General features: G+C 41.6%; 3 protein-coding genes across 14 annotated transcripts; 2 read left to right on the top strand and 1 right to left on the bottom strand.

Annotated features, from left to right (window-relative positions):
• The first annotated feature begins 44,172 nt into the window (after positions 1-44,172).
• On the top strand, positions 44,173-136,885 carry ciita (class II, major histocompatibility complex, transactivator). Its single transcript, XM_041206212.1, has 24 exons — positions 44,173-44,183; positions 44,297-44,472; positions 47,598-47,909; positions 100,561-100,704; positions 101,851-101,934; positions 102,074-102,139; positions 102,791-102,856; positions 106,533-106,625; positions 109,146-109,238; positions 111,587-111,718; positions 112,445-112,603; positions 114,150-114,218; positions 115,451-115,666; positions 116,490-116,564; positions 117,571-119,299; positions 120,608-120,787; positions 123,608-123,679; positions 124,248-124,328; positions 125,799-125,912; positions 127,871-127,954; positions 129,044-129,127; positions 131,395-131,478; positions 132,940-133,033; positions 134,173-136,885. The coding sequence occupies exons 1-23, from the start codon at positions 44,173-44,175 to the stop codon at positions 133,013-133,015; spliced, it is 4,200 nt and encodes a 1,399-aa protein (XP_041062146.1). The 3' UTR covers positions 133,016-133,033; positions 134,173-136,885.
• Positions 136,886-144,576: 7,691 nt separating this feature from the next.
• On the bottom strand, positions 144,577-151,633 carry dexi (Dexi homolog (mouse)). Of its 2 annotated transcripts, XM_041207289.1 has the most exons (3): positions 150,699-151,633; positions 147,991-148,151; positions 144,577-145,374 (listed from the first exon to the last, which is right to left on the bottom strand). In XM_041207289.1, exon 1 carries the CDS (start codon positions 151,315-151,317, stop codon positions 151,054-151,056), a length of 264 nt encoding a protein of 87 aa, XP_041063223.1. In that variant the 5' UTR covers positions 151,318-151,633; the 3' UTR covers positions 144,577-145,374; positions 147,991-148,151; positions 150,699-151,053. The 2 variants fall into 2 exon arrangements, with proteins under 2 accessions (XP_041063223.1, XP_041063222.1); XM_041207288.1 differs by lacking the exon at positions 147,991-148,151.
• A 752-nt stretch (positions 151,634-152,385) lies between these two features.
• On the top strand, positions 152,386-442,946 carry clec16a (C-type lectin domain containing 16A). 11 transcript variants are annotated; one of them, XM_041207281.1, is made up of 26 exons: positions 152,386-152,900; positions 159,390-159,518; positions 163,622-163,755; positions 165,240-165,388; positions 171,075-171,180; positions 173,160-173,165; positions 175,741-175,864; positions 177,539-177,713; positions 186,408-186,461; positions 197,175-197,288; positions 198,800-198,841; positions 231,882-232,110; positions 246,862-246,988; positions 249,037-249,137; positions 249,764-249,886; positions 258,868-258,977; positions 287,543-287,587; positions 307,755-307,805; positions 315,408-315,536; positions 317,947-318,067; positions 361,399-361,550; positions 362,583-362,787; positions 380,314-380,481; positions 417,079-417,234; positions 426,518-426,629; positions 438,237-438,368. In XM_041207281.1, exons 1-25 carry the CDS (start codon positions 152,758-152,760, stop codon positions 426,592-426,594), a joined length of 2,970 nt encoding a protein of 989 aa, XP_041063215.1. In that variant the 5' UTR covers positions 152,386-152,757; the 3' UTR covers positions 426,595-426,629; positions 438,237-438,368. The 11 variants fall into 11 exon arrangements, with proteins under 11 accessions (XP_041063215.1, XP_041063216.1, XP_041063220.1 ...); XM_041207282.1 differs by lacking the exon at positions 438,237-438,368 and adding an exon at positions 437,703-437,951; XM_041207286.1 differs by lacking the exon at positions 417,079-417,234 and having other exon boundaries at positions 438,237-438,478.
• The last annotated feature ends 79,548 nt before the right edge of the window (positions 442,947-522,494 follow it).

Raw genomic sequence — 522,494 nt, 5'->3', positions numbered from 1 at the left:
GGTATCTTACAGGGAATCACTACCCTTTTTAAAGATTTTAGGGTATTATCATCTCCAAATCTAAAACTGATGGAACCCTCAAATTCTTTAACCTTATTCCAGTCCTTGTCATTTAAGGAGTCCAGGTTAGCATTTTAACCGGTCTATTCCACAGACTGTAGACATGCATCTGCTATCTAGCACCACACAGTTGAAGAACTCTGCAACCAGCACATTCATCACTGGGCTGAAATTTCTTGTAACCAATACAATGCTCTCTCTTTGGTTAATATCTCCATCTTCTTCTTCCAAGTCTTCTGTCTCATGTTTAATTTTGAACACTTTATATCATTTAGGACAGTCCATTGCATAATGGTATTTTGAATCACATCTAAAACACTGATTGACCACACCCTGGGCATTTCTGGGGTTCATCCTTTTGTTGTAAATCCCTAATTCTTTTCTCCTGCCATAACTCCAAGGTGTTTCTGTCCTCATTGTTTCTAGCTACAAATTTCCTTTTATACTGAAGCCTGTTTGGATGTCCAGCATCCGCAGTTTTTTTGTTTTTATCCCTGCATCAGTACTAATGATCTCACTATACCGTTAACATTGTATCCTCCATTTTCTGTCTTATCGCCGAATGGCTCATTTGTGCCATGAATGCTACTGGAACGGAATGTTTCCCAAGGAATTTTTTTAAAAAGAGCTACTGACATCGTTCCAAAAGTGTGTGTGCCTTTCTGCAAATTTAACTCCCATCAGAACTAGAAGCCTGTCCATATTTAATACTCTGGCACAGTCTAGTAATTTAAATGCCAGCATGATTGGGGAATTTCCAGACAGAACTTTTGCAATCTTGCATATAGTCTACTGAATTCCATGATGTAATCTTCTATGGCACTATCCTCCAACTTTCTACATTTGTCAAAACCTGACCTTGCTTCATAAGCACTTAATAAATCATCTTTCAGAAAATACTTTGCATCTTATTTTGCTTTTGTATGGTAACAAAAGTGCCAAGGCCATTCTCTGTTCTTTCTTTGGAAAGGATTTAACCAGTGTCCACATGGTTATTTCATTCTTCCATTGATTATAGGGTTCACTCTCAGAAAACATCGGTGGGTAATCATACCCGAAACTCTACATTTTGATTCAGCCATTTTTGAGTGATTCCAAACCAATCTGCTCTTAAGGTTAACTCCAAATACAGTCTTTTGTCCAAAGAAAGCTTAGGTTTCAATCCTTTTACTTGCAAACAGCAACCATTCTCTGTTACCACTGTTAAGCTTCAATAGTTGTTTGGAATTGAAAACGAAAACCAAGACAGGGTTTTATTACTGGTCGTAAAACTTTCCACAGAGAGAACTTGTCTCACCTTGACTACAGGTCCTCACACCCCGCTTCCTGTAAGGACTCCATCCCATTTTCTCAGTTCCTTCGCCTCCGTCGCATCTGTTCTGATGATGCTACCTTCAAAAACAGTTCCTCTGACATGTCTTCCTTCTTCCTTAACCGAGGTTTGCCACCCACGGTTGTTGACAGGGCCCTCAACCGTGTCCAGCCCATCTCCCGCGCATCCGCCCTCACGCCTTCTCCTCCCTCCCAGAAACATGATAGGGTCCCCCTTGTCCTCACTTATCACCCCACCAGCCTCCACATTCAAAGGATCATCCTCCGCCATTTCCGCCAACTCCAGCATGATGCCACTCTCAAACACATCTTCCCTTCACCCCCTTGGCGGCATTCCGTAGGGATCGTTCCCTCCGGGACACCCTGGTCCACTCCTCCATCACCCCCTACTCCTCAACCCCCACCTATGGCACCACCCCATGCCCACGCAAAAGATGTAACACCTGCCTCTTCACTTCCTCTCTCCTCACCGTCCAAGGGCCCAAACACTCCTTTCAAGTGAAGCAACATTTCACTTGCATTTCCCCCAACTTAGTCTACTGCATTCATTGCTCCCAATGCAGTCTCCTCTACATTGGAGAGACCAAACGTAAACTGGGCGACCGCTTTGCAGAACACCTGCAGTCTGTCCGCAAGAATGACCCAAACCTCCCTGTCGCTTGCCATTTCAACACTCCACCCTGCTCTCTTGCCCACATGTCTGTCCTTGGCTTGCTGCATTGTTCCACTGAAGCTCAACGCAAACTGGAGGAACAACACTTCATCTTCCGACTAGGCACTTTACAGCCTTCCGGACTGAATATTGAATTCAACAACTTTAGATCTTGACCTCCCTCCTCCATCCCCACCCCCTTTCTGTTTCTTCCCCCTTCCTTTTGTTTTTTTCCAATAAATTATATAGATTTTTCTTTTCCCCATCTATTTCCATTATTTTTAAATATTTTTAAATCTTTTATGCTCCCCCTACCCCCACTAGAGCTATACCTTGAGTGCCCTACCATCCATTCTTAACTAGCACATTCGTTTAGATATATATCACCAACTTCAACACCTCTGTGTTCTTTTGTTCTTTTGTCTGTGACATCTTTTGATGATCTGCTTCTATCACTGCTTGCTTGTCCCTACAACCACCCCCCCCACTTCTCTCCCCCCACCCAACCCCCCTCCCCACCCCCCACCTTAAACCAGCTTATATTTCACCCCTTCCTTGGATTCACTTAGTTCTGTCGAAGGGTGATGAGGACTCGAAACGTCAACTCTTTTCTTCTCTGCCGATGCTGCCAGACCTGCTGAGTTTTTTCAGGTAATTCTGTTTTTGTTTTGAGAACTTGTCTCACCTGTTATCCCTTTTATATAACCAAAGTGGTACTTAGGTTGTTAACTAATAATTAGCATTTGAACTCCTTTAATTGTTTCCTTCCTCAACAAAGCTCCATTAGAATTTTATACATTTCAATGAGATCCCTTCTCATTCTTCTAAACTCCAGTGAACACAGGCCTTGTTGGCCAATCTCTCCTCATACGACGATCCAGCCATGCCATGAATCAATTTGGTGAACTTTCGCTGCACACCCTCTATGACAAGTTTATCCTTTCTTAGGTAAGGAGACTCCACAATACTCCAGGTGTGGTCTCACCAAGGCCCTGTACAGCTGCAATAAGATGTTCTTACTCTGTACTCAAATCCTCTTACAATGAAGGCCAACATGCCATTGCCTTCCTAACTGCTTGCTGCACCTGCATGCTCGCTTTCAGTGACTGATGTACAAGGGCACCCAGGTCCGTTTGTACACCAACATTTCCCAATCTATCACCATTTAAAAAATTCTCTGTTTTTCCTACCAAAATGGATAACTTCACACTTACCCACGTTATACTGTATCTGTCATGTATTTGCCCAAGCATTCAACTTGTCGAAATCGCCTTGAAGCCTGTTAACACCCTTCTCATCACTCACATTCCCACCTAGTTTTCTGTCTTGACGAGATTAAATCCAGACTGTGTGACCACCTCACAGAACACCTTTGCACAGCCTGCAAGCATGACTTGTATGACTTGTCACTTGCCATTTCAACACGCCATCTTGCTCTCATGCCCACATGTCAGTCCTTGGCCTGCTGCAATGTTCCAGTGAAGCCCAATGCAAACTGGAGGAACAGCACCTCATCTTCCAATTAAGCACTTTAGAGCCTTTCAGATTTAACATTGAATTCAGCAACTTCAGACCGTGAACTCTCTCCTTTATCTTTAACCCTTTTTTAATCCAATTTTTATTTCAATTTTAATTCTAGCTTATTTTCATTTTTATTATTTATTTATTTATCTATTTATTTTTATTCTTTTTCCTCAAACCCAACCCCCCTACCCACAGGGCCATCTGTCTCTGGTTTCTATATTGTGCTTTCACAGACCACTGACCCTTGTTCTGCTATTAACACATTCTGCTACTATCAGCATCTTCTTTAGTCTTTACCACTACCATTAACATTCCCTTTATCTTGTGTCCATGACATCATTGTCAATCTCTCCTTAGCTCCCACCTATCCCTGACTTTCTATCTAGCTTCACCTGCTCCAACCTCCCTTTAACAGTGTAAAATCCATCACAGCTCTGCTTTACTTTAGCTCTGAAATATAGTCATAAGGACTCGAAACGTTAACTCTGTTTCTCTCTTCACAGATGCTGCCAGACTTGAGTTTTTCCAGCATTTAATCTTTTTATTTCAGGTTTCCAGTATCTGCAGTATCTTGCTTTCATGTTTTTATTATTATTGGAAATATTACATTTGGTTCCCTCATCCAAATCATTGATATATATTATGAATAGATGGGGCCCAAGTACTGATCCCTGTGGTACCCCAGTAGTCACCACCTGCCACTCTGAAAAAGACCCCGCTTGTTCCTACTCTCTGTTTCCTGTCTGCTAACCAATTCTCAATCCATGCCAATATATTACCCCCAATCCCATGTGCTTTAATTGTACACACTAACCTCTTATGTGAGATTTTACCAAAAGATTTCTGAAAATCCAAATACACCACCTCCACTGGTTCTCCCTTATCCATTCTACTCAAAACAAGACGTCCCTTTCATAAGTCCATATTGACTTTATCTAATCCCGTTAATACTTCCTAAGTGTCCTATTATCACATCCTTTATAATAGACTCTAGCATTTTCCCTACTAATAATGTTAGGCCAACTGGTCTGTAATTCCGTTTTCTCCCTTCCTCATTTTTTAAATAGTTACATTTGCCACTCTCCAATCTCCCTGGACAATTCCAGAATCTATAGAATTTTGCAAGATGACAACCAATGCATCCACTATTTCCATGGCCACTTCCTTTAGTACCCTGGGATGTAGATTATCAGGCCCTGGGGTGATGATGGATAGGCAATGGCTAATACTTAAGGAACGAATGCAGGCACTGCAGCAGTTATACATTCCTTTCTGGCACAAAAACAGAACAGGAAAAGCAGCCCGACCAGTAAACTTATAAATTTATAATGGAGAACAAGAAAATGGCAGAGCAATTAAACAACTTCTTTTCTGTCCTCACGGAAAAAGACGCAAATAATTTCCACTTTTATATCCCTTGCAAGTTTACTCTCCTACTCCATTTCTCCCCTCTTGATCAACCTCCTTTGCTGAATTCTAAACAGCTCCCAATCCTCAGGCTTGCTACTTTTTCTAGCAACTTTATATGACCCCTCCTTGGATGTAATACAATCCTTAATTTCTTTTGTTAGCCATGGTCGGGCTGCTTTTCCTGTTCTGTTTTTGTGCCAGAAAGGAATGTATAACTGCTGCAATGCCTGCATTCGTTCCTTAAATATTAGCCATTGCCTATCCATCATCATGCCTCTTAATGAAGTTCCCTAATCTATTGTAGCCAACTCACCCCTCATACCTTTATAGTTTCCTTTGTTTAGATTTAGGATGCTAGTTTCTGATTCAACTACTTCACTTTCTGTCCCATTGAAGAATTCTATCATGTTATGGTTACTCTTCCCTAAAGGACCCCACACAAAACCCTTCTCATTGCACAATACCAAATCTAGGATAGTCTGTTCCCTAGTTGGTTCATCAACATACTAGTCTAAAAACCATCTCATACCTACTCCAGGAATTCATGTGTATTATTGTTAATTTGGTTTTGCCCAGTCTAATTGTAGAATAAAGTCACCCATGATTAATGTAACACCCTTGTTACATGCATCTCTCTTTTCCTGTTTAATGCCATCCCTGAGCTTACCAAGACAGTTTGGAGGCCTATAGACAATTCCCACTAATGTTTGCTGCCCCTGTTGCTTCTTAGCTCCACTCAGACTGATCCTACATCTTCATTTTCGGAGCCAATATCCTTTCTCACTATTGCACTGAAGTGATCCTTTACGAGCATTGCTTTTCTTTCTAAATATTGAATATCCTTGGACATTCAGTTCCCATCCTTGGTCACCCTGCAGCCATGTCTCCGTAATCTCGATCATATTGTACCCATTTAAATCTAATAGCACTTTTAATTTTCCTATCTTATTGCAAATGCACCATGCATTCAGATACAGTACCTTTAGGCTTGTCTTCTTAACATTTATACACTTTTTTTCTATAATGACCCTATTTGCTTCTAGCCCTTGTTTCCTCTGCCTTTCACTTTTGCTTTTTACTTTTCTATCTTTCATTTCTTTCTTTGTTTCCCTCTCTTGTGTCTTCCTGCTCAGGTTCCCATCCCCCTGCCACTCTAGTTTAAACCCTACCCCACAGTACTGGTGCTGCTGCTGAAGCCCTCATCCATGCCTTTGTCACCTCTAGACTTGACTTGCAATTCTCTTCTGGCCTGCCTCCCCACCTCCACCCAGTATAAATTTCAGCTCATCCAAAATTCTGCTGCCATCCCAATTATCCTATCCCACAATAGATCCCACTCACCCAGCACCCTTATGCTTGCTGACTTACATGGGTTCCCAGGCCTTTAATGCCTCAAATTTAAAATTTGAGATCCCAATTCTAAACTTAATTTATGTAAATACAAGGAATCCGTCTGCCCTGAAGATGTCACAGTTACCAACACTGAGTAACCTTCTGTTCTTTCATGATGATCAGCCTTACTAAGAATTATTTAAAATGTTCAGATTTCCATCTATTCTTAGATTACTTTGTCTCACGTTTTAAGTTATTTATATGGATGAAAATCAGGGTGTGTACAATAAGACAATTATTCTGCTTCCTGTACCTTTCCTTATTTTATATTTCTGCCGGTTGATGCTTTCGTACATCTCAAGGGTGTGAACTGAGAAAAGGAGAGAGCAGGTTAAAAACAGACAGTAATTTAATTCAAAACAAAAACAGAATTACCTGGAAAAACTCAGCAGGTCTGGCAGCATCGGCGGAGAAGAAAAGAATTGACGTTTCGAGTCCTCATGACCCTTCGACAGAACTTGAGTTCGAGTCCAAGAAAGAGTTGAAATATAAGCTGGTTTAAGGTGTGTGTATGGGGGGCAGAGAGATAGAGAGAGAGAGGTGGGGGGGGGGGGGGTGTGGTTGTAGGGACAAACAAGCAGTGATAGAAGCAGATCATCAAAAGATGTCAACAACAATAGTACAATAGAACACATAGGTGTTAAAGTTAAAGTTGGTGATATTATCTAAACGAATGTGCTAATTAAGAATGGATGGTAGGGCACTCAAGGTATAGCTCTAGTGGGGTTTATTTTTATATTATGGAAATAGGTGGGAAAAGGAAAATCTTTATAATTTATTGGAAAAAAAAGGAAGGGGGAAACAGAAAGGGGGTAGGGATGGGGGAGGGAGCTCACGACCTAAAGTTGTTGAATTCAATATTCAGTCCGGAAGGCTGTAAAGTCCCTAGTCGGAAGATGAGGTGTTGTTCCTCCAGTTTACGTTGGGCTTCACTGGAACAATGCAGCAAGCCAAGGACAGACATGTGGGCAAGAGAGCAGGGTGGAGTGTTAAAATGGCAAGCGACAGGGAGGTTTGGGTCATTCTTGCGGACAGACCGCAGTTGTTCTGCAAAGCGGTCACCCAGTTTACGTTTGGTCTCTCCAATGTAGAGGAGACCACATTGGGAGCAACGAATGCAGTAGACTAAGTTGGGGGAAATGCAAGTGAAATGCTGCCCAACGTAAACTGGAGGAACAACACCTCATCTTCCGACTAGGGACTTTACAGCCTTCCGGACTGAATATTGAATTCAACAACTTTAGGTCATGAGCTCCCTCCCCCATCCCCGCCCCCTTTCTGTTTCCCCCTTCCTTTTTTTTCCAATAAATTATGAAGATTTTCCTTTTCCCACCTATTTCCATTATATAAAAAAACCCCCCCACTAGAGCTATACCTTGAGTGCCCTACCATCCATTCTTAATTAGCACATTCATTTAGATAATATCACCAACTTTAACACCTATGTGTTCTATTGTACTATTGTCGTTGACATCTTTTGATGATCTGCTTCTATCACTGCTTGTTTGTCCCTACAACCACACCCCCCCACCTCTCTCTCTCTGCCCCCCACACACACACCTTAAACCAGCTTATATTTCAACTCTTTCTTGGACTCGAACTCAAGTTCTGTCGAAGGGTCATGAGGACTCGAAACGTCAACTCTTTTCTTCTCCGCCGATGCTGCCAGACCTGCTGAGTTTTTCCAGGTAATTCTGTTTTTGTTTTGGATTTCCAGCATCCGCAGTTTTTTTGTTTTTATCTCAGTAATTTAATTCATGTCAGTATTCACCCTGCAGATAAAACTTCCGAAGTAACGAGTAAAGTTACGCATTTCTTTCATTCATGTGTCTTCTGGAATGGCTTACTAGGGCAAACCATTGGAGCAGACAACACAGATGAGTTGACGAGACAGTTGAAATTTTTTTAAAAATTAATTTTAGTGAATAACAACAACTTGCATTTATAAAGTGCCTTTAATGTAGTAACATCCCAAGGCTCTTCACAAGAGCATAATCAGATCAAAGTTCTTAAGGTAGACGGAAGAGAGGTGCAGAGGCTTAAGGAGGGGATTCCAGGATTCAATGTTTGGATGGCCAAAGGCACTGCTGCCACTGGTGGGGTGATGGATGTGGGGGATGCACAAGAAACCAAAGCTAGAGAAATGCAGATCCCAGAGGGTTGTAGGATCTTGGAGGGTTTTGAATGCAAGAATGAAAAGTGTGAAGTCCAGGCATTTGTGGGCCAGGAGCCAATGTAGGTCTATGATCACAGGGCTGATGAATGAACAATAGTCACAGGCATACACTACTTCATAGTCACATTTAATATTTCCTGAAAATTAACAAAGACAAATGTATTTTTGGAAATAAACTTGAGAGAGAATAGGGTAGGTCAATGGTGATATTAAGCCAAATTCCTATTTTATGTTCCCAAAAAATATTGTATTCGTATTGATATAACAATTTAACTCGTTGTTTCAGTATGTTCTGTGACATACTGCACAGTTTCAAGATACACTACTTGATTCTGCTTTGAATGTTGGCAGTCAACATTAGTAATTTCAGGTTTCTTTTCCCATAACATTGCTATTTGAAGATCATCAATAAGTGAACAGGAAAATTACATGGAAATTATGGGTATCAGGAATTCCTCTCTGAATTCGCCTTTGTGGCACAAATTCTAGAATGAACATGAAATCTGTAACAAAAATTCTTTGTTAGTTTGTTACTATATCTTTGAAAAACATTTCAGTCATCCTTCCACGTGGAAGGCTCTGGTCCTTAAAATGATTTTGTCAAACTGTCCAACTCCACTCATCCCTCGACCCATGAGAACCCCACACATTTGTTTAACCTATGATAGCCAGTTGGTGAAGGAGGAAACCAGAACTAGTCTTTACTTGGAATAGATTTATTCACAGAGTGAAACATTACAGGTATATATCTCCTGACTCCACTCTACTCTATGTCAGTAAGTGTCTCATAGGAACATAGGACTTAGGGGCAGAAGTAGGCCATTCAGCACTTTGAGCCTGCTCCACTATTCAATAAGATCATGGCTGATCTGATTGTGGTCTCAACTCCACTTTCCCATCTTCCCCCATAATTCTTGACTCCCTTATCTATCAAAAATCTATCCGGCTCTGCCTTAAATATGTTTGATGACCCAACCTTCACTGCCCTCTGGGGAAGAAAATTCCACAGACTAATGGCCCTCAAGAGAAAAAAATTCTCCTTATCTCCGTCTTAAGAGGTAGACCTCTTTTTCTTAAACTTTTTCCCCTAGTTCTAGTCTCTCCCAGAAGTGGGAACATCCACCCGGTATCTATCCTATCAAATCCTCTCAGGATCTTATGTTTCAATAGGATCACCTCTCATTCTTCTAAACTCCAATGGATATAAGCCCAACCTTGCTTCATAAGATAAGCCCCTTGTTATGACACAGCAGTTGGAAAGACTGAATTGCTTAAATCCCAGAGTGAAACTTGAAATTACTGTCATAACCTATATTTTCAATTGGTATGTTTGAGGTGCAGCCCTGAATTCAGGAATAAGATCAGTGAACCTCAAGAGGTTTATTATATAAAACTAAATTAAACATTTATTAATTTACAAAAATTTAACACATACACATGTCTACAAATTGCTATCATAATAACTTTTAAACAAATCCTCAAATTAATCACTCCCAGGTAAATCTCCACCAAGGCAACAGTAACCCATAGACTTTAAACAGTCACTAGGCAAAGCACATTTGACCTTACGAATTCAAAAGTAGGTTCCTTGCAATTTGATTCCTTTGCAGACACAGTTGTAGTATAGGCTTACAGGCTGGATGGATCTTAAATGCCTCTGCCTTACACACACAAAATCTTTTCTGTTTATACCTAGCTTTTCTTTTGAATGTAAATTTTTTTGTATCACCAGGTTTTTAACATTACATCTCCTAACAATAATATCCTTTCAGTCCACCAATTTTATTAGTAAGCTGAAAAAAAATAAACACGTTGCTTGGCGTCTTCTAGCTAGGTGTAAGATTTTACTCCCACTCTTGAATGCTTTATTCAACAAATGCAAATTTACACTTTACCTTCTATCCTCCTTACATTTACCTAATTAACAGCTCAAAACTACAATACATCAAAGCACCCAGACTAGCTGGCTTTAACCCAATTAAGACACACACAGTTAAACACATAGACACAGATCCCACTACAATTCTATTTTCAAAATAAATTTCAGTAACATTATAGACATCAATATCTCATGACACCCTCATCCCAGGAATGAGTTGAGTAAACCTTCTCTGAACTGCTTCTCATGCAATTCTATCTTTTTTCAAATAAGGAGACTAAAACTGTACATAATACTCCAGATGTGGTCTCACCAAGGCCCTGTACCATTGCAGTAAAACTCACCTACTTTTATATTCCATTTCCCTTTCATAAATGCCAACGTTTCATTTGCCTTCCTAATCTCTTGCCGTAGCTGCATACTAACCTTTTGTGATTCATGTACCAGAACACCCAGATCCCTCTGTACCACTGAGTTTTGCAATCTCTCTCCATTTAAATACTATACTGCTTTTGTATTCTTCCTGCCAAAGTGGAAGAGTTTACATTTTTCCACATTATTCTCCAACTGCCAAATTTTTGCCCAGTTAACCTGTCTACATCCCTTTACAGACTCTCTACCTCCTCTTGATAACTTACTTTCCTATCTATAGTGGTGTCATCGGCAAATTTAGCTGCCATACATTCTGTCTGTTCATCCAAATTCTTAACATAGATAATAAATAGTTGAGGCCCCAGCACTGAGCCCTGTGGCACTCTACAGCTTTCCAACCCAAAAATGACCCATTTATCCCTACTCTCTGCTTCCTGTTAACTAACCAATTCTTTATCCACATATATAACATGCTGCTTCCTAAAATTTTAAAACCTAGGCAAAGACTTTATAAAGACTGAAGCTATGTCTGCCTGTAACCCTGAATCAAAGGTACTTTCTGGCAATATCCGAGGAACTGACACCTAATTATCTCTGAAGAGATGCTAACGACCCCTTTGAGCTGCAGAAATCAAATTCAAAGGGAATTATGCAAAGGCCACCTACATTTCCTAAGTCAAGCCTGGCCAACAGAGGCAACAGGTCTGTAGGGCAAGGGACCCTGCAATCTCCTTTGAAATTCTTAACCATCTCAAGAACCCAGACAAAGAAATACACAATCCTTTGTCAAAGCCAAAGTAGACAGGTGGGTTGACTCCCTAGCTGGAGCAATCTGTAACACTTTCTTGCTGTACTGCCAATCAGTCTTCCACTTTTCATCTAGCAAGCAGCAGCTCAGAAAAAGGGCTCGGTCCAGGTTTGAATACATGCCAACCCCATCTACATTGTTTCTACTGGAACTTCTGTAACAGCACTTACAAGACTAATTCATCTCTATCCCACATGGAAGACATCTCTACTTGAAAAGTGTATTATCCAGCATCAGTCTTCACCCTGCCGATTTCTGTGAAAGAATACACCATTGGATTTTGATTCTGGACTCTGAACTCATGTGAAACAATAAATCTTTGCTCTGTGGTCTTTGCCTGTAATACTTTCTTTCTCTAGCCCTCTTTTATTGTATGGATGCACCGGAGTCTATGTAGCTATGTTTGGCTAACTGGTCTGTAGTTTCCTGCTTTCTGTCTCTCTTCTTGAGTTATTTTCCAATCCACTGGGACCCTCCCAGAATTTAAGGAATTTTGGAAGATTATAAGCAATGCATCTACTATCTCTGCAGCCACTTCTTTTAAGACAATGAGATGTGGGCCATCTGGTCCTGGGGATTTGTCAGCCTTTAGATCTGATAGTTTTTCCAGCATCTTTTCCTTGGTGATGGTGAATGTTTTACATTCCTCCTGCCTATTCACCTTATGACTTTCAAGTATCTTTGGGAAGTTTTCTAAGCCTTCTACAGTGAAGACAGGCACAAAACATCTGTCTAACACCCCATCCAATTGCTTCTTTTCCATTATCAATTCACCAGACTCTAGAGGACCAACATCACCTTTAGTTCTTTTCCTATTTAAGTGCTTGTGAGAACTCTTACTATCTGCTTTTATTTGCTAACTAGCGCTTTATACATAACTTGAGGAACCATCCAAACCATGCTCTCCACCAGCATGTACTTAAACTCAATTGATACAATTAACAACATTAGTTTTTATTGTCTGAATCTTTCTATCTGTATCTTGTAATGATTATGTTTGGTTCCTCCACTTTAACTGTCAGTGATGTGATTTTATCATGCCCATAAGATTTAGAGGTTTTTTTTCAAAAGAAAAGGCCAGAATAGACTTTACTAATTATGCTTTTTTTTTGCTTGTTTGTACAATCTCTTTATAAAAAAAAAAGACTTGCATTTATATAGTACCTTTCATGATCCCAGGACATCCCAAAGTGCTCTACACCCAATAAAGTACTTTTGTAGTATGTTGTAATGTAGGAAATGGGAATAAACTAGCCAGGAATATAAAAGCAGATTGTAAGAGCTTTTATAAGTACCTTTGAAATGTAGTCATTGTTGTAATGTAGGAATTGCAGCAGCCAATTTGTGCACAGCAAGCTCCCAGAAACAGCAATGAGATGATGACCAGATAATCTGTTTTAGTGATGTTGATTGAGGGATATATATTGATCAAGACACTAGGGATAAATTCACTGCTTTTCTTCAAAATAGCGCCATGGGATGTTTTACATCCATTGAAAGGCTAAATGGTCCCTTGGTTTAACAACTCAGCCAAAAGAGGTACCTATAGCTCATTTCTGATGTTTTCATGTCCTTTTCTAATTGCTCTGTGAACATATTGAACTAGATTTTCTTGCAGATTCACAATTATTGGGCAGAAAATCCAGTTTGTTTCTTCTCTCTGGTGTAACATTAATTTTCTACCTACAAAGTCCTGTACACCAGGTAACTCATTGATTTTCCTTTCAACCTGAAACACTCTGCAGTTCTTTAAGGCCAGCGTGTTTACAGCCAAAATAAATTGTACCATAAATGGCAAGCCATGGATCTCGCCAGGCTTCCCACATGGTGAATTCACAAAATGATGTTTCACACCACAAAATTTCTGACCAAAAGCTAGACCTTTTCCCAAAGTCAGGAAGTTTTCTTTAGTATTAATGTTGCGTACATTAATGGTGCTTTAACATGATAAGGAAGGTATGTATGATAGAAAAACAAAGAGAACAGTTGAACCAAGGTAGATGCTCCATAACCAATCATTGGCCAGGATTTTATGGCCTTGTCTCAGTGTATCTCCCCCACTGGCAGATGCGGCGAGCCATTTAAATCTCTACTCAGTTCGGCGGGACCGTAATACCCCGCTGGGTAGGCCATAAAACCCGGGCCAGAGGGTTGCTTCTATTCAATGATCAAGGCTGAATAGGCAATTAGAGGTTCAATTCCCTTGCATATTCATTGTGTATGTCCTAGAGTTCACCAAGAATGAACTTGGATGTGGCATGTCCCTCCTCTTGGTTAGGAAAGCTGTTGCTATGGGAACCTCATTGTAACTTTTATTTGTGTTTACCAATAAGAATTTCCAATAAAACATCATGTGGCCTCTTTCGTGCTGGGTACAGATTTAGTATCTCGATCACAAACAAAAATATCAACATTTTTAATATATAATTATGGACATTTTTCTTATTCCACACCCCTTTCAAGCCTGATTATTAAATGGAAGCAGTGCCTCTATTTGAGGCAAAGGAGGCATTAAAGGTTATGCAGCATCTACTTTGGTTCAACCATTCTCTTTGTCTTTCTATCGTATGTACCTTCCTTCCTTAACATTTTAAAACTCCATTAATGTATGTCACATTGAAACTGAAGGAAACTACTCGGTGATGGAACAATATTGACTGATAAGACTTGATGAAATTTCAGCATACCTACTAATTCCATTTCAGAACGTATGCCAGATTTTCTGTGGCGTGAGCAGACAATTTTTTGTAATGTGTTCGTGGGATGTGGGCATTGCTGGCTAGGCAAATGTTTATTGTCTATCCCAAATTGCCAGTGTTCAGAGGGCATTTAAGAGTCAAACACATTGCTGTGGGTCTGGAGTCACATGTTGGCCAGACCAGGTAAGGACATCAGATTTCCCTCCCTAAAGGACATTAGTGAACCAGATGTGTTTTTACAACAATCATTTCATGGTCATCATTAGACTTTTAATTCCAGATTTTTATAGAACTCAAATTCTGCAATTCACCATGGCAGGATTCGAACCCAGATCCCCGGAGCATTACCCTGCGTCTCTGGATTACTAGTCCGGCAACAATAGTGCTGTGTCATTGCCTCCCCTTATGGCGTGATTGGTTTCATGATGGGTGTGAAACCAGTTCATGATTGCCCATTCAGCCCTCCAACGGCGGGTTGTGTTTCCCACCATTGGATGTCAGGAACCTCATTATAATTCATCTGCATATCATTATTAGACCAGGCTGCCGGAATCGATCCCCCCTCCCTCAACCCAGATCAACCGTCCACATTGGTGGGAAAGTATGCCAACGTGTTTCACAACAGCATATAAAAAGCATGCACTTGGCAGGTTGCAGTTTCAGGGGAACTCGAAGGTGGGTACACAGTAAAGATGTGCAGCGCTTGCCAGGATTACCTGTTGGACTTCAAACTTAAGGAGCACTGCGGGGGATGGTGGTTGAAGGGCAGCCCAGCAGTTGAGGCAACTTGTGGGGGTCGGGGGCTGCCCTGCTGTTGGGGCAACTTGTGGGGAGCGGGCAAGGGCAGCCCTGTGTTGAACATAGTGAACAAGCATTTGGGGTGGGAGGTAGGGTGGGCGAGGGAAGCGCCAACGCATTATGGACACCTTGTATAAGGTGACCATTCCTCTGCAGCTGAGACAGTTCAGGTGCAGCCACATTGATATGGGTGGAGTCGGGCTTCTAGCTTATCTATGCACTCCAGCAATGCAGAGGCATCAAAGTGCCACCAAGTGCTCCAGAGGTTTTTACCCCTCAGGCACAGACTAAAAAGTCATGAGCATTTTGGTGGACGGCAGAACAGTTGGATGACTGCATACATTGTACAATCTCCTTGTGAACGCTGGCCATGGAGCAGTCACTGCTGGAGGTGCTCACAGCCCCTTGCAAATGTCAACATCCCGGTTTGGACTAGTCTCCCCCATGGTTCAAGCTAACAGTGCAGCCTTGCAGTGCGGGTTAGGAGAATGCCTGCGTCTGAGCTTAGGGCACAGCATGCAGGCCAGTGGGCAAAGCTGCTGCCAGTCGGTCAGATGGAGTGGGGGGGAGGTGGTGGGGTTTTGGGCAGCCACTAATCTCTGGCCATCCAAGTGGTGGCCAGCATTCTCCGGGAAGCATTAAGAGGCCTTCAGACTTAATCAGGACAGGTTCTTAGCACAAAAACAAAAATGCTGGAAAAACTCAGCAGGTCTGACAGCATCTGTGGAGAGAAAGACAGAGTTAAAGTTTCAAGTCCATATGACTCTTCTTCTGATATTTCCATCATCTGCAGTATTTTGCCTTTAGCCAGGTTCTTAGTACATCCATGCTAACCACATGTCTCTCTCTTTCCTTCTTCCTGCAGGAGGGATGAGGTGGAGGCAGTGGCATAGTGCTACTGTCACTGGATTCCAGAGATCCAGGGTAATGCTCCGGAGTTCGAATCCTGATGGTGAAACTTGAATTCAATAATAATCTGGAATTAAGAAGACCAATGAAACCATTGCCAATCCCACTTTAAGGAAGGAAATCAGCTGTCCTGCTCCCAGGTGAAATGCCATCCTTACCTGGTCTGGCCTACATGTGACTCCAAACCCACAATGATGTGGTTGACTCTTAAATGCCCTCTGAACAGGGACAATTAGGGATGGGCAATAAATGCTGGCTTGGCCAGTGACGCCTGCATCCCATGGCTGAATTAAACATCAGGATCATGGAAGCTGATGAACTAGCTGTAAGCCTGATGGCCTACAGATAGCAAAGCCAATGTCTAGGGAAGTGGTTGGTCACATCTGTCAGCTACTGCAGGATTTGCTGCCACAGGGACATGGCTGTGAGAGTGATCGCAGCCTCAATTTCTACACCAGTGGCTCTTTTCAGGATCTCACAAGCCTCCATCCACAAATACATTCCTGAGGTCACGGATGCAATCTTTATCAGGGCACACAACTTTGTGCATTTTGCACGGGACCAGGACAGCCAGGGTGCAAGAGCGATTGGACTTGCTCAGATCTCGGGTTTCCCACACTCATGTGGCACTCAGATCTCCGTCGCAATATGCGGTAAACTGTATCAGCTGCAGAGGGTTCCATTCGCTGAATGTTCAGCTGATGTGCAACCACCAGAAGCGCACCCTGCAGGTCTGCACACGGTTTCCAGGGAAAGTGCACAACTCCTACACCCTCAGTTGGCCACAGATCCCTGGAGTCTTCCAGGGTTCACAGAAGCTGCAGGGTTGGCTCCTTGGGGACAAGGGCTACCCACAGAGGCCGTGGCTGATGACACCGGTGCAGCAGCCTCAGACTGCAGCAGAGCGACGCTATAATGAGGCTCATGCTGCAGCTCACAACTTGGTGGAGCAGCCCATTGGGATGCTGAAGATGAGGTTCCGGTGTCTGGACTGGTTCTGGTGGAGCCCTGCAACATAGTCTGCAGATTGTCTTCTGCAAACTTTATAACCTGGCGCTGCAACGGGGAGAGGAGCTGGCTGCAGAGGAGATGGAGGAACGGCACATCTCCCCCGGTGAGGAAGACGCTGATGGGGATGAGGGTGAGGAGGTTCTCGAAGGCAACAATGACAGGGGTGAGGCCCTCGCACTGGCCAGACGAGGCAGGCATGCTTGGGAGGCCCTCATAGCTGTAAGTTTTGTGCAGGATGATGACAACATGCAGTGAGGTGACCCCATAGATCCTCACATCGCATTTGTGAACATTTGACTCCAGTCTGGCTTAAGGCAGCGCAAACACCCTCTGTGAGAATGCTCCTGTCATGGAGATGCAGCGGAGGCCCTGATATTCATTCGATTGCAGGAGGATGATCACGACAGGCAGTGAGGAGACTCCATAACTCTTCACATAGCCTCTGAGAACGTCTGACTCCAGTCTGGCCGAGGGCAGCTCGCTTGCGCTCTGTGATCAGGGTCATATCATTGAGATGCAGCCATGAAACTTTCGAAGCATCTGATCCTCTGTCAGCCTTCAGCATCTGACCCCTTCTGGAGCACAGCGTCACTGGTCACAGATGCTGACAAGATGGAGACCAGCCCCACCTTGAAGGTGCTGAGAGCACACAGAGAGAATGATGGAACTCCGCGGTGCCTGCCCACTACATTCTGGCAATAATGACCAGCACCACCGAGGTGCAGGCATCAGTAATGTTTCCAGGGACTGTGAGGTTGGACCATCACTTTGGTCTGAAGGCTGCACAGAGAACAGGGAAGAGGCCCTGGACTGAGACACCTGCCTTTATCTTGTGCAGAAAAGGTTTCACATCTGAGTGACAAGAACACTGCTCATCAGAACAAGGAGCCATAGTCAGGGAGACATTCCTGGGAGTTTATTGACAATAGTGAACAATAAAAATAAGCGGTTAACACCCATGCCCAGGCTGTGCAACTATATCTTCTTAACTTGCCCGACACTGCCGCTACCTCTTGTTGCTCCCCCAACATCCACAGCGGAGGTGGAGGCAGCCTGCTAACAGCAACGTCCTGTCTGTGATGATCTTCATGAGTGTCCTCTGGAGGGCCCTGGCCTTCTTTCAGGGTCCTGCTGTGTGGCAGTGACAGCCTCCTCGGCCTGTGGAGCTGGAGTTGCTGGCATCACAGGAAGAGGGGATTCGGATGGGCCGGTCACTCCCGGGGTCACCTGGGTGGATGGCCCCGGGGTGTGCACTTGCTGATCCTCTTCCCTATGGGTGCCCGAGGACCCCTGGATAACTCCTTCAGAGTGAGATCAAGCTGCCCGGCACCCCTCTCATGTACACTATCTTGGAGACCAAATATGGCATCAGTGATGGAGTTGAGCCCGTGCAGTGCAACGTCTCCATGGCGGCCGCCATCCTGCCAGTGTTGACCTCAGTGCGTTGGCATGCTGGCGCTATCACCTCAGCTTGAAGGCGGACAGACTCCTCCATTGTGCTTGCAATCTGAGGAGTCCAGCAGACATTCCTTCCTGATGTTCCCGAGCTTGCCTTTGCAGCTCCACCAACTGTGACATGACTGAGTCCAGAGGTTCCTCATCTGACTTGGACTCAGCAAATTTATGGCCTCCAGCTGTCCTCTGAGAGCCCAACAGCTGGGAAGTCCCTGCTGCTGCCGGCTGTGGATCAGACAGTGTGATGTTCTCACCAGATTGATCCCGAGGCTATTTTAAAGCTTAGTCCCACTGAGGTGTGTGTCCCTGCACTGGTGGATGGTGTGGGTGAGCGCTGTGATGGGACTTCAAGGAGGGTGCCTCCAGATTCCTCTTCAGAGGTTTCTTCAGGACTTTATTGGAAACTCTGGGTCAGGGACTTCATTTTCAAAGTCCATGAGGACCTTGATTTCAGGCATTCCTCCTTCGGTCTGTGATCTCTCTCTCTTGTGTGCCAGCTTGTTCTTGCATGAACAGAGATGGAGAGAGTGTAAGCAGGATGCTTGCCAGGCCAGATGATAAGTATGCCTGGCACGTGTGGGTGGTGTGTGGTCCCATGGACGGGATGAAGACAATGAAGGTGAGTGTGAGAGAGTGAATGGTGATGTCCCTTGAACCGGCAGTGAGTGAGAGCCCTGTGGATGTGTTTATGAGTTTATGAGTGTGTGAGTTGAGAGTAATGAGAAGAGTGACTTACCCTGGTGGAAAGCAGAAGATCATTCATCCTCTTGCGGCACTGGGTGGCTCTCCTCTTTTGAAGGACATTGGCGCTGACCACTGCTGCCACCACCTCTCAAACCTGGTTGGTGATGCCGCTGCCCATCCTGTGGCCGGAGTGGACGTAGAGGACATCCTGGCAGGACTCCACGGGCATCCAAAAGGCTTCCCAGTGACTTGTCACTAAACCTGGAGGCTGCAGTCTTTTTGCCTTTTGTGGACATCTTCTCTGCAGCAATCATGGGCTGGAAGCACCGAGACGTGTGCATGTGGCTGGACTTTAAATATGGCGCCCGGCGTGATGAAGTGGCGAGGTGCTGGCATAGCGGGTGAATGAAAGCCATGGAAACGGCATTTTTCCCGGGAGTGCATAACAATTTGGCGGGTTTGGAACGATATAGCATGAAAACCCGCCATCGGGGCCGGCAGGTAAAATATAGTTTTACCTGCCCACTACCGCACTTAGTGCAAATCTGGGACGATTGTGCCCGTAGTATTAGAAAAATGAAAACAAAGAGAAACAAAACCACAACATTTTCCATTAACTAGAGATAAGAAGGTTTATTTGCTTTTGTCACGTGCTTTGCACGTTGTTTGCTTATACAAAACTACAATCGAATGTGTGTCAGCTGCTTTAAAATAACATGTCTTTTTATTCATTTCAGAGTGTCACAAATTTACTTGGACTTCTGGGTTATAATCCATTAAAGCAGATATTTGCCACTAAGTAGCATAGCTATTTTGATGGAGTTAAGTAGGATAACAGGATGCATGGAACCATACTCTCCCAAGGAGTTCATGCTTTCAGGAATGGTAGAGAACGGGGAGAAACTGCTGGAGTAAAAGAAAAACTGCAAACAGCCATCAAATAAATAGAAATATAGCAACTGTCATTTTCAAAATGCAAATAAAACTTTTCCTATTACCCAACCAGGGTGTATATGCGTATAGATCATTGAAAGGGAGGTTAGCTTGGGAGAACAGTTAATAAAGCATATTGTATCCTGGGCTTTATCAATAGGGGCATAGAGTACAAAAGCAATAAAGTTACATTAAACCTATGCAAAATACTGATTAGCCTCAGCTGGATTATGTCCAGTTCTGGGCACCACACTTTAGGAAGGATGTGAAGGCATTAGAGACGGTGCAGAAGAGATACACAAGAATGGTTCCAGGGATGAGAAACTTCAGTTATGTAGAAAGATTGGAGAAATTGGGACTGTTCTTCTTGGAGAAGAGAAGGTTGAGAGGAGATTTGATTGAGGTATTTGAAATTATGAGGGGTCTGGACAGAGTAGATAGGAGAAATTGTTCCTATTGGTGGAAGGATCAGAAACTTGAGGGCACAGGTTTAAGAGAATTGGCAAAAGAAGCAATGGCAATATGAGGAAAAGCTTTCTCATGCAGTGAGCCATTAGGATCTGGAATGCGCTGCCTGAGAGTGTGATGGAGGCATTCAAAAGGGAATCAGATAATTATCTGAAAAGGAAAATTTTGCAGGGGTACAGGGAAAAAACAGGGGAGTGGCATTAGGAGAATAGCTCCTGCAGTGGGTCAGCACAGACACAATGGGCTGAATGACCTCCTTCTATGATTCTATGATTCAGTACCATTTTATGATGTCTGCCACTTCAATTGATTTTGATGATATAATTAAGGGACAGAGGGTAAGGGAAGCAGTTTTCAAAGTGAAAAACAAGCTCATTCAAAGTTGCCACAAGTTTATCTGATGTACAATTATGATGTTTCAAGGCAAAGAAACTTCCAAGATTGTTTATTCCTGTTCTGAGTTAGCTGATTTGAGCCAAATTGGCAGGATCTGTGTTACAGTTGTTTAGCAGTCTTGACAAGGGAGGGGGATGTCAGCCTATTTTTCTTGGCCTGATTGCTATGTAGCAGCCACTTCCTGAAGTATATGTGTCTGGAAATCTGCTCAGAACAGAGCAGATTCACCTATGATCCACCCTGCAATTAAACACTATGCCAATACAAAATTGCCATGTGTCACATATGAATAATAGCCACCTTGATAAAGGTCAGGAGGGCAATGAGACACATAAAACCATACCCTGCCAAGAGGTTCATGTCTTCAGGAATGGGAGGGAACAGGAGGAAATTAAAGGAAGGTAAAGACTTAAAAAATTAAATTGTTTTGTCATTTTATAAACGTTAGCACAACAATTAATTAAATATATTTCTTATTTCAAAATAATACATGTTGCTTCTTGTCATGTGTTGTAATGTGGGCTGACAGGCAAGGCATCTCGGTTGCTTTGTTAACTTTGAATTTTGAAGAAATTTTCTTGATTCAACAACTAATAGTATTGTGCTTGATATTATTGATGCTGTTATGGTAAAATAAACAAATGCCACACTTAACTTTGTAATCTTTCCATCCTAAAATGCTTCTTGTGTTCATCATCAACCATTCATTCAGTGTCAGTCACTCCTGGAATTTATTCTCCAGCTTGCCACTTAAATTCCTTTCAAGTTTCTGTTTCCATCTGACACCAGAGATAATGCAATAACTATTAACAATTAGAAATGATCTATTTTTGAAAAATATTAGTAAAGAAATAAGCTCGGTACATTTCTATTTGGTCATTTGGTACCTGCAGGGGGAGGAGGAATTTGTTTTGGTTTGCTTGTAAAGGTATGCACTCACCAATAGCCTTCAACCTTTCCCAGCACTGATACTTTGTGCTGTTTCCCATGTTATTGTAATTCGAATTTGCAAAATCCTGCTTGCTGCCTAAATGTTGGACTTGCCCAGTTTTTATTATAATAATGGCTGACCGTTGATACAGAATTTACTAAAACAGTGCCAGACCTGGACGGCGAATTTTCTTTTTGTGCATAGTCAATTCCTTCACCCTTGCCTTATTTTGTGTAGGCCACAGCTAAGACAGTCATCAAGGCCCTTACATCCAGAGTCTGTCAGTGCCACTTTGCAATGATATTAGAAATTGCTCAAGAGCAGCCTCTCGCATGGCTGTAAACATACCATTTGGTGGAAGTGAGTATTGCAACGTCAAAGGATGCCTATGTCAACACCCATTGAAGCCATGATACACCCCTGTATGTTGACTGAGTAATTCGTCAATCAATAGACACTGTTCCATTAGGAAGATATAATAGTGCAGATTTTGCTGGAGTGGGGTGTATCCCATTATTTAGTCATTGGCTCTCACCCTTCAGCATAATTTTTTTTCTCTGCAAGTTAATGGCATTATGCAATCAATGGCATTACCATCATTGAATTCCCCACCATCAACATCCCTCGTGGTTACTGTTGACCAGAAACTGAACTGGACCAGCCATATAAACGCTGTGGCTGCAAGGGCAGGTCAAAGGCAGGGAATTCGTCTGGGAGTAACTCACCTCCTGACTCCCCAAAGCGTGTCCGCCATCCACAAGGCACAAGTCAGGAGTGTGGTGGAATACTCTCCACTTGCCTGGATGAGTGCAGCTCCATCAACACTCAAGAAACTTGACACCATCCAGGACAAAGCAGCCTACTTGATTGGCACCCCATCCGGCACCTTCAACATTCATTCCCTCCACCACTGACGCACAGTAACAGCTGTGTGTACCATCTACAAGATGCACTGCAGCAACTCCTTTGACAGCATCTTCCAATCTCATGATCTCTACCAGCTTGAAGGACAAGGGCAGCAGATACATTGGACACCACCACCTGGAATTTCCCCTCCAAGTCACTCACTATCCTGACTTGAAAATATATCGCCGTTCCTTCACTGTCACTGGGTCAAAATCCTGGAACTCCCTCCCTAACAGCACCGTGGCTGGACCTACACCACATGGACTGCAGCGGTTCAAGAGGGCAGCTCACCACCATCTTCTCAATGGTGAAAAGAGTGTGAGAGAAGTTGGGAGTTGAAAAGGAGAACGAGAGAAGCTAGGAGTTCAAAAAGAGCGCGAGAGGAGCAGGAGTTTAAGAAGAGCACATGGAGAGCGGACCTGCGTGAAAAGGGCAGTGGTGGCAGGAGATAAAAACTGGTTACTGAGCCCATTCAACATGTTTTTACCTGTTAGAACTAAAGTGTGATGTTGTAGAAAAACAAGTAGGTGATTGGTGGGTATCACTTGCGTGTCTCTTTTGATTGGCCAAGTGGTTTAAACCAGGAGATATTATTGAAGCTGAAGAATACAGTTAAGAAATTCATTTTTAAAATATTTAACATCCAAATTAATTAATTAAATACAATGGAGATGGCTGGACAGGCGATATATTGCAGTTGTAGTATGTTGGAGCTACTTCCTTTAATATCCTAGGATGTAACCCATCAGATCCAGGGGATTTATCAGCCTTTAGCCCCATTAGTTTCCCTAATACTTTTTCTCTGGTGATAGTTATTGTATATATTTCCTCCCCCGTCTTTTTCCCCTTGCTTATTTAGTATTTTTGAAATGATATTAGTGTCTTCTACTGTGAAGACTGATGCAAAGTATTTATTCAACTCCTCTGCCATTTCCTGGCTCCCCATTATTATTTTCCCAGCCTCATTCTCTAAGGGGCCTATGTTCACTTTGGCCTCTCTCTTCCTTTTTATATATTTAAAGAAGCTCTTACTGTCCGTTTTTATATTACTTGTCAGTTTATTTTCTCCCTCTTTATTATGCTTGCGATCATCTTTTGTCAGTTTTTAAAACTTTCCCAATCCTCTGGTTTACCACTTATGTTTTTTCTTTCAATTTGATACTATCCTTAACTTCCTTGGTTAATCATGGTTGGTTTATCCCCTTCCTAGATTCCTTCTTCCTCACTGGGATATATCTTTGTTGATAGTCATTAACTATTTTCTTAAATGTCTGCCATTGTGCGTCAACCATCTTTTCTGCTAAATTCCATTCCCAGTCCGCTCCAGCCAACTCTGCCCTCGTTGCTTTGTAATTACCCTTATTTAAGTTTAGCACAGTTGTTTCTGACCCAAGTTTCTCACTCTCAAGCTGAATGCTAATTTCTACCATGTTTTGGTCACTGTTTCATAGGGAATCTTTTACTTTGAGATCGCTTATTAATCCTGCCTCATTACACATTACCAGATACAAAATAGCATGATCCCTGGTTGGATCCACAACATACTGTTCTAGGAAACTGTCCCAAATTCACTCTATGAATTCTTGCTCGTGGCTACCTCTGCCAATTTGATTTTCCCAATCTACAAGAACATTAAAGTCCCCCATTAACCAAGAAGAGAGAGAGTGTCGGGATTAATGAGTCGTTTTCAGATTAGAAAGACGTAAATAACAGATTGCCACAAGGATCAGTCCTAGGGCCTCAATTATTTACTATCTATATTAATGACTTGGAGGAAGGGGCAGAGTGTAATGTATCCAAATTTGCTGATGATACAGAAATAGGTGGGAGGGCATATGGAATCTGCAAGGGGATATAAATAGGTTGACCGAGTGGGTATTTAATGTAGGAAAGTGTGAGGTCATGCACTTTGGTAGGAAGAATCAAAAGGCAGACTATTATTTAAATGGAAAGACTCTCCAAAAAGTGCAGCACAGAGGGATCTAGGTGCTCTTGTGCATGAAACACAAAAAGTTAGTTTGCTGGTGCAGCAAGTGATTAAGAAGGCAAATGGAATTTTGGCCTGTATTGTTAGGGGGTTGGAGTTTAAAAATAGAGAAGTTTTGTTACAACCGTACAGGGTGTTGGTGAGGTCGCACCTAGAGTACTGTTTTAGTCCACGTATTTAAGAAAGGATATACTGGCATTGGAGTCTGTTCAAGAGAGATTCACTAGGCTGATTCCTGGGATGAAGGGGCTGACTTATCAAGAATGGCTAAACAGGTTAGGCCTTTATTCATTGGAGTTTAGAAGAATGAGGGGTGATCTGAATCATACAAGATTCTAACGGGGCTTGATAGGGTAGATGGTGAGATGATGTTTCCACCAGTGGGGCAATCTCAAACTAGGGGACATAGTTACAGAATAAGGGGGCACTCATTTAAAACTGAGATGTGAAGGAATTTCTTCTCTCAGAGGGTAGTCTGGCACTCTATCCCAGAGAGTTGTGGAGGCTAGATCATTGAAAGTATTTAAAGAGGAGGTAGATAGATTTTTGAAACATCAGGGAGTTGAGAGCTATGAGGAGCTGGCTCAAAAGAGGAGTTGAGGCCTGGGGCAGGTCAGCCATGATCTTATTGAATGGCAGGGCAGGCTTGAGGGGCTGAATGGCCTACTCCTGCTCCTATTTCTAATGTTCTTAATTAGGGATGGGCAATAATGCTGACCTAGCCAAGGACACCCACATCCCCTGAAAGAATTAAAAAGGTGCTGAAATTGCAAGCTGGTAATACATGTGGGATCTTGAAGGAATGACTAACAGTCTATCTCCTTAACCAATGAGATTTCTGGATGCGGAAAGATTGGGAGGAATGACAAAAGGAAATAGGATGAATTATAGTCAAAGCAGGTACAGAAAGATAAATAGAGGAGAAGAAAGACTTGGTTAAGATTGAGAGAAAAAGACAGAAAGGAAGAAAGAGTGAGAATTTATTTTTTAATTTAAATTTTAAATATCCCTAAGAATAATTTACTACCTGCAGGATTGAGATGCCACAATTTTAATTGCTCCCTGTCCAGGGCAAAGTTGAATGGCATTGCAACAATGCAAATCTTCTCAGTAATAAAAGGTATATAGACGCTGTTACGCAGCAGTCCGAATTTTCTATGGTAACTTCCATTTAAATAAAGGCCCAGGTGTACCCTAAGAATTTCATTAAACTCATGGGGTCGGCGAGCTGTCGTGTTCCCAAAACTCGGCAAATTATTCACCAATTTGCAACTCGCGGTGTTTCTCCCAGGTCATAACTTGTTGGACGGTTGACAAATTCAAAACGGCGGGCTTTGCCCCAAATTGACCTTGTTTGGCGGGGGGGTGGGAGGTGGGGAGGTGCGGGTAAACCGTGCGGTATCTCGGGGGAAATACATATGCGACAGTTAACAATAGCCAAATAACGTTTAAAAAAACACCAGAGTCCATTGATAAAAGTCAAAACAGCCTTCTGATTTGGTACTGGTCACCAGAATGTTCTTGCAAAAAGGTCACTGAAGAGATTGAAATGACTGATATTCGCACATGTGTGCAACGGGGTTTTATTTTTACTGGTCTGAGGTATTTACGGGAAACTAAATATAACATGAATGTCTATTAAAGAAAATCCGATTGGGCATCCCTTCCTGAACTGGCAGCCAGGTGGATAATTTGGGGATTTCCTTCAACGGCTATGGGGAGGCCTATGTAGAAATAGGGGAATTCTTGTCGAATAAAGGTTACAGAATATTTCTGGTCCAATAAGAATGGAACAATAGTCGAGGAGGTGGGACTTAAGGAAAGTTGGCTGTTGCCGGAATTATCAAACGACTGACTAAGAGTTAACACAACAATCACTTTAGGCTGGAACATGAACTCTGAGCTCTAACTCTGCCGTTATCAGAAAAGGAAAGTAAGTTTTTTTAAAAAATTTTTGGAATGACTAAGTGTATATATACACTCAGAAAAAAACAATGAAAACGCCTGAGACCGTTTATAAATTCGATGTCAGTGTAGAGATAAGGTCAATTACAACATAAAACGTGTTTGCAACTAAATCGGGGGGGGGGGGGGGGGGGGGAGTGCACTCCTGACTTAAATTAGCTTGGTTCAAGAAGTTTTGGAAAGGCTGAAGTGTGTAGAAATGGGCCAGTTAACAACGAGAGCATGCAAAAAGCCGGGGTGAGGAGCAAGCGGTCCAAAGGGGTCCTTGCAAAGAGAGATGAGGGGGGTAGTGCCGGTCAGGGGAAGTCCAGTTCATTGTGTGAAAAGTTGAGATCTCGTTTCAATCGCATCCTTCCTTTATCCATCCAAGTTTATATAGAGAGCAGTGATCTGAACGATTTGTAATAGTGAGCAAGTTCCTGCTTGGGAATATAATGGAGATATATATATATACTGACCCTGCAACACTGCTCCTTCTCTCCCCCACTCCCACCAAGTAACTTCGGCTGCGGCAGCTTTAATTTGGAAGGCTTCCCCTGACCTTCCTGTGAATCGCCCACCTTTTTAAAAGTCGCATCCCACCGAAAGTGAACATGACCTCGTTCCACGCCAGCCAGCACAGACGGTGTTACCGAGATTTCAGTCGATCCCTCAAAGCGAGTTAAAAACAAAAAAAAAACTGCGGATGCTGGAAATCCAAAACAAAAGCGGAATTACCTGGAAAAACTCAGCAGGTCTGGCAGCATCGGCGGAGAAGAAAAGAGTTGACGTTTCGAGTCCTCATGACCATTCCACAGAACTTCAGTGTCATGAGGACTCGAAACGTCAACTCTTTTCTTCTCCGCCGATGCTGCCAGACAGACCTGCTGAGTTTTTCCAGGTAATTCTGTTTTTGTTTTCCCTCAAAGCGAGTGTTGTATTCCTCTCGGTGCATTTAAGCTTCAATTTGTTTTAAACGTTGCATTGTTTCCAGGTGGTCAGAACGCTTTAAAATACAATTCTATTAACTTCTATCACCTTTTTGTAAAGAAAAAACCGCGCGTCACTTAATGGTTAAGAGATACGGTTAGTTTTAGAAAAGATGAAAGTTGTTTTGTATCCGGCGACATGTTGCCATATCTCTTACTAATTGACTGCAACGTGAGCTGGAAGAATTTAATTCTATTGATTTTGAACGCGCTGGAAAGTGGGATTTCAATTATTAACACACCATGTGCAGTTAGACTGATACAGAATTGATTCGGTTGTATGAATGAATGAAGAGCTTGTTTATTCACAAGATCTTGGAACTTGTTTGTGGTCCCTGCTCACAGTCGCAGTTTGAACAGCTCTGGCCAAATAGGTTAGATTTCACTCCAGTATGACCTACCTAAGTGAGGATTAGGCATCCCTTAACGTATTAAAGATTTGAACGCGCAAATGTAAAGCAATTTTGCTGAGCAATTGACAAACATCTTCGTCATAAACCTCTTAAAATCCGAATAAACCCACGGTAAATCACCATAAACATTAATACATCCATCAACATCGTTTCTGAAACAATCGACCAAACAAACCATGACAATCCCATCAAAAACCATCTTAGAATCACCTGGCGTAACTTCAAAGAACATAAATCATGGGCAAAATTCTGAGGAGGAAGTCGGGCCGCACTTCAAGGATTAATGAAAGTCTGAACCTCAACTGACTTTTCAGATGAAGTTGGATTAAAAAAATGAACCTATATCTTGTCTTTTAACAACTTGTAAGTCCATCGATCTTATTTCCTTTCTTGAACAGTGGGGAAAGATGTATAACTAAATATGTTTAAGAAGTTCAGAGAAGTATTTTATCAGAAATCTTATTACGATTACAGGGGAGGTGATGGCGTGGTGGTACTGGACTAGTAACTCAGAGACTTCTTGTAAAAACCCAGCTGGTTCACTAATGTCCTCCAGCAGACGGAAATCTGCTGTCTTTACCTGGTCTGGCCTACATGTGACTGACTCCAGACCCACAGCAATGTGGTTGATTCTTACATGCCCTCTGAATTAGGGGCGGCCAATAAATGCCAGCCTAGCCAGTGATGCCCACACTTCATGAACGAATAAAAAAAAGTGAATAAGGGGACACTGTTAAATGTTATTTTGTCTTTTTTTTTTGCTTTTCTCTGTACGTAGTGAATGTAAATACACATTTACAGGGCATCATTTTTCATTTTGGGCAACAAACCTCATTTCTACTGAAAAAAAACTCAAGCAGGTCTGACAGCATCTGTGGAGAGAAAGACAGAGTTAACGTTTCAAGTCCATGTTTTTGTTTCAGATTTCCAGCATCCACAGTATTTTGCCTTTATCTCATTTCTACAACATTATACATGTGTAATTTTCTGAAAGGGTGGTGGAGGCAGGTTCGATCAAGGTATTCAAAATGGAGTTGGATTGCTACCTGCAAAGAGAGGATGTGTAAGGTTACGGGGATATGGCAGGGGAGTGGGACTAGTTGGAATGCTCTTTTAGCGAGCCAGTGCAGAGTCAATGGGCCGAATGGCCTTCCTCTACACTGTAAAGATTCTGTGATTTCTTCAGATAACTAACTTCATTTACATCTGCATGTCTGTTTAATCTCAGTCCGAATCTTTTGGGATCAAGCGTTCACACTACCCAAATATCCGGCCCCACTGAAAGATGGGACTGTAAAGGGAATTGCACAATGATGTTTTAATAGTTTAAACATTTCACAGTAGGGGAGGGGATGGAGCTTCAATAGCAGGGGTAGGTTATCTCTAACCTGCTTGCGCACCCACCCAATTTTAATTTGGTGTAAAGGAATGAGTTTTGAGTTAGTTAAAATCGGGCTCAGTGTAAATGCATGATTCTGCGATGAGGTTCTAATTTTTAACATCAACCTATCTGACTTGTTTGGCTCTCTTGCCTGATGCTTAAAGGCTAATCATCTAAACTTTTGTCACAGCTTTAGAAACAAACTTGTCAGGCCCTTTAGCATAGAATTTCCATTTTTTTAATAGAATATAAATAGTGGATCAAGCAAAAAAGAATGTTTTTGGCTGAGGTTCCTATTGTTTATTGCAGTGTGAAGAGCAGAAAACCTTTTATAGATTAAATGGGCTAAATGGCCGATTGGTGTGCTATAAAATTCTCTCATTCAATGCAATTTAATTGGGAGATGGGCAGAACTAGGCTCAACCTATCAAATATTAAAAACCAAGTTCTACTTTCTATTTTTGGTAACAAAATGATTCTTGTCAATTTTAGTTAGTCGGAAAATGAAATTTATGCCAGTTAATTTTTAGAAAATGTCCACTTTTTAAAAATCTATTCTCTCTGCTCCTTTTCTGACTTCCCTTATGTTATGATAAGATTGCCTTTTCCAGCTGTGTAATCATTTGGAGAGAATTACACGAGAGAAGTGAGTTGTCTAATTTTCATTGCCTCTTCTACAGGAAACATCCCAGTGTCAACCAGTTAGTATAAAGTGCTTATTTAGTATTGAGGATTTGGGGGAATCCTTCCTGAGCTACATATTTTCATATTTTCTGATAACTAGATCAGACTAGCATTAGTGGAAAACTAGAAGCAATGGTCAAGCCTTCCTTTGGCCTATAACCAATATTTCAGAAAAGAAGCATTTGCTCAATTGCAGCCCCTGAGAAATGATAGTATGCACCCCCCACCCCCACCCCACCCCCCCTCCCCCAAACAGTGGCATTTCTGAGTGTTGCTGGCGCTAATAATAAGTCATGCTCACCTCAGTGTCACTTTTCATTGGTGCTGTGAGTGGGCAGGATTCCTGGCTTGCTCCTTATAGATGGGAGCTTTCATGAACAGGAATTCCCACTCACAGGGACAGGAATTCTTTCCAGTATTAACAGCATTGGGTGAACAGCATTCAAGGGAGACGTCTGTCCCCATCCATGAATGACAGCAGCGCATGCGCCTGATCAAGAGCGAGTTGAAGGAAGAAAAGTGGATGACAATGAAAGGGAGAGATGCAAACAGGGCAGGCACTGGATAGGAATGAGAGGTGAGGGATGGAATGGATGACAGAGGGGCCAATGGGGAGAGAAAGTTGCGTGTTACTTTAGAAGGATGAGAGGAGAAGGTGGGCATGGCATTTTGGGGTTTGGGAGGAGGCAAGTATTAGTACAAAGTGAGATGTACTGGAAAAGTTTAGTACCAATATTGACTGGGGTGGGAGGCAGGAGGAAAGAGTGGAGCAATTGGTGGGAAATAAGAGTGACTTTGAGCTGGGGGCATGTGGCGGTGGGGGGTTGCCAATGGAAGAGGATTGCTAGCTTGGACTTGGGTTGGATGAGAGAAAAGTGTCTGTTTGAATTGAGGAGGAAGAGCGAGAAGAGTGCTAGTAGAAGGTTTGCATGAGGAGAGAGTGTCCTCACTCTGCAATGAGCAACCATCCCTTCAGCTGCCATGGCTCTTAAGTCTTGGAATTCCCTCCATAAACCTCTCTGCCTCATTTTCCTCTTTTTAAGATGCTGTTTAAAACTTACATCTTTGACCAAGCTTTTGGTCACCTGCTCTAATTTCTCCTTATGTGGATTGGTGTCAATTTGTCTTATTTCCTATGAGGTGCCTTGGGACACTTTATTAAAGGCAATTATATAAGGCTGAAAATGTTTTTATTGAAAGGTGAGAAATTTAGACAGGGAATATGACTCTTGAGCAGGGAATGAGGTTGAATTTGGGGAAAATGCCTGATGTAATTTTTGGGGAAGTGATATTTTGACTGGCTAGTTTAAAATCCATGTTATTATGTTTTTCCTTTGGTTAGATTAAAAATATTTATCAATTACCAAATATTAACATTTACCCAAAAGCATCATTTAAATTGTAAAAGATTCTAAGTTTTCCAAGAGGCATGCCTCTGGATCTCTTCGAAATTGACCACCAATTTTATGCCTTTGATGCCTCAATTTTTTTTCTGAGGCTTCATTTAGCTACATTTTTCCAAATGCAGAAAATGCTGGGTAAACCTACAGTTGTCATAAAACCCAAAAATTTGTCCCACATGCCAGACACTTATCAGGACCATTCTTGCATTGCCTGGTTTTTGGAAACTGTCAGAGATTTTTGTGGCTGCTGCTTTTCTACTTTGCTATATATGGTTCTCAAAGGGAGACTGAAGTCACAGAGGCTATTCAATTGGTGACTTTGTACTTAAAACTTGGCCCTCTGGGCTCAAATGGCCTTAGATTCTATTCACTCCTTTGCATAGCAGCTTTCTCTCTGGCTTGTAAACAGCAAAGCATTTTGTACTTTAATCCTACAGTTGCTGCTGAAGGATGTAATACATTCTAATGTACCAAACAAAGTGTCAACTATTCCCAAATCTCAGGAGTTATACAGTATACCTGCAAAATTGCCCCAATACCACTTGCACTATTTGTGTGTGGCTTAGGGAGACTGATGTACACAAATAGGGAGACAAAACTAAATTTATAAAATGAAAGAGACAGAAGAAATATTGTAAAATAAATTTTGGAATATTTCACCAAAAAATGTAAGTATGTATGTGAAATATTACATAAAATGTGGTTTTATAAGTGATGCGTCATATTTCATGGAAAAAACCCTTTCCTCTTTTTTTTGACAAGTTAGCAACTAGTCTTTCAAAATAGAGAACTTTGGTATGGTGCATTGGTTAAGTATCAGTGATTAAACAAAATCAATCTGATCTAGACATGAGAACAGGAGATGAAGTCAGAATAAAGGAACAAAACAATTTTAGGCTTCTGTATCCTGTTTAAACTTGCAAAAGCAGAAGAAGCAAGTTCAATCTTTATTTTGCTGTCTTTTTCATAACTCAAGTACACCCAACATTTTCTCCGACTTATCAAGATATATAGGGATGATGATGATGTAATAGTAATGGCCTAGTAACCCAGAGGCTCAGGTTAATGCTCTGTGGATAAAAGCAAAATGCTGTGCATGCTGGAAATCTGAAATAAAAACAGAAAATGCTGGAAAAACTCAGCAGGTCTGGCAGCATCTGTGGAGAGAGAAACAGTTAACGTTTCAAGTCCGTATGATTTCTTCAGAGCTAAAGAGAAGTAGAAGTATGATGGATTTTATACTTTTTAGAGGTGATGGAGCAAAATAGGAGGTCAGGGTTAGGTGGGAGCTAAGGAGTGATTGATAAAGATGTCATGGACATAAGACAAAGGGAGTGTAAATGGTGGTGTTAAAGACTAAAGAAGGTGCTGATAGTAGCATAAAATGGCATAAAGGTAAGATAGCAGAATGTGTTAATCGCAGAACAAGGGTTAGTATTCTGAAAGCACAACACAGAAACAAGTGACAAATGGCCTTGTGGGTGAGGGGGCAGTTGTGGGGGAAAGAGGTTAAAAAAAAGATTTTTTTAAAATGTAAATTTAAAAAACCCCAAAAATATTGGATTAAAAAAGGTGTAAAGATGGAGGAGAGAGTTCATGGTCTGAAGTTGTTGACTCAATATTAAGTCCAAAAGGCTGTAAAAGTGCCTAATCGGAACATGAGGTGATGTTCCTCCTGTTTGCATTGGGCTTCACTCTTCACCCAACCAGTCTCTGCATTCAAAGGATTGTCTTCTGCCGTTTCCGGCAACTCCAGCATGATGCCACCACTAAACACATCATCTTCCCCCCGCCCCTGTCAGCGTTCCATAAGGATCATTCCCTCCATGACATCCCGGTCCACTCCTCCATCACCCCAACTCCTCATCTCCTTCCCACAGCACCTACCCATGCAATCGCAGAAGGTGCAACACCTGCCCTTTTACCTCCTCCCCCCTCATCATCCTAGGCCCCAAATAAGACTACTTTCAGGTAAAGCAGTGCCTCTTTCAATTTGGACTACTGTATTCACTGCTCCCAATGCAAACTCCTCTACACTGCGGAGGCTAAATGCAGACTGGGTGACTGCTTTGCGGAACGTCTTCAGTCTGCAAGCATGACTCAGACCTTCCTATCAACTGCCATTTCAATACATCGTCCTGGCTCTCATGCCCACATGTCTGTCCTTGGCCTGCTGCAGTGTTCCAGTGAAGCCCAACGCAAACTGGAAGAACAGCACCATATCTTCCGATTAGGCACTTTATAGGCACTTTACAGCCTTCTGGACTTAACATTTGAGTTTAACAACTTCAGACCATGAACTCTCTCCTCCATCTTTATGCCATTTTTAATCCAACATTTTTGTTTGGTTTTAAAAAATATATTTTTAACTTTTTTTTTTGACCCTTTTTTATCTTTTTGCCCCACCCACACCAAACCCCGCACAGAGCCACCTGCCACTTGTTTCTGTGTAGTTCTTTCACGGAGCGCTGACCCTTGTTTTGCTATTAACACATTCTGCTATCTTACCTTTACGCCACTATCAGTACCTTCTTTAGTCTTTAACACTACCATTTATACTCCCTTTGTCTTCTGTCCATGACATCTTTGTCAATCTCTCTTTAGCTCCCAACTATCCCTGACCATCTATTTTGCTCCACCTGCTCCACTCCCTCTTAAACAGTATAAAATCCATTTTTGCTTCCCTTTATTTCTGAAGAAGAGTCATATGGCCTCACGACATTAACTCTGTTTCTCTGTCCACAGGCACAGCCAGACCTGCTGATTATTTCCAGCATTTTTAGTTCATATTAATAATTCTCTAAGGGCACGGGTTCAAATCCCACCAAGGCAGCTGGTGGAATTTGAATTAAAGTAATAAAATCTGGAGTATAAAGCTAGTGTCCATAATGGCGACCATGGCAACTATCATCAATTGTTGTAAAAATGCATCTGATTCACTAACGTCCTGTGTGGGGTTTGGTGTGGGTGGGGAAAAAAGATAAAAAAAAGGGTTTTAAAAAAAATGTAAATCTTTACCCAGTTTGGCCTACATGTGATTACATACCCATAGCAGTATGGTTGACTCTTAACTGCCCTCTGAAATGGCCTAGCAAGTTACTCATTTCAAGGGCATTTGGGAATGGGTGACAAATGTTGGCACTACCAGCGATGCCCACATCCCATGAAAGATTTCAACCTGTTCAACTGCATCCCCTCCTGCTGCAACATACACATCTTCCTTATAGTTTCCAGATAACACTTCCCAGATTGTACAACCTTTGTCCTTTTAGCAATAATCAGTTATCCAAATTTTCTTTTACTTGCCAAGTACATCTTATCAGCCAATCTCTGCAAGTCCATTTTCTCATCTCTGAAGGCAAGTTTCATTGCTGTTTCCAGTTCTAGATTAAGTAAATCTTACAACAGTATGCATCCTTGTCTCAGAACTGCTATTTATCTAAACCATTCTGCTAGTTAGCTATTTATTCTAACAACATTCAGGGACTGAGGAAACGTCTATTACATGAGTCTGACAAATTTCTCAGGAATACTGTAGATCATCAATTGCCCTCCATTTGACTGAAATTGTTTATCCAAAACCGATTCACTATTGTACAGATAGATATACATGGTATAGATCTTCAAAATATTCTTTTTGCAATTTGTTCTTCACTTGTTCATCTTCAATTACATTACCATTTTGGTCTTTCACTGTACCGATTTTAAGCTAGTAAGATTCACTTAGTGTTCTCACCTGCCAATACAGCTCCTGTGTTTTTCTTTTGGCATTTAGCTTTATTCTCAGGTTAATCTGTTGTACCTGGTCTTCATATTAGGATAAGCTTTTATGCTCACCTTAGCTTCACTTGTTGCTCAACTCAAAGGCTTCTTCCACTATCCATCAATCTTCCTTAATGTTGTTTTCAAGACCCAATAATTGTTCTGCAGTTCTTTCCATTTTGAGCTTATGACCCTGAATCCTCTCTACCAACATGGCAGCCAACTTTCACCTCTGTAACATTGCCAATCTCTGCCCCTGTCTCAATTCATCTGCTGCAAAAACCCTCATCCATGTCTTTTTATCCCCTTGATTAGACTGATTTTGCTGGCCTTCCACCTTGCACCTTCCATAATGCTCCACTCATCCAAACCTCTGCTGCCTGCACCTTAAATTACACCAATCACCCTTGTGCTTTTGTGCTTGCTGATCTACATTGATCCCTGGTCCGGAAAGACCTCAGTTTCAACATTCTCATCCTTCTTTCCAGCTCCCTCCATGGCCTCACCCCCGCCTATACCTGTAGGCTCTTCCAGCCAGATCTGAGCTTTTCCAATTCTGGCCTCTTGCACAAATCCAACTTTCTTCTCCCTCCACCTTCACCTATCTAGGCCTTAACGTTTGGAATGCCTTCCCAAAACCCCTTCATGGGCAAGAAATTGGGCTCTAGTAATCTGTGGCTTGGGCGTGAAGGGCACCAAAGGGATCAAAGTGGCATCTAGTGCACACTTCTGTTGCGGATCTCATTGGATGCCATATTGATAAAGCCATTAGCATATGCACAGTTAATTTCTGCTGGAAGTAAGCAGAGCAGCGTTGGAATTCTGAAGAAACGTCTTTACCCGGAGTGGTGAGAATGTGGAACTCACTACCATGAGGAATAGTTGAAGTGGATATTATAGATGCAGTCAAGGGAGTTTCATTTTAAGGTATACAAGGGCAGTTTGGACCAGTACCAGTCTTTTTCCAAGCTTTACTGGTTTTTCCTTCTGGGAAATGAGGGAGAAGGGAATAGAGGTTTAGGATGATAGATTTAGATGTGGAAAGATGGGACGAGGCTGGGGTGGGCTATAAACATTGGCATGGACTGGTTGGTATATCTGATACAAGCAGGAAGATCACGATCCAAATCCGTGTGCAATGCTGAATTGACGCCAATGCTGCCTTTAGGAGCTGCTGCCCTCTCTCTTAATCTTGCACAACAGAACATGTCTTAAGCAGGTGGAAGGACCTTCCCCCACTGCTCCAAACCACCCCCCCCCACCCCCCCCAAACCCTGCCAACGGCTGAATGCTTTCCATTGTTGTTTCAAGTAGCGAAACAATATAGGAAATGGTGTGATGTGCTGAAGGTCATTTTGCTAACTTCAAGGCTTTTGCACAAAACCAGTTGCTCCCAGACACGGACGTCCTACTAGGGTTCCCTCTTGGCATCGAGTATGGCTGGGAGAATGAGCAGAGGCCACGCGTAGCTGCAGAAGCTGCTAAAATTTGCAGGTGACACAAAACACGGAAACGTAGCAACCATGAGGACGAGAACAATAGACTTCAGGAGGACATAACATGGTGCAAGCTGTGGGTGTATCGCAGATAAAATTTAATGCATTGTTGTCTGAACCGTATTATCTTGGTAGGAAGAGTGAGCAGGTGCAAAATAGATTAAATGGCACATTTTTAAAAGGGGAAACAGGAACAGGTGGGCTTATGAAAGTCTTTGCAGCTGGGCCGACAGGTTGAGGAAGCAGTTAGAAAGGCATACAGTACCCTTAGCTTAAAGTCAAAGAGTACAAAAGCAAGGAAGTTATGCTAAATTTCTATAACCCACTGGTTAAGCCTCAGCTGGAGTATTGTGGCCAATTCTGGACACCAAACTTTAAGAAGAATGTCAAGGCTTTGGAACAGGGTGTAGAGGAGATTTACTAGGATGATACCAGGGTTGAAAGACTCCAGTTTCCTGGAGAGACTAGAGAAACTATGATTGTTCTCCTGAGACCAGAGAAGGCTATGGGAAGATTTGATAAAGGTTTTGATAGAGTAAATTAAAGAAAAGCTCTCCAATTGGAGAAGAATCAGTAACCAGAGGGCACAGATTTAAGGTAGTTGACTAAAGGACCAGAGGTAACAAGGGACACAAATTTACATGAGTAATGATCTGGACTGCACTGCCTGAATGGGTGGTGGAAGCAGATTTAATAACTTTCAAAAGAGAATTAAATAAATGATTGAAGGGGAAAAATTGCAAGGCCATGGGGTAAGAGCATGATTATATGACTTATCAGATAGCTCCTTCAAACAGCTGGCCCAGGCATGATGGACTAAATAGCCTCCTTGTGTATCATCTATGTTTGATGGTATTTCCCATCTCTTCTACATAGACTTTCATCAGTTATTGCAGGTACCATGTATTTCTCTACAGTGCCTTCATATTTTTTCTGATGTCATATTCTTTCATTTTCTCCTGATCCCAGATTTTGGTTTTAAAATGCTTTTTCAGAAGCATTCACTCTCAGCCTTACTTACGTCAAAACTAAGGTCAGGGATGATCAACAAGACTGAATCCAGAAATGATGGAAATCAATGTAGGACCAGGAGGTGACAACCGGGCCCACTTTGTTTTTGTGCAGCGGCCCTCTAGGATAGGAAAGTATGTTCATCACCATCAAACTGTTTCTTAGCCAGAAGGCGAGTAGCTGTTATCCCCTTTCATTATCCTCGCCAGTTCCAAACTTTTGCACAGCCCCACCCATGTCCTCCATTAGCAGTAACATTTCTTGTCTTGGAACTGCTTCTGAAGGTTTTATAAATCATCTGTCTCTTCATCATCAGTCACTAATATTGTTGCTGCACGATGGTGATTGCTCCAACTTTTGTCCTGACTCTAGCTTTTAACATCATCCTGTGCGAGCACTTGCACAAGGCTGTTATAATTTATTTGCTTTTTGTGTGTGTAAATGGGTATTAAGCATAATCAATTTCCAAACATGGAAAGGGAAGTCAGAAACATTAATTCCTTGCTTTGAATTCTTAGTGTTTTTCACCTTGCTTAGATCTGCCTGTTTGCCATGCTAGGAGCATTGGGAGTTTGTTTTTCTCAGTGTATCAATAGTTCCTCATACCAACATTTAGTATATTAAGCATAACACTTATTATCAAGTAATATAGAAACTAACTAAGCAATTCAGCATTAACACTTCTTGTTATGAAATTTGGTGATAATAAATAGGGTTTTTTGTCTCTCTCTCTCTCTCTCTCTAAGCTTAAACACAGTATTGTGAGGGCTGGGTGAATTAAACAGAATGGCAATGGGAATGTGTTAAGGGTGGGAAAACATTGCAGAGACGGAAGGAAGTGTCAAATCATTCAAAGGGATAAAGAGGAACTATATGGATAACCAATCAAATCTAAGGGAATAAAATTGAAATCAACTAAAAGCATACCCACATTAAAAACACTGAATTGCATTAAATAAAAAATTGATAAGCATAAGCAATAAGTGTATGGAGAGACCAAACTATATGTAATGGCCAGAATTTTCCCGTTGGCGATTTGTGGGCCGGGCCCGCTCACTGACAAGAAAATGACGCAGGATGATGTCAGGAGGAACCCCCAACGTCATCCCGGTCCATTTAAATCTTTAGAAAGGCGGGCGGACAGCGAAATCAGCTGTTCACCCACCGACCTGTCAGTGGGCAATTGAGGCCATTGACAGGATCATTAAGCTCATTGGAAGACCTGCCCATCCACCTTAAGGCTGGCAGGCAGGCCAGGAGCCCCAGTGGGCTTCTGAAAAAAGATAAAGCTTCATCCACTGGCGGGATGAGGTTTCATCTCAGTTTTTAAAAAGTTTATTAAAGTTTCACTCATTTATTAACATGTCCCATCTCGTGTGACAGTGTCACATGAGGGGGACATGTTAATAATGTTTTTCTTTCTCTGTTTTTTAAAGTTTTTTTTAAACATTCAGTGCTCTCCCTGAGACAGCGCTTTGCCTCCAGAAGCAGTGTGCTCTTTCACACACATGCGCAACAAAAGAGTGCACTTTGACAGATGGGGAGTCCCTCCATCCCCCGCACAGGAAGTGCATAGCGCTTCCTGTTGGGCAGGCCGCTGGGTGGGCTTTGATTGGCCCGCTCATGTAAAATGGTTGCCGGCCCTGTTTCAGCGGCGGAGTTCGGTTGTGGGGCCCGCCCGCTCATCAAGGTCAAAATTCTGGCCAATACATACAAGGTGATGCCCTTTAGTCTGCCGAACCTTGGGAGTCTTCCAGTTCAAAGAGCAATCGGCAACGAGTGTCACAGGCTGCACATTCTAAGACCCAGGACTATGTGCTGAGGGACACACTTAAGCTTGGGGGCAGCTGCCGCAAAAGCTCAATGGGGAAAGGCCATAGTCTAAGGCCCTTCTGTCATAGCGCACTAAGTGACTGGTACCTGCATAAGACCTGTTAGGCTGTAGGCACCAGAGAATTTGTAGTTATAATTTTAAGGGGCACCTCAGTGCCATGCAGAAAAAAAATTGAGCTTTACCATACAGTTCAAATTTAACATTACATAATGTGTTTTTACAACTTTTGTGGATAAGGTATTTTTTTTGGGGGGGGGGAGAAATGTGTGTACATATATTAAATATAAGAGGCACATACAAGCTAAGATTTTTCAGCAAAGTGATAGGACAGCCTGCAATTTCTGTTCCATGTGGGGACTCCAGGATGCTTCAGGTATCTTGGATAGCCACGTGTGTAGGAAGTGCCTCCAGCTGTTCAAACACAAACTCCGGATTAGGTCCAATGTTTTGGGCTACTGTAATACTTTGGGCTACCCTAAGTGCATTTGTTGGAGGTGTTCCTGCAATTATTCTGTGAACGTATCTGCTCTCACCTTGCCTTGTGGAGCAGACAAGCTTACAGCTATCTGTATTTTGAGAAGACTATTTTGCTTCCTGTAATGACATGAAAACAAGTGTACCCTGTAGGTTTGGAGGTTGTCCCTCTTAGAATCATGAGAATTAGTGGTAGAATGAACCAATTTCATCTGGCCTATGTTAAGAACCTGCTTTTTTAAGGTCCTGTTCATACTGTTGCCATTCTGACTGAATGTGGGTTACAGGGGATGCAGAATATTGAGTTAATGCCCTGCATTTCCTGTCCAGTAAACTCTGTAACTTGACCTGATGCTTTGAACCTTCTCCGCCATTCAATACAATTATGGCTTATCTGATTGTGGCATTAACCCCACTTTCCTGACCCCAAACCCGCCCCCCCCCCCCCACAACCCTTGACTCCCTTGTAGATCAAAAATGTTTCCAGTGGCAGAATTCAGTAAACAGACACCGGATTATTGGCAGGAATTTTGCAGCCAATGGCATTAGCAGTTCATTACACTGATATGCCCCACAGACCTTCTGAGTGGGATTTTCCAGCCCCACCGACCGCCAGGATTGTCCAATCCCACCGAAAGTCAATGGACCTCTGTGGCTGGGCTGCTGAGTCTCCTGCGGCAGGCCCCACCATGACAGGGCTGGAAGATCCCGGCCTCTATGGGCTTATGCACTGAATATTTCAATGATAACCAATCCAATGCAGCATGCTGGGACCGGTGTCCAGATATCTCCTTAACCAATCAGAGTGAAGAATCCTTAGGAGACACAGCGAGGGTAATTTTAACCCACAGAAACGGGTTCATTTGGATCCCAAATGCTCATAAGAGCATAAAAAATCTAAAACAGGAACCTAACCTGCCTCTAACTTGCCCACTTCCAGTTTTAATGGAGAGGACAAGGGGAGGGTAACCAATTCACTCTCAGGAGGCTGGTTAGTCATTGAAGCAGCTGAAGGAGGATGTGTGCCTTCCTTTAGTAAGATGTTTAGTTCAGCCCATATTGGTTGAGTTTTCCATGCCTCATGAAGCAGGTAAAAAGAGGCAAGAAGGGTTGGATCTATCAGTTAAGTACATTTTACAACACTGTTTGTGGGTCTGGAGGGGCAAGAGTATTTCCTTAGGCCCAGTAAGTTTACGCTGTAAACACATGCCTCTCCCAACATCACAATCTCCCCCATCGCTGACCTACCACTCCCACCCCTACACTAAATGATCATCAACCACTAAATCCACCTATGTCTGACGTCACTCTCTCTTTTCTGGAATCTTCCTAACCTGACAGGCAGCCATGCCTGTCAATCAGATTGGCTTCTGGGTAGAGTACCTGTTCTTAAAAAAAAAATGCACGGGTGGGGGTTTCCCAATCCTACCTCATCCCCCTGCTACTGCAAAACCCTGCCCCAGTAAATATCTGGCCACAGAGTTCAAAGAGCGGGAGACAGTGGCATAGTGGTATTGACACTGGACTAGTACCCCAGACACCCAGGGTAATGCTCTGTGGACCTGGGTTTGAATCCCATCGCAGCAGATGGTGAAATTTGAATTCAATAAAAATCTAATGGCGACCATGAAACCATTGCTGATTGCCGTAAAAACTCATCTGGTTCACTGACGTCCTTTACGGAAGGAAATCTGCAGTCCTTATCTGGTCTGGCCTACATAATTCTGCTGTTGATGGCCCACAGAGCCTCATGGTTTCTTAGACACAATTATCCTCAGCCTTTCTTCCATCGTAAGGTCAGAGGTGGGGATGTTCGCTGACGATTGTACAATGTTCACCATTCGTGACTCCTCAGGTACTGAAGTAGTCCATGTCTAAATGCAGCATGATCAGGACAATATCTAGGCTTGGACTGACAAATGGCAAGTAACATGTGCACCACACAATTGCCAAGCAATGGCCGTCTCTAACAAGAGAGAATCTAACCAACTCCCTATGACATTCAATGGCGTTAACACCACTGAATCTCCCACTATCAACATCTTGGGGGTTACCACTGACCAGAAACTGAACTGGACTAGCCATATAAATACTGTGGCTACAAGAGCAGGTCAGAGACTAGGAATCCTGCAGCGAGTAACTCACCTCCTGACTCCCCAAAGCCTGTCCACCATCTACAAGGCATAAATCAGAAGTGTGATGGAATACTCTCCACTTTGCCTGGATGAGTGCAGCTCCCACAACACTCAAGAAGCTCGACACCGTCTAGGACAAAGCAGCCCACTTGACTGGCACCCCATCCACCACCAAAGACATTCATTCCCTCCACCACTGATGCACAGTGGCAGCAGACATGTATAGGATGCACTGCAGCAACTCACCAAGGCTCCTTTGACAGCACCTTCCAAAGCCATGATATCTACGCCTTAGAAGGACAAGGGCAGAAGACACATGGGAACACCACCACCTGGAAGTTCTCCTCCAAGCCATTCACCATCCTGACTTGGAACTATATTGCTGTTCCTTCACTGTCGCTGGATCAAAATCTTGGAACTCCCTCTCTAACAGCACTGTGGATGCACCTCCACCACAGGGACTGCAGTGATTCAGAAGGCAGCTCATCACCACCTTCTCAAGGGCAACTAGGAATGGATAATAAATGCTGGACTAACCAGCGACGCCCACATCCCATGAATGAATAAAAAAAAATACTGAGTGTGAGTTCACTGCCAAATCATGTACAGTGAAATAAAGAAAGATGGGTTAAAGAGACAGAAGAGAAAATTAATAAAATTATTTTTAAAAAAGTCTTCACAATAAGTAAGATCTGACGGAATGAGTCTCCATTTATAAGGTTAATTTAAGGAAGTAAGACTAGCATTTATATAGTGCCTTTCATTGGCCACCAGATATCTAAAAAGTGCTTTACAGCTTTTTAAGTGTAGTCACTGTTGTAATATATAGAAAATAAAGCAGCCAATGTTCGCATAATCTGTTCTTGTGATGCTGATTGAGGGGTAAATATTGGCCAGGGCACTGGGGATAGATCACCTGTTCATCTTAGAAATTGTTTTGTTTTATTCTCTTGTGGGATGTGACCATCGCTGACAGGATCTTCGTGTCCACATGAGGGCAGCCAGGGTCTCAGTTTAATATCATATCCAAAAATGGCACCTCCAAACTGCAGCATTCCCTCAGCACTGCACTGTTGTCCTTGATTTTGCACTCGAGTCCTGGGCCTGAATTTTACAGTCAGTGTGTGGGGCCAGGCCCGACACGTGAAATGATGCACAATGACACTGGGCGTGCGTGCCGGTGTCATTGCGCTGTCTCGCAATGTTTCTTTCGGCGGGCACGCGCCGGAGTCAGCTGCGCACCCACCTATAACCGATAGGCCTGTGAAGGCCATTAACTAATTCATTAATGTAATTGTTTACGCTGCCCGTCCAGCCTCACGGTTGGCGAGCGGGCGAAAAGGCCAAGTGGCCGTCACGTTTTTTAGGAAACCTCATCCACCAGCGGGATGAGGTTTCCTAAAGCTCTTATTAATTAAATATAACATTTCTCTGAAATATAAAAACATGTCCCATCCCCCATATGTGACAATCACATGAGGGGACATGTTTAATTAAATTTTTTATCCATTTAATTCATTTGTTCAACAATCGCTTCAATCTCCCTGAGGCAGCTCCGTGCCGCAGGGAGATTGAAACGCTCTTTCGCGCGTATGTCTGAAAGAGCGCTGGCCCCGACTCTCCCTCCTCCTCCACCCCACCCCACCCCACCCGCACAGGTAGCGCTGAGCACTATGGCGTGCGTCTTACGCTGGGTGGGCCTTAATTGGCCTGCCCGCGTAAAATGGCGGCATGGAGCCCGTCGCTGTTGGCTCTGCGACCTCTCCCACCGAGGCCACCCACCGACTGAAGAATTCAGGCCCTGGAGTGGGACTTGAGCCTGTAACCTTTTGACTCAGAGGGTGAGGTGTGTTAAAACTGAGCCATGGTCGACTGGTAAGTTAATTTTCGGTGACGGTTTTAATTAAGGTTTATCTCGCTTTTTTCAAAATTTGCTGACCCTTACACTAAATTTTTCTGACATGTTTGGTGGGTATCTTTTGGAAAAGCGCAGCAGCTTCATGCCATTGTATCCATTTCAAGGTCGAGCCTCTCGGGTGGTTCACTGGTAGGGTGAAGCTTCTGGAGCAGCAAGACGTCTCCGACAACAACTTCCTGATTTCTATGTTTAGCCGGACATGTGCTGGACGCTGGAAGCCGCTGTCTGATTTGATCTTCAATGATGGTTAGCCTCGTCATTTAATTTTTGTTGCAAAATCTGGACTCTTGTAATTGGCAAAAAGAGCCAAAGGCAAGAGGAGGGAAAGAAAAATGATGTTGCAAGTTATTGTTTAGGATGCACTTCCTGAAAGGGCAGTGGAAGCAGATTCAGTCACAACTGTGGGAATGAAATTCAATCAATACGCTTGGATGTAGAAAAAATTACAGGGCTTTGAGGAAAGGGTAGGGAAGGGGACTATTTGGATAGCTTCTTGTTAGAGCTGACACAGGCATAATGGGCCTAATTGGCTTCCTTTTATGTATCATTCTGTGACTCCCATCAGAGGAATAATCCAAACACCCTTTTAATAGCACATTGACATGCAAGTCTTTTTCACACACAAAATTGGCGTCTGAGTAGTTCATTGCAGGCCCGAGGAATCATTTTAAGATATAATTTGATACCGTGACACAGTGATTGTAAGATATACCTGGAAGGATGAGCTTAGATGGGTTGAACAGTCTTCCTCATCAGTGTCTGCCTTGTGAAAGAAACTTTATTGACGTCAACGAGGCCGGAATTTTCCAACCCTTCACGCTGCGGGGGAACCCGCTGCAGGGCCGGCGAGAGCGGTGGTGATGCTGGAAAATTCCGGCCAAAGAATTTGTGTGGGAATTATGCATGTGTGTTTTCCGATTTTTCACTTGCAGGGTATAGTTTGATTAAACTGTAGAAAAGTTTAGTTGGCAAACAGGTTCCCAAATCATTTGTTGATATTAATTATCCCTCGTTAAAATTACAACAGTTTATATTTTGCTTTCTCACCTTTTCATTGCATACGTGCATTCCAATGTCCTATCATTTATGGAATGTAATTGAAAACATTTTGGATGGAAATTGTTTCCTCATATTTTAGATTTCTCAGTACCACACCCAGCAGAGAGACAATCTTTCTGTTTCTCCTGATTTCACTTTCAAATGATACGAGCGCTTGGTGAGCCAGCAGTGCAACCTGTGTTCTGCATTTCTCTGTCCCCCTTCAAGTGGAACTGCTTTAGAAGTGCACCAACATTGAAAAGATGCAATCAGAGCACTTTTGGAATTTTCATTTTAGATTTCACCATACAACTACCAGAATTACCTGTCCTGTTAGGGTGCTTTCCAGTGTTGGGAGGTTCTGAACTGGTTCGGTGATGACTATGTGGCATATAAGATACACAGGATTCAGTAACAGCATGATTGAAAGGACGCTGATACTGTATAGTGCAAGATCTATTGCCAGCCTTGGAGACAGAACGCATGTCATGAAAAGATCATGACACCATCGAGTATTGTATTGTCAGTTACATCTTAGATTTTCAATGTCTAAATATTAAGAATACATAATTACATTTCTTGAGTTCCTCCTGTAATGTTCTTAACATTGAGGCAGTGGGTCTACATTTGTATCATGCATTGGTTCAACGAAAAACCCAAACTTTGTTCTGTTCTGAATTTGGACTATTTGCATTGGCAGAGAAGCTCTCTGTCTAGCTAGTGTTTGTAGGTGGGAGAGTGTGAAGGGGGATGGGCAGTAAGTGCAGTTGTGGAATTGATGACATTTACAGCAGTGAAGGAGATCCTATGGCTCATTGCCCTGAATTTCACTACCAGGATTAGGACCTCGATATCAGGGTGAAAAGTAGATCCTGTGGGCTTGCTGCCCAATTCAGGATGGTGGTGCGGTGGGCTCCTTGATGCTGCCAGCCCAGTCAAAGGACCAACAGCTCCACAGCCTCAGCAGTGCCACCAACTCTCCCATGTCTTATTGACCTCGAGGCAATTTTCAGGCATTCAGGGAAGAAGCCTTTAACCTTTGGCATCTGCCACTGAGGGACCTAACGCTCATTTTTATGACCAATTGGGGGAAGTTGGGCTCCCTTGACTGGCAGCAAGCATTGGCCTGCTTCGCTGTAATTTTCCTGGAAGTGGCCACCACCAGAAAAGGAAGTCCACTTTTTTAAAAGATCGCATGTGGAGCTGCGAGGAGCTGAAGTGGGCCTCTCTCTTCAACAGTACGTGTGACATTCCCCCCCCAACCACTGCCCTTCACCATGACTCCCACACACAGCCCTTGGTGGAGGGCTGCAAGGAAAGCATATGACCTGATAATATTAGTTGTCTGAAATGAATGTCTTGCCTGTGGAGGTGCGGTGGGCGCTGGCAGCTCACCCACTTAATTTAGATGAGGCCTGAGATTCCATTTTGGGCAGGCCTTGGACCTCCCAGATCATATGAATTAGGGGCTTTGCAGATAGGCACAAATGGCATTTCTACCCCTAATAGTCAGCTTTGAACTACAGGAGTGGGCCTTGAAACCACAACCTCCTGTCTCAGTGTCTAGAGTGCTAACACTGACCCAACGGACAACTATTCATTTTTAAAATGCATTTTTATACTTTGCATTGTTTTATTTAAAAAAAATACATTCACAGGAACTGGGTGTCACTGGCAAAAGCAGAAATTATTTACGACCTTAATTGCCCTCGCGTATGGGGCCACTGCAGAGGGCAGTTAAGGGTCAAGCACATTGCTGTGGGTCTGGAGTCATCTATAGGCCAGACCTAGTAAGAACAGCAGATTTTCTTCCCTAAAGGACTTGAGTAAATCAGATGGGTTTTTATGAAAACCCAATAGTTACCTGGTCACCATTACTGATACTAACTTTCCATTACCAACTGCTGTGATGAGATTTGAATGTGTGTCTCCAGACAATTAGTCCAGGCCTTTGGATTACTAGTTAAGTGACATTACCATCATGATGTTCTCCACGGATGCTACCAGACGTGCTGAGTTTTTCCAGCACTTTGTTTTTGTTTCAGATATCCAGCATCCGCATGTTTTGCTTCCATTAAAATAACCACCATGCTACTGTTCCCAATAGATCATTTAATGTTTATTACAATGTTACAATTGCAAATAGGGAGATTCTGGCTTTGATGTTCCTACAAAACAGCATCCTGATGTCAAATAATTGACATTTGATTCATACATTTGGTATCCACTCCAGCTGCAATCACAAGCATTATTTCTCAAGAACTGATACTTGCAACTAGAGAACAAACCAAAATGTTTTTGTGATCAGTAATTATCTCCATTCATTTCTCCAGGTATGATTCACTCCAGAAAATCCCTACTCAGCCTGATTAATGTACTATCAAAAGCACCGCCCTTGAAATTCCAAGTCTTGTTGAGTGACTTACTGGAAAAGGGCCTTTTAACAAAGGATGGCTATCGACATTATAAACAATGCGAGCCTGAGGACTTGCCACGTACCATCCTGGTATCTGTTCTTGGCAAAGAGGACAGTTACTGTCAAGCATTTCTCTCCCTCCTCAGCACCCATTTTCCATGGATTTGTGAGGCGTTTCAACAAGCCTCCAACGACAAAGATCAAACATACAGAAATGGGCAAGCAGGAAGTAAGTAATTTAATCTTTTTAAATCCAGCTCCAAATAAAGTGCTGCTAAAAGAAAAGCATGTGAAGGTGTATAGGTGACCTCCTATAGGCCCTCCAGTTTTGGGAGCCCGTCTGCCATCCTTAATTGGATGGTGACCACTAATTGTCTAAACAAGGCAAAATAGCTGCTGTCTGACTGCTCCCAATGCAGTGCGGGATTTGGACTCACATTTGACCCTGACATCCATGTTGTGTATTGCACTAAGTAAGACTAACACCTGTTCTATTGCAGGCAGCCATTATTGAACTAACTTTATTTACACCTCCCTGTAAGTTGAGCAACCTGCTATAGACTGTGGGGTTATTCTGTAAAGAGAACTGAAAATTTGTCTAGTCTGTGTCGAAAAGGAACAGGGAAGTCACTTCCAAGCTTGCCACCTAGCAAATACTTCTACATAATCTGTACGCTTCTTTCTGCAGCACTGTTCGATGCTGGGTGATATGACGGTTATTGGTGTGTTGACTCCATTCTTACTGAGAAGTATTTCAAACTCTTCTGATGTAAACTGTGAACCATTACTTGACAATAACACCTCTGGCAACCCCTAAATTGCAAGCCAAATTCTCAGAACCTCATACTTGTGCTTTGTGCTAATCTCAACATTTATCAACTTACTGTAGCAATTGATCAAAACAAGGTACTCTTCCCCTTCCACTTCAAAGAAAGCAACATTTACGCATTCGCTTGGTTTTCTTATATTTGACCATGAATTGAAAGGAACCTTGGTTGGATTATTTCTCATTCTGAGACACTTCACAACTGTTCACCTTAATTGGCCCTGTTCTTTCTAATCTATAAAGTTCTTCACTTACTGCTTCTAACTATGCATTAGGCGCTGGCTTAGTCTTGAAAAATTGGGTAGACATTGTCCTTTTATCTTGACTTCGGCCTTGTGATGCCTAATTTTATCATTTGGTTCACCCTTGCTCAAGACCACTTTGTGCTCTCGTAGCACTTTTCTAATGTTAGACATACTCCTACTGATCCCTCCTGTAAGTACCTTGGCTCAGTTTAACCGCATTTTCTTCAGTCAATTCCTTCCCAATAGGGAGACTTTGTTCTCTCCTACTACTAATGCCAAGTAATAGGATGCATCATCATATTCTACTCCAACACCAACTTCACCAAACACTGGAAAACTGTTATTGAAATACCTCGTCAGTTTCATATCAGTTTTGCATAAGGGAATGTGACTTGGGGATTTGTTGTATTCTCCTTCTGAGGTAACACACTGCTGCAGCTGCACTGATGTTGAAAGTAAGTTGTGAATCTCCAACTTTCATTCCTCCTGTGGGTGCTGAAATTTTATCTTCAATCCTATTACCCTAATTTTCCATGTGCTGTTCTCTCTGACTGAGTATAACCCTTGACCTTCTTGCTCGATAACATCAACTTATGACTCCCTATCCATCATATATGCATTGGAAAATTTCCAGGTTCCTGAAACAGCTTCAGATCTACTTCACCTACCAAGATCTAGAGTTTTACTGTTTCCTCTATTCTTGCATACCATCTGGATATGACCAACTTACCCACAGGCACAGCACTTTGACTGGAAATGGGGGTTATTGAAATGGATAATGGCTACCATCGCAATGGTAGCATCTAATTTTTTGTCTCCAAGACTGTGAACCTGGCTTGCATGGCATGGAGCTCATTGAAATCTGCAGGACCACCCCTTCCATTTCGGGAAAAGAACTCCCTTGCAATTTGCAACTATTTCTTTCTGCCATTTCCATGGCTGTGGCATCATCGCCAGCCTCCTTCCACATCAGCTTATTGTCTTTACTCAAATGTTTGTCCTGGATTTTGTTGTTCTTTAGACCTCTTATGAATGTGTCTAAGGTCGACTTTCTAAGTTCGCACCATACCCACTGTGATGAGAGAGTTTCTTTAATTCGAGAATGTATGTCTCATTTGGCAACTTCTCCCTTTCACAGAATCCAACTCAGCGCAATCTCATTCTCAGTCATGCCATGAGTCCAGGATCTCATTAAACTCAGAATAGTCCTTAATACTGGGGTCTGTCAGGCAACATTGGTTAATCACCACTTCAAAAGCAGCTAGCCCCATCATGAGGAAAACACTCCTCATCTTCTATTTTATTCGCTTTCAGCCAAAGACTTTCATTTGTAATTCCACCACTCTTTTTTTGGGGTTAAATTCCACCATTATCGCCAAACATGTCTTCAGTGCCATTGTTTCTTAATTACATACCATGCTGACTCACTGTTTATCTGAACAAGATGCGCACATGGAGCAAAGTTTCAAACTTCCACAAAATCAATTTTAGAAGTTTCAAGAAGTGTGCCACATTGTCCTTTAGTCCTTAATTTCTCAAATGAAATGTAAAAAAATTCCATCCTATCCTCATCACCATCTTTCTGAGTATTGTGCTGAGTAAGCCTAACATATGCTCAACTGTGTGCAACCACTATCAAACAACTTTATACCCAACCCCCCCCCCCCCCCAACAGAGAGGGCAGTATAAGATAATGCTTGGCCATTACAATCTGGTAATGACCCCAGAGTGCAAAATCCTGCCACTTATTTCTATCAATAGAATCACAAAATGTACCTTGTTAAAAACTATATTTTCTTTTAATATATGGAAGGGCACTACATTATCTGGTTTCTTGGAAGCTGACCTGGATTTTTCTAAAAGGGTCATAAGTTCACCTCTGGGCTGGAGCAAGCATACCTTTTCCAAGAAATTATCTGACTAGCATGGTACTTGAGGGGCAAGAGCTGTTTGCTTGTTTGCATGGCAATTATTTTAATGACTGGGGGGAAAAAAACTTGTTTAAAGTTAAAGGCTAGTGATTTACTAGAAATCTCATGACAGGGATGAGCTTACCTATTTATTTTTAATTAATTGGGACTGAACTGAGAAACTGATAAGCTGCCCAGCTCACATTCTCTTTGCCTTGACTGAAATCGTGCGATTGTCAATATTCAGCTAAGAACCCTCATCTCAGTGAAACCCGAGAGGCTGAGACAAGAAGGATTGGTCTGGCTATATTCTCCTCCAGGCTGAACCTCTGTTGGTGAGAACCTCCAGATATCTACTAGGACCAGCAGCCCATCTTCACACGTGGGAACTCCAGATCGACAGCATCAAAACCCTGTGAAATTTATCCTTCTTCTTTGATAATGTCTATTCTCCAAGGCCCATCCATACAAAGACTCTATCTGTTTGTCCTTTGTTTGCTTGTGTGTGTATGTGCACGCTGGGGATTTTTAAAATGGATAGATAGTTATACGTCCAGATTATAATAGTGTATTAACCAGTCCTTGCAATTTGTTTTAAAAAAGAGGTTGTTTTGTAATAACTTCAGAATGAGTGATTTATTGAAAGAAGCCTAAGTCTCTTTTATTCTGGGTCTAACAGTAGCCAAGGTAAAAATTGGCCATTTTGGTGAGTGAATTAAACTTTTAAACTAATAATGTGGCCTCCAGAATAGTGGGGCTACATAAACTGCGCAATCCTCCCATCCTGGTTGCAACATGGTTTGGGGCTCTTGCAGGATTTTGAAATGTGGACCACATAATAATACCTAGTAAAGGATAAAAGGACAGATACTGGGGGCAGAATTTTACATCCCACGGACGAATGCACGTCCGACCTGATCAGACATAAAATCGCACAAGACGACGTCGGGCGAGTCTCCTGATGTCATCGCACACTCGCGTGATATTGTGCGCGATATCTCACTCGGCAGGCACACACAAAAGTTGGAAGTGCGCCCGCCTACAATTAAGAGGATAATTAAGCCCATTAATGGTGCAATTACCTCCAATTATTCCTGGCCCATCCAACCTTACGGTTGGTGGAGGGGCTGGTCGGCTAGGCAGACTTTGCATTTTTCATCAAACCTCATCCAAGGGTGGGATGAAATTTCCATTTTAAATAAAAATAAAAATAAATGGGCAGTATTTTTATCAGCTCTGTTTTCAGGTGATTGATTGTGATGCATGGACATTTTTTCAGCTTTTAATACCTTCTGTTTGCTGCTTTTTCCGGTCTGCAGCTCCCCAAGGCAGCTATCTGCCTGCAGGGAGCTTTCACGCAGAGCTCACCTGCGCCGGGGGTGACATCATTGCCCGCTCTCTTCCTGCCCCCCACCCCAGCAGCTCTGGGCATTTCAACGCATGTTTCATGTTGGCTGGCTGTTAATTGGCCAGCCAACGTGAAATCACATTCGGGGGCTGATCGCAGTCGGCGGGCGGTCTGTTTCCTGACCGCTCCCAAACCCGCCGATCAGGTGTGCCCGCCAAAGGTGAAATTCAGGCCCAGGCTTCTTATACATTGGTAAACCAAAATACCTTTGGAAGTTGCTAAGACTTTTCTAGAGATGGAAGATCTAGCCCCAACTGGTTTACAAGAAGTAACCAAGGCTAAGCTAATAGAATTGGTGGATAAGTTGCAGTTAAAGTTAACCGTAGGGTTGAGGAAAGCAGACATAGTTGAGGTATTGAAATTAGAAGGGATACAAGAGAGACCATGGGGTGAGTCAATTGAGTTAGCTAGGATTCAGTTGCAAATGAAGCAGCTTAAACACCAAAAGGAAATGGAGAAAAGTTAAACTTGTAAAAGAAAAGGAACTGCAAAAACCTGAATTGGAGAGAGAAAGAGAGATGAGAAAACGTGAGTCAGAAGGAAAAGGGAAATGTGAGGAAAAAGAGAGCAGAGGAAAAGGGCATGAAAAAGCTTGAACTTGACCTCCAGAGGGAAGGAACAAGAAAGGGAATACCAACTTAAAAGGCTGGAATTAAAGAAAGAGGCCCCTGATGCTGAGGCAAGTTCTAATGAGGATAAAGCCATCCCCAACCCAGAGCCCATTGGGGAGGTGTTTAAGTTTGTACAAGTCCTTCCAAAGTTTGAGGAAAGGGATGCAGAGGCATCCTTTATTTCATTTGAGAAGGTAGCTAAGTAAATAAAAGTGGTCAAATGAAAACTGGACATTGCTCCCACAGTATAGGTTGGTGGGTAGAGCTCATGAGGTTTATGCATCACTTTCAGAAGAGCTTTCTGTGGATATGATGCAGTAAAAAAAAAAGGCTGAGTTAGTTCTTGAGGTGTATAGGTAGAAATTTTGAAACGTAAGGAAACAGCCTGGGCAGACTCATATTAAATTTGAGGGAAAATCAGTGCAATTTTGACCATTGGACATGGGCTTTAAAGGTAAATACAATGTATGAACCTCTTAGGAAAATAAATCTCCTGGAAGAATTTAAAAATTTACTTCCTCTCGTAGTTAGAACCCATGATGAAGACTTGAGGGTTGCAACATCTGGACAGGCAGTGGAGATGGCTGTTGATTATGAGCTGGCCCATAAATCCAAACCCTTTTTCCGTCACCCCCACAAATCCTTTTTCCGTCACGCCCACAAACCCTTTTTCTGTCACCCCAACAAACCCAAGGGGGATAGAATGTGGGAAGGTGAAAGGAAGGCAAGTAGCTGGGGAAGAGAAGGGACGGCTGGGAATGCCCTGGGAATTCCTTATACCAGAAAGGAAGGCACTGAGGGTGGAAGTGATATTCAAAGGCCTAAGTGCTTCAATTGTAACAAGATGGGACACGTTCATGCAGATTGCTGGAAGTTGCATAGGAAATTCCATGGACTTAAGTTAATTTCTAGTAATTCATTGCCACACCAGAAAGAGCTGTGGAGCTGAATCTTGGTGATTTTTTTTTTAAAGGGAAGTGGGTAAATACTAGTTTCCAGTTCCAAGACAGCAGTGCTCTCTCATTGTCTGTCTCAGTGAGAGTCTTTATTGAACAGATTGTAAAATGGCAACTTAAAGAGCTTCTATCATGGCAGAGGCCACATGACTACAGCAAGCTGGGTAGGACATGTAGGGCTGTTGCATTTCAAAACCCAAACATTCCCCTTTTCGTAATGAACAAAACATCCAAACACTTCCAAAATATAGATTAAGAGTATGGAGAATGGTCAGGGGATTGGGATGAAGTATATAGTCCTTAGAGAGCAGAAGCAATGGGATTTTTTTATTCATGAGTTGTGCATGTTGTATTGCCCTTGAAAGTGATAGTGAACCACCATCTTGAACTGCTATAGTCTTTGGTGTAGGTACACCCACAGTGCTGTTAGGCAGGAAGTTCCAAGACTTGAACCCAGCAGTGATGAAGGAATGGTGATATATTTCAGTCAGGATTAGAGGGATTTTCAGGTGGCAACGTTCCCATGCCTGCCACTCATATTCTTCTAGGGAGTAGATGTTGGGGTTTAGAAGGTGCTGCTGAAGGAACCTTGAGTTGCTGCAGCGCATCTTATTTATGGTACACACTACCGCTACTGTGTGCTGGTGGTGGAGCAAGTGAATGTTTAAGGTGATGGATAGGGAGCCAATCAAGTGGGCTGCTTTGTCCTGGATGATGTTGAACTTCTTGAGTGTTGTTATATCTGCACTGATCCTGGCAAGTGGAGAGTATTCCATCACACTCCTGACTTGTGCTTTATTATTTAATTAGGTATTAGGTGGGTATGTTGTGAATTATCGAAAGACACTTGACACACAGTTAGCTATAAGTGAATCAAGCAGCAGTTTAGCAGTTTATTCAATACAAGGATGCATACAGGGGAATGTTTTCAGGATTCTCTAAGAGGTAATTCAAAGACACACAGTTTCCACCAGTAATTTATACCATCTTTGTGATACCCCACCATTACACCATTAACTCACAATGCTCTTATCTTGTACATCTAATTCGGTACATCTGCCGTTACAGGTGAGTTTGCAAATAATCATAGAATGACCTGACCTTTAGCACAAGTGATGCCCACAGTTTATTCTAAAACACAAACTTTCCTGATCATTTACTGTTTTGCCCAGTCATCTACCTATCTTAGCCTGGTCCTGAAATCATTTTATTATAGTATAATGCATAATTCATTCAACTTATTCTACCCTGACCCAAAGGTCACATTCCTTAGTTTTTCATGGACTGGCCCATAGGCAAATCATCAGCTTCCTGGCCTGACCAAAAGGTCACATTCCCTATTACATCCACTCTAGTGTTTTTTTTTACTGCAAACACTTCTAAAACTTAAACCAGCAACTTGGTCAAACCTGTGTTATCCCATGATACATCACTTCAGGTATTCGCCAGAGACTTGATATTGTCTGTAGCCCAAATGCCAAAAGTCATATGATTTGTGGCAGCCATCTTAACAGCTTGTTTTTGTCCAAAATTTAAAATGTTGTCTGAAAGTTCACAATAGGATATGTCTGTACTGGGCAGTATATATCAGTACAATTCTAACCAGTAGATAGTTTATCCCCGACTCTCATTGATTTCAATTTTGCTAGGGCTCCTTGAAGCCATTCTTGGTCAAATGCTGCCTTTTGTGTTAAGGACAGTCACTCTGTCCTCATCTCGTGGACTTTAGCTCTTTTGTCCAATTTTGGACCAAGCAGGTAATGAGGTCAGAAACCTAGTGGCCCTGGTGGAACCCAAACTGAGCAGGTTATTTCTATGTAAGTGCCAATTGATAGCACTTTCAATGACACCTTCCATCACTTTTTACTTAATTAACTGAATTTAATTTCCCCAATTGCCATAATGGGATTTGAACTCATGTCTCCAGATCTTGGCCTCTGGATGACTAGTCCAGTAACTTTACCACCATGCTATATCTGTTTAATGAAGTGACTCCTTCTGGGCTGGATAATGTTTTTGTACATGACAAAGCAAGATTCTGAACAAGGAAAACAGCTAAAATAAAAGGCTTGAATTTCTGTAGTAACATTCACAACCTCGGGACACCCCAACATGCTGTACAGCCAGTGCACGGTACACAGTGTACTCAATTGTATTGTAATGTGGCAAACAATGCTGCGTACAAAATGGCTGCTTAAGGTCAAAAACGAAATTCCAGATAACCTGCTTGAATAATAAACATTGGCCAGAAAAACAGGGAGAATTCCCTTGCTCTTCTTTGCAAAGGTGCCATGGAAACGACTGTTTTGCAACTACCTGAGTGGATGTGGGTTTGGCTTAGCCCTTCATCCGAAAGACACCACTTCTTACAGTGCAGCACTCCCTCGATTGCGCACTGGAGTGTCAACACAGAATTTGTGCTGAAGTCTGTGTGGTGAAACTTGAAGCCACGAATGTCGAGAACCAAACTGAAAGTGCTATCAACTGATTTGCAGCTGGCAGCTAATGGAACATTCAAACTCTCCTCCAGTTCCTTTAAAAAAATGTTTAAAAACATGTTCTGTTTTTTGGTTTAATAAAGCCTGTGGGAGAAGACATTGTAGCCAATGCAGGTTCATTTTTCTTTTGCACAGATTAATATTTTCTCCCTCTACCTCCATATTGGCCTGGATTTTGCTGTGAGCCATGAAGGAAATGCTTTTGTCAGTCAGCTCCTGCATGGATTTCCAAACACTTTTAGTCGGCTTGACTGAGAATCTTTCCCCTGTTCTGACATCTAGCTATATTCAACACCCTCTTCAGGGATCTGTGGAATCTGTGAGCAAGTTAAGCAGAACTGATTAGAGTCCCCATGAACACATTCAGATATCAAAGCAGGAAGTAAAAACAAGATGTAGAAATTGCATTAAATCATTTTTCAGGTAGCAGAATAAAGATTGGATTGTGCACATGCAATTAAGCAGGAAATATTAAAATGAAAAAAAAACCTTTTATTTACATCTGCAGCATTCTTGAGGGAATAATGTTTCAGGACCAAAGAGGTTGTTTAGTATATGTCATTTAGTACAGTGTTAACTCAGTTACTCCTGATTCTATAAGCCCTAACTTTTCCATCTGTTTTTAAGGTGACAATAATGGGCAAGTTCATTATTAGCCCAAGTCAGTATCATAATATTGATTTATTTTTGTGCTGATTTCAATGGCAAAGACCACATAAGCACAGCCTGTGGGGGAGCAGAGGAACACTGACAGCAATGTCCAGATTTCCATGTTTAACTATGCATGTATGGATGGTTAGATGTTACAGTCAGTTTTACCCAGTAATAGCCATGAGGCTGACAACCTTGCCTTTATTAGCACAGTAAAATCCAGGCCAATCCCTTGGATGGAAATTGAGCAGGCAGCTTTTTTCCCCAGGCCTCTATCAATGCAGTTGCATATCCAGCTCTTAGGGAAAGCTATGGGAATGTGCCCAGTTATCTCTCCCTTCATATTTCTGTCTAGGTGGACCCACTGAGTATTTACACTGATGCATAGCTTTATGTCTAATGACGGTGTACCACTATCAGAAGGAATGAGGTCCTCTGAGGAATTGTGCTCATGCATATCCAGTACACTTGTACGCATGATGGAACAAGAAGATACAAGAAAAGGATATGAATTAGTTGTAGCATAATCACAACTTTTATCACCATTCTCGATCTTTATGTTTAGTTGTTGATGGAACAAAGTTAGCTCATGATTTTTAAAAAATTCATTCATGGGGTGTGGGCGTCACTGGTTAGGACAGCATTGATTGCCCAGCCCTAATTGCCCTTGAGAAGGTGGTGGTGAGTTGCCGCTTTGGACCATTGCAGTCCATGTGGTGTAGGTACATCCACAGTGCTGTTAGGGAGGGAGTTCCAGGATTTTGGCCCTCTGACAGTGAAGGAATGGTGATATATTTCCAAATCAGGATGTTGAGTGGCTCGGATGGGAACTTGCAGGTGGTGGTGTTCCCATGTGTCTGCTGTCCTTGTCCTTCGAGATAGTAATAGTCATGGGTATGGAAGATGCTGTTTAAGGAGGCTTGGTGATTCACAGTACATGGTACATACTGCTGCCACTGTGTGTTGGTGGTGGAGGGAGTGAGTGTTTGCAAATGGGGTGGCAATCAAGAGGGCTGCTTTGTCTAGGATGGTGTCAAGTTTCTTGAGTATTGTTGGAGTTGCACTCATCCAGGCAAGTGGAGAGTATTCCATCCTGCTCCTGACTTGTGCCTTATAGATGGTGGACAGGCTTTGGGGAGTCAGGAGGTGAGTTACTCTCGCAGAATTCCTAGTCTCTGACCTGCTTTTATAGCTACAGTATTTGTATGGCTGGTCCAGTTCAGGTTCTGGTCAATGGTAACCCCCAAGATGTTGATAGTGGGGATTCAGCGATGGTAATGCCACTGAACATCAAGGGGTGATGGTTAGATTCTCTCTTGTTGGAGATGGTCATTGCCTGGCACTAGTATGGCGTGAATGTTATTTGCCACTTGTCAGCCCAAGCCTGGATATTGTCCGGGTCTTGTTGCATTTAGACATGGGCTGCTTCAGTATCTGAGGAGTCATGAATGGTACTGAACATTGTACAATCATCAGCGAACATCCCCACTTCTGACCTTATGATCGAAGGAACGTCATTACTGAAGCAGTTGACGATGGTTGGGCCTAGGTGGGAAGTAATCATTGGTCAATTAAGTGGCTGCCCTCTTCCACTCAGTGGGCAACCATGTTGCTGACGTTCCTGCTGTTGAGAATATAATGTGGCGGTGGAAGATGTCGGGCTCCTCTGCTGTCACCTTCTGCTGCCATGTTACAGGTCTCCTGCCTTCCACCCATGTGCAGAGGGCTGGAAAATTCAGTCCATTAACTCTGTTTCACTGTCAAATTTGCTGAGTATCTCCCAGCATTTTCTGACGCCCACATCCTATCCTTATTGCGCATCTACAATGCCACTATTTGAGTACTTGCTGAAAAAAAAATCTTGTCAAAGCTTTTTGTCTTGCACTCATCAGGACAATCACAAGAACACCAATGTCAGGAGAAGTAACAACTTCCCCTGACATTGGGGGACACGAAGGCCAACTCCAGCAGGATGCTACCACCAAACACATCTTCCCCTCACATCCCCTGTCAGCATTCCAGAGGAACCGTTCCCTCCATGACATCCTGGTCCATGCCTCCATTGCGCATAACTCCTCATCCCTTCCCTATGGCACCTTCCCATGCAATCGTAGAAGGTGCAACACCTGCCTCTTTACCTCCTCCCTCCTCACCGTCCAAATCCTCAAACACTGCTTTCAGGTGAAGCAGTGCTTCACTTGCATCTCCTTCAATTTGGTCTACTGCATTCGCTACTCCTAATGTGGTCTTCTCTTCATTGGGAGATTAAACACAGACTGGGTGACTGATTTGCGGAAAACCTTCACTCAATCCGCAAGCATGATCCAGACCTTCCTGTCGATTGCCATTTCAACACACCATCTTGATTTCATGCATGTCTGTCCTTGTCCTGTTGCAATGTTCCAGTAAAGCCCAACACAAACTGGAGGAACAGCACCACATATTCCAATTAGGCACTTTACAGCCTTCTGGACTTAACATTGAGGTCAACCACTTCAGATCATGAACTTCTCCTCCACCCTTACCCCTTTTTTAATCCAATTATTTATTTTTTATTTTAATTTTCATAGAGTCATAGAGATCTACAGTACAGAAAAAGGCCCTTCGGCCCATCGAGTCTGCGCTGGTCAAACAAGTATCTAACTATTCTAATCCCATTTTCCAGCACTAGGCCCATAGCCTTGTATGCCATGGCATCGCAAGTGCACATCCAAATACTTCTTAGATGTTCTGAGGGTATTTGCCTCTACCAGCCTTTCAGGCAGTGACTTCCAGATTCCCACCACCCTCTAGGTGAAAAAAGTCTTCCTCACATCCCCTCTAAACCTCCTGCCCCTTACCTTAAATCTATGCTCCCTAATTATTGATCCCTCCACCAAGGGGAAAGGTTCCTTCCTGATGACCCTATCTATGCCCCCTCATAGTTTTAAACACCTCAATCATTTCCCCCCTCAATTTCCTCTGCTCCTGGGAAAATAACCCCAGTCCAACCAATCTCTCCTCATAACTAAAACTCTCCAGCCCAGGCAACATCCTAGTAAATCTCCTCTGCACTCTCTCTAGTGCAGTCACATCCTTACTATAATGCGGATTCTAGAACTGCACGCAATAGTCTAGCTGAGGCCTAACCAGCTTTTTATATGGTTCCAGCATAACCTCCCTGCTCTTATATTCTATGCCTCGGCTAATAAAGGTAAGTATCCCATATGCCTTCTTAACCACCTTATCTACCTATCCTGCTACCTTAAGGGATCGGTGGACATGCACACCAGGGTCCCTCTGATCCTGATTCATCATGTATTCCCATGCCTTGTTTGTCCTGCCCAAGTGCATCACCTCACATTTATCCGGATTAAATTCCATTTGCCACTGATCAGCCCATCTGACCAGCCCATCTATATCCTCCTGAAATCTAAGCTATCCTCCTCACTATTTACCACCCCACCAATTTTAGTGTCATCAGTGAACTTACTGATCAACCCTCCTACATTCAAGTTTAAATCGTTTATATATATCACAAACAGCAAAGGACCCAACACTGATCGCTGTGAAACCCCTCTGGACACAGGCATCCAGTCACAAAAACACCCCTTGACCATCATCCTCTGCTTCCTGCCACTCAGCCAATTCTGGATCCAATTTGCCAAATTGTCTTCGGTCCCCTTTGTTAACAGGCACCCATGTGGAACCTTATCAAAGCCTTGCTGAAGTCCAAGTAGACTATGTCAAATGCATTACCCTCATCTACACACCTGGTCACCTCTTCGAAAAATTCAATCAAATTGGTCAGACATGATCTTCCCTTAACAAGACCATGCTGACTGTACTTGATTAATCCCTGCCTCTCCAAGTGTAGATTAATTCTGTCCCTCAGAATTGCTTCCAATAGTTTCCCTACCACTGAGGTTAGACTGACTGGCCCGTAGTTCCAATTTACCCCTCCTCCTTTCTTGAATAACGGTACCACATTGGCTGTCCTCCAGTCCTCTGGCACCTCTCCTGTGGCCAGGGAGGTATTGAAAATTATTGCCAGTGCCCCTGCTGTCTCCTCCCTTGCCTCACTCAACAGCCTGGGACACATTTCATCCAGAACTGGAGATTTATCTACTTTTAAGCCTGCCAAACCACTTAGAACCTCCTCCCTTTCTATGCTAATTTCTTCAATTATATCACAGTCCTTCTGCCTGATTTCCATACCCATGTCATCCCTCTCACATGTGAACACCGACACAAAGTATTCATTTAGAACCCTATCCTACGTCTTCTAGCTTCACACACAAATTACCACTACAGTCCTTAATGGGCTCTACTCTTTCCCTAGTTATCCTCTTAATCTTAATGTACTTGTAAAATAAGTTTGGATTTTCCTTTACTTTATCTGCCAATGTGTTTTCATGCCCCTTTTTTGCTCTCCTAATTTCCTTTTTAAGTTCCCCCCTACACATTCTATACTCCTCTAGGGCTTCCACTGTTTTGAGCCCTCGGTATCTGCCATAAGCCTCCCTTTTTCTCTTCATCCAATCCTGTATATCCCTCGACATCCAGGGTTCCCTGGATTTGTTGGTCCCACCCTTTGTCTTTACTGGAATATGTTGGCCCTGTACTCTCCCTATTTCCTTCTTGAATGAGTCCCACTGGTCTGACGCAGATTTACCTAAAAGTAGCTGCTCCCAGTCCACTCTGGCCAAATCATATTTGATCTTATTAAAATCAGCCTTCCCACAATTTAGAACTCTGATTTCTGGCCTATCCTTGTCCTTTTCCATAACAACCTTGAATCTAACGAAGTTATGATCACTATCTGCAAAATGCTCCCCCACTGAAACCTCTACCACTTGCCTAGCTTCATTCCCTAAAATTAAGTCCAGGACCTTCTATGTACTGGCTTAAAAAGCTCTCCTGGACACATTTTAAGAATTCCACCCCCTCTAAACCTATCACACTATGACTAACCCAGTTAATGCTGGGGAAGTTGAAACCCCGCCACTTTTACTACCTTATTATTTTTACACTTCTCTGAAATTTGCCTACATATTTGCTCTTCTATTTCTCTGACCGTTTGGGGGCCTGTAGTACACTCCCAGCAATGTGATTGCTCCTTTTTTGTTTTTAAGTTCTAACCATATGGCTTCATTTGAGGAGCATTCTAAGATGTCATCCCTCCTTACTGCTGTAATTGATTCCTTGATCAATATTGCGATACCCCCTCCTCTTTTACCTCCTTCCCTGTCTCATCTGAAGACCCTATATCCTGGAATATTGAGCTGCCAATCCTGCCGCTCTCTCAACCATGTCTCTGTGACAGCAATGACATCATACTTCCATGTGTTAATTTGTGCCCTCAACTCATCTGCCTTATTTGTCAGATTCCTTACATTAAAATAAATACCATCCAACCTTGCCAAGCTCCCTTGTGCCTTAATTGACCCATAATTTCTATGCCTTCCAGACTCACTTGCTCTCTCTTCTAATTTTGGGTGTGCATGTCCCCCTGCTGAACCTCCTCTCAGGATCCCATCCCCCTGCCAAGTTAGTTTAAACCCTCCCCAACAGCACTAGCAAATCCCCCCGCGAGGATGTTGGTCCCATTCCGGTTCAGGTGCTACCCGTCCGCATTGTACAGGTCCCACCACCGCCAGAAATGGTCCCAATGTCCCAGAAATCTAAAGCCCTGCTTCCTACACCATCTCTCCAGCCATGCATTCATCTGGACTAACCTCCTATTTCTATACTCACTAGCGCCTGGCACCGGAAGTAACCCAGAGATTACTACCTTTTGAGGTCCTGTTTTTTAATCTGTTTCCTAGCTCCCTAAATTCTGCTTGCAGGACCTCATCCCTCTTTCTATCTATGTCATTGGTACCAATATGACCACGATCTCTGTCTGTTTGCCCTCCCCCTTTAGAATGCCCTGCTGCTGTTCAGTGACATCCTTGACCTTGGCACCAGGGGGGGGGCAACATACCATCCTGGAGTCACATGTAAGGCTGCAGAAACGCCTATTTGTTCCCCTTACTATTGAGTCTCCTATCACTATTGCTCTTCCCCTCTTTTTCCTCCCCCCACTGTGCAGCTGAGCTACTCACAGTGCCATGAGCATGGCTGCACTCCCCAGAGGAACCGTCATTCTCAGTTTTCCAACATTTTAAGAATTCCATCCCCTCTAAACCTATCACACTATGACTAACCCAGTTAATGCTTCTCAAGCGAGATGCACCCTGGGGGTAGCCTGACTACCTGCCTGACACCTTTCTTCTGACTGATGGACACCCATTCCCTCTCTTTCTGCACTTCCGTAAGCTGTGGGGTGACCACGTCTAAAAACGTGCTATCCACGAAACACTCAGCCTCACGGATGCACCTCAGCGTCTCCAGGTACCGCTCAAGCTCCGAAACCCGGAGCTCAAGTAGCTGCAGCTGGTGGCACTTCCTGCACGCATGGGTCAGTCAGAGTGCAAGGATCATCTAGGACTTCCCACATTTTGCAGGCGGTACATAACACGGGACTGAGTTGCCCTGCCATGCCTCTAGTTGAAAAAAAACCTTACTTTAAGTTAAATACGGTAAAAAGACATTAAATTATTTATGTACTTTAAATAAAAACTAGAACCTTTACCTTTCCTTAGCTTAATCTACTTTAAACTGGAGAAAAACACTTACCCACTACTCACCTATCAGTTCTCACCTTTATGCTGACATCACTTTTTGAAGCTTCCCCGCACTCGCGCTGGTTCTGATCTCTCCGCTGCTCTCTGACGCTGTCTTGTGATGTCACTCTTGTTATTTTCAACAAGAACTGACTGCAAGACACTCTTCCCGGACTGCTTCACCATGATGCTGACTGCAGGACACTTGCCAGGCTGCTTCACCGCAATGCTGACTGCAGGGCATTCTTCCCAGACTTTATTTATTTTTTATTTATTTATTCATTTTTTAAAAATTATTTTTCCCCAACTGCATCCACCCCCCACATGGTCACTTATCACTGGTTTGTGTGTAGTGCTTTCACACAGCGCTGATCCTTGTTCTGCTATTAACACATTCTGCTCTTACCTTTATGCCGCTATCAGCGCCTTTAGTCTTTACCACTACTGTTAACACTCCCTTTGTCTTGTGTCCATGACATCTTTGTCATTATCTCCTTAGCTCCCACCTATTCTGTCTTCTGACCTTCTATCTTGCTCCAACCCCTCTTAAACAGTATAAAATCCATCACATTTCTACTTCTGTTTAGCTCTGAAGAAGAATCAGACAGACTCAAAACGTTAACTCTGTTTCTCTCTCCACAGATGATGCCAGACCTGCTGAGTTTTTTTCTAGTATTTTTGCTTTTATTTCCCTTGACATTGGTATTCTTGCGATTGTCCTGATGAGTGCAAGATGAAAAGCTTTGGTAAAATGTCTTTTTTCAAAAATAGTCAAATTCTGTACAACCAAACAATGATTTAATTCCACTATTCTGCCGATCTCCATAACTTCAGTCCCTCCATCACTGATACCTGCATCGATGACCTCCAGATTTGATAGCTCCTTTGCTATCCATCCTGGCCTACCCATCCTTTTTGAACTCAGGGCTTCTTAAACTCCAGTGCCCATATTCTATCCCATAACAAGTGCTGCTTGGCATTTATCCCAGTCCACATTGACCTGCATTGGATCCCAGTACTCCAGTGTAAAATCCTCATTCCGTGCCCTTGTCCAATCCTATCGCTGGAATGTCCTCCAGTCCTGAATCACTCCCCCTCCCTCAAACTCTCATTTCTCCCGCACCGCTCTTCCCAGCCTTCAACCACATGGTCCTCTGGCTTGGAATTTCTTTGTTAAACTCCTCCACTATTCCTCCCCTCTTTGTATTCCTCGAGATTTCATGACGTCTTGACCCCTACGCTCCAGCCATTAGTTGGACAACACATTCAACCTTGTGATGCACTGCCTTCCTACGCCAATTGGAAAGCAAAATGACTCATTACCTAATTGGATGTTGCTTGACTCTCAGCCAAACAGCTCCCCTCCCCCCTTTTCAATATTTTTATATCTGGTAAAGAGGAAAGTTTAAAAAAAGACAAAACACCACCTTTTTTTTTAAATGACTCTATGATATTTCTCCAGGGTTGCAAACAGCAGTGCCCTGGAGATTGACCTTTGATCCCTTGAGACTCTGGGCCAATCATGGAGGGTTGGTAACCCTGCCTCTCTCTCTCTTCTCTCCAACACTGCCCCATCCTTGTGATGAAAGCAAAATACTGCGGATGCTGGAAATCTGAAACAAAAACTGGAAATGCTGGAAAAAAAAAACTCAGCAGGTCTGGCAGCATCTGTGGAGAGAGAAAAAACAGGGTTAACGTTGCCAGTCTGTAAGACCCGGGGACTCGAAACGTTAACTCTCGCTCCTCTCTCCACAGATGCTGCCAGAGCTGCTGAGTTTTTCCAGCATTTTCTGTTTTCGTTCCCGCTCCATCCTTCTCCTTTTGACCATGTTTTTCTTCACCCCCGACCCCACCCCCAAACAAATCTCCCATTTACCTCACCGTGTTATGCCTACATCTTGGGGGTGGGTGGGGTGAACCCTTGTGTTTTAGTTCAAGGGCTCTGCACCAAAGGGAAGCTTGGTGCCAGAAGGAAATAAGCACCAAAACCTGTTGTACAAACACACCTCGGGCCACGTGGGCTCAGGAAAAGTTGGAAGTGGGGGAAGGGGGGAAGAGAAACCATCCCTGCCAACTTTCGCTGGGCGCTGCTTGGAGTGCGAAGTGAAACCACCTACCCTCCCCCGCCACCCCGGTCCCACTTCGGCTCAAATGATAAAAACAAAACAAAAAACTGCGGACGCTGGAAATCCAAAACAAAAGCAGAATTACCTGGAAAAACTCAGCAGGTCCGGCAGCATCGGCGGAGAAGGAAAGAGTTGACGTTTCGAGTCCTCGTGACCCTTCGACAGAACTTGAGTGAATCGGCTCAACCTCGTCTTGTGCGCTCGGCTCTTTCGGGGAGGCGGAAGCCGCAGCTGAATGGGGTTTCCCCACCCCGCACTAACAGTTCCTTGTGCTTTGGGTGCTGATCTGAAGGTGACAAATCCACAAGGGGGTGACAATGGGCGCTTTCCCTCCCCTCCTCGCCAGCGAGAGGAGGCTAGTGCCGGGGGCGGGGGTGTGTGTGTGTGTGTGTGTGTGTGTGTTGCGCGTCAACCTATCAGACGCCCTTTCATCTCGCACTTCTTGTGCACTGGGAGTTTGAGGTGGTTGAACTTTTGGGGAGAAAGATGAGCGAAAGGCTGCCGTTTGCCATTTGTTAGCTGTCGCTTCCTCCTGCCCTCTGTGGCTGCGATTTGTTCAATCTCTCTGGAAAGGATCGGGAACATTGGGTAAGCGCTGCATTGAGTTATTTGCGCCCGTTTTCTTCTGTTATTGTTAGATGGAAATTTTTAAACTGTCGAAGGGGTCATGAGGACTCGAAACGTCAACTCTTTTCTTCTCCGCCGATGCTGCCAGACCTGCTGAGTTTTTCCAGGTAATTCTGCTTTTATTTTGCTGGTGTTTAGCGTTCGCTTGGAGGTCAGCCAGCATTTTCAACGGCGTTTATTCGGCTTGCAGGGGTTTACCGTGTCCTGCAGATAGCGAGGATGCGACAAATAGCTCAAAGTCCTCTTAAATAAGAGGTTTAGCCGTGACAACACCGTAAGTGAATGATGCGACTCGGAAAGGAGAGGTGCGTGGATTTAATGATTCACAGTAAAGCTTGAGTATCACTTTAGACCTCTTTAAAAGTCTGTTTAATACAATTGAATAGTTGCATTTATCTATATAATATAGATATATACCTTCAGCTCAGATAGAGCTTCAGTATCTATCCGCTTGTGTTTATATTACACACACACACACACACACACACACACACACACACAGTGGAGAAGATCCCGGAGTTCTCTCGGATGAATAACACTGACCAATGTCCTTAAACTTGGTCGGTGCAGAAAATAAGTAATGATGGCAAAGTGGTCAAACATCCCAAAGAGTGGGCAAGTTAGTGTATTTGAAAAAATAACGCTCTTTCAAATCTGCGTTGCTTGGCGGTTCAAGTCTTTTACTGTAAATTCAACGGTGAATTCCCGGAAACTGAAAGTAAATATCAGGGCTGGATATACAGTGGGCAAGCGCCGTAATTCGAAGACATGGTAATAACACCCATGGGCAGGGAACTTTGAAGGGTGTGTCGAAGATTTGGTTCTGTCGTTTCAAGTTGATTTTTGTGATGAATTCGCCTGCTTATTTTCCGCTCACATCAGATGGTTCGGAACAGCCGGGACGCATCTTCCCAATAATAATGCACCCGTGAAACCAAATTGCCTCCTTTGAATGGCTGAGGAAGGCTGAGGTGGATGGTCTCTAAATTATCTGAGTCACGGGCCGGAATTTTACGGCCCCATCCCGGCGTAAAATTCCACCCACTGTCTTTTTTTTAAAAAAAAACTTACATAGGATTGATTTTGTAAATTAAAAAGTTCATTAAAACCATACATATTATATTCTGGCACTGAGACTTATCTTTGTAAAAGCAGCAACGAGCACAAACCACTGAGCACAACCCTAAGGTAGGGGTTAAATTGCTACTGTTGTGTTACCACCAAGTTATTTCTGCTTTGTAGCAGCACGGGTAACTTATTCAAAACCCATCCACTTAGAAATAAAATCTGGTCCATGTGACTGATGCGTGGTTCCAAAATGACTGGATTACAGGAGGACGAGAACACCCTTCCTCCTTACTGTAACCACCATAGTTTTATTCATTCTGCCCAGCATTTGTGATCCAGCTGGAATTGCCCTTGACGAACGGCCTTTCAGAATGGCTGCAGTCCATGCGTGAAGGTTCTCCCCCAGTGCTGTCCATTGGGGCGTTGCAGGATTTTGACCCAGCCACAGTGTGGGAACTGTTCAAAGTCAGGATGGTGAGCAACTTGGTGGGGAACTTGCAGGTGGTGGTGTTCCCGTGCGTCTGCGGTCCTTGTCCTTCTAAGTGGTAGAGTGGTTTGGAAGGTGCCTTGTCGAAGGAACCTTGACAAGTTATCGCAGTGCATCTTGTAGGTAGTACAGGCTGCTGCCACTATCTGTCAGTGACCATAAGACCATAAGACATAGGAGCAGAAATTAGGCCATTCGTCCCATTGAGTCTGCTCCGCCATTCAATCATGGCTGATAAATTTCTCAACCCCATTCTCCTGCCTTCTCCCCATAACCTTTGATCCCTTTACCAATCAAGAACCTATCTATCTCCATCTTAAATACACTCAATGACCTGGTCTCCACAGCCTTCTGTGGCAATGAATTCCACACATTCACCATTCTCTGGCGAAAGAAGTTTCTCCTCATCTCTGTTCTAAAAGGTCTTCCCTTTACTCTGAGACTGTGCCCTCGGGTCCTAGTCTCTCCTACTAATGGAAACATCTTCCCCACGTCCACTCTATCCAGGCATTTCAGTATTCTGTAAGTTTCAATCAGATCCCCCCTCATCCTTCTAAACTCCATCAAGTATAGACCCAGAGTCCTCAAACGTTCCTCATATGTTAAGCCTTTCATTCCTGGGATCATTCTCGTGAACCTCCTCTGGACCCTCTCCAAGGCCAGAACATCCTTCCTGAGATACAGGGCCCAGAATTGCTCACAATATTCTAAATGTGGTCTGACCAGAGCCTTATAAAGCCTCAGCAGCACAACCTTGCTTTTATATTCTAGTCCTCTCGAAATAAATGCCAGCATTGCATTTGCCTTCCTAACTACCGGCTCAACCTGCAAGTTAACCTTAAGAGAATCCTGGACTAGGACTCCCAAGTCCCTTGGCACTCCATATTTTTGAATTCTCTCCCCATTTAGAAAATAGTCTATGCCTCTAAGCTTCCTACCAAAGTGCATGACCTCACACTTCCCCACGTTGTATCCCATCTGCCGCTTCTTTGCCCATTCTCCTAACCTGTCCAAATCCTTCTGCAGCCTCCCCGCCTCCTCAATAGCACCTGTCCCTCCACCTATCTTTGTATCATCTGCAAACTTAGCCAGGATGCCCTCAGTTCCTTCATCTAGATCATTAATGTACAATGATTGGCTGATTGAATAAAACAACATGGTTTAGTTGTTCAGTTGTTCATATGAGGCATTATACAGACCGTACACAACCAGCCCACACTTGCAAAACCCAAATTAAAATGTCCACTGGTAGATGAGATTCCATGATTGCACAGCACTTGGCTGAACAATCCTGAGTGTGCTAATAGCTTCACTAACAACCAATTTAAAAGAATCAGTCAAGCTTGTAATGTGACTCATTTACATTTGCTAGAAGTAATGGATATTTATAGGCAAGGATCCATTCTCGGCAAACAAAGGGAATATGTTCAAACCTTGTGCCTTTACTGATTTACTTGGAGGCTTGTGAACTCTATTGTTCCCTGCCGTTTTCTCCATGACAACACCTTGGTTAATTGGTTGACTTTCCAACTAATGAGGACCCTTTTTTTGCAGTGGTATAAATTGTTGTTAGCTTTTGACATTTTAAATTCTTGCATTTGTCCTGATGAGTGCAGGCGGGAAGTTTCGGCAACTTGCCTCTCTTTTCAGCAGTATTCACGTTCTATACCACAAGGGACTGATAATTTGAATGGTTTTCCAATCAGAAGCAGGTCACTGTGTAAGTATGCAAGTGCACAGCTTTCCGCAGAAGCAGGTGGAGAATTCAGCTTCACGTCAAAGCAAAGTAATCGGGCTCCTTTCAGCTGCAAATCTCACTCTGTATAACGCTCGGTCTCAGATCACATCGTGTAACCACAGCCTAAATTCAGAACCATCTTTCGAATTGTGTCACTGAGTTTTTAGGTGGAAGTTTTCTGTGCCTGTGTTCACCTTCCCAGGCATTACATTAGTCACGCCGTTTGCCTGAGTTACGCTCCCACGAAACACCTCGCAAACAGCAAAATCGCGAACGACGGGCATACTTTACAATGGGAGTCAATTAAATCGGTCCCAGCCATCCCAACGTAGAAAGGACCAAAGGCAAGAAAAGCTATGCTTTAATAAATCTAAAGTGAAATTTACCGGAGAAATTGTTTAATAAAACAGAAGTGCAAAATTTGTCACACTTAACAGTACCTGAGAGCGGAGGTGGTGTGATCAGGAGTAAAATCTCAGCAAGAACGAACACCCCACGTGCAAACAGGCAACACACGCGCAGGTTTGCTCTTTCTCCTGCAGAAAATATATCATGGTCACTTTCCTTTTTTAAAAAAACTTTATTTAGGGGTTTTTTTTCTTTTTCAACATTTTCGAAAGATGGCTTCTATATTTTATTTTTGAAACCGCAGATAAGTGAACATTGAGCCCGCAACGGGTGAACTGGTGTACGGAGACTTTTGCGCCGATAAGTGAATTTGCATAAGGCTAAGTCGTGAATGGCGAGACGTTACAGTGGTTCACATACCACGTTACCTTCTGGTATCTCATGATGGATTATCAGAGAATTGTGTTTGTTTTTTTTAAAAAAAATACTCAGGCACTAAGTTGTCAAAGCTTAGGGACAGCCTTGTGAGGAATGGAATGAAAGCCATCTCTTAGGTGTTACGTTGGCTGCATGATGATGCACTGGTGACTGAAAACTCCAACTCAAGTTAACCTCTTCTGATTCTCGAATCTCCCCGGTGCTCAGTTAATGACTCAGCAGTTCAATCATGTTGACTGCGATTATTTGCCAACACAGCAAGGATAACTACATTTCCAAAAAGCTGTGAAGATCTTAGGGGCCTCTGGAGGACTGGAAAAATTCTATATCAGTGCAGCTTATTTCTCTAGTTACAACATGATACTCTTCTTTCAGCAATGTGAACACCACCCCCCACCCCCCGGCTTTTTGTGGAATAATTAGTTTGAATGTGAACCATTCACAAAGTCACTTTGTGAATGAGTATGTTAATATCGAGATCTGCAAATAATTCAACTGTTTATGCTTTATATTAATTGCAAAGCATGTGAGCAACTAACTCCAGTGATGCACATGGTAGTTGAAGTGCATATCTTGAACCTTAGTAAAATATTTTGACTTAGTGATGATGCAAATACGTAGCACCTGTGACACCAGATAGGTTTGGAATAAAGCAGAAAATGCTGGAAAAACTCAGCAGGTCATGCATCATCTATGGAGAGAAGAACAGAGTTAACGTTTCAGGCCTGCAACCTTTCATCAGAACTCAGACCATCCAAAACACTACATGCTTTACGTAAAGATGCAGGCACACTCAGATGCTGCCAAACCTGCTGAGTATTTCCAGCATTCTCTGCTTTATTCCAAACCAAGGCTCACCTGGTTTTACTAAAGTTGTACCACATATTTTCCATCACCACCAATCAGAAATATTTTACCAAACTTCAATATATGCAATGCAATAAGTGAGTCATTGTATTCAGTGCAGTACAACTGCACTGGATCATTCACCCAGGTTGGCTGGAAAACACGCTGATGCAGAACTTGTCTTGACAACTTTGATGTGTGGAAATCGGGACTTACCACCAGGGCCTTGCTTAAATTGAGGAGCAGAAGATGCTGGAACTCCGCACCAATGGCACACTGGAAGAACGTCCATGACATGCTGGGTGGATTCTCATGGATATGGCTCTGCTGCAAAGCAGCTCACGGAAGTTGGAAAGTCACCGTTGATGCTCTCAATAGGTGATGGTCGAGGGGGTGGGAGTAGAAGGTCCAGGATCAGCTGGGAGAGGAAGAGTGTCACAACTCACTGGGGATAGTGCACTGCAGTATCAAACCCCGCTGCTCTCCGAGCCGTCACAAATGTGTAAATGTTTGATCAACCCACCTAATTGTTTAATTTAGGTTAACAGAATACGGGCATCAGGTTTGTAAAAATAAATAAATAACTGTTTATTGAACAAATTGTCTTTAACCAGGGGCAAAGGAAAGAAATATGAACTGCTAACTTCTAACTCTATAACCTAAACTCTACCCCTTCTTACATCCTTATATACACACACACACACACACACACACACACACACACACACTCACACACACAAGACACATAAAACACATAAAAACATGTTTTTTAAGGGTGGGATAAAACAGTTCAATAACACCAATTCCGGAGTACAAGATTCGATGGGTTGATTTTGATCGATGTCTTCCAAATTTCTTTCAGCTCTTTGATGATGACATGAGGTGGTCTTCCAGGACTTTCAGTATTTAGTTCACTGCTTAAGCACTTGCCTTTCAATGTCTCTAAGGGTGATTTTCCTCTTGATAGGGGTTTTCCTAGAGAGAGCATGTCATAGCGATATGAGGAGAAAAAGCCAGCTAGCTATTATTGTGGAATTACTGGAAACTTAGAACACACAGGAGCAAGGGGTCTTTTTCCTTTTAGGCTAGGAGCTATTGTACTGCACTGCTCTCACACAAACCCTGGTCACCTGTTTAGGAGTCAACTAAAACATTGTTGCCAGGCAGTTCCCCATTAGACTAGACTGCTCCTCTGCACCATCTTATCTTTCATGGTACACTGTTCCGGGACAGCAACATTGTATATATCCCTCACACTGTTCCAGTGGACGTGTCTTTCAAACTGCAACCATTGTAATTTTAATCCACAGTCCAAAAGAAATACAAAGATATGTTCCTTACATGCCTCTACCCTTAAACGAGATAAAACGCTATTTCAAAAATGTGTTTAATCACAAGGTATATGACACATGGACAACAAAACACGAGACTTACTTCCACTCATCCTTCTTCCCCCTTATACAATCTTCAGCATTTCTTATCCCTATAACTTATTTCAGTAGTTTACATCCGGGACAATGCATCCACGATCATATTATCTTTACTGGCAATGTGAACAATATTTACATTGAATGCTTAAAAGAATAGATTCCATCTAAACAGTCTCGCATTTCGAGTTTTAAACTTTTCAATGAACGCCAGCGGATTATGGTCAGTGTAGATTAGTGTTTCTTTGTTATTGCGTCAGACATAAACTTCAAAGTGTTGAGACAGCAACAATGCTGGAACTTTTTTTCTACTGTAGAGTACTACTTCCGATATTTATTTAGTTTCTAGGAAAAGTACCCCACTGGCTTCTCGATCTCTATCTACTAATTCCCTTATACTTCCTAAGTAACCTTATTAGATCTTCCCATGGTCCTTCCTCTAAATATGAGAACACGGTGTCTAACTGGCCAAGTATTGTTGCATTGGCTAGTTGAATTGTAGGAAGTTCACTGTCCACTATCTACTCATCCTCCTACCTTACCCTTACTGTCTCTGTCATCCTCCATTACTCCTACTGCCTGGCATACTTGCTCTTTCCCATCATCTTCCCTGCGATGATATTACTTCAATGTGTTTATGTGACATAACCATTTCTTCTTCCTGCGCTCAGGAGTATGTATCAGATAAGTGATTTTACTAATTCTCCTAACTACTTTGTAGGGACCACTGAACTTCGCTTTCAGGGATTCACCCTGAAAAGGCAGTAATACTAATACTTGGTCTCCTGCTTGGAATGTTCTAGTTGTAGCATGATTGTCTGCCCATTTTGTCATTTTTGCCTGGGAAATTTTTTAATGCTCTTGTGCTACTTTACATGCTCCTGTGGGTCTTTCTAGAAATATGGACACATAATCCAAGATTCATCTTTCTGCTTTAGGAACTTTTCCTTAATGACTTTTAATAGATCTCTTATTTTATGACCATAGATCAAATGGACTAAATCCAATGGATACATTTGGAGAATCCTGGTAGCAGATAGTAAGAAATCTAATCCTTTGGGTATTCATGGCAATAGGTCTTAATCATGGTTTTGAGAGTCTGATGGTATCTCTCTGAAGCTCCCTGTGTCTGTGGGTGATAGGCTGTAGATATTAGTTGTTTGATACTTACCCAAACTGTTGATTATGTCCTGGAAAATGTGAGACAAAAAGTTAGAACCTTGGTCAGCTGGTATTTCAACTGGTAGGCCATAACAAGTGAAAAACGGAGATAACTTTTCCACTAACACCTTAGCTGTAATTGTCCTTAAAGGAATAGCTTCTGGAAATCAGGTTGTCATATCCATGATTGTAAGGATATGCTGCTGTCCTGCTTTCATTTTGGGTAATGGTCCTACACAATCTACTAATACCCGACTGAATGGTTCTTCAAAAACTGGTATGGGTATTAAAGGTGCTGGTTTGATTACATGTTGAGGCTTACCTGCTACCTGACATGTATGATACATTTTACAAAATTGCACCATGTCCTTATGAAGTCCTGTCTAGGTAAAATGTCTTTATCGATGCTCGGGTTTTCTGTATTCCTATTGTCCTGCCATAGGGATTTCATGTGCTACTCATAGTATCTCCTTACGATATTTGGGCAGTACCACTACCTGATGAACATCCATCCATTCCTCATCCGCAGATCTGTAAGGGTGTCTCCGCTTCCTCATCAGAACTCTGTTTTTAATGTAATAGCACTCTGGAACTCCTTCCGCCTCAACTTCAGTGTGAGCTGACTGTGCTAACTTGTTTAACTCTGGATCTGCTTTCTGAGCCTCAATTAATGAAGACTTGCCAAAGACTTCCTTTGAATTATCGTCATCCTTAAAGAAAGTTTTGTCTACTCTAACGCCTGCTCGTGGTATTACCTTGACCTCTGGCAGTGGACTTTGTTTAGCTATTGTTCTGGTCACCACACACAATGGAAAAACACCAGGAACTTGTTCTGGTAACTGCTTCATCTCTTTAGCCTCTCTCAGACTTTCCATAATTATGGGTGAAGCTATGACCTTCACTCCAGCCAAATTATTCCCCAGGAGTAAATCAACTCTATCCAAAGGTAACTTCTTAACCATTCCTACAATTACTGATCCAGATAGCAAATCACTTGCCAATTGCACTTTGTACACTGGAACCAGGATATACTCTCCACTTATCCTGTTTACCAATACCTAAGCTTTCATTGAACTCACTGGAGGGAAAGCTAGATCCTTCTCCAGCAAGAGTAGCTCCTGTGTCACTTAATATAGTTATGGGTTTAGCTGTATCATTTGATGAGAAAGGAGTTACCTTTCCCTTAGACAAAAGCCCTTTATATCTCTCATCTACTTTATTCACTTCACCTGCATTCACAGCAGTGTTCACCTCCAGACCCTTATTTGTATGTAAAGCTACAATTTGATCTGTGGTATTTTCTTTTTGTGTTCCCTTTTTGGACTCTCTCTTACAACTCCAATAAGTCCCATGGGCTTCCCTTGCAACTTCCAGCATTCTGAATGAATGTGTCCTGCTTTATTACAATAGAAACACCTAGGCCTTTGAGTTTCGCCTCCACTCCCAGTACCTTCCTTCCTGATCTGGGGAGGAGATCTCAAGGTATTCCCGCTATCCATTTTTTACCCTGGCTACTTGTTTTCCTTTCACTCTTCCACTTTCTATCCTTTTCAAATTTATGGGGTGATGGACAAAAAGGCTTAGCTTTATGGATCAGCTCATAAGCATCAGCCATTACTGCTGCCTGTCCAGCAGTTGCAATCTTTTGGTCTTCAACATGGCTTCTTATTGTAGAATGTAGGGAGTTTTTAAATTCTTCCTTGAGAATGGTCTCTCTGAGAACTTCATAGGTAGTTTCAACTCCAAATGCTCATATCCACCTGACAAAACTACTTTGCTTAACCCTTTCAAATTCAATATAAGGTTGCCCAGGTTGTTTCCTTAAGTTTCAAAACTTTTGTCTGTATGCTTCAGGGACCAACTCATATGTGCTCAAAATGGTCGTTTTCACCACATCACAATCCCTAGAAACTTCCTCTGACAGTGAAGCATAAATTTCCTGTGCTCTACCTGTCAATTTGCTCTGCATGGGCAATGTCCAGTTTTCCTTTGGTCAATTCACCTGTTTAGCTATCTTCTGAAATGAAATAAAGAATGCTTCAACATCCCTTTCATCAAACTTTGGAAGAGCTTGTGCAAATTTAAACCTCTTACCACTGGGTTCTGATCTGGAAATAAGTCCTGCCTCACCTACTGGTGCTCATTTTTAACTGCCAGCATTCTAAGCTGGAATTCTCTATCTCTTTTTCTCTTTCCTCCTTTTCTAACTTCACAATTTCTAACTCCCTTTGAAATGCTATCTCTCTCTCTTTACTTTTCTTTCTCTGCCCTTTCTGCCTGTTCCCTTTGGAATGCCCCATCTCTTTCTTTCTCTTTTTCTTTCTCTGCCCTTTCTTTTTCTGCTGCCTCTAGTTCCAATTTTTTTATTTGCAACTGAATTTGAGCTCATTCCAATGAACCACCCCTAGGAGAACGCAGTTTCACGGGTGTTCCTTGCAATTTCAAATACTGTGCCATCTCTTCGATTATCTCTGCCTTCCTAGCTTTGGCAGGCAATCCTACTCTTAAGTTACTTGCCAATTCGATTAACCTGGCTTTTGGGATCCCTTGTAAAATTGTCAAGGACATCTCTTCCACTTGCAGGAAAGCTTTAGCAGTTTCCAGTGCCATCTTATTTTTGACAGTACAAACCTGATGTTTCCTTTTAGCTTTTATTATTTACTAAATCTACACTCAGATCATCATTGTCTTTTGTGCCAAAATGTCTTGGTTGTGCCCCCAAACTTTGTCACGAGTCACTGGGGATACTCACTGGCACTGTAATACCAAGCTCCACTGCTCCCTGAGCTGTGATAAATGGGAAAATGTTTGATCAGCCCACCTAATTGTTTAATTTAGATTAACAGAATATGAGCACCAGGTTTGTAAACTTATTAACTAAGTAACTGTTTATTGCACACATTGTCTTTAACCAGTGGCACAAGAAAGAAATATGAACTGCTAACTTCTGACTCTATAACCTAAACTCTACCTAAACTTACATCCCTATACACACACATACAAGACACACAAAAATATGGATTTTCAGGGTGGGATAGAACAGACTAATAGCACCAGTTCCGGAGTACAGGATTTGATGGGTTGATTTTGATTGATGTCTTCCAAATTCCTTTCAGCTCTTTGATGACACAAGGTGGTCTTCCAGCACTTTCAGTCTTTAGTTCACTGGTTGTGCACATGTCTCAAATGGTGATTTTCCCCTTTTCCTCTTGAGAGGGGTTTTCCAAGAGACAGCAGGTTATAGAGATATGAGGAGAAACATCCAGCTAGCTATTATTGTGGAATTACTGGAATCTTAGCACACACAGGAGCAAGAGGTTTTAGGTCTTTTTCCTTTCAGGCTAGGAGCTATTCTGCTGCACTGCTCTCACACAAACCCTGGTCACCCGTTTAGCTGTCAATTAAAATGTTGTTGACAGGCAGTTCCCCATTAGAACGGACTCCTCCTCTGCAGCATCCTGTCTTTCATGGCACACCCTGTTCCGGGACAACAGCACTGTATATATCCCTCACACTGTTCCAGTGGACATGTCTTTCAAACTGCAGCCATTGTAATTTTAATCCACAGTCCAACAGAGATAAAAAGGAATGTTCTTCACAACAGTCCAACAGAAGTAAATAATATGTTTCTTACAAGAGATGTCAGGAGTGGACGTTGGGGGGGAATGAAGGTGTCATGGGGTGAGATTGGGAAGAGGGGAATGAAGGTGTTAGTGGAGGTGAGGTTGGGAGGGAGGGAATTAAGGTGTTGGGGGGAGGTTGGGAGGGGTGGAGGGAGTACAGGGAGGAGGGGTAATGGGGGAGAAGATGGCAACTGAGGAGATAGGTGTAAGGGGGGTGGAAGGTGTAAAAGAAGGATTTTGGAGGGGGAAAGAGGGCAAGGAGTCCAGGGGCAGGAAGGAATACAGAGAGAGGAGGGAGTCCAGGGGAGGGGGAAGAGGAAGGAGTGTGGAGGAGAGTGGAGGGGGTTGGGGGGGTGGGGGGGGCGGAAGGTGTGTGGAGAAGGGAGGGACTCTGGAGGGAGGAAGGAGAGGGGAGGGAGTAAGGATGAAGGAAGAAGTAAGGGTGGAGTAAGGAGTTGGGAATGGGGAAGAAGTAAAGCTGGAGGAAGAAGTGAGGGTGTCTGAGGATGTCAGGAAGGCCTCTAAGATTCCTGAATGGATGAGCCATGAGTGTCCAGCTGCCACTCCTCGTCCCTTTCGGGTGCCCTGGCCTGACTCATTGAGGGGAAGGAGCACTGGAGGGACGTCGATGTGTCCCATTTCCCCTTTGTGTTGCCACTGCAGGAACTGACCCATGGTTTCCATGATGGAGTGCAGGTCTGCACACAGCTTCATGTTCTGCTGGACCAGGGTCTCCATGACGTCCGCCATCCTCCCCATGGAGACCTCCATACACACGCGGGCACCACTTTATCAGAGGACAGGCGGATGCACTCCTCTGACTTGCGTGCCACTCTGCTGAGGGGCTTCAACAGCTCTGTGCGATTTTCCCACACCTTCTGCTGATTCTCCAGGATGAGTTGGAAGGCCAAATCTAGAGGCTCGTCACCTGACTCGGACCTCACAGATGCCTGATCCCCAGCAGTCCTCCTTCGGCTGAACCTGCCTCCTCCTGCTGCGGACAAGTGTCTGTGCTGTGACCGCCAGATTGTGGACCTGAGCTCGCTCAAGATCTAGGTCCCACCGAGGTGCGTGTCTCTGCGCTGGTGGCGGGTGTGGGTAAGGGCTGCGATGGGTCTTCCAGGCTGCTTATTTCTAGCTCTTCAATGGAGGAGCTGTCCTCTTGGCTGGAGGTGAGGGCGTGGATGGAACTGAGGGACTGGCTGACTGAGGGTGTCAGTCACTTGGCAGAGCTCCCTGTGAACCAAAGTAGAGATAATTAGTGCATGGCAGCAGAGGCAAAAGCAGGAGAGAGAGCACTCACATTTACGCTGAGAGAGGGATGATGTGGCGCAGGACCCTCATGAGGATGTTCGCTGCCAGCCTCACTGTCACAGGCACAATCCATGTCCTCACCAGTCAGCATGATGGCTCACTCCTCAGTGAGTTTGAGGTATTAAATGAATACTTTGCATCCGTCTTTACTAAGAAGGTAGATGCTTCCTAGGCCATGGTGACACTAGAAGGGTTCAAAATTGATAAGGAGGAAGTGTTGAATTGACTGTTGGTACTTAAAGTTGATAAGGCACCGGGACTGGGTGAGATGCATCCAAGGATATTGAAGGAAGTGACAGTAGAAATTGCAGGGGCACTGGCCATAATTTTTCAATCTTCCCTGGACTCAGGGGAAGTGCCAGAGGACTGGAGAATTGCAAACATTACTCTCTTGTTCAAAAAAAAAGGCTGTAAGGATAAGCCAGCAATTACAGACCAGTCAGTTTAACTCCAGTGGTGGGCAAGATTCTAGAAACAATTATTCCGGATAGAATTAGAAGTCACATGGAAAAATATGGGTTGATAAGGAAGAGCCAGCATGTACCTAAAGGGGAAATCACACTTTACTCACTTGCTGGAGTTTTTACAAGAGGTGACAGGAAGGATCGATGAGGGTAATGCTGTTGATGTGGTGTACACGGACTTTCAAAAGACATTTGATATAGTGCCACACAACAGACTTGTGAGAAAAATTATTGCTCGTGGAATAAAAGGGACAGCAGCCACGTGGACAGAAAATTGGCTGAAAAATAGGAAGCAGAGAGTAATGGTCCATGGATATTTTTTGGGCTGGAGGAAGATTTGTAGTGAAGTTCCCCAGGGGTCGGTATTGGGACCCTTGCTTTTCCTGATAGATAGTAATGATCTAGATCTTAGTGTGCAGGGAACAACTTCAATGTTTGCGGATAATACGAAGCTTGGGAGTGTTGTAAACTGCGAGGAGGACAGTGTGGAACTTCAAAAGGACATAGACAGGTTGGTGGAGTGGGCAGATAGGTGGCAGATGAAGTTCAATGTGAGAAATGTGAGGTGATACGTTTTGGTAGGACGAACATGGACAGACAATATACAATAAAGGAAGAAATTTTGAAGGAGGTGCTGGAGCAGAAAGACCCGTTTGCATACCTGCATAGATCATTGAAGGTGGCAGGACAGGTGGAGAGAGCAGTTAATAAAGCATATAGTATCCTGGGCTTTATTAGTAGAGGCATAGAGTACAAAAGCAAGGAGGTTATGCTGAATTTATATAAGGCATTCATTAGACTTCAGCTGGAGTATTGTGTACAGTTCTGGGTGCCACATTATAGGAAAGATGTGAACTCATTGGAGAGAACGCAAAAGAGGTTTATGAGAATGGTTCCAGGGTTGAGAAACCTCAGTTACGAAGATAGAGTGGAGAGGTTGGGACTCTTCTCCTTGGAGAGAAGGCGGCTAAGAAAAGATTTGCTAGAGATGTTCAAAATCATGAGGGAGCTGGACAAAGTAGAGGGAGAAGCTGTACCCGATTGTAAAAGGATCAAGAATGAGAGGGCACAGATTTAAAATGATTTGCAAAAGGAGCAAATGTGATGATGTGAGAAAAAACTTTTTCACACAATGAACGGTTAGGGTTTGGAATGCGCTGCCTGGAAGGGTGGTGGAGGCAGGTTCAATCGAGGCATTCAGGAGGGCATTAGATAATTATTTGAATCGAAACAAAGTGCAGGGGTACGGGGAAAAGGCAGGGCAATGGCACTAGGTCATAATGCTAATTTGGCGAGCCAGTGCAGACATGATGGGCCGAATGGCCTCCTTTTGTGCCGTTAAAATTCTGTGATTCTGAGTGAGGGGGCCCTAATGTGGGCCACTCCACCTCTGGTCTGGGACCTCTCCCTGCTGATGTGAGCCAGCTTCTCCTGCACGCAAACAGATGGAGAGAGTGTGAGCAGGACACATGGCACTGTGTGGAATGTTTGTGTGGTGTGCAGAGCCCTGGACAGGATGAGGACGTGAGCTCCAGAGGATATGAGCCTGATGGAGATGCGAGGGTGTGTGTGTGAGAGTTAGTGGTGTTGTCTGTTGAGGTGTGAGATCCCTGTGGATGTGTGATGGGTTTGTGAGTGTGTGAGTTGAGAGTGTTAAGAAGAGTGAGTTACCTTGGTGGAACGGATGAGATCATTCACCCTGTAGTGGCACAGGGTGGCTGTCCTCTTTTGGAGGCCGTTGGCGCTGACCACCGCTACCACCTCCTCCAAAGCCGGATTGGTGATGCAGCTGCCCCCCCCCCACCCACCCCCCCCCCCGCGCCCAGAAAGGGGACAGAGGACATCATGGCGGGCCTCCACGGTGTCCAAAAGGCGTTTGAGAGATGTGTCACTAAACCCTGGGGACTGCAGTCCTTTTGTCTTCCGGGACCATCCTGTCTCCTGTGCAGTAGCCATGGGCTGGAAGCACGGAGAGTGTGCGCGCGGCTGCACTTTAAATGTGGCGTCTGGCGTGATGAAGTGGTGAGGTGATGGCATGGTGGGCGAAGGAGACCCCGCCCGCCACGGAAATGGCCTATTTCCCGGGACTGCATAATTAATGTGACGGGTTTGGGCCGATACAGTGCGAAAAGCCACCATTGCGACCAGCGATTAAAACATCATTTTACCTGCACGCTTAGTGCAAACCTGGGACCATTCTGCCCGTAGTTATACTACCTTAGCAACATAGTTATCAATGATGGAGCCCTCATACATTCTGGATCAAAAAGGGGACACCGGTGCTTGCATTGATATAGATCCTTTGACATAGGAAAATGTCCCAACGAAATCAGCAGCCAAACACCAGCTTAACCGTTTCTACAGAATTATCAAATAGATGACTAGTACTTTATTCAGCTCCACTTTCTCATCCAACACCAAGAGCAGCTACAGCATCCATTTTGTCTCCACTGCTGAATTCCTACACCCGCCACCCCCCCCCACCCCACACCCCACACCTACCAAAAGAAAACAATGCACTAATTGATAGGTCTCATGATGCTGGGCATTCCCTCAGCAAGTCCACTAATCAGAACAGGAGGACAGCAATAATATATGTGAAGCCCTGCCTGAAGGCTCTCTCCCATTAATCCCTTGTGTGTTGATATGGGACTAAATAATGTGTTGTGGTTAGGAACACAGTGCTTCTACAGTAGCAGTTTCAGCATTCACAAGAGATATTGCCACTGGGCTTAGGCTCTGTGTCTCTGCTACGGATGCTCTCGGAGTTACAAAGCAATCCAGTGGATTACTGTGCAGAGAACCTTTCCTTTGTGATGGCAAAGCTATAGCCAGTGCAACCTTCTATGACGCCGACAAATGCATTTCAAGGGAATGAGCACAAATTAAAGTGCAGGGTGAGGGTGATCCTTGTTAGTTCAATGTTTCTTCATATGCAGACCCTGTGAGGTCTGAAGCACAAGCTGCCACAGCTGAGGAAGAATTAGCCGAATGGATAGTAGGTTTCCTACTTCTAACAAGTTCTCGCATGTTACTTCCTCATGCTCAGTCTGCAGAGTATGAGGAACTGTTTTGTGCTTGTGAAACTTGGCAAGACTGACACAGGCTGTTGGTCTACTTGAGCAGACTCTTGTTCCAGGCTAATTAAAAACACCTATGTCATGTTACTGCGTCCAGGACACACGTCGTATGATAGGAGCAGAATGCTACTTGCCTGGCTTCCACTTCCTGAAGTCCCTGATGCTTTCATGTGAGACAAGGGCTTATCATCTCTGTGATGTCCTCCAGTTTAAGTTGTTTCCACTTATTAAATGCCAAGATGCTGTGACAATTCAGAAGTAACCTTGAGGTGCTCAAAGTTTAAGGAGCCCATAGAATGAGAGGCACATACTCTATCTAAAGCCCAACTTGTGTGTCAGTAACAGAACATGTAATCAGCAGTTAGGGAGGTGGTGGAAAGGCTTTTGTGGGTGAGCAGCAACAGGAGTTTCTACTCGACAGTTCACATATGGGCTGGAAGCCATTCTGCATCCATGTAATTCTAATTCATTGCATCAGAACTCAAATTGTCCAATAATTCCAATTAAACAAAATGCCATAGAAATTTAGTGCTTAAAAATGATCAAGTATAATTTGATTTTTAAAAAGGTTAGACTATAAAAGTCTTGGTGATGTAATGATGCACACAGGGTGGATGCAATCTTTGGATGAATCAAGGTTATAGGGCAAGAGGCGATGGAATGTGGGTGGATATTGGGGTTAGCCCTGTATTATTCATACATTCTGTCTACATTGTCATAGTTCCATTCCAAATTCCATTTATGCTGGAATGTTTGTATATACTTTTCATGCTGCATCCAATCTGTGCTGCCACCTGGGAGTTTCAGTATTTTGGAGGGTTTGTGATTGAAGGTATCCACGTTAACTTACAAAGTACGTTATTTTTGATACTATACAGAAGTACCACTGATATATGAACAGAAAATGAATCATTGTTTCCTAACAATATTACCCATGCGCTTTTAAAGTAGAATAGATTGTTAACAAATGCTTTTGTTAATTTTGTATTTCAGTGGTAAGGATAATTTAATATGCTCTTCGACCCTAAGAAGAATGAATATGTATTTTTTTCAATGTGGACCACTGTGCGTGTGACATATATTTTAATCCGCCTGGTAGAGTTTGAGAGCTCCCACAAGTCTTCCCAGAAAGCCTAGCCATTGTATTGAAAAATCCCCGACACTGTCACAAAATAATCCATTCACCAGGCTTTATGATTCACCAGTGCAGAGGTGTTTAACTTTACCATGGGTTAACTTTGTTTCGCAAGAACATCTGAGGAAATTTGAAAAAAGTTCTTCAATGTGGGTGTTGCAGCAAACCTGCATTTATTGACCACAGTGAGTTCCTTTCTTGAACCATTGCAGTCTTTGTGTTGAGATGCTGGCTATATGTAACAAACTTACTGTAACAAGTTACGAAATGTTAAAGATTGTTTCCTTGAAGATATTGTGCTGGATTTTTGCTCTTGAAATAGGTAGCTCGAGTCGGAAAATTTCCTGGCTTGGTGCACCTGCCTCTTGAGGAAAAGTGCCCTGAATGGTGTGATTCTCACTCCGGGGCAGAATATTCCCCCCATTAGGGGTGGAAGTTCAGGAGCCGGTGCGCCTCCGATCGGTGCCCCTGATTGGGGGCGCGCCGCCATTTTACGTGGGTGGGCCAACTAAGGCCTGCCCAGCGTGACGTCTGCAAGGAAACGCTACATGCTCCCTGTGCGGGTGGTGGGGGGAGGGGTGTGATTCCCTGAGCCGAGGGTGTGTTCTTTCGCGTATGCGGACGAGAGACCGCACTCATTTCCCTGAGGCTAAGTGCTGCCTCAGGGAGATCGGCTCCACGGTAAAAAAAACTTAAAAACTGAGAAAAAAAATTCCCCTGACATGTCCCTTCATGTGACACTGTCATGTGAGTTGGGATGTGTCCATCACTTTTAGATACACTTTAATTACACTTTTGAAAACCTACATGAAACCTCATCCCGCCCGTGGACGAGGTTTCATGCTTTTTCCAATGCCCACCAGGGATCCCAGCTTGGCCGCCAACTTTAAGGTTAGACGGGCAGGTCCACTAATTACTTTAATTACTTTGTCATTGACCTCAATAGGCCATTGACAGGTTGGCGGGCGCAGAGCTGATTCGGCAGAGCCCCCACCCACCTGAAAATTGAAATAGGGCAGGGTAATGTCGGGAGTTCCGCCCAATATCATCCCGCCTCATTTTACGCGTCAGTGAGCAGACCCCGCCCCCTGCTTGCCAACCTTGAAATCCTGGCCCAGGAGATTGTAGGTGTGGGTGCGGGATGGAGTCGGGTCTGCCACCCCCTGGATGCAGGTCAGAGGCGGCCACAGGGGTTGCCAAGTGCCAAGACAGGCCTGCGCTGGTTCTTTGGTACTTCATCCCAATTGTTTTCTTAAATATGAGGCCCTAAAGCCCTCACTCTCAAACCCCCTCCCCCATGTCTTTTTATGCCCCCCACAGCCCCACCCCCCTCATCCCCCATGGCCATAGCCTCCATGCCAACTTATGACTCCCCCCACCCACCACCCTTTGCCCTTGTACCCTCCTTGCCAATTCACCCACTATCCATCTTGGGCAGATCTCAGGAGCCATGTTGCAATGAAAAAGAATGTTCTAAGTATCTATTCCAGACTTCACTATCGTCTTAAATGGGAGACCCCAAGTTTTTAAATTGTGACCTCTGGTTCTAGGATCACCCACAAGGGGAAACATCCTCTCAGCATCCAGCCTGTCAAGCTACTTCAAGATCTTATATGTTTCACTCAGATCATCTCTCATTCTTCTAAATTCCATTGGGTATAGGCCCAGCCTGCTCAACCTTTCCTATAAGATATTCCCTTTATTCCAAGAATCTGTTGAGTGAGCCTTCTCTGAGCTGATTCTAAAGCAGTTGCATATTTTATTAAGTAAAGAGTACACTTTAGCATGACTTGCATTCCATTCCCCTTGCAATAGACAACAACATTCCATTTGCCTTTGTAACCAGTTGAATCACACAAAGCTGGTATGCAGCTGCAGCATGTACCAGGACACCCAGATCCCTCCATACTATAGAGTTCTGCAGTTTCTGTCTATTCAACTAGTATACGGCTTAAAGTGGGCAGGTTCACATTTTCACACATCATGCTCCCACTGTCAATTTTTTTGCCCACCCACTTAGTCTATGTAATTGGATCTATCGAAAATGGGGGCAGCACTCCTGTATCTGGGTCCTGCTCACCATCTTTAAAGGCGCCTGGAGTCTCCACACCTCCACAAGAGTGTTCCTAAGGGACTTTTGACCCAGAGACTTGCTCAACCTATGTTTAAAAAAATGTTCATTCAGCATTTAAAAAAGAAATGAAATAGCGTTTTATTTGAGTCTCCTCTTTTCTCCTTTCCATTTTGTGATATTGCTGACTGAATATTTGTAGCAGTCCCATTGGAGAGGAGATTTCCGAGTGGTTGATTCAGACTGGGAAATGTCCCTTCTAGCTGATTACTCTGCATCCTTTACAGGTAGCAAGCGCTCCCTGAGATTGCATGAATCCAGGTCACCCACCTGTTTCAATGGAGCTCCTTAGTATTAGACACTGAAATGAACCTATATGTAATGGGGATTATTTTGCATTCATTTTCTCCACGTGTTTTTTAATCAAGTATCCTTTATCCGAAATCCTCAGAGCCAATTGCATTTCAGATTTCAGATGATTTCGGTTTTTGGATACCGCACATTAACTTACAATAGCTTAAGCGTAGGCTAACTATAGTCTAAGGTAAATAAAATGGCTAGAAAAGTAAGATGTATCACTGATTAATAAATACAGGGTACCTGTGATAAGTTTCTTTTTGATATGTTCACCACAAAAATCACAAGGTAAGCAGCGCAGACAAACAACGAGACTTCTCGTGCTAAAGGTCAATAAGAGTCAAAAAAAGTGGGTGTTTTGAATATTTTCCTTTTTCGGATTTATGGGTAAAGCATACTCGACCTGTATAATGTTCCTGGGGATGAGTGACAAATTAGCTAGCTGGACTGAAAATTGTCTTAGCTGAAGATATTGATAAATGGAAACTCTGGTGCCTGGAGAGGCAACGATGAGTAGGGTTTTGCAGGACTTCATTCTGGATCTCTTTTATGTTCATCCTGCTTACAGGAATGATACCAGAACTTGCGAGGTTATACCTATCAGGAAAGAAATAACAGAACTAGGGCACTTTTCTCTAGAAAAGAGAAGGCTGAGGCCTTTAAGACTATGAAAGGGCTTAATAGATTGGACGTAGGGAAGGTATTTCCAGTTGCGGGGAAAATCAAAGCCAGGGGCCAAAAACATAAGATAGTCACTAATAAATTCAATAGGGAATTCAAGAGAAACGTCCTTAGGCAGACAGTGGTTAGAATGTGGAAGTCTGTACCATAAGGAGTAGTTAAAACAAATCACAGGCGTACCTAAGGGGAAGCCAGATAAACACATGAGGGAAAAAGGACTAGAATGATATGTTGATAGGGTTGGATAAAGAAGGGAGAGAAGGGTGAAGAGGTATGAAGGGAGCAGGAGGCTCTTGTGGAATTTGACTAGAATATGTCTGAAGATCAGGGTGAAATTTCACAGTTTCTCCTCTGGTCGCATTGGCTCTGTAATCAGCCAAACTGCACCCAGCCTACAGAAGGCACAGGTTTAATGAGCCGAATGACCTTCTTTCCACTACATTGTTTCTTATTGCCTGAAATCCATCAAAGGAAGTAATAACTCATTAAGATCTCAAATCCCAAGCTAAGAATGGACTTTGTTGGCTCTGTATTAAGTTGATGGAATTGTTTGTTCATAAAAGTACAAGACTTGAGAGCACAGGATGTACTCGAGCTAATACCGAGACTGCGGATATAGAGCATCACACCTTGGAAAGTTCACGTTTCGTGGACTTTAAGGGGAAATGTGATGTGAGAAAAAACTTTTTCACACAACGAGTGGTTTGAGTTTGGAATGCACTGCCTGGAAGTGTGGTGGAGGCAGGTTCAATTGAGGTATTCAAGAGGGCATTAGATAATTATTTGAATAGAAACAATGTACAAGGATAAAGGCAAAGCAATGGCACTAGGTCACAGTGCTCATTTGGAGAGCCAGTGCAGACATGATGGGCTGAATGGCCTCCTTCTGTGCCATTAAAATTCTGTGATTCTGAAATCACCTAATTCTATTTGGCTGGATTTTAAAATGAATTGTTTATTTTTATATGCATTAAGGTACATTTTGTTTGTCCGCAACCCCAAATATCTATAAAATAAAAATGCAGTAAATAATGTTTGTATGTTAGAAATTCAACATAAAACGGAAGTGCCATTATTAGAGTTCAGCTAGGAAAGTATCTAAAAATGAAGGGGGAAATGATAAAAGGCAGAACTGACGTTAATAAGCATGTGAGTTAGTGAAACTGATTGGAGGAATTTGATAGTCAGAAGCTATTTATTGCGTCCATAGATATTATGAAACTCAATAGCGGAGGAAATCCAAAACTTGAATTCACCTGCCATTGGTTAATAGGCAATCTCCTTTAAACATGTTGGGCGGAATTCTCCCATTCTCTTATGCTGGCAGGATCTTCTGGTCCCGCCGATGTGAATGGGGATATGAATGGCTCGCTGGTCTCGCCATAGGGAAACCCACCGCGGGGATGGGGGCAGGATGCTGGAATATTCGGCCCATTGATTCAGTTCTGCCTTTTCTAAAAGCTGGCTTGAACATTTTACATGCCACTCACTTTATTAATCTATCATGTATTATTGCGACATCTCCTCATGGCTAGTGTTGATATTGAACTGGCTTCACTGAGCTCTTAAAAAGCACATATGCTATCCTTCGTGAGGATGCACCTGGTTACAGCCGCAACTTGTTCGGGCATATATGCTTTTTCACCCATGACATTTGCTTTTCTGCATTTAATATGATCGGTGCTCCATTTGCAGTCTGTGGGTATACATCATGCAAATCAGTAGCATAAATCGGTAACAAAATAAGTGTGAATGCGTGTGATTAATCATTCCCCCGTGAGCGTGGTTCAGTTTAACTTCAGCTTAGCAGCACTGTAGGCCGCAGACCCTCTCAGTAGAGGAGGGTCCCGTTCGGCCCATTGTACCAGTGCCAGCACCATGAAAGAACTGTCCAGTTTAGTACCCCTTAACCTGTAAATTTGTTCTCTTCAAATACCCAGCCAATTGCCTTTTGAAATTTTCCATAGACTCTGATCCCATCGCCCTTTTAGGTAGTGCCCCGCAGGTCATAACATCTATTTTCCCCTCTATTTCGTTTTGCCAATTATTTTAAATCTATGACTTCTGGTTACTGACCCACTTACAGGAGGAAACAGATTCTCCCTGCTTGTTCCATCAAAAAAACCCTTAATTTTGAATACCTTCCTCAGGTCTCCCCTTAAACTTCTCTGCTCTGAGGAGAATGATCCCAGCTTCTCCAATTTCTCCACGTAACTGAAGTTCTTCATCTCTGGCATCATCTGATAAAGATGAAAGATGCTGGAAATAGCAGGTCAGGCAGCATCTCTGATGGTCGGGCATCGACCTCAAACATTTATTTCTCCACAGGCCTGCTGAGAATTTCCAGCATTTGCTGTTTTTTATTTCAAATTTCCATGATCTGCACTATTTTGCTTTTTGCGTTAGCCTGATAAACCTCCCCTGAACCATCTTCAAGGTCTAGCCACCGTTCGTAAAGTGTGGTGCCCGGAATTGTACACAGTACTCCAGCTGTGGCTGAGTCAGTGGTTTGTAAAACATCTTTTTGTAATTGGTGTCCCAATGGAGCATCAGTTTTCAGAATGTTTATTTCAGGTGCATGTGTCTCTCGGTGTACATCAAAACAGGAGGTTATGTCGCACATGGCACCATATTTTGTGGTTTGTCTCGTGGTCTAATCTATACTGGGGAGCTTTCCTTCTATTCACGAGTGACTTGGGTCCCACCCAAGTAGGTTTCTTCAAAATGACTTTATTTACACTATATACATGATAAGGTACTAGGTAAGTACATCTCTCTTGTGTGCAGACTATTCCATCTCCTCTACAGAGTCTCTGACACATGACTGTTGATGTCACTGTTACATCATGATACATATCACTATCTCATTATCATAACTATTAACCCATTATGCCACAGAACAACACTCAATTTCACCTTTCAAGGAACAGTCAAGTCTAGTGACCATTGCTCCATTGTGTTCACAGCTCCCATTATTTAGTGTAGCCAGTGTATTGACGAAAATGTATATATAGAAATCATCTTGTTATTGGTATGCCATGAACACGTTTCTCCACACAACTGGGTCAAAGTGTAAAACAAAAACAAAATTACCTGGAAAAACTCAGCAGATCTGACAGCATCTGCAGAGAGGAGCACAGTTAATGTTTCGAGTCCAAATGACTATTCAACAGAATTAAGTAAAAATAGAAGAGAGATGAAATATAAACTAGTTTGGGGGGGGGGGAACAAGTAGAACTGAATAGAGGGCCAGTGATAGGTGGAGATAACCGAAAGATGTCACAGACAAAAGGACAAAGAGGTGTTGAAGGTGGTGATATTATCTAAAGGAATGTGCTAATTAAGGGTAGAAAAGCAGGACAAGCAAGATACAGATAGCCCTAGTGGGGGTGGGGTGGGGGGAAGGAATCAAAAAAGGCTAAAAGGTAGAGATAAAACAATGGATGGAAATACATTTAAAAATAATGGAAGTAGGTGGGAACAGACTGGGTGACCTCTTTGCAGAACACCTTCAGTCTGTCCGCAAGCATTACCCAGACCTCCCTGTCGCTTGCCATTTCAACAAACTACCCTGCTGTCATGCCCACATGTCCGTCGTTGGCCTGCTGCATTGTTCCAGTGAAGCTCAACACAAACTGGAGGAACAACACCTCATCTTCCGACTAGGCACTTTACAGCCTTCCGGACTGAATATTGAGTTCAACAATGTTAGATCATGAACTCTTTCCCCCATCCCCACCCCCTTTCCAATTCCCCCCCCTCCTTTTTTTTCCAATAATTTATATAGATTTTTCTTTACCCATCTATTTCCATTATTTTTAAATGTATTTCCATCCATTGTTTTATCTCTACCTTTTAGCCTTTTTTGATTCCTTCCCCCCACCTCACCCCCACTAGGGCTATCTGTACCTTGCTTGTCCTGCTTTTCTACCCTTAATTAGCACATTCCTTTAGATAATATCACCACCTTCAACACCTCTTTGTCCTTTTGTCTGTGACATCTTTTGGTTATCTCCACTTATCACTGGCACTCTATCCAGCTCTTCTTGTCCCACCCCCACCCCCACCTTAAACTAGCTTATATTTCACCTCTCTTCTATTTTTACTTAGTTCTGTTGAAGGGTCATTCTGACTCGAAACATTAACTGTGCTCCTCTCCGCAGATGCTGCCAGACCTGGTGAATTTTTCCAGGTACTTTTTGTTTTTGTTTTGGATTTCCAGCATCTGCAGTTTTTTGCTTTTGTATTGGGGCAAAATGTATATGTGTTATTGAATCCTCCCACAGATATGCAGGATAAAAGTCATAGACATGTAGAGTATCTCTTATAAAAACGCACTATATTATCTTTTCTGTACTCAGATGCTGTTAGCCTTGTATATTTTCAGCATTTTATGTCTTTATGTCAGATTCCTTGCATTTACAGTATTTTTTTCCTCCTTATCACTATTACAGACATTTCTATCTCACTAAATTTAGGGCTTCCATACAGCCCATGATTTCCTGGCCAAGAGTTGCAAAACCTAAATCTACTTTGTTTCCTCTGTGTGGTAGTCTGTAAACAGTCGGTAGGATCTGGGGGCATGTGCAGTTAAAAAGTACAGATCGTGTCTGATTTTCCCTCTATGGAGAAGTAACTTCTTATTCGCTTTCTCTTAACAGCGCTATTGAGTACGATCCTTAGTATGAGAATCTCAGAGTGTAGTTTGTTAGGACAATAAACTCCCTGGATCAGAATGGTAGACCTGTTTGAAGGTTAGTTGAAGAGATGTAAAAGGATAGCATCAGAATCAGGAGTCAGATTATCTTGATTTCCATCTGTTTTAGATGGTAGCTCAAGTGTATCATGTAATGTTACGCTGACTCAATGCTAATTCAGCCATGAGACGAGTTACTGTGTTCGAACTTCAAGCAGAGTCATTCTGCACAACATCATTAGGTGAAGATTGTAAGGTGAGTAGGAGCAGGAATAGAGCACATAACTCCATAAACATTCACCCTCTCCACCACACAGTGGCAGCGGTGTATACCATCTACAAGATGCACAGCAGCATCTTGCCAGGGTGCCTTCGGCAGCACCTTCCAAACCCACGGCCTCTACCATCTAGAAGGACAAGAGCAGCAGATAGATTGGAACACCAGTTCCTGCAATTTCCCCTGCAAGTCACACCCCATCCTGACTTGGAAATATATCGCTGTTCCTTCACTGTTCGCTCGCTCAAAATCCTGGAACTCCCTCCCTAACAGGACTGCAGCGGTTTAAGAAGGTGATTCACCACCACCTTCTCAATGGCTGATAGGGACAGGCAATAAATGCTGGCCCTGTCAGCAACGCCGTGAACAAATAAAAAAACAACCTTTGTACCATATAACTTTTACTTTTTGGATAGCAAAAATCCGTCAATCTCAGTTTTGAAGTTAACAATTGATCTAGTGTCAGTTGCATGTCAGGAAGATATAATAATTCTCATAATGTTTGTGGAATTTATTGTAAAATAGTGGTATCTGTATGTGCCTGTGTGTGAGAGACTTAATTGCATTAAAGGCAGCTGGTCTGAAGGCTTTGATGTAAACATGGCGGAAGTTTAGGTGTAAAAGGACATGTGCATTTTTAAATAAACCAGACTAGAATGTTTTCAAAAGAGGGGGTGAAATGTGTCACCGAGCCAGGTGAAGTTTAGAAACAGTGGGCTGAATTTTCCTGTCACCACGCATCATTTAGATTGTCAGTTCGACGGGCGGGCAGCTACATCAGCTGCACACCTGGCCGAACTGTCAAAGGCCTATTAAGGCCATTATTAAGCTAATTAAAGTTGGTAAGAATGCTGCCCATCCAACCTTAAGGTTGGCCGGGGTGGGGTGGGGTGGGGGGGGTGGGATGGGGGCAGGCGAAGAGCCCAGACGGCCTTCACATTTTTCATGAAATCTCATCCATAGGCGGGGATGAGGTTTCATGAAAGGTTTGTTAATTAAGTAAAACATTTCAAAAAAAATAATGGACATGTCCCAGCTCATGTGACTGTTTCACACGAGGGGACATGTCCTTAAAATTTTTTTCCACCTTTATTAAACTTTCCACAACTTAAACTAATCCCTCTGAGGCATCTCCGTGCCTCATGGAGGTTTCTGCACTCTTTTACGCACATGCTCAAAATGGCAGCGCGCACCCGATCAGGGGCGCTGATCGGATTCACGTTCACTCCTGCCTGCTCCCACAAACCCGCCCCCCCCAGACGGAGAGAAAATTCTTCCCAGTGTGTTTTTTTTTCCAAAGATTACTGGTAAAACTTAGTACTATGAGAGATTTTTATTATCAGAAAGGTAAAGTTCAAAAACATAGTAAAACAATGGAAATTTGCATTCAAAGGGGAAAATATGTATAGAGGAGTAAAGGCTGTTTGTAAGAGTAGGTGTTTTTAAGATCTAACAAGTGTGAAAAGCCTTCAGCGTCTGCCTCAAACTGCTGTCTTCAAAGAACTGAAGTTAAGAAAACTCACTTTGAATTCAACTGGTTCAGGGTATTGTGTGTCACCTTGCCTGGGTCTTTTAAAATCTATGTGTCTTACTGTTGCCTTAACAAAAGTGTAACTTGGAGTCAGATTAATTGGGGGACTTGGAAGTTATTATAGTAATAATTTGTAGATCTATGTATGTGCTCTAAAATCATTTCTCTTGTTAATAAATGTTTAATCTAGTTTTGTAAAAACCTATAAGACTTGGTGGTCTTATTACTACTGAATCCAAAGCACTCATCTCAAAATTCATACAAATTGCAAGACAAGTTGTGGCAGTTATTTCAAGTTTCCCCCTGGGATTTGAACAACTCAGCATTTACCATTGGCTATGCCATAACATGCTATTTTACGAAAAGTGTTCCAAACTTCTACCACATTTGTGTGAAGAACTGTTTGGTAATTTTGCTCCTGGAAGGTGTAGCTCTAACTTTTAAGCTATACCGCCAGTCCTCGATTCGCCAATCAGTGGAAATAGGATAGATGGAGAGAAACTATTGTCATGACCAAGGATCCTATCCCCAAATTACTTACGGACATATTAAATTTTTAAGTAAGACGTGTTTTTAAAAAAGAACACGGAGCAAAAGCTGGCTGAGACTGTTAGGTAACCACTTGCTGGAAAATTCCTTTGTGGATTACGCTTGACCAGCTAGTTCAGAGAGAGTGGAATGTTGCACCTAAAAGGTGTGACACAGCCTTCTTCAGACAGAGGCCCTGCAAAGGAAAAGATACAATGCAAACTGAACTGTAATCTCCTGTGATTGTGGAGATAATGGGAAATGATTATCATCTCAGCCGAAACCACCACCTGTTGAGTTATATCCCAGACTGTGAACATGGACTGAGTTTATAAGAAAACAGACCTGGGTGAAAGACAAGTTTGTTTCTTCCTTTCCAGGAATACACAGGGAAAGGGGGTTAAAAAGCCAACTGCAACTCTAGTTCTGTGTGCTAGTCTGGTGGTCTGTTCTGGTGTGTGTGTGTGTGTGTGTGTGTATGTTGTAAAGGTCACAGCTGAACAATTAAGCATCCCTCTAGTTTGCAGGATAAAAAAAAATCTCTTGATTGCTGGATGGAAGTCACAAGTCATTTTTGGACTCAGTTTCTCACTTCTAATCTGTGTGTATGTATGTTGCGTTTTTATTATTTTTTTCTTGTGGTTAGTAACTAATAAACTCACTCTTAATTTAATTTAAGAAAGCCTGCTTAAATTGGCTTCTTTTAAGACATAAATACATCTGGATTGGGAAAAGATATACATGAGGGAAGGGATCCTTTTTAAATTAACCCTGTTGCGACCAACCAAGGGGGTTGAATAAAGAAAGGGAGCCAGTTCATCCCTTCTCACCAGGGGGCATAACAATTTGGGGTACCTCATCTGGGATCATAACAAATTGGGGGAACCTCACCCGGGGATCGGTTGTAACACTATCTGCTCTCCTTAATATCTTGGAAACTTCAATCAGATCACCCCTTAACCTTCTGAACTTTAGGGAATAGAACCTTAGTTTAAGTAATCGCTCCGTGTAATTTAACCCTTGGCATCCATGGTATTCTGGTAACCATGTGCCTGCTGCCACCGACCGGAAAGGCATCAGGAATGATTGTGCATGCTCGCTCAGCCAGCGCTGGGGCTGCTCGCTCAGCCTGCGCTGGGGCTGCTCGCTCAGCCTGCGCTGGGGCTGCTCGCTCAGCCTGCGCTGGGGCTGCTCGCTCAGCCTGCGCTGGGGCTGCTCGCTCAGCCTGCGCTGTGCCTGCTCGCTCAGCCTGCGCTGTGCCTGCTCGCTCAGCCTGCGCTGTGCCTGCTCGCTCAGCCTGCGCTGTGCCTGCTCGCTCAGCCTGCGCTGTGCCTGCTCGCTCAACCTGCGCTGTGCCTGCTCGCTCAGCCTGCGCTGTGCCCGCTCGCTCAGCCTGCGCTGTGCCCGCTCGCTCAGCCTGCGCTGTGCCCGCTCGCTCAGCCTGCACTGGGGCTGCTCGCTCAACCTGCACTGGGGCTGCTCGCTCAACCTGCGCTGCGCATGCTCGCTCAGCCTGCGCTGTGCCTGCTCGCTCAGCCTGCGCTGTGCCTGCTCGCTCAGCCTGCACTGGGGCTGCTCGCTCAGCCTGCACTGGGGCTGCTCGCTCAGCCTGCACTGGGGCTGCTCGCTCAGCCTGCACTGGGGCTGCTCGCTCAGCCTGCACTGGGGCTGCTCGCTCAGCCTGCGCTGTGCCTGCTCGCTCAGCCTGCGCTGTGCCTGCTCGCTCAGCCTGCACTGGGGCTGCTCGCTCAGCCTGCACTGGGGCTGCTCGCTCAGCCTGCACTGGGGCTGCTCGCTCAGCCTGCACTGGGGCTGCTCGCTCAGCCTGCACTGGGGCTGCTCGCTCAGCCTGCGCTGTGCCTGCTCGCTCAGCCTGCGCTGTGCCTGCTCGCTCAGCCTGCACTGGGGCTGCTCGCTCAGCCTGCACTGGGGCTGCTCGCTCAGCCTGCACTGTGCCTGCTCGCTCAGCCTGCACTGGGGCTGCTCGCTCAGCCTGCACTGGGGCTGCTCGCTCAGCTTGCACTGGGGCTGCTCGCTCAGCCTGCACTGTGCCTGCTCGCTCAGCCTGCACTGGGGCTGCTCGCTCAGCCTGCACTGGAGCTGCTCGCTCAGCCTGCACTGGGGCTGCTCGCTCAGCCTGCACTGGGGCTGCTCGCTCAGCCTGCACTGGGGCTGCTCGCTCAGCCTGCGCTGTGCCCGCTCGCTCAGCCTGCACTGGGGCTGCTCGCTCAGCCTGCACTGGGGCTGCTCGCTCAGCCTGCGCTGTGCCCGCTCGCTCAGCCTGCGCTGTGCCTGCTCGCTCAGCCTGCACTGGGGCTGCTCGCTCAGCCTGCACTGGGGCTGCTCGCTCAGCCTGCGCTGTGCCTGCTCGCTCAGCCTGCGCTGTGCCTGCTCGCTCAGCCTGCGCTGTGCCTGCTCGCTCAGCCTGCGCTGTGCCTGCTCGCTCAGCCTGCGCTGTGCCTGCTCGCTCAGCCTGCGCTGTGCCTGCTCGCTCAGCCTGCGCTGTGCCTGCTCGCTCAGCCTGCGCTGTGCATGCTCGCTCAGCCTGCGCTGTGCATGCTCGCTCAGCCTGCGCTGTGCCTGCTCGCTCAGCCTGCGCTGTGCCCGCTCGCTCAGCCTGCACTGTGCCTGCTCGCTCAGCCTGCGCTGGGGCTGCTCGCTCAACCTGCACTGGGGCTGTTCGCTCAGCCTGCGCTGTGCCTGCTCGCTCAGCCTGCGCTGTGCCCGCTCGCTCAGCCTGCGCTGTGCCCGCTCGCTCAGCCTGCACTGTGCCTGCTCGCTCAGCCTGCGCTGTGCCTGCTCGCTCAGCCTGCGCTGTGCCCGCTCGCTCAGCCTGCACTGTGCCCGCTCGCTCAGCCTGCGCTGTGCCTGCTCGCTCAACCTGCGCTGTGCATGCTCGCTCAGCCTGCACTGTGCATGCTGGTGCATGCGCAACTGTTCCGACACCTTCCCGCTCAGCAGCAGCAGCAGCATCGCTGAAGTTTTACAACATTGTTTTATAAGCGATGTAGCGCCTCAAAATGAAGACCAATACAGAGTGAGAACAGAAAATGTCAGTGAGAAAGTAGTGGCAGTGCCAGCAACAGCAGCTATGAATGTGTCAGCTACAACATTTCATAATGGAATAAGCCCATCTGCCAATGGACTGTGCCCTGAATACCTTGTCCATAAGCTCCTTGCTCAGACCAACAGGGGGCAAAAGTTTAAAATGTTTTGAGCTGTGGGTTGTGGAACTGGGACCCAAGTTGGAAAGGCTTTGGGGAGCAAGTTGCTGCTCAGCCTGGCTGGCTCAGTTAATAGTTAACGGGACTCTTAATCCCAGGGTCAAGATCTTAAGCCCCACATTGGGTGATAATTTTTCACTCAAGATGGTAATAAATTGTACTCAATTAATTGAGCAAGAAACTTTTGGACAAGGTTGTTTGAGGCACACTTTTCAGTGGAGCATGGGGTAGATGCAACACTAATTCCTAGATCACTGGAACTGCATCTGTGCACGTGCAGAAAGTGCACCCCCTAGTGTTGTGGCACAAATAAATGCAACCTCTTGGTGAACCCAAGCTGCCCTCCCTCCAAGGCTAATTTAACATTCCTGAGGTCTGGTGCCCAGAACTGCTCTCAATACTCCAGGTGCTGTCTAACTAGGGCTTTGCACAAGCAATTTTGACCAGATTTACTTTGCCACAGTGGACATTGGCAGGCTTTCACACTTCACTCGGGAAAACAGAATTGCAGTGACACTGGATGGAGTTATTGAAGTATAGTGTGCGATGCAGTGTCACAGAGGACAGAGTTACTCTGCATTTAATGTACTACTGATATCCCCTCATCAGCCCAGACCTATGGCTCAGACTCTGGGGAAGACGTACGATTGTGTTGGAAGTTAAAGCAAAACCTCAGCAGAATTGTCAACAAATGTGCTCAATTTCCTGTTGTAATGTCATGACAGAAGTGCATGTTTTATTGTTAAAGGTTACATGTTCTACAGTCAGTTGTTGCACTTAAAATTTGCATAGACCCTTTCTGACTATTATGACTAGCTCCAACAACTCATCGACACCAACACCCATCTAGGACCCTCCACCCCTGCCTGTCCCTCCGTCCCCACCCCATCTTCCAATCCCAGCCCCAGCCGTGTATTCACTATACCCCTTGACCTTCCCCTCTCCGACGCTGAACGTTCAGTGCTCAGCAAAGGACTTAGTTTCATACCCTTACGCCCTCTCTCAATGAATTTCGGGCTCGGCACAATGCTGAACTCTTCTTCCACCGCCTTCGTCTCCGGGCTCACTTCTTTGGGCAGGAGTCCTCTCCCCGTTCAACGGATCCTTTCACCCACCTCCAATATTCTCCCTCCACCTGGACCCCTCCCTCTGGATTCTTACCTTTCTTGATCTTGATCTTTTCATTGAGAACTGTCGGCGCGACATTAGTCGTCTCAATTTCTCTGCTTCTCTCACCCATTCTAATCTGTCTCTCTCTGAACTTACTGCACTCCGTTCTCTCAGGTCCAACCCTGACATTGTCATCAAACCCGCTGACAAGGGTGGTGCTGTTATTGTCTGGTGCACTGACCTCTACCTTGCGGAGGCTGAGCATCAACTCGCAGACACTTCCTTCTACCTCTCCCTGGACCATGACCCCACCACTGAACATCAAGCCATTGTTTCCAGGACTGTCACTGACCTCATCTCCTCTGGAGATCTTCCTCCCACAGCTTCCAACTGATAGTCGCCCAACCTCGGACGGCCCGCTTCTACCTCTTACCCAAAATCCACAAACAGAACTGTCCCGGTAGACCGATCGTGTCAGCCTGTTCCTGCCCCACAGAACTCATTTCTCGTTATCTTGTCTCCCTTCTCTCTCCCCTTGTCCAGTCCCTTCCCACCTACATTCGTGATTCCTCTGACACCTCACGTCACATCAACAATTTCCAGTTCCCCGGCCCCAACCGCTTCCTCTTCACTATGGACATCCAATCCCTCTACACCTCCATCCCCCACCAGGATGGTCTGAGGGCCCTTAGCTTCTTCCTCGAACAGAGGCCCGAATAATCCCCATCCATCACTACTCTCCTCCGTCTGGCTGAACTTGTTCTCACGCTGAACAATTTCTCCTTCAACTCCTCTCACTTCCTCCAAATAAAAAGTGTGGCTATGGGTACCCGCATGGGCCCCAGCTATGCCTGTCTCTTTATGGGGTATGTGGAACATTCCTTGTTCCAGTCCTACTCCGGCTCCCTTCCACAACTCTTTCTCCGGTACATCGATGATTACTTCGGTGCCGCTTCATGCTCTCGTCGGGACTTGGAAAAATTTATTAATTTTGCTTCCAATCTCCACTCCTCCATCATTTTCACATGATCCATCTCTGACACTTCCCTTCCCTTCCTTGACCTCTCTGTCTCAATTTCTGGTGATAGACTGTCCCCCAATATCCATTACAAGCCTACCGACTCCCATAGCTACCTCGACTACAGTTTCTCACACCCCACTTCCTGTAAGGACTCCATCCCATTCTCTCAGTTCCTTCGCCTCCGTCGCATCTGTTCCGATGATGCTACCTTCAAAAACAGTTCCTCTGACATGTCTTCCTTCTTCCTTAACTGAGGTTTTCCACCCGCAGTAGCTGACAGGGCCCTCAACCGTGTCCGGCCCATCTCCCACGCATCCGCCTTCTCCTCCCTCCCAGAACCATGATAGGGTCCCCCTTGTCCTCACTTATCACCCCACCAGCCTCCGCATTCAAAGGATCAACCTCCGCCATTTCCGCCAACTCCAGCATGATGCCACCACCAAACACATCTTCCCTTCACCCCTCCGACGGCATTCTGTAGGGATCGTTCCCTCCGGGGCACCCTGGTCTACTCTTCCATCACCCCCTACTCCTCAACCCCCACCTATGGCACCTCCCCACGCCCACGCAAAAGATGCAACACCTGCCCCTTCACTTCCTCTCTCCTCACCGTTCAAGGGCCCAAACACTCCTTTCAAGTGAAACAGCATTTCACTTGCATTTCCCCTAACTTAGTCTACTGTATTCGTTGCTCCCAATGTTGTCTCCTCTACATTGGAGAGACCAAACGTAAACTGGGCGACCGCTTTGCAGAACACCTGCGGTCTGTCCGCAAGAAAGACCCAAACCTCCCTGTCGCTTGCCATTTTAACACTCCACTCTGCTGTCTTGCCCACATGTCTGTCCTTGGCTTGCTGCATTGTTCCAGTGAAGCCCAATGCAAACTGGAGGAACAGCACCTCATCTTCCGACTAGGCACTTTACAGCCTTCCAGACTGAATATTGAATTCAGCAACTCTAGATCTTGAACTCCCTCCTCCATCCCCAACCCCTTTCCGTTTCTTCCCCTTTCCTTTTGTTTTTTCCAATAATTTATATAGATTTTTCTTTTCCCACTTATTTCCATTATTTTTAAATCAATACCTTTTATGCCCTGTTAGTCTTTCCACCCCACCCCCACTCGAGCTGTACCTTGAGTGTCCAGCCATCCATTCTTAATTAGCACATTCGTTTAGATAATATCACCACCCTCAACACCTCTTTGTTCTTTTGTTTGTGACATCTTTTGATTATCTGCTCCCATCACTGCTTGCTTGTCCCTACAACCCCCACCACTGCCCCCCCCTCCCCCACTTCTCTCTCCCCCTCCCCCCACTTTAAACCAGCTTATATTTCACCCCTCTCCTAACATTACTCAGTTCTGCTGAAGGGTCATGAGGACTCGAAACGTCAACTCTTTTCTTCTCCGCTGATGCTGCCAGACCTGCTGAGTTTTTCCAGGTAATTCTGTTTTTGTTTTCCTTTCTGACTATTGTTTGCATTAAGAAAAGCATGTTTTGACTTGACTTGGGCGAAGAGTGCTTTGCCTCCGATTAGTTTCAATTTCACTTTTGCAGAGGGTTTTGTGTTACAAGTAATTATTTAAATGTCCATTTTTTTTTAACCAAGTGCTCCTTTGTTAAAATTAGACGAGTTTCAGTTCAGTAAATCTGCTTTGTTCCACTGGTAAGCGTTTGGTCTCATGATGCCAATATTTTGTGCTGGGACCTTCAATTTCTGCACTGTTTTTTTTTTTTGCTTTTGTTGCCAGACATGAGAAACCAAAGCTGCACCATAGAGTTACCACCGTTGAAAGACTATAGCATCTTGGATTCATCACAGGAGGATCACTGCTCAGCACAGATGGCACTGCCCAGCACCTGCAGTCAGAATGGAGAAGCAACTTGTGGAACAGGTCTCTGTCAGGAAGTAAAAATATTCACACATATCATCAGCGAGATGCATCCGGTATCCTTCCTTTCCAAGTTTTACTGTTTTTTCCTCCTGGGCAGTTTCTTTAAAAAACACTTCTACGTAAGCAGAATCAGGTATATTTTGAGTGGTCAAATATAGAAAATAATTTGGGGAGTGACAACACCTCATCTTCCAGTTAGGCACTTTACAGCCTCGTGGATTCAACATTTGAGTTCAACAATTTCAGATCATGAACTCTGTCCCTCATTTTGATTCTGTATTTTTGCCACATGTCAGTCTTAATCTTGTTTCTCATGCTTTTGGACAGAGCTGTCCATCATTCTGCCATTCGCACTCCCTCTGGAAAAATGCCTTGTTTCTTTACTACAATCATTACCATTCCCTTTGCCTTTTGTTCCACAGCACAGTACAAGAACACACAAGAATTAGGAGCAGGAGGAGGCAATTTGGCTCCTCACACCTGCTTTACCATTCAGTAAGATCATGGCTGATCCTCTCTGCCCTCCATAACTCTTGATTCCCTTATCGATCAGAAATCTGTCTTAACTCCACCTTGAATATACTCAATAACCCAGCCTCCACTGTTCTCTGGGGAAAAGAATTCCACAGACTAACAATCGCCTGAGAGAAAAACATTCTCCTCATCTCCGTCTTAAATGGGAGATCTTTAATCTTTAAATGGACTCCCCCACAAGGGAAACATCCTCTCAGCATCCACTCTGTCAAGTCCCCTCAGGATCTTATATGTTTCAGTAACATCCCTTCTCATTCTTCTAAACTCCAATGGGTATCGGACATCTTTGGCAATTAATCTCTCCCACTTATCCCAGACCTTCTCTTTTGTTCTTCCAGCAGCCCCTCCCACACTCCGCCCCACACGCCCCCCCCCCCCCCACCCTCCCCCCAACCATTTCAATGGCATGAAACCCATCACATTTCAACCCTACTTCAATTCTGGAGAAGAGTCATGTTTGACTCAAAATGTCAACTTTGTGTCTCTTCCCACAGATGCTGCCACACCTGCTGAGTATTTCCAGCAGTTTCTGTTTTGATTTTATTTCAAGTTTCCAGCATCCACATTACTTTGTTCTTATCTTGATGTTTTTTCCCCCCATATGCATTGCAGGTCTTGATGTTGAACTGTACACAGAGATTTTAGAGGACTTCTGTGAACTGGATAGAAATTATGACCATTATGAAAACGGTATTGGTAAGTTTCAATATTTTGACTGATTCTCTCCTTAGCTTCTTTCACTCATTAGAAAGTTTGCTCTGAGCTTAGGAATAGGTGAAATAAACATGGTCCACAGTCTCCAATCTAACAAATGTGCCATCTCTTTATTGTACAGAAGGAATTTTAAAGTATTTACAGGATCCACGGCCACTAAACACAATAGCACTGGAGCAATATTTTGGTAAGTTTTTTTAACAGTTCTACGAACTTCTAACTTTTATTTCCAAGAACTTTTAAACACTGAGTATAATCTGTCTACTGTCGAATCCAGTGAAATCTTTCCCACAGGAAATAAGGGATAATTTGGAAGGGACCTAACCCCACCCTGCTGTCTCATGCCTCCCAGTATCAAACTGCAGAACCATAATGGTAGAGGCTTGGTGTGGAAAAGGAGTAGGGAGTGCAAGAGGGGTTTAAACATTCAAGTAACAAAAATGACCTTGATGAAAGTACTAAGTAATAAAATCAGTACTCATTCCCAGAACCTGCCAGATTTTCATTCCATTAATTTCAATGTCTTTTTACCAAATTCAGCTTGTCTTGAAAATCACAGCCTTGCAAATAAGCTCGGAAAGGATGCCAGAGCGTCTGCTGTGGTGTGCACTTTGTCAGCATGTGGCGTTGCATGTGGGTTTTCAAATGCAAGATATTGATAGTAATAGATGGCATCATCAGGTGAATTTCCTCGTAACTTCCACCGAAGTTATGACAATGCAGTGGGACAAGTCCTGAGGAAATTCACCCAAAGAGTGCCACCAGAATTCCTTTGTGGACTTCGTAGAGCTAAATGTAGATTTTTTTTTAAATGCCCCCTTTTTTGTGTCTTTCATAGGTGAAGAAATATTGCTTGAAACACAAGGAGTGACAGTCAGAAGCACTCCGTTAAGTAATGCTGTTTGTAAGTTTCTTCATGAATATTGGGTGTACATGGGCATTTGTTAATACATAGGCAAAAGATGGTCTGCTCAATGGCAGGACCAGCCTCTAAGCTGGAGCCCTTTGACCAATTTGACTAACCTCACTTTCATTCACCTCTGTACCTGCAGTTATGTTCTTGCAACTTGATGATAGATTGCGAGAGAAAGGAAAGGGGCTAGTTTCATCTGAAGGTGCAAAAAAGTTTAAGACCTGCAAAAACCCCAAGCACAAGAATAAAGACTGATACTCCATTCCAGTATTGTGGGAGTGCTGCACTGTCAGCGTCTTTTGGATGAGGCAATAAACTGAGGCCCAACTGCTTGCTCAGATGGATGTTAAAGATCCCAAGGCACTGTTTCGAAGAACAGGGGAGTTACCCCGGTTTCTTTATCCCTCGATTAACACCACCGGAAACAGATTATCTAGTCGTCATCACATTGCTGAATGCGAGAGCTTGATGTGTGCAGATTGGTTGCCGCAATTCCTATCTGACAATACTGACCATGCTTCAGAAGCACTTTGTTGGCAGTACAGCACTTTGAGACATCTGGCAGTCATGATTAGTGCTATATAAATGCAAGGGCAGAATATTTCCCTCGTTGTGAAATAGTGCATGATGACATTGGGCTAGTGTGAAATTGCAGTTGGGGCCCGATCACGGGCAGAAGGCCATTGCATGGTCACTTCCGGGCCCACCTGACAAGGTAAAAATTCTGCCCCAAGTCTTTCACTTTTTTTTCCTTTAATTTCTAATAAGATGCATTTTAGACATGTCATGCTATATGGATAATGATTAACAATTCCAGGTACAAACGCTGCTGGTTCTAGGAATGACATCGCTAGAGTGATTGTCAGCTGCTGCTGCTGCCTGTTTCTTACATGAAAAACAATCAGCAATTGAAAATTGGGGTTGGGGGGGGTGGTGGGTGGGGGGCACCTCCTGCCTAAAGCCCACCTAGTGTAATTTTCAAGTGGGTAAACAGCCCACTCACGAACCATGTTTTAGCCCAAGGCCGGAGGTTTAGCAGAGAATGAGAGATATGAATGTTGTGTTACCTTAGCAGCCCAACACTGCTCCCATGTCCAGGGAGTCATGTTCCTTGCATTGACATTAGTGACCACCGTTCTCAATTTCTCTGTGCTATTTTGCACAAGTTTATCACTGGGTAAGAGGATCTCCTTTCTGCTGCTAACCCTCTCGACAGCAACATCTAGAAACCTGGGCAGAGTAGCGGAGGGGGGCGGGGGTGTGGGGGCTGCAGTCTTCATTTACTCCCATCATGGGGAAGAAATATCGACTTCAAAAAGGTAGAGGTATCCCTCTAAAGGTGTCATCTTTAAGAGATGCAGGCTGCCTTTAAAAAGCAGTAGTTCTGCTTGAATTCCCATCCTGCTGTACAGCTGGAGTAGCCCTGGTAACTTTCAGTGCACAATAAAACGAAACCCAACCATGAAAATCATTCTGACTTTTCATCTACATCAAGTGGGTGTGGGGATCGTTTTATCCACCGCTTGTTTGCTAGACTCGAGATGTGAAAATCACCTCCGTTCAGCTTCCATTAGATAAGAGATAAGTGAGTGTGTACAAACAAAAAAAAAAGGCTATGAATTTATTTTAATTATTCACAGGGTGTATGGTAGGGATTTTCCAACCCCCCACCCCTCCCACCTTTGCCAGGAATGTTCAGTCCCGCCAAAAGTCAATGGGCCTTTGGCTGGGCTGCCGAATCTCCTGTGGTGTGTTCCACCGCGAGGGAACTGGAAAATCCCACCCTGTGTATCTTTCAAAGGAGATTTCAATTGATGGTTCCATCTGTGGGGAGCCCAAAACTAGAGGCCATAAATATAAGCTAGTCACTGATAAAACTAATGGGGTATTCAGTAGAAACTTCTTTACCCAGAGAGTTGTTTGAATCTGGAACTCACTGCCATAAGACCAACAAAACTCGTATTTATATAGTGCCTTCAATATATTGAAACAGCTTAAAATGTTTCACAGGTGTGTTACCAAACAAAAGTTGACATTGAGCCACATAAGGAGATATGGGTGAGTGAGCAAAGGCTTGCTCAAAAAACAGACTCTAAGCAGCGTCTTAAAGGAGGAGAGAGAGGAAGAGAGCTGGAACTGTATAAAACGCTGGTTAGGCCACAGCTAGAATATTGCGTGCAGTTCTAGAATCTGCATTATAGGAAGGATGTGATTGCACTAGAGAGAGTGCAGAGGAGATTTACCAGGTTGTAGCCTGGGCTGGAGAGTTTTAGTTATGAGGAGAGATTGGATAGACTGGGGTTATTTTCCCTGGAGCAGAGGAGATTGAGGGGGGACATGATTGAGGTGTATAAAATTATGAGGGGCATAGATTTAAGGAAAGGGGCAGGAGGTTGAGAGGGGATGTGAGGAAGAATTTTGTCACCCAGAGGGTGGTGGGAATCTGGAACTCACTGCCTGAAAGGGTGGTAGAGGCAGAAACCCTCATAGCATTTAAGAAGTATTTGGATGTGCACTTGCGATGCCATGGCATATAAGGCTATGGGCCTAGAGCTGGAAAATGGGATTAGAATAGTTAGGTGCTTGTTTGACTGGCACAGACTCGATGGGCCGAAGGGCCTTTTTCTGTGCGGTAGACCTCTATGAAGTTTAGGGTGGGTATTCCAGAGCTTGCAGCCTTGCCCGCTGAAAGCATGGCTGCAATGGCGGAGTGATTTTAAAACCGGCGATGCTCAGAAGGCCAGATTTAGAAACCTTGTTTAACATGAGCCAGTGTAGATCAATGGGCATAGGGGTGATGGGTATATGGGATTCAATGTGGTTAGGGCACCAGCGACAGAGCTTTGGATGACCTCCAGTGAATTGGGGGGGTGGAATGTGGAATACCAGCCAGGATCATAGACCATTTGTTCCAAATGGCCTGTTTCTGTGCTGAACATTCGATGTAAGTTTAATCGTTTGTCCAGGACACAATATGTTGTTATGCAAAACAAAAACAGAATTACCTGGAAAAACTCAGCAGGTCTGGCAGCATCGGTGGAGAAGAAAAGAGTTGACGTTTCGAGTCCTCATGACCCTTCAACAGAACTGTTCGTTTCGAGTCCTCATGACACTGAAGTTCTGTCGCAGGGTCATGAGGACTCGAAACGTCAACTCTTTTCTTCTCTGCCGATGCTGCCAGACCTGCTGAGTTTTTCCAGGTAATTCTGTTTTTGTTTTGGATTTCCAGCATCCGCAGTTTTTTCTTTTTAATCTCTAATGTTGTTATGCAAGCCTGTGCAACGTTAGGTTTTACCTCATTCACTCATCCATGCTGGGTGCTTATGCTCCACAAGAGCCTCCTCCCATCTTTATTTCATCTCAACCTATCAACATATCCTTCCACTACTTTCTCCCAGATGTACTTATCTAGATTCCCCTGAAATGCGTCTGTACCATTCACCAAGTATGCCGCATGATTGCGTGTTCTCTACTCTAACCACCCTTAGGGTCAAGCAGCTCCTGCTGAAATCCATATTTCTTTTGTTAGTGATTGCCTCCTGTTTGTAGCCACTGGTTTTGAACTCCCTCACAAGTTGTCTGCAGTGACATAAATTATAATCCAATGTGACAGAAATAGATAGGTTTTATCAGTTTTTTTTTAAAGCTGTGTTTCGTAACCTTTCAGCACCAGACTACAGTGCGTATTCTGCAGATAACGAAACAGCCTGTCAGAATTTCATTGCCCCATCTGAGACCAAAGCAAAAAGCAGAAAAAGAGGTGAGTGTTAACCATTTGGCACTGTCTGGCTTTAGTGATGTGAAATCCTACTGGTGATTGTGCAGGTCAGTTGCCAGGAGGAAGCATTTTGATCAATGGAGAGAGGGTAGTAAAGAGTGGGAGGACGTTGGGTCTCAAAATAATCTTTACTTGCGCTCAGTTCATGACTTAGAGGAAGGAAAGCTGACTGCTGTCATCAGAACCAAAATCATAACTTATGGTTTGTGCTCTTCCTCTTTTTATTATTATTTATTTCCAAGTTATTTTTCTCACCTTGTTTATTTTCATATTTTTTACACTCCATGGGGGCAATAAATGGATTAAAAGAAACCCACGCTGGGCCTCTGTCAGCGCGGTTCTGAATTGTGCCAGTTAGGGGAGAGCGTGAAGTTGCCAGATTTCTCTCACCCTCAAGCCCCCACTTTTATTGGCATTCTGCTCCAAATAAACAATCAACTTGTTGACAGAATTCAAATAAGACTCGAACGTGATTGGCCAAATGGATTCCTCCTGTGCTATTGTGACTCTAACTCTGTATTAAGGGAATTAAGCTTGCAGGGCTACAGGGAGAATGGGACTGACTGGATTGCTGTACAGAGAGCTCGCAGGCACTTGATGGGCCAAATGGCCTCCTCTACCAATATGACAATGAAAATGGCTTGGGCCTCTCACTGCTCCCATGGAAATGGTCATTTCAAAATTACCCTCTGTCTCCCTTGTTTTAGGTACTTTGGGCAACACAGGATACCCTGGTCAAGAGCATGTCACATCAGTCTGCTCCCCAGGTCGTGATTCAGTCAAATGAAATACCTAAGAAAAGTCAGAGCTGTCTCTCCCTCGAGCATTCCCTCCTTATTTTGTCCTAACTAAAGACTCCTTTTCAAAAACATGGCTGCAATGCAGACTTCAGACACAGACTTATTACCTGCCCTAGTCTGAATGTTCCACAGATACTGAAACTTTCCTTGTGCAGGTTGCTATATTCAACAGAAGGAAGCTCAGTGTACTCTGGAAGAAAATTGGATTACAAAATGATCTTTAACAAAACTAATTTTCAAAGGTCCAGGGTGGCTACCCAAGCATTCTTTATGTGTGAACTTAGACTGGTAGTGCCCACATGCCGTTCAACTACAAGAAGCATCACACTTGTGCCTGATTGTGCCCTCTCCCAGGTTCTGAAAGTTCAGCTAGAATTGCTGGATTGTAATCAGGAGAAATCCACTCCCTAACCCAGGATCCTTGTGGCTAATTGTCACATCCCTACTGTGACAAACAGTTTAGTAAATGTACCATAGACTAGTAATTGCACCAAGCTAGATAAACATGGTTTTTTTTTCAATCATTCAAGGGATGTGGACTTCGCTGGCTGGGCCAGCATTTATTGCCCTCCCTAACTGTGCTTAAGAAGATGGTGGTGAGCTGCCATCTTGAACCACTGCAGTCCACGCGGTGTAGGTACACCCACAGTGCTGTTAGGGAGGGAGTTCCAGGATTTTGACCCAGCGACATTGAAGGAACGGCAATATATTTCCAAGTTAGCTTGGAGGGGGTCTTCCAAGTGGTGGTATTCCCATGTATCTGCTACTCTTGTCCTTCTAGATGGTAGCGGTTGTGGTTTGGAAGACTCTAAGAAGCCCTGGTGAGTTGCTGCAGTGCATCTTGTAGATGGCACACACTGCTGCCACTGTGCATCGGTGGTGGAGGGAGTGAATGTTTGTGGATGTGGTGATAATCAAGCCGGCTGCTTTGTCCTGGATGGTGTCAAGCTTCTTGTGTTGTTGAAGCTGCGCTCATCCAGGCAAGTGGGGAGTATTCCATCACACTCCTGACTTGTGCTTTGTAGATGGTGGACAGGCTTTGGGGAGTCAGGAGGTGAGTGACTCATCACAGGATTCCTAGCTCTTGTAGCCACAGTATTTATGTGGCTAGTCCAGTTCAGTTTCTGGTCAGTGGTAACCCCCAGGATGTTGATAGTGGGGAATTCAGGAATGGTAATGCCATTAAATGTCAAGGGGTGATGGTTGGATTCTCCCTTGTTGGAGATGGTTATTGCCTGGCACTACTTGTGTGGCGCGAATGTTACTTGCCACTTGTCAGCCCAAGCCTGCATGTTGTGTCCAGTTCTTGCTGCATTTGGAAATGCACTGTTAAGGGGGAAAGGATGGGGGTTAATTAAAATGAACAGTTAATTGAAGGGTGGAGACATCTCGTATAGAGTGTAAACACTGGCATAGACCAGTTGGGCAGAATGACATGTTTCTGTGCTGTAAATTTGATGTGACTGTCCTCATCTACATGGTCAAGTTACTCATTCTAACCAACAGTGCCATTGGAGAAACTTGTTGCAGTTGGAGTTACACAGGAGCTACCACAAGAAGACGTCTAGAATCTCATCCTGTACACGAATTGTTGATGCCTAATAGGTCTTGGTTGTTGCTTTAAGGAGCTGCAGTTTAGCTGAATTTATCTTTTTCAGAAAAGCTAGTATTGACTCGAGCTATATTGTTTTCTCCTTTCCAGCTGCTGATGGGGATTATCCGGGGGGACAGGAAGTTTCTTCTCACGATTCTGCTCGTTTCATGGATGCAACGAAAGTGAAGTGTTTAAGAAGAGGTGAGGAACATGCATCACCACATCTTTAAAATCTCAATCTGAAACTGGCTCAGTTTTTAACTTAATCTCCATAAAAGCCAGCCTTTCTTGGGGAGGTGATGGTGTAGTGGTATTGTCACTAGACTAGTAGTCCAGAGACCCAGGGTAATGCTCTGGGGACCCAGGTTTGAATCCCACCAAGGCAGAAGGTGAAGTTTGAATTCAATAAAAAAAACCTGGAATTAGAAGTCTGATGATGACCATGAAATCATTGTCACAAGAACCCATCTGGTTTACTAATGTCTTTTAAGGAAGGAAATCTGCCATCCTTACCTGGTCTGGCCTACATGTGACTCTAGACCCCAGCAATGCCCTTGATCCTTACATGTCCTCTGAAATGGCCTAGCAAATCACTCAGTTCTCAAGGGCAATTAGGGATGGGCAATAAATGCTGGCCAGCAATGCCCACATCCCATGAACAAATTTTAAAAATGTATAAACGACAGATGTTATGGTGAGCTTCGTGATGCTGGAACGTAAAATAAATGTTGACAACATACTCCTTTAATGTTGGGGAATCTGTGTCACACAGAAAACCATTTATGATGGAAATCCTTAACCTAGTCATTGGATTTGGATGTAGTAGCTGCTTTTGGAACAGTTTTTCTGCTTTTTTTCCCCCTTTAACTGCCCCCATATCAAACACCTTTGCCAGTCACAGGTTCTGGAAGGTACACTAAGGCGATTTTAACTGACATAGCCCCTGAATATTTAATTCCTTCCACTTGGAAATCTATTCACAGCAGCTCATCCAACATCAGAGACCCATGCTTGAAGCCCATTTTAATTAGAAATGGTTCATACCCAACTCAGATTGATGTGATGGCCTTTATCTCTCTCTGTCTCTGTCTCTGACTCTGTGTGTCTGACCCTCTCTCTCTCTGACATTCCCAACACCCCGATAAAAGCAAAATACTGCGGATGCTGCAGATCTGAAACAAAAACAGAAAATGCTGGAAAAAACTCAGCAGGTCTAGCAGCATCCATAGAGAGAAAAACGTTGTTAACTTCGGGCCATATGGACTAGAAATGTTAACTCTGTTGCTCTCTACACAGACCTGCTGAGTTTTTCCAGCATTTTCAGTTTTTATTCCAAGCACCTCCCCTGTGACTTGGAGACTAACAGTTTGTTCACCGTCAGCACAGCTGCTCTTGTCATGGTTTACGGGTGTGAATATTGTGCACCTTCTTCCCAGTAAAACGACCTGGGCCCTATTTTAACCTTTAGCAACCAAGCCACCCAGGCTTGTTGTCAGCAGAATTCAGAACAGGTCACATGACCCCCTTCGTTCCTCTATTTTACCCTAAATTACAGAAACAGTCCCAAAACACAACAATCTTGCAAACTTCAAACCCGTAACAGGGGGTTAACCTGAAAGCAGTCATTTTCCACTGCTTGACACAGAAACACCTGTAGTTGGTTCTCTCTCCCCAACTACTTTGGTCTGACGGTCTCTGAGAGCCTCCAAGTCTACAGTTGTAAGGCCAGCTGCCTTTTCCTTTGTGTCCCGGTGTTATAGCTCGCTCCTGGCTTTAAGTAAGTTTTGACCTGGACCCCCTGTCCCCATGGCAACCAGGTCACATGGACTTATCGCTGTGCAAAGGTGAGTACAATTTCATACCATTCCCCATTCTGTCTTACCTTAAATTAAGAAACCATTGAAAACATAACCGTCTTAAAGGTTCATGAGGACTCGAAATGTCAACTCTTTTCTTCTCCGCCGATGCTGCCAGACCTGCTGAGTTTTTCCAGGTAATTCTGTTTTTGTTCTGTCTTATATAAAGTCTAGCGATTACAGCAGCTGGGACAGCAAGGCTTCCATCTCACAATTATATGCAGCCTTGAATGAACTCGTGGACATTATTTCAGGATTTTTGTCAGGGATAAAATAGGTAATAAGACTGGACCTGGATTACTGGAAAAAAAATAGAAAATGCTACCAGATCAGTACATTTCAGGGCAGCTAATCAATGGCTCTGATCTGTTGCTGTTTCAGAGAGAATCTCTGAGTCATTTCTGGAAATTTACAGGCTATGTGTTAATTATATAATAATTGTATTTAATTGTATGAAATGGCAGTCTGATTAATTGGGGTTTCCATTGAGCACATATAAAGAGATACTTACTGAAACAAACATTGTGTGATTGAGTGAGGGGGCATATGCTTGTGATGTTTGTCTCTGTAAATAAATGCAAGATGGAGCAAAGATTGGCTGCAGTATCATCCATCATCAACTGGCTTTTCAGAATGTAACGACGTATTGGCAAATATAGAAATATGTGGTAATCCACTTGATCATTGTTTTAGATGAAGAGAACCCACCTCCTTCTCCAGAACATTCCCCCAAGACATCGACAACCTACCCTTCAGGCATCAGCCACCTAAAGGAACTGAAAAACCACGTTGCACAGATTGGATCAGATGCTTACTCTAAGTCAGGTCTGTAAAACTGAAAATGGATTTTGGAATACGATCTGTCCTTGCTCCCAAATAGATTAGTATCTTTCCTGAATTCTCCCAAATTAAACCCAAGAGACTGACATTGTTGATATTTGCTTGCCTCTTGATGCCATTCTAAGATTCCGAGCCTTGGGTTGAATATAAACATTTCAGGTACTTAAGTCTAGCTGATTTAAAACTCAAAGTTCATTGAAAACTTAATGCTTAATTCTTTGACCCAAGCTATTGACCATATGTAGTTTGGCATCAAATTTTGTTTGATAATGCACCTGTGAAGTCCCTTGGGATGCTTTACTGCATTAAAGGTATTGTATAAGTTGTTGTTGATTGTTTGGGCAGTCTAGTGAAATACTATTCGGCATAACAACAACTTGTTGTGTTACGGAATGTGACGATGCAAGTTCATGCTTGTAATCAGCACAAAGTAAATTCCAGATATCAACTGGACCATCTTGCTGGGATGAACACTTCCCCTTTAGAAATGGAGGGAGGATGGGTGTTTGAGTCAGTTGCTCGTGTGTACCATCTAATGTCCATTGTCAGAACAGCACTAGCTGAGACAATGCAGCAAATTTCCTCTGCCAGGGAAATATGTAGTGTTTGGGGGCTTAAGGGGTTGGGGGAGGGGGGTGGGGGGAGAAAAATAGGAAAAATATACTAAAAAAACTTTTCAATAGGAGATAAGTTATAATTTCTGCATTTCAGATTTGCTGATTTCAGCCAACAGCAACGACTCGATTGTTAACGGCCCAGTTGTCAGTTCTGCCGGTATACAGTTTTTCCCGCCATATGCACTTCCGCAGCAAGTTATCAACATGCCTGTCAATGGAGCAGTTCAGCCAGGAGCCTCCACCTGCATTTTAGGTCTGTCTCGAAAAACTGTGCTTTTCTCATTCCTTGTGTAATGGAAGCAATCTGGAGGTGACAAACACTGTCTTGACAAGATGGGCCAAATGGCCTCCTGTGCTTTAACCATTCTACGGTTCTATGTATAGAAATCCTGGATTATTTTCAGGTCACCAGCACATACCAGGTCTTGCCTCTAGATACGTATGATAATTGTACCGTAATGTCAACACTCCCAATTCATGTGATTTGTGGAAGTATTTTAACATGCGTATTAAAGGAAACTCTCATCACAGGTATTGTGATCTTCACAGCACTATTTATATATAATGGATTGTCACTGTAAGGGACAGAAGATGATAGAAGTTGGCAATTAGATGTTCAATTGGATCTAACAGGCCAGAAGAATAGTATTTTTAGTTATTTTCCTCTGGTTTTCATGAGGCATCAATAGAGGGCAGATGGCAGCCTCTGGGTCTCTATTAGTGCCACCATATAACTGGTTGTTAGATGATGCGTAACTCTTTGTCAACCGAATATAACTGTTCGTGCCAGGCTGGAAATAGGTGGCAGCAGCTAGTCTGCTTCTTTTATACTTGCTTGATTTGCATCATTCTCCTTTTCCACTGGAGCCAGTTTTAAAATGGACAGTCGAACATGCTGATGTCTTTTTCTCACCAAGGAGGAATAGTTTAAAATTCCTCCACGGTGTCTGAAGAGTTACGTTAAAGAAGTAGAAGTAGATTGCTTCTGCTGGTTAGTGAGATGATAAGGAAAGGAGATTTAGGATAACCCAAAAAGATTGAAGACAAGATTTTTTAAAAAAAATCTTCACAGGCAGGCTGGTGAACACTTTGTTAGATACCATTGTTGAAGCAGAATCTATCAATACTTCTAAAAGTGATTTACATAATTATTTGAAAAAAGGTAATGTGAAAGGTTATTGGGAGCAACCAGGAGGTTAGAATGAAACCAGGTGGCCTGCTTCTGTATTGTAATATTTTAACGTTCTCAGTGTCACTGAGTATGCAGTGCCACATGCTGGTTTATTTGCTTCAGTTCAGACTAGTGGTAGATTTGCTGCCACCTCATGTCAGTGGGGTAGATTTACATCTGTACTGTCTGACTGGTAATCTAGCAGAACAGATTATCCCTCCCACCTCCTGTTGTAGAGCCTGCCAGATTTTTGTGCTACTGATTTCTACACAGGATGGGTGATCCTAACCCCTTTATCATTCTGCAAGCACCATATCATTGACATCCTGCACATGGCTTAGCAGAGAATTGCTAAGATTAATCTTACTTGAATGTAAAATGGCTGTGATTGTAGCTTCCGTGAACATCGTGGTGAGTGAGTTTTTATTCTTTCATGGGACTTGGGCGTCACTGGTTAAACCAGCATTTATTGCCCATCCCTAATTGCCCTTGAGAAGAGCAAGCGCAATCTGGAGAAAGATTTTTCTTAAGTAAAAAAAATATTAGGCTGTTCACAATATATAAAATTACTGTTTGCACAATAGATCGCATTTTTTTTTAAATGTGTAAAATCTATTTTGTTTTCCAGTTCTAAACAAGAGTTTAGCCACTCTTGAGATTGCAACACTGCTGCCGACATCACCTGTGCGTTCCCCAGGTGAGTAGCTTTCTGCCTTTATTAAATATACTGCACGGTTAAATAGAAAAAAAGCAGACGATGTTTGAATCTGCCTGTTCCCCACCATTATAGCTCAGCTAAACCTAAGGAGCTCATTTGATTCAAGTGGTGGCCTTTTTAAATAAAAAGACCAAAAAGTGCTGGAAGAACTCAGCAGGTCTGGCAGCATCTGTGGAGAGAGAAACAGAGTTGACATTTCGAAATGAATATGACTCTTCTTTGGAAGTTCGAACTGACCATATTAAGTTTTGCTAGGCTTTCCCTCTGATAAACTTAGGACTTCTTTGTATTAAGCAGAGAAAATAGTAACTTTGGTTGTGATTTAACCCAAATTTTGCTGCATATACCACAGGAGAAATAACAGGTTTGCTCAATCATCCTTTCAAAATGTAGCAATGCATGAGAAAGTTTAAAATTAGAACGAAAGAACTTGCATTTAAATTACGCCCAGGATATCCCAAAGCACTTTATAGCCAATGACGTGTTTTTGATGTGTAGTCACTGTTATAATTTAGGTATATGTGGAAGTCAGTTTATGCACAGCAAGAGCCCCCCCCCCCCACCCCCACACAGCAATGAGATTAATAACCAGACAGCCAGTTTGGTGCAGATGATTGAGGAAGGTTTTTTTTTGGCCTGGATATCAGGAAAATGCCCCAGCTCCTTTTCGAAAGGTGGCATGGGATTTTTACGTCTACTTGAGCTGGCAAGAGAGCGTGTTCCGTTTAATGTTTCATCCAAAAGACGGCACTTGTAGCAGTGCAGCACGCCAGCAGTAATGCACTGAAGCATTAGCTGAGATTATGAGTTTAAGTCACTGGAGTGGTGTCATATGTTTCTGCAACAACAAGACTTGCATGTGTAACAGTGGACTGTGTAAGCATGAGTAATGTACCTAAGAACTCATTATCTTCACCATAGTTTGTCTAAAATTGGGAATTCTGCATGCTTGAAGTAGGGGGCTACTTCTCTATTGCATAGTGCAGCCTGTATGCTACACCTTCATCCATATGTAATTTGAGCTGCAGAGGTCAGAAAAATATATCTCCTGGTGGCCTTTCTACATTCAAGTTTCTCTTGCTACTTTCTCACATCTGTTTCTCCCAAAAATTAATGAACCCCTTAGTTTTCAAAGTAAGTATTCAAACTGAAGTGTTAAGTGAGTCAAAAGCGATTGCTGCTCTCTTATCTCCTTGTACTTTGTTTTTCAGCTCATTCAACGCAAGAGGTTTCTCCCCAGAACATTTCAGTGACACCATGGAACACTTCGAGCACAGACTTTTCCGTCAGTCCTGTGGACAGTCCAACTACTCCAGACTTCTCCCGTCCTCAATCTATCAATAACCAGAGATCACCAGAGTCCAGGACCAAAGTTCAGCCTATGGATAGTCCAAATGCCCCCGTTTCTGAAGACAGTGAGGGGTCATGTATGTCATCCAAATATTTAACCTATTACAAATCAAGTTGGTATTAGCTTGAGTGATGCTTTAAGAGGTTAGGAGATTAATTTATAGGTAAGCTACATAGCACAATGCAAGACCAGTCCACAGCCTTGTGGACTGTAGGGATGCAGGTTTGAACATCTAGTTGAGCTATCAGATTGAACCACATGTAGTAACAACAGAAAGCCAAGGGGTGGGGGTGGGATGCAGCCTCAGTTATTCCTGCTTCTTAAATATTTATTCATTAGTCTGGATAGAGGCCTGGGAGTAGGTTGGGTGCCATCAAGTATTGCAGACTTATTTACATATTTGCCAGTTCCCCCTATCATGGCTGACTTTCACATATGTCTGAGGCTGGATTTATTTTCATTTAAATAATACTAAAGTTATAAAGATGTTGCGTTTAAATTTTGATGCCAATATGAGTGTGGTTCCTTTTATATTAAAAACATACACAATTCCTGCTGCCTTCTAACATTTTAATCTGTTCCACAATTGCAATGTGCTGTCCATCAGTTTTTCCCCCAAGCCCAGCAGAAGCCTACTTCAGTCTGCAGTGGAATTGTCCACATTATAACACCTGGAAAGCTGATGTGTTAATTAAACTAAAAAAAGGCTCTTTGGCGGCTCTTGGCTAAACATCAAGTGGAGTTAGCAGCGACTGTGGCCAAGTTTGAAGTCCATGAGGGTTTCACAGGAGCAGGCAGCCGTGTGAGAGGATGGAAGCTAGAGCAATGCAGGAGTAAGGGAAAGCATATGCCAGAAATGGCCGATCTGCAGAAGGTCTAATTATTCCTTTTAATACTAGATCCCGGAATAGAGTTGTCTGGTGAGGAATCATCGGAACCGTCGAGTCCAACGATCAAGATGTACACCCAAACAAGTAAATATTTAATTTCTCATATCAGTGGCTCTGTATGCAGTTCATTGTTGTCTTTAGCATTCAATGGACCAGGGCCTGACCTTTGTGGTCGTTGGTGGGCTCGGGAGCAGAGGGGAAACAGGCCCCCGAACACGATTGCCACCCCCCCCACCCCCTTCACCGTCACCGCAATTTCACGCTGGCTGGCCAATTAACGGCCAGCCAACGTGAAATGCGCCCTAAGTGAGGCTCAGCACTGCCAGTGGGGGCGGGAAGAGGGCGGGCGCCACTGTCACCGCGGGCGCTGGTGAGAGCTTCCACTGAGCTCCCTGAAGGCAGGGAGCTGGGGACCTCCAAATAATAAAAGAAGGCCCAAAAATGCTTCAAAAAATGTCTATGCAGCACAGTCAAGTGCCTGAAAGCATACCTCGTAAAAATGCTGTCTCCAGATATTTATTTTTATTTTATATCCTAATAGAGGTTTCAGACCGCCCTTGGATGAGGAAATGATTAAAGTGTGAACTCTACCACCCCCCCACCCGTTTTGCCTGTGCGACGAGCTGAAAGTCGTCCGGGCAACGTAAAATCGCGGTCAATAGGTTTTTGAATGACTGTAATTGGCCCTTCAATTGTCGGCAGGGCGCTGCTCCGACTCCCGCTTGCGCCCGCCGATCTCAAAATTGCAATCGTGCGCGATGATGTCGGGATGCATTCCTGACGTCTTTTTGCGCAAACTTATGTGCGTTCAGGACGAGCACACGCCTGACCTCAGAACGCAAGATTCAGACCCAGGCTAGTAAATGAATTCCAACATAGAATTAAAAACAGGATATCCTGTGCAGTTGGATGGTCAGCACCAAGCCTATTGTGCTTCCCTTCTTCTCACTTGGTTTGATTGGAAATGCAGCAATGAAATAAAGCTGCATTCAAAAGATCTTCTGGTCAATGCTTACTCTTAGAAAAGAGCATGAAGTGATACCACATTTGAGGTGACAGTGTAACATCATTTGCTCTTTTGTATCAACAGAAGCTGTAGAAGCTTGCACAGAAACCGTGAAGGAATATTTGAAAGACATGAGCCAACACTCTTACATTTGCCACGAGCATGATGAAATGCTTCTTGAAGACATTTATGTGGATGTCACCATGATCAAGGGTGAAGCTGAAAATAAGTCTGCAAAAAATGCCACCAGGTGCTTGGATAAAGAATGCAGGATCTATGATATAGCAGAACGAGAAAGAGGTGCTGTGACCATGAGCAATCTCTTTGACAACCCAGGAAGACGACAGAGAGAAACAAAAATAGTTGCATTACTGGGGAGAGCGGGCATTGGTAAAAGTGTGCTCGTCCAAAGAATCTGCCACGACTGGGTGAATGGGGGCTTCAGGCAGTTTGAGTTTGTTTTCTGGTTTAAGTGCCGGACGCTCAACTTTGCGAAGCAGTACACTTTAAAGGATTTACTTTTCCAGGCATTTCTTCCTTCATTAAAGAACACAGATGAAGTCTTTCAATATCTTTGCCACAGCCCACACAAGATTCTCCTCATTTTTGATGACTTTGAAGATTTCCAAGACCACGAGGGCCTCCTGCAGCCCACGGCTTGTGGTTCGACAGAGCAACCTCACACTGTCAAACAGCTGCTCGCGGGCCTTCTTCAGAAAAAGCTGCTTAAGGGATGCACTATGCTTATCACCGCAAGACCGAAAGAAACCTTCAACCAGTACCTTGGCAGAGTGGACAAGATTGTGGAAGTATTGGGCTTCAGCCCCTGTCATATACAGGAATTCCTGCACAAGTACTTTGACGATTCATCCTTAGCTGTTGAAGCAATGGCATGTCTTCAGGAGCACCGGTACCTGTTCAGCTTTTGCTACATCCCTTTATTATGCAGGTTTATCTGTTTTGTTCTCAAAGCCACTCATCGGACTGGCGACAGACGTTTGGTATTGCCGTCAACTCTCACTAATTTATTTCTGAACATATTTCAAATCCTCCTCCACCATAAACCCCCAACTTTCCTACAGACCCAAAATGTCATTGCCTTGCACAAGCAGAATATCCTGGAGTTGAGCAAACATGCCTTCACGGGAGTCCAGCGCCACCAATGTGCATGCGTGGACTCCAGGTCAGCAGAGATGTCAAACTTTGCCTTGAAGCATGGCCTTCTTAGGCCTTTCTTAATGACTGGAGAAGGAAAGGAGCAGGAATGTGGGAAAACCTTTTCGCATTCTTCCCTGCAGAACTTCCTGGGAGCATTGTATTTATTGTTTTCTGAAGATATCAAGTGCAAAGGGCTGACAAAAATCATTTCTCTGGAGCACAAAAAGCGGAAATCTCAAGAGGACTGGCTGGACATGGTTCGCAGGTTTGTGGCAGGTCTGGCCTTCCTGGAGGGAGGTGCACTTCTGAACTGTTTCTACCATAATTCAAAGGCGAACGTTAGAAGTAAGAAGCAAAAGAGCCTGCAGAAATACTTGGCAGAGCTCGAAGTCGGTACGCTCAGCATGAGTAAATTGTTGGAGTTCTGTCATTGTGTTTATGAAACACAGAGTACTGAGCTGACTGCACGAGTAGCTGCTAAACTAAGTAAGAAGTTGTCCTTCAGAGGTACACGGCTGACTCCGCCTGACATCTTCGTGCTGCTGCATGTGATGCAGAGGTCCCCAAATAACTTTGCTGTTGACCTGAGGGACACGAGCATTGACTTGCAAGGAATCAAGCAGTTCACTGAGTTGAAAAATGTGACCTCGTTTAGGTATGTACACAGATCTCCCATCTGTAAATTGAATACAGTGTCCTGTTTGGACTTTTGAATTTATCAATAAGCTAACATTGCAAGCTAATTCTGCTGAAATTCTTTTCTCACTGAGTTTGCCCTCCTGATAGAGTTCATCGGTCTCTTTTACCTTTTATGTATTTAAATTTCTGATGCACAGTATCTGTACAATTCTCATTATTTCTAAGCCCCTCACTTAACGCCAAGCATCATTCCTTGGACTACATAGTAGATAGTCAGCCCACTACCAGCCTATAGTGCCACTCTTGATTTAGTTTCTGCAGGGTGAATGAAAAAACAGCCAACCATAATCTGGCCTTTAATCATCCCTTCTTTCTTGTGAGAAAAGCACCTGGGCCTCTGTTTGTCATTGTCCTGCCCACAGTGTGGCCAAGGTACAGAGTTCACATTGCGTGCATAATTGCACTCAGAAGCCCTTCACACCAATGTCCGACATCAGCATCCGTCTCACTGAGAATCCCTGAGGCAATTTTTGCAAGCTTGAGTTGCAATTAAAGCCGACAGTAATTTGTTAATAATGTGACTTATTTTGGATTGAATGCTACAGAATTGTTGTCTGTTTTCTGAGAACACTGAGAACATTTAATGAATACTTTCCTCTTTCTAAAAAAGAGAAAACGAATGACTTTTACTAAACGAACATTAAAGTCCCACCATGATGATTCTAACTATATATTCCCTTGCTTTTAAGAAAACCGCATGATTGAACTGATGACCCTCCCCTTAGTTACTTAAAACTAAACCACAATAGCTGCTCAGCCTCCTGTTAATTTCTCTGTATGTTCTTTCTGGATCTGTGCAGAATCAGTGAAACCTAGGACATTAAATAATTCATAGAATATGTTAGCTACAAGCAATATCTTGTGATACCTTTACCTGTCAACTGCTCTATCTTCCTTTAAGATGCTCTTTATAACTTACCTCTTTTACTAAGTTGGCTATCTCTGTGAAATGTTGTTTGGTAATGCTTCGGTGAAGTGACTTGAGATGTTTTAAACAATGTTAAAGGAGCTAGATAAATGGGATTTGTTATGATGGTGATTTGTATGTTTGTCACTGAGAAAGGCATGGCAGCTGCAATATAAAATGTTTTTCAACTGTTTTGACTATTGTGTAAAATGTCCTGCAATATTCACAATGTTCACAGGGGCACAAATGGTGGGGATGTCCTCTTGACAAATCCCTTGCCCACATGGTGGGTTGATTGAATTTCTAAATGACTGACTTATTCTATTTCTCTTTCATCTGTTATTTATTCCTTTACAGAGTGTCGGTGTATGATGCAATAAAGCTTTGGGAACATTTGGAGCAAAGTGAATTACTTGAGCTGCTCTGTCTGTCTCTTCTTAAGTTTTCTGTCGATCCTTTTGAGATCAAGAGTTTGAAAGACATTGATGACCTTGATTTACTGGTACAAATTCATAAAGATCGAAGATTCCTTTCAAGGTGAGTTCATGGATCTCTCACTTTAATTCGATCTGTAACTGAGAGTTTCTGTCCCTCTCTATAGAATTGCTTTGCAAGGTAACACACTTGGTTGCCTTTTTGCAATTTGCCATGAACATATCAACCTATTGCCAGAATTTATCTGGAGCTAATGGTGCATTATACAAAGAATTACTATTAGTGATAATAACAGATGAATACTTAGTGCGGTCACATGACATTTCTCCATCACCAATTTTATCTCAGATGTCTGTGCTAAAATATTAGGCAGAGGAAGGGCATATTAATCCATTAAACAATTGTTTGCTAATATTACTAACATTAATTTCAACAACGATATGCATTTAATATGGAAAACATTCCAAGGAATAAGTAAAAAAAAATAAAAAAATAACAGATAAAAGTAAAAAAGGAGCCATAGCAGAAGATATTAGGGAGGGTGGCCAAAAGCTTAAAAAAATGGGGGTTTTAAAAAGGTTTTTAAAGGAAGAGATGGAGAATGAGGGAAGGAATTCTGGAGCGTGAACCTTGGTTGCTGAAGACAGTGTTACCAATGGTAAGGCAAAATATGGGACTGGGGAGATGGGATATCTAGGAGACGGGAGGAACAGAGAGTTCGTGGGACAGGCAATTTGTGACACAGGTATGGAAGGGTGAGGCCATGAAGGAATTGAACACAAAAATGAGAATTTCAAATTTGAACTTTTGGGGAATTGACGGAGGTGAATAAAGAAAGGAGTGATAACGCAATGAGATTTGGTGTGAGACAGAACACAAGCAGCAGAGTTTTGGATGAGCTCTTGTTTGCAGAGGGTACAGGGTGGACTGGAGAACATTAAAATAGAGGTGACAGCAGGACATGATGAAGCCAGAGAGTGTTATAGAAGTGGTAGTAAGTAGACTTTGATGGAAAGGAAGGGTTGGAAGCTTGGTTTGGGATGGGGTCAGAAGCTGGGTTTGGGGTCAGATGGGATGTTGAGGTTGTGAACACTCTGGTTCAATGAGGGAGATGGAGTTAGTGGATGGTGGGGGCCAAAGGTAATGGTTTTGGTGTTTCCAGAGTTAGCTAGCGAATATTGTGACTTATCTAAGACTAGACGCCAGAAGAGCAGTGGAGGAAATAGAAGTGTTAAGGGAGGCGGTGAAGGGGTAGAGCTGGATGTTGTTAGTGTACATGTGGAACTTGTCGCTAAGTGGCAACTTGGAAACTGCAAGAGGCTACTTAGACTCTTACGCTGTTCTGCCATTCAGTTTTTTTTCCTTTGTTCATTGGATGTGGGCACCACTGGCTAGGCCAGCATTTATTGCCCATCCTTTGTTCAGTCAACCACATTGTGGGTCTGGAGTCACATGTAGGCCAAAACAGGTAAGGATGGCAGATTTCCTTCCCTCATTACAGATCTGTATTTTAACTCTATCTGCCCAACTTGGTTCTGTACACCTTAATACCATTGCCTAACCAAAAACCTTTCAATCTCAGTTTAGAAATGTTCAAAAAACCTAGCTTCATCAGCTTTTTGGAGGAAGGAGTTCCAGATTTCCACAACCCTTTGTGCAAAGAAATCCTTTTAGAAATTACTGTTGAAATACCTCTGATTTTAAGGTTATATTCCCTTGTTCTGGACTCTCCATCAGATGAAAAGGTTTCCCTTTATCAACCCTATCAAATCCTTTTATTCATCTCAAACACCTCAATCACATCGCTCCTCAAACTTGTAGATGTGTAAGGGGAGGAGGCCAAGAGTGGATCCTTGGAATCTTTGGAATTCTCCTCCCCAGTGGGCTGCGGAGACTCAGTCATTGATTACATTCAAAGCAGAGGTTGATAGACTTCTAGGGATATGGGGATAGTGCGGGAAGGTGGGATAGAGGGAGAAGATCAGCCATGATCTAGTTAAATGGTGGAACAGGCTCAAGGGGCAGAATGGCCTCCTCCTGCTCCAGTGCTCCTTGGGGAAACCCTGAAGTGATGTTTTTTGGGAATAGTAAGAATAGCCTTTGGAAGAGATGGTCTGGCTACAATTGGATAGGTAAAAATTGAGGGCTGATCTAATTGAGGTATTTAAAGTGATAAAGGGACCTGATTGGGTCAATACAGAGAAGGCATCATCTCTGGTGGGGCAGAGGGAATTACCTTAAAGTTATGCAAGGCCATGCAGGAACAAAATTAGGAAGCATTATTTCACACAAAGAGTAGTGGAAATCTGGAACTAAACCCTTCAAAATACTATGGATAAATAAAAACAAAATACTGCGGATGCTGGAAATCGGAAATAAAAACAGAAAGTGCTGGGAAAACTCAGCAGATCTGGCAGCATCTGTGGAGAGAGAAATGGAGTTCATGTTTTGAGTCCAATATGACTCTTCAAAACTGTGGATGCTGGGTCAATTGGAACTTTCAAGACTGAAATGCCTAGGTCTTTATTTGGGTAGAGTTATGGATTGAATGTGGGTAAATGGAGATGATGTACAGATCAGCCATGATCTAACTGAATGGCAGAACAGGCTTGAGCGACTCCTGCTACTGAGGGCAGTTCCATCCAACTATCTAGGTTTATATATTTCTGTAATTTTTGTATGAAGCATCTGTTTTTGCTTAAATTGGTACAATGTCTAAATTGTAAATTGTATTTGAAGTTTGTCCAAAGCTTCGTTCAAGGAGGACTTTTCTTGGTAAGCTGGTTCTGCATTTATCAAGTGTCTGCAGTGTCAAAGGAATCAAGCTCATTCTTGTTTAAAAAGATATCCCTGCGTAATAGAGTAAGTACAAAGAAGAAATGTTTTCATCTTGTGTTTCTTTCTTATTTTTACATGGAACAGTACACACGACATATCTGGAGGTGAACTCTATGAGTTACCCGCTGTCAGGACACTACAAATGCTAGAGTTTGCGTAAGTAATGATTTGTAATTTTGTGCCTTGATCATTTCATGCTTTCTTGTCTTGAACATATTATCAGTGCCAAGATGGGTGTAAACTCAAGAAGTGCTCACAGAGACCTCTGATGCTCTGGAATTACAGTTCTTTCTAGGGCTTCGGGGATTGGATTTCCCTTTGGGATTAGAACGGTCCCCTTACTTACCACCCTGAGGGTCAGTAATGACCTTCCCCACCCTGGCCCCAGCCCTCACACCCCTCCACCCCACCCAAGGCCACAGGGTTCGATTCAACCCTTCCACGTGGGGCAAATTGGACCTGATTTTCTATGTGGGACTGGATGGCCACTCCACCCTACGTGTCGCTAAGTAAAAGTAACCCCCAACACTTCAGTTGAGGACTGAGAAGTGGTTTATAAAGGTTTAGCATTGCTTACATGTTTTTGTACTCTGCTTAATTTTAAAGCCAAGGATCCCACATATCCTGCCACTTTCAAAGGTTGTAAATGATTAATTCTCTTTGTTTAAGATAAGTGAATTTGGAAATGGGGTGGCGGACTAAGAAAGATATTTCAATCTTACAGCCTCGGCCCTGTGAACGGACCTCAGGGGTTTCGAAAACTAACTAAGATTCTACCAGCTCTGGCATTTTTGAAGTATCTAGAGTAAGTAAAAATTTGAGGTGGTTTATCAATGGCCTTTTAGACAGATCTTTCCAAGTCTTTACTTGTGTGCATTACAAGTTGATTTCGCTCCATTTGAAGTGTTAGAGTAAAATTTTAATCATATCAATCCTATTGCACAATTTTAAATGTCTAGTGTTTTCATAAAGACACCAGTTTACCGGTGACTGGAACGATGATGTAAACAAGAATCCAGCTTAATGTTTGACAACTAATAAAACTGTATTATCGCAGATCAGTAAATCAAGCCATTGTATCTGGTTAATTAATTGGAACATCTGAAAATGGGTTTCTTTATTGTGGTTTGAAGTGCATCTTCTTTTGGAACCTTAGTTTTTGTTATACATTCTTTCATGGAACGTGGACCTCGATGGCTGGGCCCGCATTTATTGCCCATCCCTACCTGCCCTTGGGAAGGTGATGATGAGTTAACATAGTATTTACATGTGGTGTGCACGTAAAAACAAATGGATAAAAGTTAATCTATAGGGAGAATTATTTACCCAAATAAAAATGTTTGATACAGGTTTTATTCCATGCCTGGTGTCTAAAATCCAAGCAGTTTAATATTATGTGGTGGCGTAGTAGTAACATCACTGGACTAGTAATCCAGAGGGCATGGGTTCAAATCCCACCACATCAGCTGGTGGAACTTGAATTCAGTTAATAAATCTGGAATATAAAATTAGTCTCAGATGGTGAGCATGAAACCTGCATTTGATTGTCATAAAAACCCATCTGGTTCACTAATGTCCTCTGGGGAAGGAAATCTACCATCCTTAGCCTGGTCTGGCCTACATGTGACACCAGACCCACAGCAATGTGGTTGACTCTGAAATGACTGTTCAAGGGCAGTTGGGGATGGGCAACAAGTGCCGTCTATTTGTTTCTGGCTTCATGGCAGCAGGAAGGTTGGCTATTTTGTAATCTAGCCTTTTTCACAGCTGTTTCCCCATAAATGCTGTTATTTTATAAGACAAATCTCTATTTAAAATATTACAGTGCAAGCCACAGTAATATTGTACACGGAATTGTTATGAAACAGCCTTTTGGTAAAGGTTCACCCCACTTCTTGAGTGCTCTATTCAAAAAATGCGAATGTACTCTACCACTCTTACATCTCACAACTAGTACACTTCAAAGCACCCAGACTAGCTGGCTTTAATCCAATTAAGACACAGGCTAAACCTCCATTTTAAAAGAAAAATATTTTCCAGTAATATTATATACATTAATAGCTTCATGACAGAATACATTACAGGCAGTAATAACTCCTGCTGGGGTGGTGCACTGCAGATTCACAGGCTAGATTTCACCACACTACGACAGGGCATGGTTTAGTTTGTAAATAAACCATTCCACTTAAAGACAGTTTTAAAATTTTGTCAAACTTCCTATTATATTACTGGAAAGGCACACTTTTAACTGAAATCTTCTGCTGCTTTCCTATAGTCTGGAAGGATCGAGCTCTCAGAAAGATAAAATGAGTGAAAATAAAATAGGCGATGAAGGAGCTGAGAGATTGGCGGAGGTGTTGTCGAATTTAACGTCACTGGAAAAGTTGACGTGAGTAAAATATTTATAATCCTGTGTCATTTTGGAATATACATCCATCAATATCAAACCATGCGTATGTTGTGTGATCACAATATTCCAGTGTTTTTTTAAAATTCATTTGTGGGAAGTGAGCATCGCTGGCAAGTCTAGTATTTATTGCCCATCCCTAATTTCCTGTAGATGAAGCTGTGGGAGTCACATTATTTGTCCCATTAAGAGCGGCGTTGCTTAATGAATATTATGCGATAGGCTTCTCCCCCGAACTCTATTGGTTTAGTCAATGTGACTGGACAAGCTCCTACTACAGGTTTCCTCTTCCTTGTTCCTCCCATGCTATAGTAAATATTCATTGGGCAGAATTTTACTTGTGGTGCGTGGGCACGTGCCCAACACACCTGAGTGTAATATGACACCGGTAATTGAATGGCCTATTAAGGCCATTAGCAAGCTCATTAAAATCAAATTTATGCTGCCCATCCAACCTTACGGTTGGCGGGCAGGTGAAAAGGTCGAAAGGCCATTTACGTTTTTTAGGAAACCTCATCCACGAGCAGGATGAGGTTTCCTAAAGCTAATACTAATTAAATAAAAACGTTTTCTTTTTGAATTAAAAACGTGTCCCAGCCCATGGGACAGAGTCGCAGGAGGAGATATGTTTTTATAAATTTTTACTGTCTTCAACGATCTTTTAAAAGTGCTTCAATCTCATTGAGGCAGCTCCGTGTCTCGGGGGGATTGAAGCGTTCTTTCAAGCACATATGCAAACTGTGCTCCAGGCCCAGCTCTCCCTCCTCCCCCGGCCCGCACAGGTAGCCCTCAGCGCTGCCACTCACGATCCACGCAGGGCGGGCCTGAATTGGCCCACCCGTGTGAAATCGGGGAGTGGAACCGATCACGGGCTTCCTGACTGCCCCCACCTGTTCCCACTGAGCCTGCCCGACAAGGGAAACGTTCTGGCCATTATCTGCTTCTTGAGATGCGTGCACCTCCTACCTTCCAACTGCAATACCCACTTTAAAAGTCAGGATTTTCCTGCTGCCTGTGAACCTCTAATCAACTGGAGGTGAGCTGTTCAGCAGTGTGACCATATTGATTACAAGATGGCCATTTTCAATGGAACATGATATATTCTGAGGCTCCACCACTTATCTGCACAAAGGATCTTCCCTCCCCCTCAGTCAACATTAGCAGTGGCAATTTGGGACACCTCCTGCCCCACTCATTAGATACACCAGTTGTGGCTTTATCCCCTGTCCCACTTGGCGATATACTGGAACTGCACAGCTACTCCCTCAAATGAACATTTGATGTTGTTTCCCTGTCCTTATGCTCCCATCCTCCTCTGTCCCTTCCCCCTTCCCCAACCCCCATCCTTCATCCCTGTACCTCTCCCCTCAGTCTTTTAACACAACCCTTTCCCGTCTTGCTCTCCCTCTCCCAATTTCCTCCTCGCTCTTCCTACCTTTCACCGCTCCTTCTTCCCCCTCCTTCTCTTCTCTCCTCCCCCTCTGCATCCTCTTTCTTTTTCTACCTTCACATTCCCTCACTCCCCCCTCCCCTCCCCCTCTGCCACCGCTGGCCCCCTCTCCTGACCCCTTCAGGTGACTAAGTGGAGGGAGGCGGGCAGTTGGAGGTGAGAAGTCATGCCTCGCAGAAAATATTCGGCCAGACTTGGCAATCCACTGAAAAGGACCATTTCCTCTGACTAACCATGGATAAGGCCGCAGCATATTCAGAAATTAATTATAATTATATATTGAGTGAACCTAACTAGTAGCACATTTTTCTGGCTTGCACTCGCATCCTGGATTGGCTCCAAGAGAAATCAAAAACGACAACTGTGGTACAAAAAAAACCCTGCAAAACCAAAGCACTATAAGTTTCATTTTGTATAGTCTTTTCATATTGATTGTAATATTAAATGCCCAATTTAATTTGAAGTAATCTGCTATTTTGTAATTTTACAGATTGGCGCGTAACCAGATAGCAGACCGAGGGGCACAGGAGCTGGCTAGATCTCTTCCCAAACTGAAGTTCTTAAAGACACTGAGGTAAGTTTTAAAGTAAAGACCTTTCGAGAGCTGATGTAGGGAAAATGACCCACAGAAGCTGCTACACCATAAATGTAGCCTAATTAATTTTAATTGAGAACAGCTGTAACATTTGCCCCTTGGAGTTTCTAGCAGCAAAATCCATCTTTTTCAGGAATCAATTTTGAAAATTAACTTAAGTTATTCCTGACATGTCCCAGATGCTGTCTGGAGGATTCTTTAACACAGATTGGAGTGAATACTGTTAAAATTTAAGTCATTTTTAATTGTGCCATACAGCTGCTTTAATTCCTTATGTCAATTTAAGGACGTTCATAAAATATTCCATTGTTGAATCTTCCTGTATGTTTTCCCACACCCAGAAGCAAATAACAGTTCAGATCAGAACTCATTTCCCAATTTTTTCTGGTGTTCTGTTTCAAGGTATATAAAACCAGTTCAGACCAGTATTCTTATTTCCTAGTATTTACTGTTTTTTTCATCCTGGGCTACATCTCCAATTTCAAGGTTCCCCCAAACTCCCAAATGTAGCTAGGAGGATAGACAGGCGACCCGTTCTCATACCTCTCGAACGCTGCTCCGTTGTCTTTGTTAAGGGGTAACCTGTGAATGAGTCTTTCTGGGGTCTCCCTTTAAGAAAAACACAGCCTAAAACCAGAAGCATGTAACACCAGAGTGCCGTGCTGAGGGACTCCTGCACCAGGTGCCGCTGTGTGATTAAAAAAAAATCCAATCGCCTTATTTGTAAAAGTAAGCCTGGGGATGCTGATTTTTAAGCTTTTTAATCTGCCATTAAGTATGTTGGACAGCAGCATTTCCAGACTGAAAGTAGATTTTAAGATTTCACTTACAAACAGCCTTACCTGAATCGTAAGCCTGTTTTGAGGACCTGTGAATTTTTTGCATTCAAATCTTTTTGTGTAATAAGTTTCTTTTAGGTTTAAGATTTGCATCAAGCTTCAAATGCAGTTAAAGTTGATTTTTAAAAAAATACATAACTCTAATTTTACCTGCGCGCGATGTCATTAAGCACAATAGAGCATCAACCAATTGCACCTTGCTTGATCCAACTGTAATCCTATTTTACAGTCTATATGACAATGTCATTGGTGATAGAGGGGCAGAGAAACTAGCAGAAATACTCCCAATAATGAAATCGCTGAAAGTTCTGGAGTAAGTATCACTGATATCAAGTTGACAATAAATACATAAAAATTGGGCTCGGGCTAATTATAATCGTTCTCTTCCTTTCCGCTTATTTTTTCCCTTCCCTTGTTGAGGTTAATGTAGAAATCGGTGTGCACAACGTATACAAGTATCTGGAGCCAAAGTCCTGTGCCCTAGCTGTGCCAGGGCATGGCTGTCGCCATATTGATCCTTGTTGTTTTAGACACCCCAGTGGCTGCCTTAAAGCAGCATAGGATCAATGTCAGTATGCAGAGAAGGGTCCTGTTCAAAACCCTTCTGCAAAATGCATGAACAGACAAAGCTCCTACTATTTTTACCAGTTCTGCTGTGGTTTATGCAGTTGCAGAAGAGGGAGCGCTTTGAGGCTGCTGAAAATAATGAGCGGGACAAGTTTTTGTTACGTCCCCTCCCGTGGAGCTGGGATGGGGGAAGTGTGTTCCTTGTGGCTGCACAGGGTCACTGCTGACCTGTTCTCAACTCACCCGATTTCCTCTGTGCCCCCCATTCCAGGACTTAACCTCAGAGCTACTGCTGGCAAGGCAAGTGAGCTGAATTTGATCCCCAGTCCCGGGTGAGTTGTATCTGGAGGCGTGACGAGCCCTATTGTTAAAATGTGGCCAAAGGCCCAGTTTCAGACGGGTCTCGGGCTCGTGGCACATGCTGGCAGAATGCTGCCTATTTTGGACTGGAAAACACACATAAATGAATTTCCACCGTTGGGCAGGATTTTCCCATTGGCGAGCGGGGGCGGGGCCCACTCGCCGACACGTGAAATGATGCCTGGTGACGTTGGGCGGAACTCCTGATGTCACCCCGCCCCATTTAAATTTCAGGAAGGTTGGGGCGGGGGAGGGGAGGCGCAGCAAAATCAGTTCCGGGCCCGCCGACCTGTCAAAGGCCAATTGAGGACATTGACAGGGTCAATTAAAGTAATTAGTGGACCTGCCCGTCCAACCTTAAGGTTATCGGGCAGGCCAGGAGCCCCGGCGGCTAATAGAGAAAACATGAAACCTCATCCACAGGCCGGATGAGGTTTCATGTAGGGTTTCAAAAATTTTAATAAAGTTTTTTTTGGAAATTATGAACATGTCCCAACTCGTGTGACATTGTCGCGTGAGGGGACTTGTAAGGGAATTTTTTCTTTTTCTATTTTCAATATTTTTGAACGTAGAGGCGATCTCCTTGAGGCAGCACTTAGCCTCAGGGAGATGAGAGCGCTCTTTCGTGTGCATGCGTGAAAGAGCACACTCTCGATTTTAGGCATCCCCCCCCTACCGCCTGCACAGGGAGTGCATAGCGCTTCCCTGTGGACGTCACGCTGGGTGGGCCTTAATTGGCCCGCCCACGTAAAATGGCGCCGCGCCTCCGATCGGGGGCACCGATCGGAAGTGCGCCTGAACGCGCCCGCCCATCAACTTTCCTCCCCCAACGGGTGGAAAATTCTGCCCATTGTGTTCATTTTCAGCCTGACTTTACCATATTAAAAAAAAATCAGTGGATACAAGAGTAGAAAGGTTATGCTTCAGTTATACTGGGCATTGGTGAGATCACATCTGGAGTACTGTGTACACAGTAGTGGTCTCCCCATTCAAGGAAAGATGTAAATGAGTTAGAAGCAGTTTGGAGAAGGTTTACGAGATGAGTACCTGGAGTGAGAAGGTTGTCTTATGAGGAAAGGTTGGACGGGTTCGGCTTGTATCCGCTGGAGTTTAGATGAGTAGGAGGCGACTTGATTGAAACATTTAAGATCCTGAGGGAACTTGACAGGGTGAATGTGGAAAGGATGTTTCCTCTTGTGGGAGAATCTAAAACTAGGGGCCATTGTTTAAAAATAAAGGGTCGCTCACTTAGCACAGAGATGAGGACATTTTTTTTCTCTGAGGGTTGTGAGATTTTGGAATTCTCTTCCTCAAACGGTGGTTGAGGCAGAGTCTTTGAATACCTTTTAGGCAGAAAGAGATAGATTTTTGATGAGCAAGGCGGGTGAAAGGTTATCGGGGGTAGGCAAGAATGTGAAGTTGAGGTTAAAATCAGATCAGCCACGATCTTATTGAATGGTGGAGCAGGCTTGAGGGGCCGAGTGGCCAACTCTTGTTCCGAATTTGTATGTTCATATGTTTGAAACGTATTTTAAAAAAATCTAGCGCACGTAACGCTTTTTATTTGTTCGAATTAGCCCGAAGGTGTTACGTGCTGATGGCTTTGTTTCTGAGCAGTAGAATTTACAGAGACCATTTTTTTTATCTCTGCAGTGTTAAATTCAATAAAATCACAGATGCTGGAGCCCAGAGATTGACCCAGAGCTTAAAGAATTGTCCCCATATTGAGACGATATGGTAAGTTTGACCAAGTTTCACTAACGACTAGCTTGCACTATCTTAGTGAGGACTGCTCTTTTAAAACCTCCTCTGTGTTTCAAACTGTACATTAAATAGGTACAGCATTACTCTCCAGTGTTTCGAACTTGTAGGAATGTTCCCTTTATTTAAACAAAACTAATTTGACCTGAGTAATTATTTAATTTTTTTTTTCTCCTTTTTAAAGACCTAAGTATACCCAGGGCTACTTACCGGACCCAAAGCTTAAGGCTTTGAGTACAAACTAAACAAATTATTTCCCAATTTTCATATCTTCTCTCAATTTTTGATGCACAACGGAAGTGGGACCGGAGGTGGGAGGGCTGGTAAATTGGCCTCTGAGAGTGGCATGCTGGTTTACCAGCATGTTTCTGTCTCCTGGGGCTGGGGGGGTGGATGGTGATGGTCACCCACATGCAGGTAGCAGCTATAGCCAATTAAAGTCTTTAATGGGCCTTTTAAGGGCACTGGGTAGATGCCGACTGGAATTTTCTAGTTGGGCATTGGGCTCACCTGCAGAGGCTGAATTCCAGTTAATGCATGGAGATGGTCTCTCAGCAGCAAACCAGGGTGGTGGTGACCAGCACTTCAAATAGCTTTTTTACCTTCCACACTGAGGCCACAACGTTTGGATGTGCACAGCTGATGCTGCAGGCAGCCACATGGAGAGGTGGTTTCTTCAAAGTAACAGCCTTCCAGCTCTGGCCAGTATAAATTGTACCTTTAATAGAATCTTCAGAGGAAGTCTCCATCTTGATGCACCCTCTCCTCTCTCTCACCTACATTAGAAGCTCCCGCCTCTTGACAACGGGGCTGCCAATCTCTCAGAGCTGGATGGTCTCCCATTGGCCCCCCCAGCTTCAAGAGCCCACCCGCAATCCTTAATTGTAAGGCAACGCCATTCAGAAACCGTGCCGGGCCTTGGCCACTGGCACAACAAGGGGTTAGGACCCGGAAATGGACCCCACCCCTCTGCCTGCTTTCTCTCGCTCTCATGCCAGCCTGCCATCTCCTACCCCTTTCATACACACCAGTGCACTTACAGATAATCCACCCACTAAACTGACACCAGGGATCATTGAACGTTGATCAAGAGAAGAAATGCGAGCTGATCTTTTTTCCCCTTTCCCAGCCCAGAGACACTGAGGACAGTTGTGTAGTGCATCAGCCCCTGAGGTCAGCCGACTATCTGACTGTAGTGAGCTCACGGACATCCTCACAAATGCCTTATCTGACACTGACATACATAATCCTCTAGCATTTAGGGTTGGGGTTCACAATGATGGCTGAAACCGATTGCAGCCATTCTGCCACCATCCCAGCTGAGATGAACCTTCCTTGACTACGTGCCTTAATGCTACATTGAGCATATTGTCTTTACCCATTAAGCAGTGAGGATGTTTGTGTTGTGTTTTACAGCTGTATGTTTTCACTTTACAGGCTGTGGAGCCCTACAATTACACACTGGATGTCTGAATACATTCAACAGATTGATGTCAGAATTAATTTACAGTAGGCAATTCCTTTTGCTCAGGTAAGGATTTAGTTAGGTGTGTCTTCTTTCTCTGCCCTTCTGTAATGCATAGTTGTTAGGTTTAGAGTTTTTGCATTTGAAGTCTTTTTGTTTTCAATGTCCTTCTTATTCAAGACATAGTTCATATTTGACAAGTAACATTTAGAAATGTGTCCCTTGTTGTTAGTTTTTAAGCTCTTCCCGCCTTCATCTCAAAACCTACCAGCAGATCTTCCCAATGCATGTTTCCAACTCCAGTCAGCTTGTGGAAGTCTTCTTGGCTACGGTTGGTGTTGTAAAGTCAAACTAGACTTTGTGGATGGAGCTCTCTGTTAATGCATTAAGTCGTATTTAGTAACTGGGCTAGTTTCAATTAAGAGTAAGGTTAAAACTTGCACCTAGTGGTGCTTAATTGACCTACATCTGGCACTAATGTGCTCTAGAGGTATTATACTTCCCCAGCAATGGGGTTCAGAAATAATAGAAACAAAAATCTATCTTTGTTAGGAAAATATGTATTTCAAGTGTCTGATTGTTATACTACTCCAAATACTTGTCTAAAATTCTGACACACTAACGGACTATCCAAAAGGCTGCTTATGGGATTACTGATGCTGATGCATCCCTATGAAAGCATCTTTCTTTCATTTTTATTTTTATTGTTGGTAAACCTTATACTTATCAAAATCACTACTGAACTTGAGATATTTTAACATTATATCCACTGCCAACATCCAAAACTCTCAGGCAAAGTATACACGTAACTGCAACTCTGTTCCAGTGAGGTGCATTAAGCCCCAATTTCTGAAGCATATTCCATGTAGAATCAGTGTGTCATTTCCATTGGCCACACCAACAGTCTTTACCCCGCTTTGTTCCCGGGTCCACCATCAAGTGCCAATTAGTGCCATCATGTATGCAGCTTTCTGCAGTGGGCATGCACTCGGGTGGAACTGGGTTAAGAGTGTTCAAACCCATTCAACTTGGAACCTTTACAACTGACAGGGAAACTCTGGGGCAAGTTTTGAAACCTGATCTCAGTGTGCTAACCAACACAGTCCTTCTTACTTTTTCTCTTTTCCCTTCCAGCGAGTCAAGCTATTTTTGCTTCAAGTAAAACACAGCTAATCAGAGTTCCTTGTTTTGTGCTTCGATTACAGTATTTTAAGAGAAGGCACAAATCAGTGGGATTTTGCAGGGGAAATCCATGCTCTTCACCTTTCTTCAGACTAAATTGAAAACCCACAAGCTTCCACATTGGTGTACTGGTTGTGAGGCGGTACCAGTGACATCATCAGACGTCTTATTCACAGATTGCTTTCATCACCATGAGCAACCAGGAATAGCAATGAAGATTTCACCATGTCTAGCAAAATAAGGAGTTCAGAAGAAACTTCTTTCCATAGAGAGCGTTTGGGATGTGGAACTTGCTACCACACAGACTAGTAGAGGTGAATATGCAATTAAGGGGAGGCTACACAAGTACATGGGAGAAATGAATCAAGAGATATAATGATACGCTGAAATCACATAAGGTGAGAGGAGGCTTGTGTGAAGCATAAACACCGACATAGAACTGTTTGGCCAAATGGCCAATTTCTGTGTGGTACATTTTATGTAAGACCACAACAGATTTTTCTCCCTTGCTTGTCAGTGGACCTTATACCAAGAGGTGAAAGTTGATCAGGGTGTTTTTATTTTGAGAACTTCACAGTCACTGTCAGGATGGACCTTGGAGAGAGCAACACAGTCCAACCTGTACCATCTCCCCTTTGGGAGTGGAGCCATATGCCAATCGTCCTACAGATTTATTGTTCCCAACATTAACAATTAATATAATGAATTGTGTTGTTGAGCATATTCTTTGGCATATGTGGAAAACAAATTAAGTCATTGAGCAAGATTTGCACTAAGTGAATTTTCTACTGCACTTGGTTACTTAGTTATAGGGCAGAATTTTACACTAATTGGGCGGGCGTGTGCCCAACCTGATTGGACGTGAAACCGCGCAAGTTGGCGTCGGGCAAGCGTCCCAATGCCATCCCGTGCTTGCGTGATATTTTGGTCGGTGAGTGCACACATAAGTCAGAAGCGCGCCCGCTGACAATTAAGAAGCCCATTAATGGTGCAATCGCCTGTCATTTTATGTAGCCTGTTCAACCTTACAGTTGGCAGACGGGCAAATCGGCCATGCAGCCTTTGCATCTTCAACAAACCTCATCCATGGACGGGATGAGATTTCCGTGATGACATAACATATCAATAAATCCCCGTGGATAGCATTTTCATAAACTAAATTTTCGGGTGACTGACTGTGATGCGTGGACACTTTTTTTTTCAAGTTTTGAAACCTTTATTTGTGCTGTTTCGGGTCTTCAGCTCCCCGAGGCAGCTCTCTGCCTTCAGGGAGCCATCTGTCAGTGCTGGCCTGCATCCTCATTGACGTCATGGCCTGCCCTCTTCCCAGCGGCGCTGAGTTTTTCAGTGCACGTTTCACGCTGGCTGGCTGTTAATTGGCCAGTCAGCATGAAATCGCGTCTGGGAGCCGATTGTGGTTGGCGATCCGTTTCCCAGCTGTTCCCGGGCCCACCGATTACACCTGCGCACCCCCCCACCACACCCACCCACCCCCCCGATCTAAAAATTCAGGCCATAGTATTGGTAGTTGGTTGCTGCTGTTTAACCTGTATTGAAAGAATCACTTTAGCACGCATTCTTTGACGGGAATATACCGCCTTTTATGTATAAAGCTTCCCAAAGCCGTTCACAGGGACATTATAAAATAAAATTTGACACCGAGCCAATTAAGGGCAGGTGAAAATGGGCAGATCAAAAGGAGCTTAATCAAACAAATAGATTTTAAGGAGTATTTTAAAGGGAGAGAAGTTGGGAAAGGAATTCCAGAGTTTAGCGCTGTGGCACTGGAAGGTATGGGTCACCAGTGGTGAAGTGATTAAAATCAGGCGTTCCCAAGAAACCAAAATTAGAGGAACGCAGGTATCTTGGAGGGTTATGGAGCTGCAGGAGATGACAGAGGTAGAGAGAAGTGAGAACATGGAGTAACTTGGAAAGAAGGATAAGAATTTTTAAATTCATGTATTGCTTAATCAGGGGCCAGTGTAGGTCTGTGACCACAGGGTGATGGATGAATGGGATGTGGTACAAGTTAGGTCACAGGCAGCCAAAAAAGGCAGCTGATTTGCTGAACGTTGTCATAAATACTGCTGCTTTAGTTAGAGGAAGTTTAAGACACGTTCAAGAAATAAATGCCCAAGACTGTATTGATTTAGTAATGTATTTTAATAATTGTTAATCAATTTGCCTAAGGACCAAGTTTCAAGTGGTGTTGATATGATATTATCCAGGTTTATTTGTGTAGCAGTTATTTATTGGATAAGGGGTAACATTACTCAAAACAGTTAAGGAGTCACGAGCAGTTTATTGAGAAGCGACAGTACAGATCCAACATATATCGGAATATACGTGAAAGGGTTAACCGTTCCTGGATCGGATGCACAGATTGATGAGGCAAGGCGGTTTGAACTCAATGGGCAGCATTTTCCCAGCAGGTTGTGGGAGGTGTGGGGGGAACCTGCTTGCCGATGCATAAAATGACACGTGGTGACGTTGGGCAGGTGTGTCGATGTCACACACGTCATGTAGATTTTCAGTTCGGCAGACACGCAGCTGACTCGGCTGCGCACCCACCGAACTGTCAAAGGCTCATTAAGGCCTGTTAAGAAGTAATTAAAGCATTTAAATGAGCTGCCCGTCCAACCTTAAGGTTGGCGGGGGGACAGGCAAAGAGCCCAGGCGGCCTTCGTTTGTTTCATGGAACCTCATCCACGGGCGGAATGAGGTTTCATGAAGTGTTTGGAAAAATCAGTAAAATTTTTTTCCAAAATTTCATTAACATGTCCCAGCTCATGTGACACTGTCACATGAGGGGACCTGTTTCAAAAGTTTAAAAATCCTTTAATTAAAGGTTTAACACTGAAACAAATCTCTGCGCTCTTTTGCGCACATGCACGATAGAGCGCAGGGAGCCACTCAGGGAATCCCCCCCACCCTTGTCCGCGCAGGGAGTGCTCAGTGCTTCCGGGAGCGCATCACGATGGGCAGACCTTAATTGGCTTACCCATATAAAATGGTGGCGTGGATCGGATTTGTGTTCAGCCCCGCACACCAAGACCTGTTTGAGCATTATGTTTTTGATTTCTAATCCTAATCCATTGTTCTGTGACAGGTGAAACAGCTGCTGCAGAGGTCTTAACCAGAGAGAGGGTTGATGGGTGGATGGGTGGGTGGAAAGTAACCTTATTTTAATAATGCTCACTTTTTTTGCATAATCTATAAGGCCATAAAACCAACATTTCTTACAGTGCCATTTCCAGCTAAGAGGGTATATGATTATTCTACCTTTTTGACATGTGCACTTTGCTCTGTCATTACAAAGAGTAGCCTATACGACCCTTCCTCCAATTTTACTCTCTTCCTTATCCTTGCTCCTACTGTGCCTAACCTATAATGGGGGCACAGTAAAATGTGGGAATGTACCACTTCTGATCGAGGGGACGAATAACCGAGGCCTTGTTTTCTCGGTGCTGTAGGTCTGAGAATATGATGGATTCTTGCCTTTAACTAATCAATAATACACACCTTTTCAGATTTTCAGCTCTGCATGTTTTCTTTCACGAATATTCCAACAAGGCATGAAATTAAACAATATATTCTAATTATAATGATGTTTGAGAATAATGCACAAAAATGATTTGGGTTCATTCTCCAGTATATGGAATGATGTATATGTGTTCAAATGTCACGACTGGTTTGTATAATTTGTCAATATGTAAAGTAGAAACATGTATTGTAAATATTTGTACAGAACTGATACTGTCTCAGAAGAATAAAGAAACAAAATTAACATAAAGTTTTTATTTTATAAAAAATGAAGCGGGTTTCAATTTAGCTGCAAAAAAAAGTTGCACTAAACCCTCATTTTAACCTTGCTGCTGTTTTAAATAAACTTAAGAAAAATCAACTTTAATGAGACGTAACGTGTTCTTTTCCTGTTGGTGTTCCTTTTGCTGTCGCAATGTGATTGACAAATCTGTGATTGGTCCCACAAAGACAGACCCTGCTGAGGAGGGAGTGGTTGAAGGATTATGGGTTAGATGAGTGATAGCAGAGCAAAGGTGTTCCCTGTTCCCCACCCCCCCACCCCAAGCGCCTTTCTACTTGCTTTCTACCAGAGGTTTGGTTTGTTATCAAATCAAATATGAGATCACTTTGTCTTCTGCTTTCATGGGCATTAGCTATTGGAGCCTCTGTCTCACTGGTGTTAGCAATTGCAGACACATAAGACTTGCTTCAAAATTCAGCTGGTATTTAGTTTTCAAAGATAAACATTGCACACTACTCTGATGAAAAACATGTTTGGATAAATATCAGCTGGGTTCTACAAGCGGCAGGCGACTATTCCACCATTTTCTGACAGACGATGAAGGTGGAAATTATCCCCCCCCCCCACCCCGCCGTTACCTTGTTTTCTCTCAGGTCCTTCTATCCAACCCCTCACCCCAACCTGGGTGAGCTTAAAATGGTTTCTGACATTTACAGAACACAAAGCAAAAGGTGTCTAATCAGTAAATGAACATTTTGTTCTTGTTTGTGTGCTCGGAGCGACACGTACACATAGCCTCTTCGGTCTAAAAAGAATATTTGGCAAGGAATTTTAACCTAAGCTGTCAGGTGGGCAACTGGCAAGACTAAATGAATTTACAGTTTTGCATCCTGCCCATGGAGAAATAAAGTGCAGTCGGGTGTGAAAGTGGGCGGCCAATCCCTTCCTGTGAATTTACCATCAGGCACATCCTGTTAAAGCAAAGTTTAAACTACCCGCTCAGTATAACTTCATCCAGATAAACACTTTGAGATTTGTGTTCAGGCCTTTTCAATGTAATTTTGAAAAATCATTTGGCGAAAATTGCTAGTAACTAAAGAAAAATATTTTTTCAGTAGGACAATAACCTATATTTATCTTGTGCCTTTAACATAATAAAATGCCTCAAGACACTTAACCTAGGCATTATAAAATGAGACACTGAGTCACTTAAGGAGATGCTATGTCAGATGATGAAAACTTAGTCAAAGAGGTAGGTTTTCATGAGTGTCTTAAAGGAGGAGAGCAAGGCAGAGAGATTTAGGGAGGGAATTCTGGAGCTTCAGGCCTTGGCAACTGAAGGCACAGTCCCCAGTGGTGGTCACCAATGGTAGAATAATTAAAATTGAATGCTCAAGAGGCCGGAATTAGACTGCAGATATCTTGGAAGGTTGTAGGACCAGAGGAGATTGCAGAGATGGGGAGGGGCCAAGCCAGGGAGGAATTTGAAAACAAGGGTGAGGATTTTAAAATTGAGGCATTGCTTAGCTGGGAGCCAGTGCAGGTCAGTGAGTACAGGGGTGATGCTGAACAGGATTTGCTGCAAGTTATTACATGAGCAACAGAGTTTTAGATCTTTCAAGCTTATCAAGGTAGACTGTAGGATATTGGCCAGGAGTGCATTATAATAGTCAAGTCTGGAGGTAACAAAGACATGGATAAGGGTTTGTAGCTAGAAGAGCTTGTGGTAGAGTTGGGCGTTGTTACAGAGGTGGAAATAGGTAGTCTTATTGATGGCGTGGACATGTGCTTGGAAGCTTAAATATGACGGCAAGAATGCAACAGTCTGCTTCACCCTCAGGCAGTTGTTAAGGAGAGGGATGGAATTGACGGGTGAGGGTGCAGAGTTTGTGGCAGGGCTGAAGAAATGGTTTCGTCTTCCCAAAATTTAATTGAGGAAATTTTTGCTGACCCAGTGCAGGATGCTGGACAATCAGTCTGACAATTTAGAGATTGTTGGAGGTGACAAGAGATGGTTGTGAGGTAAAGCTGATGGCTGTCAGTATACATGTGGAAACTGATGTGTTTTTGGATGATTTTGCCAACGGGACAGCACGCTGATGAGAAATAGGAAGAGGCCAAGGATAAATCCTTTTTGGGACTTCCGAGATATCAGCAGGAATGGAAATAGAAGCTACCAATGGCAATTCTCTGGTTACGATTAGATAGATAGGAATGGAACTCAGCGAGTGAATTCCCACCCAGCTGGATGACTGCGGAGAGTACAGTTAATGAGGTGGTTCTGATGTATTGTGGGAAATTAGATATGCTGCATTATCGGTGTCTAGCTCAGTGTCTCAGCTCTGGGTCTAATCCAAGCTCAAGGGTTTGAAAGAGACTGAGACCTTCAAGTATTAATAGACACACAAGACCATCAGTAGATAAATTTATGCATTGTGAAATATGACATTTCATTATTTTATTTTGAAATTTCCTAACTTGACTTATACAGGAGTTTTTAATGGAACACATGCTTCGTTTCCAAAACAAAACAGCCATAATGATTGCAGCAAACCACAAAAAAAATCATGGTAATTGCAATCTATTCTGTGAAACAGAAATGTTCAGTGACATAAAGGCATGACGATATAATGGAAACAATGGTGACTTTGTGCAATGACCTATTTTAATGTTATGAACTCTTCATTTAACCTGAGCTCAGGGGGTCATCAGCAGCAACTCCACTTATCTTTAATTTTCCATTTAATATATTAATTTTTTAATTCAATGATAATTTTAAAAATATTGTACTAAAATACTCTACAGCTAAAGTTAAAGGCAATGCACTGGTGTGGTAACTCAGCACCTGGACCTTTCACCTATGGGGGCTAGGTTTAAATTCAGTCCAAAAAGTAACGAGGTGATAGCTTCGCTACGAGTCATAAGAATCCTGGATGAAATGATTTGGGTGTTCTCAGTCTTATTCTGAAACCCCACAATGAAGAAAGATATGGGAAATTAAATTCATGCTGATGAACATATATTCCACTAAGGTCGGGGTTACGGACCTTTGCCAAGCTGAAATACAGGAAGTTTTACTCTAAGCCCAATTCCTGCTGCACCTGGCCTAGCTGAAAAATATCCCATTTGCCATTGCTAACGTAACTGACACTCATGAGCACAGAAATACACCCCAAAATACAAACTGAAACTATAAAAGCAGGAAATGTTGAAGTAATTGGCAATGATTCGTGTTTGAATAATTTTGGTTTAAGTTTTTTTCAAGTTGAAAGAAATTCACAGACTCAACAAACTCACCATAAAAACAATGAGCTGAAACTTCATAACTGGGTTTGAATCTGCCTAGACAGATGAATAAATATTTCTGGCTGCTATGACAGCTGAGGGATTTGAATTAGATTAAGTTACCAAGTTCCCAAAGGATGGGAGTTCATGGAGCATATCAGTCTACAACTTTACAGTAATTACTGTGCAATTTCACTCAAAGGTACATGGGCCGCCTGGTTCAATTGTGTTGAGGGGACATTTTCTTTTGTGATTGTTAGACCTTTGAAATGTTGCCATTGTTTTATGTTTATATAGAAAATAGTCTATAACGTTTATATACATATATAGTATATATTATTCTGGCTAGAACGGTTGTACTTCTTTTATTGAGTTATTTAAGTTCCTCTGTGGCCTCATCCTTCTCTATCTCCGTAACCTCCTCCCATCCTGCAGCCCCACCCACTACCCTTCTGAACTCCTGTTCTGAGTCTGCCCTTGTTCATATACATACCCTGCAATTCACCCCACCAGCAGCAGCTGTGTGCTCAGTCATCTAGGTACAACTCTCTGGCAGTCCCTCAGAAAACCTATTTCACTTGCCTACTATAGAAAGTTCTTTAAAGCCCAGTTTTTTGTGTAAGTTTTTGGTCAGCCTCTTAACTTTCCTTCATTGGCTAGGTGGTTTATTTCCCTCTCCACTGAAGTGCAGTGCCTTGATATTGCTTTATACATTAAAGACAAGTTGTGGTACATCTCCCATGAGACCATAAGATGTAGGAGTAGAAGTTGTCCATTCGGCCCATCGAGTCTGCTCCACCATTCAATGAGATCATGGCTGATCTGATAATCCTCAACTCTACTTTCCTGCCTTTTTCCTATAACCCTTGATTCCCTTACCGATTAAAGTGTTATCTCAGCCTTGAACAGACTTAACAACCCTCTACAGCCCTCTGTGGTAAAGAATTCTATAGATTGACTATTCACTCTTCATCTCTGTTTTAAGTGGGTGCCCCCTTACTATCAGGTTATACCCTCTGGTCCTAGACTCTCCCACAAGGGGAAACAACCTCTTAGCCTCTACCCTGTCAAGCCTGTTAGGAATCTTATATGTTTCAATAAGGTCGCCTCTCGTTTTTCTAAACTCCAATGAGTACAGGCCCAACCTACTCAACCTCTCCTCATAAGAAAATCCCTCCATACCTGGGGTCAACTTAGTGAACCTGGACAGTTTTAGATATGAGACGTTGGATAGACTGGGGTTACTTTCCCTGGAGCAGAGGAGATTGGGGGGGGGCGGGGGGGACATCAATGAGGCATATAAAATAATGGGGGGCATAGATAGAGTAGACAGAAAGGAACTTTACCCCTTGGTGGAGGGATCAATAACCAGGGGGCATAGATTTAAGGTAAGGGGCAGGAGATTTAAAGGGGATGTGAGGGAGATTTTTTTCACCCAGAGGATGGTGGGAATCTGGAACTCACTGCCTGAAAGGGTGGTAGAGGCAGAAACCCTCATAACATTTAAGAAGTAGTTCGATGTGCACTTGTGATGCCATGGCATACAAGGCTATGGGTCTAGTGCTGGAAAATGGGATTAAAATAGTTGGGTACCTGTTTGAACGGTGCAGACTCAATGGGCCTTTTTCTGTGCTGTAGACCTCTATGACTCTATGAACCTTTTCTGGACTGCCTCCTATGTCAGTATGGCTTTCCTTAGTTAAGGGGACCAATATTGTTCACAGTATTCTAGATGTGGTCTAACTAGTGCCTTGTATAGTTTTGGCAAGACTTCCCCATTTTCATGCTCCATTCCCTTTGAAATAAAGGCCAACATTCCATTTGCCTTCCCTATTACCTGCTGAACTTGTATGTTAGCTTTTTGGGATTCATGCAAAAGGACTCCTAAATCCCTCTATGCTCTGCTCATGGCTAGTTGGAGTAAATGGCACATATTTTAGCTGTGTATATTGTAACAGGCTGAAAAGTTAGATGCAAAAATAACAATTCTTTTTTTTACAGAAATAATCCCATCCCCTCTGGGATTGTGAGAATAGTAGATGTTATTGTTGCTGTTATAATTAATTTGAATGATTGGAATGGTATTCGTGTTACCCACTAATTTTAATGTGCCAAATTGGAAATTCTGGATGGTTTATTAAGTGGAATATTTTAATATCACAGTCATTTTTATTGTTGCAGGAATATTAAAGATACAAATTTGTATAATCTTTTCCTATTTTCAATTCTTGGACCTCATTAAAGATACGTGCTGTACTTCTAAGTTGCACATTTAGGCTTAGTGGCATCAAAATGTTAATTGGGGCAAGGAAAATTTTTACATTATTTTATGATGCAGAAAAGCAGATCAGCTTTTTACCTTTGGAGTACTCCAAGGTGCAAGGGCGCTCAGCGTATTGGCTACGTTACTGGTTTGGTTATTGATCACTGCACCTAGTGGGCCTTACCTTTCTTTACCAAGGTCACTCAGTATTCCAGGATCATCCTGGAAAGCAATTATAACGCTGCCTTTCTTTCTCCACAACTAACCTTTGCCTTAAGAGCTTCACGTGAACATCGCTTTTGTAGCAAAGAGGGTAGACCTGGTTTTGATAGCACTGGGGGATGTTCCTGAAGTTCGACAGTATTGATGTATGGCAGATTTGAGTCATTTGATCCAGCATCACTTGAGAGGTAACATGGAGGTTGGCAGAATTGTGGAAGGCAGAGATTGGCATATTGTCTGATAACATTGTGGCAGGCTGTAGGAAACGCCCATTTCCAGCAAATCTGGTTTGCAGGCTTCTGAGTTATCTACATATTGAATTCAGTTGATGTGTAATCAATTTCTGAACTTGAATATTTGTGGTGGTCTATATGTGTCTCTCAGCTTCAAAGTGTAAACACTAATTTTCAACAAAACACAAGCTGTAATTACAGCTTTCAAAATTTAACATTTACTTCTTATTTAGGAAAGAAAACAAAATGAGGGTACGCTCTTCCAGTTGTTAATTAGAACGGTTAAATTTTCTGGCTGTCAATCTAACTGATGACATAATTAGACTCTGTTCATTTCTAAATTCAACTCAAAATATGAACTTCATTACAAATGAGGAAAAACAATGCCCCTATCTCATTTTAAATAAACTTCCTGACTGTAGAACGCAAAAAAGCTGCAAAAAATGTAATTAGTACTCTGTCTTCTCTTTGTTTGTATACTCACACACTGCCAATGTGTCATTTAACTTTCCTGCAAATAACTTTGAAAAGCTTGAGTAGAAACTGCTAGAAGCTAAATAAAATTATTCCATTGGTGCAGATGATTCAACAATACAAGTACAGCCTGAGAAATTAGTCATTAAAGGACACAACTTAATGCATAAATTTAATCATGTTATGAAATTTTTAAACTTTTATTTTGTTTAAACTGCTATTTTGGACAATAGAAATTTCAGCTACTGAGGAAAAACGTTCGGAAGGAATTTTTAGTGACCTGTGGGAATCCATTGGCAGATTGTGCTCTCACAATAACATAGCAGCCATAATATGTGACACAAGCAGTGACAGGAAGTATAACAGTTATAACACTGAAATTATCTATCACCGCACAAGAGGTGTAACAGGTACTGCAAGTAATTAAATGGGTTAGCCTGTTGCATGCCCTGACATATCATATATAATACATAATAGATCAATATAACTGCAAAACCATACATCATTCACTAGAAAGGTTATAACCAAAAAATGGTAACTTTTAATTGAGTAAATTATATTAATATTACATAGCAGGATCAGGTAAAGTGATTCTTTAAAAAGAACCAATGTTAAATTAAACTACAATTCCAGCCACAAGAAATACATGACTGAAATATGAATAATGCAAATCCTTTATGTTGCATGCTCAGCTCAGTAACATTCAACAATTTGCATTTAAAGCCACATTATTGGAGTGTATGTAAGACATATGTTAATTCAGTGCTTAGTGCTATAGATACATTGGTGCAAAAAGTATAAATATTAATGTCTCTTTTCCCATCAAATTCATTTTCTACACAGAACTCTTGTATTGTATTGCTTCTTTCTATTACTATCCAATTCATATGGCAATCAAAGCCCTTTTGGGTCTTTTCCTCCAATGTGTGATTTAAAGTGACTCTTCTGAGGCAGAACATCTCCAAGTTCCAGTTCTTCTAGGCTGTTGTATGGGACAGAGAAGGAACAAAGGTTGGGAAATTGCATTAGATTCATTTACAGGTTTTTGCTACATCACTTCCAATCCCGAATTGTTTTTCCAACCCCTGAGACAGCTTCCTCTTAGTCTCTTATATCTCTATATTCAAGGGCCAAAAGCCACAGTCAATTTATTCCAGTGTTAATTTTATTTGACAGAGGTATGGTGAGTGCTTTTGTAAGCTTTGCAGAGTTAGATCTTAGAGGTGCGTAGCTCCAGTAATGGCCACAATAACAGTTTGTAACAGCACCAAGGAGAGAGATTGTTCAACGACCCCAATTGATTAAATACACCCTCCAAATATCTCTTCAGTAAAATACAGTAATCACTTTCTATTTACCCAATAGGACTTTTGAAACTTAGAACTTTGGAGGGATTAGACGTAGCCTTTCACCATCAGACCATACCAATTTTTTTTTTGCTTTCTACTTTTGTAGAAATCAAAATGCTGTTTATTTTAAAGATTTTTTTTGCAGCCTTGTGTATACTCAATTACCATCTTAGTACTTTGAGAAGGTACTAAGCAGAGTCCCGTTATTTTCCTATGAGACTAAAGCAGCTGAAGAAAAAAGGTCAATCCCAGTTTCTAGTATACTTGATGGTGGCTGGTTTTACAGTGGCAACGGTGGAAGCAGGGAGTGGGTTGTCTTTCAGCCAGAAGCGTTACAACTGAATACCCTAATAAAAGGGCCGGGCCAGAAAATACCTAGAAAGTACAAAGGCATTACTTATGACTCTCGACAGATTGCCTAACTGTTTTCTACTGGTACAAATGGACAACTTCTGTTTTGTAATTCCTATGCAACAACAAGCAATGTAACATGACAAGGCTGCTGGTGAGCACTCTACTGCAGTCATTAGCTGCTCTCTGAATGGAAAACATTGGTCACATTGGGAGGTCCTACACCACTGTTGTTTTGGTTGCAATCATTACACTACATAAAAAGCAAATGTACCTTTGTCTCATACAGATTACTGTCTGTCCACCAGTTCTTTGTATTTTGCAGTTGTTTTAGAAATCACCATTTCAGGCAATGGGCTACCCAATTATACAAAATTATTTCAGGCTCAGGTGTTACGCTGTGCACGCTGCAAGTTGATTTCATGCCAGATAAGGGTGGGAACTAGAAACTATAATGACCTAAAGCAAAAATTATAAACTTCCCATTGTTGAACAATATGACAACATTAAGGTGAATTGATTCTCTTTCTGCCCTCAGGGAAACCAAGCTAGAACTGCATGTTGGAATGCTAATGCATAATGCCAGTGGGAGGATACAGTCTTGATCCACCATTCTGCTCAGCTTCCAGTGTGCAATACATTAGGCAGAAGTAAAAAAGGGAGTTACTGGTTGTTTCTTGGTGACTAGCCAAATAAAGGGCACAGGTTGTCTATACTGGAAAAGGGTATACTACTTTGCTTCTAAATTACCAAGGCTAAGATTCCCCATTTTAGAAAAATCATATTTTCTCCATTTTATTTAATCCTGCCTTGTGGCACCACTTAGATGACAAAGAATGTACCCTGCTCCCCACGCCTGAAACTAGCCACCAGGGGCTCAGTGAACATGGCTCTTGGTAACAGACTCCTCTGCCATTCTATCCTTTGTTTTGTGGTGAAGCAGTCGGCTCACTGCCTCTAAAGGACAGTACAGATGAGACAGTACAGAGTTGCCTGTATGCGTACACATGAATGGTGTGCAAACATACTCTCGCACAGAGCACTGGGGTTGTAACCGCTTTAACTGTGAGTTTTAACTTGTGATTTATTTTCATATACTTCTGTCAGAAAATGTGCAACAAACTCCAATTTATTAGTACCCAGGAAATGGGTTGGGGACTGATGGACAAGTCACATGTGAGCACCTAGGGCAGATGGTGCCATAGTGGTATTGTTACTGGACTAGTAGTCCAGAGACCCCAGCTAATTCTCTGAGATCACGGATTCATATCCCACCATGGCAGCTGGTGGAAATTAAAATTCAGTGAATTAATAACATTCAATTATTTCAGGAATTAAAGCTAGTCTCAGTAATAGTGATCATGAAACCATCATTGTCATCAAAACCCATCTGGTTCACTAAATGCCCTTGAGGGAAGAAAATCTGTCTTCCTTACCTGGTCTGGCCAATGAATAATTCCAGACCCACAGCAATATGGTTAACTCTTAATTGCCCTCCAAGGCAATTAGGGACAGGCAACAAATGCTGGCCGTGCCAGCAATGCCCACATCCAATGAAGGAATAGAGTTTGTAAAAAAAACTGAGCATAAATAGCAAGGATAACAACACTTGAACAAGAGTTGGGAAAAAATTGTGGACTGAAGGCAGGCTGGCAGCTCGATTGTTAAGCAACTGTCTGATCAGCAATGAGTAGAAATAGCAAAGAAAATCAAATGGGAACAAACGGAGACATTAAAAATGACCAGGAATGAACATAAAAATCTAGGTCAATAAAAAGTTGTACTTTGCTTACTATGAGCATTGGGTGCTTTCCAATGATACTGGTTTATCTGCAATTAAGCAAACTGGGTAATTGTTATTTGCACCCAGGCCATGATAATATCACTCTTCAACCCACCATTAGGAACTAAGGAAAGCAGCTTGAGATGATCCACCCATCCTGTGAGTTTCTGCTGATCATTTTTTTTCTGATGGTACCAATCAAGACTGTGGATTTTCAGGGGGCTGGGGGAATAGTGGAGAGAGAAACTCAGGTCCTCTCGCACTAGTGCATATCACCTGGAACAAGAGTGTATTAGAAATATGAGGTTGTCAAAATAAGAATTCAATTATAATACAAAGATTGCATGCTGTGGCAACGGTTTCCATTTCTACAATCAACAATTCACAAAAGTGATTTAAACAGCCTACTAAGAACCTTCAGAACAAAAGCACAGCAAATACGGGATCCTTAAAATACTAGGCATTCTTCATGGAGTGACCTCAGTGGGCAATCATTTCAGGAAACAGTATTGGTGCGCAATGTCCTTCAACAGGTACCACCAATGGGTAATAACAATAATCTTGTTCAGTTCTTACTGACACCATTTGCACCATCCCTATTGATGCTCATGGATATTTAGTGAAAGAATTTCCTTTCCCATCTCACTCCCTCACAGTAAACTGAGCCCTACTGTACAGCTGAATAAACCTGCACTTCACAAAAGCTATCATAGAGCCTAAAGACAGTTGGCCCTTCAAAGCTAAAGTGACCTTGAGTGTTCCAACAATTTACTCAGCCTTTGGGTGTTGTACAATGCCAGTAACCTCTGGGTCAACAGATCACTGCTGTCAGTTGTAGAATACAGTACTGAAGGTTCTGCACTTTTCCAGAATTTTCATTTCTTAAAGCACTCTATTCTCTCAGCTAAATATTTGAATTAACTTAATTCCAAGCTGGGAAATTTGGAAGAATGAAGGATTTGGCAAGCAGCTTTCAAGAATCATTAACAACATGAACAATGAAATGAATCCTTCAGGGGAGTATTTTTTGCTTCAGTAGATACAATAAAGTTTTGCAGTTGCATTTTAGATCTAAGTCTATCTGCAGCCTATTGCTAAGCAGTTAATAAAAAATAATTTCATGGAAGAGAAATGAGGCCCTGTGAGGCATTCATTGACAGGACAGCTTTATCCCATTTACAGTACAGACTTAATAGCTGCAATGATGAATACATCATCCGTGACAAGTAGGAATTTCAGGCATCCTGCTGCATCAACTACTGCACTGCAAATCTAACTTCAGAAAAAAAATTAAACAAAGCATTTTGTTACATTTAATAGCTATGCAGCTCAAAGTTTTCTGTGCTGGACTAGTGAGCCTACTGCTCTGTTTAGTATTCACGAGAAAAGAATCATAGGCATTGGTAGCGGCAGGAATTTATAGTAAACCCAGAGGCTGAAACACCTCAACATTGCCTTCAGTATCTTCTTCCAGTGAGACACCTGCAACTTCATCACTTTAGAACCATAGAACACTACAGCACAGAAAACAGGCCATTCGGCCCTTCCAGTCTGTGAGGAAATATTATTCCACTAATCCCATTGACCTGCACCCAGTCCATAACCCTCCAGACCTCTCCCATCCATGTATATATCCAATTTATTCTTAAAACTTAATAGTGAGCCCGCATTTACCATGTCAGACGGTAGCTCGTTCCACATTCTCACCACTCTCTGAGTGAAGAAGTTCCCCCTAAACCTTTCCTCTTTCACCCTAAAGCCATGTCCTCTCGTTTTTATCTCTCCTAATCTAAGTGGAAAGAGCCTACTCGCATCTGTCTATAACCCTCATAATTTTGTAAACTTCTATCAAATCTCCCCTCATCCTTCTACAGTCCAAGGAAAAAAGGTCCTAAACTGTTTAATCTTTCCCTGTAACTCAACTCCTTAAGACCCGGCAACATCCTAGTAAAATTTCTTCTGTAATTTGTACATTTTTGTAAAAAGAGGTCAGAACAAATGAGAAATGTAGCCAAATACAAAAGTTACAAAATCAGGTGGTGGTCAGTATTCATTCCTTGACAGTATTAAAATGTTTAATTTTCTGCCTATTTGTGACTCCGACTGATAAACTACCGACGAAGGAGCAGATTGTAGCCATCTTTAAAAATTAGAGTGGTGTGCATTGTTGACAGTTAAGTTGCTTACTTGTCACTGTACCATCCAAGTAAATAACTTCTAACAACCAGTTCAATGTGCAGTATGCTTCCTAATACAAGAGCTGCAATTTAAAATGTGCACAGACTGGGTTCGTTGCAACTGCTTAGTCCCACCCACTTGCAGGTTGATTCGATTTCCCTGAAAAAAACACATTCACCATCACATTTGTTACTACTGAATTGGGGGGGAAAAAAAGATCTGGATTTGGTTGAATTAGTCAGGTGCAAAACCAACCATTATGAAATACAATTGTTTGTCACCTTAGACAGGCTGAAAGTAAATTCTAATGTTGGCTGGCTCCCCCTCAAGATCATCAATTTTGCTCCTTTCAAGCATAACCTCCACAAAGAATAACATTATTCACATACAAGTGACTTTACAAATAATTTTATGCTTTCAGGCTTATTCCATCAGAACAGTGCACTGGCTAGAGCCGACGTAAACACGAATAAAAAGCCTCTTTCACAACTTTCCTAAATAAATTACACGAAGAAAGTGCTTAAGGTAAATTGATAAAGTGACGACGGTGCGGCTCGCAAAGATGCGCAACATATTTATCTGCGATGCATTCAGGTGTATCTTGAACCTCGCGGGAGGCGAGATAGACCGTGGGCCAATACCTACTGTTCATTTAATCCCGCGGAGGAAGTTCGGTTTTGCCACGGTAACCACCACTATAAACAGATAAATGCTCTGGAATGCACAAGTCCACACTGTTTGCAATCTTGGCTCGTCCGGAAGGGGTCCGGAAACGTTTGAACAGACAACTGTCCTCTGCTCCAGCAAGGGCTCGGCTTGCAGAACAAGGTCTGTCATCCTGATCTGCTGTACAGTCGCTGCCCATGTCTGGGATCTGGGGTGGGTGGGTAGGTAGGAGGGGGGTGGGGTGAAGGGGAAGGGTTGGGAAACGAGAGGGTGGTGGTGGGGGAATGATCGGTTTCACAAGGCCTGGTATGTGTGTTTTTGTTTTTATTGCTCCTTAGTCAAAGTAGCCATCGAATACGTCCAGCTCGGCGTCGGTGTCGAAGGTAACCGATGCCGGGTCCGAGAGGACCCCGAGGTCGACGAGAGCCTGGTCGAAGTCGTCCGGCAGGAAGACGATTCCCACGTTGAGGAGGATGTACTCCATCAGGAAGGCATAGTAGAGGATCAGCACGTTCACAAAAAACAATCCCACGTAAAACATATAGGGCAGCTCATCGAAGAGCGACTCCACCGAATCGAGGTCAGCATAAATGGTCATAGGCTTCAAGGTGGCAGCGGGTGGCAGGTTAAAACTGCGGCACGGAGGAACTTGTCTGGCAGCCGCGCTGACATTTGCCTGTTTTGGTTTTTTTTCCCCCCCCCCCCTCAGTCTTTGTGATTTTAGTTTTTGAGGGGCTCGGGGAGCAGTGAGGAGGAGGAGGAGGAGGAGGAGGGGGGGTAATTAGGCCCTGTCTTGCCGACGCCGTTCGCTGCCGCCGCTCTCCCGCCTAAGCTGATCGAGGCACTAGGCCTTGCATCTCCACGCACGCCCCTCCCTCCTCCTCCTCCTCCTCCTCCTCGTCGTCCCGCCCCCCGCCACGCTCAGACTCCCGCCTCTTTTCGGCTTCTCATTGGCTTTCCCCCCTTCTCCGCCAAGGCTGCTGAGCTCCAGACAAAATCGCGATGACAGCTCCGCCCTCCCTCCTCCTCCTTCTTCTTCTTCCCTGGCCACGCGCTCACTGCCGGCCTGATGATTGGCTAAACGTGTCGTCAATCACATGACGATGCAGCTATTGTCCCGCCCAGTCCCCCCACACACACACACACACACACACACACATAGACCCCGCCTCCTCCGCGCGCACTTCCTGCTGCTGAATGGCTAAACTTGTCGTCAATCACGTGAGGACACAGCTATTGCCCCGTCCCATCCCACCCACCACCCCAACACATATACACACACACACACACACACACACACACCACCTCCTCCGCGTGCACTTCCTGCTGCTGAATGGCGAAACTTCCCGTCAATCAAGTGACGACACAGTTGTTGTCCCGCCCCCGTCCCACATCCTCTCAAACATAACCCATACAAGACCCCGCCTCCTTCGTGAAGGCATTGCCGGCGGGCTAGATAGTTAAACCTGTCCTCATTCACGACGACACAGCTATTGCTCCGCCCCTGCAATAAAATGCACAGACCCCGCCTCCTCTGCGCTCACACTGTCAGGCCGCTGATTGGTTAATCCTGTGGTCATTCACATGAGGACACTCACCCACACTCTCACGACGACATAGCCATTGCCCCGCCCCATTGCAAGCGCCCCTTTTAGCAAACCGGACAGCTTGTCCCGCGCCGGCATCTTTCACGGCGAATCTTCGCGTGCGGTAGACGTCATCGTCACCACTGCCCTGGACTTTATAAAATGTATTTAAAAAAAAAAACATCATTCACATCTTAACATTTTTGTTCATTGATAACGCTCTTCCCGGATTCGTCCAGCGACGGTAAAACCGAAACTGCGTGAAAAACATATTTAGTCGATTTGGGACGATCGCAAAGACCGCCGGGAGTTGTAGTTTCCTCTAAGCCGCACTTCCGTCTCTTTGTGTTCGCTGACCCGGAAAACGTACTCCAACTCCCAGAACCCCTCGCCCGCCAGAGCGTTTGCTGCGTCTGTCGCCTCTTCCGCCAGTATGTTGGTGATAGGTTTGAATGTCACTGGCATATTTTAGTGTATCGCAAATAGTATGTGCGAAAGAAGTGTCTAGAGAAGTGATGTTTGGCCGTTCGAGAAGCTGGGTTGGCGGGAGCGCTGGGAAGTCCCCTCGAAACATTCATTCGTTGGAGCATCTGAAGTGAGTGACGGTGTGAAAATTGTCGCCAGAGAAACCCCTGGAGCTGTTTTACTGACAGCGTAGAGTAGTATATCCGGGCTGGACGAGGCCTTCGGGTTCAGGCCTTTTGCCACAGGGACATGCTAAATGTTTTAATGACGTTTCTACTTGTGCCCACTTCTTAATTTCACATTTTGTGTAAAGCACTCTTTCCCGTCGCTTCTGAAGCAGCCATAGGTGCACCAGGGCAGCATGTTTTATTTAAATTGGTTTGCTGCATGAAAGTTTTTGGAAACGTGATTATGGACCTTATATGAAAGATAGGGAGCATAAAAAGGGCTGAAATGTTTTATTTTAAATACACTCTAATTACTAATCTATCGATTAGTAAACACTTGCTTTTTGCCATAGATTGACGAGTAAAAACCACTTGAATCCTATAATCTCCTGACGCTTGACGATAGGCTCTGTGTGATGGAAACTTGTGATTTTAAACACATGCCACAGTGGGAAGTAGGAATAAATAAACTGACCAAATCTTTGGGGAATAGTTGACTTTCAGTACTGTACTTAATCTTCATTGAAAGCATTCAAAGATTATTTTAGACCTTGCTTCATGTTGAATCAAGTATATGACAAAATATTAGTTCCAGTTTTACTGATGGAGTGTAAGTGACACTTTGGCTACTTGCATATGCAGAGCTCTTTTTAAAAAAAATCTAATCTTTGGTGCAGACATAATGGGCCAAATGGTCGTCTCCTGCACCGTAAGAGTTCTGTGGTTTCTGCTATGCTAATTATGTTAAAAGAATAAGCCACGCATTCAATTAGCAGAAAACAGCAGTGAAAAATATTAAATTAAAACTTGTCCTACACTTCACTGTTTTGTAATTCTACCCATTACTGGAGTCTCCCAGTCCCTCGTGCTATATAACTATAATTACTTGCAATTGTTGTCCAGGAGCTCGATGGCCATTTCTGATATTTACTATGATGGCGCATAACCTAAACACAGCTGTAGTTAAACCCATGAGTAACAATGTTTAAAAAAAAATACTTGCCCTACTGATGCTGAAAGATACAGCACCTTTGATATGTTTGGTCTATATTTTACCCTCCACTATAGAAAACCTGTTTAGGACATAAGTAATTTTGAAAACAGCAATGGTTTTCCTCCTTGTCCCTGCAAATTTAACTGAAGAATTTATCTTTGCGATCTTCTTTTTCCTCATCTATGTGCTGCCCCTTGGTAATGTCTGTAATTGTGGCTATCAAGTTCCACATGTAGGTTAATGACTCAATTTCACCACTGCCTATCAGGCCCTTCCACTGTGTTGAAAGACTGCTTTTCTGACATTGAGTCTGGGATGAGCTGCAACTTCCTAGTGTTAAACTTTGGAATAACCAAAAAGCCATTGCCTTTGGTCCTTGCCAAAACTTTGTGCCCTTGTCAACAATTCTATAATTCTCCCTGGCCATTCAATCATAAACTGAACTTCTTACTTAATATGTTCATCACAAAGACTGTCTACTTCCTGACATCACCTACCTCCTACAGGCTGTATCTCAGCCCATCTGTAGCTGAAGCCTTAATCTATGCCTCATCCCCAGAGCTCCATTGGCTGGTGTTTCATCAAATTTCAGCTTTCCTAAAACCTTGCTGCTGTATCCTATCCTGTGTCAACTGCTTGCTGTATCAGCCTATCCTTGCAGACATACAACAACTCCCAATTTAATTGCGTTACCCCTTCCCACCTCTGTAACGTCTTCCATGCTTATGGCCTTCTATGAGCTCTGCATTCCTATATCTTTGGCATCCACCCTCTACCTCTGCTGGCTGTATCCTCAACCACCAATACCCACATGCTAGAATTCCCTCCTTCAATTTTTCTGTCTCTCTATTTCCTACCTAGTTAAAGCACACCTCTGACCAAGCTTTTGATCACCCCACTTGTTTGGTTTGTGCCCTCTTTTTTGATTACATCTTTCTAAAGAACTTAGCTTCCTTAACTTTGTGATATCATTCTATTTTAGTGCAAGTTGTTATTTCTTGATGGTTGACTATTCCATCCTCCTCCATTGTCTCTCCTCCATGGCACTGCTTCATATAGCTTGATTCCTATTTGTCCCTTGACCATCTTCCGGATTACCGCTGCTAACTGTTAGCTCTATCTTTCTGTTATTGGTTTTGACTCTAGGATTGTAAATTTGCTGACTGATGGTGATCCAAAAATTTCTTCACGTTAACATTAATAAGACTAAAGTCCTGCTGTTTGGCTTAGAAACATAAATATACAGTGCAGAAGGAGGCCATTCAGCCCATTTGTCTGCACCTGCCAAAAAAAAGCTATCCAGCTTAATCGTGGTTTCCAGCTCTTGGTCTGTAGCCCTATAGGTTACATCACTTTAAGTGCATATTCTGGTATCTTTTACTAGCAGTGAGGATTTCGGCCTCTATCACCATTTCAGGCAGTGTGTTCCAGATTCCCACCGCCCTCTGATTGGGAAAAATTTCTCCTTGAACCCCCCTCTAATCCTTCTGTCAATTATTTTAAATTTTAGCTTCCTAGCTGTTGTCTGCTAAGGGAACAGGTCCTATCTATTCACTCTATCTAGGCCCCTGAATTTTATATATCTCAATTAAATCTCCCCTCAGCCTGCTCTGTTCCAAAAAAAAACAACACTGGCCTATCCAGTCTTTCTGCATAGCTAAAATTCTCCGTTCCTGACAATTTTTTTTCACAGAATTGTTACAGCACAGAAGGGGGCCATTCAGCCCATTGTGTCTGCAGCAGCTCTCCAGAAGAGCAATTCACCGAGTACCATTACCTCACTTTCTCCCTGTAGCGTTGCACATTCTTCCTTTTCAGATAAATCTAGTGCCCTTCTGAATGCCTCAATTGAACCTGCCTCCAGCACAGTCACAGTGCATTCCAGACCTTAAACACACTGCATGAAAAGGTTTTTCCTCATGTCACTTTTGCTTCTTTTGCCAATTACTTTCAATCTGTGCCCTCTGGTCCTCAATCCATTTACAAGTTTCTCCCTGTCCTGAAATGACCCCTTGGGATTTTGAATGCCACAATCAAATCTCCTCTCAGCCTTCTCTTCAAGGAAAACATTCCCAACTTGTCCAATCTATCTTCCTCACTGAAGTTCTTTATCCTTGGAACAATTCTCGTGAATCTTTTCTGCACTCTCTTCAATGTTTTCACATCCTTCCTAAAGTGCAGCGCCCAGAACTGGATGCAATACTTGAGCTGAGGCTGAACTAATGCCTTTTACGAGTTCAACATAACCTTCCTGCTCTTGCACTCTATGCCCCTATTAACAAATTTATTTATTCTTTCATGGGGTGTGGGCATCACTGGCAAGGCCAGCATTTGTTGTTCACCCCTAATTGTTGACCTTGAACTGAGTGGCTTGCTAGGCCATTTCAGAGGGCAGTTAAAAGTCAACTACAGTCACATGTTGGCCAGACAGGTTCAGAACGAGAGATTATTTGGTCATTATCTCATTGCTATTTGCTGGAGTTTGCTGTGCTCAAGTTGGCTAATGCGCTTTCTACATTACAGCAGTAACTACACTTCAAGAAGTATTTAATTGGCTGTAAAGAGCTTTTGAGAGGTCTAGTGATTGTGAAAAGCACTATATAAATGCAAGTTCTTTTTAAATATAAGATATATCTACTCTGTGAGAGGGCCATTTAACTCACTTGGCTAGATGGCTAGTGTGTGGTTCAGAATAACACCAACAGCGTGGGTTCGATTCCCATTCCAGCTGAGGTACACTTGGGACTTGCCTCCTTGCCCTGCCCCTGAGAGTGGAAGACAATGGAAACCAACACAGAAAGAAACTGCCAAGAAAACAGCTCAGGCTGAAGCATCAGCAGACAATGAGCTAAGAACCTTTGGGCAAACCATACGTGAATTGATGTACCCAATGTTGTTTTACAAAAGTGTATAATGTTTCTTTGAAAGGAAAGTCCTTGTCAAAAGGCAGCTTATTGGACATCAATTGTTTCTGACCTGGCTAGAAAATTTCCCCTGAATTACAGGTCTGTGACTGGCAGAGATAGAGAGAAGAGTCTTAAAAATGGCTTGAAGAAAAATAGCTGTACCTTTTTTAGTGTGTTAATGCAACTTAAGGAGCAACTGTTGCACAAGTTAATTTGTTTAATTTTTTTGCAGTTATACAAATTGCAAATTTTAAAACATTGCTTAGTAGTACATAATTGCCAGCGCAGAAAATAGAGTTTCCCAATGCTTTACTTCTGTAAATTATGTACCAACACAAGGCAGGACAGTATGTGGTGGTGGTGTTTCACTGTTGGCGATGCCATTTTTTAAAAAAGAAACTTTAGTGAAGTTAGTTTTGAGCACTGATAAAGCAGCATTTTTAAAGCAGTCTGCACACAGTTGTTTATTTAAGAAGAAAACGATTTCTGCTGTTTGTAAATATAACTCTATATCAGAAGCATTAAAGGATAACACGGCAGCTTTCATAATGGAAATGTTTTGCAATCTGTGATCAGAATGATTGTGCATCTAAATAAGCACTTGCACAATTGTATTTGAAGGAGTGAAATTTATTCTGTAATGGTACCTTCATCGGTGGAGTGCACGTCAGAGTAGTTTTCCATTCTGGCCCACAGCAGGTTTGTGAAATGAGTTGCACTTTGGCACAAAACTAAAAAGGCAGCATGATACCTAAACATGATTTTTCCCTTCCCTTCCATTGAAGGTCCTTTGGCCCTTGCAAATCTCCAAAGTAACTTTTCATGCATGACATTACATAATGAGTCAGCGATATAACTACAGATCAGAGTATAAAATGTAGTTATTTTCCTTCATTAAATTACATTCACTCCTTGTAATCTGAACTGCTGCAGTGGTGTGTTCATATTGCAACAAGACCTCCATATACATCATAACGCTAATTATCCTTTCTTCCCAATGTGGGAAATTAATATGCTTTTTTTTCTTCGTTATGTTTTCTGTGGGTGTGATCCAAATTAAGAAATTCAAGCTATCTTGCTTCTGCTTGAATAAATAAATGCAGTATACTGTGAACTGCTTGGTTTCCACCTAGTGGTGCTGGAGAATATCTATGGGTGAAAACGGAGCAACTTGTATTGACAGTCTTTGGAAATGCCTGTTACCCAGTAATTGGGATCTTTCATTCCTTTTCCACACATTGGCATTTTAGAACGTAAAATCTCAATGAGCAGCCATATCCCTGTGGAAGAACATACTTATAATAGACATGAAGGTTGGAAAATATACAAGCTATAGAAACCTTTTCAAGCTACAATTATCCTGATATATATTACAGTATATATCAGAAAATAAAGTTCCAGATTTTGCAGCAGAACTGTCAGCATTCTATTGAGCCGATGCTCCTTCAGAGGCTCAACTGTTGAGGTGCCCTTGGAGTTCAATCTAAGCAATCAGTAAATTGTCAAAAACTTCCACTTTTATGCCGTTAATCTCGCTGTAAAAAAAAATCATTGAAAAAGTTACAACTTCTTGAGTGAGTCATAACTGGGTTTTTAACCCAATACAAGCTTCACAATTACTGCTTAAAAAAAACCCATTGATCCTGAAAAAGTAATGTTATATTTGTGGAATGCCAGATTTCTCCATTATGATATATTCCAGATATTTGTCAAATAACTTTTAAAAGTTTGTTTATAACTTTTTTCTTTGACCTTAACTCAATTATAATCATTTATTTTGCTACCTTTAAAATTTAAATTAAAAGTGAAGAGATTTGGTGTTCTTAACTTGCCTGCTGTGTAGTCGGAGAATACTCCAATATGATTGGCTGCTTATCTTGCTGACATTACTACTGCTGCACGTCAAGACATCCCCTTGACTTGGCAGCAGATTTAAACTGCCATTGGGAAAGGGGGGTTCTGGGCCACACGGATCACTGGATCTTTGAGGAGCTTTCTTTAAGGTCACTGGCAAATGCTGTCACTTTGCCACTGAGCGTAAAGTCCAGATTGGATAATTAATTGTATGGCTTCCACTTTTGGCTCAACTGGCAAAAGACATAATGTAAAGGCCAGGTAATTTTCCTCAGGAGAGATGGGGGGGGAAAAAATGAGCAACCAAGACTTCAAACTATAATGCTCAGCAGATCAGTGTTGGGGCGGCAATAAAGTACACTCACTCATAACAACTACTGGATTTTCATGTTACTCTGCATGTGCAGACTCTAGAAGTGGAATAGTGAGGCGAATGCTGATGGTTTGCACTGTCATTTACCACTGCAAAATCTGGGCCTATATTTTTTAGTGTATACTGTAGTATATACAGTGTTGATTGTAGCTTGAAAAGACTGCTATGTATTTTCAACACTTCAATTTTATAATAGTTATGTTATTTCACAGGGATACAGAGATATCAATTAGGTCCCTAGTAATCTGGATATGATCAGATCTTTTGCAGTTTTGTATGTGATTTTGTAGTATAAATTAACATTTAAATATTGATGTTTCCTTAGGTACATGTACCATGTCTTAACAAAGAACACAACTGTGACGGACAGTAATCGTAACCTGCTGGTGGAGACCATTCGTTCTATCACAGAAATCCTTATTTGGGGAGATCAAAATGACAGCTCTGTTTTTGAGTAAGTCATGATTTATGTTCATGGTTTTTCATTTGGGTAGAACAATAATGAAGTAAGTTCTATATTAATCCATGGGCAAATATATTTTGTGTGGCTTCAGTGTGAGAATTCACTCGCAAATTATTGTTTAAATAGCAAAAGATTTGGAAACCTAGTTCAGGTGTGACTTGCTGACAAGTATCCAGGTAGGCAACTTGTTCACATGATTTTAATGCTGCCTGTATTGTAGTCTTCAAAAGCACAGCCCTATTTTTGATTTTCCTTATGAGTCCCTTAATGGCAAGACTAGAACTCCCCTGCTTGAGATTTGTGGGCACAAATCTGTGTCCTATCATGACATGAACCAGCATGTTTCACAATGCTGTGCTGCTACCCTGTGTTATACCTTGTGAACCATGCCCATAGAATATTGCATTGTTGATTAGTGTGGTTGACTTTCTGAAGGCAAGTGTCTTGTGGATTTTAATACCAGATAATCGTGCTTTCACCAGTAATTTAGCCTAGTTTTATTGAACAACATGGTAAAGTACTAAAATGTACAGTTGCTCAATACTGGGAAGAAAAGTACAGCGATTTCAGCACACTATCTTCCTGAGTTCCAACAACCAGCAGCTACTTTCATACCTGACTAGTCTTGCTTTACCCAGAACCATAAAGCCAACACAGCCAGAAATGTTGAGTGGATGATCTATCTTGGCCCCTTCCTGAGTTCTCCACCATCATAGAAGCTAGTCGTTGACCAATTCAATTCACTCCACATGATGTTAAGAAATGACTGAGCACATTGGATACAGCAAAGTTTATGGTCCCTGAAAATATCATGTGCTGAAGACTTGCCCACCAGAAATTGATACACCTCTTGCCAAGCTTTTCCAGTACAGCTACAACACTGGCATCTACTCAAAGTGGAAAATTGCACAGGTATGTCCTATTCGCAAAATACAACCGACCAATTACCATCCCTTAAGTCTACTCTCAGTCATCAGCAAAGCTATGGAAGGTATCACCAGCAGTGCAATCAAGTGGCATTTATTCAGCAATAACCTGTTGACCGATATTCAGCTAGAACTGCTTGGCTGCAGATGTCATTACAGCCTTGGTCCAAACGTGCATGAAAAAACTGAATTCCAGAAATTAGGTGAGAGTTGACTGTCTTTGATATCGAGGCAGCATTTGACTGAGAGTAACATCAAGGAGCTCTAGTAAAACTGGTCACTGGGAATCAGGTGGAAAAGTCTCCACTGCTTTTAATTATACCTAGCACAAAGGAAGATGGCTATGGTTGTTGGCGGTCAGTCATCTCTCCCAGGAGATTGCTGCAGGAGTTCCCCAGGGCAGTGTCCTAGGTCCAGCCATTTTCAGCTGCTTCATCAATCACCCTTGCTTCATCATTAGGTTAGAAATGAGGATGTTCGCTGTTGGTTGCAGAGTGTTCAGTTCCGTTCATAATTCTTCTTCGCTGAAGTATCATGCGATAAGACCTGGACAACCTTCAGGCCTAGGCCGATAAGTGGCAAGTAATGTTCACGCCTTACATCCAAATACAAAACAGTGACCAATGTCAACAAGACAAAGAATAACCATCTACCATTGACATTAAATAGCATTACCAACACCGAATACCCTACCATCATCATCCTGGGAGCCACTATTGATCAGAAACTCAACTAGACCAGTACATAAATACTGTGGCTATAAGAGCAAGTCAGAGGCTGGGTATTCTGTGGTGTGCAATTCTCCTTATGACTCCCTGAAACTGTACCAGCACCTACAAAGTGTAAGTCAGGAGTGTAATGGAATATTCTCCACTTGCCTGGATTGTAGTTCCAACAGCACTCAAAGCTTAACACCTTCCAGGACAAAACAGCCCTCTCAACTGGCACCCAGTCCGCCACCTTAAACATTCATTCCCTCCACCACCAATGCATAGTGGCAGCAGTGTGTACCATCTACAAGATATGCTGCAACAACTTGCTAAGGCTCCTTCAACAGCACATTCCAAATCTGTGACTTCTATAACCTAGAAGGACAAGGGCAGCAGATACCTGGGAACACCATAAACTGAAAGTTCCTCTCCAAGTCACATGCCATTCTGACTTGGAAATAGATTGCTGTTCCTTCACCATCGCTGGGTCAAAATCCTGGAACTCCTTCCATAACAGCAATTTTAGAAGATGGATCACTGTCACCTTTGCAAAAGCAGTGGCAAACCCACTCCACCCCCCCCCCCCCCCCACCTTACTTTCTACGCAACTGAAATAGACATTAATATATGCCTGCCTAATATGCTACATTGATAACAGTAACACTTCTACTGGTATAGGGACTTCAGATTTTTTTCCCCAAATGCCTAGCAACATAACATTGTCCAAGATAACAATTCTGTTGGCCTACGGTGGCTCCTATTCTTTCATCAACAAGATCAGCTTTCATTTATGTACAGTAGTGTTTTTAAAGGAGAGCAATGTCCTTACTTGGCTCATAGAGGCATAATCAGATTTAAATAGATGCCAAACCATAGAAGCTGATATTAGAGGGCCAAAGAGATGGATTTTAAAGGGCGGGGGTGGTGTGAAGGTTGAGAAGACGAGGAGTTTATGTATGGATTTCCAGAATATGATTCATTTGTCGGTGAAGGCATTACTGTCAAATGCGTTGCCAAGGAAGGGGGAGGGGGGATGACCAAAAAGGTCAATGTTGGAGGAATGAAGAGGTCTTATAGAATTGGAGAAAACTTTAGGCGTAGGACAGGATTTAAATAAGATTTGTAAAGAATTTGATGTGTTGAACCATTGTGGGTTGGTGGGACTTTCTGTTGGATTGCAGAGTGTTGGATGATCTGAACATTGTGAAGGGTAGAAGACTGGCAATGGGGTGCATTGGAATAGTTGCATGTGGAGGTGACAAGTGCATGGATGATATTTTCAGCATCAGGTGTGCCATGGTAGGGGTGGAATCAAGACAGTGTAACAGAAGTGGAAGTAGGCTGTCTTTGTGATGGAGAGGTTATGGGTTGAGAGCTCAGCTTGGGGATGAGTGATACGCAGAGATTGTGACCATCTGGTTCAGCCGGAAACTGGCTGGGAGAAGATGGAGTTGGAAGCTGTGGGAAGAAGTTTGTGTCAAAGGCAGTAATTTTAGTCGTCCTAATGTTTAACATCTCATCCATATATGTTTGATCAATCTGACATTGCAAATATTGTGGAGGAGTTGAGAGAGAAGTAGAGCTGTGTGTCTTCAGTTTACCTATAGAAAATGATCCACATGTCTTTGAATTATGTCATCAAAGGGCTGCATAATGATCAATAAGTGGAGTGGAGGGGGGGGTCAATGGTGGATCGTTGAGGAAGTCCTAAGGTAATGCTGCAGTGTTGGAAGAGAACCCATTGCTGGTGATATTCTGGATACGATCAAACAACCTGGCCTAATTTCTAACTATGCTGAACCATCAAGAGGGGCATTAGAGCATGGGCATTAGAGGAGGATTGTGTGGCCTTTCATTGAAAGACTGCAGAGAGGATAAGGAGGGATAGTGCACTGTGGGTCACAGTAATATCGGATCTTATTTGTGATTTTGGCTAGAACTGTTTGTGCTGTGTCAAGGATGTAAACCTAATTAGAGAGATTCAGGCATGGAGTTTTAGATAGGTAGGCATGGATTTGGGAAGTGACATGTTTAAAAACTTGCAAGAGGATAAGAGAAGTTGGTGATCGGGTGTCAGCTTGCAAGGGCAGCCTTTTGAGGAGTGGCGATAATGATTGTGCTTTTGAAAGAAAATTGAAGACAGCAGAGAAACTAGAAGGAGGTAGGGGTTCATGACCAGGTCAGGGAAATTTGATGATGTGGAAAGAATGGAAGCAGTAGAAGCAACTAGATGGATAGTCTCAGTTCTGGGGTAAGGAGTCCATGGACTTTGCATGTTGGAGGTCAGATGGAGGTGACGGGAGAGGAGAGGGCTTTAAGGGAGCTGGCTGGTTGTGGAGTAAATCTCTCGAGGATGGTCTTGGAGTAGTAGATGTGGATTTGCATTGACAACTTGCCAATGTGTGAAATAGCTGATTACATTCTGTTTGAATGCTAACAAAAGCACATCTTGTTTCAGCTTTTTCTTGGAGAAAAACATGTTTGTCTTCTTCTTAAATATCTTGCGCCAGAAATCCGGGCGCTATGTTTGTGTACAGCTGCTTCAGACCATCAATATCCTGTTTGAAAATATTAGCCATGAAACCTCTTTGTGTAAGTATATATTCTTTTGTAATTTTTATACATCAAATTTGTACTAGTTGTCTCTTTTCATCTCTGAAGCTGTGTGCATCTAGGATGAATACGGGAGATGTAAACTAAATTGTTATTGAGACTATTTTCCTCACAACATCAAGAAGTTTAAAAAAGGACTATTCATTTTGCTCCACTTATGAACCTTACCACCTTCTATTATATGACCACTAATCTTATTCTTGAAGGGACCGCTCTCTCACCAGGGACTCCTTATGTTTGGCATTGATCCTTTATAAATCACTACTTGATTTCTGTGAAGTTGCCTGTGGTAAATCAGAGAAAATGGTCTCTCACTTACCCATCTCTGACATCTTCATGTTGGTCTGTGTCTGGCTCTGCCCTCTTTTGCTTCTGTTTCTTTCTGTGCTCTGCTAATATTCTCTTTTTTGAGCAGTAAGTGAAGGTTGTTGTGGTAGAGGAAGAAGTCGCCAATGGTTAACGGTTGCTTTTGGAGTGGCTGTTATGGAGAAAATGTAGCTCTCAGAGGCTGTGTTCCCCTCACCCAATCACTTGTGCTTCTCCCACCCCCATGCTTCCAAATAATACCTTGCTCCTTCACCTTGCTACTGCATATTCCCCTTCCTACCAACCCCTCACCACTATAACTCCCCCTATCTCTTCCTTTCTGAATTACCCAGTCAACCCCTGTATCCTTCTCTTCCCTGGCTCATCTATCATTCGGCTCATCTGAACCCCTATCCACTCTCTTAACCCAGCTCTGCAAAGGAAGGATGTCAAAAAGCTAAGGCCCCCTCATTCTTCTCCCCCTCTCAGCTGTTTTCCACCAAAGATGGTGTTTGCTTTTAAAACTATACTTTTTAAATTAAAATAAATCAAAACAGAATGAAGAAATAAACAGCCTTTCTCTGTATTTTTCACCGTCTCCTCTCTTCGGTATCATAAGTGTTAGAATTTAGAATCTTTCTTGTGACATGATAAGCACTGGCCTCTCAACAAGTCATAGGTGAGATAATTAGTTGGCTTCAAAATTCATTTAAGTTGAAGGCACAGTAAATTAAGAAAGCACACATTTATTTTCAATAAATAAAAACAAAATGTGTGTATGCACTGCACGCACAAGGAGTGGCATGAAACAATTTTTATACAACCTTGTTAATTTTAACTTGAAGTTAAAATTGTGTTTCTGTTTGATTAACAAATGCCTTTTTAAAGAAAACTCCTGTATCCCTGCATCAATAGGAATGACTCGAGGTGTGATGGATTTAGCAGATTTTAATGCAGTCGCTTGTTTATATTTAAATCTTAATACTCAAAATTGCAAGCATAGGGTACTTTTTTTCCCAACTTGAGCATTAAATGCTTCATGGTCTGCGGCCATGGGAGATACTGATTGCTTGGACAGATATTCATGTTCTCAGAGTTTCCATTGACTGAAAAATCTAGTTTTTCAAACTTTTTACAGTGTTATCATTCTCTTACAGATTATCTGCTGTCTAATAACCATGTAAACTCTATCATTGTGCACAAGTTTGACTTCTCTGATGAGGAAATTATGGCATATTACATTTCCTTCTTGAAAACTCTTTCCCTTAAACTTAACAATCATACGGTGCATTTTTTCTACAATGAGGTAAGAGCCAACTGTCATGGACAGAATTTGTGTTCCTTTTTTTTTCTGCCCTTGCTCAGTATGTTTGTATGTAAGGGGTTTGTATTTCCTTCCCTCAGAGTGTGTGTCTCAATTGAATAATTCCAGCCACAAGCTTTTTGTGAGTTTTAAAATAAAGGAGGTTATTTATTATCACACTTATCCCAGATTTTTAAATATGATATCTCACTCACTCGTCTTACACACACTCTCAAACATGAAGATTGGATACAGTTGTAGGTAAAGCAATACATTACAACTTATAATTACCTCAGTCTCTTGCGTGGAAGGCTTATAGTCTTAGATGAAGGTGATGTTTTGTAGTTGAGGTAAAGTTCTTGTAAAGTGGAGGATTCTTAGAAAGCTGCCAGGGTTCCTGTAATCGAATTTCCAGGAGGTTGGTTCATTCTCAGATGTGCTCTAAGTTGGAACAGATGGGGTTGGGTGAAGAGTCCTTCTCATGGTTAGGATCTCCCACTTTCAAGGTATTGCTGTTTATTACCTTGGATGACTTGCTAGTTGAATGGATTTCGGTGGAACACTCCCTGTCTGCTAATTTAAAGGCAGACAGCCAAAATGGTTCCCTTATCATGTGACTTCCACAAGTTCAAAGACCTTTTTCCAAGAAGAGTGATCTATCTGTTGACTCCAATAATCCTGTGTTTGATACCTTGAGATTCATCCAGCCTAGTTTGGATGAGGGAAAATATCATAATATAATAGAAGATGATAAGATCCATTCATATTCATCTTACACACATTTGAGTTTCAGTGTTTCCTTTTGTCCATGGTGAAACAGAGAGAGAGGTTGGCTGGAATTCTATCATTCTTTTGTTGATATCCATCCTTAAACAAAGGCATGTGTGAATTCCCTGGATAGTTGTGAATGTCCAAATTTAATTAGGTATTTGCTTGAGACCTGGGATTGCCTGGAGTTCAAAAGGCCAAAGGTTGCATGATCTGCAGGGGCCATTTTAATAGTCTGAGTCCAGTTTTTAAAAGTATTGACTGAAAGTTTGTAATATACTGGAACATGATACAGCATGGAATTTTTATTTTAAAATGGTGATTTTAGTTTTTGTAAGCATACGTGGAAGTTAAAAGTGACTTTGAACAAATATGGATTTTACTTTTTAGTATTTGATATATATATTGCATGCTGGAAATATTGTAAATTACCATAAAAATTTATTCATTAGGGTTGTCCTTATTTAGTTTTTGTTCTGTTTCATGCAGAATTAATATTTAAAGTAAAAACACCATATAAGGATGAACGTTTAATTATATGCTATTTCCCAAATCTTCCTGATAACTGAAACGATAGTTAATGTTTAAACTTTTCTTCAGTTGTAACTCTGTTGTTAAGTGTTAAATAAGCAAGACTTTCATATTCTTCTACTTAATGACGATATGGTGAATAGTACCATATTTTGAAGAAGTATAAAGATAACTATCAATGATATAACTTTATAAAATAATTTTTGACTTTTATGGAATTCTCAGTGAGAGGTTCTAGCCATTTTAGTTAGCATTGAAAGATAATTCTGAAGTTTATAAACAAATCTTTCCCCTCTCTCTTTCACACACATCTCCCTCCCTTGACCAATGTGATAGATGTAGAATTTGTTCTGAGGAATCTGGCATTGCTTCTCACTGTCCGGCTAGTAGGACCATGGTTTGAGATTACCAATGTGCTTAATTCAAGAATTTTCCCTGCCTCCTTACTTGTGTGGAAGTGACCAGCTCTGCTTGTTATTCCTTAATGGCGTGGATTAAATTAGGAACTCCTGAGTTAGCAGTTGTGGGCAAGAGGTTGTGACATGTTACGGTATTATCTATGTGGCATTGGGAGCGTCTACTCCAGCAGTCCCAAACCCAGTTGCATTTTCTTTGTTTCGAGTTGCTGTCTAGCTAATATTCCAGTCAATTTTCAGGAAAAGAAGTACTAATGTGGAAAATATGTTAACATAAATCAGTCATTAGTTAACTAATAAAAACTCTTCCTATTCTTAGTACAAGTGATGGTGTGTGCTTTGAAGGTTGATTTGATTGGTATGGAGTAACTTATTCTATCCAGCAGAGGTCGTACTAACACTGGTGAAAGAAAGATGTAACCAGAATTATTTCCATGTACTACTAACATTGCTGCTCTAGTCTCCAAATGTGCAAGTTGCCAGTCAGAGCTCAGTGATCCACATGTAGGTTTTCGTTGTAAAATTAATTTCATCCTCACACACAACTTACCGATAGTTCTTTCGCTGATAATTTTTCATGGGTATTTTTTTGGTTTTGTAACATTTTCTTTCTTACCTTCCGCCCCTCACACTACCCTAATTCTCAAACCCTAAAGTGCTGTTTGATCACAGCAGAGAATTTGTGAGAACAGCTAGATGAATTCTTGAAATGTTGTTTCATTCCTCTTCACCCCCTTCCTTTGGAAAGCATTTAACTTCTGTTTGATACCCATCCTCTCCTGCTTGCCCCTACCTCATTGACCCACTGAACCTTGAGACAGGTTCACCCCTGGCTTCCATGTGTTCTGTGGCATCATATATCGATACACCAGTGTGCTGCCCTGTCGCATTTGAGTGTTATAATGAGATGGGCACTGTATTTACAGACTGCCTATAACCTCCAAAAGCCAGAAGCCTAGGCCCAGTGGCATGATATCTGAGATAAGTATTGGGATAAATTGCGGTCCAACCACCAATTTTCTTCCCCTTGCTCCCTTCATCTGAGGATGGTAATGATTCATGCTGAATTATGGTTCCACAATGCCTTGCAGTACTTCACCTAAGTAACTTTTTTTGCTTGTGAATCAAGACTATTTGACTTGATGGACAATTATTCATTCAGTGTATTTAAGTCAAAGCAAACCCTTGTCCAATTTTCATATGCTTCCCTTCTCCACCAGGGGTCAGTAGTTACCAGTCAGAAGCTGGATCTCTAGCATTTTTAACTTCTGAAGACCAATGATGTGGTGACTGTAAAATTAACCATTACCCTGGCTGAGATCAGTTATCCAGCATAGACCAAGGAGAGGACCTGATATTTTGGTCTCTGTGGCTCAGTGCCATAAATGTGGCCTATTTACCCATGAGATTATAGCAAAGTTGGACTCAAATTTACAAAATGTATCTTGTGCTTTGTAAAACCTCTTTTTCTGCTTTTCTCCCTGCACCGTGCTCTATTTAAGGATAGGGGATGAGTGATTTGTTACTAAAAACAAAAATAAGGCAAGAAATACTTAGGTCGGGCTGCATCTGGGGAAATCAACGTTTCAGATTCTAGACCATTCCTCCGGACTGGAAGATACTAGACATGAACCTTTAAAAAAAAGAACAGAACAAGAAAAGGAAGAATGAGATAAAACATGCCCAAGAAAAGAAGCGGGATGACTTGTATAGTGCTTGGGTGGAGAACAGGAGGCGTTTACTTATCGGAAATGATATGAAGAGACACAAAGGGGTGCATAGTGAGAGAAATAAAAGATGTACAGAACATACAGAAATCAAAGACAATCAAGTCCTGGGGATGGACCTTGGACTGGAAGCATTTATTTCTGTTTTCCCACAGATGTTACCTGACATGCTTAGGACCATTTTCAGCTTTGTCTTTATTTTTAGACTCCCATCCTATGCAGTATTATTTTTTGCCTGGTACTTGATGTGTTTCCTGATTTCTGTCAATGCTAATCCACCCAGTGACTGGAAGAACAAAGAGAATGGCTCTGGTTGATTTATGCCTTGGATTCTGTGCTTCCGACAAAACATTTTGCCTTTACTTGGCAGTTCTCCACAGTGTTGTTGCTAAATTAGGAACCTCAGCATTGTGGAGCACTACATATGCAAATTTACATTCCATCACAGTGATCCTTTCCTTGTTGGCATTGAACTCTTGTTTAAAAAAAAAATGCGTGTTGTTTTAAAAAACAATGTGTGTATGTAGGTGTATATATATTGTACTGGCCATGGGTACCGTTATGATATTTTTTGATAGCATCTCTCGTGCCTGTACTCTTAGCTTCTGTTCTGTTCTTGCTATTCAATCTTGCTATAGATTTCTTGCTAGCCATTCTCTTTGTTCTTCCAGTCACTGGGTGGATTAGCATTGACAGAAATCAGGAAACACATCAAGTACCAGGCAAAAAAATAATACTGCATAGGATGGGAGTCTAAAAATAAAGACAAAGCTGAAAATGGTCCTAAGCATGTCGGGTAGCATCTGTGGGAAAACAGAAATAAATGCTTGATTTCTTTCTGGATCTTTTTCTATCTGGGACCCATTCTATCATATGATTCAGAACTGATTGCCTATCCATTGCAACCTTTGTGCTTTAAAATGTTTTGTTGCTCTGCATTAGTCATTTTTGGTTATTTAGTGTGAATATAAAATGAAAAGAATTTATGGAATTTTACTTGGAAGTAAAGTATGGTGCATATGAACATTTGTGGTTTTAAAAATTCTTGAGTTGAAAGGATTTTTTTGTAATTAAGAAGTGAATGCTGAAACATTAAAACATGAGCCATTTTAAAAGTTTGTTTATTTAGTGCTCTCATTATATGTTCTTTTATTTCTCTCTTATTTGAGTTATTTATAACGTTGATCTACAAAATGCATCTGTGATAACTTCTTGGAAATTTGTCTTGGAGCTCCATTTAACCACCATTCTGAAAATATTTTCTCCTCGTGAGATGCTTACTTTAGTTAACTTCTCATCATATATCTTTGTAGGTTTGAGTTTATAACTTACTTTTCACCTAACTGGTCTCCCTGTACCATGCACCTTCAAGGATCTATTTCCAGATTGGTGTTAATGCTGAATTGTAAGCTGTTGCTAGGATGTGAGAGAGCGGTTGGATTATGCTGTTCTGTTTGTTACTTTGGGGGAAATGCTTGACCTACAATTAACACCTTTTGGAGGATATACCATCGGTGAAATCGAAAATCACGGCTACAACCCCACTGCATCTTGAGTCGTGTGTGTGTGGCTTTGATCTCCAGATTTAAGAAAGGATATACTTGCATTGGAGGCGGTACAGCGAAGGTTTGCTAAATTGGTCAGTAGGGTGAGGGGGTCGTCCTATGATGAGCGGGGGCGATCTCATTGAAACTTACAAAGTCTGAAGGGGCTTGATAGGGTGGGCGCTGAGAGATTGTTTCTGTTGGTCGGGGAATCTTAAACATGAGGGCACAGTCTTGGTAAGGGGACGATTGTTTAGTACTAAGATGAGAAATTGCTTCACTCGAAGGGTTGTGAATCTTTGGAGTTCTGTACCCCAGATGGTTGTGGATGCTTCATCATTGAGAATGCATTTAAGGCTGGGATAGGCAGATTTTTGATGTCTCAGGGAATTAAGAGATATGGGGAGCGGTTGGGGGAAATGGAGTTGAAGCCCAAGATCAACCATGATCGTATTGAATGGGTGGGGAATGGGATCGATGGGCCATGTGGCCTACTCCTGCTCCTATTTCTTCTGTTCTTATATTCATTGCAAGCCAAGCAATGTGTTAGAGCTCCATCATGCTGTATGTTTCTATGCCCCATGTTCCTAGCAGTTGAAAAGGGCATTACAAAACTTTAAAACTAGATAAAATAGGAGAAAAAAAATTATCCTTATAATTAATCCCTTACAAGTTCAATTTTTACTGTCTCCCATAATTCCAGCACACGAATGATTTTGCCCTGTACACGGAGGCCATTAAATTTTTCAACCACCCAGAGAGCATGGTCAGAATTGCTGTAAGGACAATCACCCTTAATGTATATAAAGGTGAGTACAACGCTGTATGATTATTTTTACGAATGCCATTAGTGAATGCTTGCAAAGTTCTGAAAGAAGGCATGCCAAAACAAATGAAGCATGCCTTTAGTGTTTTGGAATCTCATCTTCTGCGCTGGTCAAGATGTTTACTTCAAACCATCCTAAGCATTTATAAATTATGGCCTGCTAGTAGTCTGTCTTGTTTCTTAATGAAAGTTTTTATTTGCAAATAAAATTGATTGTATAAGTGTAATATTGAAAACTTTATCCCCTGTTTTTTTTCCCCTGGTAATTGCAGTTAAAATTAATTTAAAAACAAAACTTACCTCTAAGTCCTTTCCACTTTTCTCTCCATTGCACCCATTTCCTCTGCTACAAATCTATAAACTAACCCCAGTATAAATCTTACATGCCTGCTTAAGATGAGCTTAAGTCTGGAATTCATTCGCAGGAGTTACAATAGTTTTGCCTTTAATTTTCTATCTAGGTTAAGTTGCATGCAGAGCATAGAATTGAGAGGCAAGTGTATTGTACAATATATTTCTAGTTTTAAGAAATGTTGTGCATGCACAGCTTGTCAAATGTAAAAGAAGCTGTCCTTGGCAGCCTTGTGAAAGGGCTATAGCAAATTGACGTTAAATTAAAAGTTGCACCTGCAGCTCTCTTGACTGCTTTTGAGTCAGTTTCTTTTATTGAAAATAATTTTTTGTCTGCAACATAGCCTGATGCTATTGATGGGTGCTGGATTTTTTGTTCTATAGTTGGAGGTGTCAACTCGATGAATTGTAGTGCTGCGCAGTGGGAGTGATCACAATTTAAAAATATTTGCTCTCTTATGAGAACAATAATTGAACCTTGGAGAACATGCTTTAAACAAAAATCCGATCTTGTAGCAGAATGACACTAGGCCAAATCAGTGAGCCCTAATTCTTGAAGAATATAATTTGCCAAGTGCTTCGCATGATGCTGCATATGTTGTTCTCTGCAAATATTCGCCCCACCGCCACACCCCTGAGTACATAAACAGTTTTTCTTCGCTCAGTGTTAATCTGGGATTTCCTCAGTTGGAGAACCTGCTCATAGGGAACCTGTAGCCAAACAGGTTAGTTAAATTACCAAGCAACCTACTGTCAAGTCTTGTTTTTGCAGAAAAGTACATTTTGGATAATGTGTATGTAAAATACATACGCATTTACCAAGGGGTTTTATTGGTGCCCACAAAATAGCATTTAACTTTTCCTACACCTAATGGTGCGAGCCTTCCCAACAAAGACCACTTCAAAGTAATTATCAGTTTTTGAGAAACACATAATTGCTCCAAAGCAACTAGCAACTGAACAAATGTTGAATTATGTCTATGATGGGGGAGACATTTTTTTTTTCTATTCATGCACAGGTAGTGTGTGTGATATGCTGTCAGTCTTGTTGCACTTTCTTTTCTAAGAATTCAACGGGGTGAGAGACACACATAACCTGTGGATCTACTTTTAAACCCAATCTGGGCTGATATCATTTTCAACTGTGTTGTATGTCTGATTCCACAGTGCAAAAGCAGCTTATTCAGACAAGCCAATGTAATGGTAGTAAAATGCCTGGCTGGAGTTGTACATTCCATAAAGTGTGTGCTAAACTTGACTTGGAAATGAGTGATGCTGGATACAAAAAATGTTCTATTTACCAGTGCTCGTGTTACCCACTTAGATAAGCACAGCACCCCTTTCTTTCCTAACATAAAAATTGTGGAATGTTTTGTGCTTTGGATTAATTACAAGTATTGACTGTGCTGATATTCTGCACGTGGCAGCTTTTCCTGGAGTATTTTTATTGATCTGCTCTGGTGTAACTTATGATCTACTGTGGTTCCCAGTTTTGTGTGCTTCCTACTACAGATAGATCTTTTGGAGGATGCCATGCTCTCCAAGTACTTATTAATTGTTTTCTCATTTTTGTCCTTTCTTCAATGATGATTCCAATGTACCACGCTCCAGTGTCATGTAAGTTGATTAACCTTTTTATCTTTTAATGTTTTGGGGTTTGTTATCGGTGCTTCCTGGTATGTACATCAGAAATAAGCAAGGCTTCTTGTAATCATTAGATGTGTTGTGCTTAGCATCAGATATTATGCTATGTATCAGATATGTTATCTTATGTTCTTGAAAGATTACAGGGTAGTTAAAACTAGGGGTGAATTGAATTACAGTAAAGATTCACTATTCCTTTGAAGCTGAAGTACAAGTACTTTTATCAGACAGATTTTCCACAGAAACACAGCCACATTTATTTAGGAAAAAAAATTGTTGAAATATGGCTACTCAATGCCCTATAATTGAAGACCAGCGTATTGCTAAACATTCCTTTTTTTTAAAAAAGAGGGAGGGAAATTCTTTTCAGATTCGGAAATGGTTTCTAAATGTTCCAAATTTTATGGGTTGTAACCTTGCAGATATTCCTTGGTTGGTTTTTCTAGCTAATGAAAATGGATGTTATATAATGGCAAACAAGTCTCTAGATAATTCTCCCTTCACCCCATGTAACTTTAAGTCTTGCTGATAAAGTGGAATAAAACTGGTGATCACAACGGCCAGTTTCACCAGAACATAGTTTGAGTTTTTAAGTTGGGAGCGCACTTGATTTTAGTCTTTCAAAAACATCTTTTTTTGAACTTCAGAGGGCGCTATGTTACCTTGTTAAAAAGTTCAGACAAAAGTTTGCAAACAAAATATTTATATTCATATTATGAATAACTAATCAAATGATAATACAGAGGCTGTAAGCATTGACTACAGCAAAAAAAAAATTAAATAACGACAAGTTTATTTTAGCAGAATTCCCCTGTCACCAAATTTATATCTGTGCAACTCTGTCTCCACAAAAGCTTTTGTTTTGGGTTCAGAAATGTGCAGTTGTATTTAGTTCGTTGATGAATACCAGGTAAAATTATTCAAATAAATTGTGCGTTATTTATGAGAAGTTTGAACATTAGCTAATATCAGCTAACCCTCACCCAGCACAGACAGGGAATCAACTCTGTGATCATGTGGGCTGAAGCCTCCTCATTTTCAAGGTTAGAACTTAGGAAAGTTGCATATGTAAAGTTTTATTAATATGCATGAAGCCTGCAGATTATGTTGTAAGCTGGTTAATTCAAAACTTTGAAATGTATTTGAAATCTCATCTGAACTGGTGGAAGTAAATAAATATTAGTTGTAAATTATTTGCAATTGCGATATTAATTCCCATGTATTATCAGCCTACTGTGGTGGAACGATAACTCCATCATGCATGTAAGGATCTAATTATTCAACCAATATCATTTGCTAAATCAATCGCCATATCAGATGATCAATGCGCTGAAAAAGATTCAGCCATTCAATGGCAGCAACAGCAACATTATACAGCATCTTTAACATAATAAAAGTTCCAAGACACTTCACAAGAGCATTATAAACCAAAATTTGAGCCACATGAGAAATAGCCAGACAGCCAAAAACTTGGTCAGTGAGGTAGGTTTTAAGGAGCGTCTTAAAGAAGGAAAGAGGTGGAGAGGTTTAGGGGAAGGAATTCCATAGTTTTAGGGACTAGGCAGCAGAAGGCATGACTGCCAACTGTTGAGAACAGAGCATTTAAAATTAAGATGCACTGAGATACCTATGGTTTGTCAGCTGGAGGAGATTATAGAGATGGGGTTGGGCAAGACCATGAAGGGAATTGAAAAAGAGGATGGGAATTTTAAAATTCATATGTAGCTTGACTGGGAGCTAATATGGGTCTGTGAACACTGGGGTGGTGAGTGAACAAGACTTAGTGCATTTAAGGCCAAGGCAGACGTTTGGATGGCCTCAAGTTTATGGTGGGTAGAATGTGCGAGGCTGGGCAGGATTGCATTGGAATAGTTAAGTCTGCCAGTTTAGAGGTAATGAAGGTTTCAGCAGCAGATGAGCTGAGGCGCAGCGGACTTGGGTGATGTTATGGAGGTGGAAATAGACCATCTTAGTGATGGTGCAAATATGTGTTTAGAAGCTGATCTCAGGATTAAATATAACACCAAGGTTGTGAGCAGTCTGGTTCAGCCTCTGATGGTTGTCGTGGAGCGGGATGGAGTCGGAGCTAGGGAATGGAGTTTGTAGTGTAGACTGCAGACATTATTTAATTGGAGAAAATTTCTGCTCACCAGTACTAGATGTTAGATAAGCAATCTGATAATTTAGCAACAGTGGATTCATAAACAAATGGTGTATATGTGGTAAAATAAACTCAACAGATAACCAAAGATGTTAAAATAAAAGCCCCTTGTTTTGTGAACTAAAAAATGCCTGCTTAAAAACTCCAGTGCTATTTCAACAAGATTGAACAAGGCCAAGTACATTTGAAGGTAACAGAGACTGGACTTAACATAATGAGAGCATGAGATAGTAAAATGATCCCTTTAAAGTTATATAATAATGATAGTTATCTCAGAAATAACATTGTAGTTTGATACTCAAGGTGTTTTGACTGTAGTACTGAAATGTAGAGTTTCAGTTTTGCTTTCTTTAACCAGAAGCTGTGTGTTGCTTTTCATGTGGACAGTGGATAACCAGCTTATGTTGCACTACATCAGAGACAAAACAGCAGTTCCCTATTTCTCCAATTTGGTTTGGTTCATTGGAAGCCATGTGATTGAGTTGGACAACTGCGTGCAAACAGATGAAGAGTGAGTTTCAAAATGTTTTGTAATGCTTGGAGCAATTTGTGTGTGCTTTGCCATCTACATTGTCAAGGACTCAGTTAATCCACATTTTGTATGTTTGTAAGAAATGAAACTTTGGCTAATATATAACCTGCCAAATCATCAGTAGGCATTTGCATATCAGCACCATTTTTTTAAAAGCCAATGACAGGCCCCACTTGAGCTTCTGGCAATGCACATTAAAAGAAACTGATATTAAAACCCTCAAAGTCATTAATGAGTAGCACCTCTCAAAGTATTGTGCTGCTGACTTTTACTGTCTTTTACTCTTCTCTAAATTTTTAACAAATTTATTGAGTGGATGTATCAACAAGAAAGCTTTGTTATAGTATTAAATTAGGAATTTTTGGTGTTAACTCTTAAAAGTTGAAACAAAAGCCTGGTTTTGCAGTCGTGAAGCCATCAGCATTTGCTGCCTTTACTCCTCTGGAACTGACCGCACCTTCTGGAATCTACATGTGCAGTAAACCAGGCATAACTGTCAGTGATTCTACACCCCTCCGTATGGTGCGCTATTGAAGTTCCCCCAAAGTACAATTAATTAGAAATCACTGAACTGATGCCCTTTTACACTATTAGTCTCACCGTTAGAACTTTTGAAAAGTTGCACCTTTTGAATGAGATGTAACTGGTTTATTAATTGATAATTAAGTTCATAATTGCTTCTGCAAAACCTCCTTGATCCTGAAAAGTTGATTTTATATTTGTGGAATGTCAAAGTTCTCCACTACGGGGGGGAACAAATTCTACATTTTAATGTTCTTAAAGTTTATGAAATGTTATGTTCTTCCTCAATCCCATGTGTATGACCCAATCATTTTAAATTTAGCTTTCTGTAATATTTAATTAAATGTGCATTTTTCTTCCTGGTTTGCTGTCTGTGAGAATACTCCATTGTGATTGGCTGCTTACCCATCAACGTTGATGGATGCTGGAGATTTCCTTGACTTGCCACCAGATTCAAATTAACGTTGGAAAAGGGAGAAACCTATGCCACAGTGATTACCTAGATGCTTGTGGGCTGCTTTAATCAGGGCCAGAGTTGAATATCACCTTTTATACTCTCTTCAGATCTCTGATTTGATCATTGTTGCAGAGAAGTTTGTGTGCTTCAAATGGCGCTTTGCAGACTATTTCGATTCCCTTGAGGCAGGTAGCAGCTTTCTTCAATTATATCAATGAGAAACGCTGCCTGTGCTGCAACCTGCTCCCAGTGAATTGACGTCATCTCTGCAATGCCGCTTGAAAAGGAATTTTTCCCATGTCTTTTTTTTAAAATCTCGCTTTTGTTCATTGAATCCTTTTAGTTTCTCGATAATTCTTCAGCACTCCTTATTGAGACTTGCAGCACTCCGAACCTAGTGTATCCAGATTGTTTGTTTGTATGAAAAAGACATGAGTACGTGGAAAGTGATCTAGCTATTTCTTTCTCCATTGTTACGCATTTAAGGGATTCAGGCACTGGCACATAAAAAGTAGATTCCACAAGCATTATTGAGTTTATCTCACTTATTAGGACAATAAGAATTTTTTTCTTTGACATTCCAGATTGTTGAGGTTAGATGCTATAATGTATGAGTATCGCAGGCTGCAAAATTCCATGATGTCCTTGGTAATTTTTAACTCTTGTTATGGCAGGCATAGAAATAGAGCCAAACTGAGTGACCTGGTGGCTGAACATTTGGATCACCTACATTACCTGAATGATATCCTGATCATCAACTGTGAATTCCTGAACGATGTACTAACGGACCATCTATTAAACAGACTTTTCCTGCCATTGTATGTCTATTCGTTAGTGTCCCAAGAACAGGTAAAGGGTCAATATTTATAATTGTGTAATTTTATAATACCATGGCATAATCTTTGAGAACATGTTATTCTAAAACATTTGGATATCCATATTGCTCATGGTTGGTGTGACAGTGAAACCATATATATTAAAATAAAATTAAAATTGTGCCTTTTCAAAATAGCCTTGTGAAATTGGTTTAGAGCAACAGATATATAGAATCACATTAAACTGCTGAGCATTAAAAAGTATTTCTGTCGATTGGCAGACCAACAGCATTCTTTCAGTAAATAGACATTTTGTGGTGTAGACGATGCTATTGCAGATGTATGGAATGTAGCACGTGCATTCAAATGGAGTATAGTATGAGTAACCTTAATATATCAGCAGGCCTTCCTATTTGTGCTGTTTTGTAAGAAGACCATATAAGGTGCAATATACTTTGCTGCCAAAGTGCATCTGCGAGTAAATGCACAGTGCTGGAGTGTGTCTTTTTAATCTGAGTTGGAATTCCTTTGCTTTCTTAATCATTTTACATGATTGTTCTTATTGCTGTAGCTAATTAGACATCAGAATGGCTTGCTTTTTTTTAAGAAGGTGTAACTCTTGAGGTCACTTAGAAATGTGAGACAACCACACTGTTGGGCCAGTAACTTATTTTCTGTTACTGTCAGAAGGTTCTATTTTTGGTGGTGTTGTTTTCTAAGTGCAAACTGGAATTTGCACATACAGTAAAATCATTGCTATCTGGCTTGCTCGGGGAATTGCTGGTGCTGGTTAATCAAAAATGCCGATTAATGGGGAGTTACATTACACTGGATGCAGGACAAGATGCAGTATATCCTTGTTCAGGCACAGTAACCAAAGATAACCCAATAATTTAATAATTTCAATGTAGAGCCTAAGAACAAATTCTGCAGATTTATAATCTATTGTCAATTATTATTTTTTTTAATAATGTATTATCTGAACACGGAAAGTGGTTGGCTTTTTTGAAAAAAAAAATTGAAATGTTAGAAATTCCAGTTACTAGATAATTCTGGGTGGTAAAGTGCCAGATGGCACTATGGGTCTGAACTTCTGTGGAATAGATTGCCGCTCCGCTCCTAGTTTCCTACCTTGAAATCCAGGTGTTCCTTTCTCGCCTGACTTTTTTTTTGAAAAATATACTTTAGTCATAAAATATCTGGAAAAACATTTCTAAATCGCCATCACAAAAAGTGCAATCAGATTCAACTTTTACACATGGATCATAAGTTGCTTCAATACAATCAATGAATATTACAATTTCAATATGGTCATTACAGACAACTCCAATACCATTGCACTGTCAACATACATGATGTTACACTCTGAGGTGCTTCAGTGCAATTATAATACAATTAGTATTCAATGCATACATTCATTGTGAACCGTACAGCCGGAGGGGGGTCTATACCTTTCCCAGCCTCTCGCTGCACAATGGCAGAAAGGTCTTAGACAGCAACCTTTCCCCATTGTGCCTTTGCAGCGGCTGCCCCAAGCTTTAGTGCGTCCCTCAGCATGTGGTCCTGGACCATGGAATGTGCCAGTCTGCAACGCTCGGTCGGAGACAACTCTTTGCACTGGAAGACCAGCAAGTTTCGGCAGACCAAAGAGCGTCTTTCACCAAGGTGATGATCCTCCAGCTGCAGTTGATGTTTGTCTCGGTATGTGTCCCTTAGAGCACAGAGTCCTTTGTCACCGCGCTGCTCAGGATGAATCTTGACAGAAACCACTACATCTCTCTTCAGACCTTCTTTGCAAAGGCACATTCCACAAGGAGGTGAACAATGGTGTCGTCTCCACCGCAGCCACCTCGAGGGCAACATGCAGAGGGGTTGTGACTTCTGACATGTGGGAAGGCCTTTGCTGAGTCCATCAGGAAGGATCCGGGCATGAGGAGTGACGATCCCAGGCAGTGGAGGCATTCAGGTCAAAGCCTCCCTGTAAATGGACAATGTCGCCGCTTTCTATTCGGGTCAGCTGTCAGTGTGCAGACTGATCCACATCTGCGACCAGTTTGAACTGGCCTCAGGAGCCAAGGTAAACGTGGGAAGAGTGAGGCTGTGTTCTTTGGGAACTGGGCTGACCGATCCTTTGTCCTCTTCACCGTCAGGGCTGACGGCCTGAAGGTGCTGGGGATATGGTTCGGAGGGAGCGGTGCATGTGTTAGGAGCGAGTGGCTATGGTGAAAAGAAAACTGGGCATGTGGGAGCAATGCTCCCTCTCCACTGTGGGTAAGAACCTGGTCATCAGGTGTGAGGCGCTGTTGCTGTACATGGCACAGGCCTGACCCGTTCCACACTCCTGCGTGATGGAGATCACTCGAGCCATCTTTCGCTTTATCTGGAGGTCAAAAATGGATCGTGTCCTCAGGGACGCGATGTACAAGCCTCTAGATAGAGGGGGAAAAAACATGCCCAACATCGCCCTCGTCCTGATGACCACCTTTGTGTGCAGCTGCATCAAGTTGTGCGTAGACCCTCGGTACGCAAACACCAAGTGTCACTACGTGCTGCGGTTCTACCTGTCCTCAGTGTTGTGAAGGATGGGTCTGGCCACGCTGCCGCGGAACGCTCCAAGTAGTTGGACATCTATGCAGACAAACACCTTTGACCACAAGTCCGTCAGGTAGTGGTCGGCGTGTAACGTCTTAGAGGCCCTGTGGGAAAAGGAGATGGTGGATCCTATAGGATGGTTCCCCAAGCAGACTGTCAAATCCATCTGGCAAAATGCCTCATTGCCAGAACTTTTCAACGAGCACCAAGACGTAGCTTGACTGGTGGTGAGAAAGGCCTTTCTCGCCTGACCTTCTGACTCAGACTGGGCGAAACCGTGTAAGGCAGCACGCTCCTGAGGATTTCAGTTGGAGGTAAGGAAACCACGCCCCTTTTTTATGGCACTAGCTGCTGTAAAGCAGGTAAGTTTAAAGGTCCAACCACTTCCAGAAGCCATGGAAAAGGTAGGTTTGGAAGGTAAGTTGGTAGGATTGTGAGGTTGGGTGATCAGTGGGGAGGTGGGGGTTAGTCGGGGGGTGTTCGGGTCAGGTGGTAAGTGGGGGGTGGGGTCAGGGAGGCAGTCAAATAGGGGGTTGGGGAGGAGAGTCATGGTCAGGGTGGGTCCCACAAGGTGGGGGGGGGGGGGGTGGGCAGGTGCAGGGGGGGTGGGTGGGTGGGCAGGTGCAGGGGGAGTTAGTACTATAGTTACCCAGGAGTTAGAAGTGGCAGCTAAAGGCACAGCTACAAATGATGGAGCGATTGAAACATGGTACGCTCAAATCTAGTTATCTAGTAGGTTTGTGGGGCTCGTGCAGATCACAGAGGTAGGAAGGGGTGAAGCCATGGAGGGATTTGAAAACAATGGTTAGATTTTTAAATCATGCTTTGGCTTGGAGTAGTGATCTGCAGTTTATTGTATAATCGTTGAAGAAGCATTTAATTAAAGATTTGCATTTCTTTGTGTTTCCAATAATTTACAAGAATTGACAGGTGGAGTAATAAATAGATAAAAGCAAAAAAAACTGCGGATGCTGGAAATCCAAAACTAAAACAAAAACACCTGGAAAAACTCAGCAGGTCTGGCAGCATCTGTGGAGAGGAGCACAGTTAACGTTTCGAGTCGGATGAAGAGTCATGCGGACTCGAAACATTAACTGTGCTCCTCTCCACAGATGCTGCCAGACCTGCTGAGTTTTTCCAGGAGTAATAAATGGACCAGTTTGTGTTTTAACTGTTCCAGATTAATATTTTCCATGAGATGGTTGCTTTGGGCTAAAACCTGTCGCATAACTTGCTACAACTTTCCTGTCTTCTGTTGTTTGGAGCTCAAGTTAAATTGGATAAAATTTAAGAAACCAAAGGAAGGATTGTTTCCATTGTCATTGAAAGTGAATGCAGTTCTTGTCATGGTGTATGCATGCACTGTTAATGTGAGTTGACCTGAAACTTTAAAATATTGGTACCTCAAAGTTATATATTTGTAAAATATTCTTAGAAAGTAATTCTTGGGTCCAGGAGAAAATTGCTAAGTTTCGCCCTTCACTGTTTTTCTTCACTCTTCCCTCAAGGCATCGGCTCAAGAAGCTTTGTAACTTTTGTCGTCACCAGTTGCTTCTAGTGCTTCGCTTTAGTAGACTATCTTAGTTTTTGCCCAAATAAGAAGTGTTAGCAGGCTGGTTGACTGCTGAGGCAGATCTTGGCATTTGAGCCTGATCCCATCAACCTGATTTTCGTACCAAGACTTCTCTGAAGCAGTCACTGGATAATAACCAGTATCCAGGAGCAAGAACCCTTGTTAATTTCGCACTCCTGCCCACCCCTTCTCTCTCTCTCTCTCTCTCTCCCCCCACCCCCCCCCACCCTTCTTTAGGCACTTGCAACAATTGTTTACTCACTGCTGCCTCTGAGATCAGTTGATTGCATAGGTCAAGAAGTAAACATAGAATTTCCCTAGCCTGTATGGTTCAACATAACATTGCAGGAATAACATTAAGTGAATTATTAAGTTAATCAGTCTCTCAAGACAGTGTGCATGAGAGTGAAGACCAATTATAGTATTTGGGTGAAACCGGATTAGAGCATAATTGAACCAAGGCAAGCTGGCATAATTCAGTGCCTTTTTTTTGTTTTAAATCATACATTCTTTTATTTTTATTGGTCCATCATAAACCCTCACGTCCACATTTATAATATACATTTAGTAGCTGTGGCTGAGTTAGTAGCACTCTTGCCTCTCGATCAGAAAATCTCTGGCTCGAGCCCCACTTCAGCACAAAATCTAGGCTGGCACACCAATGCAGCACTCCCTCAGTAGAGGTTGCCATATTTTAGATGAGATGTTAAACAAAGGCCGTTTCAGGTGATCATAAAAGATCTATTGGCAATATTGTGTAGAGGAGCAAAGGAGTTCTCCCAGGTGTTGTGGTCTACATTTACCCTTTAACCAACACCTGAAATTAACTGGTCATTATCACTTCGCAGTTTGTGTGATCTTGCTGTGTGTAAATTGGTTGCTGTATTTTTTAATGTTACAGTTCAATATATATTTAATTAACTATAAAGTGTTTTGGCATGTCCAGAGTTAGTGAAAGTTGCTACATATTTGCAATTATTACCTCACAAAATTGTAGCTTTCTGCTAATGATGGTATTGTGCATCTTCAGTAGGGGGACAGTATGACAAGTATACATAGGCAACTTCTATTATAAATAGAATAGAAATTTAGAATGAAAAAAGTTGATGGGGAGACTACATTTGTAACATTTTTAAGAGATATAGTTGGTACACAGTCGCTTGATATTACAGAACTTTAGTATCGCTGTCAGGAGAAACATATGGCTGACGCTTTTTGGCTTGCACTCAAGGACAAACACAAGAATGCTAAATTTCAGATGATCACAATAAAGGGTTGCTGATTGGCTGAGGCATTGCTATGGAGAAAGCAATGGGGAACTATAGGCTTCCCAAGCTCCTGGGTAATTCAAAAACGTTGCAAGGCATGAACATATTCCTTTAGTTTGCAGAGAATAGGTCACTGTGTATGAATATATATCGCTTCTAACAAGCATCAATGAGCCACGTTACGAGCTTGACTGAGTATAAATTTCTCCTTTAGTATAAATTGTTGTGATTGTTTGAAATTTGGCATTCTTGTATTTGTCCTGATGAGTGCGTGATGAAATGCTTTGGCAACATGCCACTCTTTTCAGCAACATATAGATAGATTTATATTACCAGATATTGCTTGGTCTGCTAACTTGCAATGCCATTTTTCATTACACCTAATTTATTTACAACTCTCAAGGGCTCTGCCCCCATCTCTACCATTACCAGTCAACACCAGATTGGGAGAGAAGCCATAAAAATTGAGGCTGCGTTCATTTAAAAAAAAAACTTAATTTCAGAAGTGCTGCTCCTCTCAAAAACTACTAAATTTATTTGGCAAATTAAGTACAAGTTGGCGGGATGTTTTTACAAAAGATGCCTAAGGATATGGCCATTGTGTAACTGTATTCATGAAGATTGCGTTAGGTACATTGTGTTCCAGTTGTATTTTAACATTCCAAGCAGTCAATTTAAAATAAAAGACCTTGAAAGTAAGAAAGTGAAAATGAGAGTGAAAGTTAGTTCAAGAGCAGAAGCTGGAGATTAATCACATCCGAGAAAGAGAACAGAGACTGAACAAAATGAAGCATTGGATGTAGAGGAAAACTGGGAAAGGAGAGTGAACTGAAATAGAAAGTAACAGCAATGACAATTGAGAGATGTAAAAATAGAAAAATATGACAAACGCCAAGTAACATGTTTAGTCATCCTCTTAAAAAGAAAGGGTGTAATGTGTGCCAGGGCAATGGCAAGAAAATAGTAGTTATAGTATGGATAATATCTGTATGAGCCGCTTAACACCAAACTAGGAATTTGTAGTCTCTAGGCCAATTAATATTTTCTTACTGTGAGTCATAAAAAGGATTGGAATGAAGTACAACTTCTTGCAGTACAAGTGTTCAGCTCAGCATTTTCACCCTGAATTCCTGTACCTGCAAAGGAACCTACTAAATAGGAGGTTTTCATTTCATCAGTTTATAAAGTGGAAGCTGAAGTAAATACCCATGTGCATCAAAGTTGGTTGCACTGTGCGTAGTAATCCTTAATCCTTGATCAGTGGTTAATAGGTAAGGATATTGCAAAATATTCCCATTTGGAAGCTGAAAAATGTCCAGGGCAATCTGAATATTGTTATAACCGAAGGAAGAAACAAAAATCTACGTGTGCTGGAAATCCAAAACGAACAAGGAAAATACTGGAAACACTCAGCAAATCAGTCAGAAGAAATGCGTTCATATTTAAGATGTAGTAGGTCCTTCCTCTTAACGTAAGGAGTAGCCTGATTGATTCTCATGTGTAAATGGTCCCTCTGTGCAAGATCCCAATAAAACAGTTGGCAGCATAGTTGAGGTCATAGTGCTGGAATGGAGACAGACCAGAGAGCTGGAGTGGAATTTGTCAGTGAACCTGAATCACAGTTTAGCTCACACCCCAACATGGTTCTGCTGCCCAGATTTTGATTAACTGTATTATACAGGGCTGTAATACAGTGGAATATACATAAAGGCTAAATTGAGCGACAGCATTATGGCTGTACATGGCTGACCTATCATAAAATAAATTTGCCATTGACTGTTATCGTTAATCAGGAGTACAAAAAAAGAAGTTGACCGTTGTATGAATAAGTGCGGCTCCAACAATATCAATAAAGCTCAACACCATCTAGGGCAAAGCAGCCCACTTGATTGGCACCCCATCCACCGTTCTAAACATTTATTCCCTCCTCTACCAGCACACAGTGCCAGCAGTGCGTACCACATACAAGATGTACTGCAGCAGCTCGTCAAGCCTCCGTTGACAGCACCTTCCAAACCCACGACCTCTACCACCTAGATGGACAAGGGCAGCAGACGCATGGGAACACCACCACCTCCCAGTCTCACAGCTTTCCGACTTGGGACTCTATTGCCGTTCCCTCGTTGTTGCTGGATCAAAATCCTGGAACTGTCTTTCTGACAGCACTGTAGACTTAACTACATCAGATGGACTGCAGTGATTTAGGACGCCACCACCTCACGGGGATTAGGGATAAGCAACAAATGTTTGCCTTATCATCCCCTCAAAAGATTAAAAAATAGATGGCCGGAAGTACTTCCAATGTTTTGCACCAAGTTGTGATTTGTCCCCATTAATACTACAAATTCATTGATTGCAGGCTAAGCTCAACAATTGCAGGAAGTTATCACTTTCTTTAAAAAAAAATCTTATTTATGCCCACTTTGTCTCTCAAGCTGTAAATTGCAGCTGACTTGCTACATTTTGAGCTTTCTGACCAGTCCCTATGTTAAAATAAAGGGCCTACTAGATCTGAAATATTAATGCACCTCTTCTGACCGATCCACTGAGTGTTTTCAGTATCCAGTTGGTTTCAGTTTCTTGGCACGTTTTTTTTTTTGCTTTTTCCTTCAGTTATCATAATATTCAGATTGTGCTGAACATTTTGCAGCTCACATCTGGAAATATCTTTCCATATCCTTACCTGTAAACCTCTGGTCCAAGAATTACAATACACTGCAATAAAACATGACGCATACAGTAATTCACTTTAGCTCCCACTTTATAAACTGATGCTCTGAAATGAAAACCTACCGCTTCCAGTTTGCTTCACAGGTACAATAAAACTTAGGGTTTTGAGCTTTCTGGAAACCTTTGAGAGGTAATCAGGATATCAATAGTTTGGTTTCAAATGAAAAGTCAGTTTTCTACTTGAAGTCATAATTTCCAGTTGAAAAATCATGATTCTCCTGAATTAGAAGTGGAATAATCCATTATTGTCACTGTAGATACCACTGAAATAATATGATGAATAGTTGTAGTAAACATACTACAAGATTTATTTTAGCTGGTTAAAAATGGGAAATGATTGTATATGCCTGCAAAGCAGTTTCAGCATTAGGTCATAGAATTGAAATATAAGGTTAGGCGTTTTTGGATTAAGGACACATCTGATATTGAAATGGAAATTATATATTTTTAGGGTATAGGATTTATATCCCTATTTGTGGTAAATGTTTATTTTTAAATCAAACTTTTTATAAATTGATGATCTGTGGAACAAAGTGTTAACTTACAATGTTCTTTATTTCCTCAGTGTGGTGATCATCCAAAAATCAGCCGCCAGGCATCATTATATCTCCTTTCACAGGTATGCAAAATTTCAAGTAATAAGTTTTCATGGTTTATAACCTCCTTAAATCAACAATTTTGAAATTTTAATGGCCTGTTGATTTTGAAAAAAGGATTGTAAGTATTAAACATTTGTTACCAAACAAAACTACAAGAATTAGATTAACCAATAAATAATCAGATGAAAAATTAAAATAAATTATTGTGGTCTGTTAACTTTAAATTTATCAAATGAGATTGTTTGATAATGGAACGAAGCTGTAATTAAGCTGTATTTAATAATTGTTAATGTCCCTCTTTTATTTATGTAGTCTCCCTGTCCCCTCCCTACGCAAGACAACTGTTGCATTTATGCTTGAGTACAAGTTTTGAGAAATTGAGTACAATACCCAGATAAGTTTCCTCATTTGAATTTAATCAGTGCCATATTTAAAGGTGAAATTGTGATTAAAAAAAACCCCTTAATATTAATGAAAGATTGGTTTAATAGCTTTTATTTTGTGTCTCTTTTTCTGTTGCTTTCTCCCCATTTTTTCAAAAAAAAAATTAGTTCTATACCACAAACTTTTCCCCTGTCCAGAGGGTGAACCGTCTCCTTTTGTACTGCTCTGAACTCAGTTGCTGTCATGTGCTCAAGGCTGTCGTGACTTGGTTCATTCTCTAAATCTTCCTCTACTCTTTTTGAGAAGCACCTGAAATCCACCAAATTGGTTTTCCATGCTGATCATCTGAGATCGGGAGCTTACTATTTGGGCAATTTCACACCTTCCTCTTTTTTGTAGCTTGCTGTGAATCTTTGTTATCCAGCTCAGAGAAGCAGCTAATATCAAGATGCACAATGCATGTATTTAAAGTACAATCATTAACCAATAATGTGATTATTAACCACAGAGGAAGCCTGTTTATCCTTTTGAGAAAGATTTTGAAAATTTCATTAGTCAGAGGATAATTTGCATGTATCAGGGCATTGGAGGAATATAACCCAGACTGCACATGTACTTGTGCACCTGCCTGCTCACTCAGGTTTTGCTGTGATGGCTTCTCAATGCATCTGATAAAACATCTAGGAGCAGATGTCATAAGAGTGTGTTTCATCCTGCCTCAAATAGGGAAATTTTGTACTAAGATTTTTATGCAATTTTAGAAGTAGCCTTCAGATTAGTGGCATCTCAAAGCAAAACTTATAATTATATAGTTTCTTTTAATGCAATAAAAGATCCCAAGACACTTCACAAAGGCATTATTAAAAATAAATGACACCAATATTTGGGCAGATGATCAAAAACTTGGTCAAAGAGATGGGTTTTAAGGAATGTCTCAAAGGAGGGTAAAGATTTAGTGGGGGAACTTGAGAGTTTGGGGACTAGGAAGCTCAAAGCATGGCCATCAATGGTGGAGCAATTACAATTAGAAACGCTCAAGAGGCCAGAAATAGAAGAGTACAGATGCCTTGGGGTTGTGGGCTAGAGGAGATTATTGAGATAGGGAAGGGCTAGGCCATGGAGAGATTTAAAAACAAAAATGCAAATTTTAAAATCGAGGTGTTTGTTAAACTGGGAGCCGGTGTAGGCCAAGCAGCAGAGGGATGATGGATGAAATGGCATTTGATGTGAGCATGCAAAGACAGCAGAGTCTGGATGACCTAAAGTTTCACCAAAAGAGCTTCTTCACTCCTGGGGTCAACGAAATAGCCAACATATGAAAATTGTTCAGAGGTACATCCAGAACATCTGAAAACATTGGAGTTCCTTACCCAAACCCAAATTCATCCAACACATGAGAGATCCTGGCCAATAAACAGCAGGCACTGTCACACATGAGTCTCCCAGTTAGCCGCAAATGCATTTCCTGAGAGATAACTAGATAGTGAACAGAAACAGGGGTCTTGGTTGGTTTCCCATCTCACCTTGTGCTGGGACGTTTGTTAATTTTACTGACTGCAATGTCCATCCTCCTTTCCAACCAAGATATTGATTCAACAAGACAATTTGCATTCATGTATTGTCTTTAACTTAGTAAAACGTCCCAAGTCACTTCAACATAAAATGGGAATTGAACCTGAAACATTTCCTGCTTTGTTTGGATGAACTGCTCATAACAGATGCATAGACCCACAAAGCAATTGAGGAAGTTTGTTAACGTAATTTTTTTTGAATTATGTCTGATATTTTAAAACAGAAGCATTAGAATCTGAGGTTTTATATTACTGGAAATACAAGCAATTCTCTCAAACATCAGGGTGTCCAGGAACTTGTATAATATAATGCTGTATCCTGAAAAAAAATTCTCAGTTCCTATTTTTAGTCTCCACTTCTTAATCACTGTCCTCTTGTGCAGTTGCCTGGCTTAACATCTGAAGATAGTCTTAGTGGTTTAGCCACAGAGGGATTTTAGCATGCAATTGTAGAGGTCAGGCAATGTAATTGAGTGCAGCATTTCTTTAACAAATACAACTACCGATGGGGAACAGCTGACTAGACCATTTTAGCCTATTTGTTTTATTACAATCTAATATTAAATTCCTTTTACTTGTCCACTAGTGACTTGATTACCAGTGATGGAATGGACTCTACTGTACAAATTTAGTTACAGTTCTGACATTTTATTGTCCTTAAAATATATTCGGGCAGCCGGCTTTATTTAATTGAGAAGGCAAGGTGAAGGGCAATGGCTAAAGTTTAGGACACCAAAGTTGAAACTGGTACACTAGAGTGATAATTATGAACACATCACTGGATGGGAGTCTGTCTGCTGCATGTTAGAAATTTGGATACACGCTGTGTGTGACTTACAATAATTTGAAATTGGTAGTTGGAAAGCCACGTGAAACTTGTGGAGCTTAACAGTCTGCCTATTTTATGCCCTTCCCAACCGGTGATTTGTGGCAGAATGCCTGCTTTGCCCTTCAGCTTTCCTGTGGCATTCAAATGGAGTCCAAAACAAATTTGGCTCAGGCCTCAAGCCTGCACAGACCAACATCCACACTTAGTGGGCAGGACTCCTTTCGAGAAACAACTAAGTTACAATATTCCATGTTGGGTGAAACAGGAAGTGGTGACTAGGTGATAGTAGCCTTATGTTTTAAAAACCAAGAAAATAAAGGAGGAAGGAAAGAATGAGGAAGGTGAGAAGCTTCATGATTCTTGACTTCTTGGAAAAGAATAAATTGGAGGGATTGAGATTTTGAAGTGACAATTCATTGGAACACAGTGGGATTTAGGGAATTGGAAGTGTACGTAGGATGAAAGTACAAGTTTGGAAAGTTAAGCATAGCACTGACCACAGTAGTATGAGTAAAAGGTAGAAAGACAACATTGCAAGAAAGATTGTTGGAAATTAAAGGCTGGATAGCAAGGCCGTCTATCAGACGGCAAATATTTTCTTGCATCCCATCTGGAAGTATGTGTGGTTCTAAAGGAGCTTTTCCAGACATCAGAGCAATATTCAAACCTTGGATAGACTGGATATTTGTAGAGAGATCAAAACTAAGGAGGAAAAAATAAATTTTTTGGCATGAGAGGGGGATCCCAGCTTCTTGCAAGCTGCTTGGGCAGAGATCACTGTTTAGGTCACTTTTTTATTCATTCATTCATGGGATGTGGGCTTCACTGCCTGGGCCAGCATTTATTGTCCATCTCTACTTGTCCTTGAGAAGGTGGTGGTGAGCTGCCGCCTTGAACTGCTGCGGTCCAAGTGCTGTTAGGAAGGGAGCTCCAGGATTTTGACCCAGTGACAGTGAAGGAACGGCGATATATTTCCAAGTCAGAATGGTGAATGACTTGGAGGGGAACTTTCAAGTGGTGGTGTTCCCATCTATCTGCTGCCCTTGTCCTTCTAGATGGTAGTGGTCGTGGGTTTGGAAGGTGCTGTTGAAGGAGATTTGATGAATTTCTGCAGTGCATCTTGTGGATGGTACGCACTCCTGCTACTGTGCTTCAGTGGTGGAGGGAGTGATTGTTTGTGGATGTGATGCCAATCAAGTGGGCTGCTTTGTACTGGATGGTGTCAAGTTTCTGGAGCGTTGTGGGAGCTGCACTCATCCAGACAAGTGGAGAGTATTCCATCACACTCCTGACTTGTGCCTTGTGGATGGTGGACATCATTTTGGGAGTCAGGAGATGGGTTACTCGTTGCTTGATTCCTAGCCTCCGACCTGCTCTTGATGCCACAGCATTTATATGGCTAGCCCAATTCAGTTTCTGGTCAATGGTAACCTCCAGGATGTTGATAGTGGGGGATTCAGTGATGGTAATGCCATTGAACACCAAGGGGCGATGGTTGGATTCTCTCTTTTTGAGATGGTCATTGCCTGACATTTGTGTGGTGTGAATGTTCCTTGCCACTTGTCAGCCCAAGCCTGGATAATGTCCAGGTCCTGCTGCATTTGGACATGGACTGCTTCAGTATCTGAGGAGTCGCGAATGGTGCTGAACATTGTGCAATCATCAGCGAACAGCCCCACTTCCGACCTTATGATGGAAGGAAGGTCATTGATGAAGCAGCTGAAGATGATTGGGCTGAGGATACTACAGTGAGGAACTCCAGCGGTGATGTCCTGGAGCTGAGATGACTGACCTCCAACAACCACAACCATCTTCCTTTGTGCTAGGTATGACTCCAACCAGTGGAGAGTTTTTCCCATGATTCCCATTGACTCCAGTTTTGCTGGTGCTCCTTGATGCCACACTTGGTCAAATGCTGCCTTGATGTTGAGGGCAGTCACTCTCGCTTCACCTCAGGAATTCAGCTCTTTTGTCCATGTTTGAACCAAGGCTGTATTGAGGTATAATGAGGAGTGCCCTGTACAAGTGGGCAGAGCATGTGCAGCTTTTAAGCATCACCCGGTTGTGCCTGAACTTTGTTTTCAACCTACAAAAAGCACTGGCCCGTAATTGACACATGTAAGGAGCCTTGCTCCTGTTTCAGGTGGACTCCCTGTCGCCCAACCCAATGTGACGTCTGTGGGTGCTCCATTGAAATTGGGGACTTTAATGAGGCCAAGGATTTTTATGTACGATGAAAGACTAAGAATGGAGCCTGCCATCGTAAAGATGGTGGCTCGTAGTTTCACCAAAAAGCACAGTGTCAGTAAAGCTGGTCTGTGCTAGCCTGAAGCAGACATGCTCTGGACTTCATTCATTCAAGTGTCACCAGCAACTTATGGGTGAAAAATGGTGTACTACTGCTAATCATTGGTTGAAAAGCCCATAAAATGCGCTGACTGCTCAACTGACATGGCCAGTGAGGTTCTGTTGGATCTGCAGGGTTGGTAATACTGGGGTTTGGGGATGGCCTCAAAAGCACAGGCAGTGAACTATAATTGTTTTTGTGAACATTGGAGCTACAATCCTGCTTTTCCTGGGCTCACAAAAAGAAAAACTTAAATTTTGTTGGGCTTGTTTTTAGAGCAGCCTCTTTGAGGATCGCTGTTTAGGTTGCTCAATGCCCTGTGCAAGTGGGCAGAGCATGTGCAGCCTTTGAACTATACCCAGTTGTACCTAAATTTTGTTTTCAAGCTACAAAAAGCATTGGACCCTAATTGACACATGTGAGGAGCCTTGCTCCTGTTTCAGCTGGACTCCCTGTCACCCGAACCTGTGTAATTCGGTGTAATTCGCAGAGCAGATTGTACCATGCAGTTCAGAGGGCTAATGTTAGACCTACAGTGGAAAAACAGGTGGCTCTCAGTTGAATTTCTTAACTATTCTGATATTCAATCTTGGATGAGCCACAATTTCCTCCATTTAAACACTGGGACAGACAGGAGCAATCACCTTTGTCACCCTGACTTTTCTAACGTTTTCTTGGTGGCTTCCCATCCTCCACACTCTAAACTGTAGCTCTTTTAAACCCTCTCTACCCATAATTCTTTCTCCCACCTATCCTTCTTGCCTTCCTATTTCCCAGTCACTCAATGGGCAGGATTTAATATTCAAAGCTGGGTTTACGTCCACTGACTGCAAAACCGGAGGAAACCTCGTGTTGAACTTTTTTGGGAGCCCTAACACTATTTCAAGGACAATCTGGTGTTTACCTGGACAGTGTTGGGCCTCCTGTTGCATTAAGCTTGAGCAGAGTGGAAATCCTGTCCCAGGGAGCTGCCTGCCAATCGGTGGCTGGCAGCTTTCCAGTGCTAGCAGCGCCACCAGGAGTGGTGGCTGTTGCCAGTATTGCAATTAGGCATTTACCGTTTGATTGAGGCTGCATTCCTGGGAAGAGGTGAGTGGGGCAGGATGGGGTACCAGAGAGGGGGTGCCGTTGGGGGGAGGGGTGAAGAACAGGGAGGTGTCTTCCACGGGTCCCCCTTCCTGATTCCAGGTCCCCATACGGGCACAGCGTTACTGAATACGAGCGACCCCTCCACCCCTTTTTTTGAAAAATATACTTTATTCATAAAATATCTGGAAGAACATTCCAAATCAATTCAAAATCACCATCACATAAGTACAATCAGATTCAACTTTTACACGTATCACAAAGTATATCAATATAATCAATGAAAATTACAATCATTTCAATATGGTCAATGCAGACAATCAGACAATGGGATTGGAGTTATCAACATACATCATCTTGCACTCTGAGGTTTCTTTGAAACTTTTATAATACACTTAGTATTCACTGCATACATTCATTTTGAGCTGTACAGCCCGAGGGGCTCTCAACAATTCCCAGTCCCTCGGTGCACTGTGGCAGAAAGGTCTTAGACAGCGACCTTTCCCCATTGCACCTTTGTGGCAGCTGCCCCAAGATTTAATGCGTCCCTCAGCACGTAGTCCTGGACTGTGGAATGTGCCAGTCTGCAACCCTCGGTTGGGGACAACTCTTTGTGCTGGAAGACCAACAAGTTTCGGGCAGACCAAAGAGCGCCTTTCACCGAGTTGATGATCCTCCAGCTGCAGTTGATGTTTGTCTTGGTGTGTGTCCCTGGGAACAAACCATAGAGCACAGAGTCCTGTGTCACAGAACTGCTCGGGATGAACCTCGACAGAAACCATTGCATCTCTCTCCAGACCTTCTTTGCAAAGGCACAATCCACAAGGAGGTGAACAACGGTCTCGTCCCCACCACAGCCACCTCAAGGGCAACGTGCAGAGGGAGTGAGACTCCTGGTGTGTAGGAAGGATCTGACGGGAAGGGCCTTTCTCACAACCAGCCGAACTACATCCTGGTGATTTTTGGAAAGTTCTGGCGATGAGGCATTCTGCCAAATGACTTTGACAGTCTGCTCGGGGAACCATCCCACAGGATCCACCCTCTCCTTTTCACACAGGGCCGAGGGACAGACGCCCCACCCCGTGTAAGCCGCAGGCAGCTGGGTGGTCTTCCCGGATGGTGAGTTCCCTGCCTGCTGCTGGTGGAATACTGAATGCAGCACTCTTAAGTGGGGTCTCGCTAATGCCCTGTATAGTTGCAGCAGGACTTAACCACTTTTATATGGCATCTTCTGTCTCATGTTTAAAAGCCTGCAGGATCTTGCAATTCCCATCTCTGTACGCCCCTATAATCTTCAGCAAGCCCAAGTGCTGCACTCACCAGAATTCTTCACTGCTCTGATTTTGGGCTGTTTTGCATTTCATCTACCCTGCCTCACCATTGGCAGCTGTATCTTCAGCTATCTAGGCCTTTTGCTTTGTTATTTCTTCTGGCTCTAAGAAATTGGGACCTTTTAATAAACTGGCATTTTCTGCATAGTAAAAGAACGTTTGAGATTAGCTAAACAACATTGATTCTTTCTCTAGAAAGGCAATTTCTAAACACTCCCAACAGCGCCTGGAAACAGCGGGGTCACTTGGTTCAAGCTGTCATGTTGACATTCCCAAGTTGGTGTCTTGTGTAACCCCTTATCTATGCAAGTGTTTAGAAAAGGCCAGGAAAATCTCAGCAATATCTAAACTAAAAGGCTCACCTTGAGCAGGGTTGATGAACAGTGGAGGTGGTAACCACCCTAACATTTTGGGTAGCTGTCCTGTATCCATTGGTCAGAAGGGTTTGAATAGATGATTGACACTAGGTAAGCTACCAGCCCCCAGAAAAAGGGTATGTTAACAAGTGCTCAGGGACAGGGGCTGGGTTCTGCGGTGGTGGCAGTGCTTGTCAGGCAGCCGCTGCTTTCAAATGGGAGAGGAAGAAGAGGAGGAGGAAGACAGAGGGAAGAGTTCCCTAACACTTTGACGAGGGAGCAGAATGCTGTTATCACAAGCTACTGAGATCAACACGCACTCTGTGCTAGTTGTCTGTTCGTCTTCTGGGATCGGTAAATCGCTCTCAACTATCGCTTGTATACTTTTTCTGCCTAATTGGTTAATACATCATGCCTAAACTGTCGCTTTTTAATAAACCTAAAACTATCTTAAAATTGATTACAAATAGCCAACTGCCTATCTTGGGTATTTGTGGCCCTGGATCCAAAAATCTTACAGCATTCCACCACCCTCTTTAAAACCCACGAATTAAACCAAGCTTTCGGTCGCCTCTGCTAATATCTCCTTGGCTCTGTTTTTACTTTTGTCTGATTTAAGCTACTGTGCAGTGCCATGTGATGTTTTTCTGCATCTAAAATGCTCTTATCAATGCAAGCTTTGTAGTTTGTTGACAAATATGATGCAGTTAATTAACAGGAAAGGTTATGTATACCACACTGTAGAAAGTACATATATATCTATCCGGCATGAATTTTAATCCTGTCCCAAATAGTAACATGTTCTCCAAGCCTAAAATTGTTTCTCTTTCTCTGTTTGAAGTTACAGCAGCTTGGGGATAAAACAGGCTTGAAAAGTTTGTTTAATTTTGCACTCCTTTCAATCCAAAGAATTTGAACCTTTATTGGTCTATTGTTACAAATATCAGGATTATAAGATTGTTGTGTTTTGGGATTGTCTCTTTAACTTAGGGTAAAATGGATGAATGAAGGGGTTGTGTGACCTGTTCTGAATTCTGCTGACACAAAGCCTGGGTGGCTTGGTTGCTAAAAGTTAAAGGCAGTTTTACCAGGTTGCTTTCCTCTGAACAATGACCCAAGCAGCTGTGCTAACATTAGACTGTTGATCTCCAAGTCCCAGAGAGGAGTTAGGAATGTCAGATTTTATAAACAGTTATGCTATAAACCAGGGATCTCCAACCCTGCTCCCGGAGAGCCCCAGTCCAGCAGGTTTTATAGGTCATCATTAAATTACCAATTTAAGACTTGGATCAATTTCATTGTGATCAATTAAGCAGATGATTTGTTAAATTAAGTAATTTAAAGATCATTTGGGACCAAAATCTGATTGGGAACACCTGTAAGTTTAGCTGTCAAGGACAAGAGCTTTCTTAATTGAACAGATTACTTCATTGATCAATAACTGATAGGTGTTCCCAGTCTTGAGAAGCAGGTGACCTATAAGACTAACTGGATTGGGGCTCTCCAGGACCAGGGTTGGAGATCCCTGCTATAAACTGTCCATTTAATACCAAGATAGAATGAAGTTGGGTCTAGAGATAGGTAATTAGCATTCCTACCTGGATACAAGGCCCACGTGTTTCAAATTTCATGGAGTTGGGCTTTGGGAAGGGAAAAGTCCATAGGAAGCCGTTGTAGGGTTGGGTTGCAAGTTTTCCTAAAATATCAGTGAACCTCACAGACAGTCAGTTTGCAAGAATCCGAGAGGAAGAGAGGCAGCAAGTCTCTATTGTTCACCATGTAGGATGTGGGTGGGAGCTTGCTCTTGAATTGAAGAGACTGTGTTCATGAGGGTTTAAACAAAGCTGGAAGATTTGTTAACTTTGGCTAGAGGGAGGGATCTCCAATTTGTCTCTTGCCTTTAAAGTCAGTTCAGAGAATGGAAGTTATTTGGCTTGAAAAGGGAAAAGGGGGTGAGAATAGCTGGAGAATGAGTGTCCGCTTAAGGTGCAGAGTAAAGTATAATTATGGTGGGGGATTTTTGGTTGTTGTAAAAGTCAAATGGAGGATCTTTTCTGTAGTTCAGAGTATAAGTTGCCTATTGAAATAGTATTTAATTAATGTTGCTTTAAGGGTTTTTTTGTTGCAGTAAAAGCCTTAAAACTTGAAACCTTGTTCTGATCCATCCAGCCTTTCACTAGAAGTTTGAATTTCTTTCTTAGAAGTTATCAGTCTCTACAAGGATCATAACACCAATAGGATCTGTAGTTTAAACTGTGTTAACAAAATACAATCTTGTGATTAATTAAATATTTCTTGATTTGTTGAAAACATGATGTATTAAACTTGAAATAAACAAAAATGAATCAAATACTTTGTTTATAGATCTGTGTCAAATAATAGTTTTACGCCTGAATTTCAATTTTTTGGCTGATGTGGCAACAATATATGATCATATTGGTTAATGAGTGGGACTTTAATTGCAATTTGATGGATTTTTACCAGCAATACCTTTGGTTTTTGAAAAGTAATGCTCAACAGAAACAATGTACTTTAGCTTATTAAATAACCATATTTTTTGTACAGTTAAGAAATTAAAAATCCCATTATGCACAGCTTTACCTTCATGACAATAGAGTGTCTGCTGTTGATTTTTATTGCACTTTAAAAAGTGTTTGTGTATGTAATATGTGTGTAATATTACTTCTCAAAAGAAGAGCTAAATGGCAGCCCCAAGTATCAACCCTCATTAACACTTCCTTGTCCTCTGGTTAATAATTCTCTCAGGGTTTTCAATTGCATTATTTTAAAACATTGAAATAGCATTAATTTTAATTTTTTCCCTCTCAGGTGTTTTTAATTATACACTATAGGCCATTGGTGAACTCTTTGGCTGATGTGATCTTGAATGGGGATCTTTCAGTGTTTAGTCTTCATTCAGAGCAGGATGCTTTGAAGCACTCAGTAAGTACGTCTCTTTTCAGTTCGGTTGCAATGGATATTACTTGTAGGGTAGCTGGATAAATGTCAAATTCCCAGCTTGGAGATTTTTTTGTCCTTTGTAATGTTTAAGCTTTTCCAGTTTTTCTTTTCCAAATGCTTGACTTCTATGACTTTTGTTTTGGACTTTCAAATGGTAATCCTTATTTTGTTATATATTTATTGGTAATTAGATGTTTAAAAAGCTGATAAGCAATGTTAGTGATAACTAAAGATAATTGCACAAAGGAAAACATTGTACAGGAGCATGCATTGAGCAATACTTAGAAAAAGCAACAAATTCTGAGAACTAGATCAAAAACCTTGGCAGCACCTGAACTGCTCCAGACATGCATTCCAAGATGTTAGCAAATAAAACTTCAGCCAACAGAAGAGACTTCTCTTGATGTGATTTTTCTTTGAGTCCAATAAAAACCCACAGATGTTTTCATATTCCAGTTGCCAAATGCATATCTTTTCTGCTATTAATTATCATACAAATTCTATCTACTTTGATTATTCAAATGTACCCTATTCTTAGGAAATAGTACCTTTTAAATACATATATAATTACCTTTGGTAAGAGTACTGCATGTGTAACAATATTGCAATTATCTTTATAAATATTGAACTGCAGTACAAGACATCTTGTCTGCTACCCTTGAAAATGGGGTAAGCTATCTCTGAGTGCAACAAGTGGATTGCAGTGTTGGTTTTCCTGCAGTTTCTGCTGTTAATTCTCCACTATGCAGAATCTGGAATGTGTTTGTCCTGTTAATTTGTGTAAAGTGGAGGAAACAGCACAATATGCAGTCTTGTGAATTGTGAAATGTTCTGCTGTGCAGTTTATATATTTATTGTAGTTAAATCTCTAGCTAAGTACACAATATTCTTAAGTTTTAATTACTGTAAATTTAGAAAAAGGATTGTTTTTGGATTGGCATTGACGACATGGTGCAAAAAAGTCAAGCATACTTAACAGAATTTGGATATCAATAACAATTCGCAAATATTGAGTTTCAAAAATCCCAAATGGAGATGCATTAACCTACTCCTTTTAACCTAGTTTTTGAGTGATTTGCAATTGAGGGAAAGCAATTTAATTTACTGAAGGTGACATTTTATTTGAATAGGTCTTTTCAAATGCAATGTAGTGCCATAAAAGCAGAAAGATTTGTGTGAAACCGGATAATCAGTATCTTCAAGAGGTGCTGGCCTTTTTAATTCTTTGGAAGCTAACTTCTTGGATTTTAGGTTAATGATTAGTTATGAGAGCAGCAATAGAAGCCCTGAATAGACTTTATTGTGACACTCAATTTGGATTAGTGTGAGAAACATTCACTTACCCATCCTCTATTATGTACCTGTTCAGTTTTAGTGACCTGATAAAGCAGTTTGTTCATTTGTAAGTAATGTCTATCTTTCTTGTATTATCTCTAATCTGTTAATATTCTTCTGCTTCCTTGCTGCTTCTGATCCTTTGTGGCCTGTTGTAGATTTTTCCTACTCCACTGACTAGCTCTCCATCTATGCCAAAGGTTTGTATTATTAATTTTTTTGGACTTTTTTTTTCTGTGGTTAGTGTCTAGCAGCTTTTGGCTAATAAATTGAAGTATTTTTTAAAACCAAACTGATTCTGATTGTATACCTGTGGTTATTGGGTCACGTAGTCAGTGTCAGCTTCAAGTGTTACTTTTTTAAAAAAATGAAAGTTTTTTTTGCTTGCCCAGTTAGTAGAGCAATGCTTATATTTCATCAGCTGAACCCTAATGATGTATAATTGCAGAATGGGAGTACTGCCTATCTGTCTTTTATATTTGAAAAAAAAAACAGATTTAAAAATTTTGCTGGAAGGAAGTTAACAATTTTTTTGTAAAGTCCTGTAAATGTAATTCAAATGTTTTTTCAGTATTATTTGGAAGATATCCATCAGGTATTTTGAGTAACTGAACCAGAATTAATCCTTGCTTTGGCTGGATTTGCTGATCTCTGAGATGATGATAGAGGCACTACAATTGATTAGGATTCTTTTTCCTGATTTGCTGCTGGAAATAGGCTTTGGTCAAGGAAGAGTTATTATGCTCATTTTATGATGCCCTGAACTGTTGAAAACCCTGCCAACACTTGTTATCAGGGGTGATTCATAACGACTGGCTCAAGAAAGGCAGCAAAGGGAATTGGTGCCCAAAGAATGATCAGGAAGAATGAGAGGGGGCAATGTACCTTAGCCACATTAACAGAGGATGTCATTTCTGACTTTGACTCGGGTCATTTAATGTTGTGGTAGGGGCAGAAGCCTGATTGGAGATTTTCAAACATGGAGTTGAAAGAAGGATGGAAATGGATTTGGGAGGCAAGAACATGTTAAAGGACTTGAAGCTAAAGGAAAGGGAGCATAAAAATGGAATGATAGTTTGTAAAGGATGGTCAAAGGGGGATTTTTTTTTTTCAGCTCCTCATACTTGTTGCTGAGAGCAATGAGGACAAACATTTGGTGTTTAAGGAGAAATGAATCCAGGGGTTATTTTTGCATTCTTAGAAAGTTTGAGTGCACAGTTGTGCCAGAAGAGAACAGGATCGTATAGTGCTTGTTGTGGTCCTTTAGCGATGAATCGCTAAACCAGTTGTGCACCATAAAAGTTCAAGTTTCTGCCCCTTGAGCAAGCAAGTATAGGGGCCATAAGAGGGAATGCGGGGGAGAGAGTAAAAATTTTACTGAGGGAAGAAAGGCATCAAAGGCAGAGGTGAGCGGTTGATTGAACAGATTGACAGTGACAGTGAAAAAGCATTGTAGCCAAAGAATGGAAAGTAGGGAGTTTAAAAGTGCAACTGTGAGCATCTTGGGAGAGTATTTTTACCATGGGTGGAGACAGAGGGAGGTGTGGGATGGAAGGAGATGTGAACTATGGGCAAAAAAAGGAAAGATGAGGATTAAATCATTGAATTAAATCTTGATGACTCTCAACCACACTCACTTAGCAGCTCTTTTAATTCTATCTTGACAGTGTTCTTAGAATAAGAATTATTTTTATTGGGGTATTTCAGTCTAAATGGAATAATGCAATGTTGATTTATGGAGCTTTGAGTGTGAAACCTGTACAGTTTTCCTTTAAATCCATGGATGCTAGAAGTACATATTTAATTTCATACAGTGACTGTTTATTTGTACTGTATTGGTGCATTATAACCATAAACTATAGGGGGCAGTAAAAGCCCAGAGTACAATGTTCTTTGTGTTAAAGGGATAAAAGATACTTTTGTTATAGCTCATTTCTGCCCTTCTGAACATTTTAAGGTAACAAGCAATATTTTGTTTTCTGAAACTAACAGATGAATTAAAAAATATAGATAACACACCATTTTTAAAAAATCTTGATTGCATTTGAAGTACAGTGGACTACAACTTTCATCCTTTATTGCTCTAGAAATGTCTAGCCATAGAATATTTTTTATACAAGGATTTCATGTATAATACACTAGGAGCAGGCCCTGTAGCTCCTTGAATGCTGGAACAGGCTCAATGAGATAATGGCTGATCTGTGACCGAACTCCATTTAACTGCACTTGTCCCAGATTCCTTAATACCTTTGCTTAACAAAAACCTTTTATTCTCAGATTCAAAATTAACAATTAACCTAGCACCAGTTGCCATTTATGGAAGAGTTCCAAACTTTGACCATCCTTCTACCATTACTTTTCAACAGTAGTAAAGAAAAACGTTTTCTGTATAAGAGCAATGCATTTTTTTTTATTCATTCATTGGATGTGGGCTTTGCTGGCTGGGCCAGCATTTATTGCCCATCCGTAATTGCCCTTGAGAAGGTGGTGATGAGCTGCCGCCTTGAACCGCTGCAGTCCATGTGGTGTAGGTACACCCACAGTGCTGTTAGGGAGGGAGTTCCAGGATTTTGACTCAGTGACAGTGAAGGAACAGCCATATATTTCCATGTCAGGATGGTGAGTAACTTGGAGGGGGGAACTTCCAGGATGTGGATTTCCCACCTTTCTGCTCCCCTTGTCCTTCTAGATGGTAGTGGTTTTGGGTTTGGAAGGTGCTGTGCAAGGAGCCTTGGTGAATTCCTGCAGTGCATCTTGTAGATGGTAAACACGACTACTGTGCGTTGGTGGAGGGAGTGAATGTTTGTGGATGTGGTGTCAATCAAGCGGGCTGCTTTGTCCTGGATGGTGCCAAGCTCCTTGAGTGTTGTGGGAGTTGCATTATCCAGGCAAGTGGGGAGGATTCCATCACACCCCTGACTTGTGCTTTGTTTATGGGTGGGCAGTCTTTGGGAAGTCAGGAGATGAGTTACTCGCTGCAGGATTCGTAGCCATTGACCTGCTCTTGTAGCCACAGCATTGATATGGCTAGTCCAGTTAAATTTCTGGTCAATGGTAACCCTCAGGATGTTTATAATGGGGGATTCAGTGATGGTAGTGCCTGTGAATGTCAAGGGATGATGGTTGGATTCTCTCTTGTAAGGGATGGTCATTGCCTGGCACTTGTGTGCTGCGAATGTTACTTGCCACTGGATATTGTACAGGTCTTGCTGCATTTGTACATGGACTGCTTCAGTAGCTGAGGAGTCACGAATGGAGCTCAACATCATGCGAACATCCCTCTGATTTTATGATGGAAGGAAGATCATTCATGAAGCAGCTGAAGATGGTTGGCCTAGGACACTATTCTGAGGAACTCCTGCAGTGTTATCCTGGAACTGAGATGACTGACCTTCAACAACCACTTCCATCTTCCTTTGTTCTAGGCATGATTCTAACCAGTGGAGAGTTTTCCCCTGATTCCCATTGACTCCAGTTTTTCTAGGGCTCCTTGATGCTACCCTAGGTCAAATACAGCCTTGATGTCAAGGGCAGTCACTCTCACCTTGCCTTGGGAGTTCAGCTCTTTTGTCCATGTTTGAACCAAGGCTGTAATTAGGTCAGGAGCTGACTGGCCCTGGTGAAACCCAAACTGGGCGTCAGTGAGCAGGCTATTTCGAAACAAGTGCTGCTTGATAGCACTGTTAATGACCCCTTCCATTACTTTAATGATGATTGACAGTAGACTGATGGAGCAGTAATTTGCCACGTTGGATTTGTCCTGCTTTTTGTGTACAGGACATACCTGGTCAATTTTCCAAATAGCCGGGTAGATGCCAGTGTTGTAGCTGTACTGGAACAGCTTGGCTAGGGGTGTGGCAAGTTCTGGAGCACAAGTCATCTTTATTATTGCTGGAATATTGTCAGAGCCTATAGCCTTTGCACTATGTAGTGCCTTCAGCTGTTTCTTGATATCACGTGGAGTGAATTGAATTGACTGAAGACTGGCATCTGTGATTCTGGGGACCGCCAGAGGAGACTGTGATGGATCATCCACTTGTCATTTCTGGCTCAAGACTGTAGCAAATGCTTCAGCCTTATCTTTTGCACTGGTGTGCTGGGCTCCCCCAATCTTTGAAGATGGGGATATTTGTGGAGCCTCCTCCTCCAGTGAGTTGTTTAATTGTCCACCACCATTCATGACTGGATGTGGCAGACTGCAGAGCTTGGATCTGGTTCGTTGGTAGTGGGATCGCTTAGCTTTATCTATTACTTGCTCTTTTGCTGTTTGGCACACAAGTAGTCGTATGTTATAGCTTCACCAGGTTGACACCTCATTTTTAGGTATGCCCGGTGCTGTTCTTGGCATGCTCCCCTGCGCTCTTCATTGTGCTAATGGATGCTTATTCATATCCCCATGCAAGGACCCATGCAGTGAGAAGCATGCTCATTATTCACAATTTATTCTTAGGAGACCCTTCAGTTGTGTGTTGTGTGACATTCAAGCTTATTTTGTTGGTTGGATAGTGAAAAAGCATAGTGACTGTCCGAAGTTTGTGCTCCAACAGCAGCCAAGTTTTGTGTGTTACCATGTCTGCCTGTCCCTTATGATGCTGTTTCTGAATCCTCGTGACTGGTCAGTGAAATAGGTTGGAGAGAAAATAGGAAGAATACTTGCATCACTTGCATCTTTGAAAGCTATCCTCAAATATTTCATGAAAATTTATAGAGCATTATGATTAACTTTAAACTTTTTCCCGCTCCAGTCTATATATATTTTTTTGTTTTGAGTAGATAATGCTATTTTCAGTGGAGATACTAACTGAACATGATACATAGAAAGGCCTGATGTTGTATTTGTGATTAAGACAACAAATAGTTAATAATGCCTACTAAGTATTTGGATACCTTGCAGTGCCTGGTTTAATTGTTTTTTTTTACGCTTCTTTCTACATTTTAACTATTAGTTTTTGCTATTTATAAAAAATAGTTAGGAAAAACTCCGTTTGCTTCAAAATGTTCCTTGTTACTTGCGAAATGATTTTAATCATACATTTGTGCATCTTCAAATGCTAGCTTGCTGAACAGTGAGCCAATTTAGTAGTCATCAATTTCTGATGGCTATTAACAGAACTTAATGTTATGAAGAATTATGTGTGAAGGATCTTGTGTAGTTATGCTAGTCCTTTGATAAATAGCTGACATAATAGCAATTAGATTACGTCCTGGCATTGAAAGAGTGTTTGACATGTAGTACTTACTCTTTGTTCAACACCTTTTTTTAATTGAGTTGTAATCCATGATTTGCATACTGACAGTTTTTAATTGAGTTGTAATCCATGATTTGCATACTGAACAGAAATTATTGTCAAGGCACTTGGCTTCTTTGTAATGCAAATATTTCTGATTCTTTTCCTCTATTATTCATTGCCCCTTTTCCCCTCAAGTTCTGCCTTCAAGTTGCACACTAAACTTGGCAAATAATGTGAAAGATGAACAATGATAGGAGTGCTAATTGGATTAGAAAATAATGACTCAATTTAGATTGGATTGTCATTAAACTAGTGATAATGTGACTTGAGAGGTAACTAGTTATTTCACTTTAGCTTCAGTTGATGCATAATACTGTACAAGGAGATATGCAAGCTCAGTTCTGTCTCCGTGTCCAGTGTTTGCATTTTTGGGTTACTGACATTTCAGCAATAGTGCCACACAAAAAAAAATGACCCTTGTTAATGCAAGTTGTTATTAAAAATGGCAGGCTCCTGATTTTGCTAAGTGACATAAGTCAGAAGGAAAAACATCTGTTTTCTCACCCTTGCCCCAACCATTCATCTGTACTTTTAGTCAAGTTCAAAGCACCAATTATAGAGGCTAGTTTCCTTCTGGCTGCTGCTTTGATTAATGGATGGTAGTGGGAGGGGGATGTAGGGAGAAGGTGAAAAAGAGAAAGTTGCTATACATTTAAGGTTGAAGTCTTCCACAAACCTCAATTGCGACTTGTTTGGCTTTTAACTTAAACAAACAATGGAGTACACTCTTGGCAATTCTGGAGATCCTGAATGTACAAGAGATGGAGGCTCATTACTTCTTGACAGTTTTTCTGCTGGAAAGAGCAATGCCCCTCCAGCTCAGAACTGGAGGAATGTGGATACAAATACGTCCTGTTACATAACACCATTAAATTATGTAGCTGTGACTTATAGATTTGCGTAGAAGCACAGAAGTAGGCCATTCAGCCCAACTGGTCAAAACCAATGATTATGCTCCACATGACTCTCCTCCCCCACCCCACCTACCCGCATAAGGTATATCAGTCTGTTCCTTTCTTTCTCATGTACTTATCTAGTTTCTTTTAAAGGCACCTCTTACCACCTTACCTCCTGTTATTCACCTCACCTCAACTACACCATGTGGTAGCAAGTTCCACATTTGAATCACTGTCTAGATTATTGAGCCTGAATTTAAACCGTGTCAACTGCAACTAATATGGTGAATAAATTGAGTTTAATTGAAGTATAAGATGGATATAACATGCCAGTTATACAGTAAAAACATATGACTAACAAGTAGGGATTACCAATCCAGGTTGGGCAACCTTTTCCCTTTTCTCTTCTCTTGGCGCCTCACATCATCTTTTCAAACTATCCAAGTGTTTTAGACTGCAGTCACCCTTGAGCGCTCTTCTCTACTGCTAAACTACACCTGAGGCCTCCAAAAAATCTCTTTACATCCTTTCACAGGGGTGAACATGGATGTTATATTGATGGGACCTTTATTGCCTTATAAAGATTTCCTATATCACAAAATGTCCAATAGTATATTGAGTTCTTTGTCTAAACCCTGGGGTAAAAGCCTGCCCTTATGTTAGCCTCATGCCATGAGCTTCTAGAACGTTTGCATTTACACCTGCCCTTGATCAAGCAGGACTTTACATTATCATTCCTTATCTCAGCTCATGCTCCCTGATCAGTTTCATCCACCCAAAAAACGTTCCATCTCCAGTCTTGAAGCTAACTTTCAGAAGTTTCATTATTCATATCCAATTATCAATTTTTTTTACAAAAGCTAACTGCAAGATCTGTAATGAGCTGTTTATAATGGCTATTCAGCCCCATCATTCTTTATTTCTCATCGGGCTAATGCTTTCTTATTACACTATTGAACTGTAGTCATTCACTAAAGTAACGACCATTCTGTCCGTACTTACCAATTAACTTTTACGTTCCAGCAAGCACCCTCAATAAGCAAGGTTAAATGAAAAGCCTAACAAAGCTTTGTAGTATGGTTATCTATCTATGCATTAACCCAGCTATGGCCCATTTTTCAAGCTAACATGAATTGCCTAAGAATAATTCCACTAGCTTTTGCTTCCAGTGAAACAAAACTTTAAACTGTTTCCTTTTGCTGAACACAAGAAAAACAGTATCAAAATTTCAAAAATTAGCATTAAATTTACTGGTAACTTTGTATTTATTTTAAAGTATTCACACTTGTGAAGATGTATTTTGTTTATAGTCACCTTTTATTTTAATGTCCTGTTTTAGTCTAGACCATCTGTGGACACATTGTCACATCCTTTTCATTTAAAAAATCCGTGGTCACCCTTGACATTTGCTTCCATTTGGCCATTTTATTAACACAATTCTCTTTAAAACCAAAATAATTTTGAACTCATTCCTATGCACAAATACAGATTGTTCATTTCATGTAATCTGAAAAGGTTTGTGGGAGCAGTTTTAATCTGCTTTGATAAAAGCAAAATGCTGCGGATGCTGGGAATCTGAAAAAAAAACAGAACATGCTGGAAAAACTCAGCCAAACTCAGGAAAAACTTTGTTCTCTCCATGAAACATCAACTCTGTTTTTCTTGCTATCAGACCTGCTGAGTTTTTCCAGCACTTTGTTTTTCCTTAATCTGCTTTGTTTTGGGTGCATGCTTTTTTAAAAATAAAGCACCAGTGGATGCCAGGCTGCTGAGATTGAATTCTATGAATCTTAATTGAAGTATAGTTGAACAATATTTTAAATTGTAACAATATTTAACTTTATTTTTGAATGTTACTGGAGAATAGAATGACAGGTTTGGCCTGTAATTACTCAATATTGAGTCGAAAATTGCTTCAATGGAGAACCTAATGTGGAGTTGTATTTGCACCAAAGTTCATAGATGTACCATTCTATTTTAATTAAGATAAGCTTATACAAACCTGATGGAGATGTTGTTCAAGATACCTGAAGTCTGTACACCAGCTGCAAGTGGAAATAGAAAAATCTTGTCTGCAAGTCTATCAACCAAGCATTGCACTCACGCTACCCTTTTCAAGATGAAATCCCCTTCTTTTATTTTCTACCAACCCCTGATGTGATTGAGCATCAGGGTTCTAGTGTTTCTTTCAAGAGATTCAGACAGTCTAACTGCATGGTACAATGCAACGCGAGGGCATGGACATGCACTGTGATTTTCCATGTCAGGAGTTCCAAGTAACAATGAACTATTTAAGAACATAAGACATAGGAGCAGGAGTAGGCCACGCTGCCCCTTGAGCCTGCTCTGCCTCCTCATTAAGAACATGGCTGATCTGATATTGGCCTTGACCCCACTTTCCAGCCTGTTCCCTATAGCCCTTGCCCTGCCCTACAGTTTAAGAATCTGTCTTGCCCTTGAATATGTTCAATGACTCAACCTCCATTGCTCTCTTGAAGAGAATTCCAGAGATTCACAACCCTCCGGAAAAATCCTTCTCTATTTCTGTCTTATTGGGTGACCTCTTATTCTGAATCTGTGCTTCTTCGTTATAGATTCCACACAAGGGGAAACATTCTCTCAGCATCTTCCCTTTCGTATTCCTTCAGAATCTTGTATGTTTCAATAAGATCACCTCTCATTGTTCTCAATTGCAATGAATATGGGCCCAATTTGCTCAACCTTTTTCTCAAAGACAATCCCTTCATTCCAGGAATCAGCCTAGTGAACTTTCTCTGAACTGTCTCCAATGCAAGTATATCCCTTCTTTAAATAAGGGGACCAAAACTGTAAGCACTTGTAATTTCCTGTAAGGTTGTTGCAAACTTCCCCACTTATCTACTTCCATCCCCCTTGCAATAAAGGCCAACGTGTACCTGTTACACTTGCATGCTAACTTTTTGATTCATTATACAAGGCCACCCCGATCCCTTTGTACCAGTATTTTGTAGCTTCTCTTCATTTAGATAATATTTTACTTTTCTATTTATCCCACCAAAATGGATAATTTTGCATTTTCCACATTATATTTTATCTGTCAAACTTTTGCTCACACACTATATCTCTTTGCAGACTCTGTCTTCCTCACAACTTGCTTTCTAACCTATCTTTGTATCGCTAACAAATTTGGTTACAATGCAGCCTGTCCCTTCATGCAAGTCATTAATATAGATCATAAATAGTTGAGGCCCCTGCACTGATCTCTGTGGCACCCCACTAGTTTGCCAACCTGAACATAACATACTGGCAGAAGCCACTACCTCACTTGAGCAAACTGTAACACTTATTTAGTTATTGTGACTCCTCTGTTTTCTGTTAGTTACAATACTCTATCCATGTTCATATATGACCCCCAACATCGTGAGCTCTTGTTCAGTAACCTTTTATGGCATCTTTTCGAAAACCTTTTGGAAATTCAAAAATATTATGGGTGGAATCTTGTGGAGGAGATGGGGGTCTTGGCCACTGGCTGGAGAGCAGGTGAGAGCCCTGTGTCACTTATTTTTGGGAAGGCCTGCTGCATCTTGTGCCACTCGGGCACTTGACAGGCCAGTAGTGAACCTTTCCCCAAACAGAGGCCAGCAACTCTATTGAATGGCAGAGCCTCAGGTGAGGTGGTGGCTTCTGCCAGTATGACACCCACCCGAGGCCTAGAATTGTCACCTGTGGGGAAGGGAGGGTTGGGTTCAGCAGCAAAGATGGGGTTGACTATCAGTGAACCCCCAACCCCTTCCTGATGCTGGGTCCTTTGATCAGGCACTGAGTTTGCTTGTCATGCACCCTGCATGCCAAGCCCACTGATAGCGGGATAAGGCCATTAAATGGCCCATTCACAGGCCTTCCCATCAGCAACTCAAATGGCGTGGAGGTGGAAAGTTGGTGGGATGCTCCTCCCTAGGCAACAAGCTTGCTATCGCGGGAAGCACAAGATTCTCCCCAACTTCTCTTGGTTCCCTTGACCAAATAAATAACTCTAAAATATTATTTCTTTCTTAAAGCCATGTTGAGTCTGCTTGATTGTGTTTTGATTTCTCCCAAAGGAAATGCTGAATTTCAAAATGGACCTTTTTATACATCACAAATGGCCCTTGTGAAATTTGACCAAACTGTAACACTTTGGACATGAGAAGCACTGGATATTGCATAGTTTAAATTCTGCTTTGAGCAATGTTCTAATTCTGTGCTACTGAGACCTTAGAGAATTTAACTTTTGAATGGACTTTGATATTTTCATAGTGTTGAACTGCAGTGCAAATAGCAGTGTTTACTAAGAGTTTATTTTTAACTTGCACTCTGCAATAAAAACCTGGCTTTTCCTTCAAATGGTCACCTTGAAATAGGGATGGGAAAGAAATTACAATTTGTGTGAACACTAAAAAAAAATCACTTCAATAATTTAAGGTGATTTGTAACCAAATTTAAGTATAATGATGTTTCCTCCCATCTACTTCCTCCTAAGGGCTGTCTTCTATTCTCCCAGTTTTTCTTTCTCCATTGCATCTGTTCTGACAATGCCACGTTCCATACCAGTGCTTCCAATATGTCTTCCCTTTCCTCAATTGAGGATTCCCCCACCCCCCCCCCACCCTGATTGATGGGCCCCTCGGTCATTCCATTTCCCACACTTTTCTCTCACCGCTTCCCCTTCCCAGAACCACAAGATTCCAGTTATACTCACCTTCCACCCCACCAGCCTCCACATTTAACAAGTCATCATTCAACATTTCCATCAACTCCAGCGTTGATGCTACCATCAAACATGTATTCTCCTCTTTGTCTTGCACCATCATCCATTTTGTGATTTAATTTTTCTGCTTTCCACCCTATCACAGATGTTTCCTTTTATCATTTGCTCCTCATACACCCGAAGGATATTTAAAAACTGAGTTCTGTCATTACCTAATCATTACTTAAAAAACCATAACTTCCTTTATGTAGCACTTGTAACCTAGTAAAACAATCCCATGCTGCACAGGAACATTAAGCAAAATTTGGCAGTGTGCCATAGAAAGAGAAATTAGGGCGGATGACCAATGGCTTGGTCAAAGCAGTAGGTTTTAAGGAGTGTCTTAAGAGGAAAGGATTGTAGAGAGTCAGAGGGGTTTAGAGAGGGAATTCCAGAACTTTAGACCCTTGGCTTCTGAAGGCATGGCCACCAATGGTGGGTTGATTAAAATCAGGGATGCTCAAGAGGCCAGAATTGGAAGAGCACAGATGTACTGGAAGATTGTGGGACTGGAGGGATTAGAGAGGTAGCAAAGGATAAGACCATTGGGGGACTTGGAAACAAGGATGAGAATTTTAAAATTGAGCCAATGAGCAAAGTTGTGACTGGCAGTGTTCCCTCTAATTTCTGTTTGCTATGTCTAGCCTGTTTGTTGCATTGCGCAGTAAATTCAGGATTGCCGCACAGCCGCACTGACATGATCTGAGAGAACGTTGGTGATGAGTGGGACTTTGTCAGTAAGGCCATGGGCAGCAGAGTTTTGGATGATCTCAAGTTTACGGTGGGTGAGTGTGGATGGCCAGCCAAGTGCACGTTGGAATTGTCAAGTATCAGGGTAGCAAAGGCATGAATAAGAGTTTCAGCAGCAGATGAGCTGAGGCATTGGCAAAGCTGGGTGATGTTACAGAGGTGGATTTAAGTGGCCCTCGTGATGTGTGAAGATGTGGATTGAAAACTCATATCTCTAGGTCAAATATTGACACCAGGGTTGTGAACAATTTGTTTCAGCCTCAGTTAGTTGCCAGGGAGAAGGATGGAGGTGGTGGCTTTGAATTGGAGTTTGGAGCAGGGACTGAAACTGATAGTTTTGGTCTTCTCTGTATTTATTTACAGGAAATTTCTGCACATCTGGTACTGGATGTCAGCTGAGCAGTCTGACAAATCAGTTAGTGGAGGAGTTGTTGCAGGAAGTGATAAGGTAGAGCTGGATTTGTCTGCACACGTGGAAACTGATGCTGTATTTTTGTCCACCAATATTCATTACAAGCCTACCGACTCCCACAGCTACCTTGACTACAGCTCCTCACATCCCGCTTCCTGTAAGGACTCCATCCCATTCTCTCAGTTCCTTCGCCTCCGTCGCATCGGTTCTGATGATGCCACTTTCAAAAACAGTTCCTCTGACATGTCTTCCTTCTTCCTTAACCGAGGTTTTCCACCCATGGTGGTTGACAGGGCCCTCAACCATGTCCGGCCCATCTCCCGCGCATCTGCCCTCACACCTTCCTCTCCCTCCCAGAACCATGTTAGGGTCCCCCTTGTCCTCACTTATCACCCCACCAGCCTCCGCATTCAAAGGATCATCCTCCGCCATTTCCGCCAACTCCAGCATGATGCCACCACCAAACACATCTTCCCTTCACCCCCCTGGCAGCATTCCGCAGGGATCATTCCCTCCGGGACACCCTGGTCCACTCCTCCATCACCCTCTACACGTCAACCCCCTCCCATGGCACCTTCCCATGCAACCGCAGAAGGTGCAACACCTGCTCCTTTACTTCCCCTCTCCTCACCGTCCAAGGGACCAAACACTCCTTTCAAATGAAGCAGCATTTCACTTGCACTTTCCTGAATTTAGTCTACTACATTCATTGCTCCCAATGCAGTTTCCTCTACATTGGAGAGACCAAACACAGACTGGGTGACCGCTTTGCAGAACACCTTCGGTCTGTCCGCAAGCATGATCCAGACCTCCCTGTCACTTGCCATTTCAACACTCCCACCCTGCTCTCATGCCCACATGTCCGTCCTTGGCCTGCTGCATTGTTCCAGTGAAGCTCAACGCAAACTGGAGGAACAGCACTTCATCTTCCGACTAGGTGCTTTACAGCCTTCCGGACTGAATATTGAGTTTTAGATCATGAACTCTCTCCTCCATCCCCGCCCCCTTTTTGATCCCACCCTTTTTTTTCCAATAGTTTATATAGATTTTTCTTTTCTCATTATTCCATTATTTCCATTATTTTTAAATGTATTTCCTTCATTGTTTTATCTCCATCTTTTAGCCTATTTCGCTCCCTTCCCTTCATTCCACCCCCACTAGGGCTATCTGTACCTTGCTTGTCCTGCTTTCTACCCTTAATGTCACCTATTAGCACATTCCTTAGATAATATCACCACCTTCAACACCTCTTTGTCTTTTTTGTCTATGACATCTTTTTGCTACCTCCACCTATCACTGGCCCTCTATCCAGCTCTACCTCCCCCCCCCACTTAAACCAGCTTATATTTCACCTTTTTTCTATTTTTACTTAGTTCTGTTGAAGAGTCATACGGACTCGAAACGTTAACTGTGTTCCTCTCTGCAGATGCTGCCAGACCTGCTGAGTCTTTCCAGGTATTTTTATTTTTGTTCTGTATTTTTGGACGATGCTGCTGAGGGGTAGCATCTTGATAAGACAAAGATAAAGATTTCCCCCAATTTCTTTTAGTTTTTCAATTTCTTTAGTGATCTGCACTATGGTCTGTGACCTTTCACTTTGGTTTATCCGTTTAAAAATCTATGTATGAAAATAAGCATACTGGAAGCCATACTCTTTGCACAGCCTATCTAAGCTCCAATGTTTCTCATGCTAGAAATGCTACAGCATATCCAGTGGTGAAGTACAGGGAATTGAGTCATGGAATAATCCGATACCAGCTCGTGTTCTATCACCCTGCATTTTACAAGACTATTGAACTGCATAACTCTCTTCCCTGTTCTCCAAGGCTGTACTTTGCTTTATCTTTTTTAATACTCCACATCATTATGTCCAACACATTACTTATTAACCAGATATATTGAATTGGAAATCTGGACCTGTACAGTTGCAATTTTAATTTGTATATCAGCCGCCTTTGCCCCATCGAACCGAGTGAAAGCAACCCCTCATTCTGAAGGATTGCCTAAGAAGAAGGGAGATAGTGTGTGGGTCATTTTCCTTTGGTGCATGTGGCTGAAATGGTGTTACAGTATCCACACCTGCAGCTAGTCAACAATTTCTATTGGACATCACTGCTATACAGGGGATTTGTGGTAAATTTGAGGAATCATTTCCTTTTGAAATACTAGTTCAATTATATGGTTAACTGGACTTAGTGATATGTAAGATCAAGTGCTGGAACTAAATTCTTGATTAACTTAAGGGGCTTCTCATAAATTAGTTTAAAATGTATATTTTCCCTGTATTAGATATTTAAAAATGAAATGTGTCAATTTTGAGTTAAGATTTCAGTAAAAATGGTACTTTTTTTGGATTAATCTGTTATAAACCATTCATGCAATCTTAATGGACTATTAATGATTTTCTTATCTACTGTGCACATTCATTATGGGAAACTGGGTCCAATTTTCTCTGCAAAATCTTATGTTGTGATTATATTTTTAAAGCAAATGAACCAGAATTCTTCACATTGGGTTTTGTCTCTAAACCATGATAATAACATCTATTTTAGAGAGGCTGAGTGGCACCCTGTCCTCTTCAGTATTTGGCTGCTGCAGGTTTTACCTTCCTTCCTGTTTGGTGAGAAGTATCACCAGTTGTTTCCTGAATAATTGATGTGTGGTGCGATTATACCTGCATTGGGCTTGTCAGGCTTGTAACCTACTTTCTCTTTCCTGTAAAGAGCACCAGACTTGCCGGTATTGTTCTGTTTTACCAGTAAACTACACAAGATCAAACCAAGACTGATACAGATACACTTACTTACCGTACACAAAGTAGAATTGGTTACTGTACACCGAGTGCAAATTTAGACTAGCTATAATGGTCATTCTGCTGCATAAGATGAACAATTTTTTTGTGTGCTCCTTTTATCTACTTGATAAAAAATTATGCCTCACCTTTTTCTCTATTGATTCTTGAATAGTTTTGTTCAGATTGTGTTTAAGCTACAATACCAGTTAGCTGCAGAATTGATTTCAGCCAGTCGTTTCCTGATGTACTCTGCCTGGCTCCAAGTTTGGAGGGTCCTACACATTTGTGCATTTTGAGAGTTTGGGCTTACTGGGAAAAAGAGTTTAAACCATTTTATGTAAGCTGGCAATGTGCTTGAGGGGTGCAGGAGAGAAGAGGAGTCCAAACTTATTCTGATTCGGGTGCTGTCTGGATACATTTCACTCCTCAATGCAATATTCAGTTTTCATTAAACAAAGAAGCTCCTTTTTTTTGCAAGCCAAAATTAGACCTTGGCATTTGTGAATCTGAGCTTCTGGACAAGTGTTGAACTTTTTTTTTAAAACTATTGGGGTACACATTGGAACCAGTGTGAAACTCCTGATCTTTCTGATGGCTGGCTGAAAACAATAAATTTTATAAAGAATACTGCACTGAAGCATGAGCAACACTATATCAGATTTAGTTGGATTGCAACACTTCACCTAACTTACATGGAACTGTAGATTTCCTGATTGTGAATGCACCTTTTGCAGACATTTTGATTAGGAACGCTCACTTACAGTTGGATGGAGATCCGTTATGCTAGATTTTGAGCCATTTTCATGATTCTCCTGGTTTTAATGAGGTGTGGGAAGTTTCTGGGCAGATGCATATAAACTGGTGTGATGTTTCCAGGACTGTCACTGACCTCATCTACTCTGGGGATATTCCTCCCACAGCTTCCAACCTGATAGTCGCCCAACCTCGGACGGCCCGCTTCCATCTCCTACCCAAAATCCACAAACAGAACTGCCCCGGTAGACCGATCGTCTCAGCTTGCTTCTGCCCCACAGAACTCATTTCTCGTTATCTTGACTCCCTTCTCTCTCCCCTTGTCCAGTCCCTTCCCACCTACATCCGTGATTCCTCTGACACCTTACGTCACATCAACAATTTCCAGTTCCCTGGCCCCAACCACCTCCTCTTCACCATGGACATCCAATCCCTCTACACCTCCATCCCCCACCAGGATGGTCTGAGGGCCCTTAGCTTCTTCCTCGAACAGAGGCCCGAACAATCCCCCATCCACCACTACTCTCCTCTGTCTGGCTGAACTTGTTCTCACACTGAACAATTTCTCCTTCAACTCCTCTCACTTCCTCCAAATAAAAGGTGTGGCTATGGGTACCCGCATGGGCCCCAGCTATGCCTGTCTCTTTATGGGGTATGTGAAACATTTCTTGTTCCAGTCCTACTCCGGCCCCCTTCCACAACTCTTTCTCCGGTACATCGATGATTACTTCGGTGCTGCTTCATGGTCTTGTCGGGACTTGGAAAAATTTATTAATTTTGCTTCCAATCTCCACCCCTCCATCATTTTCACGTGGTCCATCTCTGACACTTCCCTTCCCTTCCTTGACCTCTCTGTCTCAATTTCTGGTGATAGACTGTCCACCAATATCCATTACAAACCCACCGACTCCCACAGCTACCTCGACTACAGCTACTCACACCCCGCTTCCTGTAGGGACTCCATCCCATTCTCTCAGTTCCTTCGCCTCCGTCGCATCTGTTCCAATGATGCTACCTTCAAAAACAGTTCCTCTGACATGTCCTCCTTCTTCCTTAACCGAGGTTTTCCACCCACGGTCGTTGACAGGGCCCTCAACCGTGTCCGGCCCATCTCCCACGCATCCGCCCTCACGCCTTCTCCTCCCTCCCAGAAACATGATAGGGTCCCCCTTGTCCTCACTTATCACCCCACCAGCCTCCGCATTCAAAGGATCATCCTCCACCATTTCCGCCAACTCCAGCATGATGCCACCACCAAACACATCTTCCCTTCACCCCCCCCGGTGGCATTCCGTAGGGATCGCTCCCTCCGGGACACCCTGGTCCACTCCTCCATCACCCCCTACTCCTCAACCCCCTCCTATGGCACCACCCCATGCCCACGCAAAAGATGCAACACCTGCCCCTTCACTTCCTCTCTCCTCACCGTCCAAGGGCCCAAACACTCCTTTCAAGTGAAGCAGCATTTCACTTGCATTTCCCCCAACTTAGTCTACTGCATTCGTTGCTCCCTATGTTGTCTCCTCTACATTGGAGAGACCAAACGTAATCTGGGCGACCGCTTTGCAGAACACCTGCGGTCTGTCTGCAAGAATGACCCAAACCTCCCTGTCGCTTGCCATTTTAACACTCCACCCTGCTCTCTTGCCCACATGTCTGTCCTTGGCTTGGTGCATTGTTCCAGTGAAGCCCAACGCAAACTGGAGGAACAACACCTCATCTTCCGACTAGGCACTTTACAGCCTTCCGGACTGAATATTGAATTCAACAACTTTAGGTCTTGAGCTCCCTCCCTCATCCCCACCCCCTTTCTGCTTCCCCCTTCCTTTTGTTTTTTTCCAATAAATTATATAGATTTTTCTTTTCCCACCTATTTCCATTTTTAAATATTTTAAAATCTTTTATGCTCTCCCCACCCCCACTAGAGCTATACCTTGAGTGCCCTACCATCCATTCTTAATTAGCACATTCGTTTAGATAATATCACCAACTTTAACTTTAACACCTATGTGTTCTTTTGTTCTATTGTTGGTGACATCTTTTGATGATCTGCTTCTATCACTGCTTGTTTGTCCCTACAACCACACCAACCCCCTCCACTTCTCTCTCTCTCTCTCTCTCTCTCTCTCCGCCCCCCCCTACACACCTTAAACCAGCTTATATTTCAACTCTTTCTTGGACTCGAACTCAAGTTCTGTCGGAGGGTCATGAGGACTCGAAATGTCAACTCTTTTCTTCTCTGCCGATGCTGCCAGACCTGCTGAGTTTTTCCAGGTAATTCTGTTTTTGTTTAGGCCTCTAATTAGGTCTGGTGCACTGGCCCCCAGTATGCTACTGGGAGGCTGCCTCCAGGCAGTTTAAATTATCCCCCACCACCTGGAGGCTGACTGGAAATTTTTTTTTGAAAAAATACTTTATTCATAGAATATCTGGAAGAACGTTACAAAACATTTCTAAATAGCCATCCCAAAAAGTGCAATCAGATTCAACTTTTACACATGGATCACGAGGTGTTTCAACATAATCAATGAATATTACAATCATTTCAAGTGGTCATTACAGACAATCAGACAGCGGTATTGGAGTTATCACCATACATGATATTACACTCTGAGGTGCTTCAGTACAATTATAATACAATTAGTATTCAATACATACATTCATTGTGAGCCATATAGCTTGAGGGGTCTATACAATTCCCAGCCCCTCGGTGCACTATGGCAGAAAGGTCTTAGACAGCGACCTTTCCCCATTGTGCCTTTGCGTCCCTCAGCACATAGTCCTGGACCATGGAATGTGCCAGTCTGCAACACTCAGTCGGAGACAACTCTTTGCACTGGAAGACCAACATGTTTTGGGCAGACCAAAGAGCGTCTTTCACCAAGTTGATGATCCTCCAGCTGCAATTGATGTTTGTCTCAGTGTGTGTCCCTGGGAACAGCCCGTAGAGCATGTCACATAACTGCTCAGGATCAACCTTGACAGAAACCATTGCATCTCTCTCCAGACCACTGTTGCAAAGGCACAATCCACAAGGTGAACAACGGTCTCACCCACACCACAGCCATCTCAAGGGCAACGTGCAGAGGGTGCAAGACTCCTGGCGTGTTGGAAGGACCTGACAGGGAGGGCCTTTCTCACCACCAGCCAAGCTATGTCTTGGTGCTTGTTGGAAAGTTCTGGCGATGAGGCATTCTGCCAAATGACTTTGACAGTCTGCTTGGGGAACCATCCAACAGGATCCACCATCTCCTTTTCCCTCAGGGCCTCTAGGACATTATGTGCCGCCCACTGCCTGATGGACTCATGGTCAAAGGTGTTTCTCTGCATAAATTTTTCCACAAGGGACAGGTGGTACGGCACGGTCCAACTACTTGGAGTGTTCCGTGGCAGCGTTGCTAGGCCCATCCTTCGTAACATCAGGGACACAGAGAACCTCAGCACGTAGTGATACTTGGTGTTTGCATACCGAGGGTCTACGCACAGCTTGATGCAGGCCTGGAAAATGTCTCCTTCAATTAGGCCGCTTCCTTCAGCCCTCAACTACCTGCCAAGTCCAGTTGGCCCTTCTGCCCCCACCATCCCATCCCAACTCTAGGGCAGAATGGAGTGGGGTAACTGGCATGTAGGCCACATGCAGGTGTTTTTAGCACCTGCCCCCTTCTGATCCTGGCACTGGCAGTAACTAAAAGTCAAGCCCTTTATCTCTAAGATTGAGACCATTTGAACAGTAACTTCTGCCACTGCTTCCCTTTCCCAGAATCCCATTTGCTGTATTTGCATAATTTTCACCTTCAATCAATGCAGTCTTAATTGGAGATAATTATTTTTAAAAAGGGTCTGCATGTAAAGTGGAACATCATACTCCTGACTCATTAGGGAGTGCTTTCTGCAGTTGGGTTAAATTGCATTGTTGGAAACTATGTATGAGAAATTATTACTAGTTACTGTGGATCTAAACTGGTGTCTGATTTGGCAATGTTTGGTGGTAATGTCATGTTAATAACAAGGCAGCACCTTGCATTTCAAGTTTTCATAGATCATATCTTGACTGCAAAATTCATGAAATAATTTGGAGTTTTTTTTTGTTTTAAAACTCACTTGTTCCACATCTAGTTGAATAGATTGTGGCAGGATGTGGTTTTGCATCTGTGATTATCCACACATGAAGTTCGTGATCTCAGTTCTGCTGTTGAGGGTAGATACTGAGCAGAGGCCAGGTGCTCCCCCACAGGAAAATGGGACGGTTAGTCACTTAGAGAGACTTCTGTGCTCTTCCAGTTATGAAACGATATTTGAATAGTCCTGGTAGCAATCTTTCTATCTGCCCCTTTGATATGTTGACACAATGCAGATGTAGGTGGAGCATATTTGTGAGAAGGCATCAGCACCCAGTCTGTGAAAGTAATTGCGTTGCGCTGGATAGATGAACATGTGTCTGCATATTTGGCTTCCAAAGAACCCTTTCCAGCAGATTTGCCACCCCAAGCCTCTGGATTTTGTCACCTATACGATGGACACTTACCTTCAGTGGGATAGATGATCCTATGCAGGACAGATGGAGACACACCAATATTACAATTGCCCAATTGTAATGGCAACTCCGAGGTTTAGTCCAGCTACTGATTTAAGCTAAAACAAAAACAAAAATACCTGGAAAAACTCAGCAGGTCTGGCAGCATCTGCAGATAGGAGCACAGTTAACGTTTCGAGTCCGAATGACCCTTCAACAGAACCAAGTAAAAATAGAAGAGAGGTGAAATATAAGCTGGGACAAGTAGAGCTGGATAAAGGGCCAGTGATAGGTGGAGATAACCAAAAGATGTCATAGACAAAAGGACAAAGAGGTGTTGAAGGTGGTGATATCTAAAGTAATGTGCTAATTAAGGGTAGAAAGCCTAATTTAAACTCCCAGGTGCTTAAACACATACATTCTGTGAGGCTGCCTTTCCTATACTGCCTTCTCTTCCCTTAACATGCTGAATGGCTGGCACGTGTAACTACTGGAACACATTGCTTCAGCTGATTAAACTGGACATGTATGACTAATAGTTGTGTACTGTATCCCTGGAAATTGTTGCTAAAATTTAAGCTGTAAGGAAATAGGTTAGTCTGCTTTGAAGTAAACAAATAAATGTTGGAATTTTCCCTTCTTGAAAGAGTTTGGCAAACTGTCATACGTTTCCTATCGGTCAGTAAAGTGTGGCAATCTGGCAGCTTTTGCCATTACAGTAACAAGTTTGATTTGGCTCTTTATCTTTCGGGGGGTTTTTATTTTGTAAAACTGGAAGTTAAAGCTTTACTGTAATCAGGATCTGATCTTCAATGAGTTACTGTAAGCATTAGTAACTCTGAGGAAGAGTGAAATTATTCTGGTCATTGAATTCATTGTGCTTGTGAATGTGATTGAAACACTAAAGGAAGGAGGTAATCAAATAGGATAAAAGCAAAAAACTGCGGATGCTAGAAATCCAAAACAAAAACAAAAATACCTGGAAAAACTCAGCAGGTCTGGCATCTGTGGAGAGGAAGACAGTTAACGTTTCGAGTCCACATGACTCTTCAACAGAATTAAGGAAAAATAGAAAAGGGGTGAAATATAAGCTGGTTTAAGGGGGGTGGGGGGGGGGGGGCCGTAGGGGGGACAAGAACAGCTGGATAGAGGACCAGTGAGAGGGAATCAAATAGTTTGGAGGACAAATTTTATAAGCAATTGGTAGGGTGATGTTTTCAAATTGCAAGTCATTGGGCAAAAGCCACAAAAGTGGTATGCAGCTAACTCATTAGAAGAGTAAGGCACTGCTGTTTTTTTTTCTCTCCTTTCCACAATTAGCTGACTTTAATGTATTGGGAGAAAAATATAGGCTACAGCTATAGAATAAAATCATGGCAAGTAACCTAACATTTTGTAAATGTGAGCAGTTTAAAAAGGAAGAGCTTGCTTATTAAAGGTCCCACAAATTGCAATAACCAGTTATTGTGTTTGATAGTTGAGTAGTGATCGCCAGAACACTGGGCAAAATGAGTGCTCTTACTTGAAATGTGATCTTTGTCCATCTGAAACACCAGAACAAGCAAACTAGGTTCCTTTTATCACCTCATTTGAACTACCGATGAAACTGCAGCGCTCCAAATGCCAACTTGTTTTACATGCTGAAGCCTTGAGCCCCCTAAATTCAAGTGACAGCAGTACCAACTGAGCAATGCTTCTATTTAATCGTTTATGCAGCTGATATTCAAGTAAAACAGAACTTGGACTTCTCAACAGAAATAACCGCCGCTATTATTTATGTAACAAAATTGATTCTCTTTCTGAGTTTAAAAAAAACCTGTCTATTTCAGCCTTGAATATACTTAACGAGCCAGCCTCTCTGTGGTAAAGAATTCCACAGATTCACTACCCTCTGAGAGAAGAAATTCCTCCTCATCTCTGTCTTAAATGGGCGACCCCTCACTCTGAGATTATGCCAGCTGGCCCTAGACTCTCCCACAAGGGAAAACTATCTCTCAGCATTTACGCTATCAAGCCACCTAAGAGTCTTATATATTTCAATAAGATTGCCTCTCAATCTTCTAAACTCCAATGAGAAAAGGCCCAACTTACTCAACCTCTTCTCGTAAGAAAATCCCTCCATACCTGGGATTAACCTGGTGATGTTCTTTGGACTGCGTCCAATGCCAGTATATCTTTCCTTGGATAAGGGGACCAAAACTGTTCACAGTATTCTAGGTGTGGTCTAACTAGTGCCTTGTATAGTTTTAGTAAAACTACCCTACTTTCACACTCCATTCCCTTTGAAATACAAACCAACATTCCATTTGCCTTCCCTATTACCTCTTGAACTTGTATGCTAACTTTTTGGGATTCATGCATGAGGACCTCCAAAACCTTCTGTGCTGCAGCTTTCTGCAGTCTTTCTCCATTTAAATAATATTCAGCTCTTTTCTGATCTTCCTACCAAAGTGCACATCCTCACATTTTCCCTCATATTCCATCTGCCAAGTTTTTTGCCCACTCACTTAACCTGTAGAGACTCTGTCAACTTCATCACTTGCCTTCCCACTTATTTTTGTGTCATCCGCAAACTTGGTGATAGTACTTTCATTCCTTCATTCCCTCATCCAAGTCATTAATATATATTGTAAATAATTGAGGCCCCAGCACTGATCACTGTGGAACTCTGCTGATTACAAGTGGTCATCCTGAAAATGCCCCCCTTATCCCAACTTTGTCTTCTGTTAGCTAGTCGATCCTCTATCCATGCTAATATACTATCCCCAATACCACAGGCTCTTACCTTATTAAGTAGCCTTATGTGTGATACCTTATTGAACGCCTTTTGGAAATCCAAATATATTACATATACTGGTTCCCTTTATCTATCCTGCTTGTTATCACCTCAAAGAATTCTAATAAATTTGTGGGGCATGATTTTCCCTTCGTGAAGCCATGCTGACTCTGCTTGATTATATTATGCATCTCTAAATGCTCTGATATTACATCCTTTGTAATAGACTCTAACATTTTCCTAATGATGGATGTTAAGCTAGCTGGCCTATAGCTACATGTTTTTCTGTCTCCCTCCCTTTTTGAATAAACGATATTACATTGGCAGTTTTCCAATCTTCTGGGACCTTTCCAGAATCTAAGGATTCTTGGAAGATTACTACCAGTGCATCCACTATCTGTGTAGCTACTTCCTTTAATATCCTAGGATGCAACCCATCAGGTCCAGGGGACGTATTGGTCTTTAGTGCCATTAGTTTTCCTAGTACATTTTCTTTAGTGATAGTTATTGTGTTTATTTCCTCTGCCCCTTTTGCCCCTTGATTATTTAATATTTTTCGAAAGCTATTAGTTTCTTCTATTGTGAAGACTGATGCAAAATATTTATTCAACTCCTCTGCCATTTCCTGGCTCCAGATTATTATCTCCCCAGCCTCATCCTCTAAGGGACTCATGTTCACTTTGACCTTCCCAATCCTCTGGCTTACCACTAATCTTTGCCACGTTGTATGTTTTTTCTTTCAATTTGACACATTCTTTAAGACCATAAGACATAGAAGCAGAAATTAGGTATTTCGGCCCATCGAGACTCTCCGCCATTCAATCATGGCTGATAAGTTTCTCAACCCCATTCCACCGCCTTCTCCCCATAACCTTTGATTCCCTTACCAATCAAGAACCTATCTATCTCGGTCTTAAATACACTCAATGACCTGGCCTCCACAGCCTTCTGTGGCAATGGATTCCATAGATTCACCACTCTCTGGCTAAAGAAGTTTCTCCTCAACTCTGTTCTAAAAGGTCTTCCCTTTACTCTGAGGCTGTGCCCTCAGGTCCTAGTCTCTCCTAATGGAAACATCTTCCCCACGTCCACTCTATCCAGGCATTTCAGTATTCTGTAAGTTTCAATCTGATCCCCCCCTCATCCTTCTAAACTCCATTGAGTATAGACCCAGAGTCCTGAAACGTTCCTCACATGTTAAGCCTTTCATTCCTGGGATTGTTCTCGTGAACCTCCTCTGGACCCTCTCCAAGGCCAGCACATCCTTCCTGAGATACGGGGCCCAAAATTGCGCTCAATATTCTAAATGTGGTCTGACCAGAGCCTTATAAAGCCTCAGCAGCACATCCCTGCTTTTATATTCTAGTCCCCTCAAAATAAATGCCAACATTGCATTTGCCTTCCTAACTACTGACTCAACCTGCAAGTTAACCTTAAGATAATCCTGGACTATGATTCCCAAGTCCCTTTGTACTCCAGATTTCTGAATTCTCTCCCCATTTAGAAAATAGTCCATGCCTCTTCTTCCTACCAAAGTGCATGCCCTCACCCTTCCCCACGTTGTATTCCATCTGCTACTTCTATGCCCTTTCTCCTAACCTGTCCAAATCCTTCTGCAGCCTCCCCGTCCCCTCAATACCACCTGTCCCTCCACCTATCTTTGTATCATCTGCAAACTTAGCCAGAATGCCCTCAGTTCCTTCATCTAGATGATTAATGTATAAAGTGAAAAGTTGTGGTCCCAACACTGACCCCTGCGGAACTCCACTAGTTACCGGCTGCCATCCTGAGAAGGACCCCCTTATCCCCACACTCTGCCTCCTGCCAGACAGCCAATCTTCTATCCATGCTAGTACCTTGCCTCTAACACCATGGACTGTTATCTTACTGAGCAGCCTCCTGTGCGGCACCTTGTCAAAGGCCTTCTGGAAATCCAGTAGATAACATCCATTGGCTCTCCTTTGTCTACTCGTTACCTCCTGAAAGAATTCTAACAGATTTGTCAGGCATGACCTCCCCTTGATGAAACCATGCTGACTTTGCCTTATTTTACCATGCACTTCCAAGTATTCTGAAATCTCATCCTTAATAATGGGCTCTAAAATCTTACCAATGACCGAGGTCAGGCTATTGGGCCTGTAATTTCCCGTCTTTTGCCTCACACCCTTCTTAAACAGGGGGGTTATATTAGTGATTTTCCAGTCCTCTAGCACCCTTCCTGACTCCAGTGATTCCTGAAAGATCACCGCTAACGCCTCCACTATCTCTTCAGCTTTCTCCTTCAGAACTCTGGGGTGTAATCCATCTGGTCCAGGTGATTTATCCACCTTCAGACCTTTCAGTTTTCCTAGCACCTTCTCCTTGGTAATGGCCACTATACTCACCTTTGCCCTCCCGACTCTCTTGAACATTGGGGATATTACTCTTGTCTTCCACCGTGAAGACTGATGCAAAGTACCTATTCAGTTCCTCTGTCATTTCTTTGTTCCCCACTACTACTTCTCCAGCGTCATTTTCCAGTGGCCCAATGTCCACTTTTGCCTCTCTCTTACCCTTTATATATCGAAAAAAAAAATTCTTGCAATCTTCTTTTATATTACTAGCTAGTTTACCCTCATATTTAATCTTCTCCCTCCTTATTTCTTTTTTAGTTGACCTCTGTTCGTCTTTGTAGCCTTCCCAATCCCCTGGTTTCCCACTGGTCTTAGCAGCATTGTATGCTTTCTCTTTAGCTTTTATACTGTTGCTGACTTCCCTTAGTTGCCTTGTCCTCCCTTTAGTATGCTTCTTCTTGCTAGGGATGAATTTTTGCTGTGTCTCCCAAACTACTCCCAGAAACTCCTGCCATTGCTGTTCCACTGTCTTTCCTGCTAGGCTCATCTCCCAGTCAATTCTGGCCAGCTCCTCCCTCATGCCTCTGTAGTTGCCTTTATTCAACGTAATACCGTTACATCTGATTCCAGCTTTTTCCTCTCAATTTGCAGGGTGAATTCTATCAGATTATGGTCACTTCCTCCTAAGGGTTCCTTCACCTTAAGCTCCCTTATCAAATCTGCCTCATTACACATCACTAAATCTAGAATTGCCTGTTCCCTAGCGGGCTCCACCACAAGCTGCTCCAAAAAGCCATCTCGTAGCTATTCCACAAATTCCTTTTCTTGTGATCCACTACCAACCTGATTTTTCCCAGTCTCCTTCATATTGAAATCCCCCATGATCACTGTAACCTTGCCTTTCTTACACGCCTTTTCTATCTCCTGGTGTATCTTGCGCCCCACATCCTGACTACTGTTCGGAGGCCTGTACATAACTTCCATTATGGTTTTTTCACCTTTGTGGTTCCTCAACTCTACCCACACAGATTCTACATCATCTGACCTTACGTCATTTCTTGCTATCGATTTAATTTCATTACTTACTAACAAAGCAACCCCGCCCCCTCTGCCAACCTGCCTATCTTTTCGATAGGATGTATATCCTTGGATATTTCGCTCCCAGTCCTGAGCCTCTTGCAGCCATGTCTCCGTAATGCCCACCACATCATACCTGCCAATTTCAATCTGAGCCACAAGCTCATTTACCTTATTTCGTATACTGCGTGCATTCAGATGCAACATCTTCAGTCCTGTATTTCCCGTTTCCCCCTTCTCATTGTTGTCTCTTTTATCTGATGTGCTTGAAGTTAAATTCTTAGCCCTTTCCAAACACTCTGTCCTATTTTGTGTTCTGGAGACTTTAATAGCCTCTCCTGGACTCTCCTTTTCAGTTTTTTCATAATTTTCCATGAAGTTGAATCCACCCACCCAGATGCTAACCTGCTGCTTTGTTTCTCATTAGTCATACTTCTTGGAGTTTTACCCTTCCCTTTCCCCCCACTTTCTAGTTTAAAGTCCTGTTGACCACCCTATTTACCCTTTTTGCTAGAACATTGGTCCCAGATTGGTTCAGGTGGAGACCGTCCCAACAGTACAGATCCCTCCTGTTCCAATACTGATGCCAGTGCCCCACGAAATGGAACCCCTGTTTCCTGCACCACTCCTTTAGCCACGTGTTTACTTCCCTTATTCTCGCGTCTCTATGCCAATTTGCACGTGGCTCGGGTAGTAATCCAGAGATTATAACCCTTGAGGACCTGTTCTTTAATTTAGTTCCTAGTTTCTGATAATCCCCAAACCCAGGTCCTATTTCCTAGTCTTACCTATGTGATTTGTCCCGATGTAGACCACAACAACTGGATCCTCTCCCTCCCTCTCCAATATCCTTTCAAGTCGGTCAGAGATGTCCCTCACCCTGGCACCGGGCAGGCAACATACCATTTGGGACTCTCGATCCTGCTTACAAAGGATGCTATCAATTCCCCTAATTATAGAATCCCCTACAACTACTACTTGTCTTTTTGCTCCCCCCCTCTTCATGGCACCGTGGCACAGGAGGCCATTCGTCAGCCGGCTCATCCTCCCTACAGCCCTGTTCCTTAGCCACACAGGGAGCAAGTACTTCATACCTGTTGGACAATGTCAAGAGCTGAGGCTCCTCTGTTCCTGAACACAGGATCCCTCTACCTGCCTCACTTGTAGTCACACCCTTCTGATCCTGACCACTGACCGAACTTGAGGCACTTGATCTACCGGGTGTGACCGCCTCCTGAAACAAAGTGTCCAGGTAACTCTCCCCCTCCCGGTTGTGCTACAGAGTCCGGAACTTGGACTCCAGCTCATCAATTCTGAGCCTGGGGTTCCTCCAGCAACCAACACTTGCTGCAGATATGGTCACTGTGGCTCGCAATGGGATCTGCCAGCTCCCATATCATACAGCTACAACACATCACCTGCCCAGCCACCTCTAATTAGTTAATTAATTTATTAATTAGCTTTGCAGTGTGTTTTTTTACAAATTTGGTGCAGATTTCCTGCCAACCATTCAGGTCACAGCTTTCCTGTGCCATCACTTTTTCAGTTTTGGCTTCAGTTACTCTGTGCCCTGAGGTCACCGCTCCGGTGCTCCTCCCTCTGAGTCTGCTCCCTGGAGACAACGCCGCGAATCCCTGAGGTAAGCTAGATTTATACTCACCGCTCCGGTGCTCCTCCCTCCAAGCCTGCTCCCAGAATTTACTCGCTAATCAGTTGCTTTTTTTTTAAAATCCACTTTCAGAAGAGTGTCTGTTGCAGGCCTGGGGCACTCCTGAAGGCACTGCCTCTTCATCTCTTTAGGTTTGAGGAGGGAGGGAAGGCTGGAAACACTACAGCAATGTAATGTTTGGGGCTATTCCGTTCTTTGACAGTGGGTCCTCCTCGATTCCCTCCTGAGTCGCGGTGACTTCTCCCAGAATGCTTCAGTCACTTCTCACCAGCGCCCTCTGTTGGATGCTGCTCTTCCTGTTGAGTGCAAGAGTCCTTCTCCTCGATTCCCTCCTGAGTCGCGGTGTCTGCGCTGACTTCTCCCAGAAGGCTTCAGTCACTTCTCACTAGTGCCCTTTGTTTAACTGCCTTGGTTAACCATGATTGGTTTATCCCCTTCCTAGAATTCTTCTTCCTCACTGAGATATATCTTCACCAAAATCTTGGTGAAAGAGATAGGCTTTAAGTTGTCATAAATGGGAAAAGAAGTAGTAAGGTGAGCAAGGTTAGGGAGGGAATTCCAGAGCTTGGGGGCCAGGCAGTTGAAAGCACAGCTGCCAATTGTTCAAATTGGAGGAGTGCAAATATTTTGGGGGTGCAAAGATGTTTCAAGGGAATTTGGAGAAGCTAAGTGAGGGAGAAAACTTGAGATGGGAAACAATGTGGAGAAATGTGAAGTTTTCCACTTCGCAAGGAAAAACAGAAATATGGAGTATTTTTTAATGTTGAGAGGCTAGGAGGTGTTGGAACTTCAAAGCGACTTGGATGTCCTTGTTCATGACTCACTGAAAGTTAACATGCAGGATTAAGAAGGGAAATAGTATGTTGGCCTGTATTAGAAGAGTATTTGAGTATAGGAGTAAAGATGTCTTATTACAATTATATAGAGCCTCTGTGAGACCACATCTGGAGCCTTGTGTGTGTAGTTTTGGCCTCCTTACCTAAGGGAGGATACACTTGCGGTAGAGGTAGTGCAATGTAGGTTCACTAAATTAATTCATGTGATGGAGGGATTGTTCAATGAGGAAAAATTAAATAGACTGGGCCTGTATCCTCTGGAGTTTAGAAGAATGAATGGTGATCTCATTGAAAGATACAAAATTCTTACAGGGTAGATGCAGGAAGGATGTTTCCCCTGGCTGGGGAGGTCGGGAAGCAGGGTACACAGTCTCAGAATAAGGGGCAGGCCATTTACAACTGAGATGAGGAGGAATTTCTTCACTCAGAGGGTGGTGAATCCTTGGAATTCTCTCCCCTGGAGGACTGTGGAGGCTTAATCATTGAGTATGTTCAAGACTACGATCAATAGATTTCTACATATTAAGAACAAGGGATATGGGGGTAGTGCAGGAAAATGGTGATGAAGTATAAGATGAGCCATGATCTTGGTGAATGGCAGAGCAATCTCGAAGGGCTGAATTGCTGACTCCTATTTCTTATGTTTATAGGGAGACCTTCTCTCCTCAAAGGCTACAGAAATGGGGAGGGGAGGAGTGTGGAGAGATTTAAAGCAAAGATAATCTTAAAATCAAGGTTTTTTTTAACCAGGAGCCTATGAACGTCAGTGACCACAGGGATGATGGCTAAATGGGACTTGGTGCGAGTCAGGGCATGACAGTTGAGACTTGGATAAGCTCAAGTTTATGGAAGGTGGAAGATGGGATGCTGATCTGGAATAGCCAAGTCTAAAGGCTATATAAGGGTTTCACCAGCAGATGAGCTCACACAGGTGGAGTTGGGTGATGCTGCGGAGGTGGAAATGAGCATTCCAAGTGAGTGCAGATGGTTCATCAGGGGTGAAATGTGACACCAAGGTTGTGACCAGTTTGGTTCAGCTTTGGACTGTTGCCTGGGGAACAATCTGTTGCTAGGGAATGGAGTTTGTGGTGGGGACAGAAGATCAGGACATTGGTCTTCTACATCCATAGGTTGAGAAAGTTTCTGCTTATTAAGTACTAGATGTTGGACAAGCAGCCTGATAACTTAGAAACTTTGAAAATATCAAAAGAGATGTTGGTGTGATTGAGCTGGTGTTGTCAGTATACATATGGAAACTGACATTGTTCTTGGATAAATAATTAAATAAATCATTCCATATGAGGTATTGTCAACTTATTGCTGGGTAAGAAGCTGAATTGGTGTTCTTTTTACTGGTCCTCGTCATCATAGAATTTTACCATGGGGCAGTTAGCCATTTGGCATACTATGCCTGTCCCTGTTCTTTGAGCGCTATCCACTTAGTCCCAATCCCTTGTCCTTTCATCATAGCTATTTTTCAAATTCTTATCTACTTTCGTTTAGTATGAATTTTGCTTTGGCCACTGGTTTGCTAGGACATTTCAAATCTCAATAACCTATATTTAACATGCTGGGGTACCACAAGGAACCAAATTAGGCCCTGTCATATTTTCAGCCATCGCTAAAATGTCTGTGGTGAGACCACCATGCCTATTCATCGCTATAAATATGTGGACGGCTAGACCCTCTTGGAGTATTGTAACCAAGGCGACACATCTTGCCTGCAAGGGGCAATCACTTTGTTGAGTGAATGTCAATAGTAAATCATATGAGATTGAACCCTCCAAAAGGGTACAATGCTATGGAATTGTGCTTCATATGCAAACCCCCAGCCCTTTCCCTGACCCTCCTCTTATCAACTTGGGTGATATTGTGATAGTTTAATGCACTTTGTTGCACAATTAGGAATCTGCATTCAAAAATGATCTCAAGTGGGATTACCAAGTGTGTAAAATGTTTTGAGAAGAAATGGAAGACTTCACATGCTACACCTTCTCAAGCATCACAACGTTTCTCAAACTGATTTGTTTACTGTGTTTGATAGTTATGTAAGACCCAATGCTGTACATAACAAAGAGTATGTGAACAAGCTTGAAAGCATTCAGTAACGAGTGCTGAAACTCATCCTAGGTAACGTGTACCAATCTAGTCTGATACAAACAACTGAATATGTTACCTTGCTGAAAGGCAGAAAAAACTCTTTCTGGACTTTGCTAGAAAACTCTTTAATGCCACTTCCGGTTACCACTATCTCTTGCCACAGCAACACAAAGGTAAATGTGATAGAATTAAGGTGAAAAGACACCAATCCACAAATAAGATATTGAATGAGTAGATTACAAGACAGCTTACTACCCTGCTTTATAAAACTTACATTTTGTAAATGACTGTAGATTCAGCAATCCAACCTGACCTCATGAACTATGGACGTAAATATAAAATCCAGAGTGTAGTAGATCTTTTATTTTTATTCCATAAGTTAAGGAGACCTGCATTTTGCAATGTATTGTAATCATTTCAGCGTGCAAATAATTATAATTGTGCTATTTGTTTATTATTTTATACATTTTTTATATTTAATTGTCTATAACTGTCATGAATTATGATTACTTGTTTCATTTGTATTGTCATCATAATTCAGCATTAAAGAGTTTTCTAGCAAAGTTGAGTTTTTTCTGCCTTTCAGCAAGGTAACATATTCAGTTGTTTGTGTCAGACTACATTGGTACAAGTTACCTAGGATGAGTTTCAACACTCATTACTGAATGCTTTCAAGCTTGTTCACATACTCTTTGTTATGTACAGCATTGGGTCTTACATAACTATCAAACACAGTAAACAAATCAGAGTAGTTTACTGTTTGAACCATTGTACAGTGGTATTTGCCTACTTCAAAAATGCTTGCCCAGACTTGAACAGAAGAAGCCATGCTGAAAGGCTTGTAATTGACATGCTGTCGTACATTAGGTATCTTCAACCATGACTGCCCACAAAGAAAACAATAGATCAGTTTGAGTAAAACAATTTGATTAACTGGACGCTTTCGAAATGGCGCACTGGTCAGGGACTGTACAGGTTGGGCATCCAAAATCCGTTTTGGTCCTGTGGTGCTGGTTTGTGGACATCATTAGATGTACCAAAAATACTTTTTACTTTAAGAATGAAAGGCCCTACTTAGACCAAGTAAAGTTTTTGTGCATTTTGACTGCATTTTGTAGAGTCTTAGTTGCAATGGTAGCATATGGTTTGATATGTGATGTTGCCAACCCTCTTTCATATTATGCAGCTTATGTGATAACACTTGTTTGTATATTACTTTAATTTTGTTAATTGAAATTCAAGTTTAGTCACTGAAATATTTGAAAATTGCTTTTTACATTGGATAGCTTGTTAAAGGTATCCTAGTTATTTTATTCGTTGGAGTAACATGCTTCACTTAACGCTGAGATGGCTTAGTGGCTTTCAAAGCTGATATCCACTCTACATTTCATAGCAACATTAGAAGCATCTTATGTGATCAGTTAAGTACTTGAGTGCATTTTTATGCTTGTAAAACCCTTGAGTAATCTGGATGTCTTTGTTTTTCAGCATTCCATATTGCATTCATCAAATACCCATTGAACAGCTGTGAATTAAAGATATTGATAACTATTCTGCACCTCTTAAATTTATGAATGAATTGGGTTATTGCACAATTTAACATGCTGTGCATATACTTTTTTCTCAAATGATGCAATCCACCAAGTGTGCCATCAGCAGTGCTAATCACATGCACAAGAACAATGTGCATTGGTGTGTGATGTTCTTGGATTATGCCCTGTATGGGTCACAATGCACATTAGTTCTTCTGACATTTGACATGTTTGCAGGATGACAGATACAGGCAGTTATAGAACAAACATGGAATATTGTCCATTGTTCTTCAAGGTGAGAAACCTTTTACCTAGCAGTTCCAAAGAAGTGCTAATAACAGTAAAGCCTAAAAATTACCAATGCTAATGGTTCACACTAAGTGCATTCATGTGACAATTTTAACTTTAATGCAGATTCCCCGACATTTATTTTAAATAGGTTGTCACCTTTGTTGAAAAAGTAAACAAAAGAATGCTGTACAATCTTGTTAACCACTCATCCCCTAAGACCACCAAAGTCATTTATAGGCTTAATTGTATTTTTGAATTTAAAAGCCATGTTATGCCAAAACATCAATTGACAGTGTTAATGGTATGGTAAAAGCTTCTCTTTCGCAATGTACAGTATTAAAAAAGCACGATTCTTGTGGGTGGCTATTGCTTTACCTGGCATTTGAGAATTTGCAGAATTTTTTGATTTTTATTTTACAAACCGGTTCAAAATTTCAATTTATTTTTGCTAGATGTCTGCAAGCATTCGATGTTTCACAAAACCTGTAGAAACGTTGGAGAGATCTCTTGAGATTAGTCGACACAAGGGGAAAAAGAAACTGCAGAAAAGGCCAAACTATAAAAATGTGGGTGAAGAAGATGAAGAGGAGAAGGGGATGGAAGAGAAAGATGACGACACAGAAAAGCTGAAAGGTACAGAGTCTAGTGCAAAGGGCATCAAGACAAGTGGGGAGACTGAAGGTGAGTGTAGCACTAACTAAAAGACTGGTACTTCCCCTCACTTTCCTACAGTCCAGTGATTGTTCAATATCTTTGCTTAAGTGTATTCAAATTTCCAAGGCCAAATTATTTTGAGAGTTTATAAAATTGAAGGAGGATAATCACTTCTTGATTAAACCTGAACTAAAAAAAGAAAATGCTGGAAATATCATGTAGGTCAGGCAGCATCAAGTTGTGACAGAGAAAGACAAATTCAGGAAGTATGCACAGTAATGATATGTATATATGATATATTTACTCCTGCCTTCAGTGATGTAAACTCTTTCAAATACTTTGGCTAAATTCCCCTTTAAAGTACAGCAGAAATCATCTTAGCAGATTGTTGAAAACTAAACTTGATCAGCTAATGTTGAGGTTTTGTGTGTACTTGACGAGTTAGCAGCAACATCATAAGTAAATTGATAAAAGTAATCAATGTCAAAATCTAACATGTACATTAGATTACGGGATATCTAACAAATTTTCTGCTGTGGTTCTTTTAAAGGGAGTAAATTTTATTATGTTATAAATGATGCTTCTCTCTTTTATTTGCAATGGCATTAATATGCACTAATGCTAGAACAGACTAATGCTGTGCTAATATAATCTTGCCCCAGTTGCTGCAATGATCTATTCAAAAGCGCACATGCCTGCAGAAAAATGGGTTAACAGAATCTAGCTGTAACCTGAAGAAAGCATGTTTGTTGGAACAGTATTGTACCTTTTTCAATAGGAAGTTCTGTCTAACACTCAAATATCTTTATTTTCAATTAAATTTCAAATGCATAGGGCGATCATGATTTGTTTGTAGAATTTTAAAGCATAGAAACAGATCATTTGGCCATGCGTCCTAGTGTTTTCAAGCTACATGAGCCGTCTAGTTCAATTTCCACGCCCCCCCCCGCACCTTTCTCTCTCCCTCCCTCCCTTCTCTCCCTGCCCCCCACCCCCCCCCCCCCCCCCCCCCCCCACCCCCTCTCTCTGTATACACTTCAATATTCTTATGAAACCCAGCTGTCATAGGACTTGAAGCCACAGCCTTTCAGTTGCCCCTACACAGTGAACTATAGATTAAAGCTCACTGAACCAAACTAAACTTAAAAATAGAGAGTGTAAACCATCCTAGAAACAGTGCTTTTACACATGAACAGATTTTGAAATGCACTTGTGTAAATTGCTTACATAGGTCATTTCACCTGCGCAGGGAAGAATTATTAACCTGCACTGAACTAAAAATGGTTTGTGTACATAGGAATAAAATGTTCTTAAAAACCTATCCATGGAGTTGCATGTACTTTCTCTCACTTCTCTGTTTAGGCCTCTTATTTCAATTTGGCCTTCTACAGTGAAGTCAGCAGGCAAACAATCTTGCAACTTCTCAGTAGATGAGTCTGCTTTTCCTTTCCCACCACCTGTTGATAAGACGGGGGAAATTACTTCTGTCATTTTATTTAGTTAATTTTGTGCAGAGCATCAATGTTGTCCTTTCAGAAGCAGGTTGATTCTCAAGACCTATTTCAGTTAAGGCCAAAAACAGCTAAGAGTTAAGTCTTATCTTGGGTGAATTTGAACCTTTTTTAAGAAGGCAGCTTTGCAGACATGATTGGAATAATAATTCTATTGTATAGTAAGGAAATGAGGTGCTTGACTGATGTAGGGTGAACCTTGTATAGCTATCCCTCGGGGGGGGGGGAAACATGTTATGAACCATTGTATACAGGACAAAACTTTTGCCATTATGAGCCATTGTATACAGAACTTTGTTTATTGATGGTTTTGAATGCCATGTAAATGTAGGACTGTATGGGGATTTTAAAGCAAGTACCTTAACTGTTGTTAGAAGTGGAGACCCTGAAAGACAAGGTAATAAAGAAACACACAACTTTGTTTTATGCTTCATTATTCTCTCCATTCTAAGTAACTGCAATCCAACTTACTCCACTTCCTCTGCCAACAGAAAAATAAAAGCCCTACACCATTAGCAGAGTGCGTTTTTCAGCAGTTCAAAAAATAGGATTATATAAACTGAACTAAAGTCATCTTTTTCTTAAATGTGATCTATCTCGTGATAGTTAGCATGCCTATTTTAAGTTGTAGTGTCAGCTTTGAAAAACCAACACCACTTATTTATGATTCTACAGTGGAACAAAATGGCAGCGTTGAAAAGCGGGATGGGTGGAACCTTGAAAAGAGATCTGACACTTCTTATAACACACATGTTGTTTGCTACTTGTTTTTAAGTGCCTTTGGAGTTAACAATATGGACACACAATCCAATAATTGATGGAAAAGCAAAAAACTGGGGATGCTGGAAATTAAAAATACCTGGAAAAACTCAGCAAGTCTGACAGCATCTGCGGAGAGGAACACAGTTAACATTTCGAGTCCGTATGATTCTTCAGCAGAACTAAGGAAAAATAGAAAAGAGGTGAAATATAAGCTGGTTTGGGGGGGGGAGAGGAGGGAGAGACGACAAGTAGAGCTGGATAGAGGGCCAGTGATAGGTGGAGATAACCAAAAGATGTCATAGAGAAAAAGGACAAAGAGTTGTTGAAGGTGGGTGATATTGTCTAAGGAATGTGCTAATAGGTGACATTAAGGGTAGAAAGCAGGACGAGCAAGGCACAGATAGCCCTAGTGGGGGTGGGGTGGGGGGAAGGGAATCGAAATAGACTAAAAGGTAGAGATAAAACAATGGATGGAAATACATTTAAAATTAAAGGAAATAGGTGGGAAAAGAAAAATCCATATAAATTATTGGGAAAAAGGGGGATCGGAAAGGGGGTGGGGATGGAGGAGAGAGTTCATGATCTAAAATTGTTGAACTCAATATTCAGTCTGGAAGGCTGTAAAGTGCCTAGTCGGAAGATGAGGTGCTGTTCCTCCAGTTTGCGTTGAGCTTCACTGGAACAATGTAGCAGGCCAAGGATGCACATGTGGGCGTGAGAGCAGGGTGGAGTGTTGAAATGGCAAGCGACAGAGATCTGCAAAGCGGTCACCCAGTCTGCATTTGGTCTCTCCAATGTAGAGCATGGGAGCAACGAATGCAGCAGACTAAATTGAGGGAAGTGCACGTGAAATGCTGCTTCACTTGAAAGGAGTATTTGGGCCCTTGGACGGTGAGGAGAGGGGAAGTAAAGGGGCAGGTGTTGCACCTTCTGCGGTTGCATGGGAAGGTGCCGTGGGAGGAGGTTGAGGTTTAGGGGGTGATGGAAAACCTCGGTTAAGGAAGAAGTGCCTTTTAAGGGTGGTTTTCCACCCATGGTGGTTGACAGGCCCTCAACCGTGTCCGGTCCATCTCCCGCGCATCCGCCCTCACACCTTCCTCTCCCTCCCAGAACCATGATAGGGTCTCCCTTGTCCTCACTTATCACCCTACTAGCCTCCGCATTCAAAGGATCATCCTCCGTCATTTCTGCCAACTCCAGCATGATGCCACCACCAAACACATCTTCTCTTCATCCCCCTCGGCGGCATTCCACAGTGATCGTTCCCTCCGGGACACCCTGGTCCACTCCTCCGTCACCACCTACACCTCAACCCCCTCCCACGGCACCTTCCCACATAACCGCTTTGCAGAACACCTTCAGTGTGTCCGCAAGCATGACCCAGACCTCCCTGTCGCTTGCCATTTCAACACTCCACCCTGCTCTCATGCCCACATGTCCATCCTTGATCTGCTGCATTATTCCAGTGAAGCTCAAGGCAAACTGGAGGAACAGCACCTCATCTTCCGACTAGGCACTTTACAGCCTTCCGGACTGAATATTGAGTTCAACAATTTTAGATCATGAACTCTCTCCGCCATTCCCAAACCCTTTTCCGATCCCCCTTTTTTCCAATAATTTATATAGATTTTTCTTTTCCCACCTATTTCCATTATTTTTAAATGTATTTCCATCCATTGTTTTATCTCTACCTTTTAGCCTATTTCGATCCCTTCCCCCCACACCCACCACCCCCACTAGGGCTAACTGTACCTTGCTTGTCCTGCTTTCTAACCTTAATGTCACCTATTAGCACATTCCTTAGATAATATCACCACCTTCAACACCTCTGTCCTTTTTGTCTATGACATCTTTTGGCTATGTCCACCTATCACTGGCCCTCTATCCAGCTCTACTTGTCCCACACGCCTTAAACCAGCTTATATTTCACCTCTTTTCTATTTTACCTTAGTTCTGTTGAAGAGTCATACGGATTCGACACGTTAACTGTGTTCCTCTCTGCAGATGCTGTCAGACCTGCTGAGTTTTTTCAATAATTGATGTGTTATCCAAAGAGCTAGTACCAAAGATAAGCTTTCAGGGTTTATTAATAAGGGTCTATCTTCAGTGATCATCTTCTAGAATTTTGCTCTTTCTAGTGTACGATTATTTAATTTGTAATCATGTGTAGTTGTGCAATTCTATTCCGTTCTGACAAACTGCAGGCTTGCAATTTCTTAGCATTTTAATAATCATCTATTCAAGTAATTTGCTTGAGCACTAACCAAAATTCTGCAATTGTACTTAAGTAATAGAGATATGAAATTGATTCTTACATTGATATGGTATAACCTGGTTTAGACCAATGGGCAAAATTACCATTGTAGTTTATTGAGCAAACTTTTATGGCTTAAAAATGGACATTGGGCTAAATAAAATGAGCTATAATCTTGATGGTTCTTATAATGTCTTTTCATGATAATTGATGAATGTTTTCTGTGTTCAGCAGCAGGTGGTCAGAATCCTACTTTCATATTTTTTTAATTGTAGATATAAAATTCATTCTTGAATGCATGGGCCTTGGGCAGAAAACAAACAAGATCAGTCAGCCTGACAAAATAGTAATTTCTCTAGATTTTTCAGCAGCCTAAAGGTTAAGATATAAAAGAACAAAAACAATTGACTCCAAATAAGAAATAAATCTAATTCAACATGAATGGTAGGATAAATAACCTGTTTGAGAAAGATGACCATTTCTAAACAAGTACTTGGCACATGTCCCTGAACATGTGGCACCAATGCACACAATCACTTAACTCATTCAGCAGTAGATTAAATTCTACCCAAAGAAATGCACTCAACTCTTCACAGCGTACACTTGAAACTTAGCAAGTTCCCCTAACTGACAGAATAGCACACGATGCCTCTAACATTAGACGATAGATCTATAGAAGCTTAGGACACAAAGGAAGATTATTTGATGCCTTGTGTCTTTGCAGTAGCAATTACAGGCGACCATACTTCCTAAATTTTTTTCCATGGTCCCTGGATCCCCCTTTGCATCCAACATTTATGCATTTTCTCCTAAAGAGGCACTGACTTTTGCTCAAATATTCACCATGCAAGTGTATTCCATACTGTAGCAGCCCTCTACATTAAGAAGCTCTCCTTGCTCAGTGACAGTTTTAAATTGATGACCTCTGGCCACACTCCTCCTCCTCCTCTCTCTCTCTCTCTCTCTCTCTCTTCCCCCCCACCCAAGCAGGGAAAATCAACTTTCCTATATATCATTACAAAATCTTTCATAATTCTAAAAAAATCTCAATTTCATTGGAAATAGGCTCATGAAAGGTCAAAATATATAATTTTCTTAAAAAAAACAACTTTCCCTTCCCTCACTTTTTACCTGATTAGGCCAAGTAGAAAATTCAAGTTCTATTCCACCACCCTAGCACAGAATATTATTGCATCACAGGGATGTCTCAGGTACTTGCAACATGACAATCTGTGTGACACTTGTTCAATGAGTAACTTTCTCAGTGTCTAACCGCTATAAATATATTTAAAGCAATAATTTAAAGCAATAGTTTAAAGCAAGCGAACATCTTTGTTTCTATCTAAGTAACCAGTCCAAATTTTTTGATATGTTTGATCTATATTTGAGACCTTTAAAGTACTATCTAATTATAGTCTATATTTGGTTTGGTTTGCAACCAGGTTTTACTATGACTCTTTCTTTGTGTTAATCACATTTTTCATTGATGTAGTTCACTAAGACTAACAATTGCAATTACACTACTACAATTCCTGGATTTTAAGGACAGTGAGGGAATTTCAGTCAAGATTTAGATGATGGGTTTGGAAAAAAAACTAACAGCTGGATCACTTTCATCTTCAGCCTCTTCTCTGAAATTTATTTCTGCCTCCCAGCTATTGTCAACGGTAACTAGGGTAAAAATGTTCTTTAACTTAATTTTTCTTGATTTATCATTTCATTTGATTCAAGGTGGTCAAGTGAATTTGAAGGTACTGTTGATTAATCTTCAGTTATTTATTGGGCTCATAACTATAGCAGCATTGTGCTTTAATTTTCAAATGAAAGGACGTTTTATTAGTGGTGGTGAATTTTTCATAGGGATATTTTCTGAGGCACCCATTCCCACTTTTTTTCTATGTGGTCTCCATAGTAGAAATTAATTGATAAAGAGATTGAGTTATTTCCATTAAGAGTCCCAATCTGCACAAAATCTGCTCTTACTCTATAACTGTCTACTTGGAGTTAAGCAAACAACAGTGAAAGTTTTCTGTTGATCTGCTTTTGCTTGCTACCCTGGAGAGGTGCTACTCCAAGAAGGTAGAACTGAGACTGGCAACTTACCACAAGTAATTGTGGCCATAACCCTGTGCATTCGGCCTCTTTGATATATTACAAGAGGCTTCTACTATTAAGCATGTGGCTATAGAACCTGTTATTATGGAATTAATATCACTATTACAATTGTTATAGAACCTGTGTAATATGACACCATGCACCCCACCCCCCTCCTCCCGGTTGTAGTAAAATGTAAACAATCACTTGATTTTATTTGGGATTTTCTTAGTAATTTAAGACATTTCTTTGAAGACAAACTTGCAAATCTGAGAATCCAGTCATTGATGTTCATTAAGTCACTTCCAGTTCAAATCTCGTGTTAACGTCACTAAAATTTTACCTGCTCTGTATTTCTGAAATTTGTCTCCAGCAAAAACCTGTGAACTTAGAAATTTAGAATTTTCCACCTTCAAGGTTGGATGTCCCACTGAACCTGAAATCTGAGATTATCATTGCTTATAACCATAAATTTGCCACTTGTAATCTAATAATTTTGAAAAGGAGCTGAACAATTTTTTAGTTTAGTTCTGTGTATACATGCTGCATGGGTTGTTGCTAAATCTTATGTAGGTTGCAATGTTGGGTTTTGCTTTTTTTTTGTTTAAATGGAACGTGGGTGGTATCCAGGTGGGAAGTTCACTCAAGCAAACCAGAATTTCCCATTAAGTATTTTGTTCTTTTAAAAATCCCTTTATTTGCATATTTAATGGAAATGGTGTGCTGCCTTATGGATATTCCAGCATGCTGTTGTACCTTTTTGGAACATCCTTGCAGCTCTGCTTCTGTTTTCCATCAAATTCTGCTTAATCTCCAGTGGTGCACAGACAAATAGTAGTATATGTTACTACTTTTTTTAAAAAAAAACTTTTTCCCACAAAGTTCAAAAGCTAATAGCCTGTATTACTTGAATGTATAAGTGTGCAGAGTTGAAGACTGTACTTCAGTTATGGAGTTAACGAACATAAATGGCTAGATGTTTTGCTGATTTTAGAATGCTTATGTAAGTCTAAATTAGCTTTGTAATTTCATATGTAGTATAATGTTTATTGTACAACATGGAACTAGCAGATCTTCTGTGGAATTGTTGTTAGCCAACCAGAGAATATGTTTTGTACTAGCGGGTTGTTGCACTGTATGCCACTCTAAATATTATCAGAGGCACTGATTTATGGTGACTGCGGATCAAATTGCATTTTTGTGGCATGGTTTTGAGTTTTTTAATTGGCTTTTATGGATTAAATTTCTGACTGGTAATTCTCATGAAAATAGAGTCAGGCACTTCACTCACAAAATATATAATAACCAAAGCACCTGCATGCATGTTCCTTTTCCCACGTATTTTTTACTTCCATTTAATGCCAGAGGTGCATGGCAGCATGGTATAGAATATGTATCTCATGTCACTGGCAGGCATCTGTAGGACTATTCCCTTAGTGCTGCCAAATTTTAGTACTGCCCTTGGCACTGTTAAACTATTTATTATGATACCCTCAGCACTGCTAAATACCAAGTTCCATACTTTAACCTGATACACCTTCCATACCATCCTCTCCTAAAAAGGAGATAAAAATAAAAATCTGTAACCTCGACCTGAAACATCCTCCATTCTACCACTACCATCAAGCCGGGGGATCAACCCTGGTTCAATGAAGAGTGCAGGAGGGCATGCCAGGAACAGCACCAGGCATACCTAAAAATGAGGTGTGAACCTGGTGAAGTTACAATACAGGACTACTTCCATGCCAAATAGCGGAAGCAGCATGCGATAGACAGAGACAAGCGAAATAGGGAATGCCTGTCATTAGGAAATTGTTGGAATCTATTATTAAGGAAGTAGTAATGAGGCATTTGGAAAGTTGAAATGCAATCCATCAGAGTCAGCATGGTTTTATGAAGAGTAAATCATGTTTGACTAATTTGCTAGAGTTCTTTGAAGATGTGACAAGCAAAGTGGATAATGGGGATCCTGTAGATGTGACATATCTGGACTTCCAGAAGGCCTTTGATAAGGTGCCGTACAAAAGATTAATACACAAGATAAAGTCACAAGGAGTTAGGAGTAATATATTAGCTTGAATAGAGGACTGGCTAACCAACAGAAAGCAGGGTCGGGATAAGTGGGTCTTTTTCTGGATGGCAAGCTGTAACTCATGGGGTGCCACAGGGTTTGGTCCTTGGGCCCCAACCATTTACAATATATATTAATGACTTGGATTCAGGGATAGAAGGTACGATATCTAAATTTGCAGATGACACCAAAATAAGTGGAGAAAGTAAGTTGCAATGAAGAAATAAGAAATTTACAAATGGATATGGACAGGTTAGCTGAATGGGCCAAAATTTGGCAGATGGAGTTTAACGTGGATAAGTGAGATTATCCATTTTGGTCGGAAGAATAAAAAGGCGACTTATTATTTAAATGGAGAGAAACTTCAGAATGCTTCAGTGCAGAGGGATCTTGGTGTCCTTATGCATGAATCGTTGAAAGCTAGTATGCAGGTACAGCAGGTAATAAGCAAGGCAAATGGAATTTTGGCATTTATTACTAAAGGAATAGAGTATAAAAAAAGTGTTATTGCAACTGTACAAGGCATTGGTGAGACTGCACCTGGAGTACGGTGCACAGTTTTGGTCCCCTTACTTGAGGAAGGATGTAGTTGCACTGGAGGTGGTTAAGAGGAGGTTCACTAGATTGATTCCAGAGATGCAGGGCTTGTCTTATGAGGAGAGATTGAGCAGTTGAGGCCAATACTCGCAAGAGTTTAGAAGGATGAGAGGAGATCTAATTGAGGTCTATAAAATGCTAAAGGGGATAGACAAAGTAGACATGGAACAGATGTTTCCCCTTGTGGGGCATCCTAGAACGAAAGGCCATAGTTTTAGGCTAAGGGGTGGTAGATTTAAATCATAGATGAGGAGGAATAACTTTTCTCAAAGCTTCGTGAATCTGTGGAATTCACTACCTCAGTCCAGTGGATGCTGGGACACTGAATAAATTTAAGGAGGAGATAGATTTTTAATTAGTAACAGGTTGAAAGGTTATGGGTAGAGGGCGGGAAATTGGAGTTGAGGCCAAAATGAGATCAGCTATGATTGTAATGAATGGTGGGGCAGGCTCGAGGGGCTGAATTGCCTACTGCTCCATGTTCTTATGTATCCCACAACCAATGGATCAGATCTAAGCTCTGCAGTCCTGCTACATCTAGTCATCAATGTTGGTGGACCATTTAAGCAGCTAACTGGAGGAGGAGGTGGCTTCACAAATATCCCCATCCTCGATGATGGGCGAGTCCAGCACATCAGTGCACAATCTTCAGCCAGAAGTGCAGAGTGGATGATCCATTTCGGCCTCCTGAGGTCCCAAGCATCACAGATGCCAGTCTTCAGCCAATTCAATTCATTCCATGTGATATCAAGAAAGGGTTGAAGGCACAGGATACTGCAAAGCCTGTGTGCCCTGATAATGTTTGGCAATAGTACTGAAGATTTGTACTCCAGAACTAGCTGTGCCCTGAACCGAGTTGTTCCAGTACAGCCACAATACTGGCATCTACCTGGCAATGTGGAAAATTGCCGAGGAATACTGTGTACACGCAGCAGGATAAATCCAACTTGGCCAAATACCACCCCATCAGTCTGCTCCCTAACATCACCAAAGTGTCGACAGTGCTGTGAAGTGGCACTGTCTCAGCAATAACCTTCTCACTGACATTCAGTTTGGGTTCTGCCAGGGCCACTCCGTTTTGCCCTCAATACAACCTTGAACCAATTATGCATAAAAGAACTGAACTCTAGATGAAGTGAGAGTGACTACCCTTGACATCAAGGCAGCATTTGACTGAGTGTGTCACCAAGGAACCCTAGCAAAATTAAGTTAATGGGAATCGGTAAGTGGGGGAGCTATCCAGTGGTTGGAGTCATTCCTAGCACAAAGAAAGATAGGTGTGGTTGTTGGAGGTCAATCACCTGAGCCCTGAGACATCACTGCAGGAGTTCCTCAGGGTAGTGTCCAAGGCCCAACCATCTTCAGCTGTTTCATCAATGACCTTCCCTCCATCATAAGGTCAGTAGTGGGGATGTTTGCAGAGGATTGTGCACTGTTTAGCACTATTTGCGACTTGGAAAATTGAAGTGGTCCATGTCCATACGCAGCAAGACCTTGACAATCTGCAGGCTTGGGCTGACAAGTGGCAAGTAACATTTGCACCACAGAAGTGCTAGGCAACGACCATCTCTAACAAGAGAGAATCTAACCGTTTCCCCTTGACATTTAATGGCATTACCATTGTTGAATCCTCCACTATCAAAATCCTGGGGGGTTTCCATTGACCAGAAGCTGAACTGGATCAGCTATATAATACTGTGGCTATAAGAGCAGGTCAGAGGCTTGGAATTCTGCAGAAAATAACTCACCTCCTGACTCCCCAAAGCCTGCCCATCATCTACAAGTCACAAGTTAGGAGTGTGATGGAGTATTCTCTACTTGCCTGGATGAGTGCAGCTCCAACAATACTTGAGAAGCTCGACACCATGCAGGACAAATCAGCCCCCTTGACTGGAACCCATCCATCGCCTTAAGCATTCACTCCCTCTGCCATCAACGCACAGTGGCAGCACTGTGTACCTTCTACAAGATGCATGGCAGCAACTCAACCAAGGCCCCTTCAACAGCACCTTCCAAACCCATAAACTGTACCACCCTGAAGGACAAAAGCAGCAGATGCATGTGAACACCACTACCTGCAAGTTGACTTGGAACAATATCGCCATTCCTTTTCTGTTGCCGGGTCAAAATCCTGGAACCTCCTTCCTAATAGCACTGGGTGTTCCTACAATGCATGGACTGCAGTGGTTCAAGAAAGCAGCACACGACCACCTTTTTGAGGGCAGTTAAGGATGACAAATGCTGACCTAGCCGGTGACACCCACATCCCACGAATGAATAAGAGAAAGATATTAAGAGTGGTAAGGAAAATTTAGGTTAAACTCGTCTGTTTTTAAGGGGAAAGCCTTAAATGAGGAGAGAGGGATCAAGAGGCAGGCAGCAGATGCAAAGGAAGGGAATTCAGGAGCTTAGACTTAAGCTGAAGGTGCGGCTGCAATTGTGAGGCAAAAGTGGTGGGGGAAACACAAGTATATGGTTGGAGAAACACAGTATTGTGGAGTTGCCGAAGGCTAAAGAGAATCTTAGAAGGGCTTTTATGCTTGAGGCATTTGGGACTGTGGGCCAGTGTGGGTCAGCAAGGATGGGTGACTGAGAGTTGGTACAGGATAGGATATGGACAGCAAAGTTTTCAGAGCTGAGTCTGGCTGGGGCTATTGGAATAATGAAGCCTAAATGTGACGACAGGCATAGATGAACGTTCAGCAGCAGGTGAGCTGGAGCACGGTGAAGGCTGGTAATATTAAGGAGTTGGGATTGTCAGTATTTGAGCAATTTGGGTTGGAAGCAAAACTCTGAGTTGAAAAGGACACATATTGTGAAATGCCTGAAAAGTAGTGGGGAGGGGGCTGAAATCGGTGTTGAGGGTATGGAGTTGTGACGGGGGCTGATGATGATAACTTCAGTCTTTCCAAAGTTTCACTGGGAAATTGCTGTTCAGTCTTTTTTTTTGGACAAGCAGTTTGACGACAGAGCCACAGTGGATGGATTGAGAGAAGTGTTGCACAAGTGCATGTTGTCACCTTCTATGTATTGCCAATGTAACAGTCTGAATAGAGATGCTCAGCAAATTGGTTACCTAATCTGTAGAGGGGACCAAACTGTGTTACAGGAAATGGATGTAAACTGTGTTTCACATGGTGTTTGGGACACTAAACAATGCTGCTGGAGGAGCTATGTAGACAGATGATTGCACAGGAAGATGGTCGGGAAGAAAGCCTCGAAGAGTGACTAAGGCGCAATCTTGTTGTAGATGGAAGATGATGAACTGGTGCATGTGGAGGCTCCAGGTGTGGGTATAGAAGATAAGAGAAGGGAGGCTAAGAACAAGACTTGGGAAATTGGAAAGGCATGATCAAGAGTCCTGTTGAATGGTGGGAATCCATCAGCTGGAGAAAAAGGAGGATGTTTCATCAGCTATTAGGAAGAATGGAGCCTTGAAAGCAAAAGGGTTGGAGGTTATAGAAACCTGGCAAGGGTGGCAGTTCTTTCAGGATGTAGGGGGAGGAACAAGATTATTCCAGGTTGTTTGAGGAGTTGGTGGCCTTTCAATAGATGAGCATGCAAAGCCTATTGCAGAGATAGAAAGCTCCCAACAGGAGGAAAGAAGATCCGACATGGTGCACATAAAGGATGACACTATGGTGAATCAAATTCTCATGGTCAAGGCAAAAGCATGAAGAAGGCTGGCTGGGGACTTGAGTTGGAATGAAATCAACTTGTTCCCCATGTTGTAAAAAAGGAACGGTCACGGCTAGAACCATTTGAATTCCCATTGGAACAACATTTAACTGGAGGAAGTAAATGGAGCTGAGAGAAGTTCTCACTTTGAACAATCAAGTTCAGTCAGGTTTGAAGAGCAGGTTTGGCCTGCTGGTGCAAGGATCCCAAGGAAAGATCATGGTTTAGGCCTGTACACCTATAGTGAAAAGGAGACAGCTGGGCCCTTGCACTGTAAAATTGTTAGTCCTGGTTAAAATTGGAGTCTTAGACGTAGGTGGGTAGGAACTGAATGGGTTGGGGGCAGTGGGGGGGTGGAAGGATCAATGTACAGATGAGAGGAAATTAGATGAGTAGGCTGAAATAACTTTATCAGGGTTGTCCTGCTTCAGAAGAAGGTAGAAACGGTGGATGACCCTTGATCAAGTTCTGCTGTGTGGGGCAAGGAGGTTTTAAAAGAAAAAAATGTACTGTGAGGAACAATGGAGCTCAATGGTTTTTATAAGGGTCGGAAGATTTCTGTTAGAAAAGGGGTTGGAAATCAGAGAGAAAAGTTCCTCGTGTGCGTAGTTCAAACTTCTGTTACTCCAAATCTTGATTCCTGCACAGCACCGTCCTGCCTTCTGGGCACTTGAGGTGCTGCCAACCTTTGTTCAGACTCTTGCCCATGATACCGTGCTGAAATTTTCTCGTGGCTGGTGCCACCGCTGGAAATGCAGCTTGCAGTTTTCAGCTTAATGGCTCAGCTTTGGTGCAAAGAAAGGAACCGGTTAAATGAAAGTCTTGTGAAAGAGAGACACCAGTGCAGATGAACTATAGTGTGTCTTGCGCTGACTTTTATTATCAAATCACCAAGTCTTCAGAACTGCTGAGTGCAGCAAGAAGCCAACTTCCGTACCAGTTTAAGAAGGAAGAAACTGGAAAAAGACTTCGAACTACAGGGGGGTCAACCTGTTCTAAGGTAAGTGCAATACATTTGCAAACTGCAGTAATCTAGAGAAAACCTACAGGAATATGCCCAACTAGAATTGGCGAACATAGCATAAGACAAACTCAGTCATGGCGTGGTAATTGACAGCTTGATGTTAGGTAGTTGAGTTGTCATCTGGAGGAAGTTGTGAAGTCACCAGACAATTGGTGTTCGGCATCAGTGAGGCCAAGGTTCTTCCATTGTGTGACAACAATGCCCTCTATCAGCAAATTTGATCATGTCAGAGTTGGAACTTTTATTTTTAAAAGTTATATTGCAAAGTTGAAGTTGCTTCATAGTGATGCAAAATGAGCCTTATACTTGGCCTATTGGAAAATTCTTAGAGCTTCTTCAAATAATTTATACAGAGATCTACATGGTTAATCAGCAAACTATCTATGGAACACACTCCTCGGTGCACATTGCTCACATAATTTCTGTACACTGAAACAATGTATTTGAAAAGCTCCCTGGAGACATGTAGTGGCAGATATTTAAAACCAAAAAAGTTCAAATAAAGCTATTTGCTCACAAACATTTCATTGTCAGGAATGCTTAATGAGCACTGAAGCTGAGCTTTCATGATTTAATTTACATTATCTCTGTTCCTTTCAGTGCATTGCTGTCAATTTTCAAATTGTATTCTTTATAAGCTGTACTTCAAAAATTAGGATCTTTCTCACCTTTAATATTGAAACTTGGAAAAATGTATTGGGATCAAATGAATTATGATTTGTTTGTAGCTGAAACTTTTGACACAGTATAAGGTTTAAAATAAGTTCTTTTTTTCTCTTGTTTTAAGAAATTGAGATGGTTATAATGGAACGATGCAAAATATCAGGCCCTCAGAGTGTAGGCTTGACTGAACAAAACACCACCGATGAAGAGAAAACAGCTGCTGCCTCAAGGGTAGACAATTCAAAAAGAAGGTAAGCTTAATTTTGCGGTTGTGCATTTTTCGTATGATATTAAAAGGGGGATAATGTCATCAAAGCGAGCCGTGACTAGGGGAGAAAGTCAAAAACATTGGGATGTGGACATTTTTAAGAGAAATGTGTATTTCCTTTGAGTCGCTCAATCCTATCAGAAGCGGTGTTTCTCTCTTCACTCAATAATCCCATATGCCCATTCAGGATATCTTAAAATACACTTTTAAAATTTCATATTATGAAGCAGTCCTGGTTATTAGCCCAGGCTACAATAACAGCCATCATTAACATAGTAAAGCACCCCAAGTACCCTATTAAACAATATTTAGCACAGAGTCACATTAGGGCAGGTGACTAAAAGCTTAGTTGAAGTGATGGGTTTTGAGAGTCTTAATGGAAGAAATAGGCATGTCGAATTTTTCTTTTGAGGAAATTCCAGAGCTTAGGATCTTGATAAATGAAAGCACAGGTGTCAATGATGGACGATTAAAATTGGGGGTGCTCAAGAGGCCAGAATTGGAGAAGCACGTATCTTGGGAGCTTTGCAGAGCTAGAGAAGATTACGGATTTAGCAAGGGATGATATCATGAAAGGATTTAAAAACAAAGATGCATGTTTTAAGATTGAGGCATTGCTTAACCAGGAGCTAGTGTGGCCAATGGGCACAAGGCTTGATGTGAATTAGACATGGCAGCAGAGATTTGGATGGCTTGAAGTTTAGAAAAGTAGAAAACAGGAAGCCGGCCACGAGTGCATTAGAATAGACAAGCCTAACAGTAACAAAGGCAGGAATGGGGGTTTTGGATGAGTTGAGGTAGGGTTGTATTCGGCCGATGTTACAGTGTTGGAAACGGGCAATGTTAGTAATGGTGAGGATTCGTGGATCGACAAATACCCCTTGTCCCTCTGGTCCATAAGCCAATATATATGTTTAACTGGAGCTCTTAGCTTGTAGGTGGTTTAAAGTTTTCAGGAGAATTTTTTAATATAACTTCCTGGTGCTGAGATGAAGAAATAAAGCCAGCTGGATCACTGTAAAATGGCTAACAGTACTGTGATTAGCAATCGTGTATCAATGCTCAACCACTGGTATGCTTGCTTAGACTATCACACATTGAAATTATTGAATGATACCCATTATATGATTATTCATTAACTTTTTGCTTGCAGCAGATCTAAGTTGTTTATGGATCTAATCTATAATTTAAATTTAAGCTGAACTCACAATATTTGTTTCAAATTTCAATATATACCCATTCATTCATCAGCTGTGTTTATAGCAATGGTGTTTTAATACTTTCTCATTAACATGAATAACATTGTTTGGCTTTCAATATTGAGAGGTTACTGAAGTAACCAGAATTACGAAGTATTTAACAATGAGGTATTCTTTGAATAAGCATAGTAATGAAAAGGAGAAACTTCAAGAGAAGGGAAGCCTAGGTGAACGTTTCTTGATCAAAGCTCCATTGTGATGAAAAATAAATGTTTTGCAAAACACATCAGTTTTTAAACCTACTGGATACTTTGTTCTCCTAGACAGTTGAAATAAAAAAACAGAAAACTCTAAATGTTGGAAATCTGAAACGAGCAGAAAATCTCGGAAGCATTTCATAGATCAGTTTGCATGTCTGTTCTCTCCATAGATGTTGTTTGGATCAAAACAAAATGCTGGATAAGTTTAGCTAGTCCATCAGTAGCATGGCTTCCCAAGATTAAGGTGGTCTGAATTGGTGACCCTTGTTATTCTAACATGAGTCTCCGTGGAGGGTTAAAAATTGATTGTTTTCTATTATATATCTTTTGTTTAGGCTTTAATCACAGGGAAATAATAATGTAAAATAAACTGATGTTTTAAAATATTCCTTTTAAAATTTACAAACCTACATGTGACATTATACTTTTAACATGACAGTATGCCCAAACCAACTAGCTGATTAGCAAACTATACAATAACACGCTTTTATATAATGCTGGGTAGATTGCCAGTCTTGATCATTGAAATTATGACGCATTTTACTCATTTTTCTCCATTTTCAATTCTGCAGACCATTTCTAGATATGGTGTACAATGCTCTGGAATGCCCTGAAGAGGATTATTATGCACTCTTCGTGTTATGTCTTCTTTTTGCAATGTCTCACAACAAAGGTTAGTCTTTGTTAACATTTGGTTTTGAGTTGATAAAACTTAATATTCTCTTCTGTGCTTGAGAATTTGGTGTATTCACTCTTTTTCTCCCTCCTTTTTCTAATGATGGGGCAGCTTCTTTCAACTAAGGCAGGTTCACTACATGCATCGTTTGACCCAAATGGTTGCTTTCTTGACTGGTACCAAAAGTCATTTACTTCAGATTCCCCAATTTTATTCAGAAAATGTAACGGGATATCTGCTATTATCTGTGGGTGGCTTTGACCGATGCGATTGGAAACTGTTGTGGAACTGTTTCCTCATTGCTAGAATTTCAAGGACATTTGCTGTTTTAAAGCATTGGGCGTGTGGAATGAGATCCAAAAATCTGGTTGTAGCTTTGCGCTTGTAAACCCAAGACATAGTATGGCATAGCTACTTGACAGTCAGTGACCCTACTGATAGTTAAATTGAGCCATGTAGTATCTGTTTTTCAGGTGCTGCGCTGTCCCCCCCCAAGGCCCAAAAGTGATGGCTAGGAAGCACACATACACTTCTGGCCAGAAATGTGCCACCTACCATGTTATTTAAGGACAATCAGGATCTGTGATGGTTCAAAGCACTTTTTGTAATTTAATCTCATTCAGGTATAGACACAGACCTATTGGAAAAGATTCAAGTTCCTCCAGAGCAAGCTGAGGAGAAGAGCTCATACAGCCATGTATTGGCAGAAAGGCTAATTAAGATAATGAACCAGGCAACACATGCTGGTGAGAAATATTCCTTAAAGTAACTACTCATTTTTGTACGGGTACCTGTTTTCAATAGAATTGCAACAAAATGCTTATATCACCGTTTCTTCATTGTTGCTGGGTCAAAAGCCTGGAGCTCTCTTCTTACAGCACTGTGGGTAAATTTGCATGGCTGGGGCCTCAACTACTGACAATCTATAACAGTTGACTTGGAGGATGGGACCGAATGTAGGTTTGCTAAGTTTCCTGTTGACACAAAGATAGGTAGGACAGTAAGTTGTGACGAGGACATGAGGAGCATGTAAAGGGATTTAGATAGGTTGAGTGGACAAAAATTTGGTAGATGCAGTATAATGTGGCAAAATGTGAATTTGTCCACTTTGGCAGGAAGAATAGGAAAGCAGCAAATTTCTTAAATGGAGAGAGATTGCAGAATTCTGCAGTACAGAGGGGTCTGGGTCTCCTGGTACACAAATCACAAAGTTAGAACTCGCGCAGCAAGTGATTAGGAGGACAAATGGAATATTGGCGTTTATTACAAGAGGAATAGAATATAAAAGTAGGGAAGTTTTGTTACAGTTGTACATGATGTACATAACCGTGCACAGTTTTGATCTCCTTATTTAAGAAAGAACATAATTACATGAGAGGCAATTCAGAGAAGGTTCGCTAAACTGATTCCTGGGATGAAGGGGTTGTTTTGTGATTGGGCAGGTTGGGCCTGTTTCCATTGGAGTTTAGAAGAATGAGAAGTAGTCATATTGAAATATATAAAATCCGGAGGCACTTGACTGGGTGAATGCTGAAAGATTGTTTTCCCTGATGAGAGAGTCTAGAACTAGTGGACGCAATTTAAAAATAAGGGGTCTCCCATTTAGGATGAAGATGAGAAATTTTTTCTCATCAGTGTTAGTTTGTCGAATTCTCTTCCCCAGAGAGCAGTGGGGGCTGAGTCATTGAATATTTTTAAGGCTGAGTTTTAAGGAAGTCAAAGGGTATGGGGGTAGACAGGAAGTAGAGGCCATAATCATATCAGCCATGATAGAGGGGCTGCATGGCTTATTCTTCCTAAGTTGTGTACACGTATGTAGATTACGGATGATTCCAGTCTCTCTTATTTTCCTTTGTGCGACGTTTTGATACCTCCATGAGTAAAGTAGCTCCATGAACAAAACGATGCAAATGGCCCGCTATGATGAAAACAAATGAACGATGCGTAGAATTGTCAATTTAAAAGAAAGGAAAGAACTTCACATTTTGAAGCATAGTGTCTGTTATATAAGCAAATGTTACAACCAAATTTGTACACTAAGGTCCCACAAACAACACATACGTGATTAATTTATTTTTGTTAGTCTTATTTGAGGTGAAATGTTGCCAGTTTGCACTCATTATTATTGTTTTCTCTCCTGATGTACAGATAGAATTGTTTTGCTCCTTACATTGACATCTCCAGCTGAGTAAAATTGATTTGAGGCTATAGCTTCATACTTCTGTCAATCTGGCTGAGATGTCCAAACTATGACATGAGCTCTAGTTATTTGGCCCTTAAAAGTTCTTGTGGTCAGCTTCAAAGACCTGGAGGTTTCTTGGCATGTGTCAAGGTCAAGAGAAAAAGACTGGTGAAGACAAATGTAGGTCCTTTACAGTCTGAAACAGGGGAATTTATAATGGGGAACAAAAAAAATGGCTGACCAACTAAATACATACTTTGGTTCTGCCTTCACAAAGGAGGACACAAATAACATACCAGAAATGTTGAGGAACACAGAGTTTAGTGAGACGGAGGAACTGAAAGAAATCAGTTTTACTAGGGAAATGGCATTGAAGAAATTGATGGGATTGAAGGCCGATAAATCCCCAGGGCCTGATAATTTACATCCCAGAGTACTAAAAGAAGTGGCCCTAGAAATAGTGGATATATTGGTGGTCATGTTCTGAGATTCTATAGACTCTGGAACAGTTCTTACAGATTGGAGGGTAGCTAATGTAATCTCACTATTTAAAAAGGGAGGTAGAGAGAAAACAGGGAATTATAGACCAGTCAGCCTGATGTTGAATATTGTGCTGGTAACCTCTTCTCACCAAGTGATGAAAGGCCATTTGTTCAAAGTAGATTGTGGTTGTTTGTATCAATGAATTGCTATTGCAGCGTCAAGTCACCAGTTTCAGGAAGCTGCACAAACCGACAAGAAGAAACTTGTTGTAGTTCACCTCAACAGACCACCAGGAGACTCAGTTACGGGCTACGATCGTTTATTAATTATTCAAGTGAATGCAGGGAGAGACGTCCTTGGGCAGTCCAAGACTGAACTCTTTAAAAAGTTACGTGTTTCCCCCTTTATATACACCTTGAATCACATACACACATTCTAATCTTGTTAACTTACAATCACATGCTTCTCCAGTCTCAAGTTATTTGTTTCCCATGAATACATATATCAAGCATTGTTCTTATCCATGCAAGACCACCGTATCTTGCTGATTGTGTGGGAGTCTGGGTCTCCCTGATCTCAACACCCACTCTCTGGCCTTGTTCTTTGTTTTGCTAGCTTGTCTGTCTCATCTCTAATCCTGTCTAGAACACATCTACTATTCTCCCATTCTGCTTTGTTGGACCATACCTTCTGCACTGTGTCCACTTTTGGTTAGATACATTTGAGCATTGAGACAGTGAAGAGCCATAGAACTGAACTCCACAATGAGAGGACGGAGTTATGAGGAAAAGCTGGAGAGACTTTGGTTTTGGAAAGAGGTGACTGAGAGATGATTTTACAGATTGCCTCTAAGTTACTAAATGATGTGGAGCAATAGGAGTGGAATCTGTTAAGAACTAATTGAATGCTGCACTTAGAGGAAAAATTATTTCCTTATGAATTCCGAAGGGTTGATTTATCTTCCCTGATGGTAGGTATGTTAACTTTTCTAGTCAGTTTTGATCAAATTACAAGTGGCAGAATGACCACTCCAGTGCTCCTGCCACAGCTAGGAATATAACATGATAACATTATAAAATCTTGGGTTGATGGTACAGAATTTCCTGATACTGATTGATGTTTTTTTTTGCAATGGAAAGAAAGAGCTTTCATATATATAGCCCCTTTTTATGGCCCTGTCATGTCCCAAAGCAATTAACAGAAAATTAGGTAATTTTGAAGTGTAGTTTCAGTTATGTTGATGGAAGAAACTCCCGAAGATTGCTTCAGCAAAATGTCACATCTACGTTTTTCAAATTTTTGTCCTAAACCTCTCCCCTGTCAGGCATTGCATGCTCGGGCAGAAACAGTGATGGAAGCAGATGTGGCCATAACCTTTGGGAAAATGTTCATTTAATGTAGTGAAGGCAAAAATCTTCAAGGCTAGTTGGATGCTGACTTACAAGGACTGTAGCTTTATCTTCCTAGATGAATGACCTGTAATAAGGTTAATGGCTTCCTAGCCTGCATTTATCCTGTGACTTGTCCATCAAAGCGGACTTCTCAAACCTGCTTTAAGGCATTGTGAAATATTCTAATGAGATTGCAGAGAGAGGTAATAATGATTCAGATACAATATGCAACTTAATGAGTATTTGGCTGCTGTGGATCACAGGGGAAATATTACCATTCGTGATGAATATTTTAAGTATTTCAGGTGAAATAAAGAGCCATAAATTACCATCAATTTGAGGAATTATTTGTTGGTGAGACTTTTTTGCTTTTGTTAATAACAGAAAAATGGATCCAATAACTACCACATTGGAAAAGAAAAATCAATGCAAATGATTATTTCATCATTAACCATATTATTTCCTAAATCAGTGAAATGTAATTGTGGTAATGCTTTATTTCCTGGCTATAGATCAATATATAGAATGCATTTGTTGCTTCGACTCCTCAACCTCTGTTCTGTTCCTCCTTCTCACGACTAATTGTGTAATCAGGAACTTGTCTCCACTTTTAGCAGTAGTTTTGCGAAGCTAGATAATTTTAAATGTTAGGGGAAGGTGATAGAATGTGGTTTTCGCAACAGACAGATGGATGCCACACTGCTACAACTGTAATTTCTTTGCAATGGTGGATGAGCCAGTATCTGCAAAAGTAGATACACTGGGCATTAACCTTGAAGGCTGATGTCATTAGTAACAGATAAAGTATGGCTAAATGATACCTAACAACAGCATGCAAGAAGTGATAAATGGTAGAATAGGGCGTGGTTAAGCAGAAACTGTATTCATAAATTAAGATATAGCAAGAAGGGAGGTTGTCTTGTTATCTCTAGTTCCCTGGCAGTGAACATACAAACATGGAGCAGGAGTAGGCCACTCAGCCCCTCGAACCTGCTCCACCCTTCAATAAGATCATGGCTGACCTGATTGTAACCTTAACCCCACATTCCTGCCAACCCCACATTCCTGCCTACTCTCGATAACCTTTCTCCCCCTAGTTAATCAAGAATCTAACTAGCCATGCCTTGAAAATATTCAAAGACTCTGCTTCCACTGTCTCAGATGAGGAGTATTTTTTTTCTGAGGGTTGAGAGTCTTTGGAACCCTTCCTCAAAAGGCACTGGAAGCAGAGTCTTTGAATATTTTTAAGACAGATAGGTTAGCAGCATTTGTGGAGTGAGAAGCAGAGTGGATGTTCCGGGTCAATGACTTTTCTTCAGAACTTGATGGTGTAGGGGCGGGTGCGAACCTGATTGGGGATGCGCCGCCATTTTACGTGGGCTTGGAAGCACTGTGTGCTCCTTGTATGGGGGGTGGGGGGGGGGGGGTGGGGGTGGACTTCCGAGTGGTTCCCTGTGCTCTTTTGCGCATGCATGCAAAAGAGAGCAGACATCTCCCTGAGGCACGGAGGTGACTCAGATCCATCTGACATGTAAGTTTAAATGAAGGATGGAAAAAAACTTTAAAAAAAAATTCCCCTCATGTGAAACTGCCACATGAGCTGGGACGTGTCAAAGAATTAATGTAAAACTTTTTTATTACATTTTTAAAACACTTCATGAAACCTCATCCCGTCCGTGGATGAGGTTTCATGAAAAATGCAAAGGCCGCCTAGGCTCTTCGCCTGCTCACCAGCTTTCAGGTTGGACGGGCAGCTCAGCTAATTGAGTTAATGACTATTTACTAAAATGGCCTTAATAGGCCTTTGACAGCTCGGAGGGCGCACTGCGCTCCCGCCGAGCTGACAATCTGAATGATGCACAGTGACGTCGGGATGCACGCCCAACGTCACCACGCGTCATTTTACACGTTGACGAGCGGGCCCAGCCCTTGCTTGCCGACTGGAGAATTCTGTCTTTGGAGTTTAATTCAGATTTCCAGCATCTACAGTATTCTGCTTTTGTATATATTCTTAAGAACTTTCCCCCGGCCTATAATAGACCATTTGGGCTTCAGTTACATAGAATAGTCTTCTCTGAATTCTTGAACAGAAACGTTACATCTGTTGCCTTCCAGTCCCTTGGCATCAGTTGCTTTTATTTCTTATTCTGGACAAAGCTTCTGTCGGCACCTCTGGTCATGGTGCGTGGCATTGAGTGCAGTGACGCAAATTCTACTAATGTTTGCCAGAATTGACTCCTTTTCAGTTATTGCTAAGATTGTCCTGCATCCTGCTCCTTTATGTTCTTATTTCGACTGTTATTTGTAAAAATTGGTAAAAAATATTTATTTAAATCTCTACCATGCTTTATCTTCCACAATTAAATGTCTCTCGTATATAAAAATAGCAAATTCTGGAAATGCTCAACAGGAAGCATCTGTGGAGAGAAACTGATTTAATGTTTCAGACCCTTCATCATAGCTGAGGAAAGAAAGAAATGTAATATGTTTTGAGCAAGTAAAAGGTGAGGGGGAGAGAACATAGGGGAAGCTGGGTGATGGGGTGGAAGGCAGGAGAGATTAAATGACAGAAGGCTTCATGGTGCAAAAACCCAAAGGGATGATAATGGGTAAAGAAACAAAAGGTATGTCCAGATCTCTAAATGCAAAATGAAGGAATTAAGAAAGAAATGAGAGAAAACCGAACCAGCAAAATAACACAAAATATATGGAGGCTGAGGTATAATCTAAAATTGTTGAACTCACTATTGAGTCTAGAAGACTGTGGAGTACAGAGTCGAAAGAAGAGATGCTGTTTCCCTTCATCCCTGACATCTCTGTCTTAAATGAGTGCTCCCTTATTTTTAAAGTGAACCCGAGTTCTAGCTTCTCCCACAAAAGGAAACATCCTCTCCACATCCACTCTGTCAAGAGCCCTCAGGATCTTGAAGTGATTATGCCTTTATCTCAATCTACAACTGGAGACCAAATTAGTGAGCATTTGGAGATAATTGAGGACAGTTAGCCTAGACTTAATGAAAACATTTCATGTTCAACAACATAAGTTTTTTTTTAAAACAAGTGACCAAGTGTCACAGATGTATTCTATCTGAATTTTTTCAGAATATCTAAGGTGTCTCACAGAAGGTTTAGTACAAAAATAAATTCAGCTTTATGAAATAGAAGGAAATATAGCAGCATGGATTGAAAGTTAAATACAAGCTGATGGGGGAAGTAATTTATCTTTATTGGTGGCACTTCAATATTATACCCAGTGAAACTGCTTCCCAAAGGAGGATTTCAGTAGCATCCAATGTCACTGACATGGAATGCTTACATTTCATGCATACCTCTAATGTAATGGGCTACACCAAGATAGGTAGGAAAGTAAATTGTGAAGAGGACATAAGGAGGCTGTTATAAGCTGAGAAAAGTCTTTACGCTGTCTTTTACATAATTTTCTACCTTTTATCATCTCATTTAGTTAATCTAATCTCTTTATTTTTTCATTCTCTTCACAGTTCTTTATTTTTTTCCAGTATTTGTACCCGTAGTTTAATCATATGCTTCTCTCTGAAGTTCCAGTTTAGTTTAATGTCTGTCTCTCTCTCTTTATCCATGGAATTCTATCCATTGCTTTCCCTTTCCACTTTCTGAGAATGTAACTACTTGGTACCCAATCAACTTTCAGTTGGAAATTTTCCACTGCTGATTCCTCATCCTGTTAAGTAACTTTTCTACCTGGTTAATTTGAACCAAATCCACATACTCATTGAACTTTGTCTTTTTCCAATCCAGCACTTTTTGGTTCTTAAGTCTCCCTGTTTTTATATTGTATCTTACTGTTGTGGTTTCTATTTCATACATATATTCATATGTTCATACATTTATTTGCCTAATTCTCATTTAATTTCTTAATTAAAATTTACTTCCTTGGTGGAGTTTGACTGGAATCCTACCTGTCTAGGAGGAAGTCTTGAATGTATTCTGCAAAGTATTCCCTGCCTTGATTTTTTTATTACATGACCTTTATCCTAGACGGTTTTGTGTAATTTTTAATGTTTCAATGATAACTGCTGAATGCCGTTTCTAGCTTAAGCTTGGCTGGGTGTATCAGAATATAATTACCAGGTTTTGAAAGTAATATCAAAACGCTGACACGGTCTATTCTTGGTCTTCCTTGAAAATGTGCTGTTTTCATTGCTTCTGTGTCTTTAACTGACTTGTCTTTGTTCTAAGACCATCTAAATTCACAGCTGACATTTTTCTTAACATTTTCAAAAGGCAAATAATCTATTTTTTTTCCATTTGACACTAATTGGAAAAACTAGTGCTTGCCCTCCTTTCCAAGAGCCTCAGACCCAGTTTTATATTTTTCATTGAAGCTTTAGTCATTTAAAATGTCGTGAAATTAATCACATTGAAATACTTCATTGTATCTCTTGTACTTGACATAATAGTGCAGAAAGTAACACCCTTCATTTTCTCCCAGAACACTTAATAAACACTTTTTTATGGGGTCTGCAGCTGTAGAATTCTGTTATGTTTTCACTCTGTAAATACCCTTGCCAATTTGAGTATTCTAACTTGGATAGTAAGAAGGTTCAGCAATGAAGTATGCAGCCTCTCATCAGCAAGATCATGCTTGCATGATTTGCACACAAGCGTTTTAACTTTGTGCATTGCAAATTTCCGTATTTAAAAAAAAAATAATAATAAATTGGGTTTTTCGTAAACAGAAGGGAAAATGATTGGTAAACAGCTATAGAATTTTGCCTAATCTGTATCTTATAATGAAAATAGAAATAATATTCTTGGCAAACGTTGACCTACAAGTCTGATGTTGAAGGAAAAAAAAAATCAAAATAGCTTAATGCACAAGTTAAAAATAATCCTGTGCATCATAATTTCAGCAACCTTTTGGAAGGCATAGTTTACATGTCTGGCATGGTGTGGTCTTATATAAAATACTCAATTTCTGTTTGTATTGCACTGTCGTTATGCTTTTCAATATTCTGACTGATGTCTAGCTTATGCACTTAAGCTTAAATTCCTGAAGAGGCCCGGGGGTGGGGGGGGGGGAAACAGAAGTAGGAGGCTGATTTGGGGCAGAGCTGGACTTCCACCAATTCAGTGATCTCCTCTTTGATTCCGTTGGTATGTCTGCTTATTGATTTTTTTTTTAATCTTGTGACCTGTCCAACTTTTGAGGTTCCATCTAAACAAAAGGATAACAAATGGACAAGAAATGTAGGCACACACATTACTTTTAGATTTCATAAGGTACATAATGATTGTACATCCGTTAGTTTGTGCAAAAATTCTGCCAATGTAACTAATTCATTTTTGTACTGGGCAGTTTCCATTCACCCATATTACTGTACAGGTGCTTCCAAATTGCCACAAATAAGCATAAAATCATTTCATTTTGAAGGCAGCAGATGTCTTGACTTGGAATGAAAACTGTCTTAACAACCTTTGAGCCTCTTTTCAAGGAAAACTTTCCCAAGTTAATGAGAAGTGGTAATGCTTAACTAGAAGGTGAGCGTTTTCTGGTTAAAAAGGCATGTGTAATAGTGGTGAGTCTGGATGCAGTTTAGCATGGTATCATGTTGAATATAGAAAATCTCTATTTGCCAAGGCAAATGTTGCTCGAGCTTCGTAAAGATTATTACTTTATTTCTCTTTACAGATGGGAAAATTCGTTTGGCTACATTGGAACTTGCCTGCCTCTTACTTAAACAACTTGTGCTATCAGGTGGCAACTGTATTATTAAAGATGTGCATCTTGCCTGTTATGAGGTAATGATTTTGGATTTTTAAAAATATTTGTCATGGAAGTGTGTGAAAAGACACTTGTTACATTATGCACAAAGATGTCAGATTCACTGATGAGAGTTTTTAATAAAGAGAGTTGTGGAGAGAACTTAATCCTGTAGAAAGAAACAAAGGGCTTCAACTATTACAAAACTAGTTGGCATCTATTTATAGGCACAGATGGTGTCTGTCTTCCTGTTAGATGGTTATACTTGCTTTGGGTTGAATATAATGTAGGTTTTTTATGCTTTGCAACCTTTTACATGTGTGACATGGATCAAAATGCTTACCTACTTCATGGCTCTGTGATAGCCATTCCATTACAGCTCTTGTGGACCATTCATTTATAACGTTGAAGTGAGTTTTGTTGAAGCAATTTCAACACTTCACTCTTGGGCACAAATTTCTTAAAACTGAGATTCAAGTAGCCTTTGGGGAAAAAAGGGACAGAGGAAACTATAGGTCTTAATTCAGAAGTTACAGCCTTCAAACAGGCACCATTCCTGTTGTTAGTCTTGTTGCTAATGTTTTTTTCTAAGAGCAAAGTTATTTCGATCTTCGTATGTTGGAACACTGGAAGAATTGTCCTCATCGTCCTCATTGTCCTCATGTGTTAAAACAACCGGTACATGCTCTGCCAACCCACCTGCTTTATACTTAAGATTTGAAAATATTTTCTAAGACTATTCAGATATCATTCAAATTAATGATTCATAATGTTGAGAAAATTACCCAACACAATATGCAGAAACACAGCCACAAGATAGTCTTGTTGACATCACTTGGACAAAGCCAGCATAATAAACAATGGGAAGATTATAGATATGACATTAATGGGTATGTGCACCTCATTAGGGGCATGAAAATCTGCAAAGCAGTGATTTTTGTATGTGTGTGTTTAAGGGGAAGGGAAAATAAAATTATTAGATGCCTGGATGTATAATCCTGAATAGTATTAGCACCACAAACTCTGTGTAGCATGTTAGTTCTCTTCAACAATTCTCCCATATATAATTGTCAGCTGAGCTGTGAAGGAGATGCAGCTGGACATCAACTAGTTCTCGTATCCTGAAATGATCTAAATATTGTGCAAGCTGATGAGAATGATAGAAATGGTTATTTATCTAGTGCCCTGCTGTTACCACTTGTTTACAAATCTAAACCCATTTTTTAAACTATAACTCATTGAGATGGTGAGTACTGATGGAGAAAATCTATTTTATCTGCTGTTTGTTTTAAAAGAGACTCAATACTTATATGAATCATATAAAAAGACTGAGCAAATCCCCATTGGCTGACCTTAGTTTATATTCCACAAAATGGATGACTGCAGGATTCAATGGAGATGTATGTAACTAAACATGTTTTTTAAAAAATCTTAAAATCAAAATGGTGGTGATTATCCATTGGTAAGTATGTCAGTGATAATTATTGAATTGGCTCAGAAAACATTTATTTGAAATAAGATTCCCAGAATAATTTTTGTGTAATAATGTAAAAAAAATGTTTTCATGTTAATATACCCGAGGCTTAGAAATGTTGAGGAAAAGGGATAACATTGGGATTTAGCAGCAATTGAGTAAGAGCCTGGCTCAGATTCTAATCTTTTACACTCAGTAACAGTAATCATATTAATATTGTAATCAGTCACTGTTCAAGCTCAACCCAAGGATTTTGGAAAGGCTGAGCCTTTCAAGCAAAAATATTAATGAAAGTACCCAAAAGGGAGATGAAACATTTTTATACTTATGTTCTTAAAACATTTATTTTCTGTTTCTTTTCCACTGGCCTTATTTTGGATGATGAATATTCCTGTTACTGAGAAATAGGCAATGGGTAAAGCATCTTTTTGAAAAAGTTTCAATTCAGTTGAAAAAGATTTACTTGTACCTTTCTTTTAGTCACGTGTACCCCTGACTGACCTTTGCAGGATTTCTTTTAGAAATTTTTTAGTAGCTTGGCATCCATAGTTTTCCAGTTACTTTTCATTTTGCTTTGTACTTTCCCTGCCTTTTGCTGTTCTGATTCATAAAACAGCAGCAAATCAAGAAAATGTAATGGTAAAGATGAGGCCTCTTGAGGCTCTGAATTGTGAAGCAGATTTTAAAAAATTTGTGCCTTATTTGCTACAATTCAATGCATATTGGGACTTTGTCTTTTCTTCTGCTTCTGCAATAACAAAGTGTCCATCATGTCTTCTCAATTTGACCCTGAAGGATTACTGTTATGACTGATGCAGTTGGTAAAGCTGAGTTGTTTAAAAAAATCCCAGAGGGAAACTTTAAACAACTGCCATAACCTATAATTTTAAGTGTTATGTTTGAGATGCGACTCTAAATTCAGGAATCAGACCACTAGTTCTCGAGGTTTTACTTTAAACTAATTGAAACATTTTACTAATTTGCACAGGTTGAAATTTACACACATGGTTACGAATTACTACTATCATAGCTTTTAACAAATTCCCAAACTAATCTCCATTAAGGCAACAGCAGCCTTAGGTTTAACCAAACACCAGGCAAAGCATTTTCACCTTACAAATTCAGAATGAGGTTCTTTCACTGTGGAGCCAGTTGGAGGCTTACAGCTGCCTTTTGATCTTACATTGCCTCTGCCTGCACACCCGAAAACTACTGAAGTTATACCTACCAGCCCCATTGAATGCTAATTCTCATTGTATCAACAACCTCTTTGAACTTCACCTTTTAACAATGAAATCCCTTTCATAGTACCAATTTTATTGGCGATATAAACATATTACTTGGTAGCTGTTAGAAAGGTGTCAAGTTTTCACCCCACAACTTGAACGCTCTTTTCAAAAACTGCAAATGCTTGCTATCTCCCTGTTTACATCTCAAACTAGTACATCACAGCACCCAGGCTAGCTGGCTTTAATCCAATTAAGACATACCCACAGACTAAATCTCTATTTTAAAAGAAAAATATTTTCCAAAATATTATATAGCTTCATGACAGTTACGTGCAGGCTGATACTGGCATTCAATCTTGACAAGATACTGTTGATGAAATCCATTGATCTTTTCTGTCCCTGGGTGCTAAATTAGCAGTCTGTGGGGATTGTAACATTATAGTATTTTCCAATGCTTGTAACATTGGTTCCTGCCTAGTAACAAGGGTGGGACCCTCTGGGAGTGTTTTGACAGGTAAGTGAACAGCTCTTCTTGAGGCAGTCAGTTTCGGAGAGTCTGCCAGCCAACAAGTACCACAGAGACAGGGACCGACACAGGCCCCAGTTAAATTGAGTTTAAAATGTTAGAAAAAGGGTTGTGGGGAGCAGTTTTGAAGTAAAGAGGACAGTTGGAGCAAAGGCAGCCCTTTAGTGCAGTGGTGTTCTGCTTGGCATGGCCGCAGATCTGAAAGTGTACAGTGAGCTAGTGTTTGAGTGTACTTGGGAATCCAGGGAGAAGGAATCTCGGAAGGCGAGATTGAAGCCCTGTGAGGTGGGCCATTGTTAAAGCCATCCGAGCAGGAGCAACTTTTGGAGAGAATCCCATGGAGAGATCTTCAAAGATCGAGATTGGAAACCTTTGTGAGAAAGACAAAGTCTTAGTGAGATTGATTGTCTCAGTGGGACTAACATCTGGGTGCTTTGTTGAGAAATCCATGGAATCTGTTTTGATTGCGTTTGTCATTTTACTGCAGTGTGGTGAGTCTGACCACAGTTCACTTGTTAATTTACATGTACCTCATACTTGACCTGAATGTTCGAGTACAAGATACATACTGTAAGTTGTTTTGTTTTATCTTTCTGAATTTGTTCAGTAAAGTCTTTTCTTTTTGTTCAAAACCTGTGGAATCTTGTGGCTTTATTACAAAATAGGATGTTTTGAATTTCAACCTTTTATCTACTTTAAACAAAACACTGTTGGTCCCTAACTGGTCTCTATACCCACCACCCCATGCCCCACATCCCTGGCTCGTAACAATACTGATATCAATTAACAATTATTCCATGTACCCACTAATGAATGCCTTTAGGATTGCCCCTTCAGGACACCTTAATATCATATTTGGCTCCACTTGCCCCCCTATCCCACTGTTGGATCATTGCTCAAGAAAATGAGTGAAGTGCATTGGATTCTGGATGAATCCATTGACATTACAACTGTGCAAAGAAGTGACAGACTTGTCAGAACAGAAATTCCACTTGGCTCCCCCTTCAGATATCTCAGCACCTTCCAAACCCATGACCTCTACCACCTAGAAGACCAAGGGCAGCAAATGCTTGGGAATATGACCACCTGCAAGTTTCCCGTCCAAGTCACACACCATCCTGACTTGGAAGCATATCGCCGTTCCTTCACTGTCGCTGGATCAAAATCCTGGAACTCATTTCCTAACAGCAATATGGGTATGGATTGCAGCGGTTCATAGTGGAAGCTCACCCCCCAATCTTCTCGAGGGCAGTTAGGGATGTGTAATAAATGCCGGCTGATCCAGCGATGCCCACGTCCTGTGAACAATTTTTAAAAAATTAACTTGACCAAAGCATCAAACAGAAGAGTTGACAGTGACCAACCTTGCCTTACTGACATGAATGCATGTTGTTGAATATGTTCAAGACAGAGCGATAGATTTCTGCATATTAAAAACATCAAAGGATACTGGGAAAGTGCAGGAAAGTGTTGTTGAAGTAGAAGATCAGCCATGATCTCATTGAATGGTGGAGCGGGCTTGCAGGGCTGAATAGCCTACTCCACTCCAATTTCTTATGTTCATCTTTTGAAACGGAGGTGCTGGTGGATCATACAGCAAGTCTTTGAGCTATTCCTGCATGCCACTTGGAACCGCGGCCCATATCCTGAATAAAGTCCTAGATCCCAGAAAACTATTCCTCACCTTAAAAGAAGATACTCCGAAAAAACCTTGTGGACTTGGCACAGTTTTCCTAGACCTTACCATACTCTTGTATTTTCTAGAACAGGATTGCTGCCATTGGGCACGCGTCAGAATAAAATAATGTTGATTGGCATAAACGATATTGTCTTCAATAAAGTTGGTTTGACCTGCAAAAGGCTTCATAGGCTGTGAGGAAACTTATCTGCTTTTTCTTTGACTACATAATTGCCAGACGGCTTTGTAAGAAATTGAGGCATATTCTGCTTATTTTGCGAAACTGAAGAGATTTATAACCACTGCAAAGCTATTTCTATCCAGAATGACTAGATAATTGAAACATTTTGTGATGCAATTTTGGCATATGTTAAAAAATTTATTTACTGTAAGTTTATGGGGTAAAATAATTGGTGAGTCATTATTCTCACATCCATCTTTCCGTGGAGAATCTCGAGATTCATCTTGAGAGAGATCTTGACTGTTCCAAATTATACTTTATTGAAAATTCAATTTTTTCTCAAAAATTAATAAACTTTGCTGTTAAAATATTGGAAGCAGTTGAACTATGATTTGGTGGTTGTTCCATTAATTTGCATGCCATGGATGCCTGAATCTCTCTAACTCTCTTAAGTTACTTCATAAAACCTATCTTGTTGACCAAGTTTTTGATTTCCTTAGGTAGCTGATAACACTTCTGTGAAGAGTCTTGGGATGTTTGACTACATTAAAGGAGCTGTTTAAATGCACATTGCTGCCCACTGATCCATATGTGCACAAGATCTTTGCATCAGACGAGATGTTTTAAGTGCATTGTATCATGAACTTGGATGCAAGGGAGGATCAAATCATACTGACTTCTGACAAAGCAGACATGCCATTGGTTAGCATGTATGATCCTGTATCTATCAAAAGTAATAGAATCCTGTATACAAGATTACAACTATCAGCCTAACTTCTCTAAAAGCCTTTATTAAAGTTGTTTGATTAAATAAACCAACTTCTGATTGCTCAGAAAGAGAAGATAGGTTTGAAAGAGGTGAGATGGAAAACACCGTATATAAAATATAGTAAACTGACATCAGGATTTTTGCACCATATTTTCTGTGGATCAGGATCTCCTGTCACTCTTCCAAGTGAGGTGTTTTTGTCCTCTATGATCTGGGTTATATCTTTTACTACCTGGTACCAATTAACTGATGACATTACCCAGGGATCATAACACAGAACATATAGTCTGAGTAAATGAGAGAAATATCAAGCTCCAACAACTCATCGACACCAACACCCATCCAGAACCCTCCACCCCTGCCTGTCCCTCTGTCCCCATCCCGTTTTCCAATCCCAACCCCGGCCGTGTATTCACCATACCCCCTGACCTTCCCCTCTCTGACGCTGAACGTTCATTGCTCATCAAAGGACTTAGTTTCATACCCTTACGCCCTCATCTCAATGAATTTCAGGCTCGGCACGATGCTGAACTCTTCTTCTGCCGCCTTCGTCTCCGTGCTCCCTTTTTTGGGCAGGAGTCCTCTCCCCGTTCAACGGATCCTTTTACCCACCGACAATATTCTCCCTCCACCTGGACTCCTCTGTCTGGATTCTCATCTTCTCTTGATCTTTTCATTGAGAACTGTCGGCATGACATTAGTCGTCTCAATTTCTCTGCTCCTCTCACCCACAGTAACCTGTCTCTCTCTGAACTTGCTGCACTCCGTTCTCTCAGGTCCAACCCTGACATTGTCATCAAACCCGCTGACAAGGGTGGTGCTGTTGTTGTCTGGCGCACTGACCTCTACCTCGCAGAGGATGAGCGTCAACTCCTACCTCCCCCGGACCATGAACCCATCACTGAACATCAAGCCATTGTTTCCAGGACTGTAACTGACCTCATCTCCTCTGGAGATCTTCCTCCCGCAGCTTCCAACCTGATAGTCGCCCAATCTTGGACGGCCCGCTTCTACCTCCTAGCCAAAATCTACAAACAGGACTGTCCCGGCAGACCGATCGTGTCAGCCTGTTCCTGCCCCACCGGAACTCATTTCTTGCTATCTTGACTCCCTTCTCTCTCCCCTTGTCCAGTCCCTTCCCACCTACATCCGTGATTCCTTTGACACCCTACATCATATCAACAATTTCCTGTTCCCTGGCCCCAACCACTTCCTCTTCACCATGGACGTCCAATCCCTCTACACCTCCATCCCCCACCAGGATGGTCTGATGGCTCTTCACTTCTTCCTTGAACAGAGGCCCGAACAATCCCCATCCACCACTACTCTCCACCGTCTGGCTGAACTTGTTCTCACACTGAACAATTTCTCCTTCAACTCCTCTCACTTCCTCCAAATAAAAGGTGTGGCTATGGGTACCCACATGAGCCCCAGCTATGCCTGTCTCTTTATGGGGTATGTGGAACATTCCTTGTTCCAGTCCTCCAGCCCCCTTCCACAACTCTTTCTTCGGTACATCAATGATTACTTCGGTGCTGCTTCATGCTCTCGTCTGGACCTGGAAAAATTTATTAATTTAGCTTCCAATTTCCACCCCTCCGTCATTTTCACGTGGTCCATCTCTGACACTTCCCTTCCCTTCCTTGACCTCTGTCTCAATTTCTGGTGATACTGTCCACCAATATCCATTACAAGCCTACCGACTCCCACAACTACCTCGACTACAGCTCCTCACACCCCACTTCCTGTAAGGACTCTATCCCATTTTCTTAGTTCCTTCGCCTCCATCGCATCTTTTTTGATGATGCCACTTTCAAAAACAGTTCCTCTGACATGTCTTCCTTCTTCCTTAACCGAGGTTTCCACCCACAGTGGTTGACAGGGCCCTCAACCGTGTCCGGCCCATCTCCCGTGCATCCGCCCTCACACCATCTTCTCCCTCCCAGAAATATGATAAGGTCCCCCTTGTCCTCACTTATCACCCCACCAGCCTCCGCATTCAAAGATCATCCTCCGCCATTTCCGCCAACTCCAGCATGATGCCACCACGAAACACATCTTCCCTTCACCCCCTCGGCGGCATTCTGCAAGGATCGTTCCCTTCAGGACACACTGGTCCACTCCTCCATCACCCCCTACACCTCAACCGTCTCCCACGGCACCTTCCCATGCAACCGCAGAAGGTGCAACACCTGCCCCTTTACTTCCCTTCTTCTCACCGTCCAAGGGCCCAAACACTCCTTTCAAGTGAAGCAGCGTTTCACTTGCACTTCCCTCAATTTAGTCTACTACATTCGTTGCTCCCAATGCAGTTTCCTCTACATTGGAGAGACCAAACGCAGACTGGGTGACTGCTTCGGTCTGTCCGCAAGCATTACCCAGACCTCCCTGTCGCTTGCCATTTCAACACTCCACCCTGCTTTTATGCCCACATGTCCGTCCTTGGCTTGCTGCATTGTTCCAGTGAAGCTCAACGCAAACTGGAGGAACAGCACCTCATCTTCCGACTAGGCACTTTTACAGCCTTCCGGACTGAATAATATTGAGTTCAACAATTCTAGATCATGAACTCCCTTCTCCATCTCCACCCCCTTTCCAATTTCCCCCCCCCCCCCCCACTTTTTTCCAATAATTTATATAGATCTTTTCCCACCTATTTCCATTATTTTTAAATGTATTTCCATCCATTGTTTTATCTCTACCTTTTAGCCTTTTTTGATTCCTTCACCCCACCCCACCCGCACAAGGGCTATCTGTACCTTGCTTTTCCTGCTTTCTACCCATAATTAGCACATTCCTTAGATAATATCATTACCTCCAACACCTCTTTGTCCTTTTGTCTGTGACATCTTTTGGTTATCTTCACCTGTCACTGGCCCTCTATCCAGCTCTACTTGTCGTCCCCGTCCCCCCCGTCGTGTGGCCACCCCCCCCCCCCCCCCCCCCCCCCACCCCGCCAAACCAGCTTATATTTCACCTCTCTTCTATTTTTACTTAGTTCTGTTGAAGGGTCATTCGGACTCTACGTTAACTGTGCTCCTCTCCGCAGATGCTGCCAGACCTGTTGCGTTTTTCCAGGTTTTTTTGTTTTTGTTTTAGAGAAATATCATCCTCATTTTCCTCACTTCATAGATTGAAAAGGCCTGTGGGATGCTGAGAGTTCACTTCAAGCCAACAAGCCAGTTTATTTGACATACAGAGCATGAATAAACAAAGATGTTTTCAGAGCAAGAATAGTCAATTTCCTATGAACTTCAGTTTCAGCAAAATAAGCAAGATATAGCCTTAAATTCCATTCTTGGAATGCATGACTGGCAATCCTGAGTTGCCCTTGAGAAGGGTCATTGCCTTGAATATTAACTTCCAATAGTCGTTTAGAAATGTAGACCAAAACCAAGACAGATTCCTTCAGACAGTTTTATTTGCTTGTCATTAAACTCTCATCAGACAGGACTAGTCTCAGCTGTTATCCCTTTTATACAACCAATGGGTACTTAGTTAAACAGCCTAATGAATAGCAATTGAACTTTTTTAACTGTTTCCTTCCCTCACAGATTCCCCTCTTAAATAGAAAGTAACCCTTAAGTTTATGTAATCTCAAAAAATGGTAATAGCAAACATCAGTATATTTTTCATTCAATAAATTGACCTTATTCCCCTGCTTTTAAAAAAAAACATGTATAGATATGTCCACTCGAAGTATTTTTTCTTTAAGAAAAAGATGACCCTTTTTGAGGATCGAGTAATTTCTTGCAGTTCGATTCTCTTTTAGTGAAGCAGTCAGATAATTGGTAGCTGCTATCAAACCATTTGATCTTGGCAATCTCCTTATTCTCGAGCATCTGTTTTAAGCTTGCAGTGTTAATTCGCAATCTCTTCTCGTTAATACACTTTGTAGAGTGAACGTTTTCCCAAAGTGGCTTCTTACCTGTAAAAAAAAAAAAATTCAATAAGTACCATTCCTGAGTACTCTTTTCCATTTGAAACTTCTGCCAGTATTTGTGATGATAAAGAATGCCATCTCTACTGCCTCAACAAAGGCGAGAGTCTCTGCTGCTAACGTACTTCTTACAACTCTTGATATCTTTATAGATTCCCATGCCAAAGGGCAGCATTTGACTTTCTACCCCCCCACCACGAGAAATATTATAAATCCTCCTGCACTCAAATCCATCACACAGATTTGCTTAAGATGCATCACTGAACACAATCGGTTTCATTTTTCTAACATTATCCAAAGGTGGGAATTTAAAAATACACTGTTCCATTTTTAATTTTGTCAATGTTTTGTTTGCCCGAATGATTTCTTCAACTTTGGGATCGTTCATTTTAGTGCTGCGGTATACAAAATAAGGTAAATGAGCTTGTGGCTCAGATTGAAATTGGCTGGTAAGATGTGGTGGGCATCACGGAGACATGGCTGCAAGGGGATCAGGACTGGGAGGTAAATATCCAAGGATATACATCCTATTGAAAAGATAGGCAGGTTGGCAGAGGGGGTGGAGTTGCTTTGTTAGTAAGAAATGAAATTAAATCAATACCAAGAAACAACGTAGGGTCAGATGACATAGAATCTGTGTGGGTAGAGTTGAGGAACCACAAAGGTGCGAAAACCATAATGGGCGTTATGTACAGGCCTGCGAACAGTAGTCAGGATGTGGGGCATAAGATACACCAGGAGATAGAAAAGGCGTGTAAGAAAGGCAAGGTTACAGTGATCATGGGGATTTCAAATTGCAGGTAGACTGGGAAGATCAGGTTGGTAGTAGATCCCAAGAAAAGGAATTTGTGGAAAGTCTACAAGATGGCTTTTTGGAGCAGTTTGTGGTGGAGCCCGCTAGGGAACAGGCAATTCTAGATTTAGTGATGTGTAATGAGGCAGATTTGATAAGGGAGCTTAAGGTGAAGGAACCCTTAGGAGGAAGTGACCATAATCTGATAGAATTCACCCTGCAAATTGAGAGGAAAAAGCTGGAATCAGATGTAACGGTATTACGTTGAATAAAGGCAACTACAGAGGCATGAGGGAGGAGCTGGCCAGAATTGACTGGGAGATGAGCCTAGCAGGAAAGACAGTGGAACAGCAATGGCAGGAGTTTCTGGGAGTAGTTTGGGGGAGACAGCAAAAATTCATCCCTAGGAAGAAGCAGCATACTAAAGGGAGGACGAGGCAACCATGGCTGACAAGGGAAGTCAGGGACAGCATAAAAGCTAAAGAGAAAGCATACAATGCGGCGAAGAGCAGTGGGAAACCAGGGCATTGGGAAGGCTACAAAGACGAACAGAGGACAACTAAAAAAGAAATAAGGAGGGAGAAGATTAAATATGAGGGTAAACAAGCCAGTAATATAAAAGAAGATTGCAAGAATTTTTTTCGATATATTAAGGGTAAGAGAGAGGCAAAAGTGGACATTGGGCCACTGGAAAATGACGCTGGAGAAGTAGTAGTGGGGAACAAAGAAATGACAGAGGAACTGAGGTACTTTGCATCAGTCTTCACGGTGGAAGATAAGAGTAACATCCCCAAAGTTTAAGAGAGTCAGGGGGCAGAGGTGAGTATAGTGGCCATTACCAAGGAGAAGGTGCTAGGAAAACTGAAAGGTCTGAAGGTGGATAAATCACCTGGACCAGATGGATTACACTCCAGAGTTCTGAAGGAGATTGCTAAAGAGATAGTGGAGGCGTTAGTGGTGATCTTTCAGGAATCACTGGAGTCAGGGAGGGTCCCAGAGGACTGGAAAATCGCTAATGTAACCCCCCTGTTTAAGAAGGGAGTGAGGCAAAAGACGGGAAATTACAGGCCGATTAGCCTTACCTTGTTGGTTGGTAAGATTTTAGAGTCCATTGTTAAGGATGAGATTTCAGAATACTTGGAAGTGCATGGTAAAATAAGGCAAAGTCAGCATGGTTTCATCAAGGGGAGGTCATGCCTGACAAATCTGTTAGAATTCTTTGAGGAGGTAACGATTAGGTTAGACAAAGGAGAGCCAATGGATGTTATCTACTTGGACTTCCAGGAGGCCTTTGACAAGGTGCCACACAGGAGGCTGCTCAGTAAGATAAGAGCCCATGGTGTTAGAGGCAAGGTACTAGCATGGATAGAAGATTGGCTGTCTCGTAGGAGGCAGAGAGTGGGGATAAGGGGGTCCTTCTCAGGATGGCGGCCGGTGACTAGTGGAGTTCCGCAGGGGTCATGTTGGGACCACAACTTTTCACTTTATACATTAATGATCTAGATGAAGGAACTGAGGGCATTCTGGCTAAGTTTGCAGATGATACAAAGATAGGTGGAGGGACAGGTGGTATTGAGGGGGTGGGGAGGCTGCAGAAGGATTTGGACAGGTTAGGAGAATGGGCAAAGAAGTGGCAGATGGAATACAATATGGGGAAGTGTGAGGGCATGCACTTTGGTAGGAAGAATAGAGGCATAGACTATTTTCTAAATGGGGAGATAATTCAGAAATCTGGAGTGCAAAGGGACTTGGGAGTCCTAGTCCAGGATTCTCTTAAGGTTAACTTGCAGGTTGAGTCAGTAGTTAGGAAGGCAAATGCAATGTTGGCATTTATTTTGAGAGGACTAGAATATAAAAGCAGGGATGTGCTGCTGAGGCTTTATAAGGCTCTGGTCAGACCACATTTAGAATATTGTGAGCAATTTTGGACCCCGTTTCTCAGGAAGGATGTGCTGGCCCTGGAGAGGGTCCAGAGGTGGTTCACGAGAATGATCCCAGGAATGAAAGGCTTAACATATGAGGACTCTGGGTCTACACTCGATGGAGTTTAAAAGGATGAGGGGAGATCTGATTGAAACTTAGAATACTGAAAGGCCTGGATAGAGTGGACGTGGGGAAGATGTTTCCATTAGTAGGAGAGACTAGGACCTGAGGGCACAGCCTCAGTAAAGAGAAGACCTTTTAGAACAGAGATGAGGAGAAACTTGTTTTGCCAGAGTGTGGTGAATCTCTGGAATTCATTGCCACAGAAGGCTGTGGAGGCCAGTTCATTGAGTGTATTTAAGACCGAGTTAGGTTCTTGATTGGTAAGGGGATCAAAGGTTAAGGGTAGAAGGCAGGAGAATGGGGTTGAGAAACTTATCAGCCATGATTGAATGGCAGAGCAGACTCGATGGGCCGAATGGTCTAATTTCTGTTCCTATGTCTTATGGTCAATTCCAAAATGTCAAAACTGATGCCTGACCTTGTTTGCATAGCCAATTGAGCTGCCCAACTAGACTTCGGACTTCCTCTTTTTCTGTTTGAGAAGCCACTGTATCTTTCTGGGAGGTACTACCACAGGTAATTGCAATGGGATTGTCATTCTCTAAATAGGATTGCTTATGTAAAAGGACGTGTGATCTGCTCTGTCTGATTTACTATCCAATGTACTTAAACAACTGTTTCAAATTCGCTACTACCACTTCACAAAAAAATCATCTACACGCATCATAAAGATGCCTGCAAGCTTCTCTCCATGGTGCCAATAAAACATTGCCAGGTCTGCTTCCAGCTGTAGACAGCCCAACTTTAACAAAACTGACCTCACTGAGAAATATCTCACTCTGGAGGCATGATTTAAACTGTGTGTACATTTATTTAGCTTCCAAAGAGTCCCTCCTGCATTTGGTGCCTCTTTTGGTGGATGGAGAAAAACTTCCCTTTGAAGTTGGTGTCCCTGCAAAAAAAAAGGCAGCTTTAAAAATGAACATGCATTCCCAAGCATTTGTAACTAATAGAGCTAAAAAAAAAGTCTTCCGCATAACTTTGCATGCCGTAGGTGAATCTGCCCTTATATCCTGGTCACCCAATTTTTCTTCAAACCCTTGGGCCACTAGCCTGACTTTGTCTTTATTAGTCCTATCAGGAAGCAACTTTTCCATGCTTATCCATCTGTGGGACAGAGCTGGTTGTCCCCTATCTGGGCACCTCTGTGTGCACTCCAAATCCTTTCCAACTATGTAATTCTTGCTGTTTGATGCTATTAAGATTTCTCGATCACATGGGCTTCTGCTCCTTGTAGCATTACCAGTCTGTGCCATATTCCTTGAGCTTGTTGAGTTACGCCCTCTATCCTGCCTTCTATCATGCTCCGGACTGTTACTGTTTGATCACCCTCTCCCATTTATAGATGTTCTTTCAACATTTCTCGATCTCTTCCTCGAGGCTTGTTCACTCCCAGACCCAAGGTCTGAACTGACACTGCATTTATGTGCCTTCCATTTTTGTACTTCATGTTCTCAATCTATAGGTCTAATCTCCTGACCTTTTGTCTCATTTATTTAACCAGTTTTTATATTTTTGCATGGCCTTCCCTGCTCTACCTACAATCATTGCATCCTGGCATTGACTGGCCCCTTCTGGCAAGTACATAACTTTGGTAAAAGCAAAATACCGCGGATGCTGGAAATCTAAAACAAAGCAGAAAATGCAGGAAAACCTCAGGCCTGACAGCATCTGTGGAGAGAGAAAAACAAAGTTAACTTTGAGACAGTATGACCTTTCTTCAGAGTAACTTTAGTGCCAGCTTTCAGTAGCTGTCCTGTGGAACAAATTGCTTCATCATTTTCACCCAAATTACTGTCCCCATCTTCAAATATCCTGTCAACTTCAGCTACCAGGTCCTCACAATCATGCAACATATGGATATGAAAAGTACGTGGTTCCTTGTCCCTTCCTACACTTTCCGAACCTGCAAATTTGTAACCTGCACCAACTAATCTCAGTGAGTGCACCCGAGTGGTCTGGTTCCCATGTTGTAAAATGACTGTTTTACCATCTTTATCTATAATCATTCCCAGGCCTTTCCACTCCTTAAGTCCTTCTCTCTTATAGTATACCATGTCTCCCTGATTGAAAATAGTTTCTGGTGGTGGTATGTTGTGTCCTGGAGCTCGCAGAATTATTTCTGAAACTTCAGCTTTAAGGAACACTCTTCTACTTGCGTATAGTGTGTTTAAATGCTCAGAAAAGGTACAGCTAATTGTAGTTCCCCCAGGATGGGGGATGATGACTCAGGACTGAAAGAATTTTTGGGTTTCTACCAAAAACCATCTGATATGGACTGTAGCCCCCAACCATCTATGGTGAATTCTTGGCATGGACAGCCCATACTAGAGCTGGTGTTAATTTACAGCTTGGTCTATCAGCCAATATTATACTAAGCATCTCATCTATAAACCCGTGATTCATTTCGCGCACTCCATATTAAAGGGGCTTTCAGCTGCAGTATTCATAACTATTATATTCATGAACTCGGAGGAAGCACATTTCCGCGCCCCCCCCCCCCCCCCAAACAATTATTTTCTTTACTGTATATGATTGTCAACTGGCTTAACCTTGTTGCAAATCTACAAAACGTAAAATAAAAATGTTCTTTTCTTTATCCCACACTTTTAAATTCATTGCCACAACTTCATTGAAATCCCTTGCTAAATGTATACTCACTATTGGCCATGACAGTGTCCTTCTGTATTTCTTGCATATATCACATCTATCGCTTATCTCCTCTTAGTTTAGCATACTCTCCATCTCTTATTCCTGCACCCCTTTGCAAAATTTTTAATTTTTGCAAAGAAGGGTGGGCAAACTGCCGATTCAATTTTAACATCATTTGCTTTTTGACTTCTAAATTCCTATCCCCTGGTGCTAATAACATTTCTTTAATCTCCTTAGCAGAAAAGTTAGGTTTCATTAAAGGATTATAGTGGTGTCCAGATTGCATAAATTGTAAACCCACAGGTTTTTTAAATATAATGGCCTTGTCATTTTCCATGTCCAGCTTCATTTGTGCTTTCTTCATCGATGGTCTGCTCAACAGTAACGGTATTTTGCTGGACACTACATCCATGTTGATGAAATGATTGACTCCAGCTATCTACCCTTTTTAAAGATTTTAGGGTATTATCATCTCCAAATCTAAAACTGATGGAACTCTCATTCTTTAACCTTGTTCCGGTCCTTGTCATTTAAGGAGTCCAGATAGCATTTTTAACCAGTCTATTCCACAGACTATAGACATGCATCCACTATCTCGCACTGCACAGTTGAAGGACTCCGCCACCAAGATGTTCATCACCAGGCTGAAACTTCTGGTAACTTATACAATGCCCTCTGGTCAGTGCCTCCTTCTTTTGAGTCTTCTGTCTCATGTTTAATTTTGAACGTATTATATCGTTTAGGACAGTTCATTGTATAGTGGTATTTTGAATTGCATCTAAAACATAATTGACCAAACCCTGGGTATTTCCTGGGTTCATTCTTTTGTCGTAAATCCCTAATTCTTTTTTCCCCTCTCAATTGTCCAAGGTGCTGCCGGAAAAGAATGTTTTCCAAGGAATTTTTTTTTTAGAAATTCTGACATCTGCTTTAGCAACGTGTCCCTTTTCTGCGAACTTCCCGTTAGAACTAGAAGCCTGTCCATATTCGATACTTTGGCACAGTCTAGTAACTTGAATGCCAGCACTGATTGGGGAATTTCTAGACAGAACTTTTGCCATCTTGCATATTGTCTACTGAATTAATCTTCTATGGAATTTTCTTCCAACTTTCTAAATTTGTCAAAATCGGACCATGCTTTGTAAGCACTTAATAAATAATATTTTTGATAGCTCTTATCCATATCATCGAAGTTTCCAAAGCTTCATCCGTGTCCAAATGCTCAGGCTCCAACTCTGAAAATACTTTGGCTGCCATATGAAAGCAAAATAAGATGCACAGTGCCAAAGCCATCCCTTTTTTTCCCTTTGGCAAGGATGTAACCCGTGTCCACATGGTTACTTCATTTTTCCATTCGTCATATGGTTGACGCTCAAAACATCAGTGGGTAATCATATCCCAACACACTGTTTTGATTCAGCCATTTTTTTTGGGGGGGTTGTGGGGGGGTGGTGGTGGGTTGGGTGGTGGGGGTTTGTGACTCGAAACCAATCTGCTCATAGGTTAACTCCAAATACAGTCTTTTGTCAAACAAAAGCTTAGTTTCCAATCTTCTTACTTACAAGCTGAAACCATTCTCCACTACCACTGTTAAGTTCCAATAGTTGTTTAGAAATGAAGACTGAAACCAAATCAGATTCCTCCTTCAGACAATTTTATTGCTTGTCAGAAAACTCTCCACAGACCAAACTACTGTTAGCTGTTATCCCTTTTATACAACCAAATGGGTACTTAGTTAAACAACCTAATAATTACCAATGTACTACTTTAACTGTTTCCTTCCCTAACATTGAACCTATGGAACTGGAGTCACATGTAGACCTGACTTGGTAATTTCTGGCATGTTTCCTTCCCAAAAGGACATTAGTGACCAGTTGGGTTTTCAAGACACTCCGATGGCTTCATGGTCAGTTTTTCATCCAACTTATAAAAAGACAACTGAATTCAAATTCTCAAACCTGCCATGGTGAGATTTGATCTCATGTTTCCTGGATTATTAGATGAGTGACACAAGCATTAGGCTACTGAATTCACATGCTGTCTCCCTTGACAGGTCTACAATGAAGCGAAGCTGTTTCACGCTTAGTCGGCCAAGGATTTCTCTTCTGCCTGTTGGGCACTCTTCCACACTTTATGTATGTGTGAGAGGGACGCACACAACCCTTTAATTCTATGGAATTTAGTTTAGCTGCCTTTTGTCAAAGGCTGCAGAATGGACCTCGTCTTTAGAACTGTGGGCAAGCAACCGGTATCCCCCAGAATGGTTATCACCATTGAATGAAAATAACATTTATTGATAACCTAGATAAAGGCCAGCATAGCTTAACTCCAAATACAGTCTTTTGTCAAACAAAAGCTTAGTTTCCAATCTTCTTACTTACAAGCCGGAACCATTCTCCACTACCACTGTTAAGTTCCAATAGTTGCCTTTTTGATTTTATTTGTTGAAGCTGTCCATGACCTTTTAATGCTATATGTATGTGGATCCCCACGTCTCTTAGGACCTTTACTGTTTCAAGCTTTTCATAATTTTGAGTTTTTTCTATGCCTTTTCCATTACTTGTATCATTGTAATATGGAGAGCAGAATTGTATCCAGATGCACTGATACAAAAGTACTTTATCTTGCACTTTTATTTCCTGGTTTAAGAAAGTCCTCGTAATTTTGCAGCAGTCATTGATTCCATATGGTTTTCAGTTCCACTATTGCGACTACAACATCACCAACAGTTAACACATTTTTTTAACATAATGAAATGTCCAAAGAATGCTTCACAGCAGCGCATTATAAAACAAAGTATGACACTGAGACACCTGAGATATTAGGTGAGGTGGCCAAAAGCTTTGTCAAAGAGGTAGGTTTTAAGGAGTGTCTTAAAGGAGGAAGTGAGGTAGAGGGGCTGAGAAGTGTAGGCAGAGTATTCCAAAGCTTTGGGCCTAAATAGCTGAAGGCACAGCCACCATTGGTGGAGCAGTTAAAATTGGGGACATGCAAGGGGCCAGAATTAGAAGAAGGAAGATATCTTTGGTGGGGTAGGTGGGCAGTGTTGTGGGGCTGGATGGGATTACAGAGATAGGGAGGGTTGGGGCCATGGAAGGATTTGAAAACCAGTATGAGAATTTTAAAATCAATTCATTGCTTGACCGAGAGCTTGTAGGTCAGCAAGCATGGGTGTTAGGGGAACAGATAGAAAACTTGTGTAGCTGAGTTTTGAATGGCCTCATGTTTATGGAAGGTAGGATGTGGGATACCAGCCAGGAGTGTGTTGGCATAGTCACAACCTTTGAGATTAAAATTCTTCCTTCATATCTAGAAAGGTCCTAGATCCTGGCTCCTAATGTTGCAGATTAACAGATTACCTCTACTCCATTCAACAGGGCAATGGAGGAGTACTGATCGGGTAGAGTTGGGAGCCCACACAGGCAATCTGGCATCTTCCAAGATAACTTTTTTTAATTATAAACTTCGACCATGTTGTAATGCCTTAACCAATTTGTGTTTGTGCATTAGCAATGGTAAAAAAACTAAAAGGTCCACTATGAAAGAAGATTTTAGTGGTGTTTTGTGGCATTTATCTGTAGAATTACACAAACTGATATTTAGAAACCCTGTACAGATTTAGTCAAAATGAAGAAAACTTGCCAGTAAACTGGGGTGTTGTATCTTGTCTGTGGTGCATTGTTTGCTCAGCATTACTAAGGGTTTACAAGACCATAACTGAATTATTAGTGTTGTGACACGACAGTTGGTAAAGACTGAGTTATTTAAAATCTCAGTGGGAAACCTTGAACAACTGACATAACCTATATTTTCAGTTGGTATGTTTCAGATACAGTTCTGAATTCAAAAATAAAACCACCAAGTTTCCAGAGGTTTTTTATATAAATAAATTAAACATTTATTAACTTAACAAGGAATTAAACACATACACATATCTACAAATTACTACCATAATAACTCATAAACAAATCCCCCAAATCAATCACTCCTAGGTAATTCTTCACTAAGACAACAGTAACCCATAGACTTAAACAGACACCAGGCAAAGCAGAAAGCAAATTTTATCCTAGCAACCTCATTTTGAATGCATTTCAATTTGGTTCCTTCGCACAGTTGTAGGCTTACAGACTGCTTAGATATTATATGCCTCTGACTACACACTCAAAACTATTTTCTGTATCTACCTAGCCTTCCCTTTGAATGCAAATTCTCATTGTGTCACCAGGCCCTTTGAACTCCACCTCTTCTAACAAAATCCCTCTCATAGTACCAACTTTATTAGTAATATAAAATATTGCTTGGTGTCTGCTGGATAGGTGCAAGATTTCACCTCCACTCTTTTTCTTGGTTTATTGAACAAAATGCAAATGTACCCTCTACTGTTTAACACCTCAAAGCTGCTATACATCAAAGCACCCAGACTAGCTGGCTTTAATCTAATTAACTAACACACACACACGTCCAATTCAAAATAATTTGCAATAACATTATATACATTAATATCTTCATGACATACATATTGGATTGATTTTGATTATATTAGACTTCTACACCCTTCTATTCTTTAACAAGCATCTATTCATGCTGGACTTGCACCAAACATTATATAAATTGTCTTCCTGCTAGTTATATGTAAGCTGCATTAACTAGAAAGAAACCTGTTGCAAGCTTGGGATTAGTTAACTATTTGCTCGCTGGCCTACATACTACAGGTTTAACTTAAAAGGGGAAGAAAATACATTTGAAAAATTCCTTTTTTTTAATCTGCTAACTTATTTCTACTTCTGGAATCTTCAACAAAATTAATCTCTGGGAAAAGAAGAGAAATTGCAGGAAAATGAAGTCTGAAAATCTGCAGTTTTGTTTCTATCTTGCTTGCTTTCTGCCTTCAAAGAGAGAGTGTGAGACAGTCATTCATGCTGGTGCTTTGCTCCACCACCATGTTCACCATCTGGTAGCTTGCCCAACTGAATATTCTCTCAAATTTGTTAAGCCTGGCTGGTCAGGATTGATATTTATACTTGATTGCGTGGAGCATTACAGCTCGTAGTACACATCCCAGCAGCTGTCAGCGTATAATCAGAAATTTGAACCTGAGCATTATCTTCCCCAGTCAATGCCGGGGCACAAGTCTCTTTTAGCTCTGGAAGTTTTTTGCTTCCATCCCAACTGAGACCCGTGTATTTGAAAATCCAAGCCCTATTCTGTACTTCCTGGATCATTTATCAAAATTGGAATATTTCCATGTTATGTCTTTGACAAAATAGAAATGTACCTAACTTAATGCCAGATCCCTTCATCTCTCAAACATTTCCTCTATTCCAGAAGGTATCTATCCATGCACTCAATAAACAAAATTGGGCTGTCCTTTAATGAAATTGCCAACAGGATGATCATCTCCTCATGGCAATAAAATTCATTCCGTCCCTTTTAAAAATGGCATCCGTGTACATGTGCAAAGCTCCCTTTTCAATCATAATACCTTGTCCTGAGTAATACTTCAGACACCTCTTATTGCATTAAGTTTGGCTGTTGATCAGTTTATTGGAAAATCTAAGTTTTATTGCATACTTTTGATATTTAATGATTTTGGGATATTATTTCAAGCTTTCTCCAAATTTTCAAATGTTTTGTTTCTATTCCTTTCATTGTAGTTTGCTTCAGTCAAGATTTTTTTTGGCTTGCTGATCATCCGATAACTGATCTGTCACTCCCTGGATTTGTGCTATTTGATGATCCTATTGTATCAAGTGGCTACGTAAACACAGTTGCAGTTCATTTATTGCCAGTACTGTATTGGCACCTGTGTCAGCCATGGCTTAGGTGCTGATTTTCAATTAATTTGTCCAAGAATGTGGCACTGATTTATTTTGGCTGGATCTAGTAGCTCTTAATTGTGAACTGACAAATACTTCCCCCATCTCCTGACAAGATAAGGAAGTAAGCTAAGATAAAAGGAGAGTATGCCTTTCAGCAATTCGAGTATGCGCACTCATCTGATTTGTAGCACACTTGTGTTTCTAACACCGCACGTATCAAATGCTAGAGCGACTGTTCCATTTTAACAGTATTGATGGGAGTTTGAGCTAATAGGGCAACCTGTTATATATTCCCTTTGAGAAATATAAAGAAGAAATGTAAAATGTAAGAAGAGTTGAGTTTCTACTCTGAGCACAGTTGGCAAGCTGGGTGCAAATAGGAACATATGACATAGGAACAGGAGAAGGCCATTCAGCCTGTCAAGCCTGCTGTATCATTCAGTATGATCATGGCTGATCGAACACTCAATGCCTTTTACCCGCACTATCCCCATAACCCTTTACGTTTATTAATCAAACACCTATCAATTTCTACATTAAACATAATCAATGACAGAGCTTCCACTGCCCTCTGGGGTAGAGAATTCCAAAGATTCACAACCCTCTGAGTAAAGAAATTTCTCCTCATCTCAGCCCTAAGTGGCTTCCGTCTTATTTTGAAATTGTGTTCCCTGGTTCTAGACTCCCCAACCAGAGGAAACATCTTGCCTGCATCTATCCTGTCTATTCCTTTAAGTATTTTGTAGGTTTCAAAGGGATCACCTCTCATTCTTCAAAACTCTAGAGAATACAGGCCCCAATTTCCCCAATCTCTCTTCGTAAGACAGTTGTACCACCCCCAGAACAAGTCTGGTGAGCCTTCGTTGCACTCACTCTATGGCAATAGTATCCTTTCTGAGGTAAGGGGATTAAAACTGCGCACACTACTCCAGGTGTGATCTAATCAAGCTTTTATATAATTGAAGCAAGAATTCAGTATTCCTGTACTCAAATCCTCTTGCGATGAAGGCTAGCATTCCAATAGCCTTCCTCATTGCCTGGTGCTGCACCTGCACGTTAGCTTTCAGTTTCAATTTCACTCAAAATTGCACTAGTTACCTGAATTAATTTTATGGTTTAAGTTTCCACTCACTCATTTGCAAAATTACAAACATAAAAGTTTCTAGGAATGAGTGCAATCATGCAGCATTTTTGAATGTAACTTTTTCCTTGCATTAAAAAATATTCCATGATGTACAGTGAAGTCTGTAAATCATGAGCCCCTTATAGGCTGACATCAGCTATACTTTATTTGCCCTTGTCTTTTTTTTTAAATAGTCATTTTATGTACTGTAAATATTTTCAGAAGAATGGACAGTTCTTCACTCAACAGCCATAGAAGCAGAGAAACTGCTCTGTCCTTGGGATGGAACCGTGTAGGCATTCGGTCCAAGTGATAGCATTTTCTTTCCTGTTGGGAATGTTGGCTAAAAGGCTCCCACATTCCACCAAAGTGCTTCTACTTGGATCGTCCAAGTGTTCATTACATTTTTGCAGGTATCTTTTTGAGATTTCCGTTGATACGGTTTCTCTATTTAAGGATGGTAACTTCATACAGTTTTATTCGTATTGCTGAAAACGGATTTATCACAAAAATAAGCATTTTTAATAAGTATCAAGTATGCCACCTGTGGGCAACCAATTTTAAGTAACTAAAACTGACTTTAAAAAACATGACTGAATTATTTATTAGTTTCATTGGTGCTCAAGTATCAATAAATTAAATATATATTTTAAGGCTTATAAATACTGGTGTCTATAAACAACTTCAGCCCACAAAACTGTCCGCATGAGGACATAAAAACATAAATTTTTCACCAAATTGATGAATTCAATCTGGAGTGTGATCATTTTTGGAGGCAGGGCCAAGTTCCACTGTTATGCCTTTTGAACCAGCGCCAAAGATTGCAAAAACTTGATGTGCACTGTATGTAACTTGTATATGAAATTCCTTGTTCTTTACATGGTTTGGACAATTTTGGGGTAATCATGCTGGGGCAAATTAAATAGCACAGCATTGCAGAAATTCTTCCCCAATATTCTTATCACTGCTGAAGCGAGCATGCAAACACAACAGAGTTCGTAGATTTAGTGGGTGTGACTGCACAATGCAGTTTTACTTGGTTTTGACCTTTTGTGGGCTGCTGTAATGGATTTCTTTGGGAAATCGGTCAGATTCTGTGACAGTGAAAGAATTGTGGGGAGAGAACAATTGAAATGAGAATTCATCATTCTGAATGAGTACACTTGACAATTTTTGTAGCTGTTTGATGACTCAATACAGTTTTCTATTATTCATTCATGGGATATTGGCCTCACTAGCAAAGCTAGCATTTGTTGCCCATCCCTAATTCCCCTTGAGAAGTTAGTGGTGATCTGCATTCTTCAACTGCTGCAGTCAGTGCGGGGCAGGTGTTGCCACAGTAATGTTAGCTAGGGTATTACAGAATTTTGACCCAGGAACAATGAAAGACCAGCAGTATATTTCCAAGTTGGGATGGTGTGTTGCCTGAAGGGAAACTTTCAGATGATGTTCCCATGTGCTAACTGCACTTGATCTTCTAGGTCATAGAGGCCATGGATTTAGGAGTTGTTGTTGAAGGAGCCTTTACAAATTGCGGTAGCACGTCTTGTAAATCATACACACTGCAGGCATGGTACACCAAGGGTCCTTAGCACCTTCCAAACCCACGACCGCTACCATCTAGAAGGACAAGGGCAGCAGACACGGGTACACTACCACCTGGATGTTCCTCTCCAGCCACACACCATCCTGACTTAGAAATATTCTGCCGCTCCTTCACTTGTCACTGGGTCAAAATCCTGGAACTCCCTCCCTAACAGCACAGTTGGTGTACCTACACTACATGGACTGCAGCGGTTCAAGGAGGTAGCTCACCATCACCTTCTCAAGGCCTAGCCAGCGATGCCCACATTCCATGAATGAATTAAAAAAAAAACACTGGTGATAGAAGGAGTGAATTTTTAAGCTGGGTGGCAATCAAGTGAGCTGCTTTGACCTGGTTGATGTTGAGCTTCTTGAGTGCTGTTGGAGCTGTACTCATCTAGGCAAGTGGAAAGTATTCCATCGTACTTCTGACTTCTGCCTTGCAGATTGTAGAAAGACTTTGGAGAATTGAGAGATAAGTTACATGGTGCAGAATACCCAGTCTCTGACCTACTCTTGTAGCTACAATGTTTATATAGCTGCTCCAATTATGTTTCTGGTCAGTGTGACTGCTCCCCCTGCCCATGTCCCCAGTAGGGTGGGGCGGAGAGGGGGGGAAATGGCAGATAATGTCAAGGGAGATATTTAGACATTCTCTTGTTGAAGATGATCGCTGCCTGGCACTTGTGTGGCTCAAATGTTCCTGAATGTTGTCCAGACATTGCTGTGTGCAGGCATAGACTGCTTCGTTATCTGAGGAGTTGCAAATACGCATGTACATACAAACATACTAATTAGGAACAGGAGTAGGCCATTCGGCCCCTGAACCTGCTCTGCCATTTGATAAGACCATTGATAAATTTGATTAAATGGTACTGAACACTCCATTAATCAATGAAGTTTCCACTTCTGACCCCTATGATGAAGAGAGGGTCTTTGATGAAGCAGCTGAAGGTGGTTGGGCCTAGGACACTACCCCGAGGCACTATTCAACAAAGAACTGGGGCCAAAATGATTGGCTTCCAACAATCTCAATCATCTTCCTTTGTGCTAGGTATGACTTAAGCCAGTGGAGCGTTTTCTCCATTGATTCCTATTGACTCCAAAGTTGTTCAGGCTCCTTGATGCCACATTCGGTCAATTGCTACCTCGATGTCAAAGGCAGTCACTCTCCCCTCAGCTTTGGAGTTTAACTCTTTTGCCCATGTTTTGCCCAAGGCTGTAATGAGGTCTGGAGACGAGTGGCTCTGGTGGAATCAAAGCTGAACATCAGTGAGTAGTTTATTGAGGTAAATGGGTGCTACTTAACAGCACTGTCGACAACAGCTTTCATATTTGCTGATGATTGAGAGTAGACTGGTGGACAGCAATTGGCTGGATTGGATTTGTCCTGCTTTTTGTGGACAGGATGTACCTGGAGCAATTTTCCACTTTGTCAAGTAGATGTTAGTATTGTAGCTCTACTGGAACAACTTGGCTAGAGATGCAGCTAGTTCTGGAGCACAACACTCCAGCACTACAGCCAGGATGTTGTTGGGTCCAATATTCATTGCTTTCAGAGTGGTATAAATGTGGATTCATGTATTTGGGAAGCATGAAGTAATCAGGTGTTTTTGTATTGATAGAAAACTTCAACGTATTACTTTAGAGATTCAACATTTATTTTCAATGTTTCTCAGTAAAATGGAGAGTGATCACAAAATAAGTAAAGATGAAAAACTCCATTTGCCTATTACTTCATTCACAAAACACATTCAACAATAATAACTGGCATTTATATTGCAACTTTAACATAGGAGTCATCCCAAGAGGTGTAAAGAAGGAACCCCAGGATGCAGGGCTGAGGCAGATGAAGGTTCTGCATCTTTGGCAGGCAGTAATAGGTAGAAAGCCAGAGTCTCAGATCCAAAGTATGCAAGGTGGAATGCAAAACTAGAAGAAGATGCAGAGATGTGGGAGGCTGTGGCAGGATTTGAGGGTGAGGATTCAAAATTCCATGTGTTGAGGAACAGGAAGTCAATGAAGATGGGAATAAGTTTTGGACAGGTTGAAGTTTATGGAGGCTCGAAAAGGAAAGCAAAGCAAAGAGAATGTGACAGCATTTTTTTCTGGGGGTGTTGGGGTACAGTTGTCATGCAAAGTCTATTTTAATTTCACAAAATGTGCTCACCATTATAGTCAGATTTTTATCAACAATCTCATTGAGATTGGAAATGGAGCCCCTTTAATAACAGCCTTTTCACCACTTACAATGTTTCACCTGAGTTACTGACCTACAGAAACTTTATTGCCCAAATAAAATTCTATGCTGTGATTTGTTTTCTTTTATGTAGCTGTGGTATAAAAATCACTACAATGTTGTTAAAATTAGAGGAGAACATATAAACACATTCAGCAAATATTTCACCGTTCACTGCAGTGGTCTTTCTGAAGTCCATTCCTCTGCCATCATGGCTTAGTGTTCCCACCTTCATCCAAGAAACAAAAATATTGCGCTAAAAAGGGACACGTGCTGCCGAAGCTTTTCACCTTGCACTCATCAGGACAAATGCAAGAATGCCAAATTTCAAATGCCCATTACAATTTATACTACAAGAGACAAGAGATCTTGGTTGGCAAGTCAACTCTGGCCTATGGAGAAAGCAGCAGGCATCTATAGGCTCCCCAAGCTCCTGGGTCATTCAAAAAAGGCACAAGAAGATATCTCTTTTGCTGACAGCGAATGGGTCCCTGCATTTGGATGTATGTCACTTCCAGCAAGTGTAAACGAACCATGTTATGAGCTAAAGGCAAAATACTGCGGACACTGGAAACCTGAAACAAAAACAAAAAATGTTGGAAAAACTCAGGCCTGACAGCATCTGTGGAGAGAAAGACAGTTAAAGTTTTGAGTCCATATGACTCTTCGTATGAGCTTGATTGATTATCTTAATTTGGTTGTTAGTGTAACTATTAGTGCATTTGGGATTGTTCAGCAAGTGCTGCCAAATCATGGAATCACATCTAACAGACGCGTTTTGGGTTTTGCAAGCGTGGGCTGGTTGAGTATGGTCTGTACTCTGCCTATTACAAACAACCAAAGGAACATAAAAGCAAAATACTGCGGATGCTGGAAATCTGAAACAAAAATAGCTAGAAAAACTCAGCAGGTCTGACAGCATCTGCGGAGAGGAACACAGTTTATGTTTCGAGTCTGTATGACTCTTCATCAGAACTAAGGAAATATAGAAATGAGGTGAAAAATAAGCTGGTTGAGTGGGGTGGAACAGGTAGAGTTGGATAGATATCCTGCTGTACCTGTCCCACCTCCCTCAACCAGCTTATATTTCACCTCATTTCTATATTTCCTTAGTTCTGATGAAGAGCCATACGGACTCGAAATGTTAACTGTATTCCTCTCCGCAGATGCTGTCAGACATGCTGAATTTTTCTAGCTATTTTTGTTTTTGAACCAAAAGAACATGTTGTTTGATTCAATCAGCCAGTTGCTGAGATGTTATGGTCTATGTACCTGACATCACAGCAGCACTGAAATTCATACACAACATTGCTCAATTGTGTTTCCACTAACAGGATGCCATCAGTCCAAAAAGATGTTCTGCCTACCACACAATTGAGCAACATTGTGTATGAATTTGGGCAAGACCATTTTTCTTTAATGCTTCCCCCCACTCCTTCTGTAAAGAGCCTAGATACCAGGACACGAGAGAGAGAATGGTTTTTTGGGTTGTAATAAATAACTTATTGGAGGGAGTTGCTACTGGAAGGAATATGTATTTGGGGAAGGGGGTTGGGAGCATGGCGGCTGAATAGGTTCCAACTCCTCAGTGGCTAAAATATTTGCTCACTGGTTTGTGCTGCTTACCATTGCTTGACCCTCAGCTGTGGTTGTGGTTACCAGCAAGATCATGATTCTCGTTTAGTGGGAAGACAGTGCAGGAATGTGTTGACATTCTTCATTTAATGATTTAAGAGGGGGTGTTTTGCTGGAGTCTCAAGATTTTTGTTATTTGTAATGGAGTAATCTTTGCTTATGGAGCTTAAGTTCAGATGGTGACATAAATCACTTAAGTGGGTTAAAAAACATTGGGAAAATTGGTTGTCCTTTCATTCAGCATCTCTCAATTTGCTTTTAGCTGGCACCAATCTTTAGTACACTGAAGTCCATCTAATTGGAAACATAAAAATGGATTGATGCAAAAACAATCCAAAATGACGTGCTTTATGAATTACTGGATTGCGAAGTATTAGGATGGTTCAGAAATCTTAGTAATTCCATTGAGGTTGTGCCAGTTAGAGACCAAATGGAGATGGTGGAGATTTACATGAATGGTTTTCACACATCACTGACAGACTAATCCATTGACATATTTTGTTCTGGACAATCCAATTTATGTAGCTGAATCATCAGTCAATCAATAAGCAGTAATAAATGTGCTTGACTGTATGGAAGAGGGCTAAAATGTTAACAGCTCCTCTGTGCTCAGCTATCTATTTTGACCACCTCTGACACTTAAATTGGAGGCTGAGAACTACCTATCTTAGTGCACACCATCTTGACTGCTGAAATGTTGCATTTGTATTGTAGTAAGCTGCTCCACACAACAACAGAAGATCATAAAGCTAGAGATACCTTTTTCCTTTCAGTTTTAAAATTTATCTGAATTTATTTATATATTGGTTGTAATACAATTTGGGCATGATGTCCTATTATCCATTAATTGGGTTATAGTTGCATTCATTTTTCCACTATTTCTGCTGCTGTATAATTTTTCGTTCTTTTCTACAGGGTGCAAGGGAAGAAAGTGTCTACTTATTGCGGCGTTTCTATAAGGTAAGGCTGGGGATGGTGAATCTCGTAATGTAGATCAGTGGAATTTTCATGTATTTTGCCAGCTGGTATTAGTGTAATGTATTCACACAATATAGAACTCTGATATGTGCTTCAAAAATGAACTTAATCGAGGAAGCTGAAAATGTGGACAAATTGGAATCTCCCTGTTGTGTAACAGGAAGTAAATATACTTTCTTTCAGCAGTTTTCTAGAGTTGTTTATTTTTAAAATCGATTGGTCTTGACAATTTTAGTGCAATTTTGCAGCTCATGCAAAATATAGGCTGAACAAATAATGTTTTAAAGGAGAATGAAAATGTATTTTTAAAATTTAGTCATTGCATCTGTTGGGATATGATTCTGACATTCTAATAAACAATACAAATAAGCTAAGGAAAGGCAGTATTGTCCTCAAAGACCATTTTTGTACACTAAAAATGTACCAAATTATTTACTTTCACCATTGGAGAAAATGACATTTGGACAGCAGGCTGCCCTGTTTGCAGTGCTTCTCTTGGAAAAACACTGCCAAGTGTTAATGTGCAGGATGTTTTCTTAAACCAGAGGTGGAAATGGAAATTTTACCATAAAATCTGTGTGATTTGGTGAATATCTAGTAACTGGTTGCGGTCGATTCTGTTCCTAAGGTATAGGTAATAGTATAGGAACTGTACTTTTGTAAGTTAATAGTAAGTTGATTGGTTGATAAGTGCTTAGTGCTAGGGACCATGGTTCTTAGCCAGTTTAGGACATGGGAGCTAAGGTAGAGCTATAAATAAAAAACTAAAACTTTAAAATTAAAATGAAATAATTAAAATAAACACCTAAAACACATGCCTGTATAGTTAAGAAACGTATGATTCTTAGTTGTCAGTGTTACTAGCATTTAATAAGCAATTAAATTGCAGCATACATAGGAATTACTCTAAGTTAATTAAGAAAGTAATTAAATTAACTAAATAACATAACACCTGTGCTGCCAATGTTACTTATATTGCAGCTGTGGAATGTGGGAGGTTTTGGACGTCAAGGCAATCCAGGATAAACACGCCTGCAAACTTAAGCCGTTAGAGGAATCCCGGATCAGGATTAATTGACCTGGAAGCTGAACTGCAGACAATGCGCAACGTAAGGGAGGGGGAGAAATACCTGGACACTTTGTTCCAGAATACAGTCACACCTCTTAGAATAGGGTTGTTTTGGTTAGCAGTGAGGGTCAGGAGGTTGTGACTGTGAGTGAGGCAGGTAAAGGGACCGGGCAGATGATAGTGGTGGAACCTCAGATTTTGCTGTTGTTAAACAGGTTTGAGGCAATCATAAACTTTGTGGCGAAAGCGAGGTCTGCAAGGTGGATGAGCAGGCTGGTCATGGCATCGTGGTACAGGAACCCGTTCAAGCGGGGGAGCCAACAGGAATGTGGTGGTAGTAGTGGACAGTATAGAGTGGGGGATTGACACTCTTTTTCGCTGCGGCAAAGAGCGAGAGTCCAGAGAAACTTGTGGGAGGGGGAGGAGCCAATTATCGTGTTTCATGTAGGTATCAACGACATAGGCAGGACAAGGAAAGCGGTTCTGCACAGTCAGTTTGAGGAGCTCATACCAAATTAAGGAGTGGAACCTCAAAGGTAATAATCACTGAGCCATGTGCAAATTGGCATAGGGCAAATCAGATCAGAGAAATGAATGTATGGTTCAAAGACTAGTGTGGGAGAAGTGGGTCCTGGTTTGTGGGGCACTGGCATCAGTACTGGGGAAAGTGAGGGCTGTACTGTTGGGGCAGTCTATACCTGAACAGTGCTGAAATGAATATTCTTGCTAATTGCACAACCAGGTAAGTAGAAAGAGTTTTAAACTAGATAGTGGGGGCAAATGATCAAATGTGGGAAGATGTGGAATATCAGAGTAGAGAGAAGGTATTAATGTGGGAAATGATGAATAGACCATGACAGGAAGGGGCAAAATGTACAGATCGGAGTAAACCAACAGTTAAGACTCGAGGCTACACAAATAAAAGGACAAAACATAAGGCTCTGTATCTGAATTCACACAGCATCCAAAACAGAACAGATGAACTGATAGTGCAAATGGAGATTGTAAGTATAATCTGATAGCCATTACAGAGACAGCGTTACAGGATGGGATAGATTGGGGTTTGAACATTGAAGGGTATGTGACTTTGAGGAAGGATATAATGTTAGAAAAAGGTGGAGGGGTGGCTCTGTTAATTAAAGATGACAACACAATAGAGAGGGATAGCCTGCGTTTGGGAAGCCAGGATACAGAAGCAGTTTGGGTAGAGATGAGGAATGATAAAGGCAAGAAGCCACTTATTGGAGTGGTCTGCAGGCTGCCTAAAAGTAATCACATGGTTGGATGGAGTATCAAAGAAGAAATGGTGGGAGCTTGTCAGAAAGGTATGGTGATAATCATGGGGGATTTTAACCTACATACTGACAGGAACAACCAATGCAAAAGTAGCATAGATCACGGAATCATAGAATGTTTTCAGGATAATTTCTTAGATCAGCACGTTCTGGAGCCAACCAGAAAGAAGTCTATTCAAGACCTGGTATTGTGCAATGAGATAGGACTAATTAAAAATCTCATAGTGAAGGTGCCCATAGGTACCTGTGATCATAATATTATTGAATTTTACATGCAGTTTGAGGAAGAGAAGACTGGATCTAAGACTAGCATTTTAAAATTAAATAAAGGTAATTACGAGGGCATGAAAGCAGAGCTAGCGAGAGTGAACTAGCAATTTAGAGATGTGGTAGCAGACATTTAAGGGGATATTTCAGAATACACAGAATAGATACATTACAACAAAGAAAAATTCCAAGGGGAGGACCCACCATCTGTGGTTAACTAAAAAAGTTAAAGATAGCATCAAACTTAAAGATGGGTGGCAGATCAGCAGATTGGATAGAGTATAAAAAAACAGCGATGAATGATTAAAAGATTAATAAGGAGGGAAAAATGAGAGTATAAGAGAAAGCTATCTAGAAGTATAAATACAGATAGCAAGAGTTTCTATAGACACTTAAAAAGGAAAAGAGTTAAAGTGAGCATTAGTCTAACAGAAAGCAAGTCTGGAGGATTAATAATGGAACATGAGATGGCAGATGAATATATATCTTGCATCGGTCTTCACTATAGAGGATACAAGTAACGTCCCAGGAATAGCTGTAAATCAGGAATTGGATGATAGGGAGATACTCAAAATTACAATCACCAAGGAAGTGGTACAGAACAAATTGTTGGAACTGCAGGTTGACAGGCTCTGGATCCTGATGAATTTCATTCTAGGGTCTTTAAAAGAAGTGGCTAGTGAGATAGTTGATGCGTTGGTTTTAATTTTCCAAAATCCACTAGATTCGGGGAAGGTTCCATTTAGATTGGAAAATAGCAAATGTAACTCCTTTATTCAAAAAAGGAGGGACACAGAAAGTAGGAAACTATAGGCCAGTTAGCTTAACATCTATCAGAGAGAAAATGTGGGAAGCGATCGTTAAAGACATTGTAACAGTGTACTTAGATAAATCCAAGGATATCAGGCAAAGTCAACATGGCTTTGAAAGAGAAATCATGTTTAACCGTTTTATTGGAGTTCTTTGAAGAAGCAGTAACAGGTGCTATGGATAAGGGGAACTGATGAATGTACTGTACTTAGACTTTCAGAAGGCATTTGATAAGGTGCCTCATTAAAGGTTATTGTGGAAAATAAAAGCTCGTGGTGTAGGGGGTAACATATTGGCATTGATAGAAGATTGGCTAGCTAACAGGAAACCGAGTAGGCATAAATGAGTCTTTTTCTGGTTAGCAGGATGTGACAAGTGGTGTGCCACAGGGATCAGTGCTGGGGCTGAACTCTTTACAATTTATATAAATGATTTCGATGAAGGGACCAATGGTATGGTTGCTAAATTTGTTGATGATGACAAAGATGGGTAGGAAAGTAAGTTGTGAAGGGACATGAGGCTACAAAAGGATATAGTTAGGTTAGGTGAGTGGGCAAAGATCTGGCAAATGGAGAATAATGTAGGAAAATATGAGGCTGTCTATTTCAGCAATTGGAGTATAATGTAGGAAAATATGAGGCTGTCTATTTCAGCAGGATGAATAAATAAAGGCATATTATCTAAATGGTTAGAGATAGCAGAGCACTGAGATTGAGGGATCTGGGTGTCTGTACAAATCTCAAAAGGTTATTATGTAGGTGCAGCGAGCAATTAGCAAAGCTAATAGAATGTTATTGTTTATTGCAAGGGAAATTGAATGCAAAAGTAGGGAGGTTATGTTTCGGTTATACAGGGCATTGGTGAGACCACATCTGGAGTACTATGTACAGTACAGTCTCCTTATTTAAGGAAAGATGCAAATGCATTGGAATCAGTTCAGAGAAGGTTTACTTGATTAATACCTGGAATGGGCGGGTTGCTTTATGAGGAAAGGTTGGACGAATTTAGAAGAGTAAGAGATGACTTGATTGAAATCTTTAAGATCCTGAGGGGACTTGACAGGGTGAATGTGGAAAGGATGTTTCCCCTTGTGGGTGAGTCCAGAACTCAAGGTCACTGTTTCAAAATAAGGGGTCGTCCATTTAGGACAGAGGTGAGGAAATTTTTTTTGAGGGTTGTTAAGATTTTGGATCCCTTGTGGTTGCGGCAGGGTGGTTGAGGCAGAGTCCTTGACTGTCTTTAAGGCCAAGGTAGTTGGATTCTTGATAAGGGGGTAAAAGGTTATTGGGGCAGGCACGAATATGAGGTTGAAATCAGATCAGCCATGATCTTATTGAATAGCAGAGCAGGCTCGAGGGGCCGAGTGGACTGCTCCTCCTAATTTGTATGTTTGTATAATTTGGTGCTGTGCTGTGCTGTGTGGGCGTGGAAAAAATTACAAGGACATCTTGCAAGGGTCTATGGCTTCCATAACTATTACCTTAACAGCGTGAAGAAAGTCATTGTACCATGTCTTTTCCCTTAGGTGAGATTGCCTATCTAAGGAGGGACATTTTTATTATTGTTTTGTAATTATCAATTTGCAATTAGTGATTGCTTGAAGGCAAAGATCTCTTGCATTCCCATTGTCAATATTCTTTCATCTCATCTCTTTTTTATTCGCCTTTCCCGCTGTTTCCTTTTTTTCATGTGTTCTCTCTCTCTCGCTCTCTTGCACGCATGTACACACACATGCAGACGCATGCATGTGCTCTCTGACTCTTGATATCTCTTTCCTCCCTTCCACAAGCTCCTGAGCCTTGGGAGTTTGAACACAGAAATTACTTTTATTCCTGAGTTTTAAGGAAGGACTGAAGTGAGAATGGTGTGGATGCAAATTCCGAGTTAAGCTGGGGAGGAAGTGGTGTGCTATTTCAGTGATTAACTGACACGCAATGATTGTGAGCAGTCAGGTGAACATGATAAAAGAGACCAATGAAAATTCCATCGGAGAGTAGAGCTTCTTCATTGTAGGATGTTCCTGGAAGAGAGGTGATAGAGAATTAAACATTAAAACCAAAGCAAAATAACGTAGGTGCTAGAAATCTGCAGGCAGAGTTGTCCGCAACACTGTGGACTACCTACCTTTTAACTTGCCACATTCACGGGCCATGGGAGCCCTCCTATAGTAGCCAGATTCCCCATGCTTCCTTCCTCCTCTGCTCTTCTGTTGTAACTATTTACATCTCATCTGGACCCATCTCTTGTTTCTAGACTTGTCCCATTAACCACTTCGTTTTGCCTTGCACCATCTTCCCTTTTGTCATTTAATCACTTGTCCTTCACCTTATCACAGACTTTTGCCCTCTCCCTACCCATCTGCTCTTGCTTGAGAGATGTTTATCTCTAACACCTTCCAGTTCTGATAAGTTGTCGAACTGAAAGTTAAACTCTGTTTCTCCTTCCACAGACGTTGACTGACTGGCTATGTATTTTCGGCATTTTCTGTTAATTATCTTAATGCTTTAACATAGGCACATTGATCAAAGCAAATTGTGCTGTTAGGCCAAGTAATGCCTATTTTGTTTTTGCACTTTCTTATACAGTTACATTTTAACTGCTTTCTGCATGGCAAATTTCATAAATTCATTTTTCTAGTTTGTTTTTTTATTGGGTTGGAATGATTAAGTGTTTCTTTCTTTACTTGTCTCGCCTGTGGTGTACCCAACTCTAAATTTATTCTACAAAATAGGCATCAGCTTTTCAGTCAAGTCCTAGACATTTGGTTATTAAAATAAGACTAATTCAGAAATTTTCTTGCGATAGCTTCTCTTAATAAGTTTATTTATTAAGTAGGCTGGCTGAAAGGAATGCAACTTCCTCTAAACTTTATTTATGTAACGGTTTTTTACTTTCTCTGGGGCAGGCTTTGCAACATCTCAAGTCATTCTGCGTTAAAGAACTGTTAGAGTATGACTTTGTTCTCACTGCATCAATACACTTGTTGCTTTCAAAGATCAACTGATAAAGCAGCTTAGCCCTACTTCTAAGTAGAAAGAGCTTTTAAATCATTTTTCAGACGCTTGAGTTAAGAACTTTTAAAACATTCCCTACTTTCAAATATAACTAAATTGCTTCATCAGTTTTTATAAAAAAAATGGAAAGTAAGTACATTGTTGTAATTGCGGAACTAAGAAATCAATTTTTGTTTGATTTCCTTTTGCCCACAAATAATTGTTTTCACTTGTATTTGTATTGTCTTCCCTGTGTTTCCTATTCTGAAGGTCATAACGCATTCTGATATATGTCTGCATATAGGCTAGCAGCTGTCCACTGCCAAAATATCCATTCTTTATGCATTAGCCCAGACAGTGAGTGCTAGTGTCACATGGAAGACTAATTGGCACCAAATTGGGTTGGAACAGCATTTGGGTCAATCCGAGGAGCAAAGTTTAGTTGTACATGGAATTGCATTAGAATGAAAGGTAATGCTTGGTAGGTTGCTTTGGAGCTATTGTTGTTTGCTTTATGCATAAATGATTTGAAAGTAATAGAAAAACTTTGCTGATACAAATTAGGTGCAAGTGGATTAAATGCAGAAAAGAATCTAGATAATTAGGGCCATTGGACTGATGCAGCAAATGCTGTTTAATGTGGGCAACCAACTGAGCCATGGCTGACAACTCAGCATAATCAGAATGTTGCCAGGAACAAGGGACTCCAACTCAAAGAAGTGGTGAATGCGTGGAACTGAATACTTAATTACGTAGATGTGGATAGCACCAGAAATGTCAAGAGACAGCTAGATATTTTGTGGCAAAAAGAAAATCAATTGAAGGAAGCGTGAGAGGGTCAGTGGCATTTTTGTGAATTTGGGACCAGCTAGTTGGACTAGAAAGGCCTACAAATTTCTGGTCCTATTCCCTATTACCATGGGTGGCATCAAAGCCACACAATGGAACTAATCATGTCTTCCTCACCAGAAGCCCGCAGGAAGGGAATTGTTGTCTGGTGATCATGGTCAACAATTTTTCCTTTCCTAATCCAGGAATGCTTAAACCAATTTTAGTACCTATCCTTAGGGGTTGCACTCTTGTCTCTGAGTCAAGAGGTTGTCTGTTCAAGCCCTACTCCAGAGACTTGGATGCATAATATAGGGATTCAATCTAGTATTGTGGAATTGCTCACTGTTAATGCCATCTTTGGCTGCGAGGTTAAACTTCAGGTGGATGTAAAAGTTCCAGTGGCACTATTTGAGTAGAAACAGGAAGGTCTGCTGGTGATCTGGCCAACATTTATCTCTTCACCTACACCTAAAAAAATGATCTGATGCGTAAATACTGTTGCATTTCCTACATTATAACTGACTACTTCAAAAACATTTAATTAGCTGTAAAGGGCATTAGGACATCCTGAGATTGTGCATGGTGCTATATAAATGCAAGTTCTTTCTTTACCAGGCCAAATTATGGGTTCACTAACTGTTTTTAGTGCTTGACAGTTTTATTTTAATAATTATTCTGTTCCTGAAATTAAAGCTGTTATGTGCTTCAGATTTAAAGTGGCTCATTTCATAAAAGAAGGAAGAGCCAGGTACAAAATTAGATTGCTACTGCAGTGTGAATGTGAAATTAGAACTGATGGCATCTTAGTTGGTAAGGGCTACTCACAGAATATTTGTGCCCAGACTTGTGATTCCGCCTGCAGTATATGTAGCAGTCACCACAGACATTCCGACATTCCAGAACTTTAGTAATGTCTATGGTGTGTGGCAAATTTTATTTTCTCTTTGACTAAAACATTTCTGAGTCTATTGAAATGGGCAGTGTGCATCGATTTGATCAGCATTGCACGCAAATTTGAGCAATGGAAGTAATAAGGGGAGGTGGGGAGGGGACAACAATATTCAACCAGAACAGACAATGAGGAGATTTATTTGTTTGTAGTTATGTATAAGTGTTGCACTATACCAATTTGCTAACCGTCAAAGTAATTGTAGCCAAGGTTGTCCAAAAGCATTCTGAGGAAAGCAACAAGCGCAAATCGGATTCATATGTTAAGAGAAGAACGGAAGAAAGAAGAGAACATTACCCAGGCCTCTAAAATTTAATGGCTACAATAGCCAGATGCTGTAGCAAAGACTTGATAGCAAAAGAAAGAAAAAATGTATTAAAACTTGAAATGATTATAAGCATTGAAAGCACAATATTTATTTCATAGTGATATGCAGGGGCATGCCTTTTTGAAAAGAAAAGACTAATTTTGTGCATTTTAAGATTGTGATGAAAATAATAGATGTGATTTTTGTTGGAATTATGTTGGCATTTGCAATGCAAGTGCTCAGTAACCAAATCTTAAATGAATCGATTCGTTTTCTCTGACTCTACTGTATAAATCAGGAGTGTTCAACCTGCAGGTCTCAAAACACAAGTAACTCCAGTCTACTTGGGCTTTTTTTTTTACTTATTGTTTGGCCTTGTTTGAACTTTATAGCCTGCAGAGGTTTGGAAAGAGTGCTTTTTAAGCTTTTCTTTTAAACTAATAAGATCTGTTAGTATCAGCAGCTTGAGAATTATAGGGAACATGTGTTCAAACTTTGTAATGGCTCCAGGCTTTGTGGAATGCATGTACACAGCTCATGAAAACAAAGGGTTGGATATTTCAACATCAAGTTTCAAGATTTTACCATATGTAGAAGTATTAGTTCTAGTCTCCATAAACGAATGCTATGACTTGTATTAAATACGCTTTCGCTGTGCAAAGATTAGTGTGATGACCAGTAACGATCTCCATATTGTGTGTACAGATTTGCTTGATGAGTTTGTAATTTAGAATCTTGTTTAACATTTTAGTAGTTTAGTGCTGCTTTGAATCTGACCTTGATTCAAAAGCATTGACACCTAATCAGAAATAGGAGTAGACCATTTGGCCCCTTGAGCCTGCTCTGCCATTCAATAAGATCATAACTGATCTGATTGTGCCCTTAACTCCATTTTCCAGATGGCCAGCATCACCCTTGCCTCCCTTGCAGATCAAAAATCTGTCTAACACAGCCTTGAATATACTCAATTACCCACCCTCCACTGCTCTCTGGGGAAGAGAATTCCAATGACTAATGACCAAAGAAGAAATTCCTCCTCAACCCTGTCTTAAATGGGAGACCCCTTATTTTGAAACTATAACCCCTAGCTCTAGATTCCTCCACAAGGGGAAGCATCCTCACAGCATCTACCCTGTCAGGCTCTCTCAGAATCTTTTATATTTCAATAAGTTCACCTCCTAAACTCCAATGAGCGTAGGCTCAACCTATTCGGCCTTTCTTCCCAGAAATCAACCTAGTGAACTTTCTCTGAATTGCTTCCAATAGAAGTATATCCCTCCTTAAGCAGTTCATGATTGTGGTAATAATTGTTGCAGCTTGTACGCACGATGGATTTCACGAAGGAATAAAACATTGTTGTGGCACAGCAGATGGTAAATGCTAAATTGCTCAAATCCCAAAAGGAAACTTGAAGCAACTGCTGCAACTGTTTTACAATTTGTATTTAATTTGAGATGCATGCCTTGGATTCAATAGTAATAAGACCACCTAGTCTTATAGGTTTCTTACAAAACTAAAATCTTCATTAAATAAAAAAATTATTTTAAGCACATACATAGGTTTACAAATTACTATAAGAACTTCTAAATCCCCTAGTTAATCTGACTCTCAGTTACACTTCCAATAATGCAACAGTAAAACACACATCTAAATACACCCAGGCAAAGCGCGCACTCTGAACTGTCAAACTCTGAGTTTTTCTCAGCTTTGGTTCCTTGTTGACAGCAGTTTTAGGCTTAGATGCAGGAGGCTTTTCACACTTGTGTTATATCTTAAAATGCCTGACCTTACACACAATCTTATCTCCTTTATACATACGTTCCCCTTTGAATGCAAATTCCCATTATTTTATTATGTCTTTGGACTTTGTCCCTCTAATAATAAAAATCTATCATAGTACTAATTTTACCAGTAATCTTTGGGAAAAATAAACACACTGTTTCTTAACTACTTCTGGCTAGGTAACTTTTCGTGCCCCCCCCCCCCCCCACCCTTTTGAATTCAAGCAACTCTGGTTTACTTAAAAATCCAAATGTTCCCTTTACACCTCACATTCTAAAACTTCACCCATGTTCACCTACTTAGCATTTCAAGCCTAGCTTCTCCTCTTAGATCAAAGCCTCCAGACCAGCTGTCTTTAGCTCAGTTAAGTCACAGACACACACACATACCCCACTATTAGTCTACTTAACAATAAATTCCAATAACATTATGAAAATTATTATATCTTCCTGACAACATTGATTTTTAAATATGCCAAGGATTTAAATCTGCTTAAGGTCCTTAATTCCACTATAAGAAAATATCAGCATATTTATATTTGTATTAAAATTACCACAAGGAGATTTCTTGTACTATTGCTCATGGACCCATCTGCTTAAAATATTAAAATGAACTATTTGGTAAGCACGAGTGCAAGCTTTCTAACAGTGAGGGTGAGATTCATTGTTGGCAATGTAAGAAAGATCTTGCTGGCTGCAGGTTATCTTGTACAATTATACTTATTTTATGACCTTAGACCATTGGAACGGTATAATCCTGGCATGTGTTTTATTGTTGTTTAAAAGAAAAGTCTATGGTTTAGTGATGGGAATTTTATTTTGTACTCCTTATATTCTAATTCCCTTTAGTTCCTCCTTCATACACTGAGTTGTGCACTCCTTTTGTAGGTGGGTGCTTCAACAGTGCTGCTGTGTAACATGCTGTTGAGGGAGTTGGCTAAAATATTTCCTGCTTTATTAAAGTTGTGCATTATCCTCTTGTACGAAGTAGATGCCTCCAGGGGGGTAATATATACTGTTATCATTTTGGTCTGTGGTTGATGCTGGACTTGGTGTTCAACCATCTCGAGTAATATCTTGCAGGCACTTGGGGCTCAAAAAACAAGTATGAGCATTTTCTGGATCTAATTGTGCTAAATTGCAGGATGATTTTTTTAAAAATGACTTGCAGGTAAGTCAAGATTCTTGGCCTTGCTAAGAAATTTTTCATATCTTTGAGCTACAGCCGAATCTAAAACTTAGACTTTTAATCTGCGTGTTAACTTTCTACCTATTGTGACAGTTGCAAAATAAAGAGCAGAAACCAAAGTACAGTTATGTCACTGACTCAATTATCTTTTTTAAAAATCAAGAAATGTTCATGCTGTGGCTAAACAATACCCCTGGACTGAGATCAGTAGATGCAGATGTAAATTGCAGACCTTTGTTATATTGCTGCTGGAAGCCTGTTGCTATAAATGCTGAAAAAGCAGTGAAGCAGTGATTCTAGATTATGTGGAGATTTGCTTTCTTCATTAATGCCACTACAACATTTCAGATAATGAGCCTACAAAAGCCATATGTATTTTGCAATGTAAAATATAGTGTTCAGTTTAAATCAGTTGCACCATGTGATGGATTTGCTAATAGCATTATTTACACGGATTGAGTGTTTCACATACATTGTTGGGTTCAGGAAACTGATATAAAACCAAAATGCAAAAACCCAAATTGTGAAACACTACTACTTAGTTGCTGAACCATCATTTTCAGTTTGATTTTAAGAAATTAAACCTACATGTTTTAATTCAAACTCGTGTAGCAATTTATTTTAGTTATAAACTACAGCTGTTTTATTGATGCTTGGCAAAAATATATTTGGCAACTTTGCTTTTTATGATCCACATCTACAGCAACAAGCTCCTGTCGTCTTAAATTTTTTTGGAACAAGCACGGATTAAATTTGGAAACTTAAATTTTCTTCACTTTTTTTGTAGCCTGGGATCTTCCTTTAGATATTTAAAGATTTTTTTCTACTTTTGTGAATATAATTTTTTGAAAATAGGTATATTTGAAGCCATTGTACATTGTGATTACTTTGTGCTTGCAGGAGGAGAATGTTGATGCTTTGTAACCTCTTGTCATGATTGTAACTCTTTCCAGTACAAACACGTTCCCATCTGTTCCTATTCAGTTGAAGTTACATTGTTTCATAGTTTGCCACGGTGAGATTTGAACTCTTGATCTTGGGGTTACAAGCCCAGTACCATAACCACTTGGCTATTTAGGCCAAGCTTGTCATGATTGTACTTGCAGTGGGATTGATAAGAGTTTAAAGGTGGGAGCAAAGTGTACTTGGTCCCTGAGATTCTGCTAAATTTTGGAGCGGAGTGGGGGTTCTTTGTTTGTAATTCCCAGGGTTGGGGGTTATTGTCCTTTCCCACCTGTGAGTAAATAATCATATTGGGTCTGCTTTCTCCTTTTGGGATTTGGGTTTTTTTCCCAATGAAACATTGTGAACTCAAGGGCAGGATCCAGAATACCTGGTGGTTCTGAAGTTTCAGACAGAGTGTGACCACCACACATTGGGATCGGGATGTGCCAATATATGCCTTAGCCTCATGTTATGGGAAGTGCTACATTCCACCACAGTTGGTGGATGTGTATTCTTGCAACTAGTGGCAAGAGCTGTGGTAGCCTGCATTCTTGCTGTCTAGTGAACAGGCCGAAAAAATATTGTGCCCAGCTCTCTGGAACTGCAGGCCAGTTATAATCCTTGCGGCTTCTACATTGGTTAAATGAGGTGGCACGTCTAGAACTTTTGTAGAATGTTTTGTTGAAGCATTTTCCTATGGACCCTGGTCTTGGACAAATAAAGGGACCAGCACAAAAGTAGGCTATTCATGTGGTAAGATAGGACTTCATAGCAAATGAGATAGATTCCCTACAAATTGACTGAAATGACAAAAGCACCACACTCCATCATTTGTGTAAATTTCGTTTGTATAAGACGACCAAAAGAAAAGGTGCTCATATACATAACTCCTAACTCGAGTTATATAGTCGTTCCTCTGATTTAGAAATTGTAAATTTTTCTGCACTAGGGCATCGCTTGGACACTGGATTGCCTGGCACACAGCCATTACTTTGAATTCCATGTTTTGGCTCTGAAACTATTCTCAAGTTCACTGCTAAATGAGGCATATCATTGGAGCGAGTAATTTGATATTGGGAAAGTCAATAAAAATCAACTCCATCTGTGCAATTGAAAGATTGCAGACCAGGTTAGGCTAGGCGGTAGAAGACAGAGTATGGATAAAGGATGTGTACTCTGTCGTGATAATGTGATGTGTGCATGCGGAATATTAATCTTTAATTTCATCGGCTGCTCAGATATATATTGAACTTCTTTAAAAGGACTTTTAAAGCTAACAAAGCCACTGTCTTAAAATGACTTCATTTTACCTGTGGAACAAGTTGGCCAGTTTCTGGATGCTTCCAAAGTGGATTACAATTAGAACATGCCAAGGCAAACCACCTATGGAACTTCACGCAAGCTGATGTCAAGAATTACTTCAAAGATGAACTGGCCCGCTCCATTTGTATTGCTAGAGCTACATTCCAAGCTATTGGGCAGAGACAAAGTCCACTGGGACAATGGCAAGATAGGTGTTGATATGTTCATCACAGAAAAGAATTGTTCATTCAGAAGTGATGGCTGAAAAGTTTTTTAAAAAACTAATCACGTCACATTAGCCAAGGTAAGCCCAGCCATAAGCTAATCAATTATCTTCTGTGGAATATGCAAATCATTATGGGGAGAGAAGTCATGTGACCAGAATCACCATTTTGAAATGTCTCCAATACAACTCCCTAGCTGCTTTTGGACAATCTGAAGAAGTCATCTGCAAATGGACAAGTCACATCATCTCTCCGTGCTGTCTCAAGTCCGGAGCCCGATCTCTGTTACTTTTTGGAATCCATCACAGAGATGGAGAATTTCAATTGAAAGTAACCTCGGGTACAATAGCATCAATTTTTGGAAAAGGTGGGTTATGGTTTAAAAGAGATTTTCTCCAGAAATTGCAGTTTAGATTGACCTCGATCCCACTGGCATTTAAAGACCGCTCTGGGGGAAAAAACCTGCCTCACCCATGAACAACAGTGAAGGACTCATACAGTGGGCTTTTTTGCCTGTTATCATTGAATCTTAATTCGGCCAAAAGTTAACCACCTCTACTGTATAATTTGCCTTTTTGCATGCCTGTGTCTGAGTACATGTGTTCACCTTTTTGGATTTTTAAAATTTCTTTACCTGCATGGGTTTTTAGCTTAAACACAAAGGAGCTACTTTTGATTAAGCTCAAGAAGGCCTGTTAGACGGAGTTCTTTGCAATCAGCATATAAACAGTTAAGTACAGATGTTGACTTGACACTTTCATCCTTATAATTTTTTTAAAATCCCAATTACGATCAATCAAGGAATGGGAAAGAAAGGGCGAGTCCTGACATCTGTCCTCACCCATACAAATTAGAAGGAAGTAACTAGTGGAATCCCACAAGGGTCTGTGCTGGGGCCACAATTATCCAATTATTAATTATGTGGATAACACAATAGCCAATTATCCAAGTTTGCCGATATCAAAAAGATTGGTGGTGTAGAAAGTAGTGAATAGGAGCATAAAATTGCAAAGAGATATTGAGTGAGCAAAACTGGTGCACAGATTTAAAAACTGGTAAGTATGAGGTCATCCATTTGGGGCCAAAAAAGGATGGGCCTGAATATATATGAATAATGAAAAGCTAGCAGCAGTTGATGTCTAAAGATATTTGTGGGTCCATGTTGACATATTGCTAAAGTGTCAGGTACAAAAATAATTAACTAAGCTAATGGAATCTTAGCCTCCATAACTAGAGAGCTAGAATATAATGGAGAGAAAGTTTTCTGACAGCTATACAAACTCTGGCAGACTACATCTGGAGCACTGTACCGTCTACAGTTCAGGGCGCTGCACATTTAGGATATGTTGACTTTGGAAAGAATGCAGCACAGATTCACCAGAATGTCACCAGGGCTCCACAGGTTAAATAGGGAGGAGAGATTACAAAAACTGAACTTGTATTCCCTGAAATATAGGAGGTTAAGGGGTGATTTGATTGAGGATTTTAAAACCTTGAAAAGAATCAATTTTGTAGATAGAAACCTTTTCTTCCGAAAAGGGAGCCTTGAACAATGGAGCAGAACCAGAGCCAGGCCATCCAGGAGGAAAGTAAGGAAACTTCTCTTCCTGTAAAAGGTGATGGAAATGTGGAACTCTCTCCTACAAAAAGAAATAGATGCTAGCTCAATTAATAACTTTAAATCTGAGATTAACTTTTGCTACAGTATGTAAAAACAGATGGATGAGGTTAAGATTCGGATCAGCCATGATCTGATTGAATTATTGAAGAGTTTTGAGGGGCCGAATGGCCTACACCTTGTTCCTATTTGAGCATTTTCCATTCTTCTTTTGCTCCAGAGTGCCTGTTTTTTTTTTTGCCGGTGGGTGGGGTGTATAGGCAGCATACGACAATTCCTAACTAAATCTCTAACTAAAGCAAAACAAGGAGATGCCATCAATGATCATTTTGTACTTAACAGGTTCTTCAGTATAAGTTGCAAATGAAGGGTAACATTGCATCACAGATTATTTTAATAACATTTATATATTCCAAAAACAAGAATTTGAGAGATTTTAAAAAATTGAAATTTCTTCAGAAGAGCCTATTGGTTGGAAGACTGTATGGCATTTGCTATCCTACTTTTCTTATCCTTGTATTGCCCTTCTCCGGGTTATCTCTTGCACGTTTATATCCGGGATTCATGTATTTTGGCTAATTTTATTGCAAATTTTGAAATTCACACCCATTCACTTTCACTTTCACAGATGGGTTTTTGATGTTGTTGGAATTTATTTGATACCATATAGTTAGTTGTATTTCACAATTCACCATGTCGGTCAGCAGCTGTAGAAAATCTTGTTATTGACATTTCAGATATGCAGTCATATTTAGATGAAAGGTTGCACAAAACGTCGTAACCTGTCACTTTTTTTTACAAGCTCTGATCAACCGGTTGTGTATTTCCAACACTTGAGGTTTTATTTGAAATTTACGGTAGTTGCAGCTTTTGTTTAATTTGTGTATTGTGCAGTATTTGGATCCTTTTATTTCTTCAAAACATTTTTTAAGAATCGTGTGATGTAAGAAGAGCTGCACTGAGAAGCTGCAGCCGTCTTTTCAGAAAGCTAAATGAATATCTATTCAAATTATGGTTTTAAGTAACTCTGCATGCTTCACACTCAATTGCTGCCAGTTGTAAGGCTATCCCTGTTTCAAACTCCTGCCAGTTCTGAGCTAAGAACACCAAGGGAACATGTTTTGGCTTCCATTTAAAAAAGCTCAATTTAGGGCACTATAGGTGCACTGTTACTGACTGGATTGCCTCCCCTTATTCCACTGATTCTTTTCAGGAAACTTCATGTTTTAATTTAGGATTTTAATAGTGTTTCAGCATCAAAATCAAAAATCTAGTCAGAATATATTTAATTCTCATAATACGGTGAATTGCATTTTCATTAGTGCCCTGTATTTCACTTGAATTTCTAGCACTCAAAATCTGCAGAAATCATTTGGTGCATGTATTGTGAAAGCTGAAAATGTCCCCAGGAATTACGTTGTTCAGTTTCAGTTTTACAGCTGGAAATGAATGCACATTTTACTCTAGTCAAAACTTGCTTCACTTTGTTCTGCTGCGCAGTGTACTTTTCCCACATAATAACAATCATTATATATTAGTTTTATGTGAGATACTTTGATATGTTTGTGAGTGACTAATACGTTTATGATTAAATACAAGTCTGTCTTTTATGATGTTTTGCAGCTTCGGATATATATTGTTACCTCACAAGAATGTGTAATAATTGCTAATAACTGTTTGGCACAAGTACAATCTAATACCAATTAATAGCAGTAAAGTATTAAAATACAGGTTACCATTAAAATGAAAGTTAAAGCAGTTAATATAAGCCAGAGTGGGCCATGTACAAGAGCTAAAAGGTGATGAAAGGCAAGATCATCATAGCAGAAGTTAGAAGTTTTTGACTTTCTGGAACTTCAAAATGATACCATTGCTTCAGGCATGTGCATGGAACATTTTAATCTTTGGATCAAATTTTACTGGCCCTTGGCTAATGATCTAAAAACATGAGCTTAAATCCCACCACAAATTGGGGAATTTAAATTCAGTTCACTAAATAAATCTGAAATAAAAAGCTAGTGCCAGTAACAGTGAGCTTGTAACTATCAGATTATCATTAAAAACTGATTTGGTTCATCCTTTGGGGAAGGAAATCTACCATTTTTATCCAATCTGACCTATATGTGACTCGAGGTCCACTGCAATGTGATTGACTCTTAACTGCCCTCTAAAATGACCTAACAGGCTACTCAGTTGTATTCAACACCATCACCTTCTCGAGGGCAATTAGGGATGGGCAATAAATGTTGGCTTTACTGGCGCCACCTGCATCCCATGAGAGAATAAAAACAATAGAAACAGGAAAAGGTTCAACAACCTGTCTTGCTTGGATTTCCAGCTATTCTATTTAACTGATCACTATAATCCTTCAATCTGATGTGCCTCTTGCACAGAAGCAGTGAATGTGGTAAAACAGCATAGAATTCATCAATTTGCTGTGGGATTGTCGGAGCCATCAGGAACATTGGGAATAAAAACAAAAAACTGCGGATGCTGGAAATCCAAAACGAAAACAGAATTACCTGGAAAAACTCAGCAGGTCTATTCTGTTGAAGGGTCATGAGGACTCGAAACATCAACTCTTTTCTTCTCCACCGATGCTGCCAGACCTGCTGAGTTTTTCCAGGAACATTGGGAAGGGTGTTTCCCACCTCTGACATGCTTCTCAAAATCATTCACTCTGATGTATAAAATGTGCAGTTTCATGCTTCTGCAGGAATTCTCGTTATCAATTAACATTTTAAATCATCATCGTCTTGTACATTAATAAAATATTCCTTTGCTGAAAAGTAGAATGTATGTATCAACATTATGCACGAATTAGATGTCACTACTGTCTTAATTTGCAAAATAGGTTCATTGAAGTAAACTTGTGCAAGCTGAAAGGGTATGATCATAATGGGTTAATTTATTTTTATATTGGAGACCCATTCTTTTTCCTTACTTAAATTCATTTTGTGGATTTTTATTTCAAATAATTGTGCTTCAATAGAAGAAAATCCAGGTGATATTGAAAGTTTTTGTGAACTTAAATGCCCTGTTTTATTTAAGCAGAACTGTAATTATGTTGAAGTTTCTGGTGAATTATGACTGCCTCTGGTCATAGTTACGTAAATTCAATTACTGGAATTTTTGTGAACTTTGAAGTTGCCTGTGTCAGTTTGAAGAACAAAAGCATCCTTTGATTTTCAGACTTTTTTCTGAAATAGTCTGACTTCATAGTTTTTATCAATTTCTTTAAATGAAAGGTCAGAGAAATAAATTTTTACCCAACCATGCTGAATTAACATCATTTTAGTGCGTTTTTTTGGGAAAGAGCAGACTGGTGAAATGTGTGCTTCTTCTTGGAAAGTAGATTGCAGACAATTCAGGAACTAGCTGAGGCCAGATAAATTGTGCCATTTTTCTAATCTTTACATCCTGTCACACTCTCTCTTTCATAATGATCTTCATAAGTAACATTAAACAATTGAAGGAAAGGCATTTCTCTTATGCCTGCAGTTGATTAAAATAGCAACCGGTCAGTCAACTTTTAGGGATAGAAATTGCACGGTGCTGCTACAAGCTGCTAATAGGGAGTGATCCCTTTGCCAGATCAGGTAGACCTGAAACCTGGTCAATATTGAGACTTGAGCACGAATTAACCTAGGGCAGCAGGCTGTACTTGCCTACTGCGCACCCCTAGGCAGCTGATATGCAGGCAGCCAAGAGGCTTCAGAATCAGCTCTCTGGTAAGTCCCTACAACAGCGTCTGGAGTGGGCAATGAGGGACGATTGCAACGCATGGTGACTTAGGGGAGCATCCTGCTCCTCACAGCTCCCCAGAAAGGTTTTTTTTTAACACCTTGCCTTTCATTTGCATCACTGTTGAAACCTGAATGGGAAGGTTTACCATCTGTTCGTCACTGACTAATTTGAAGTGACGCCCTTTTACAAACCCCTAACAAACATATTCAAAGGGCCCATTGGCTGTTTTAGCTGACCATTTGAAACGTCTGAAAAACAAACCATGACTTTAATTGACCAACACCTCTGCAGATTGGGTGCAGGCTGCCTCAATGCTATATCGATATGTTTAACACCTGTTTTACCCCCTTAAAATGAGTGCTGAGCATACCAATTTCTAATCCTTACTGTGTTAATCTGGTCTTGGAGCTCATTTGACTGTGTTTTGGAGATATTTCTAGATATTTTTGGCTGTTTTACTAACTGAAGCATTATGTTGGGGTGGCATCTTGTGGTTGATCTAGAATTTAAAGCACTTGCACATAAAAGCAGTTTTTCTACCAAAATTGTTTTGAATGCATAATGTTTAGAGCTAAACCCTTGGCACTTCACTTTCCCAATAGGTTGCTATATCTCAATCAATATTGCTGTTCAGCGAGCTTGAAGTTATCGGGATGCCTTTGTATGATTTCCCCGACTGCTTCCTCTGCCTGGGGGAAGTACCTTTTTAGTTTATCACCTTTGTGTGCATTGTGGAAATGAGAGAAATTGGAGGGCAGGGATCTTTTTGTAAAAGTTTAATTAAGTTACAAAAACTTTTTTTTGCATTCCCTTCATTCTTAGGGGGAAGAGATTTTCCTTGATATGTTCGAAGATGAATATCGAGGCATGATGGTAAGTGACCATCTGATATAGCTCAATATCCAGCTCAACTCAAGTAGTTGAACCTCTTTAGCCTAAAAGCTCGAGCATGGAAAATCACTTATGCACTTTTATTAGCAAACTTATACGAGTTTTACATTGAAGTATAGGATAGTTAATTTGCATGATATAGCAATGTTTTCTTAAGGATGATCAAAAGACAAATGTGTTGCATGATTATCACCCCAGAATTACATGAGAACAGATATTCCAATAAATCCTCTTTACAGCTTGCATCGATCCTTGAAAAATCTAATCATTGCCTTCAATAGTGCAAGATGTACACAAATTAGAGGCATTAGTAGTTTATCATGAATTGTTTTCATGACATACATTAGTTATTGAGATTATCTGTTGGTACTAAGCATGAAATATATTTATCAATAATGTGGAATGTATTTGTCAATAGTATCATTAGTGTATTTAAAAAAAATTGTAATTACTTTCAGATTAGGTTGGATAACTTTGGGAACATGGGAAGGCCATTTAGCCCCTCAAGCCTGTTCTGCCATTTAATGAGATCTGGCTGGTATGAGACCTAACTCCATAACATTGGTTAACAAAAATCTGTAAATCTCAGATTTAAAATTAACAATTCACAGTATCTTTACAGTGCTGAAGGAGGCTATTTGGCCCATCGAGTCTGCACTGGCTCTCTAAAAGAGCATTCCACCTAGTCCCACTCCCTTGCCTTATCTCTATAACCTTGCACATTCTCTCCTTTCAGGTAGTAATCAAATTCCCTTTTGAATAGCTTGATTGAACCTGCCTCCGCCACCCTTTCTGGATGTTTGTTTCAGATGCCATCCACCCTCTGGGTGAAAAAATTTTTCCTCACATCACATTTACTCCTTTTGCCAATTATTTTGAATATGTGCCCTCTAGTTCTTAATGTTCTCTTGAGCGGGAACAATTTCACACTCTTTACCCTGTCCATAGCCCCCCCAAGATCTTGAAAACTCTATCGAGTCCCCTCTCAGCCTTCTTATCTCCAAGGAAAATGGTCGCAATCTCTCTAATCTACCCTCATAGCTACAGTTCTTCATCCCAGGAATCATTCTTGTGAATCTCCTCTGTACTTACTTCAATGCCTTCACATCCTTTCTCAAGTTTGGCACCCAGAACTGGACGCAGTACTACAAATGAGGCCTAACTAGTGTCTTATAAAAGTTCAACAGGACCTCCTTACTCTTGTACTCAATGCTTCTATTAATAAAGCCTAAGATAACTATATGCTTTATTATCTGCTCTCTCAATATTTCCTTCCATCTTCAGCGACCTATGTACTTATACACCGAGGTCCTTCTGTTCCTGCACCTTGTTTAGAGACTCTCCCTTATTTTATACTCTCACTATATCTTTCCTGCCAAAACAAATTGCATTTAACTTCATCTGTCACTTTTCTGCCCAATCCACCAACATGTCTTTGTCCTTTTGAAGTTCAAGACTATCCCCATCACAACTGACAATATTTCCAATCTTTGTATCACCTGCAAATTTTGAAATCATGCCCTGCACACCACAGCCTAGGTCGTTAATATATATCAGGAAGAACAAGGGTCCCAACACTGACCCTTGAGGAACTCCATTACAAACCTTTCTCCAATCTGAAAAAGAACCATTTATCACTATTCTGTCTCCTGTCACTCAGCGAATTTCTTATCCAAGTGCCTACTTTCCCTTTTATTCCATGACCTAGAATTTTGCTCACAAGTATGTTGTGCGGCACTGTATCAAATGCCTTTTGAAAATCCATGCATACCACATCAACAGTGTTTCCTTTATCAACCTTCTTTGTTACCTCCTCAAAAAACTCCAAGTCAAGTAAAACACTTATTTCCCTTGATGAATCCAGGCTGGTTTTCCTTAATTATCCTGCACTTGTCTAAGTAATTATTGATTTTATCCCATACTATAATTTCCAGAACAAAAATAAAAATACCTGGAAAAATACCACAGGTCTGGCAGCATCTGCGGAGAGGAGCACAATTTACGTTTCGAGTCCGTATGACTCTTCGACAGAACTAAGTGAAAATAAAAAAAGAGATGAAATATAAGCTGGTTTTTTGGAGGGGGGGTGGGCGGAATGGGACAGCTAGAGCTGGATAAAGGGCCAGTGATAGGTGGCGATAGCCAAAAAGACAAAGAGGTGTTGAAAGTGGTGATATTATCTAAGGAATGTGCTAATTAAGGGTAGAAAGCAGGACAAGCAAGGTACTGATCCCCCCACCCCCACTAGGGCTGAGTGAAGGGAAGGGATCAAAATAGGCTAAAAGGTAGAGATAAAACAATGACTGGAAATACATTTAAAAATAATGGAATTAGGTGGGAAAATAAAAATCTATATAAATTATTGGGGGACAAAAGGGGGATCGGAAAGGGGGTGGGGATGGAGGAGAGAGTTCATGATATAAAATTGTTGAACTCTATATTATTCAGTCCAAAGTGCCTAGTAGGAAGATGAGGTGCTGTTCCTCCAGTTTGCGTTGAGCTTCACTGGAACAATGTAGCAGGCCAAGGATGAACATGTGGGCGTGAGAGCAGGGTGGAGTGTTGAAATGGAAATGACGGGGAGGTCTGGGTCATGCTTGCGGACAGGCAGAAGGTGTTCAGCAAAGCGGTCACCCAGTCTGCATTTGGTCTCTCCAACGTAGAGGAAACCGCATTGGGAGCAACGAATGCAGTAGACCAAATTGAGGGAAGTGCAAGTGAAATGCTGCTTCACTTGAAAGGAGTATTTGGGCCCTTGGAGGGTGAGGAGAAGGGAAGTAAAGGGGCAGGTGTTGCACCTTCTGTGATTGCATGGGAAGGTGCCATGGGAGGGTTTTGAGGTGTAGGGGGTGATGGAGGAGTGGACCAGGGTGTCCCGGAGGGAATGATCCCTGCGGAATGCCGCCAGGGGGGTGGGGGTGAAGGGAAGATGTGTTTGGTGGTGGCATCATGCTGGAGTTGGCGGATATGGCGGAGGATGATCCTTTGAATGCGGATGCTGGTGGGGTGATAAGTGAAGACAAGGGGGACCCTATCATGTTTCTGGGAGGGAGAGGAAGGTGTGAGGGCGGATGCGCAGGAGATGGGCCGGACACGGTTGAGGGCCCTGTCAACCACCGTGGGTGGAAAACCTCGGTTAAGGAAGAAAGAAGACATGTCAGAGGAACTGTTTTTGAAAGTGGCATCATCAGAACAGATGAGACGGAGGCGAAGAAACTGAGAGAATGGGATGGAGTCCTTACGGTAGACTAAGCACATTCCTTAGATCATATCACCACTTTCAACACCTCTTTGTCTTTTGTCTATGACATCTTTTGGCTATCTCCACCTATCACTGGCCCTCTATCCAGCTCTACCTGTCCCACCCCCGCCTTAAACCAGCTTATATTTCACCTCTTTTTTATTTTTCCTTAGTGTTGAAGAGTCATACGGACTCGAAACATTAACTGTGTTCCTCTGCACAGATGCTGCCAGACCTGCTGAGTTTTTCCAGGTATTTTTGTTTTTGTTTTGGATTTCCAACATCCGCAGTTTTTTGCTTTTATCTTAGTGTATAAATTCCAGAAGTTTCCCTACCACTGAGGTTGAGTTGGCTGGCCTGTAATTGTCAGCTTTATCCTTGCAGCCCCTTTTTGAACAAGGTTGTAACATTTACAGTTCTCCAGTCCTCTGGCACCTCCCCTGTGTCTAAGGAAGACTGGAAGATTATCACCAGAGCTTCTGCAATTTGCACACTCACTTCCCTCAGTATCCTTGGATGCATTTCATCCAGCCCTGGTACCTTATCTATTTTCAGCCTTTCCAACACCTCCTTCCACTTGATTGTAAGTTCTTCCAGTGTACATTCTCACCCTGGCCTGGGGAGCAAGTTCCTCCTTTGTAAGGACAGATGCAAAGCACTCGTTCAACACCTCTGCTATTTCTCCAGCCTCCACATGCAACTCCCCTTTTTTGTTCCCAAACCAGCCCTACTTTCTTTTACCACTGTTTAGTTATTTACATGCTTATACAAGACCTTGGGATTCCCTTTTATGTTTGCTGCCATTATATTTTCTACGTGATATTTGTCAATCGTGCACTTCTTCCTTTTCATCGTTACCTGTAACTCTCATCATCCAGGGTGCTCTGGATTTATTTGACCTTACTTTCTCCTTCGAGGGAACATACTTTGACATTGCCTGCAATACTTTTTCTTTGAAGGCGGCCCATTGTTCAGCCACATGTCCTTTCTGCCAACATTTCATTCTAGGAACTCTCGCCCCTCTTGCCCATTTCTACTATTCCTATCCCAGTTTATATTTGGATAATTGAAGTCTCTCATTATGGTTACTCTATAAGCCTTGCACTTCTCTGTAATTTTTTTGCAAATTTGTTTTTCCACATCCCTTCAACTACATACTACATCAATTAATGTTAATGCACCTTTCCCCTCCTTACCTCTAGCTAGAGAGATTTTGTCCTTGACCCATCTGGAATGTCCTGTCTCTTCAGTACTATAAAGAAATCATTAACCAATATTGCCACTCCCCCCAACTTTCTTCCTTTCCTGCCTCTCCTAAACACTTTGTACCCAGAGATATTTAACACCCATTGCTGCCCTTCTTTGAGCCAGGTCTCGGTTATAACAATAATATCCTAATTCCATTCCCGTGCCTGCAGTTCATCAATCTTATTAATCCCACTCTGCTCATTCACGTACATGCCCATTAGCTCTGAATTAGGCTTTTTTACTTTCCAGTTTATTGTGAATGATTTACTGTTGCCCACTCTAATTCTATCAAATTCTCCAAGTATTCTATCTACCTTGTTGCAACTTTCTGATATATTCTCGTTATCAGTTGATGATTCACTGCTTCCCACTGCCAGTTTTTAGCATCGATTGCTAAATCATTTTGGAAGATTAGTCCAAACTTCTACCACCCTTTGTATATAGAAGTACCTGCTAATTTTACTCCTGAAAGGCCTGGCTCTAATTTTTAGACTGCCCTGTAGTGTTAGATACCCCCCCCCACCCACCCCAACCAGCACAAATAGGTTGTCTCTATTTACCCCACCTGTTTCACATAATATCTTAAACTTCAGTCAAATCACCCTTTTATCTTCTAAATTTTAGGGAATACAATCCTAGTTTGTTTAATCTCTCCTTGCAATTTAACCCGTGAAGCCTAGGTATAATTCTGGTAAACCTATGCTGCACTCCCTCAAAGGCTGTTGTATCCTTCCCAAGGTGTGGTTCCCAGAGCTGCTCACAGTACTCCAGGTTTGGTCTAAGCAGTGTTTTGTATAGCTGAAGCATGATTTATACTCCCTTGGATTCTAGTCCTCTTAAATTCTGATTAAGTCGTCAGTTTAGTATTGGTGCCATATATTATAGATTGGAGATGATCTTTCTTGCCATTGAGATTAAACATACTGCATCAAATTTATAGTTGAAGTGTCAGCCAGCTGAATTTATGTTGCACAAATCCTTATATATGGTTGTTAACATTGACACACTACGTTTCTCAGTATAGCATTTTAGATGTAGCATTGCAACAAATTCAAAGAAGTAATTGTGCAGAATTTAAATTTGCCTGTTAAAACACTAAAAGGTGAAAAATTTCTGCATGATATACAAAGATTGTCGGTCACATTGTAAACAAAATGGACATGAAAATAGCCTAATAAGACATGAACAGGAAAACAAAAATTGCAGATGAAGGAATAGAAAGTGGAAGGAGATATAAAAGAAACAACAACTACTCGCCCCTTTTAATGCAGATAAACGTCACAAAGGCACTTCACAGGACTAAAAAATAAAACGGGCATAAAGCCAAACGAGGAGAAGTTAGTTTTGATTTTGAAGTTGGGTTTTAAGGGCCTTAAAGGCAGAGAAGGTGGTCCAGGGCTTTAGGGGCAGAATTTGACATGTAGGCTTAGGTAGTGGAGTATGCCACCGACAATGGGGCAAAGGAAGAGTCGTGCAGTGAGGGAACCAGAATCAAAGATCAGAGTTTGGTGAAGGTGTTGTAGTGATGGAGGAGGGAATGGAGAAGGGAATGGATTAAGTCACAGAAAAGCTTAAGCACTAGAATGAGAATTTGAGGCATTGGGAGACCAGGAGCTAGTGAAGGTCAACAAGGATGCTTGATAAATGGATAGGACTTGATGTAGGATTTGATATGAGCCACTGAAGTTTATAGAAGGTGAAGGAAGAGAGGTTGCCACAAGAATATTGAGATACCTCAAGTCTGGAGGTGACAATGTGGATGAAGATTTCAATAACAAATGGGCCGAGATGTGCAATGTCACAGAGATCGAAGTAGGTGGTCTTTGTGATGGAAAGGATATAAGCAGTGAAAAAAGTGATGGCGATAACTGAGCTGTGAAATTGTATCCAAGACTGTTCATCCAGAATTTTTTTAATCATCTTTCAACTTCTTAAAAAATAACACATTTGCTGGCCATTAAACCCAGGAACTAATTCTTTGTGACACAAGACAACTATGGTTCTGCTCCCCTTTGTTTATTTCAGCTAAATTAAAAGGGCTTCTTATCTACTACATTGTTAGTTGAGTTTAAGCTGTTCATTCAAGATGTTGACCAGTCTCTTCTTTTCAGATGCTGTACACTTCTGATATCTTCTGTTTTTATTTCAGATTTTCAACATTTATAAATTCCACTGCCCATGTACTTTATTAATATTGGCAGGTTCTATAATGGACAGACACGACTTTCCTGATCTTAAGTTTGCTCGGAAATCAATATTTTGTGCCAATGTTCCCAGATCACAATCAGGCTTTTCCAGTAAAGAGCTCTTTTATTTTTCTGCCTCCCTCCCACATATTTTTCTTGTACCTTTACTTTGTATACATACAAGTGGCAGTGCTCCAGAAGAAACATGGAAACAAACCGTAAATGTATTTTGATCCTTCTGTTATGTGTTAGCTTCTCTGAGTGACATTACTGTATTGCCATTGATCTCAATATCTTCAGTACAGTGGAAAAAAAAGCCAAGGTTCCTGTGCCTGATCACTGCGCAGTGCTGCTGGGAATGCATCAACAAAATTGAGCTTAGCTTTGAGAATATTTTTGAACGCCTATTTAAAAAAAAATAGCCGGTAGGATAAAGTACTAGATAGCTACCATGTGTCATGGCTTTCAAGAGCAGTGAAATAGGCAAAGTTTGTAAGGTGGGAATGCAAACAATTGACCCAGGATGTGTAGAAAGAAAAACTGATATAATGTTGACTCTCCTAATATTCCTTTCTGTTTCCTCACAGGTTCTCTGGGAATTTTGTTTAGGTAGTCGGGCTCTTCAAAGTCTGCGCTTCCTATGGGGAGAAAGTAATAATCATTTAAAAATAGCTGTAAAGATTCTTCAGTAACTGGTGGCAAATTCAAGATTTTTTTTTTGTTTTTGTTACTGTTGTTTTGTATTTAATGGGAACTAGGTTGTGTTTGGCCAAGCTCAATTTGTTTGGGATAAAAGCGGCAAATACTGGAAATACTTAGCAGGTTTGGCAGCATCTGTGGCAAGAGAAAGAGTTGGCATTTCTGGTCAATGAGATTCTGGTATATTTATTTTTGCTTTTATTTCCCCAGAGTAAACCCCTGAATGTAGAGTATCTGATGATGGATGCATCCATTCTGCTACCTCCTACTGGTACCCCTCTAACTGGCATAGATTTTGTAAAAAGGCTACCATGTGGAGATGTGGAGAGAACAAGGCGGGTAAGCACCAGAATACGGTCAGAACTGATAAACCTAATAGCAAACAGCTCAGATTTAGTTCACTTTATGTTGATCTGCAAGCGCTCAAGACTTCAAAATAAAAACATAATCATAGTATGAAATGAGAAGTCTTTGTCTTTTTGGGTTTGCATAAATCTCTTAGTGAAGTTAAGCTTTAGTTAGGGAAGTTTTATATTAAATTAGCTAAGAAAAGATACTTATTTGATGTTGTGACACCAGGTCACAGTTGACGCCAGCCTAGGTAAGGATGGCAGAATTCCTTCCTAAAGGGCATTAGTGAACTAGATGGGTTTTTACAACAATCAATGGTGGTTACATGGTTGTCATTATTTAGACTAATTTCCACTTCCAGATTTGTTAGTTGAATTTAAATGCCACCAGCTGCCTTGGTGGGATTGATACCCATGTGCCCAGAGCATTAGCCTTGGCCGATGGGTTACTAGCCCAGTGACATTACCGCTATGTCACTGTCGTTGTTCATTCTCCTGTTTAATTTCATTGCCTAAACCTGCACACCTTCTTTGATAAATTAAATTGATTAATCAGTAATTATAGCATGATAAGTGTTTGAGGTTTTGATCACGCACCAATTGTAATTTTCAACTGTGCTTGTAATGCTCAACTAAACATTGAGCAATTCACAGCTGCAGCGTCACAATGTTGGATGTTCGGACAATTTTAGAACCTTTGGTAAATCTAGAGAGAAGTTTTCATGGCCAGTCCTTTACTGGCAAACCTGAAGGAGTAACAACTTATATTTTCTATAGTACCATTAATATAAAGTATACCAAGGCACCCTACAAGAGCATTGTAGAGCATAATTTGACACTGAGCCACATAAGGTGCTATTAGGACAGATGGCCAAAAGTTTGCTTAAAGGAGGTAGCATCTGAAAGGAGAAGTGAGAGATGAAGAGGTTTCGGGAGGGAATTCCAGAACTTGGGGCTGAGGTGGCTGAAACCACAGCTACCAACGATGGAGCAGCTTTAAAATCTGGATACTCAGAAGGCCAGAGCTAAAGGTGTTACTTAACCAGGAAACAAATGTAGGTTAATGAACACAGAGGTGATGGATGAATACTGCTTGGCATGAGAATGGACATGGGCAACAGAGTTTTTGATTACCCCAAATTTATGGAGGGCAAAATGTGGGAGGGCAGTCAGAAGTGTTTTGGAATAGTCAAGTCTAGAGGTAATAAAGGCATTAATGAGAGATTTAGCAGCAATTGAGCTGAGGGGCAGAGTTAGACGATGTTACAGAGATGAAAATATGGCAGCTCTTGCAGATATGTGGACGAAGCTCAACCTGGGGTCAAACATGACATGAAGTTGCCAACAATCTTGTTCATCCTCAGTCAGTTGCCAGGGAGAGGAATAGAGTTGGTAAATGAAATTTAAAAAAAGTTTCAAAAATGAGTTACAACAAATCGTAATGAAGAAACAGCAAATCTTTATGAAGAAAGAAAGAACTTTTACATTTATTTGGGTCATTTCACATTCTCAGGATGCCCCAAAGCATTTCACAACTGACTAATTACTTTTTGAAATAAAAACAAAAAACTGCGGATGCTGGAAATCCAAAACAAAAACAGAATTACCTGGAAAAACTCAGCAGGTCTGGCAGCATCGGCGGAGAAGAAAAGAGTTGACGTTTCGAGTCCTCATGACCCTTCAACAGAACTGAGAACTCAGATCTGTTGAAGGGTCATGAGGACTCGAAACGTCAACTCTTTTCTTCTCCGCCGATGCTGCCAATTACTTTTTGAAGTCTGGTCACTGTTGTAATGTATGTAAATACAGCAACCAATATGCACATAACTAGGTTGCCTGAACCGCAATGAGATAATGACCTGAAAATCAGTTTTTTATGAGGCTGATTGCAGTTGGCCAGGACACTGGAAAGCACACAAAAACAAAAATAGCTGGAAAAACTCAGCAGGTCTGACAGCAACTGTGAAGAGGAAGACAGAGTTAACGTTTCAAGTCCATATGATTCTTCATCAGAACTGAAGGAGAAGAGTTCTGATGAAGAGTCATACGGACTCGAAACGTTAACTCTGTCTTCCTCTCCACAGTTGCAGTCAGACCTGCTGAGTATTTCCAGCCTTTTTTGTTTTTGTTTCAGATTTCCAGCATTTGCAGTATTTTGCTTTTATCGCTGGAAAGCACACTAACTGTACTTTGAATTGTGCAGTGGGATCTTTTGCATTCAAATAAGAGGACATCAAGACCTTGTGTTTAACTTCTCTGGATCAATGTGACATTTCTTTATTTGCAGTAACAATACAGTTAATTTACTGTAGTTAATTTAGTTACTGTATTGCTAAACTAATTTCAAAACTTGGCTAGTAATCAAGTTGAACTGTCATTTTATTTTTGGATATTTTTAGGCTATCAGGGTTTTCTTTATGCTCCGTTCTTTGTCCCTACAACTACAAGGAGAGCCAGAGACACAACTACCACTGACGAGGGACGAAGATCTGATTAAAACAGATGATGTATTAGATCTGAGTAAGTATTTAAGTAGATTGGTGCTGCTTGTTTTTTGTTTCTCACTATAGCTATAAGTTCTTTGAGCGTGCTTTATATTTTTCCCATTTACATTTAAAGAAAACACAACAAAGTTTTTGAAAAAAGAGTTCATGCACTGTGAAACTTCCCTTTTTTTATTTAATGGAAAAATATATATTTTGTGAAGTTGTAAAATTTTGTTGCATGATATACAAGAGAATACGTTGACCGTTGACTCATTGAAGTTGTTGATGTTAGAAACCACAGTCATGGAAACCTGTGATGACTCTTAGGATCAGCTGATACAGTAACTTTTCACCACCTTAATGTTATGTCTACTTTGGATCTGATGGCCCCATATATTTGTGAAAAGAACTTTTTAGAGCACTTGGGTGTGCTGTGAGGAATCCTGTTCAAATTACTTTTAAAGAATTATTTTAGATCTCACTCCCAACTCATAGATTGTTGAGTTAAATTAGTGAGTGAAGCTTGTGTCAATATATTTTAAAGACATACCGAGGAAATGTTTTTTTAAAAAAAAGCCTAGGATTAGCATGTGCAGATTCAAATAAAACATGAGCCTAAATACTGATGATGATAAATCTGATGGGTGAATTTTATGCTAAGCAAGATGGGAGATGATGGTGCTATGAGGAATTAAGTTGTTCTATTTTGATTCCCAGCCTGAGCACAAAGCAGAACAGTTGTAGTTAGTCAGTTGTGTAGCCAGTACAACCCTGCCCCAGCAAAGTTGCCATCAATCCATATGAGTACCCCTATGGCAGTAGTGCCACATGTTTTCTCTACGTTATAATAATAGGGAGAATAGGAAAGGTGTGAGAGCAACAGAGAAATTATAGTCCTGTTAGCCTAGAACCTGTTGTGTGGAAATTATTGGAATCTATAATTACGAATCAGAGAGAGCCAACTTGAATTTCTGAAGGGCAGGTCATGTCTAACGCACCTAATTGAACGTTTTGAGGAAGTGACTTCAGTAGAAAGAGGAATATCTATGAATATAATTTAAATGGACTCCCAGAAGGCATTCAGTTAAGGTTCCACATAAGAGACTAACTAAATTAAAACTTGTGGAATTGACTGATGATTGCACAATATTCAGCCTCACTCGCGACACCTCAGATACTGAAGCAGTCCATATCCAAATGCAACAAGACCTGGACAACATCCAGGCTTGGGCTGACAAGTGGCAAGTAACATTCGCGCCACACAAGTGCCAGGCAATTGCCATCTCCAACAAGAGAATCTAAACACCGCCCCATGACATTCAGTGGCATTACCATCGCTGAATCTCCCACTATCAACATCCTGGTTGTTACCATTGACCAGAAACTGAACTGGACCAGCCATATAAATACTGTGGCTACAAGAGCAGGTCAGAGGCTCGAAATCCTGTGGTGACTCTCCTGACTCCCCAAAAGCTGCCCATCATTTACAAGGCATAAGTCAGGAGTGTGATGGAATGCTCTCCACTTGACTGGATGAGCGCAGCTCCAACAACACTCGAGCTTGACACCATCCAGGACAAAGCAGCCTGCTTGATTGGCACCCCATCTACAAACATTCACTCCCTCCACCACCGATGCACAGTGACAGCAGTGTGTACCATCTACAGGAACTACAGCACTGCAGAAACTCACCAAGTGCTCCTTAGGCAGCACCTTTCAAATCCATGACTGCTACCATCCAGAAGGACAAAGGCAGCAGATAGATGGGAACTCCACCACCTGGAAGTTCCCCTCCAAGCCACACACCATCCTGACTTGGAAATCTATCACTGTTCCTAAACTGTCGCTGGGTTAAAATCCTGGAATTCTCGCTGGGTGTACCTGCACCACGTGAACAGTAGCAGTTCAAGAATGCAGCTCACCACCACCTTCTCAAGGGCAATTAGGAATGGGCAATAAATGCTGGCCTAGCCAATGACACCCACATCCCATGAATGAATAAAAAAATTATTGACCTGGTTAGGGTAGGAATATTGATATATTTTTGAATCAGATTGAAGTGATTATGGTGTCCCACAGGATTTGTGTGGGGCTTCAACTAGTCACTATATTAATAACTTGCATAACCTAATAAAGAGCCCAGCCGTTTATCGAGGTTTGCTGATGACAGTTTAGTGATATAGTGGTGGAAGTGTGAAATTACAGAGACATTGATAGATTAAGTGAGTGAGCAAAACTGTGGCGGATAAATTTCAACAGCAAACTGAGCTAATTTGGGGCTAAAAAAGAATGGATCCAAGTATATTTGGAAACAAAACTGGGAACAGTGGAAGGCCACCGATTTAAGCGTCCATGTTATACAAGTCACTAAAATATAATAAGATTAAAAAAAAATAATGAAGAAGGTTAATGGAATGTTAACCTTTATAACTATAGGACTAGAATATAAAGGGAGAAAGTTTTTGCTACAGCTGTACAAAACCTTGATTGGACCTCATCTGAAGTGCTGTGTACTGTTTTGGGAACTGCACCTTTAGAAAGGATGCATTTGCCTAGAAGAGAGTGCAGTGTAGATTCACCAGAATGTTAGCAGGGCTTCAAGATTAAATTTTGAGGAGGGACTACATAAGATAGGTTTGTATTCCCAGGAATATAGAAGGTTAAACAGTGACTTGATTTGAGGTTTTTGAGATTTTGCAAAGAATCAATATAGTAGATAGAGAGAAACTTTATTTCCTGGTGGGAGAATCTAGGACAAGGGGACACGGCCTTAAAATCAGAGCTGAACCATTGAGGAGAGAAGTTAGGAAACACTTAACGCAAAGGGTGGTAGAAGTGTGTAACTCTTTTGAACAAAATTCTGTGGATGATTGCCCAATTAATAATTTTAAGTCTGAGATCAATAGATTTTTGCTAGCCAACGTTATTAAGGGATATGGAGCCAAAGCAGGTGGATGAATTTAAGTTACAAATCAACCAAGATTTCACTGAATGGTGAAACAGGCTTGAGAGATTAACTGACTTCCACAAGTCACAGAAGCAGTGCCACTTTGATATTCCAACATAGGGTCCTTTGGCCCAAGTCTCTCTTTGCAACTGTACCAAAGTTAACCCTCTCTAGCAAAATAGTCTTTCCTGACTAACAGCTCTCTCTTTCTTCTCCCCACCCCCCCAATTGTTGGCAATGTGGTGTGAAGGGTTAACATCAGGAGCACCTAACACATGTAGCTGCTGATGTGACTATAATGCAGTGTCACATGATTAAGGAACCAATCTGGTGAGAAGCAGAAGTACAACCTTGTGTTGAGTACTGAGATGTGCATAGATCTGTAAATAAATTAGAATGGTTACAAATAACAGTCTATGGAAGCATTCTTGGGGTAACAGGCAAACCCTAAAGAAACCCCATTTATACCTCGAGCGCAAGACGAAACAGGCAACTTAAACTGCACATCTGTAACTTATCACATCTGTATTATTATCAATCATAGTAGCATTGTGTTCAGATCTCAGATACCCTCTTGGCATGGCTGATGGTCCATTGTCGAGCAGTTGGTAACAACGCTGAGCATCAGCACTGCAGGCTTATTCTGCATTCAAGTTTAGTCAGTTTTAATGTTCATAGTTTACCAATAGCAGCCTCTAAAGGAGGCTCCATTCTCTGCCACTTGTAAATATTCATCATCAGTTACTTGGATATATACTATGGTATTGACTATGCATTATTGCTAATTGAACTCCCACTTTATGGGAAGTGTAGTATGTTATTGTCTTCAAAAGTATTCTTGAAGTTTTATGGGGGTTTTGGAAGAATCACATCACTATTCCCAGCCCAACTTCATATTGCTCGTGTGACCCAATGGTTTTAACTATTCCCATCTAGCAATAACGTACTATAAATATATTGATATAAGTGACTGATGGTATCTTTTTCCATTACTGTTTGTGCCTTTGGGTTTTCAGTTTTCCCGTGGACCTTAAATCCATCAATTTTGGAGACATTAAGGTGGCACTTGTTTGTGGAGCAGACTAATTTAATTCTAAATTGCTACAAAAGCTATTGGGAAAACTCTTGCTATGACACATTCTGGGTGTCCTCTCAGAGTAAAATGGGCGAACCCAAGTTCTTCGGTTCAAGAACAATATTTTGACTACCAAGGCTTCAGACAATGTAGACAAGGCAATAGTCAACTGAGAATCAGAGGGAAGATTTGATACACTGATGGGCCTTTCATCTCTGCCTCCCAGCACTGATTCCACTCACTTCCTGATTTAAAATTCCTCTTGGTGGATATCTGAAGTTGGCAGATCATGGTAGGGTGATGATGTTTGATACCTGAATCATTGAGGTAGTTCAGCTGGCGTTTATCTTGCATTTCATACCAGTACATTCTTCAGTACGATCTATTAGCAAGAAGCAAACCTGAAATTATTAATGCCTGTGCTATTTGTTACCCTTAAATATTTGCATTCAGAATATTCAAAGGTTGTTATGTGGAACTTTCATTTTATTTGTGTTGAGTATTGTTTAGACCCAAAGAGGAGCTGCTCTATGGTACATCCACTCAGGAATTAGTAAAAAGACTTGCCTTCATTCACTTAGAGTGCAACTTAGTTTTGATCCCAGTGGTATAGGGAGAATAAATATGAAGAGGGCAAGGTTGTCTATCTTATATGGGATAATCTTCATTTCTTTGTGGAATGTTGTATATATATACCATATGAGTTGTTCATGCACTAAAATTGTGTTGATCGTTCTACTTTTGTACGTGTCGGTTGACTTGCCCTGCAGAAGAAACCTTGATCCTCAAAGTTGCCTATTAGATAGCACAGCAAGACATGTATGACCAATCGCATGGTGCTATTGGTGAGCAGCCGGTTGATAATTCAAACTTATCCATCAGGTGTGTATATAGGCATTCCCAAGGGTGAGAGAGGTAAGTGAGTTGGTGCTGGATTTGGGGCATTGTGCCGTTGGTGTGGTCTGGACTCACGTCATAAACCTACCTTTATCTTCCTCCTGACTCCCACATCGTTGGTGCCTGCTCCACTTAGCCTGCTTTCATGTTTCCAATTCTACTTAGCTATCACAGTTAGCTCTTCCTACACTCTGTCTTGTACAAGTCTTTATTTATTCGATTTATCTAATTATGCCACCTTTTGTCTCCTTTTTAACCGTACTTTGATCCCCCACTTGAGCACTTTACAGGTTAATTATGTCTTTCCCATTATAAATGTGGGCAGAGGAATTTATAATGGAAATATAAAATTAAGCTCAGAATGTGTGAATTTAAAATCGGTACTGGATTATGTCTGCTTGCCCTGTTCCAACTATCTCCCAGCCTCTAACCCCATTTCACTAACACTTGATCCGGTGTACAAGTCATTTTTGTAAACTTCATTTTTGTTAGAAAAATAAAAATTTGTAGGCTTTGGTGGTGGAGGGGAAGGGAGGGGAAAATAAAATGGAATATTTTACTTTTTCCTCTTGTCTTTGCAATCCTCAGGCTTCTGGCATTGCATGAGGATTACTATTCTTAATTTTCTTCAGGTTTTAGAAGCAACTTTAGAATTCCTCACCAAAACCAATGCAATTGCCAAATAACCTTTGATTTTTTTTTCTGCACACAAAAGCCAAGGAGAGATGAAAGTCTGGATACTTGTGAATTTTGTAATTTACAGTACGATGTTTTACAAACCAGTATACAGTGGTGTAGAATCCAGCTTTTGCTTTAGGACCTGTATGTTTTCTGCCCCACGATACTATTTAATATTTTATTTAATGAAATTGTAAACAGTTCACGAATATTGTGGTAAAATGAGAAAACTTATTCGTGCAAACTTTTCAATGCGAGTTTAAGTTTGAGAGTAGGTGTTTTTGGTTTTATGGTATTAGTCAGGTGTTCCACATGTTCGTTCTTTATATCGGTGTGGGGTGTAGTATAGTGCATAATAGTGGTTTTCCAGTACACTTCACCAGCTTTACAGTAAATGATTCAATCACACTATAGTTTAAGTAAGTGGGATGTGTTTAACTTGTGTGACTTTCTTTGTCTTGTGGTATTTGGCTTTTTGGTCAGTGGCTTATGATGTAGGTGTCTTTTTCAAGTGGCACGTAATAGTCTTGAGAGAACAGGTGAATTTAATTCTGTTTTAAAGCACTCAATTCAGAATGCTCAACAAGGCACAATGGCCTGACAAAATCAGACATTGATTTTTGTAGCTGTAATGCTCTGTAAGTAGACAAAATGAACAAGAGTGTGTAGGAGAGCAATAGTTGTTTTGGTTTAGCATTCTATGACTTAGCCAACTTCTCGGAAAACTCCGTTTTACTTCCTTTTAATCCAAATTCCACCGTGCTCATCTTACTGAGACCGCCACGGCCAAAATTGCCAATGACATCGTCTTGAAAGATTGAATTAAACTAGAAACTACTATGAGTGTTCAGTTCAAAACAGTAAGGATGTGAGAAGGACAGGCATGTAGGATAACATTTTTTGAGCTGAGAGGGAAAAAGAGAAGAAAGTTCAGAGGGCATCCATTGACTTGATTTGTATTCATAACAAAAATAGGATAAAAAATCTACATATGTAAGCATTGGAATTATTAAAATAGCCGATGGTACCATAAGATGTAGGAGCAGAAGTAGGCCAATTCAGCCTATCGAGTCTGCTCTGCCATTCAGGGAGATTGAGGCTGACCTGATACCCTCAACTCCACTTTCCTGCCTTTTCCTCATAACCCTTGATTCCCTTACTGATTAAAAATCTGTCTATCTTAGCCTTGAATATATTTTACAACCCAGCTTCTATGGTAAAGAATTCCACAGATTCACTACCCTTTGAGAGAAGAAATTCCTCCTCAACTCTGTCTTAAATGGGCAACCCATTATTCTGAGATTATGCCCTCTGGTCCTAGACTCCCCTACAAAGGAAAACAACCTCTCAGCATCTACCCTGTCAAGCCCCCTAAGAATCTTATGTTTCAATAAGGTCGCCTCTCATTCTTCTAAACTCCAATGAGTACAGGCCCAACCTACTCAACTTCTCCTCATAAGAAAATCCTTCCATACCCGGGATAAGCCTAGTGAACCTTCTCTGGACTGCCTCCAATGCCAGTATATCTCCTTTAAATAAGGGGACCAAAACTGTTCACAGTACTTTAGGTGTGGTCTAACTAGTGCCTTGTGTAGTTTTAGCAAGACTTCCCTATTTTTGTACTCCATTCCCTTTGAAATAAAGGCCAACGTTCCATTTGCCTTACCTATTAACTGCTGAACTTGTATGCTAGCTTTTTGGGATTTTGTGTACGAGAGCCCCCAAATCCCTCTGTGCTGCAGCTTTCTTCAGTCTTTCTTCATTTAAATAATATTCAACTCTTCTTTTCTCCCTACCAAAGTGCATAACCTCTCATTTTCCCACATTATATTCCATCTGCCAAGGTTTTGCCCACTCATTTAACCTGTTGATATCCCTCTGTAGACTCTTTGTGTCATTCTCACCACTTGCCTTCCCACCTATTTTTGTGTCATCTACAAACTTGGTGATAGTACATTCAGTTCCCTCATATAAGTCATTAATATATATGTAGTATATAATTGTGGCCCCAGCACTGATCCCTGTGGCACTCCACCAATTACAGGTTGCCATCCTGAAAATGTCCCCCTTATCTCTGACTTCTATTAGTTAGCCAATCCCCTATCCATGCTAATATACTCCCCCAACACCATGGGCTCTTACCTTATTAAGTAGCCTTCTGTGTGGTACCTTATTGAAAGCATTTTGGAAATCCAAATATATTATATCTACCGGCTCCCCTTTATCTACCCTGCTTGTTATCTCCACAAAGAATTCTAATAAATTTGTCAAGCATGATTTCCCCTTCATGAAGGCAAGCTGATTCTGCTTGATTATGTTATATATTTCTAAATGCTCTGTTATTGCATCCTTTATAATAGACTCTAACAATTTCCCAATGACAGATGTTAAGCGAACTGGCCTTTAGTTACATGTTTTTTGTCTCCCTCCCTTTTTGAATAAAGGGTGTTACATTGGCAGTGTTCCAAAAGTTGGAACTTTTCCAGAATCTTAAGGATTCTTGGAAGCTTACTACCAATGCATCCACTATCTGTGTAGCCACTTCCTTTAATATCCTAGGATGTAACCCATCAGGTCCAGGGGACTTATTGGCCTTTAGCCCCATTAGTTTTCCTAGTACTTTTCTTTATTGATAGTTATTGTATTTATTCCTTCCCCCCCTCCCCCCTTTTGCCCCTTGATTATTTAGTATTTTTGGAATGCTATTAGTGTCTTCTACCGTGAAGACTAATGCAAATTATTTACTCAACTCCTATGCCATTTCCTGGTTCCCCATTATTATTTCCCTAGCCTCAATCTCTAAGGGGCCTATGTTCACTTCGGCCTCTCTCTTCCTTTTTATATATTTAAAAATGCTCTTACTGTCCATTTTTATATTACCTGCTAGTTTACGCTCAAAGTTTACTTTCTGCCCTTTTATTTTAGTCACCTTTTGTTGGGATTTAAAACTTTCTCAATCCTCTGGCTTACCACTAATCTTTGCCACATTGTATGTTTTTTCTTTCAATTTAATGCTACCCTTAACTTCCTTGCTTAGCCATGGTTGGTTTATCTCCTTCCTAGAATCCTCCTTCCTCACTGGGATATATCTTCGCTGTGAGTCATGAACTACTTTCTTAAACATCTGTCATTGTTCATCAACTCTCATTTCTACTAAACTCCTTTGCCAGTTCACTCCAGCCAATTCTGCCCTGATTCCTTTGTAATTACCCTTCTTTAAATTTAGCACAAATATTTCCGACCCAAGTTTCTCACTCTCAAACTTAATGCTAAATTCTACCATGTTATGGTCAGTGTTTCCTAGGAGACCTTTTACTGAGATCATTTATTAAACCTGCCACATTACACATTACCAGATCTAAAATAGCCTGATCCCTGGTTGGATCCGCAACATACTGTTCCATGAAACAGTCCCGAATACACTCTATGAATTCTTGCTCGTGGTTACCTCTGCCAATTTGATTTTCCCAATCTACATGAAGATTAAAGTCACCCATAAATAATGTGCTGCCTTTTTTACATGCCCTCATTGTCTCCTGATTTATTCTCTGTCCTACAGTATAGCTATTGTTAGGGGGCCTCAGGACTACTCCAAACAGTGTCATCTTCCCCTTGATATTTCCTACCTCCACCCATATGGATTCTCCATCCTCTGATCCAAGATCATTTCTTGCTAACATACTTATTCCATCTCGTACTAACAAAGCTATCCCACCAGTCTTTCCTTCCTGTCTGTCCTTTTGAAAAGTCTTGCACCCCTGAATATTTAGTTCCTAGCTTTGATCTCCTTGTAACTATGTCTCCGTAATGGCTATAAGGTCAGACCCATTAACCCCTATTTTTACTGTTAATTAATTTGTTTGGTTCCAAATACTATGTGCATTTAGTAAAGAGCCATTAATTTTGCCTTTTTAACCATTCACCCCTGACCCCTTGACCCTATTTGCTGCTTTTTAAAAAATGTTTGTACACTCTGATCCTTCCTGTCATACTCTGGGTATCATTACATAAATAGCTGCCCTGCGATGCTGCCATTTCCTTTTTGCTTTGTTAGCCTACGTATCCCCTCTCCAGAACCGCGCCCCCTCTACAGCCCTAGTTATTTGCTTCACCAGGACACTGGTCCCAGCACGATTCAAATGAAGCCTGTCCCACCAGAACAGCTCCTGTCTACTCCAGCATTAGTGCCAGTGCCACATGAAATGAAACCCTTCCTCCCACGCCAATCTTTGAGCCACGCATTTAACTCCTTGACTTTATTTACCCTATGCCAGTTTGCCTCATGGCTCAGTTACTAAACCTGAGATTATTACCTTGGAGGTTCTGCTTTTTAACTTAGCTCCCAATTGTTCAAATTCTTCAGCAGAACCTCCTTTCTAACCCTGTCGATGTCGTTCATATCAATGTGGACGACGACAGCTGGATCCCTCCCCTCCCATTCCAAGTTCCTCTCCAGCCCTTAGGAGTTGTCCTTAACCTTGGCACTGGGCAGGCAACAGAGCCTTTGGGACTCATGCTCATGGCTGCAGAGAACAGTATCTATCCCGTAATTATACTGTCCTCTACCACTACTACATTCCTATTTCATCTCCCCGCTTGAATGGCTCCCTGTACCACGGTGCCGTGGTCAGTTTGCTCATCCTCCCTGCAGTCCCCGCTCTTGTCCACACAGCTTGCAAGAACCTTGCAACTGTTGGACAGTTGCAGGGGCTGAGGCTCTTTGAATGCTACCCCCTAGGCCCCATACCTGCCTCACTTGCAGTTGTGCCCTTCTGTCTCTGATCACAGGCCAAATTTGAAGTACCTAACATGAGGGGTGTGACTGCAAAGTGTTCAGGTAACCTTCCCTTTCCCTGATGTGGCGCAGTGTCTGCATCTCAGACTCTAGTTCCTCAACTCCGATCCAAAGTTCCTCGAGCTGCAAACACTTGCTACAGATGTGTTCACTCTGAATCACCTTGGTGTCCAACAGTTCTCTCATGCTGCAGCAGCAACACGTCACCTGTCCTGCCATTGCTATTGTATTTTATTTAATGTATTAATTAATTACTCTAGTATCCCTGCTCTTTACATTTTATTGTAATTAATTTTTTTGCACCAGTATCGATCATATACTTAACAAACTTAATTTTACAACCTAAAGACCTTACTTTTACTTTAAAGACTGGAAATACTTACCAATCCTACTCACCAATCAGCTGCTTTCCCTGCACTCGCGTCACGTTGTGGTTCGTGACGTCACTCCACCGCTGGTCTCACTGCAGGTAGGTCTCTCGATCCGTGTCCTTTATCTCCTCCCGCTCACCTCTTGCTCAAAATATACAATTTGAGCCTTAGGAATAGAATAAACCTTAATCACTTACCAGATACTCACCAATTAACCAACTTGTTCTCCAAAGTAGAGCAAGAATCGATTCCTGGAGACTGAAAAAGTTTTTAGGCAAAAGCAATCAAATACTTCTTTCCCCTCCTCCGCTTAACTCCATGCAGTGCTCAACTCTGGCACTCAATGGTGTTGGAAGAATGGATGATTCCTAAATGCCAGATGAATTATGTCTGTGTATCCTTTTTCTCCCCCATCCCTCTCCCCATACCACCATACTTTTATATGAATACTACACATGGTCTTGACTCCCCTTTTGAATCATCATGGGATATTGACAACCTATATAGCCAGCCACACACTTCCCTGGCATGTCAATAAATTGCATGTTAACTGTGAGATAACCACACTTTCTCTAAACTAAAAACGTTTTAAATCGTCCTGAGCAATATAGATCCAAGTGTTAATTCTGTTGATAGCTTCATCCTTGATTGTACGGTTTAAGCTATCGTGCTCCACATTGTTTACACACAAACGTACACTAATTTTAATTTTTGTTAAACCAAAGATCAAAATGTGCTGATAAAACTAGGATTTATGACAACTAGAAAATATCTAAAATAAATGCTGTGAATCAGAAACCCAAATATGAATAATATTTTGCTCAATCAGTTGTAGATTTTAAAAATTTGATTACATTGGGCTGAGAGTATTTGCTTCTGGGACAAATGTCACATGTTTTTGCCAGTAATAATCTATTATTAGGTTAGATTCACTTGTGCACCAATATGATTTTGTAATATGCAATTATATATAGACTATTTCTCTTAATTTAAAGTGAATTCACATTTTCTATAAAATGAAATTGAACTCATGCAAAAATAAAATGTCTCGCATGCTGTTTTATTATTAGTGTTTAATTTGAACTACAGGAAGGATAATTCTGTTTTTTTTTGCTTGGAACAAAGTGACTTTGAATTAATATGAGTGGACTGTGCGCCCTCCAAAGCAGCTACAAATAGTTTTCCAGCTCCTTTTAAGGCATGCAATCTAGTAAAATCATTGCTTAACAGTTGGTCTGGACTTTCCTGTTTTCCGATTAAAAGTGCGGTAATGCTGGCAGTGTAGGATTTAATATGTAGACATATCAACCCAACTTCCTCTCCCTAAACAAAAATAGAATTACCTGGAAAAACTCAGCAGGTCTGGCAGCATTGGCGGAGAAGAAAAGAGTTGATGTTTCGAGTCCTCTTGAGCCTTCAACAGAACTAGGTGAATCCAAGGAAGGGGTGCAATATAAGCTGGTTATATTTATATTATACCAGCTTATATTTCACCCCTTCCTTGGATTCACCTAGTTCTGTTGAAGGGTCATGAGGATTTGAAACGTCAACTCTTTTCTTCTCCGCCAATGCTGCCAGACCTGCTGAGTTTTTCCAGGTAATTCTGTTTTTGTTTTGGATTTCCAGCATCCACAGTTTTTTGTTTTTATCTTTTTTTTCCCTCTCCCTAAACCTTGGTTCCTGGTTTTGAAAGACTTTCCTCAGTTAGCACCTCCATTCACCATGTTTTAAACTATGCGTGCTCATCTACATGATGGTGAAAGAAAGTGCTAACAGATGATTAATAATGTCATAGTAAAAGATGAACTGGGAAATAGTGATCATAATATGTATGAATTCCATATTTTTAAAATGTCGTACTCAAATCACAAACAAGAATCCTAAACTTAAAGCAAGAGCATCGGGGAGAACTAGCTGAGGTTGATTAGGCGAATAGACAAAAAGATATGGCAATAAATAGTGGGAAACATTTAAAGAGGCAATCCAAAATGTTCAGCTAAAATGCATTCTATTGGAAAAAAAAACTTGTAGAAAAATCCATCCATGGCTTACTAAGCACACTAAGGATAGTGTTAGATTAAAAGAAGAGGTGTATAATGTTGCAAAGAATGGTAGTAAGTCTGAGGATTGGGAGTGTTTTAGAAACTAACAAAGGCCACCAAAAAGTTTATTAAAAAGGGAAAACATGGAATATGAGAGGAAACTAGTCAGGATTTTAAGAGCTTTTCCAAGTATTTAAGAAGAGAGTTTGTATTAAAGTAAACATTGGCCCTTTAGAAGCAAAGGGGAATGAGGAAACGGCAGAGAAATTGAACAAATATTTTGTGCCTGTCTTCACAGTAGAAGAACCAAATTACACACCAGAAATAGAGGGTAACTTAGCGTGCTAATAAGAGTGAGGAAATTAAGGTAACTAATTTCAGCAGAACAAAAGTGCTGGAGAAACTTAAGGGACCTGAAGGCCTACATCCAAGTGTTCTAAAAGATATAGCTGCAGAGATAGTGGATGCGCTGCCAAAATTCTCCAGATTCTGGAGGTGTCCCCAGCAAATTGGAAGTTGGCAATTGTTACACTGCTATTCAAGGAAGGAGGGAGAGAGAAAATGGGGAACTACAGACCGTTTAGCCTGGCGTTGGTCTTCAGGAAAGTGCTGGAATTTATTATTAAAGAAGTCTTAAGGCGATTAGAAAAGGTCAACATGGTTTTATGAAAGAAAAATACTGTTTGAAAAATTTGTCAGCGATTTTTGAGGATGTCACTAGTAGGCTAGATAAAGGGGAACCAGTAGGTGTAGTGTACTTGGATTTCCAGAAGGCATTCAACAAGAGGTTGCAAACACATATCGACAGGCTAAGTGAGTGAGCAACAAGGTGGCAGATGGAGTTTAATGTTGAAAAATGTGAGGTTATTCACTTTAGTGGTAAGAACAGAAAAGCAAAAGATTTTTTAAAAGGCATGGAACTTATAAATGCTTATGTTTAGAGAGACTTGGGTGTACTTGTACAAAGAACACAAAAAGTTAGCATGTATGTACAGCAAGCAGTTAGGAAGGCAAGTTGGCCTTTATTGCAAAGGGATTGGAGTACATGAATGAAAAAGTCTTGTTACCACATCTGAAATACCATGTGTAATTTTCCATGTTTTAAGGAAGGATATACTTGCATTGGTGGCTGAACATCAAAGGTCAGTAGATTGCTCCCTGGGATGAGAGGGTTATCCTGTGATGCGAGGCTGAGTAAGTTGGGTCTATATTCTCTGGAGATTAGTAGGATGAGAGGTGATCTCATTGCAACATACAGGATTCTGAAGGGGCTTGACAGGCCAAATACTGAGGTTGTTTCCCATGGCTAGGGAATCTCAAACAAAGGGGCACAGTCTCAGGATAAGGAGTCAATCATTTAAGACTGAGATGAGGAGAAATTTCCTCACTCAAAAGGTTGTGAATCTTTGGAATTCTCTAGCAAAGAGGGGTTTGGGTACACCATAATTGAATAAATTGAAGGGTGAGATGGACAGGTTTTTGAGGTCTCAGGGAATTATGAGAACAGGCAGTAAAGTGGAGTTGTAACCGAAGATCAGCCTTGATCATGTTGAATGGTGAAGCAGGCTCAATGGATCATATGATTTTCTCCTATTTCTTATGTTCTAAAATTCTCCAGTCAATATGTACTCTGTTCTGCTTACCAGCATTGGTCAGATTTTGAATTACTTGCATATGTGCTCCAATGGTATTGTCAGTGTGAAATGGTTTCACTTAGCATTGACATGCAACCTAACCCAGGGACCTACTGACTTGAAGTGAAGCAAAATGGGAATTCCTATGGAAGCCATGTGTTTCACTCAACCAGATTAGATTCTGACTCTGGATTTACAGGCAGAACCTTGTGGAGTTGACGAGAATCTCGCCTGTTGGAGTGCTGGCAAGAAACCCGTTTTGTCTCCTTGGGAACAGGCCTGCTGACTGACGAGCCAATCAGGCAGATGAGAGGCTGCCGGTGGGTCTTTCCCCAGAATCAGGACCCTGGGGGTCCTGCCTACTGAGGGCTGCCAGCCAATCAGAGGCCAGCAACTCTCTTGCTCAGCAGTGTCACCAGGAAGGCAGCGGCTGCTGTCAGTGATAATCATTGGAGGCCCAGGATCAAGGAGCGACCCAGGTGAGGGGTAAGTAATGGTGAGAGAGATTTCAGGAGGTTGTTGGGAGGCGGGGTGGGACTGCAGGGTCAGGGGGTGTAGGAGGTGTCGGCAGCAAGGGCAAGGGAATGGCTTTCAGTGAGCCCCCCCCTCCCACCCTTCCTAAGGCCAGGTCCCTTGATCAGGTACCAAGTGCCTCGAAAGAGAGACTCTCTCAGGAGTGGACAAACAGCCTGCACAGGTTTACTTGTCGTGCTCCCCATTTGGCAACAGGCCTGCTCAGAGCTGGATTAATACTAGTGCCAGCGGGATGAGGCCCTTAAGTGGTCATTAATTGTCAACTTATGGGCTTCAATTGACAGCAGGACAGAAAGGCCGACCGCAGGCCGTCCTGCCCAGACTTAATCAGGGTGGAGGCGGGAAGGTGGCAGGGTGCTCACCTACCATCCTCTTTCGTTATATGCCCTCCCTGTCTCCAACCACACCACTAAAGAGGGCAAAATACTCCGTCCGACATTACAACATTTGGGCATTAGTATGAAGCATAACAGCAATGCACTTTTCTAAGTTAAATGCAATGTTGTAGGGGAAATATGCAATTAAAGTGCCAGTAAGCAGAGTGCATGTTTACTATGTAACACCAGCTAATTACTGTATCATTTAACCATTTGCTTTTGACTAAAACTATACGTTGCCAGTAAATATAGGAACTGATGGTGAAATCCTTTCCAGTCATAGTGACTCAGACGGGCGGCTGAAAATGGGGATATCCAGGGCTATTTGATTCTCTGGAGCCTGATAGGATAGTGTAACACTCTTGTAAGAATTTGGTGTCCAGTTGGATAGAAATATTCTTGCACAGGATGGTGCAATTTTTACATAGCTTTATAATCTGTATGGGCACAAGCCTAGCTATGGATATATGGCTCATGCCCTTGTTTTCCTTTAAAAGAATTTACAGATGTTTTTCATACCCATATTTGATGTTGTGTATTCAACAAATGGCTTGTTATAATAATATGAGGGAAAATACTGGTGTTTCCCCAACAATAAAATCTGGATTGTGTCAAAGCTTCCATTGCACAACTGATTACACTGGCATTTATTATATGCATATGTTTTACACTCAACTATTTATGCACCATTTTACATGATCTATAAAATTTTGGCTGTATTTCCAAAGGATTTAAAACATTTATTCATTCTCTGGATGTGAACATCGCTAGCAAGGTCAGCATTAAAGTGGTGGTGAGCTGCTTACCTCAACTGCTGCAGTCTGTTATGAAGGTGATCCCATATATAGAGTGTCCCTGGATTTTGAACCCTCAATGATGAAGGAACAGTGATGTATGCCCAAGTCAGGATGGTCTGTGACGTGGGAACTTAGGAGTTATGTTGTCATGTGGCTGCTGCCCTTGGCATCCAGGACAAGAGAGCTTTCAGGCTTGGGAGGTGTTGTTGAAGTAGCCTTGGTAAATGCCAAAATACATCTTGTAGATGACGCACACTGCTGCACTGGCAGAAGGAATGAATGTTTTAGGTGGTGAGTGGGATACCGATCAAGCATGTTGCTTTGCCCTAGTCAGCTTCCTTGTGTTGTTGGAGCTGAAGTGAAAGATTGGTGATATCACTCCCCACACCATCTAAAATAAATGAGTAAATCTATTGATATGGCTGAAGTAATTGATAATTTTCAAATTTTCAGGTTAAGTCCTATCATTGTACCCTAATCTGTAAGAAAAACAAAAGTACCTGGAAAAACTAGCAGGTCTGACAGCATATGCGGAGAGGAACACAGTTAACGTTTCGAGTCCGTATGACTCTTCATCAGAACTAAGGAAAAATAGAAAAGAGGTAAAATATGAGCTGGTTTAGGGGCCGGTGTGGGGGGGGGGGGGGGCGGGGGGTGGGGGGTGTTGTAGAACTGGATAGAGGGCCAGTGATAGGTGGAGGTAACCAAAAGATGTCATAGACAAAATGACAAAGGGGTGTTGAAGCTGGTGATATTATCTAAGGAATGTGATAATAAAGGTACAGATAGCCCTAGTGGGGGTGGGGTGGGGGGAAGGGATCGAAATAGGCTAAAAGGCAGAGATAAAACAATGGATGGAAATACATTTAAAAATAATGGAAATAGGTGAGAAAAGAAAAATCTATATAAATTATTGGAAAAAAGGGGGATCAGATAGGGGGTGGGGATGGAGGAGAGTGTTCGTGATCTAAAATTGTTGAACTCAGTATTCAGTCCAGAAGGCTGTAAAGTGCCTAGTCGGAAGATGAGGTGCTGTTCCTCCATTTTACGTTGAGCTTCACTGGAACAATGCAGCAGGCCAAGGACGGACATGTGGGCATGAGAGCAGGGTGGAGTGTTGAAATGGCAAGTGACAGGGAGGTCTGGGTCATTCTTGCGGACTTTGTGGAACACCTTCGGTCTGTCTGCAAGCATTACCCAGACCTCCCTGTCGCTTGCCATTTCAACACTCCACTCTGCTCTCATGCCCACATGTCCGTCCTTGGCTTGCTGCATTGTTCCAGTGAAGCTCAACACAAACTCGAGGAACAGCACCTCATCTTCCGACTAGGCACTTTACAGCCTTCTGGACTGAATATTGAGTTCAACAATTTTAGATCATGAACTGTCTCCTCCATCTCCACCCCCTTTCTGATCCCCCTTTTTTCCAATAATTTATATAGATTTTTCTTTTCCCATCTATTTCCATTATTTTTAAATGTATTTCCATCCATTGTTTTATCTTTGCCTTTTAGCCTATTTCAATCCCTTCCCCCTCACCCCACCCCCACTAGGGCTGTCTGTACTTTTATTATCACATTCCTTAGATAATATCACCAGCTTCAACACCTCTTTGTCCTTTTGTCTATGACATCTTTTGGTTATCTCTACCTTTCACTGGCCCTCTACCCAGTTCTACCTGTCCCACCCATTCCCCCCCCCCCCCCCCCCCCCCCCCCCCCCCTTAAACCAGCTTATATTTCACCTCTTTTCTATTTTTCCATAGTTCTGTTGAAGAGCCATATGGACTGGAAACGTTAACTGTGTTTCTTTCCGCAGATGCTGTCAGACCTGCTGAGTTTTTCCAGGTACTTTTGTTTTTGTTTTGGATTTCCAGCATTCGCAGTTTTTTTGCTTTTACCTTGTACCCTAATCTGTGTTTGATCTACATACTACAATTCTAATATTGAACAAGATTGAAATAATATGCAGGAACATGAGCAGTGCATTTACGTTTTGCCCTCCTATTAGTAAGCAACCCATTTAATTTGTTCAACTCTTTTCCCCTTATGAAATAAGGCCAAAAAAGGATAACTTTTCTATAAATCTAGTTTATAATGAGTGAACTGGTAGGACTGCTTAGTCCTGATTAGGAAAAAGAATATTCATTTTTTAAAATTGAGTCTTCAGGTGCTACATGCAAGGATTCCATTACATTGACTTTATATGTTCCATCCTTCTGAGTGAGAACAGAGCATGCTAATTAAGTCATCTTGCAATGAACAAAGGCATTGACACATACTGAAATGTTACAGTAATTAAATATGCTAATCCAGGTAGTGGGTGAGATTATTTTTGAATAGATGGTTTCAGATTATTATGTGGATTTGCTGAATAAGCGGTCAGTCCGTCATAGATTTTCAGACGCCCCAAGGGGAAAACTATAGTTTCTAACATCTTAGCAACAATAGGCATTCAAAAATAAATTGTTGTTTTTCTTCTAATAAACAAAAATGTGATTTATAGGCAATGTTCCAGCTAGGCTGTGCATTTGTACCTTGGTCGGTGTGCTGTCCTGCTCCATGTTAAACACCATGCAAAAATATTTCAAGGTACCATGCATTGAGAAAACAGGCCATCTACAACAAAATTTTATGGGGAAACATTGTAGGCCCTTTGAATTGGTTTTTCCTGAACTCTTAATCACATGAAATCAGTTGCAAGAAAATGCATGTTCTTTAGGTCAAAAATAACTCTAAATAAGGAAGATTTCCTGCGTGTGCAATATATAATAGAAATGCAATTTTTTCCCTTTAGGAGATTCGCAATATTGTTAAATGAGGTGTATAGAGGAAATCTCCCAACACCAGTGACCTGAAAACTTTGCAATTAAGCAGCTAAATCATTTTGGAAGGAAAAGCTGAAATATTTAAAATGTTTGCAACTAAAAAGACATAAATTCGCAGTGAGTTGAGTTGCTGGTGTCTCCTCCCTCATAGAAATTCATTCTATTTTCTGTACAAAACATAGGGGGCTGCAGGTGTGCTGTACATTGATATTATCTGCGGCTGGTGTGGCAAACTGTATGTGTGCATCAACTGAGCATTACAGTGTATAATAACATTGATATTTCAGGATTCCTCCTAATTTGGAAATGCCTATTTTGGAGTAATTATTGGATTTAAAAGAGAGTCAGAACACTTGAATGAAAATGTTAGTGTTTTGTTTTTCTTTGTTTTGATCCTGTTCTGACACCTGCAATTTGGTTGCACAGGTCCAACACAGTGTGCAAGTGTCCCGCTTATCCCTGAATGCAGTCAAATGCAGTAAAGTCCTGCCATTCACAGGGCTTTTGTTCTCACGAAATCTCAAAGGGTGAATTTGTGAATGGCAAACATACTTTAAAGTGGGAGTGAATTAGATAAGTTCCAGCCATCCCCAAGTTTGACATTTTTAAAGGAAAAGAAGCAATAAAAACTGTTTTTGAGTAAATTCAAGACAATTTTACTGCAGAAATTGATTGACAACAAAATAAAACAAAAACAGTGTAAAACTTGTTAATTACAAAATAGTACAAATGTACATTGCTGTAAAGTACAAGCACCGAACTTTACTTGACATTGGAGGTAGGGGGAGTGGGTGACGTGACTGATGCAGGCATTGATGTGGATAAAAAGAATGTTATTGTTGACTGCTTTGCCTTCTGTTTTTCAATTTTGTAAAGTTCTTTAAGGAGCAACAGCTGTGTCAATCGCTTTACAAAAGGCGGTGCTTGTATCATGACCTGTCACCTGTTTTTTCAAATCTTCAGCTAACCTTATGAGATCTGCCATCATCTTAGTTGTGAATTGAGCCATTTTAGGCTCCTCTTCCTGCTCCTGCCCCTATTTAGGCTCACTCAATCTCATCAGTTCAACCAAATCTTCCATAGAGAGTTCCTCCTTGATGAGACTGAAGCAACTCATCCACTTCAGCTGTGGGTAAGGCCTTCAAATTCCTCCCCCACAACTTGTTTTGCCAAGTCAACAATCCTGGCCACTTCAGCATCCACATTGGGGAACCTTGTGAAATCATTCACCGTCTCAGGCCAAAATTTTTTCCAGCAGGCATTTATGATTGAAGCTCTAGCTTCATGCTATGAGTCCTTAATTATGCTGACTGCTATGAGGATGTTGAATTCCTTCTACCAAACGGACTGTGGTTAAAGGGCCTGCTTCCAGAAGATGAAGGATGTGGCTGAAACTTCAGGTGTAGTAAGCCTTGAATGAGGCAATGACACCCTAGTCCATTGGTTGGATAAGTGAGCTATTTGGGGGTAAAAACAAAATGTCAACATCTGGATGGCTTTCTGCAAGAGAGTGTGGATGCACGAGTGCATTATCGAGGATTAGTAGACAGGTTCTTTTCCTTCAGATAAGTGTGGGCATATAGCAGAAAGCAATTGGCAAATACAACTGCTGTAACCCAGGCATTGCTGTTCGCCTTCCAAAAGACTGACAGATATGATTTATTTTACCCTTCTGAAAGCTCAAGAGTTTTCTGACCTATAAACCATTTGTTTGCACTTAAAGCCAGCCACATTGGCACTTTGCAGAATTGTCAGCCTGTCCTTTGCTGCTTTAAAACCAGGGGCTGCCTTTTCTTCTTTTTGAAATGTAGGTCGTATTTGGCATTCTCTTCCAGAACAGTTTTGTCTGCGTTGAAGACCACCTCTGCGTGGTAGCCTCTCTCCTGAATATATTCCTGCAGCACCTTGGAGTAACTCTCCTGTAGCTGCATGGTCCCTCACCAACTTCACATTATGCAACCTTAAAAGCTTTTTAAGATGACCAAAACACCCTGTGTTGTCTGAGAATCCTTTGGAAGTCTAAGAAGAGGCACCTTCTACGCCACCTCCATCACGGGTGACACCAGCACTACCATCTTTATTACTCATTTAAGTGCTGGTACAATTAAAGTGCTTTGTTTCAAACGATTGGACCATTAACTGGGGCCCTCCTTTGATGTGCTCCTCTATCCACTCGTTGAGTAACTTCTCTATTTCTTCTAAGTGTGGACCTCTCGTGTTCACAAAAGTTAACTTGGCGGTGCGACTAACAGAAACACTAACACTGGCCCTTATTTTTCCCTCGGACTGTCTAATGTAACTGATTGTGGATTAATTGAGTATTCCCTGACCAACATCATAACACTTGCACCATTTTTCAGTCTATCTAAGATTGTGACATTTTGTTCAAGTGTCATCACTTTCCTGGGACCTTTTCTGCTTGGCTCTGACTCACTCTTTTTGGTAAAGTACTGTACTGTACTACAAAATACTGGGGCGGGCGTTACTGTATGCTGCAAATCGCATGCAGTCAGATGGCACATGCATGGTGCGTGCTTTCTACATGGGAAAGACAACAAGCAGCGTTTTTTATGGCCTCTGAATTCAGAGATTTATTAACCTTTCAAGACCAACATGTGTTTGAGCGAGGCACTTAATATTTTTAATCACAGACGATTGAAGCTTTGGGGCCACAAACTGATATCAGGTGTACAAACACATTTGCACAGGTAAACAAATTCACAATAGAGGGGGTCACGAATGGCGGGAGTTGACTGTACCTCCCTAGCAATTCAGATGAAAGATGCTTAAAAAATTATCAAGCCAAAATAGTCAGATTTGAGTTTCGTTCCATGATGCAACTCTAGTGAGCGATTATAGAAAAGGTTCCTCAGTTTCATACAGTAGCACCACTGTCTATCCTGAATAACATTTCTTTAATTTGCATTTTCAATGCAGTCTCTTGATTTTCTTTTAAAATATTGACGTGTTAGGAAAGGATTGAACGGAAAAGAATTTGTTAAATTCACATTAATGAGTTTCCTCTTATTTCTACAATTTTTGTTTAAATTATATAGTTCAAGGTGAATGAAGCCTTTGCTATACTTTGGGCACCTAGAGATAGAATTGTCAGAGGCTTGGAAATCAATTGATCCTCCCACTCTTGCAAGTGGAATATGATGAGCAGGAAGACCTAAAAGGGGGGGACAAGAAAAAAAGCAACAAAATTTTCAACAAGAAGAACTCATGACTTAAATAAAATAACTAAACCAAAGTATCAAGTCAATAATCTTTGCATGTAAAACTATTCTTGTGTGCAATGTCAAATAATTTTGTGAATGTATGACCTCCTGTCTTATTAAAAAAATAGAAGAGGCTTTCCCCACAACATTGTTTTTGAGCAAAAAGGTTCTACAAATGGAAAGATTGATCTATCTAAGGTATTAATGTAATTGAGAATGCTTGAAAATTGTCAGTCATATGCTCACCAGAGAAAACAAATGGGAATCCTGCAAATTTGATCATATATTTATCCTACTAAGTTGCAGTTCTTCTTTCTTTTTGTAACTACTGCACCAGATAGGTTGGTGATTTGTGGTCTTCTCTTTATCAACCCAAAAGGCCTGTGGCATGTTTGTAAGATTTTCAACCTAGCTCCTTATTTATACATGTACAGTGCTTATGAAGAATACATAACATATGGCTCATCCACCATGAAGTGGTACCTTTATTTTTCTCCTTTCAATCCAAATTTATTTTGCAATGTTTGCCAATCTAACTAAACATAGGCATCCATTAATTCTTGCAACAGGTTAACAAGTTGAATAGGCCACCTTCTTAAAAAGGTGTAACAATCTTGTTAATATATTTCTTTTAAAGTTTTTCATTTGCTGGCGATGATGCTGGGAGACGCCCATTTAACGTAAGTGCTAAAAAAAAAAGCATTGCTTTGTATGTTTAAATGGGAACCATGCAATTAAGTGGCAGCGGTACATGTAACAATGAAACAAGAAATGGGAAGCCTTTGCTAAGCTGTCCATATGCCAAATGAAAAAGTGAGTTTCTCTTACTGTATAATAGATCATCTTATTCCCCTTAGTAATACTCTGTTTTTACACTCTGTACCACACATTCCTCCAAATTGTTCAGTGTTTATTTTTCATACATGTCTGATTAGGATAGAACAGCCAAACTTTCATCATTTTAGAAATTTTTTTAAAAAAACTACCAAAGCAGGACCAAAAATAGCTCTGATAAGGTAAGATTACTGGCCAGAATTTTCCAATCGGCGATTTGGGGGCGGGGCCTGCTCACCGTCAGGAAAGTGACGCAGGATGATGTTGGGAGGAATCCCCGACGTCATCCCGGTCCATTTAAATCTTTAGAAAGGCGGGCGGACAGCGATATCAGCAGTTCGCCCGCCGACCTGTCAGTGGCCAATTGAGGCCATTGACAGGATCATTAAGCTCATTGAAAGACCTGCCCGTCCAACCTTAAGGCTGGTGGCAGGCCAGAAGCCCCGGCAGGCTCCTGAAAAAAGATAAAGCTTCATCCACTGGCGGTTTATTAAAGTTTCACTCACATTTATTAACATGTTGAAATTCTGGCCTCTGATTCAACTTATTCAAAAAATTTGAGTTAATTTCGAATCTCCGGATTCGAGTTTAAGGTGATGTAGGTATTTTTTTGTACTTGTACACTTAAGACCTGCCAACTGCCTGAGAGTGTGGCAGAGGCAAGTTCAATGGAAGCTTCTGAGGTAGTTGGATGATTATTTGAAAAGAAATGAAGGCAGGAGAATGGCACTAGGTAAAATGCTCATTCGGAGAGCTGGTGCGGACACATTGGGCCAAATGGCTGCCTCCTGTGTTGCAACAGTTCTGTGATTCTATGAATTTGATGCTACCTCATTCGTACAAAGGTAGCCAGGTTGCCCACACACCACTGGGCAATTTTAAAATGAAACCCTATAGAGTTTCCATTCCAGATTTATCTTTTACATGGAACAGGAAAAAGTATGGTGTGATGACGTAGAATTGCTTTTATTCATCTTGGAGCACAGTAAAATCTGAAAAAGGAAAAAAATGCTTGGGGCACAAAGGTGAGATATATTCATTGTGGAAGTGGCTTGCCAGAGCCTGCTTTCATTTTACTCATTTTGTTGCAACTTCCAAACCACAGCAGTTTGACCTTTTGTGAGGTCACAGGAAATTCTAATAGACTTGTTCTGTCCAAAAAGAGAGATCACAAACTATGAATCTATGATAATCTGTTGGGCTGCGAGGGGAGCAGGTGGGGGAGGTTCTTATTCTGTGATCTATGCATGTAACAATGCAATGAGAAAGCTAAATTACATATTCAGTGAGATGTGAGTTTGTCCTGGGTTTCTGCAGATTAGGAATTAGTTTTCCAAAAGAATTATTTGTTCTCTGTGACCTTCCCTCTGAAAGAAAGGAAGTGTTATAATGACCCTCCTTCAATATTGGTAAATGCTGATTGACCTTCCTCTGGTGGCATGGATGTGATGATATTGGGACTGTTGAGGCGCAAAGTAAAGCCAATGACTGAGTTGTGTCTGAATCCTAGCAAGATACACATATTGATTTCATTGCTGCCTTTTAGAATTTATGTATTTATGTAAGGTCCAGCTTCTCCAAAGCTATCATTGATAGCTTCTCTCCGTCTGTCCTTCATAAGCTACAACTTGTTTAGGACACAACAAACTGCTTTGTCGTCATCATGTACTCTTGTCAAGTTATGGTCCTGTTGTATTAACAATGCAAATATTAATTTTAATATGCCACATGCAAAATCATTGTACTTCCATCAACTGCATTGTCACCTAGATTTCAAAGAATTGTTTTCATTTCTTGTCCGTGCCTCAAGCTGCTGCCTTGCCCCACTCTACACAAGCTCAGCAATCTCCAACTACAGTATATGTATCCCCAGCTCTGGTGTATTCCTTATTCTGCATATCTGCAAAGTTTGAAAAAGCTGAAAAGTATCATCAAAAATGTTAACTGTGGGATGGTTACTCAAAAAAGCAACAATAGCTAAAACCCTGCTTGAGTCAAGGATATATATTTCAAAGCAACTAACTAAGTTACTTTTTACTACATTGGATTTCAAGATTTTTAAGAGTCTTGGATCATGTTTTGAATTCAGTTTTCCCCTTGTGTCTTGTAAAAATAGTTACAGTGGAAGTGCAATGGCACTTGAACTTGTCAGGGTTAAGCTGGAGCTACACAGCAATAATTTATATTTTATATAGCGTCTTTCACAGGAACATTGCACAGTAAAACGGAATATGACACTGAACCACACAAGGAGAAGCTTGGCCCAAGAGTTAGGTTTTAAGCTCTGAAGAAGAGTCATACGGGCTCAAAATGTTAACTCTATTTCTCTCTCCACAGGTTCTGCCAGATCTGCTGAGTCTTTCCAGCATTTTTTGTTTTCAGATTTCCAGCATCCGCAGTATTTTTCTTTCTTTCTTGGGTTTTAAGGACTGTCTTAAAGGAGGAGCTAGAGAAGTGGAGTTATGTAAGCAGGGAGTTCCAGAGCTCAGTCTAGGCAATTAAAAGCAGGGCCACCAATAAAATCGGGGTTGTAAGAGAGGCCAGAATTAAATGAGCACAGATAGTTCAAGGGTTTGGGGGCTGGAGAAGCTTACAGGGATAGGGAGGGGTGAGACCATGGAGGGATTTGAAAAAAAGGATGAGAATTTTAAAATCCAATAGCCATTATAAATCAGCAAGCACAGGGGGTGATTGGTGAACAGGACTTAGTGAATTAAGGCACGGGCAACAGAATTTTGGGTGACTTCAAGTTTACGGAGTACATTGTGGAGACCAGCTAGGAAAGCATTGGAATTGTCATGTCTAGAGGAGGTGACCTGACCAAGGCCTTCGACACAGTAAACCATGAAGGCCTGTGGAAGGTGCTGTTCAAATATCGCTGCTCTTGAAAGAATGATTAGAGTCATTTGCTCATTTCATGATGGCATGATGGCCTGTGTGATGCAGGATGGTACCTTACCAAATGTCTTTCCTGTCAACAATGGCACCAAGCAAGGCTGCATAATGGCCCAAGTTCTGTTTTCCATCTACTTTTTAGCCTGCTCTTGCGTGCAATCAAAGATCTTGACATAGGACTACGCATTCAGTTTAGGACAGGTGCCAACCTGTTCAATGTCCAAAGGCTCAACACTTCACACAAAGATCAAAGAACAACTACTAAATGAGCTCCTGTTTACTGACAATTGTATTCTCATAGCATACACTCCAGAGAACACCCAAGCCTCAAATTGCTTCAGCCTAACGATAAATCTGAAAAAGACTGAGATCTTGTACCAACCTGTTCTAGTCACAAACTCCCAAGACCCCATAGTCACAATCAACACTACACCACTCAACTCAGTTCAGATGCTCTGCTATTTTGGGAGTATCCTCTCTAACAGCGCCACATTGGATGATTAAATCGCCCATCGCCTGGCAAAAGCAAGCTCAGCATTCAACAAGCTCACCAACAGGCTCTGGAAAGACCATGCAGTTTGTCTAAAAACAAAGATCCAAGTTCACCAGACAGTGCTTTTTCACCACTTCTCTATGGTTGAGAGGCACAGACAGCCTACCAGCATCACATAAAGCAACTAGATGCATTCCACCTTTCCTGCTTAAGATCTATCTGCAACATCAAATGACTGGACAAATCGCCTTACTTGGAAATTCTTGCAAGGTGACACAAACATGGTATCAAGAGCATACTCATTTTGAAGTCCCCTTTGCTGGGTTTATTTAGTTTGCATGGGCAACTTCTGCCTACCAAAGGTGGTATTTTACAGCCAGCTGAGCATGGGAATCCGCACCATAGGACATCCCAAGCTGGTATACAACGATATTCAAAAGTCAGTCTCAGAGCTGTTAAGTTAGACCCCAGTATATGGGTTAAAACAACCCTGAATTGATCAAATGGATAAGTCTCTGTCATCAAACAATCTCGACATTTGATAACAGAGTTAAATCCCTGCAGGACAAGCGAACACACCTCAAAACCAATGCCTTCACCAACTCCTCCAAAAGTGAATTAATATGTAATATTTGCGATCGGATCTGTAACTCCAGACTTGGTTGAACATCACATGAGATGATACCAACCTAGATGGTAAACAATCGGTGTCCTTGGTGACACTCATTCGTTGAAGTCTCAGAAGTATTGATGTGTATCATCTGTAAAAGTAACAAAGGCATGAATGAGCATTTCATCAGCAGATGAGCTGAGAGGGGCGATATTTTATGAAGGTGGAAATATATCACTTTATATTTCATCAGTTGTATTATTTAGGGAAAACAACGTTGAGTACACCAAAATCAAGACTCAAAGATTGGTGTGGGAGAAGTGGGTTCCAGTTCATACTGGCATCAGTATTGGGGAAGGTGGGGCTGTACCATTGGCGCGGTTACACCTGAATTATGTTGGGACCAATGTTCTAATGAGCCATGTAACTAAGGATGTAGAGAGAGTTTCAGACGAAATAGTGGGAGCGAGGGATCAAATTTGGGAAGATGTGGTAAAACAAGAAGTAGAGACAAAAAAGAGAAAGGTATCAATGTGGGAAATGATAAAAAAGACCATGACAAGAAGACACAGAGTACAAATCAAGAGTAAATCAGCAGATAATACTAGAGGTTACAAAAATAATAAAAGGACAAAACTAAAGATTCTATCTGAATACATGTAACGTTCAAAACAAAACAGATGGCGCAAATACAAATAAATAGTACAACCTGGTAGCCATTACAGAGACATGGCTGCAGGATGACATAGATTGGGACCTGAACATTGAGGGGCACATGACATTTAGGAGGGACAGGAAGCAAGGAAAAGGTGGAGGGGTGACTTCTGTTAATTAACGATGGTATTCGCACAATAGAGAAGGATGATCTAAGTTCAGGAAACCAGGATGTAGAAGTGGTTTGAGTATGATGAGTAATGATAAAAGCAAGAATCGCTTGTGGGAGTGGTGTACAGGCCCCTGAAAAGTAACCACAAGGTAGGATGAGGTATAAAAGAAAAAATAACGAGAGTTTGTCAGAAAGGTACGGCCATAATCATGGAGGATTTTAATCTACATGTAGACTGGAAAAATCAGATGGGCAAAGGTAGCCTAGATAAGGTATTCATATAATGTTTTTGGGTTAGTTTCTTAGAACAGCAAGTTCTGCCACCAACTGGAGAGCAGACTTCACTAGACCTGGTATTGTACAATGAGATAGGATTAATAATGACCTCATAGTGAAGGCGCCCATAGGTAGCAGCGATCATAATGATTGAATTTTTCATTCAGTTTGAGAGGAGAGTGGGTCTAAAACTAGTTCCTTAAACTTAAATAAGGGCAATTATGAGGGCATAAAAGCACAGCTGGCTAAAGTGAACTGGCAAATTAGTTAAGGGATAGGTCAACAGGGAGACAGTGGCAGGCATTAAGGCCAAGTTACTGAATATATTTAAGGAGAAAATAGATTTCTAGACTCTAAAGGCATCAAGGGGTATGGGGAGACTGGACATATGGCATTGAGATAAAGGATCAGCCATTGAATGGTGGAACAGGCTCAAAGGGCCGAATGACCACCTCCTATTTTTCTGTTTCTAAAATTAAAGAAAAAGCAAATAATTGCACAAAGCTGTGTGGCAGGCCAGAAGATTGGACAGAATATAAAAAAAGCAGCAAAGAATGACTCAAAGATTAATAAGGAGGGAAAAAATGTATGAGAGAAAGCTAGCTAGAAATATAAAGATAGTTTCTATAGATATTTTTTAAAAAGTTAAAGTGAGCATTGGTCCTATATAAAGTGAGTCAATAATGGAAAATAAAGAGATGGCAGATGAATTGAACAGGTATTTTGCATCTGTCTTCACTAAAGGATACGAGTAATATCCCAGAAATAGCTGTAAATCAGGAATTGGGAGGGAGGAACTCAAAATTACAATCGCCAGGGAAGAGCTGCTGAGCAAATTGTTGGAACTGCGGGCTGACAAATCCTTGGGTCCTGATGGACTTCACCCTAGGGTCTTTAAAAAAGTAACAAGTGAGATAGTTGATGCGTTGGTTTTAATTTTTCAAAATTCCCTAGATTCGGGGAAGGTTCCATTAGATTGGAAAATAGTGAATGTAACTCCTTTATTCAAAAAGGGAGACAAAGCAGGGAACTACAGGCCAGTTAACTTAACATCTGTTATAGAGAAAATGTTAGAGGCTATTATTAAAGATGTTATAGCAGGGCAAGTAGATAAATTCAAGGTAATCGGGCAGAGTCATCATGGTTTTGTGAATATAGGCCTAATTGGCCCAATCTCTCTTCATACGACAATCCTGCCATCACAGGAATCAGTCTGGTGAACCTTCACTGTAACTTTTCTCAAGTCTGTTGTGTGGCACTGTATCTAATGCCTTTTGAAAGTCCATGTACACCACATCATCAGCATTATCCATTTCTACCCTCTCTGCTACCTCTTCAAAAAAAAAACTAAGATAAACACGAAGTAGCAACATATGCTGTGGATAAGCAGGAATGGCTGGATGTACTGTACTTAGATTTCCAGAAGAAATTTGATAAGGTGCCACATCAAAGGCTACTGTGGAAAATAAAAGCCCATGGTGTAGGGGGTGACATACTGGCATGGATATAGGATTGGCTAGCCAACAGAAAACAGGCATAAATGCATCATTTTCTGGTTAGCAAGATGTAACGAGTGGTGTACCACAGGGATCGGGTCTGGGGCTTCAACTTTTTACAATTTATATAAATGACTTGGATGAAGGAACCAAAGGTATGGTTGCTAAATTTACTGATGATACGAAAAGATAGGAAAGTAAGTGGTGACGAGGGCATAAGGAGGCTACAAAGGGATATAGATAGGTTAAGTGAGCGGGGAGAGATCCTGCAAATGGAGTATAATGTGAGCAAATGTGAAATTGTCCATTTTGGCAGGAAGAATAAAAAGAAGCATATTACCTAAATGGTGAGAGATTGCAAAGCTCTGAGATGCAGAGGGATCTGGGTGTCGTAGTGTATAAATCACAAGGTCAGCATGCAGGTACAGCAAGTAATTAGGAAAGCAGATACAATGTTATCATTTATTGCAAGGGAAATTGAATGCAAAAGTAGGGAGGCTATGCTTCAGTTGTACAGGGTACTGGTAAGACCACATCTGGAGTAATGTATACAATAATGGCCCCCTTAAGGAAAGATGTAAATGCATTGGAAATATTTGAGATTTACTAGACTAATACCTGAAATGGGCGGGTTGTCTTATGAGGAAAGGTTGGACAGGCTAGGCTTGTACCCGCTGGAGCTTAGAGTAAGAGGCGTCTTAATTAAAATGTGAGGTCTTGATGGAGTGGATGTGGAAAGGATGTTTCCTCTTGTGGGAGAATCTCGAACTAGGGCTACTGTTCAAAAATAAGGGGTTGATCATTAAAGACAGAGATGAGAATTTTCTTTGAGGAAGCTCTTCCTCAAAAGATGGTGGAAGCAGAGTCTTTGAATATTTTTAAGGCAGGGATAGATAGATTATTGATAAGCAAGGGGGTGAAAGGTTATCGGGTGGGCGGGAATGTGGAGCTGAGGTTACAATCAGATCAGCCATGATCTTATTGAATGGCGGATCAGGCCTGAGGAGCCGAGTGGCCTACGCGTGCTCCTTATTCTTATGTTCGTAAAATGCAATTTTAAAATTCAGTTTTTTTTAGGAGGAGCGAGCTCAATGTCTGAGCATATGTTCCATCTTAGACAGTCCGTCTACTACTTTTGGTATATTTTCCACCAATTTGAAGATGAAAATTATTTATTCTGGAATAGTTATAATGCTTTAATTAAACTAAAAGTAGATGTCATGTGTCAAAATTGACTTTGGCTTTTTGACCAGTAGAAGGCAATTCTGAGAGTTAACCCTGCAGGCCTAAATATATGCACCTGCCGTAGCTGAGAGATGTTGATGTGAATTATAATCTGTAAACATAATTGTTTGTAAACTTTTAAACATTTTCAACAGTCACTCTCCCATATTCACTGCTTAGTTCACAAAGATACTTTGCCTCTATCAACTTCTTCAATCCTGCCCCTGCCTTCTCCCTTTGCCCATCCTTTCTTAGACATGTATTCTCCAACCCTTCCATTTCAAGCTTTCACTTTTGGCCTGGAAAAACTCAGCAGGTCTGGCAGCATCGGCGGAGAAGAAAAGAGTTGACGTTTCGAGTCCTCATGACCCTTCGACAGAACTTGAGTTCGAGTCCAAGAAAGAGTTGAAAACTCTTTCTTGGACTCGAACTCAAGTTCTGTCGAAGGGTCATGAGGACTCAAAACGTCAACTCTTTTCTTCTCCGCCGATGCTGCCAGACCTGCTGAGTTTTTCCAGGTAATTCTGTTTTTGTTTTTTTTGGATTTCCAGCATCCGCAGTTTTTTTGTTTTTATTTCACTTTTGGCCGCCTTTCTCACCAGTTCAATCTGGCACCCTTCTCACCCTCTAACCTAGTTAAACTGACATTTTTCTTCCACTGTTCAAGTTAAAATTCCTAGACTGGTTACATGAAACAACCAAAAGACTAAAGACGCTTGATCAAAAACATAAACAGAAATACCTGGAAAAACTCAGCAGGTCTGGCAGCATCGGCGGCGAAGAGCACAATTGATGTTTCGAGTCCTCGTGACCCTTCAACAGAACTAAATAAATTTAGGAAAGGGGTGAAATATAAGCTGGTTTAAGGGGTGGGGGGGGGAATTTTTGTTGGGACAAGCAGCTAGTGATAGGTGGAGATAACCAAAAGCTGCAACCACCCCCCCCCCCCCCGGCCCCCCCACCACCACAAACCAGCTTATATTTCACCCCTTTCCTAATTTTACTTAGCTCTGTTGAAGAGTCATGAGGACTCGAAACGTCAACCGTACTCCTCTCTGCTGATGCTGCCAGACCTGAGTTTTTCCAGGTATTTGTTTTGTTTTGGATTTCCAGCATCCGCAGTTTTTTGTTTTTAAAGACTCTTTTAAAGATGTAGCATTAACTTCAACATTTGGCTCTGTGAGCTAACAGTATATCCAATGCTGGTCTGGGTCTCAAATGTAACATGTGATATCAGCAAGTGAAGAAATCCTGACCAGACTTGAAGAATGTGTCCATATGGAAATGTGGCAGTTTTGAGGCTGGCAAAGATTTTTTTTAAAATTGGCCACAGAAGGGTTCTGAGCTCATGGAAAATTTTAAAGCTAGGAAATTCTAGATATGGCAGGTTGCCAAGATGGGAAAATAGTTTGATGGAATTGTTCATTTTTTGAACTTTGTTTTGCATGTGCACGCATTTTTCTGCCTTTTTTGTGTGATACTCTTCTCTCAAGTTATTCTTACTGCTATTAGTACCAGGGGCAGTCCTGCATCCATCAGTATTTCAGTTAATGTGGTATAACCAAAAATGCTGCATTCAGTCACAACCCGTATTTTAAGGGCCATTTTCAGTTTGTAATTGTAGTTCTAGATGTTCAAGTCATCGCAATGAGTGTTTCAAATGTCTACCATTTTGCTTTACAGAAATCCTAATGTGAGCACTGCATACATAACCTTGCTTTGTTAAATATTAATTAGTTATTGATTTGAATGATTCATGAGCCATTAGCCCTAACTGCAAAGTTATATCTTAACAAGGGAGTTCTTGGGGATGGCAACTTTAACCAGGATAGTTCTTTGAGACCATGTGGGAGTGAGATGAAAGGTCTCTATCTTGTTCAGTGACAGCAATCTCTTGCTGCAGTTCAGTTCTGTGGCATGAGGTGTGTCCAAACAGTTTCCTTCATGGCTTATCACTCCATGCATACCACGTGTGAAATCCAGAACCAAGATTTGAGGCGGATAGGTGTTAAAAAGAATGAGCTCCAACCTATCACTGAGGCAGAGTCAGCCTCACTGGACATGCTGCTTTGCTAAAATCACTGAAGGGAACCTGGTTTAATCAGTTGGTAAATAAACCTGGTACACAAAACTAGTTTAAATTATTAATGTGGTGAATAAAGGCACAATTGGAGATGTCTTGGATAGATTTTCCACCACATTGAAGGTATATATAATTCAACTAGCTGATGCAAACATTCCAGGATTAGGCTCAGTGACTACTGAAAGTTGTTAGCTGGATGCCAGCTACAGGAACAGATATTCATAAATCTAGATAAAAGCAAAATACTGAGGATGCTGGAAATTTGAAATAATCTTTAGCTCTGAAGAAGTTATATGGACTTGAGACTCTGTTTCTCTCTCCACAGATGCTGCCAGACCTGAGTTTTATCAGCATTTTCTGTTTTTTTTTAATATAAATCTAGAGTTGGATTCTGGCCACATGTTGCTTTCAGAAAGGCAAGTAGTTATTATGAAAATGCCACACTTCCAATTGATGTACCTACCGTGCAACAGGTTATGGATCCCTGTTGTAATAAGGACGACGACGCCAGTACAATATTTGAGTTGTGATGCTCATTGTATCACTTGTGAGGAGCTCCTGATATCTGCTGTTCACCTAAAGGACCATGAAGTTGATCCTTGGTTTCAAAAGATTGATTTATAAGTAAAAACTAGAGAAATTTGGGCTCTTCAACCTTGAAAGGAATAACTAAAGTTCAGAATACACCATATTAATGGCTTTTTAAAAATGTATTTGTTCATGGGATGTGGGCATCGCTGGTCAGGTTTACTGCCCATTCCTAATTTCCTTTGAGAAGGTGGTGGTGAGCAACCTTCTTGAATTGCTGCAGTCCATCTGGTGTAGGTACATCCACGGTGCTGTTAGCAATGGAGTTGTAGGATTTTGACCCAGTGACAGTGAAGGAGTGGCAATATGGTTCCAAGTCATAATGGTGTGTGGCTTGGAGAGGAACTTGCAGGAAACATTGTTCTGATGCATCAGCTGTCCTTGTCCTTCTAGGCGGTAGAGGTCATGGCTTGAATAACTTAAGTCTGTAGCAGCTCTCCAAGATATTCAAGGATGTGGAAGCAGGATATGTATAAAAACTGATGCCAGTTCAGTTTAGGACAAATTTCAGAAAATATTTGCCTAAAGAATGACCAATGATTGGAACAGTCTTCCACCTCGATTTAATTGTGACAAAAATATTGGGTTTATTAGATCCATTCAAGAGGCAGTTACATGGTATTAGCAGCGAGGTTAATTATCAGGGTACAGAATTAAAGTAATTGATTAAAGGATTAGGGGGAATTTGAGGAGAAATGTTTTCACCAAAGGGCCTGGAACTCTGTGCTTTAAAGGATGGTAGAGGCAGAACCATCCATCCATTTAAAGGTACTTGGATATGCACTTAAAGTGCTGTAATCTAAAAGACTGAGGACCAAGAGCTGAAAATTTGGAATAGGCTATATAATTCTCCCATTTAGACTAGCACAAACACAATAGGCCGAGTGACAACCTCCTGTTCTGCAAATTTCTGTGACTCTGAATTTGTTTATTTTCAGTTATGCTTAGATGAGCTAAGATGGGCCTTCCTTATTTGTATATGTCTTGTCGTAATGATTTGTTCACCTATCAACCAATATGCAGTGTACTACTAGTTGTTTGAGTTTTTGGATCCTTATGGCTTCACTGGAATTTTTAACTGGTAGACTCTTGAGAGCCTACTCACTTTTCCATCTGTAAAGTTTTGCTGACTAGCTAATAGGTTGCAGCCTACTCATCCCTCAATTATCACAACCAAAATCTTCCTCCCCTTCTTATCCTCAAGCCTCCTGAGATCAGTAGTATATAGAACTATCTTATTTCAGTGGAGCTTCCTTTTAATAGTGAGTCATGAATTTGGTATTGTTTTTCAGTTTGAACTATTAAAATAAATCTTCACTTCGTTTGACTTAGTAGGTGACTACTACGTCATGTCAGATAAAGAATCATTCAGATCAGGATATTTCCTGGCCTTTTCTGAATGAGTTGATCATGACCAAAGCATTATTGGTGGTTACTATAACTGTAGGGAGAAGAACGTCTTTCCATTGCTGATCATTGTCCAGTGGCCTCCCTACAAAAAGTTTGGGACCTCCTTACAAGTGATCGAAGTAATTAAATTAGTTCTCAAACTTACTCTGATAGGTGGCATACCACTTGCACAGTTACCAGTGAATACTTCCAGTAAGTACTCATATAATAATTTAACTAATTTTAGTTCATCCACTATGACAAGTTTATTTGCACTTTTAAGAAATCTTAACTCCCCTTTGATATTCACTTACTATCATAACTGATGAAATTTCTTACTATTGCGTTTGGCATCTCCATCGTTATTTCTAGTTCACTCTTTGCTTTATGATCGCCTCTTTTTTCACATTTTTCTCCTTTATTCTTCCGATAGTTTCCCTTCACCATTCTCCATAATAGGGTCTGTAGAGATTATTTAACTTTGTATCTTCTGAATGCATTTAAAAACACGTTTTGTCCGTGTTTATTTGCCCTTGCCATATTTATTCTGCACACTTAGTAGTATGTTCCTATTCCATTTGTCCTCAAAAACGGTGTTTTTGAGTACTCTCCCGCTCCACCCTCCCCCACACGCTCCACTCTGAACCACTGTTGAATTGTTTAAGCTTCTCTGTCATTCCCTTAAAGTTGACCCTTTTTTTAAGACGTAAAACTGCGTCATACTCTGTTATCAGTTTAAACCATAATCTTGTTATAGTTGCTGTAGTCTGTGCCTCAAAAGTCTTCTAATCTCTCCTCTGGTTAAAATGTATTGTTGAGAGAGCCCCTGGACTGAAGTATAGGAACTATCTGATCAAAACAACACTGAGAAAGAATGATTTCCTGATCAAAGTAACAATTAGAGGGGGTTAATTTCTGACAGGGACAGTTGTGCACGTTTTTATCATTCTGCTCTAGTGTTCAAAATACTATACCTTATTAAGTAATGTTATATAGCTCAGCTCATTAGGTACTAGACTGCATGATACGCTGCATGACTGGGCATAGATTAAAAATATGGCACTATGTAATTGATCTTCAGAATTGTCAACCGATAACTGATTTAACGAGTGAATATAGATGCATGCCAGTAGAAATTACTACTTCAGTTTCTATGCTCTTCAATGCACAAATCATCTCTTTGTTTGAAGCTTTTACTAAATTCAGCACTTGGAGGCAGAAAAAAGAGAAGTTAAAGCAGAAGCAAGCTTTCCACCGAATAGTGAAATTCTCAAATCCATTGCACAAGCCCACAAACATTTAATTCTGTAGAAGAGGTTGAATAGCCATTGTATTCAAATTGCAACACTGACCAATCAAAGCAACAGAAGAGTTCCAGAGCAAATCAGTGTTCTTCATTTTCAGAATTTCCATTATTTCCATCACTGCATGAATGATTATAATTGAAGGCATTTCCCGTTAGTACTTTGCTGGGGTACTATTATTAGCCTTTTCTGTTTTACATCAGCCCACTCGATGTGGGTGGATGACAAACACTGCTGCTGCAACAATGTGTAGGATTTCTACTAACAAACTCTGAAAGCTTCCATACTTTGTGGGTTGTACCTTAACTTCCTCCCTGCCAGGACAAATGACTGATGAGGTTTCATAACTTTGGTCTCAAAGCTGTTTGATCGCTTTCTGGAAAAACAAGAAAAGCCCCAAATTAGAGTTATACAGCTGATGCCCCATTACCTCTGAAACTGCTAGCTTTTTCTCTATCTCCAATGAAGAGACCACATAATCTGTATCAAGCCTGATTTCAACTGTTTCTATGCAGGATGTCATCAGCAACACCAATTTGTATTTAATTAGCACTTTTAACAGAACAAAAGATCCCAAGGCACTTTACATAAGTGTTAACATACAGAATTTGGCAGGGAACCACTGACCAAAGTTTCATCAAAGAGGTATGTTTTGAGGAGGGTCTTAAAGGAGGGAAGCAAAGCAGGGAGGTTTAGGATCTTATTTCCAGAGGTTAAGGTCTAGCCAGTTGAAAGCCTAGCCACCAATGGCGGAGCAATTGAAACTAGGGATACTCGTGGGGGAGAATTTTCACATGTAAAATGACGCACAGTGACATCATCGGGCCTGCGTCCCAACGTCACGGCGTGTCATTCCGATCTTTCGTTTGGCGGCTGCGCGCCTGCCAAACTGTTAAAGGCCTGTTAAGGCCATTAGGGGACCAACTTAGATAATTGACAGGGCTGCCTGTCCAACCTTAAGGTTGGCGGGCAGGTGAAGAGCCCAGGCGACCTTCACGTTTTTCAGGAAACTGAATCCATGGGTTCAGTAGCTGAGCGCTGCTGGGTGCGCGCCACGCTGGGCAGGCCTTCATTTTCCCACTCACTTAAAATGGTGGCGCGCAACCGATCGCAGGCGTCAACTGGCTCTGCCCCTGCATCTGACTGGCCCGCCCGACGAGGCGAAAATTCTCCCCCTGAGGCCACAATCAGCAGAGTGTAGATTTCTTGGAGTGTTGTGGAGTTCAATGAGATTAGAGATAGGGAGGGGCGAGGCCACGGAGTGATTTGAAAAGGAGGATGAGGATTTTAAAATTGAGGCTTTGCTTAACCAGGAGCCAGTGTAGGCCATCGAGCTGTGCCGGATTAACGGGAGTTGGTGTAAGTTAAGACACGAACAGCAGAGTTTTGAAAGACCCTCAAGTTAATGGAGTAGAACGTGGGATTCTCTATCCTACTCCACACTTGTATTTTCCGATGTCCAGAGTGTTAGGATCACTTTAGAAAAATGGCGGGTTGATTAATTACGTACAGTAGCTTTAGAAATTTGTCAGCTCGATTGAATGTCCTGAATGATAGAGGTTGCTGCAAGCACAGGGCTGAGCTGATCTTGCATGTGGAAAATAATGTGAAAATAACAGCTCCAGAAATTTTTAAAAAAAAAAAGTGGTGGAATCACTGTTACTGTAATTCTGTCACTCTGATGTACAAATAATAATATGCAGATTTACGAACCTCCCAAGTATCATGGAACTCCTCCTTCCCAGAAAAGCTACCATTTTACAGGTGAATGGCTGAGCTAAGCAACTGTGGTTTTCTGCCCACCTGTAAACTGACCCCGTTTCTTAGGCAATGAAAAATGTGGCACAGCAGCTAACTTAGTCATGTCATATGCTGGAAACGCACAAGCAAATGTAACATTTTGAAAAAACATTGACCTATCTGTTCTTTCTGTTGTTACGGACAGGAGGGAATTAATTTAAACAGGCCTGCTTTCTCCCCTCTCTACCTGCCCATAAACACAAAGGTGTTTTTGCTTACTAATTTCCCCCTTTTGTAAGTGGTGGCATAGTTTCCTCAACAATTCAGTTTGGAGTGACCTAATCCTCTATTACTTAACCCCACAGCAAACTCAAAATATGGTAAAATAAGGGGGTTGGTTTATATGCACACGACACAGGAAGGGGTTTTGTAATGTTCTGTAATTGCATTCATGCAATAAAAGAAGGGTAAGGGAAAGAAAGGGATGCAGGGCAAAACCACGATAAAAATAAGAGTTATGGTTTTCCGTGAGTCCAGAATCAAAAGACCAATAGCGTCTTCCTTTGGAGGTTAGCTGGCTGAAACTGTTACAGGGTGATCCGTCTTTCCAGAAGCAAGGGCTTCCTCGATGGAAGAGGGCATTCAGAGATGAATTAGTTTTATAGGCCCAGATACAGGAGTTCTGATTTTCTAGTAGTACACAGTGTAGTTGGGGCAATTTACCTGGACAGAGCTCTTTCTGCTGCTACCTTGCTAGGTAGTAAAATGGTAATCTGCCTGGGGTCAGCTCCACATTGGCAATATTACAGGTTCCAGCAGCTTGGGAGAGGTCATGTGACATGCCCCCTTCCTCCTGAGCATTGGACAAAGGTTATATTTTCCCTGGACTGGAACCTTGAGGTGTTTAATAGAGAAGTTGGGGGTCCATTTTGTCCTTACAGACATACCATCTCTTGACATTAGAAATGTAAAGGGTGTTGATGCATTTCTTTGGAATTTGATTTTCTGCAGTCACAGGGACATTAGCACCCCTTTAAAGGTAACAAGGTCCCTGCTGATTTCTGAAGGTTAGAAATGCCTGTGGTGTGTGGTGCATATTGAAAGTATGATGGCCCAGATTTAGCATGAAATACTGTCAGTGTTCACCATCAATATTGCTCTGAAACTGACAGTAACTACTGAAGTCCACATATAAGCAGAAATTCAGGCATTGCTGTCAGTGGTTCTACACTTCCCATAGGGTGCGCTGTAGGGTGCAAATATCCTTTCAAATTTATAATGGACCACTAAGAAAAGGACCTCTTTTCTCTCCATTCAAATAGGATCAAATGTATACACACCTGTCACATCACCACTCTCTGCCTCGGTTGCCAAAGATCATTGCCATGTAAATCCATGTGATAAATATGTTCCCCATCTCTTCTGTTCCAAATAATACCAGCGAGAGTTGAGTGCATATTTGCTGTGCATCCTGAGTTACAGGTGCATAAGTTGTAAATACTACATTTTTTTAAAACTTGATGCTTGATTTGCTGAATGCAAGCCTAGTGGAAGTACGAGAAAAGATTGATCAGATTAATTGTTTGATAGCATTCAGCACCATAAAGGTATAACAAAAGCAGAAAATGCTGGAAAAACTCAGCAGGCCTAACAGCATCTGTGGAGAGAAAGACAGAGTTAAATGTTTCGAGTCCGTATGACTCTTCAGAGACGGATGCGAAACATTAGCTCTGTCTTTCTCTCCACTGATGCTGTTAGGCCTGCTGAGTTTTCCCAGCATTTTATGTTTTTGTTTCAGATTTACGGCATCAGTATTTTGCCTTTATAAAAATATAACAAATCTATTTGAGCATACACAATTCAGAATGCTAAAGGCCCTTACATTGGAATTGGAAAGTTTTCCAAATGTGGCATTTCCCAGCATGGAAGGATTCTCCCCCTTCATTTCTGGCACTGCCTGCTTGCTCTCTTCTCTGTAGAGCGTCTCCAGGGCTCTGTTGCTTGCTTTTAATTCTTGTCCTTACTTGTTTGACATTCTTGTCCTCAGCCTCTATCTCATCTTTCATCAGTTTCTCCCAGTTATGGTACTCTTCTTTCCCTCAAATATAGGATTTCTATTTCTGTAGCACGTCTTTCTAATTTGATCATCTTTTTCTAGGAATCTGATATACTGTTTTAAAAGCCCCAAACAACTACTGGGCATTTGTTGCTGATAAATAGGTCACAACTTGCTATACGCTAATGACCCAGCTTGTGTAAGATGGCCTTATTATATGGGTTATTGGTTTGTGTATTAACCAATTTGGAAATCGTACCTTCAGACCAATAGCTACTTTTTCTTAGAAATCTGTTGAGCTATTGTTAACTTTATTGGAAATACTGTTGCAGTGTTATAAATACCAAAAAGAAAGTAGAAATAGCATCAAACCATGAATTTGTAACACTTGGTGTATAACTTGGCTAAGCTATTTTAAATGATGGAGGGTAGTGGAGAGCCAAACTATAAAGGCCAAATGCCAAACCACACCCATTTTACAGTTGTGTTCCAGGAACATGTGTAAACTTGTAATAAAAGGACCATTTTAGTTTCCCCTTCTTGGTTAACTGAGTCATAGGAGCCTTCAGTAAACCAAGTCTAATCCCAAAATAATGGTTTAGCTGATCTCAGTGTTTAAGAAAATAAAATCTGTTCTTAACTCTCACATAGCATGTGACTCTTTGAGAGTGATAAACCGAGTACCTTTTTATTATCGGATTTCAGTGTCTGTTAACTCAGAACAGTATTAATTATTCAGGAGCCATTGAAGTTAATGTTTGAGTGTATGTTCTTGTAAATTGGCACAAAATCATTGCATAGTCTTGATTAATTCATTAATATCCCTTTTTGACATTACCAGCACTAATCATCATGTACCATATTTAGTACATCTGGAAAAGTGCTTACTGGCCGTGATGACCTTTATAATTATTTGTAGGGTTGAATGAAAAGGAGTCTTACACCTTTCACAAACTTGGGTCGCCCCAAAGCACTTTCACATCTGACGAAGTACCTTTAATGCGTAATGTAAGCAGCATAGCAGCTAATTTCTGCACAGAAACGCCCCAGTAATAGCAATGTAAGAATGGACAGATAATCTGTATTTTGTGATTTTCGTTGAGGGATAAAGATTGGCCAGAACACCCGCTCTTCTTTGAAATAGTGGCATGGATCTTTTTTGTCCACCTGAAAGGGTGGAAGAGGCTTTGGGTTAACCCTTTACCTAAAGACAGCACATTCAACAGCCTCTCAGTACTGCACTGGATTATCAGATTAGATTTTATCGTCTTACCTCTGAAGTGAGACTTGAACTTTTTGACTTGTGTGAGAGTGCTACCATTGATAGTATTCACCATCAGTATTCCTCTGACAGCTGACACCATGCCTTTTAATGGTTTGGAATTAAGTTAGTGGTCCGTTATAAATTTGCAAGGATCTTTGCGGTGTTTAATAGAGGAGTCAGGGTCCCTTTTGCCCTTGCAGACGTAGCGTCTCTGCTGGCGAGAATTCTGCCTCAGAAATGTAAAGGGTGTTGATGCATTTCTTTGGAATTTGATTTTCTGCAGTCACGGGCATTAGCGCCCCTTTAAAGGTAACAAGGTCCCTGCTGATTTCTGAAGGTTAGAAATTCCTCTGGTATGGTTCATAATAAAAATGCTATGGTGGCCCAGATTTGGCATTAAATACTGTCAGCATTCACCATCAGTACTCCTCTGTTAGCTGTCACCATGCCTTCTAATGGCTCGAAAGCATGTTGCAGTCCAATAGATTAACAGTTATTAACAGTCAACAGATTAATATAGCAGTTGACTAAGAAATGGAATGAAATTCAAAATTTGTCATCTTCAAATCACACCAAGGCCTGGTTCCTCTTCACCCTACCTCAGTCCTTTATTCCTGCTTCTGTCCTCCATTTTTTTAAAATTCTGGTTTACTTTTGTTTTCTACTCTTCCTAACTTCATGCACTCTAGCATTGATGGCAGGCACTCCCAGATATCTTCCCCAAACTGTGTTACCTTGCTTTATCCATCCACAAAGGAGAGGCTTTTGAAGATGGGGTGACAGAATCTCAGTGCAGAATTCAGCCCATCGAGTCTGCACCGACGCGTGAGAAACACCTGACCTATCTACCTAATCCCATTTATCAGCACTTGACCCATACCCTTGAATGTTATGACATGCCAAGTGCTCATCCAGATACTTTTTAAAGGATGTGAGGCATAAAACAAGATGGCCAGATTTTGAAACTCTACCTTCAGTATCTTTCTCTAAATCCCCTTGTATTCCTGTTCAGATATAATTTCAAACGGTGAGACTGACTGGGATATTTTTCAATGTTATAGCTGTATCATAGATGTAAAGTGGTGACAGTCACATTAGTATTTGTTGTCATCAAAGATGGCACAAAATCCTTTTCATTCATTGTTGCCTAAGTAGAAAAGACTTTTCTCTTTTAAAGTTGTATTTTCATTAAATTAAGAGTTACTAATGCCTGCCACATTATTGTAGGTTAATAAAGAAAAAAACAGTCTTTTAACTTTCCTCACTCCCCTCTCCTCTGAATAGTATCTGAGAAGAGCCAGGAAGAACAAGCTAGTTATTCAGGCCTCCAAGAATCAGGAGATAAATTAAATATTGACTGTAAGGACTGCCCCAATCGCACAGGAACTAAATGCGCTACTGAGCTATGGGCATAAGGAAGATCCTTGATCTGGGCTGAATTAGTTGAACCCAGAACAGATAATTGATGCCAGATTGGCTTCAGTGTTCCAAAGTCAAGCAGACAAAATTCAGTCAGGAATCCCACTCTTAATTATGAGCCAGTGATCGCTGCTGAGAAGTGTGCTTGTTTGTGTGGGCCATAGATAAGCATTTGAATTCATCTGGTTGAATAAGCTGCAAACACTGTTTAGGCTCAGACTTTGAAACGGCAAGATGCCAGGTGGCTCCTCGCACTGCTTGAACTGTATGCTTTACGAAAAAGGAAGAAACAAGAGTTATATACTTTTGCATTTCCTTAGTGACTAATTTTAACCCTGGACTCAGTATCCCTTATTCTAACTCAAGGATGTCATTGTGCTACAAGCCTAAATATAAAATATTCTTTCAGTGCTTATTTTCCTACATGACTGAGGGTAATTCATCACAAATTACTTACAGTCTTCATGCATGTTTGCTTCTTTTTTCCTCAACTGAGGAGCAAACGCTATTATTTGAATTGTAGTATCTGTATTGGGATATATTAAATGCTGTCAATGTTCATATTTTTGGTTTATCATTGATTATCTTAATGTTTTGATTTGAAACAGATTTAACTTCCACCCGCTCTGTATAGACTGATCAGCTAAGACTGGTGTTAATTCTATTCTTTCAGACAACAGTGACTTAATTGCTTGCACTGTAGTTACTAAGGATGGCAGTCAGATGCATCGATTCCTGGCTGTAGACATTTATCAGATGAGCTTAGTTGAACCTGAGAGCAAACGACTTGGCTGGGGAGTGGTGAAATTTGCAGGTCTGCTTCAGGTAAGAAGCTAAATGCTGGCAGATATATCTCCTTTCTGCTTCTTTGATTCTTAATACTTAAATTCAATTCATTTAAAACTACTGCGTATCTTGAAAATTATCTGGATCTATGTTGCTGCAATAATATAGTGCAATCCTGCTTGCAACTAATTTCTCAGATTTGTATAGTGGGACAAAATATATATAGGAAACTAGGAAAACTGATCAAAACTTTTCTTTTAGTAGAATTTGCTGTGTTGTGCAAGCACAGCAAAACTATACCATCTGATTTAATCTCTATGTTTTGGCGCTTTCAGTTCACCCACCCATAACAGCACTTCTGAATCTACATTAAGGCTACATATGGTACTTGCATATTCAGTAAAGTTAGTTTCTTTCTTGGGGGTTGGGGATCACTTTTCATTTAAGCACCAAAGTAACTGACAGTTAAAGGTATGGTGTAAATGTGTAGTCAGTATCCCTGCAATCTTCCGGTACTCGCTGTAGGTCTTGGTGTTGCGTGGGGCTTCTGTTTTTCGCTTTTGTAATTTTGAACAAGAGACTATCAGATGTTATGGTGAAGGAAGAATAGAGAGGAAGGACAGAAGTGGGTGATTATTTTCTTTACTGATTCCTCTTAGATTAGCTTCACTGAGTTATATTGGTCATGAAAAGCTCCATAGACCTATCATTCTTCTTTTCACTTGACTGAGAAACCTTTCCATTTGGACTTATTTTGTCAATTTTATATAATCTGGTTCACACAATATGCTCTATAGTAAGTAGGAACCCCATGGAAATAGTGGATCAACTATATTGCAGTTTGTTGTTAGACCACCTGAATAAACTAAACCAGATTTTGAGATCTATTTTAGGCCAAGTTCAGGTTTCAATAGTTGTGAACTATTCATAATATCAGGTTGAGAAAGATACAGCTATACAGTAAGTCCATGTTACCATGTGTTACTCAAAGGAAAGCTTTTTAAGTTGTGGTTGAAATATGACAAACTCATTGTGTACTTTCAATTATTATACCTGTTTTTTTTTTAACAGGACATGCAGGTGATGGGAGTGGAAGATGACAGTAGAGCTTTGAATATCATCATCCATAAGCCTGCGTCCAATCCTCATGCCAGGCCCTTCCCTATCCTCCAGGCCACATTCATCTTTGCTGATCACATCCGCTGCATCATCGCAAAACAGCGATTAGCAAAGGGCCGCATTCAAGCACGGCGTATGAAGATGCAGAGAATAGCAGGTTCGTACCAGTTTCCTATTAACATGCTTAACTAGGCCACTCAACCAGTGGTGCCAGCTTACCTACTGGAATTAAGTAAAACTAAATAAAATTCCAATTTCGCTATGAAGTGCTGAATTAATCTTTTTAACACCCCATTATATTTTATGATCCTTGCCAAGGTCTTAGTTTGATTAGTTGAACTTGGTAATTATCCTGTTTTTGTGGATGATAAACTTAATATAGCAAACTTCCAACAAACAATTCACTTAACTGTTTAATAAAACGCTATTAATAAAAATCTAAAGTTCTTTTACACAGCAGTTGTTGCTGCTATAGATTTTTAGCAGCCAAAATACAAATAAAAAGGGAAGCTGCATTTACAAGCATCGTTTGACCTCAGGACCTCCCAAAGCACTTTAATATACAAATAGCTGAACTTACCCAATTAATGTTCAGAAAGGCATTTATACATCCAGCAGCAAAACTTACATTTAAGGCTCTACAGAGGTTATATCTGACCATATTGTGGTAGAGAATTTTGGTCCAATAAATCTACTTAAATAGCAACAGCTACTTTTCAGAATGACTGCTTGCCTCAGTGGATAGAAAATGTTAATAAGTCTCTGATAGGTTGCATTGTTTAAAAACAATGGAATGAAAAATATACAGGAAGAACAGAGCCATCTAACCCTAGGAAACACTCTACAGTACTTTTTTTTTATATTCACAGACAGGATGTGGGCTTTGCTGGCTGGGCCAGCATTTATTGCCCATCCCTAGTTGCCCTTGAGAAGGTGGTGGTGAGTTGCCTTCTTGAACCGCTGCAGTCCATGTGGTGTAGGTACACCCACAGTGCTTTTAGGAGGGAATTCCAGAATTTTGACCCAGTGACAAGTGAAAGGAGGACAATATATTTCCAAGTCAGGATGGTGAGTGACTTGGAAGGGAACTTCCAGGTGGTGGTGTTCCCATCTATCTGCTGCCCTTGTCCTTGTAGGTGGCAGTGGTCGCAGGTTTGGAAGGTGCTGTCTTAAGGAGCTTTGTTGAATTTTTGCTGTGCATCTTGTAGATGGCACACACTGCTGCAAATGTGCATTGGTAGTGGAGAGAGTGGATGTTTGTGGATGTGGTGCCAATCAAGTGGGCTGTTTTGTCTTGGATGGTGTCCAGCTTCTTCAGTGTTATGGGGCCTGCACTCGTCCAGGCAAATGGGGAGTATTCCATCACACTCCTGACTTGTGCCTTGTAGATGGTGGACAGGTTTTGAGGAGTCAGGAGGTGAGTTACTCGTCACACGATTCCTAGCCTCTGACCTGCTCTTGTAGCCACAGTATTTATATGGCTGGTCCAGTTCAGTTTCTGGTCAATGGTAACCTTCAGGATGTTGATAGTGGAGGATTCAGCGATGGTAGTGCCATTGAACGTCAAGGGGCGATGGTTGGATTCTCTCTTGTTGGCGATGGTCATTGCCTGACACTTGTGTGGCACAAATATTACTTGACACTTGTCAATCCAAGCCTGGATATTGTCCAGGTCTTGCTTCATTCGGACATGGACTGCTTCAGCATATGAGGAGTCGTGAATGGTGCTGAACGTTGTGCAAACATCAGCAGACATCCCCACTTCTGACTTTATGATGGAAGGAAGGTCATTGATGAAGCAGCTGAAGATTGTTGGGCCTAGGACACTAACCTGAGGAACTCCTGCAGCGATGTGCTGGAGCTGAGATGATTGACCTCCAACAACCACAACCCTTTCTTTTGTGCTAGGTATGACTCCAACTAGCAGAGAGTTTTTTTTTTTGCTAGTTCTGTTGAAGGGTCATGAGGACTCGAAACGTCAACTCTTTTCTTCTCCACCGATGCTGCCAGACCTGCTGAGTTTTTCCAGGTAATTCTGTTTTTGTTGTAGAGAGTTTTCCCCTGACTCCCATTGACTCCAGTTTTGCTGGTGCCCCTTGATGTCACTCAGTCAAATGCGGCCTTGATGTCAAGGGCAGTCACTCTCTCCTCATCTCGGGAGTTCAGCTCTTTTGTCCATGTTTGAACCAAGGCTGTAATGAGGTCAGGAGCTGAGTGGCCCTGGTGGAATCCAAACTGAGCATCAGTGAACAGGTTATTGCTAAGCAAGCACTACTTGATAGTACTGTTGATGACCCCTTCCATTAGTTTAATGATGATTTGAGAGTAGACTGATGGGGCAGTAGTTGGCTGGGTTGAATTTGTCCTGCTTTTTGTGTACAGGACATACCTGGTCAATTTTCCAAATAGCCGGGTAGATGCCAGTGTTGTAGCTGTACTGGAACAGCTTGGCTAGGGGTGTGGCAAGTTCTAGAGCACAAGTCGTCTTTATTATTGCCGGAATATTGTCAGGGCCCATAGCCTTGGCAGTATTCAGTGTCTTCAGCTGTTTCTTGATATCACATGGGGTAAATTGAATTGGCTGAAAACTGGCATCTGTGATGCTGTGGACCTCCAGGGGAGGCAGAGATGGATCATCCACTCAGCACTTCCGGCTGAAGATTCTTGTGAATGCTTCAGCCTTATCTTTTGCACTGCTGTGCTGGACTCCTCCATCATTGAGGATGGGGATATTTGTGGAGCCTTCTCCTCCAGTGAGTTGTTTAATTGTCCTCCACCATTCACAACTGGATGTGGCAGACGGCAGAGCTTAGATCTGATCCACTAGTTGTGGGATCGCTTAGCTCTGTCTATCACTTGCTGCATATACTGTTTAACACACAAGTAGTCCTGTGTTACAGATTTACCAGGTTGACACCTCATTTTTAGGTATGCCTGGTGCTGTTCCTGGCATGCTCTCCTGTTCTCTTCATTGAACCAGGGTTGATCCCCTGGTTTGACAGTAATAGTTATGCTGGGCCATGAAGTTACAGATTGTGTTTGAGTACAATTCTGCTACTGCTGATGCCCAGACGTGAGCTGTTAGATCTGTTTGAAATCTGTCCCATTTAACACTGTGGTTGTGCCACCCAACACGATGGAGGGTATCCTCAATGTGAAGGTGGCACTTCGTCTCCACAATGACTGTGCGGTGGTCGCTCCTACCGATACTGTCATGGACAGATGCATCTGCGGCAGGCAGGTTGGTGAGAATGAGGTCGAGTATGTTTTTCCCTCTTGTTGGTTCCCTCACCACCTGCCGCAGACCCAGTCTAGCAGCTGTGTCATTTAGGATTCAGCCAGTGGTGATACTACTGACCCACTCTTGGTGATAGACACCGAATTAGTGCTAGGTGCTTCCTCCAAGTGATGTTGTCATTTCGGATACCTAGTTCGATGCCATCCGGTTTCACTCCTTTTTTGTGACTTTGTAGTGGTTTGTTACAACTGAGTGGCTTGCTAGGCAATTTCAAAAGGCACTTAAGAGTCAACCACATTGCTGTGGGCCTGGAGTCGCATGTAGGCCAGACCAGCTAAGGATGACAGATTTCCTTCCCTAAAGGGCATTAATGAACCAGCTGGGCTTTTACCACAATCGACAATGGTTTCATGGTCATCATTAGACTTTTAATTCCAGATTTTTATTGAATTCAAATACCACCATCTGCTGTGGCAGGATTCGAACCCAGGTCCCCAGGCTGTTAAGCCCTGGGTCTCTGGATTGCTAGTCCAGCAACAATACCACTATGCCATCGCCTCCCCTGCATGTAGCTGTACCTAGTCAGTAGCATCTGTTGCTAGAATTAGATGGTTCTGGATTGGCACCCAGGGTGGACCTATGTTCAAACAAATTGCATTGCACCAGGGCACAAATGGCTTCTGCATGTCACTGGAGTGACTGTAGATGAGATCCAAAATGATAGGTCTGTGATCAGTCCAAAGTCATTATATTTTAGTAATGGTAACACCAGAATAACTGTTGTCTTCAGATTCGGTTGGGAAGAACGCTTCTATGTTTTCTTAAACCTACCAAATCCTTTATCATTTAAAAGACAGAACTTAAGAACAAGAGTAGAGCATATGACCCCCACAACCTCCCCTGCCATTCAGTATGATCATAGCTGATCGGCAACAAAGGTCGATGGTTGTGATTATTGGGGGTTCATCATCTCAGTTCCTGGACATCACTGCAGGAGCTCCTGAAGATAGCCCAACCATCTTCAGTTGCTTGACCAATGACCTTCCTTCCATCATAAGGTCAGAAGAGGGGATGTTCACTGACGATTGTAAAATATTCAGCACCATTCATGACGACTCAGACATGGAGTAGTCCATGTCGAAATGAAGCAAGACCTGGACAATATCCAGGCTTGGACTGACAAGTGGCAAGTAACATTCGTGTCACATAGGTGCCAGGTAATGGCCATCTCCAACAAGAGAGAATCTAACCATCACTCCTTGACATTCAATAGCATTACCATCGCTGAATCCCCCAATTTCAACATCCTGGGGGTTACCATTGACCAGAAACTGAACTGGACTAGTCATGTAAATACTGTGGCTACAAGAGCAGATCAGAAGCTAGAAATCCTGCAGCGAATAACTTGCCTCCTGAATCGTCAAAGCCTGTCCACCATCTACCAGGCATAGGTCAGGAATGTGATGGAATACTCTTCACCTGCCTGGATGAGTGCAGCTCCAACAACACTCAAGAAGCTTGACACCATCCAGGACAAAGCAGTTAGCTTGATTGGCATCACATCCACATACACTCACTTCTTCCACCACTTACGCACGGTAGCAGCAGTGTGTAGCATCTACAAGATGCACAGCAGGAATTCAGCAAGGCTTCTTTGACAGCACCTTCCAAACCCATGATCACTACCATCTAGAAGGACAAGGGCAGCAGATGCACCTGGAAGTTCCCCTCCAAGCTACACATTGTCCTGACTTGGGAATATATCACCGTTCCTTTGCTGGGTCAAAATCCTGGAGCTTCCTCCCTAACAGTACTGTGGATGTACCTACATCTCATGGACTGTAGCAGTTCAAGAAGGCAGCTCAAGAAGGCGGTTCACCACCAGCTTCTCAAAGGCATTTAGTGAAGGGCAATAAATGTTGGTCTATCCAGTGACGCCCGTACCCCATGAATGAATTTAAAAACCTTAGCTCCACTTCCCTGTCCTTCCCATACTTCTTGATTCCCTGAGACACCAAAAACATAACATAGCCTTAAATATATTAAACATTCAAGCACCCAGTACTGTCTGGTTGAGAATTCCATAGATTCACAACCCTTTTGAGTGAAGAAATTTCCCCTCATCTCAGTCCTAAATAATTGTCCCATTATCCTGAGACTGTGCCACCATCTTTTAGATTACCAGCCAAAGAAAACAACCTTTGTGCCTACCCTGTCAAGGCTCTTCAGAATCTAGTGCACTTCAATGAGATAGCTTCTCGTTCATCTGAACTCGAGAGCTTAGGCCCAATTTAGTCAGTCCATCATCATGGGACAATCTTCTCATCTTAGGGATCAACCCAGAGAATATTTGCTGTACTGTTTCCAATGCAAGTATACATGTCCTTAAGTATAGAGACCAAAATTGCACACGCTACTTCAGGAGTGGTCTCACCAAAGCCCTGTACAATTATTGCAAGACTTCATTTTTCTTGGACTCCAGTCCCCTTGCAATAAAGGCCAACATGCCTTTTGCCTTCCCAATTGCTTGCTGTACACGTATGTTAATTTTCTGCTACCCTTACAAAAGTACACCCAAGTTCCTCTAACATCAACATTTACAAGTTTCATGCCTTTTTAAAAAGTATTCTGTTTTTCTAATCTTACTATCCAAGTGAATAACCTTTCATTTCTACCCATTATATTCCATCTGCCAACTTGTTGCTCAATCACTTCCATCTTATCGATATCTCTATACAGCCGCTGTGTCTTCCTTACAGTTCAAGGTGCCATCTAGCTTTGTATCATCAGCAAACACAGGTACATTACTCTGCCACTTCACTCAAGCCATTAGTATAGATTGTAAAAAGCTGACGCCCTAGCAATGACCCTTGTTTCACTCCACTAGTCAAAGCCTGTCAACTTGAAAATATCCAGTTTATCCCTACTCTCCACTTCCTGCCAATTAACCAATGTTCTATCCATGCTAATCTATTGCCCTCAACTCCTTGAGCCCATATCTTGTGTATTAACATTCCTAACAGCACTGTGGGTGTTCCAACAACACATGGACTGTAGAGGTTCAGGAAGGTTGCTCACCACCACCATTCAAGGGCATTTAAGGTTGGGCAATAAATGCTGGTCTAGCCAACAACGCCTGCATCCCATAAACAAATTTTTTAAAAAGTTTGTGGGACATCTTATCAGATGCCTTTAGGAAATCCAAATGTATACTACATCTACTGGTTCCCCTTTATCTACAATAGTTATGCCCTCAAAAATTTGTAAAGTATAATTTCCCTTTCATAAAATCATGTGGTACCTGTCTGACCACACTTATGCTTTCCTAAGCTTATTGTTAAGACTTCCTTAATGAGCAATTGAGGGATGTGCAAGAGACAGGCGACTACACTGGAGTGAGACAGAGACCAAATAAGTAGCAAATTAGGTTCACGTGAGGGGAAGAAGTGCAGTATACATAGGAGTTATTCTAAGTTGAGAACAGGAGCAGCTGAGCAGAAACGGACCTGGGTGTAAATGTCACCTTCAGAGCTGAGTTTGAAAAAAAAATTGAACAGTGACATCACAGGAAAACAGTAAGTTCGTTAGTTGGTAAGAAACTGGTGTTGGGGAGTTCCTTTAAGCAGCTGTAAATTAGAAAAGCATATTATTTTTAAAAAGTAGCTACTTGGATTTGAGTAAGAAATACTGGGAATAAGAGTAAGTCAGGGTCAGTAATATAAGTAAACCAAAGTAAAATTAAGTTAATGTAAAGGAAGTAAAGTTTAAGACATGACACGCAGCTTGGTAATGTGTGTCTTGTCATATGTGGGAAGTCATGGACACTACTAGTGACCGAGATGACCAGGAAGTACAGAAACTTGAGCTTTGGGTATCGGAGCGCGAGCGGTGTCTGGAGTCAGTGTGGCATATCCGTGAGGCTGAGTGCTACTTGGATAGCCAAGTTTAGAGAGGTGGGCACACCACAGGTTAGGAAGAGCATGGGGTCAGAAAGGATGACCGCCCGACAGACCAAGAAAACCAGGCCGGCAGTGCAGGAGTCCCATGGGGCCCTACTCACTAATTTGTTTTCCATTTTGGATACTGGTGAGGGCATTGGTTCCTCAGAGAAATGCAGTCAGAGCCAAGTTTGTGGCACCATGAGCAGATCAGCTGAACATGAGGGGAGGAGGAAGCAAGGAAGAGCAATAGTGATAGGGGATTCGTTAGGGGAACAGACAGTCGTTTCTGCGCCTGTAAATGCCACTGCAGGGTGATATGTTGCCTCGCTGGTGCCAGGGTCAAGGATGTCACCAAGCGACTGCAGGACGTTCTTCTGCGGGAGAGTGAACAGCCAGAGGTTATGATCCATGTTGGTACCAATGACTTGGGTAGAAAGGGGGGATCTAGTCCTGCAGACAGAATTTAGAGAGCTAGGTAGAAAATTAGCAAGCAGGACCTCAAAAGTAGTAATCGCCGGATTACTCCCAGTGCCACATGTAAGTCAGTACAGATGAATGCGTGGCTGGAAAGATGGTTCAGGAGGGAGGGCTTTAGATTCCTGGGACACTGGAACTGCCTCTGGGGGAGGTGGGATCTGTACAAGCTGGACAGGTTGCACCTGAGCAGAGCTGGGACTGAGATTTTTGTGCCGTGTTTTGCTAGTGCTGTTGAGAGGGCTTTAAACTAACTCAGCAGGGGCCTGGGAACCAGGAGAAAATATTAGAGTAATAGCAAGATGTGCAAAATACTGAGAGAGACAGATAGCACTAGAATAGAGAATAGTAAGTTAATAGGTGGAGCTAGAGTGAGGGAGAAAGTAATGAAGTCTTAATCAGGGTCATACTGTGTGAATGTGAATGTACGGAATACAGTAAATAAGATTGGTGAGTTACAGGTGCAGATTGCCATGTGGAATTATGATGATGTGGCAATAACAGACACCTGGCTCAAGAAAGGGTAGGACTAGGTGTTAAATATTCTTGGGTACAAGAAGTATGCAGGTACAGCAGGTAATAAGGAAGCCAAATGGAATTTTGGCATTTATTACTAAAGGCATAGAGTATAAAAATAGGGAAGTGTTGTTGCAGCTGTACAAGGCATTGGTGAGACTGCACCTGGAGCGCTGTGCTCAGTTTTGGTCCCCTTAAGGAAGGAAGTAGTTGCATTGGAGGCAGTTCAGAGGAGGTTCACTAGATTGATTCCAGAGATGCGAGTCTTGTCTTATGGGGAGACATTGAGCAGTTCAGGCCTATACTTGCTAGAGTTTAGAAGGATGAGAGGAGATCTAATTGAGGTATATAAGATGCTAAAGGGGATAGACAAAGTAGGCGTGGAGTGGATGTTTCCCCTTGTGGGGCATTCTAGAACAAAAGGCCATAGTTTTAGGCTAAGGGGTGATAGACTTAAATCATAGATGAGGAGGAATTACTTTTCACAAAGGGTCGTGAATCTGTGGAATTCACTACCTCAGAGTGCCGTGGATGCTGGGATGCTGAATAAATTTAAGGGAGAGATAGACAGATTTTTAATTAGTAACAGGTTGAAAGGTTATGGATAGAGGGCGGGAAATTGGAGTTGAGGCCGAAATGAGATCAGCCATGATCGTATTGAATGGCGGGGCAGGTTCGAGGGGCTGAATTGCCTATTGCTTCTAGTTCTTACGTTCTTATGTGTTCAGGAAAGACCGGGCAGGAAGAAAAGGAGGAGGGGTGGTGGTATTGGTTAAGGAGAGCAATGCTGGAGAAAGAGGATGTCCCAGAGGGTTCAAGGACAGAATCAATTTGGCTAAAGCTAATGAACAAAAAAAGTGTGCATCTACATTGCTAAGTGTAGTCTATAGATTGCCAAATAGTGGGAGGGATATAGAGGAGCAAATCTATAGAGAATTTACAGAGAGGTGCAAACATTGTGGAGTAGTTATAATGGGGGACTTTAATTACCCAAATATAGACTGGGAAAGTGGTAGCATGAATGGCAAGAGATCCTAGAGTGTGTTCAGGAGAATTTTCTATGGCAGTGTGTGTCCAGTCCAACAAGAAAGGAGGCACGGCTAGACCTGGTTCTTGGAAGTGAGATGGGCCAAGTAGATCAAATGTCAGTGGGGGAACATTTAGGAAACAGTGATCATTGTGTCATAAGGTTTAGGATGACGGTAGAAAAGGACATTGGGCAATCCAGAATAAGAATAATTGGGGGAGAGCTAACTTCAATGGGGCAAGAATGGAGTTGGGCCAGATAGAGTGGAACCAAAGGTCGGCAAGAAAAACTGTAGCTGAACAATGGGCTACCTTCAAAGAAGAAATGTTTCAGGCACAGTGGAACTATATTCCCTCAAAAGGGAAAGGTAGGGCAAACTGGTAATAAGAAACAGCGAGTAATGGTTAATGGATATTTTTCGGGCTGGAGAAAGGTTTGTCGTGGAGTTCCCCAGGGGTCAGTATTGGGACCTTTGCTTTTCCTGATTATATATTAATGATCTAGATCTTGATGTGCTGGGGACAATTTCAAAGTTTGTGGATGATACAAAACTTGGAAGCATTGTGAACTGTGTAGAGCTTCAGAAGGATATAGACAAGTTGGTGGAGTGGACAGATAGGTGGCCGATGAATTTCAATGCAGAGAAGTGAGGGGATTCATGTTAGTAGGAAGAGCATAGAGAGACAATATAAAATAAGGGATACATCTCTAAATAGTGTGCAGGAGCAGAGGGACCTGGGTGTATATGTGCATGTCATTAAAGGTGGCAGGACAGGTGAAGAGAGCAGTTAATAAAGCATACAGTATCCTGGGCTTTATTAATAGGGGCAGAGAGTACAAGAGTAAAGAGGTATTGTTGGACTTGTATAGGACACCAGTTAGACCTCAGCCGGAATAGCGTGTATAGTTCTGGGCACCACTTTAGGAAGGAAGTGAACGCATTGGATAGAATGCAGAGGAGGTTTACAATAATGGTTCCAAGGATGAGAAACTTTAGTTTTGAAGATCGATTGGAGAAGCTGGGACTGTTCTGCTTGGAGAGGAGAAGTCTAAGAGGAGATTTGATAGGTTGCTCAAAATCATGAGGGGACTGGACAGAATAGATAGGGAGAAACTGTTCCTGCTCATTAAAGGACATAGAACAAGAGGGCAGAGATTTAAAGTGATTTGCAAAAGAAACAATTGCGATGTGAGAAAAAAAATTCTCACAGTGAGTGGTTTGAGTCTGGAATATGCTGTCTGGAAATGTATTGGTTCATTCAAGAGGGCATGAGATGATTATTTAAATAGAAACAATGTACAGGATTATAGGGAAAAGGCAGGGGATGGCACTGAGTCATAATGCTCTTTCAGAGAGCCAGTACAGAGATGATGAGCCAAATAAACGCCTCCTGTGATTCAATTGCAGCATTTTCCCAACAACTGATGTTAGGCTAAGTGATTTACAGTCTCCTGTTTTCCCACTCTTTCCTTTCTCAAATAGTGAGATTATATTTGCTAACTTCTATGCCCTAGGATCATTCTGGAATATAGGGAATTTTGGGGAATTATAACCAGCGCATCCACTACCTCTTTTTTTAGAAGCTTATTACGTAGGCCATCAGGTCTTGGTCCCATAAGTTTATCGGGTACTTTTTCTCTACTGGCATTAATTACCTCCGGCTCCTTGCACTTTTAGCCCCTAGATTACCCTCTATTTCTGGTATGTAATTTTTGTTTTCTACTACGCAGATAGACACAAAATATATTCTCTCATTCCCTATGATAATGCCTCTTAAGGGCCAATGTTTACTTTAGCTACCCTCTTCCCACATATATACGCATAAAAGCTGTTACAACTATTTTTATATTCCTACTGGTTTACTCTCATTCTACTTTTTCCCTTTTTTTAATCAGCTCTTTGGTGGCCCTTTGCTAGTTTCTAAAATACTTCAATGATCAGGCTTATTACTGTTTTTTGCAACATTATAAGCCTCTTTTAATCTTCTACCATTGTTAACTTCCTTAGCCACAGATGGATCTTTCTTGCTGAGTTTGTTTTCCAATGGAATGTATTTTTGTTGAACATTTTGAATTGTTTCTCTAGATGTTTTCCACTGTTTATTTATCACCATACCTTTTAATCTATTTACACAATCAACCTTAGCCAGCTGTCCTGTCATACCTATGTAATTGGCTTTTTTTTTAAATTTAAGATTCCAGGTAAGGATGGCAGATTTCCTCCCCTAAAGGACATTAGTGAACCAGGCAGGTTTTTATGACAATCAACTGTGGTTTCGTGGTCATCATCAGACTTTTAATTCCGGAATTTTTCATATTGAATTCAGTTTTTTATATTGAATTCTGCTGTGTTGGAATTTGAACCTGGGTGCTCAGACCATTATCCTAGGTCTCTGGAATACTAGTCCAAAGACAATATCACTATGCCACCACCTCCGAAGTATGTCGCTTTTAAATTTAATGTGGAATTCACTTATATTATGATCACAATTTCCCAGTTCATCTTTTGTTATGATATTACTAATTAACCCTGTCTTTCACAATACTAGATCTAAAAGTGCTTTGTCCCTAGTTTGTCAATATGTTGTTCCAGGAAACTGGCAAGAAAACAGTCTACAAACTCATCTTCCAGACTACCTTTGCTAATTTGATTGGCATTGACATTTACATCACACCTTTTGCAACCTCAAGCAGTTCCAAAGTGCATTATGGCCAATTAAATACTTGTGACTCCCTTCACCACCAACGAACAGTGGCAGCAGTGTGTACCACCTAAATGATGCACTGCAGAAACTCACTAAGGCTCCTTAGGGAGCACCTTCCAAACCCATGACCACTACCATCTAGAAGGACAAGAGCAGCAGATACATGGGAACACCACCACATTAAAGTTGCCCTCCAAGCCACTCATCATCCTGACTTGGAACTATATCCCTGTCCCTTCATTGGCACTGGGCCAAAATCCTGGAACTCCTCCCTAACAACACTGTGGGTGCTCCTACACCACATGGACTCCAGTGGTTCAAGAAGGCCGCTCACCACTACCTTCTCAAGGGCAATTAGGGATGGCCAATAAATGCTGGCCTAGCCAACAATGCCCACATCCTGTAAATAAATTTTTAAAAAGTCATTGGCTGTCCTGTTTCCTACAATCCAACAATCTGTGTACAGCATGGTCCCACAAACAGCAGTGTGATATTGACCAAATAATCTGTTTTAGTGATCAGATTAATAATAGTTTTAGTAATCAATATTAACCATGATATAGGGGAAAACTTTTACATCCACCTGAGCAAACAAGTAAAACCTCACCTCTGAAGGATGACACATTTGACAGTGCAGCACACCCTTAGTGCTGCACTGAATTGTCAGCCCAGACTATGTGACTATGTATCTGGAGTAGGACTTAAACGCACAATCTACTGATTCAAGTGAGAATGCTACAACTGAATGTTGGGTGTAATTTTTTGGATTTTACATAATTCAGAATTAAAATTGTTCCACCCTTAGGCGGTGCAATGCTCTTGGATCAACAAATCTCAAGGCTGTTGAAGGGTAAAATGCTGGCTTTATTTTCTCCTCCTTTAGCTCCTCAAAATGGGTTTCTATCTACATTAGATTTCCATAGTGAGAAAGCCAGCAGCTCCCAACAAGATATTGGAGGGGAAGTTATCAAGTTCTCTCTCAATAATTGTCATTGATTTCTTGGCCAGAACAGTGGTGGGAGTTGGGACAGTTGTGTGGGGGCGGGGGGTGCTCAAGGAAATTGTCTCCTCTGCTCCAGTCTTTGTATGCTTAAAGTAAATAAATAGGAACTTGAGACCGCTAGAGGGATTCTGTATACTTCAAAAATTCCTTGATGCAAGTTTTTGAATAATTTGAGATTCTTCAAATGCTGCACTCTGAACTGCAAAGTGATTTTTCCACCCAGATGTATTTCAGTATGCTCCTCAGTGGTTAGAATCTGATTTGTCAATGTGACCACAGTTTATAGTTGAGAACCACAAACTTACAGGGAAATATACATTTTTCTTGTGTAACCATTGTGAATTACAGTTGCAATTTATGAAATAGCTTGACCTATTTAACATGCATTTTCATTTTTTTTGTGTAAGTATAAGTATATTCTTTAGCCATAAGCTCCCTTCAACATTGTTTCAATGCTGCAAAGGGACACTGCAAAATCTTAGATGCTATGTAGTAATAGATTCAATTCTAATTAAATCCCCAAGTAATTTTAACTTTAATGACAATGTTGAAATAAATCGAAGAGGAGATTGTATACAGTTGTTTTGTTGACCTATAAAGTCTGCTATAACATACCACCAAAAATGAACCTTCATCTTACAAAATGAACTGCCATTCCAAGCAAGTACTTTGTACTTATTTCATAGAGAACCAGTTTAAAAAAAGCACATATAATGTTTTTGATTTTCATATCTATCTGACATTGAATGTTAAAGAAAAATATAAGTAGCCACTGCATAAGGTCTGATTTTTTAAAAACATACTTAGCAGTATCCGTCATATTAATTATAATTAATGAGGAAAGCCAGTAACTTTTGTAAAAATCCTACATTGCTGCACAGCAAATTGTGATTTGGTGCAGATTTTCTCACTCCAAGATGGCTATCCCACTATTCCAAGCTGAGAACACCGAGCACACATCCAGTGAACCTAATCGTCAGCTGATCAGGAACTCTCAGCTTGAACTCTTGTCACTGGACTGGATTTGAATCACTGAAAGTCTCCAAATTATGTTGGCTGTAGGTGTCCTTCATGAAACCTCATTCCAGAACCTCTTACTAGATGCTGCATAAAACTATCCATGCTTTGATGTGGGCTGATGCTGATTGGTTTTATCATTTAGAGAAAGCATGAGCTGGTGCTGGGAATAGAAGAAGTCATGGTGGGTGCAATAGGTTGCTGTCTTTTGAGGTTGAAAACTAAGGTAAAATTGGAGTCAGGGTACAGGAAGTGATTAGGGGTTTTACTGTACAGTTAACCAGTGCTGAGTCATGCCTCAGAGGGATGCGGAAATGTTCCATTTACATCTTGGGAAATGTCGTCGCCTTTCTCTTTCTCTTGTTTCTAGTTCTGTTAGTTTGCCACCTTAGTCAGACAGGTCTTCAATGTACTCTTTCCATCTATTCTTTACTTCTTCCAGTTCTATATGCAGTTTAGCATCTCTATTATCAATTCCTCTTTATGCTTGCTTACCTCTCCTTCCTCCAGTTGATTCCTTTATAGTGTCCATTCTTTTTTTGTAATTGTTTCAATTCATTGCACTGCTCTCCCCAGTATCTCACTTTTGCTTGCTTGGTCATCTTAGCTCATTGGTTAGTTTTTATGCATTTGTTTACCTTCATTTCTGTTTTTGTTTTTGTCAGTTTTCTCTGGCATTGTCAGATTGTCAATCTTATCAGAAGATGGTTACTGCCGTAAAGGAATCAGAGCTAGAATAGCAATGGCAAAGAATGCATTCTCCAAATATAAAAAAATTCTCAGCATAAGAATGAGTAGATTAAAAGAATTATCAAGAATTGTGTTTGGAGTGTTGCTGTATGGAGCTGAAATGTGGAACTTGAGAAAAGTGGACATCCAAAGACAAAGTTGTGAATATGGTTTTGTAGAAGATGAAACATATCTGTTGGAGAGAACGCAAGAGCAATGAAGAAGTTTTTTGAGGAAAGATAGTTTTCTACATTTACTTTACAATTGTATTGTGTTGCATTGGTCTCACCCATGACTTAATGTCAGAATTAATGATTGGTTATCATTAATCAAATGTAAGGAACACTAATATAAAAACAGAAAATGCTGGGAATACTCAACAGGTCAGGCAGCATCTGCAGAACGAGGAAGAGTTAATGTTAATTCTGTTTCTCCCTCCGCAGATGCTGCATGACCTACTGAATATTTCCAGGATTTTCTGTTTCTATTTGATTTCCAGCATCTGCAGTATTCTGCTTTTTAATTAGTGCTGAACACTAATGTTTGGAGGAAGATTTTTTTTTGCTATGCTAAACTTTAGTTTTGGTGGTTAATCTAGCTGTTTGCCTTAAAATTCTCTTATCCTTCTATGAAGAGGCTTTCAATTCTCTAATCTTGGTGCAGTTAATTCAAAAATAAGGACAATTGTTCCAAACAGTCATAAATCAAAAAGCAGAAATAAAGAACTTTGCAATAACTTGTTGTGGAGCTAGTTTAAATTTCTAGCTCTTCTGTGCTTTTTGTTTTCGGCACTTTTTTTACTACGAGTATATAGTACATTTATTTTTATCCTGGAATGCAGCTTTGGCACTAACTGCCAAGGATAAAAATTCTCTCCCCAATTCAGTTCCTTTCCAGACAGCCAGTTTTGAAATATATTTACATGGCAAGTGACTAGAACTTTCAGGTAATTCTTGTGACTTAATAAAGTTTTAGCAATCCACTAAATAAATTATACAAGAGAAATGCATATGAACAATATATTTATTCCAATGCTTGGGTCCACTTTTTCATAAGTGGTCTAAATGACTGCATTTGACCCGCAGCCATAAGTAATTGTTTTTCTCACTTATTCTAGCTCAATTTTACCTACTCTGCCTGTGAAATGGTGGTATTTGATAGTTGTGAAAAACTGAACTTACTCTCAGCAAGTGATGAGAAAATTTCTGTCCATAATTTAGATTCTCATAGCTCAGTTGTAGGGAAGGCTGATAAAAAATATTGTCCTAAACTAAAACTTGGTCATAATGGGCATTTTGTGTCATTTTCATGAGCTTTATCTTTACTAACATTTTCATGTCTGTAGTGTCTCGTTTTCTTCTTTCTAGCTGGTTAAGTCCTGTTTTCTAAATGGTTATTTTCTCCTTTGCAAATTATCAATCTGTTTCTACATAGTGCTGTAGAATGGTTACAGCACAGAAGGAGAAACCCAGCTATTCTCACTCCCCCAAACTTCCCTTGTGGCCCTGCCAAGCCCCTTTTGGGCTTCCACCATACTCTCTGGTACTGCATTGTAGATCCTAGCCACTTCCTTTATTTAAAAAAACGCCTTTCCTCATGTTGCCTTTGGTTCTTTTGTGAATCACCTTAAATTGGTGTCCTTTTGGTTGTTGACCTTTCGACTAATTGAAACAGTTTCCCTTTATCTACTCTGGCCAGGTCCCTCGTGATTTTGAACACTTCTATAAGCTCTTCTTTCAATCTTCTCGGAGGAGACCAACCTCAGCTTCTCCAGTCTATCCACGTAACTGAAGTCCAACATGCCTGGAACCAGACAATGGATTATATTTTACAAAATGCAACTAACGAAATTTCAGAAAGTGGACAGAACTGAATTTGGGTAGTGTGGGACGAGGAGTTTTGAAATACAGTTACATTTACAGAATAAATAAATCATGGAAATGCCAATAAAGATTAGCTCCCAATCTCAGTAACTGCAGGTGCTGATGATCCCAGGTTCTTAGTCATAGTCCCGGTGCTTTTCTGCTCAGTTCATGGAGGTTACACACTGCCTCAACTTGAGACCTGATTTCTACCTGCAGCTTTCTTGTGACAGATTACCCTTGTGATCCCATTAGATGCTCATTCTGAACCTATGCCTTAGCCTGTACCTGCTACTCACATCCACTGGCATCTTTCTTACCCCATTCCCATCCACTCCTGTCTGCATGATCTTGAGCTGGGGTCCAGCCTCACCATCAGCCGTGGCTTCAACCCACAATTTCCAACTGAACCTGCCTAACTGACAGCCCAGCCTCCACCTCAGCTCTATGAACAACAACACTTAAGATTTCAAGTATAATATTAATCAGTATGCATAATTGGGTGGTAAATTAATCTTGGATTGCAAGTGATATTATAAATGTAATTCAAGCTATTTATAGACAACTCCTTAACTCAAAGCTTAAAGCACTGCCTTACTTGCCCTTAATCACAATTTGTACTTAAATTCTTGACAAATATTCAAGACCAGCAGAAAAACCATTCTTACTAATTTCCATCGTATTACTTGAAGAACCACCTAACCCCCTCTTTAGTCCTTTTTGTAATTGCATTCTGATTGGAAGCTATCAATATAGGATATGGCTAAAAACTTGCTCCATTCTACAGCGAAGGAGTTTGACTAACTCTGGTTACTGTTTTATCAGGAGGACATGATAAATGTATTGCTTCCCGGTTCTGATGCACAACTGGATGGGATTTATAGCTTAGTGTGCGTTATAATGGACATTTTAGCATATCGAGCACCAACGTTAAAAATGTTACACCACATCAGTGTGCGCAATTTTACAACATTCATTATAAACTCAAAAAGACATGGGAAATGTCATGTAATTGAAAATATTTGCATGTCTGAAATATGCAGAAGAATTATAGTTCTAGATGTTATTTTTTTCAAAATGAATTCATGCAACCAAATTCTGTTCAGGAATAACAATTATTTGAAATATCTTTGTTTAAACTGTTCATTAAAATGTTTCTATTGTACTCTAGTACTGTTGGATCTCCCAGTGGAAACCTCTTCTGAAGTCATGGGCTTTGGACATGGGTCGCCTTCTTCTGCCCATCATTTACCTTTTAGATTCTACGACCAGTCTCGCCGTGGTGTCAGTGATCCTACAGTTCAGCGTTCAGTTTTTGCTTCTGTTGATAAAGTTCCAGGTAATGTTTAATGTTCTACTCATTCAAATAAATATTTTTAACTATTTGTGCAAAAACTTTAACCTTTTGAAGACTGTGATAGTTTAGTTACAGTGCAATAAGGCTAACAGGCTTGCAGTAGTGCTTCAGTTTAATTCAGAGATTACCAAAGCAGGAAATGCTCTCTTGGGCTGTGCATTGCTTTTAACCTATTTTATATTTGGGAGTTTTGGCCAAAGTGTTCTGTGTGAGTAGACTAGAGCATCCCATCTATTTATATTGGTACATAGCAGCCTGGGACACAGTTGGTTAAGTAAGCAAATGTTTTCTTTTAGTGAAGGAACCTGAAACATTCCCATCCACAGTAACAAAAAAACTAGAAACAACTGGCCTTGATAAAACAAATTTGTTACACGGTGTCCTCCCACCAGTGGTGGATCTGCAGGAGTGTTTGTGCCTGTGTAGTAATATAAGCATTGCATGAGGATATATGGATATACTGTATGTGTATAAGTTTAGCTATTGGGCAAACATAGATCTTTGATTATTTTTCAATTTTCTTTCTATTCTGAATTTGCAAAATTATATGTGATTTGAAGAGTTAATTCACTGACGTTTCCGATACTTGTTAAGCACCAGATTGTGTTTCTATTTGATTCAGTCAGTTCCTCCATACAGTGTAGCAGTGCCCACAATAGAGTTCTCATCGCTTTTAGGTCATCGTCACCAAAACACCGCACTAACCATTATTCTTCTCAAGTGTGGTTCAGTAAGAATCTAAAAACAGTTTAAATTTTTGTGCTGCTTAAACAGGTTTTCTCCATTGCTTTATTTAAGGCATATTTGTGGCTCTGCAATTTTAAGCTCTGGGTTGGTGAGCTGTTTTTAGCAATATAATTGTGGGGAGCTGGCACCCAACCCGAACTAAATAAAAATCAATGTAAAAGCACCCGTCATTTTTCATTTTACTCTTGTTTACCCTGAAAATAATTTGAGTAAAAATAAATAGAAACAGCAGAGATGTGTTAAATTGGAAAGGTGGGGGGGGAAGTCTTACCTCCTATATAATGCTTTTCAGGCTTAGTGTCTGCTTGTCTGCATTTGTGAATAACAATTTGTACCACTTCCTAATTCTGCTTTCTACCTTATTGTTCCTTGAGTTTGAAACTCTGCAACACAATGTGAAATGAGGAAAGAATTGGGAAATAACAGTGCAAGTGTAAATATGGTGGATGCGTGGAGAATCTGAGAAGGATGTCTTCAGCCTTTGCAAACTGGGCTGGGGAAACACCGGAGTGCCTTTGTGAATTGAAGAGAAATGGTGCCAATATAAAATGGGGAAGAAGAGGGTGAAGAAAAAGAACCAGCATAAACTGATGAGGAAACGAATGGTGCCAGCATAACCCGATATTGAAGAAGAGCAATGCATGTGTGAATTGGAGAGGGTGGGTGAAAAAGATGAGCGTTAGCATTAACTGTTCAGGGAAAAGCAGAAGGAAGCAGAAAATGGTGAAATATGGAAAAAGCTGTGACTGAGAAAGCTCTTCACATTTCAGCACGTAGGAAGACCTGGGATTTGTAGAATTGTGGAAGATGAACCTCAAATTGGCATAACTGAGTTTTGCTTCACTTTTAAGTTCTGGTGTGTCTCAGCAGGAAGGGGAGGGGCAGAGCAGAGCATGGGCAGGATCGTTTCTGGGGTGGTTGAAGGGGAACTGCATATTTACAGAGGTCCCTTATTATTTAATGTTTTATGATCGGTTCCCAGATAATAATCCCTTGTGTCCTTGGATGCTAATCTCGTGTTTCTGTTTGTCTCTGTCCTTCTCTCTCTCCTATAAAGAAATGTAGAATATTCTAACTGCTGTCAACGAAACAAGGCTTTCAATATTGGGGGGTAAAAAAAAACTATGATGAGGAAGGAGACTGTGTATTTGGCTCAGTCTCAGTGTGACAGAGTTTAACAGTGAAAATGTTTACATTTTCTAATTGGCAACACAAGTGATAGAGGTAAAATAATTACAATAAAAATACAATACTGCAGATGCTGGAAGTCTGAAATGAAAACAAAATGTTGGAAATACTTGAGCAGTCAGGCAGCAGCTGTAAAGAGAAACAGTTAACATTTCAGATCGATAACCTTTTATTAGAACTTTAGCATTAGAAGCTGTGTAACTGTTGTCAAAACGCTAATGTCAAGTGAGCTGATTAGATGCATTTCAAAAATGTTACCCATTTTTTAAATTGAAAAATGAACTTTGGGAAAATGCTCTGCCTTTCTCTCTCAGTTTAATGTGCTTTGAGAAGTTAGGTGAATACCATTGGAATGTTGCATATATAATAGACTTTGCAGGTTAAGATCAATTTCTGTCCCTCTAAAGGTCATAAAACACAAGAATTGGAAGAATTATTTCTAACACCTTTCCAAGCTTTTAGAAATGTTTGTATGTTAACACTCTTAAGAAACCCAATAAAGCTCTAAAATTGAAGGAATGATGGAGAAAGTAAATAAGGGGTTGATTGAACTAAAATTTCCAATCTACAGCCATATACTACTATACAAACTTGTTGCATTGGGGATGTAGATCATATGTCATAGTACGTTTTGACCTATTGCCTTTGTATTTATTTTAAAGTGAATTTAGGTGTTTGTCTAAGTGGTATTTTCTTTGTAGATTAAGCACTCACATCTTGTGCAGAATACTTGAATATTCAAGTACCATTCTGCAAGGCTGAATTTTTCTGAAATAATTCTGCAAATGAAATGCTTTATTTAAAATGATACAGTGCATAACCCTGCATTTCTACAGCACATTTCTACAGTGCAGTGATTAAGTTTGGTGAACTACAGCTATGTGGGAGTATGATGTAGTGGCAATAATGGAAATTTGCTTAAAAATGGTGAAGACTGGGTGCTTAATATTCAAGGAAGCGAAGTGTTCAGAAAAGATAGGGAAGGAAAAAAGTAAGTGAGGTAGCAGTACTGATTAGAAAAGACGTTGTAGCATTCTCTTGAGGGGAAAAGAACAGAATCCGTTTGGTTAGAGTTGGGTATCAAAAAGGAGATGTTCATGCTACTAGGGGTATTCTGTCTGCCTCCAAATAATGTGTGATAGAGGAGCAAATCTGCAGGGAAATCACAGATGTCTTGAGGTTATTGCCCAAATTTTGATTGGGATAATGTTAGAGCTAAAGGTAAAGAAGGTGAGAAATGTGTTCACGAGAACTTCCTTGACCAGTATGTACTCGGTCCAACTAGGAAGAAAGTATTGCTGAATCTGGTGCTAGGGAATGAAGTGAGTGGGCCAAATGCCTGTGAGAAACACTTGAGTAACAGTGATTTTTGTCATAAGGTTTAGATTAGCAATGGAGAAGAGCAAGGAACAATCTAAAGTAGAACTTGGAAATTGGCAACAGGATAACTTCAGTGGGATGAGGGGGGATTTAGCCAGGATAGAATGGAACAAAAGATTGACAGGAAAAACTGTAGCCAAACAATGAGTGATCTTTTAGGAAGATGATGTTTTGGGTACAGGCTAAGTACATTCCAGCATGGGCACAAGGTAAGCGAACCAAAGCCAAGGCTGTTTGCATGACAAGGGAGATGAAGGATATGAGGAGTCAAAAAAAAAGGATGCCTATCATGTGAATTCTTCAAATGAGAACCAGGTCAAATACAATAAGTTGAGAGGGAAAGTGAAGGGGAAAATAAGACTGGCAAAGAGGATCGAATGGCAGTTAACACAAAATGGAATCCAATAATCATCTTGTAAATAGTAAATGAGTAGTGAGAGATGGGGTGGGCCTTGTGGAGAAAGAGTAATATAGGCTTTAAGACAACGAGCAAGTATGCACTTATGCAAAGTACTCATTAAGGAAAAGGATGCTGACAAAATATCAGTAGAAACTGAGATGGCAGAGGTAATGGATGGGGTGAAAATTGATGGGCAGCTCTGCGGGCTACAAAATATAAATAGGAGCAGGAGTAGACCACGTGACCCGTTGAGCCTGCTCTGCCATTCAGTACAATCATGACTGATCTTGGGCTTCAACTCTATTTTCCTGCCTGCTCCTCATCCCTTAATTTCCTTAGAGACCAAAAATTTGTCTATCCCAGTCTTAAATGTATTTACGACGAAGCATCTATAACCTTCTGGGTAGAGAATTCCAAAAACACTCAATCCTTTGAAGTAATTTCTCCCCATCTCTGCCTAGATGATGGTCCCCTTACCCCCTGTGTTTTAGATTCCCTGACCAATGGAAACAATCTCTCAGCACCCATCCTATCAAGCCCCGTCAGCATTTTGTATGTTTCATTGAGATCGTGTCTCATTCTTCTGAGCTCCAGAGAATATAAGCCCAGTTCACTCAGCCTCTCATCATAGAACAACAACCCCCTCATCCCAGGTTCCAATTTAGTGAACCTTCACTGTACCACCTCCAATGCAAGTATATGCTTTTTTAACTGTGGAAGCCAAAACTGCAGATGTGGTCTCACCAAAATTGCAGATGTGGTCTCACCAAAACCTTGTACAGGTGTAGCAAGTAGTCTTCATTCTTATACTCCAATCCCCTTACAATAAATGCCAACATGCCATTTGCTTTCTTAATTGCTTCCTGCACCTGCATGCTACCTTTCTGCATTCCTTGTACAAGCACATCCAATTTCTTTCAGCATCAACACTTAGAAGTTTCTCACCTTTCAAAAAATATTCTGCTTCTATGCTTAGAGTGAATAAGTCACCTGGTCTAAATGGCTTACATCCCAGGTTGCTAAAGGAAGAGGGTCTGGAGATAGTGGAAGGCCTTATCATAATTTTCCAATATTCCCTAAATACAGGGGAGGTGCTTGAGGATTAGAGAGGAGCAAATGTGACATCTTTATTCAAGAAAGTATGTAAGGACATCCCTCGTAATTATAGGCTGGTCAGTTTAACATTACTGTTTGTAAAACCTCACCTACCACTAATCAGGGAAAAAAAATCGATAGGGACTTGGAGAGGTTTGAGTTAGTTAAAGGGAGCCGGCATGTTTGGTAAAAAGTGCTTAGCTTGACTAATTTAATTGTGTTTTTGATGAAGTAACAGAGACGGTTGATGAAGGGAAAGCAATGGATGTTATCTATATGGAGTTTAAGGCTTTGACAAAAGACCATATAAAAGGCTGGTTAACTAATTTGAGACCCATGGAATAAAAGAGTCAGTGTCAACCTGGATAAAAATTGGTTTAAGGATAGAAAATGGTGAGTCATGATAAATTATTATTTTGCAGACTAAAGGATGGTGGACAATGGCATTTTCCAAAGTTCCGTGCTTTTTTTTGATGGAGTAACATTTCAAAATTTGCCAGTGATATCAAACTTGGAGGCTGACAGTGAGGATAATAGCAATCGACTGCAACAGGACGTAGATTATCAAAATGCAGACACAAGTGGCAAATAAAATCTAATACAGAGAAGTGTGAGGTGATGCATTTTAGCAGGAGGGACAGGGAGAGGCAATATAGCACAGAACTATAGGGCTGGATCTTGTGTTTCTCGGTGGGGTGAAGGAGGTAGAATAGAAACTGAATGGTCCACTCACTTCTGCCCCGCCATCTCTTTGTGTCCAGTCGAGTGTTGGATGGCCAATTGTTGGCTGTCTGGCAGGAAGGAGACCAATTAGAGGAGAAAAGCAGAGCACCGCGTCCAATCGGGACTATAAACTGTCATGTGGCAGAGGGGCAATGCGAGGGAGTCAATTGTGGCTAGAAATTCAAAGGCTCCCTACTCTCAGAATCAGTGTTTATTTTTCATTGAAAATACAAAAAAAGGATAAAATATGTCATTAAAAAATCTCTCAGAAGCTGCCACCACTCCAGCAGAATCTGCTGGTATATTCAATCATAGTCCTGGAGGTGGGTCTTTTCTTCTACCCTTGTGCCACCTTGTTATAACTGGCGTAAAAGCCTCTCAAACATTTTCACGTCCAATGCATGAAAATGCAGCAGGCAACAAAAAATTGCGGACGATTGGGTCGTTAATGAGCTTAATAGTTTGTTAATCAGCATTTTCAAATGGAAGGCGGACTGCCGATTTCACGCCTGCTTGCCTTCCTTAATTTTGGAGGCTTGCATGATGACCTCGTATTGCCGACATGTTATCAGACGCTATTTTATGCTCACGTGGGGGGCATCCCACCCAATTTGCAAACGTAAAGTCCAGCCCAGAGTGTACAGGGACAGAGGGACCTGGGGATTCATGTGCATGACTCTTTGAAGGTGGCAGGGTGTTTCGAGAATTATTTCAAATGGAGATTTGATGGGCACTTGAACACGGTAAATTTACAGGACTACAAGAATAGGGCAGGGGAATAGGGTTGATTGGATTGCTACGAAGAGAGCCAGCATGGGCTTGATGGGCTGAATGACCACCTCCTGTATTGTAATGAATCTGACTCCTATGACAGTCTTTTGTCTTTTTTTTGCGTATGTTTGTGTGATTTTTGAAAAGGTTTTTAAAAGCAGGGGGGTGTAAAGATGAAAGAAACTAAGCAGTGGATTCCAGAAGGCAGGAGCATAGTGGCTTTCAGGCACCAATGGTAGAAAGGAGAGCAAGGAAAAGAAAACAATTCAAGAAGTGGTATTGTGCACAACAAGGAAGAAATAATGAAGGCAGTGAGAATTGGGATAGAGAGATTTGAAAGTGAGTGAGAATTTTGAAGTTAATCTATAGAATGGGGGTGATAGGAGGATGATTTATGCAGGTGAGGGCACTAGCTGAGATGTTTTGGTGAGTGTTTAAATGATTGGTGTACGCAGAGATGAGTAGGAGAGGATGGGAAAAGTCGAGCATTTGAGTATTCAGGGGTTTCTAGTGTTTTTATAGCCTTTGGGGAGGGGAGAAGTGGAAGTGTGTTCTTAGTAACGGAGCAGATCGAGATTAGTATTTACCCATGCATAATTTGTATCCATTCAATGCCAAGTATTGAAATTTGAATGAATGCACAGATGTCAACATTATAATGAAACTGATAATGCCATGGTAATTGGAAGTTGTAACATGTGCAAACTTTAACAAAATGAGAATTATCCATACCTCGTTTCTGTGTTTAAAAATATTTACCACACACTACTCAAATTTCCACAGGGCTCTTTTTAATGTTGTATTAAATGTAGTTAACTGGACAGACATTTGATATGTTGATGCAGATTTAATGTGCATTTTAAGCTTACCAATTATACAAACTAACCCATAATGTATGGTAACTGACTGTACTTCATCTGAGGAAAAGCTTTATTCACAATAAAATGACTTTTGCTGAGATCATGCATTTACTAGAATTCATATCCTGTTAACTAAGGAGCCCATCTGTCATTAAGCCAGCTGCAACTCTGGTTTCCCAGAAAGATGCCAGATGGTTTCACAGTTGGGAATACTTGCAATTATTTGCATACTATGTTTTCAAGATCTTTGCTTTTATTTCATGTCAGCTTGTGTTAATATTAGCAGTTACAACTATGGGTCAGAAAGCTATTGCTTCGAACTGCTGTGTAGAACTCAGGCAAGTAATCTAGGCTGACACTTCAATCCAATATGGGGGGGCTTGCTGCACCGTTTACAGCTGCTGTCATTCAAATGAAATTTTATACCTATACCCTGCCTATATGTTCTCATGGTACAGATCTCATGGCATTATTCAAAGCTGATCAAGGAGTTATTTTGGGGGGTCTTGCCAACATATGTCCTTCAAACCACTATTATCTGATCATTCATGCCATTGCTAGTTTTGGTTCTTGCGCATAAACTGGTTGCTTCTTTGCATCAATATAAGTTTTTTTTTATTCTTACATACATTTTCAGTAGCTTTTTATTTCAAATTTGTGTGCTGAGACTGCTGACATTTTCCTTGAGTGAGCACTTGCTTCCCTTTGTTTTCACTGCCTGTAAATTATTTTGTGGATTGTTATCTTTGCCAATTGGCCGGTAGCTATGAGTAAAACCACAACTTCTGTGGCATTTGTGTTTCTAACTTTTTGATCAACGCTAAAGAATGTCTTCCTTCTAAAGTGTAGTGCCAATCTTGTTTGCAGCTATTAAAGAAAGGTACGCCTTTTTTTCCCCAAGTTTGGGGTTCTCTACCTTAGAGGAAACTTTGCCCTGTTTTTTTTTTCATCTTTGGTGGAGATGTCAACAGAAGCTACATTCTGTTCAGGGTGGGAGAACTGAAGGGCTGGCACAACAGGACAGTTGCCCTATGCCTGTCCTGTCCTCTGAGTCAGAAGGTTCACTTCAGGACTTGAGCACAAAAATCTAGACTGACATTCCAGTGCAATATAGAAGGAGTGCTGCACTGTTAGAGGTGCCATCTTTCTGAGGCTCCATGTGCCTCCTCAGATGGGCATAAAAGATCTCCTGGCATTATTTTGAAGATAGCTTATCTCTGTTGTTCTGGCCAATATTTATTACTCAGTCATCACAAGTTTCTGGCCATTATTTCATTATTATTTGTGGGAGTTTTTGTGCAATTTTCCTGCCACATTTCCACATTACAACAAGGATTTCAAAAGTAATCATTGGCTGTAAAGTGCTTTTGGACACCCTGAAGTTATGAAAGGTGCTATATTTAAGTATAAGTCTGTCTTTTTTGACAGCTTGTTTGCGTGTGTAACAGCACATGTCCAGAAACTGTTGTATTCAACCGTAGTCAATGGTGAACTTGCCCTTTATTGTAATCTTTGCCATAGTATAAAGATTAAAATGAAAATACATTGTAAATGGCAAAAAGAAATATTTACTTAGCTCATTAAGAGACAAACATATTTTATAGCTGTTTCTTGCAAAGGTAAATGTTCATCTTGATAGTTAACTAGGACTAAATAAACAATTATTGAATTAATTGTTGCTTTCTCTGCTTTTTACAGAAAAATGTTGCTTGATTTATTATCTCTGCCCCTGAAGGTGGGCAGAAGTAATGTTTTCTCCTCTGTTTGTTAGTCTGTTTGTCTCTAAACTGATGGGCAGATTTCAACAAAATTTGGTACACAGAGTATGGCCCAAGAAAGAACTGATTAGTATTTGTCGAAGATGCAGATCCACACCCTGGAATCTTTTAAAGGACCCATCAACTTTGGGCAATAGGGCAAATTGACTTTTTTTTTTAAGAATGTTGTGGATTGTCTCAGTTGTTATGGTGGAACTTGTCACAGCTGTCAAAATGTGAGCAGAGTTTTTAGAACAAGTTATTGGATGTGTTTTCTGCCTCACTGAAACCACCTCAGTGAGATGAAAACTCTGAATAAAAAGATTTCTTTTCTGTGATTTGTAACTACAAATCATCAGCCAGGCAGGAAAAAGCCTAAAAGAGCTGTGTAATTGTAATAATGTTGAGTTAACAGTGTGACGGAGATATGTGCTCTACTAAGTGCCCTGTTCACTTGTTTAATTTATGCGCTCAAGGCTTTAAAGCTGTTGTAAGTGATGTTGCAGTATTAAGGTTGAATACAAAAAAAGTTGTAGTGTATTTCTGCCAATAGTATATGACTGGCCTAGCACTTGCAATTTATTCCTCTCCTGGAGCTTCCTCTGTAGAGCTGAGCCTCCCCTCATAGTTTTTGCACCACCAAATGTATGCTAGGTCAATTCTCCTGTGCAAAAGACATGGTTAACACAATTCAATCCTGCCATTTCTTAACTATTGCCTGCCACGGTCTCCTCTTACCTGCTTTTTCAGGTCATCACCAAATTTGTCATTCTTCAGTTTGGAATTTTGAATGTTTTCCCAGCTAGTGCACTTGTTACATTCCCAAACCTTACCCTGTACTTGGGTCCAAAGGACCCGCCCTCCAACCTCCTACCCTAGATCCTCTATCATCCTTTCTCAGCGCAGTGTTCTTATCTCCCTTCCAGTGTTCCCAATTCCTTTTTCTCTACTTTCAGATCCAACAAGCTATCACTGCCCCCAGTTTTTATCTTCCTTTCATTGCTTCAAGCCACTATTGACTCTTTTTAGGCCCCAGAGACCCACTTCTTTTCCAGAACCCATCTTTCCCCAAGCATTCTTTGTCCAATTAATTGTTCAGTCCTCATAGAACCACTTAGCTTTCCAGAACTCCATTGCCCCCTTATTGCTGCAGAACCCAAATGTCCCTTCTGCTACCTCTCTTTCCACAATTGTCTTCTCTTATATTCCACCTTTCTCCAATGTCCTCATGGCCCAGCACCAGTTGCCATACAGAAGCACATTTCTCTCTGTATCCCAACCCACTTCCTGCTTACTCTCAGTTGGCAGTAAACTCCCCATTCTCAGATCTCCACTCCCACATCCCCATCTTAAAAGGAAAAGCAAAGGGATGTATGAAGTAGCTTGACTCATCCGTGAGGAGAAACAGGAGGAGAGGCAGAAAAAGTGACACTGAAGCAATGAAGCCATAACTTAAATGCAAATAGATTAGTTTTGTTACAATAAGTAATGTGTAATACAGCTGTACAACAAGAAAGAGAAAAGGAAAAATGGTTGACAGCAATCAGTGTGTGGGATGAAAGAAAATTGGAGATTGGGAAGGGGACAGTGCCAGAAAAATGTTTTTTTTGTTCATAAGCCATGATCAGCCATGATCATAAAGAATGGCAGGGCAGGCTAGAGGGGCTGAATTACCTACTCCTGCTCCTAGTTCTTATGTTCTTATGTAAGCAATAACAGAAAATCACCACCTGCATTATTAATGCACACATTCATTATAAAATGACACATTTTCCAATGAAAGATTTTCTTGTTCATTTTTTTTTTAGAAAATTTATGTTCAATGTTGTAACTCGTTCTTGGGAACTTGTTTGCATATCCTGTCACCAGAATCAATTATGAATGATGCTGTGCATTCAGCCATTGCAGTTTCTTGGTAATGGGTGTGCAGATGTACATTGTGTGCGATTACTCCTTCCACTTTATGCTCATCTGCATTACAAGAAATTTTGCTCAATAAAAGCCAATTATCAATCCTATGTTTAATTCTGAGAACAGTTGAGATATTTTGATTACAAATCCAAGAAAGTACTCACTAATCCTCTGTAACAAAAAATCCTTTTCCTCCGATGAGGTACAGGGTAGCATGACAAAACTTGCCCTTTGTTATAATGGCTATTATGGAAACTGGCTGCAGTTGCAGAAGATACAAACTCAGGAAGGCTTGGAAGTGGATAAGTTGTAGACTTTTTAACAAAAATGTAGTGTTCAAAGCTGTAATGTAATGTTTGGAGTTTAATAAGTGTATTCTTTGATAAGTCATTCTTGCTTTGCAAGTAATGTCATTAAAATCTCTCAAGTATACTGTAGCTTTGTGCTCACTTTACCCTCAGTTTGCTGTTAATGTATAAGTATCATACACTCCAGCTGGTGGCATCATTCAAGATGGAATCATCTTCCCCATCGTTACTAGCATTGTAAACCATAAGACCCATAAGCAAACATGCTACACTCTTGCTAGGTTGGCTTGCACATGTAGACTTCTAACAGTATCTGGATTGGGAGGAAAAATACTGAACAGAGGAAGTAAGATGTGGTGGGATTAGGGTAGGCCATGATTTACAACAAGGAAATAAGTTAATACAGGATAGAAGTTGAAATACTGGAAAGTCATAGAGTGGAGTAAAGACTAGAGGGAAGTGGTGATTAAATACCAGAGGAAAAATAGAGGGGGAAGGACTTAATAGACTGGGGTCAGTTGAAGGAGAGATTAAATGCAGGGAGACGAAGAGATAGAGGAGATCCAGGCAGTATGTCACATGCAAGGCTGCTTTAGAGCTAAGAGAAAGATGAGAAGCTGAAATTTAAATTTGGGTACTTTTCTCCACTCCAAATTATCATCTTAAACCCCTATTTCTTGTCTCATCAACACCTTCACCTCCAGCAAGTGTGATTAGCTTGTGTAGTTCTTTTTCATTAAGATTGACACTATCCGATCAGCTCCCTCTGCTGCTTCCCTCAGTCCATCCTGTAAAACTCCCTGTAAAGCTCTAGCCCTGAACACACATCTTTCTTTAGTTCCTCTCCTGTCTCCTCTCATGCCCTGCTTGAGCTCATCTTGTTCATGAGACCCATTTCCTGCTCCCTTGATCCTGTTCCCACTAAAGTGTTAACCAACTTCCCATTCCTGGCTCCCATCTAAGCTGATAATGCCTTTGGTTCTCTCCCCTCAGGCTTTGACCCCCTCTCCCTCAAATCTGCCATCACATTGCTCCTCAAAAAACCAACCCTTGACCCCCCCCCCCCATTCTTGCAAACTACCACCCATCATTAACCTTCCTTTTCTCTCAAATCCTTGAAGGTGTTGTGTCCTCTCGAATCCATACCTGCCTTTTCTGGAATTCAACAGTTGGAACGCTTCTGATCAGGTTTCCGTCCCTTCCACAATACTGAAACAATTCTTACCAAAATTGCAAATAACATCCTATGCAACTGCGACAAAGGAACTATTCCTCTTCAGCCTCCTTGATTTGTTTACAGCCTTTGACACAGCTGACCATCTCATCCTCCTCCTATCCACCATTGTTCAGCTGGATGGCACTCCACTCGTCTGGTTCCTTTCCTATCTATTCCAGAGAATCACCAGCAATGGCTGGGGGAAGTCATTAGGAAAGATATATAATTATACTTCCCGGTTACAGTTGTGTTAACCAGTACCCGCAACTTGTTAAAAGAAGTTTTGTTTTAAAAAAAATAAATTAATCATTGAGTTTTTGAAAGAATCCTGGTCAGAGTCCATGTTCTTCAGGGTACTAGAGGTATAGGTAAACAATTGGCCATTTCGGCGAGACAACTGAACATTTAAATTAAAGATATGGCCTGCGGAGTAGTGGGGCTTGATAATTCGCGCACTGCTCTCATCCCAGTCGTAACACTATCCTAACACACTCATGGTCTTCTGCCTGCCATAAACTTGAAGTCATCTAAAACTCTGTTGTCAATGTCTTAACTCGCCAAATCCTGTTCCCCCAGCACACCTGTGCTTGCTGGCCTATGTTGGTTTCTGGATAATTGCCTCAATTTTTAAATTCTCAACTTTGTTTTCAAATCCCTCCGTGGCCTTGCCCCCTTGCTGTCTCTAATCTCCTTTTGCTCCACAACCCTCCGAGATATCTCTATTCTGTTTGAATCTGCCATTGCAGCCATGCTTTCAGTTGCCAAAGCCCTAAGCTCTGGAACTCCCTCCCTAAACCTTTCTGCCTCTCTACCTCTCTTTCTTCTCTGATGCTACTTAAATCCTACCCCTGAGACCAAGCTTCTGATTTTCAGACCTAATATGCCTTTGTGGCTTAGTGTCAAATTTTGTTTGATAACACACCTGTGAAGTGCCTTGGGATGTATTTCTACACGAAAAGTGCTCCATCAGTACAAGTTGTCGAGGAGGAGGAGGGTCAAATTTCTAATGAGCCAACTGAAAAATTAAATGGAAGGAATTGTTTAATATCTTTATACGAAACACGTGCTATCCCATGCTCTGGTCACATAAAAACATAAGGCAGGACTTTGAGTTTGGCGGTCGGTGAGCCCGGGAGTGGCTGGGAAACAGGTCGCCGCAAGCGATTGGCCCCCAAACGAAATTTCACGCTGGCTGACCAATTAACAGCCAGCCAGTGTGAAAGGCGCGCTGAAATGCTCAGCACTGACTGGGTGGGGGCGGGAGGAGGGCGAGCGCTGAAGTCAGCGTGGATGTGGGGGAGCACTCTCAGAAAGTTCCCTGAAGGCCGAGAGCTGTCTCAAACTTGCTGAAGAATTCACAAGCCGCAAATAAAGATTTTCAAATACCGAAAAATACTTCCACACGTCAGGATCAGTCACCTGGATGTATGGCTGAGGTAAATTCTGCCCAAACATCTTTACCTTTTTTTTAAAAATTAATATCAGAAACCTCATCCTGCCCTTGGATGACGTTTCCACAAAAAGGCAAAGGCCACCTGGCCAACTTGCCCGCCCCCGCTAACCGTAAAATCCCCGTTGTTTACTGTGTTAATGGCCTTAACAGGCCTCTCGATTGTCGCCGGGCGCGCTGCTGACTCTCTGCCGACTGAAATATCGCGCAAGTGCGCGATGACGTCGGGATGCTTGCCTGACGCCCTCACGCGTTGTTTCACGCTCGAGTGGGTCAGGCGAGCGCCCGCACGCCGAGTGCAAAATTCTGCCCCTAATTGCAAAAAGCTGTGAAATCTGAAACGAGCAAAACATGCTGAAAATCAGCAGTTGTGTGACACATAAGTTAATGTTCATATGAACTGGATTAATGTAATAAACAACATTTAAAAAAGAACAGAATAAAGGCAAGGGGAAATGAAACACACAAGCACAAGGAGTTGAAGGTTAATTTTATTGTGTTCAAATGGAAAGCGGGTGATGCAGGCTGAAATGAGTCCAACATGAGAGGAGGAGAAATGTGAGAAACTGAATTTACAAGAGACACAACGTAAGAGAAAAAAAAACATGAAATAAGAGCAGGATTAGGCCATTCAGTCCTTCAAACCTGCTCCGCCATTCAATACAATCATGGCTGGTCTGCCTCAATTCCTCCCTCCACTGTGTGCAATATTGGATCACCAAATCTGTAAAAGATTCCCTTATTAAATAGCCTTGCTGAATATCAAGCTCTAAGAAATATGTCGTAAAGTGAACTAGTTCCTCTTTTCCATGCATAGTTTATTTATCTAGCTGTATCTCGCTGCTCCTGTATATTATCCTGTGTGTTAATGAAATGTATTTTAATTTTAGCCAATGCAGATGATCTGGCACTGTGCATTTTCCCCTTTTCAAAAGGGACTGAACAATGTGGACAGTTGGTGTGAATACCTACTATAAAATAGGTAAACAGGTGGAAAGTTATTGTCTATGTGACTATCTTGGACAGTGTGGGTTAAGGCAGGGAGAACCAAAAAGTAGAAAAACTGACCAGCCAAAGAGTCTCAAAGTAGAAAAAAGCAAGTTGACGCCAGGGATGCAGAGCCACCACAACAGACAGTTCCCTCCCGAGTTCCTTCCATTCCTCCCCTCTTCCTTATGTTCAAAATGATGGCATTCATCCCAGACCGACAGTGAGGTTGGATGGGGAACTAAAGTAGCATACAACAGGGAGGTTGAGTTCATTTTGGTCTACAGAGCAGCTGCATGATTTTATCTGTCCAAAGTGTAGAAGACTATGCCACGAGCAGCAAATATAATAATACTGCAGGGTTACAGGAAACAAGTTGGGGAATGGGACTCATTGAATAGTTCTTTCAAAGAGCCAGCATAGACCAGATGAACTGTATAGCTTCCTTCTTTGCTGTGTTATGATCCTTGGCCAGACACCTGGACCTGGGGAGTGATCCGTTGAGGGACCAAAAACATTTTGTTTAAAGTTGATAAAGGTTGAGATTCCAAGTCAGGTACTTTTGAAATAAACCCACAAGATTGCACGGATTTTGAACAAACTAAAACAGACTTTACAAGTTCGGAAAGATGAAACAATTTACAATATGTATGTTATTCTCTAACATTCAGGGTAAGTGTGAGGTACATGTGAATTAAGAGACGAACTGTAGTCGGACACACAACCTGTAAATGAAAAATGCAACCAAAACAGATTCCATAGATTTCTTAGCAAACCGCCCAGACATTAGTCCCACTGAATCAACCAACCTCACTGAAATTTCGTCTTTCTTACAAGGGTTTCTAATCTCCACCTTTGAAGATCTCTCCTGGGCATTCTCTCCAGAAGTCTCTCCCACTTGGATGGTTCTAACGATGGCCCACCTCACAGGGTTTCAACCTGTCCTTCTCTCTGGATTCCAGAGTACACTCGAACACTAGCTCACAAGCACACTTTCAGATCTATAGCCATGCCAAGCAGGACACCACTGCACCGAAGGGGTACCTTTGCCCCAATGGCTCTCTTAAAGTCTGCTCCTTGCAGCTCTTTCCTGAAGTTGGACCCTGCTTTCTTTTTGCTTAACTGAGACCTGTTCCTGTCCCTTTTGTCTTTGTGACACTTGTTGGCTGGCTGACTGCCTCAAACTGACTTCCTCAAGAAGAGCTGTTTACTGACCCTTGAACTGATCTGGTGACCTTTCAAAAAAACTCCGAGGGTTCCACCCTTGTGACGAGGCAAGAATCAGTGTAACAACCATTGGAACGTCCTGTACCTTAAATGTTACAAAATCCACAGACTGCTAATTTAGCCCCCAGGGCGACACAGATCAATGCCTTTCAAGACAGCTGTAAGCTTCAAAGATGTTTGTACAAAGTATATGTAAGTTGCCATCTCATCCAGGAGGTGTGTTTAGAAATTCTAGCCGGTAGTGTAAGAGGAGGCGAATGTACAGGTGGAAGTTACCAATTGCTGATGCAAGTCTCATCAGTGCCATAGAGATAGTCATCTAGGTTCAGAGCTGCAAGGTATCAATAAGGGCTGGTCATTATAATGGAACCTTGATCTTTTAACCCTTCATGTGCTATGGCCAGTAGGAGATAACCAAAGAACTAACCCTACAAGTAAAATAATTATTTGTTGTCACATTGTATGCAAATATAATGCAAAATGTATAGGAATATGAAGCATTCACAGTTATAATTGAGGATATAGTATTAATTAGGATTAAACATAGTTGAGCTTGAAGATGATTTCTAGCAAAGGATCAATGCTACAACCACTTTAAACTTTGGTACAAGACGTTTCCTTGCTGGGCAAAGCAAGAGAATTTTCACATCTCTCAAACGTCGATCCATAATTATATAGACAAGTAATTGATGCATTGTTTGCTGGGGCCAGGTATTTCATCACGTCAACTGTGACAAGCAGCCAGGAACATAAGGCCTGCCTACAATTAACTGCAAAAACAGAATTACCTGGAAAAACTCAGCAGGTCTGGCAGCATCGGCGGAGAAGAAAAGAGTTGACGTTTCGAGTCCTCATGACCCTTCGACAGAACTTGAGTTCCGAGTCCAAGAAAGAGTTGAAATATAAGCTGGTTTAAAGTGTGTGTGTGGGGGGTGGAGAGATAGAGAGAGAGAGAGAGAGGTGGTGGGGGGTGTGGTTGTAGGGACAAACGAGCAGTGATAGAAGCAGATCATCAAAAGATGTCAACGACAATAGTACAATAGAACACATAGGTGTTAAAGTTGGTGATATTATCTAAACGAATGTGCTAATTAAGAATGGATGGTAGGGCACTCAAGGTATAGCTCTAGTGGGTTTTTTTTATATAATGGAAATAGGTGGGAAAAGGAAAATCTTTATAATTTATTGGAAAAAAAAAGGAAGGGGGAAACAGAAAGGGGGTGGGAATGGGGGAGGGAGCTCACGACCTAAAGTTGTTGAATTCAATATTCAGTCCGGAAGGCTGTAAAGTCCCTAGTCGGAAGATGAGGTGTTGTTCCTCCAGTTTACGTTGGGCTTCACTGGAACAATGCAGCAAGCCAAGGACAGACATGTGGGCAAGAGAGCAGGGTGGAGTGTTAAAATGGCAAGCGACAGGGAGGTTTGGGTCATTCTTGCGGACAGACCGCAGGTGTTCTGCAAAGCGGTCGCCCAGTTTACGTTTGGTCTCTCCAATGTAGAGGAGACCACATTGGGAGCAACGAATGCAGTAGACTAAGTTGGGGGAAATGCAAGTGAAATGCTGCTTCACTTGAAAGGAGTGTTTGGGTCCTTGGACGGTGAGGAGAGAGGAAGTGAAGGGGCAGGTGTTGCATCTTTTGCGTGGGCATGGGATGGTGCTTTGCAGAACACCTGCGGTCTGTCCGCAAGAATGACCCAAACCTCCCTGTCGCTTGCCATTTTAACACTCCACCCTGCTCTCTTGCCCACATGTCTGTCCTTGGCTTGCTGCATTGTTCCAGTGAAGCCCAACGTAAACTGGAGGAACAACACCTCATCTTCCGACTAGGGACTTTACAGCCTTCCGGACTGAATATTGAATTCAACAACTTTAGGTCGTGAGCTCCCTCCCCCATCCCCACCCCCTTTCTGTTTCCCCCTTCCTTTTTTTTTCCAATAAATTATAAAGATTTTCCTTTTCCCACCTATTTCCATTATATTAAAAAAAACCCCACTAGAGCTATACCTTGAGTGCCCTACCATCCATTCTTAATTAGCACATTCGTTTAGATAATATCACCAACTTTAACTTTAACACCTATGTGTTCTATTGTACTATTGTCATTGATATCTTTTGATGATCTGCTTCTATCACTGCTTGTTTGTCCCTACAACCACACCACCCCCCCCACCTCTCTCTCTCTCTATCTCTCTGCCCCCCACACACACACCTTAAACCAGCTTATATTTCAACTCTTTCTTGGACTCGAACTCCAGTTCTGTCGAAGGGTCATGAGGACTCGAAACGTCAACTCTTTTCTTCTCCGCCGATGCTGCCAGACCTGCTGAGTTTTTCCAGGTAATTCTGTTTTTGTTTTGGATTTCCAGCATCCGCAGTTTTTTTGTTTTTATTACAATTAACTGCAGTTGTCCCCAGTTATGGCCGTAACCTGATCACAGTGAATAACACATTGCATTATTCCAACAACGTGCAGTTGGTTTGCAAAAACCAAATCAAACCCATGAATCCATGTTTCACAGGCAGTTCCCATGTTCACCATCCTAAGGCAATTAATAGTACCAGCTTTATTTAAGGACCAAGATTATTTTGGATGCTTTTTGTGGGAACAAATGTGATATTGCAAAATGACTTTGTGAAATGAAGAACATGAGCATTGTTATGTACTTGTACCCATAAGCGTTTGGCAAAGTTCCTGGCATTTTTCTAGGACATCACAATAATACTTTGTTCCTGGACAGTCAGACAAGACCTTGGTTTAATGTCTTGCCTGAAACACGGTGCTTCCAACATTGTAGCACTCCCTCAGCACTGCATTGAAGTGTCAGACAAGGTTGTGTTCAAGTCTGCAGTGGGGCTTGAACCCTCAATGTTCTGACTCAAAAATCAGAGCGTCATCATCAAAATCAGGATGACATGTGGCAGTGTACTCTGTGGTTTGTCCTCCACTATGCTCCTGCCCCACTTGGACTGGAGAATGGCCAATGTTGTTCCATTGTTTAAGAAGGGTAGCAGGGATAATCCAGGAAATTACAGGCCTGTGAGCCTTACGTCAGTGGTAGGGAAATTATTGGAGAAGATTCTTTGTGACAGAATTTACTACCATTTGGAAGCAAATGGCTATATTAGTGAGACGCAGCATGGTTTTGTGAAGGGGAGGTCGTGTCTCACTAACTTGATCTAGTTTTTCGAGGAAGTGACAAAATTGATCGACGATGGAAGGCAGTGGATGTTACCTACATGGATTTCAGTAAGGCCTTTGACAAGGTCCCTCATGGCAGACTGGTACAGAAGGTAAAGTCGCACGGGATCAGAGGTGAGCTGGCAAGATGGATACAGAATTGGCTTGGTCATTAGAAGACAGGGTAGCAGTGGAAGGGTGCTTTTCTGAATGGAGAGCTGTGACTAGTGGAGTTCCACAGTGATCAGTGCTGGGACCTTTGCTGTTTGTAGTATACGTAAATGATTTGGAGGAAAATGTAACTGGGCTAATTAAGTTTGCAGACGACACTAAGGTTGGAGGAGTTGCAGATAGTGAAGAGGATTGTCAAAGGATACAACGGGATATAGATTGGTTGGAGACTTGGGCGGAGAAATGGAAGATGGAGTTTAATCCGGACAAATGCAAGGTAATGCATTTTGGAAGGTCTAATACAGGTAGGAATTATACAGTAAATGGCTGAACCCTTAAGTGCATCGATGGGCAGAGGGATCTGGATGTACACAGGTCACAAAGTGGCAACGCAGGGGTATAAGGTAGTCAGGAAGGCATATGGCATGCTTGCCTTCATTGGCAGGGGTATTGAGTATAAAAGCTGGGAAGTCATGCTGCAGCTGTATAGGCCACACTTGGAATATTGCGTGCAATTCTGGTCGCCACATTACCAGAAGAATATGGATGCGTTGGAGAGGGTGCAGAGGAGGTTTACCAGGATGCTGCCTGGTCTGGAGGTTATTAGCTATGTGAAGAGGTTGGAGAAACTCGGATTGTTCTCACTAGAGCGACGGAGATTGAGGGGCGACTTGATAGAAGTTTACAAAATTATGAGTGGTATGGACAGAGTAGATAGTCAGAAGCTTTTTTCCAGGGTGGAAGAGTCAATTACTAGGGGACATAGATTTAAGTTGAGGAGAAAACTTTAGAGGAGATGTGTGGGGCAAGTTTTTTACGCAGAGGGTGGTGAGTATCTGGAATTCGCTGCCAGAGGAGGTGGTGGAAGCAGGTACGACAGTGGTGTTTAAGAGGCAGCTTGACAAATACACGAATAGGATGGGAATAGAGGGAAACAGACCCCGTAAGTGCAAAATGTTTTAGTTTGACAGGCAATATGATCGGCGCAGGTTTGGAGGACCGAAGGGCCTGTTCCTGTGTTGTACTTTTCTTTGTTCTTGTTCACTTGATATATTGACGGACAAAACTGCATGATATCCTAAACTCAGAATATCATTGCAACAAAAATAAGAAAACTTAAGTGAATGTTGGAAACATTTGTTAAACATTTAACCAGAGGCTACTTTGTTAGAACATGAATAATTGAAAACAGATTATTTAAAAAAAAAATTTTGAGAAAATACTTAAGTAGTCATGCAGAATAAAAGCTGTGGTTTGTGTGAAAACTTTACCCAGCCAGCACGACACAGGAGTGCAATGTGTTGATGCTACATCACACTGACTAGTAAGATGTGGGCTTATGACCACAGTTCCTCACAGGATGAGCTTTCTAATCTAAACCATACTGTTGTCGTGAGGTGAACATCTCCTTCGTCGCTTTCATGTATCCACTAGCACCAACATTGTACATCATTAGCAATGTGTGCTTCTTAGGGCTATGAGCAGCCCTCTTGGATGAGAAGGTATGTGCTCTGGGAAAACCGCCAAATAAGAAAAGGAAGGTAACTTACATAATCAAAAATTAAGGAAAGCTCCTAAGACATCCTCCACCTGCTGAACTTCAGTTCTAAAACACTACTGCCCATATCGAAGTGTTATTCACCCTTCTCCCCGTCCTTACTAACTTAAATATCACCCCACTGGCTCAAATTTGGAATTCTCTTGTATGTGTTTCAATCCCTGTCTGGGCTCTCTTTCTCACACTAACCCCACCCCTTACCCCGGACAAAATTTGCAGCTGGAATGTTGAGGTTGTTGTGCGTTGAATACCAAAGATGCACATTGTCATATTGTGCTTGTTCATTTGGAGGATTATTCATAGTTATGGGGTCAACGCACAATTCTAAGCTTTGGTGTATTTTTAAAAATTCTTTTGTGTGATGTGGCTATGCTGGCATTTATTGCCCATCCCTCATTGCCCTTGAGAAGGCGATGGTGAACTGCTGCAGTCCATGTGGTGCAGATACACCCACAGTGCTGTTGGGGAGGGAGTTCCAGGATTCTGACCCAGTGACAGTGAAAGAAAGGCGGTATAGTTCCAAGTCAGGACAGTGTTTGGCTTGGAGGGGCACTTCCAGGTGGTGATGTTCCCACGTGTCCGCTGCCCTTGTCCTTCTAATTGGTAGAGGTTATGGGTTTGGAAGGTGCTGTCGAGGGAGCCCTGGTGAGTTGCTATGCACATACACTGTGTGCTTATCTTATCCATGTGAAATGAGCATAAACATCTGAGGCATGGGATGTGAAAGGGAAGCGTTATAGTTTAAATGTGCAGACAGAATGTTTGCTACCAATGAGATTGCATTCTGGTTTCTTGGTATAGTGTGGAGGATGAACAGGGGCAAAGAGGAGAATGTTGTGTGGCATCAAAGCTCTTGAAATCAAAGATTCTCTCGGCCCCTTTTTTTGTTTGAACAAATAAACCATATGGTCGAGAAAGAGACCATTCAGTCCTTCATGCTTGTGCCGGCTCTTTGTACGAGCTATCCAATTAGCCGCATTCCCTCTTCCCTTTTTCCGCAGCTCTGTGACTTAGTTTTTGCCTAATTGTTATTTTAATTCTTAGCTAAGGTGCTGGTAATCCCAATTTAACTCTGCAGAACTTCACAAAACAAAGACAGCAAGGATTGTAACCTACGAGTACTCCTCTGTACATGGAAGTTATAAATAATTACAAATGATATCCTTTATGATCAAGTATAAAAGTGTAGGTTAGAAAGCAGTATAATGGGGAATTGCCACTGAACTGAAAATCTGGTCAAAACAATAGAAATAGATCAGATGTGGAAGATGCATTAATGATGGGGAATTCTTTGAAGTCCAATGCTAGGGTGTAACTCATAGGATTTCTTTTCATGAGCTTTTGAAAAATTCCTTGGCATTAAGGTGCGGTAATTCAGGGAATTGCTATGAATCCCTGTTAGTTTTAGTGATCTGATGATGGACAGTAATTTCCCCGTATATATGAAGCAAAAATACCAAAATACATTTTGACAGCTCTAATAATTGTGCATAAATTCAAACACATCACATATGACTGGCTTACTGCTTGAGTCATCGTTAGAGGTTAAAGGGGAAGTCTTGCTATCAGTGCTACCTATTTTTAAGGAATAAACTTGCTACAAATGGAAAAATATAAATATAATCATTATCTGTTTATTGAATTTTGTATAAAAGGTGAACAGCATTCATGATATCATAGGAGCTATATTATAGAGACTATATTTAGCATGACTGATAGGAAATCCTATCAATGCCTATTCCGAGAAATCATTAACTTGCAGTAGTTTTATCATTAAGAAATATAAACACACAAGTCTCTGATGTGCTGCGCCCTACACTGTAAACAAACTGAGGCTCCAGGACATCCACAAGAATAATTGTGCCATTGGGATAAGGTCACCTGTTCATCTAGTGTATAAACATGAGGCCACGTGAGGTCTGCACATTTTTCTGGGATCTAAGCTGTTTTAACAACTCTACATACGGAGACCAGTTTCCCAGTCCAAAGGTCAGTCCTGAAATGACAAGCAGGGTAATATTTATTGGAGGCGATGGGTGTCTCCTCTGCCAGCCCTGCATCACCCCTTTTAGGGAAAGCCTTCCAAATTAAGCGTCACTCAGACACTTATCTGGACAGTGGCAGGCCTTCCTCAGGGTGGAAGGATTGCTCTCGGTAGCCCCCCCCCAGTGTCCCTGCCCTTCTCCATGCTGGGTAGCCTGATCAGGCAGTGAGCTCCTTTGAATGGACACTCCCACCCCCAACCCCTGCCTGCCTGCAAGCAATCCACACAGATTTGCTTCTTGTGTTTCTTGCCTGAGTAGCCCGCCCACTGCTGGGTTAATAAAGGATATGAGGCCCTTAAGTGGGCATTAAGGACCTGCTGTCCATAGGCCGCCTCGTCACGGACTCAATCAGGTAGAGTGGCAAGGCAGCGGGATTCCCACCTGCTGCCCTCCCGCTTAATTAAATGCCGTCCGCGACAGTGGAGGGCATTAAATTCCACAGTGTTTGTGTGCTTAGTAAAAGCATCAGAGATCTAGTCATTTTAGTCCTATATACTACTGGGTTGCAGCAGGAAACCTCCAGGAAGACTGGGGAAACACTTTAAGGATGTCCTCAAAGTATCCCTGAAGAGGTCAGAAATCCCTACCAATACACGAAAGTCCTCGGCCTGTGAGCGACCAAAATGGGGAAGGTTCATTCATGATGACACTGAACTATTGAGAGATTTGGTGGGGAACACACACAGGTGAAGACGAAGCATCTGAGAAAGCACACAAACCTCCAAACAACTCATCTGCCTGACCCTTTAATCACCACCTGCATGGCAAGTGGCAGTCTGCAGACTTATCATCTCAGAACCCATTGAACTGGACTGGAGCAAGTTATCCTCGATCCCTAGACACTGCCTAAGAAGCTGAGATATGCTGCGTCATTGCCTTTTCACAATTGGCTCAAACCGGTTCCCCAAGATAATGAACAGCAGTTGATGTTTAAATAAAAATACATGAAAGTAAAAATGAAAATTTCATTAGAAAATGAAAGATGAAAAGTTAACCTAATCCTTGGTCGCTTATTCTGAAATGGTAATTTTTTTTTATTTTTACAACATTTATAAGCTATTTGTTGCACCACAGACAGCAACTGGAATTAATTTATTGAGAGCTCACAGTAAATTCACACAACTGGTAATTTAGTTTTATGACAGCATGATTGTTGAATTTTGAGCCAATAGTGAATAACTAAGCCACACGCAGTTGGTTAGTCCTGAACTGTTCTGAGTTAGTTGATCTTGGCTCGGGTGGTGGTAGAAATGTCGCATTTGGCCTTAGTATCTCAAAGTTATGGAGACAAGAATCAACAAAGGCTTGTTGTCCCTAGAATCATAATAGTGTATACTGCAGATGGAGGCCATTTGGCCTGTCATGCCTGTGCTGGCTGTTTGCAACAGCAGTCATGGTTGGTCTCCCATTGCTGTTTTTTTTTTGTTCATAACTCTAAGTTCCTTGACTAAGTATCTGACTAATTCACTTTTGAAAGTGGCAACGCAGGTGGTTAAGGTAGTCAGGAAGGCATATGGCATGCTTGCCTTCATTGGCAGGGGTATTGAGTATAAAAGCTGGGAGGTCATGCTGCAGCTATATAGGCCACACTTGGAATATTGCGTGCAATTCTGGTCGCCACGTTACCAGAAGGATATAGATGCGTTGGGGAGGGTGCAGAGAAGGTTTACCAGGATGCTGCCTGGTCTGGAGGTTATTAGCTATGCGGAGAGATTGGAGAAACTCGGATTGTTCTCACTAGAGCGACGGAGCGATTGAGGAGCGACTTGATAGAAGTTTACAAAATTATGAGTGGCATGGACAGAGTAGATAGTCAGAAGCTTTTTCCCAGGGTGGAAGAGTCAATTACTAGGGGACATAGATTTAAGTTGAGGGGAGAAAACTATAGAGATGTGCGGGGCAAGTTTTTTACGCAGAGGGTGGTGAGTATCTGGAATTCGCTGCCAGAGGAGGTGGTGGAAGCAGGTACAGTTGTAGTGTTTAAGAGGCAGCTTGACATACATGAATAGGATAGGAATAGAGGGATACGGACCCCGGAAGTACAAAATGTTTTTGTTGACGGGCAATATGATTGGCGCAGGTTTGTAGGGCTTGTTCCTGTGCTGTACTTTTCTTTGTTCTTTGTTCTAAAAATAGTTATGGAATCCGTTTCCACCACTTTTTCAGGCTGGCCGTTCCAGATCTTGACAACTCTGCATGGAAAACATTCTCTTCATCTGTCCTCCAGATTTATTGCTAATGATAATAAATCAATGTCCTCTGGTTATTGTCCCATATATTTTAGTGTTTGACTTTGACCTATTATCATCAAGTTCCCCTTCCTTCTTAGCAAATTTTTAAAAAAAGCTTGCTGAAGCAATTCCATCTAACTGAAGAAAACGTAATGCTGTGGAATTCCCCCTGTTTGCATTGAGATAGATTACATAGTACTGGAACACCAAAAACACTTTGTGTGCGCAGTTGTTTTAATTACGATTGATTTAACTACGCAAGGCAAAAAAGCATCAGTGACATGCACAAGTGGAGTGAATATTTTATCTTGCCTATAGCCAAGGAACTTATATTTATGTATGACAGCTTTATTACAGCCTAAGTATCTTTGGACTGTATTGATAAAGGAAAAGAGAGATGGCAAATTGGAAAGAAACCTGTTAAATTGGACTTAAATTTCTGAGGTACCTTTAGCCTAGTAAATACTCCAAGCTGAAAAGAAACAAGTGGTAGACTGTAATCGGAGGATAAATCAGGTTGGTTGGTGAGATAAGTTTAAAGGTTTTTGAAAGTGAGTGATGAGAGAGCAAACTGGATGGATTTAGGGAGAGAGTTCAGGAAGTGGAGCTCTTTAGCAATCATGTTTTGTAAGTCCATGAGTTTGAATATTGTGCAAGGCTGAGATGGGGCTCAGCAGTGATCCCTTCCATGACGCAATATGATGGCCTTCCACCAATCACTGTCCAGGCCAATGAATGAACGAGAGCTATTTTGAAGTGCTGTAGGGCAATGAACATCAGTGTAACCATTATCGAACAAATGCTACTGCAGATTCTGCTTAAGTCAAATCTGCTTTTAGCTTTTACCACCTCTGGTGGCCCTCAGCATCAAATATGTCAGTCTTCAGCCAATTCTATTCATAATATCAAGGAACAGCTGAAAGCACTGGATACTGCAAAGGCTATGGGCCCTGACAACATTCCGGTAATAGTACTGAAGACTTATGCTGCAGAACTTGCTGCACCCTTAGCCAAGATGAACCGGTACAGCTACAACACTGGCCCCTACCCAGCAATGTGGAAAATTGCGCTGGTACGTCCTGTACACAAAAAGCAGGACAAATCCAACCTGGCTAATTACCGCTCCATCAGTCTACTCTCCATCATCAGTGAAGTGATGGAAGGGGTCATCAACAGGGCAATCAAGGGGCACTTGTTTAGCAATAACCTGGGTTCTGCTCCTGATCTCATTACAGCCTTGGTTCAAACATGGACCAAAGAGCTGAACTCCAGAGGTGAGGTGAGAGTGACTGCCCTTGACGTCAAGGCAGTATTTGACCGAGAGTGCAAAACTCGAGTCAGTGGGAATTAGGGGTGGGACGACTCTCTACTGGTTGGAGTCATACCTGGCACAAAGGAAGATGGTTGTGGTTATTGGAGGTCAATCATCTCAGTACCAGGACATCACTGCGGGAGTTCCTCAGGTTAATGTCCTGGGCCCAACCATCTTCAGCTGCTTCATCAATGACTATCTTTCCATCCGTCATAAAGTCAGAAGTGGGGATGTTCGCTGATGATTGCACAATGTTCACCATTCGCAGATCTTCAGATACTGAAGCAGCCCATGCCCAAATGCAGCAAGACCTGGACAGTATCCGAGCTTGGGCGGAGGCATGGCAAGTAACATTCAGGCCACACAAGTGCCAGGCAAAGACCATCTGCAACAAGAGAGAATCTAACCATTGCCCCTTGACATTCAATGGCATTACCGTTGCTGAATCCCCGACTATCAACATCCTGGGAGTTACCATTGAGCAGAAACTGAACTGGACTAGCCATATAAGTACTATGGCTACAAAAGCAGATCAGAGGCTATGAATCCTGCGGAGAGTAACTCACCTCCTGACTCCCCAAAGCCAGTCCACATCTACAAGGCACAAGTCAGGAGTGTAATGGAATACGCTCAACTTGCCTGGATGAGTGCAGTTCCAACAACACTCAAGGTCAACACCATCCAGAACAAAGCAGCCTGTTTGATTGGCACCCCATCTACAAACATTCACTCTCTCCACCACTGACACACAGTGGCAGCAGTGTGTATCATCTACACGATGTAGGTAAGATGTAGGAGCAGAGTTAGGCCATTCGACCCATCGAGTCTGCTCCACATTCAATGAGATCATGGCTGACCTGATAATCCTTAACTCCACTTTCCTGCCTTTTCCCCATAACTCTTGAATCCCTTACTGATTAAAAATCTGTCTATCTCAGCCTTGAATATACTTAACGACCCAGCCTCTCCAACCCTCTGTGGTAAAGAATTCCACAGATTGAGTACCCTCAGCGAAGATATTCCTCCTCCCTTCTGTTTGAAATGGGTGCCCCCTTACTCTGAGATTATGCCCTCTGGCCCTAGACACTCTCACAAGGGGAAACAACCTCTCAGCATCTACCCTATCAAGCCCCCTAAGAATCTTATATGTTTCAATAAGGTTGCCTCTCGTTCTTCTAAACTCCAACCTACTCAACCTCTCCTCATAAGAAAATCCCTGCATCCCTGGGATTAACCTAGTGAACCTTCTCTGGACAGCCTCCAATTCCAGTATGTCTCCCCTTACATAAGGGGACCAAAACTGTTCACAGTACTCCAGGTGTGGTCTAACTAGTGTCTTGTATAGTTTTAGCAAGACTTCCCTATTTTTGTACCCCATTCCCTTTGAAATAAGCGTCAACATTCCATTTGCCTTACCTATTCCCTGCTGAACTTGTATGCTAGCTTTTTGGGATTCGTGCACGAAAACCCCCAAATTCCTCTGTGCCGCAGCTTTCTTCAGTCTTCATTTAAATAATATTCAGCTCCTCTATTCTCCCTGCCAAAGTGCATAATCTCCCACTTTCCCACATTATATTCCATCTGCCAAGTTTTTGCCCACCCACTTAACCTGTCTACATCCCTCTGTAGACTCTTTGTGTCATCCTCACCACTTGCCTTCCCACCTATTTTTGTGTCATCCTCAAACTTGGCGATTGCACTGCAGGAACTCGCCAAACCTCCTTAGACAGCACCTTCCAAACCCACGAACTTTGCCATCTAGAAGGACAAGGGCAGCAGACACATGGGAATAACACCACCTGAAGGTTCCCCTCCGAGCCACTTTCAATCCTGACCCTGAAATATGTCGCCGTTCCATCACTGTCGCTGGGTCAAAATCCTGGAATTCCCGCCCTAACAGCACTGTTACCACATGGACTGCAATGGTTCATGAAGGCTGCTCGCCACCACCTTCTCAAGGGCAATTAGGGATGTGCAATAAATGCTGGCCTAGGCAGCAATGCCCACATCCCATGAATGAGTTAAAAAATATACATAATCTGTGAAAGGTCTCGAGCATTCATTTCAGCATTTGTCATTCGTATCGTTTAATCCATACAGCATCAATGACAGCAGTGTAGTGTACCACCACCTCTGGTCGATCATAGAAACAAGTTTCTGCCCATTAATTCAGGTGCCAGTGTATAATGAGCTGCTAACACCATACCCCAAACACAGTTCTGTATGTTACTTTGTCACATCTCTTATGTTAACAGGCATGCAATAATGAGTAGATTTTAGTGCATCATCATTATTTGAATTACAAACCTGCAGGTGCACAGTGACTCTCCATATTGTAAAGGCAATCAGAGCCGTACTGCTGCAGACAGATATAAACTCACCTGCATACATGAGATAGTAAGGTTCAATGAGTCACTGATACTGTACCTCTAAAATACCTTTGATATATAGCAATGTTATCAAAGATACAAATCATTTTGTTGTAGCTTTCCTGCTACTTTACTCCATAAGATTTCTCTAAATACTTGCATCTGTATACCTGTATCTACTAATAGGGTCTTAAAGAATACAAAATTTGTGCTTATATACATGAACTTAGGTTGCCATCCAACAACTCTGACCAAAGCTTAAACTGTTCACTTTATTAACATTCCCTCCATTGTAAGTGTGTCACTAAAACTAATTAATGACTTTAACAAGGTTAATTCTCCTACTCACATTAATGGTATCATTTCTAACAGCTATATAACAATGTGGTGTAATGAGGCAGACTTTTAATAAATTGATTGATATGCTTTCATTAGTCCCCTGATAGCACTGTGAGAATTAGTGTTAATGATTTTTCTCTGATGGTACAGCAGTGCCTATAATCTTGGCAGTTGGGACCAATGGTAGTGTTTCACAAATGGCATCTAATTGCTTTGTGGCTATACTTTGTTGAAGTGAGATTGGTTCCAACAGGAAATTTCTACAGTCAGTCATTATTCATCATTATAACTAGGATGACAGCTTTTCTATGTGTGTGTTACTGAGAGCTTTTTTTATTAATTCATGGGATATGGGCTTTGTTGGCTGGGCCAGCATTTTTTGCCCATCCCTAAAGTATACTATAATAGGAGTTAAACTGAGGTACTGTATATTGAAATGTTGCTCTTAATTCAGTTTTCGCTTAAATAGAAAGTATCTGAAATTTGCAGATCAGTCAGAATCTATGTACAGAACAAACAAGGCAAAGTTTTGGATGCAGACCCTTCTTTGTACCCCAAGATATTGACTTGTCTGTTCTCTGCACCAATGCTGACTGATCCATTAGGTGTTTGCAACTTTTTCTGTTTTCATTTCAAATTTCTCACACCTGCAGTTTTTTTCTTTGTATGCTTACCTTGACTGTGCCATTAGTCGGCTATATTGTGCTCAACGGTATTGAGATATGCAGCTAGTTGGTAAAAACAGGAGTGGAATGCAGTTTGAAACAAAACAGTAAACACTCATGGAAATGTTTTAATTCTGTCCAGATTGGATTATACTGATTTTTTTTTTAACCATCATCCTCCATCTGCTCTAGTAAATCACTAATCCTTTTTGCATCACTTGTTTTTTTGACAGCAGGATGAATAATGTTCAAAGTTATTTACCCCCCTCCCCCTTGCTCTTCATCTTGTGCTCTATTTTGTGTATCGTGGATCTACAGAGATGTAAAATATTATTGTTCCCAGACAATTGCGATAATTTTGATAATTGTTTGCAATTTTTATAATTCACCTGTGCAATAATGTAATTGATTTTTCTCCCCCACTTTTTAAACCATCTTGGACAAATAGTATTTTCTGTCATTCATGAGTGGGGCAAAGGAGAGCACAATCCCTTTCAGAAGTCCCCATCCTGCACAACTATTTAAGTCATGTGATCATTACCACACTGTATACAGTAAGGCCCAAGTACCCCAATAAAACACACAGAATTGGGGCAGAATGCAACTGTTACTTTTAATTAAAGGTATTATGCAGTGTTTCCACAAATGAAGTGCCTGGAAGACTGCTTGATATTTTATTTCCCAACTGAATCCAAACCCTTTCACTCAAATTCTAGAAAAGTCAATTCTGTTAGAAAAGGATTTAAAAAGTTTTTATAACTGGTTAGAGGATTTTATTTTCAAAGCGCCTTTGAAATGAGCATTATTGTACCAAATTTATAAATGAGCAAGTTATCAAGGCTTCAAAAGCATGGTTCTGTGGCAGCCAGAGATAGTGCCTAGACTGAAAAAGATGGCATTATCTAAATAAAAACAAAAAAACTGCGGATGCTGGAAATCCAAAACAAAAACAGAATTACCTGGAAAAACTCAGCAGGTCTGGCAGCATCGGTGGAGAAGAAAAGAGTTGACGTTTCGAGTCCTCATGACCCTTCGACAGAACTTGAGTTCGAGTCCAAGAAAGAGTTGAAATATAAGCTGGTTTAAGGTGTGTGTGTGGGGGGCGGAGAGATAGAGAGACAGAGAGGTGGAGGGGGTTGGTGTGGTTGTAGCGACAAACAAGCAGTGATAGAAGCAGATCATCAAAAGATGTCAACAACAATAGTACAATAGAACACATAGGTGTTAAAGTTAAAGTTGGTGATATTATCTAAACGAATGTGCTAATTAAGAATGGATGGTAGGGCACTCAAGGTATAGCTCTAGTGGGTTTTTTTTTAGTTTCATTTTATTCTTCGGCTCATCCGACGCCTCAACAAGAAACTTTTTCTGTTTCTCTCAAGTGCTAAGGAACGCAAGCTCCAACAACTCATCGACACCAACACCCATCTAGGACCCTCCACCCCTGCCTGTCCCTCCGTCCCCACCCCATCTTCCAATCCCAGCCCCAGCCGTGTATTCACTATACCCCCTGACCTTCCCCTCTCCGATGCTGAACGTTCAGTGCTCAGCAAAGGACTTAGTTTCATACCCTTACGCCCTCACCTCAATGAATTTCGGGCTCGGCATGATACTGAACTCTTCTTCCGCCGTCTTCGTCTCCGGGCTCACTTCTTTGGGCAGGAGTCCTCTCCCAGTTCAACGGATCCTTTTACCCATCTTCAATATTCTCCCTCCACCTGGACCCCTCCCTCTGGATTCTTACCTTCTCTCGATCTTTTCATTGAGAACTGTCGGCGCGACATTAGTCGTCTCAATTTCTCTGCTCCTCTCACCCATTCTAACCTGTCTCTCTCTGAACTTACTGCACTCCATTCTCTCAGGTCCAACCCTGACATTGTCATCAAACCTGCTGACAAGGGTGGTGCTGTTGTTGTCTGGCGCACTGACCTCTACCACGCGGAGGCTGAGCGTCAACTCGCAGACACTTCCTCCTACCTCTCCCTGGACCATGACCCCACCACTGAACATCAAGCCACTGTTTCCAGGACTGTCACTGACCTCATCTCCTCTGGGGATCTCCCTCCCACAGCTTCCAACCTGATAGTTGCCCAACCTCGGACGGCCCGCTTCTATCTCCTACCCAAAATCCACAAACTGAACTGCCCCGGTAGACCGATCGTCTCAGCTTGCTCCTGCCCCACAGAACTCATTTCTCGTTATCTTGACTCCCTTCTCTCTCCCCTTGTCCAGTCCCTTCCCACCTACATCCGTGATTCCTCTGACACCTTACGTCACATCAACAATTTCCAGTTCCCTGGCCCCTACCGCTTCCTCTTCACCATGGACGTCCAATCCCTCTACACCTCCATCCCCCACCAGGATGGTCTGAGGGCCCTTAGCTTCTTCCTCGAACAGAGGCCCGAACAATCCCCATCCACCACTACTCTCCTCCGTCTGGCTGAACTTGTTCTCACGCTGAACAATTTCTCCTTCAACTCCTCTCACTTCCTCCAAATAAAAGGTGTGGCTATGGGTACCCGCATGGGCCCCAGCTATGCCTGTCTCTTTATGGGGTATGTGGAACATTCCTTGTTCCAGTCCTACTCCGGCCCCCTTCCACAACTCTTTCTCCGGTACATCGATGATTACTTTGGTGCTGCTTCATGCTCTCGTCAGGACTTGGAAAAATTTATTAATTTTGCTTCCAATCTCCACCCCTCCATCATTTTCACGTGGTCCATCTCTGACACTTCCCTTCCCTTCCTTGACCTCTCTGTCTCAATCTCTGGTGATAGACTGTCCACCAATATCCATTACAAACCCACCGACACCCACAGCTATCTCGACTACAGCTCCTCACACCCCACTTCCTGTAAGGACTCCATCCCATTCTCTCAGTTCCTTCGCCTCCGTCGCATCTGTTCCGATGATGCTACATTCAAAAACAGTTCCTCTGACATGTCCTCCTTCTTCCTTAACCGAGGTTTTCCACCCACGGTCGTTGACAGGGCCCTCAACCGTGTCCGGCCCATCTCCCGCGCATCCGCCCTCACTCCTTCTCCTCCCTCCCAGAAACATGATAGGGTCCCCCTTGTCCTCACTTATCACCCCACCAGCCTCCGCATTCAAAGGATCATCCTCCGCCATTTCCGCCAACTCCAGCATGATGCCACTACCAAACACATCTTCCCTTCACCCCCCTTATCGGCATTCCGTAGGGATCGCTCCCTCCGGGACACCCTGGTCCACTCCTCCATCACCCCCTACTCCTCAACCCCCTCCTATGGCACAACCCCTTGCCCACGCAAAAGATGCAACACCTGCCCCTTCACTTCCTCTCTCCTCACCGTCCAAGGACCCAAACACTCCTTTCAAGTGAAGCAGCATTTCACTTGCATTTCCCCCAACTTAGTCTACTGCATTCGTTGCTCCCAATGTGGTCTCCTCTACATTGGAGAGACCAAACGTAAATTGGGCGACCGCTTTGCAGAACACCTGCGGTCTGTCCGCAAGAATGACCCAAACCTCCCTGTCGCTTGCCATTTTAACACTCCACCCTGCTCTCTTGCCCACATGTCTGTCCTTGGCTTGCTGCATTGTTCCAGTGAAGCCCAACGCAAACTGGAGGAACAACACCTCATCTTCCGACTAGGGACTTTACAGCCTTCCGGACTGAATATTGAATTCAACAACTTTAGGTCGTGAGTCCCCTCCCCCATCCCCACCCCCTTTCTGTTTCCCCCTTCTTTTTTTTCCCAATAAATTATAAAGATTTTCCTTTTCCCACCTATTTCCATTATATAAAATAAAAAAAAAACCCACTAGAGCTATACCTTGAGTGCCCTACCATCCATTCTTAATTAGCACATTCGTTTAGATAATATCACCAACTTTAACTTTAACACCTATGTGTTCTATTGTACTATTGTTGTTGACATCTTTTGATGATCTGCTTCTATCACTGCTTGTTTGTCGCTACAACCACACCAACCCCCTCCACCTCTCTGTCTCTCTATCTCTCCGCCCCCCACACACACACCTTAAACCAGCTTATATTTCAGCTCTTTCCTGGACTCGAACTCAAGTTCTGTCGAAAGGTCATGAGGACTCGAAACGTCAACTCTTTTCTTCTCCGCCGATGCTGCCAGACCTGCTGAGTTTTTCCAGGTAATTCTGTTTTTGTTTTGGCATTATCTAAATATTTCCAAACATCTGCAATGGCTGCCTTCAATGTTAAGGGTCAAGGTAGCAGCCTTGGACAATCTTCCTTGCAAACATGCATGATTGAGCGTTTTGGAGTTTCCAGTAATGTTCTAAACCAAGTTCCTGGATAAAGGACCTTGGGGATCCAGGTGGATAGCAGTTTGGAGTGTTTCAAAAGCGCCACTTGAGTTTGAAAACCAACCTGGGCTTGACTCCAGCCTACCACACTGAGCACGCCAGCTCATGCTTACCACCTTAAAAGGGAAACACTATAGTCAGACCTGTCAATACGTTTGTTTCTTCTTGTGTTCCACTTGGTTTCAACCCCACTGGCCTGTACATTGGGGGCTTTCCGAGATTAGTTATTAGTTTCTGGATTCACTTGTACTTCCATACGTGCTTTATTGACAGAAGATGATGGAATGTTATGAGGCAGGGTTTCCTCAACCTCTACAGTGTCCGGGGACAACACAAAAGCCAAAATACTGTGGATACTGGGAATCTGAAATAAAAACAGAAAACACTGGAAATAGTCAGCAGGTCTGGCAGCATCTGGTCAATGTTCAGGTCAATGACCACTCAGATTTCTCTTGACATTTTTTTTTAAGGATTCTAGCTGGAGGAATTTATATGCTTGTGCTGAGCAATAATGTCTTGACCTGACAGCCCTGGACAACAAACTTTTGTGTAATGATGCCCCGCACTGACCTGACTTGGTGTATGTGGATGCAAAATGACTGTTCAGTTATGTACTGTAGACAAAGAGCAGGGCTTTCCATTCCCACCGAAAGCTAATGGACTTTTGGCTGGGCTGCCGAATCTCTCGCGGGGTTGTTGCCATGATGAGGCTGGAAAATCCCAGCCAAAGTCCTTAACTTTTTGAAAAAAGTTCACTCTTGATATAAAAAAGAGTTCTTGTCTCTTTCTTACCTATTACATTTGGTGCTGTCTAAAATGACCTTGTAAATAGATTCCTTAAAGAAGTGTATTCAGCAACATTTATTTTGTGGATGACTGATATTTGTATGTAAGGATTGAACTTTTATTTAAAATCTTGAGTCTGCAGTAAATAATCTAACACTTGTGTGTTCATTAATGTGCCAGTTTTTTTTTTAAATTTAGCCATTTAGTTATGAAGTCAACAATTTTGGATTAAGTTAGAAACATTATTAGATTATCATGACATTACCACCTCCTTAAGGAAAACTTTTTGATATCTCAGTTATTTTAACGTATCTTGATTTTCTGATAAGATCTCTCTTAAGGTCACCTCCTGCAGGCTGGGCCCATAAAGGCTAAGACTGTTCCATCTAAAGTAGCTGATTCAAGAAAAAAGTTGTTATTTTCGATGTTTTGAAATTCTCGTTCACATTTTGAATTCTGTATCTGCTTCAGAAACATTTGAATAGAATTAGAGAAATGTTAGATTCCCAGGCTATAGCAGAGCTTTCTAAGTAAGCATGTTATAGGATTGTATCTTGTACACATGATGTGTAAGCTTACAGCTGAGCAGATGGCTCAGGCAAAGATTTTTTATCCACGTGAGCTATGAATTGTTGGAGCAAGATGACATTCCTGATTCATAACTAACTGTTTGCCCCAGAAAAGAACCAACTAAAAGTCCTTGAATTCTCACCCAAACTTCCCAATGTGGATGAAACTGTTCTGCACGTTAATCAGGCTACACTGACTAACATAGATAGGCGTTGGTAACAGTGTTCACATTCTGAACCTCAGAATTGTTACTACGCCAAAGGAGGCCATTTGGCCAATTGTGCCTGCCCTGGCTCTCTGAGCATTTCACCTAGTGCTATTCTCCTGCCTTCGCCTAATAACTCTGCAGATTGTTTCTTTTCAGATAATCATCTAATTCCTTCGTGAGCACCTTGATTGAGCCTGCCTCCACCACACTCCCAGGCAGTGAATTCCAAATCCTAACCACTCATTGTGTCAAGAAGTTTTTTTTCTCAGATCACTTTTTTGCTGCTTTTGTCAATTATTTTAAATCTGTGCCCCCTTTTTTCTTGATCTTTTCACGAGCGGGAACAGTTTCCCCTTGTCTACTCTATCCAGGCCCCCTCGTGGTTTTGAATACATCTATCAAACCTCCTCTCGGCCTTTTTTTTCTCAAAGGAAAAGAGCCCCTATTTCTACTACTTCTGGTCTTGAGGCCTCTCTTGGGGTATCTGCACAAACTGTTAACCTGTTAACAAGGCATTGCCATGGTGTAATTTGAAGAATATAGATTCTACAAAACTCACTGAAATGGGCTGCTTTTTTTAAATTTAACTCCTTGCCATTGTATATGGAATTTCTTTAAATTGGTCATTTTAATGAATGAAATCACTAAAAATTAGATCTTGTAAAGTAAAATATTGAGTGACAGCAATACTAAAGATTTCTGGAAATGGAGGAATCTTTATATCTTGAATTGTTTAGGTTGGAAATTATTCAAAGGGCCTGCGTTGTTTTAAAAAAAATGCTTTTTCTTTGACTGCTTTCTAGGGTTTGCAGTGGCACAGCACATAAACCAGCAGAGTCCCTCTCCAGCATCGTCCCCTTCCCCACCCTCTAGCGGCACCATCACAACCAGCACAGGCTGCAGCGATACCATCACCACCAGCGCAACTTCCACTCCCTCAGCAACTCAGAGCCCCACAGGTAATTCTGCTGCATATTTCAGACCCTTAGCACATTGACTTGGTTAATGCATTACGAAGTGGTGGAACGATCCATAAGCAACCTATTATTATCCTGTTATGGTTCATGGAAACGTATGAGTATCAAATTTTGATCTAAAACTTTTTTTTTAACCCCTCATTAGCGCACTTAAACTGGTGGCCTATTCAGGCCACATTCAGGAGGAAGCATAACGAAATTTGCTCTCCAAACCTGAGTTCGTTTGTGCTTTCTTGTGAAATATAAGCAGCTGATTTAACAAAGGAAAATTACAAAATCATTCACTGGTAGTATTTCTGTGACCGTGTTGTGTAATACTGCATGTTGTAGCAGAAACAAAAATGAGTACCTTGGAAGTTGGAGGGGGGTGTGTGTGTTAAGTGACACTTTAACTGTTTCTAAAAACTAGCTCAAATTAATTGAGCAATATATAATCATGTGAAAATGATGGTGCAAAGCTTAAGAAAATACCACAAATTAATACAGAAAATGGTTCTTTGATAATGTTGTTGTATTTACTCCCAACAGTGGATTTGAGTAACCTGTGGAACAGGAAGTCCTGTCAGTAGCAAGATTGCTGGGCTCCAATGCCTGATTTACAAAGAAGCAACTTTGAGATGATTAAGATACACTGATAGCTTCATGTTTAAAGGCTCTGACACAGATCTTTGAGAAAAGATAACCAACTACACCTATTCCTGCCACTAAAGGGTGAAGGGATCTGACTCAGAAGTGGTTGCTTTTTATCAATGAATGTTTACATAACAGGATAACTGATAATGTCACTGTCCTTGAACCTTCGTTACAGGTTTAAGATGAAAATGGCAGGGCAATGGCAATCTGCTATTTGATGGAATTGGCACAATTGAATTTATGCTAATTACCAAAGGTTTCCTTTTATTGTGCATTTTACCCCTGCCCATTAAATCTCCCCACAGCCCTCACCTTAACCCACCATGATATTCTAATTGTTTATTGGGGGGGTAGGAGGGGAGCTTAAAAGAACAGCTTGCTTTATTCTCCACTTGTTAGGAAGCGTTTGGCCTTCTCTAGACATGTCCTTACAGTGCAACAGTTGTGATTGAGTCAAGAAGTGAATAAGCACAAGACCTACATCCTAGCTCCATATAACATGCACATATGGGGTTCATCACTGTAGTTCCACTGTGTTGCCCAATTTAGCCCCAAGTGGTAGTGATGATAACAGCAGTGCTCTTATGGCAGTAGTTGTCTAAAATATATATGCTTTTTTCTATCTGGTTAACTTTTTCAGTACAGTCGTTGTGGTGTCACTGGCTGCAGCACAGCTAAAATGACATGTGGGTTAAATCAAGGAGTTTATGTACAAAAAAAAAATTATTTTATAAAAAATGAACATATATTTATTCTGCAGTGATCTTAGAATACAATTTAGGATTGTGTTACAAAGCAGTACCACAACTGAGGTAATTCAGGTTCCTTATATGCCACAAGGTGAAAGCTCCAATAGTCATCAAGTATTATGTGAATCTTAAGCTGTGTGTTGCAAACTCCAGTGCAGAGTTTTCCTCCCTCCCTCCCTCCTTTTTACCCCCAATTTTCTCCCCCCTCCTGGATTCCTGAAGGCACTTACTCGTTGCTTGCTAATAGTTCTGAGAGTATCGAATTCGCTCAGAAGCAGGAGTCCTGTCTTGTTTTCCCTCTCGGAGAATTCCAAGGCTATCTGTAGCAACCCAAGTGCTGTGCTAGTTGCAAGCAATGAAAAAGCTGCAACCTGGTACCTTCCTGGATTGTATCATTCAACTGTATGCTCCCTTAAACATGGGTTTGCTTGACAACAATGATTTCTATTTATAAAGTACCCTTAAGTAAAATGGCTTAAGATGCTTTATAGGAATGTGATCAGATTAAATTTGGCATCAAACCCCATATGGAGATATTGGGAAAGGTGACCAAAAGCTTGGAAAAGAGGTAGATTTTAAGGAGGAAAGAGAGGCAGAGAGGTTTAGGGAGGAAGTTCCAGAACTTGGGACCTGCAGCTGAACTCACTGCTAGCATTGGTGGGACAGTGGAAATCTGGAATGCAGGAGAGGCCAGAATTAGGAGAGCACAGTTTTCAGAGGGTTGTAGGTTTTTTATTAATTAATGTAAATTCAACATATCATTGTAAGAAATTGGTTGCAGAAGAGAACAGATTAGACATGTTTCTGTCTTGTCAATGTTTTTCAAATGTGTTCTCGCAACAGATGATTCAGTGCTTTGTATGCGTTGCTTATAATTGACTATTTATATGAACCTCCTTTTAGTCACCATGACTTTGTCTGACAGGAATGATTTAGTTAATGTTTCAATGTTCACCTGCACAACAGTTTTTCCAATCATTTAACTGTGAGTTTACGGGATAATATTTTGATTTGTTTCCAGTCAATAAGCACTCAGCACCCAGATTTGTAAATTTTGAATGAAAGATTCAATACGACAATTCAAAGGTAACAGCATTGACCTAATGGGTCTGAAATATTAATAATGCTGTATTGATTTGTGTTCCTTGGATGTTGTTTGTTATCTACCCTTAATCAAGAAGCTAAGTTTTACAGGGGTATTCTCTGCAAATGTTCTTCATGTGAATTGCTGGGCTTGTTTTTGCGATAGTGAAACGAAATGAAACTCCTTGACTTATCCACTATATGTAAAAGCACCTGTACCTAGCTGTATGCCATCTTCTAACCCATCTTCCCCCACCCCACAATCCACCCCCAGTTAAAGGCTTTCCATGAACGATTGCTTAAAGACAGTTTGGTTCCTTTTTGATATCTAAAGCTCTTGGTTGGTCATGTATAAATTAAATTTAATCAGAGCTTGTTAATTCTTAAAATTGAATTCTCCAATTTGCAACTTGACTAAATTCAGATGAAGTTTAATTTGCTACAAACAGAGCTGCAAAACTATGATCATTTTGCATTAAATAAGTTAAGCTCTTTAACATTACATTTCATTCTGATTTTGGTGCCCACTAACTATTAGGAGTATAATATATTTTTATTTTGTCAACCACAGTGACATACTAAATAGAATCACTGCTGTTCTGCTGGGAAAGTACCAACAGTCGCAGCAAACCTCTTGTTCCACACTTCACACCACCTTCAAATGTGGACTCAGATCAGTACAAATTTACAACCACGCATTCCATGTATCTTTCATTTAAAATTTCTCACCATTCCACTGTTTAATTTATTCATTCTCCAATTTGCAACTTGACTAAGTTCACATAAAGTTTAATTTGCCACTAACATTAGAGCTGCAAAATTATGATCATTTTACATTAAATAAGTTCAACTCTTTAACATTGTATTCTGATTTATTCATTTTTAGCTAGAAATATTTCCTTCATGTTTTTCAATCAAGGCAGCTTTGCTGAATAAATTAATTCCACATTAATCTGAAAAGTTAGAAGTATGCCTGTAATTCTAATTTTTATAGGTAGTTTTTTAAAAAAGGATTCTTCGGGCTGTGTTCTTTAGAATCCTCAAACTGTCAGAACATTCTCTGAAATTTTCAGTTTTGGAATCTACAAGAATAATATTTCCAAAGAACTCAAACACAAACTTAACTTACGTGTGCATTATTTATATTTTGTATGCAGAGGCAGTAACATTTTCAAACTAATTTCATACTGGATTCTTGCAATCAAATGGGATTTAAGACTAATTCCATCAAACTGGGCTGGATTTGGGTCCATCATACCACCCAGACTTGTTTATAAATATAGCCTGCTTGCATCATTCAATGCAAATGTCTGAGGGTTTTTTTTTTCTGATCTATTTTTGCCTGTACAAAGTATTTTGTTGTGGATTTTTTTTTAATTTTTATGGTTCTGTGGCCATAGTTTTGATCTCCTGTTAGACTTGCATTGCACAAAGCTTTGATTTTTACATTTCACGCTAAGATCTTAAACCTAGACAGTAAATGAGTTACACAGACCAAATTAAAGATATTGCTTATTAACCCAATTATATTTTCAAGATGTTATATATTTTCAGTTTTGAGTTCTTTTAACACGTGGGTCTTACTAATGGGGGTATTAGACTAGAAATCCCCCAAATTTTTTTTCAGTACTTCTGACAAGAAAGTCTTTTTTTCTAATTGGTTGTTACTTTATAAAAGTATTTGATGAATGAAGTCACTTAGGAAGCCACGACTCCCAGTTGTCAAACCACATGGAAAGGGCAAAACTGACTACCTTATTAACACTTAGGCCTCACTGAGTTACATGGTTATATATATGTGAGAGAGAGAGATAGGGGATAGGGAAAGAGAGAGAAAATATGATTAAATAAATAACCTTAGGTTATTTCTTGAACCTAATATTGAACCTTAACAACAGGGGCCTGAAGGCAATCCTAGTTTCATAAGTCTAGATCGATCCATGGTCATTTCTACTTAACCAGTCCAATCAACACACCAGCAACTGGAATGAGTGTAAGGTGAAAGACATGCACTTGTGCATGGGATGGAGGTGGTTTCATAGCAAGTAATTACCCGACTAGTTTAAAAAGTACGCATTTTACTCGCGCCATTAACTGGTCGCTGAACTTAAAATAGTGCTTAATTGGGTTAAGGTAATTCCACTTTCACAGCATAAGGAAAGGGCAATTAATTCCTACTGTGGAGCACTTGCTCACAGACTTAGGTTATCATGGCATCAATGGAGCAAAAATCAGTGTCTTTGGCTAGTGTAAAATGTTAGCTCTCCATAGAGAATAATGGCTCAATTTAAGTATGTTTGTAAAGTGGAAATTTGGATTTATTGAGGGAAGTTGATTCCTTCTGCTGATGGTAAGCATCCTATTTAAAATCAGTTCAAGTACTGTTAACCCAGTTCCTATTGACTAATGGCCCATGGTATAAAGTTCGCCAAATTTAACAATTGACACTAAATTCTCACTCTTGGACCACAGAATGTCTGGTGTAATTGTGGAAATTTCATGCTGATTGGTAAAGGTTGCTCTAGTGAGATTGGAACTGGGGCAGGGAAGGTGCAAAATAAAGCCACCTTTGGTATACCTGATCTGAGAGTTCCAAATGCTGACATTTGATGCTCAAAATGGAAGAATTCAGTTTCCCAGTCATTTTGCTCAGAAGTAAGTAATTTACATTTTTATATGCCACCTTTCTTTGTCCCAAAGACCTTTACAGCCAGTGAATTACTTCTGAAATTGAGTCATTTTAGCAGGCAAACACAACAGCTGATTTGTAAATAGCAAGGTCCCAGACAGGAATGCAATGAATAACCAGTTAATCTGGTTTTTATTCCGAATAGGTTGAAGGTTGGTCAGGACATCGGGAAAACCCCTTGCTCTTCCAAAAAAAGTGCCACATACTTACAGCTGACAGGGACTTGGTTTAATGTCTGAACAATGACACTTTCAAAGAAATTAATATTTTCTCAACGCAACAATGAACAGCCAGCTTAGAATATGTGTTCAAGTCTTGCTGTGGGACTTGAATCCACAACCTTCTGACTCTAAAATTCACAAGAAACCAGGAAAGTGTTGAAATTAACTGTATTGCATTGTTGTACTTTACGCTACATGGTTTAAACTGAATGGTGAGTTGTTGAACATGAAAATTATACCACTTGAGGTTGAGGTACAAAACTATTTCAACTTTGGCTCTTGAAAGTTAGAGATTTTTTTCTGGTGGGGAAAAATTTCACACTTAAGTGGCTCACTTTTGAGTATTTTCAATATATGTTTTCATATTGGCATACAGGTTCATTATCTGTAGTACAACTGTTCTCACCTCTCTGGCAAGGCAACAATATAAAAGTCATACTGTTATTTCCAAATGTCCTGGTGGGAAAATGCATTGCATGATGTAACACTGAGCCATACAGATAACAGAAATCTTAGGTGTCATCCTTCGATTATAGAATGTGAGCTGATACTGTCACATTGGAGAGTTGTGGATGCTCCATTGTTGAACACATTTAAGGCTGGAATAGCCAGATTTTGACGTCTCAGGAAATTGAAGGAGGTGGGGAGCAGGCAAGAGAATGGAGTTGAAGCCCAAGATCATATTGATTGGCAGAGCAGGCTCGATGGGCTACGTTGTCTACTTCTCCTATTTCTTATGTTCTTATATTCCTTAACACCTACCTCTTTGACCAAGTTTTTTGTCACCTGCACTAATATCTCTAAATCTGAACTGGTATCATATTTTGCTTTGTAATGTACCTGTAAAGCACCTCAGGACATTTTGATGTTAAAGTTCTATATAAACACGGATGATTTTATTGGAGGAAGGAAAGCTCTGGTTAGGGAGAGTTACTGAAACATCTCTGGAAGAATTCAGACTGAACCTCATCCCCTTCTATTTGATATCTGAAAGAGTATTAGAAAACACATGTTTTCTTTAGGGCATGGTTTCATCTTTTCTGTGTCTCTGAGCTAGGTACAGGAAAAATCAGCAAATGTTCTAACTCCTGATCACTAATCAGTTATATAAAATGCATTTCTGGATGCTATCGGGGTTAAGATCTAGCTTTACAGCAACTTCCGATCACTTCCCAGATCAGATACTCAGCAGACTAGACCTGGGTTCACAGATGAAAAATAGTTGTTGGGGTATCATACTAAAAGGCTCTTGGTATCTATGGAATCTTATCACTATCTTGAGGAGAAGAAAAAATGGAGAAAGTTGAAGGGAAAATAGTACTTTTACTCGGCTATGGATCAGCAAGGGTTGAACATCAACAGGAATTTGTGGGAATTTTCTGCATCGGTGTATTTGAATGCAGGAAATGTGTCAATATCATAAGTGTGTAAATATAGTAAAGCCTTGCACAAATTGGTAAATTTCACTCATGTCATTACACTCATAATTAATAAAGAGCTGCAACGCCAGACCATTGCTCACGGTTCATAATACACAATTATTGCTTATCTTAATCATTGTTTCTGTAGTGCAGGTCTGAAAGCCCAGAAAAAAAGAGTTTTGAAATGAACTGTTTGCTGAAAAGTGTTACTGGCTATTTTACGACAATATCACACACATGAAGCTCTGGAAATGACCAAAACACACACAATTTAGAAGTGAAAGACCAGTCACCAAACAAGCTGAGGACACCGTACAATGACAGTCGAAGGTGAAAAGGAAACCATGCCCTAAAGAAAACCTGTGTTTTCTAATACTCTTTCAGATATCAAATAAAAGGGGGTGAGGTTTAGTCTGAGTTCTCTAGAGATGTTTCAGTAACTCTCCCTAACCAGAGCTTTCCTTGCTCCAAAAAAAGTAACACCCATATTTATGTAGAACTTTAACATCATAAAATGTCCCAAGCTGTTTTACAGGAACATTATAAAACAAAATATGATACCAGTCCAGATTTAGAGATATTAAGGCAGGTGACCAAAAACTTGGTCAAAGAGGTAGGTGTTAAGGAGTATAAGAACATAAGAAATAGGAGCAGGAGTAGACAACTCAGCCCATCGAGTCTACTCTGCCATTCAATACAATCTTGGGTTTCAACTCCATTTTCTTGCCTGCTCCCCATCTCCCTCAATTCCCTGAGATCAAAAATCTGGCTATCCCAGCCTTAAATGTATTCAACAATGGAGCATCCATAACCCTTTGGGGTAGAGAATTCCAAAGATTCACAGCCCTTTGGATGAAGTAAATTCTCCTCATCTCAGTCCTAAATGATCAATCCCTTATCCTGAGACTGTGCCCCCATGTTTTAGGTTCCCTGATCAATGGAAACAATCTCTGTGCCCACCCGTCCTTTCAGAATCCTAATGAGATCACCACTCGTTCTTCTAAACTCCAAGACAATTTGGTACCAATTTAGTTAACTTTCACTGTACCACCTCCAATGTAAGTATATCCTTTCTTAAATGTGGAGACCAAACCCGCTCCAGATGTGGTCTCACCAAAACAGTGCACAACTGTAGCAAGATTTCTTTTATTCTTGTACTCCAGTCCCCTTGCCATAAAGGCCAACGTGCCACGTGCCTTCCTAATTGCTTGCTGCACCTGCATTCTAACTTTCTGCATTTCTTGTAGCATCACCTCAACATTTGAAAGTTTCTCACCTTTTTAAAAAAAAAAATCTTTTTTTGTATTCTTATGACCAAAATGAATTACTACACGTTTGCCTATATTATACTCTATCTGCCAACCTGTTGCCCACTCACCTAAAGTGTTGCCTTAAGATACTCATATCTTAAAGGAGAGACTAAGGTAAAGAGGCAGAGAGGATTAGGGAGGGAATCCCAGAGCTTGGGGCCCAGACAGCTGAAGGTGCGGCCACCAGTGCTGGAGCAATTAAAATTAGCAATGGTCAGAGGCCAAAATTGGAGCTGGAGAAGATTACAGAGATAGCGAGGGTTGAGGCCATAGTGGGATGAAAATTTTAAAATTGAGACATTGCTGAGCCAGTGTAAGTCAGGGGGCACAGTAGTAATGGGTGAACAGGATTTTGGAAGAGTTATTCAAAAGGGGAATCCATCTTAATGTTTCCTTTGGAATGAATGCTAATGTATTTGGAAGGCTCAGTGCAAAGGGCAGTCAACTATATGATGGTGGATTCAAACATTTGTAGGTGCCTTGGATGGGCAGCATTTTATCTCATAATGATGGTGGAAAAATATATTCTAGTGTGCTAAATTCTGCCGGGTGCCTTTTTTGAATTTTATCCAGTGATACACATGTAAAAGATGCTATTAAGCAGTAAAAGATGCTATTAAGCAGTAAACTACATTTTGAAAATATCACCTTTTTTAGAAGGTTGAAAAATGGGTTTAAGTCAATGAAATTTTATCTGACATTCCACTGAGTTCATTGTTCAAGACATTAATGAATTTACTGGTATTTGTTTGAAAACGCTTTGTGTAAAGTACTAATATTGTTTTCCTTTCAGCTTACTAAGATGTTTTACGCTATGGAATGCGTTCTTAATCCAATTATTTTGTTTACAGGAATAGTTGTTTTTTGAGCTTGCTATTTTGTGTGCATATTGCTTTTCTGTGTTAACTTGCTTCTGTAGCTCTTAACTACCAGTTTTGTGAAAGCCATGTTAATCCATTAAAAGGCCTAGAAGTGCCAGTGGCTAAGAGCTAAGAAGGATCATTGTATGTTTAAATGCCATGCCATTGTTTGTGGACTGAATTTTAAGTGACCATTATTGTTTGTTAGCTGCTGAAATGTACCCATGAGCAAATCCACTTCTTTCTATTCCATTGTCGTACTTTCCCTGTGATCTGTCCCTCTGTTCTACTCCTTTTAGTAAGGTCTGGCAGGAGAGGAAGACGGCGAGTATTTAGTCTTTCAGAGGCTGAGAGTCGTGGCGGACACTGGGTTTAGGCCCCCAGGCAACAGCTCATACAGTGCAAACACAGGCAGGTTTATGTTACATTCCCCCAGCCTCTCATCATTTAGTTTATTCTTCAATATTCCTATAGTCTACTTAATTGATTTCAGACCAAGTAACCTTTTATGGCATGCAAGAATATATGGATTAGCAATATGACCACAATCCTCAAAATTGAACCTGAAAATATCAACCGAAAAAATGTATACAATAACAATGCAATATTTCAGAAAGCGACTGTATTTGGGAGGGTAAAATTTAAAAGCAATATATATATATAGTGAGGTGGCACAAAAGATTTGTGGTTACCCAGCCATAACATAGATTATAGATAAGTACCTTTTTCAGATACAAGTGAAAACTCCTTAGCAACAAATGTTAAATAAGGGCTTCACATGAGGAATAAAAGATTTTTAAGAATTCAAAGTACACCCATTTAGTCAAATAATGCATTTAATAGGAAGATTTATGTAGCCCTGAATTTGATAATATTTTCAGCACTGGAATATTGTAATCGCATCTTTCAATATAGCATATCTGTTGCCATAATGTTATATTTTTGGGTGCAATATTTGCAGCTCTGAATCTGTGTAAACCTATTTAACCCAAACACTGATCAAGAAATGCACATAAAATTTGAAAGCATAAAGCTACTTAGTTATTTAAATAAATAATCCAGGAACAAGTGATTTCTGCCACAAATTTTTAGTGTAACTTGGAGCATAGTAGTAAAAGTACTTACACTCCAATCAACTGATTTTTTGCTTTGGATCCCAAGTCTGCTTGTCACTAATATCTGCCATACCTGATCCCTAAGTTTTGTATTTTATCCAGATGAAACAATGTAGTCTGGTGTTTTTCCACTTGTTTTCACCATTAGACTTTCCGCTTGAAAAATTAAACCATTAAAGCTATCAGTATCTCCAGTGTACCTTGTTTCACCTCCATCTTTCTGTCATTTTAATGAGTTTTTTTAGTTTAATCAACCAAGTCTGGTTACATTGTAGCACCTTAGAGGAGTCACTAAGCATGAGTACAACAGTCGCAATTAGCACCTGTATGGCACCTTTAACATAGTAAAACATCCCAAAATGTTTCTCAAGAGAATAAACAAACAAAACTTAACAGGGGAGCAATGCTGAAGCATGTCCAAGTTAATGATCACTGATGATTAAAACTCCCCTACTGGTCCAGTGAAATCTCCAAACATATTTGAGGTTAAAGCAAAAATATCAAATTCAAATAGATGCAACTAAAAACAACATTTAACATTAACTTTCCTCTTTGTGGGACGTGAAAACTAATGTAGACTTTTTTTTGTTTTGGGTTCCACTATGCTCCGGTAAAGCTTTGCTGCAAATTTTGCCTACAGACAAACTGTCTTTTTCCCCCATTTAGATTAAGGAGTTAATGTCTGAACTGTAAGCAGCCCTTGAGTTAAATCTTAAAGGATTCAGAACCCAATCTTGTATAGGCATTCTAGAGTAACCACATAAAACAGCAAGAAGAAAGTAGAAAGCATCTATGTAGACCATTGTACATAAACAATCAGCTTTATTTTCCCTGATGAATTAAAATTAATTGTTATTTGTATCATTAATTTATTGATTTATCTTCAAATTGAGGGCCAGGCCGTTAATATGTGCATTCACAGAGTTTCAGGTTGAAATTTTTATGTACAAACAAAAGGATTGTGGTTCAATATTTGGCAATGAAAAAGTTTATCCCAGGGCTGGAAAAATGTTTTCTATTACTTATATCCCATCTTGGAGTTTTAAAAATAAAATTACTGTTTTTCACTCGCCAAAAACAGAGGCGTTAATTGTTTAGCAAAATAGTAAAACAGATATTTGATGCAGGCAAAGAACTGGTGAGTGGTGCAGGGAAGAGCTCAGGTGGAGCAAAAAAATCAGGAATTAACAACAAAGGATTGGAGATGGAAGATGACCCACACTGATGCATTTAAGTTTGCAAGTTGCTTTCTTTTCAGCACCATCAAAGCTGTGCAGTAACTTCAGCCCTGGCAAGTTGGCAAATGGAATTTTCCAGCCCTGGTTTATCCCTATTTAAAGCATTGGCTTTAGATATAATGTTGAAATCTGGAAAGCATATCTTGATTCCTATCAACCCGTGTCCAGTTTATACAACACAATGGCTCCAACTTATTTTAATATAAATTCGTTCTGATCATTTTGTTTGCTTAGACCTGTCTCTGGATCTGTCTTCCCATTATTTTTTCCAACTCCATTCGTCATCACTTTTCAAGTCTTTTTAGATATCTGATATTGAAAGGGTTATAATGGCTGTAACAGTAATAGCACAAACCACAAGAAATGCCGCAACAAGTATTATATACAGTTGTCTGAAATGTTTGCCTGTAAATGCAGTGTGATATCAGGCTTCAGGTTACATTTTAACAGTGCTAAATGGGGATGCTTTTTAATTATTTTCAAGTTTGTTGGTGCAATAGATCCAGCAGGAAAATGATGTAAATGAAGAGACACGCTGGAGGATTCTTTCAGCTGTTAGAAGTAAAAATAGAAAGTTAGCCTACAACTGAAAAATGTGCCCACAAAGCTAATCCGTTGTTTCAAACATGTACCATTAGATGCACAAAACTCTAAAAGTAATGATTTGATCATTTATTTTCACTTTTTAGACTTGGGTCACATGATGTTATTCATATGGCTGATATGTGTAGAAATACGCAGCAGTGTGTGATAGGTGTTTAGGAAAAGATCCAGTTAGACACAGAAGCAGCTTCATGGTGGTTAGTTAATCAACAAGCTTCATTATATAAGCAAACAAAATTCTTGCAGTGTAGTTAACATAGTTACTTTCAGGTCAGTGAAGTGACTGTCTTAAATTATATTGTTCAACAAAACATTTCCTGGGGGCCCCTTTGTATCCTTGGTGGGTGGTAATCAACCTTCTCCCAACCTCAGCAAATATGTTTTTCATCCTGCTGTTAGATTTGTATGCAAATAGGCCAGCCAGGAAGATTTTCATCCATCATTCCTACCTTTGTGCCTCTGCAGTAGGGCCCTTTGCTGCTGTACTACTTTTCTGTTACAGTCAAGGTTATAAATTATTAACTTGGGGATCGACAAATCACAACAATGAATCCACATCGTCCTAGTTTCTATTCGTTCATGGGATGTGGGGGTCGCTGGCTGGGCCAGCATTTATTGCCCATCCCTAATTGCTCTTGAGAACTGAGTGGCTTGCTAGGCCATTTCATGCCAATCCATTTTTATGAAGAAAATGACTGAAATTGAAATTTTTTATAAAGCTGCATCAATCTAATTTGACAGTGTCTATCAAGCAAGGTGTTGTTTTACCTTTTGATTCTAATGTTTTTTTTCCCCTCTGAAAGTTACTTGAGGCTTGGGACAAGATTTTGGTTTTTAGTTCGGGATCCCAATGTTGGGATCAAATGGAGGCCTCAATCCCACACTCTGTTGGGAGCTGTCACCAGCTATCGATTTTTATCTGAATTGGTGCGCTCACTGTCCAAATAAGGATGGTGGTCAGGTTTTCTATGCGGGAGGGTCAATCGGAAACTCGCGGGCACAGAAGGAGCTGTAGCCTGCTGTTGCACTCAGCAATTGTAAAAATTTTCATTGAAAAAAAGAGGCCACAGTTGCCTGGCCACCTTTTCAGAGGGGATTCTACCCACCCACCCCTCCCACACACACACACACACACACACACACACACATACACACAAACAGGGCCATCTTCGGCCACAGCTGTAACCAGATGGGCAGAGATGGTGCTGGCAAACCATGCAAGCCAGCAATGCAAAATTATATGCCTGCCGGCCTCTGTTCCTCAGCCAGCCCCTCCCATATCAAGATGAAAATTCAGCCACTGGTTTTGTTATTTGGCATTGAACTATATTGCTTATAACGAAATTAAGTAGAGGGAAGATTCACATGAGGGGAGATTTGGAAAGTTAATGAGAAAGGACAAGGCAATTGTGCAGGATGACGATACCCAGAGTGCAGCAAGAAGGGACAGAGTATACAGACAAAAATGTGCACCAGCAAATAGGGTCAGATTCAGGAAAAATGGTAAAAAGACAGAATTATAGGCTCTCTCTGAATACACGCAGTATTCCTAACAAGATGGATGAACCAAAAGCAGAAATTGAAATGAATTGGTATTAAATGGTAGCCATTACAGAGAAGTTGCAAAGTGACCAAAGCTGAGAACTGAACATTCAAGAGTATTTGACATTTTGGAAGGATAGGAAGGAGTGGTGCGGTAACTCTGATTTAAAAAAAATTAAGATTAGTACAGTAGTGAGAAATGATCTTGGCTCAGAAGATCAAGATGTAGAATCAGTTTGGGTGGAAATGAGAAATACCAAGGGAAATAAGTGAGAGTAGTTTATAGGACCCCTAAAAGCTACATTGAAGGACAATGTTTAAATCAAGAAATAATGGGGGCTTGTGAGAAAAGCACTGAAATAATTGTGGGTAATTTTAATCTTCATATAGATTTGATGAATCAAATTCATAAAGGCAGCCTTGTTGAAGCTTTGAGTTCATAGAATGTATTTGTGATAGTTTCTCAGAACAATATATTCTGGAACCAACCAGTGAACAGGCTATCTTAGACCTGGGAGTGTGTAATAAGAGAGGATCCATTAATGATCTCATTGTTAAGAACCCTCTAGGTAAGAGTGATTATAACGACATTATAGAATTAGAGGGGAAGAAACTTGGGTCTGAAACTAGTGTCTTAAATTTAAATAAAGGCAAATACAAAGGTATGAAGACACAGTTGGCTAGAGCGGACTGGGAAATAGATTAAAAGGTAAGATGGTAGATAAGCAAAGGCAAACAATTAAAGAGCTATTTCATATCACTCAACAAAGATATATATTCCATTGATAAAGGCTCAATGAGAAGGATGCACCATCGTGGCTAACTAAGAAAGTTAAGGATGACATCAAATTGAAAGAAAAGGCCTATAATGCTGTGAAGATTAGCGGTAGGCCAGAAGATTGGAAAAGTTTTAGAATCCAGCAAAGGATGACTTAAAAAAAATAGAGGGAGAAATTAGAATATGAGAGTAAACTAGCAAGAAATATCAAAACAGACAGTAAGAGCTTCTATAAGTACATAATAAGGAAGATAGTAGCTAAAGTAAAAGTTGGTCCCTTAGAGGATGAGACTGTGGAATTAATGATGGGAAGCAAGGAAATTACAGTAACTTTGAACAAGTATTTTGTGTCTTCATGATAGAAGGCACAAAAAATTCAAGAAAATTCGGGGCTAAAGGGAGGGAGGCACTTGAAACAATCACTGTCACAAGAGAACAAGAACTAGGAAAACGAATGGGACTAAAGGCTGACAAGCCCCTTGAACCTAATGGCCTGCATCCTAAGGTTGTAAAAGAAGTGACTGCAGAGATAGTGGATGTATTGGTTGTAACCTTCCAAAATTCCCTAGATTCTGAAAAGGTCCCAGCGGATTGGAAAACCGCAAATGTAACACCTCTAGTCAAGAAAGCAGGAAACCAGAGGCCAGTTAACCCAACATCTCTCATTGAGGAAAATGCTGTAAGAGTCAACATGGTTTTGTGAAAGGGAAACCATGTTTGACAAATTTATTAGGGTCTTTGAGGATGTAACAAACAGGGTGGATTTTTTATTCTTTCACCAATGGCAAGGCCAGCATTTGTTGCCATCTCTAATTTCCCTTGAGAAGATGGTGGTGAGCTGCCGCCTTGAGCCACTGCAGTTCATCTGGTGCAGGTACATCCACAGTGCTGTTAGGAAAGTAGTTGCAGGATTTTGATCCAGCAACAGTGGGGGAACAGCAATATAGTTCCAAGTTAGAATGGTGTGTGGTTTGGAGGGGATCTTGCAGATGATGATGTTTCCATGTGCCTGGTTGGCACAGGTTGAGGGTTTGGAAATTGCTAGTGAAGGAGATTTGGTGAGTTGCTGCAGTGCATCTTGTATATGGTACACACTGTTGCCACTGTGTCGCATTGGTGGAGGGAATGAATGCCTAAGGTGGTGGATGGGGTGCAATCAAGTGGGTGGCATTGTGCTGGATAGTGTAGAGCTTCTTGAGTGTTGTTGGAGCAGCACTCATCCAGGCAAGTGGGAAGTATTCTCCCACACCTCTGACTTGTGCCTTGTAGATGGCTTTGGGGAGTCAGGAGGGAGTTACTCACCACAGAATTCCAAGCCTTTGACCTGCTCTTGTAACCACTAATTATATGGCAAGTCCAGCTCAGTTTCTGGTCAGTGGTAAACCCCAGGATGTTGTTAGTGAGGTTTTAGTGATGGTAATGTAATTGAATATCAAGGGGAGATGGTTGGATTCTCTCTTGTTGAAGATGGTCATTGCTCGGCACTTGTGTGTGACGAATGTTACTTGCCACTTATCAGCCCAAGCCTAAATGTTATCCAGGTCTTGCTGCATCTGGACATGCACTGCTTCAGTATCTGAGGAGTTGCAAATGATACTGAACATTGTGCAATCATCAACAAACATCCCCACTTCCAACCTTATGATGAAGGGAAGATGGTTGGGCATAAGGGCACTCCCCTGAGGAGTTCCTGCAGCGATATCCTGGAACTGAGTGATTGACCTCCAACAACATAAACATCTTCATTTGTGCTAGATATGACTCCAACTAATGGAGTGTTTTCCCTTGATTCCCAATGACTTCAGTTTTGTGGGGCCCATGATGCCACTCTGGTCAAATGCTGCCTTGATGTCAGCACTGTGGGTGTACCTACACCACATGGACTGCAACGGTTCAAGAAGGCAGCTCACCACCACCTTCTCAAGTGCAGCTAGGAATGGGCAATAAATGCTGGCCCAGCCAGCGAAGTCCACATCCCGTGAATGAATAAAAAGGGCAGTCGTACTCACCTCACCTCTGGAATTCAGCTCTTTTGTCCATGTTTGGACCACGGCTGTTATGAGGTCAGGAACCGAGTGGATAAAGGGGAACTAGCAGGTGGAATGTATTTGAATTTCCAAAAGACATTCAATAAGGTGTCACGTAAAAGGTTACTACACAAGATAAGAGTTCATGGTGTTGGGGTAATATATTAGCACAGATAGAGGATTGGCAAACTAACAGGAAACAGAGTGAGGAAAAGGGATCATTTTCAGGTTGTCATGATGTAACTTGTGGAGTGCCACAGAGTTCTGTGCTGAAATCTCGGCTATTTACAATCTACATTAATAACTTGGATGAGGGGACCGAGTGTATTGTAGCCAGATTTGCAGGTGATGCAACCATCAGAAAGAAAGCAAGTTTTGAAGAACTTGCAGAGTATAGGAAGGAATATGGATATGTTTAGTGAGTAGGCAAAAATTTGGCAGATGGAGTAAAATGTCAGGTTGTCCACATTGGTGGGAAGAATAGAAAAGCAGTATTATTTAGATGGAGAGAGACTGCTGCAGTACAGGGGGATCTCGTACATGAATCACAAAATGTTAGCATGGAGGTACAGCAAGTAATTAAGGACTTTTGGCCTTTGCTGTAAAGGGGATACAGTATAAATGTAGGGAAGTCTTGTTACAACTGTATAGTGCATTAGTGAGACCACACCTAGAGTACTGTGTACAGTTTTGGCATCCTTATTTAAGGAGGGATATATTTGCATTGGAGGCAGAGAAGATTCATTAGGTTGGTTCCTGGGATGAGGGGTTGCCTTGTGAGGAAAGGTTGGGCCTATACTTGGAGTTTTGAAGAATGAGAAGTGATCTTATTGAGACATAAAAGATTGAGGGGGTTTGACAGGCTGGATGTTGAGAGGATGGGCAGAATCCTGTGAAGCTAGGAGCAGGAAACGAGGAGGGTAGGGGCACTTAATTCAGCAGAAGGCAAACGTCAGCCTCCCGATGGTGGGCTGAGAGTTGGTTATTGAGTTGGCAATTGAGGGTGGAGCATGCCTCCCGAAGGTAAGTTTTGGGAGCCTCTTATTAGTACATTAGCATGTCATGCAAGCTGATTTGCCAAATTAAAAGGTACTTTTGGAATTTAGGGGATAAAGGGTTATACAGGGAAGGTCAGTGGTGAGATCCTGAGAGTTGAGGGTAACAGAGAGCAGGTCAAGAATGATTGTGGGTCGGTTGAGGATGGTGGAAGGCAGGCTGAGGATAACAGGGAGGCAGTTCAACATGCTGGGCCCCTGATCAGTAGTGATGGGAGGGTGGTGATCTAGGTGAATCATAGTTGCTCTAGGGTGAAAGTTGGGGAGTCAAGGGTCACCGTAGGCAGGACAAGGGTGATGGAGGGAGGGTCAAAAGTGAGTGAGAGAGGGTGCAGAGTGATTGCATCCAGTTCCAGGAATCCAGGGGGAGCGACAGATCTGAAAGGGGTGCAGTGATCACAGCATACTGAAGGATTACAGACTCCTCACAAACAGCTTGACTAATGCTGCTGGATGTCAAGGAGTGGGTGCCTGTCCAATTGTGGTGCCCCGACCTTAGACTTGCATGAGGTAACAGCAGGGCTGGTGACTTCCTACCCATCCCTGCTGCATGATTGGCTAGGGCCCTCTCCTCTGCATATTTAATTGGTTGGCCGGCGTGTGATTGCACCTCCAGTTGAAAATGCAGCGCACTTCCAGTTCTGCCTTCAGGAGCCTCGATGCAAAAAGATTCTGCCTGATGTTTCTCTTCATGAGTGCATTTAGTACTAGGTGGTACAGTTTCAAAACAAGATTGCAATGAGGAATTTCTTCCAAGTGTCATTAATTTTTGGAATTCTTTTCCTTAGAGTGGTGGAGGCTGAGCCATTGAAGGTATTCAAGGCTGAGTTAGACATTTTTTATCTCACAAAAGTTGAGTTGAGACCCCAGTCAATCATCCATCGTCTTGTGAATGGCAAAGCAGGCTTGAAGGGCTGAGTGGCCTACTTCTGCTTTATTTTTTGTGTTCTTAGAGCATCTGAACCAGTCTGTAATTCACAGTTTTTTTAAGTATCTTAACTCTTGAAACTATGTACCAACTTCAGAGAGCTTGTTCCATACAATAAGAAATAAAACCCTAATAGTTTTTAGCCCTGATTTATGAGCATATTAAAAGTTAGCTGAACTTTTAAAAGAGATGGGAGTGAATGGTGAACTACACTAAAACACTCTTCATCTGCCTAACTTATCCAAAAAAAATGCAAGGACTTGATTATTGAAATTGGGTGTAGTGTTTATCTTGACTGAATTTGTGCTGTTTGCACTGACTAGTTTGGATATTAGTAAGTGCAAGGAAGGTACTATACATTCCCTGCTAACGGGTTGCGAAGTTTTCGGTGAATCCTTGTTTGCTCACTAAATGTGAGGCTTGACAGAAAAGTAGAATGGGACATTTTCTATTTTACTGTATTGGAGTAATGTACTAATTGGTAATTAGTAACCAGAGGCCCAGGTGAATTCTCTGTGGACATGAGTTCAAATCCCACCATGGTAGCTGGTGGAATCTAAATTCAATAAATAAAATCTGGAATTAAATGCTAATCTCAGTGGTGGTGGCCCTGAAACTATCATCGATAGTTGATGTTTACATCTTCAACCATCTGTAGAGAAAGAACTGTACCCTTGCATAGATTTGAACTGAAGCATAAAAGATATGAACCCTGTTGGATTTGGCTCAATGTTTGAGTCAGAAATTCCACTTTGTTTCATGTATCCAATCTAGTTTTGTCAATAGCTGTCTGTATGCTTGACATCCAACCAGAATGCCAAAGCTTGAATAATGCCACTACCTATTTCACCAGCTTCGTTGGGTGAAGGTTTTGTAATGCCCTTTCTGGTCAGGTTGTTTGATCAAATTGTTCTATCTAAAGGTGTCTAATCTTAGAGACATACAAAATGGAGAAATGTAATAGCCAGGTACTTCAGTCCTCCCAGCTGGAGGAAGGCTGTGGTGGAAAGGGAAGCTCCTTCAACTTAATTTATGTTTTATGATTTTTTTTTCTTTATTCTTTCATGGCCTTGAACTGAGTGGCTTGCTCAGCCATTTCAGAGGGCAGTTAAGAGTCAACCACGTTGCTGAGAATTTGAGGTCATATGTAGGCCAGACCAGGTAAGGATGGCAGATTTCCTCCTCTAAAGGACATAGTGAACCAGATGGGTTTTTACAGCAATCGATGATAGTTTCAGGGCCACCACCACTGAGATTAGCATTTAATTCCAGATTTTATTTATTGAATTTAGATTCCACCAGCTACCATGGTGGGATTTGAACTCATGTCCACAGAGAATTCACCTGGGCCTCTGGTTACTAATTACCAATTAGTACATTACCAGTACGCCACCATCTCCCCTGAGCTGGCAATAATATAACTACCTGAATAATATCCTGCTTGTGTCTTCATTATGGTTAACTGTAGCTTCAATTAGCAGGAAAAATCTGGATTTCTTCAATAACTTTTTATATAGGATTCCTTTTCACTAGTAAATTTGGTTGTACAATTTGAGCAAACTTTCATTAAATGCTTTGAGGATTGTGGTAAATTTGCAATGTTGAAAGGCACATTTAATCTCACTAAGATTATCTGTTCAATTATAACTTCCTTTAACCCTTCCACAGAAACACGATAGTCTCCTTAGTCTTAAGCATTTTACCGCACACAAAACAATCAGTGTACACACTGAGTCACTCTGTTTATAAAATGGTTCATATTTTTAGGACAAGAGAACATGTGTCATGGAATGTCAGATGCAAATTCAATCACTTGTTCTATAGATTTTCTCTTCTCTGCCACACAGCAGTGGAGAGGAAGCAAATTGAAGCTGGGCTGGGGGAAGGGGGAATCATTGTCAGGCCATTATTGTGCACTTTTCAGCTGCAGCAAGTGGCACCTGGCTTGATGGGTTTGGGACTGGAGCGTAGGGAAAATAGAAGAAATTCATACCTGCATATGAAAATAAAATCACACTTTTGTCAGGCTAAGATCTTGTAGCAAATAGTCAGCTCTTGGACATTAGCTCACAGACTGCTTGAATAAGTCATCTTCATGATCCATCTTACTTCTGTACTTTTGCTTTCCTATTTTGTCTGTTGGTTATTTTCTTCTTTTGCCTTGCTGTCATTAATTTTACATTTTTTTTATCTTACAGGGGAACATTCAATGCAAATGTAAAATGAAGCCTTATGAAATTAGATCACATGTTAATCCTTAAATTACCTTTCAAATGAAAACCATAAGCATAGAATTGATGATTGGTTAAGGAACTGGACATTTAAATATGAAGGATGTAAAATGTAAATGTTCTTGGTCTTTTGATTTTGATGATGTAGCTACCCCCTAGGGTGCTATTTGGCCACCACCTCGTGGTTTCTCTGCAGTTCCGATGAATGTCTGATAATGTAACAGCACATTGCTGGAGTATTTCAGACCTTTATCTGTCTCCTTTCTAATAAAACAAAATTCTTAAAATTCATGTTTGGTAAATATTCTGGGTATATTTGCAGTTCCACGATTTCCAAAGTAAGATTTGTGGCCATGATTAAGCGAGAAAAAGAATCCAAAGTTGTTCAAAAGCAGCCACAAATCTTCAAAAGTGTATATTTGAAAGGGAGTGTTATGTACGTTTAAGTTGGAATTTTTGCTGAATGAAGAGGAGCTACAAACTCTTTTTCTTTGATACTAGATGGACCCGACATTCAAGAGCAGTCCCATTTGACTTTTCCAGATAAAGTGGAGTTTGTCAATGAAGCCCATTCTTCACCTCCTACAGGAGAAAGTGGCCCAAGCAGAGACCATCTGCCCAGCAGTACTGAACCTGGAGCAACTAACCTGGCACCAAGTCTGACCCCAGCCCACCAGCCAACTATCTCCCTCATTTCTGATGACAACACAGATGCATTGAGCGTGGAGTCATTAACACTTCTGCCACCTACTGATGCGCAGCAAATCCGGAGTGTGAGCACTTTAACCCAGCCATCCACCTTATCTAATGAGATAAAAGAAAATGACACTAGAGAAAATGAGGAATCTGAAGCAACAGGGCCAACAGCAAACCCCTCACAATGAATACAACATGACCTTTGACCCACCTGGGTCTGTGTAGAGTGAGGCAGGCTTGTAAAGCAAGGAAATTAAACCTATAGTCTGAACACAGCTGAACAGAGAAGCTAGTAGATCTGTGGAGCCCAACAAAGTAGAATTATTGCTTGCAAGTTTCTGTAGATTCTAAAACGAGGAAGCCTTGCTCCTACAGTTACTATAGAGTTACGGCTGACACTGAGAAACCTACATTATGTACATTTGTCTTTTACTACTGAAGCCTAGTAAAGCACTGTCACTGACTCGGACTCAGTAGGTAAGACCAGGGTTCTATCTGCCCTGTTCAAATATGTACACCCCAGGCCTGTATTTTTCCACCATGTACATTATATTACTATATTCACCCACTTGAATTCATTTCTGACTAGATGAAGTATTTTACGAAACTACAGGTTGGAAATTGTTTTATTTTACCACTTTAACCCACCTGAATAATTGTGTTATAAAAATCCATTAATTTAGGTTTAAAAATTAAATAAAACACAATTGACACCCATCAAAACTAGGTAAAAATAGATGCACCTAATAGATCGCCTCACTAATTCTAATTTAATTTTAAATAGACTTCAAACATGTTTCACTAAATGCAGTCGAACATTTATCTGTGACACAGTTTTTTATTACAATATTTAATGATTTATACATGTAACAAATACAGAGGTGAACAAGTTTTGTAAAGTTTAAAAACAAAAATACTTAATGCTACCACTAACCGTTACAGCACTGGCATCCATTTCTAGCATCTGTCCACTATCAGACACATATATACAGGTTGCCTCTGGAAGCCTTAGAATTTGGGCATTTGCTGGAGAATTATCCCATTAACTCACAAACCTGCCCAGGAACCTCGATAATATGAATATTTTGGGACTTCACAAGACAGCCAGGGGTGGTTTCATTTTCACACACTATCATTTCAGACCACCAGGCACCACGTGCATATTTTGTTAATGGAGCAGTAAGTGTTTCAAAACATGTAAGGCAATGAAACTTGAGAGAAGGATGATATGAAGTAAAAAGCCTGTTACCTTTCTACAGAGAAGAAACATTGTTGAGTATTCCTGGTGTGTTGCACACATGCACTTCTGCGATCGCTGGAGTGGTCAGGTATTTTGCATTTTTAAGGTTATCCATGGCCTCTTAACCAGAGAATGGATAGGTGAGAGATGGAGTAAACTAAGAAATATTTGTTGCTGTGACTAAAGCCATGCACACCACTATTATGACAACTGTACATGGAAAATGGTTGTTTACAAACACAGGAGTATTTTGGACCTCTCCAGAAATGCACAATTTGGGTTAACTTGTGCAATTCAAAAAAAAAAGGCCAAATTCAAGTTTTGGTTTGGTTTATCAGTGATCCTTGCAATTACATATAGACATAATTTTGCATCATTCCCCTAACTGATTGGCTTGTGCACAGTTTCTCCTGTAGGATCTATTCCATTTATGTTTTAGTGTAAATGCAGCTGAGGAGATTGAAAATCAAAAACAGATTAATAAAAAACTTGAATTTATAATTAATAGTTACTCTGTCTCTTAGGTCGCTATGTTGCATTAGTCCCTGCACTGATGGAACAAAACCAAAGCAAGGTCAAAAATGTGCAAGGTAGTTCTTAATTGTAGTAAATAGATAATATAGAACAAAATAGGCAAAATGCAATTACAATAAGATAAATAGTGAAAATAAATTAACTTGTCCACAGGATGAGGACATGTGACTGATTTTGTCTGTGAAGTCAGAAGATCCACACAGTTAAGTAAGGAAACAATTTTTTTTATAGACGTATATTTAACTCGAGTGTTTTGACATCAGTTTTTTGGTGTTGTAATCTGATATGCAGCTACAGGCTAGAAAGCTCATTATTACAGTATTGATTTTTAATGGCAGTCTCGCCGATTGCTGCAAGCTTATTAATATTTGTACAACAGATTTATGAGCAACTTTTCCTCTTTTATAGACATCCTGGTTGGTTCTGACGTAGTCAAAATAGATGGTTCCACTTATGTTTTTAATGTTTTTCTTTGGAAATTGCAACATGTTGCAGCTGATATTTCAGAAGCTGAACTCACCCAATATTGTTTGTTATAAAAGCCCACAACTTAGCAACCTAACTGGTGCTGGGAAAACCAGATGGTATCAGCATTCATTACTCTGCACAGTTGGTATCTGGCTAATCTCAAGTGATACTGTCATTTCACCTTGTAGAATATAATGTCATAGTTGCAATGGGCTGACTTAGTCACCTTAAAGAATATTCTTAAAAACACTGATACCGATTATAAGATTCCACAGGTAAGTTATTTTATCACACAAAATTCTCTTAATTTTGTCGTGACGTGAATCCACAAAGCATCTGAAATCAGCACTATGGCCCAAGCTTCCTAAGTTTATAGTTTATACTGCACACATGCTTTAAAGGAGTAGTGTAAAACATCCCTGAATAATTTCACACCTGGACCTTGTCCTTAATCCCCCGTTCAAATGTTTACCACAGGAAATTTTAGCTCAAAATCTATAACTATATCATGTGCTCAGTGTTAATAGCAGTGATATAATTGGCTACAGTACATCTGACTGTCAAAACAGTCAAACTCCAGATTGCATGGCCACTGCCTATTATTCCCTCAAAAACAAAATGGAATAAGGTGACCAAGGAACAATTCTCCATCACCTGACACGCCTCTAGAGCATATTCACATGAACCTTTTCATTCTACATACACACACAATGGTAGAGACACCCGAGGTGCAATTTTACAGCTTTTTTGTCATGACCTCATCACTTGACCTCACCAGAAGCTAACGTATGCTTTTTTTCATATTGAAACCTTCAAATCAATAAGTATAAGGTTATGTAAACATGATCTGCCCACCTTAGAAGTTTCAGAGGCCAAGATCAATTCTATTCAGCTAATAAAAGGAAAGCATGTAGTCTGTACAACAGTAATAGTCTCTCAATGATAAGACAACTGGAACTAAAATGTGACAAGTAAAACAAAAATAAATTTGCCCTTTTACGTTTGTTGCCATCAGAGCAGTCTACAAGTTGACAATTTTATAGAAGTTCAGAATGCCCATTGAATTATGGTGTCTCAAGTTACTTATACCAGTACTAAACTTTTAGTGCAAACTATGACGCCACCGTATCTTATCTCAAATTTCTTGCACAAACATTAGTTTGTAATTTTTGGTTGCAACCAATGGAAGAGCTGCATTTATGGAAGGAAGCTGAACTAAACTAAAATGCCTCTTCTGGAGTGAACTGGGCAGATAAATATTTCGTGCAGATGTGAAGTACTCTTTCTGCTTTCCTGGTCAGTTATTCACACAGGTTTAAGACACAATGCCCTGCAGCATTTTAACCTCATAGTAGGAGATAGGCAATCTGGATTTCAACTGTCTCATCGGATTGCGCAGATTGTTGGTATTAACTATTTCATTGGATCTCTTGGAATGGACTAACCACCAGACGTGATATTCACAGAAGATTTAGCTGAACATGGTTGAGTATAACTTATTCTGCCACTGAAAAAAACAAAGGTGCAATTTCCTTCCAGGGGAATTATTGATGCATCTTTATATGAATAAAACTAGTTACAGAGCTTGAAGTATGGCATATTCATTCGTGCAGGCTTTTCTAGGCATCCCTGTCTTTGCAGAAGTTGGCGTGTACTGAATTTGCAACAGCAAATATGAACTTACGACCATTCATGCCCCTTCGCTGCATTGAATAACACTGTTTAAGAAACAGTGCACAAGCCGTAAACAGAATGTATTTCATTGTTGCACAGCAAAGGATATATTGGTACAGCAAATGGACTTAATGTACAGAACACTTTCTCAGCACTCAATGAGTTTTGTATGATAGATAAAAATAATCATTGTAAATAAAACATTGTGTAGATTGTTTAAAAAAACTTCCTTTACTTCAGATTAAGCAATACTATAATATTTACATTAATGCTTTTTTGGTCATTTCGTTACAGTGCAGTATTTCAAATTAGATGGGGTTTCTTATGGAAATTATAAACTATGTATATTGGAAAAATAGGGTTATGTTTTAACTTAAGTCATTTGCTGTGTATGTATATGTGGAAACTTTCTCTCTTTTCAAAATGAAGGTTCCTTTCAGATTTAGGCTTGTGTTTGCACTATGAGCTCAGGTAGCACAGGCAAGGGTCGTGTCACTTGGATATTCCACAACGCACGAAGCAGGGCAGAACAGGAAAACATACAATGTAAGCCTGTTGGTCATCTAAGCAATGGCAATAAATGTAAGTCTTCTTTTGCATTTCAAATGTGTTTTTTTTACTTCACCGAGAGGCAACTAACCCATTCAACATGTAGGCTGTTAACCATGCAATCAGATTAATTGGCTGCTAATGCCTCTTTGGGAAGATTTACTTTTGGTGGTGATGTGTTACAATGCATAACGATGACTCAGGCAATTGGAATTCAACAGTTTGTAGTTAAAAAAATTGTACGCAAACTAACTTTCTTTCATTAAAGGCAGGTGTAGGTCTGTACTTGTGGTTTGGGGTCAAAATTAGGTTTTGTGAGATGAAAGATCCAAAGTGATGTGTTGAGCTTGGTAAATCTCAACCAAACACTCAAATTGTTAGAAGACGTTGGTTTGTAGCTCCTATTTGCACCTGATTATCTCAAATTTGTATTTAAGATATCAACTAATTACCCTACCAACCAACATTTGGCAAACAGGAATGAAAACCCTTTACTATGAAATGAAAAAAGCTATGAATCAAAAAGAAACGGTCAAACAGCTGCTCTTTTTAAAGACAATCCAATAAAATTATTAAAAACGAAAAATGCTGAAAATACTCAGGTCAGACAATATCTGTGGAGAGAAATAGTTATCATTTCAGGTCAATGACCCTTTATTTCAGATTTCCAGCATCTGTGGTATTTTGCATTTGTGTTTAAAATTATTTTTAAAATATTTTTTTTTGAAAACCCTTTGCACTTACCATATAAATTCTCAATAGTTTTGAGAGTCTTTGCATTGGAAATCAGGTTTGTAATGTAAAGCATAAAATGTTGCAAAAAATCACAAAGATTGACCTTGCGTAGGCATGAGTATTTTCTATGTTTAAAATGTGTCTTAACAATGTTTTCCATTGGAGGAAGTGCCTCTGACAAACTGAGTGCTTGTGTGCCTCGTCTTATCAGAGCTGTTACTGCAAGGGGCAGTAGTCATGACTCCCAACAAGTTAAAGGCAAAATACTGCAGATGCTGGGAATCTGAAACAAAAACAAAAAATGCCGGAAAAGCTCAGCAAGTCTGACATCATCTACGGAGAGAAGGATAGAGTCCCTATGACCCTTAAGAGCAAGCATGACTCCCAACAAGTACCTGTGCCGATAATTCCCAGCAGGTCACAGTATGAATTTAGAAAATTCCCAGCATATGTTAATAAGATGCACTGCAGATAAACTACTTAATATCAGAAGTGTGAAGGCAGGCAGTAGGAGGGGTGATTTAAAGCTTGGTCAATGAAATAATTTTAACAAAGATATTTTTGGAGAGCGAGGTAGAGGGGTTTAGGGCAGGGATTCCAGAGTTTTGTGCCAAGACAGCCAGCAATGGCATGGTGAGGGGATTGGTGGGATGCATAAGAGGTCAGATTTGGAGAAATGCAGTGTTCTAGGAAGGTTGTAAGGCTAGCAAAGGTCAGAGTTTGGGAGGGGTGAGGCAATGTGGGATTTGATCACCTAAGATGAGAATTTTAAATTGGAGTCATTGAGGAACTGGGGACCAGCAAAGGTCAGCACTGGGGTATTGGGTGAGCGTCACTTGCTGTGGGCTACATTGGGCTACGAAGGATGACAAGTGAAGAATCAGTTACAGCAAGACTTTTTTTTTCCCTGCAGGAACAGTACCGTAGGACATACCATGTGACAATGTAGATAATATAGATTATGTGATGTACCTGCCAAAATTAAAAAGTGTACTCTCTGGGGGATTCACTACTAAAGCCAGTCTACACCCTACAAAAAAGCAAAATGCTGCAGATGCTGGAAACCTAGGAAGAAACAAAATCGGGTCTGGCAGCATGAATGGAGAGGGACCTTTTAGCCTAGTCTACTCATCCATTGTCTGGCCTGCCAGACAAGTAGTGTAAGAAGGCAAAATATTTGAGATGGTTAAATAGGGTATAAGTGCACACCTAAAATGTACATTAGTGTACATTTTTGTATAAAGTTGTGGGGATTTATGTGCGACTTTCAAAAGTGATAACTCAATCAAGTTCATGTGGCATCATAAACTCAAGTGTAGCTCCAGAAAATCTCAAATCATTTATCTGAATTTGCATCGAACGTTTTGAGTTATATGATGGGATTGCTGTCTTTCACTCCTACACCATTTATGCAATGCAGAAAACTATTTAAACTCCTCCTTAAAGAGTCATACCAAAACCATATTCGAAAGGGTTTTTCCTCCTCTGTTGCAGCTTTCGATTCTTTGGGGTACAGTTTCAGATGTACTGAGAATCCATCGGCACTTGTCCACGGCTGTTACTCATGTTATGAGCATTGATAGTAAATGCTGACTGGGTTATTGACAGTGAAGACATCACAGCTGAGCCCAACCCTGTCCCATGGCAGGAGTCACCGGATAATCCGCAGTGAGAATCCTGCCAGGTTTTTTTCCCCTTTTGATAATCCAGAGGTACTCAGACCATCTTGTAGCACAGGGCACAGATTAAAACTGGGTCTTGATACTCATTAATTAACTTATTTGAGCCATTAAGTGATAGTAAAGCTCTTACCTAATGAGGGAAGTCTAAAGCAGATTATTTATATCATAAAAGGCATTGCATGCATAGTATTGTTGAACATACTGGATCTGGAATCCCGAGGGTTCTGCTGGAGCTCTGGTAGGAGCCCAACGGAAACCTGCCAGCTCCAAAAATTGAGACCTAGTTGCATCAGGTCGCTGTCATTTCCAGCTTGTTTAGCTATTGAGTTGCAGTAATCTCCACCGCTGGCATTTGGTCTGAGCCCTCTTTAGCCACATTCTGAGAAGGAACTGAATCAGCAGGAGTTAAAATGCTTTGGGTTTCATAGGGCAGTGGGATTGCCAGCCCTCCAGAATTGACCTGAAGTCTCCAAGAATTAAAGGTTAATCTCTAGGAAACTGTGCAGACAACCCAGGACAAAAATCATAGCGGCATTAAAAATGTGTTTTTGTTTTCTTTGAAAACTTTAATGAAGTTATAAAAACAGTAAAGACGGGAGTAACATACCATCCAATTGAGTGATGAAGCGTCTGCTTTCCAGTTGGTGTGAGCAAGTGATGCACCGTAAGGTTAGACTCTCAGTTGACCAGTGGTGCGGGGGTGTCCATGGGCATTGGAGGCAGCAGGTCATGTACAGGCATCTCCCAAAATGCACCAACATGAGTTGTCAACCCTGCCACCTGGCTTAACCAGAATCAGTTCCAGGTTAAAAATGAACCCGCAATTTTAGAAAACAGTCACAAGTAACTTGACTCTCTATTAGAACAGTGTATCACACTCCAATGCATTTGTTCTTCTATCCATTTAGTAGTGTAATGCGTGCAAAATACTATTTTCATGTTTTTTTTACGTTGTTTCAAACTTGAACAAACCACTAGCATTTCATGGAAATTGTTTGCTGTCCACTCTTACAAGTTTTTTTTTAAAATCAGGAATCGGGGACTTTTTATTTAATTCCAAGCAATCAACTAATGGTAGCTAGCATTACATGGATTGTACTGTGTTTATAGTATCTGTAAAACATGTGCACATTGTTTGGTAATTTCATTACCAAATCCAACTACTCTAAGAAACGGCATAAACTGTTCATTATAGTGATCAAATTATTAACTATACCACTGACTTTTCAATTTACAAATGTACATTTAAAACAAATAGCAAGTTTATGTAGTGAGCCAAGGATATATTTGTTTTGACCTTCAAAAGTTCAGTTTAGCAAAACAAAATTCATATTCATCTATCATTGCCTAAAAGTTGCATATGTTTCCATGAACCTTTGAAGCATATAAGGCATTAAAAAAACACCATCTGTCATTATACAGTTATACACTGCATTGGTGAGACCACATGTCGAATACGGTGTGCCATTTTGATCTCCTTATTTATGGAAGGATGTAAATGCATTGGAGGAGGTTTACTAGATTGATACCTGGAATGAATGGGTGGTCTTATGAGGATAGGTTGGACAGGCTGAGGCTTGTTTTCAACGGAGTTTAGAAGAGTGAGGGGTGACTTGATTGAAGTATATAAGATCCTGAATGGTCTTGACAAGATGGACACGGAAATGATGTTTTGTCTTGTGGGTGAGTCCAGAACTAGGGGCCACTGTTTTAAAACTAGGGGCGCTCTTTCAGGACAGAAATGAGAATTTATTTTCCCCAGAGGCTTGTCCGACTTTGGAACTCTCTGCCTCAGAAGGTGTTGTAGGCAAGGTCATTGAATATCTTTAAGGCAGAGGTAGATAGATTCTTGTTAGGCAAGGGAATTGAAGGTTATCGAGGGCAGATGGGAGTGTGGAATTAGAAATACAAACAGATCAGCCTTGACCTTATTGAATGGTGGAGCAGGCTCAAGGGGCCAAATGGTCTACTTCCCCTATTTCGTATGTTTGCATATTGCTGCTTATGGAAGTTTGCTGTGTGAAAATTGGCTGCTATGTTTCTGACATTAAAGATGTCAAGGGATATGGGGATAGTGCAGGAAAATGGCATCGAGGTAGAAGATCAGCCATGATCTAGTTGAATGGGGAGCAGGCTTGAGGGTCCGAATGGCCTACTGCTGCTCCTATTTCCAATGTTCCTTCATTACAACAGTGCCAATGCTTAGAAGTACTTCATTGGCTTTTAAGCGCTTTGGGGCATCCTGTGATTGTGAAAGGTGACCTATAAATGCAAGTCTTTCTTTCATAATCTTCTCTCCTGTGTCTTTTTATTTAGCTGCTTTTCCAAAGAAAATAAAACCTGTCCCCATGCTGTTCCCATTTATCTGTGGGACAGCACTATCAGATATATTTTACTGACAGATCCAATCAACATATCATTCCTGAAATTCTCCACAGGGAACCCTGAATACAGTATCAGGGGATATATAAATGAATCTTTAAGGATAAACTGGGGCTCCAAGTTGAAAGTTCAGTGTTGTGTGTCCTCATTGCTCTGCACAATATCGGGTTTTTTTTTTGCCATTTTTTTTATGGTAAAACACCAAACCTTGCAAACAAACAGATTACAAATTGGTACAAAACTGGCAAACATTTAGAAATTAACTTTTCAGACGTAAACAACTATTTGAATTTAAGATTTTTCAAACCTTTGGGCAAAATTTTACGGTCCTCTGCCATTGGATTTGCAGGTGGGGAGACCCATAAAAGTTCCCCAGGTGGCTTTCCCGCCACCTTCTCACCTGTCCCCAAGCTGTTGGGAAAGGGGGAGGTGGGGGGGGCCTCCCTTAAAGGCCCCTTTCCACATCAGGCCCCACCGCCAACCCCCCCCCCCCCCCCCCCCCCCCCCAGGTTTGATCCCCCTGCGTGTTCCCACTCTCCCACCTCGCCACCAAGACCCTCAACACCCACCTGCTTTCCCCCCCTACCCCCCTGCTGATGCTTTCCCCTCCCCGCTATGAAACCACCTCACACTTACCTCGATCTGGTATCTGGGGACTGCTGTAATCTCAGTCCTGGCCATTGGTGCTGCTGCGACTACAGAGCTGCCAGCCAATCAGATTGGTTGGCAGCTCTCTGAGGCAGGACTTCCGCCCAAGTGAAGGATAGAAGTTCCATTTGCAGCCAACATTATTTAACCTTTCTCAGAGCGTTAAGTGGTTTTGGCACTGCTGTGATTCTCGCTGACTCTTCAGCTGGCGAGGCAAGCCATTTAAAAATCCCGCTCCTGGAGTGCTGTGCAAAGTTTTGGTCCCCATACCTAAGGAAAGGTATACTTGCCTTAGACGGGATGCAACTAAGGTTGAATAGATTGATTCCCTGGATTGAGACGACTGTCCAAGGAGGAGAGATTACATAGAATGGGCCTATGTTCTCTGAAGAACAAGAGATGATCTCATTGAAACGTATAAAATTTTTTCAAGGGCTTGGCAGGATAGATGCTGAGAAGCTGTTCCCTCAGATCATATAATTCTTTATTCCCTGTTGAATTGGGTATCAGTTCAAATTGTTGAGGTAAATTTTGAGCTGCTGGACTTGCAGAGTGGTATACGGTGTAAGTGGGAATACAGGGAGCGCAACCCAATTCATACAGAAGATGGTTTGGAAGGAGACACCATTTGAAATCATGACGAGGAAAGAATTTGGAGGATAGCAAGTGAGAAGAGGCAGACAGAGTATTCAGCATGAATCAGCAGAGCATTGAAGCTGGCAAGAGAGAATGAGAACCTAGAGAGGATTGGTCCGGGAATTAGAGAAGACAGCTAGAAAGATTGCAGGACACTTAGAAAAACCTTGGTGAGTAGGGGCGGTAAGTAAGTCTTACAGCCACAAAGGTTTCCCTCCATAATCAGGCACCATCCTGACTTGGGCATAAATCATTGTTTCTTCATCATCATTGGGTAAATCAAAATCCTGGAACACCCTGACATCATTTTGGGAGCTACTTAAGGAACTGCATCAGTACAAAAAGATCCACCTTCCAGGGACACCAGCACTAAATGGCAGCCTTGTCAGTGATACCCTCATCCTGCGAATTAATTCTTAAAAAGGATGGAACAGATTGAATAACTGAATAACATAATTTTGGGAACTAGTGATGACTCTAGAGTAAAAATAAAAACGAATAAACCACATAGGAAATATGTATCAGGCATGCATACTTTGAGGACCATGTCCAATTCTGATCTACAAGATGCAAGGAAAACCTTCACAAGCTGCAGGCAGTGCAGAGTAGGAACTTAGTGTCAGATGCCCAAGGCATAAGGAAAAGACAGAAGAAACTTGGGGTTTTCGCTCTGCAAAGGAGATATGTGAGGTAATTACGGGAGTAGAAGAGGTAAATTGGGGTTATTACTTTAAATTGCAAAAGGTCTAGATGCAAACTAAAAATTGGTTTTAGGACTGGTATCAGGAAATTCAGCTAACTTGTTTTTAAAAAATGGCTCCAGTCGCAAGCTTTGGGAAAAAAAACAAACAGAACTGAAGGACATTGTGTGCATAGCAGAATATTGGAACTATAAAAAAAAATCCCCATTGAAGAATGAGGTGAGTTATCTGGAACTATTAGAGTAAACTGATAAAGAGAAGCAGGATTGAGTATCAGCAAATAGCCCAGGCATAAAGGTGAGAACTGAAAGCAGGCATATGACACGACAGTTTAAGAAAAGGCAGTGTGCTGAAAACTAGTTTTGTTTTCAAGCTTAGGATTTGTGTGAACAAGGAGAAGTGGGTCGTGACAGAAATTCCTACTAATAGAAGCTTAGAAACTAGGAACTGGAACATCAATAACCTCATCTACTTGGGCTGAACTGTCATTTAAAATAGCCTTTATTACATTGTCTCTTCCTCCTTGCAAATAATCAGATATTTATTAAAATAAGGCACAATATTTCTATCCTTATTAGGCTAGTATAAAATGCTGTACGATTTGCACAAATATCTTATGTTAACTGGTCCATGTTGTAGGAGAAATTGTAACAGAGGAAATCAATGTTTACAGCCTTGGGAAATTTATGGAACTTAAAAGAAGGCCATTTAAGCCATCTTTGATCAATCATTTATTTGTATTGAAAAGTAGAATGTGCATTTTTACCCCCAGGTCACCTTGCGTTTGTACCTGAGATGGAATATTTCACTAGCCACCCGTTAGCTGAAGTTTAAAATTTCTATTAGGTTTTAGTAGTCACAGCGACTTGGGATAAATCCAAATATTATTCCAGTGGGCTGGAGGAGGGGGGATGGAATTTCCTCATGTACTAAAGACAGCAAGTAGCACCACTGCCAAGTGCAGGTGAGATGAGGGAGTATTAGCACCACTAGGTAAGGGGAGGGCTGGGAGGAACTTCCATAGATGTCCTCAAACTGAGGCATTTCCTGATTTGATCTATAAGTCCGCGACAGATCTTTGGGGGAACTTCTGTTGCCAAGAATCTCTCTTCAGCTACTAATTATATCTTAACTGTTCTGTATAATCTTTATGTTATCAACTGGGGACACCAAACCTAGTGCTCTGGCTGACAGAGCATCAATGTGGAAAGCTCTGAAGAGACACAAGTGAAGAACCAGCCCAAAATGGTAACTGTGCAACATCTGCCAAACTGTTTATCTTGCTCAAATTTGACCTTGCAGTGGTGTTGGAGAGAGACGGGGAACCATCAGAAGCGCCTACCCAACATACTGTAAATGCCCTAATATTAATGTATCAACAATGTCTCCGTTAACAACAACTTGTATTTGTATAGTTAACATAGAAAGATGTACTTAGGCGCTTCACCCATTGAGGGGGTAATCAAAATGGATGCTGAACCAAAGAAGGAAATATTATTAGGGCTGACCAAAAGCTTAGTTGAGATATATGTTAAAGAGATTTTAATGAAGGAGAGAGGTAGAAGGACAGATGGGTTCTGCAAAAGAAGCCCAAAATGCGGGGCATAGAAGCCTGGAGGCACAGCCACTGGTGGAACAAAGATGTGAGAACTGCTTAAAAGGCCAGTACTGGTGGGAAAGTACATTGTAGAGCTGGAGGAGATTGTCAAGATTGGGAGCGGCAAAGCCATGAACGGATATGAGCACATGGATGAGAATTTTAAATTTGTGATGCTGGGGACCAGGAGCCCGTGTAGGTCAGGGTGGACAGAGGTGATCGCTGAGTGAATCCTGACACCGAATGAGATAAGTGCAGCAGAGTTTGGATGAGCTGAAGTTTACAGAGGGTGAAAGGGGAGCATTGGAAAAGTCAAGTCTGGAAGTAATCAGGGTATGAGTGAAGATTTCAGCAGCAGAGCTGATTGAAAGGAAAACCAAGATATAAATATCATGGCTTTTAGAAGATGTCAGCAGTACAACATTGAGAGAGATTGAGAGGATATCACTCCACAATTCGGTGTCAATGGAGGGCCAAGAAGTGATTGACTTGATGATTAGCCATCCAGATGGGACTTCAGAAGAAATACCCAGAAGATATAGTAGATGTCTGGCGATGGATTTAGTCAGGCTCTGCTGTGCCTGAATGAATATTGCATGCGACCAGACAAGCGACCTGCATCAGGGTGCCTGCTCGCTGCCCGCAGCTCACCGGTTAAATGCAGCTAGATAAGATCTGGTGCCAAATTTTGGCACCAGGCCTCGTGTCAGCCTGGTTTCCTTCCAAACTGCCCAGTTTGGACACAAGCCCACTTTCTGGCCTATCACTTGGGCCCTGTGCTAATTTGATATTGGAAATGTTTTCCACTGTTCTTGCCAAATTGTGATGCCTTGCTTTATTTCCATCTTGTTCTGTATTTCAACATAAAAGCTTAGGCAACAAACAAATTTGCATCAACGCACACGATCCTTCCCTGTCCCTTGGTTAGTTGCAGCATCTAGATTTTGACAAATGGACTGACAGCTGAACTTTTCCACTTGGGTAAGTGCCCTGACATGCCGTGTGATGTTGATTCTGCATGCCACAGTGTAAAGGAGGTCATGTTACAACCCTGTGTTTAGAGTTGATGGTGAGGTGAATTTATGCTGGCGGCCTGCCTTTAATAATTGGAGCATGACCACTGGTCCGAGTGGAGGTTTTTGTGGATTGCTACCAACCGTTCATAATGAAGTTTGACACATTAATTCCGGGACTTCAAATCAGAATGTGGAGAGGGAAGGGGGAGGGGAGCATCTGAACAGCACCATTGTGTAGATACTTTGAGATAATTTAACTGAACAATCTTTTAAAGTTAACATACCCAATCAGACGGTTAATTTTTTTTTTTCCATTCTCTTCTCTCTGGAGGCAGTGATTCATCATGTGAAAGTGGCGTTCTTGCTTACAGCCCGAGTGATTAATCTTAGCCCATATCGTCCCCATCATCAAGAACACCAGCTTCCACCTCCATATCATCACCTGACTCTGGCCCTGCCTCAGCTTCTTTGCTGCTGAAACCCCTCACCTCTGCCTTTGTTTATCTGCAGACCAGACTATTCCAGTGCTCTCTTGGCCAGCCCTCCCACCTTTCGCACTTCATAAATTTGAGTTCACCCAAAACCACACAGGCCCTTTTCCTAACTTGAACCAGGCCTCGTCCACCCATCGCCTACTGTTCTCACCGAGACCTTTGGCTCCTTGAAGCCTAGCCCGGAGATTTTAAAATTCTTCAAGGGAACGTTCCCTCCGTGATATACTGCTCCACTCCTCGCCCCCCCAAACCCCGCCCCCTTCCCAAGCATCTTTCAATGCAAACATGGGAGATGTAACACCTGCCCTTTTACCCCCTTTTCTCCTCACCATCCAAGGCCCCAAATACTCCTTCCAAGTGAAGCAATGATTACGGGCGCTTCTTTCAATCTAGTGTGGAGTGTGGTCTCATCTGCACTGGGGAGACCAAATGCAGATTGGGTGACCACTTTGTGGAAGAGCTCCGTTCAGTCCGCAAGCATGACCCTGAGCTCCCATTGGCCTGTCATTTTAATTCTCCACCTTGCTCTAACACTGACATTTCTGTCCTTGGCCTGCTGCCCCAATCCAGTGAAGCTCAACGTAAGCTTGAAGAACAGCAATGCGTCCTTCGATGAGACACTTTAAAGCCTCCTGGACTCACTGTTGGGCCAAATCTTCCGAGGATTGCCACTCCGCCCCTCACCCTGCACTGGAACTCCACATTTCTCAACTGGGCTTCCGAACTGGGCCTCCTCAGAGTGAGCTCACCTGTTCTGGGAGTCCTTCTCCGTAGCATAGGAGCGTAGGGGGAAACTAAGCTATGCCCCCTTTTTACAGCACTACCTGCTATATTCCGGTAAGTTTAAATGTCCCAAAGCCACTTTGAGAACTACGGCAAGAAGGTAAGGGTGTAAGATAAGTGGTTGGAGGGGTAGGGTGACAGGCGAGGGGCTAGAGTGGGTCAGGGTAGTAGAGTAGGGGAGTAGTTGGGGGGGAGGGCGGGGGGTAGTCGGGCCATGGAAGTGGAATTGGGGGTGGGATGGGCTCCACTGGAGATTTGGGGTGGTCAGTAGTATAATTACCCAGGAGTTAGAACTGGTTTTAATTCTTTTAACATTTCCTGGACAACTATTCAGCTAAGTAAGCTGGAACCATCCAAATCTCCAAATCTAACTCAGGGGGCTGAATTTGCCCCTGTCGGGGGGGGGAAGTTGAAGGGCGGGCGCGCTTCCAATCGGAGGCACGGCACCATTTTATGTGGGCAGGCCAATGAAGGCCTACCAGTGTGACATCCACACAGAAGCGTTATGTGCTATGTGGCTGGGGTGGGGGGAACCCAAAATCGAGAGTGCACTCTTTCGTGCATGTGCATGGTAGAGCGTACTCATCTCCCTGAGGCTAAATGCTGCCCCAGGGAAATCAGCTCAAAATGTACAAAACCTAAAAATAGAAAAGTAAAATTTCCCTAACGTGTCCCCTCATGTGACATGTCCATAATTTTCACAAACTTTATTTCAAAAATTTTTAAAACCTACATGAAACCTCATCCTGCCGGTGGATGAGGTTTCATGTTTTTTCTCGTTTGCGCCGGGGCTCCTGGTCTGCCCGATAACCTTAAGGGTGGACGGGCAGGTCCTTTAGTTACTTAATTGACTCTGTCAATGGCCTCAATTGGCCATTGAAGGCCGGTGGGCGCACAGCTGATTTCGCTGCGCCCCCACCTTCCTGAAAGTTTAAATGGAGCGGGATGATGTTGGGAGCTCCCCCCGACATCACCGCGCGTCATTTTGCACGTTGGCAAGCAGGCCCCGCCCCCGCGGGGGGGGGGGGGGTTGGCGGGGAGGCAGTGGGGTGCGTGGGTTGGTTTGGGGGGGGGGTTCCGGGGGCAGGGTTTTGGAAGTCCAAACTTCATGGGCAATTCCTGCGTTGTCAGTGCATGTGGACTTTCGAGGGGTCCCCTAGCGAATCTTGGGAGGGTATCTCCAGGGTACGACCCCCTGGAGAACAGAAGTTCTGGGCAATTTAATTCAACAATTTCAGGCCATAATCTCTGCCCCATTTCGTTTCCATTGCTTGTTTCGATTTTTTTTCCCTTTCGTCAGTATCACACCTGCTCTAGGCACTTCGGGGCCCTAGGCTCTGGAATTCACTCCCTTAACCTCTGTCTTGCTATTTCTCCCTCTTCTCCTTTAAGAGGCCCCATAAGCCTATCTCTTTGACCAAGCATTTGACCATCAATACTTCTTAATGGTGTCAAATTTTGGCTGACAACACTCCTTTGAGGTGCCTTGGGCCATTTCACTACTTTAAAAATGCTATGTAAACAAAAATTTTGTTGCATTAGCTTGGTCAGTGAGTGTGGGTGTTTGGTTCAACTCTGGTGGTTAGCACTGTCGAGCTTCACTCAACATCCAGGCAGGAATGATTGACTGTCCTGTGCCTCCGTCAAGTGGCCTGTGGATCATGATAAGGAGGGGGTACCTTGGCCAATATTCTCGTTTGCAGTCCAGGTACTAAGGCCAATGCATAGCAACTCCATTTGCCGGCCTGGCTGTGATAGATTGATTCACCACAAACCAGGAATCAAACTGGGAGCTTCTTGGGCTGTTTTGCTCAGCCCCACATTATCTGGGAGAGTTTGCTTTAGACGGTTTGATGGTTTGTAGAATTCCCAAAGATCCCAATAAAATGATCAGGTTGGTCCCATTAACTAATGCTGAGCTATATTGTCACAGGATAAGGAAACTCTGACGTCATAGACATCAAAAGTAAAATCTCCCTTTCTACTCCTCTTCCATCAGCTGGTTTGTGCTCCCACTCCCTTAAGAAAATACACGCATCCTAATGCCTGAGATCATGTTCAAATTATGTTCAGAGGAACCACTCACTCATCACCTATACCCAAAAAAGACCTGAATAAGTGCTACATTGTGTTAGCATTATTTGTTGAGATTGTAGAAAATATTTTTTTTCAGACCTGCGAACTATCTGTCCTGTGGAGCAGGGGTTTCCAACCTTCTCTGTGTAGTGGGCCCCTCTGAGAACAATGGTATTTCCAGGAGCCTAAAGACCACTAGGATCAGGTGCTATAATTCAGCGGAAAGTAACATTAGTAATCAGGTCTGTTGGAAAATGTTGAAATTAATCTTTAATGCCTTCTGTTGCAACATGATGTGATTGCTAGCGCAGGTGGACCACATATAAAGAAAAATCTCTGCAGGCCATTTACAACAACAAACTACTTTTTAGATTTTACAATGGCTAAGGAATTCTGCTGCTTTATTCCAGCTTATTTTCATTTTTCCATCCTTACGGTAAGAACTTAGGATGTCTGTGATTACTGTAACTGACTATATCAACAAAATGCATGCCATTCTTAATGACAAGTCCAAATTCGTATCCATTGGACCTTAATATGTTTTAAGGAACATCTTAATGGGCTCCATCCTGCGCTCAAATTCACCTTTGAAATGGAGCAGTCAAAAGAACTCCCTTTCCTTCACATACTAGTTGAGAAATCTGCCAGGGGATTCTCCACCACGGTCTACCACAAACCTACCTTCACTGGTCAATATATGCATTGGGATTCTTACAGTTCCACACCAAAAGATCGGTTTTATCGGCAACCTTATAAATAGTGCCTGAGTCATTTGTTCACCATGCAAGCTTGATGCTGAAATAGGGGCATCAAAGGCATCCTGCAGAATACTGGCTACCCTGATCAGATCATTTTGCGCTGTATGTCACGCAAACTCTTGAACGGGCCTAAGGCCGTCCCTTTCGGCCCTGAAAAGTGCCCAGTCTACCTCCGATTACCCCAGAAGGGCAAGGTACCTCAAAAAATTTGATCAACAGGTGAAGCTAGCTGTTTCACACTGCTACTATGTAGTAGCAACACAAGTGGTAATTGTCACTAACAGGATGCTGCCATCAAGCGACAAACGAGTGAAGTGGGATATGAATTTCAGTGCCGGTGTGATGCTAAGTGTACCAAAGCCTGGCGGATGGTATCAAACAGCAAGTCCCAGCCATTATTCACAACGAGCAAGGTACAGACTGTACCCAACCAGCCTGTGCTTGCAAAACTCAAAACGCAGTGTCCAACATTAGATGTGATTCCGTGATTGGACAACATTTGCTAAATGATCCTCAGTGTGCTAAAGATTACGCTGACAACCAATTTAAGATTGTCAGGCGGGCTTGCAGTGTGAAGCATTTGCGTGTACTGGAAGCTACGTATATTAATACATCGGGCCCTGTTCTTTGCAGACAGAAAGAACATGTACACACCCTGCGCCCGTTGCAGCTAAACAAACTAAATGACAGCTACTTCCTGGTTCATTCCTCAGGGCAATGCCTTAACCAATCAGGTTCACGCTGCCTGGTTTGAATTTTAAACAAGGCTTGGCAGTTAACTGTCAGTCACTATCAGTGGCGCATTCTCCATGGCAACGCCACTTTCCAACCAATCAGCATTCTGTTCACATACAGTATAAATTGCTGTTTTCCACTTATATTGGTATTCTTGTGAGTGTCCTGATGAATGCAAGACGAAAAGCTTTGACATGTCTCTTTTTTCAGCAATTATTGTAATTGTGTAATCTCTTTGTTTCTTTGGCGAAGTCTTATCATTGGAAGGGTTGAAAAATGAGAGATTACAGGAACTCAGCAGCTTAATGGCAGGGCTGAAGACAATGATGATTTGTTGCTTCCACTCCAATCTTTTAAACCAGGCTGACTGGAATGATTTCCAAAAATTTGACGAAGCTTCAACTAAGCAGCGTTGGGACTATACAATAACAGACCAGACCGTACCATATTGGGGTTAGCTGTGTACTGCCATCGACTAGTTGGATGTCATTTCATACCCACAGTTTTCTGGAAGAAAAGCCAGATGAGGAACCAGATAGTGCTGCACCCAAAGGACAACAGAGGGTAATACTGAAACATAAGTCATCTTGGAACAAAAGCAAAAAGTGCCAGAAAAGCTCAGCAGGTCTAACAGCATCTGTGAAGAGAAAGATAAGAGTTAACGTTTCAAGTCTGAATGACTCTTTTTCACAGCACATTTATGAGTCATCCTGGGTCACTTGTATAGCCTGGAATTGCCAGTTATAGACCGTCATTGACCGATAGCTGGAAACAGTTTTCAGATTAATCCAATACTAAATCATGTGATCATTGGTCAGGGTTGTTGATGGTGACTTGTAAAGGGCTCTTTCCTGCTGCGCAGAGGTAAGATGAAAGCTTATTGAACAATTCAGTTCCGCTTTTATTTTTCTTAAGCCTCCTGCCCAATGGGCAAGAGGGTAGATGGAAACCCTGCTTCCAGCTTCTGAGCACCAGGGCATGAGGGCTCCCAAACTCTCACATCTTCATCATGTAAAAGGACGAGGGTAGTGGGTGCATGGGAATACCATCTCCATCAGGTCCCAAGTTCTCCTACAAATCACACCCTCTCCTGACTTGAACATTGTCACTGGATCAAAAGCCTGGAACTCCCTACCTAACAATGTTGTAGCAGCACCTTTAGTACATGGACTGCAGCGGTGCAAGAAGGCGGCCCACCACCACCTTATGAAGTGAAACTAGAGATGGGCAATAAATGGCAGCCTTCTATTCCGAGAATTATTTTCTTTTTAAAAAGCTGCTCGGATTAACCTTTACTTACTTTGCCTTCCGCTCAGTACCTGCTCTTTGATGCTACTTTATGAGTTACAGGGCATTTGAATACTTAACAACTTGTCTGGAATCTCATTATATTCTGCTTCTTGTGAATGTCTCCCAGAGCGGGTTCACATCAGTGGCAGCTGAATTACACACACACTAGCATTTATCACATCACCAATCACCTATCGACCTCTCCTGAATGAGCCTTGCTGGGGCCAAAGGATGGTGCAGATATTGTTGTTAAGGCAGTGATCTTACCCTTTCATCAGAGCAGGGTAAGTATCTTTTTACATATATGTAGCACCAAAATCTAGAGTTGTTGTAAATTTTGAATCCTGATGCTTGAAGCTGTTGAATTTCTAGGTATTGTAATCGAAAAATAAAGCTTCTGAGTGATGGGAAGGCTTGCAATGTTAATTAGTATTGTTTGGTGTGGCACAATACATCAAGGTAGGACTCCCCAGAAAATTCTACCTATGATACAAACTGATATGAAACATCTATTAACCTATTGATATGAAAGCAGAAAATGTTGGAAAAACTCAACAGGTCAGGCAGTATCGATGGAGAAAGAAACAGAGATAACCTTTCAGGTTGATGACCTTTCATCAGGCTTTTTTTGACTTAGGTTTGCTGGCAGAAATTACTGTAATTTTATACCTATCAGGAAATGCAGTGTCAGAATTTTCAGATTATCTTTCAGTAGATTGTACACTGCTGCAGTTTGATGTCCATTGCTCTTTATGTATGATGAATAAACATATTATTGATGTATGTGCTGTGTCATGAACCAATGCTAATTAGTGCCAGGGACCATGCCTGTCGGTGCTATGTCTATCGAATGATTGAGGTGAATAGCCCTGATGCATTTAAGCTAAGTTTTGATGATTACATAATGGAAAAATAAATAGAAAGTTTTGTTTATATGGCGCAAGAAGTAAGGTGGGTGGAGACTTGGATGATGCCTAAACACTGGCATAGACCAGTCTGGTTTGTTTCAGTTGTGAAAGATGTAATGTAATATTTTTTAATGTTTCCTGCTACTCAAGAGCTTTACTTTTGAATTACAGTATTTAGTAATTGAATAATGAACACACCCTGACATGACGCAGTTGTGTGTGTCTCACTAATGGCCTCCTTGGGGCCAACTCGCCCTAAAATTCCACTGGCTATTTTCTACCATGGAACCCGCAGAAGATGTGCCCCAGTGAATAACTCGCAGAGTAACAGAAGGACTACTTGCAATTGTCGCCCTTTATGGGAGCCCTTTGTTGGTGTTGGCTGTGTGCGTGCCAGGGTCCTAGCCAACTCTGAGCTGTGTGCCTCTAAGCCATGTGGCATGTAAGTGTACATTTTTCCTAAATGTGACTTTTTAAGGTCCGGGTCTGAAAATCTGCAAGCAATTCTTTGCAGCGCGTCAGGAAATACAATTGTTACACAACCTGAATTCTTCGTTTCCTTTTTCCACCTTTCTACCCGAGGATGTCAAATTTCTGCTTTTTAAAAGCAGCGTTGTCTACCACAGGAGCCGGCAGAATTCTCTGAATTATTGCCCAAGGTTGTTTTGGAACAAGTTGTCACGGCATTCCTACACTGGACATAAATGCACTTTTCACGGCATAAAGTCTTTACCTAGGCACAGTGCGTGGCGAAACACGGAGAAATCTGCAATTATTTGGACGGTGTTCAAACTTCCCACAGTGATATGAAAAGCAGAAGTCTTTGCTGAGCTTTTAATGATTTATCTCCTATTATTAGTAAGAAAGAAGCAACAACCACCGTTCAACCAAACCCGGGAGCACTTTGAACAGAATTGACCCTGAGATCATGAATGACACAGAATTACAAGATGGAAATGGTTTGGCCCAACTGGTCTGTTACTATTTGTCCTTCACATAGGTAGCAGCCTAATGTCGGGGCAAACCTCAAAGTAAAGTGAGGGTGACTCTGTTGATATGGTAGTGTCAAGGTTATGTTACTGGACTAGTAACCCGGAGGGTGTGAATTCAAATTGGAGCCCTGGCATTTTGAGCATTGGAATTCACTTTTAAAAAAACTAAAAAAAAATATTGACATCAATAAAAGTTATTCAGCCCCAAGTGATTCACTACTGCATTTTAGGGAAGGAAACTTGCCATCCTATATGATGGTATATGCGACTCAAGTCGCACACTGACATTGTTCACCCTGACCTCAGGTGTACCTAGGGCAATAGGGATGTACAGTAAATACTGGCCTCTTATTGCCCAGTCACTTCAATGCACTGCATTAAGACAACAATCTCTTCATATAGAGCAAACTGCACGTGAACAATTAGCGGTGGAAATGGAGATGGCTTGTTAGAGGCCTGACAACCCGACTCCTGTCATAATTTCATTTGCATTAAGTCCCTCTTTGAGGTGTAATAAAGTGCCCCACGCACCCAGCAAATTTCAATCAGAAGAATATGCGCAGCATGATCCCAGTGGACAGGCAGCAGAAAGGGGCTCATTGCTTTACACAGTTAGAATTGGCACTTTTAGGGAAATGAGGCAAAGGAAAAGTGGCCCTTAACCCATTGCACATTCACTTGTGTGCATTGTCTCGTCACTATTAATGAATTATACAGTACAAAGAAAGCTCAATCTCTCATTCTCTCTCTCTCTTCTTCCCCCCCCCCCCACCTTGTCCTCTCTCTTCACCCCCCACCCCCACCCAATTCTATGTCTGTCTGTCTCTCTCTCTCTCTCCCATCAGTCCAATAGTCTGGTGAAAATCTGAGCGGACAGAAAATTTGTGCAAGAAACATGTCCACTACAATGAGGGGAGGTGACAGTGTAGTGGTATTGTTACTGGACTAGTGATCCAGAGACCAAGGGTAATGCTCTGGGGACCTGGGTTCGAATCTTGCCATGGACGATGGTGGAATTTGAATTTTTTTAAAAACCTGGAATTAAAAATGAAACCATTGTTGATTTTTTTGTAAAAACCCACCTGGTTCACTAATGTCCTTTAGAGAAAAATCTGCTGCCTTACATGTGACTCCAGGCCCACAGCAATGTGGTTGATTCTTAAATGCCCTCTGAACAAGGGCAGTTAGGGAATAGCAATAAATGCTGGCCTAGCCAGTGACATCCACACCCCATGAACAAATAAAAAAAAGCATTTCAGCTCAGTTAGCCCAGTTATTGCTATCTCCATCCCTCCCTCATTTCAGTCTCTCTTGCTCCCTATCCACAATCATTCTGATATTAATTCAACAACTGTTATAATATTAATAACATTTCTCACACAAATAAACCTTTCAAAGCACAGATTCATTTAAGCCCTCATATTAGAGGCAGAGGAATTTGTAATCTTACCTGGAATGATGTTTGGAGCTAAGTTCTCCCAGTAAGGCAAAGTGATGCTGAGATGAAACTAGGCATTAATAGACATTATACCATAAATACAGTGCAGCCTTTAAAGATGCTGCAATTTATGATTCCTGCAGGTAATATTCAAACTGCAGTGATTCAATTCACTGCTCTACCCGCCTTTTGTCAAATTCTAACTTAGTAGCTGCAGGATGCAGCTGGTTTTTTTCTTGTCAGAAGAATTGTGACTCAATCAGAACCAAAATCTCATGCATTCATTCACCGAACTTGTTGCAGAAAGCACCGGTGCTCCCTGCTTTAAATCAGGCTGTGCACTGAAACTGAAGGTTAAGACCAGTTTGTCTTAATAGGCATAACTTTATCTTGGCATAAACTGATCTAAACTCGCGAAGAGTGTCATTCTATCAAAATATATGTTTGAAACTAGTGCCTACACTGAACAGGATGTGAAGCTGAAACACCACATCGCTGATCTGTAGATCTCAGTTCTTCCAACTCTAAAATTTAATTAGCAGAGATGAGCTAGTTACAAATTTTTAGTTAAAGAGACTGGTTGCCTTTCTGCTAGCACTGTGTTAGGCTTCACTAACTTGATCAGTGCAGCTTAATCAAAGTGACCAGGAAGATCCCAGATTTGATCTTCAGTCTGTGCCAGTCATATCCATGGGTCATGCTACAATTGACAACACTGGATTAGGGAGGGAAAAATCAATTAAGATTCCTCTTTCTGATCACTATCAACAATGCTGACAATTTTAAAAAATACATCCATGGGATGTGGGCTTCGCTGGCTGGGCCAGCATTTATCGCCCATCCCTACTTGCCCTTGAGTAGCTGGTGGTGAGCTGCCTTCTTGAACCATTGCAGTCCATGTGGTGTAGGGACACTCACAGTGCTGTTAAGAAGGGAGTTCCAGGATTTTGGCCCAGCGACAGTGAAGGCGATATATTTCCAAGATAGGATGGTGAGTGACTTGGAGGGGAACCTCCAGGTGGTGGTGTTCCCATCTACCTGCTGCCCTTCTCCTTCTAGGTGGTAGTGGTCAAGGGTTTGAAAGATGCTGTCTAAGGAGCCTTGGTGAATTCCCGAAGAAGTGCATCTTGTAGATGGTACACACACTGCTGCTACTGTGCGTTGGTGGTGCAGGGAGTGAATGTTTGTGGATGGGGTGCCAATCAAGCTGGCTGCTTTGTCCTGGACAGTGTCCAGCTTCTTCAGTATTGTGAGAGCTGCATTCATCCAGGTAAGTGGGGAGTATTCCATTACACTCCTGACTTGTGCCTTGTAGATGATGGACAGGCTTTCGGGAGTCAGGAGACAAGTTCCTGATCTCTGACTTGCTCTTGTAGCCACAGTATTTATATGGCTAGTCCAGTTCACTTTCTGGTCAATGGTAATCCCCAGGATGTTGATAGTGGGGGCTTCAATGATGGTAATGCCATTGAACATCAAGGAGCGATGGTTGGATTCTCTTTTGTTGGAGATGGTCACTGCCTGACACTCATGTGGCACGAATGTTACTTGCCACTTGTCAGCCCAAGCCTGGATATTGTCCAGGTCTTGCTGCATTTGGACATGGACTGCTTCAGTATCAGAGGAATCGTGAATGATGCTGAACATTGTGCAATCATCAGCGAATATCCCCACTTCTGACCTTATGATGGAAGAAAGGTCATTGATGAAGCGGCTGAAGATGGTTGGACCTAGGATTTAGCATGTTTAACCCCCTAATGCATTTCACAGGTCCTTTGAAACTTGACGCTGAGCCACATAAGGAAATATGAGCACAGGTGAGCAGAAGCTTGGTCAATTAATATGTTTTAAGGAGCATCTTAAAGGGGCAGAGAGAGGTGGAGAGATTTGGGGAGAGAATTCCAGAGCTTAGAGCCTAGGATGCAGAAAGCTGCCAATTGTGGAGTAATAAAAATGAGGGATGTGGAAGAGGCCAGAATTGGAGGAGTGCAGAGAGCTCCAAGAATTGGCGGGCTGGAGGATATTACAGAAAGGGAGAGGGGGCGTGGCGAGGCCATCGGCAGATTTGAAAACAAGGATGAGAATTTTAAATTCGAGGCATTGGCCAACTGGGAACCAATGGTAGGTCAGTGAGCAGAGGAGTAAAGGGTGAACTTAGTTTGAGTTGGGATACTTACAGCAGAGCCCTGGTTGAGCTCAGGTTTACGGAGAGTGGGAGATGGAAGACAAGTAATAGAATAGTCGAATCCGGCAGCAATAAAGGGTGTGGATGTGGGCTTTCAACAGCAGTAATGGGCGATTTACAGAGGTGGAACTGGTGATCTGGCCATTAGACCAAGACATTTAGGATTTATTTGTGAATCGAATACCTAGAAGTAATAAGACCTAGTGATTTATATAAAATACAATCTGTAAAACATTAAAGAATCAGTCCAGGAGGGTGGAACTGAAGCTAAGTACACAAGGTTATTAATATGCGATAGCTGTAAAATTGGAGCAATGCCTTTGAAGTTCAGAAGCTACCCCCGAGCAGAACAGAACTTGTGATCAGAGATTTATTGTCAGGATATTACTGTCTCTCTTTAAACATTTATTTTTAATGGTTCAGCCATCAGAGTAATTGAAGTTGTGCATCCCACTGTCCATCAATTCTCCTCTGTTAATATTCTGCTTAAATTTATTGCCCCAGCTACCAAAATCAACATTATTTTCACCTTGAATTAAGATGTAATGTACAGCCCTTGCATTCAGATGGATTTACACAGTGAGTTAAAAACAAAAAAAACTGCTGCGGATGCTGGAAATCCAAAACAAAAACAGAATTACCTGGAAAAACTCAGCAGGTCTGGCAGCATCGGCGGAGAAGAAAAGAGTTGACGTTTCGAGTCCTCGTGACCCTTCGACAGAACTTGAGTTCGAGTCCAAGAAAGAGTTGAAATATAAGCTGGTTTAAGGTGTGTGTGTGGGGGGCGGAGAGAGAGAGAGAGAGGTGGGGGGGTGTGTGGTTGTAGGGACAAACAAGCAGTGATAGAAGCAGATCATCAAAAGATGTCAATGACAATAGTACAATAGAACACATAGGTGTTAAAGTTAAAGTTGGTGATATTATCTAAACTAATGTGGTAATTAAGAATGGATGGTAGGGCACTCAAGGTATAGCTCTAGTGGGGTTTTTTTTTATAATGGAAATAGGTGGGAAAAGGAAAATCTTAATAATTTATTGGAAAAAAAAGGAAGGGGGAAACAGAAAGGGGGTGGGAATGGGGGAGGGAGCTCACGACCTAAAGTTGTTGAATTCAATATTCAGTCCGGAAGGCTGTAAAGTGCCTAGTCGGAAGATGAGGTGTTGTTCCTCCAGTTTGCGTTGGGCTTCACTGGAACAATGCACCAAGCCAAGGACAGACATGTGGGCAAGAGAGCAGGGTGGAGTGTTAAAATGGCAAGCGACAGGGAGGTTTGGGTCATTCTTGCGGACAGACCGCAGGTGTTCTGCAAAGCGGTCGCCCAGTTTACGTTTGCTCTCTCCAATGTAGAGGATACCACATTGGGAGCAACGAATGCAGTAGACTAAGTTGGGGGAAATGCAAGTGAAATGCTGCTTCACTTGAAAGGAGTGTTTGGGTCCTTGGACGGTGAGGAGAGAGGAAGTGAAGGGGCAGGTGTTGCATCTTTTGCGTGGGCATGGGGTGGTGCCATAGGAGGGGGTTGAGGAGTAGGGGGTGATAGAGGAGTGGACCAGGGTGTCCCGGAGGGAGCGATCCCTACGGAATGCCGATAAGGGGGGTGAAGGGAAGATGTGTTTGGTGGTGGCATCATGCTGGAGTTGGCGGAAATGGCGGAGGATGATCCTTTGAATGCGGAGGCTGGTGGGGTGATAAGTGAGGACAAGGGGGACCCTATCATGTTTCTGGGAGGGAGGAGAAGGTGTGAGGGCGGATGCGCGGGAGATGGGCCGGACACGGTTGAGGGCCCTGTCAACGACCGTGGGTGGAAAACCTCGGTTAAGGAAGAAGGAGGACATGTCAGAGGAACTGTTTTTGAATGTAGCATCATCGGAACAGATGCGACGGAGGCGAAGGAACTGAGAGAATGGGATGGACACCAGGATGGTCTGAGGGCCCTTAGCTTCTTCATCGAACAGAGGCCCGAACAATCCCCATCCACCACTACTCTCCTCCGTCTGGCTGAACTTGTTCTCACGCTGAACAATTTCTCCTTCAACTCCTCTCACTTCCTCCAAATAAAAGGTGTGGCTATGGGTACCCGCATGGGCCCCAGCTATGCCTGTCTCTTTATGGGGTATGTGGAACATTCCTTGTTGCAGTCCTACTCCGGCCCCCTTCCACAACTCTTTCTCCGGTACATCGATGATTACTTCGGTGCCGCTTCATGCTCTCGTCGGGACTTGGAAAAATTTATTAATTTTGCTTCCAATCTCCACCCCTCCATCATTTTCACGTGGTCCATCTCTGACACTTCCCTTCCCTTCCTTGACCTCTCTGTCTCAATCTCTGGTGATAGACTGTCCACCAATATCCATTACAAACCCACCGACTCCCACAGCTACCTCGACTACAGCTCCTCACACCCCGCTTCCTGTAAGGACTCCATCCCATTCTCTCAGTTCCTTCGCCTCCGTCGCATCTGTTCCGATGATGCTACATTCAAAAACAGTTCCTCTGACATGTCCTCCTTCTTCCTTAACCGAGGTTTTCCACCCACGGTCGTTGACAGGGCCCTCAACCGTGTCCGGCCCATCTCCCGCGCATCCGCCCTCACACCTTCTCCTCCCTCCCAGAAACATGATAGGGTCCCCCTTGTCCTCCCTTATCACCCCACCAGCCTCCGCGTTCAAAGGATCATCCTCCGCCATTTCCGCCAACTCCAAACACATCTTCCCTTCACCCCCCTTATCGGCATTCCGTAGGGATCGCTCCCTCCGGGACACCCTGGTCCACTCCTCTATCACCCCCTACTCCTCAACCCCCTCCTATGGCACCACCCCATGCCCACGCAAAAGATGCAACACCTGCCCCTTCACTTCCTCTCTCCTCACCGTCCAAGGACCCAAACACTCCTTTCAAGTGAAGCAGCATTTCACTTGCATTTCCCCCAACTTAGTCTACTGCATTCGTTGCTCCCAGTGTGGTATCCTCTACATTGGAGAGAGCAAACGTAAACTGGGCGACCGCTTTGCAGAACACCTGCGGTCTGTCCGCAAGAATGACCCAAACCTCCCTGTCGCTTGCCATTTTAACACTCCACCCTGCTCTCTTGCCCACATGTCTGTCCTTGGCTTGGTGCATTGTTCCAGTGAAGCCTAACGCAAACTGGAGGAACAACACCTCATCTTCCGACTAGGCACTTTACAGCCTTCCGGACTGAATATTGAATTCAACAACTTTAGGTCGTGAGCTCCCTCCCCCATTCCCACCCCCTTTCTGTTTCCCCCTTCCTTTTTTTTCCAATAAATTATAAAGATTTTCCTTTTCCCACCTATTTCCATTATAAAAAAAAACCCCACTAGAGCTATACCTTGAGTGCCCTGCCATCCATTCTTAATTAGCACATTAGTTTAGATAATATCACCAACTTTAACTTTAACACCTATGTGTTCTATTGTACTATTGTCGTTGACATCTTTTGATGATCTGCTTCTATCACTGCTTGTTTGTCCCTACAACCACACACCCCCCCCTCCACCTCTCTGTCTCTCTATCTCTCCGCCCCCCACACACACACCTTAAACCAGCTTATATTTCAACTCTTTCTTGGACTCGAACTCAAGTTCTGTCGAAGGGTCATGAGGACTCGAAAGGGCAACTCTTTTCTTCTCCGCCGATGCTGCCAGACCTGCTGAGTTTTTCCAGGTAATTCTGTTTTTGTTTTACACAGTGAGTAACTCAGCTTGTGTCTTCCAGATTCTTGGCCTCCAGTCCTTATTACCAAATTTGGTGAGGAGCAGCAGCTTTTAATTTCATTTGAAACAAAACGCACGTGCTGGAAATCTGAAACCAAAATAGAAAATGTTGGAAGTGCTCAGCGAGCCGGTAAATGTCTATAAATAGAGAGCGGGCAACTTCAGAAGCCTTGGGGGGAGGGGATTGTTGTGGTGGGGTGGGGGGGGCGGGGCGGGGGGGTGCAGCAGGAGAAAGGGGCCAAAGTGGGATTTGGGTTGCATTGTCACTCCAACCCGCTCATTCATGTAGCCACAAGGCCTGGTTGATTTTCACAACCGGCTTCATGTGAATGGACACAGCGGTTTCCCAGGCACTGGGAACCGTGACAGATCGAATGGGGGAGTTTCTGCCTCAGACATCCCTCATTTAAAGGATCCATGCACCCCTTGAAGGGAAATGTATCTGGAGTAACTTGGGAGGAATGGGCATTCGCCAGGCCTAAGCTGTGTAGATTCTATTGGGTTTGATTTGGCTGTTCCTGCGCCTCAGCTGTTTATTTTGTGGATCTCAGACATATGTAAGGTCTGCCGTGTCTCCATCTATTTATGGCACCTTCACAATATCAAGGGCAAGAGCTCGCTGCAGTGGTGGCATTGACTGTGGAGTAATTAGTGGGGGAGATGTCAGTCTTCCTCTCCTTATTTGTATGCCACATACATTTCCAAAGCAGTTTTGGGTCACTCTGCCCCCACACACCCCCCCCCCTCCCAATGCACAGCCCACTTCTATTCCCAACCCCTCCCCCCCAGCCCCACCCCACCGCACTCTTCCAACACACTCTGTACGTCTCTCCCCCAATTGCAGAAGTCCACGGAGGGAGCTCTGCCCACTTTACAAGGGGACTGCTGTTCCTCCAACTATCACCTGCACCCGTCTGAAAGTGCAGCAGCTGCGGAGAGTGTGAAACCAAACCAGAAAACGCTGGAAAATGCTCGACGGGCCAATTGCAGCAACTGTAAAGAGAAGTGATGTGCCCCTTCATTACAACCCAGATGATTGGGCCTGACATGTTTGTCACAAATAAAAACAAAACGCTGCAGATACTGGGAGATCTGAAACAAAAACAGAGTGTTGCAAAAACAGCTTTCGAAATGAAGGATAGAGTGGGTGGTCTGAATTTGTTGAAGTCAGTGTTGAGTCTAGAGTCGTGACATCTTTATTAGTCTGGCAGCATCTATGGAGAGAGAAACGGTTAACGTTTCAAGTCCAATATGACCCTTCTTTAGAACTAAGGGAGGTAAAAGTGTGATGGGTTTATGCTGTTGAAAGAGGTGGGAGACGGTCAACTGCATCAAACGAGAAGGGAAGGGATAGGTTAAAGGGCAGCGGAGATTAAATATCAAAGATGTCATGGAACAAAAGGCAAAGGGAATGGTAATGATAGTAGTAAAGAAACAAAGCATTGGTCCAGAGTAGGTTTTATTAGCAGAGTAAAGGTCAGGTCAGTCTGAAAGCGAAAACATGACGACAAGGTACAGATAGGCACTTGGCTTGGGGAAGGGGGGTGGGGTTTGGAATTCGAAATGAAGGATAGAGTGTGTGGTCTGAATTTGCTGAAGTCAATGTTGAGTCTAGAGTCGTGACATCTTTATTGGTCCAGGTAAGTTATCTTCAGGAGAGCTTGGACTATTTTAGGGGTAGCAAAGTTAAAGTGCAGCAAAAGGATGGAGTTAGCATTGCTGCTGCTTTGAGTATCTCCTGACTCTATCTCCTCAACATTAAAAATGCATTCTTCAGCCCATTCCTTTTAATAACATTTTGAGAAATAAAAGGGAATGAATCATTACATTTCCATAGCACCTCATTCCTTGTAACAGAAACATCAGAAATGCTTTGCATACCATGAATTACTTCGAATTTCATTGACCGTAGTTATGTGAGCAAGACCCCACAAATACAAAGGAAAAAGATGACCAATTAATCTGTATTTGGTGTTGGTTGAGGGAGAAATGTTACCAAGGGAACATCCTACTCTTTTCCAAATAGTGCCATAAGATCTTCAGTATCCACCTGAATCGCTGGATTGAAGGATTGTGATCTCACAGTGATACCTCAGTGCAGCATTGGAGGGTCAACCCAGCTCAGGATTGAGCTGAGCCATTGAAACCCTCTCTAAACTTGCCAGCCTCCCCACCTCCCTCTCCTCTTTGACCAAACATTTGTCCTAGAATGTCCTTCTTTGGCCCAGTGTTCATTTTCAAATTACAACCCTCTGAAGTACATTGAAAAGTTTATCCACTGTAAAGCCACTCTAGCAAAGCAAATTGTACTTTTCAGTGCTGCTGACAGTCACACTATGATTCTGTTTGTCATGACTCATCCCCATGAGCTGAAATGTTCTCCGGTCAAATGGCCTTTTTACCCCCTTGAGGAATTAAGAAGTAACTGTATTTCCAGTACTAAACCAAGAAGTGATCTTATATTTACCAGAAAATTGAAGTGGATCATCTTCTTTTGAAGTAAATCCTGTTGTGGAAGTGGAGTAAGCTTTAGATTTAGAATTGTTCGCATTTGCAGTTACCAGAAATTAGCTCTGCAATCGTGTTACGAGATTTACATGGTGTAAAATAATCTAAACAAGTAATTCAAACCATTACTGTAAACAGGAAGAGGTGGATGCATTTTGGAAATAAGCAAAAACATGGATAGTGATTGGCTGGTTGAAAAATTTGCAAAGTAATTGTTTTGGTGTAGATTTACTTGAGGATTGAGCAATCAGGACATCTTTATGATTATGCTGCCACAAATACAAAATGCTTACAAATGAGTGGTCATCTAGATAGTTCCAAAAGCCATTATTAGATACAAAGAAGGAAAGCTTAGTGCAGTGTCATCCAGTGCAACTGCATGCTTGGCCATTTACCTGAAGATACATATAAAGGACATTGCATTCTGCAATTAGTCTAGATAATTTGGAGATTATGAAATGGTGTTTTATATCTCTCCTGACCTTTATATCCTTTATTCTCGTTCCATCATTAATTCCTGCTTTAAAGAAGGTGTTTTTCTCTCCCATGCTTGTCTCATTGAAGTATTGTCTTTCTCACTTGACCACAATTCCATTATTCAGGTGTGAACATTGAGAATGAGTGCCTGCAGGCCAAATTGACATCACAGTCGAAAGAGACCCAGCCCTTACTCCTGCACATTTCTGTATTGGCACCTGCACTGAGGACTTTGGACAATTTTCTCTTCCTTAACCCAGTAGGCTGTAGGCCATTGTTATTAACTTAATTGAGATCAGCTAAATCAGCACAGACCACAGATTGAGGACACAATCTTTATCGTCTGGGCTGAATTTTCATCTGGAGATGTTTTTGCCATCGAAGGAAATTTGGGCATGACTTCTAACTTCTGCCTGACCCAAGCACAGTGGTAGGAGCATGGGGAGCGGTGGGGAGAACGCTCCATTTAGTACACACTCCAGAATTCAGCCATAAATCTACCTAGACCTGTGGGATGACAGCTGGTGAATTAGATATTTTAAAACTCGATTGTAACCTTCCGGCATTGGATGTATGCATTCTCCCTGCCTGTTATGAAGGTCGGTTGTTTTTTTTAAATGCTGGGGCAGAAGTGTTTTGGCATGGGCGGTGCGACATGGGGGTGGTGGTGGGGGGGAGGCGAGGGGACGCAGTCAAAAATGGCGGCAACAAATGTTCTGCTGTGTGCTGAGTTGATGGTGACTGGGTGCGGGGTTGAGGGGGCATTGGTGATGAAAAGGCTGCTCCACTTCTACAACAGGATTAGCTTCAAAAGAAGAAGCTCCACTTCAGTTTTCTGGTAAATATGAATAGATCATTTCTCAGTCTGACATTGTTTAGGCTGTTAGGCTGTGGCTCAGTTGATAGGACTCTCATCTCTTGAGTCAGAAGATTGTACATTCAAGTCCCACTTGAGGTTTCCAATTTCTGGAATGAGGGGATTGCCATATTAGGAAAGGCTGAGTGGGTCAGAGTTGGGGAACTCATTAGAGTTTAGAAGAACGAGAGGTTTTTTTTAAATTAATTCATGGAATGTGGGCATCGCTGGCTAGGCTAGCATTTATTGCTCATCTCCAGAGGGCGTTTAAGAGTCAACCACATTGCTGTGGGTCTGGAGTCACATGGACAGCAGATTTCTTTCCCTAAAGGGTATTAATTACAACGATTGACAATGGTTTTTTTGGCCAATATTTGAGTTTTATCTCCAGGTTTTTATTGGCTTCAAATTTCACCATCTGACGTGATGGGAACCCGGGTCCCCAGAGCATTACCCTGGGTCTCTGGATTAATAGTCCAGCGACAATACCACTATGCCATCACCTTTTGGAAACATAGAAGATTCTGAGGGGGCTCTTCAGGGTTGATGCTGAGAGGATGTTTCTCCCTTGTGGGGGAATCTAGAACAAGGGGTCACAGATTCAGATTAAGATGTCTCCCATCTAAGGCGGAGATGAGGAGGAATTTCTCCTCTCAGGGGGTCATGTATCTTTGAAATTCTCTTCCAGAGAGAGCAGTGGAGGCTGGGTCATTGAATATGCTCAAGACTGAGCATAGTAGGGGTGGCCGAGTTGTGCTATTAGTGATAGAGTTGATCTGCAGGCACTTCTTGAGTGGAAACATTGGGCAGAATTTTGCCCTTGGTGGGCGTGCGGGCCCCACCGACTCAGCGGCGGGCGGACAGCTGACCCCCGCCACCGAAACGGGGCCTGCCGCCATTTTGAGTGGGCAGGCCAATTAAAGCACTATGCGCTTCCTGTGCGGGGAGGGGCGGGGGTGTGGAGAGAATCCCCATCTGTCAAAGTGCGCTCTTTCCCGCATGCGCACTGCTCCCTGAGGCAAAGTGTTGTCTTAGGGAGATTTGTGAGAGATAAGTAAAGTCTAAAAGTAGAAAAATATAAAAATTATTAACATGTCCCCCTCATGTGACTTGTTAATAATAAACACATAATATTTATTACATTTTTAAAAAAACGGACATGAAACTTCATCGCGCCGGTGGATGAAGTTTCATCAATAATCTGGAGCCCGCTGAGGCTCTTGGCCTGCCCGCCAGCCTTAAGGTTGGCCGGGCAGGTCTTTAATTACTTTAACTAGCCTGTCAATGGCCTCAATGGCCATTGACAGGTCGGCGGGCGGACAGCTGATTTCGCTGTCGGCCCTCCTTCCTAGAAATTTAAATGGCCCAGGATGACGTCTGGGATTCCTCCCAATGTCATCCCGCATCATATTCCCCTCAGCGAGCGAGCCCCGCCCCCAAATCACCAAGGGGAAAATCCTGGCCATTAACTTTATTTGCAATACACTCAGCAGCAACGACACATGTGCTTTCATCTCCAACTCTATCTCCATGTGGACTGCTGAAGTGGCCCATGCTTCTCTCCTATTGGTTACTACAGATCATGTGATCTTCCTTAACTGGTATTATTCTTAACGGTACATTACACTAAATAAAGCCATAATTACTACACTGAGTTAGACAGATTTTTGATCTACAAAGGAATCAAGGGTTATGGGTTATGGGTTATCAGGCAGAAAGTTGAGGTAAGGCCACAGTCAGAACAGCCATGATCTTATTGAATGGCAGAACAGGTTCGATGGGCCAAACAGCCTACTCCTGTTCCTATTTCTTATATTTTTACAAAAGGCAGCAATCAGCACACAGCAAGACCAGACTTGACGAACTTTGCATTTATTTTCCGAGCCCTGTTATTACAAATCGACATTATTATGCACCTTTTCTAACAGACAGATTTCGAGGGAATAGGCTGAATGCTATTCACAGAATAAACACTATCAGATGTTAGCCTTTTCAACCCCGGAGAAAACAGCTCCCAATTAGGCTTTCATATTCTACAACTATAAGCAAGTCACAAGGTCTTAACAAAAGTTGTATTGGTATTCTTCAACCTGCTTGTACACACAGACAGCTTTATGTGACTTTTTCCAGAGTGATTCTCTTAAAGTATTTGAAAATAATTAGAAATCCTGCATTTAAAATAAGTTCTGTTGCAATGAAGAGACTAATTTCACCGTAAATGTTTTGTAGGCCTCTGCTAGTACTATATTAGTAGCTCAGTAAGACTTTCAAACTGTTTTAAAACAAAAACAGAATTACCTGAAAAAACTCAGCAGGTCTGGCAGCATCGGCGGAGAAGAAAAGGGTTGACGTTTCGAGTCCTCATGACCCTTCGACCGAGTCGGTCGAAGGGTCATGAGGACTCGAAACGTCAACCCTTTTCTTCTCCGCCGATGCTGCCAGACCTGCTGAGTTTTTCCAGGTAATTCTGTTTTTGTTTTGGATTTCCAGCATCTGCAGTTTTTTTGTTTTTGTTTTCAAATTGTTTTGTTCAACTTCATGTTAAATAAGGAACCGGAATTTCATAACAGACACAAACACACGGACACAACTGAATGAAGGCATCAAGCTCATATGCTCTCACATGCCCTGCTCTCCTGCATCTCCACACACCATCCATCCAACAAGCAAACACAGACGGCATAATTTTAGCAGAAAAAGCACCAGAAAAATATTGTATAAGGTCAGAAAGTCAATTTCTGCCATTGAACTATTCTATCTGGCAACTTGGCTTATTAATAATGACTTATTAAGAGCAGTGGTATTTATCAGTACCTAATAGGAACACAGCAACATGAGGATGCCATTCAGTTAGATCATAGCTGATCTGTATCTCAATTCCATTTACCCATCTTAATTCTGTAACTCTCAATCCACTTGCCTAACAAAAATCTATCAATCTCAGTTTTGAAATTTTCAATTAATCCCCAGCTTCAGCAGCTTTCCGGGGAAGAGAGTACTGGATTTGTGTGGAGAAATGCTTCCTGGCATCACCCCTGAATGGCCTACCTGTTACTTTAAGATTATTGTTCTGGAAACAGTTTTTCTCAATCTACCCTGTCAAAGCCATAACCTTAAACATCTCAATTACATTCAACAGAAAACAATAAGTTCCCTTTCAGTCTGTGCAACTAAATAATAATGTGATTTATGGCAAATGTTACCAGGGCAAGTAGTCAGCTGAACGTTGAACGCAACAACCTCTGGTTCCTTGGCGGGGCCACAATCATTCTGCATTCCGGATTACTCTGCACATTTAGCATAAACGTCTCAGTCTTTATCACCTGGCCTGGTCCTGAGTGAGAAACACTGCATGTGAAATGGGCAATCTGTCCTTAGCCTTCATGTAACACAGTGGGTTCCTTGTCCACCAAGGACTGAAAGCAGGAGTTTTATATCTTGCTGAAACTGCAATTAATACTTGCCCGGGGGTATGGAGTAGGGCTTCCTACCTCCCTGACAATTCCGGTACCATGACTTCATATTTTAGACAGCTGTTTCTTGATGATAACATTGATGAGCAATGGTAGCATGGTAGTTATCCTGCTGGGTTAGTAATCCAGAGACCTGGATTATTTTTTCCTCACGTCTCTGATTCTTTTGCCAATTACCTTAAATCTGCGTCCTCTGGTTGCTGCTCCCTTGGCTGTTGGATACCGTTTCTCCTTAACGACCCGTCAAAACCCTTAATGATTTTGATCACTTCCGTCAAATCTCCCCTTAACCTTCTCTCCTCTAAGGAGAAAAAACCCACTTTCTCTCGCCTCTTGGTATAACTGATGTGTTTCATCCCTGAACTAACAGTTACACCAATAGTTCCGAAGAAGGGTCATATTGGATCTGAAACGTTAACTCTGTTTCTCTGTCCGCACATGATGCCAGGCCTGCTGAGTGTTCCGTAAGACCATAAGACATAGGAGCAGAAATTAAGCCATTCGACCCATCAAGTTTGAAACACACGCAGTTCTTTAATCTCTCTGAAAGTGGATTGAGTGAATACCAGGTAAGGTGTCACAGAAACAGAAAATGCTGGAAAAACTCAGCATAAGACCATAAGATCATAAGACATAGGAGCAGAAATTAGGCCATTCAGCCCATCGAGTCTGCTCTCCCATTCAATCATGGCTATTAAGTTTCTCAACCCCATTCTCCCGCCTTCTCCCTGTAACCTTTGATCCCCTTACCAATCAAGAACCTATCTATCTCGGTCTTAAATACACTCAATGACCTGGCCTCCACAGCCTTCTGTGGCAATGAATTCCATAGATTCACCACTCTCTGGCTAAAGAAGTTTCTCCTCATCTCTGTTCTAAAAGGTCTTCCCTTTACTGTGCCCTCGGGTCCTGGATCTCTCCTACTAATGGAAACATCTCCCCCACGTCCACTCTATCCAGGCCTTTCAGTATTCTGTAAATTGCAATCAGATCTCCCCTCATCCTTCTAAACTCCATCGAGTATAGACCCAGAGTCCTCAAATGTTCCTCATATGTTAAGCCTTTCATTCCTGGGATTGTTCTCGTGAACCTCCTCTGGCACCTCTCCAGGGCCAGAACATTCTTCCTGAGATACGGGGCCCAAAATTGCTCACAATATTCTAAATGTGGTCTGACCAGAGCCTTATAAAGCCTCAGCAGCACATCCCTGCTTTTATATTCTAAACCTCTCTTAATAAATGCCAACATTGCATTTGCCTTCCTAACTACCATCTCAACCTGCAAGTTAACCTTAAGAGAATCCTGGACTAGGACTCCCAAATCCCTTTGCACTCCAGATTTCTGAATTCTCTTCCCATTTAGAAAATAGTCTATGCCTCTATTCTTCCTACCAAAGTGCATGACCTCACACTTCCCCACGTTGTATTCCATCTGCCACTTATTTGCCCATTCTCCTAACCTGTCCAAATCCTTCTGCAGCCTCTCCGCCTCTTTAATACTACCTGTCCCTCCACCTATCTTTGTATCATCTGCAAACTTAGCCAGCATGCCCTCAGTTCCTTCATCTAGATGATTAATGTATAAAGTGAAAAGTTGTGGTCTCAACACTGACCCCTGCGGAACTCCAATAGTCACCAGCCGCCATCCTGAGAAGGACCCCCTTATCCCCACTCTCTGCCTCCTACCAGACAGCTAATCTTCTATCTAGCACCTTGTCTCTAACACCATGGGCTCTTATCTTACTGAGCAGCCTCCTGTGCGGCACCTTGTCAAAGGCCTTCTGGGAGTCCAAGTAGATAACATCCATTGGCTCTCCTTTGTCTAACCTACTCGTTACCTCCTCAAAGAATTCTAACAGATTTGTCAGGTATGACCTTCCCTTGACCATGCTGACTTTGCCCTATTTTACCATGCACTTCCAAGTATTCTGAAATCTCATCTTTAATAATGGACTCTAAAATCTTACCAACCACCGAGGTCAGGCTAATCGGCCTGTAATTTCCCGTCTTTTGCCTCACTCCCTTCTTAAACAGGGGGGTTACATTAGCGATTTTCCAGTCCTCTGGGAACCTCCCTGTCTCCAGTGATTCCTGAAAGATCACCACTAACGCCTCCACTATCTCTTCAGCTATCTCCTTCAGAACTCTGGGGTGTAATCCATCTGGTCCAAGTGATTTATCCACCTTCAGACCTTTCAGTTTTCCTAGCAACTTCTCCTTGGTAATGGCCACCATACTCACCTCTGCCCCCCGACTCTCTTGAACTTTGGGGATGTTATTCGTGTCTTCCACCGAGAAGACTGATGCAAAGTATCAATTCAGTTCCTCCGCCATTTCTTTGTTCCCCACTACTACTTCTCTAGCGTCATTTTCCAGCGACCCAATGTCCACTTTTGCCTCTCTCCTACCCTATATATATCTAAAAAAAACTCTTGCAATCTTCTTTTATATTACTGGCTTGTTTACCCTCATATTTAATCTTCTCCCTCCTTATTTCTTTTTTAGTTGTCCTCTGTTGGTCTTTGTAGGCTTCCCAATCCCCTGGTTTCCCACTGCTCTTCGCTGCATTGTATGCTTTCTCTTTAGCTTTTATGCTGTCCCTGACTTCCCTTGTCAGCCATGGTTGCCTCGTCCTCCCTTTAATATGCTGCTTCTTCCTAGGGATGAATTTTTGCTGTGTCTCCCAAATTACTCCCAGAAACTCCTGCCATTGCTGTTCCACTGTCTTTCCTGCTAGGCTCATCTCCCAGTCAATTCTGGCCAGCTCCTCCCTCATGCCTCTGTAGTTGCCTTTATTCAACTGTAATACCGTTACATCTGATTCTAGCTTTATCCTCTCAAATTGCAGGGTGAATTCTATCAGATTATGGTCACTTCCTCCTAAGGGTTCCTTCACCTTAAGCTCCCTTATCAAATCTGCCTCATTACACATCACTAAATCTAGAATTGCCTGTTCCCTAGCGGGCTCCACCACAAGCTGCTCCAAAAAGCCATCTCGTAGCTATTCCACAAATTCCTTTTCTTGGGATCCACTACCAACCTGATTTTCCCAGTCTACCTGCACATTGAAATCCCCCATGGTCACTGTAACCTTGCCTTTCTTACACGCCTTTTCTATCTCCTGGTATATCTTGTGCCCCACATCCTGACTACTGTTCGGAGGCCTGTACATAACTCCCATTATGGTTTTTTTTACCTTTGCGGTTCCTCAACTCTACCGACACGGATTCTACATCATCTGACTCTACGTTATTTCTTGCTATCGATTTAATTTCATTTACTAACAAAGCAACCCCCTCTGCCAACCTGCCTATCTTTTCAATAGGATGTATATCCTTGGATACTGAGCTCCCAGTCCTGATCCCCTTGCAGCTATGTCTCCGTGATGCCCACCACATCACACCTGCCAATTTCAATCTGCGCCACAAGATCATTTACCTTATTTCGTATACTGCGTGTTTCCAGCACTTCTTGTTTCTATTCCAGGTTTCCAACATCCTCAGTGTTTGGTTGTTATATTTTAGTTACAGCAATAGCTTATTTTCATTGGAAGGATTGTATTTGCAGGCACCACTCCGCTTGGAGACATAAAAAATGTTACCACACGTAAGGAGGCCATTTGGCTCATCGTGACAGTGCCAGGCATGACAAGTGCAGACAAAGCAAAAAAAAAATTGAAGTAGGTTCAGTGACTCTCTGCAGCTGTGCTTGTTTAGATCAGGGAATCGGAACGAAGATCTTGTAGCTGGTTTTCAGAACCTCCAAAAACCCTCAGATCACTGAGTGCAATCTCAGTTTATTCAATAAGAATAAAGGAAACAGAATTTATTGCAAAAGAGAGTGCGTTACAGTAAACCCTTGCTATCCTCCTGTATGTATCAAAATAATAAAGCTGCTTTTCTGCACATCTTTAATCAGCTTTGAAACTCAAAGTGCATTTTCAACTCTTACGTGCTGAATCACGGCTATCAAGTCAAACTAACCCATTTCCCTGCAGATGGAAACTGTAGACTGCCGATCTAAACCCCTCGACCACAAATAGCACCCAGACTAGAAATTGCAGCGCCAAGAGAGGTCAAAGCTAAGGATCAATACTGACGAGTAACACTAACACAGTTCTCAATAGAAACCACCTCTTCAGGTATATCTGATTCTTTCATCTGTGCTAGATGCCTAGAACCTGTGAAGACACGTTCGAACAAAAGAAGTGAATGCATAGCTTACTTTATTACCGTATTTCACAATAATCAACCAGGCCTGGAGCTCCCCTGTGTTTCAGAGCAAATGCAGTGAGAGGACTGACCTTTTTAAACAATTGATTGCTTAATTGTCGAACCAAGATGTATAGTCCTGTATTTTACAGAAAGAAATGAAAATACGGGTGACAGTGCGGAACCGGGAGAATACTTCCCATTTTAAAGGACCTCAATGACTCCGGTAGGCTTAAAGAGCTGTGTCCCCTCACTTTAAGGCAGCATACAACATAAACACCAAATGCTTGAAATAGTCAGCAGGTCCAGCAGTATCTATGGAGAGGGAAGCAGAGTTAACAACTGAGGCCTGTGATACTGTGTCACAACTGGAAAATGTTACAGATCTAATTGGATTTAAGTGAAATCAAAGGCAGGGGAAGGGGATTATGGGGGTGGAGGCGCAGGGGGAAGTAAGAGCTAAAGGGAAGGTCAGATCAGGTGAGGGGCAGGAGTGAATAAATGAGCAGCTAACCTGCTGTCAGAAAAACAATGGGAGCTGTGTTTACAGTGAGAAATTGTTGAATTCAAAGTTGAGTAAAATGCCGAGATGAGGTGCTGGTCCTCAAGTTTCCGATGAGCTTCATTAGAACAGAGTGTAGGAGACCGAGAACAGAGTGGGAGTGGGACTGGGACAATTTAAATGGCAATCAATCAGAAGCCTGGGATTATTCTGCGTACTGTTCAGGTGTTCAGTAGGGCAAGCGCTGAATCTGCGGTGTCACCTCCATCACTGAGTCACGCAATTGTTAAGCGCAGAGGAGGCCATTCAGCCCATCATGTCTGCACCAGCTCTCCAAATGAACAATTCACTTACTGCCATCCTCCAGCCTCCCCCTCATAATCCTGCACGTTTTTCCTTTTCAGATAACAGTCTAATTTCCTTTTGAAAGCCTCAATTGAATCTGCCTCCACCAGAGTCTAAGGCAGTGCATTCCGGACTCGAACCACTCGCTGCATGAAAAAGCTTTTCCTCAAGTCGCTTTTGTTTCTTTTGCTAATTACATTAAATCTGTGCTCCTTCATTTGCAAACCTTTCCTGAGTGGGAACAGTTTCTGTCTATCTACTCTGTCCCTTCCCCTCATGATTTTGAACCCCTCCATCAAATCTCCTTTCAGCCTTCTCCTCCAAGGAAAACAGTCCCAACCTGTCCAATATATCTTCATATCTGAAGTTCCTCATCCCTGGAATCGTTCTCGTGAATCTTTTCCACACTCTCTCCGATGCCTTCACATCCTTCCTAAAATATGGCGCCCAGAACTGTACACAATACTCCAGCTGAGGTCTAACTAGTGTCTTATACAAGCTCAATACTCTTGTGCTCTATGCTCCTATTAGTAAAACCTAGGATACTGTATGCTTTATTAGCTGTGCTCTCAACCTGTCCTTACCACTTTCAATGACTTATGCACAGATACACCCAGGTCCCTCTGCTCCTGTGTCCCCATTAGAACTGTGCCCTTTATTTTATATTGTCTCGCCATGTTCTTCCTACCAAAATGTATCACTTTACATTTCTCCATATTGAACTATTGTTTTTCAATATAGAGGAGACTGCATAGTGAACAGTGAGTGGTGCTGCTGTGTTACAGCTCACTCAGGGAGTCCAAGTCGCAATGGAAACTTTTCCATGCATGTTGTAGTCTGGAGTTCCGGATAGTGATGGTAGACGCTCCAACATTCTTTCCATCACATGTCCGACCAGGAATCTCTCCCGCTCTTACCGCCTGCCATTGGCGTGTGTTGGAAGGATTTACAGGTTGATCCTTAGCCTGATTGGCTGTCTTATGAACGCAGCTTCCTTGGCCATCAAGCCCAGGGGGCGGAATGTGAACCCAGAGCTTCAGGTTCAGAAGCAGAGACACTACCCACGGTGCCACAGCACCTACCCAGGCAGCAAATGTAGTGCAGCAAATAGAAAGAAGTACAAGTAACTTGCTGTTTCATCTGGACCAAATGTTTGAGACCCTGGACCTTGGAAAGGGAGGAGCTGAAAGGGCAGGTGTTGTATCTCCTGTGCTTGCGTGGGATGGTGCACCGGGAAGGGGAGGGAGTGTTGGGAAGAGTCTGAGATGGGCTCTGTGGAGGCAACGGCGGTGGAAATTTGAAGGAAAATTGATTAAATTTTCCTGTTCAGGGCAAAAGCAGGAAATGGTACCGATACAGTGATCAATGTACAGGAAATGGTACCAATACAGTGATCAATGTACAGGAAGTGGTACCGATACAGTGATCAATGTACAGGAAATGGTACTGATACAGTGATCAATGTACAGGAAATGGTACCGCTCCAGTGATCAATGTACAGGAAATGGTACCGATACAGTGATCAATGTACAGGAAGTGGTACCGATACAGTGATCAATGTACAGGAAATGGTACCGATACAGTGATCAATGTACAGGAACTGGTTCCAATACAGTGATCAATGTACAGGAAATGGTACCGATACAGTGATCAATGTACAGGAAATGGTACCGATACAGTGATCAATGTACAGGAAAAGAGATAAGGGTGGGGAATTGAGTAGGACTAAAACAAAAGGAAGACTCAAGTATCCCATGAAACTGTAGGCATAACCAGAATCTGTGTGCATTCCCATAATGACTTTTTTTATTTAGAGGAAGTGACAGGAGTCAAAGGAGAAGTTGTTCAATGGAAGAACAAGCAGAGGAGGGTGGTGCTGAATGGGGGCTGGTTAGGCCTCCATTCAGGAAAGAGGTGGAGGGTCCTGTGACCATCCTGGTGGGGTTAGACTAAGAGGTGACCTGATGATGCTGCACAAAATAATGAAAGGGCTGGATTTTATTTCTATTGATAGTTTGACAGATCAGGGAAGACCAGAGTGCTCACACTGTGCACAAGTAAGACTAGGCTGGAGGGCAGGCAACTCCTTTGCCCAGAGGGGTAGTTAACCTTTGGAACTGTTGTCGAACTTGTGCTGTGCTTGCTGATTCTTTACACTCCTTCAAAAGTTTTTGGCTGAGGAAGAGGTCACATCACATACAGGGTAAGTGATTTAGTAGTTAAGCTAAACATAGTCAAGCGATCTCCAGGACTGGCTTCAAGGAGGGACTGGGGTGGTGGGGGTCAGGGAGGACTTCTCCAGATTGAAATTCGTATTGTTCCCAGGTTTCTTTCTTTTGGTTCTCTGCCTATCGCAGAATATTACATAACTGACTAGAGTGTAGGGGTGTGTTAACAAGTGTCTAGTTAGGATGCTCCAACCATTATGACTGTGGGGCAGGTTTGATAGACCAGCTGGCCACTGTTTCCATTTGTTTGTTTGTCCATACTGCAACAATGATAAACCAATCAATAAACTAACTGAGACATTCACACTACATTCCCCATGTGCTGAGATCGGTTGTGTGACTGTGTGGGAACTCCTTGTTTCCCTGTTGGGAGGGATGGAGAACCAGGGGAATAGTGTTCCTCCTCCACCCTTGTGCACCTCGTGTTGGAAGGACACAACGACCAGTCTGTGATGTAGTTGTCAGCTTGACCTCTAAGGTCATAGACAATGCCTTTTACAGGGAAACCAAATAAAAAGGGAAGGCATTGAATGGAAGGAATTTATTATCAAGAAAGAAACTAAATTAAATTTGGATCATGACTGCAGAAATCTTCCAGAGTCATTTTTTTTGAGGAACAGGGTGGATCTGGGTTAGGGTGGGATTAGGGTGCGGTAAACCATCTTCTGGGTTAGGGTGCGGTGGACCACCCTCTGGGTTAGGGTGCGGTGGAGCACCCTCTGGGTTAGGGTGCGGTGGATCAGCCTCTGGGTTAAGGTGTGGTGGCGTATCCTCTGGGTTAGAGTGTGGTGGATCACCCTCTGGGTTAGGGTGTGGTGGACCACCCACTGGGTTAGGGTGCGGTGGACCACCCTCTGGGTTAGAGTGTGGTGGAGCACCCTCTGGGTTAGGGTGTGGTGGATCACCCTCTGGGTTAGGGTGTGGTGGAACACCAGCTGGCTCTTATGATGCAATCTCACTCTGTTAGTAAGTGTTGGCAGGAGCCTGGAGCTCCTTAAGCAGTAGGTGGAAGCCGGCTGTCACCTTCTATTGCTCAGCACTTCACTATGAGGTGTGTGTTTTATGTCATTTCTCATGGTGTGTTTGGAAGCAGGAGGGGCATTTCATCAGGCGGGAGGGAGGGTGGCGTGCGAGCATCCCTTGGCCTTTCTGTCTCTGCCAAAATTAAACCCTGGTTGGACTTAATTAATTAATAAGCACTTAATGACCAGTTAAGTCCTCATCCCAGTGCCACTGGTATTAATCATGGCAGGAAGGCCTGTTGTCACTCAGGGAGCATGACAAGCACACCCATGTGGGCTGCTTGTTTTCTCCCTGGGAGGCCCTCATTCAGTCAAGGGACCCGGCATTGGGAAGGGAGATTGGGGGGGTTGCAGCTGATAGCCAACCACTTGTCCTTGCTGCTGACCATCTCTCCCCTCCCACTCCCCCTTGACCCCCACCCCACAAAATACCCCTCCCACTCCCCCTTGACCCCCACCCCACAAAATACCCCTCCCACTCCCCCTTGACCCCCACCCCACAAAATACCCCTCCCACTCCCCCTTGACCCCCACCCCACAATACCCTTCCTACCCTATGGCCTACCTCTCCCTGGTTTCCTGTGTTCCTGGACCTGCAGTTGCTATTGTTCTGGCACCAGATGCTGCCTCCCTGGTGAGCAAAAGATCTGCTGGCCTGGCCTCTGATTGGCTGGCAGCCCTCAGTGGGTGGGGAAATCCATCTCCAGGGCCCTTGATCCAGGGGAAGGCCCACCCGGTGGCCATTTAAGTGAGGCACTTAACACTGGGGAACCTTCTCAAAGGAGGCAATGTGAGTCTCCCAGCGGCTCTCCAGCGAGACCCCCGACACCTCCATTAAATCACCCCCATGTGTGCCCGTTGACTCCCCTCAGTTCTGTCTGCTGTTAGTCAAACCTGGTGTGGTTACTAAGAAAGAGAAAGCAAAAGCAAACAGTAAACTTATGACTGCAGACATTTTGAAGCATTGTAAGTAAACTCCGGTCACCTCTGCGTTTCTCCGAGCCACAAAACACAACACTTGCCTTGTTGCATTGTAAGTGTGGAAGTTGTGTTGGTGCAAATGGACTAAAAATCATCTTTAGCTGCGTTGCAGTCAAACGGTCTGTAACACGTTACATTATGGGTAATAGGCCATTTTAAGATAGAGAAATTGGCCATTAAAACTCTCATTGTCTACTTCTACTGTTATATTACTGCCATTTGCATAGCATTGTAACCTGTGCCGCTGCTCCCAAATACAATAGATATTTCTGAGGAAGCAGAAAGTAGACACATTGGGAACATCACCACCTGGAAGTTCCCCTCCAAGCCACTCACCATCCTGACTTGGAAATATATCGCCGTTCCTTCACTGTCACTGAGTCAAAATCCTGGAACTCCCTCCCTAACAGCACTGTGGGTGTACCTACACCACATGGACTGCAGCAGTTCAAGAAGGCAGCTCACCACCACCTTCTCAAGGGTAACTAGAGATGGGCAATAAATGCTGGCCCAGCCAGCGGGGCCCACATCCCATGAATGAATTTTAAAAAAGAGATGTAAGGAGATTCCATCTGCTCCCCTCCCTCCAGGATGGCAGGGTTTTCTTAGGGCTGAAATTCAGGCCTCTAATATCTATTGTTCCACCTTTACTTATTAAAAATGTCCCTACATTACAACAGTGACTACACTTCAAAAGTACCCCACTGGCTGTAAAGCACTTTGAGACGTTGGTGGCTGTGAAAGGTTCTATATAAGTGTAAGTCTTTCCTTTTTAAGTTTTCAGATAAGTGCAACATTTATGAGCCACAAACTTTACTTCTACTTTCCACCTATATGTGACACAGGAATCTGTCAAGCAAAAAAGAAACAAAACTGACATGATCTTTGGAACTTTCCCCAGAGCTGAACCATGGCAGACAGTCTTCCGTAAATTACTAAAGAAAATCATCAACACAACAAACAGAATCCCTTCCTAACTGGTATTTCCAGTGACGATGATTCATACTCCTACAATCGAATTGCCTTAAGTGTGTATTGTTTAGTATTTAGTTCCCAAACTAAACTTAACCCTCACACTGAGACTTTAACAATACAATAGAAACTAAATTGTAACACTAAAGGTTCATGGGACACACAGCTGACCTCCGAGGTGGCATTGACTAAAATGTGCTCAGGTAGGAACAGTGCAGACATGGGCTGGGTAATGGATTCAGGCTGGTTAAGCAACTCGGGCGGGTTAGTGAACTCGGACTGGTGAATGGGCTCGGGCTGGTTAGTGGGCTCGGGCTGGTTAGTAGACTCAGACTAGTTAGTGGACTTTAGCTGGTTAACGAACTTGGGGTAAAACTAGAAAATGCTGGAAAAACTTAGCAGGTCTGACAGCATCTGTGGAGAGAGAAACAGAGTTAACATTTCGAGGATGTATGACCCTTCTTCAGAGCTAAAGAGAAGTAGAAATGTGATGAAATTTATACTGTTTAAGGGGGATGGAGCAGGTAAAGCTGGGTAGAAGGCCAGCGATAGGTGGGGGCTAAAGAGAGATTGACAAAGATGTCATGGAGAAAAAGACAAAGGGAGTGTTAATGGTAGTGGTAAGGACTAAAGGAGGTACTGATGGTGACATAAAGGGAAGAAAGCAGAATGTGTGAATAGCAGAACAAGGGTCGGCACTCTGTGAAAGAACAACATGGAACAAGTAACAGATGGCCCTTTTGGGGTGAGGTTGGGGAGGGGGCAGTGGTTGGGGCAAAGGATAGAAAAAGGGATAAGACAATGAATGAATAAATAAATAAAACTGAAAACAAGTTGGTAAAAACTAAAAATAAATTTAAAAAAGGGTATGAAAAAGGATGAAAATGGAGAAGAGACTTCATGGTCTGAAGTGGTTGAACTCAATGGTAAGTCCGGAAGGCTGTAAAGTGCCTAGTCGGAAGATGAGGTGCTGTTCCTCCAGTTTGCGTTGAGCTTCACTGGAACATTGCAGCAAGCCAAGGATGGACATGTGGGCATGAGAGCAGGGTGGTGTGTTGAAATGGCAAGCGACAGGGAGGTCTGGGTCATGCTTGCGGACAGACCGCAAAGCAGTTAATCAGTCTGCGTTTGTCTCTCCAATGTAGAGGAAACCGCATTGGGAGCAGCGAATGCAGTAGACCAAATTGAAGGAGGTGCAAGTGAAATGCTGCTTCACGTGAAAAGTTGTGTTTGGGCCCTTGGACAGTGAGGAGGGAGGAGGTAAAGGGGCAGGTGTTGCACCTTCTGCAATTGCACGGGGAGTTGGCATAGGGAGGGGATGAGGTATAGGGGGTGATGGAGGAGTGGACCAGGGTGTCCTGGAGGGAACGGTCCCTACGGAATGCTGATGGGGGGTGAGGGGGGGCATTGGTAAGGGGAAGATGTATTTGGTGGTGGCATCATGCTGGAGTTGGTGGAAATGGAGGAGGATGATCCTTTGAATGTGGATGCTGGTGGGGTGAAAAGTGAGGACAAGGGGGACCCTCTCATGGTTCGGAGACGGAGAGGAAGGTGTGAGGGCAGAGGCGCAGGAAATGAGTTGGATATGGTTGGGGGCCCGGTCAACCATAGTGGGTGGGAATTCTCGGTTAAGGAAGAAGGAGAAATGTCAGAGGTGCTATTTTGGAAAGTGGCATCATTGGAACAGATGCGAAGGAGGTGAAGGAACTGAGAGAATGGGATGGAGTCCTTACAGGAAGCGGGGTGTGAGGAGCTGTAGCTGAGGTAGCTGTGGGAGTCGGTGGGCTTGTAAATGAATATTGGTGGACGGTCTATCACCAGAAATGGAGACAGAGAGGTCAAGGAAGGAAAGGGAAGTATCAATCTCTCCTTAGCCCCCACCTACAGCTGGCCTTCTATCCAGATTCACCTGCTCCACCCCCCTTAAAAACAGTATAAATTTCATCTACTTTAGCTCTGAAGAAGGTCATACAGACTCAAAACGTTAACCCTGTTTCTCTCTCCACAGATGCTGTCAGACCTGCTGAGTTTTTCCAACATTTTCTGTTTTTATTTCAGATTTCCAGCATCCGCAGTATTTTGCTTTTATCTTAATCAATTTGGGGTGGTTAACGGACTCCAGCCAGTTAATTAAATCAGTCTGGTAGGTGGATTTGGTCTATTCATTGGATTCGGGCTGGTTAGTGAATGCAGGCTGGTTCATGAACTTGGGCTGGTTAGCTAACTCTGGCTGGTTAGTTGGGCTGGTTAGTGAATTTAGTCTAGTTAATGAATTTGGGCTGGCTAGTGGATTTGGACTGGTTAAGGGATTTGGGCTTGTTAGTGAACTTGGCTGGTTGGTGGATTCAGACTGGTAAATAAACTCTGGCTGGGTTGTAAATTTGGGCTGGTTGGCAGAGTTGGCTGATCTTAAGCCCACCCACACACTGGATGTGGGCCGGATGTTTAAAATCAATCTCACTCCCCAGTGTCAAAACAAAAAGACACTCTGGGTGGAAATCCCTCATCAAACAAAACAACATCAGTCTGTCTTCTCCCACCAACAGATTCAGAATATTTTGGATGTATTTTTCACTGGAAGGCCAGGATATATTTTGTGAAATTGGAGGCTGATTTCACCTTGTCAGTTTGCTGCTAGCTGGGTTGGGTTAACATTAACCGCTTTGTCAGATTTCCAAACAGTTTGTAGGTATAAAACTAGTATTGCAGGTTAACCATCTATTGAAGAAAATGTCTGATTTTCATTCCTGTTGAGTTCAGTGAAAATGAATCAAAGAATAGAGGCCTACAGCACGGAAGGGAGACCAATGCGCCAACTGTGCCTGTGCCGCATCTTTGAAAGAGTCTCCAATGCCGTCCCACTCTCCTGATCTCTCCCGAAAGCCCCAAAATTATTTCCTATTCAAGCATCTATCCCAGCTTCCCAAACTGTGGGTCGTGACCCCCAGTAGGGTCATGGGATGGGCAGTTGGGGTCGCAGGCTCTGAGGCAGCAATGGTGATTGTGGAGCGGAGACTCCAGTTTCACGGTGATGGGTTTGGCTGCCAGGCTCCTTTAACTGTGTATGGTTTTTTTTTAATCTGTGAGCAGGCCTAACCCAATGAGCTCTGAGGCCCAAATACTGGCACCAAGAGAGCTGGCAAAATGGTAGATATCTTAATTGTTTTTTGTGCCTGTATCTCTGCTGTTTTGAACTTGCAGCTCACTCAACAACTCTCCACCCACCCACCCACCCACCCCCCCCCCCCTCCCCACCACGCCCAATTTTCACTCTGGGGTTGCACCAAGTGTGAAGCATTAAAATAGGAAGAAATTGGAATAGAAAAAAGCTTGGGAAGCACTGATTTTTCAAATGGAAAGTTATTATTGAATGGTTTTCCAATGCCCTTTCAGCATTCCAGCTCACAGCAACTTGCTTTGTAAAACGATTACCCTACATCTCCCCTCTGCATCTATTACCAAATTGAACACTGGGAGGTTTCGACAATGGGCATTTGCTGCACAAATGCCAGTTTTACATCTGGTACCAATGGAAGGTCCACCCCAAGAACCTTCGTGGATCCATGACTTTGGTCTTTTTTAGATGTACACGGGTGTCCCATGATTGGGGTAAATCAGAGGAACAGTTGATTTGCAATGGTGGTTGCATATTGTATCTGATAATAAAGCAGGTTTCCCTTACTGTTGCTCACAGACAAAATAGAAACCTATTCTCTTTCTTCCTCCTGGTACTGTCTCCCTACTTGTTTTGCACTCACTGGATGTTTCTGTTTCGCTCTTTCTGTTCCCTCTTTCTGTTTCTCTTACTGTTTGCATTCCTCACACAATTTAATTTGACATCTCTTATTTCTGGGCTTGTCTCCAACTCTCTTTTTGACTCTCTTGGTTTTTATGTAGGTTTTTCCTTTCCTTGATTTTCTTTTCCCCCTTATATCTTAACCTCTTTCTGAATACATCATGTGGAATATTAGGAACAGGAGGAGGCCATTTAGCACCTTGAGCCTCTTCTGGGTTTCAATGAGATCATGGCTGATCTGTGACCTAACTCCTTAATACCCAGCTTTGTCCTTAATGCCTTTGGTTAACAAACTTCTATTAATCTCTAATTTAAAATTAACAATTGAGCGTGCATCGATTGCCATTTGTGGAAGAGGGTTCCAAACTTCTACCAATCTTTGTGTGTAGAAATGTTTCTTAGTTTCATTCCTGACAGACCTGGCTCTAACTTATAGACCATGCCCCCAGTCCTAGACTCTCCCCCCCACCCAGCCGGCAGAAATGGTTTCTTTCTATCTACCCAACTACCGTCCCCACAAATATCTTGAAAAGTTCGACCAAACTACCCTTTTACTGTTTAAATTCCAGTGAATACAGCCCCAGTTGTTTAATCTGGCCGCGTAATTTAACCCTTGTTAATCATTCTCTCTCTGTCTGATTTTTCATTCTCTGTCACGGAAATGGGGTAATATTCTAATTACCTCCTGCCAGGGAAAATCCTCGCCAGCCTTCAGCACGTATCGGAGAGTGGTGGTGCGTACACAGAGCATCATGCCCATATATAGACTAAAAGCAAGGTGGCTGCTGAATTGTTTTTGATGAACTTGATTGGTTTTGCTGATGAAGCAAATTTGCTTATTAGCTCTGAAGAAGAGTCATACGGACTCGAAACGTTAACTGTTTCTCTCTCCACAGATGCTGCCAGACCCGCTGAGATTTTCCAGCTTTTTCTGTTTTTGTTGTTGATTTGATTGATGGACAATGTAGTTTCTTCCCTTCAGCAATCATCCCTTCACTCAGAGGCTGGTGAATCTTTGGAATTCTGTGCCCCAGAGGGCTGTGGAGGATCAGTTGTTGAATATGTTCAAGGCTGAGATCGATCGATTTCAAGGGATATTGGGATAGTGCTGGAAAATGGTGTTGAAGTGGAACATCGGCCATGACCTCATTGAACAGCGGAGTGGCCTCAAAGGGCTGAATGCCCTACCTCTGCTCCGGTTTCTTATTTTCCAACATTACCAGCAAAGCTGCAGCTTGAGAGGGCAGATTACGAAAACTGATTACAATACTGTTAGCCACTGAACCTTTGGGGTGTCACTAGCTGTTTGACATTCCACATTCGACCCCATGGGTAAGCCAGGAAAGAGGTCAATTCCACTGTCACTCTGATAGTCTTCCCCAGTTGCTTAGACAGTGACATTGTGGTTGTGTTTCTTGATACTATCAGGACCTTGAGCAGCATCTATGCTTACAACAGACTTCCTGGTAATAATGCTAATTAGGATAAACGTAATTGTATTTGCCCACATTTCTAATGTCCACGCTCATTTCCAACTGTTCCCTCTGCTGCAGTAACTTTGCAGGAAGTTTTTTGGATCACAAGTATTGAAAAAAAAACTTACCTAATTATGTGGCGGGGTGACATATCACAAAAGCACTAACATTGTGATGTGACAGATGCTGCAGTATTTTTATGTTCTTTCCTTCAACAGATTAGTCATGTGTCACACAATACCGTCAGCCAGGAAACTCAAGATGCTTCGATGGGCCTGTCCTACAGTTGTTAGTTGTTCCGCCCCTTGCGTCACACCACGAGCCCCCTAACCCCTTTAGGTGGCAAGTATTCACCTGGGGGGAAAAAAATTCAAATAAAAAGCTCAAAGCCGATTACAGAGAAAAAAATCTGTAAAATTCAGCTTTGATCCCCCGAGGCGATTGAAACTAGTTCAGGAGATTACCTGGACTATGACGTATATTCGACAACTGCCTCGCTTGTAGTCATGCACTGACTCAGCACTCACTGCATCAGCTATATATATCTACTTGTAGAGAATATATACATTATGAGTGTTGCAGACTGGTACGTTCCAAGGTCCAGGTCCACGTGCTGAGGGACGCACTAAAGCTTGGGGCAGCCGCCGCAAAGGCACAATGGGGAAAGGTCGCTGTCTAAGACTTTTCTGGCATTGTGCACCGAGGGACTGGGAATTGTATAGACCCCGTGGGCTGTACAGCTCACAATGAATGTATGCATTGAATACTAAGTGTATTATAATTGTACTGAAGCACCTCAGAGTGCAACATGATGTATGTTGATAACTCCAATACCATCGCACTGTCTATAATGACTATATTGAAATGACTGTAATATTCATTGATTGTACTGAAGCACCTCGTGATCCATGTGTAAAAGTTAAATCCGATTGCACTTTTTGTGATGGCGATTTAGAAATGTTTTGCAATGTTCTTCCAGGTATTTTATGAATAAAGTAGATTTTTAAAAAAATACATTATGCACTATAAATTACATGTAGAACAACATTATGTACAAGTGAAGTACAATACACGCTATATATTGTGTCAACAATAAAAGACTGGGTGGGATTTTCTGGCCCCGCCCACCACAGGATCGCCCGGTCTCATCGAAAGTCAACGGGCTTTTGGCTGGGCCGCTGAATCTCCCGGCGTGGGACCCACCATGACCGGGCCTGATAATCGCGGCTGCAAAATTCTGTTCCGTAGCAGTCATTTTCTTGCTGCTACCCGACGCCATTTTGGGTGCAAAATGGTGAGCATGCCGCGCATGCGGACTGTCATTGTGGGCTGTGTCATACACCATTTAAGTGAAGACACTGAAAGTAGGAAAATTGTGATGCGGATTTGACTCTACCGGTGCCACTTTCAACCTCAACGCTCCATCAACCATCCTCTCTGAAGCTCACGCAGCAGCAGGAAAGACCCACCCCACCCCCACCGACACTATTTAAAAGGATCATCAACTACTTTCAAGTTAGTTGCTAACTGGTTTCTCCTGGCTGCTGCTTAATTTGTAAAAGTGCTGTGAGTTTCCTCCTGCTACTTAAACTTGTGAAGTCTACAGGGATCAGCGTTGCATGTAGTGAAGGACTTTGTTCCCATTTCCATGGTTCTGCTCAGGCTTGCTCTCATGGGTACTGTCACGATCATCCCCTTTGGCCTGCAACATGGCAGGGAGAATGGCCAGAGGTGTCCACAGTTGTGTCAAGCTGGTGACAGAAGCTCTGTTCAGGTGGGTACTGACCTTTATTCTTTACTGTTTGGATGAGGCCAGCCAGGCTGAGCGAGCCAGAGGCTTTGCAGGGATTGCTGGCTTCCCCTGCGTCCAGGGTGCTATAGACTGTACACATGTGGCCATCAAGGCAGCAGCGGGTGAGCCCGGTGCCTTCGTCAACAGGAGGGGCTTCCACTCCATGAACGTGCAGATAGTGTGTGACCACAGGATGCAGATTCTACATGTCTGTGCAAGGTACCCAGGCAGCTCCCATGACACTTACATCCTGAGACACTCCCAGGTGCCGAGGCTCTTCAGTGCTCCAGCCCGACTGGATGGATGGCTGCTGGGTGACAAGGGCTATTCATTGACCTTATAGGTGGCTAATGGCCTCTCCGCCACCCAAGAACAGAGTCAGAGCAGCGTTATAATACGAGTCATGTCTCCAAAAAGGCAGTGATAGAGAGGACCATAGGTCTTCTGAAGATGTGCTTCCGATGCCTGGACTGTTTAGGGAGGGCACTGCAATACCCCCCAGAGTGGTGTCATTGATAGTGGTTGCATGCTGCCCTCTCCACAATCTGGCGCTGGCAAGGGGGGAATCCACTGGAGGAAGAGGATCTCAACGCAGCTGCACAGGCCACAGATGATGAATCCAGTAGTGAGTCAGGAGAGGAGCATGGTGAGAACACTGAGGGCATGGACCCAGATCTCTGTAACCTCCAGGGAGGTAGGGACACCAAGGATGCCTTGATCCAATGCTCCTTAGCTAGGCTACCAAATAACTGCTCCCACATCATGCCGGTGTTGCCGCCTACATCCAGGATGTCTGAAATGCCCCTGTCATGTGAACCCAGAGTCCACGCAGTGCCTGTGTATTAAAGTTTAGAGCCACTCACGTCCAGCATTACATACTGGCGTACCCTACACCAAAAATAAAAGGTGAAGCATACTCAGGCCATCACAACAAAAGCAAATTTAATGTTATTGTCACATTGAAATGACCATTACTGGCGTTGATGTCCGCACTTGTAGACATATAAACCAAACATAGCAGAACAGAAGATCACCTGTGACCAGCCCCTCTTGTGCTCATGGCGTCTTAAACTTATGTTTGCGAGTGCTGTGTCTTGGTGCAACCCCCTCACTGGCACTGGCACTGGAGACAGCTGCTGATTCTGTCTTGTTGACCTCGATGACCTTGGTGGTTGTCCTCTGGCCAGTGGAGCCTGTGCTGGCCCTGTCAGGGAGGGAGCAGCCAGTGCCACGGCTGGCATCTCCCCAATCACCGCAGCCTCATCGGAGGCCATGGGTACTTCTTCCCCAGCAATCTTCTTCCCCAGCTGCCTGTGCCCCTTTTTAAACTGTCTGCCAGTTCAACCCCCCATCCAGCCCTTCTCAACTACTGGGAAGCCCCATTTCACACTGAGTGGGCCTTAATTGGCCAACATGAAATCACAGTCATGGGCCAATTGCAGGCGACAGCCCAGTTCCCAGCTGATCCCGGGCCCTCCCCACCAACCTGAAAATTCAGCCCATGGTCTGGGGTAGTTTCAATTCAGATGTTATCACTTGAATTCCACTAGCTGCTGTGGGATTTGAACCCATGGCCCCAGAGACATTAACCTGTGCTTCTGGATTACTAGTTCAATGATATTACCACAGCTCCAGCATCTCTCCACAGAATAATGCATTTATTACGTAATGATTAACCAAGTGCCCTACATTGGGCCAGAATGTCTGATCTCCGGAGGGTCATATCCCAGAGGTAGCCCCTAAGGTGCTCTGGGGCAACCCCTCAGGAATCCCAATGCACTGACTATGCAGGGATTGCCTGGGAAGTTTGGACTTCCGACGAGCTATTCCCCTGCACCTGGAACAACGTGAAACTCTGAGTTGGAAGAAGAATTCGGATAGTTCCGACTCACTTACCAGAATAGTTACCCAGGAAAAGTTAGATGGATTAAAACCATTTCTAACTCCTGGGTAACTATACTACTGAGCCCCTAACTCCCCACTGGAACCCCACCCTCCCCATTACCCCACCCCCCGACCAACCCCCCAACCAGCTGATCTCCTGATTCCCCACTGGACCTTCCGACTACCCCCCCCTCTGCGATTCCCCACTGGAATCCCCCCCCCAAATTACCCCACCTGACCCAACTATAACCCCCCCCAAACCCGACTATCTCCCTGACCACCCGACTACCCCCTTACTACTCCCACAACCTGACTACAGTCCGGATCATCTGACTCCCTCCTTTACCTGACCCTCCTGACCCACCCTACTCCCTCACCTACTTACCTGCCATGCCATCCCCCCAACACACCCAGCTACCACCCTACCCCCTCACCCACCTCTCTGACCCACCCTACCCCCTCACCCATCTCTCTGACCCACCCTACCCCCTCACCCACCTCTCTGAACCACCCTACACCCTCACCCCACCTCTCTGACCTACCCTACCCCCTCACCCCACCTCTCTGACCCACCCTACCCCCTCACCCCACCTCTCTGACCCACCCTACCCCCTCACCCACCTCTCTGACCCACCCGACCCCCTCACCCCACCTCTCTGACCCACCCTACCCCCTCATCCCACCTCTCTGACCCACCCTACCCCCTCACCCCACCTCTCTGACCCACCCGACCCCCTCACCCCACCTCTCTGACCCACCCTACCCCCTCTCCCACTTACCTTACACAATTACCTTCTCTCCGTAGCTTCTCAAAGTGGCTTTGGGATATTGAAATGTGCCTGAATGCGGCAGCTAAAAAGGGAGTGTGGTTTGGCACCATCCCCCCAACCTCGGTAATCCTGATGTACGCTCCGCATTTCTGAAGAGATCGGATTTGGAAGCCCAAGTGAAAAGTGCAGAGTTCGGGGGCAAAGGTAAGTAAATAGGAGCGGAGGGCAAGTCTGATGGTGATCACCACTCCTTGGAACATTCAGGCGCATCGTGTAGAGGACACATGCTGCAACTTAAATACAGGATAAAGTTGGTTGTGAAATGCTTTGGGATGTCCTGAAGCCATAAAAGACATTGTATCAAAACAAATATTTCCTTTCTCTGTTGTTGCGCAAAGGAGGTATCGAAAGGATTATCCCTATTATCCCTCTCAGCACGCAATGATTTAACACCTCTGTGTTCTTTTGTCTGTGACATCTTTTGATGATCTGCTTCTATCCTAACACACCACCCCCCCCCACCCCTCCATTCCCCCCCCCACCCCACCCTCCTTTAAACCAGCTTATATTTCCCTCTCCTTGTAAAGAAAGATCAGTTCTGTTGAAGGGTCATGAGGACTCGAAACGTCAACTCTTTTCTTCTCCGTCGATGCTGCCGGACCTGCTGAGCTTTTCCAGATAATTCTGTTTTTGTTTTATGATTTAATTATATCCTGTCACCTTGTGAACTTCTGGTGAACATGCATATTTGCATTTTGGCTTATTTCAATAACCTTTGAACATGTTCATCTTTGCGAGAAAATAGAAACTGAAGCTATTCCTCATTGGCTCCGTTCAGGTCAAGTTAATGAACCTCTTCTGCATTCAGTTTTACCTGACGGAAGTATTCTCACTTGGGTTTGAGGGGGTGGTGGCGGGGGGGTGGGGTGGTTGGTGGTGCTTCTCACTCCGGAGGCGAAGGCTGTGTTGGATAACACTGTTGAACACCGAGCTGGGAGGACTTTGAGTCAGGGGCGCTAAAAGACTGAGCAAGTGGACTGATCCCTGGAGCCTGCTCATAATGTTGTGCCGATGTCTGCCTGCCAAATGCCTAAGAGATGTGCAGCTTCGCTTGCCTATCCTGTGGAAAAGTGCCTTCTCTCTGCCTCACACTCCGCTGACAATGGACTGGGGGTTTTTTTTAAGAGTGTATGGTGGCAATTTTCAACTTCAGCTCCCAAGTGTAAACCTGGCGTTGCTGGATCACCAGCCAGTTATACAACCTCCACCCCCACCCACGATTTTGACCGACATTAGCAAGCAGCATTGTACTGCATTGGTTGGTGGTTTCCAGGTGGTGGGAGGGCCAGGTAATGGGGTGGTGGGGGACGCAGATTTAAGATAACTGGCAAAAAAAAAATCCAGCGGGAGGTGAGGAGAATCGTTTTACACAATAATAGCAGCTTATATTTATATGGCGCCTTTAACATGGTGAAACGTCCCAAAGTGTTCCACAGGAGCCGCATAAAGTAGAGTATGACACCGAGCCACAGAAGGAGATATTAGGTCAGGTGACTGAAAGCTTGGGCAAAGAGGTAGATTTTAAGGAGTGTCTTAGAGGAGAAAAATGAGATAGAGAGGCAGAGAGGTGTAGGGAGGGAATTCCAGAGGTTGGGACCCAGGCAACTGAAGACAACACAGTGACTGGTTGAGATCTAAAGTGCACTGCCTGAAAGGATGGTGGGCACTGATTCAATCCTAACTTTCAAAATGGAATGGGTTATATACTTTAAAAGGAAACATTTTTAAGGCCATGGGGAAAGAGCAAAGTCATGGGACCAATTGAATAGCTCTTTCAGAGAGCCAGTACTGACATGATGGGCCAAGTGACCTCCTTCCATGCTATATTATTCTGTTATTCAATAACAAGTAAATGATCTACTCTGCCAATCTGACACCCAAACACTGAAAATAATAATTACCCCCTATGTGTTTTACCACCTCATGACATAATGGGGTAGATTTTAACTTGCCACCCAGGCAAACAAGTAGCATTGGAGAGCAACCATGTGTTACAGAAGCTGTCTATGTTTATCCACATTGATTTCAATCAAGCCCAGTGTTATTTAGAACTATGCAAACAAGACATTTATTTTGGATACAATTAAGATTTAATCTTGTCATAAATTCTTGGAATGAATTGCTTAGAGGTCAAGGGGTTGATTTTCATCTCCCTGCTGCCCAGCTTTTGAGTGGTGAACAGTGAGGTCGCAGGACAGAAATGTATTATTTTATGTGTAAGTGAATTTGGAACAATACATTAGCCTGTATAATCGGGGTTTGATAGTTTGATCAGGGTAATTATGTGAGACCGCATTCCCAGAGAAGGTTGCTAAGGGGTACGGGGGTAGGGGCTCTTGCGCACTTGAATACACACTCTACATGATTTTCCAAGCATTAACATTTTCTCTGTGTGTACCAGTTGTTAGAATGATGATTGCCTGTTAATGGTTCGATAATTGTGAACAGCTCTTTTCTAAATTTCTTCGCTCTTCTTCTTAGGCAGTCCCTCAGGATGAGGATGACTTGCTTCCAGTCAGGTTGAATGGGCTCTGAGATGGCGTCATTTGTGGACTCTGACACACGCGGGGCTGGTGGGGCTCTAAGGGTTGGCCAGATGGGTTGCTTGGCGGTTTTTGCACTCCCTCTAATGCCTCAACTTCGCCTCTGCACATTCCCGCCAAACACATTCTCGATGTGTTCGGTGCCTTCCCGGATGAACCTTTTCCATTTTGGTTGGTCACAAGCTAGGGACTCCCATGAGTCAGGGGTGTATGTTTTGACCTCCCCAGGAAAGCTTTGAGAACATCCCTGAAGCGTTTCCGCCATCCTCCTGGGAGTCTCCTGCCATGACAACGTTCCGAGTAGAGAAGTTGCTTCAGGAGTCTGGGGTCAGGCACATCCCACCCAGCAGAGCTGGTTTGGAGTGATTAGTACCTTGAGGCTGGGTATGTTGGCTTGGGAGAGGACACTGCTGTTGGACCATCTTTCTTGCCACTGGATTTGGAGGATCTTGCAAAGGCACCGCTGGTGGCACTTCTCCAGTGCTTTGAGGTGCCCACTGTAGGTTGCCCAAGCCTCCGAAATATATAGGAGCGCAGGTTTCACTGCTGCCCAGAAGGCTATGACCTTAGTCTTGGGCTTGAGATCCTGGTCCTTAAAAACTCTTCCTCAGTCGGGTTGAAGGTTTATCTGGCGCATTGGAAGTGATGGTGAATTTCTTAAATACACGCTGGATGCAGACTTGCAAAGCTACCTGTACAGTGCGATACTTTCCATTCATTCGAGGTGACAGGAAAACTTGGTTGTCACATGTTAGTAACCAGTTCATCACAGTCAGGGTTAACCGTTAATCATGGTCTAAACCAACCCAGAAATAAAGACACACCTTCCAGTTCTTTCAGTGAAGCTGTGAAAATGCTTTTGCATATTTTGCTACACTTGGTTGGCTATTTCTGTGACTGCATTTCCGTCTTTGGTATTGGTCCCAGTTTTTCCTCCTGTGCTGATGTACAAGTAATGCGATTGCTACATTTATACGCTCATTGCTGGAAGCCAAGGAGAAGCTCCTTGATAAACAGACACCAAACAGACATTTGCAGACAAAACTGTTTGGATGGAGGTAAAATAAATTATCCAGATAATTCCATTCACCCTTATCATAGCTCCTAACTTTTTTGAGCCGGGCCCACTGCACTGCTGATTTATAACTTGCGACCGGTTTTACGATGGTTGCTGTCCCGGCTAAGCAGCTGTTGAGGTTCTCATTTTCTGAGAAACTCAAATGGAAAAGAGAAACTGCCAGAGAGCAGTTAGGGGAAAGTGAAACTTCAGAAATAGAGGTGAAATAGAGAACATGGCCAATGGGGCATTAGAAATGGTATGACTGTCCTTGCCGGTCCAGTGCACACATTCTAATTCTTTGTCCTAAACTTTAATTGGCCCGTGTGCCTCTTTCAGTATGACTGTAAGACTATTACCTGTTAATATGATTATCTGTTAAACTTTAAATCTAGAATATTTTGAAGAAGCCTAAAATCTGGATGCTAATAATGACTTTAGTGTAAGAGTATTTGTCTAATCAATGAATACTCTTAAAACTGCAATATATGTGTGCCTTATCACTTATTATGAGCTGTGTGGAATATGGCCAGGCAGCTTAGAGGGAACATGGAACTTGGGCGTCGCTGGCTAAGCTAGCATTTATTACCAATCCCTAATTGCCCTTTGAGAAATTGATGGTGAGCCATTTTCTCAAACAGTTTCTCTCAATGGTTCTGCAATACCCACAGTGCTGTCAGGAAGGGAATCCCAGGATTTTGACCCATCAACGGTGAAGGAGCAGCAATATATTTCCAAGTCAGGGTGGTGTGTGAGTTGGAGCGGAACTTGCAGGCGGTGGTGATCCCATGCGTCTGTTGCCCTTGTACATGTAGCTGGTAGAGGCTGCAGGTTTGGAAGGTGCTGTTAGATGAGGCTTTGCAAGTTGTATTTACACTGCAGTTTGGGACATTAACCTGTGGAATGAAGAATGGAAAAAGACTCTTTGGCCCATCAAACGCGTCCTATCAAGAATTGTGCACCAATCAGTGTCGGGTGTGCAGTGCTTGTGTTACTGGACTAGCCAACCAGAGCCCAATTTTGAATTCAGTTCAAAAACTCTGTAAATTAAAATACTGGCATCAATAGAAGTGACCACGAAGCTCTGATTGTTGTAAAAATCTCATTGATATACTAATCTCCTTTAGCAAGGGAAATCTGCCAAGTATACACAGTCTGGCTTATATGTGACTCCAGTCCCTCGTCTACCTATTAACTGTCCTCTGAAGTTGTCTAACAAGCCAGTCAGTTGTATCAAACTGCTCCAGTAGTTCAGGAAGAAGATCCCCCACCACATTCTCAGTAACTAGAGATGTGCAATAAATAGATCAGTGACACTTACACCCTGAGAATGAAAAAAATGATTTACCTACTTTGTGCAATCGCCTAACAGAACTAAATATTCTGAGGCCAATTTTGGAAACCTCGAGAAACTCCTCTAATTTAAGAACACAAGAAATAGGAGCAGGAGTAGACCAGATGGTCCCACAAGCCTGCTCTGTCATTCAATATGATCATGGCTGATCTTGGGCTTCAACTATACCTTCCCACCTGCTCCCCATGTCCCTTGATTCCCAAAAATCTGACTCTCACAGCCTTAAGTGTGCTTAACACTGGAGCATCACAACCATCTGGGGTAGAGAATTCCAAAGATTCACAACACTTTGAGTGAAGTAATTTCTCCTCATTTCAGTCCTAAATGATTGGCTCCTTATCCTGAGACTGTGCCACTGTGTTTAGGTTCCCCGGCCAACGGAAACCATCTCTCAGTGTCCACCCTATCAAGCCCCTTCAGGATCTTGTACAGTTCAATGAGATCATGTCTCATTCTTCTAAACTCCTGAGACTATGGGCCTAATTTACTAAGCCTCTCATCATGGGGATCAGTTTAGTGAACCTTTGCTGTACCACCTTCAATGCAATTATATTCTTTCTTAAATATAGAGATACAACTGCATCCAGAGGCCTGACCAATATGCAGTGAAAACAGGATTGTATTGCTCCTGCGCTGATGTATTATTCAACACGAGGACGTTGGATTGTGTTTCAATGTCATCACGCAGAAAAGCACTAATACACCCACCGTGCAGCACCAGATAATGGGAGGCCACACATCATATTCTAATTTTCAATTGTTGGTTAGTTAAGCTCATTAGCAGTCCAATTAACTAATACCCACTGACTGCAATAATACTGCTGACTGCAGGCTTGGCCTAAATAGCCAAATGGTTATGGTACTGGGTTTGTAAACCCAAGATCAAGACTTCAAATCTCACAATGGCAAACTATGAAACAATGTAACTTCGTCTGAATAGGAACAGTTGGAAACGTGTTTGTACTCAAAAGAGTTAATGCTGACTGCAATAATAATATGGACTGCAATAATACCCACTGACTACAATAAACCTGCTGACTGTAATAATACCCACTGACTACAATAATACCCGCTGACTGCAATAATACCTGCTGACTTCAATAATACCTGCTGACTTCAATAATACCTGCTGACTACGATAATACCTGCTGACTTCAATAATACCTGCTGACTTCAATAATACCTGCTGACTACAATAATACCCGCTGTCTTCAATAATACCCGCTGTCTTCAATAATACCCGCTGACTTCAATAATACGTGCTGACTACAATAATACCTGCTGACTTCAATAATAGCTGCTGACTACAATAATACCTGCTGACTACAATAATACCTGCTGACTTCAAAAATACGTGCTGACTACAATAATACCTGCTGACTACAATAATACCCACTGACTTCAATAATACCCGCTGACTTCATTAATACCCGCTGACTTCAATAATACCTGCTGACTACAATAATACCCACTGACTTCAATAATTCCTGCTGACTACAATATTAGCTGCTGACTTTAATGATACCTGCTGACTACAATAATAACTGCTGACTTCAATAATACCCGCTGACTTCAATAATACCCGCTGACTTCAATCATACCTGCTGACTTCAATCATACCTGCTGACTTCAATAACACCTGCTGACTTCAATAACACCTGCTGACTTCAATAATACCTGCTGACTTCAATAATACCTGCTGACTTCAATAATGCCTGCTGACTTCAATAACACCTAGTGACTTCAATAATACCTGCTGACTTCAATAACACCTGCTGACTTCAATAATACCTGCTGACTTCAATAATACCTGCTGACTTCAATAATACCCACTTACTTCAATAATACCTGCTGACTACAATAATACATGCTGACTTCAATAATACCTGCAGACTACAATAATAACTGCAGACTACAATAATAACTGCAGACTTCAATAATTCCCGCTGTCTTCAATATAACCCGCTGACTTCAATAATACCTGCTGACTACAATAATACATGCTGACTACAATAATACATGCTGTCTTCAATAATACCTGCTGACTTCAATAATACCTGCTGACTTCAATAATACCTGCTGACTTCAATAATTCCCGCTGTCTTCAATAATACCCGCTGACATCAATAATACCGGCTGACTACAATAATACATGCTGACTACAATAATACCGGCTGACTACAATAATACCCGCTCTCTTCAATAATACCTGCTGACTACAATAATACCTGCTGACTACAATAATACCCCCTGAGTACAATCATACCCGCTGTCTTCAATAATACCCGCTGACTACAATAATACCTGCTGACTACAATAATACCCGCTGTCTTCAATAATACCTGCTGACTACAATAATACGTGCTGACTTCAATAATACCTGATGACTACAATAATACCTGATAACTACAATAATACCCGCTGTCTTCAATAATACCTGCTGACTACAATAATACACGCTGACTACAATAATACCTGCTGACTACAATAATTCCCGATGACTACAAAAATACCTGCTGACTACAATAATACCTGCTGACTATAATAATATCTGCTGACTGTAATAATACTCGCTGATGACAATAATACCCTTTGACTGTAATAATACTCGCTGACGACAATAATATCCGCTGACTACAATAATACCTGCTGACTACAATAATACCCACTGACTACAATAATACCCAATGACTTCAATAATTCCTGCTGACTACAATAATACCTGCTGACTACAATAATTCCCGCTGACTACAATAATAACTGCTGACTAGAATAATACCGGCTGACTTCAATAATTCCCGCTGACTTCAATAAAACTGCTGACTATAATAATATCCGCTGACTTCAATAATACGTGCTGACAACAATAATACCTGCTGACTTCAATAATACCCGCTAACTTCAAGAATACCTGCTGACTACAATAATACCTGCTGACTACAATAATACCTGCTGACTACAATAATAACCGTTGACTACAATAATACCTGCTGACTACAATAATACCCGCTGACTACAATAATACCCGCTGACTACAATAATACCCGCTGATTACAATAATATCTGCTGAGTGTATTAATTCTCACTGACGACAATAATATCCGCTGACTACAATAATACCTGCTGACTGTAATAATACCCACTGACTACAATAATACCCACTGACTACAATAATACCTGCTGACTTCAATAAAACATGCTGACCACAATTATACCCGCTGACAACTATAATACCTGCTGACTGTAATAATACTCACTGACGACAATAATGCCCGCTGACTACAATAATACCTGCTGACTACAATAATACCTGCTGACTTCAATAATACCCGCTGACTACAATAATACATGCTGACTACAACAATACCTGCTGACTACAACAATACCTGCTGACTACAACAATACCTGCTGACTGTAATAATACCCGTTGACTACAATAATACCAGCTGACTACAATAATACCTGTTGATTTCAATAATACCCGCTGACTACAATAATACCCGCTGACTACAATGATACCTGCTGACTACAATAATATCTGCTGACTACAATAATACCCACTGACTACAATAATACATGCTGACTACAATAATACCCGCTGACTACAATAATACCTGTTGACTTCAATAATACCTGTTGACTTCAATAATACCCGCTGACTACAATAATACCTGCTGACTACAATAATACCTGCTGACTTCAACAATTCCCGCTGACTTCAATAATACCTGCTGACTTTAATTATATCCGCTGACTTCAATAATACGTGCTGACAACAATAATACCTGCTGAATACAATAATACCCGCTGACTTCAATAATACCCACTGACTACAATAATACCTGCTTACTACAATAATACCTGCTTAACACAAAAATACCCAATAACTACAATAATATCTGCTGACAACAATAATACCTGCTGACTACAATAATACCCGCTAACTTCAAGAATACCTGCTGACTACAATAATACCTGCTGACTACAATAATACCTGCTGACTACAATAATACCCGTTGCCTGCAATGGTAAATGCTGTCTACAATAATACTTGCTGTCTGCAATAATACCAACTGACTACAATAATACCCGCTGACTTCAATAATACCTGCTGATTACAAACTACCCGCTGACTACAATACTACCAGCTGACTACAATAATACCTGCTGACTAATAATACTCACTGACGACAATAATACACGCTGCCTACAATAATACCCTCTGACTGTAATAATACCTGCTGACTACAATAATACCTGCTGAATACAATAATCCCGCTGACTACAATAATACCCGCTGACTACAATGATACCTGCTGACAACAAAAATACCTGCTGACAACAAAAATACCTGCTGACTGCTATAATACCTGCTGACAACAGTAATACCCACTGACTACAATAATACCCACTGACTAAAATAATACCTATTGTCTGCAATAATACCTGCTGACTGCAATAATACCCAATGACTACAATAATATCTGCTGACTACAATCGTATCTGCTGACTACATAATACCGACTAACTACAATAATACATGCTGACTACAATAATACCCGCTGACTACAATAATACCTGCTGACTACAATAATACCCACTGACTGCAATAATACTCGCTGACTACAATAATACCTGATGATTACAATAATAACTGCTAACTACGATGATACCCGCTGACTACAATCATACCCACTGAGTGCAATAATACCTGCTGATGACAATAATACACGCTGACTTCAATAATACCTGCTGACTACAATAATACCCGCTGACTACAATAATACCTGCTGACTACAATAATACCTGCTGACTTCATTTATTCCTGCTAACTGCAATAATACCCATTGACTGTAATAATACTTGCTGACTACAGTAATACCAACTGACTAAAATAATACCCTGTGACTGTAATAATACCTGCTGACTACAATATTACCTGCTGACTACAATAATACCTGTTGACTACATTGATACCCGCTGACTACAATAATACATGCTGACAACAATAATACCTGCTGACTTCAATAATACCTGCTGACTACAATAATACCCGCTGACTACAATAATACCCGCTGACTACAATAATATCTGCTGAGTGTATCAATACTCGCTGAAGACAATAATATCCGCTGACTACAATAATACCTGCTGACTGTAATAATACCCACTGACTACAATAATACCCGCTGACTACAATAATACCTGCTGACTTCAATAAAACATGCTGACAACAATAATACCCGCTGACAACTATATTACCTGCTGACTGTAATAATACTCACTGACGATAATAATACCCGCAGACTACAATAATACCTGCTGACTACAATAATACCTGCTGACTTCAATAATACCCGCTGACTCCAATAGTACATGCTGACTACAATAATACCCGCTGACTACAACAATACCTGCTGACTACAATAATACCTGATGACTACAATAATATCTGCTGACTGTAATAATACCCGTTGACTACAATAATACCCGCTGACTACAATAATACCTGTTGACTTCAATAATACCCGCTGACTACATAATACCCGCTGACTACAATAATACCTGCTGACTGTAATAATACACACTGGTGACATAAATACCCCTTGTCTACAATAATACCAGCTGACTACAATAATACCTGCTGACTACAATAATACATGCTGACTACAATAATACCTGCTGTTTACAATAATGCCCACAGACTACAATAATACCCGCTGACAACAATAATACCTGCTGTTTACAATAATATCTGCTGACTGTAATAATACTTCTGACGACAATAATACGCACTGACAACAATAATACCCTCTGCCTGAAATAATACCTGCTGATTACCATAATACCTGCTGACTGTAATAATACGAATTGACTACAATGATAACCGCTGACTACAATAATACCTACTGACTGTAATAATACTCACTGATGACAATAATACCTGCTGACAACAATAATACCAGCTGAATACAATAATACATGCTGACTACAATAATAAGCGTTGACTACAATAATACCTGTTGACTACAATAATATCTGCTGAGTGTAATAATACTCGCTGACGACAATAATATTCGCTGATTACAATAATAACCTCTGACTGTAATAAAACCTACTGACTACAATAATACCTGCTGACTACAATAATACCCGCTGACAACAACAATACCTGTTGACTACAATAATACCCGCTGACTACAATAATACATGCTGACAACAATAATACCTGCTGAATTCAATAATATCTGTTGACTACAATAATACCTGCTGTCCTGAATAATATCTGCTGTCCTCAATAATACCTGCTGTCCTCAATAATACCTGCTCTCTACAATAATACTTGCTGACTACAATAATACCCACTCATTACAATAATACCTGCTGACTGTAATAATACCCACTGACTACAATAATACTTGCTGACTACAATAATACCTGCTGACTACAATAATAGCCGCTGACTACAATAATACCGCCTGACTACAATAATACCTGCTGACTACAATAATACCGGCTGACTACAATAATACCGGCTGACTACAATAATACCTGCTGACTACAATAATATACGCTGACTACAATAATACCTGCTGACTACAATAATACCCACAGACTACAATAATACCCGTTGACTACAATAATACCTGCGGACTACAATAATATCTGCTGACTGTAATAATACTTCTGGCGACAATAATACCCACTGACAAAAATAATACACTCTGCCAGAAATAATACCTTCTGACTACCATAATACCTGCTGACTGTAATAATACGAACTGACTACAATAATAACAGCTGACTACAATAATACCTGCTGACTGTAATAATACTCACTGACGACAATAATACCTGCTGACTACAATAATACCAGCTGACTACATTAATACCTGCTGACTACAATAATAACCGTTGACTACAATAATACCTGCTGACTACAATACTACCCGCTGGTAACAATAATACCCGCTGACTACAATAATACCCACTGACTACAATAATATCTGCTGAGTGTAATAATACTCGCTGACGACAATAATATCCGCTGACTACAATAATAACCTCTAACTGTAATAATACCTGCTGACTACAATAATACCTGCTGACTACAATAATACCCGCTGACTACAATAATACCTGTTGACTAAAATAATACCCGCTGACTACAATAATACATATTGACTTCAATAATACCTGCTGTCTTCAATAATACCTGCACTTTACAATAATACCCAGTGACTACAATAATACCCACTGATTACAATAATACCTGCTGACTGTAATAATACCCATTGACTACAATAATACCCGCTGACTACAATAATACCTGCTGACTTCAAAAAAACATGCTGACCACAATAATAACCGGTGACAACTATAATACCTGCTGACTGTAATAATACTCACTGACGACAATAATAGCTGACTACAATGATACATGCTGACTTCAATAATACCCGCTGACTACAATAATACCTGCTGACTACAATAATACTCGCTGTCTAAAATAATACCTGCTGACTACAATAATACCTGCTGACTATAATAATATCTGCTGACTGTAATAGTACTCGCTGACGACAATAATACCCGCTGACTACAATAATACCCTCTGACTGTAATAATACCTGTTGACTGTAATAATACATTCTGACGACAATAATACCTGCTTTCTACAATAATACCAGCTGAGTAGAATAATACCTGCCGACTACAATAATACACGCTGACTACAATAATACCTGCTGACAAAATAATACCCGCAGACTACAATAATACCCGCTGACTACAATAATACCTGCTGAGTACTATAATACCCGCTGACTACAATAATACTGGCTGACTACAATAATACCTGCTGACTGTAATAATACACACTGACGACAAAAATACCCGCTGTCTGCCATAATACCACCTGACTACAATAATACCGGATGACTACAATAATACCTGCTGACTCTAATAATACTCACTGACGACAAAAATACCCGCTGTCTACAATAATACCAGCTGACTGCAATAATACACGCTGACTACAATAATACCGGTTGACTTCAATAATACCTGCTGACTGTAATAATACACACTGACGACAAAAATACCCACTGTCTACAATAATACCAGCTGACTACAATAATACCTGCTGACTACAATAATACACGCTGACTACAAAAATACCTGTTGACTACAATAATACCCGCAGACTACAATAATACCCGCTGACTACAATAATACCTGCTGACTACAATAATACCTGCTGACTACTATAATATCTGCTGACTGTAATAATAGTTCTGTCGACAATAATACCCACTGACAAAAATAATACCCTCTGCCTGAAATAATACTTGCTGACTACCATAATACCTGCTGACTGTAATAAAACGAACTGACTACAATAATAACCGCTGACTGCAACAATACACGCTGACTTCAATAATACCTGCTGACTACAAACTACCCGCTGACTACAATACTACCAGCTGATTACAATAATACCTGCTGACTAATAATACTCACTGACGACAATAATACACGCTGCCTGCAATAATACCCTCTGACTGTAATAATAACTGCTGACTACAATAATACCTGATGAATACAATAATTCCGCTGACTAGAATAGTACCCGCTGAGTACAAAAATACCTGCTGACTACAATAATACCCACTGACTGCAATAATACCTGCTGACAACAGTAATACCGCTGACTTCAATAATACCTGCTGACTTCAATAATACCCGCTGACTTCAATAGTATCTGTTGACTACAATAATACCTTCTGACTACAATAATACCCGCTGACTACAATAATACCTGCTGACTACAATAATATCTGCTGACTACAATAATATCTGCTGACTGTAATAATACTTCTGTCGACAATAATACCCACTGACAAAAATAATACCCTCTGCCTGAAATAATACCTGCTGACTACCATAATACCTGCTGACTGTAATAATACGAACTGACTACAATAATAACCGCTGACTACAATAATACCTGCTGACTGTAATAATACTCACTGACGACAATAATACCTGCTGACTACAATAATACCAGCTGACTACATTAATACCTGCTGACTACATTAATACCTGCTGACTACAATCATAACCGTTGACTACAATAATACCTGCTGACTACAATAATACCCGCTGGCAACAATAATACCCGCTGAGTGTAATAATACACGCTGACGACAATAATATCCGCTGACTACAATAATAACCTCTAACTGTAATAATACCTGCTGACTACAATAATACCTGCTGACTACAATAATACCCGCTGACTACAATAATACCTGTAGACTACAATAATACCTGCTGACTACAATAATACATACTGACAACAAAAATACCTGCTGACTTCAATAATACCTGCTGTCTTCAATAATACCTGCTCTCTTCAATAATACCCGCTGACTACAATAATACTCACTGATTACAATAATACCTGCTGACTGTAATAATACCCACTGACTACAATAATACCCGTTGACTACAATAATTCCTACTGACTTCAAAAAAACATGCTGACCACAATAATAACCGGTGACAGCTATAACTCCTGCTGACTGTAATTTACTCACTGACGACAATAATACCAGCTGACTACAATAATACCTGCTGACTTCAATAATACCCGCTGACTACAATAATACCTGCTGACTACAATAATACCCGCTGACTACAATAATACCTGCTGACTACAATAAATCCTGCTGACTATAATAATATCTGATGACTGTAATAATACTCGCTGATGACAATAAGACACGCTGACTACAATAATACCCTCTGACTGTATTAATACTCGCTGATGACAATAATACCCGCTGACTACAATAATACCCTCTGACTGTAATAATACCCGTTGACTACAAGAATACCTGCTGACTACAATAATACCCGCTGAGTACAATAATACTTGCTGAGTACAATAATATCCTCTGACTACAATAATACCCGCTGACTACAATAATACCCACTGACTATAATAATACCCACTGACTACAATAATACCCACTGAGTTCAATAATTCCTGATGACTACAATTATTCCTGCTGACTTCAATAATTCCCGCTGACTTCAATAATACCTGATGAATACAATAATACCTGCTGACTTTAATAAAACCGCTGACTTTAATAATTTCCGCTGACTTCAATAAAACTTGCTGACCACAATAATACCCGCTGACTACAATAATACCTGCTGACTGTAATAATACTCAGTGACGACAATAATACCTGCTGACTACGGTAATACCAGCTGACTACAATAATACCTTCTTACTACAAAAATAACCGTTGACTACAATAATACCTGCTGACTACAATAATACCCGCTGATACAATAATACCCGCTGACTACAATAATATCTGCTGAGTGTATTAATACTCGCTGACGACAATAATATCCGCTGACTACAATAATAACCTCTGAATGTAATAATACCTGCTGACTACAATAATACCTGCTGACAACAATAATACCTGTTGACTTCAATAATACCTGCTCTCTACAATAATACCGGCTGACTACAATAAAACTTGCTGACTGTAATAATACCCACTGACTACAATAATACCCGCTGACTACAATAATACCTGCTGACTACAATAATACCTGCTGACTACAATAATACCCGTTACCTGCAATGGTACATGCTGTCTACAATAACACTTGCTGACTGCAATAATACCAACTGACTACAATAATACCCGCTGACTTCAATAATACCTGCTGACGACAAACAACCCGCTGACTACAATACTACCAGCTGACTACAATAATACCTGCTGACTAATAATACTCACTGACGACAATAATACACGCTGCCTACAATAATACTCGCTGTCTAAAATAATACCTGCTGACTACAATAATACCTGCTGACTATAATAATATCTGCTGACTGTAATAGTACTCGCTGACGACAATAATACCCGCTGACTACAATAATACCCTCTGACTGTAATAATATCTGCTGACTGTAATAATACCTTCCGACGACAAAAATACCTGCTTTCTACAATAATACCAGCTGAGAAGAATAATACCTGCCGACTACAATAATACATGCTGACTACAATAATACCTGCTGACAAAATAATACCCGCAGACTACAATAATACCCGCTGACTACAATAATACCTGCTGAGTTCAATAATACACGCTGACTACAATAATACCCGCTGACTACTATAATACCTGCTGACTGTAATAATACTCACTGACGACAATAATACCCACTGTGTACAATAATACCAGCTGACTACAATAATACCTGCTGACTACAATAATACACGCTGACTACAATAATACACGCTGACTACAATAATACCCGCAGACTACAATAATACCCGCTGACTACAATAATACCTGCTGACTACAAGAATATCTGCTGACTACAATAATACTTCTGACGACAATAATATCTGCTGAGTGTAATAATACTCGCTGCCGACAATAATATCCGCTGACTACAATAATAACCTCTGACTGTAATAATACCTGCTGACTACAATAATACCTGCTGACTACAACAATACCCGCTGACTACAACAATACCCGCTGACTACAACAATACCCGCTGACTGCAATAATACCTGTTGACTACAATAATACCCGCTGACTACAATAATACATGCTGAAAACAATAATACCTGTTGACTTCAATAATACCTGCTGTCTTCAATAATACCTGCTCTCAACAATAATACCCGCTGACTACAATAATACCCACTGATTACAATAATACCTGCTGACTGTAATAATACCTACTGACTACAATAATACCCGCTGAGTACAATAATACCTGCTGACTTCAAAAAAACATGCTGACCACAATAATAACCGGTGACAACTATAACACCTGCTGACTGTAATAATACTCACTGACGACAATAGCAGCTGACTACAATAATACCTGCTGACTTCAATAATACCCGCTGACTACGATAATACCTGCTGACTACGATAATACCCGCTGACTACAATGATACCCGCTGACTACAATAATACCTGCTGACTACAATAATTCCTGCTGACTATAATAATATCTGATGACTGTAATAATACTCGCTGATGACAATAATAGACGCTGACTACAATAATACCCTCTGACTGTATTAATACTCGCTGACGACAATAATACCCGCTGACTACAATAATAACCTCTAACTGTAATAATACCTGCTGACTACAATAATACCTGCTGACTACAATAATACCCGCTGACTACAATAATACCTGTAGACTACAATAATACCTGCTGACTACAATAATACATACTGACAACAAAAATACCTGCTGACTTCAATAATACCTGCTGTCTTCAATAATACCTGCTCTCTTCAATAATACCCGCTGACTACAATAATACTCACTGATTACAATAATACCTGCTGACTGTAATAATACCCACTGACTACAATAATACCCGTTGACTACAATAATTCCTACTGACTTCAAAAAAACATGCTGACCACAATAATAACCGGTGACAGCTATAACTCCTGCTGACTGTAATAATACTCACTGACGACAATAATACCAGCTGACTACAATAATACCTGCTGACTTCAATAATACCCGCTGACTACAATAATACCTGCTGACTACAATAATACCCGCTGACTACAATAATACCTGCTGACTACAATAAATCCTGCTGACTATAATAATATCTGATGACTGTAATAATACTCGCTGATGACAATAAGACACGCTGACTACAATAATACCCTCTGACTGTATTAATACTCGCTGATGACAATAATACCCGCTGACTACAATAATACCCTCTGACTGTAATAATACCCGTTGACTACAAGAATACCTGCTGACTACAATAATACCCGCTGAGTACAATAATACTTGCTGAGTACAATAATATCCTCTGACTACAATAATACCCGCTGACTACAATAATACCCACTGACTACAATAATACCCACTGACTTCAATATTACCCACTGACTACAATAATACCCACTGAGTTCAATAATTCCTGCTGACTACAATTATTCCTGCTGACTTCAATAATTCCTGCTGACTTCAATAATACCTGATGAATACAATAATACCTGCTGACTTTAATAAAACCGCTGACTTTAATAATTTCCGCTGACTTCAATAAAACTTGCTGACCACAATAATACCCGCTGACTACACTAATACCTGCTGACTGTAATAATACTCAGTGACGACAATGATACCTGCTGACTACAATAATACCAGCTGACTACAATAATACCTTCTTACTACAAAAATAACCGTTGACTACAATAATACCTGCTGACTACAATAATACCCGCTGATACAATAATACCCGCTGATACAATAATACCCGCTGACTACAATAATATCTGCTGAGTGTATTAATACTCGCTGACGACAATAATATCCGCTGACTACAATAATAACCTCTGAATGTAATAATACCTGCTGACTACAATAATACCTGCTGACAACAATAATACCTGCTGACTTCAATAATACCTGCTCTCTACAATAATACCCGCTGACTACAATAATACCTGCTGACTGTAATAATACCCACTGACTACAATAATACCCGCTGACTACAATAATACCTGCTAACTACAATAATACCTGCTGACTACAATAATATCCGTTGCCTGCAATGGTACATGCTGTCTACAATAATACTTGCTTACTGCAATAATACCAACTGACTACAATAATACCCGCTGACTACAATAATACATGCTGACAACAATAATACCTGTTGACTTCAATAATACCTGCTCTCTACAATAATACCCGCTGACTACAATAAAACTTGCTGACTGTAATAATACCCACTGACTACAATAATACCCGCTGACTACAATAATACCTGCTGACTACAATAATACCTGCTGACTACAATAATACCCGTTACCTGCAATGGTACATGCTGTCTGCAATAACACTTGCTGACTGCAATAATACCAACTGACTACAATAATACCCGCTGACTTCAATAATACCTGCTGACGACAAACTACCCGCTGACTACAATACTACCAGCTGACTACAATAATACCTGCTGACTAATAATACTCACTGACGACAATAATACACGCTGCCTACAATAATACTCGCTGTCTAAAATAATACCTACTGACTACAATAATACCTGCTGACTATAATAATATCTGCTGACTGTAATAGTACTCGCTGACGACAATAATACCCGCTGACTACAATAATACCCTCTGACTGTAATAATATCTGCTGACTGTAATAATACCTTCCGACGACAAAAATACCTGCTTTCTACAATAATACCAGCTGAGAAGAATAATACCTGCCGACTACAATAATACATGCTGACTACAATAATACCTGCTGACAAAATAATACCCGCAGACTACAATAATACCCGCTGACTACAATAATACCTGCTGAGTTCAATAATACACGCTGACTACAATAATACCCGCTGACTACAATAATACCTGCTGACTGTAATAATACTCACTGACGACAAAAATACCCACTGTGTACAATAATACCAGCTGACTACAATAATACCTGCTGACTACAATAATACACGCTGACTACAGTAATACACGCTGACTACAATAATACACGCTGACTACAATAATACCCGCAGACTACAATAATACCCGCTGACTACAATAATACCTGCTGACTACAATAATATCTGCTGACTACAATAATACTTCTGACGACAATGATACCCACTGACAAAAATAATACCCTCTGCCTGAAATAATACCTGCTGACTACCATAATACCTGCTGACTGTAATAATACCCACTGACTACAATAATACTCACTGACGACAATAATACCAGCTGACTACAATAATACCTGCTGTCTTCAATAATACCTGCTGAATACAATAACACCTGCTGACTACAATAATACCAGCTGACTACATTAATACCTGCTGACTACAATAATAACCGTTGACCACAATAATACCTGCTGACTACAATAAAACCCGCTGACAACAATAATACCCGCTGACTACAATAATACCCACTGACTACAATAATATCTGCTGAGTGTAATAATACTCGCTGACGACAATAATATCCGCTGACTACAATAATAACCTCTGACTGTAATAATACCTGCTGACTACAATAATACCTGCTGACTACAACAATACCCGCTGACTACAACAATACCCGCTGACTACAACAATACCCGCTGAATGCAATAATACCTGTTGACTACAATAATACCCGCTGACTACAATAATACATGCTGAAAACAATAATACCTGTTGACTTCAATAATACCTGCTGTCTTCAATAATACCTGCTCTCTACAATAATACCCGCTGACTACAATAATACCCACTGATTACAATAATACCTGCTGACTGTAATAATACCTACTGACTACAATAATACCCGCTGAGTACAATAATACCTGCTGACTTCAAAAAAACATGCTGACCACAATAATAACCGGTGACAACTATAACACCTGCTGACTGTAATAATACTCACTGACGACAATAGCAGCTGACTACAATAATACCTGCTGACTTCAATAATACCCGCTGACTACGATAATACCTGCTGACTATAATAATACCCGCTGACTACAATAATACCCGCTGACTCCAATAATACCTGCTGACTACAATAATTCCTGCTGACTATAGTAATATCTGATGACTGTAATAATACTCGCTGATGACAATAATAGACGCTGACTACAATAATACCCTCTGACTGTATTAATACTCGCTGACGACAATAATACCCGCTGACTACAATAATAACCTCTAACTGTAATAATACCTGCTGACTACAATAATACCTGCTGACTACAATAATACCCGCTGACTACAATAATACCTGTAGACTACAATAATACCTGCTGACTACAATAATACATACTGACAACAAAAATACCTGCTGACTTCAATAATACCTGCTGTCTTCAATAATACCTGCTCTCTTCAATAATACCCGCTGACTACAATAATACTCACTGATTACAATAATACCTGCTGACTGTAATAATACCCACTGACTACAATAATACCCGTTGACTACAATAATTCCTACTGACTTCAAAAAAACATGCTGACCACAATAATAACCGGTGACAGCTATAACTCCTGCTGACTGTAATAATACTCACTGACGACAATAATACCAGCTGACTACAATAATACCTGCTGACTTCAATAATACCCGCTGACTACAATAATACCTGCTGACTACAATAATACCCGCTGACTACAATAATACCTGCTGACTACAATAAATCCTGCTGACTATAATAATATCTGATGACTGTAATAATACTCGCTGATGACAATAAGACACGCTGACTACAATAATACCCTCTGACTGTATTAATACTCGCTGATGACAATAATACCCGCTGACTACAATAATACCCTCTGACTGTAATAATACCCGTTGACTACAAGAATACCTGCTGACTACAATAATACCCGCTGAGTACAATAATACTTGCTGAGTACAATAATATCCTCTGACTACAATAATACCCGCTGACTACAATAATACCCACTGACTACAATAATACCCACTGACTTCAATATTACCCACTGACTACAATAATACCCACTGAGTTCAATAATTCCTGCTGACTACAATTATTCCTGCTGACTTCAATAATTCCTGCTGACTTCAATAATACCTGATGAATACAATAATACCTGCTGACTTTAATAAAACCGCTGACTTTAATAATTTCCGCTGACTTCAATAAAACTTGCTGACCACAATAATACCCGCTGACTACACTAATACCTGCTGACTGTAATAATACTCAGTGACGACAATGATACCTGCTGACTACAATAATACCAGCTGACTACAATAATACCTTCTTACTACAAAAATAACCGTTGACTACAATAATACCTGCTGACTACAATAATACCCGCTGATACAATAATACCCGCTGATACAATAATACCCGCTGACTACAATAATATCTGCTGAGTGTATTAATACTCGCTGACGACAATAATATCCGCTGACTACAATAATAACCTCTGAATGTAATAATACCTGCTGACTACAATAATACCTGCTGACAACAATAATACCTGCTGACTTCAATAATACCTGCTCTCTACAATAATACCCGCTGACTACAATAACACCTGCTGACTGTAATAATACCCACTGACTACAATAATACCCGCTGACTACAATAATACCTGCTAACTACAATAATACCTGCTGACTACAATAATATCCGTTGCCTGCAATGGTACATGCTGTCTACAATAATACTTGCTTACTGCAATAATACCAACTGACTACAATAATACCCGCTGACTACAATAATACATGCTGACAACAATAATACCTGTTGACTTCAATAATACCTGCTCTCTACAATAATACCCGCTGACTACAATAAAACTTGCTGACTGTAATAATACCCACTGACTACAATAATACCCGCTGACTACAATAATACCTGCTGACTACAATAATACCTGCTGACTACAATAATACCCGTTACCTGCAATGGTACATGCTGTCTGCAATAACACTTGCTGACTGCAATAATACCAACTGACTACAATAATACCCGCTGACTTCAATAATACCTGCTGACGACAAACTACCCGCTGACTACAATACTACCAGCTGACTACAATAATACCTGCTGACTAATAATACTCACTGACGACAATAATACACGCTGCCTACAATAATACTCGCTGTCTAAAATAATACCTACTGACTACAATAATACCTGCTGACTATAATAATATCTGCTGACTGTAATAGTACTCGCTGACGACAATAATACCCGCTGACTACAATAATACCCTCTGACTGTAATAATATCTGCTGACTGTAATAATACCTTCCGACGACAAAAATACCTGCTTTCTACAATAATACCAGCTGAGAAGAATAATACCTGCCGACTACAATAATACATGCTGACTACAATAATACCTGCTGACAAAATAATACCCGCAGACTACAATAATACCCGCTGACTACAATAATACCTGCTGAGTTCAATAATACACGCTGACTACAATAATACCCGCTGACTACAATAATACCTGCTGACTGTAATAATACTCACTGACGACAAAAATACCCACTGTGTACAATAATACCAGCTGACTACAATAATACCTGCTGACTACAATAATACACGCTGACTACAGTAATACACGCTGACTACAATAATACACGCTGACTACAATAATACCCGCAGACTACAATAATACCCGCTGACTACAATAATACCTGCTGACTACAATAATATCTGCTGACTACAATAATACTTCTGACGACAATGATACCCACTGACAAAAATAATACCCTCTGCCTGAAATAATACCTGCTGACTACCATAATACCTGCTGACTGTAATAATACCCACTGACTACAATAATACTCACTGACGACAATAATACCAGCTGACTACAATAATACCTGCTGTCTTCAATAATACCTGCTGAATACAATAACACCTGCTGACTACAATAATACCAGCTGACTACATTAATACCTGCTGACTACAATAATAACCGTTGACCACAATAATACCTGCTGACTACAATAAAACCCGCTGACAACAATAATACCCGCTGACTACAATAATACCCACTGACTACAATAATATCTGCTGAGTGTAATAATACTCGCTGACGACAATAATATCCGCTGACTACAATAATAACCTCTGACTGTAATAATACCTGCTGACTACAATAATACCTGCTGACTACAACAATACCCGCTGACTACAACAATACCCGCTGACTACAACAATACCCGCTGAATGCAATAATACCTGTTGACTACAATAATACCCGCTGACTACAATAATACATGCTGAAAACAATAATACCTGTTGACTTCAATAATACCTGCTGTCTTCAATAATACCTGCTCTCTACAATAATACCCGCTGACTACAATAATACCCACTGATTACAATAATACCTGCTGACTGTAATAATACCTACTGACTACAATAATACCCGCTGAGTACAATAATACCTGCTGACTTCAAAAAAACATGCTGACCACAATAATAACCGGTGACAACTATAACACCTGCTGACTGTAATAATACTCACTGACGACAATAGCAGCTGACTACAATAATACCTGCTGACTTCAATAATACCCGCTGACTACGATAATACCTGCTGACTATAATAATACCCGCTGACTACAATAATACCCGCTGACTCCAATAATACCTGCTGACTACAATAATTCCTGCTGACTATAGTAATATCTGATGACTGTAATAATACTCGCTGATGACAATAATAGACGCTGACTACAATAATACCCTCTGACTGTATTAATACTCGCTGACGACAATAATACCCGCTGACTACAATAATACCCTCTGACTGTAATAATACCCGTTGACTACAATAATACCTGCTGACTACAATAATACCCGCTGAGTACAATAATACCTGCTGACTACAATAATATCCTCTGACTACAATAATACCCGCTGACTACAATAATACCCACTTACTACAATAATACCCACTTACTACAATAATACCCACTGAGTTCAATTATTCCTGCTGACTACAATTATTCCTGCTGACTTCAATAATTCCCGCTGACTTCGATAATACCTGCTGAATACAATAATACCTGCTGACTTCAATAAAACCGCTGACTATAATAATTTGCGCTGACTTCAATAAAACTTGCTGACCACAATAATTCCCGCTGACTACAATAATACCTGCTGACTACAATAATACCAGCTGACTACAATAATACTTGCTGACTACAATAATAACCGTTGACTACAATAATACCTGCTGACTACAATAATACCCGCTGACTACCATAATACCCGCTGACTACAATAATATCTGCTGAGTGTATTAATACTCGCTGACGACAATAATATCCGCTGACTACAATAATAACCTCTGACTGTAATAATACCTGCTGACTACAATAATACTGCTGACAACAATAATGCCTGCTGACAACAATAATGCCTGCTCTCTACAATAATACCCGCTGACTACAATAATACCTGCTGACTGTAATAATACCCACTGACTACAATAATACCCGCTGACTACAATAATACTTGCTGACTACAATAATACCTGCTGACTACAATAATACCCGTTGCCTTCAATGGTACATGCTGTCTACAATAATACTTGCTGACTGCAATAATACCAACTGACTACAATAATACCCGCTGACTACAATAATACCTGCTTACAACAATAATACCCACTGACTACAATAATACCCGCTGACTACAATAATACTTGCTGACTACAATAATACCTGCTGACTACAATAATACCCGTTGCCTTCAATGGTACATGCTGTCTACAATAATACTTGCTGACTGCAATAATACCAACTGACTACAATAATACCCGCTGACTACAATAATACCTGCTGACTACAATAATACCTGCTGACTACAATAATACCCGTTGCCTGCAATGGTACATGCTGTCTACAATAATACTTGCTGACTGCAATAATACCAACTAACTACAATAATACCCGCTGACTTCAATAATACCTGCTGACTACAAACTACCCGCTGACTACAATACTACCAGCTGACTACAATAATACCTGCTGACTAATAATACTCACTGACGACAATAATACACGCTGCCTGCAATAATACCCTCTGACTGTAATAATAACTGCTGACTACAATAATACCTGATGAATACAATAATCCCGCTGACTAGAATAATACCCGCTGACTACAATAATACCTGCTGACTACAATAATACCCACTGACTGCAATAATACCTGCTGACAACAGTAATACCCACTGACTACAATAATACCCACTAACTACAATAATACCTGTTGTCTGCAATAAAACCTGCTGACTGAAATAATACCCAATTACTACAATAATATCTGCTGACTACAATAATACACGCTGACTACAATAATACCCGCTGACTACAATAATACCTGCTGACTACAATCATATCTGCTGACTACATAATACCGACTAACTACAATAATACTTGCTGGCTACAATAATACCCACTGACTACAATAATACATGCTGACTACAATAATACCCGCTGACTACAATAATACCTGCTGACTACAATAATACCTGCTGACTACAATAATACCTGCTGACTACAATAATACCCACTGACTGCAATAATACTCGCTGACTATTATAATACCTGATGACTACAATAATAACTGCTAACTACGATGATACCCGCTGACTACAATCATACCCACTGAGTGTAATAATACCTGCTGACCACAATAATACCCGCTGACTTCAATAATACCCGCTGAATACAATAATACCCGCTGACTACAATAATACCTGCTGACTACAATAATACCTGTTGACTTCATTTATTCCTGCTGACTGCAACAATACCCATTGACTGTAATAATACTTGCTGACTACAGTAATACCAACTGATTACAATAGTACCCTCTGACTGTAATAATACCTGCTGACTACAATAATTCCTGCTGACTTCAATAATACCTGCTGACTATAATAGTACCTGCTGACTACAATAATTCCCACTGATTAGAATACTACCTGCTGACTGCAATTATACCTGATGACTACAATAGTATCTGCTGACTAGAATAATACCCCCTGACTACAATAATACCCGCTGACTAGAATAATACCTGCTGACTACAAAAATACCCAATTACTACAATAATACCGGCTGACTACAATAATACCTGCTGACTTTAATAATACTCACTGACGACAAAAATACCCGCTGTCTACAAAAATACCAGCTGATTACAATAATACCTGCCGACTGCAATAATACACGCTGACTACAATAATACCGGCTGACTACAATAATACCTGCTGACTGTAATAATACACTCTGACAACAAAAATAGCTGCTGTCTACAATAATACACGCTGACTACAATAATACCTGCGGACTACAATAATATACGCTGACTACAATAATACCTGCTGACAAAATAATACCCGCAGACCACAATAATACCCGTTGACTACAATAATACCTGCTGACTACAATAATACCCACTGACTTCAATAATACCTGCTGAATACAATAATACCCGCTGACTACAATAATACCTGCTGACTACAATAATACCTGTTGACTTCATTTATTCCTGCTGACAATACCCATTGACTGTAATAATACTTGCTGACTACAGTAATACCAACTGATTACAATAGTACCCTCTGACTGTAATAATACCTGCTGACTACAATAATTCCTGCTGACTTCAATAATACCTGCTGACTATAATAGTACCTGCTGACTACAATAATTCCCACTGATTAGAATACTACCTGCTGACTGCAATTATACCTGATGACTACAATAGTATCTGCTGACTAGAATAATACCCGCTGACTACAATAATACCCGCTGACTAGAATAATACCTGCTGACTACAAAAATACCCAATTACTACAATAATACCGGCTGACTACAATAATACCTGCTGACTTT

This window comes from Carcharodon carcharias, chromosome 15, assembly GCF_017639515.1.
Source record: "Carcharodon carcharias isolate sCarCar2 chromosome 15, sCarCar2.pri, whole genome shotgun sequence".
NCBI lineage: Eukaryota > Metazoa > Chordata > Chondrichthyes > Lamniformes > Lamnidae > Carcharodon > Carcharodon carcharias.
The sequence above is the reverse complement of the archived record's forward strand: the minus strand, read 5'-3'. Positions and strand labels throughout refer to the sequence as shown.

Excerpts from the sequence above, each read along its gene's own strand:
- ciita (XM_041206212.1), top strand. Across the intron at positions 112,604-114,149 it reads AGCCTCCACCTGCATTTTAG|TTCTAAACAAGAGTTTAGCC; the intron begins GTCTGTCTCGAA and ends TTTGTTTTCCAG. Across the intron at positions 123,680-124,247 it reads CTACAAATGCTAGAGTTTGC|CCTCGGCCCTGTGAACGGAC; the intron begins GTAAGTAATGAT and ends TCAATCTTACAG.
- dexi (XM_041207289.1), bottom strand. The coding sequence starts at position 151,317 with ATGACCATTTATGCTGACCTCGATTCGGTGGAGTCGCTCTTCGATGAG.
- clec16a (XM_041207276.1), top strand. The coding sequence starts at position 152,758 with ATGTCACTGGCATATTTTAGTGTATCGCAAATAGTATGTGCGAAAGAA. Across the intron at positions 315,537-317,946 it reads ATGTGGAGAGAACAAGGCGG|GCTATCAGGGTTTTCTTTAT; the intron begins GTAAGCACCAGA and ends GGATATTTTTAG. Across the intron at positions 318,068-361,398 it reads AGATGATGTATTAGATCTGA|ACAACAGTGACTTAATTGCT; the intron begins GTAAGTATTTAA and ends CTATTCTTTCAG.